This window comes from Gymnogyps californianus, chromosome 4 (assembly GCF_018139145.2).
Source record: "Gymnogyps californianus isolate 813 chromosome 4, ASM1813914v2, whole genome shotgun sequence".
Lineage (NCBI taxonomy): Eukaryota > Metazoa > Chordata > Aves > Accipitriformes > Cathartidae > Gymnogyps > Gymnogyps californianus.
The window spans coordinates 71,007,925-71,444,245 of NC_059474.1; the positions used below are offsets into that span (position 1 = coordinate 71,007,925).

A 436,321-nucleotide genomic window follows, 5' to 3' on the forward strand; every position below is an offset into this window, starting at 1 on the left:
TTCAAGTGCTTGTGTTGAAGTGTTCAAAAGTTAATTATATTGGACTCTATTTTGTGTGAATGACATGGAAAGGCCTCTTGGTTTTTTGTTTGGGTTTGGGGGGGGTAAAAGTTAAACGCAAGTTCCCTCCTCTTTATTTAGGGTCTACATGCGAAAGGTAAGAAGTGAAGACTCCAGATTCCTCCTCCTGCCTGTGACTTTTCAGCAATAGATAGTTGTTACCAATGCGGCATCTTGCTAGCAACAGCTACTGTGAGCTGTCAGGGAGCATTTCAGCACTCCTTTTGAATGAATCTTGTCTGAGCCTGGTGAAAGTCCTTTGGAATTGTTAGAGCATTTGGGTGTGGTTTCGGGGTTGGGTTTTGGTTTTTTTGTTTGTTTGGGGGTTTTGTTGTTGTTTGGTGTGATACAGTTGCTCCAGGGATCGGTCACCCCACAGGGGATGCTAGCCTTCCCTTAGGGTTTTGAACTTAAGGTTCTCATAAAGTCTTGATTAATGCCCCATCAACATCTTTGCTTGTACCTCACTTCAGTAAATAAGGAGCCATTTATTATGGGTAAAATGGTCTTGTGAGGCCATGACTCAAGGGTGCTGTTTGCAATAATACTGACTCTGTAAGGCCTATCTCACTTTAATACGGACTTAATGACTTCGATTACCTGGAACCTGGAGGTAGAAGACATCCTTCTGCACATCAGCTTGCTTGGATCTAGTCTTATGCTAGTAATTAGAGGACAAGTATCAGAGCTTTGGGGATTTGAGGCTCCAGATCTAGAAAGCCAGGCAGAAGGGGAACCCCCTTCCGTTGACACTTGTAACATTGAGATTTCACCCGCAGTTCCTGCGTATAATCCATTTATATCTGAACAGGTATTTCAGGAAAAATACTTGATCTTGCTATCATGGCTGCTTAAAAGTGCTTTGAAATTAACAAACTGATGATAATTCAGTTCCAGGATGCCTTGCTATTAAAACTGTTAGTCATCTTTGGAACTCCATGAGTATCAGACCTCCGCAGCCTGCATTCCTACCGGCTACATCGTAGCTTAGTAAAAGTGGTCTTACTGAGGACACCAAATCCCAGACTGAGAATTTCCTGTATTCAGGGAAGGTTAAGTAGGACTGAGGCCTTTTTATTTAATTACAACTGAAGCTACTTCTCCGCTAGCTTCCACCTTCATGAAGGTATGATGAAGTAATAGTTCTGGTTTCTGTCTAATGTGGACCTCATTACCTGTGTAGGAAAAGGTAAAATCTCTTCTATTTTAACTTAGCTTAAAGTTCTCCCATGTGGAGAGGTGCAAGTTTTAGCTTTGACAACGCTGGATGCAGTCTACCAATCCTTTAGCCAGAACAGAAAAGTATACAGAAATGTAAGATTCATGGGTGAAAATACCAAGTGAGTCAGGGACTGGAAGCTTGCTGAAAATAGATTAATTAACCCAGGTTTAATACTTGCTAATTACATCTAGCCTTTGAGACACTTCAGCTATGTAGAAACAATTAAGATGATGGCAAACCCTACTGCTTTTCCACCTTTTGACTACAGATAGTTATGAGAAGTTTTAGGATTTACAAATGTTAAACCAAACTAGTCGAGACAAATCAAAGGTTTTTATTTAGTGTAAAGTCAGAAATACAACATCTTTAAAATGTTCATAAGTTAAATGAAGGCCACAGTAGTGGGATGTAAAATGCTATATAGATGAAATGACTACTATATACACACCGATGGATAAAATATCACTATCCAATCTTACAATACAAACCCATGATTTTAACATTACTCGATCTTGGGAAATTGCTGAAGTCTAACAAGCGCATGCTTTGTTACCACTTGATCTCCTACAGTGCAGATGGAGATGTGCAGTGACATGGCTTTAAAGCAAGGATGGCTGTAATGCAATGCAATCTTTAGAAGTCAAGTGCTTGGTGTGATTGTTCTTTTTTTTTAATGCTCAAACCCTGGACTAACCATGTGATCTACTCTACCTGCTAGCAATGCTTGGATGCATTTAGAGTTCCAGATGATAGGCAGTAAAGTGAGAGAGTAGTCCATAGAAGATTAAAAATAATTTTGGATGTTTACAGGACCCCAGGACACAAATGGTATCAGCCATTTGTGCCTTGGTGGGTAAAACTTTTTTCATCATCAGGTTTCTTGACTCAGACTTGTAAACAGCCCTTGAGACCGAACAATTAGTGCTTTGTTTGCAATCATTTGACTTTGCTGACACTCCAGTGAGTGCTGTACAGTCATCTTAAATGGGCAGAAATGGGAGACCTCTCCTTTGGGAGGGGGGAACCTCACAATGTCAGCTTACACTTGAGACACAGCAGGGTTAGCTGCCAAGAAACTTGGGGTTTGAGAGGGATTTATTCTACTATTACATCCACTCATTCAGTTCCTGCAGCTTTATTTCCTAGAATTCATCACAGCAAGGTTGAAAGAGATCCTTCAACTAGTGGTTTCCTTTTGTTAAAAGGTAAATGGCTTCATTACTGAAGAGACAGACCTCAGTTCCAGGTAACATCCATAAATAAGTCTGCAGTGCTGCTGTATGGCAAGAGCAAACAGATGCAACTGAGTACTGCTAAAAACTTCCATCGTCGTTTGTATTTCAGCTTCTGCTCTCCCTTAATACTGATTATGCTAGACATGCTGCCTCTCCTTTACAGAACCTGCTAACAAACAGCCAAGCCAGTAAAAAACAGGGCACCTTGGCACTAGGCACTGCTCAGAGCAGCACAGATCTGAGAGGCAAAAGCCACCTTTGTTCCAGTGCAGTCTTCTGCCTTAGATGTTTTTGTGGAGTGCCTCAAGAGGTACTTCACAAGCTCAGGCTCTGGGGCAGGAAAACAGTTGCTCTAAGGCCTGAAGCAAAGACAAGTTTGGCACTTCAGGAGGAAAGGAAAAGGTGGCAAGGAAAGACTTGTTCTCAGTTCCTCACTGCAGGTCGTTCACAACAAGCATGAGGAACATTGTTGACCTTCTGTTTCTGTAAAGCTTACTACTCAGGTTTTTATTTAACTCTTCATCACACAACTGAAAAACTTCAGGAATATCGTACATCATGATGCTGTGCCTGATCATTCTTGGAGGAAACAGGAAAGTGAAAATGTTTTGAAGCGTACGTCTTTCTTACAAACTACACTCTGACACTGCATCAGTTTGGTATTTCCCTGATGTAAGTTGCTTATTCTTGTTCCTCTACCCTTACCCTCCCCCTTCCCCAAAAAATCTTTAAGTGTTTTTCTGTACGCGAGCCCTGCAAATAATGTCATATTGTTACTACTACATAGAAATTCTTAATTGGTTTATAGGCTTTTGTTTAAAGTTGCTTTGCAGAGCTATAGACAGTACTATACAGTAATCTAAATATATTTGAGGTGAAAACGGTGATGCAATTAGACTTTGAATATTTTTATCAAATGAGGTTTCAACACAATAACTGTATTATTTTGCTAGTCAAGAACACTACCCTAAGACCTCAAAGAGTGCCAACAGACTTTTCTTTAACCTGACAAACTGAATCCAACTTTTAACAAGATATGCTCATTTTTAAAACAAATATGAAAGTTTAGTAAGTCTCTACACTACATTTGCACATTGCTTAATCTTAACAATACACAAACTTATGTCTCCTGTTCATGATAATGTTCTTAATTCTGTTTATCACCAAAGTTTATAATCTTCAGGTATCCAGTAAAGCCACAAACTAAGGTGTTTTAGCTCATGTAGCCTATGCCAATTAAAACAAAAAAAGACAGCAGCAATACAATGACATCATCTGTGAGTCAACCCTTACTTCCTTTTGCTTTTTGTGTCAGTTGTTTGGAAAACACTAGACGCTGACATCAGATTTTCTATATACTGTCCAAGAACTTGGTTTTCTGATTTCAGTTTCAAGTTTTCTTCCTTAACAGCATCTACTCGTGCTGAGAGATCTGCGAAGGTGATATTATAAGAAAAATATTAGACGCTATTGCATACAATGACGACTATGTTCTATGTGCCTACATCAAACTATTCACACTTTTAATGCGGGAAACATTGCCATAAGGTATTATCTTAAAAAACACTGTGCTACTCACAAGTTTTACCTAAAGCCCCTTTTTCCTATATTATTTTGTGGTACAGTATTTTGACAAACTTGTTACACAAACTTGCTGTTAGTCAGTATCTTTATTCTTTTCTTGAATTTTTGAATTAACCTATTGCAAACTAAACTATTGGGAAACAAAAGTTCAGTGATGAGCAGACTCAAAGATGTGTGTCAACTAATGAGCCTGGGAAAGTTAATCGTATCGCCCCTTCTGCTTGATGTGTATTATGAGAATCGAGCAAACATGTCGCATAAAGAGGACAAAAAAACCCGCAACAGTTCTGAGACCTTGCTTATGTACCTTCAACTGCGTAAGTGACATACTTGTGGACACTTTGACTAAGGTGGGGCAGAAGAGTAAGGTTCTCTTCTTTTGCTTATTACTGTGTGCTTGTAAAAAAAAAAAAACAAACCAATCTGATGTGTCAAACTGCTAACCTTCAAGTGTGTGCTGCAGTTCCAAAACTTGATTAATAAGCCGTGTTTTCTCTTCTAATTCCACCTGATTCTCAGCCTCAACAGCTGCAATAAATCATATGAGTTTTAATGCAACCTCTGTAACAGCTGGAAATTACATTAAGTAGAAAAAATAACAATGAAGAACAAGAACATTAAGAACTTATACCATCCATGTCGGCATTCATCATTGTAGAATGGGCTCTTTCCACTTTTGAAGAGAGTGTTCCTGAGAGATGCTCTGCTTAAAGAAAAAAAAAAAAAGAACAGAGGCAACCGTCAATGTGGCTAACTGCCTTTATATTTCGATTTCAGATGCATTTTTCTAATTGGTGTTGAAAAGCCAGCACTTAAGCCTAAGGCAGAAGACCGTTTTTTAACATTCTTTAATTATTTTCCCTGGAGCCCTATGTGGTATGTAAGTATGATTCTTCAAGCAACCATGCTTCAGTTTACAAAAATAACTGATCTAGATTACTCCCTAATGCATAAAATAACCCTGTGTTTCAATGATGCAACTGCCGCCTTCTCAGCACCGATCTTTCTGGAATTGGCTATTAAAGAAATACAGAAGCAGAAGGGGCCCCCCTTCATTGTCCACCCCGTTTCGCCGTTATCGCGGGCAACCGTGCCACGGGCGTCAGGCCTGCAGGACGCAGGGACGTGCGTGTTCGCTTCGGGTCCCCTGCGCCTCACAGCGCATCCCTCGCCACCCCACCTTCGCTGTAGGGCGGAACAGGAACGGTTAAGGGCAGCGCCGGGGTACCGGACCCGCTGCCGGGAAGCGCCGGTCGGAGGCGGGGGGGGGGGGCGGCAGCACTGCAGACGGCTTCCGCGCAAGACCCTCCGGGAGCCGCCGGCAGCTCCGCGGCCCTGCACCGCGCAGCCTCACCCCCCCCCCGCTCCGCGGCCTACACCATCCTCCCTACAGCCGCCAAGGCCCGGCCGCGCCGCCCGGTCTCCTCACCTGCCGCCGCCGCCGCCGCCGCCTCCCTGCGGGCTGCGCCCCGCGCCCCGGCCCGGCCGCAGCTCTGCTCCTCCCCGCCGCGCCTGCGCCGCCTCCCCAGCACCCGGCCCTGCGCGCGCGCGCAGGGCTGCGCCCCCGCTAGCCAATGGGCGCGGCGGGGCGGGGCCCCGGCGCTGCGCCGGCAGGCGGGAGGAGCCCCCGCCGGCCGCCCCGGCGCCGCGTGCGGGGGGCGTGTCCCGGCGGCCGCGGGGCGGGGCGGGGCGCGGCGCCCTCCCTCACACACCGCCGGTAGGCGAGGCCTGCTGCTGGTTGCACGGCCGGTGCTCGGCAGCAGTGCGGGGCGGCGCCGGGGCTGGAAGGGGGCCCCCCCTCCCCCCCCAAACACACACACACCGGCCCCGCCGCCGGTGGGGCAGGCGAAGCGACGGGGGGGGGTGCGGAGCAAGGCCGCCCTCTCGCGTCCGGGAGAGCTTGCCACGCCTCCGCCCGCCTCGCGCGCGTTTTTAATCGTACGCGGTCCTTTCCCGTTAAATCCCACTGAATTGCGGCTAAAATAGCGGAAGCCACCAGCGCGTAGGCGGCGAGGCTACGATCAGCGTGGCTCGGATACGCTCGTTCTGGGCTGCTGCGCTAGCCTCGGCCAGGGGCGGGCGGGCTCCGCGTCGCGCTCAGAGGGAGCTAAGAACCGGCAGGCGTTCTCCGGGGTGTCAGCTCCCTCGGACGTAGGTAAGGCTGGCAAAGCCCGGGGAACGTCAGCGAAAACCGAGAGCGCGTGTGGTGGCAGTTAACTCTCCGGTGCCCGTGCGTGGAGCTCTTCAGAGAGGAGGCCTCCCGCCCGGCGGCCGGCAGGGTTTACCTGCTCCGGTTCAGCGCCGTTTAAAGCTGGCCAAACTGCTTCCAGCCTGGCGGATCGATAAACCGTCTGCGCGGCGGTGTCCCGGTGAAGAAACCCGTGGTTTAGCTCCTTGCTCCCGGATCTTACAGCGGTGGAGATCGCATCCCAGGCAAACCCGAGTAACTCCCGCCTAGTTGCGCTCGCCTAGCCAGGCTCCGCAGCTCCAAACCGGCGCTCCTGTTGCTGCGTTGTTGCTGTCTTCTTTCCCTGGCTCCCTGGCGGGAACAACCCGTGCTGCACAGGCTGCTTGCTGCCTTTGCACCTCACGGGACGGTCTGTGAGCCACCGTAAAGACAACGTGCAGGACCCGAGCTAATTTTAGCGGCTTCGCTGAAGTGACGGCACTGCATAACCTGTAGTATCTTTGTCGGTACTATGTAGCTTGAACCATAGGTTGCAGTGAAATATATCCATATCGCATCCGTATGTTGCAGGAATATATCCAGTTATAAATAAACAATTCGATGCTGTGTAGATGCTCGGGAACATAAAGGCATTTGGGAAGTGTGCCCTCTACTGTATTTTTTTAAATACACTTCAGAAAGTATGTATTTCTAATATCTACATCTTCTGGGTGCCTCCACAATATTATTAACGTTGCGTTAATAAATTTTTTAACCTCACAATCAGATTAGACTGAATGGTGTTCAAGTTATGAAAACATATTTTAATTAGAGTCCTGCAGTCTGTTTGTGCTGGAAAATGAGTCTGTTGTTTTCAGTTCCATTAGCTGGTTTACTTAAAAGTACATCACCTTCTCTACAAAAGGCATTTTTAACCCAGTAATCCTCCTTAATCCCTGCAAGCAGTCCTCTCAGGTGGTGGCTGGCCTTTAGGAGCTTCTTAGTAACTCTCCTTGATTGCTGTTTTTAAAATGACAGGTGCTTCTCACCCTGTTATGATCTTGCTTGCTGCGCTCACTATGTGGCAAGCCTGGCAATCAACAGGTTCTCATAATTCTTTCTAGCAAGACAGTCTCCAGCACTTTGATTAACAGGGAAAAAATATGGCCAGAGTCTGCAGGTGGATGCGGATAGATGGACAGCTTGCTTACCTGGCAAAGAACTTGCTCTGTTTTATACTATGGGGGGGGAATATTAGAGGCTAATCTTGGGGAAATGCACCTCTCTGCTGCAGAAATTCCACTTTGCTCACTGCATACATTTGCAGTTTATTGTCTAAACTGTCCCAGAATGAGTAAAGTGGGAAAATCCTTGACATTAAATTATGGGACAAAATGGAAACCAGACATACTGGCTCCTATGCTGTTGTAGCCAAAACAGAATAGTAATTCCAAGAGTTGCTGGTTTACCTACTGTTTCCATTTTGGTACATATGCTGTTGAGGTTTCATTCTACTTTGCATGGTTGTGGTTTCTGACTGCAGTATTTTCTTTTGATTCTTAACTCTGATGTTTGAGCTTGAGCACCAGGCTGAAACTCCTTTTCAGACGTTAACCTGTGTGAGAGGTTTTTTGCTTTTCCTTTAGAGAAAATTGTCTTTATCTGAGCCTGCACTGTTAGCATTGCAGAGAGGCTGTCAGCAGAGAACAGATGGCGTCTTTAGTCTACATAGTGCTGTGTGTCACTAGGTTAGTGTTAAACAGTTGCACAGATGCTTCCTTAGGTTTGTACCACAGTATACTCGGACATACTGGCTCTCACACAATGCATCTTCCTACTGTAAGTGCTTAATATGAATCCCTTTACCCTAGTATCTGAGGCTGTGCAGCTGGCCCGTGCTCCTGGGCCCCACCGTTTCGAAACTGTTTCTGTGTGACCTGGCTATGTCCCAGCTCCTTATCCTGGCAAGATCCGTGCATGTTACTTTTTTTTCTTTCCCTGTCCTTCATCCCCTGATTTCCAAGGGAACTATACCTAAGTGCTGAGCCAGCAGGGAGCAACCCTGCTGCGCACAGCCCTGGTCTGCACAGTCCAGGGACCAAGACTGTCGGATTGATGCTGCTGGGTGCAAATTCCACAGAGAGAACGCCTAGCTCATCTTGCTTTCCCTTAAAAAGATTTGCCTTCCTAACTTTCCCTCTATTTTCCAACGCAAAGAAGTCGACGCCAGGATTCTAAATATCTGATGCATTACCAGATTTAAACAAACAAACAAAACCCCAAACCCAACACACCACAGAAAAAAGCCCACAGCCCAAAGTATTTTTTGTCAGAAATCAACCAAAACAACAGAAGCTTAGCATATCACATGACTGACTGACTTGTTTTTCAAATTGCTTACCTCACCTGTCTTGCATTGGGCAATATATCATCAATGAAATCTGTTGTGCACTTTAAATTTGAAGCTTTAGGGATTTGGAGTATATCCCAAACAATAAGATTTCCTTTTATAATGCAGAATGTGTCCCAGGGAAAGCGTGCCTATGCATGTGTGTAGAGTAACCAAAGAGTACCTTGCATTTTAGGGGCGTACTTGGTGTCCCCTTTGGCTGGAGGTGGCCAATTCAAGCCCTTGTATAACAATTCTTGCTTTTATCAGCCTGTAGTATTTTGTTAACTCTTGTGTTAGAAAGTGTCATTTCTTTGTTCTGTAAGTTGTTAGCCTAGCAAGTCTTGTCTGGGGACTGTTCCCAGGAGAACCTGAAACAATCCTTCTAAAGACTGGCTTCTGTTTGACAGGGATCTGGCAGCATTTGCTTCTCTGTGGTTTCCCCACTTGCTGGGAGGGGCAAAATTAATGGGGTAAATACTAATTACATGTAAGGGTGAGCAAATGGGTCAGCTTCGCTATGTGGCTGTTTACTTTGAGTCTTTGGAATATGGAGCACAAGGCTGAGAGACTGGGCACACAACCTGTGTTCGCAGAGCTTTTGTTTTGTTGTTTACAGACTGACTGCTTTCTACTTTAGAGAACATATACCTTATCAAGAAAATTAAATAATATTCACAAATGCTGGAAATTAATTGTTTTCATCTGTGGAGCAGCATAACAACATACTAATAGCCACTCTGCAGTTTAAAAGAAGAAATAAGAGGATTCTCTTTATTACTGGAAATACTTGAACACTGCCCTAAGTAACGTTCCACTGCTTGGTTTATTACACTGTTTTTACATTACACACTAGATCACTCGTTTCAGGTAAGTGGATTTTCTGAATGCAGAGTTATAAAGAGAGCTCGTAATTTTTAGCAATGTGTCAGAGCTCCTGAAGTCAAAACTGACTTGGATGTAACTAAGAAGAGGTGCTAATCCCTTTCTTTCGTACTAATTCATTTTATATTTTCTGAGGCATTTGGTTAAAGCAGAGGAGGCATTCATAATATTGTCGTCTATATGAAATTTATAGGAACAACAGGTTTCACTTTACAAATGCAATTATCTGTACTTACTTGGATCCTAAGTTCCAATTAAGCTTTCCTAAAACTAGCTGACATTGGTGGCAAAAGGAATTAATTTATTCAGTTTCACTGAAAGAGCATTTTTTTGCTTAAAATAGCAACAATCTCCCTAGGATATAAAGCATCATTAATAGTTCACCTGAATGCCTGTATGTGTACAGTTACAAAACTACAGGAGAGGATTTTATTGCTCTGGGCTCAGATTCTAAGTCATTGCTGCTAATGACAAATGTTTTCAGACGTTTTATTTGTGAAACTCTGGTGTACATCCTGTTTTTTCCATGGTACACGGTGCAAACCAACAAGCCTTTCACTTCCTTTTTGGCAACGTTACAGGCGCTAGAGGCGCCTGCGTAAGCCGACTGATGACAGAGGCTTCACTGTTCACCACTAGAATAGAAATGTATTCTCCTCTTCACTAACAGAAGAAGATATTGTACATATGCCTGAGATGAGCTTGAACTGTACTGTTTTCTCCTTTAACTAATTATTGCCACAAAGAAAAAGACAAAAAGGAATATAAATGGCTTAATTCTTTTTCCTTGCAATATTAACTCGCAACACCCTTTACATCAAATCTTCATCATTTTGTTTCTCTGTGGAAATGACAGACAGACCCTGAGAAGCTTTTTTTTCAAGTAATGTTGCTTTACACCACAATTCTTCGCAATTCTTGTCACTCTTTCCAAGTAACCTCAAAAGGCTTTTGTAGCCTTGTGCGCATCCTTGTGCAAATTTACAATTAAAGACTACTGTCAAATGCAGCATTTGAGTAGTTCTTAGTTTGCACTTTTCCCGACCAAATCAAATTATACAAAATGAGCAGCTATTTTGGTTTACGTTGGTCTAACTATTGCCTGTGTCCTTACTTATTGTGTGTGTTTTGGTAGTGCCTTAGGTCCTGAATGAGAATGGCACCTCATCAGATGACGTAACCTGTGAGCATACAGTTGGGGGAAAAAAATCCAGTCTTTTTAGAAAGTCTACAAAAAGAAAGCCTTAGAAAGTCATATTTTCTCTTTAGCCCTGAAGAGGCCTGCCTTCTAACGTAACTGCGTCCTATCTTTTGCAAGATTCTGCATGCATGCAAATGTTCTCATTGCTACTCTGACTCCGCAAAAATGCATTTTTAAATAGACTGAGCAACTGAACTCTTTGCAGCTTTAGGCTGTGAATACCAACATATATGACATAATGTTGGCCTGTTAACAGTTTGATCCTCCTTGTAATTATCAGCTCTAGGTTTGCCACCAAATTTTGTGGAAGGACTTTCTAGCAAGGTTCTGTAAAGCTTTACTGGTAACTTAATGAGATGAAAAACTGTTTTGCCTTTCTGTAAGTTAGGCCTAAACATTTAGAGGTTTGTATCTGCTTTTTAAAAGGAGGGGTTTATGTGAGAAATTTAGTCCTTAATGTTGGCTTTCTGGAAAGCGTATTTGAAAAGAGAATTTCTAGGTTCTTTACAATGAAGAAAGAGCGCCTTGATTTACTTATAGAGCATTGATCAGAAGAACAATACAGAAATTTTTGCAGCTGTTGGGCATCGTCTCACTGTTTTGTTTTATTTTTGGTTTCATTTCCTCTGTGTTTTTGTTTGAGTAGGGAATTTTTTGAGGGAACTTTATCAAGCACTTGATAAAGTTAAATGAAAAGGTATTTCTTTCATTAAAGGTGAAAATATTTTCACAAATGCTGTTAATGAATGCTTTCCTTGATTTCAGGTGCTTTTGATATTGCTATTAAAATACTTATTGAGAAGTTTCTATCTTGCTACCATTTTGTGTTCATCTTGATTTGCATGGAAGTGATTTATTTTTAATACTCGTGTACTTAACAAATAGAGAAACGCTGCTGTTTTGAAAGAGCAGTAGCTATTAAATATTCATGCATTGCATGCAGTTAATCAGGCTCAGTAAGCCCTGTTGCTTTGCCACAATGGCTTTTCACTGTACTAAAGAAACTTTGATATCAAGACTGTACATACATAGCATGTTGTTCTGCTTGTCTGTTTAGTATCTTTTCCAGTACATTTTAAGAAATGGGGGGAAAGCCTTATGCAATTACAAACGTACTAGAGATCATTAAAACCAGTGCATCTTTGTGATCCTACTTAAAATTTAATTATGGAACACTTGCTTCTAAAACATCAGGTCATCCTCAGGCAAAGTTCACTTACAATCTACATATTGCAAGTCTGGTTTCCTTATTCCTTGCTTGAACTTGCTGTTGTCCATCCTAAGGACTCTTTTTCTCTCTCACCGTGTAAAACTTTTCTTTTATCCTCCCTGCTCTTTTGGAATTGATGTTCTTCTCCAGCCTTACAGTTACAGCTACAAGGGCCATTCTGTTTGTTAGCTTCTGTGCTCCAGGGTTACTGTAATGAGTCTTAACTTCGACTGGGAGAGATAAGGAAGACTGTTTCCTACAAAGTATATGATAGTCTTTTCCTATTATAGGTTAGGAATTTTCTTGTACCTTTCTCTCTAGCCTCCAGGTGTTGCTCTCTGGCAGAAGAAATGGTCCAGAGTTATCATGTTCACCGTGAATCTTACTGTATTCTCCCTCTATGCCTTCAAGCTAAAAGCTTGCCTGAAAATGTCACTTATTTTCAGTTACTCTGAATTTCTTTCTCTGCTTTTGAGTGACTGTCCCCACCTGTTCACTACTAGGGGAGAAGCTCTGGTATTGGTAGCAGATCTTGCATAAAGCAGCCTTGTTTATGGTCCTCTTTGTTGTGAACATGAGCTTTCTCTGACCTTGGGTGTGTTACTGCAGTCAAGAGTCTAGTAAATTTGAAGTGCTCAGTTTCTGAGGTGCAGTAGAGTCTTATTTGCGCTGTTGCTGAGCAGCTACTTTTCTATCAGTGACATCTGTCAGGGCTTGGCATTGGCGAGTATACTTTGGTATCTAGTGTCAGTTGGTGCTTGAATGAGAGAGTTTTTAACTTTGTTCCCCTGTTTTCTCATGTGTATTAACATTTTCCAAGCTGCAAGGGTGCTGAGGTTAGAGTAGTAGCGGAGGCTAGTGGATGTTTGCCTTCTACGGAAAGCTACCTGACATCTTCTGAAAGACTAAGGAAGCAATATGGCAAAAACACCCATCTGTGAAACAGGGCAGATCCAAACCCATCCAGTATGACGGAGTCATCCCTAACTCAGCTGCTTCTGGATGCTCTGCAGAGACTGGACAATCTTGCCGCTGTATGCTGCCCCTCATCTCTTCTTGCCATGTTATCAGCTGTGCAGCTAGTCATGAAACGGTGTCATAGGATACCTTTTCCTTACTGTTCTACACCTTGCTACAGGGAAACAGTGAGATTCACTGTCAGGAGAACCCTTCATTACTGCACAGCTTGGACCAAGGTCTGCCAATTTATCTTCTTGTGAATGGTTCGGGTCAACCACATCTTGATGTCATTAGGCTATATGCTGTATAAACGAAGTGCATTCAAACATCCAGTTCAGCACCGACACACTAATATGAAATTGCTAGAAAATTGTGTTCTAAAAATAAGATCAACTCCATGGGTTTTTTTTAATATAGGAGGTAAAGATAGCATGTACAATAACATTCTTTACACTAAAAAAAAAGGGGGGGGGGAATAGGACTTGTATTATTCATTAATAGGCAATCCAGATTCCTAGCTAGTGTAAATTAGCACAGCTCTATGGCAGCCATGCTGACGTGATCAAGTTGATACTCTGGCCACACCTTTCTAAATAATTTATTATCAATTCATATTAACTCACTTAATTTTTCCAGTATGTAGAACTATCCTCCTTCCCGTTCCAAATATTTTTTATTCCATAAGCTAGAAGCAGGTGGGGGGAGGAAAGGGGAGGTGGTTTTTGCTTTAATTCTTTTAAAAACAATTAAATGCTTAATAGTGAGGATTTAAATGGATCAGCTTATTTCCATTACCAATTAATTTGCATCATTTCTTGTGAGCTCTCACTAGAGTATGTCAAAGAGATTAGTGTTCCATATTCAGGAGGAAAGGCCAGCATTATCTGTATTTTCTTTGATAGTAGTGACTACTGAGTTAACATTTCTGTAACTTTTTCTAAACAGTGAAAGGCTATATGTGCTCAGATGATGAATGTATATTACCATATGCTATTATGTGAAAACTGTGGTAGCCTCCATACCCCCAAAATCTCAATTCTTAAGTAATCACAAGGCTTATCCAACTACACAACTAGAAAAGTTTACCTGAGGACATTTGCTAAAAATACATTGTACCTGGTAATTAGGATCTACAGATTTGTGTGCTCACCCAGTACTATTATTCAGCCCTTGGAATTTGTATTGTATCAGTAGATTACTGTAGTTTCTTACCTGAATCATCAGCCAAAGAAATGTTGGTAAAAGTGCCATCCTCCTCATCCAAAGGTAACTCCATTTTGCTTCCTTTTTTTCAACGTTTTTGAGACGTGCATTAAGCATGGCACTTGTCAGCCATTTTTCAGTGTGCACGTGACTTCTCTGGTTAAATCTTTAATGAGTCCAACACACAGGTGTTATCGCATACTGTTGGCAACTACACACGTCTTATTCTGTGTGGTATCTCATCTGAACCTTGAGCTCTTCTCCGGAAATTGTTAAGCTAGAAGGCGTCTAACTGCTTCGTCAGATATGCGCTGAGCAAACACTGTTATTGCAGGCTCTTTCTGTGAAAGAACTGTGTATTCACCCTAGCTGCCTTTTTGTTGTTGTTCTTGATTTTCTCTGGCGCTCTGTATGGGTTTTTGTTGGAGGTTTTTTTGATAGAGAAAAGAGGGAAAGTAACTTAAAGTGTTCAAAAACTGTTACTTACTGTCCAAGCAAATGCAATGGACAGATTTGGGAGCAGCAAATTTAAAATGTAATCTTCAAATACTTAGGAACATGAGTAATTTTACTTACATGAACAGTTGCATCAAAACCAATCAAGCAAACAAGTAAAGTTATGCAAGTGAGCGTGCGACGTTCTGTGATAGTAGATGAGAGGAAGGAAGAGAAATCGAGTTCAAAGAAAACCCCACTTTAGTCTTCTTGGTTTGCTTCTTAAAGAAAATTGGACATCGTTTGAACACATAAACTAGAAATTCACCTCAAACTACTTGCCTCTTTAGAGATAGCTTTCTTTTATACTCCTGGAATAGAATGTTTTCTTGCAATTAATTTGAAAGTATAAATGGCCCTGGTCTTGATTAAAGACAGTATAGTAAATAGTGGAACCACTTCATTTTCAGGGGGTTGCATGTTCAGAATCTACCCATCTTTTAATTTTTTAATTTGTATTCAGAAAAAGGCTGTAAGTTTAGCATGTTGACAAATAATTTTTTTCCTAATTGTAATTAGGAATCTCGCTGAAGTCTCACTAAAAAGTGAATCTTAGTTTTGTGAAGCACTGTCCAACTACAGAACGAGATCGTTCTCAGAATTTACAGTTTGCCTTTCGCACTTTTAGACATAATCTTGATTTGGACTCCTGAGACAGCTTCTATGTACAAAGGTAAATGCATGTAACTTTGCAGGACAAAGGGCCTAAGACCCTAAGCATCGGAATTGGTGCAGCTTACAGAAATGATAAATGTAATGCTGCTGTTTAGTTTTTTCTTCTGATCCTTTAACTGCTTAGTTTTATTTAAGCTTTTCTGTTGGTGTCAGTGAAGTTACTGACAGCTGCCTTCAGAGGTTGCTGAAAACCAAGCACATCTTGCATTTTCAGAATTGTGTTGAGAGTTACTCATTTTTGCTTCGCATTGATCAGAACCAGTTCAAAACTTACCTTGTTGGTCTTGAGTAGTCTGTGTAAAGAGACCTACTGGTTTCATTCCAAATCCTTGAGTATCACAAGGGGGGTCTGGATCACGTTTGGGTTTTTTTCTCTTCTTTCAGTGAGGCAACAGCATGCTTCAAAGCTCTCATGATGATAATAATAAAGCTAGAAAACATTTTGATCTTTTGTTTTTATTATGTCTTCTATTGTTCTCAGACATGTTATGTACAGTAGAAGCATTTCAACAACTCCATTTGGAAGGGCAGATCCTAAAAACACGTGCAATTATATAATCTGTTACCTCTGAATTTTGTAAAATCATACGCCTGTGGACCTAAGGGTTTTGTCTGTCTGAACTGTGTAGCCCTCGTCTAAAAGGTTTAATTAACTTTTCTTGCCTGTGTCAATATTGTTCTAGTATATTGGCCATACGGGCTCCCTCTGGTAGATAAAATTTCCATGTAAATTATTAGCTAGTTTTAGACAGACTCCCACAGTAGCCTAGTGAATAGGAGTGTTGTGCAGCTGTTATTCATGTCTAGATCAAAGCCATTAGTAAAAGTGATGCAGAGTAAAAGCTGTATTTTAATAAAAGCCAGTAAGAAAGACGCCTCAGAGTGAAGGAGAATATGATTCAGGGAGGAGTTTGGCTGCCTCATGTGAGATGTACTGATCCCTGCAACAGACGGAGTCAGGCTCTTGCCTCTGTGCCAAGTGCATTCCACTCCATGTGGCACCAGAGAGCCCAAGGAGTTGTTCTTCCTGCCCTACAGAGTCAAGGCTCCAAGGCTCAAAAGCAAGGCTGCTCTGCAAGTGTTTCGGAACTCATTAAAGCTCCCTTTGAAAGAAAGGCCTTTGGACAGACTGCTTGCTTCGTTTCCTCAGTCAGTGCCTCTACCTCTGAAGAAGGAGAGAGTGGAAAGCATAGATACATGTGTTTGGGTGCATGTATCTAGTTGTACGCAGGTGTATATAAACAAAGACCAACGTGGGACTCTAGCTGCACTGCTTTACAGGAGGCCTTTGTCTTTCATGAGGACCTGGGGATCAGTTAGGTTTGTGGGAGACCTACGCAGCTTGTTCATGGAAAAGGAGACTCATTTACCAAGAGAGAGAGGGATGGGGTTTAACTAAGAGGACTCTACAGACATGATCTTGTTTCTTTCTTGCCCAAAAGATTTTTCATGTTTAAACATACACTTGTATTCTATAATTTCAAAGGCACTGTAGAATTATATCTGTAGCTTGTTTGATTTTGTGAGTGTTGTGGTGAGAAACATTTTCTTTGGTGGTGGCCTGATATTTTATTAGTGAAATAAGGTCTTTGGATAAGAGATGCCATGTAAACGGAAAGTAGAAGTACTCATTTCTTGCTGTCATCATGTTTGTTTTATAAGGAAGAACAGAAAGGAGCAGCAGCAGACAGAGGAACTCTGACCAGCTTAAAACAAAGCTGTGTAATAGAATTAACTCTCAGAGCACAATGAGTTTAGCTATTTCCATGTGTGAATTATTTTCACTGGAGTAATGGACATTAATGTAAAAGTTAATTTCGTTATAAGATATCAGTTCATCTTTCTGAGGGTTTCATTACTAAGTGGAACAGAGGATGTGGAGTACCTAGCAGCTGCCTGGCTGCCTTTTAAAGTAGGTGGCATAAACTCTCAGAGGAGGTTGAGGGTAGGGGAAATATGGGGACAGCCTCCCCTACAGGCACTCCTGTGAGCCTTTTGTTTGACTTCATAGCATACATCATACTTCATACATCAGTTGATGTAGCCATGTGCTAGCCCAGATTTGATGAGTATTGATAACAAGCACATTAGCAGATCACTGCCCGGATATGATGGTCATGAAAGCATGTCCTGGTTTCAGCTGGGATAGAGTTAATTTTCAGCGTGTTATCAACATTATTCTCACACTAAATCCAAAACACAGCACTGTACCAGCTACTAAGAAGAAAATTAACTCTATCCCAGCCAAAACCAGGACAAAGCAGTAGATAAATACCCAAGAATGTCTTCAGGTTTGGTACTGAAATGATTCTCCAGGCTCAGGATTTTGTAGTTGGTCAGGCAACTTTGTGTCAAGTACACAATTACAGGAGGGCGTAGGTCCTTAGATTTAAAACACCGTAGCTAAACCTGCCTGGTAGTAGGTTCAGATTTTTATTACTGTAAGTCCCACGTAACTATCTCCTAATTAAAATGATTTAATAGTGACCTGAAAAGGAAGTTGGCTCAGAGTTAAGTACAGTGTATAGAACGTTTTGGCTAAACCACAGCGTGTGCTGTGACTCCTATTTATACCAACAGTGTAACAGCGCTTATAGCGCGGTTGAGGCAGACTTCAATGCCACTCATTTTTTGTAGGGTTCAGCTTTGCACTTACGAACTGAGCTACAACATCAAAACATTCTACAGCCCTTTTCACCTGCTTCCCTTGTTTCCTGTTACAGTGCTAATTTGTTATCTCTGGGAATCCACAGCTGCGGTACCTTTTGGAAACACTTTTCAGTGGCTCTATTTCAAATATTTTTCTAACTTGGAAAGGCAAGAGGGAAGAGTGGGGTCGGAGACAGGAGGTTCGTCAGCTGAGAGACATTTTTGCTGTCTGCACCACTCGGCAAAACCTCACTGATCCCTTGTTCCAAAGGTGTAATTGTATAGAGATGCCTGCTGTTGCTCTGATACTTTCTGAGTATCAATAATAGGAAAGTTGTTTGGTTTTTTTTAAGTCAGAAAAACACTCAAGTAAAAGAAGGTTTCTGTTGATTTCAGAGAATACTGGGACAGAGTCGGAGTGCTCTGGGTAGGTTAGATCCTTGTTGCAACACAGGTGTAATGGCTGATCTTCCATCAGGTTGCACTATACAATCTTAATGCGTTCATCTGCTTTTGTTATACAGCGGTTTGATCGAGAGTGCAATTTGAAGACAAGTTTTGCAAATGTGGATATATATGATGTAAGCAATGCAGTATATTAAGTAAGCCACTAAAGGATTCTGAAAAACTATGTTTTGCATTCTTAGGAGATATTGTATCCTTCTGCTTTTAGTCAGCACATTTAAAAGCAAACCCAAAAATATTCCTTTTGATTTGTATTTTTTTGCAAGTAAGACAATAAGCTCTGAGTAAAGAGTAGAATCCAGCTCTGACTGTACAATTGGGTAATATACATTTGTATGAATTTGCCAGTACTTTCTAGCAAACAACAAAGTGTTTGGAATTCTTTTTCTTACACAAAACATTATAAAAATGCATCCAATGTATCAGTTTCACACTGTATATAAAACACAGCATTTTACAAATATGTGCCTTATTAGGAAATGACACCTGTCAGTGCATTTCTGTTTTAATGAACTTTGACAGCAAGGAACTGTGGCACGTGTTTAGTGCATGCTAATAAAGCAGTAATCGTACTAGTAAATTCACAGGATGTTCAAAGCTAATCTGACTGACACTGTATGACAGCAACCTACTTGCAGAACAACAGTTTACTAAGGTGGTGACAGAAGTGTATTAAATGTGTCATTCGCAGATTTAACCTGTAAACTGAGATATATTTATACTTGTCAGTAAGTCTCCTAGCTGTATATTCTCTTCCCCTCGCTTCCCTCCTCACTCACCACTTACCAGTGTAAGATACTTATAAGCCGTGTTGTGGCTGAGATAGTCCTGCGAATTTGGAGATACGCTTTGAGGGCATGTTATGCAAATGAGCATCATTATTTGCAAATGCTGCTTCTGAAGCTGCATCCAAAATGGGCCACCTGGAAACCATCCACCACAACTGCCCACTTGCATTCATATCCACTCACTTATTACATTTAATTTTCATGAACGCATACATGTTGTTCTTTTCTGCATGAGTAATTTTTTAAAAATTTGGATCTGCTGTCTGAAAGTGACTGACTTGTTCATAACATCTGGTATGTATGTCTTAAAATAGACCCACTTTCCTTCACACTTGTCCATTCTACTCTCAGATTTCCTGTCATATGTCTGTCTAGACTTGGGAGAACATTTGCCCACTAAATTTAAAAAAAAAAAAAAATCTACTCTTTCAGACTACTTCAAATACTCCTTAAAGTTTAATTCTGATTCCTGTAAAACCAGACAGTGACTGGGCAATGGGTGAGCCTATCTATATTTTACTAGTGTGTCCTCTTCCATTTCCCGCTCCTTTCTCTTTCATCTGATACATCTTCTCATAATTCTTAACTAGGTGACTCGGCATGCACAGCGTGCAGCAGAACAGGACCCTTCACTGGCTTTGGAATGATCAATCTGCTTTTCCCTTTGAATGAGAGCCCGTTCTGCTTCACTCCATTGATCTATAATTCCAGAGGCGGTGGTGATTCAGGAACAGCATTGCCTCAAGTAATTTCTACATCTCTAATAATTTTTCATTGTGTTCATTAAAGAAATTATTGGTTAGCTCACTGGAGAGTACCAGTGTAGAAACTGACAAGACACCGTTTTTTCTTTCATCACTCTGTAGTCATACTAAACGTTTCTTCCACCTCTTTGTAATACAGAGATGCAGAGAGCTCGGCAGTGCGTACCCTGTCCCAGGGTGTGTGTTCCTTATGCTTTTGACAGTGTTCTCTAATGTCTCTGACCACTAGCATCCGTGTAAAGTGAGTGTGACCAGTCAGAACATAGGAACTTTTCCTTCTTCTTGGTCCTTCCTAGAGCCCTCCAGGTCTGTAACCAGCTAACCTGTGTGTTTCTTCTGTTCCACGGTGCAGTTAAATGCAAAACACTTCAGATTTTAAATGTGTAGTCATTAAAATTGTCACTGTTAAATGGATGGGGGTGACTTAATCCAATCAAAGTTTGTTGATGAACCAACAATTAAATTCATACAATACTAATGGATTTTACTTTGCAAGCGGATTGCAAAAACAGGTGGATCTCAATGCAACCATAGAAACTTCCTGCACGACAGTTGAGGTGCTGAGATGGCTAGTTTGAGTACTTAAGCAGTCTAGCTCTAGGAACACAGATTTCAGTGCTGGCTTCAGGATTACTGCTAGCTTCAGGAGCAGAGTAAGGTGGCTTTCATGAGCCCTGTGCTGCAGCGGCAAGGTGGATACTGGTACGCAGTCCAACAGTGTGTCAGCCCACTGGCTCTTCTGTATCTTCTCTCTGAATCCTAGCACTCACCAGGGAAAAAAATAGGGGAGATGATATTTTAAAATATTTTGCCATTTCAAACCGTTTTTGAAAAATCAAATGTGATCTCTTCATGGCCTGAATTCTGCCTGTCTTGGGCTTGATCAGCTTCATTGCAAGTACTCTGACTGGGATGCCTGCTGTTGCTACAGGCTTTGAAAGAGAGAGTCATGCGGAACTGCATATGCTCGTCTTGCATACTTTGTGCACCAAGGGAGTTTTTCTTTACAGGGCATTTTGGCTTGCTCATAGCTCCGTAATGTGCAACTGGTGAAGAGGAAGGTCCGGAGTGCCAGGCAGAATTCCAAAACGCCGACGATTTATTAGCTAAAACAAATTTGGCATTTGTCGCTTTCTCTGCTGCTGCCTGCCTCATGGTCTGTCACGTAGCTGAAACACTTGCCAAAGCGTGTAAACAGGCTGCCGCACTTCGCCTGCTGTGCGGCCAGCGGAGCAGTCTGCAGAATAAGGTGTCAGTCAGTCAGCAGTCAGCTACTAAAAGGCTGACAATGAGATGGACAAAGTCTATGCGTGTATATATATTTTTTCAAAAAGTCGCATACTTTCATAAATATTATTGACATTTGCATACGGATGCCCCATTTGAAGATCTTGCATTTCCTGTTGTCACATACCTGTTTTCTACAACTCTGAGAAATCCCCAGTGGAATGTAATCGTGTGACATGTTTGCTCAATCATTTGTGTCCTGCTTATTGTTGGACGTTGTCTGTTTAGGCTGCAGCTCTGCTGGCTCTTCTTTAGTACAAGTCTCCTGGAAGGTTATTGCTGATGGCATCTGTGGCCGAAGCTAGTCTGGAGAGATGAATTATTTAAGGTGACTAATGCTTTTAATGGACTTGATGATCAATAATGCTTATAATAATACAATAGCAGAGAAATCTCAGTTGAGAGAGACCTCATGTATGAAAAAACAGTTTCTGAAGGAGGAAGGTGTCTTTGGGCACGTTTTTGCCCCTATAAAATGGGCTGTTTCCCAGTGACTTTAATAGAATTGTGCCCAGATCTTAGTTTTATCATGAGTCTTACCATAGTTGGTGTTTCCTTAAAAAAAACAAACTGAAATTATGTGTGAATCTTTTTCTTTTTTTTATTTTTAAAATGCAAGACTTCTGGTAAGGAATGAAAGTTTAAAAGAACGATACCTGTGAACCTTGGCAGAAGCTGAACACAAATGTGAAGTATCTGAATGTATTATGGAAAAATTCTGTTGCTTTAAACCTAATTCCTTGAGTCACAACACTTAATGGTGGAGCACTTTTACTTACTTTGTTCCCGTATCTCACTTTATAAAAATGTTTTATCAAGGTGGGGTTTTTTATTTAGGAGTTTAAAAAATTTTTTTGAGACTGAGGAACTGGTTGTTGCGAGGTATTATCTCTTACGCTTGTGTTTGAGTGGCTTCCCTTGCCAACTTTCCTGGGTGGGAATTGCATCACGCTGGAGTGAAGGTTTCCAGTTTTGATTTGGGAAAGCTGAAAGTAGAAGGGGAAAAGAGAAAACAGTAAGTGTGTAGTGAACAAACTCAATTTCCAAGCCAACTAAACTATTTAAGAAGGAAAGAATAAAGATATGACAGTAATGCCAAACCCAAAGATTCAAAAATGCTACTCTGTAAATGGTTCAGCCTCAAAAAATAATAAACAATGGAATTGTTTTATTAGCCTTTGCGCTCTTTAGCCATGAGCATTAATGATTCTAACACCTCTTCAGGCCCAAGCAAATATTTTTTTTTTTAATAGAGCATCAAAGCTAAGATGTTAATGAAAGTATATCAGTTCAACTGTTGAGACTGGAAGAAATATCCTGAACTGTGTTAACATAATGGTCTAAAATTGTAAGAGTTGTAACGATATCTCATTTAGTGAGAACCAGCTGCAAGGCCTACGCAACAGTAACAGTACATATTGTATGTGAATGTCTGTTATCAAAAAATTCACCAAAAGCCAAGAAACAGAAAAGTTGCTCTCAGACATTGCAAGTCTAGCGATGGAATGGTCTGGCACGGGCCAAAAAATGGACCAGGTGAAGCAGCAGCAAGAAGTCTTCCTCCGCCTGTGCCCCAGCTGAAGTTTCTGTAGAACATGGGATGAACCTGAAAGCTGTTCTCTCGTAGAGAAAAGCCGGGGACGATGGCAGTACCCCATCTGTTAGCTTCCTGTGGTGTCAGGTCTCCTCTGTTTCACTTGAGGAGATACAGTTTTAGCCACTGAGGGGAATGTGACCTTTAACGCAGTTTCGCAGGATTAATCACAGAAGAGCTTTGTACCTACCCAAATACAAGGCAGCCCTGAACACCCCTAGTTTTATGTGTCTTAGGGATGAATATGTCTGTAGACTAAAGCAAAGCTGTGACATTTGTCTTTCTCCCCTCCTTGCCTCATTCTCCTGCACACTTTCCTCCTCAGTATCCCAACTTCATGCTTCCTCCCCAGCCCTGCTCCTGCTCCATCCCTCTTTCTGTGTACCTTTACCTTTTCTTGCCTTCTCAGCCCTCTTTACTTGACCCCGTTTCTGTCGTAAGTCACTTAGTGCAAGTCCTGCCTCCTGCAAAGTTCTGGCAGGCCCAGTATAGTAAGCTGCCTCCCACAGGGGCAAATTACTGTTATTTAATGGGGAGTAGCTCACCTCTGTGCTGTGGTTCACAGCTCCCTACTCTTTGATCATAAATATAAGGCAAGAGTCTAGTACGTGCTCCGGGGGGGAGGGATGGGTGGGAAATCTGGCCTTAATTTTGGGCAAATTATACTGAACAACTTAACATGAAATGGTGCCTTCATAGTGGAAAATGAAGAATTGCTTTATAATTATATTATCATGAGTTTTGTCCTTTGGGAATGAAATGCAGTAACTTCAGAGGTGGCATCCAGTGGAACAATTTCAGGCAGAGAGTGAAGATTGAGTCTGCAGGTACAAGAAATTAATGGATAAACAGCTTTCCTAAGCTCCATGGATTCTTTGTAAAAAAGGCTTATTAGTTCTCTAGATTCAGCTAGTATATGAAGAGCCAGATCCTAAGATGCCCACTCAGTTTTTCCTTTGACAAACTCTGAGGAAGAATTGTGGTTAAAAAACAAAACAAAACAAAACAAAAAAACAAACAAACAATAAACCCCCCCAAACCCAAACACCTAAGCAACCTCTCAAGATGTGACTCTTAACAGTACTTTTCTCATTAGTCAGATCAAACTGTCAGAGGGTGTGTTTGCCTTACAAAGGGAAGAAGAAACATGTTTTTTCTTAATACTCTTTTCACAGAAGGTCCCCTCCATCTTTGACTTTCCCAATAGACTTCAGTCCCTTTCCTTGTATTAGTTCCCAGTGGAGGGGTAGTTCCACACTCCAGCAGTGTTCTGAATCAACAGCCTGTCTTCAGTGATGAGTTTGACATTCATTAATGCTAATTATTCATGCTCTATGTGTTGTATACTTTGCATGTGTATGGAAACCAGATCTCTACAGCTATTTTGTTTGATTAGCTGAGAGTGCTACCTACATGTTTCCTAAAATCCCTTGCTTTGTGTGCAAATATTCCTCTCTACTGAAAGTAGGGAAGACATTGCCAAGCCATTTTGTAATGTCCCTAAATAAGTGTCTAGAAGTGTGCCCATTATCATTCAGACTGGGGCTGCTTCCAGAGACTACTGCATGAAGTCTTGTCGGGGTATAACCCCAGCCAGCACGAAGCACCAGGCAGCCGCTCGCTCACTCCCCCCACCCAGTAGGATGGAGGAGAGAATCGGGAAAAAAAAGTAAAACTCCTGGGCTGAGATAAAGACAGTTTAATAGGACAGAAAAGGAAGAAAATAATAATGGTAATAATAATACTAGAAGAATTAGAATATACAAAACAAGTGATGCACAAGGCAATTGCTCAGCACTCGCCGACCGATGCCCAGTCAGTTCCTTAGCAGCGGTCCCCGGCCAGCTTCCCCCCCAGTTTATATACTGGGCATGATGTCATATGGTATGGAATATTTCTTTGGCCAGTTTGGGTCAGCTGTCCTGGCTGTGTCCCCTCCCAGCTTCTTCTGCACCTCCAGCCTTATCACCGGCTGGGCACGAGAAGCTGAAAGGTCCTTGACTTAGTATAAACATTGCTTAGCAACAACTAAAACATCAGTGTGTTATCAACAGTATTCTCATACTAAATCCAAAACACAGCACTGTACCAGCTACTAGGAAGAAAATTAACTCTATCCCAGCCGAAACCAGGACAAATGTTTTAATTTAATAAATATTCCCATCTCCAGGTCCACAGCAAACATGGCATGAGATGTGTAGGTTTTGAGGGTGATATCTTTTAGATAAGATTTTAAACCATGATTTTTTTTGCTAAATTTTGATCACTGATAGTTGCTCGGATTTCTAATTTGGTTAATTATGGTTTATCTAGCTTCCATCTTTCACCTGATTTTTAATGACCTTACATAAGCTGTATTTATTTACATCTAGAAAAAGTAGGCAAAAAATCTGTTTTGCTATGCCACTTACTTTTCAGGTATGTCTACAACTTCGTAAAAATTTTTAAAATGGTTCTCAGTCTCTTACAAAAGCAAACTAGCAGGCTCTCTCACCTTTTGCTTTAAACTACAGTACAATTTTACTCTGGTATTTCAGAACAAAATGTGGCCTGTGGTTTGCAAGGTCTCTTCCAAGAGGGACCTTACATAGGAATCAGCTAAAGGATGCGATACCAGACTTCGCTCCTCCAGAAGAGATTTTCCTGCTGTATTCTAAACTGAAGAGCGTTGGTGTCTGATCCAAAGGAGGGCAGTGTTTTCTTTTTTTTAAAGGGAAGCGTTTCTTTCGGTTTGTTTGAAAAAGAAGTCTGATTGAGAGACTTTTCAACTTTTATTTTTAATTGAAGTTGCTGTGACAGTTGTTGCTTGGGTCAGCAGAGAGCATGGTTGGCTTCCAATTACCAGCAGCTAATGGAGAAATACATTTTACTAAATCATTGTCCTGATATAGCGTCATTGATGTTAAATTATGGGTGAGGCAATGAGTATTTTCATGTGCTCACAGAGCAGTTCACAAAGGTGAGTTAAGCTAACACATTCTGCAGCGTAGTTGTGGCATACTAAGAGTGCATCTATCGTCAGTTACTACAGACTAGTTTGGAAAGTCCAAGGGTAGTTCAGTTGCATTTCATTCTGCTAAATATACCTAATATTTATGTAAAGTTTTTGTAAGTATTATTGCATTTTGGTTTTTTTTTTTACAGAACATATTTCAGAGTAGAATAGAAAGTGGAACTAAACAAATCTATAAAAGCTCCTGGTGTTGGAGGGAATGTTTGCTCGATTCTAGGAGTGCCAGAGTAATAAAACTCAGCAACAAATTCTTACACACACAGACCAAGGAAGTCAAACCTCAGCATTTCTAGTTCTGCTTTTTGTTGTTGTTCATCCCTAATTTTAGCATTTTTATGCTGTGAATCTAATATTCACAGCACACATCCCTAATTTAAATGAGTTTTGTGTGATGAGGCTCAAGTAAGCAATGCAATTGTCATCTGTGCACACAGACCTGAAAAGTTAGGCCTTGGGATAGATGAATAAATAACAGGAATTCAAGCTCTTCTCGTGGCTAAGCAATAAGCATAGCCACTAAGAAGGTGTTAATCTAATGATGGTAGAACACAAAAAGCCGAGTTTCTGTGTAAAGCCACGATCATTTACTTGCTGTAGTGCACTAGTGTCACTGAGTCACATCAAGAGCATGGATTACTCACAAGAGTTAATTTAGTGGAGATGCACACGCTCGCTTTCTCCCTCTTTCTGTCTCAGTGTGTATATTGAGGCAAAACATCCAACAACTTGTTGTCTTTATATCCATACTCACTGTAAGACTGTTACAGTTGCACACAGGTCATCGCTGTTTGGTCGTACCCGATCACTACACACAGGACTCTCGCTGTGGTCCAGGCTTGAGGCAATCTTGCAGTTATTTTCCAGTAGCTCAAGCATGTGGCCATTTGTTAAATATGGGGATAAATGATGTACAAATCTCTTAAATGCCATGATTTTAACATAGTTTTCCTGTGACCTCTTTTAGGAGGGCATGCAGTTTCTTCTCCATATGCTGACAGTTATACTGTGTGGAGATTCACTAGCTAGCTATTACATGTAATGTGGCAATAGGACTTACCTTTTAGAAATAATTTTAGTGATATTTGGAGTCTTATGTCAACTCATTTTCGACAGTATAATTAAAAGGGTACTTTTCACAATTTTCTTCCTTTTATGGAAAAGCAGTAGTATGATAAAGTTAATATTATATCTGATAAGAGTGTTTCGAACAGAGCTCAGTAACCTGACTGATTATGTTAGAGAGCCACCCTTTCTAACTCAGCACAGTAGCTCAGTAAGAGAAAGGCGTGCTAAAGAATACTGGATACTTCTGCTTGTTCGCTGTCGCATGAGAATAGGCAATGGCAAGGGAAGACTAGCGAGAGGTAGGGAGAACAGCCACGATATGTCTTGGAAAGCCACGCAGCATTTCAGGTAAGAAAAGAAAGAAGAATGCTGAAGTTAGCAAGGGATTCAAAAAGAACTCGTGTGGATTTACAGAACTTTGGAACAATTTCTGTGATGGGAGACATTTGATTTGTAGGTCTTCCAAAGCTTATTGAGAAAAGTTTCAGTTGACTTTGAATTGACTCCTGAACTAATACACCTTAGTGGGTAAGATGTGAAGTCATAGACAAAGGGATATCCTTAGTAGCTGGCTGGTTTCTTCCTGTAGCAAAAGATAAAACTGATGAATAAAGAACACTGGCAATATTAAAAAGTTGCATAAACTTTAAAGAACATTGGAAACATGCAAGAAGGTGTAGTCATTCAGCATGCTTTCTTTTGAGCATAAATAGTCAAGAGACAATCATTAATTCTCTTTGTACAATAGAGCTCTTTCCAGAGTGGGCTTTTGAATGGAATTGTGGAAATAATAATGAGAAGCAAATTCAGTATGAATGTTTAAAAACAAGTTTGGACATTTTATCTGTATCTTTTATTTTGGTATGTTTCTAAATGTGCCCAAACTAGATAGTTAAAAATCACAAAAAAGAGAAGCTGTATTGATATCACTGATGATCTCTCATACCTCAAACTCTACCGGTTTTATTCAGATTTCATAATTTTGTACGACGTGCTTTACAAAACAAGCAGATACTGTGATCCTCGTTTAACAGAAAGGGATATAGAGAATGCCTCCTTAAATTGAAGTCTAGCAGCAGAACTGGGAACTTACCATGAGTTTCCCATGTCCTAGTCAGCACTAAATCCATTATGAAACACATCCTCAGAAGAAATATTATTTTTGAGGAGAGACTAGAGGAATTTTATGGCTTTACCTTAGCAAAGCCACATGCTTCTGGATATTTGGACTAGGTAAGTAGCAAGGATGGAGGAGAGTTATATGGAGTGGTATGCTAGAAGTAAAGGGATGAAATTTAAAGGGGTAAAATTTAATCCAGATCAGGCTGTTTTGACTACAGAACAACTGTAGTCACGTTATAACAAGTGTGCAAACCTGCTCCATTACCAGAAGCTCTGAGAACCAGGCTGGATAAACTGATAGGAAATGTGCTTTTGGGGAGAGCTGGACTGGGTTGCATAACTGGCTGTATTAAATTCATTCATGTGGAACAACGAATAAAGAAAAGCTCTGCAGATGGACAGGTGAGATGCTTACCTCAAATACTTGAACTCATGAGACACAGGGGAGAAAAAAAGGGTTTGTAATGCTGAATTTCCCTGTACCATCGTTGCCTTCATAGTAAAACTTACCTCTGGATTTAATCTAGACTGCTGTAACTTGTGAGGTTCTTGCTTACAACTGTGCCAACAGCCCTGACAAAATGCTTTTTCCTTTCAACTCTAAAATATTTTTGGTTTCTGCCAAAATATATTTTTATATAACATTTTGCCAGAAATGCTACCTAGAAATATTATGATGTCCTTTAGAAATGAGAAAGTGTGCCAGCATAATTTACATAAATGTAGTCCCCCTTACAAATGACTCAAGCTTACTGGCAGCTCCTCAGGCTCTGCCCTGCAGTATTTTCTCAGAGAAACTGTGAACCTCTTTAGTTTCATTATTGTTTATATTTATGTTGTGTGCCTGATCCTTAGCTGCAGATGGGGATTTCACTGTGTTTGATGCTGTACAAATACGGAACAAAAAGATCACTGCTCCAAAGAGGTTGCAATGAAGACAAACTAAAAAGAGGAGGAAACATGAGGAAACAGTGGGGTAATGCTGGCAATATGCCAGGCAGCATTTTCAGCACACTGACAGTCTGACTATTGTCAAAGCTTTTCTCTAGGGCATCAAGGGAAAGAGGGTTCTGAAGGGAACTGTGGAGAAAGATAATAGGGTGATATTGCCGATATGTTGCAACTATCTTTAGGGATCTCCTGATCACCAGGGGAAACACGGCAGAAAGCTCGGGAATGTAACGATTAGGCACGCAAGCTTGCACCGCAGTGTGATCAGAATGGAGCATCTCGGTAAGGCACACGAAGATGAGGGAGGAAGAGAACGGGGAAGCCTTAGGAATCAAAATGAGTGAGTTGAGTTTGTAGTAGAGAAGCAGCTGCTATTTGAAAACTACAAGGAGAGAGATGGCCCAGTCAAAAGAATGAGCTAAGAGAAAGCATCTTTGCAGTAGTATTTTGAATGAAATAAGACAGACAAGATTGCATCTGTCCAGGCCAAAGAGAAGGATGTTGTGGTAATCAAGATGAGATTCAGGGTTTCAGCTGTGTGGATGGATAAGAAAAGTCATGGCTTAGATATGTTGTACATCAAGAATGTACGAGATACACAGGTAGTCTGCTTGTGCTGAACGAATTAACTTCTAATGGAAAGTACGGGTCCTCTCTCTCAAGCAGGTGTTTATTAAAACAGTTATCAAACTGTTCATTTGAGAGGAAGTGGGAGGAAGGGTGAAACGACAGACGAAAGATGTAAACAGTAAACTGTAACAAGGTTTTTTCAAAGCACTGCTTTCATATGGCAGCGTACTGCAGCCAGACTCTGTCTGCATAAATCTGATTATAGGGTCAAAGTTGGTCGTCTTCTTCACTGTTTCAATGCTTCTCAAATCAGCAGCCTTGGTACTGTAACCTTGCATAAGTATTGTGTGTCCACCCTTACAGGTGATGATTCTCATAAGCTAAACTGAAACATAAGTGCCTGCAGGACTCAATAAATAAACCACTGTCTCAAACAAACACCAGCAGAGCAGCTGACTGGACTTAAATTATTAACCAAGCCCTGTTTACTGATTTATGGGTTTTCACCAGCCCTGGGTTGCACTGACAGTAACCGCTTACTAGTCAAGTTTGACTTGATTCTCCTTCCTTGCTTGATAACAACATTTGGTCTTTAAGTGTTATTTACTGAAAGATGCCATTGGCTGGAGTAACAGGTTCATAGTTTTCTCCCAGTTCATGTACAAGTAAACCAGTTTGTTCGTTAGAGTTAAGACTACAGACAGAATCTGGCAAACAAGTGACCACAGGATTTGCTACTCTCTGGAAATTCTAAGGGCGATAATTGGACCTTTTCTTCTTCTGATGTTCAATCCCTGGATTAAAGCTCTATTGTAAATTAATTTACATGGTTAAAAAGATATATAATTCTTTCTCGGTATTACACTTCACAGATAAAAAAATTAAATCCTAGCTGAGTCATTACCATGTTCTGTTACCAGGGCTCTTTCTCAAATGTTCCCCAAACAATCTTTTCTATGTAATAAAATGTTAGTTCATGTGAAAGCTAGCTTGTAGCTCAAAGAACTTGCTTGGAATACTTCCCCGTGAAATCTTGTTGAGAGTTAATGTGAGGGAAGGATGCTGGCTGCTCCAAACAAGACGATGTTTTCATAGCTACTCCTTTTACTTGGTTGGGTGCTGAAAATAAGTCCTTAATTCATGAAAGTTGCAGCTGCATGTATGAGGTTTTAGAAATACAAGAGAACAATGCTGAAACCTGGGAACCTTTTGGGTAGAGTGACTTAGCTACTTTAAAAAAAAAAAAAAAAAGGCAGCAGTCTTGTTACACAGGGAAGCAAGACTTAGGGTTCTGAATAAATGTGTGGCTCCTTCTGTTCCTGAAGAGCACTAGGTGATGTAAGGAGAGGAAGGAATACAGAGAGCGCTGCGGAGCGAGACACGAAGGAGTTAGGGGTGGAAAATACTGATGTCCGTTGTGTTCTGCTGTGAGTTATTTCTGTCTGGGTCAGTCCCTTCAGCACAGTCTTTCAGCTACAATGTTTTCCTAACAGTGAGATACCCGCTGTGGCTTCTAACTTCTGTGGCACGCTGGCATTGCACATGGCATCTTACAGTCCTTTTTCCAGGAAACAGTTTGACAACTGGACCCATCACTGAGACTACTACTCCTGTGTCCTTTTATAGGAAATTTCCAGTTTTCCCAGGACATGTTCAGTTTTTCCGGCTGTTATCATTTCTAGCATCTGTTGCTGAAACAAATTAGCTTAGGGAACTAAAGAGTACAGGTCTTGAAATCTAACTCTAATAAATGCCTATGATTGCTTCATGAAACTTAAAGACATTTTCTCGCTGTTGTGCTGCCTTTATGAGGAGTGCTGTATGTACACACTGCTCCCCAAATGTAGATGGATAATTTTCAAAGGAGATAGATGGGAGTCATTCAGGCTGACTAAATGGAGTGAAATAATGTTGTTTGATTCTCTTGTTCCCACAGCTGTAGGGACAAACAGCCTTTTGCATTTTTCTGTTGTTCATGGCAGTCAGGGAAAGCCATAACCCATGTGATTTCATGGGAGGAAAGACTCTGCCCTGGAAGGCCTACTCAGTCACTGTCTGCAGAACTCTTCTTGGCTTTCAAAATTCATATGTGCTGCAATAACGTGGTGTCCTGCTTAAAGGTTTATAACTTTTTCTCTTGTTAGGATACTCAAAAATCATCTAACCTGCCACGCAAAGTTATAGATGACATGATATCTCTTTTCTGTTAACACTATCTGGTTAAGATTTCACAATCCGAGGAGGCAGACAAGGTCTTCTGCAATCATTAGGGAAATTAAAATTCCCTTCCTGTCAATTGTGTTACAGCAGAATAATGTGCTGTTCTGAATTATCTTCAAGAATCTCAGGATCCTATACTTTGCCTAGGTAGCTTATGGAAGAAAAAAAATTAAACATTCATCAGGTGAAATAATGTTTGTTTGTTAATATAATCCATTGCTTCTTGAGTGGCACATTAATTTCACCCATAGTTCCAACACTGCTTGAGAGACTTGAATAACATTTAACTCTCATGTCATCTTGGGGCCATTTTATACCTGGGTCTCATATTTCAATAAAAATTTCAATAGGAATAGCAATTACAAATGTACTTGAATTACAGCTTCTCTTTGTGAAGTTACTGCAACAGGCATCTACATTAGGAACAAGGATTTGCCACTTGTTATTCATTACCAGAGAGGTGTTCCTCTTTTACCTAAAGAAATTCAAAACTTTCGCATACATATATTGTAAATACATGTTGGTTTAGTGCCAGTTAAAATACTTAGTGTATATTGTTACAGCACAATTATTTGCCTACAGAAATATAGTACAAAAATGTGATTGTTGTTACTAGCTATATAGTAAGGTCTGTGTGTCAAAACATAGGTTGGACCAATGTTGAGCACTTTTGAAAATCCAGTTTGAACTTAATTATTCTTTCTCATGTCTATAGTATTTGTTTCTTTTGCCAGGAAGTGTCAAAACAGGTTCAGGAGTCTCCCTTCCACTGCCTGGTCTATGCTCTAAAAATAGTTTGATTACAAAATAACTCCTTTCCCCTCTCTGAGATGACAGGCCAGCTCCAAGTCTGTTTCCAGAGATGAACAATCTCTTGCACTGAATGACATTTAATCCATTGAAAAATGACTTTTTTTATGGTCAATATTGACCTGTGATTTAAAAAAAAAAAAAAAAAAAAAAAAGAAGATTTAAAGCGATGTATCAGTTGTTGTTCTGTTTTGTTTTTTCCAGTACTGATCATAGGATAGAGTAACACTGATATTCACAAAACGATGATTTGGGTGCAGCTCTTCAATAGATACACACAATATGGATCTCTGGATTTGTTACATACATCTTCTTTTGGTGTCATGGCTGGAAAGACGGAACATTTTACACACACTGGAAAGTGCATGTTCAAATTCTTAAGAGCTAGGACAAGTAAGAAACAAAAACATCAGTGTGCTTGTTTGCTGAAATGTTCCCTGAGTTTTTTAAGTGTTCCTGCATTCAGGGGGACGTTGTCACAGCTCATAACTTTCTGCAAACATGAGCATGCCAGATGAATTATTTTTATTTATGTCTTGCTCTGTTTGGCGTAACAGTAATAAGGCTAATTATGTAATAATATAATGATTCGCTTTAAGACCTGTTTCCGGCAGGGAGGAACACTTAGGACATCCTATGCTTCCCTTCAAAGTCTGTGAATTTAAGCCTGCCTTTCAGTCGGTTAGTTCCAATTAGTTCTGTTCATTTCAGAAGGACCTGGTGAGGTGACCCAGTCTCTCCCATCTTCTGCGGCAAAGCAGCAGCACCCCTTCTCCTCTCAGGTGGCGAATGTTCACTTGTTAACAATAGTTCTGGTTCTCATAGCAGTATGTGGAGTTATTTCTGCCTCTTCAGTTTTCATGCTTCCATTTATGTAGGCGACAGAATAAAAGGAGCTTGAAGACCATGCTGTTGAGTGGAGATGAATGAACAGAGAAGAAAGATCTGGATCCTGGGCAAGTAGCAAACTTCCTGAGGGACCAGTTCTTCTCCCCTTTCCTTTCAATTGTATCCCACTTGACTTAGGGGCAGTACTTGTGCCAGAAAATACAGAGTACACCCTGAAGCCTCAGCATTATTTCCTTTGCTGTCAAGCTGTTCAAAGCAAGAGCAGTCATTCTTTAGTCTGACTGTGATTCAGCATCAAATGAGAAAAGTAGTTTCTGCTTCTCTCTTCCCACCTCCATCCTGGCAGATAAGGAATAGCCCAAGATTTTTTCCTCTCAGTCTGTGGTCTGCCAGCCCCTTGGGTGCTCTTTTAAACCCACCCCAAAGTCATGATCTAGTTAGATCAAAGCTGGTGAGATCGGAAAATGGGCAGGTAGAATGAGAAGTGCTACTCCGTGCAAAGATGTTTGGTATCTATTTTAGCAGCAGTACCTCTGCTGGTGTAAACTGTAGGGTTAGCCTACTGCTGACTGCGTTACAGGTCTTTGTTGTCTTGCTGTATTAGAGTCGTGGTGGCAAATGTTTTTGTTTCTTTTCTTTTAATCTGTGCTACTGTGGAAGCAGGAAAAGAGGAATGCTTCCTAGAGACTGAGAGACTAGGAAATCAGAAGATAAAAATTCAAACTGTATCACTGATAAAAATGTCTAGTCCAAGTTTGGGCAAGGTCATTAATGGGTCTTGTGCTCTTTTCCCTTTCTCGAATTTGGGAATATCTTTTCTGCTATCATCTCTCTGGCTCATCTGTTTAGACTCTTAGTCCTTCTCTGGAGAACTGTTTGTTATTGTATATTTGTACAGTACCAGTTTTAGTTGGGGTTAATCTATCCCGTTACTCATCTCTGTTCTCATTTAATGTTTGGTTGCTTTTCCTGTTTCAGTACTTATCAAATACTCACTTGCATTTGTTTAAAAAAAAAAAACACCTTTAAATTTTCAAGAGAATATCTAAGTTTTGATTATCGTATATTAACAAAGTTTGAGTACACTTTTCTTCAGCATCTCCTTTCCTCGACAACAGATAACAGACTGTTTTAAAAAGACAGGTGTCTATTATAATTTTGAGGGCTGTAGCACAATACTGTAAATCAGACTACTTGAAAAGGATCTATCCATTATTGTGTGACTGTCAGGATTTTCAGATCTTCAGATTTTCAAGAAATGTAGAAAAAGCCACCTCCTTGCCCACGTTTTCCATTTGCTTATCTTTAGATTATGATACTTTTTGGTGCTTTAAAATTAAATTGAACTGTGTGGTTATTCCTTTTGGGAATAGATTGCAAATTTTCAGGCCCCTGATCTTTTGATTTAATATTTCAAAGTACAAAATATAAACCCATTTAGCTGCTTTTCCAAAGATGTGGGCCAGCTGCCTGCATCCTGAATCTAATGTTGCCGATGACTTTCCTAATTATCTTCTGCGTTCCCTCCTGAGTAAGACACAATGCTCATCAGCGTGTTTTCACCATCCAAGAATTTGTGTTCTTCCTCATTCTGTTGCATAGTCTTTTTTCTTTCTCAGTATGATCTCTTTTAGAATGGATGTTTCTCTGTCTTACAAGATCCTAATCTTGCAATCATGCAACCCAACTAGCTGCATTGTTCAAGATACGGTGATTCTAACTTGATTTCAACCTACCTCTGGAGACTAGTTTGGAAGATAAGTAATGGTATCTTGATTTCTTTTCATTAGTCATATTCTAAGCAGAAGAATTTAGGAATTTTACCTCAAGGTGAAGTTTCACAAAGCTGGAAAGGTTACAGATCAACAGAAGTGGATGATTGTGTGTACCAATCTAACAATATTTAAAGAAATTATATTGAAGCTGATCTTATGGCTTGGTATTACAAAGAACAGGAGGAGAATGTGTCTCTTGTCAGCTGTTGGCTTTAGTAGGTTATGGTGACTTCTGTTTTTTGTTGAACTACATAAATTAGGTCTTCATCACTCGGGAGCATCCAGAAAGTTCTTAAGTATAATTGTTTACCTTTTTTTAAAAAAAAAAAATTAAAATCTACATTCTGTAGAGGCAGACGAGCAAGGAGAGCAGTGCAGAAGTTTCTGTTAAAGTGTCCATTTGAGTGCCTGCCAAGGAGGAAAGCTATTTAAACTACAGGATTTTGTTGATGCAGAGATTGGGAATGAAGAAGTCATTGTTAGTTTAAGCAGAGAATTTTGGTTTGATAGCATTTTTGTGCTCACGTGCCTGAAGAGAAACCTGCTGTAGAGGGTACAAGGCAAAGGAAAAGCATCTGAGTGAAGAACATTTGCTTTATAGAAAATTTGCCTTAGGTCCTATGGTTCTTCTCCTGCCCCTTCTTCTTCCAGAGAGACATGCATATGACTTTTGCTCTAGATTTGTTTGTTTACCAATTATTAATGCTTCAGTAGTCCATAGCCTTGGTACTAACTGTTGATCAGTGCCCCTTTGGCCACTGGAGAGCATGACAGCTCAAATCAAAGAAGTGAGTTCATTCTGATCACTGTATGCTAGGACACTGAAATACTTTGGCTTATTGTCTCTGAATAATACTCCTCTTCTTTCCTTGGCAATAACGACAGGTGGGGTACATAATCTGCTACCCTCTTTGATTAAACAAACAATTTTCTTTTTCAAACAAATTATGCCTACGAGAATGGTTTAAACATGTATGGGACATGCATTACTTTATTTTTATTCTTAACGTCTACTCAAATATATTGTGATCAGACTGAAGTTATTTATGCTTACGTAAGTAAGAAAAGAAAACTTGCACATTTACAAATGAAGTGTGATAACTTGGTAACTTTACAATTTGCTGTGGTTATTTTATTTCCCTGCCTGTGACTTCCACATGAGCAGCATGCTTCTAAAACGTTTATTTGCAGATGTCACTTTAAATATTATTTTCCAAGAGTTTATTTTTCTTAGAAAACAGATGTCTGTAATTATCTTCTTTGACCTTCGAGACTTATCAAAGTCAAATAGGTAATCATCCAATCAGACGGGCTATCATTATCAGAAGAAAAGTAATTATAATCTGAATATGTTTGAACGTGATTATTACAAGCCTTAAACAGTTACACTTCTGATTGGGGCAGAACTAAAGACATTATCACTTCATAATTCACATGATGTAACTTCACTTATCCTTGTAATTTTGGAATATGAAGAGCTAAATTTACCGAACAGTGTAGTTCTTTAAACTTGAAAAAATTGTGTAATACCCCCTCTAAAGCCAGAAGAAGGATTCTCAACATCTTTATACTGAAATTATGGAAAATTGTATTTAAGAACATGAGAATTAAACCACAATATTAATCTCTAAAAGGGCTGAGGAGTACAGCATGTATTTGTGTACGAAAATGCACTTGGAATGAAATGTTTTACTACTCTGGATCCAATTTAACAAAGCACTGAGAGTCTCCTTGGCTCTAAGCATTTATATGATCAGCTCTGTGTCTCCTGGGATCAGGCCCAAAGCTCGTGCATCTCCTTCAGTGCATATCTTCTCATACTTAGGGGAGTGGGAGTTAAAGTATCCTTTGCTGAGCACAGCTTGAAAGGCACAGTACTTGAGCTGTCCTTGGCTGAGGTCAGTGACGGGATGGCCGTGCCACTCCAGAGGGGCTGGCAAGGTCACCGTGGACTGGAACCAGCTGAGGCAGGAGCTGCTGCTGTGGGGAGGCGAAATTACACTGCTGTAACCCCTATAAGTACGGTTGTAGGGAAAGATGGAAGCAGGTTTTAATCCCATTCATGGCAGTTTTCAAAATCGTGCGGATAGGGAAAGTTGTTCTTTAAAATGGGAAATTGCAGTAATGTGAAAAAATGCGGCGAAGCAAAAAAAATGTTGATAATTGGAGGATAGAGGAAAGAAGGGGAGAAGGAGAATTCTTAAATACGCAGGGTTGCCTATGGTAGATGTTTTGATTGGTAGGGTGGGAGGCTTTTTCCTGATCTCACAGGTAAAAGCTCAAAGCTCAGAAGTTACACTAACTTCACAGTGAGAGATTTATTTTAAAAGAAAAATCCTGAAGGGATTGTACCTGCTGAAGTTTGTGTGGGTCTGAACAACAACGGGATCATGTTCAGTTGCTGAATATTTCTGCCCTGCAAGAAATAACCTGCGACGGTTGACTTCACAAAGCGTGAGCTAGCGGAGCTAGTACCAGCTAATAGAAAAATGCTCATCAGGGGATAGTCAAGGTTCTGTTTAGTGTATTTCAGCACTATGCTGTATGTTCAAGTGAGGTGGAACAGAATGGTCTGAGACCTTCTGCTTAGGAATTGGAATGTTCTTCCCCAACATAACAAAGACACGAGTTCTGTTATACTGGTCCTGCACAAAACGGGTGTGTGGAGTAGGGGCTGCCTAATTAAGCAGTTTCCAAGAGGGCAGAAGCTTTTCAGATCACTGGGGAAATCTGTCAGAATCATCTAACTGCACTGTTGGCCATTTCTTGGGTCTTGCACGTACTTGGGAAAAATTATCAGCATTATATTCTCTGTGGACCATTTGAAAATCAAATCATTGTAAAAGATGAGGAAATAGATTCTTTCACAGCAGGATATGGCCTGTGGCAATATGAATGGGTTTTGGTTTTTTGCTTGGGACATGCTTCAGAGCTTCATAGAGACTCGGAAAGTCTTTTTACACCTAGAAGATGTCTTAGTGCTTACCACACCTCTGAAGAGGAATCAATACTCTCACAGATTATTTAGAATAACCCAAAGGCTACCAATCTGTAATTAAAGCAAAAGAAATTGCAGTTGTTCTGTAAAGAGAGAAACTACCTTAGGCATAACCAGCGAGACAAGAATTTGCTTGGAGGAAGGGGCGTCAGGAGGGTGGAAATTCTGTAGAACTATATCTAACTCCCCCAAAACTCACAAGTCTGCAGATTTTTAAAGGGCTCCAGTCCCATTACAGAAGGTTTATCTGTAAGCTTACCCATATTTCAAAACTACTGCATAGGCTGGATGAAAAAGGGAAACCATTCCAGGAGTCAACAGCATGATTTAACATTTTTCAGAACTGAAAAGGGAGTTTGTGGCTCTTTCAGCTCACCCATGTGTCAGACTCCTTTTGATGTTGAACTCCACTTTTAGAACTTACCGGCTGACATAGGACACAAATGATGTTGCTAGCTTGCTACAGGAGAGATCTAAACTCTCCGTGGAGAAATTACTTGCACTATCTGAAATTTACAGCAGTGATTAAACCTACAGAACTTTTCCACCAGTAGCTGTATGAAAGAAAGTTTGTAGGCAGGAGATGAAGTGCATCGCTGTGAGTGGGGACTTTGGATTCCGGAGTTCTCAGGACATGCTGTCACGTGACTGGAAAAATTAGTAATGTGATGTTGCTGCTCCGCTTAAGTCTAGGCATAAGCAAAATCATGCTGCTGGTGTCTGTAGACAGTGTTGTGAGTCGTTTGTTATCTTTCCATGCAGGAGAGCAGGGAAGTGGCTGTTCAGTGAAAAAATGTGGCTGCTGATAAAAGCATGGTTGTCATTTTTCCTCCTTGCTTGTCAGAAGTGGAAATATCCTAGTCCCCTGGAAGGAGGAACACGGAGACCAGAATTAGTCTCTAGTGCAGTTAAAAGCTTCCATGATACTAGAATAATATATGATTTGCAATTTTAGTTTCTAGTAATGAATTAGAACACAATGTTCATATTCTAGTCCGGCCACTCCACATCAGGGATGAACTAGAAACACCCTCTCCTGATTTGCTAGAAGAAAATTGGGAGAGAAGGAAAAAAAAAGCTCTAGAGTGACATGGACAAGATGAAAATCAATTTGGGTTTTTGTCATGAAAATGTTCTGATAAAAAGTAGGTAAGTCATTCCTTAAGTCAGCTGTTGAATTGCTTAATTTTTTTTCTTGCTGGGCTAAGTCACTCTCAGAACTGACATTTGGGACCCAGCCGGGGAGTGTGTCTGATGTCCCAGACAGTCACAGATTAAATTATTGGGCATGCAAAACTATGTTTTGCTTGGGCCTTATGGAATTAGTTCCTTTTAGCAGTATGAGAAGTGAAACACTAGAAGCCGTTACCTGCGGTAGCACGGTCTTCACGGCGAAGAATTGTGGAAAAGCCAACACAGAAGAGGAGAGATTTCCCTGTTGCTGATTGCTAATGTAGGGTGTAAGGCATTGAACTAGAGATGTGAGTGAGTGTATTTCAGAAGCAGAAAGTGAGAAAACCAATGAAGTGTAGGTTATTTGAGAGGCAAGAGAGACAGCTCGTTAGAGCACAGGATTGATTCAAAGGCAGGCTAGGATTTCTGAAGGACTGCTTTTTGTTCCTAGTGCATTCAGAGAATCACAATTTTATATATATATTTGTAGCAGAGAAATCTATCTTGCCAAAGAAATACTCAACTTGGATCATCGTGTTGCTCTTGCAGTGGCCTTATGAAGCAATTTATTGCGGTTTGGCCCAGGGTAAAGGGGCAACAATGCGTTTAATCAACCAGCTTCCTCTGGTTTATTTTTCTGAATTTGCAGTAATCTTGAATTTGTTTTCCTAATGCCATCACTTAACAAGTGCAACCTGGTATAAGCTTGGAGAGCGAGTATTTTCAGGATTTATCCCAGGATTGCTAAAAGATTCAATCACTAACATTTGGCTGTTCCTTCTAACTTCTTTTCTGCCTATACATCAGTTTACTTTAAAGACAGTCTGTAAAATTCTTGGGTGAAAAGGAGGTCTCCCCAGACTTTTCACTCTTCGCAAATAACTGAAACCCATGTTAACAATTTATTATATAATGAAGAATTTCCTGTGCACTGTCCATTTTCCAGCCACTTAACTCCTTGATCAAGAAAGTAAAAAACAGATGGGACATCTCCCTTCAAAAACATATTCATAAATTCTTCTTACATCATCTTTACAGAGTTTCTTGAGCTAAAAAAATTTCTATTTTACAGTTTTATTACCCTTCAACAATTAAAGCAATGCTGTGTCTATGAAAACAACTTTCTAATTGTTGATTATTTCACTTCTGTCTTATTTGGAGCTTTTTCACATTTCTTTCAAGACCATGAATATTTAGATTAAGGAAGAAAACATTTGGGTTATGATTGAGTGGATGGAAATTATTTTACTGACAGTTCTTTAAATCTTTTTTTTTTTCTTTTTTGTTAACAAGCTCAATACCTGTTCCTACCTTTCAGGCATTTTAAATCTCCTTCATGTGCAATTTCTTCCCTTCCTTCTCACTTTTTATTTATCGAATTAAATCACAGAAGTGTTTTTGCAAAGACTCACCTTGACAACTCACTGCAGCCTGTGGCTTTTGTTACTGTTCTGCCTCACTACATGCCCATAAATTCATTTACCTGAACTGAGCTTCATCTTGTTGGAGGAATCCGTCTTTTCTTTCCTTTCCTTCAATTTCATTGTCTTACATGATGGGTTACAGCTGCTTACCAAGGATTTTTTCCACAAAAAGATACTTTAATCTAGTCTGAAATATTCCACTGTTTTTATCATCTTCCCTACTCTTCTTGCCCCCAGAGCTACCTGTGGCCACACACTTCCTTCCTGAAGAGGGAGTCCTTCTGGGCATATCAGGAAAGTAACTTTAGAGATTTACTAGAAATAGTACTATAATTAGAAGTGACTCCTGTTTTGAATATATTATACTACAGGCGGCTATTGAACTTCTCTATATGGTCCATTCTCTAAACTACTTATTTTACAGGTTATGCAAATTAAATAACTCATATCCTCTCTTTTTTTTTAATGTTAACAGTTTGGAGCCCTAAGCTGTGACAGCACATTGCTGTTTGTAGACAGCCAAGTGTATTCATGGAGCTCAGTTAATTGAATAATAAAACTAGTATGTGTCTCCCAGTTGAAAAGCATTCGTTCTTTGGAGCCAGTGGCATCTGCCTCAGAGGGCCAAACCTTACGTTCAGTAGTAGGGCTTGAAATGTCTGGCCAGTGCACATGTTGTCCTTTAACTTAGAATAATGTAATGTCTTTAACTTAAAATAATCTAAAATTCAAAATTAAATTTAGATTCAGTGACAATGGGATTCCTATAGAATTATTTAATCACCAAGAGACTAGTATTCCATGCTCAAAATTTTCAGCAGCTAAAAGCAGCACAAATTTTGTGAGCTAACTTTTCTGGAGGAAATTACTTGGAGAACATTGAGGAGATCGGTTTCCAGGGAAGTTGCATGTATGTATGATTATATGCTGGTGTAAGTTAAAACAGAATTTGTCCTACAGTTTTTGTAATATAACTCTTATACAAAACAATTGGTGTTCTCTGAGAAAGTTACTTTTTAGTTCTTCTTTATCATACATCGACTTCCTTTCAGGGTTTTCTTATGAACTACCTAACCTAATCTTGAAACGTCCTTCAAAAAATTAAGCCCCTTTTCCCTTTCATTTCTCTGTTCTCTATGCTGTTTTCCATTTCTTCCTCAGAACTTAGTCCATGGTACTTGTGCATAAAACATAGATAGTTGTATTGGGTCTGCATGGCAAAGTTTTGGTAGCAGGGGGCTACAGGGGTGGCTTCTGTGAGAAAATGCCAGAAGCTCCCGCTGTGTCCGACAGAGCCAATGCCAGCCGGCTCCAAGACGGACCCGCTGCTGGCCAAGGCCAAGCCCATCAGGGATGGTGGTAGCACCTCTGGGATAACACATTTAAGAAAGGGAAAAAGTTGCTGCGCAATGGCAATTGCAGCTGGAGGGAGGAGTGAGAAGATGTGAGAGGAACAACTCTGCAGACACCAAGGTCAGTGAAGAAGGAGGGGGAGGAGGTGCTCCAGGCGCTGGAGCAGAGATTCCCCTGCAGCCCATGGTGAAGACCATGGTGAGGCAGGCTGTCCCCCTGCAGCCCATGGAGGTCCACGGTGGAGCAGATATTCACCTGCAGCCCGTGGAGGACCCCACGCTGGAGCAGGTGGATGCCCGAAGGAGGCTGTGACCCCATGGGAAGCCCGCACTGGAGCAGGCTCCTGGCAGGACCTGTGGACCTGTGGAGAGAGGAGCCCACGCTGGAGCAGGTTTGCTGGCAGGACTTGTGACCCCACAGGGGACCCACGCTGGAGCAGTCTGTTCCTGAAGGACTGCGCCCTGTGAAAGGGACCCACGCTGGAGCAGTTCATGAAGAACTGCACCCCGTGGAAGGGACCCACGCTGGAGCAGTTCATGAAGAACTGCAGCCCGTGGGAAGGACTCATGTTGGAGAAGTTCGTGGAGGACTGTCTCCTGTGGGAGGGACTCCACGCTGGAGCAGGGGAAGAGTGTGAGGAGTCCTCCCCCTGAGGAGGAAGGAGCAGCAGAAACAATGTGTGATGAACTGACCCAAACCCCCATTCCCCCTCCCCCTGCGCCACTGGGGTGGGGGAGGTAGAAAATTTGGGAGTAAAGTTAAGCCCAGGAAGAAGGGAGGGGTGGGGGGAAGGTGTTTTTTTAAGATTTGGTTTTATTTCTCATTATCCTACTCTGATTCGACTAGTCATAAGTTAAATTAATTTTTTCCCCAAGGCAAGTCTGTTTTGCCCGTGACAGTAGTTGCTGAGTGATCTCCCTGTCCTTATCTCGACCCACGAGCCTTTTGTTGTATTTTCTCTCCCCTGTCCAGCTGAGGAGGGGAGTGATAGAGCGGCTTTGGTGGGCACCTGGCATCCAGCCAGGGTCAACCCACCACAATAGTCTACTTCCATGATAATCTTAAATTAGGGGTGCATTTACATTTGCGTTGGTCAGATCATGAATGCAATGATCACCCCCACTTGCTGGGATTTTTTTCAAATCATGGATTGCTCTGAGTGTACAAACTCGCTTCCTCTTGGATGAAATTAAATCAGTTGGGCACCAGGTAGAATAAAAAGAAGAATATAGAGAGTGAGTAAATCTTACGTCCTTTCAGATGCTGGGAACCCCGCATTTGTGCATCTGAAGGGACCCTGGATGGATTTTTCCCATGGCAAGCTGCACAGATTCTGTCTGTGGAGAGGTTCCTCTTCCCACCCATGCCATGGTGCCTTTTATATTGTGGACCAAGCAGAATCATATATCTTCTCCTGACAGGCTGGAATGTTATCATCTCTGTTATAACGTCCACTAGTGCACAGCACAGGCTGGCATGGGGCACGCCATCATTACTGAGGCTACTCATGCTAATGTACAGGCTTCTCAAGCCTGAAGTACAAGGCTCCAAAGAGCAGGCATGGCTTGCTCAAGATCACTGACTCCTTCAATATAATGCCTTTCGCAAGGCTCCCAACACAGCTACTCCAAAGTAAAAGTGCCCTGAAATGCATACAAGGTAGGTGTCAGGTTCTTAGTGCCAAATCTTTCATTTTACAAGTATGTTCCTATCAGTCCCTGCTACTACATAATGTAGGCAATAGCCTTGATGTATTAAAAAGGACCTATAGTTCTCATTTCTGGTTTTGCACAGACATTATAGAATCATGCATCCTAAAAACTTCCTTGTCTCGTCTAAAACCAGTAATTTGTCTTGGGACGGGTGGTGGGGATTACAGCAGTTCTATTTACGTTGGATGCCTTTAGCTTTCTCAGAAGTGAGAGCTGTTTTTGCAAATTTTTAAAATCTGCTTTCTATCCAAAGTTGTTGACCTTTCTGTCATTTGCTGAAATTAATCATAATTTACTAATTCTGGATGGATTTTTCTGTTATCATAAGAGAGAGATTCTTTTTCACCTTTCCTTCTAATTCTAGCGTTGACTTGACACTGTGCACATCTACTTCTACTATTGCAGAATTCTTTACTCTGTTTTAAACAACCTCAGTAGCTTTCCTAAGGAATCTGAACTCACTTAATTAAGCAGCTTATCTAATCCTGCTTCAAAAGTTCATCTGTTCTGCATCACAGCTAATCTTGAAACTTGGCATGAAACTATGCACAATTTATTTTGCATTATCATGCTGTATTCTTCAGAAAGTATGACAGGAAGGTTAGTGTTCACATAAAAGTGACGGGACGCATTTTCAAAGCACAAAAGACTGAGACCTATTAAGCCTCTAACTTTGGCTCAAGGAAGTCCCTGAGCTACAAACAGTTTACGAACATGGCAAGTATTTAGTGATACTCTTCCTATGCATACTCTGTTGGTTGCTGTTGGAGATAGAGCATACTGGGCTGAATGGACTTTTTGTTAGCTTCTCTGTAGTTGTTCTAATGTATTTTATCAAAAAACCTGTATCCACATTTGAAAAGAAGCTATTCATAGCATGCTATAAATAGTATCACTTATACTACCGTTGAAGTTATAGCAAGTAGACGAAAAGCCAGTGTTAATTTTCTTAAATGATGATATCTTGGTCTATTGGAACAAGGGCTTCTGTTAGTTCATTAGATATCCTGTAGCTTCCATCAGTTCTCTTTAATTTCATTGGATCGGAATGTTTGTAGCATCATAAGCACAGACAGCATTTCTAAAAGAGGAATTCAGTTGAATCAGGATTGATACACGTGTATCTTGCCTGAAATCCCACAGTCTCACTTAAAATGTGGGCCCTGTTTTTAAGTGTGCTTGTATCATTACATCCTCGTGCTTCCAGATGTCTTCATCTTTCACTAATTGGACAGAATATCTTCTCTTCTGACCAAGTTTGGGACAACAGGATTTGAACCTCTGTTACATATTCTAATATCAATAGTCTTGTCTTTCGCATGATATTTACTGACAGCTCTTCAACTTAATTAGGATTAAGAACCTGTTTCAAGGGGGCTTTTGTTGCCCTAATATGTGTAGCTGACAAATAAAACACTCAGTTGCTTTGGAATAATTTTCAGCTTTGAGAATGATGAATATTTACTAAATAGTTAGCATTCACAAATCCAACATTTAGTTGTTCAAAATAAAATTATTTTTTCACAATAAAATACAAAGATGTAAGGACACTGACTAATTAAATTAATTTATTGTTTAAAAATATTCTTTAAAATCACTACATTGAGCATACTGTTCCTACTGACACTCATTTATGAGAATAATTTTATGTATATATCTGTCCATACTCTATCCACACACAACTACTTTGGAATAACACTATTATGACTGCAAAGTCAAGTATTCAAAATTAAGGAGTGTCATAATTAACACCTTATATTTAACCTATTTCGTTTTCTCCTTTTTGTATTTTCCATTGTGGCATACAACTTGAATATCATTGTATTCTGTTGGTTTGGATTTTTTTCCCTATTTGTCTGTCTCAGTGTCTAGCATGGACGGTGTTAAATGGAAATAAGTCTGTGCATCAAAATACAAGTCTGTAACCTGGAAGGTACAGGGAACACTGACAACGGTGTAAGTGTTCCAGTTTTGATACAGCATGACCCAAATGTGTGCCCAGCCTCCCTAGAGGATCTGTACAATCTAGCACTGAACCCTCTGCCACATTTCCATGGCTGTTTAACCTATCCAGCAGGGTTATGGAAGTGCTTATTTGTGATACAGCTACATGCTCCTTTTGCTATAAAGACTTATCGAGGTTGTTGTTGGGGTTTTTTTTTTTTAAATGTTTTGCCTATTTATTTGTTCAGTGTGTGGCCTGAGGCCTTCCTTACAGGTGTGCGTCCATAACATGCCTGAGTGTTTCATAAGCGTAGGAGTTTATATTAGAGAATATTAGGGAGGTTGTTTGTCAGGGACAGTTGCTGTGCAAGGTTCCCATGTGTGAATAAAAGGAGGCCTTAATACTGTTTTATGGAGGACAAAATCAGACGTGAAGATATTAGAAGTATCCATTAATTACAAGCATCTGATTTAATGCACGTAAGATCTGAGTTTTTAGAGTACTTAATGTATAGCACTTCATTAAGTTGAATACACAAGTCCCACTGGCTACACCAAAACTGTGAATACAGAGTGTGTCTGCAAAATTGATCACAGGCAACTGGAACTAGAATTACATGGAAAACTCGGGGCAGGAATAAAAGTAGCATACGTTTTACCAGGGTATTCTTCAGGTGTCTTAACTGTGACATATTCCTTTCTCTTCCTGAAAGTCTCTGCTTCACTTACTATTTTCCATTTCCAGACACAAATGAAGCAGAAATGAAATGGAGAATAGCTTTTTGTGCTGTACAACTCTGTCTGTCACCAGACCTGCTCTATTTAAGTAAGGGCATTGTGGAAAATTTAGCGCATGATGATATAATTAGTGTCATAACAAATACACAAAAAAGGCTGCATGGTGACTGTAGTTCTGGCATTTGAGTAGATAGTTTGGCAAAACTTCCTGTTGTCTTTGGGAGACGCTATTCTGTATTTGTCACATAGTGTCACACTGGCATCTATACGTATCAGCTGCACTTTTGTAACTTTAGAGCTCTTGCAAAAACTTGAATTTGTTACGGTGCACGTTCTCCGCATATACTGCAAAAGGGCTTTGGCAGTGGGTTCCACAGACAGCTGGGATTCAGGCATGGCAGGGGCTGCTCCAGGCTTTGCAATGATAGCTTCTGTCAAAAGGACGACGGTGACCGTTTATACCCTGTCTTCTCCAGCCTGTCGGTCTCCTAGTCCTCCTTTTCTTCTCTGCCCTCTTTCCATGCTGCTTCTCTTCACCTACTCAGTTTTTCTTCCTTATTTAATCCCTCCAGGCTCCCTATTCCAGTCCTTGACCAATCAAGGCTAGTTCCCATCTTCCTGACTCCTCACTTCTCTGGCCTTTTTCGCAGCGACTGATTCTACACTCATCCTTTGCCCATTTCCTAATACCTACTGCTTTTGGAGGCCATCTCCTTTCTTTAGGCATTTTGTACAATTTTGGTTCCTCTCTCCCCTTCCATCAGTTCTTGGTCCTAGTACATCAGACTAGCTCTCACAGATACTCTAGCATCTCATCATGCCTAAACTCAACTCTGCCCTCTGGTTTGTAGGTCTACTGGTTCTTCATCTACTGCAGCTACCTTAATGAATCAGTTCCTTGCTCATCTTTAACTTCCCTCCTTGATTCATACTCCTACACTACTTGTCAGGACAGTTCATGTCTGTTTCCTTCCCTACTCCAGTTTTTAGACTGACTCTATCCCCAAACAAGGTCCTTTTTCAGAACTGCTATCATTCTTGCCTTACTCTTGACCTCTCTGTAGCTGATTCAAGAAGCTGTATTACCTAACTCCAGGTTGTTTGTTTGTAATCTGAGGACTTTGATTAGGTACAACTCACAAGTTTTGGCAGAACTTACAAATTTGCTTTATCATTGAATTGTACTGTTATGTGGTGTCAGCTAGCCAGAAAGTACCACAATCTCTGACTGTGACCAGCGAAGAACTGTCGATGCAAACAGCTTTGCATACCAAAGGAATATTATTGAACAGTAAGTTGACAGAAGTCAAGGAGAACTGACTCTCACAGATTTTCCCCCCGAAAGGTTTTGAAGAAGGTTGAAGCATTTCCCCAGGTACCAAAGAGAGATGGCAGTGGTAGCGCTACCACCACTGGGAATCTTAGAGAGCTGCAGAAAATAAAGGTTGAAAATAATGTATAGTACTCAATATTGAGCTGCCCCGTTAATAATATATTTAATCATCTCTCTCTTCTCCACTTCTCCTCATCATTGTGATTTTATTTATTTTTTTAATAGCAAAAGCCATATATGATACATCTTGCAGAGGAGGCTTTTGATGAGCACAAGTGAGGGTTAAGTGTCTGACTTCCCTTGACTCCCTGTGCGATACAAGCATTTGGTTGCTGATCACATCTTTGCAAAACTTTTCCCTGCATCTTCAAATATACCAGTATAGAGCAAAGTAATCCAACTCCTGTGTAGAACTCTAGTTGTTAAAATAATACAAATATGCTTTTAAATGTAGTTTGTAATACTTGTCTTCAGTTTTAAGAACTTCATAAATGAGAAGTAATCAGTTTAAAAGCAGTGCTGTAAAAAAAAGAGCAATGGAATGTAGCAGCAGTTCTGATGCGATGTCTTTGTAATAATTTTTTTTAAGCGACCGAGTTGATTGCAATGGGTTTTGACTTAAGCTAGATAGGAATTAGGGATTTTGCACTTCTACAAACAATACTAAATGCAAGAGGTCTCTTGAGAGCTGGAGAACTTACAAAGTATTAGTGACTTAATCATCTCAGCAGCTGGTATGCTAAAAGAAAATTATTTGTCAAATTACTTTTCCAGGACTGTGTTCTTAAACATTTAAATGTAGATACACACATGAGGAACAAGGTATGTGTAAATAATCCCAGTCACTTTAGTGATACATGTCTACGTGTGCTCAGGGAAAATGTGTGTCAGAACCGGACTTGAAAATGCTGTCTTACAGTGCAAACAACAGGAGTGAGGATTAAGTTCCTGCTGAGGATCAAGGAGGGCTTTCCAACATTTTTTCACAGGCCTTGCATAGATGTGTACCATAGCCATATTTCCGTCTCCAGCACTGTCCCTCTTGGTTTCCCCATGCACAGTTTCTGTCCTGGACACTGCCGCTACACTATGATAGCCACCATCCTGGTACCACAGAGGAATTGGGCTCTGGGAGTCTGTGTTGGTTACTGAGAGGAACGGCTGCCAAGCTGACAGGAGAGCAGGACGCTGGCATGGCAAGAAGGGGCAGGGTTTATTTTGGATATTGTTGCAGAAATCTGCAGAAAGGAAGCGTTTGTAATAAGGTGATTAGAAAGAAGTGTCTGAATAAGGCTTTTAAAAATTATTTTAATTTGGGATCAACGTTTTTAGTGGATCTGAACTGCACTTACTCTCTGGATTATACAGTATGCCATATTTACCTGAATTGCTTTTCTTTAAATATAAACCTTATTAACAACAAAGAATGTTTTAAAGTTCTAGTAAATATAAGCCATTGTCACATTTTGGAAGGGAAGTAATAATAAGGTACTGCAGCTCTGCTTTAGTTGGACAGGTCTTCTAAACACTCACTGCTAGTGTTGGCTGTACGTGTTCACTAATTGTTTTGGGGAGGTAGATTTTTTTCAGGAGACCTTTCAACATGCATAAGAGAGCAGAAAGGATCACTGTTTCTGATTTTGGAATTTCTTCCGGTGAGATTTACACGATAAAAGAAACTTGTAGTAGTGTGAAATGTAATGGTTACGGTTTGTGGTTTTTTTAACCTAGAGGCATTTCTCAACTTCAATGTTCTATTAAACTACATGAACTCTGTTTTGTTCCTCTTTGGGAAGAGTTGTACTTCTGTTACTAGTAGAGATCACAGCGTACTTAGCCTATAAACTCTTTGAGAAGAAAGGAAAAGAAATTACAGTATTTAAAGCAGTGTAAGTATGAAAAAGAAACTGAGGGTCTGGAAATATTTTACATTCGTATACCACCTCCTTTTCCAGCATCCACAAGGTTACAATAATGCATTACAGACCCGTAGTATCCTCATAAATTGTGTATTACTACCTCCGTTTTATTGATGGGGAGCTGAGATACAGAAATACTTGCCGTTTCTTAATTCATGTAGTAAGCCGGTAAAAAAAATGGAAATAGTATCCCCCTTTTTTGAATCCTAATTGTGTTTGAAGCAAAAAAGCATTTTTTCCTCTCGTAATAGCAAAAAATGGAAGGGATCTCTGGCAGTCGTAAAGTTCATCCCCATTAAGAGTTCCACTCTGTTTATGTCAGTCTTGAAATATGTTTGTTTAACTTGTTCTCTAGTGACAAATATACCACAACCTCTCCAGGCAATATGTTTCAACATCTCACTGTGTTTATCATTAAAAAAGTTTGCTGCAGTTTAAATCTATTACTTCTTGTTCATGATGGGCATGGAGAACAAATTACTCCTTTCCTTTGAAAACTGTGACCATGCTCCTCCTCAGTCTTCCCATCTGGAGATTAAACAATTGCAGTTCTTTTGATCTTTCATTGTAGGTCATGTTTTCTAACCCTCTGATCATTCTCATTGCTCTCTGCTGCTCTCTCCAGTTATCAACATCATTCTTGAAATGTGGTGCCAAAACCAAGGCACTGCACTCATGGCTGATGCCTCAATAGCACTGAATAAAGCAGAAGGATTACTTCACTGATCTCACAGAGCAATTTCCTGTTACACACCAAATATGATGTTTGCCTTTTCCCCCACAGAATGACACTGCTGCTTCATGTTGCTTGTCCTGTGTTGGAGGTCTGTTTTTCTGCAGAAAGGCCTACCCTACCACTCGGGCCCCAGCCTGGTCTCTGTGTGCCCACCTTGCATTTGTCATACGTGTGAGTAAAGACTCTCCCCATCTTATTTTTGCATTGTGCCTCTTCATCAGTGGAGAGCACTCAAAATACATTTGGTTTGCTGTTTTAGAATTGGGCTGTCTCATCCTTTCTAGACTGGATACATAGACGTAAGAGCAGCGTAAAACTGAGAGGCCATCCAAGCCATTATTACTGCAGACAGCACCATGAAGTAACTACTTTTATACATTCTTCAAATATAAGTTATCCGTCTTGCCTACACTCTTGTTGATTGGAAGATCGTTCCAGGACCTCAGTCACTGCTGGAGGGTGGTTCAAGTATTTGCTGTAATGTCCAGTTTAACTGTATTCACTTGTTGTCATAGCAGAACGTTCTCCGTGGCGTTGATGCCTGTCCAAAGAGCAGCCCTGTCCTCTCTTTCTTTCGCTAGGCCCTGTAAGCCAAGACGTTTCAATCTCCTTTCATGGGCCGAGTGCTGTGACAGGCAGGGTCATCTCTGGCAGCACTGCATGCTTGACTTCTATTTTTCTGGACTGGGGTGACTGCAAAAAAGAGAAAAGGACAATCTGCAGCATCTGGTGGGTGATAAACAGGTGTTGCATTTTACCTGATTTTCTATTTATCGTCTTCATCGTTTTCATTTGTTGTCTTCAAAACATTTTTAATGAAATTTTACTCAAATGAGAGCTAATCCTCTTCTCGTGTACAGTGTACCGTGTTCCATCTTGCCACACGAGCTTCATCGGGCGCGGTGTGTCGCAGCTGTCGCTGCTAGACCTGTCCTCCCTCAGCCCACTTCTCCGAGTCGCTTCCCCCTTCGGCTGCCAGCCCTCCCCGCCCGTGCGCCGCATCCCTTCCCCTGGGGAAGGAGGCAGGCGGGAAGGCGCTCGGCCGGGCCTGGCCTGGCCTCGCCTGGCCGGGCCGGGCCTGGCCTGGCCTCGCCTGGCCGGGCCGGGCCTGGCCTGGCCTCCCCGGCGCGCTCCGCGCAGCGCCGCCGCCCGGCCCCTAGGTGGCGGGCCTGCAGCAGGCCGCGGCGGGCGGGAGGCGGTGCCCGGTTGCCCCGCGCCTCCCCCGCCGCCCGCCCGCCGCCGCTCGGCGCCTGGGGAGGAGGGAGAGCAGGCGGGGAAGGAGGCGGTGGCCGCCGGGCCGGGCCGGGCCGGGCCAGCCCTCCGCAGGCAGCTCTGCGCGCAGGCTCGGGCGCAGCCCCTGCCCTGCCGGTGACAGCTCCGGGCTGGCAGGAGGAGCCCTGCCGCTCCTCCTCCTCATCCTCCTCCCTTTGCTGGGGGCGGCAGCTGGTGCCGGGGGCGGGCGCAGGGCGCGGGCACCGCGGGAGCTGCCGCTTTGTGCAGGGAGGCGGCGAGTAGCGCTAAGGGGGGGGGTGTGTGGAAGGGGGCGAGCCTAGCTTGTTTGGGGCCCGCGCTGTCGCTGGAGTCGGAGAAGCGGGGCTGGGGTCTGACGGGAGTGGAGGGGAAAAGCCTCTGCTTGCTGCGGCTGGGGACGGAGGGAGGGCGGGCGGGGGGGGCGGAGGGCAGGAACTGAAAGCGAAGAAGGTTTTGCAGCTCTTATGCTGTGTTCAGTCCTGCGACCTTCTTGCAGGCTGAAGCCACAGGAAAGTTGAGGTGGCGATTGTCCGGATCTGGTCCTCGAGCTCCCAGGGCTGGTTCTGCCCTGCAGAGAAAATACAGTCTGTGACAGAGAATTTTGCTGACATCACCAGTGCGGTACTTCCTGTTCTGGGGATCGTGTCTTCAATGCACTAGCAGCATACCTCAAAAGCTCGCTGTAGAAAGATAAAGAGAGTTTCCACCCCGAGCGTGTAGCAGGTGGGTGATAGCTGTAGCTGCGAGTGCACCGGACTTCACTGGTCCAAGTGTAAGCTTGCAAGTTCCCAAAGCTGGGATGTGAAATCCAGACACCTTTACAGGCACCTTTCTCTTAACCCCCCCCCCCCCCGACGGCTGCAGGCCGGTGGCACGGCTTGTTAGATTAAACGATCAGCCGGCTTGTTCTCGGCCCGAGCTGGGCAGGCAGGCTCTGGTGCTGGAGCGCCGCCGGGCAGGGGGAGCGCAGCCCGGTCCTGCGGGCTCCACTCCTCAGATTCGATGCCGCTGTGGGCGGGCGGGCGGGCGCGGCACCAAGTTTTATTTCTTCTTCTGTTCGGGGGGGACTTGGGGGGGGGGGCTTGGTGTGGGAGGGGGCTGGGGGGGGGGGCTTGGTGTGTGTGTGGGGGGTGTTAAAGCGCTTTGCGGGGCCGCGTCCATGTGGGCGCCGCACGCAGCGTTTAAAGGGAACTTTGATGTTGGGCAACAGCGCAGGTAGCTCCCTGAGCGGCGGCGGGGCGAGGGGCGCAGCTCCGGGCGGCTGGTCCGGGGGGGGGAGGGGAGCGCCCCTCGCCCCGCAGTCGCCGCCGCCGCTCGGCTGACTTGCGGGAAGCCTTCCAGCTGTAGCGCGGCGGCTCTCGCCGCAGGGCTCGTCCCGTGGAAGCGGGCAGCCCGCGCCCAGCGAGCGGTCGGTCCCGCCGTGCGCTCCCACCCGCCGCCGGAGCGCGACCCCCGCGCTTCGCACGCCCCGGCTCGGCCCGGCCGCGGCTCCTTGGCTCTGCGGGTCCTCCCACGGAGCCGCCCGCCGCTGGCCCCGCGGTCGGCGGCAGCAGGGCTGGAGGGCCGGGGGCGGGGGGAGCACACAGCGGTGCCGCGGTGGAGGCGGCGTGTTCGGCCGGAGTGGGCCTGCTGGCGATGTAAGGGCGAGAAGGCTGGAAGCGTCTGAGCCCCTTTCCCCGGTGCACTGAATGGGTTGTGCTGGGTGTAAACCCATCCGACGGGGTTTCGACTGGAGATAATGGGAGTGCTGAAATAATCCAAAGAGCCTGACTTAGGAAGGAGATCGAAAAGAAGAAGTCGCTGATGAGCCCAGACTTCTAGCGTGCATGGTGTTGCTCCAGGTTCTCCATTAATTTCCTAACAGTCTTGTTAGACTATCACTTTCGGGAAGGGGGCTGTTAGAGGGGCTATGGTTACATCTGCATTAGCAAGCAGTGTGATGCAGTGGGAGTGGATCTGTACAGTGAATCCAGCTGGTGCTGAGGACCATGCTATATGCCTCTCAGGATGCTTTGCTTTGCTTTGTACTGGCTCTGGTCTGGAGCAGTGGACTGGATGCCCAGTAATGGCTGGAACACATCTTCCAGTTTAGCTTCAATTGAAAGTAATCCAGCTTCAAACTGCTCTATGGCGTGAACCAGCCAGGATGAAACAATCAGAAATCTGTTCCAAAGCGCACTCCTCGTACAAACTGAAATGGTAATGCCAATGCACTCTGTGCATGTTTTTTGTTAATACATCTTCATCCAGTCCTACAACCCTTACTTACTTTTAGTACCATTTATGTAATTCATCTGCCATGAAGTTTGGAGGTACTGCTGGCCCAATCCTTGCTACTCACCTGTGATCAACTGTGATAGAACAAGAGCTTTCAAAGAACAGCAGGTGTCTTTGTGGATTTCAGAAGGACAGATAACTGCAGCTTTTCCCAAACATAAGATCAAGACCAGGTAGTGGTTATTTTAAGTGAAAAGAGTGAGATTTTCAGAGGACTCTATGTAAAATATACCACCTCTTTTTTTTTTCTTTATTCCTTCAGCATCAGCTCAAAAAAAAAGCAGAAAGAAAGGTGTAAGCCTGCCTTTGAAAGTTCACAGAATCTCATTCTATCACTCTTCCTCATGCTAAGCAACACTATAACGGTACCTACAGAATCTACCTCAATTAAACAGTACCTGTACAATTTCCACTCAAAATTTGGAAATTTTAATGTGAGTACCCAGGTTGAGCACATCTGATCCCTGCTGTAAGTACAAACACAATGACTGTTCACATTTTTAATGTGTTTTCTTCCCATCATAATGTGGACATATTCAAATAAAAGTAACTTAAAACATGGGATCTGTTTTCATTTCTGAAGAGCATTTGCATTCTGTGCTGGGGTGAAGAGGTAAGTTATTCTACAGCATTTGCATTCAACAAGGGGTGCTTACAGTTGATGTTGGATTTTTGTAGTTGAAACTAGAACTGGCCAGTGGAATTACCACTAAATCACAGAAAGCAGAGATGGAAAAGCCCAGTTAGATCATCTAGCCTTTCTCATTCCTGGTGTAGGATTATTGTGTACCAGATACTTCAGTGCTTTTTCCAGTGTAGTTTTAAAAGTCTCCAGGGATATGCCTCGTGTCTCTTCCTTCAGGCAAATATTCCATAACCTTCTGTACTTCACCGTTAGAAATCTTTTCCTGAGATTTGACCTAAATTTCTCCTTTCTTAAGTACATTCCATTTGCTGAAGATTTATTACCTTGAACCATTCTAAGTAATTCCAGTCACTCTTTGATATTGACATCTCTAACAAGCTGTGTTCTTTCTTAATGCTTTGTCCCTTAATCAGAACAGCTATCCATGCCTAGCCCGTGTCTTTACAGTCTTACACCACCTCTACTTCGGCCTGTAGGCTAATAAGGATTTTTGCCATATTCGTTGCACTTCCATCTTACGTTCATTTTCTTGAGAGTGACTTTTATGAGAGTGACTTTTTCACAATTAACATGCCTGAAATTGCAGTTTTTCTCTCAAGGAAAATTGTAAAAATGCTGTCATTGGGCACTATGGTTATTATCTTTCAAAGATGTACGGATAGAAATAAAAGATTAATTACCAGGCCTGCAAATTTAGCCAGAAACTGTCTCCCACACCACACTAATACATTGTGATTTCAGGGCAAGTTAATAACTGTTCATGATGCAAAAGGAGTGTAAAAAAAAAAAAAAAAAAAAAAATTCCTACTCTCCTGTGCCAAAACTGCAATAGTTGTTTTACTTCGCTAAGAGCAAAACCTAACAGAGGAAAATAGTTAGCCAAGACCAAATTTTCAGTAAATGTATGGTGAACAGTTCTGTAGAATTTGAAGGTAACAAAGAAAATCACGCTTTCAAGCAGAAGTCCTTGTCATGATCACCCCTGGGACATTTTCTCCAGAAATGACTTGGGGGAAGGCAACGTGGGGATATTGGAGATGAGGGGTGTTTTGAAATTTGTAACCTTTGATTTTAAAACTCCATCAGGTTTTACAAGCTTTTAACTGTCAGCTTTTTGGGGGAAAGGGTAAGAGGCCCCAAACCTGCAACTGCATTTCTCTTTCATGAAGGTTGGATTTAGTGATCAAATCGCATTTGTTGAAGTAAGATACTCATTATTTTTCTGAAGTCTGACAACACTGTTGACAATTTTTCCTAGACTGTCTGGAAAGACCTGCTGGTACATGTATAAATCTTGATAGAAATTTACCTTTTGTTCCTTTGCTAAAAACGGGAAACTCCCTGGTCTGTATCACACTTCAAAAAAATAAGATTAAAGGATTTTGTTGCTTTCACCAAGTGCTTAAAAGATAGTTTGCTGACTGATAGGTTGCTGACTGGTCAGAGTTTTGCAGCTTCTTTAGTCAGGGTTGGACTCTTGTTTCACACACACAAATAAACCAGAAGTTTTTAATTGGAACCGAGTTGGTATGTTTGTAAACATAAAAAACTTGGTTGCTATCAAATAATCCCAGTGATTACTGAGCAGACAGAGGAACATAAAGAGTATACAAGTAAAGCAGATAAACAGAATCCTCACTGAAACAGCTAGATGATGAATTTGCAACTTTAATTATATTGATAGCAAAATGGGAGTGGGGCGTATTTTTATGTGTCAAGACTGAAGTGAAGACCGTTTGTGTTTTAGGCTTGTGTTTGTAGACCTTTTCCTACACCATGGTTTCTCCTACATAAATTATCTAAACGTCTGGTGGAAGGATGTAAAGAAGATGGAGCCAGACTCTTGTCAGTAGCATCCAGTGACAGGACGAGAGGCAGTGGGCTCAAACTGAAATACAAGGAATTCCATTTAAACATTAAAAAAAGGCTTTCTCACTGTGAGGGTGACCAAGCACTGGCACCAGTTGCGCAGAAAGGTTGTGGAGTCTCCATCCTTGGAGATACTCAAAACCCAACAGAACACACCTCTGAGCCACCGGCTTGGAGCAGGGGGCTCGGAGTGGATAATCTCCAGAGGTGTCTCCTGACCTCAACTATTCTGTGAGTCTGTGGTTTGATTGGAAAAGTACTGATCTGGCACCAACAGAGTGGTAATTACATGACAACGTCCTCTGAGTTTGCACGCTCAATTGTTAGTGCTTTATAACGCTAGGCGTATGAGAGCCTAAACATGTTTGTTCATATATTAAGCTTGTTCATAGTCAAGAGCCTGAGAATTTTCCTTTAGCAAATCCTATAGCTAAGTCACTGGGAGCTACAAATTGCCCAAAATGAGAAGGTCAGCTGAGCTCGCTCTTGCTCAAGAAAACATTCAGAATGAACAGTCAAGATTAGAATTTTATTTGAGGTGTGTGAGCCATGCTTGAAGGTGGAAAAATGGAAATTTATATTCATCTTAAAGAAGACTAATAAGGAATTAAGTTTCAGAAGGTTATCAGAAATTGAAAAGGCGGAACAAAGAAGTAGGCACTCCAGCTGTGTATCTTTAGGCCTATATGGCCTCTCCCGCTACTTCACCACTTTGCTTACTCATCACTGACACCAGGTCACAATGAGTGTAAAATGCTACCCAAGTGGCATTGTTCATGTGTGCACTTTTCCCTGTGCTACCCGTGAGACTTTCATACATTACAGCCATCTTTCCAGCAGTCAGAACTGGGCTCTTGTGTTGGGCAGAGCACATCTTCCTCCAGTTCCCTTCCAAGTATGTTTCTTTGTGTACACCTTTGTGTACCTCAAGCACTTGGGTTTGTATTCTTTTTTTTTTTCCATTGCTGTAGAATGTATATGCGCCCTTCCTGTCCTTGTGCTCTACTGTGGTGTGCGTTTCTCATGCCTCCATTCTTCTTTCCCAGTTGCCTTAGCTTAAAGCGAAACTTACGCAGTCTGTTTGAGGCTCTGAGATCCCGCTCCAAGTGTTCTGGTTGCCACTTTGAAATCATGCAAAGTGGAATATGTGTAATAGAGAGAAGCATTCAAAGGACTAAAGTTGATTTACTAGTAACCAAGCTCTTTGAGAACATTTTTTCCTTGTACATTCTCCAACAGCAAAGATGGTTTAATGTTTACCACGTTCTTCTCCATCCATCTGCTCATCGCTCATTCATCCCTCTTTTTACCACAATTTACCACCCCTTGCTTCCCTCCTTTGCCAGTGTTAATGGGATCAGCTAGAATGGGATCAGTGAAATGAATCAGGAGAAACAGAGTGGGCAAGGCAAACAGCGGAGGGCAATTTCTTAAGCCTATTTTAGTGCCAAAGCCAATATAAGGCAAAACTATAGCCTGAGAAGTGAGGAGGATGCAATGCCCCCCTGGTGGTGCAGTGAGAGGCAGAGAAAAGCCAATGTGTGTGCTGTACAGGCAATGCCAGTGCAAAAGAAAAGTGCAGTGTGAAAGCTGGAGTGTTTGAGGCATGTTTACACCCATGGGGAAAGTGCAAACAGTGAACCTGACAGGATTCCCGTACAGCTACGTATTATGGCACAAAAACCCATACTGACTTTGGAATGATGATTTCATTTGCTGTTCTGTGCTCCTCCACCCAGGAAGGAAGGAAGGAACAAAAAAAAAGAAAAAGAGATATAAACACCAAACCCTATTATTGAATTTTTATATTCCCAGAGTGTAAAATCCATTCTGATAGTAAGTGCTGTGCTCCTAAATCACTTGGGCACTTCTGATACTTTCATTTACTGTTACGAGCCATTGCACGTGGATGCAGCCGACACTGATGCTCTACCCAAGAGCGCTGATTGTATATACCATGCGTTTATGGGGCGCTTTGTATTCTCCTCCTTTTGCAGAAATTTCTGTTTGTGAAGCCTCATGAGAGGTCCCTCCCGTACCCCGGTGAAGTTCAGCATCCTGTAAGAGAAAACCCAGGGTGATTTCGTTTGGCATAGGATTCTTTCACGTGAACTGTATCTACCTGTCTATACAGGTTGAGTCTACAGTTCCATATATAATACAGTTTTACTATCTGAATGCTATAATTCTGTAATCCTAACACGATGTAAGGGTAAGAACGCAAGTTTTGTTGTCACCAGCTCCGTCACAGGTTTTTCTGTTGTTTTGAGCAAAACGTTCGATGCGTCTGGTATTGCTTTCTTTAGGTATAAATTTGATTTGAAGAGAGAGAGTTCATCAGCGCCTAAGTGTTCTGTGATCTTAGTGCTACGTAACTGCAAAACACTGTTTGGCAGTTTGCACCATCTGTATATACCTGATGTCCCTCAGTCTCAAAGACCTCAGGATACCGTTTAGGTTTACCATGAACTTTGATGACTGGCAGCAAGGATCCTGCGTTTTTAAAAGATAAAATCCTGCACTGCAGGTGAAGCTCACAGGAGCTAGCAAATACAATTCAAAGAGAGTCTTAATCTCCGTTTGCTGTCGCTATCGGTTCCACAGCTTCATAATGCAGCTTGCTGCGGCGCGTGCAGTGCCTGCTGTCAGTCAGGGGGAAAGAGCAGCGTGCGTGTCCGGCGGCCGCAGAGCAGCACAGTAGTGGGTCACACAGAGCAGCAGCAGGGGCCATGGAAGGAGGCTTCCTTCCCTTCAAAAAAATGGACTTAGGGGAAGGAGAGAAGGGGGAGGGCGGCTGAAATACCCTGTCCTTTTAGTATCTCTTGTTGGTACAGGGAAGCAGGGGGGGGGGGGCAGGACTGTTGCCCTCTCTTAACTTTTACTACGAGGGCGCGGGAGCCTCCTTGGGGGTGTCCACGTAGCAAAGCCGGGGGGTTACTCTCTGGGCAGGAAGGTGCTGCTTGTCCTGCTCTCGGCAGCCCGTAGCAGCTGGTTGTAATTATGCGCTGCAGCTTCGGAGGAAGTTGCTGGCTGTGGGGAGTGCGCAATGCTTGGCTGCGGATCCGCTGCGTTTAAGGGTACAATGGAGATGGAGAGAGTAAAAACAGTGGCACAGAGTGAAGGGGAGGGTGAAAGCCTAATTATCCCCCACTTGAACTAGCTGCCTTGTTAAATCATTACATATTTCTGAAAGTCCCTTGATAGATGTATATCCTAAATGAAGTCAGATGAGGGAAAGGCCATATTCAGATGCCAGGAACTCCTGCCACAAAGGACTAAAGCTTTAGTAACAAAAAGCCCTCTAAAACTATCTGGAAAACTATTTATTATTTATTTTACTACTCTCTACCAAAAAAAAAAAAAATTAGACTGATTTACGTCTCTTGGAAAGAAAAATCACATTGAGCTGACATATTGCAATGACTATTTTTGGTCTTACCATTTAAAATTATAGAGTTATAAATAGAGCAGTGCAAAATGCAGCTATTTTGATTCTCACTGGGGTTCACACAAACATTTTCTTTGGTTTCAATCATTGGATTCAGCCCTCCACTCAATGCTGATTCTGCTTTGAATGCAGAGGATTCCTTATTTTTTATTTTTAAATGGCCAAATCAATTTGGAGTTGAAGTGGTTTTGCTGACTCTTGACCTTAAGCTATGTATTGTTCTAACATCACCTCGTAATTGTCTCAAGCTCACCAAAAGAATTGCAAATATTTCTGTGAAGGTGGCTATAGTCCTGGTTTTGCAATGAAACCCAAAATGAGGCAAGTTTTGTCTGGCACTGGACGTTGTAACAAAAGCTCTGGTTATAAATCTCAGGAAAAGAACATTTGTAATGGAAGTGGCCAGTGAATCCTAAATAGCAACAGAATGTGTTGCTATGAAATGTGTATACCTAGAGGGGAAAAAAATGATCCCACTCTTGATAGAAAAGCAGCAGCTTACTCAGAGCTATTCTCAGATGTCAGAGTCAGTCATCAACTCCCTGGTCTGTGGTTGCATCCTTCTGAATTTTGGCCCCTCCAGGCAACCGTGATTTATGTCTTTAGCAGATGAAGCAGCCAAGGTGCATAATAGAGAAAAGATGTAAAGGTGGGCAAGATTATCTGCTGTGCCGGATAATATTTGGGGGTACAGCAGAACTGTGACTTGGGTGTGGGGTTGTTTTTTTTTTTTCTTTTACTCTGTTTCTCAGATGTAGACACTTCTTGGGGCCATCCAGATGAGTTATCTTATGTCATGAAGTGTCTGATTAATTCAGGTGTTGCCTAATCACATCAGCAGTTACTTCAAACAATTTCTGTGCTTCACACCTCATGCTTTAGTGCTGTATGTGGATACTACATGTAGCTAGGCAGCTACAGCTGACTTGGGTCTTGGGGACAACTCAATGTTATTATGGCTGCTTTACTACCAGTAGAGGATATTAAAAGTAGGATGCTTTGGACAAGCTTCTCAGATGCACTTCCCTGTTTAAAAGATGAGGTCATTCAACAGCATCTAACACCATGAAAGAGTACCAGAACGCATAGTATGAATTAGAGTATGCCTCAGTGGCAATCATAGCTTTTGGGTAGCTTTTATTTTTTATTCCCTAGTTTACTTATAAATTCTCGCTGATATTTTCCCCAAGCAGAATTAGGAGGATAAAGAAAATAGCTTTCATTTTCTTTAAAATTTCTTGCCAGTTTTTAAAGAGCTTGAAATTTTAACATAAATAATGATTACTGTTGAATAAAGACTATTTTTCTGAAGCCTGAAAATCTAGTGACTTGACGAAAGCCAATGACTGTGGTGTAGTTACGACTCTGAGCTGGTGACCCCTCAACCACAAAGCTAAGGTGCTGCTTGCGTGGAAGTACCTGTATCTATACAGGCTTCCTAGAGAGGTGGTTGATGCCCCGTGCCTGTCAGTGTTTAAGAGGCATTTGGACAATGCCCTTAATAACATGCTTTAACTTTTGGTCAGCCCTGAAGTGATCAGGCGGTTAGACTAGACGATTACTGTAGGTCCCTTCCAACTGAAATACTCTATTCTATGAAACACACTGAATCGCTCCAGTTTCATCCTACAACCCGTAATGATTGCCTTAAACTGTTCTTTTCAATAGCTACAAAAGAGCCCGCTGCTGGAATAAGTTATGACGCTAAAGGTATTGTGAACATCTCTGTAAAGATTTCCACAGCAAACAGTGACCAACCTTTTAAAGCACCTGTATTACATGAGCAATTCACGCAGCACTTGAGATCAGATTCATAGAGCCATGATGCTCTTCAAAGCTAGAGAAAGCGTCTTCAGACCTTTAAGGCAAAGTACTAAGCATTTCTGGATGTGCTTTCAGGCATCTTTTTGTATTCCAACATCAAGGAAATACACAAAACGATGCATCAATGGTATTTCTAGTTCAAAGTCATTGCATGCCTCAGAGTGTTTAATGCATTTAGCCTTACAGGTCTCTTGTTGAGACAAGTGTAGAGTTATGAGTTGAGCATTTAGGGGTCTGTGATGGGGAGGTGGATTTAGCCATAGTGCCTTACTATTATGCCATTGTTTCTCTCTTTCTTTCACTCATACAATAAATATGTAAGAAAGAGTATTGTGTACGGCTGATGGACCAAAGTCTACTTTAATTTACTCAGTTTAAAAAGACATATTTTTATATATAGAGAAAAAAAAAGTAAGAATAACTTCACTGCTTTCAGTAGAATTACTCCAGAGAATCCTAACTCCAAAGCCCATTGTGTCTCCAGATGTTTCTTAAGGTTGTCCTAGATCCTGTCTCCTACCTATCCAGACCAAGAACTTGCTGCTATTCCCGTCTGATCATGCATTAGGTTTCTGTGAAAATCAGACTGTAGAGGGAGAAGGCCGATATCAATACGAAGACAAGATTTGATCAAGACCTAGGAACTCAGGAGTACTCGGACATCTCCCAGTTTATATACAGTCAGGTTACCTGTGCAGATGGGAGGGAAAGAGAGGAGATCTGTAGCTCGTAAATCTGTATTTATTTAGGTGAATAAATAGCCTAATTGTTGGAGATAAAGAACTGTATGTTCACATCAGAGCAACAAGGCTTATTTTATGGCAGGAGCATAAGTGTGACTTCATGTACTTATCTCAGGCATGTAGTATTATTGACAGTTTGACCCAGAGACATCACCTGTGGTGGGTTTTTTGCCATGAAAAAATGATTATATTTAATAACATTTCCCAAACAATAAAAATGCAAAAGTACATATTTATTAGGTGATATGTTGCAAGAAATTAACTCAAAACTGACACATTATTTTTGAGTTATAAAAGCTTAGAAAAATACTTGACACTACAAAACCTCTTTGGCACCCAAGAGCTTAAAAAGAAGATGGATGTTTTTCCCAAATTAAAAAAAAAAAAATGCTTATGGGCTGAAACTTTTTGCTAGAACACATTCTTAAGGCCAGCTTTTAAACCTGTAAAAATAGGGGGTTACTGTAAATGGAAGCAGTGACAGTTTTTTAAATACAGGAATAGAATGGATGCTGACAGAGGTTTATAGTGTCTGGAGATGAGTTTTTGTTTATTTGCATGAGGCATAAATGTAATAATTTGAAGGTACAGGAGAAATTCTGCTCTTAATGGTGAGAGTAAGTAATACTGAAGAAATGGTCTGAACTTATTTTATGTAATACTTTTTTTAATAACAATGTCTATTAAAGACATCTGCTGAAAGTCTGTAATGCTGATTTAATAGGGAGAAAAAATAACAAAGTTCTTCAGCAATCCTGTCTTCAGTTTAATATTATGGACTGTTAAAAGAGGGTTTATGTGTGCAACATTATTAACTGAAATTCTGCTCAAATTGAAATCAGGCCCACAAAACTTGATTTTCTTCAGTACATGCTAGGTTTTTAAAACAAGTATTTAAAACTATACAAACGAATGCATATATTTTTACTTTCTTTAGGATTTTTAAAGGCAATCAGGCCAGGCAGAGAATATTTCTGAACACCTATACTCTTGCTTATGGTATGTGAACTCTCTAGCAATGTTAAAGTGCAACAAAAAATTGTCAACTTCCCATACTAAGTCATTACTATAACTAGAGAAAGAAAATCCACCTCCAAAGTGACTGAATTACAATTTGTAATAAAACACCCAATATTTTATACTGGCTTGTCAGGGCTGAAAGATACGTGTTTAGTTATGAGAGAGACTGGGGGCAGAGGGAGGTGGGAACAGAATCCCGAAGATCATGGTCTGGAAGAAAGCTTCCTTACAGGAATTAAATACTGAGTTTAAGTTAATCACTTTGTTGCCTAACTATGGTTGACGTTGTTGTAATTTTTTCAAAACTTAAATTATAAAGATTAAAGTAATAAAACACATTGTATTTTTATCACTCGAATTTGGAGAGGCCTCATGTTTTCCATGCCTGTAGCCTTGATGATTCTTTTGGCAGCTCTACCAGTGATAAAAGGAATAACTCACCACTGTCAGGGAATTTGGCTGTTTCATCACTGACATGAGAGGCCAGCATAACTCCATGGTGATTGCTGTCTAAATGACTTATGTAGTTTCTTCATATACTTTTTGATTGAGGAGTGATAACTCAGGCAATGAGTTATTTGGCATCAGCCTCTGAGACAATCTGTTTTCTTTTTATAAATCCTACGGCACCTTTCAGCCACCCATTTTTAAATACGACTATGGTGGATTAGGTTCTAATGTGCCTCGTGGATTTAGCCAAAGGAGGGTTAAATTAGATTTTGCTGTCATTCTTTTGCTTTGTTTATTTTTTGTTGTTAAATGAGAGTTCCTGAAGTAGTATGGAGAAAATGAGAGGTGGGCTAAAAGACTGTCTTTATGTTGCAACACAGGAGTATGACAGGGTGTTTCATTCCTGGTGGTAGTGGCACTGTCTCTTCCCAAAAGCAGATTGCATTGTCAGAGAACGCAGAGAGGAAAAAATACACCAGCCTAACTCTATAGTCTTGGATGCAGCAGACACATCCAAGAGGAGGGAAAAGAATAATTAAAAAATTTCTACAACAGAAAAATTTTCTACAACAAATCACAGCTCAGAATATCTTTATTAGAGGTTTAAATATAGACTACCATTGTGCAAGGTAGAAAGTTGTTGTACATTAAAGTTAGTATACAACAGGTTGAATTACGCTGTGAATCTGACAGTATTTCATGCAAGGTTTTGGATGGAAACGGAAGCAGTTTACTTGCTGAATGACAAAGATGGTTAGATTTGCTAGAGTTTTATTTGCAGGGTTCCCCACATAACACGATGACTGTGGAGTGCTAAATATCATCTGAAGAGCTGCAGAGGTGATGGGTGCTTTAGACATGCTCTTTGTTAATGTCTGCTGTACACATGCTGTTACTGTTTTTATTAAAGTACACCAGTTAAATCTCACAGAAAGAGTTGCAGCTAATATTTATGTTAAACCAATCAGCCTCTTGTGTTTCTCTATCTTTTTTTCACCTTGGCTCTTTTTTTTTTAGACAGAGCAGTGAGTGAAAGGTGTAGGTGAGTTTTACAGTATTTATACTACAGTAATGCGCAGGGCTCCAGTCAGAATCCATACCCTTTTGAGGCAGATGTTGTGTAAACAAATATAAGGACGTTGTTCCTTCTTATAATATAAGAACCATCTGCATCAGGCATGTGTCTTGATTTGGGTCACAAGAGAAAAGATACCATCTTTTTTCAGTTCCATTTAAACTTTGAAATGACAGTGCATCATTGTATAATTACTTTCAAAGAATTCTAGCTATGCATTCTAACGATGTATTTGTCAAAGAAAAAAAAATTGTACATAAGGAGAAAAAGTTAAGCACAGAGCAGTTGCATGTACAGCCTGAGTCAAAAGACTATCCACTGTCCTTAGTGAGGTAGTTCAGTGATTGTCACCTGGGTTCATTTCATATGGGAGGCTCGGGTTTGGATCTAAGAGTTAGTGACCCAAAGCAAGGGAGAAGAGGATTATGACAGATGAGGGGTTGCCATTCTTCACTTCTCTCTCACTGATTTTTATCCTTGTCTGATTTTTTTCTCTTTCATGTGTGTTTATAGCTTTTAATTTGTATTTCTTTATTGTTCAGGAAATGCTCCTTCATGGAAAAGAGGGACTCACGGTCTTCCTCGCTGTCTAGAAACAGACTGTTAACTTTTTGATTCTAAGCAGCACCCCAGAATTCATGGCGGCAGGCGAAGCAGGGCTGCTGGCCTTCGCAAAATGTAGGGCGTGTTTGAGACACAAAGCTGCCTGCTATACTCGAGTGGGCAGTACTGAGAGCTCCTCCTGTGGATAAGAAGACACCATGCATTTTGAGGAGCAGAGTTCAGGAGTAGTCCATTGGTGTGCACCCATCCTACTCACAGTATGGTTTCAGTGACTGCTCCATTGATGCCATGATGACCGCTACGTTGTGCTTACGGTAGGTCCTGCCTTCTATTCCGTTTTTTGTTCTGTCCGTGTGAGGGTTGCGCAAAGGTCCAAGCTGTCAGATCTGAATTTGCTCTCTGTGATTCTGACATTCAGATTTATTGATGTTTGATTTTTCAACCTGACAAAACCTCACTTTTATTTTCTAATTCATATTCACTCTTTCTCCACAGCAAAATCTGCCAATCATGGCAAATTATGTGAATGATTCTGTGGAGGCTAAACCAAGATTGCTGAACTCATTTTCATGCATGGCTAAACACAGAATTGAACCTCATGCTCCAGAAGTGAAAGGTTAGTGATTTTAGATAATTTTAAAACGATTGTATAGGAGTTGATACAGCTACTGTCAGTCTACCCTAATCCTGTTCTTTGTTGACTCTGCCCTTGCAGAGGCACGGCTTTCTGTCAGTGATTAAGGGGAGACATTGCTTTCAGTGATGCTGATTCAGCAGAGCTAAGAATCAGTAAATTAGCAATGACTGTAAGGGAATTTTAAATATTGGTAGAACACCAAACTTCTATTGTTACTGTGTCTTGGAGATGAAATTCCAATCAAGTTACTGTACCAGGCAATGTGGGAGAGTTGACAGTCCTCTTTCTGAGTTGCAAGACAGAAAAATGGGGAAATTGTATCCAGTTTTTGGCTTCTCAGTGTCACTGCTATAAAATTATATCAAAGAACCATGAACAAATAAATAAGTCTATAGAGCTAGTACACATTCTAATGGACTGTTCATTTAGTAACAAAATGACGTGGACAGCTGAAGAGTAATTAACTCTGCCAATTCAGTATCTTCGCTATTTATGGAATGATACTCTATGCTCTTCAGGTCTCTTCTTGCTTTTTTCCTATCTGCACAAAGTTAGATGCTTTCATAAATACAATATTCAACTTGATTAATTTTCGTGGATCATGAGATGCCCTTATGTGCATAAAGGTACCTAATCCTTACAGCAACTGAATGCTCTGACACTGACATAGAAATTGAAGAAGCAGCATGCTATTAAATGCCAAAAAAACCCCACTAAAGAAAGTCTTTTTTTTTTTTTTTTTTTGCATCTGGCAACGAGCATAGCTACACTTGGGACAAAACTGGTAAGATGGAGTTAAAGGGAGTAACTTCCGGGTATTCTGGCTTGAGGTGATACGCAACGCTGAGCTTGACTTAGCATCAAAGCATTACTAAATAAAACTACATCTAGTGTGTGAGAGTACTGGAAGGGCTGATAAATATTACCCACCAGGCAGTGTACAATACAGCTTTTTCTTCTCTGTAGAAGTAAAGTCTGTGACCCTGTTCTAACTGATAATTAACAATGGCTGATAGCAGTCAATTCAGAGAAAAAAGCATCAAGCTTCTGGTGCCATACTAGCTGAGGCAGCATGTGTTTCCTTTTCCAGAAAGGAAATGTAGATTCAAAAAAACCCCACCAAACCTGTAATGAAAAGGTACTACCTTCCTATATTCTATCATTTGCAGGTCTTGACAAGACAAATTGCTTGGTTAGTGAAGCAAGTAACTCTACCCCCAAAATTAAACTGTGGTCAGTGTATGGACCTAGAACTTAAAATACCAATATGCAAGTTACTGTGAAAAAATGGTAGAGAATCAGTATAGACCAATACACAAAATAATTGTGCTAACAGGTTGTGTCCCTGTGAGTGAGACATGCAAAACTGAGACACTTTTTTACTGAGTTCTGGATGAGTAACATAGATTAATAGAAGAAAGGGGTGTCAGAAAGGTGAAGTTGAAAAGGAACGACTGTACATCTCATAGGACAAGAATTAGGCAAAGAAGATCTATACACATAGGTTTCGATTCTACACCATGGAAAAGTGAAAAATGCTGTTATTTATTTCCTGTTTTATGGGGTATTGTTTATAGACTGTGTACTTATGCAAAGGTGGTGCTTTAGTGTTCTTGGTCTGTAGTGCTAGATTTCTCTAGAATATGTACCACATGAATCATGGGAACATCCATGAGCTCGAAGCCCCAACAACATGGGCTTTGTGTCTGTATCGCCTTATTCAATCAGAACGCCTTGTTGAGCTATGAAATGCAAAATAAGCTTAAGAAACTAACAAGGTACCTTAAAATACCTATTGCATGAAAACCATGCTATGTTATATTGTTAGAACACAAATATTTGTTATATGCAGACAAAAGAGGGACTGAAAATAAGGATGCAAACACCTCATCTGGGCACGTTTACCACATAAAAGCAACCATAATAGCATGATTTGAAAGCAATGGCCCTAATAGTTTGCAAAGTTAGTGGTTCCTGGTAAATAAAGGAGATGCCAATATAGGTAGCAGAGTGAAATGAAGAATCATAGGTACCGTCTTTTGTCACTTCACTGTTCTGTGGCTCATAATTGCTCTGCAAAGAGGAATAATGATGCTTAGAAGGGTTTGAGCTACATGCAATAAATGCTAATTATTATCACCGTATATTTCAGGCAAACTCAGAAATGAGATCAGATCCAAATGAACCCTCACTCCTGTCTGGTTATATCCAGGAAGAACCGTAAGCCCTTTCACAGTTGCTTCCCAGTTTACCAGCCACATCTGACCTATATTGCAATTTGCACAATTATATATAATGAATACATATATACACACACACACACATACATATATATCCATATATGCATATATATCTTGCTGAACATTAAGACTGCTCTTTAAGAATGACATAACAGTCTTGGATTCAATATCTTTGGGGAGCAATAGAGGCCAAAATGCCCACCACTCTTGTGTTCATTTCAACATGGGGAACTATGTAGAAATGAAAAAATTTACCAAGAATAAACAAAGAGTAGCACCCAAGGCAATTAAGTCCGTAAAGGGGGCATGAAGACTACAGGAGGCCACCAAAGGGGAAGCACAATGCCAGTGCACACGATTTAGGGGACATCATACCTGAGAAAGTAAAAAGAAGCAGTCATGGCCAAACAGCAGAGAGAGGCTATTAGAAAGAAGAAGGTGTCCTTCCAAAAGCTAAAGACACATCCAAATGAAAAAACCCAAAAGTATCCTAAACACTGACAGATATACTATTAAAATTATTATTAGGCAGACCAAAGATGAGTCTGAGACCTAACTAGCTAAGAGAATCAAAAATAGACCAATATCCTTCTTCCAGTGCATCAGGAGGGAAAAAACATTGTCAGTGAGTCTGAATATGACAAGGGTATAAAATGAACTCTCAGGGAGGACAAAGTCACTGGAGAGAAGCAGAACCATTTGCATCCTTGTTCACCGTGGAAGAAATCAGGGAAATTGTCCTTCCAGAGCCCTTTTGGGGCATTCAGGGAACTTGGCAGAGAATGTCTCTGAAATTGAAGTATCTGGAAGAGGTAATGGTACAAAAGGCAGATGAATACAGATGAATCTCCAGGATCTGAAGGATTCACCCAAGAATTCTAAGAGAACTCAGAGATGAAATATCTACTAATAGCAGCATGTAACCTGTCTCTTCAGTATTCCTCAGTACATGAAAATCAGAAGGTGTCAAATGTGATGTCAGTCATTAAGAAAGGTTCCAAGGGTATCCAGCAAACTAAAATTTGACATCTGTTCAAGGTGAATGAGTAGATATTGTAATAAGAGAGAGGATTAGTGTCTACCTGAATAAATATTATCTAGTCAGTGAGAGTTAACAAAGCTCTCAGAGTTCTTCGAAGGGGTCAGTGATATGTAGATGAGGATCATCTGACTGATAGAGTCAACGTGGATTTCCAAAAGACTTTTGACAGAACTTTTTATCAAAGTGTTTTAGGAAAACCAAGCAACACAAGAATGTCGCTGGCATAAGAAGGAAGGCACAGGAATGGATGAGAATATGATTTAAAAGATGTCAACAGAGGGTAGACCATCATTGGATGGAAGTAAATGGTCAGTTCTTGCACAGGAGGGAGAACACTAGTGAAATTCCATATGGTGTCTATCTTGGGACCTGTACCGTTCAATATATTCTTAAGTGACCTGGAGAAGGGAAGTGATCAGTGAGGTGACAAAGCTTGGCTGATGATAGGAGGTTGTGCAAAGTGGTAAGGACAAGGGAGACTGCATAGCTTGCAGAAAGATTGACTGTACAATAAAACAACAGGTGCAATTCAGTGTAGATAATTGTAAATGATACATTTGGGGAAGAATAATCCTATCTTCACATCTTGGATCATTTCTAAGCTGGCCCAAATGTCTTCAGGAACAAGACCTTTGGGTTATGGTAGACAGTTCCATGAAAATATCACTTAGTAGTAGTTGAAGGAAAAAAAAAAAAATGATAGGTTAGGAATGATTAAGAAGCAAATAGAGAACAAAACAGAAAGGATCATCATGCTTACTGTTCAAGTCCATATGCTACTGTAAAAATCCAAGGTTTACACACCTGAATACTGCATGCCATTCTGGTCCATTTGTCTCAAACAGGACATACTAGAACTGAAAAGTATTCAGAGATGACAAGGATGATCGGAGGTACACTGTGACTTCCATTACAACATGCAAGGAACTCCATCCATTGAACAGCCAAGAATCTTCATTTGGAAAAAAATATGACATAGGGGGAATGTAAGAAGAGGTCTGCAGAACTGAGAGGCCTGGAGAGAAGTGGAGTGAGACTGGCTTTTCACTGTCTCTTCTAATACAAGCGTGAGGGATATCGGAAGAACTTAGTAGGAGCTTCATTCAGAACAAACCAGAGGAACTGGTTCTTCAGACAACCTATGTGGTCCTGTGGTACTCCTCCTGAAAGGACTTTCTGGATCAAGGAGTTTATAGAGATGCAAGGAGAGACTGGAAAAAACCTTGGAAGAGATGCTGTAGAGTCTACTAACTAGATAAATCACATAACCTAACTTGAAAATGTTTGAAGGCTGGGAGGCAGTATGTGCTTACCCTGTTCTTATTTTTCCTGAGTGTCCACTCCCATGGTTACTGTGGGAGATGGAGCTCTGTGCTAGACAGACCTGTGGTCTGAACCAACACGTAAGTTCATATGTAACCTTCTCATTGTACACCAAAGTCAGAATGAAATAAATGAAGTTATTAACAGCTTAAATATATTTATAACTTTCAAGCTCCCCAAATAACGGTAATGTTAGGAAAAGTTAGAACGGGAAAGAACCTTAAGAAGTCACCTAATGCATCACCCTGTTCCATGGCAAAATCAATTACATTTGTGTCCTTGCTGACAAATTTGTCTAACCTGTTCCTAAAGCTTTCAATGATGGAGACTCAACAGCCTCCATAAGTAATCTATTTAAAGTCTCACTATTCATACTATGAGAAGGATTTTTTTTTCCTGTCTAACTGGAATCTAATCAGCTGTTGTTTGCTGTAAACCATTAGTTAACTGCAAGCCTGAGCTAAGATGGGAGGCGTCCTAGACTTCTGATGAATGCTGTCTAGTAACTTTAGTGACTCTGGAAATAGCCTGAATGCAGGCTTGGTTTTTAATGTAGCTACTAGTTACTGGTTTTTGTATTTTGGTTAATATGACCAAGCATAAACAGGGATCTTTTCTGTATCCTTTCAGGGATTTTCATGTTATTTTAATGTCTTATCTCTCTAGCATTTTCTGGCTTCAGGTAAACTTTCCCTGAGGAGTACTTTCTAAACCCAGCATGTTTTGACTTTGCTTCAGCAAAGGCTATTTGAAAGGTGTGTCTACAGAAAAAGTGGGACAAAAAGATTTCTTTTAAAATATTACTGAAAAACAGCATGTAATATTTTCTTTCTTTCCTATAAGGTCTAATTTCTGGGTTTGCCTGTAATTTACTGAACTATATGTGTTTGAGATAAAATGTTTGAGCTGTCTTAAGTGATGCTACTCAGTTCACATAAACTCTGCTTCTTGCAGATGATCACTAATTGCGTTCCTCATTTTCCAGGTACCTGACTTGAGAAGGGGGTTCTGCCTAGCAGAAATGCTAAGCACCTACAGATTCAACTGAAGCTGATGTGGGCTGCTCTTATAAAACACAGTGTACTTTAAGTTGTTTAAGTCTTTTAAAAAATCACCTCAAATGAGGCATTTTAGCAAAACCTTTTAAGCTTAATTTCGTTTCAGTTTCCAGTCTCTAACATGAGCAAGAGCACTGTCCTCTCACTTGCAATGAATTGTGAAAATCAGTTTATTGGTACACATGAAACACTCAGGAGCAGTAGCGGTGGCCATTCTGAGGAAATGGATGTCTGTGAACAGGGTTTGAATTAGTAAATAGACATAAGGTGATATGTGGAACAAAAAGGAAAAAATGTATTAAATAGCTGCTCGGGGGTGAGCACTGACAATTCTGTGTACAGAATGAAGCAAACATCCTGTGGAAAAACAGTGTGTAAGGGTGTATTTGAAGACTTCAGCATACTGTGGATTGCACAAGGAAGCCAAATAAAGATTGCACAAGCGCTTTGATTTTGGTGGTTTTCAACTCACTGACTGCAAGACTGCAACCTCAGTGATGTACTTTTAATACAGGTTTGTAAATGCATGTGATATACATGTATATTTGTTGATTGTAAACTACAGCAGTTTCAATGAAACAATGGTGTCGTCAGTCAGCACATCGGCACGGGCAGGATCTTACAAAAAATTACCACTGTGGAAAATGACCCTTTATTTCTGTTTCCCTGTAATTTAAGAACTTATAAAAATGTTCTTGTTTGAATATTAAGCTTGATTCATTATGCCAAGGATTGCAGAACAATCATCAGTCTCTCATATGAAGGAGGATGAACGATAGTTTTCAATAGGTTCAGTCTCTCTTCTGGCTCAGAAGATTCAAAGTGATCATGTTCGCTCTGAAATTCATATAAATGGCTGAGGAAAAAAAAAAATTCCCCCAGCTGCTTCCTCATCACCAAAGCTGACATTTGATTTTATTGATGAGGGATTTTTTGTTTGTTGCCCTGCTAATTCAAGCTAAATGGAAATGGGGCAGTCTTTACTGAGAAGCAGTGGGCTACTCAGTATAAGAATGGCTAAAGAAATCCAAGTTCCTTCATGTATATTTCTAGTGTAAGCTGCGAGGAGCCTCCAGAAGCATCTCCCTGGCATTTTTCCTGGTGTTCTTTCTTCTCGCTCTCTCCCATCCACTCTCCTGCCTCCTCCATTACAACCCAGTTATTCTCTTGAGATCAGTGTGACAGATCAAAGGCTTAGATGGGGCCTGTGCCCGAGCGACGATTTTCCTTTCCTCCCTTCAAGCTCCCTGCTAGCTCTCTCCATGGATATCCTACAGCTGTTAGCTCCAGAACCAGATTTTCAAAATAACAGACAGATGTACTGTGGTATATTAGGATTAATTATCTGAATTCTGCTTCCTAAACTAGGACGTATTTCAGTAACATCAATCTGACAGGATAGTGCGTGGGTAACAACGCCAATTCGTGGCATTCACTTTTTTTTTTTTTTTATGTTCTTGTTGTGACCTATCTGTAATCAGAACAGGAGAGAGCAAGTACACATTTTGCATTCCTTCCCCATATTTTTCCAGCCCTGATTCAGCAGAGTACTTGGGGGGGGGTGTCTGTCTCAGTCCACGTGCCTGTCCTGCTATAATACCTTGCTGAATTGGAGCCTTCAGTGTTGTTCACAACTGGGAAGATTTTGTAAAAATTCTGACTTGGATTCCCCATGTTCTACAACTTGAAATTTACAGCCTGGAGAGTGTGTAGTTTTGAGGGTGTTTTGGTTTTGTTTGTATTTACACGTAATGATCACTTCCTGCAATGCCTTAAAGCTCTGACTTTTGCAATTTTAACTCGCTTTCTGATTTTCTTTGTTGCTTCCCCTTCCTACCTTCATTGTTTTGTTCTTCTGTTCCTTTGTGGCCTTGATGACTTTTTCCTTAACTATTTAGAGCAACTTCGTTTGCTCCAGACTCGGTTCATCCCTTGAAGAATTCCTACAGCTCTGGATGTTCTGGCAGCCATAGCTCATGGCCACCCCAGCTGTCATGAGAATTTTTGCCATGCTGTAGTTGGATTTCACAGATACATTCGTGGAGGTTGTGGCGTTTTTTGTTTTCAGTCAACCCTCAACTATACGGCTTTGCTTTAACTACTCTCCAAATGACATTATTATTCTTTTTTGACTACGGATGTGTTAGGCAACATGCACTTAAATAGCTTGTGGTAGTAACTGAAGTACATGTGATTTGCTCAGTTAGATAGCACTGTATCCAAGAGAAGCTTCAGCAGAAATCTTCTGAAAGCCTTTTCTCTGTGTAAGAAAGCTGCTGCTTTGCAGACCCAAAAAGTGGCTGTTAGCTGGTGTTCAGAGTTATATTCAGTGAACACACTGCGTGGCTGACTCTAGGTTTGCCTTCCAGCAGATGCCTGTGTCACCATGTCATCCATCAATTTAGACATAAACCATTTAATTATAGTAGGAGCTTTCAGAAAGGTTTCTACCCAGGCGGCCACTCTGAAGGTTAATCTGTTGCCCAAGATGGTTTGAAACTTGCTGCCACAACGATTGCAGTTTCCAACCTGACTGGCAGCACGAGGAACTAAAGTGTGGTTTCTAATCGAGTGGGATTCCTATTTATCCTCATGGTGATATTTTTTCATGTTGCCCATCTGCTGGATAGCCCCTATCTCAGCTGGCAAAAGGAGAGTGGTTTCAGTATGTTGCTCTGCAAAGGCCTATTTTCTGTATTATTTATGGAGCTCCTCCTACTAATATGACTAGCTAGATTATCTGTAAGGCTGTACTTGTTCTGAAACCACTATTGATTAAATGCTGAGATGAAATTTTTTTTTAGAAGCTGTCATTGGAACATGCTTAGGCTGCACTTGCTGTCAGCTTAACAGTCATGTTTCTGTGTCTTCCTCTAAATTCCTCTCCCAGCTGGGCTCTTTCATATCTTAGCATTAAAATAGATTCTTCCTAATTAGACAGATCTCTGTCATGATAATCATCTTGAGAACGTATGCTGTATTTTCATACTGCGTATCTTTTCACAGATCAGGCCTGTACTTTGTAATTTTTCAAAATCGTAACTCACTGAATAGATCCTTTACCAAGCAATCATCTCCTGTAACTAGCAATTAGTGTCCTGTCAGCTGATATCGGTAGGCATTAGTGTTCAACTGCTGGCATCAGCAAGTTCATCTTACATCACTTAGAATTCTGATATATTTGATTATTTTGAAATTCCAGTTGTGAAGATAGTTTCCTAAAGCTGATGTGCAGGGGGGAAAAAAGGTATAGAGCAAATATACACATTTGTGCATGCGTAGTAAATTACTACATAAGAGTGTGCACAAGTCCATGGTCATAAACGTAAGTGCACACATCTATCATGAGTGAGTCTGTGCTTGTGTCTGATCACAGAACAGAGCTGGTTTTGGTCAAGGTTGTGAAGAACATCTGTTTTAATGACAATAATCAGTAGTAGAACAATGCTGAGATCTCTCCCAGACTATAATCTGAGGGTTTTTTCCCGTTTTTATTTCGTCAGACTCAGTGGCTTAGCAGAAGTGTTGTCCTTCACAAAAATTGAATTTAAATCATTCCCTAAATAACTCATTTTGGCCTTAGTTTTTCAGAAGCTGGTAATTGTTTGTGTAAGTATCCTTAAAATAAAAGTGATGCAAAAATGAACTGTGAAATCTTACCTCTATTATGCTATTTTACAATTGCCATTCAATACTTGGCTTTAAGAGAAAACTCTCCTGTCGGATGAAAATTTTTAGTTAGCTCTTAGGGGCTGGGTGACAGCTGTAAAATAACTTTTTTTATGAAATGCTGATTCTATTGTTTTTAGATATAGGGGATAGTGCTTTATCTTATAAAAGGTTGTACTACAGAATAATGCAAGTATCACCACTGTTGCAGTTAAAATGAGTGGGGAAATAGACGGATACATATTTGCTCAGCTTTGTTTTAACCTCAGCCAATTGAACAACATCTTTTGATCAGAATCAACCGTGTTTAGAATGTATTCTGATGTTTTTTCACGAAACTGGTAATTGATCTGTTTGGAAAACTTTTAACACTCAGCACCGGTTACTACAAAACTTTGTTACTCGAATCATCACCCCTGGGCTGTGCAGCCTGGCAGAACCAAGGTACTTAGCTGAGAGATGAAAAATTCCGACATTTTTTAATAGGCTGGAATTTAATTCTATAACAATCCAGCATGCACTTAAAAAATACCATGTTTGCTGCCGAAGTGATATACTGAAAGTTAAGGTATGTTTGTGTGACTCCATACAGATTGAAAAATGGTATTTATCCTAGTCGGAGGAAAAGAAGACAACTTCTGCAAAATGCACCAAAAAGCAGTCTGTGAAAAAAAACCCACTTTTACATGTATTTCTGACTCTAGGGGTCTAAGAAACGTTTCTATCTTTTTGCGGACTTCAGTGCTCTTGGGTCTGCACGTCCTTTTGAGTAAGGCTGTCAGCATGCAAGCTGGCGGGCTGCAGGGGGCACTGCGGAGGAATCCAAAAAGTACTTTTTCGAAGTTAAACCTAATACACAGCTGTCTCCGTTTCTGGCCTGCTGGCACCTTCCATTTCAATTAAAAACCAAACAATCAATAATAATAATAATAATAAACCCCCAAACAACAAAGCCGCCTCCTCCTTTTTTCCCCCTCTCAGTTCTTACGTTCAATCTTTTCATATATATTCCTATACAACCAAATAATACCGTTGTCTTGTGGAGTCGGACGGAGAGGAATAGTTCCTGAAGAGCTTACAACGCATCCCCCGGCTACAAATTAACAGAGATACCGATCTTTGTAAATGACGCAGGATTTGCAGTTTCCCCTCGCTCTTAGGCTGCTTCTGAGCAGAGCTATAATTTTTCCCTGTTTGTTTTGTGATAAAATAGTAATTGGTGATCACGAAGAACAGTAAGTAGCTTCACTTCGGTTCTCAAACTGATACTAAAGAAAAGTTGGGGGGGAGACATGCTCGTTAGTCCCAATGCAGGGAAGGTACTAATTACTAATTTTATTTGTCCACTATAATTTTCCATCTCAACATAGTCAGGAGTTGTTGCAGCAGGAATGAAATTAAAACCAAATTTGATATTGCTGAGCACTTAAAGAAGACAAAGACAGCTCTTTACCACTGTGAGTAGCTTAGAAATAGTATCCTATGCTAATCTGCAATGGCAGAAGTGAAGATGGTTTAAATCAGATCTCATGACTAATGCATGAGTTCCCAATTTTCTTCATTTCCAGCTGCATGGTAGAGAACAAGGGTGTCTCTCTGAGATACTGTTTTATATAGGTATATTTAAAAAAAAAGAATTGGAAGTGCATAGCTCATAGTGCCAGTTAGAAAATAACAATCAGTTAAAATTGTGCGTGCAATAGCTTTGTCTGCGAAATGGTTTAAAACTGGGTTCCCGGGATGTTATTCTTGATCCATTAATCACCCGCGCTCTATATGGAGGCAGCCACCGTTCGCTTGGAAAAATGTTCCTGCCCAACGTGTCATGTTTCTTCTGTTGTTTAAAATAGAAAGTTCAGCCCCGTGTCTGGGAGGCAGAGGGCTCCGCGCTCTGTTTGCATTCATTATGCAACAGTTGACACAGAAGGGAAACACGGCACACGCCGCTCCGGCGCGGGGTGCGGGCAGCCGCCGGGTGCGGGAGCCGTCGGGCTGCGCCCAGCGCTGCCTCCCGCCGCTCGCCCGCCGGCTCCGCGCCCTCCGCACCCCCGCTGCCGCCGGCCCCACCAGCCTCCCGAGACCCGGGGCTCAGCACAGGCGCTGCCCCCCGCCCCCGGGTACCCGCCGCGCCCCTCCGCAGCGCCGAGCGCCGGCACAGCGCGCAGCAGCAGCCGTCGCCGTCGCCACCGGGCCGGGCGCCGCGGCCGCCCCGTCTGCCGGCCGGGTAAGGCGGCCGCCGGTCCCCGCGCAAGAGGGCGGCGCGGCCCGGGGAGCCCCAGCGCGGCCTCGGGGCGGCCCCGGGGGCGGCAGGTGGCGGCCCCCCCGCCCCGCACCGCCGTGCCCACCGCCGCCCCCCGCCGGCGGGCAGCCCGCGCCGCTGCCGGGCGTGAGGGGAGCGGCGGGCGCTGTGGGGGGAAGCGCCATGTCCGCTCCTGCTGGGCGACGTCCGTGCCGGGTTTTGCACCTTGTCCCCGGGTCTGCCTCACGGCCTGGAGGAGCTGCTGCTGCTGCTGCTGCTGCTGGTGCTGCTGCTGCTGCTGCTGCGGTGTTTACCGAGCGCTCCTGTCCTGATATCACTCCGCTGGCATGGAGGAGGAGGAGGTGGAGGAGGAGAGCATTTGATCATTGTGATGGTGGCAGGAGGAGCAGCAGCAAGCAAAGCAGAGCAAAGCGTTAGGCTGTATCCGCTCGGCGTTTTTGCAAAGACTTCAGAGCTCTACTTTTTTTCCAGCTCGGCCCGGATTGTTCATGTGTTTACTTCCCCCAGCCCGAGGATTTGCTATTTAGGTTCCTGTTGAAATGCAACTGAGCAGCCAAAGTACTTTGCGAACACGGTGCGGCATAAACACCAAAACTTTTTTCTAGAAGGAAAATACAATAAGAAAGCGGCTTTGCCTGTCTTTTGATGCCGGGGAGTGCGAGTGAGTGTGCCGTGTGTGCCCAGCGTGTGCTTGTGCTTGGATGTGTGTGCGCGAACGTGCGTGTGAACGGGCGTGTATGTATATGTGTGTGCATGTGGAGGGGCGCGTGTGTTTCTCTTTATACATGGGGAGAGAAGGCTTTTGGCAAAATCTCCGGAAATCTCATGGAATCTATTTTGAAATAATGGATTATAAAAAAGAAAAAGGAGGAAAGGAACTGGTCTGATATCTCCTGGAGTTTGCTACCCGAATTGCTGCTGCTTAGTTTGTTGTGCTGCCTTTTTTTTGTGTGTGTGTGTGTGTTTGTTGGTTGTGTTGCTGGTGATAACCTTTTAGCACCTTCTCTCTTTATTTCCCTCCCCCCCCCCCCCCCTCCTTTAATGTTTTGGAGCTTCTCGAGAGGGATTGGCTGGGGGGAAAGAGAAACATTTGCTTGGGATCGCTGTTTCCCTGATACATGGTGGTGCCCCCTCCCCCCCCCCCCCCGGTTCTCTAAAAAGTATCCCATCAGGACCCCGGAGGAGACTCTGTGTGTGTGAAGGGTAGGATAAAAAGTTCTTCCAAAATAGTGTGCACGGGGAAGAGGATGGGGGATTTTGCAGCCCCCGCTGCCGCCGCGAATGGCAGCAGTATCTGCATCAACAATAACCTGAACAGCAGCCTCAGCGGGGCTGGCGGTGCCGGTATCGGGGTTAACAGCACTCCCCACGGTCCTCCTGCCGCCGCTGCCGGTAACAATAACGCTAACAGCGGCGGCATTCCCAAGCACAGCACGGTGGTGGAGCGGCTGAGGCAGCGCATCGAGGGCTGCCGGCGGCACCATGTCAACTGCGAGAGCAGGTACCAGCAAGCCCAGGCGGAGCAGCTGGAGCTGGAGCGCAGGGACACGGTGAGCCTCTACCAGCGGACCCTGGAGCAGAGGGCCAAGAAAACGGGCACCGGCGGCGGCGGCAGCAGCAGCAGCAGCAGCAAGCAGCAGCAGCATCAGAGCAAACAGCAGCAAGATGCCGAGCCTGCCGCGGCGGAGCAGAGGAACCACACTCTGATCATGGTAAGGGGATGCGGGCCCGGGGGGGTCGCTGTCCGCTCCGAGTCTCTCGCCGGGATGAGCTGGAGGTCGCCCCCGTTGTTTTCCGGAGGGGGACGGGGCTCGGCTCAACTTTGGCGGTGGCAGGGCCGCGGGCGGGCTGGGCGAGCGGGGAGGGGGGGGGGGGGGGGCTGCCGCTCTTCTCAACTTCTCACGGGCAGGGGCGGGGGGAGCGGACAAACTTTTTTCCCCCGTCTCTTTCCGAAGGGAAAAGAGCTTCCCGGGGGGGGGGAAGAGGGAAGGAGCGGTGCCGGGCGTGCGCCGTGGGCTGCCGAGAGCCAGAGGAGGGTTTTGTGTGCGTGCGTGTTTCGCGACGGCTTTTCCGCGCGGGGGGCGTGCGGCTACGCCGCCGTGCGCCTTTGCTGGCTGCCTTTTTAAATCCCGCCGCGGAGGAAGGTGGAAGTTGGCTCCGCAGGCTTGGGGTGGAAAAGTTGGGCAGGTTTCTCGCCCGGGCTGCCCCGGCGTGCAGGAGCCCGGCTCCCCACGCGAGCAGCAGCTCGAGCTGAATCGCTTCCTAAAGTTTCCGTGGGTTTTAAGGAGCTTAGCGAGGAGCGGGGGGGGGGGGAAGGGGGCGGGGGCTGAGCCGGTAGGAGCGTAGCGGCAAGTAGGAAGCGGAGTTTCCCCACTCCCAGGCTGCACCGATGATGAATAATAAACGGAGGTGCGGGGGGAGCCGGGCCCCGCGCTCCGTCTGAGCCTTATTTATAGCAGGTCGCGGCCGCCAGTCGCTCCGGTGGGGTGCCGCCGGCGGCGGCTCGGCGTGTTCGTCTCGGCCGGCGGGGGCAAGCGGGCGACGCTGCCGCGGGGCAAACGCGTGTGTGTCCTGACGTGTCCCGCCGTGCCGTGCCGTGCCGTGCCGTGCCGGGGCGGGGGTGCCCGGCTGCTCGGGGGCGGGCGCGGGGCAGCTGGGTCTTCGCCGTCTGCCGGGCGCACAATGGGCGGCGGAGACCGGCGGGGAGGAGGGAGGGAAGGAGGGAGGGAGGGGAGGTGCGATGGCAGCGTGTGGTTTACAAGCCTCGCACGTCCCTCCCTCTCGCCCTCCCCTGCTGCGCGGAGAGGCGCGGCTGTGCGGGAGGGTCCCGCAGGGCGGCAGCTGCCGCCGGCCCCCGCGTGGGGCGGCGGGGAGGGGGGGGGTGTCTCCGTGACAAAGCGGCGGGGAGGCGGCCGTCCCGGCGGCGGCTCTTCCCTTCGCCCCCCCCCAGTATGTGAAAGGAGGGAGCGATATGTTTATCTTGGGCCGCGCCGAGCCTGTCCGCCTCTGGCCGTGGTGCCGGCTCCTCCCCTGCGCGACGCCGCGCAGTCCCGCGGGCAGCACCCTTCCCCTCTGCCCCTCGCTGTCCTACCGGGCGCTTTGTCTGCCCCGCCCCCCCCCCCCCAGCCCCCGCTTCGTCACGGAGGGCGAGGAGCTGGGGGATCGCGTCGCCAGCGGCAAACAAAAGCTCAGCGCCGAGCGCAGCCCCCACCTCCCGCCCCGCCGCTGAGGAGCAGAGCGCGGCTCCCGCCTCCCTGCCTCCTCCTCCCAGCCGGGGAGCGGCCCCCGGTAGCCCGGCGCATCTCCCGGCGAGGCCAGCCGGGAGGCGGGGGAGCGGGATGCCTCCCTCGGCGGCGGGGAGGCGCGCAGGCCCGGCGGCCGCGGGCAGAGGCGGGAGCGGGGCCAGCGCGCAGGGAGGGAGCGCCGGCAGGAGCCACACAAAGCGGCGGGGGGGGGGGGGTGGGGGTGCGTGTGTGTGCGTGTGTGTGCGTGTGTGTGCGTGTGTTGCTTCGCAAACAGGAAGCAGAAAAACCTCACTGACATCTTGTTGCTTTCCTGGTGTTACCAGCGAGGCACGACCATATTTCTCTTCCTTCTCGCGCCTTTCCGCGGGACTGAGGCTTTTGAATGCAGACTTAACGCCGTCCTCCCCGCACCACAGTCCTTCGCCTCGGCTTACGTCTACTTCTAGGGCAGTAACCGAGTCACTAATCAAACTCCATGAGCAGGGACGATCTTTCGTCAGCCAAACTGTCCTCAAATCCCTTTTCACATCCCGTGTCATTTCCACAAGATACAGGAAAGGGGCTGGAGGCTCAGGAGGCCTCAGAATTACTTCGCTCTGGGGAAGTATTGTGGTGCACTGTGTACACATCCAGCTCCAGAACAGCTCCTGTGCTTCTAGGCCCTTGCTAGTGGTGGGTTGTCCTTTCCCCTTCTTCCCAAACCCCACGCGAAAGCATTAAAGGCCAGGATTTTTAGTTAAGTAGCTCATTTGTTGGCCTTCCCTTGAAGATCTAGGACAGATACGCAAAGCCATGCTATAATGTGAAAGTTGTGGAAACAAAGTAACAAAAGGAGGAACTGCAGTTACAGCTTCCACTATTACTGATTTGTTTCAGGTTGGGACGCTCAAAGAACCAAGAGTTGCCTAATTAAAGGGTAGTTTGCTATGAAATTCATCGTAACTGAATTTTTGTGCTACAGTCTTCATGCTACTTAAATGTACTTGATGTGCACTATGTTTTTCATCTGAAAAAGAGAAATTCTAATACTTTCTAAAACAATGACCCATTTCCATCAACCTTTTTTTTTTTAAGAATGTGTACACAAATGTTGCCGAAAAATTTAGAAACTTTATCTGCTTTGTTTCACCTGTAGAGTGTTAGTTATGATTTTTGTCTAATTTCTAAGAACGTTAGGGAACATTCATGGGTACATGAAAGTAATACTTAAAACCTGAGAAATTGCTCCTTTTAAAGCAATTGAAAAGTATTTTCTTAGAGACATTTATGCTCTTTATAGTAAAAAAAAAGAAACTTCTTCATTTCTAGCAATCATAACAGTTTGGTAAGTTTCACTGTTTATGTGCATCATGATTCTTATTTATGAAAACAGTTCAACTGTGTTTAACATTGTCTTTTGGCATGAGAAAACAGTAAACTGCATTTTGGGGTTTTCTCCCTTTCTTTATTCTCTGGTAAACTCCAGCTGAGAGGTTTACAGTGGAACAATTGTATGGATCTGCTACTGCTTTACTCTTCACACAAAATCGTTATTAAATTCTTCCCTCAGATTATTACACTGCACAACTTGGAAAAGAAGCAGTCAGGATTAAATGACAACAAATACAATGAGGACAGCAAGAAATACTGTTTCTAATTCTTTTTTATCAGGGCAAATCAAAGGAAAGTATTATCAGAGTGTGTGTGTGTGTCCGTCCGTCCGTCCGTCTCCCCCTCTCCAAATTGAGAGACGCTGAGAAGGGAGGGGAGACGTGTGCTGGGTCGAGGCAGCCGGTCACCCAACAAACCCTCCCAGAAGCTGGTGCTCGCACATGTGCTGAGGTGCCCTTCAGCAAGCTGGGTAAAGAACGTCTTTAGAAGATGATTATTTAAAGACGTGCATTCTGATTTTCCTCATTTGATGGAGTACAAACTATCCAGGCTGTACAATGCTCCTTGTCACCACCCCCACAGTTTACACCCTCACTCCCTGAGTTCATGAAAGGGATTATGCAGTTTCCACTGTTTAGGACTCTATGTCAACTGACAAGCAGTTATCAATGGGAGCCTTTTTTTCCAAAAGGGATGTAGGAGCATAGTCTTGGCTGTATTTCATGAATTGCTGATCTACTCTGAATTTGTGTCTTGTTATAGACCAAGTTTTCAGTTGCTGAATTTTGAAATATCTGGATTTATAACTATTTCAACCTCTTCCACTTGAGGAGAACAGTGGGTTTCAGAACTAGTTTGCTCCCATACAGGCATTGACTGGGACGTGCACAAAAATTAGAATTGTTTATAAATGTCTGGGAGGACCTTCCCCCTGCCCCCAGTTCGACCTGGCAGAAGCCAAAGTTGTTTTCCGTGCCTTTGAGTTGGATTATTAGAATGCTGTACCAGCTTGGTTTTCAAAGGAGGTACTGGGAAAATTTGCAGCCCATCCAAATCTCTGCTGCTCATCTTCGGACTGGTTCCAGGAAATATCAACACATTATTTCAGTTCTTTGGTTCTTTGTGAGCTAATCTGCCTTCTTTTTTCCTCCTTTAAGTGCAAGAGTCTTCTGGCTCTGCATCCATGTTTTTGTGTGTGGTTCAGAGATATTGTGTGTGTACGTACGTATACACACATTATATAAAATAAATAATAAATAATGTGTATTTAGTATATAATAAACAGCCAAGTATATAATAAATAGCCAAATATATAATAAATATTGCAAGTTATATCACCTCTGTTTCTTATCCCTGACACTGCTGTTCTTATTGTGCATTTTTTGTCATTTTTTTGTCCAGTGAACACTACATCTGTAATTACCGTATTGACCTTCTAACGCACAATTATTTGCATCCGAGCTCTACTGTGAAGTATAAGGGGCTGGAGCTACTTTTTTCCTATTTTAAAAGCTCTTCAAGACTTTTCTTATTATGGGTTTGATAGCTACTGTCATGCTGACCATTTCTAACCCTAAAACCAGTCCTTAGGAAATTGAGTTTTAAACACCATAAACATAAAATGTTATTTAGATCACACAAATTAGTGACGGAAGTCAAATGACCTATTAGATCATCTTTTCTGTTCCCCTGCCAAAGCATACTATGCCAATTCAGAATTAGTTTAAAGTTAGAGAAAACACGCCTGGCAAATACAGTATTTTCCAATACTGCTTTTTACCCATTCTGGGCTAATGCACTGCCTTGTGGAAGTTAATGGTCACATTGCCCTTCTACCTGAGGCAAGGGAGATGGGCAGGCCAATCCTTTCAGCTTGCTTTGTGTAGGGATGGAGTGACATGTTCAGAATTATCGAAATCTGGTTATATCTCTTCCTTGTCGGCAGATGTTCCACCACAGAAAAGTAGTCGTCCCGTCGTCCCCCCCCCAGTCTCTCCTTTTTGTTGAAAAGTGTATCCGGAGTGAAAAGTGGAACTTCTTAATTTGTCTTAGTGATTCATGGATAATGTCATTAATGAAATTGAGTGCTGAAGAATGCTGTCAGTCTTGTGAGTAGTTTTTTAAAGCTTACACCTGCTGTATTTAATATGTACCTGTGTGTATGTTCATAAACCTGTGCACATTTCTTGTGTTCTTTCTCGTGTAATATTGCTGTTTAACTTACTTTACAGGTGCTCAGGAGTTCATCAGTTACACTATAGGAAATGCCTGTTTCTCTAGCATTGCAAAGATGAAAAGGAAAGATGATTTTTCAGATGTTTCTTTTTATTTTCCACGAGAGGTCAAATACTGTAGCCCTTACTCATACCTAATGACTAAGTAGGATTAAGCATCTCTTCAGTTAATAAGCTGTGTCTGATCTTGCTCACACTGGGGTAAAGTTAGTAGTAAATGCAAAACTGGGATGATACCAGAATTAAGTCCCAGGCCAGCAATGCTCCTTCTCTTTCATATGCATCATAGAAGGAGTCATCATGTAACCCTTTTTATTTTGCTCTTCCTAGGAGGGTGGATCTCTGTGTCTTTCGTATTCCACAGCCTCTCCCATTTTTCTTCTCCTTTTCAGACCAACTCACGCTTGATGCTTCTGTGTGATTACTGTCCTTTAGGACAAGGAGTTTTTGCGTTGACCTCCTTTTGCAGCTAGTCAGCACAATAGGTTTCAGTTTAGCAAACTGAAAGGAATGGAGAGACTCTTCACTTGAAGCACTACTAGCCTCTAATGACCTTTATATGGTCTGATAGAAAGTGTGTCCCTTTAAAAGATAGGTGGTTGGGTTATTATGAGCCATAGCTGGAGCAGGGCAAGTTGTATTTTGACATATGGTAGCCAGTCATAGTGAAATCTGAGCTTCAGATTGACCAAATAGCACGTGTTGAAAGTCCTGCAGTGAAGTTCTAGGCATTGTCAAGTTCAGGAAGAACAACTTTGGCTGGAACGCGTCCAAAACTCATTCTGCTAACGCAGAGCCAAAAATATTAACGTGATTGTGTTAGGACAATTGGTTGCAGTTAGGTTAACCTAAATTTACAGTAACTTGACCTAAAGCTTAAGGCTTCACAAGTGGCTTAAGCTGGTGTAAACCTGCGCTGCCGCCACCGAGGAAGTCTTGTCTTTCATGCTTTCGTCAGTGGCCATGTTTTCTTGCTGCCTCCCTTTGCTGATGCTAGCCCTTGCTCACGGACCTCCGCTGTCAGCTGGTTCACCGAGCAGGCAGGGAGGAGAGACACATTTCTTCCTTTCCTTCTGGGTTAGTTTTCAGCTGGATGAGATCCACAATTTGTTTGACTGTCCCTCCTGCGGGCAGCACAGTCTTACAACACCTTAATCCTCTTGTGAAACTTCGCCCTTATCCCAGGATAAACATCTGGGACCTATTAGTTAAAGCATGCTCACCTGGTAGCACACATTTTACCTGAGCTAAGTAACACCTGGCGTCAGTGCACATGGTTCTGTTCCTGAATACAGACACTGAAACAGGAAAGGCTGTAAGTAGCAAAGGAGTCAGAGTTCATTTTTACTTAAACGCTTGCATGTATGTGACATTTGGTTGCCTATTACTCCAATATGTATAATTCATGTGAGAGATGTGCTTGGATTAGCAGAGGTTTAAGGACAGGTCTGACAGCCAGGAACTGCTGACTGGAATCCTTGAAGTGTATTGTTTCGTGAATTGAAATGCGGGGTACAATCTCTGACTGAAGTTACAGTTTTCCAGCCTGGGATCTCACAGGCTGTTCAGATAAGCAACGTATTTGTACATTCACTGGGAATCTGGGAGTCTTAGTAATCTGAAGTATTTATTTTCCTAGTTTGTCTAAGATGGTGAATCACAAAATTGTATAACTTTGATTACTCTTTTGCTTCCCCCTTGCACACTTCAGTTTCACAATGTTTGTAGCTCAAAAGTCATCACAGACTGCTCCTGTTTGCTTTTTGAATGCTTGAAACCCAGTTTCATAGGGGTTAAGAGAAAATGGTTTTTTAAACTTGCAGTAGTTAATAAGATAGCAGCTGCTGAAATTCTGTGCTTACAGGAAGGGGTTGAGCTGCCTTCTTTCAAGACTTCCCTCTTTCATATTGATTTTGTTTGCCACCACATACAGTTAAAATTGGCAAGGAGGTAAGAACACTTTAATCTTTAGTTGACCTGAGAGAAGAGAGAAGTGTGTCTGCCCATAGGAACTTTGCATTTTCTGTACGTTTGTGTAACTGCTAAGGCTAATGCTGTGGTATTGTTGGTAGCACAGATGATCTACTGCTGTTTGCTTGCTGTCAGTTCTGCACAACCACAACATGCATGGAGTAGAAACGAGGTTTGAATTTATGACTTTCAGAATAACTAAGCTAATAAACAGAAAGACCAACAGCTCAAGGATATTCTTTCCCATATCTGGTTTTTTACCAAGGCCACTTTCTGTAGGGTTTTCATATAGGGCTCTCTAGTGTTCTATAAGGTTCTCAGCTCTCAACAATTGAAGCTTGGTGGAGTTGCATTTTAACTGATTGAAGGTGGGGCTGTTGGGCTGTGCCTCTTCCCCTCCTTCACGCTTCAGTCTCCTCCCTACGTTGCTTTAAGGACGTGCTACACAGGAGTATTTCAGGTTTAATAAAACAATTCAACTTCATTTTCCTCTGGTCTTTGGATTCAGAGGAACAGCTGTGAAGTGCTGCAGTGAAGGTGTAGCTTTTCTGCGTTGTCTTTATGCTGCTTGGGAAAATCTCAGGCCTGTTCAGAAAGTCCTTGGATATTGTGTACCTAGGTAAAGAGCAGAGAATTGGTCCTTAACCTTACTCTGACCCTGAGCGTTATCACAACAAGAAGCCGCTATGCCTATGTATGTGTGTTTATATAAACCAGTACGTGTACATATACACTGGTTTTTAAACTGCACTGCAAGACAAAGTGAAAGGATTTGTGATCGGTTTTGATGGTGAAAGGGGATGTACTAGTCTGATAAGTTTAATAACCGCTGATATGCACCCGTTTTCTATATTTTCAGCCTCTTTCTCTTTCCTTTAGCTCATATCTAATCCACTGTGATGTTTTGGCACTTCTTCATTGTGTTTAATCTAAAGGAGGAAGGGAGGTGGTTATGGCAGATGAGACGCTGGAAGAGTTCTGGAAAGCATTGGAGTTTTTTAATCATTTAAGATAGTTCCTTACGTTAAGGAGGATAGACCAGCACTTAGCCAAAAGAGAAATTGTAGCATTTCCTACCACTTCTGTTTATGCAGAATATTGTGGTTACAGACTCAGTAGTATTCGAGAAAATGACTTTAAAATATGACTGCCTTAGCTGGCAGTAGTTGTCTTTAGACTGCTAAAAAGATTGTTACATTTCAGCTGTGATTTTTGCTGCTGTTCATTTTCGTCTCTGAAGCTGGTGGCTGTTGTTCTGATTTCTCTGGATTGCATTCCAGTGCATAACTGAGGCAGCATAGGGAAAACTGCTACTGACATTAAATAACCGATTTTTAATGATCTCTTTGGCAAGCGGTATCTCTATTCATTATACATATTTTTAGTTGATATTGAAGCAGGTAATGTAGCTTTGAAGACTTTAGCGGACTCATACAGAAGACTGTAGACTTCTGTAACTGAACGGCAGCCACATTGTTTGAGCTCCAAATTGGCTGAAGCATTCTGGCATGTAATCCATGGCTGGATATGAAGTAATGGTTCAAAATAATCTGTAGGTCCTTTTATTACAGCACATTTCTGGGCTGAGCTTGCCGTCTTTGCATTCCAGTAAAAGTGGAGATACCATGCTGAGGTTGCAGTGCTATCTTTTTTCCTAATTTGTGCTAACTAGTTTATAGACTGAAAGATTATTTAAAGGCTGGATTGCTGCAGTTTTGAAAATTCACCTGAGAGAATTTGGCTTTACGTTTTTTCACCCCAGGGGAGTTGACTGGGGCTTATTTTTTCTAACCCATTTTAATACGTATTCTACAAAATGCAAAACAAAAAAAAAAATCCATTTATTTTCCTCTCCTCCATTTCATTTACAACAAAACAAACCAAAAAACTTTACATTCACACTAGGGTTTACTGCCCTTCTCAGTAACATTTTTGTTGTGGGAAATGCCAGCAGTGGATAGGGATAATGGAGATTTGTGAATGTAGAATAGCAAAACCAAAATTGATTTTGACTAGTGGTGTCAAAAGCTTCACCTCTCCCTCACCTATTACTGTGATAAAGTATATGGCAGCCTAGTTACAGCCAGAGAGGGGTTCTGGGAAGTTGGCGTAGACCATCTTTCTTTATAGTTGCTATGGATATTTGAATACAAGAAACACGGTATTTTGTATTTTTCATTTTGTGTCAACATACTAAGTATCTTGAAAAAGTGATTCCTCAGGAAAGGCAAACTCGTCTCTTACTCTCTTTTTACTGTAAAAGTTCATGCTACTTAAGGCCAGTGGTAAGAACACATTATGTTTACCTGTCTTTTAAGTAGTTTATCCAAATACAATACTGCATGCAATACAAGAACTTTATTATGCAAGTACTGAAAACATTACAGTCTCTGGAAAACCTAGCTAGTTAACCTCTTTATGGTCACTTTACATGTTACTTGCCTTAGGGTTAGTTAGATGAGGCAGCTGAAGCAAGTTAACAGTTTGCTACCATTAAATGGGGTGGTCTCCTCCTCTTCCCTCCGTGCTGCAGTCCTATACTGGTGCTGGTGAGCCTGTCTGTGGTACTAAGCTAGTGGGAAAATTACCTGTCTAGGAGAAAAAAGGTGTTTATTTTTTGGTGGAAGGTGAAACTGCACAGTGTGGTGCTGGGGAAGAGGGAATAGAGGAAAGAGGAGGCAGAAGGTACCATGTCAGCAAAGCTGTGAAATGAGCGCTGCCTGTCCCCTGTGACTGTGCCCTCGTCCTCTGCCAGTTCTCTGGTCGGCTCCCAGTTGAAAGCCTGGTAGTTGTGGTGCATTGCTGTAGTTAATTTGGGAGTGAAATACTTAAGCAGTTTATGGAACACCAGCCAGTGTTATGGAAGTGCCTTTGGGGATACTGATGTGGTTACTTGTAAGGATGAGGTGATGATCCAAAGTGTAAAGAAGGCTGAGGAGAATATTTTTTCACCCCAATCTAGTCCAAAGAAGACATCGTGCTGGCCACAGTGTGGACTTGTATCAGGTAGGTGACCACTGTCCTTCCTGTGAGGGGAAAAAGTGCTTGTGTTCATATTCTTTTGTTTCCTAATTTCCTTCTGAAAATTGATAAACTTTGTTTATATGTCTCTGATAAAACAAGGAAAAATATGATTTTGCTTGATCTTTACAGTATGGTAATTGCATTTTTTTCAGGCTACTCAGATGTGTTTTTGCTCATTTTAATTCCATGTAGAATAATAAACGAGGTAAAATAGTTATGAAAGGCCCATGTGAAAGGTATCGCCATTCATGGAATGTGATACCTTGACTTACATACGGGGCTTAAGGTAGTACTCAAGTGAGCTGCTGTGCCCAAGGTAAAGACGCTTGCACGTAGTTTTATTTTCCTTCTATCTGATTCCAACTCTGGGCAATATGATAATACTTTTTATTCAAGTAGTCCAGGAAAAAAATCACAGATGGAGCAACTTCTGCCAAATTTGCTTTGTAATATGAGAATTAGTAAAGGTGATGTAAATTATAATTCTCTGAATGGATTTTTCATGAAGTTGTATTTTGAATGCTGATTAGTATAGGTGATTAATTTATTTTTAAATAAGTTAGCGATGGGAGGTTCAGTGGGGGGTTTTTTGTTTGTTTGGGGTGTGTGTTTGTTTGTCCTCCTTTCTCAGATGTTTTATTTTGGAATTAGTTCACTTGTTAGAATCTAACCTGTTAGCACAACAGGTAAATAACAGTATCAGCAATATTGGTATTTATAATGCAGTGTGTTCCATATGTCAAGTTTGAGAAGACATTGTTTCTGGTTTCAAAATTATTTACTTCCCAAATCTGTGACTTATCTGTTGTGGATAGTGAACACATGGCGAACATATGTTGTAAAGTCATGTAAAGAGTTTATCAGAACAGATTTGGACTGGCTAGCTTGCCCACAAAGGTAATGGCAGAAGCAAATTGTGCTGGTCATCTCAAATAACAGCAGAATATGTAACAAATTTTAACTGAAGTACTTCACCTCATATTTTTTCCTCATTTTTAGAATGTGCCTTTTTTTTTTTTTTTTAAAGTAAGAGAAGCTTTTCTGAGCTCTTCATCTGCCAACTTAGACATTTGTAAATGTAGTAAGATAACTGAGGCCAGTAAGTGAAAAACAACGATGAAGTTGTATACACAGGACTCTGTAGAGGAACGTAGCATAAACAAACTCATATAAAATATTTCATAGCATTCAGAGATGCATTTTTTTTTTTTACAAATATACAGTTCTTACAGATTTTAAGATTCAATATTTAAGCTGAGAACTAAATGTCTGTCGTGGTTTAACCCCAGCTGGCAAGTAAGCACCACACAGCTGCTCGCTCACTCCCCCTCAGTGGGATGGGGGACAGAATCAGAAGGGTAAAAGTGAGAAAACTCATGGCTTGAGATAAAGACAGTTTCATAGGTAAAGCAAAAGCTGTGCACACAAGCAAAGCAAAAGAAGGAATTTGTTCACCACTTCCCATCAGCAGGCAGGTGTTCAGCCATCTCCAAGAAAGCGGGGCTCCATCACGGGTAACGGTTACTTGGGAAGACAAATGCCATCGCTCCAAACATCCCCTCCTTCCTTCTTCCCCCCAGCTTTATATGCTGAGCATGACATCAAATGGTATGGAACATCCCTTTGGTCAGTTGGGGTCAGCTGTCCCGGCTGTGTCCCCTCCCAGCTTCTTGTGCACCCCCAGCCTGCTCGCTGGTGGGGTGGGGTGAGGAGCAGAAAAGGCCTTGACTCTGTGTAAGCACTGCTCAGCAATAACGAAAACATCCCTGTGTTATCAACAGTATTCTCACACTAAATCCAAAACACAGCCCTATACCAGCTGCTAAGAAGAAAATTAACTCTATCCCAGCCGAAACCAGGACAATATCCACCCCTTATTCTATACCATTTACGTCATGCTCAGATCCCACACCTTCTGATACATTTTCCAATTATTCACTGTCACTTTTCCTGTCTTTTAATATATACACACAGCTATCATTCTGTCGGTCTATGGGCCATCTCTATCAAATGTCTGTTGGGTTCATTCAGTCCATGACTTTGGGCTCCATCTGTCCTAACAGTCTGCCTGGCCAGGAGGGATGGTGCAAGGTCCACTCCGTCGGCAGAACAGAATTGGGCTTCAGCGTGGTGCAGTGGGCAGCAGCAGGGGGATGGTGCGTAATGGTTCCTGTTGTGAAGGGAGGAAACTAAATGCCTACAGTTGTATAAAACTTCTGTCAGTGCGATATCAAATATAATTTTTTTTTTTTACTAGACAAGACTCATATCCTATTAATTTTATAATGTACATTGACAGAATTTTTGCAAGAATTCACAGTTCACTTTGGGTTGGATCTTTCTTGCTTTTGCCCTTGGTTTAATTGGTTGGGGGTTTTGTGGGGTGGGTTTTTTTGTTGTTATTCTTGGGGGGGGGGGGGGGGTGTTGTTGATTTTTGTCTGTTTCTGCTTAAAAAGGTAGAATGCCAAGTATAGTTGTCTCTGCAGTTGTCCTAGTGGAGATGGATTAGTAGCCTGAGTGCAGATGAGAAAGTCAAATGTATACGTTATTGTAGTTTATCACAGAGTTTTGTAACTAACTGTCTGGATACCACTCTCAGAGGTTGTGTGTTGCAGCAGTTGTACTCACATGTAGATCATGATACGGCTGCCTTCCTAAGGCTATGTAGTACTTTAAAAAAAAAAAAAAAAAAATCCTGTTTTCAGTTGCTTTTATTTTCAAAGCTGGTTTTCCTTAATTGGAAACTTGGGGACAAATTTGCCTAAAGTGGTTTACTTGTTTAATCTGAGAATCAGATTAGGGGAAAATACACTGTTTTCCCTGCTATTTTAGGAAGTTCTTGAAACCATTACAATGAGAAACTGTAGTACATCTGCATTACACATTGTGGTCTGCCATTTGTGGTCCCTCTAGCAGCAGTGGGAATAGAGAGGAGAGGGAGATTAGCTACTTTATTACCTGGGGGGATGGGAAATATACTTTTGATGTGCTTAGTATTTGCTTGCTAACACGCGCTGAAGATTTAGTCTGCCTCCTTGTAGCCCTGATAGACGGACTGGAAGGCGCCCATGCGAGCCCAGAGCATGTCAGAGCATGTTCCCGCCTACACTAGCAGGAACTTGGTAGGTCTTTCCCCCAGTGTCTCGTCCCAGCTTTCAAGGACCGCTATCCCATTCATCCTAAGAGGGGTAGGTAAGAAAGTTTGTCTTCTCTGCACTGTCAGCTCCTTCCAGTTTGGAAGGAGAAACCAAGAAGGCACTGCATTGGAAATGCAGAGACCTGAGGAAGTGGATGGGGAGGACAGGAAGAAAGTGTGGGTCAGGAGATGGACAGAACCCAGACTGGGGTAGGCAGAGTGGAGCAAAGCAGACAACGGTGGTGACAGAGGGACAGAAATACGTAAGAGGGCGTTGGACTTGTTGAACCGGGCTGGAGAGTAGAACTTTGCTTCTGCCCGTGTACTCGGGCGTCACCAAGCGCTAGCCACAGCTAGTCAATGAGAGCACGGGTGCTTGTAATGAACTCAGCTTTTGCTAGCTTGAGTAGCCAGAGCTTGATGCTGGGGTTTTTCACAGGACCATACTCATGGTTGGCCGCAAATATCAAGCAAGTCAGTTGTTTTGGTGTTAGGTTTTCTTGCTTTTCCAGATCTTAAGTCCATTAAAGCGTTACAGTGTGTTACGCTATCTGATTTTCTGCACTGTTGTTAAATTAAGTGGTGACTTTTTTTTTGGCTTTGTTTAGATTTGAGGAATTCTAAGCGCTTCCCAGTGACATGGATGATGAATTTATATGACAGTCATTCAGCATATGTAAGCCTGCAGTCAGCAGGCTTGCTTTCTTAGTTACCTGTTGCATATTCCTTGGAAGTCACCAACAGACTGCAGCAGTTTACATGAAAACCATTGCCCAAGTGACCTCTTACACATTAGTAACAGACAGATGTGTGTATTTTAAGTCCTTTATGTCCAAATCCTATTTACACGTTTCTAAAGTTGGTTAAGTAAATGGTGTGGGTTTTTCTCCTGATGGATTACCTTTGTTTTGCTAAAACAAACTACATTTCGATACTTTTTTCCCCCTCTGTGTATACATTCACTGCTAATATAAACCAGTTTACAAACTTGATTGCTATGGCAGGTAGAAGGCAATGTGTATTTCTCAAACCAGTGGAACAAGTGGAAAGTATTTTAGGTATTTTAGGTTACAGTGGTTTAGTGACTGGCTGTATTCCTGTTTTCTGATGGATATAGAGAGAAATGCCAAGGAGTGCACTGCAGGCCTTGTATTACTAAACAGCTATGAGAGATTTCCTTTCCCTTGGGTGGCAGTGTCTCATATTTTCGGAAGGGAGGGAATGAGCTTCTGTCCCTGAGGTCAAACTACACCACCAAACAGCCAGGATTTTCAGAAGATTTACAGACTTGATAATGCAATAAGCCGTAGTTATAATCTTGTCCTCTTGTTGGCTGAGCAATCCTGTCTGTGCCGTAGTGTGTGAAGCGGGTGGTTAGCACTTCAGATCGTTGCGGTGGTTAATTGAGTTGCATACTGTTAAACAGGTGAGCTTGAAAATTAATGCCATGTTTCATCAGACGTACTTGGATCTGCACAGCCTGGGCCATTACTGTCTCAGGCAAAAGAACTGAGCTTTTCCATGAGAATGTCTTAAAAACTCTTCAGAGTGCTTTGTAATAGGATTTGTATGATCCAAAAGTATGCCTTTTGCAGACTTAGATTGTTTGGGTAGTTGACAGAACTAAGTTTTATCTGCAGTATTTTGTGTTTCAGTCATAATACTGGGATGGCAACATTCCTGAATTAGTAAACATTCATAATACTGAAATTTCAGTACGGGACCTTATGCCACAGAGCTGTCCTCTTTCATGTGAGGGGGGTGGCAGAAGGACATATGTAACTGACTGTATTTTCAGCACCATGTTTTACCTGTCCAAGAAGTATCTGTACTCAGTTTAGGTAATTTGACTTGCCTTCATCACGAGAAGTTTGAATTTGGCCTTGAGGTAAAGACAAAGAATGATGTGGACATTTAGTGTTGCAAGAGCACAGGAAAAGCCATTGAGTTTCACACCTAGGATGTAGGATGCACCAGACCATGAGAGAGACCCTTTTCTTTCTCCTAGGACTGTAGAACTGAATGGAAGGTCTCATGTATTTTGGTAATATTAAGTAATAGTGTGCTTATTTTCCTCTCTTGTTATTGTCAGCTGTGTTTTTATGTATTGCTTCTGTTCCTTTTGTTGTTCTGTAACTATCAATATAAATCAATCTCTTATTCTTTGTTATGTTGTGAAGAGATTGTTTGTATAATGAGGTATTAAAGGGGTCATTTAACTTCATTTAGTTCATCTTTGAGACACAGAACATGTAAGAAAAGAAACAGTAAAAGATATCTGTGGAGACAGAAGTGGAAGCTTTGTGGTAATATTTGGAGCAAATTTGGGGGGATATCTTGGAAGGTTACTAGTGACAGGCAGAACCCAATACTTGTATAAAGAACTATGCTAATTCTTGTAATAAACTGAGTTTTGGCAAACTGCACAAAAAATACAGATTCATTGCTTATATTTGAGCCATTTATAAAGAGGATTTTATTCATAACTTTTTTTTCTGTCAGATGTCAGCACTTCCTGGCTCTGTTCTTCAATACTCCCTATGTATAGTTTTTATTTCTAAACTCTAGAATTTAGAAATCCAGAGCTGTCATTTCTCACATGTAGTCTGCACACTTGTGGGATCATGCAATACTCTGTGAATGGCTGTTAAGAAAAGTAATTTGTGTATGGCAAATTTCTGAAAGTTATCTGCATCTCTGCTGGGAAACCCCCACTCCCTCCCTGAAAGCTAAGGATCCACAAATTGTAAGCTATTAAAAACTGATACAGACATTAAAAGCCACATGTCAAATGCAAGATATTATTGCAAGTTTAGGAGAGATTCAATTCAAATGTTGTTGAGGTGTGTGGGCTGGGCTCTGACTGAAAGAAAGAGGATGAAGGATTTATGAGTGCAAACCTGACCACGTCTTTTACCTCCCGTGGCAGGGGCCTGTGTCTGTCCTTCAAGGGGAAGAGACCCAAATCTTCAGAATTCTCAGTGTTTGTGTGTGAATGTTATTTGCCTGGGTGGTATAACTGACATAAAAGCACATAAATACTGTATTTCTAATTCCTCACGGTAAACCTGTACATACATTTCATATGTGTGTGTATATGTATGTGCAGTCGCTATATGATTGGTTTCATTCAGCATAGATGATGTCCACTGATGGTTCAGTTTTTATTAAGAAAACATACTTTCACAAGTGCTTTATAATAATAAATGTCATGTTGCTCTAAGGCTATCATTCTTTGTAGCAGAGGATGTTGCATTAGTTTTTTAAGTATCGAGGCAGAGATGTACAGCTAGTCTTTACAGTTCAGTAGCCTCACGCCAAAATTGCTCATAAGACAGCATAATTCACACAGAGAGAACCTTGCAGTGACTAATGGATTTATTTATGGTAAATGTGTGTTTTGACAACTGGGACCATACTTTTAATTTCCGTTTGTAAGGTGGAAGTTTGAAGAATTGGAGGGCTCTGACACTTCAAGAAAATTATGTGATTGGAAAAAGTCTTCATTTCCTCCAAAATCATTTTTCTGCAAAGACCTTTCATCCTGGCACTGCTAAGTTAGTTTAATTCCTCCAAAGGAAGGGGGGTGAGGGGGGAACCCACAACACAATTCTCTCTGTTTCTGCAACAGGGTTTTACTGGCTGCTTCAATTCAGTACCCCCTATTAGTGACATACGGATTTATCTCCATAATAGCTCAGTCACATATGGGAGATGAAGTTTCAGAACTAGGCTATATTTAAAAATTTGTTTAGTGTTGGCTTTATTCTTTCTGGCTGAAACTTCTGTGAGGTAGATCATTGCATTTGTGAAAACTGGATTGTAATCTAGTCATCTCATTCAGCAGAACGTGTGGGAACGGAGAAGTGGCAATCTCTTTCCCAGCGGTGGTATGTGAAGCTATTTTCATTTGGTGTGATGTTAGGAGAAATATATTCTGACCCACGCAGTAACGAAGGCTGCAGGTTTTCTTCAGGACAACCAAAAAAAATACACGTCTTGAATTTTTGTAGCAAATAGCCACTGACTTGGAAGGGCCAATTCCACACAGCCTGTCATGGCGTGGAGACCCTGATGGGCAAAAATAGCAGGCTTTTTCATTTGACTGCCTTTTCTCAAGGTGATGCCAGCTCTGTATTTTTTTTTTCAGCGGTAACACCTGTCTGTGTTAGTCTAGCAAATGAGGAAGCACTGGGAAAAGGGCATTAATCTGCCCATTCGTCCTACCAGCAGCACGAGGTAAAAAGGAAGGAGCAGGCTGTACTGTTGGCTTGTTGTTCCCCGTTGTCCTGTCAGATCCATTTGAGCAGCCCAGTTTGCTGGTCAAGCTAGAGAAGGATAATGCGGAGAGGCAGAATCCCACTGGTCGCCGATCAGCATGTGCTGAGCTCTAGGTTGATCCACTCACTTGTGTGATTTCAGCGTTTTGTTTTTTTTCTGGAGGACAAAAAAAGGCATCAAAAAGCTGTTTTCTTCCATATCTAATATTAAAAGCACTTACTAGTTCAATACATTCATATGAGCAAGTACATTAGGTACTTTAAAGAATTAACCAAAACAATTATAAATGCTGAAATTACGTCTATTCTTAAAATACAAGTTAAGGGAAGTAAGTTACTTAAATCTTTCACAAAGTGTAAGATGTTATAGTTGTATAATATCTGGAGCCCATTCCCACAATTGAAAAATAAAAAAATCCTTGGGATTACTACTGTGGGCAGGGGAAAACCTTGATAAGAAGCCCTGAGCTCACACGCCATCCTGGACATAAAAATAGCCAGCTCTCCAGGCTATGGCAGGGCTGTGAGGAGGCTTAGGAGGCAGGAGGAGACATGCACTCTCTTTGTTACTCGTTGCTTGATGTGCTGGTCAGCAGCCTGCAAGCAAGAGATGGGTTTTACGTAAAAGGAAGTAATTTTAATTTGAAGGAAGGTTTTATATGACCTCTTTTTGCTCTTTAGCTTGGATATTTGTTTAATCTTTACCCGCTGCTGGCAACTGAGTCAGACAAGAGAAAGAGTACAAACTTCTCTGAAAGCTGAAGGAAACGAAGAATAGCCGAGAGGTCATTCTGGCTCCCTTCCAGCTTGCGACGAGTCCCGCGAAGCTGCCGGCGTGTGCACAGTCATGTAAACGCCCGTTCTGATGGCCACCGGGCAGATCTGTTTGGCTTTAGCCTGGACTTCTCCCCTTCGTGCCCGGTCGCTGCCGCTGATGCAGTTGCGTAAGGGGAGCCACATCGAGGGGAGTCCGGCTGCAGCCCAGCGCGGCGTGTGGGAGAGCTGTCGCTCTGTCCCACGTGAGGTGTGCTGGAGCGGTGCTCCGAACAGCCCTGCCAGAGCCCGCTGGCACTCAGCCCTGAAGCAGCTTCCAACTTAACCTTCACGCTAAGAGCGTGATGATTTTAATTCGAATTGCCTTCCTTTTGTGTGTTTCTGTAAAGCCTTTCTAAGATGGTTGGTAATACGTAACTTTTTTTAACTGGGGGTTAATGTTTGAAACGTGTCCTTTTTTTGAATTATTATTTTGTAAAATAATACATGCTGTTGGTGACCGTCCAACTGAGATCTGCTCCAGGTGTTAAAATGTAATTTATTAAATCAAAGTAATGGCCAAAGTATTAGTATTTCCTTCTGGGGCTAAAATTCAACTGTTCAGTGAACTCTTTTGTGATAGGGGAGAAAATGCTTTAAAAAGGATACTGTACAAAATGTGTGTCCCTTTCATATTCCACCTGGCATATTCTGATTTTATTTTATTTTATTTTTTCATTTAATAATTTTCTGCGGTGGCTTCTTTTAATGCACTTTGCGCAGTCTCTCTCACTCTGTGCGGTGGGAGAAAGATTTGACAACAGCTTTAAAATAAACATCATATAGTATTTCTGCATTTGTTTTTCCCATTTTGGCATGGACTGATATGTGAGAGAGGCTTGCAGAGTCACTGTATACTTCAGCCTTTGATCACTTTTATATGCATGTATTACTGATCACCCTGCGCTCATCTGTTCACTCAGCTTCTGCCCCAGAAAGTAGACAGACAGAGGCAGCGAGTGAAGAATTCACTAAGACAGGAGAAAGAAACACAAGGTGGATTATGCTGGTAATAGTAACAATTACTCTGTGTCGTCTTCTGAAGAACTGCTGCCATAGTTAGTAAAATAGATTACACTAGATAAAGGAAAAATCTGCCACCTTTTTTTCTGCAGACATGAGTGATCCTCTTCCTTGCAAGCTGAAGAAGGATACAGGGGGACTAAAATTAAGCTGTATCTGTTGATCACTACAGAGTTGTCTGAAGGGTTTCTTTCACATTTCCAGTAGCGTAGTCCCTGTCATAGTGAAGAAACACTAATAGCAGCATCACTACCCCTTGCATGCACTTTCTGTCTGGAGTTTTATGTAACCCACCTATTTAGAAGGAATTAGAATAGTAAGACAAGAAATTTTGAAACAAGATCTTGAGATTTAGAGTATCTTGTCCTAATGTTCCTTTTCCTCAGGTCCGTAAAGCACTCTTCCTCCCCAATTTTTTGAGGTTATGGTGTTGTCCCTCTGGTTACTTGCAGTCTACGTTCCGAAAAGATAATTCAAAACCGACCGGAATAAACTGATGGATGAGAGGGTTTTGTTTCATATGTCAGCCGCAGTTATTCTTTCACGAGTTGTTTGTCATAGGGCTTCATTTCCATTTTTCTGCTCAGGGCCTCGTTTGGTGTGTGGTTTTTGGTTGGGTTTGGTTTTTTGTTTTGGTTTTGTTTTTTTTTTGTTTTTTTAACACACACACACACCCCCGCCGTGAGGGTGGATAAAAATCACTAACCTGAAACACCTATTTTTACCCAGTTCTTAATAATTCAGATTTGTGAGCTCAATTAGTAAACTTAAAATTAATTTTTTAAAGCACAGTTTAGATGTAAAAATAGGATAGCTTATGCCTAAACTTACTGTCACGTGTTAAAATAATCCAACCATAAAAAAGCAACTGAGCGCCATATTTATATTGAAGTTTTAAAGGAAATTGAACCAGCAAAGGTTGACATTTAGGAAATAATCTGGAACAAGGGGGTTCTAAAATTCTAACCAAGACAATAGGCGCCTTCTGTGCCAATACTGACATGGTGTCTTCATCAGTTTACTCAGTTCAATTAGTTCATTGAAGGCTGAAAGCTGATTGTTGAGAGAGCAGGAGGAGATTTTTGCTTCCCATAGGGCAAAAGACAGGGTATCTACTATTCTTAAATATTTTTAAATACAGAGAAAACCCAGTTTGATAAACTTTTATTCTTACATAATGGGTACACTGAAAGTATTTTTTTAAATGAATTTTGTAAAATTCATTTTAAAAAATAGTGTTTTGCTGTGCTTTATTAGAATTTTACTTTGCATCTAAATGTGGCTTTGTAGGAATCACAAACAGAAAATTTAAAAGAGAAAGAAATTGTCTTGCAAGAAATATAGCCTTTGTACAACGGTATAGTCTTTCCACATATCAAGAAAAAGTATCAGATTTAATGTCAAAGGACATATGGAGTTGCCAAGTAACATGTTTTAATAGTTACAACCAGTAAGAATTGACCCTTCCCTAGGAAAAACAATGACAAAACCAAAAATGCCCCAAAACTGATTTATTCAGATCAGAGTTTCCTGCCTGATAGTTTAAGTCTTGATAAAAATCAGCAATTTAAATCACTTTGATTTATATCAGCCATTCTGCCTTCAAACTAAGCGGGAACAGGCTGTGGCTTTAGATCCTCTACCGTTTAGCACTACACTTATTCCATCCTCCTATTTTAAGTCGTTTACACAGTTTGTCTGATATCTATCTGCACTTCCTTTGCTGTGCTCATCAGTTCAAACATCTTCCTTTGTGTTTTTTTTTAAACGTGAATCTTGTATCAGAATAAGGAAGGAGTTGAGTAGTTTAACAGTATAATTTAGATGATAATGCAGCAGAAATGTGTGATTTCCACAGATGTTCATGACCTGTAAATATTTTGTCTCATAATGAAACTTGTTTATATACAGTTAATTTCTTTTAAGTTTTTACCACTTTCAGTTCTGTTCTTTTCATTTTTACTGGGCTAAAATTCAGTGAGACCTTGATGAGATTTTCTTTTTTTTTCCTTAACTAGGGACATCAAGGTCTGGCCCTCCCTGTCCCTTTTCCTTTAGCATGAAATCGTAGGAGAAAATGGTGCTTTTCCCACTCCAGCCTCCAGATCAGATGGGCTTTGTCCATGCTCAGCTGCCAGGTGGTGAAGGTGTGCCTTGCGGTCTTCAGAGCAAACAGACCTAATGAAGGCACTGTTCTGCTAACTAGGGTAAATTGATTACTTTTATTTACCTAAGTTAACTGTGTTTTATGAGGTGGTATAATGAGAAGTTTTCTTACTTGCCAACTGCAATTTCAGAATCATTTGTCATTTTAAGTGTCAAAAACAATGAAGAAAGACAAAATGTTTAAGTAAAACACAGAAGTTGTTTTTGTAGAAATTGGATTGTAAACTGGTGGCCTACTATTTTAGTAGGTGTTAGAAATGCAAAGTTGCTTTGGTGGAGGATTCTGAAAAGCACTTCCCTCCCCCCCCCCCCCCCCAATTGAATAACTAGTGTGCAGATATTGTGACAAAAGAAATATTTGTGTTTAAATTCAGGAGTAATGCCCCAGATTTCATTCCACAATGTTTAGTTTAGAGTCAATTAGCAGATGGGCTTGAGGGTTGTGAAATGCTGATATCATCTCCAGAGTCTTAGTTTCAGTGCCTAGACTGTTAAATGGCTAGTTTTCATGTTCTTAAAGGAGAAAAAAATCAAATGTAATCAAGAAAGTTTAAAGTACTAGTAGAGGTGAGTTCAAGTTTCCAAGTTATATTGTTCAGCTGCTGTTCAGTATCTGTTAGCCTGTCTTGTTGGAATGCATCTCTTTATCTAGTCTCCTTCTCATCATTATTTAGTTGTATAGATTACAATAAAATCAGTACAGATTGAGACATGTTTCCATCACCAGTGAGTTTTAAGTCTGTGTTGGATTTGCTGGAGATGTGATTCTGATAGCTCTTTATCCTTAGAAGGACATGGGTAGGAAATACGAGGGTGCTCGATAGTAGAATTTCTTGAGGAAATGGGTATATGTGGGGATTAAAAGAAAGAAATTGTTTGGCAGACGTTTTACTTTTCTGATGGTACAGATCTTGCTGCAGTAGAAAACAAGGGGAAGTTATGAGGTTTTAACCTTTCCCAGTAATTCCTGGAACAAGGAGTCTGTGAGTGTGTTTGGGAAGTACCTTGCGCACCTGGGATGCAACATTGATCAGAGTGAATAAGAAGCATGGTTCGCTGTGGTTTTGATTAATAAGTTTGCTTCATCGCAGTGCATGGAGATGCACAGAGACAAAGACAAGAAACAAAATTTGAGGTTGTGTTTATTAGAAGTGACTGAAAGTTAGTTTAAGGATTATGTAATAATATACAGCATGACATGCAGTTTTGCCAAAAATGCTAATGTAAGTCTATGTTTACCTAATGAAAATGTAATTGATACTGTTGCCAATTCAGCAGCCAATAGAGATCATCTAGCAAATGCAGTAAATGCTACTTTCTGTAGAAAAAGACGACCTTTGTGTCTTGGGAATAATTGAAGTGTAGCTTGCTGACTGTAACCTGGTGGACCATGTTGGAAAGTGCTTAGCTGGGGATCGCTCGAATATCATGATCATTTTTAATTTGTAGATATGTATGTAAGGGAGAACTCTTCTCTCTTTTGCTCATTGGAGTTAGATATTGAGTGCAGAGTAATAAAACATATTTGCATACCTTTTCCCCCCCCCCCAGATTCTGTGATTAGGAAAACATTAGCAAATCTCAGCTGTTACCAACCTTTCCTTTCTGACCATGGAAAAAGATCAAATTCTGATAGACTAAAAATAGACTTTCTAAAATTGGCTTGTGGGAAAAAAGGGAAAACGATGACATGCAACAGATTAATGTAGAAACATTTATGTGGCTTGATCTCCTTTTCCCAGTTACATTTGTGTTAGAATGTAGACAGATACATCCAGGCCATTTCTTTGCAGACCCACATGGCACAAAACTTCTGTACATAACGAAGTCTTGAAAAATGAGTCGTCATTGGTTATTTTGTAGGAATAAAAATGGATACCTAATGGAGTAGCACAAGAGTAGAAACGGTCTGCCGTGCATCACAGTTGTTAATAAACAAACACCTGTGGACTCTATTTCTGTATTTAATGATTTCTGGAATGCTTGGCCCAAATCCGACTGGCGTTCACAATTGGTTCAAAGATGTTACCTTTCTATGAAGTTCAGACCAGATTTTCCCCCCCCCATCCCCTTTCTGCCCCTCAATTATGCTGGAGTAAGTAATCTATACTCTAATCTTAATTATTTTTCCTTAATTGCTGTAACTGAGAAATAGCACTGGAAAAAAGCCCCCATTCCCCCCCTCCCCCGGTGAGAAATTATTGCAATATTTGCTAGAAAGCACTTTTCCTGCAGTTTGAAACTTCAGTTGAACATAACATTTTCTCTAGATACTGGTAGGCACAGTAACTCCCAGATAATCTGGTCCGAGGACCTGATCCAGCAAGGGCCTGGAACAGACTGTACGGATAGCTACAATGCATTCCAGACAGAGATTAGATTCAGTAGTCTCACACCTGTAGGCGGGTTTAGGGTTTACTATAATAAATGTTAATGAGAAATATGAAAACTCACTAAGAGGGCAATCTATTATGAGAAGGGAAGGAGAAGAAGGTGGTAATGGCTCCAATGTCAATAGTGTCTAACTGTTCATTAAGCCAGGGTGGAAAGAGAAATTAAACAGATTTATTTATGAAAATTTATGGTCATGGCTTTACAAATTGTGGCTAAGTAAGAATAAAAATACAGCGCATATTTCTAGATGAGTTTGGAGTATTACTGAGTGATAGAGAGGGTTCTGTTGGTTTCTCCATAGTTAGTAGTTTGTTGCGTAAGTCTTCACCTTCCCTATAAGCTGGGCTTTTTAAGGGGACGTGTCTGTGGCAGCCTGTAATTTAATACCTCTCATTACTCATTAGCAAAGGCATCCAGGTTCACATTGTAGGTGTTTCCCTTTAGTCAGGCTTCACTTTAGAAGACGCAGTTGATTGTGATTTGTGGCTTTCTTTACAACTAATATTAGTTTACTTGTTGACATACAGGAACGGTCACTGCTGAGAATTTTTGATCATGACATAGTTTCTGTTTTCATCTGGCAAATCTGTTAGTTGTTGTATCTTAGAAAAGTCAATGTTTTTATTAATCCTTCTCTGCTGCATATATTCTTTAGGATTACTCTGATGTCTGCTGGAGGGAGATAGGGAAATAATGCTAGGGAAGGAATGCTGTGGCTTGCCTTTCAGGAAGGTGAAGATCTGTTAGGGGATTTCTTGTGTTTATTCCTGAGGAAAGACTGAACGCTGATTCAAAGTTACATGGGTTGGATGCTCACCAGACTGTGTACAAGTATTAGTTCTACAAAACAGTAGTTTAATAAATACACTTTTTTTCTCTTACTATTAGCAAAACCATCGTTCTTACACATTTGAGAAGGAAGTCGTGAAAGGGGATTTCACTCCTGTAAGTCCATATCTACTAGTCAGCTACAAATGAAGCCGTATTACAACAGTTCTCATTGAAGTAGCTAAGTTTTTGGGTTTCAGCAGGAGGTCAGCACTGTGAAAAGCACATGCTTGTTGTGAAATAAACTAGGGAAGTATTGCTGGGATTAGTCCCAGGCTGCATGCGAGTGGCAAGCCCACGTCGCCCTTGGACTTCAGGTGAGATTTTGAAACACACAGGAACCTGCAGGATAAGAGTTTAAATTTAGTTAGGGTCTTTTTTTTTTTTTCTTTTTTCTTTTTTTTTCTGTTTTTAAACAATAGCTCTTAGACAACACAAGTTACGCATGGCTTTGCGTTGATGTAAAGTGTATCAGACAAGTGTTGTTATAAGCACAGGATCCTGCATCTGTAAGAAAATAAATCTGAATAAATTAAGCCTGAGAGGATAAATAAATAAATACTAGGACAAAAATGCAGTTAGATACTTACTAACACATGCAGTGACAATGAAGCTGGAGATGTCTAACATGTCCAGTTGAACATATGACTTGCTGTCTGTGAACATGGTGGCTCATTAGTGTAGACGCAGTCACTGTATGCAAGCACTAAATGTGCAGATACATCCATATCTGGTGTGCCTGTCTGAAAACACCTTATTTGGCAAAACAGGTATCGGGTATTATACCTCTCCCCTTCAGCACGCTGCCAGCTACAGCACTGGCCTGCAGCTTCAGCTGCTTTGAACTGCCTGCTGAAGACACCTGTACTTATGGAGGAGATGCATGATAGATGCGGAAGCATGTGATGCATAGGTACGCAGGTCTCTCTGGTCACTGTTTTTGGTGTTTCTCTGATGCTTCCCCTCACTTTCGAGTGTGATTCACGTTTCTGTTTTTTTCTCTTGCCTGCTGTGCTCATCACATTTTGGCTTCCAGTAGTCTTTATTTAGATGTAAATAGCTATAAATATTATATATAAATATATCTAAATCCAGATAGATGAGACCTTATCTAAGATTTTTCTGACCCATGTCACTTTCAGTGGTAGGATTTTGCTCTTCTGAAGGCTGAAGACTCATTGGGTCATAGCGGTTTCCACATAGGTTTAAAGTCTTTGATGGCTCTTAACTGCAGGAGTAGGAGTATTAACAGAGCGAATGCCTCTAACAGTGCGAGAGGAGCAGAACAGCAGAGTTCTGATACTGGGCATTTGTTTTTCTGCCCTCATGTTTCTGCTGCCAGGCCACCAGACTTGCTTCTCCATCTGGTCCTTTCCAGCTGGCTCACTGCCAATAAGCCGCAGCGTAAAGTCTTCGGTGATCCTCTGCACGCACGAGATCCCAGCAAAAGCAGTGCATCCTGCTGGCCTCCTCGCCCCCACCCCGTGCCACTCTTGATAAAGAGTTAGATCCTTGCAGCAACTGTAGATGTGAGTAAGGCTTGGGGAGCAAAAGACACGTCACCATGCAGAAGCCCAGTGTTTGGACAAGTGGGTATGTGGAAGACAGGGAAGGTGGCGAAGGAGCTTCCCAGCTGCTGTTCCTCCCAGTAGCTGAACTGTGCCAGACACACAGAGCACCAAAATGGCTGGATTAGTGCAAAGGCAGACTTGTGACCTTTCCCTGGCCTGTTTCCAGTGTGTTGTTTTTTTTTTTTTTTTTTCCACTCCAGACTACTTGTAGGCAGTGCTGGCAAAGATCCTGCGTGGTGGTGGTATGTGGCTGTCCCCCTGCAGCTACTTTCTAGCCTGTCCCCAAGCACAGGTCTCTAGACATGGAGATGCACTGCCTGGTGCATCAGCAGTGGATTTCACCTCATGGTATCCAGAATTTGCTAGATGAGATGCTTTCTGACCACATCAAGCTTCAGTGAAGCATGCTGTTGTGGCCCTTGGCTCACTGGGGTCATTCCTAAAGTCACCCCAAGCAGACGGAACACTCAGGCAGTTATGAATGAAACAGTCTGTCCGTCAGAGCTATTAAACAGTTATTAATTCAGATTTTTCCTGTTTTCTGGCTTTGTAGAGTCTCAACACTGTGACCAGAGCTTGCTTTTTTAATTGCGAATTTGTAATAATTAGAAAAATTCTTGCATAATGAAAACCAGAGCGTGAAGAAAAGAGGAGAACGTAATCCTTATATTTAGCTGAACTGTTATTCTGGTTTACTGGATTACGCTTTTAGTTTTTGCAATGGTTATGGATACCTATTCATTTGCTGACTGTTTCATCAACAACGGCAGGTGGGTTCTGTCAGACTAATTCAACTCCTTTGTCTTCCTTCTGGATTCCTTCTGGACAGTGTGTGTGTCATGTATTCTGCACAGGGATATTTATCTCAGATTAGCATTGATGGATAGAGCCAGCATGCTTCCGTAAGAGCGAGAATTGGTTTTCAGGCTCTACCTATTGGTTATGCATCTCCTGTATGAATTAATAGTGGTTTAGTAAGATTAAAAGCAGGAAGTGGCACCTCACCTCTAATACCTTTTCAGAGGTCAGATGTTGCACACACAGGAACTCCAAAAGATGCAGCTCATACAAGAGTGAAAATATGTTATTTGAATTGATCCTTCCTATGGAAGGGAGAGAAAAAGGAATTAAGGGCGTAAATGTGAGGGGCAGGGACCAAATCTTCTTTGAAGAAGTTCTGAAGTAAAGCATGTTTGACACTCTAAGATAACTTCTACTTTTTTTTTTTTTAAGATAGTGCAGTGGTTTTGATAGTACTGACGTGCAAGTATAGTAGAAGAGGAAATACACTGCAACAGTAAGACGCCAAGGAAATAAAGGCAAGGAATCTATTTGAGAGACTGTCCCTCTGCATCTGTAAAGCAAAAAAAAAAAAAAAAACCCAAACAGTTTGAGGACGTTGTCTACCTCTGTCATGGAAGAATCACCAAGCTTCCATTTAAGGTGGCTGGACCTGATTAATTCTTCACTGGGAGACGTCCAAGAAAAGCCATGGTGCTGGAGGAAGAGTTGTTCGCAGTGCTGTAGGTGGCACCCTTCCCTTTGAGATGGTGCTGAACCAGTGCCAGAAGGAAGGGGTAGGGGGCACTCTGCAGATAGCAGCCCTGGACCAGATGCTCGGCTGGTGTAAATCCGCACAGGGCTGCTGAGGTGCCTGATTTACGCCACCTGAAAAAAAAAAACAAAACAAACAACCCAAAACAAACTGCCCTTCTGTCTTAAAAACGCCAGGTGAAAGCGGAGCTTTGCCTACTTGTCATCAGTAGAGATCCCGCGACTCATCCTCTATGGGATCTGCTGTGTAGGCTGAACCCCATGCCAGGCCATGCGTGCTGCCCCTCCGCAAGTGTCCCTACGGCTTCAGTAGGCAGCATTGGCTGTCTCTGGTGCTCAGCCACAGAGAGGGCTGCCGTTCTGTGGTGGGCAGCATCATGTGCGCAGGCACTACGCTTGTATCGTGCTTTGGGAGGGAGGCGCAGCTCTACAGGAGCTTAAAGATACTATTACCTTCGTTGGTTATGACATTTTATTTGGCTAACGTGTTAAAAAGATACTCGTCAAATCACAGCGTCGCTTCTCTTTAAAGTAATTTTGCCATGAATGCTGGAGGTGACACAAGTATTCAGATGCATGCTTGAACTACGCTAGGGCTGAGGGTCCTCAGACCTATTTGTGTTCCTGTAAGTACAGACCAAAAAAGACTGACTTTTTATTTACCTTGTGGTTTGGGAGTTGAGAGTTAGGACTCTGGGGCCCAAGCGTACAGTCGAGTTACTGTGTGTCAGCTGATCCATGGTAACAGTGTATGGCAAATGCAAGTAATGTGCTGTGAATGAAGCATTCAGTTCCTGGTGCTGACACTGTGGCCTAAAGCATCCAACTAAAAATATGTCTCTAAAATGGGCAGTCATCTGACATTTTTATTTACTAGTGTGGTTTGGACATGGGTGGATGAAACATTCTAATAAATTACTGTATCTTTTTGTCTGTCTGTTTCTGATTTATCGTATTTTACTAATTCAAGAGGTATTACATGCCCAATGAATTGGAGCTTTGACATTCTGACCGATTTGCATTAAGGTGCTTGGAGGAGAAGGAAGGGTTGGGACAGGGAGTATCAAGCAGAAAGCGAACCTTCTGTCACTGATTGTGACCTGATCCTTCAGTACTAAATTCTGTGCCAGAAGGTATTGTATTCGTATCTACTGCAAGATGAGGGTCCAGGGCACTTGCTGTCCAACATTTGCCATAGTTCAAAACAGGTGCCGCTGGTCTTTGTCATTGTTGTATTCTGCTCTTTAGTGTGGCTATCCTCTCAATTCCCTTTAAGGCAGGGAAGTCGTGTCCCCGTTTTACAGGTGCAAACTGAGTCTCATTTTCCCCTGACCTACTGTGCTGGGGCAAAGCGCTCAATCAGTCCATCCTAATTATGGCTGTGGCCATAGACAAAGGAATAACGTTTTGGCGTCTTCTGTCGGACATGGAGAGAACACAGTGATCCTTTAGGGACGGTGATCAGAAAGGATACGGTTCTGAAGCTGTTCCCTGCACCTCTGCTTTAAAAATGCAAAACGAAGGCATAGCCTGGAACTTTGTTAAAAGAGGGCGAAATGGAGAGGAGGAGCTGCTACTCAGCTGTCTCAGGCACAGGTTCCCTCTCTGTTTATAGTGACATGATCATCTGAAGAGCCATGCTGCTCGGTGAAGCTGTTGCTGCTGCACAGTGCAGTATGGTGCTTGTTCATTTTGATAGGAAGAAGTTTTCCAGGAAGGGGAGGGGAAAAGAGGGCAGCCGATATCCTCTCTTCACCTTCAGTGCAAAGCCGAAAGGATCTTAAGTGATGCTCTACGAATAGAAGAGAAATTTTCATTTGTGCCTCTTAGTGGCTGGTACATTCCCCTGCTTCTGGTTAGTCCTTTAACGCTGCAAAGAGGCAGTTTGCTCACACTGCTACATTTTTGTATCAGTCGCAGCCTTGCTTTTCTCTTTCTCTCCCTCCCAAACGCACTTGAGGTTTCTTTCGGGGTGTTGTGGGGTTTTTTTGGTTGGTGGTTTTTTGGTTTTGGTTTTGTGTTTTTTTTTTTTTTTTTTCAAAGCAGGAATAAAACAATTTTGAAGAGCATTATACGGTGAGAATTTTGACAATGAGTGGAAGATTGTAATTACTCTCTTCCATTAGACTCAGTGGCTTTGGACAGATAAGCTGTATTGAAACGTGTGACCAGGGCATGGGATCATGGATTGTCTTTCACTGTTGTCATGGCGACAGTGATGCAGGTGGCCTATAACTGCCTGGCTGTCAGATCTTATACATCAAACTGGTGCTAAGTGAAAATATGTTAGAGGCATGGGGGAAAAATTGCCAGCAGTGTTTATAGGATCAGGTGGAAGAGAGCTAGACAGCTTTAAAAGCAGCTTTTTGTGAAAGCTGTAGATGGCTTGGGGATGGTTCTTTAGAGTGTTTATGCCTTCATATGAGCAAAAACAGTTTTAAAGGGGAAAATATATACAAATATACATCTTTATTATGTCTTTGCTGCTTTCTCAAAGTCAAGATGATGGTGATGTTAGGCTGAGATGGAAAAGAAATGGGAAGAAAGGCAAATACTTCTAGCTGACAGCTGGAGCAGACCCTAGAACCTCAATACTAACTGAGGAAAATATGATGTATTCATTACTGTATCGTGGGATGTAATTGCTAATAGAAAGTTGACCAGATGTAGAGATGTTAAAGGGATATCAAAACTTAAACTGTGAAATAGCATCTTAAAGTCAAGATGTCTTATAGAAAATGTCCATTAGACTTGCTACAAAGTAATTTCTTTTTCAGAGCAGTTATCTTTCTAATGGGTTAGGAGTCTGTATTCCATGAAGTTCCAAATAGATTCTGACTCTCATCCCCTTCCCTTTCCAGCTGACAGCACCTTTCAAACTGCTGAAATTTACAGTAGTTCCTGACACTAAAATTAGTTAATCAGTGTAATTTTGCTAAGTATCACTGCCTTGTACTAGCTATTGACCTACCTTCATTCTCCAATGGAGACAAACTCTTTGCAAAGAGAATAATGAAAACTATGGTAAAAAAAATAAACTTTTATTCTAGTCATATGTTAAGTATTTATTTCCTGCAATACTTTGTCCATGGGAATTTATTTGGGTAGCTTTGGGGTGATTTTGGTCTTGGTAGTTTACTCCGATCTGAAGTGGAAATACTACTTTGTGTAGTTATGGGAGATCCTATGGAAGATTTGCCTGTCTCTTTCCATTATTTGTTGAAATATGCCATCTGTTAGTTCAGATATGCCATTGGTGGTCTGTCCAAAGCATAAATTCATGTCCTCTGTGCTCTTTTGGCTAAACTGTACATAGTAAAATCAACATTGCTTCAGAGTGCACACAGAATAGTTTGCTTTCCAACTTTACGTCCTACATTTCGTTTGCTCTGTTAGACTGCTAGTCAGCAACCGATAACACAGTGAGGGGGAGAGTGACTTCATCTCACAGGAGTAGCCAAAATTTGACAAGCCCCACTCTCGTCTACTCATCCTGCCTCAGCAAGGTAGGTCTCCCTATTTCAAATGCAGCGGCAGGCATGGCAAGCATTTATGAGGAAAAAACCCAAACGTCTCTGATGCTGTGAGTATTGAAGACTAAAACTGCTGGAAAAAGTAGAGTTGAAAGTAAGGCAGGCATTTGAAAGAGTGCTTCTAATCTTGCACTTGGCTAGGCATTGTGGGGTTTTTGTATCATCACCTTTGGAATCATGGCGCCTTTTGCAAGATCATAAACAGAAAAGCACTAAAACTGAAGCGTAATCAAGAAGAACAGTTTTTAGTATGAGCCTCGCAGTCAACAGTGAGGCTGGAATTGCTTGGGATTGTTAATTGCATGGAATTGTGAATTGGAAAACATCAGCCAAGCAGTGTAAATGTTTTATCAGTTGAAAAGTATGATCAATCTGATGTGGCTACAATTTTCAAATGGAAATAAATAAATAAATAAAATTATTTTTTAACTTCCTGGCTTAGTGCTTTCTGACCTAGTATTCGGCTTCTCCACACTCCAGAACCCAGCATGACATGTTTTGGTTTGATGTATCTCTGGGTTTTTAGATGATACAAGTGTTTTTATTGATAGTAGGAAGAGCTTTTGTTTTTCACCAAAGGTCCCTATACAGGGTTTAACTAGACTAAAATACTGACTTATGAATCTATCGAGGATATTATTGATGTAGGGAGTTATTTAATATTTATAATGAATTAGCAAAACTAACAGCAAGATCTGGCAAAGACACATTGTATAAAGGAAAGTTCTTTATACTTTGTCTCATCTGGGTGAGAGTGGAGGACCTTCTGGGTTCTTTCCTTTTTTGGCAACTGATTTTTTGCCTCACACTTGACCAAGGTTAGGTCTTTACCCCTCTTCTAAACGTTTCAGTGTTTTAGACAGAAGTGAAGGATGGGTGGGAAAGGGAGGTCCTGCAGTTTAACAGTCGGCTCTGCGCAAGCAATCGGTTCTTCCTTCTCTCTAATGGCCAGTATGTTTGCAAGAATTTTGGGGGTTTTGCGTACTTTTTCACTCTATTGATGGAAGACATTAGGTAGGTTAAACATTATGGACAAATACAGGATCAGAATAAAAAAGTTTGATGTTGTGTCTGATGGTTTGAGCACATGAAAAGGAATTGAGCATTAAGGTCTCTATTTCAAGGTTTGCTGTTGGTGAGCAGTGCAACACGGAGAATGAAATCAGCCCTTCGAGCTTTGGTTTCCTATGCTTTAAAACAGAGATAAAACAAGAACTGTAAAGATGAATTAGTGTTACTAAAACTTGGAGATCTTTGCCGTGGGTCCTGCTGCTTAAGTACTTTATGGACTGAAAGCATATGTAAAGTAGTGATGTTCTTTACCAAGTGCTGAATGGCAGGTAATGGTACTTGAGTAACTCAATAGGCATCCCAGTAATCCATGAGATTGCCTTCAGCGTGTGTTTACCGATAGAAAAAAATCTTAACTGAGATTTTGGCTTGGTCTCTGGTTCTCTTCGAAAGTACCGTGGTGTCTTTAGCTTTCATTCAGACGCAAAATGCATTAGATTATTTTACATAAAGACTTGCATCTTTAATATAGCTTTGAGATCATCAAGAGCAAAAAGAGGCCCAGATGTATATATAAGGGTTTTCTAGCTTAAGATGAAAAGAGCGTGTTTTAAGATGATGCCTTAATTCATGTGCTTGAGGTGCTTCATTGTTTTTTTAATCATAGGTTGTTGGTACCAAATTAGCATTTGTAATAGTTTTAGCATTAGTATTCAGGAAAAGTCCGGGTAGGAGGGGGTTGTTTTTGTTTTTTCAGTGTTTTTTGTTGTTGTTCTTTTTCTTTTGAAGCTGGAACATAGAGATGGTTTGATGTGTATGTTTACAGTAGCCGTACACAACTTTAAAGAGCAAAAATAGGTGCAGAAATGTAGCTGCTATAACCATTTCCTGACTAACAAGATGGTCTGGCTGGTGAACTAGACTCTTGTTTCTGGTGTTGTGAATCTGATAATGCAGTTTGGATGTTAATTTGGAAGTAACCACAGAGGCTGTAGGCTGGGCAGAGTTATTACCTCATTATCCATTGCTCAGGGTTAGCTGTAAGGTTTTGACCATCTGTGCGCACGCAGAGAGGAGGAGGGAAATGGACAATACAGATTACATATTTCAAACTGATATGGATCCTGATTAAGTTTGCCGTTCATTGCAGCAGGACAGATCTCTCTGGTTCTGTCTCACCTTTTCAGCTCAGAATAGTGACCGCAGCTATTGCCTGGTATAAACCCGTGCCTTTTAAAAGGTATTTTATTAGGTTGCCGACATAGTGCTTTCCGTTTTGAAAGTAAGCAGTGTTTTCCTATCCCAGTTTTTCTGAAAAATTGGACTCCTGGCTCTTGAAAACAGTTTAATCGTGCTCTAGGTCACAAATAACTGAATAAAAATACTATTATTCCGTCCTCAGGTTTTTTGATACAATGCTAGACCTAAATAATTAATAAGAAACCACTTTAACGTTAATCCCAGCACAAACAAGCTGTACCAGTGTTGTGGTGGTTGCAGTTACAACAGTACATGTTGTTTTACGTTATTAGTAAAAATGCAGAAGCCATATGGTGGCGTATCGTAAGTTTTGTACTATACTGTTTGCTGTGTTAACCCACAGGAAATATTTTTTTGTAATAGCTTGTTTGCTGTCAGTCCTTTGAATTCAAGCAGATACTGGGTGAGCGGGTGGAAAGGTGCTGCGTCTCCGAGATGTTTCTCACTTCAGCTGCTGTGCAGCATGTTCCAGCAACTCCTAGCCGATAACTCCTGCGAGGGAAGGAGAAAAGAAAAATACCGGTGGCTGCCTCAGAGAATCCAGCGCTGCGGAGCGGGGTGGGGGAGTTTCCTGTTGTAGCAACAAAGCCAACAATCATCAGGATGCTTGTCTGCCATGGAGGAGTGTCTCTGTTTGGGTGTGAGCTGTATTTCCTGCCTCCCTGTGAATCAAGAATCATTTATTTTGAATCTCTGAGGGTTTCTTTTCCCCCCTCTGTTTAAAGCCTCCCTCCCCTTTCCTCCCTCCCCCTCCTTCCTGTCCCGTCCCCCCCCCCAACATATTTCTCAGTGGGCAGGCTTTATGTAATGAAATCCTATGTCTAAGAACAATGGCATTTGCAAAAGTCACTTGCACAGTTTCAGTGCAGCTGATGAAGATGTTGCTTGCTGTACTAACACCCAAATAAATGCAGCAGTATACTTCTTTTAATTGGGTGGGTAGAAGTAAGTTTTGGCTCTGACGCTGTGCAAAGGGAGGGACTGAAGTAGCACATCAGTCCTCTCTGCATATCCTTAGTTTGTGAGCTGCTTGGGATGGAGAGACAGCCTTTTGTCTCCCTGGAAATGCCCCTTGCATGTTAGATAGTACTGGAAATAAGTGCAGATCAAGGCATGTTTGAAGATGAGGCTGTACAAAGGCCATTCTTGGCACTCTTGAGTTTTGGGGATGGGGTAGGAAGACGATCAGAGATTTAATTCCCCAATATGCATTTTTAGCCTCTGAGATCATTTAGTACATTGCTGTATTGGAGCATATGCAATTTCCTGCATTAAACTCAGTGCCGAGCGTGGTGTGCCTGCCACATCCAGTTGCAACTGCTTAGCATGAGCCTTAATACTAAGACACGTGCCACTTAAACCAAGTGACTGTGTCTAGTGCCAAGAGCCTTAAATCCACTCATGGTTAGTGTACTTTCCTGTGCACTTAGCCCAGCCTAGTTTAGCTTGTTTACAAAGAGATAAGGCAATACATGCATTGCTAGGCCTGTAGTGCCATAGGAAATGAGCCACTGGATCTGTCTCCATTCACCAAATCCATGCTCTCTTGCACACAACTGTAAGGAAAGACTGGGTTTTATGAATGGTGAGCCCTCAATTTCACAGATGCCACATGGGCAGAGCCTCCTCCTTTAAAAATTACTCCTGGTCCAGGTGCATCCTTTCCTAAAGTTTGATTTATATAATTTTTTTAAAATTTTTTAACATTGCTGCTTCAGGAGCCCAACAAAGTCTCCCCCTCCTGTGTCAGCCTTTGTCTCCTTTGTTCTGCCAGTGATGCCAACACTGACACACTGTCAGTTTGAGTGCAGTTGTGCCACACAGCAAAGGGGTCAGAGCATGTGCTTTTACATGTGCATGATCTTACTGGTCAACAAGTGCCCTGGACCAGCCAGGGGAAAGCCAAAACTATTCACATGTTAACAAGAAGCTGTAGTTGTGGTATAGGCTAGCATGATTTATCCTGGCTTTAATATAGCTAGCAGGGTAAAGACTGCAATGAAGATGGAGTAGTTACATAGTCCATTCCCAGGACTGACAGACATTCTGTGTCTCAGAGTTTCTATCTCTTCAAAAGCACATGCCAAAGCTTGGGCTTTAGTAGGGCATCACTACTGTCATGGTAGCTGGGTGGGTCCTCTGTATGCCTTTGGATTATCATCTGCTAGGGAGAACAACTCTTCCTTTCTATCTGTTTGGAAATACCCTTGCACAGTAGAGGAAATAATAAATATGGTGAAGAAGAAGAAGAAAACACACCTGCCCTCAGGGACCGGGGTAAAGAATGCCGGCAGCAGAGTTTTTTTCCATTCCTTCTAGCAGTAATGGAAGAAAGGTAAAAAGGCCGCTGCCCAAGTGGTAGAGGAGGTGGTGATGATAGCGATGATTTCTGAAGCTTTTGTGCAACTATTTTTGATGAAGGCCAGCGCAGGTTATGGGACTAGTATGTGCTCCCACAGGTTAGTGTTGTAAGTGGTCAAATTTATTAAAGCTTTCTGCAGTTTCCCTGTTACTGCTGCTCTTAACTTTCTTGTATTACCAGAGTATGAAGAGCTTGGCCGAAGCCCAAGGCTCTCTTATGTTAGATGCTGTACAAAAAGACAGCTGTGTTCCAGGTATAAAAAGAGACAACAGGTGGACAGCAGGCAGAACAGAGCATCCCAACACTGGAGGAATCTGAGGAATTACGAGAGTTTATGGAGAGATTCTGACAGGCATGAAGGAGAGCACATGAAAGAGCTTGAAGAGATTTGTTTGACAGTGTAACGAGTGGAGAGGGGTCAGTGTCTGCCATGGGCTGATCAGAGGTGAAAGTCTAAATGTGATTTGGGAGGAAGAGATAGGCTACAAAGAGCGTTGAATGTGAAGAGAAGTAGCTTCCTAGAGAAGGGAGTGCTTGAGAAGAGTGAATGTGATCTGTGATGCAGTGGAAAAAAAAAAAACCCAAGCAAACAAAACCTAATACAACCCCTTTGCAATGCATTTGGGATGGGTGTTGTGAGGCTGGACTGTTTGTCAAGGCAGGAGAAAAGAATGCTGCACTTCGTTGCCTCTCTCTGCTCCAAAAGTGGAGGATACTTTTTCCAGGCAAAGACTTTTGTTTAAGTGCCTAAGGACACTTCTGGGAACTTCTGGAAGCCTAACTTCAGGCACCCAGGTCTGAAAATTACTGAATGAAGTATTTTATAGTAGAATATCAGTGCTGGAATTGTTCTTCCATAATAAAAGCAAGTTGGTGTACCATATATGGTTGATCTGGAAATTCTTATGGACTAGGAAAAAATAATTTTTCTGAGTTCCCTTGAGACAGGGAACTAGATGATGAAAAGCAAGAGCATTCTCTGCTGAACTGTACATTTGGAGGAAACAAACAAACAAAAAAGAGAAGCTTTAAAAAGGTGTACTTGGTGCATTTGCTACTTTACAGATTTGGTAACAAAGTATTGTATGTGCGGGTGAAAAATTACATTTTCCAGCCTTTCCCAGGGTTGGACTTTACATTCTTAATTTTCTTTTAATAGAGTTTACAGTGTAGTGCTTCTTTGCTTATGGGATTTGGAGTTATTAAGGCATCTCTTCATTTATTAGTATGCGTTAACTATTGGGATTGAAGAAATGTTTCATCTACTATGTGTAATAAGTATTGCTTGAACTGACTGCATTGGCAGTGACGGAGCTGAAGCACGTAGCAGACACTTGTGTTTAGTGCCTCTTTTGCCTCCACACCCTCCATATGCTCCATAAGCATCAACGTCTTCCACCTCCATCTAATCCTATTTCTGCAGAACTGGAATAACGTGTGAAAGAAGGGTTTAATTATGGAGATCAATATTCAAACTGTGCCTTCACTGCAGTGGCGGTCACCATACCTATATTCTGAGTTGCTAACTCTTCCAAGGGTGGCCTAGTTCTTGTCAGTGCTACATTGTAAAATATTAATCGTCAGTTGAAGTGTTCAGAGTAATAGCACTAAATAGCTAGATCTTGATTGCATGTTCAGTCAGTGTTTGTAACAGACACACTTTAGCCTGTGACTTTGGTCCAGATAGTTTGGCTGAAGAGAACACTTAGCTCAAGCTAGAGTCCTATGTCAATCGTATACGATCAAGCTATATTAGTTACAGCTTGAGCTACACTACATTGAAGATAAGCTGTAAGGGTTTCAACAGTAGATGTAGGAAGGGGGAAATGAACCGTAGATGTAGAAGAGCAGAAAATGGCGGGAGGGAACTTCAAGCAAAAGAAGCAGCTGATGACCCACAAAATAAGAGGTTGGGGGTGGGAAATCCTGGAAAACAGACCAAGTCTGAAATTGAAATATAACCCAGTAGGTGCCAAGCACCCAAACCTCAATTAAGTTCCAAGATCAGCGAGTGCTGTCTGCCTCTGGAAATCTGGCTGATTGCTTATTGTCAAGATGTAAATTATAGTCAGGTTACTTCTGCCTGCTGTAGCAATTAATGATCGCTGTTAATTAAATTGACTGACCAGTGGGAGGGAAACTGAAATGTATACGTTCTCAGCTGTTTCAGATGGTACGTGCACATGCATGCATGAGAAGGAGCTCTGCCTCTGATGCAACACTAAATCACAGTCCCAAAAGAGCAGTGTTTTGTCCTGTGTGGGTTAAAAAAATATGTAGTTATTTGTTGCGATTCTGCCTGTGCTTTTTCTTATTACAGACTTCTAGAAGACTATATGCAATATTAATCTGAGAGCTGGATTCTTCATACTGTTTGACTCATTGTATTTGTTTGGGGATGTGGGGCAGGCAGAAAGGAAACTGGCTGTATTGTGCATCCTATTTCAAAGTGGTCCAGGATTTCGGTGGAATTTGTCTTGCTTTTTATAGTTTAACACTCAAATAATTACTGCCACTCAGCAAAGGCCATAGTCTATCTGAGTTGGGAGGACCCAATATACAGCTCTTATAACCTAACCAGTCAAGCTATTGTTTTGTCCGTTGTTCATGCTGTCTGGTGTTCAGATAGCATAATTCTCTGAGAATTCAGTATGAAGGGATATTGTGCATGTGAAGATGGTGGTGATGGATACTAAAACAATGAATTAGGCTGATTTAGAGAAGGTCTAACATCCTCCTAGAAAAGTACATGTGGAGAGTGTTTCATACTTGCTGGTACATGAAGGGTAGATACTGTGTGTTGTTAAGGCAGCAGTCATCTCCGAGTAGGATAGGAGCACATACATCCCTCAGTTTGTATGGTAAGGACACCGAAACAGGGAGCAGCAGCAGGTTTTAGTCAAAGCTCCATAACAGGTGACAGAGGCTACCACAAATGTGCACTAATTCAGCTGCTCTGCTGATGGTAAGCTGAGCCCTCCATGGCTGAGATCTTTTAGGTATCTGAGAGCTGGCTGGGACCGGTTACTAAAGGTAGGGTTAACAGGGTAAGCCTGGAGTGGAGCATTTGGGCAGAGCCATGTGGAGCCAGCCTTGGTCTTTAGCTACTGTCCACACTGTCTTGCTGTGTCACTTTCAGAAGCAATGTCAGTCAGTGAAGTCATCCCAGGTGATTCCAGCAGATTCTTCTTCCCCAGCTGTCATTCAGCCTGTCTTAAGAAATTCCCTCTGTGGAACTTCTTCTCCACCTAACAGATTTGATGCCTGGATCAGACCACTGTTCCACTTTTTAAAGTGCAGGGAAAATGCATACTTTGCAAACGCAGATTTTGAGTTTGGCAGAACCAGATTGGTAAATCAAGAAACAAAAGGCTGGGTTACATTTTGTAGCAGAAAAAACCCATGCTTTAATAATACAGAATTACGAGAGAACACAAGGTCAGCCAAGCCAATATGAACTGAAACCGAAGGATAGCGCTATCTGTGCAGCGGTGGTGTTCAGAGACAGAATGCCTGAGTCGGGAGTTGTGCGGACTGTGGCAGTGGGAGTTTTTGTTCCAGAGACCCTGTTTCAAAGCCTTATTTGCTGTCTGGCTTAGCATTTTTGTTCCTGGTGATAAATGTAAGGTTTCCAAATCACCATTGTGTTGTGACTCAGTGCAGGGGGAGGGAGAGGACTTATTCCCCATAAAAGTTTCTTTTGGCTTGGAGACAAAAGAGAAAAGAGCAGTTTGTTGGCTCAGTTTAGCAGATGGAGAGCCAGTAACTGATCAGCTTATTAATACAGAGGGTTTCAAATATACAGTAAGCCAAAAAAAAGCGTTTAAAAACACTTAAAAAGAAACAAAAGAAAGGGCAAATTACTTTTGCGTTGGCCTTCAATTAACCATAGTTCACGCTCTGGCTACTTACTTTTTAGAAGCTGCTTTGGCTTATTTATTTAAATATCCTTTCCTTTTTCTCCAAGGAGAGAGGTCTTGATGGCAGGGGAAAATAAGCTCTGCGTGTGCGAGCTTTACACGCGCGTGCTTTTCTTAATTGAGAGCAGCAATCTAGGTGTCACAGCAAATCTTAGTCTTCTGTTGCTTTTCTGGTGGCTAGTTAAGAGAAAAGACATGCAGTGTATTTTTGTTTTGGTTTGATTTTTATCTCTGATTTTCTTTGGTTAGCATGGAGCACAATGCTTCTTGGATATGCTATGGATAGTTTATAGCCCTATGATTGCAGCTCATCAGTGACAAACAACCTTTCCTTAACACACTCTCAAGTAGGAGGTAGCATTTGTTCTGCACTTGCTGGCTATTTGTATCCCACTCCATTTGTGCAGTGGGTGGACAGTCTGAGTTGCCCACAGAATTTTTTTTAATTCTCTCACTCATGGGAAAACCCATGGAAATGCATCTTGTCAGCAAATAAAACCGATGGTTCTGTACATCTGATTCTTTTTGGCTGCAGAAATCAGAAGAAATCCTATTTCAGTTACAGAGGCCATGTTGAATTAGATCTAGCTAGAGTGGTTCTTCCCTCTCCTCAGGGGTATCTGCTGCACCTCGTGTGTTGATGAGATGTCACAGAGCGGGCTGACAAATGGAGGCAGTGCTGACTTTTCTGTCAGCTGGGAAGAGACTGGTCCCTGAGCTCCAAATACTATTAAGTACGTGGATTGTTTAAAGAGCTGACACACCGCTAAAACTGGGTGGTAAATTTCAGTTGTGATACTTTGCAAATAGGCAGGCTTCAACCTTTATGGAAGGGAATCCATTAAGTATTGATGAACTTAGGTGATACTGTCTTAAGCTGCACTGTCTAGGAAGCAAAGCAACAGGTATGAATAGCTGCAAGTGCTGTGTTTTCATCTCTCCTCCACTGAGTATGCAGTCAGCAGTTGCCCTCTGGATTTCCAGCCTCCCCAGTCTCATCCTAGACCCTCTTGCATCCACTCCCAGCTCTGTGCAGTCAAGTAACGGCACGCCACCAACGCGTATCATGACGGTTCCCTAGCCAAGAACCCTTGTTCCATCCTCGTTCCTCCTTGACCAATCCAGTACCTTCAACCTGCTCAAGTACACTTTCCATTCCCTGGTAGGGATTTCTTTGTCTCCCATGGCTCTCTCCACTCCTTGTTCTTCCTCTCTCTGTGATTGCTTTTTTGAATTTGTGCTTTAGGGAAACCTCTTCGTTCCACTCAGGCTTTCTCTGCAGGTATCCTTTATCTCCTTCTGTACCTCATATCAGGGCAATCACATGTGTAGGAAAAAAAATCTGAGCCACTGTCCATAGCACATGACCTTCACGTCTGCTCCTTTGTGACACACTGCCTCCGTTTCTTCCAAGTTAAAATGTTGGCGTTTAATTCTGGCATCTTTCATGGAAATGGCTTAGTCAGAGCCTGTAGTTCCCCCTCTAAGACAACTGAGCTGATACACTTCCATCTTGCTGAAGATACTAGTTTTGTTTCTGGACATCTCTATAAGCTCTTGTTGAGGCTCTCATAATGTCACTTCTATATTATTGTGACATACTTTTCCCTGCCTTTGCCTCTTCTCATGCAGAATGCAGCAGCAGAGATATATACACACACATATATACATAGATAAAATTTCATCCTGTTTCCTTAAATGTGACCCACGTTGTTTGAATAACCTCACTGGGTGCTCCCTTTGCTAATTGCATCAGGCACAAAATAATTGCTTTTATGGCTAAGGTCCTTCCCAGCCTTGTCTGTCTTGTCGTTTTCCTTAAAGATTGTCTCCTACATCTACTGGACCCATCTGGCAGGCTCCATTTCTCACTTGTTATGTTTTCAGGAAAGGACCTTTCATTGCCATCCTCTGAGGCGGATCTGTTTCACAGCAGCAAAGCCAACCTGTCCCGCTCCTTTTTGGAGAGCACTTTTGGACTCTTACCTGTATACCTCCTGTGTCATTCTTATATGGAGGGTGTGCAACACAGGCTGCTTCTGTTCTGCTTCTATACAGCACCTAGCATCGTGGGCCTTAACGCGCGACCAGTGCTTGTAGGTGCTGCAAGAGTACAAGTACTAAAGAATGACAGCAGTGAAGTACATGCATCCTGCCTGTCATGCAGCGTTGCAGTATGAATTTTGAGTAGAAAATGCAAAAACCGTCATCGGGAGATGCATCAGAAACAAGGCTTGCGCGGTTTGTACCCAGCGTGCGACTTTCATGCGTGAACTCCTCCTGAAAACTTCCTCTGCGGCCTCTCGCAGGCTCTCAGTCTTCGCTGGGGTGTCCTTCCGATCCCCGGCGATGCTGTCAGCCTGGAGCGGGCACAGCCGTGACAGCAGTGGCTCTGCCAGCTTCCCTGAGCCCACCTTCGAGCAAAGCATGCTGCCAGGAGGTCCTGTACCCAAATTACATGGTGTGGCATCAGCCCGCCTCAAGAAACGGTTGGCTTTTGCTGTGATTCCTGTGGCTGGTGCCTCTGCCCTGGCTCCTGATGGCACACATTGAAATGCAAATGACAGCAGTAATTGGCGAGAGATAAACCAGGCTGCGAGGGAGCCGGGCGGCGGGGAGTTAAGTGCCTAAGTGACAATTACTGCTCTGCATCCTCCAGCATCCTGAGCAGCAGCCCCCTTTGGTCTCTGCTTTAAAGGAGCTGTAACACGTTAATTGGAGTGCTTCTCTGTTAACATGTCTCACTTAGTTTCTTGTCTGATTCTGCTTTAGTGGGGAGGTGGGGGAAGGCTTCTCTTTGTTGAAGTGGCTGTTTATTGTTAAATCCTATTGAAATGTGTGTCATTTGTCATGTCGTCTCCTAAGATTGACTAGCTGCCTTTTTTTTTTTTTTAAAGGTAGGAGCTGTTAGGAGAGAAATAATACAAGGTAGATGTAGTATTAGCTGCAAGTTAGAACTAGGTTTTAATATTCCTGACAAGCTGTAGGTCTTGATGCTTACAAATTAAAAATGTACATTTCACACTGGCCAGTTTAGGGGCTGACATATTTCCTTCACATCTGAAGAAAAACGCTGGCAGCAATAACTTAAATGGATAGAAGATATACATGTTTATTTTACTGAGTCGTTTATTTTTCAGTGTGTGTATATAAATTATCCTTAATTTGGAAATTGTTTTTTAGAGCTTGAGATTCAACACTAGTCGTGGTGTGGAAGACTCTGACTGGGCTTCCTCAGTGTGTTTTGATCCTGCCTTGCAGTATAAAGAAGTGACAATGGTTCATTCGCTAATGGTCATAAGTGACAACCAAAACTTCCTTCTTTATTACATTTTTAAAGACTGAGTAGAAGAGAGTCCAGGAGCAAGAGACTCTGATGCTATCGCAGAACAGACTGGACTGGTGTGTCTGAGACACAGTGTGGGCAATGAATATTGTAATACCGGCACATAACAAACTCTATAGAAAACACAGGTTGGTTTTGCCCATGGAAAAGTAATGCATTGCATAAAAGGTTCCAGGAGCTCCCTTGCAGGAGTGTTTCAGCATGAAGGACTATAAAGTAGAGAAATGGCAGGGATAAAAATTCCAGGACAGACAGTAAAGCTGCAGCAGTAAGTAGTGTGCTGTCAGTCTCTGGATCAAAGCAGTGATAGCAAATGCAGCATCTCAAGAAGAGTTTAAAGAGCCGGCAAAATCAGCCAGAAGGGCAATAATGGCTCCATCTGCCTACTAATGTAAACAGGTTGTAAATGATACAGGACATAGCTTGTAGGAGTGGGTAAGGAATCTGTCAGGACCCCAAACAATAACATTTTGGAATGGGGTTGGTTTTAGTTTTCTGAAGTGTTCAAGAGAAAGGCTGTCTTGAGTTTTAACGCAAGATTTCATTCTAGAAGTAAATATCGCTGGCCCATATTGATGGCTTATTTTATGTCTTTCAGTAGCTATCTTCAGAAAGGGATGTGGTTACACTGTACTGTGAAATGCTGTCTCATCTTTAATTTGTTAGGCTGGGCAGGTCACTGTTTGATGGGAGATGCTAATATGACTAATTGTAGGGGGAGAGGGAAAAGTGATAATTTTACTGAAAAACATGACACTCTTACAAAGCATAACACTCAGGTGCCTACAGCTTAAATGCCTTGAGTCCATGTCCGGGTGGTGTACTGTTAACTGCATGATGAAGAATAAAGGAAAAGGATAGCTTACATGGAATGTCTGTTTTTAAGAAAGGTACAGGATGGAGCAGAATAAAACTGCTCTTGCGCACTCCTGATCTTGGGCTGATCTGCAGCTTGAAGCAACTTCAACATTATTTACACAGCCTAGTGGTCTGACACATAAGTAGAGATGACTTACATTAGGATAACTGGCCAAGATATCACCCTGAGCTATTTGCTGCACTTCTGCTGTATGGGTGGCAGAGCTGCTCGCGGTAATTTTTGAATCTCTGGTTTATAGCCTGATATTTTAGGTATACTGGATCTGGTGTCTACCTACCTAAAAATGGGGTTGTTATTACAGTCAGGATTGGCTACAAGACACACAGCCATCCATGTAGCAAGTAACTTGATCAGCTGTCCCAAGTAAGCCACCATATGCTCATGAGTGAGTGTGTGCACTGGGATCCTTTGCATTGGCCACGGGACACAGCACTGCCAGAAGGTCTGCAACCCTGTATGGTAGGGGCCCGCTCAAATGCATTTCTTGGGATGCTTGTTTTATATCACAGCTTGAAAACTCCTCCAAGGAGGACCACGAAGTGAGCTGTAGAGCTGACTTTTACTGTTGCCATGCCGTGGGAGCTTTCATGCAGGAGAGCTTCCCTTCCCTTTTCCCCTGGTACACAAGCACTGGAGCAAGAGCTGAAATTTCACCTTGTGTATTTTGGATGAAATGCTTACTCAAGAATTTGAAAAATGTTGTTGTTAGTAGCTATCCCATGACCCTTTTCCTAGAAAAAGGGTGTTAACAGTAATGTCCAACCCAGTTCCAGGTGCAATAATTATATTTTGTTCACCTAACTTCTCACTCCCTTGTCAGTTTGCAACTCCCATCCTGTTGTGCACCATGTTTCCATGTGCTGATAAACAGCTGCTGTATATCCTCCTTCTGTTCATGGATGGGTCACTTCAGTGAATGAAACTGTGTAGAGTTTCCAAAGCTCTTTGGGATCCTTCTAGATAAAAGATGCTATCTACACCAAAGTTATTAACGTTAATGTGATGCCTAGCATCAAGAAGGGGTTTTTTTTTTTTCAGGAAAGAGAAATGAAAGAATATCAGGTTGCCATTATCAGAATAGAAGACTGAGGAAACTAATTGAAAAGAGCCTGAAACAAGGTAGAGTAATCCATTGACTTAATACGAGGAAGACTAGCTTCTCTCTTAGTCTTCGGCTGCACTGAACAGCTCTGTTTTAGCCCATTTTGAGGATCTGGCCCAGAAAAAAAAATTAAGAACCTAATTGCTTACTCTATGGAACTGATGGCTGCAGGGTATCTCTGCATCCATCAGCTTGGTACTACTGAATGTGATTAGATGTTTATATGAATAAAAGCATCACACAGAATGATGACACTTATCTTTTACAGTGAAATGGGAGAGAAAGGAGCAGAAGGAGAGAAAATTAAAAAATATGCTTAAACGAGAAGGGACAAATATTTATGCAGGCTAGAGAAATAGCTTGGCGAGGGGGAAATAAACTCAACATGAGTCATGCAAGTAGAGTGAAGTATATGCTTTTGTAGGAAAGCTAGAGACCAAGATGGATGAAAGGAAGTTAAAAGGACAAATATATTTAAAAAAAAAAAAAGTAATTTTTTCCAGAATTATATTAGAAATCCACTGGAGAGCTGATGAGCTTGAATAGCTCAGGACACTCGAGGGACAATTAAGAAGAGAAAATTAGAATGTAAAATACTTTTTACACTAGTCTTCCATACAGAGGGATACCTCTTCAGCTTAGCATTACTTTTGGTAAAGGTAAACAGTTGGCAGGAGTAGAGAGACTTTTGTTGTTAATAAGACCTCATTGAATCACATGATTTAGCAGAAAATGGTAGAAGTATGCGACTTGGACTCTGCTTGTAGCTTTGCCCCATAATGCCCTGGTCTATGCTTCATTTTCCTTGTCTTCAAAATGGAGATAAAGATATTGGCTTTGTTTTTAAAGAAGTTTGAAATTGACTGATCTGTGTATGTAAATGTAGAGAGTGTTAATATTTTTAATATTTGGACCACATTAATCTGTGAAGTCAGTAGTTAATTTCTTTAGTATTAGCTGAATTACCTCCCAGGAAAAAACAACCCCAAAATAAATGTGATTTAATTTATCATTACAGCTATAATAAGAATCTGGAAGATTGCCAATGTTCTTCTTATTGAGGTGGGAAAGATGATAAGGGTGATCCAGGGAATTATAAACTCATGACCCTCATTTAAGTACCTAAGAAAATTGTTGAGAAAGTCATTACAGATGTCATTATAAAGTACCTGAGGCGCAAACCAGCATAGCTTTCTGTAAGTGTAAACTTCATCTAATGTATTAGAATTCTTTGGAGAAGTTAAAATAGTGAATAATGGGAGCAATGTTAGATATACTGTAACTTATTTACACCCCTAAAAGGTTTTTGTTAAAGTTTCTCAGAAGAGGCTATTAGGGAAAGCTGGTAATCATGGGATGAGTCTTATAGTCATACTACAGGTTTAAAAACTATTTTATGTAGGAAGCAAAGAAATTGCAAATTCTTACCGGGGAAAAGGCTGGTTTGTGATCCTGGGAAAATGTTAACAGCAGAGCACCTTGGGGGTCATACTACTATACTGAACGATAACAGTACTAATGATCTGGAAGAGGGGCTAAGCAGCCTGATTACCAACCCTTAAAAGAGATACAACATTGGTTTTGTCAATCAAGCCTGTACAGAAGAACTGGGAAATCTTCCAAGAGGAGTTTCCAAAGCGCTTAGTCCGGCTGAACCCTCAGTGTGGGGAAACATCCACTGAAGTGTAAGGGCTTTGACGGTGGTGCCCAAAGATAAAGCAAAACCAGGCATATAATAAATATTTGACAATATGTTCAAGTATTTGTGGCATAGTTGTGTGAAAGCTTTTTCAAGAGGCTCAATGGTGAAATAGTCACCTTTTGCATGAAAAAGTCAGTAGTGGTTACGTCTAGCTCCGATCCATGCCTGGGAAATAGCCTTGTTGTAGAAACAGCTTCAGCTAGCTAATGCAGGTCTGCTGGTCTTTCTGGGTGGGACACAAATAATTAAAATCAGTGTCTTCTGGGGTGCTTTTGTGCCAAGTTGTATTTGGCCTTCTGATTTTTGGTAGTGGCCATTAGCAGATCCCAAGGCAGCAGAGAGTGATCCTCCTTATATCCTGCCTTATGTCCTTCCAGTTTCTGATAATCAGTGGGCAAGAGATTTCCTCAACCAAAGACCTTCTTGTTTAGAAACAACTGGTGGATCTACAGTCTATTAACTTGTTTTTATCCTTGGTTGAGCCCATTCCTAATTTTGGTCTGCACCCACAATTGCCCAGTTTTCCACAGCTGCACAGCAAGCAGCATTTTTCTGCTGGTTTCAGACCTTCTCCAAAAGGCTCGAAGATGGCTTGCTGAAAAACCTGGCAAGAAAAGAAATACTTTTTCTGTGTGCGAGTTTCTCTCCCCACCATTTCCAGCTCCTCCTGGTCTCTACTTCCTCATCTTTTTGTCAATTGTTAGGCCATCTCGGGAGATACTCCCCCCCCCTCCTTTTCTTTTTTTTTTTTTTTGTTTTTTTTTTTTTGTTTTTTGTTTTAAACTCCCTAAACCACTGGAAATCTATGTAGCTTTCCTGCCCCCCGCCCCCCCCCCCCCCCAAGTTAAAATGGCTCATTGGCAGATATGACAAGAACCAGTGCAACACAGAGTAAGCTTTATGAGCTATGGCTGGGAGGAGTGAGAGACAGGAGATGGCAAGAGAACATGGGAGCTCCACTTTTCAGTAGCTGTGAGCTGGTAAGGGGTTTCATGCGCTAAGTGTGACTTTAAATCTCCTAAATATTCATCCATACTTCTCTACGGTTGTGCATTCTCACATTCAAAAGAGTTGTTCCAAAAACTAGATTTTTACAGCTTGTGTGCAGTTCATGAGAAAACGTGAGAGATGCTGAAAACCTGTAGCAAGATTCTATCTGTTTGGAAGTTAAGGTGCATTGTTTTCCCTGACTGTTACTGTGGGGTTCCTCTGGATACCTGCTTGTCTATGGATACACTTTTTTCTTTAGGGAAGAAATGGAGACGTATAGCCTAATGCACAATTGAACCCACGTCTCCAGATGTGAAAAGTTAATGCATTCAGAAGCTGTTTTAGTGAACACTCTTGAATATAAAGGAGACACGTTGGGGGAAACACAGCAGGAATTCTTTATATTCTGCAGCTTCTCAGCCCGTTCCTTATGCTCACGCAGCAAACCTCATTGGACAGCTACTCTCAGGCTATTTTTTTTTCTTTTTTTCCTATGGGAGCAGTCACTTCAGTTTATCCCTTTGTTGCCATGGCTTCTGCTTTAACTTTACTGCCCCTCTAGATTTCTTAGTGGGCCTTCAAAGCAAAACTTCCCGTTTTGCAGAAAGGCACCTGGCAATAAACTAGGTGAAGGTTAGTGTGGGAAATGTAAATCTGATAGAAGGAGCGATAGTTTAAACAACTTCAGCCCCATTGCAGAAGGGCCTTTGATGACGATATGCCCTGTTTATTAAGGGGGGAAGGGCACACGCTGTCCATCTCTGGGACTATGGAATATAGTTTCTGTATTTTAGGCTTCTCTCTAGGTGGAATGGCAAATATAGCCCCTGTTTACTAGAGCAGTGATGAAATCCCATCTGCCAGAATTTGGGGTGTACTTCTACCAAGCAGAAGCATTATGGACTTAATCCCCTTCCCGCTCTCTGCTTCCCTGTGGCTTTTCCCTCCCCGGCGGATGGGCACTGGATTGGAGCTGGTTCCTCCCTGCCACTGCTGTCTGTAATAGCACCAGCAGAAGTTTGCGTACGCCTGTGGCTTTATCCACTTCAGCCCAAAAACCCAAATGTGGCCTCAGAGTGAGGAGCCACCTGTTTGGATTGCAGCAGAGGGCAATCATTAGCCCAGTACATTTCTCTGTTGTGCTCTCTGTGCTACTGCCTCACCTCCTGCGGTCTCAGTTTTCATCTTGATTCCTACAGAGATCACTTTTTCATGTGTGAGTTTGTACGTGTGTATATTTTTTTCGTAGTGGAAGGGAAAAATATTACATAGCACTGAAAAGAAACTTAGATGACTTGGAAAAAAGTTTTCAGCAGTGATTTTTTTTATGTCACCATCGTTCCTTAAAAACTTAATAGCTATCTTAGGTATTTCAAGTTTGTTCATTATCTGGCTGTACATCAGCCAGAATTTAAAAAAAAAAGTTAAAAGTGGTGGTGGGGCACCTTTCGATTCTCAATTGAACAGTTCTTTTGAAGTCTGTAAATATTTTTAATGAGTGGTTTGGGGTTTGCTTGTTTGTTTGTTTTGCATTTGTTTGATTGTTTTGGATTTGTTGGTGTTTTGTTTGTTTGTTGTTGTTTTTAAACACATGCCTGTCAGTAGGATATCCTCACACAACTGGGAAGAAAATTCAGTTCTAATGCTTAAACCCTTTTTAAATTTTTGCAGTTCTGGTAACATAGTAAACTCCAGCTATGTAAGTGGTCATTGTAGAAAATGTGAAGCCAGAGCATGTAAAATAAATAAGACAAAAGGAGAAGACAAACAAGCTGACAACCATGGTCTTTAAGAGAACATAGCTGACATGAAATCTTGTGAACTGTATTTTGAAAAAGAAACAGTAATAATAAGTAGTAAAAGTTGTTTTGGAGACAGCACTTGCCCAAACTTGCCTGCCAGTTAGTGTTTTGTAACCACGGTGTCACTATGTTATAGCTGGCTGTTTCTGTGCAATGAGTGTGCAGTTATAGTAGAAGTTGACTGTAGTACCACAGTGAAGCTGGAAATTCACAAACAGCCAAAAAGGCATTCTGAAAAAGATTTTTTTCATCTCTAATGTATTTCCATTATAGTGCTTATAAATGTTAATTGTAAGAAGAGCAAGTGTGAAACACGCACCAAAAAAAGGTAATGTGGGTCTTAAAGGGAAGAAAAACCCTACCTCTAATTAGGTACAACTCATGTTGGAGTTTTGCCTGATTAAAGCCAGAAAGATGAGATGCATTGTTTTTCAAGCTACTTAGCTCTGCTCTATCTCATTCTTCAGTTTCATAATTTATATTCAGATTTACCTGAGAAAGAAATTAAGCATGATTTTGAAGCACTAGGCTAAATTCATCCTGATATAATCAATCCAAATGGAATTACGCCAAGGAAGAATTTGGCCCAGACTTTCTAAACTTATTGAGAGAGAAATTGCAATCTAACCTGGAAGAGAAGCATGGAAAAATCTTTATCTGAAAGAGCACACCATTACCAACAGCCTTTCTAAAGCACTTTCAGTTGTCTTCCCTTCCCATCATTTTATTCTGATTACATTTGTGCTAATTACACGTGTTCCCTTCTTCCCTACAAGTTAACCGTTGCAGGAGAAAAGTATTTGCACACAAATATACTTAAAATATAAAAATTTTTATTATAGTCCTGTTTAATGAAAAAGCTAAGCATTGCTTACAACTACAGATCTATACAACTTAATCAGATCTTTAACATTCGTAAACTGAAAGAAAAAATATTTGAATAGCTAGATTTGCTTTCCAGATTAGGAAGAATTAAAATAATATAAATAACATGGTGGGCTTGTTTGGCTTTTTTTATATGGAACATGCATAGATCCAACAGTGTAGAGAGTTCAGATAACTTCTCTTGTCTTCTGTAAGAGACTCGGTATTCCTTGCCTTCTCTCTACTGGCTTTTATAGGTTCGGGCATGTCATTTAGATTCCTGGTGCATCAGGTTGTATCGTCAATGGGATCTGTAGAATGAATATAAATTTATCTTCCTGGAGGGTGTTTTAAACATCTGGACCAAGTTGAAAGTCATTAATACCAGTGTAAGTCCATATTTGCAGGGGCCTGTTGTACAGGGATGCTCCAGAGTTTCTCTAGTGTGACTGAGAGGAAAAACTGTTCCACTGGGCTCCATCTAGGAACTGCTGGATTTGATTCGCCTTGCACTTTCTCTGTTTTATAACAATGATACCTCTGTGGAAGTTAGTCAAGTAATAGAAGTATAAAACTAGTGTTATAAAAGGAGCTCCATGCCATAAAACACTGCTTATTGGCAGTATGTACGTTCACTTTGGCCTGGCCAACAAGTGCTGAGGTTAGACATCCCAGAACAGAGCCGTGGATGTCAGCTGCTGTCCTTCCACAGTGGTCCTAGCCCTGACCAAACTCGGCAACAACGGCATCCTCTTAGCAGGTCAAACTGCACTCACAAGTGTGGGCAGTTCTTCACCCAAAAAAACCCCACCACATGCAGAAAAACCCCAACAAAGTAAATCTGGACTTCTACAGTAAAATGTTAGAGTAGTAACATCTCCTTTTCCACTTCAAAGGGAAAAAAAAAAAAATCCTACTTCATGAACTGTATGTAATAGCAATTACATCTGTTAATAAGAATTTAGCCATGCAAGGAATTGATGGTTTCGGGGACCTCTCAGAAGTGTGACTTACACTGTCATCCAGTTTAGCTAAGCTAAACCAAACTGGATCAAGATATTCTTGTTCCACAGGGCGATACGCACAGTTGCAGTTCTTCAGGATCAACAGTTGTGTGTTAGTTTCACATCCTACCTTAATCTGAATTAACGTTCAAGTTCAGGCAAGTCCTTTCGTTGGAAGAAAGAGACTCTGTTAAAGTAGACAGAAAACCAACTATTTGCTGCATGTGATTAAACTTAAGTTAATTTCAACATAAATACACCCACACACTGATCTTCCTGTTGCACAAAGTTCATAAGACTTATCATTAGAAAGTGGAAACGTTGCTATCCCAGCCCTGCTTATTGAGGGACACAGCTTCATGTCTCAGCCTGATCCCAGCCCTACCCAAGCTTCTTCATGACCACAGCCAAGCCTTGGCAACAAACGCAGCTCCAGCGCACGGATTCGAGAGGCAGCAGCTACGGAAACGAAAGCCTGCCATTCTGCTTTCTGTAGCTGTCCCCCCTTTCTGCTGCGGACCCCGCCAGAGTTTGCACTGTGCCTTGCCGTCGCTGAGGGTGCAAGCGGCAGCCCCGCAGCAGCTGCTTGCCTCCCCAGCTGAAACGCTCCCTCCCTCTCCCCCCCTCCGACATGGCGTCAGAGCAAGCTGCAACACTGCTCTGAACTTGTTCTATCCAGTTTACGCAGCCAGCCCGTTCCTAGAGGTACATTCCTGTGGCTGCCTGAAGCTTCACAGGAGGAAAAACCTTCTTGAGCTCCCCCCCACCCCTCCCAAGGTCTTTACAGGCAAAGGTCAGATCATCTTTTCTTCTGTTGCCTGTTCCCCAGTCTCACACTATCTCTTGTGGCACGGCTCAGGGAAAAAAAACCCCACCTTTTATTTAAGTGTGTGTTTATAGGGGAAGCTGTGGAATGAGAAAGGGCAGAATTCGTCTTCCTAATTTTTTTAAAAAGTTTTCTTTCCTCTCCCTTCTCCCCCAATTAAACATTTTTACATAACAAAAACAAATGGTCACAGGAATGAAAGGAGAGGTGAGCTGAAGATTTTACAACTCTGTCTATAACTTTATTTAAGAATGCAGAATTTCTTTGGAGTTCCGTGCTGTGGGGAACTTTGTTAACTGAGGTTGCTGATGAAAGCGAAAGTGTATTTATAGCACCTGATCCAGGATAAGCAGATGACAGCTCCATCAACTAGCAGCACAAATGGCCCGGGACACCACTAACCAACAAGGGATCATCTTTGCCATTCGCCCTCCTGGAGGAGAGCTGGTGGAAGCAGTAAGGCTGACCAGATTAGGCAGCGTGCAGGGTCGGGGGAAGATGGGCTTGTCCTCAACTCCTCATTGTTTTTAGGCATTCAGGCCATGATGATAAAGCACCCCTCCTTCCTTCGCGTTAAGGTCATTCTTTCGGTCTTGCTGCTGTGCAACTGCTTACACTGTGCTCGTGGTGGGCTGTGAGAATTTATGCCTGCAGAAAAATTAAGATAGTGACTCAGCAGGCCTTACTCAATGCAGATTATTGGGAAGATTATGTATCATGTTCACGGCTCCATGCAAACAAACGGTTAGAGACGTATCTGTATCCCAGAATTAGGCTGCTGGGTGTTTCAAGTCAACCACAGACAGGTAGCAGGAAATACTTGTTCAGGGAGATTGCGAATGAAGGTCAGTCAGGGTTGATGAACGAGTATTGTTAAAGAGGTGACAGCCCTGTTCTCTAGTAGGAAAGCGGCTGTGAACCGTAATTGTGGAAATGATACACAGATGCACAACACTGGGGTGTAATTCTGCTCTGAAGCCTGCACAATTCAGGTTCTGCTCCTGGGCGTGCTGCTGCTGGTGGCTAATTTTCTCTGTAACAAGTACCTCATCGAGCGACCAAATCCTGTCCCCTCCTGCTAGCTGGCCTGGCAGAATCACTGCAATGAGGAAAGGTGGAGGGAAGGCTCTGGGAGTTGCTACACTGCAGGGAGGAGAGTTGGAAGTACAGGGGTCAGATGAGATGTAGCTCAGCTGGCAGTTCACTCTCCCAGATGTGGAAGAACTGGGGCTCCAGGACAGCGTTATCGGGGCTGGAACAGGCTCTGCTCTGCGGCATGGGGAGAGGAGCTGTGTGAGCACCCTTGCACCTCCTTGCCTAGCTGTCCTGGGGCGTGCTTTGGTCTCTGGTGCTAGGCACTAGAGGGAGATGTCAAGACGTGATCTTGCTTGAGGCTGCTCCAGTAGTGTGCACGTTCCCAGGTACCTGATCCCTTTCCAAATCATCCGTGGGAGTTGAGTACCACAAGAGGGGTTATTTGGTAATTAACTGTAAACGCTTGCCCATTCAGACATAAGCTTGGCAGCATCTGGCTCAGAAACCTTCATCGTGAGGCGTCTTTAATGTTTTGGCTGAAAGAGCGTAAATCTGGGAATGTAAGAGGCCTTCTCTTTCTGGGTGATCACCATCTTGCTGTCTGGGTGTGGATGCCCCCGCTACAATAGAGAGGGCACTCCGTTTGGTCAAAAAGACACCAATAAGGTGTGTTGGCCACTAGCTCCTATCTCAGTGAGATTTCAGTCCACGTTTTGCTTAACAGCTCTTCCAAAATGACCGCACCCCTGAGTATCAGCAAGCAAGGTACTGAAAAGCAAACCCATGCCCTGCTATTCAGAAACAAAGACTGCCTAGCAACCAGGCTCCTCGCAGCAAGGGAAGATGTGTCGTGCGAGCCTGTGGCCCCTGCTCTTTCAAGGAATAAAACCAAGATGTCAAAGGAAGTTACCCTTTCAGTATCAATCACGTACCTAGGGTCTTGCCTTTACGGAGGCCTTGTAGTCAGCAGAGCAGCATAACGTACCGCTTGGTTGTACCTTTGCCCTTTTGCAGCACGCGTGCCATCCTTCTCAGTGCAGTCACAGTGTAAAACTGGGTCAAGTAGTTCTGTCCCGAGGCTGAGGCATACCAGTCCTAGAAGCAACTCAACCACAATGACTAAAAGTTTCCCCAGGAAATAGATTGGATTTTAACAAGCAGGTGTTTTATGAGCTGATAAAAATGATCTCAAAGGCCAAGAATCAACCTCACAAGTGGAGAGAACAGAAATGATCAGTGGCTGTTTCTCCTGCTGTTGTGAGTCAGAAATCAAACTGAGGGTTTAGTGCAAAGAGGGTTAAAACACTAGTAATTCAGTGCCTACCAGCTGGGAAGAATAATAAAGCCTGCATTTCTGTGTTGGTACGGGGCGAATGCTGCAGAAACAGGAATTTTATTACATAATTATGCCTCCTACATAAAGCTTGGGGGGGGGGGGGGAGCTAGCAGGGCTGTGCGTCATTAAAATGACACAAAACATGCCGCCACGATCAAAGTCCTGTGTGTGCTTAAGACTGTATGATATGCACATAGTCTTCATGGCCTTGCCGCATTCATGAATTTCAGTTCACTCTGTTTGCAGCTGGCAGAGAGGCTGCCTCATCAAAATGTGTGCTGTACTTTCTGCCATGGAAATGGAAGATGGGAGGGTGGGGGTGTTTTCTTGTTTGTTATTGTTTTACCAAAGATTTAATTAAATGATTGAAAGGAAAGGGAGGGAAAAATGCAATTCCTAACCCAAAAAACGCTGACTTGAGCACTCCCTTTTAAGGGCAGCGAGGCTCGGGAGCGCTGCAGGGTCCGTGAAGCCCTTCTGGATCATCTGTGGTTCCTTTGTGGTGGCCCCTTTGCCTTCCGTAGGAGTGCTGCTCACAGGCATTGGTGAAAGTTGCACTCAGCTGTTGTCAGGAGGAGGTAGTCCACCCACAGTAGGTGGCCATGAACAACACTTGGAGCCTCAGGAAAAAAAGGGTTCTGGTAATTTTAGTATTGGCATAAAGACGACTCTTTATCTCAAAGCACTGGGCAAGCAACAAATCATATTAATGTCTTTCGGGATGGATTGAGCAGCACTTTTCCTGTTGTACAAGTGAAGACTCTGACGTTGAACGATTGTAATTCTGTTCCAGAAATGGCAGCTCCATGGATTTTTCTCTGAGCATATGCTTAGTGGTCTGTCTGATGAGATTTGTAAGTGTTTTCTGTTGTCTGCTCCTTCTTTAACATCCAAAGCGCAAAGTTGAGAGGAAGTGAGAAGATATTTCCTCTTGTGTGTGCTGTCAGCAAGCCACCGATGCAGCCATGAAGAGCATTCTTCTATCTGATTCCTCAGTTCTGTGTAAGCCAAAACTAAAGCATTCTTTCTGTCCTGAAGAGCTTACAGTTAAAGAGTTTCATTCAGAAAAGTATTTAAACCATTTGTATTAATGACAGCATTTAAGTAGGCATTTAGATACTTGTTTGGATTGTATCATAATAAGGATGCTTTGTTGAATGGGGCTGAAATAGAAAAACTGAAGGCAAGGTATGGAGTGTATTAGTGAAACACCTGGTGATGCCTGGCAAGCATTTTGATGCTTCCATTTCACTTCATCATCTGCTTTGTTTTAATTGATTCCATTTTTAGTATTTAGGGGGTTGGACAGGGTTGGAGGGAGACATGCAGACATAGCACCAGTGGCATAGGGAAGAGAGAGGAGGCAAAAGGGTGACATAGGTGATGTACCCAGGGCCATTCTACAGGGGAATGGTAGAGGTGTGAATGAAAATCAGCGTTTCCTGGCTTCCTTTTTTTTACATACAAAGTAAAGATCCCAACTATGTTAGTTCCCATATAGATGGGAGGCATGAAAAGCTGCGTCTCCTTTAGTATTAGGTTCCTTTGCGTGTTCACCTGGCTGTTGGTACCCTGTGGGATAATCACGTGTGACTTTTGGCAGCACTGGAAAAAGAAAGCCAACTCAGAAATACTGGGTTAAATTCTGACCCTTATCAGTCCAAGCAACGTTAATGGGCTTGCATTACTCTAATGAGGAATTCAAAGGTTTAGAGGTTGCTTAGTTACTGGGCCTGCAGAGATTTCAGACAGTAGGACATAACTCATGTATCCCCCAGATATATTTTTATCACCATCAGTCATGATAACATGATATGTCATGCTGCCAGTCTGCCACTGTAGATGAAACATTTCAGCTGGTGGTCTGCGTGTTGTACTAGACCCATAGCGTGCTTCTGTGTGGCCTCCCACTTCTTCCAGAGGATGTGGGAACACCTCCTCCCATATTTGCTGTGTTGAAAGCCAACCTTTGTTGTGCCATCTCTGTGTTTAAGGATCTTTTTCTTCTCCTGTATGTGTGCAAGGCCCCACAGATGAGTGTATCAGAGCACCGGTACAACATGCAAGGTTTCCAGACTGGAATACAGCTGCTCCCAAGGTGAAACCACCTAGTCGATGCCCTCTGTTTCAGCAGATCTTTTCCCAGCACATCCAGCAAGTCATAACTATTCATTTCAATGACGCAACCAAGATTTTTACCCCTGTTAGCATTGCTATGTCGGTGGAGCAGCGGTGTTGGGTCTCTTTTGCCTGAACAAAATTGTCAGATGGTTCTAGCACTGCAAAGTCCTTGGTAGTGGCTGTAATGTAAGAGGCAGAGGAAAGCAAACTTCACAGTGGATCTGTGCTGAGCTGACAATAGCAGAGGTTGGAATCGATCGAAAATCATTGAGAGAGAACAGAAAGGCTGACTTAGTTTTAACTCCATTCTTCAAGTGCTCTCTCTGCCTGACTCAACATGCAAAATCCCAACAGCCCAACTAAGGTCAGGGAACAGGAGTGAATACAACTGTTTTATCTGCCTTATCTACAGAAGACATTTCATGCCTGACCGATTTGGGTGAGCCATGAACAAGTTATTCGATTATAAACTGAACATATTAGAAGCAGTGATGTTTTACAAATCTCCCTGTAAGTCTGCAGTTAACTTAAACAAGAGGTCAGCAAAATTTCTTAACAGCTGAACAGTTTGCACAGCCTGCCCAAGTATAAGCTGCCTTTACAAAGTCGCTGCCTACACAAGGCAGGCCCAGGAGGCCTGTTCCACGTTCCTAACATTCACTGGGCCTTTCTAATGTAGTGTTAAATACTGAAATTAGCTTGCAGTATTTTAAAGCTGTAGTTAAAACTAGCATGGCTGGTATGATGTAAGTGCCCGGATAAAGCCAAGACAACATGCACATAGGTGAAATTCTGGTGCCACTGAAGAAAGTGGCAGGCCTTGTGGTGACTGCAGTGAAATGCAATTTTACCTGCAATGTTTAGCAAGTTGAGAGTCAGGCCTGGACCTTTCATTGTTTCCTATTTCCCGTCACCTTCATTGTGAGGAGACAGAGGCAGCTCTATTTTTCTTGCAGTTACTGTGAGCTGAGAGGAACAACAGAGGGCTGAGGATACGTGAAAAGAGCAACTAAATAGTCTATGCAGTTACATGTAGAAATATGATGTAACATGCAAAATACCCATGACAGACACATAATTTACACATTAAACCACAACCTATGATGGGTTACCAGCTATTAGAAACTATATAACTGTGTATAACAAACATCTTGAATTACTTTTTGCTAAAGCTTATAATGCAGAACACACGAATTTTCCCTGAAGATCCTTACAGATGAAAGGCGGGGCGGGGGGGAAGGATGAAGATGGAGCTGAATAAGCCACAAACCGCAATGTGTTTGCCATCAAGCTTTACACAATTCCAGTCAAGTCTACCTTTATTGCAGGCAAACCATGTCCTGTGCTCTAGCTCATACTGCCATGCTGGTACACATGACGCAGCGCTCCTGGGTACAGCCCAGCAGCGCATGACCTGTTCTCAAGCATTTACTTCCCTTTCGGTGAGTAATAAACTTGGAGTCACTAGTCTTTCAAGTGACTGACTTTCCCAATAGTGAACTTGTTCCCTTCCCTGAATTATGAAATGAGAGCAAAATTTATGCCACAGATATTAAACAGTGAGGGAGGCTGGGCAGTTCTGTGTTTTGTAAGGCACCCTCAGCTCTGAGACGGTGTCCCAGTATTTCCAGCAGTCACAGTAGAGTTCAGAGATCTTCACTCAGTGTGAGGCAAGGTAACATTGAACTCCATGCCCAACACTGCCTGTTTTTGTTGCTTTTTGCTTGTATGAAAATGCAAAGTGTGAAGGAGTCCATTTCCATTCCTCCTTCTGCAATTTTCTGATGGCCAGAATGTAGCCAAACTCCTGAAGTGCAATTGAGGGGATAGGGCAGATAAGAAATCCCCAAGATAGTGTTATGTTAGATGATTCAAAGAATTCCACTGGGCAGAAAAAGGGGATTCAAGTTCACAGTTTTCGTAGACCAGAGATGCCAGTAAAGTTGAAAAGCGGATTCTGTTTTGCATTATCACCACCCACTTTTTCCAAAGATGTTCTACTTTTCTCAGCAGCCTCCCTATTGCTGTAGCTATAAATAAGTATATATCTTTATGTGTGTGAGAGATTCAGGTTTAAGCTTATATTTAAGCTGCAAGGTTATATATAAACAGGACTGTATGAAAGATGACAAAAGCCTCACTGTTCTGTTCATGTTTTATCTCAGTGTAATGTGCATGTTTATGGGTATGTGTGCATACAGACATATATTAACATATGTAGACAGGCATAGGACAAAAAACCAATCCAGATTCTCTACTTCATTTCTGTAGCTGGCTGTTGGTGTAATTAACTTTCATGATGTAAAGGGAATAATTCTGTTAGAAGGCTGGACCAACAGCATGGCAAAGCCCTATCTGTTTGCACACACAGACTAAGATTTAGATATGTACATTCTGTGGTAAAATACGTAATTATAAGTTTGGTCATTCAAGATTCACTTCAAGAATCTTGCTTTCTAGACCTTGCCAAAGCATTTCTGAAGCTGGTTTCCTCTTGGTGTTTGGAAAGTAACCAAATTTTATCCTTCCAGCAAGCTTCACAGTGCCTTTTTATTAATTAGAAAGCTTCATTTTGATCGTTGTATAGAGTGGCTATGCTTTTCTGGACGTGGAAACATTGGTCAAGTTTATATAGAACAAGGAAAGTAGCTAGCCTTGAGGAGCAAGAGGGAGTTATTGGCATGGTAGCTGGCAAATACTTAGATAGTATGGATCATCTGCCAAAAAGAGCGTGAATCTGGGGTGCCCATCCTTTGCTCAGAGGAGGCTCTTTGGCTGCTTGCCAGGGATGTTCCTAATTTGCAAATTGTGGAGCAGGTTAATGACGTAAGTCCACAGGAGTCTGTAGTACCTGTAGTTCATTTTGCTGATTATAAAGAGCTCAACACAGAGGTTTTGGAGTGTAGTTTCTTCGTTGCTCTTGTTTTCTGCAGACTGTTGAGGGAGCAAACTAAACCAGCTAGAAACTGGACATTCACCTCTGCGAAATTGTTGGAGGACATCACCACCCCACCACCACCACCCCTCCGCCCTGTGTTAACTCAGTCTCTGTTCCAGACTGCTCCAACCAACTTGGGTGTCAAAGGTTCAGAGTGCTTCTGTTAGGTGGAACAGGGGGATTCAAATGACCATAACAAAGTTGGCTGGCACGGAGCAGTGTGGGCAGCCGTCACTCCTACGCCGCGCTGCAAGCGGTGGCTACCAATAAGGGATTTTCCACGTGGAGGATGCTTTTGCCTGTGAACATGGGATTAGTTATTAGCACTCAACTCAGGGGTCCTGTGCCTGAGGGAAATTCATGGCTTTGCAAGCTATCCAGCCTCAGCTGAAGAGTTAAATGACTATGTGCGAGCTCTTGGAAAATACCAGGTAAAATGTGTTAGTTTATACCTCAGTGGGGAAGTTGTAAGTTAATGAGCCTTTACTTCATATTTGCTATGATCTAGGAATGCACAAACAATTACTTACTGTGGCTCATCTGAGTCCTGGTAATTTGTTATGCTTGTAAGCTTGGCTACTTCTGTGAACTCACAGACACTAGTGAAATCCACAGCCTGCCTTAGTCTGTGTATCTTTTTTTTTTTTTTTTTTTAATTTATTTCAACTGATTTGACATCTGTCTGTTAATCAAATGTGTATGTTTTTTAGGTTAGTAAGAAGACTTTACGGTTGGGTCAGCCATTTTTAAAGAAAATGATTATTTTTCTTAGATACTCACTGAACCCAGGGAAGGAGTCTGCTCTTTCTACTGGGCATACATAATAGCTGGTTTCACTACAGCTTACACGGAGGAGTCCCGTTTTGTGGGAAGTATTGGTGTTTCTGGAGTCTGAATGGCGAAGAGAGAGGTCTTAGTCCCCGTGTATTTGCACAACACTGGATTTCCAAGGGCGTTTCTTTTTGTTAGTGCTGTTTGCTTGTTCTTTTCAAATGAACAAGAATGCAAGTATTAGCGAATGAAATCCAGCGTAGAATTCACCAACAGCCACTCGATAGCATGAGGCAGAGGAGCAGTGAGGAAGTTTCCTCACACGCATGGCAGGGGGATCAGCTGAAGGATGACAGGCTTTCAGTATTCTGCCCGAGTGTCAAGTCTGCAAATGGGATTACAAACCAGTGACAACTGTGATGGCTGGTATTATGTGGACACCTGTTCACCCAATGCTGGACGCAGGCTAGCGTCCACATAGGATGTTGAGCAGTCACCAGATGGTAATGGCTTTCAGTTACTATGCACTTTTTCTGGATTTGATCCAGCGATTCAGACAAGATGGTCTTTGCTAGCAAAACAGCACTAGAAGGCACATGTAGATCTCAAAGGGGTTCAAATAAAAAGGTTTGTTAATGAACCACAAAACTCCCTGTGTGGAATGAGTTTAGATTATTGTCACTGAAGTTTAACCAGGTGCCAGGGTCTAAAGTAGCCACTTAATAACAAATGGTTCCACCATCCAGTCATTAATGAGAGCTGCCGCATAACACAGAAACCTAGGTCGGTAAAGGTAGGACCAAAATGTTGCTAATGCCTGAATAACTTACGATGGGTCAGTACATTTGTTTCTGGTTGAAAGTCTCAGCGTGGATATGAAGGTATGCTGTGGGGGGACACCCTGTGTGTTGTGGAGCGTGTCTCGTCCATTCTTTTGGTTAAATTGGGGAAGAGCATATGTCATTGTGTTACTGCTGCTTTTGTTGGTGTGTTTTACAAGTTGTTTCTTCCAAGTCTCATGGGAATTATTTTTTCTTGCCGGAAGCCTGTGTTTATTTCACTGGACAAAATTTGGACCCTGATGGGGACCCACCCAGGCAGGGAGGGTGGGGATCAGTTTGAGTATGAAAAAAAGAGTCTGTTGACTTTCTTCTTCCAGTAAGTAGTCTGTCTGTATGGCCTCCTGCTGGACACTGAGCTGCTTAGTGTTCAGGGAAGTCCCAGGGTCCAAACCTGCAAACTAAGTGGGGAGGGTGGAGAGGGGAGGGAGCCCCTCAAGTGGCCTAGACTTAACAGAGCTCCTCCAAAGTCACTGGAGCATGCCCTTTGCTGGCATAAACTGCTCTCACTTCATCAGCATCATACGCCGTTATCCTCAGAGATGTAAATCAGCATAGCTCCCTCTGGCCTTAAGAGTGTTTCAGGTCACTGTGAAATCCAGAATGCTTTTTAAATGGTGAAGAGGTAGCGTTTTGTAATAGCCGAAACATACTCCCACTGATGTTTGTGCTGCCCATAAATCTCTGCTTCTTAGGTACAATGGTAACACTTCGGTTATGTCTCTCTGTTCTTTAAATTGTTCCATTTGGCACTCAGTTCACAATAACTCTCTTGAACACATTACTGTTTTTTGTGACACCATAAATCCTCTTTTAATTTTGGCCATTTATTGCCCTTTCAGTCCCATTTCAGGTTTTCTTTCAGATTTCTCATGTTTTGATCACAGATTTGCTACTGTGATGTCTCTGTTTCTTGGCGTCATGTGATTAGCACGTTAAGGTGAGTATCTGTCATGATTCGCTTCCAAACTGTCCTAAGGATTTGTTATACAGGGAAACTTTTTATATTCCTTCTTTCAAACGTTTTACAAGCTTTCTTCTATTTATTTTATGGGCTTTTTTCCCTTAATTACTGCACTCTTTTCTTCATTTTGGACTTCCTTGCATGTAGATGACATCTTAAACTCTTAATTACATCATCTGCTTGATGCAGAAGGATCAGTCAAACTTGGTAAGAAAATGCTGGGCTGTTGGAATGTCACACACAAGAACCACACTGCAGTTATACTTATCCTTTATCTCAGCGGTTTATCCCTGTTTTAGAGAAAGGGTTAACAGCTGTACTTGTGTGGCTAAAGAGAATTACTGGCCTGGCTGCTAATTATCTTCTCTGGAGGGTCAGTCTTTCCAAGAATCAGGTTATTAAAATGAGAACCGACTGTCTCTCTCTCTCTCTCTCTCTCTCTCTCGTCACCCACCCCCCCCCCCACCTCCCCCAGCCCCCCCAGTTGCACAGGGCATGAAAAACCTGGTATGTTGTTTGAAGTAGAGGAATAGTTTTTGAATTACAGGTAAAAAAATATTCTGTGAATTTCTCTTTAGGGTTTATTAACAGAAGTTTTTATCCATATGGCTAAAACGGATATATGAGTGTTATCTGGATGGTTGTTCCTCTTGCTTCATTGTATTTTTGCTGGAAGTGAAGTCCTCCCCCCTTCATACCTGGGATAGTTTTCAGCTAATGATATAGACGTGAGGTCTCTGAGCCCCTCACTAGTTCCTGCATCCCTAGTCTGTGTGGATTACTTGTTTGTGCCTCTGTTATCTCCATTGGATAGTAAATGGTGGAGAGGAAGTTTTCTTCTTCAGTGACTGTGATATTGTTAGGTAGTGGGGGGGCAGGGTGATTAAAGTTCAGTTCATTTTTTTTGTAGTGTAGAATATGACTGTTCCTGGATACTTTGCCATCTATCAGTTGTTTTAGATTTTCCAGTTTCAATTACTGCTCAGTAATGTTAGACTTAGACTAGTGAAATGTGTAATTGTAAATGCTGTTTGGGTGCCCTTGTCAATTCTTGCCTTTCCAAACTTAAAAGGTCGACTATTGAATTGTTGCATTTGTCACTAGAATCACATTTTGGGCTTGGAGGAAGATACCATGTTTGTCTCCTTATCAGACTTTTTAGCAGTTGTTTGCAGGTGTCATTTTGCTCCATTTGATTTCAGGGGCGCTCCTTTTGTGTGCATGCTGCCACTGTGAGTGTCAGAATCCCAGGCAGGGCTGCCTGGGGTACCTCTATCTGTGGCCAGATCTTCGCCCTTGCTTTCTCACCAGGGGGTAGGACCCTGGCAGTGAAGTCCAACCTCAGGTGGGCAAAACTGTCTTTCAGGTAGTAGAGGACGTCACACTTGTCTAGCGCCCTGATTTATTGTTTTGGTTCCCCTGCAGTACTTAGGCTGTTTCACATCCTGACTTTTATTATCTGAGGAATATTATCAGCAACAGATAATTTCCCTCAGTCATGGAGACAGATTTTAATTCATGCTTTCTTAAGTTTGAGACTGGGTTATTTGATTCTATCTGCTTCCACTCTTTAACTCTTGTAAGCAAAATCTAAAAGCTGCAGGAAGGCTGATGCCAAAAATCAGCTTTTCAGAACAGGGGAAGTCTTTAGTGTTCTCTGCTCAATGGTGTGTCAGTTGTAAACTCTTCGTACTGATTTATAAAGCTTTGCATGGCATTCGACTGTCTGATGAAACTGTCTTGATAACCACCTACTGTTGCTGCCTTCCTGACTGTCTGTGGAACTGGATTTCACTCCGCCAGTCAGAGAGCATTTTGCCATTATTCTTCTGCCTCGTGAAATTCTCTTTCCATGATAAGAGCCATCATTCCACTGAGGCTTTGAAAAAGAAGTCTGGGTTTTGGTGGAACTACTTGATACCAGCAGTGAGATTCTCAGCTGGCATTCTGTTACTAGTGATGCGAGTGACATAAAGCAGCAGTTTTACCAAATGGCTCACGATTGCTTGGAAACGTATTTTTATGATAATTTTGTAAGACTTTTTTTTTTTTTTTAAAGAGGTAATTAATGATCTAATCAGAATGAGTGCAAGGCCAGGAGTTGACTAGTTGAGTTTTTCATTGTCATGCTGCTATTTACAGATTGTCTGATTTAGCAGAGTTACTCAGCTGCCTCAGTTCTCACCCCTAGAAGAAAAGGGAGTATCCCTATACATCCTCTGCCCTAGATGTGCTGTAAATGCGCTGTGAGAGTTGGTCAAACAGTAAAATGCTTTGGACTGTATAGGGTCTGGTGACCCACCCTGTGAAAGAAGGGTGTGACCCTACTGAAATGTCCAGAGTTGATCTGATAAAATGAGGCAGAGGAAAGGCCCCCCATGAAGAAGTAAGAAAGTCGATTACAAAAGCAAAAAGCCAGTGGTTTAGTGCCAGGTCATGTTTACTGAGAAGTCCTCAGTGATAGCGTATAGGGTGTGCCAGTTAGCAAGATCACGTCGTGCCGTTTTGCTTACCAGCTGTCTGTCTGTCAGCAAAACACCATCGTTCTGTGTATTGGCTTAATTTCTGTTATCAAAACCAGTATGGACATTTTAAAAGCAAGCTGCTGCTTAAAGAGAATCTATATAAAATATAAGTAAACCTCAGTTTTACAAGCAGTGGGGAATTCCTTTGGCTGCTAGGAATTCCAGATTATTTACACTAAGAAAACCTTTCCATAAACCTTTCCATTTAGTTTACAGAAACAGTTGTGCTAAAATGAGTGGCATGGAAAGGTGGGAGCTTAGAGCTAGCTGTCATGTTCATCACAGACAGAAAGACTGTATTGGCAACGTGGTAGGGGCATGAACAGGACTAGGGATTGGGTGAAGAGTGATACCTGCCTCTCCCCCCCCCCCCCCCCCCCAACCCCCAACCCCACAAAAAAACCCACCCTCCCAAAACACAACCAGAACTGAATCACATGCAAAGACAGCAAGGACGTGTACTTCGGTTGTTGCTTTATTGTGGTGTCCTGTTGGCCTGAGCTGTTCCTCCGTGGTGTCTCAGGAAGGACAGAAGATAGCTGGGTTTTGAGAGAGAAATTCAGGCCATTCCTAAAATGTTTTCGTCCTGTAGGCTTTTTCTTGTTCTCAGCATACATTTCTGCTTTTCCTTCAATATGTTGAAATGAGCAAGTTTGTTTAGGAAAATCTTGTCTGTAAAGAAAACCCCTTCCCTCTAGTATGCTTAGTTTTTATCAACAAAAGAGAAACTAGACAAAAGGAAGGGTTTTTTTCTTCTAAAGAAGTATATATTGTTTTCACTATGGCAAATCCCCTATTCTCCCTTACCAAATGAGAATCTTTAACTCCAAAGAGAAGAGTATTGATTTGTCTCCTACAGTGAAATTGCTGAAGCATATAGGAAATGTGTTGTTTGTGTTGGTTTTTAAAAAAAAAAAAAAAAATCGCTTAATGACTCCCTTCCCCCCCGTTTATTCCAGTAACTTAAAGTACAAATTAAAAGATGGGCTGTTAGCAGACACAGTTCTTCCTCAGGTCATGCCAATTCAGAGCTGGGCATGCAACTCAATCCTTAAAGTGCAAGCTTTTAAACTGTGTATGCGTAACGTGGAAATCGTGGGAAGGCCCTGAGCCTGTGCAGCCACCGTGGGATACAGTCGGTATCTCTGCAAGCTTCCTTTGCAGGTAGGGGAGAGAGCGCCTGCTGCACCCCTGCTTGGAGCCCTGCCGGCTACGTTAGCGCCGTCCCAAGGCCCAGCAAATGGGCTCTGCCTCTCCTCGGGGCTCGGTGCCTCTCTGAGCACAGCTGCGTGACTTCTGTCAGTTCAGAGGGGGGGCAAAATCTGCAGGTTGTTCAGCCAGACCGTCTCGGCGTGATCAGGGTTGTTGGAATGCAGGAAGGATTGGGGTCATGCTGCTCACGATAGGTACCAAAGAAATGAAACCACTCCTCGTGGTGTGAGCAGGATGGATGAACGTTGTAGTCCGGTCCTTCTGGCATCGCTTGGCCTGTGGGCACAAGGCTCTGCGCTGGGAGAAGCAACTCGAGGGGCAAAACAGAAGATTACCTCAGTATGCAGTGATTCACCCTGATATACTAGGCCGCCCACTTTTTATTTCGAAAATTGGAGCACTGCCACTGTCAGGGGATGAGGAGGGAGCTGAAGGCCAGTGAGAGAGAATGACCCGCTACATTTGAAATATATTCAGTACCATAATTCCTGCAAGCACTATGGAGCAGGCTGCCTTGAGAGATGCTACATCTTGCAAGGCAGGATGCTACTCTTGGCTCCTAGCTCTTCCTGAGTTCAGAGCTCAGCAACAAATAGGAGATGATGCTTCAGCAGAACCGAGTCCTTGCCTTCCACAGGGCAGGAGCTGTTGGCTCCCAGCTCCCAGGACCTCAGCGCTCCGTGTGAGGTAGGCACTGGGTCTCTGACAGAAGCAGTTACTTCCAACTCCTTGCTTCTGGAGAGATGAGAGATGAGGAAAAGGCCTCAGACATACTGACAGGCAGAGGGTCCCAGTGCCACAGAGCTTGGAGCCCCAGTATCACAGCTTTTTTTGTTTTCTTCTCCACTGAAAGCACTATGTGCAGACAGATGAAAATGGGGTGTCGGAAGCCTGAATATATTATTGGGTCTGGGCTTTTATCTCGGCTAACTGCATTGATATCGTGAACAGATTTCACATTGATGAGATTATAACAATGACCATGACTTCATTTAAAGTTATGAATGTATCCCATTGGGAATCCTCAAAGCCATCTAATATCTACATTTTCAGTCAGTTCTTTAGACACTAGTAGAAGATGACTGTGAATTCAAATGCCTCAAGTAACCTCCCTGCAAAAAGTGTTGAAAGGCACCTTCTAAAAAGTCTGTCTAACTCCCAGATAGTCTTTTTGCAGTCCTCAAATCTCTGCTCCTTTCCTGGAGCTTGGTGGCTTTGCCCTTGGTGCCACACATTTGTGCGTTCCCAGAGCAGTTCTGCAGAGGGCAAGATGGGAAAATCCCTGGGGAAATTACTGGCTACCATTGTGGTTGGCAAGAGGATGGCAGGCTGCAGCCCAAGCTGTAGGTGATATTGCAGAACTGAGGCCTCAGGAGAGTTCAAGGAAATGGAATAGGCCTCTTGGTGTCCCTTGAATGCAGGTCATCACATTCATGTGATGGCAGACCAACAGAACGCAAATTTAGATGCATAGAACGTCTTCTGGTTAATATCCAAACTACTTGCAACGTGTTGTGTGTTTTTTCTATATTTAATCTGTGTCCAGGGTTAGCGTCAATGTGACTTACTTCTACATTATGCCTTTCATATTCCTGGTGAAGATGATCCGTATTTCTTTTCTTCAAATTACAAAATCTGAAGAATTAAGCAATTTTCAGTAAGGGAGCATTCGCATTCCCACTGGCTTTGGTAAGAGTTTGGCTGAGAGACAGAAAAGGTGACCACACCAGGGCTTCACTTCTTTTAGGCTCTTTCAGTCTTAAAGAGCTGTGAAAAGAAGGTTATCTAATGTAAGCAAATGTGTAAATTTTAGGAACAACAGGAAGCAAAGTGAAAGGATCACTGATGTTTGCATCTTCAGGACAAATGTTCATACCTCTTCCTATAGTGCCTTTAATTTATTTGTGTATATTAGCGATGAGTCAAAAACTAATAAAGGTTAAAAACCATCACTAGTGCAAGAATAAGATGCAGTGAAAAAGCAAAAGAATGGCAGGAATGAAGAAAACACTAATATAAAGCAGAAGTAGTGAGCAAAAATATATCTGAATTGAAAGAGGAGGTGAAGAGATTTTTAAAAAGAAAAAAAACAACAAAAAACCCAAAACAAACAAAAAAAACCCCCACAAAAACCCAAGCAGCTGGTGAATGCGATTGGACATGCTTTAAGGCCTAAGGAGGTCACTGTGCAGCAGCCATGGGTGAGGGCCCAGGTGACCCAGCAGGTCAGCCAGGTCCCTGCTCGCCCTGGTGCGGGAGCAGGGTGAGGCTGGCAGAGCCGGCGCAGGCAGGGCCAAGCCCGGCAGGGCCCCGCTGGCTGGCGTCAGCCCTTGGCGCTGCTTTTCTGCCAGACTGACAGAAACAAAACTGTGAATTGTGGTTGCAGAGGTTGCTCTGTGCAGGAACGGGTTATGCAGCAAGGTAGGCAGCTTCCTCCCACGCAGCTTTGTTTCGTAACTGAGACCACTGCGGGGGAGAGGAGAGGAGCGGGGTGGGAAGGCCCCTGTGCCTGCTGGGCGCTGAGCCGGCGCCTTGGCTGCCGAAGGAGGCTCCACCTCGGGGACAACTTCTTCCTTTTTTTAGCCAGGGCATCCTGAAAATCGACCGTTTTGCTGCTCACTCACATTTACAGGAGGTGCAGAAAGGAAAGCGGACGTTTCCCAGACCCCGCCGCATTCGCTGCTCTGCGGGGAGCGGCAGCCGTGCCCTGCGTTGAGGGCTCTCCTCGGGGTGCCCAAGGAGGCCGTGCTCCCCAGTGCTGCTGCTTGCCCCCAGAGGTACCGCGTGTGCCCCACGCTTTCTGATCAGCTAGGTGGAGGTTTGGGGTGATATTTTTCAGGTCACATTTGTAGACACTCATTTTCATTGGAGACCAGCTCTTTTTTTTTTTTGCCCCCCCCCCATCTCTTGAAACTATATGACAGCAAACTTCAGTTTTGGCACTGCATTGTGTAGCCGTGATTCCTATCTGTTGTTTGGATTCTTTTTCATCTTTGAGTTGTTGGCTTTTTACAGTGCTCTTTGGTCCTACTCAGGCAGGTAAACCTCTCACTCTCAGTTTTGGGGTTTTTTTTCCTTTTTTTTAATTTGTTTTTTCTTTACACTAGACTGCTTCTCATAGTACCAATGGGCTACTCTCAACAGCCAACTTTTTCCACCTCTGCCCAGTTCCTGTAAGCTGTAGGTTTTGTTGGCAAGGTGAAGTCCTTCTGTAGAGGAAATAATAGGAGAACTAGGCCTGCAACCCATGCTGTAGTTCTGTTCCTTGAAAAATATAGGTTCCTCTTTAACAATTACATATACGTTTTGGATATACTGAATCTAGGGAAGTACCGTTTCCTTTCCTTTATTACATATCCATTGTATTGTTGAATATAAGGAAAACGTAATAGAATTGTCACACAAAAGAGGTGAAAAGGATAAAACAACACACGTGGTTGCTTTTAAGCCCCCCATTCTAAATAGCAAGAGAGGGTCCTGGTTGGTTTTTTTGACCCCATCTGTTTAGAGCTGTGAAGAACAGTAGTAGTTGTTCAGCTACTGCATGTCAGTAGGCTTTGGCAGTTTGCAAAAGTGGGTTTGATTTGAGAGATTAGGTGTTCAAAGTTGGAAAGACTAGCAGTGATACAGTCCACACGTAGAGGAAGTTACATTTAGTTTTAAAATTGAAGTTGAACAGAAACATAGAGCAGTTGGGAAAAAGAATAGGGTCAGTTACATTGGCTCCACAATTAATTTATTTGGGGATGGGGTGGGGAGGAGGAAGACATGCCTTACATATAAGAAAATTATGCTTTCCCTGGTGTGTGCTCAGAGCTCTTCCATAGCAGTGGCGGGAAGGAAAATATCTGATGCCAGTCACATGGGAGGGTTGCAGGCTGTATGTTCCCTGTGGAATGATCTGCATGAAATCTCTTATGTCACTGTGAACGGCAGCATGAAATAATCTCTCTGCTCGGTAATCTCTCAACACAAGTCTCTTGTGTTTCATAAAGGAACTAAGATCTGCGAAATATGTATTTCTCCTGTCTACACCTTCCTCTGCAATTTCTTTCCATTCTTAATAAGAAACTGTTGTTTAGAAGTAGCTGGGATACAAGCTCATCCTTCTGGAGGTTGAATAACACTACAGACAGCATCTTACTAAAGTTCGTTAAGTTTTGATTTTTTTTTTTTTTTTTTGCCTTAACAGTGGGAGAAAAGGTAGATGAAAGTAAACAACTCATTTGTCCTTTCTGCGTAACCTTCGCTCTGGCTTCATTCCTTTCTCATCTTTTTTCTTCTAACACATCGCATTTTATGTCCTTAGTGTTTCAAGCACAGAAGACACTCTTTACGACTTGCATTAAATACAGGCTTTATTGAGAGTGCCTGTTGTTGTTGTTGTTAGTAGGCTCTAATTAAGCTCCTATATTAAAAAATGCAATATGCTGAGGACTCAAGCTGCTTTCTGTGGGTGGGAGCCGGTGGGATGCAGAGCACTGGCACCTGTTGCGGCCATCCCTGGAGGTGCACAGCACTTCTGTAGAGGGGACCCTCCGCACGCAGCAGCGGAGTACGTTGTCTAAACCATTCTTTCTCTCTCTCTCCCCTCTTCTCTCTCACACAGGCGCACACACACGTAGCTAGATAGTTTTTGCTGTCTGCCGCTTATGCTTTCTGTTGCTAAGTGAACAGCTCTAGCTCACACACAGAGCGGAGCCAATAGCATCCTGACCTCTGAAGGCTGGTAAAAGCTGAAGAAAGGGAATCCAACGGTGCTGCCTTTTCTTTGCTCTCCTCCCACCCCCGTTTCACGGGGAAGTGGGGAGGGGAGAGGCAGAACACAGGATGGTGGAGATAATTCATAATAGCCATTCATGTTCTGGAGATAAACGCAGTAATACCTGGGGAAAGAAAGAGAAGATGATGCTCCTTTGTATGTATACGCACACACAGGCAAAAATGTTTTTCCTTGTGCTGTGAGCTCCAAGCTGTGATTAGGAAATGAGTTAACACTGTGAAGTTATTTTGCTGCGGTCTTCATAGCTGTTAATCTTCTACTAATCACTGATACTGGAATATATTGTGAGGCTTATCTTTTCCTCAATCAGAGAAACACTGAGTGGGGCTTCAGCCTTCCCCTCGCTAATTATGACACATTTATCACCTTACAACTATTGTTTCCCTGCTCTCCTTCATGAGTATTTGGGGAGGGGGAGGTTGCTCTGCACCCCGCAGGCACTTGTGTGATGAGCAAACAGCCACATGGTCAGTAGCTATAGGAACTGGCCATCTTGTAGTCATATTTTGTAAAAAGAAATAGATTATGGCTCACTTCTCACAAACAGAGCACAGGATTTTTGCGATTCAAGTGATAAGCTAAACCATGTGCTTGGTAGCTTAATGTTAGTGTTAACCTACTGTTAAGTCTTCTTGTAGGTTATTTTTCTTGTACTTGAAGCTCTCCCTGTTTAAATATGTTTGCATCTTGATCAAAGTTTTCTAGGCAGCGCAAAGAAGTGAGTAAATTTTATCTGTAAACCATCAGTGACAGAGACAAAGTGCCAGCGTAAAGTACTTGTGTTTGCCCTATGGCTGGCTTGAGTCTGCTGTTGCATGTGGGCAATATAGCACTCGCCTTGCCTCTAAGCAGCAATGTGGATGATTGCAGTTAGTTCTGGATCTGGAAGGAAAAGACATAACCTTCTTGTCAAGTGTAAATGAGAGGAGCATGTTCAGCAATTATTGTTTGGGTGCCACAGCCACCAAGTTTCCCCAGCTGCAAATCTCCAGACAAATGGTGGGTAGATAAACAATTACCTGAGGAGGAACAGTGGTTGGGTGGGGTGAATCGCCCCTCAGAACTGGTGGTTGGACCTGATGAGCAGAGTAAACCTGTGAAACTCAAATATACCATTGAAGAAATGAGATTTTTTTTTTTTTTACAAAGATTGTACCCAGAAATGACGATTGATCCAGTTAAGCCACATCATGATCGTTAACAGACAGTTTATTGATGGCTCTGAGCAGTAGCAGTGAAGGGTTTCCTGATAATCTAAAAGGATCAGCATAGACCTCTCTTTTCTTCAGCTATCACCAGAAGACGATAAGCAAACAGTGAAGTCCACAACGTATCACAGTGCATAATGTAACCTACAGGTTGTAGGTAATGTAATAAAACATGTAGATTGGACTGAAGGAGAGTTGAGCTTTCCCCATGGTGCTGGAGTGGCTCTGCTTCAGCATCTCTGCCTGCAGTGGGAAACCGAAGGCAGGGTGGTGTTTGGTGAGGATGTAAGCGTCAAGGCAAGGATTTGGGGGCAAAGACTGTTCTCCTGTCTGCTAAGGAAGAGAAGTCTGAAATGTGAATGAATCCATGTGATGCAGTAGTTTAACATAGGGTCAGCAGTGCTTCGCTGGGCGTTCCTTTAAACCAAAGGTTGCTCTGCTTGCAGTCAGGTACCATGTGAATCACTCATGTCTTTTGCCTTGACGTGTCACAGCTGCTGCTGTGTCACCGAGCAGGGACGTGACACTGGCCCTTTCAAGCCAACAGAAAATGTCTGTTAGTAAGTATCTGGCAAATTTGTTTAGTGCTTTGCAGAACTAATACTGTGCTTGCCTCTCTAACCCTGCTGACTACTGTAAAAGAGTGATAAAACTTCGAAGAGCTTGCCACAGTCAATAATTTTGCATTGTACAGTGAAATATAATGTTACAGCTGTCACTTACCTTTAATTAACAGATGACACGTTGTCAATCCACAATTGTCAATCCAGTTTTAATTTCCAGTTTTGAACAACTCCCTTTGCAATATTACCAGATTAACTGCCCTTACATAAATAATTTACATAAAAGCATGGAAGTGTACTTGATAAAAAAATAGTTCTGATCCACAGGTTTCAAGAAAACAAATAAAACAACTCGGGGTAAATTCTCATGTGTGTGTCTGCTCAGAGACTCTGCTCTCAGAAGAGTCTTTCTTCCCTCATGCAAAGCCTCAGCAAATTGTGAAGGGTGTAACAGGTACCTGAGCCTGTAGCTAAGGCTGGGGGAGCCTTGTTCTATGGAGGGGGTCTTGTTCTCTCATGTGGCTTGGCAGCAAGGCCACCGGTGCTGAGCTCTTCTGGGCCTGGGCTACCTGCAGCGGCGACCCTCCTCTGGCTGCTCCTGCCCGTTGCTTGCTGCCTCTGCAGGGCTGGTGCTGGGTGAGCTGGTGTAGAGCAGGCACCTGGCACCTATCGCCCTTCTGGGTGAAACGCGGTCGCTGTCCTGCCCCGAGCGCCTTCCCTATTCCCCTGCCCCAGAGAGACCATCGCTATATATGTAGGGCTTGCACAGGAAAGTCCATGCACTTCTGAAAGTTTTTTTTTTTTTTGCTTGCTTTAAGTTGAGATCTCTGCATAATGCTGCATGAGAGTATTTCTTTGGCTTGTTCACTCACCAAAGGTGTGAGTTTGCATGATATGCCTGTTATGTTTTACTGCCTTTGTAAAATTCCCATGAAGACTGTCTTTTTGGGTGTTTTTTTTTCCCTTTTGCACATTTATTTTAATTCTTTTGTACAAAATTCACTGTGTGCAAACCCATTTGTCTATCTCAGCTGTCGTGTTGTGTGGTGTTCCCAATGTACCTATCACCATGGTATCTAAGCGCTTTTTAATACATTCCATCTGAAATTTGCCGCGTGTTTCAAGCTTAACAAAGCCTCAATAAGAGGAAGGACTAAGGAAGCAATAACAGTTTGGAAGAGTAGTTAGAGAAGAAAAATAGGTTCAGATCATCCTAGTGGTTACATTACTCCTTCCTTATCCACAGAGGATTTATACAAATGAAATTTTGGTATGCAAACTAAGGCTGACTTTTGTCAGTCAATTTACCCTCTGAACCTGGAGTTTATTGATTGCCCTGTCACTTCCCATAACTGCACCATTCGCTAATCTCTTCTGCCTTTCCCCTCTCTTTCTGCCCCAACACAGCTCACTCAGGCTTTGTTTGTGTTAGGCAAGCCTGCAGTGTACATAAATTGATGTATCAATAGCTGCCCCATTGTAGACTTCTCTTACAAGCACCCTTCTGGCACAACAGGAAACTCAAATTGTTTAAGTTTGATTGGCAATTAACTCCAATTAGGCTAATCTGGAATATAGGCTTGCAGTGTACCAATTTAAAGATTTTTCACCAGTGTAATTAAATCAATTCAGGTGCCGGTATAGTTTTTTCTTTTTGTAGCGCAGATAAGCTGTTGCGCAATCCAGCAATAGAGACGTAGGGTTTTAAACTTAGCATCAGATAGTTTGGTCCGTCAGCTCAGGGTGCTGGGATTTGGCAGTGCCCTCCCCGGTGTTTCAAAGACAGCTCACAGGTCAGTGGTGGCTGTGGCTGGTGGTACAGTTCTGGGTGCGGCGGTCCTCGAATCCCCTCCTCACTGGTGCCACAGTCCAGCTGAGGGTACACGGTTCCCCTTGCTTTACGGTTGATATGAAGGACTTTGGGGTGCAATTGCATTGAGATCAGAGCACATTTGAATATAGCTTTGCATGCGTGCACATGTGTTCACATGGAAAGTACTCTCTGTCCCAAAAATCTTTCTGGGAAAAACAAATATTGACTTCCCCTTGCCTTGCACGTTACACAGGTGGTTGTTTCTGATCTGCCAGGTTGGAAGTTAAGCCACTTTCTATAGAGTCAGAAGAATATACTTAAGGTGAAAGTGGAGAAACAGGCTTAGTTTTGCCCTCCTAGTGTTCAAACCTGCACTGTATAAAGAGGAATCTGTCATTCTGTAAGTGCTGGTCCTGATTACTTGAATTTATACAATTCCTCTTGTCTGGAGAACTCCAAATGCTTTAAAAACTATTCTTGGTGCAGGAGAGTTAATTTCAAGACACAAAATAAGTGTATGTATTAGAATGTAATATAAAATCATCTGTGGCTCTTGAAATATTTAACAGCATAAAGTGGATCATTCCTCCCCGATTTTACACAACTGTGTAGAATTCCTATAGTGTCATACGCTCGCTATTAATCATACAGATAGAACTGTCATCTTTGTGGGCTCCGCTGGAATTGCTAAGGTGCCCTCTGCAGAAGATACTGTGGCTAATGTTCTCATTACCAGCTAATTGGCTAAAGAGACTTCTCTCACATTGCATTTAGTCTGATTGATAGTTTTCTATCACCTGATGGGTGGAATGGACAGCCAAACCAATTATCACAGCAGAGAGTGCTATATACCCGAAGAGTTCAGGCAGAGACAAAAGACCCTTATAAGATTATGTCTAGTCAGTGCCAGCTGAGATTTTGTTAAACTATTAAATGGTTTTGGGTTTCGTGGGGTTTTTTTGTTGGGTTTTTTTGTTTTTTTGGGTTGGTTGTTGGTGGGTTTTTTGGTGTTTGTTTTTTTTTTTTTTGTTTTTTTTTTTTTTTTTTGTAAAAGCACAAATCAGAACGCCTTGAAACTTCCGCAAGTCAGGCAACCCCTGTACTGATTTTGGCTTGTGGTGTTAATGCTTTGACATTAAGCGGGTGTGGAGGGTTAAAAACCAATGGAAGCATCATGAGCTGTTAACAGACAGTATTCTGGAGAGATTTATACCTGAATGAGCCTTGTGATTCATAAGTGCTGGGGTATGTGCTATTTAGATAGTAACCCTTAGACACGGGCATTATTCAAATTCTTTTTGTGCTTATTTTCCTTTCATGTAGCTCTAACAGTTTTGAAGGAATGTTTGTGCAGTAATTGAGATGGAAAGGTTGGTGTTTTGGTTTTTTTTTTTTTTTCCTTTGTAGTTAGGGCTTTAATTTTTGAAATCTTTGCTTGAAATGAAAAGGCAGCTTTCTGGAGGAAGGGAGAGCATGTTGTACTATTCTCTCACAGGCCTGGTTTCCAGCACTTTAGGAACATGTGCTATTTTTCCAGCATCAATGGCAAAGCTAGAATCCCTTCTCTCTCTGCTGGGGAAGCTAGTGTGGGCTCTGGAGCGTGGGTTCTACCCCGTGGCCGGCCCGTGCTCCTCAGCGTCCAGGGCCTGTGGCCCAGCACCGCTGCTGCTGCCGCCCCACGAAGCATAGCGTGGCCCTGCCTCCAGCCTGCTGCGGACAGAGCCACACCTGGAGCAGCACAGCTCTTTGTCTGGGAATCCTCGTGTTAATGACAATGTCCCGAACTGGTAAGAGAAAGGGGTTCGTCATGCGCTTGAATTTTGGCCACCTCTATAGGAATTCTGATGAAGAAGGCTGAAGAGAACATGAGGACTGGTAAGAATCAATGACCAGGACAGAAGATGCCAGGAAGGCCAGTGCCCCTGTGTGGGGTTGCTCCCGCAGTTCTGGGAGGAGCAGCCGTGCGGGGCTGCTCTCCTCTCCTCGTGCTGTCCTCTCCTGCCCGGCACTGTGCGCCCAGCCCTGCAGCCCTTGGGGTGGCAGCGTGCAGGTGGCTGCCCTCCTCTTCCTCCAGCACAGCAGAAGCGAGGCAGTCCTGTCAGGCCCTCTGTGCCGTTCAGGTGTCTCCTGGAAGCAAAGATCTGCCTCCCTGGTGCTGTGCTCCCCATGGATTCTATAAAAACACACTCTTAGAGAGTTGGCTAGGAAGCTCACCTCTAGTAATGCATTACTTTTTTTTAAGTCAGCTCATTTGTAGCAGAATGATTTTAAATAAGCTTTCCTTGCTTCATTAAAACTATAATGAGAACCAGAAGAAAAGAAATTTCTCAGATAAGGGCAGGTGACAGAGGAGGATATGGATTCCTCTTCATGTACAAAATGGAAAGCACATGCATGCTGTATTCCCTTTTTTTCTCTTCACTTTACCGTATATTCTTGCTCCTTCATAGGGAGGGCTGCAGAGGATGTCAGGTAGAGAGTTTGGGCACTGTCCCATGGAGTCTGTAATCTGAATGGATGGGGAGAAAAGGGAAATGGGAGAAAGGGCAGAGGAAAAGAAAGGAGAGGGTTACCATGAGAAAATCACGTGGCTGTGTGCATGCAAGTGCATGGATTGCGGTTTCTTTAAGTGTTTAGTTATTGAGAGTGTATAACCCAATGCTCTTAAAGAGCACTCCAAGAAGGTTGAGTGGAGCTAAGGGAAAATGTGTTGGAGCGTTGAACCTTCTTTAAATCTCGTCATGTACTTTGGCTCTGCATGGCTGGCCCACAAATTATATCTTTGGGCCGTTGCACTAGTGAAGTAAAAGAAGCGCTGGGCGCTGCTGATCTACAGCTATTTTGAGAAAGACAAGTTTTAATCTAAGCATTTCTTTCATCCTTGGTTGTTATTGACTGACAAGGACGATGGAAGCTGGAAGCATTCTCGCCCCGTTTTTTGGGTAGCAGTAGCTTTGTAGAGAGTCTGCACCCTCCCACACACTAGGAAAAACCAGAGAACATGTAACTCAACGTGACACAGGGCTTGTTTGTATTGCAGAATGCGTCCTCTTGCATTAGTATGTAGATTAATCGAGAGCAAGTCTAGGAAACATCATGAATGTACATGCTAAGTGTTGATGCTTTGTTATTTAATGAATACACCAAATAAAGTGGACCAAAGGGGTAAGTGCAGTTAGTAGCCCCAAGAACAACAAAATACTGCTATATTACAGTGACAAACCACTTAGAAATGCAGTAAGCCTCATCTCTTAATTCCTTATGCAGTTCACTCCCTTGCATAGACAGGCTTTGTTTCTTGCTTCAAAGTTCATTTCAGTTCATTCTTGAATATAATGCAGCTCCTCATAGGCTCCTCAATAATAAATACATCGGAATAAAACTTTAATGAAAAAATAGACAGTGTTCTGATCGAAATTAGACCAAAGCATTTGCTTTCAAACTCAAATGGGGGAAATTCGGTGTTAAACTTTATTGTTCTATTAGCATTTTAATGAAAAGACTTCCCAGGCATTCCCTAAAGGTAAAGAAATGAGCTGTCTCTTAAAAGCTATATTTTATTAAGAGATGCAACCCAAGATGCAATAATTGCACTCCTGGGTAAAGAAAAGGATGGTTTGGGCCACAGCTGAAATTACAGTCAGCAAAGAAGTATACGTTTGCTTCTTTCACCTGCTAATAATGTGCGATTTTCCACATGCTAGCCATGGCCAGCCAAAGTGGGGTTTTATTCAGTGTGAACATCTGCTTCTCATTGTTCTGTGTGAGCCATCCCAACTTTTTTCTTTATTTTGAATTTTATTTTCAAAGTTTCTTTGTAAGTTTCTGTCCAGCCTGCCTTGATTCTAGCATATGTAGCCCTTCATTGTAGATAGGATTATGCTGCATGTGAAGAATTATTCAAGGTTTCATGACATAAATCTTCCGGCAGTGCCAACCGCCCAAATGTCAGTGTGATGGTCCCTTCAGACAAAATGGCATGCCTCTTCAGCCCCAGTGCAGTGCTGGAGCTCTGGCTTGTGGAGTGGCCCCAGACTGCTGCTGCAGCGTCCCAGCAAATGTCTCGCCTGCCAGGCACCGAGAGACCTGCTGCCTGACAGTTACCAGGGCTGAATTAAGAGAGGTAACGCCGAGGCTGCGTTACCTTTCGCTACGTACTCTCTGCTTGCCCTAATGCGAATAAAATAGTTTTCACTTTGTGTGTGTATGTGTCTTGTAATTGTTAATTATGTGTATTTTCTGTCACAATTAATTAAAAATTGTAATTAGTGGAACAGATAATGATGTCCTCTTTGAGACATTTGGACTCTGATTCAGATCTATGAACTCTGCCATTTACTTCACTGTGTCCAGCTTGTACTGGATCAAGTTTTGATTTTAAAATAAGTTTGTTGATGGCTTGATTTTTGATATAGTTACATGAACTGAATGTCTATAGGACCTGCCAGTGCCACAGGATGGGGTTCTGTGCTCTTGGCACCTGTGCCGTGTTCCTGGAATAATGTGAAAATGCCTGTCCTTGGGATGTGCAGCTCACGTCTTCAGTAACCTCAGAATCAGCAAATATTATCATTTATTTGACGCATATCAATATATCGCAAATATTTGATTATTTAGTCAAAGCAGGTGAAAAAAGACCCAGCAGAACGAGGCATGCGGAAAGCTAGAGCATACTACCACTGAAAATTACTTTAAAATAATTCTCTCTTTCAAAATATTTATGTAAGAATTAGCTTATCCTCCCTTCACATTTGCAGTCAGACTTTGCTGTCCTCTTCTTCAGTACAAATTTACAACAGTGTCCTTAACTACAAGGCAAGTTCCTTGGGCTTTTGGCTGCTGTCACTGTTTCACTTTCATCTAGTATGAATCTGTACCGCTGCCAATAGTGGAGGTCCCACTTTTGGACACTCATTTCTGCTGCCTTCTCCTGCCAGCACCAAATTTCCTACAGCCGCATAGTAAGCTGGCTGGTAGGGCTGATCCAGCACAAAATAAACTGATAAAAACAAAATCCAGACTCCTGCCATACTTGTAATGACATGGTCTTATGATGGGTTAAAGTGGTTGTATAATGGCACCTGTACACTGTGGAAAACGTAGATCTAGATCTGGGTCCTAGTCTCTGCTTTTGAAAACTTAATAGTAATTCAAGGATTGCCATCGCATTCTCAAAGTAAACACCAGATGGCAAGTTCCCTTCCCCAGAAAGCTGGCGATCTGAATTACAAAGTTAGTCAAAAAGTGTGGGTGATTGGATATAGTCAAAGACCATGCAAATATGTAGATAACACTTGTGTAAACACAGAACATTCTTATTTTTGCATTCTCTTTGATTTTAATAATACCTTATTTTAAGTTGTAGTATGTATTTCCTTGTAGGGAAGAGGTGAGAAGAGAATGGATGGCTGTGGAAGGCTAATCAAGAACGCAGAGTATTAGCATGGCTTCAAAGGCAGGGAAAGGGAGACCAGGTATCTTATGACTGGAAAAGTCTTTGCAAGTTAAGACACCAAGTGAGATGTTGTTCTGTCATGAGTTAAGAAGGATGTTTTATTGAACGGGCAGAAATGGCAGTAGGTAAATACGAAATGAGGACAGAGTTATAGGACAGGCACTCCTTTAGCAATACAGCCTGGTAGCTCAACAGACTTAAAGCAACATTTACAGCTCAAAGTGGATGCAAAAGCGGTGTTGGAAGTGGAACAAACCTTAGAATCCAGACAAGGTCCTGAAGGTTAGGTCAGGGTGAGAAGGGTTTGAGCATGATCTTGGCAATAGGACAAAAAGCACGGGTAGATCTTCAGAACTGTTTTTGAAGTAGAAGGCAAGGGATGGAGGTAGAAAGGAAGGCAGGACTTATGCTGTAACCAAATATACAACTTTGTGGGGTGGGAAGATAGAGCATTTATCAATTGATGGATTAAATTATAATTTTTCAGTAGAAGACAACTCCTGTTCTTGTCAATGTCGAAGGTTTCTCACTTTTGTGTTAGGATGTTTAGTTTTCAATACCTAGCTACTCTACCTTGAACATCATCCACATTTGGTTAGCAGGTTGCATCCCTTCTAGAGGAATCCCAGGATCAGGAACTGGTTAATTTTCTCTTTAAGAGTGGTGTTGAGAATGAAATACTGTTTGGTGATTGCTACATGCGAGCTCAAATCCCCCATCCTCCCCCCTAGAGCGGGATTTGAGCAGAAGGCTCCTGCCAGAAGACTGGCTAGCTGAGCAGGAGGATGCCACGAGTGTGGGACTCCTCTCTCTTTGCCTCTGTGCTTTGCTGTGCCTAATCCACTGAAGCAGAACAAGAAGCTCAGGTGGTGGCTGGGATGCAGCTTGCTGGTGCTTTGTAGGATTGAGCATGTTGTAAAGGAGCTGAGGCTCCCAGCTGATCTGAGGGAAGGCAAGGGAAGCAGCCCCCTGCGAGGGGGACAGCACATCTCCTCTGAGCTTATTAAACAGTGTCTGGGGCTCGCTGCTTGGAACCGCTTTGTTCTTGTGACTCTTTCGAGAGGGTTGCGGTAAGCTGTGAGAGAGGAGCCAACTTGAAGGCTGATCTTTGTTTTCTTGTCTCCAGATAGTGGACCTCCAGCACAAGGGCTGGGTAAGCTAACAGGTTGGCAATGGGCCATAGGCTGCTAGGTTACTAGTAGACTGTGGGCAGTGGTGAAAGCTTGCAGTAGCCTTACCATGGGATAGTTACACATTTTTTCCTCACTTCTCTGAGACTTAGGCCAGTTCTGTGTATTAAACAAGTGAATTACAGTGCCGTTGCAGCTCAGATACAGATTTTAGTCTATTTGGCCGATTAAAATTTCATCAACTTTTATAATTAGTTTTAATACAGTTTTTGGCAAAAAGTTGTCATCTGATATAGGGATTTATTGCTGCTCTTTGTGTGGAGAGTGATGGAAAAGAAGTGTTTGGTAGTGGGGAGTGTCTGTGGGGGCTTCTGCACAACCATTTCAAACAACTTCTGTTGCTGTAACAGTTTAATTTGAAAAAAATAAAGTTTGTCCTAGAATAGATTATACTTTGCACATGGCTTAAACCTTTAAAAGCACAGGCAGGGAAATTATATGTGGTGAGAGAGAATATTTAGACCACAGCTACATCTCTAGCAAACTAAAATATACAGTAGCAAATCAGCACTTCTAAGGATCTGTGTTCAGGCCTGCTCAGCGTGGTCTGCTTGACTTTAGAAAAGGTATCTCACCTCTTCATGCCTCCATTTCCTTCTCCATGAAGTCTGAAGACAAAGTCTGTGGTTTGTAAAGGTCCCTGGTGCTTTTAGGGAAATGGAAAAGTGTTTCTAGCAGTGATGAGATAGAAAAGGGCTGGAAAGAAAGCTGGTCTTACCAGCAAGGGAGGGAAAGAAGGAGCAGGATAGCAAATAGCTGGGCATAAGGGATGCGCAGATGGGAGAATAGGTGGGGCACAAGACTACAACATGGATGGTCCCCAGACCATGGTACACACTGACTTGGGGTGAGCCCGCAAACATGCGGCACAGCCAGGTTCAGCTCCGAGGCTGGTGAGGTGCAGGGGCTGGCCAGCCTCTGTTCCTGCTCTCTCCACATGAAGGAAGCGCATCCCTGGGCTGCAAACATCACCTCTGGTGTTTCTCACAGCTAAGGAAGGAAGAGGCAAAGGGCAATGTGACAGAAAAGAGGAGAGCGGAGCAGATAGCATTAAGGGGCTGTAAGACAGAGCTTCACAAAAGGACAAATGGAAGAAAAGGGGGGAAGAGGAGTAAAGAATAACATAGTCTTATCAAGCAAGTTAAACAAGCCTTTTTAATGTCACTTCTCCCTCTGAGCATCCTTAGACTAAATAGAATGGGGGAGGGAAAAGCTCCCTAAAGAGGAGATAGAAGGGAAATGGATGCTTTCTGCAGCTCGTGCTCTTCAAAGGAAATAGGAATTCTGGGTTAAAAATCAAATCTATTGTGAAAGAGGTATTTAGATTGATTTATCTGTAATTTACAGAAAACAATAAATTGGTGGTTTGCTTATTGCATTTTGTGAAGAACGTGCACAACTGTTGGGCTAATGTAAAAATGGCATTTCAGTAATAATTATGGATATCTTGCTTCAGCCTCATTTAGAAACATGTAATTGAAGTGATAGATAGATGTAGTGCTTATAAATAGTTTAGGTTTGCTAATGTAATAATGAGCAGTTCTCTCTTTCTCTAGTTTTTCCCTTTCCTACATGTTTTTGCTTCTGAAGCGTTTCTTTTCTCATTTACCCTTCCCTGCTGCTGACCAAGAGCATTCCCAGGGCGTGCTCTACCACACTTTTACCGTTTTATGCCCTGGGAGCACGGTCCCTTGCTGCTGGGTGGGTGTCACGAGTGCGTAGAGGCTAAATGGAGCAGATGTACCAAAACAATACAGAGTTGTAACAGGCTGGGGAAGACATGCGTGGACGTGCGAGTGGGTGGGTGGAAGTGCAGCTGGGTGAGGGGCTTCTCACTGGTGGTGAACCGGCGGGAGGGGATGAAGGCCGTGGAGAAAGAGGGGTGGGGGAGGCAATGCAGTGTGTCACGGATTAGTAAAATCGGTGTAGCAAATCTCGATAGTGAAGAAAGTAGTGACAAATGGTGCAAGTGATGAGGAATAAAAGGGTAATGTGTGTCATGTACGCTTAAGTACTAACAAAATCCAGGGGAGGAGGAGGAACTAGGAATGAGAAACTACGGGTACAGCAGTGCTGTACTCCCCTGCGAACAAACCTTTTCAGACAGGTGACTTTCCATGTATAAGTTCTGCCACTCAGATCTCCCTAGCCATTAGAAAACTCCAAGTTCACTAGTTTTTGTACTTGCAAAGTAAGGGTAGATGAATACAGGCCTGCCAGCTCTATGTACCAAAAGAGTGTGTTGAGACCAGCTGAAGGAAGAAGGCATGATACGAGCTGGGGAGCTGCTGGAAAAGACTGTTTTGTAGGCTGTCTGCAGCATTGCCTAAAGGGCTGTCTGGGCCTGTAACATCTGAAGATTTTGTTAGTGTTTTCCTGGCAGTTTAGGGGTAGCTGATGTCTTTTTTTGTATGCTTTAAGATCTACCAAGGAAGCTCTTAGCTTCTAACTTCCTGCTACTTTTAACATCTGTCAGGCAATGACCAGCGGTCAGATAGCCATAACCTGTAGTATTGATGCTGCGTAAACATTCCTGAAAAATTTCTAGGGACCTCTGTCCAAAAAAATATTTCTTTGCTCTCATCAAATTCTGATGGAGGAGTGCATTGCCACTTAGTGGTCTTTTATCTTACAGAAACTCCGCCCCCCCCAGCATCTTCCATTTTGTTTTCTTGTGCGTAGGCAGGTTAAGGTCTGAGTGGTTGTTATGTGATTTTGTTATAACTGAACAAATGTAAACAGCATCCAAATATTAAACTGAAGGGCAGAATGGAGCTGAACAGGCTTATAATGGCTGGAAACTAAAACATGTCTTCGTCTGTTAGTAGTGAAATGGTTGCAGGTAGAATCTGCATCTGACAATAGACTCTTCGTAGCAATGGCTTCCCCCATTATGTCTGTAGGGAGGATGAAAATCATCTTCAGAAGCAGGGACAAAGTACAAGCAACATAAGAGCAATGCATTTTCATTTTTGATGTTGAAAGCATTTGTTAATGTGACTTCTGCTCTTCACTGTCATTGGTGGGGAATGTTTTCAAATATTGGCAGTATCTTAGATGCTTTTTTTTGAACTGCAAAACTAGTAACCTCTTGGATCTGCCAATGTCAAGCACTAGCTTAGAGGTCTGTTAGTGAAATATTGAACATGGACTAACACAGAGAACGAGGCAGGCTCACGGCAGTCAGTAAAAGCAGTGTTTCATGTGTAGTAGATCTTACGAGGGGGGAAAAAAGGAAGTTCTAAAATATTTATTCTTCTTAATTACAAAATTGCTAAGAAAAACTTAGAGTCAATAGGATTTGTGTTGTTTTCTGTGATGTCTCTTTTTTTGATTGGTTTCACCTACAGGCTTTTTGCTTAGTAACTCTGTATGTAGACAAGCAAGGATCAGGCCTCTGGTGCAACCTCTTTCTGTTCTCACTGAAGTAAATGGCAAAGAAAATTTCCACTGGCATTACTGAAAGTGTGATTGAACGTGAATTGCCTTTTGAAAGCAGTGGCAAAAAAGAGGTGGTGGAAAGAGAGGTCACTGTAGATTTTCTTAATGGGTAGATGGCTCATTTATGTGGAGTGGAACAAATAAAGTTGGGAGACAGGTCAGCATTTGAGATTCAAGTAATCAGGTACGGTTAAGTGTGGAAAGTATGACTTACTTTCCTCAAGCTGTGAAGAATATCCCCTTCTCTCTTTGTTTCAGAGCAAGCTGAATAGTTTTCCTAATGCATCAATTCTCCAGACCAAAATTATCAATGAGAGGTTATAGGTGGGAAAGGAGGGCAAAACAGAGCATTTAAAATGGGAGGAAGCTGAAAATGTAAATTCCAGGGACAGACGTCTGCCCATAAGGATATTGTAGTGTTGTGGAGGGGAAGCTACCTTAGCGCTTCTGTGTGACTTGCCAGCTTGTAACCATGACACTTTTGTATACCCCTGATGAAGTACATATGCAGGAAAATGAAGGGTCCATGATATGTGTGTTTTGGAGTTTTTGGTTTGATTGGGTTTGGGGGTGTTGTTTTGTTTGTTTTGGTTGTTTGGTTTGGTGTTTTTTGCTTGTTGGTTTGGTTTTTTTTTTTTTTTTTTTTTAAAAACACCCAAGAAGGAGAATACCTGTCCATTGCATCCCTCCTGCCTGGGTTATGTGCAAGGCCCTCTGTAAAATAATGACAGACCTTTTATGTATGGTGTTATAGTTTCTTTCATTCTGTGAGCAGAGCTGGTTATTCAATTTCAGTGTCCACTAAAGCAATCTCCAAAAGCAGTTAAAATAAAACTCATTACAGTGTGTATGTGATACGGTATGTTTAGAATCCTGAGAATGTGCTGCAATAAACTTCCACTGGCTTTCCCTCTCCACAGCAGCAGATAACAAAATTTACATTTCTACTGTGTATAAGAAACTGAAAAGATGAATCCCTACAGACTAGAGTCTGAGGACCATTGTTTCTTTGTCTACTGAGAAGTAGTTACTTATTTGTGAGAGAAATCCAGAAGTCACCTCCAAAGGTGAAATCTTCTGTATTTCTTGAAGATGGAAATAAGCATTCTGTGACTGACAAACAGCTGAGTTTTCTACAAACACAGATTCTTCCCCCCCCCCCCCCCCCCCCCCCCCTTATTTTACTGCTCGGTTCTTCTAAGCAGCATGAAAATACCTTCGGCCTCTTTTCCCTGTTCCTGGGATGAGCTATCCTTCCCAGAGGCTAGGCCAGTGTTTGTATAAAGCCACTTATGCAGGCAGATCTTGCCTAGTGAAATGTGACCGTGGCTGCAATATCACAGGCCTTGTTAATACTTAACATTGAGTAAACAAGGCAGGTCATATCCATTGTTACTACTTACGTCCAAATGTAGCGCAGCATCCGTAGCTGACAAAGGTCAGGTGAAAAACAGGTCTGCTCTCTGTGAGAGGGATTTTTTTTTTTCCTGTAAAAGACGCAGAAACACTAGATTCCCAAACTCTTGAGGGTTGGCTTTGTCTAAGCAGAGCATATTGCCTAAGAGAGAGGCTATATGTACTAATTACTGGTTAAAGTGAGAACCCCTAGTGTCACAGTTCATTCTGGAGGCTAGCAACTAGAGGTATTTAGAAGGGGCAGAAGGGGCAAGGGGATGGCCTGGTTTGATTTGGTTGGAATCTTGTTTGGTTTATTGTTACAGTACAGTTGCTTCTTTACAGGCCATCTATTTTCCCAGTGCATGATAATCTTCTCCTTTGTTTTGTTACTTTTTGGATAAGGTTGCTGCACTTTGACATCACTTGCCTCCTAGAAATGTCATCTTTTGTTGTCACGCTTGCAGAGTTTGTGACAGCTGTTTGAAAGAGAACTTTGCAGAATAAATTAACAGCCACAGGAACTTAAAGTATCTGTAGTGAAGCACCTTGGATTGTTTTGTTTTTTTTTTTTTTTTTTATTACTTGTTTCAGCATATAGAAAAACATACCTCTCTGGTGCTGTATGTATCTTGGCTTTCCATTAGAAACCCAGTCTCGCTCAGCAGAATCCATTAAAAATACAAAGTAGCTGTTCCCCCTTCCATGCCTAACTATCCCAAAAGAAACTAAGCACCAACCCCACAACCAGAGACACTGTCCTGGCTATGGGGCAGACCAGCAAGAGAAAAAACAACACAGTCCCATTCCCAAGGCCCCTTACAGAAATTATTCCTCTGTTGTAAACCTCCACCTTCCTAGAGTAGAAGTTTGATGCATGCAAAAGTATGATGCTTGTGTTAGGGTGGCTCTCAGACCAGTTGGAGTTTATAAATTTAAAAAAGTGCAGTAACCTGAGGTATGCTCTCAGGACCATAAATCAGAAATACCAGAGACTCTGCTTGTGTATCCTTTCTGAGCTGCAACACCTCACAGCATTTGCAGTCTTGACAGTAATGTAGGAGACATCTTGCTGAGTGTGTTTCATTAATCTCAAAATGGCCTGGAGATGGATTGTATTGATGATGAGGTATCCAAATGAAAGCTGTATAGCCACCAGACATGAGTAGGAAAGTGCCCTTGTCGCTTATGTGTTGAAATAAGCCTCCAGAACAACTCAGATCCTCACTAGATTTTCAAGTTGTAGACCTTACTAACAAATGAAGCGATGAGCAGGCTCCAGCTCGTCTGCTAACACAGGCTGCACATAACTAGTCCTCCCACTCACCTCTATCTAATGCAGAGTGGGTATTAGCCACCTTACTTTCACCAGGACTTAAGTTTTGCCCAGTGCCAAAATGTTGCTGTATGTTGTCAGCTGCTGACTATGTATCAGAGGTGGAAAAAATTCTTCATCTAAGTGTTCAGGACCTACTTTTGTAGGTATCTGGCTTCTTCCAACTTGTAGGCCCTTCAAGGGAGAGGGCGCCTGGTAATAAGCGTGCAAGATCCAGCCTCAGTCTAGCAGCACTTCAGGATCCTTTGAGATAAAGGATGCTATGTGTGATTGTTATAAATTATTTGTTTGAGTTCTGCATAAATACAGCTAAATCAACAGTGTAATCAGGAGGTGATCTGGGCTGGCTTGCAGGTTTTCACAGAGCTGTTCTCTGTGCTTTCCGGCATCGTTTAAAAAGTGTTCTCTAGCTCGCGGTTATGAGCATAATCTTCCAAATGTGAACGGAATCTAAATTGGCGCAGAGCAACCTGTCAGAATCGGCACCCAGTCTGCAGCAGGAGCTCAGGGAGGGATGTGAACCGCCTTTGTTCTTTGCAGTGGGGGTGTTAACGCTGAAGTTTATGATAATGTACTTGCCAGCATTGTTAATTATTCCACTGGAAGGAAGGAGCTGGAGAGTCTGCACAATTTGCTATCAGTAAGGGTCTTGTTTCGGCATTCCAGTTTGGCATCTCAAATAGGTGGTGTCTGGGAGAGTCCTGCTTTCTTGGGGGGTATGTGGGGGTGTGGGAGGGGCTCTTTTCAGTCCCTGATTTGTGTCCTTCTCATTCCTCTTTGATACAAATAGGATTCTTCTGGAAACCTGGATGAGTAAGCTCTCAATGCTTATAATGTTAAAGAAATGATTTTTTTTTTTTTTCCGGTGGATCCTCACAATTGTGGAGCTCATTAGCCTGAATGGCTCAATTAGCCAAATGCTAACCTGCTGCCAATGCTGCTGCTACTGTCGTCGTTGCCACTTCAAAAATGTTGTGTTTCACGCATATGCTTTAAATGTGTCACTTCTTCTGTTTATCTCTGGGGAAAAAGATCAAGCATATACATAAAAAATATCTATATATATCCTTGCAGCAGTAAGTGAGATAATAGTGAGTAGTACCTGCCATAATATGAACTGTCAACAGCTTGAACAGTGATGTGTTCCTGAGGTATTTGGAGTAAGAAACTTTGTAGAGAGGGTCACCACAATTAGCAGAATGAAATTCATGTGCTTCTCTTTGTCATGGTGTTAATGAACATTTTAATTTTATCTGAATATTTTAAAGCACATTTTGAAATAGCTGTTTAGAGGTCTGGATTAAAACTTGTTGGTTTCACTCATTTTATCTGTGTCATGTGTTCCTGTTCAGATCCTCAGCTGAGATGTTACATCTTGTTTGCATTATGGTGCCCATGCTCAGGACGGTGTAGTTGCGTCTTGGTTCAGAGGAATGGGCAGTGATAAAGAAAAGCCCTGAGCTTGGGCATAGTGCATGAATCTGCAGGCTGATTGTGAGCATTACATTTATGTGAGGTCTGATCAAAATAGGGCTTTCTTTTATCCAGTTTCACAACGCAATTTTAATTATGGGGGTCTTGGCAATTATCATTGTTGGGTAACTGCCTGAAGCATTAATTTCTTTACTTTATCCAATAAAGCTGTAAAATGAGCATATTCAGACAAACTAGCTTGTGTTTCAGGTTTCAGAAGACATGCTGTATAATACAGGTGTTTGACATGTGATTTCTCCATACCTGACCAACAAGGCAGAATGCATATGGTTTGTTTGGATTAGCTTTTCCTCTCTTTTTCTTAGAAGAATAAATAAAGCTACCCCCTTTTTGTACCTTGGGACCGTTCTGTGTCACCGGCCTCTTTCCCAAGTGTTTGAGGATCTCAATGTAAGCTTTCGTTTTAGAAAGTAAAATAAAAACGGGAAAGAAAGTTTATATTCCTTTGGTTATGAAAATAAGAATCCAAATGTCAGTTGGTATGCTGACTGATTTTTCCCAAATACTCAGCATGTGCCTTCACAAGTAGTAAAGTCATATTGTATACGACACCATGCTGTATAAAGTGAAGCTTTTGAGGACAGAGAAAGATGGCTTACCGTAAAAGTTGTTGTCTGTTTACGTTCGTACGCCTCTAGACATGGGGGTGGTGGATGAGTTTCTGCTTTTGCTTACCTCTACTTTGAAGCTTCGCCAACTCTTTCTGAAGCCTGACTCTGCTCCCATTGTTTCCTGTGGGGAAAGACAAAGCACAAAGGCATTTGATGTGGCCAACAAGCTTGCTCTCATTTTTTCAGATGGGCAAAGCTGAGTATCTGAGAGACTTACCCAAAGAGTGTGCTGTCAGTTAGTTTGAGAAGGAATCAAGTTGAGACAGTTTTGCTCTGGGAAGTTGTACTGACACAGAAGAATAAATGAAAAAAACCAAGGAAGGAAGTGATGCTCTGTGCATGTGACAGACCAAGCTTTTAGCCAGGTAGAAGCCCGAGAGAACAAAGCCTTTGCTTCCCATTGCCCTTTGCTCTGGGGAGGATGGAGGGTGATATTGGTGATATCTTAGTGGGCCTAGTTCTGTCTCCTGTCCTCTGTGTAAACCAGCAAGCCATGTCAAGTAATCCAGGGACTTTGAAAGGGAAAGAGAAACATCTCGCCCCTTGCCTGCGAAGCCTGGGCCCTGCTTGCAGTGGCGGAGCCAGCAGCTGTGTGTGCCACGCAGCCAGGGACATCAGCTCAGAGCGAGAATCCAAAGGATGCAGTATTTGTCTTGATACCAGCTGAGTATGGAGGCAAAGCCCATGGGCTGGAAAGGTTTGTGTGTGTTAAACCTACTGCAGTATATGCCTTAGCAATGATCAGGTGCAGCCCACCACACAAAAGTGTTATGTGGTACCAAGCCACAAATGGAAGGGCCTGACCCTGTAAGTCAAAGCTAAGTAGTGAGGGAAAGGCAAAGCTTCCTTTGTCCTTTGGATTTCCAAGTCTGCAGTATCTGCACTGGTCTCAGTTATAAGAAATATTTTTACTTTTTAATTGTCCTCCTCTCTCTTGACCTTACTCTCTTGATGTGCACTCTTGCTAACCATTGAGTTGGCAAGCGGATTGGGGAAACAACAGCACGTTAGGGGTTAAGGCTTTCTGTTCATTTCTCACTCCAGCCATGCCACTATGCAGAACAGTACATGTGGAACAGCCTGTCGGCTGCTAATCTCCATTTGTTCTCTTTTAAGAGGCATGTCATTTAAATTTACCTCCATCCCACACAAACCAGGTCCTAGTATTATCACACTGCATTATTATTGAAAATTATTTGCATTAGCAGCGCTTTATCTTAAACAAAGGGTAAAAAAGACTTCTATGATGTGTCAAAGCATGGCACTTCATGTCAGCCTTCCTTGTCTGCTTCTTTTACAGGGGATCTCTTACTTGGGTTCTTTATCGCACATATAAAGGGCAGCAGCAGTGGGATGGACTCCCGTGTGCTCAACAGTGACTCAGACCTTTGTGCAAGCTGGTGCAGTCGCAGTGGCAAACACGGATGGAGTGAAACCTTGTTTCTGACTTGACTTGGTCCTGTGTTTTGTTTTCCAGTCTCAAGTAATCTGTTTTGTGCGGCAGGATGGAATGTAACAGTTTAATTACAGTGAAACTATTAATGTCACACTGTCTTACCTTCCCTTCAACTCTGCTCATAGTTGATGTAGGATACAGGTCTCATTTATTTTTTTTCCACGTTTATAAGTTGAAAAAAATGAGATGGGGGTTTTCTTGCTATGTACTTATCTTGAGTTTGCTGGCTTGAAGTCCAGAGGACATGCTGACCTCTGAAACGCTCGTTGTGTATCGCGTGTCCTCAGAGAACGGCTGCACAAAGCTGGCAGCGCTCGGACGCAGCACTGCTCTCCGCGCAGGGGGTAGCTCCCGTTATCTGCTGGAACTGCTGCGAGAGGCCACCGGCTGCTAGCTCGGACGCCAGGAGCCGCTCAGGGCAGGTAGTCCTCTCTCCCCCCAGGGCAGCTCAGGGCTCCATGAAGACTGGCGTTAGCTGAAATCTTGAAGAAGGTTGTCCGTGATGTTTTGCTCAGATTCCTGCCCCACAGCAATCCCTTTTGTGATGTGCTGCTTCTGAAATGATGCCGTTCGGTGCCCGAGCTCTGCCCCGTTCCTTGGGGGGTGCCCTCAGCACTGGGCACAGCTCGGGTCTCGCGGTGGGTTTCGGTGAAGAGAGCCGGGGTGCTGGTCACCCGCAGGATCCCAGACCGAGTCAGTCAAACATAGTTCATTTCTGTATGTTTTCCAGTGCATCTCTGCTCATTCACACCCCACCTTTCCTTGCACTTTATCTCACCTCATCCTGGTAGAGTTATTTATCTAACCAGTTTAAAAATGAGTAGAGAAGATACAGTGCTTTGTATTTTCTGAACAAAGATGGAGAGAGATGTCTATAGCGGAGCTCTGAACATTGCATACAGCAAAGCAAAATAAAGGCAGGCAAATGTCCATCTCTCCCCCTAAACTTTAGATTATAAATTGAGCTAAAGAAAATGAGTTAATTCCTTGTCTGGTGGACAGCTCTGATTTGTTGTAAGGCTGTGCACAGAAACATTGTAGCTAAGAGCGTGCCAGGCTTTATTTGCTGGTTGGTTGGATATTTATGTCAGGTTGCCAGGCAAATTCATATACTGCTATGCTGCAGGCAAGGTCTTGGGGGTGGGGGAGATGGGTAAACATCTTAGAAAGATCTAAAGGTGTAGGAAGAGGTTTGGAGGAAAAGAATGAGGAGCTGAGTGTGCAAGTTGTAAAACTTGCATCTATTTTTGTCCTCTGTCGCTGAAGCAGAGGTATACAGGGCTGAACTGTTCTGCAGCACTGCCAGGTTAGCATCTGTGCAGTTCTGTACCCTTGTGCCGTGAGCAGGCAACATCTAATGGAAAACTTTACAAACTAGTCAGTCCCTCCGATGCGATTTGAGTTTGTGTCACTGCTTGGACATTTGCATATTTATGGAGTCCTGCATACTCAAAACCTATAATAATTTCAGTTAAAGTCTCTTCTGCCAGTGCAAACCATAAAAAGTAATTAAATAGACAATAAATCTATCTGTACTCTATGCAACAGTTCCCTTTCTCACCCTCAGCTGCCTTCTTTCTACAGCCTGTGTGTCACTCATCAGGTTTAGACCTGCAGTTTATGATACAGGACGATTTTCTAATCACCATTTGAGTGCCTGGGAAAAGCTGGAGACTCCCTCTGTGTTTGTAAGTGCATGCTGTGATTTACTGGAAGACAAAGCGTGTAAGCCAAAGCAGTAATGTTCTGAAACAAAAGTTAAATCAGGAAACAGAAATAAAGGCCAATATCAATCTTTTATATATTTAGTTACCAAACAGCATCTCCTTTGTCAGCAGCACATGTAACAACCACAAAATAGAGCTGTCCCTCGCTTTTAGTTACTGTATATGCCAGGGCATTCTGTTCTTGTATATGCTCTCAGAAATAGCTGAAATGATTATAAATGTGTTTCAGCAAACAGCAGCTTTTTTTGTAGCAAATGTAATTGCTAGATAAACTTGGGGGTTGCAAAATGCTGAGGTTTAGCACTTGACTGGACAAGCTGTGCGCATTTTTGAGACAACCAGCATATGGGAGACTGTCAGCAAACCACTATCAAAGACATTTGTGACTCACAGGAATGGAAAGTTTTGAAAGGGAAATTGTCTTAGGTAATCACAGCCTTAGCACATCAGGGAAAGCATGTTTTTCAGTTATTGCTCTTTCGTCCTTTCTTGGACTTGGTTGGAAATCAGTTTGGTTTCATTGTCTTTTGATTAAGAAATGAGAAATTTGTATTTTCAAGCTATCATTGCTTTTATTCCTCTTTTGGAGAAAGGCAATAGGAGTTTATTTGAAAGGTGGGTTATGAAAGATTCACATTTCTCTAAGTATGTGAGAAACAATCTTCACGTTTTGTTTACAGTTGTGAAATGCAAGAAAGTTGGATCTCTATAGCTAGTGAACAGATCCTCACAGGCAGGTAGGGCAGGTATATAGAGTTAGTTTGCTTTCAGCAGAAATAAAGCAGTTGTTTCTTGTGTGGGAAGATTAGAAGGGCAGGAATTTTTACTGAAACAAATTCTGGAAATAGCCAGCCCAGGAGACAGGTAGCTCCCAGTTTATTTATGGAAGCTCATAATGAAATGGTAGATAACAAGCTAGCATGATGTACAATCGGGAGGGATGAACCTGTACTTGAGATTTGACAACACTACTCTTAAAAATATTTACGGCTGCAATTTAAGTAGAGAGTACCAAGAGAAGCGATGTTTTATTTCTGTCAGTTGGCCTTCACTATAACATAAAAACAAGTAATTTAAATAGTAAAGGTTCCAGTAACTATCATGCACATTAATATTCAACTTAGCGCACACCCAGACAGTGCCTAAGCGTTCTTCCTTTGCCTTGACTGGGAGGCTGGGTACATGTAGCCCCTGCGCTGCCATTGTATTTTCCTTTCCTGCAACTCCAAGCAGTAACCACAGTGCACCCCTTGGATATCTGGGGACTATGGCACTGCTCATGTTCATTAACAAACCAGGTAGGTTAGAAGCAGGATTGTTCTGTACCTGGACGAGATGCTTTCTGTTATCTCCATTCTGAAATATATGCAAATACCCAGATGTATTTCTGAGAAGGAGCAGGTTTGTCCTGGGGCAGTAATTGGATTGCAATTATTCAAATAACTGTTGTACGCCTTTCTTCATGTGAAAGGCAAGGCTTATATGCATGAAAGACAGTATGAACAACATCTCATACTCAGACTCTAGTACTTCGAGCATCCATTGAGACCTGAAGGTCTTGATGCAATTTGTACCCAAGTGTTGTTCAGCTAAAAATTCCATCAATGCAGTAACAGGTCTGCATGTTAAAGGGCAAAACTTGTCTTTGAAGGCCTTTTTTTCTTTTTTTTTTTTTATTTTGTTTTTTTTCTTCCTGTTGAAGATAGTGGTAAGATTCTTCATTGGAAACAGTGTCTCCTTCATTTTAAGCTGCTGATAAAATAAAACAGTATTTTTCTTGTGACCTGGAAGTGGTCATTGGCAAAATTGTACATATTAGTTGCTTTTAATGTCTCTTAATACTTTCTGACATTCTTTCTTTCCTTTTCCTCATGCTTCCTCATTATTAAGGGCTAAACAAAATATTCTGCTTTACTGACAGAGCTTCTGATCCTGCAGTTTTTCTTTTGCAAGGAGACTTGCTTTGTAGCTGCTAGGCATAGGGTTGCATTAGTTAATCACAAATAAGTTTGCTTCACTTAGATCCGTGTGAGTCCAGAACAGAACAAAAAGCAAGCAGTCAGTGCGGGCCAAGATCAAGAACTGGAGAAATCAAAAGGTGCGCCATTCCCCAGATCCAGGTGAAAGCATGGTCAGAGACCAAGCAAAAGCACAAGGCAAGGTATTATCTGATGGTATGTCCAAGTGTCAGGAAGCCAGGGAGTCCACACGGGGAGGAGATAGTCAGGGACAGGCGATGGGGAGGGCACCTGGAGTGCCAGTGCAGCATGAACAAGGCAGTGCTTTCCCTTAGACACCCAGCTGAGCCAGGCGCTCGGGCACAGCATCTGCCAAGATGGTTTGTAAGCAGATGGATGCCAGCAACGCCGTGGGCTGAGTGAAGCCTGGCAGAGGCTAAAAGACTGAAAGTGAGCTTCTGGTGTGTAACCTCCATTTTGAAACAACTGTGTGTGTGGCAAAACTCGGAGTATTCTATAGTCTTAAATCCTATAGATCTAAATGCAGAGTTTGGGGTTGCTTCCTAAAATTATCTGAGATTTAAATTTTTTTTTTTTTTTTACTATTATTTTTTGAAATACTTTTCAGGAAGAGACATTAGAAACCAAGAGCTGATGACTTAAATTTTAGAATATGAAGCTATGTCTTTCCATGTGGTTTCCCAGCAGTAGTCCAGTAACATACCAGGTCTGATTTCTAAGCTACTGCTGCAGTTTTACATGCTGAGATCAGTGCTCTCTCACCCTCCCACTTCCCAGATCAGCGAAGGATTTATTAAAACTGTAGCTACTTCCTTGGCTTCTTCGAGTCTGTTCTTCTTGTCAAGTTCTGCTTAATATGTTGGCATTATTAAAAATCTAATCAAGCTTGCTACTCAGTGTGACTGTGGTTACCTCAGTCTGGTTTACAGCTTTTGCTATCTGTCCTCTCTCACAAATGTGAGCGTAGCAATCATAAAGAACAAAACTCTCACAGGAGAGCGTACTGGAAAAAAGCCATCAGATTAAAATGCCTTGGAGTTTCAGCAAGGGGGTGACTCTGCAACTTCAGAAAAAAAGGACAAGGTGAACAGATCTTAATTTATTTTTGGGGGGAAGACAAAATCTTTCCTGGATACTGTTTTTTCAGATCAGTATGACATTTTGTCAGGCTGCATCCCTTTGTTTCTACATACACAAGCAAAGAAATTCCTAGGAGTCTCCCTGAATGAAACACTGCATCATCTTCTGAAAGCACTGGTCTTGGAGAGGATGCCTGGTATTTATTTAATTAAAATTAGGGTTGGAGCAAATTCCATCATAGTTTAGGTGAAGGACAGATCCATCGTGTGTGGAGGAGGAAACCTAGCAAAACATTCCAAAACAAATAACCCTGCAGTCACGCTTAGTTATGGGCCTCATTTTAGATCCTCTCTCCTAGTCCCTTCTAGCTCAGCTTTCCAAGGGTCAGAGATGGAAGGATCTTCCCACCACAGTACTGAAGGGACTGCCAGGCAGCTGTGCCAGGCAGCTGTATGAAGTTACTTAAAATCCATTGCAGAAACAACTTTTTATTCAAAAAAAAAAAAATGTAATAAAGGCATGTGGCTTGTGTAATTTTACAGCTCAAGTATCAGGAGGTGCAGGTTTATGTTCAGAGATCAGTGCAGGACAAGCGGAGACTATCTTGAGGGCAAAGCCACCTTTTCGGCAGATGTATCTGGGGAGTTCCGTAAAAGGCCCTGGTTAAGCCTGGAGTTCAAATTGTTCTTTGCAGATATTTTAAGCAATGGCTGAAGGTTAGGTGTGAATTCAGCCCCTCCTAGCATTAAGGCAGGCAGATTTACTGCATTTTGAATTTGTCTCAATCCCAGGACTCCTGTGATGCCTGTTCCCTCATCCTCATCCTTTCTGGTGTCAGAAAGGATGAGGAAATACTCGTTACTTCATCATTTATCCTGCCATAGAGTAAAGCTCAAAGGGAACTTCTTGTTTGGAGTCGCTTGCCGTCAACAAATGCCATGCTGCTTCTTGGGGTATCTGGCTCAAGGTAGGAAAAGTTCTTGCAGGATGGAAAAGTGATTTTAAGATGAACTATTAGAAGTTAATTCCTCAAGTAAAGCTCTGCTATAGAAAATGGATGGAAAAATCGGCCACTCCTGGGTTGCTGGTTTTGTCACCTCTGTAGCTCTCAGAGAGGGATCTGGTCATTGTTCTTTTTGATTTGACCAGTTTGGACTTTTCAGACAACAGGTGAGCTGGGCAATGTTTGGAAGTGGGTGCTGAGGAAAGAGGGTGGCAGAGAATGATCCCTTGGGCTTTGCGTAGCAATCGGCAGGTGGTGGCTGTGCGTGCGACAGGAACGCTGCCTGTGCTTGGCGCTTCTGTTTGAAGTTTAAGGCATGTTTAATGGCGACCTTTTGCCACCCAGAGAAAGCGATGTGATAGATCTGTCTGATTTGCCTTGGTTATTGTTGATAATTGAATTTAGTTAGAGCAACACTGCATCTCTGCTGCAAAGTTAAGCCATAGCTTCTGTTTTAATCCCATGGTACCAGCATTCGTGTCTCAGCCTTCATTGTTCCCTTGTGAGTACCGGGTGTTCTTTGTCTGCAGTTGCTTTCTTGTCTCGCAGGCCTACTATTTTCATTCACTTTCTAATTCCTTTCTCTCCCTTTCTTCTGTCTGTCTCCCTCCATATCTGTGTTAGGTGATGCATATGTGCAGAAGGGGCTGTTTCTAATGAGCTCCTAGCCAGGGAGAAGGCAAGATAGATCACTTTTAAAATTGAAAGAGAAGGGTGGGGGTGGGAGTTTACACTGAGGGACACTGTATTTTTTAATAGATTCTTATTTAATTAAGAACACTTCTGGAGGGATGAGGGATGATGGTGTCTTTAGTAACACATTAGAGAACAGCAGAGTAGTTGTTGAGATATTTTTTTTTCCCAAAGCATTATGGGAATTTTCTCTTTGAGAACTGCCTTTGTGCTTTTACTTTACGTGCTATGGTTAATAAAGAAAAGAACACAACCGTAAACCCATTGTGAAGTACCTGTGTTGTCTGAAATGCACTGAAACGAGCTCTTTTTGATGCACATGTGAAGTCTGATGCCTGTCTGAATAGGCGCTAAAAATGGGGAGGAGGTTCCAGGCTTACACTGACCTTGATCGGATCAGATTGACTCCCTTTAATAAAGAAAAAGTATTTTTAATTAAAAATTCACAAATAGAAAAGAAGTATCACCTGAAATTAAGAAGAATTGTCACTATAATAGATGCAACCGAAATACCAGTTTGACATAATAAGTCTTTCAGTACACGTCATAATTTAAGAAAGAAAGAAACTGATCAAACTCGGGAAAACCCTGATCCCACCTAAGTTAGTTGTGGGACTGGTTTGATTTAATTAGTGCCAGGAGTTCATCCTCAGTGTCTAGCATGATTTTGCAGGGTGGGTAGTTAGAAAAGGTCCTTTTATCTGTGTGTCACCCAGAAGTGAGTAAGATGAAGTGAGACTTCACTGTACCCATCTAGAAAGTGGTTAAAATAGTGCTTGCAACTTCAGGTACATTGCATAGCCTTAGTGGTGGAGGCAAGGTTGTTGTAAGAGTAAAGTATCAGCAAAGGCCTGAAAAGGAACTGCTTAAAGTTCCAGAAGAAACAGCCAAACACTCAGAACGCTCTTGTCTTATGCCACGGGTGTGCAGTATATTGAGATGGACCAAGCAGGCTGTCTTTATACTATCTTACATTTCATACATACAATTCTGGATGTCTCTAGTATAAATTTTGGGAATGGTAAAGAGGAGAAGGGTTGGCTTATGGTTCATGTCATCTTTATCCAAAATATCCCATTCCCAAACATTTTCCAGTCCATGTGATAGCAGAATGACTTCTCCCTCCAGCTTTTCCAAATGCAAGGAATTCTGAGCCAAATTCAGAGCCAGCATATGCAAGCTCAGGGTAGGGGCAGGATCTTCAGAGAGTTGTAATGAGTTCTAAAGAGTTTAACCCACAGCTCTCACTAACCCTTGCAGGAGATGAGTGCCCCTGCCAATCTGCGTTGGCACTGCTCATGTGAGTGCTCCTGTATCCACTTCAGTCAAAAATCAGCTGGCTTCAGTTAACTGAGTTAAGTGTTTGGTGTTTACTAAGCACAAGTGGTTTTAACTGAAAAAAGGTTAGGGAGCTCTCAAACAAGGGGCAGCTTGCAGATCTGGTGGTGCCAGAGGGGATGTCAGCCAGCTGGTACCTTGGTAGGCCTGGCCATGCTTGGATGCAGTGTTTTCCAGGACTGAGCGATGAAGTTTGAGGTTGAGAATTTCTGTGGCATGACATCAGTTTAGAAGCTAGGCACAGTGGTTAAACCTACTTCTTTTTATCTGCCCTGTGTCCTCGCTATCAATTGTGATTTTGCTATCTACACTGTCTTGTTTTCTCTTGTTAAAAATAAGAACAAAATCTTCCCACTCTCCATCGCTGCTGTGTTAAATGTCAGTGTAAACCAAGAGAGAGCATGTGAGAGTGGCAGTGAGAATGCCTATTGCAAAATACTGTCTGGTCCCTTCCCACCATAATGACACAAAACAGGCCAGTTATTTGTGATGTCACCTCAGAACAGGATGGTTAAGCAGATGCAGTTCATGTAAAATATATGGGAGTTCCTCACGATCACTTTAGAAAAACAGGAGTTTGTTTATTTTTGAAGCAATGTTATTAGCTACAGGTCCCATTGTATCCTAGCAATTTAGCTGTGTCAAAGATATGATTAAGCTGCAGCTATGGGACTCAAGTAAAACTGCCAGATCACATTAATAATATAATTTGTGTTTGTACAGCAGCCGTTTCCATTTTTTTCTACATAAGGGTCTGCTGCAGATTTGGTTTTCATTCTTCACTCCTTTTTCACTGGAGGGACACAAGGGATTATAAATTGGTAGTTAAAATTCATGTTAGTTGGAATTTAGGAATTAAGAAGTAATTTTGACTCTTTGCATTAATGTTTGGACTATGGTTGATGGCAAACCTGAGCTGGGGCCAGATGTATTCTGATTTCCTATGAGCCTTGGTTTTCAGGGCTTTGGCTGTGCATGCAGCTGAATTGGCATATATAGTATCTGCACTCTATATAAACCCCATGCATGAAAAGTTGTCTTTTAAAGATGTGGTCTCCACTGCATGTATTTATGTGTAGTTCAAGGGAAGATTTTTCAGAAGCATATGAGGCAAGAGGGGCTGCCTTCCCTCTTCCCCCCCCCGCCTCCACTGGAAGTGAGGTTCTAACCAGTCTGTATTCCTAGATCTCTCAAAAGGATCCTAGTCCTGTCTGGGACCAAAATGTTCTGTCTAATATTTAAGCAGCTTTTTAATTTTTACTGTTTTTTTTTTTTAATTTTTCTATGGATTCTAGCTGGTTTAAATATACCAGTCCAGATCCACTAAGCACAGCAGAAACTAGATCCAAGGACAAGAGCAGTCCATTCAGATCACTTTTCCAGAGCAAGTAATATTTTCTTTGTAGCCATATCCCTTTAAGCCTCCCAGCCTTATGCTTGCTGCCTTATCAAGAAGCTGGTTTTATGATTTGCATTCTTGATCGTGAAGAATTGTGTGATTTTTATTTAACAGATTGAGAGATGTCATAAAAAAATGTGAGCAGGCATTACTTAGCCACATGTTTCATTTCCTTCAGTCCCGCAAGTGCTAAATTCTGGTTTTAATTTCATTATTGAAATTACAGGACCTTGTAAAGATCTGGCTGCATCCCAAAACGGCCTCTTGAAAAATACCTCTTAAGTTGCAGCCGTGCCAAGTAACCTGCTGCAGACAAAGGTCTCAAGGTATCACCGGTAGCAAACAGTAATTGCTCGTTTGCACGGACAGCTTAGTATCTCTCTAACAGATGCCTTGGGAAATGCAGACAGGCATATATGTGTGCTGTCTGCGCTCTCTTAGCTAAACCTACTGCAGTGAGGTGGATGAAGCATCCAGTCAGACCTGTGACTTGGGCAACACTTCAGAGGAACCAAGCCTGGAACTGGCGTGGATCTTGGCCAGTCCCACCTTAATCGTGACACAGGCAGACGTTGCTTGATGAACTGGCTGTTTTGGCCACACCAGGCAGCGCAGGACTGCCCTAGTGTGTGCCTTAGCTGCTGTGGGGCTCCTGACTCCTGGAGCAGCTAGAGATCAGCCTGAGCAGGGCAACGTGTGGTTCAGTAATGCTGGCCTTATCTAAAACATGCTTCAAAGCGCTCCTGGCCGTGTAAGAAGAGAAACAGCTCCTTAATTTTGGTTTTTGATTGCTTTGGTGTTTCTGCTTGTTGGGAATGAGAGAAGGCTGTGTATTCCGGCAGGGTGTATATCACTGCAGGTAGCATACTACTCCATTTGAGATGAACCTCAGCAAAGGCTGTAAATTTTAAATGTAGGAAGTTTTCATCTTCAGTTCAAAAGTGCCACCTAGTTATGCCAAAACTGCAGGCACACTGCAAGCAACAGCTCACAAGCGTTCACATAAACGCTTTTACTCTTTGTACAAATATATAGTAAAATCACAGTTAAAATGTAAGATGGGGGCTTTGGAGATGCAAATACCGCTGCCTGAAGATTTCCATTGATGGAATACTGCGAATAGCTGAGCCCTGTTTAGCCTGAGTAAGGGTAAGCTGAAGAGGCGTGAGAGTTGTGCTAAAATCACAAGTGGGTGCAAAAGGCAAATGTAGGAACTGCAGGAATCCTAGGCAGTTGGTGCAAACGAGAGAAGCAGGGCAGGTAATGAAGCTGTGAAACTTCACCATAGGCTGCAATAATGGGTGAAAGTCTAAGTTGGATCAAAATAGAAGTTGGGCAAATTCTTGGAAGGGAGGACCACGTCAAGCTGTGATGGTCTGGATACCTTTTTCAGGCCCAAGGGTGCCTGAGCCACTGGCTGATTGTGGGAAGCTGGGTAGGGTGTAGAAGGGGAAGGCATCCTCTGTATTTGCCTTGCTTCTAGCAGTCTTTAAGCACCCATTGCTGGGCACTGTCAAAGAAAGGATACCAGACTAAGTGGGTCTGTGATCTAGCACAATGGGGCAGTTCTTGTAAAAAGCCTAAGAAAAGACATTTTCAATAATTTTGTTTAATTCCTTTAAAAAAAGGTCGGTGAGACAGTGTCTTGAGAGAACACACAGGCTAAATGTACTGCTGTCAGTCAGTACGCAGTTCACAATGGCTCAGGTTTGATATGAGCATTGTATTTATCTTCACTGGAAAGGAAGCACTGGATAATTCTCAAGTGCCATAGCCACTTGATCTTCTCACTTGTGAAGATAAAATGTTGTAGCAAGGCTTAGCTATACTGCATTGTGTGTGTGCGTGCATGAGCATACACGCAGGGTTTGGTGGCTGGTAAGAGCTAAACAGCTTGTACTGATCTGTATGAACTCTGACCCAAAGTGCTATTCTCCTTTTATGGATGTAAAAATTTTAAATGAATTGCTTACGTTTTTACCGGGCAGTGCTCACCTGGGCAGCACATCCAAAACCAGTACGCTACCTACCATTGCATTCCTTGACCACCACCAGCTCATGCCGTCTAGCTGAAAGCCTGACACTAAACCATGAAGGTCAATATGCTTCAGGTCTGGAGCATCAGTGAAGGAACTGCTTTCTAGAGAGCTCACTATCAAGCGGTGCTGTTTCTTAGATACTTGTAGTAGCCTGGGTTGGGAAGAACCATCTTCCTTTCTGTAAGAGCCCTTTTGAAGTTAAAACGTGATGCTGTCATCATTGTCTGGAAGCAGCTAGCTCCCCTGCTCACTTGTGTCCTATTGGGAGCCCAGAGGAGGCGAGTCTGAAGCCAAGGTGCTCCTCTGAAAACTTCCTGACACCACTTCTGTGGCAGCGGGAGTGTGTGAATTAACTGGCGCAGCTGCTGATGGGGAGGAGAGGGTTGGTCTGGGTCTGGGGCCTCCCGAAGGCAATCACTGTCTCTCCACGGGGTAGATGGAGGGAAGGGGAGAAGAGCCAGCCTTTGCTGCATGTGCCCTCACTGGCTCAAGGGATGCACGCTGTACCTGTTGGCACTTGTGAGGTCAATCTAGTTGCCTCTGCTAATCCTTCTCAGCTAGTACATCCTGCATTTAGCTTTGAAAAATGAATGCTAGCTTCCAGAGTCAGATTTGGATGCCAGCAAAAGCAGTCACTATAGAAGCCCCAAACCATTACAGGATTCTGGTTTAAGTTTAAATTAACTTCCTTTAGTTTGTTTCCTTTATGCTTCAAAAAGTTTCTAGACATGAGTACCTGCAGAATCTGAAGAGAAAAAGCAATCCCATTTTCAGAAATACTGAAGTCATATCACTGCTGCTTTCTAATTTGTTTTTCAAATGAGTAATTCCCATGGCGACCGGGAGAAATGAAAAGGCAAGAAGGGATTGGGTGCTAGTGGTAAAGTGGACCTACCCCAAGCTACTGTGTATCAATTGTATTTTCAAAACTATCAATTGTAATTTTCAGATCCCTCAGTCCATGTGAGTTATTTTTGACAGATTCTGCCGACCGCATCCTTTGACATCAGAGAATGAGGGCAGTCTGGCAGTAGTTTTTGAAAGAACATTTATCCTCATCAGTAAGATAAAGCTGTCAAAGGAACCCAGAGACATCCATGGAAATAAATAATGATTCAATATGCAAAACTAGTTTTCTAGTCCCAGAGAAAGGTAAGAGAGGCACATGTCTGAGAGCAGCATTTGAGCATTCAGATGAATGAGGGAAGGGAGAATTGGAATGACATGGTGAATTAAATATTCTGGAGGACTTAAATGATAGGAATTATTTTATTTCTGAAATGTTTGCTCAAAATACCAATTTATCACGGACAATCTCTTTGTGGCATTTCAAGCACTTATGTATGCATCTTAGTATCTGATGCCTAATACTGTGGAGAAAACGCTGATGTTTCTGATATTGTATTTTAGCTGGGTATGTGGAGTAGCCAGGAGAATGAGTAGACTGAGTGTGTCACAGGAAAGAATTAGTTTACTGCATTTTTTTTTTTTTAGAGTTGAATTGTATAATGGAATGCAATAACAAGTTACTAGTAATTGCCTCAAAGCAGCCCTTAGATGGAACAGACGGTAAGAACAAGAATAATTTAATGCATGGCATTAGCAAGTTGCATTAAAGTAGCTACCTCTCTGGTGTGTTCTCAGAAGTTTGTGGCCAACAGGCTCGCTGGGCAATCATTCCAGCTTGCAGAACACAAACCTCATTGGTTTAATGTCTGCTCACAAGGAGGATAGGATTTGCTTCCCTGTTTTCTGCCTTTTAATGTACTTTAATTGAGCAGAGGGTGGTAGTGGTTTTTTGGTTTTTTTTCTTGAATGTGTGTGTTTGACAGCATATGTTGGGGTGCATTCCATGCTAGTAAAAAGCACCTGAGTAACATCCTTCAATCTGGCAACAAGCTTGTGTTTGTTGTGGAAGTGCTTGTAACCCCTAGCCACATATCAGGATCCACTGTAAGGGCTGAAGGTATCCACACCTGGGCAGCGCAGATATAGCAGAAAAAAGATACCCTTGTGCCTTCAGTATTCACAACTGAAATAATTAATTGAATATCAATAATGAGACTGCCTGTTTCTCCGTTCTCACCTTCCAGTGGTCTTCTATTCTGCTGTATTCCAGGGCTAAACAGCAAGAGGGGAGAAGAAATTCCAAGAGCTATGTAGGTCCTTCTTCTAAAACTGAAATTGTGGAATAAGGATAATGTAGTTGAAGCTCTGGAGGTCATCCAGCCCAGCCCCTGCTCAGAGCAGGGTCAGCTGCATCAGGTCGCTGAGGACCATGTTCCAGTTGGGCTTTGAATATCTCCAAGGATGGAGAACCCACAGTTTCTCTGGGCAGCCTGCTCCAGTGTTTGACTCTACTCACGTTGAAAATCTTTTTTCCTGGCATGTAATCGCAGTTTCCTGTGTTGAAGTTTGTGTCTTGCCCCTCTACGACTATGCGATCCACTAAGAGACTGGCTACACCCTCCCATTCATTGAAAACAGCAAGAAAACCTCCCCTTTGCCTGCCATTTTTAGGGCTTAACAAACCCATTTTGCTGTCATTATTGTGGGTAGTAATGGGGAGGGAGGATGTAATAGTTTGAGTTGTAGGCACCTGTGTTGGACATGGTGCTGCACAAGGTCATTTAGTGCAGACCAAGTTGTATTTGCCCCCAGCAGCCTTGCTTTATGTCATGAACTTGTCAGCCTCAGTCAGCACTTACTGGAAGGCTGGAACATCTGGAGATATGAGAAGCTGTTGTCCTTCTGGGGTATGTTGAGCCCTAGAACTGACCTTTTGAAAACCAGCAGTTGCGAAGGATTCCTGTGGCACTTTCTGCAGGAGCAAGGGAGGGAAAGAAGGGATTAACCATCATTGCTGGCATACTTAGAGCTAGCTCTTTCAGTAATGAATAATTACTAACTAAGCAGGGCTCTTAGTACAAGCTTCTTTCTTAACAGTTTAATGAATCCTCACTGTGCATTGTGGTGAGGATTCTTCTTTTCGTTCTACACAATGAGCAAATTTTAGCTAAAAATCCAAATAGTTACTGCATTCTGCCTGTTGAAACTCCCCCCTGCTGTTCAAACAGGTATGGTATACATTGCCTCATGTCCTAGGCTGATGCTTGCTGATGACGTAACCCCAGAACAGATGAGCAGTAATCTTGGCACACTGTTTGCAAAAACAACTTGGTGGTACAGATCTGCACTATGTTCATTTGCTGGTTTATTATTATTATTTGAAAAGTAAGACATTTTCTGCAGTTAATTTCCTGCGTTCAGAGAAAGGGCTGCCAGGGAACATACAGTTATCTGCAGGACTAACTGTTACAAATTCTCCTCAGACAGTTCTGTTTGGTAATTTCTTCAAAATTTATTTTTCTTGTGGTGAATAAATGCAGTGTACTTGTAAAGACATTTTTGAGTATGTTCCATCTTGCCAACTGATCCCTGTGGTCAGTCAAAGTGTTGCTATGGGACTGTCTGTCATACAGCAGAAGGAAGGGTGATTCCTAAGGGATGAAAAGTTGGTTTTAGATGCCCAGAATCCCAGTTCTGGGAGCTGAGAGCAAAGAACCAGTCAGGACATTAGGTGTGGTCTAACTTACTGCTTTTCTTACCAATTAGAGGAGTGATTTCCTCTGTCAGTTAGAGTAATACTTTTTTAAATCCCTTTAAGGAAGGGTATAATCCCGTAAAATGAAGGATATAATCCCTTAAAATGAAGGATATAATCTCAGGTATGTATAACGCTGCCTTATATCACTATGAATCCTTTTTCTGTATAGGAATAGGGAATAAATAACCTGTACAGTTAAAGCAGTAGAATTTTTTTTGTGCATGAACGAGGCCTTAGTTATTTAAAAAAAAAAAAACAAAACCAAACCCAAACCTTCACCCCCGTCCTAACCCTTAAAAGAGGGAGTTGTGGTTTAGCATGCCTGAGACAAACTAAGAAATGTTTGCCCTGATCTTGCACGCTCTGAAACCAGTGGCAAAATTTTTTACTTTCCCTGGTTGTAAAAGCTGGAAAGAGATCAACACCTTGAGCTGATGATAATGATGAGGAAGCCAAATCACCCTGGATTATAGGTCAGGCCTGGGAAGTGACGTCAGGAGCCAGGCGGCCTGTTACACAGACCTCTGGAAGCCAATACGTATGGTGGTAATACACTTTTCGTTTCCAGTAACAAGTCATTCTTCAAGCAGCGGTGGGGTCCCTCCGTGTGACCTGCTGGCCCCAACCTTTCACAGATGGCCATAGCATCTCTAAATTGTATTGTCTCATGGGAAAGATTGTGCTTACTCCTAAGCAAATATTTTTGTATAATTTCAGGCGGGGAGGCAAAGAAGGAACAAGCTGTTTTTCTTGTTGACTTTGAGGATTCTGCTGGTACCAGCCTCTTATTTCATCTTGCTCATGGGTAGCTTGTGTATTTTCCAAGTGTCAGGATGGTAGCCCTCAAGCTGCCGAGTGCTAAGTGCATTTGATCAGTATCATTAGCAGCCCCAGGTAATTGATTATTGTCCATAGCTGAGTATTCAGAGCAAGCACACAGCCAATGGCAGTCACTTAATCTGTCATGCCTGCATGTTCTTGTCCTCCCGAGATCTATCAGCTGTGTAGCATCTGACCCCATCAGGAAAATCATTGATGGCTGCTTCGTATTTACCATGTACCCATTATGTCACCTGTATTAACCACCTGAACTGGCTGCAGTGTACATGGGAGAAGGATGTATAGCAGGGATGGCAGAGTTTGTAGATCTTATTTTAGTCTTCCTTTTCATGCAAATCTAAGCCTGGATTTTTGTAGGAAGAGGGGGTGGTCTTTAAATGTACACTGTTCAATTATTTTTCTGGTGTTAGTATTAATTGCAAGACTCAAAATAGGTTGATTAGAATAAGACCTCACAGAGGTGTTTATAATTCAGATTTTAGAGATGTGACTAATGAATAACAACCACAGCTAATCAGTTCTCAAAACTGATGGTAATGAGCAGAAAAGGGGGAGGAAGGCAACCTATATCTCTGTTAATGCATTTTTTCAGCACTGCAGTGGAGGGTGGCAAGATCTCTTAACAAGTGTTTGACTCAGATGGAGTTCTTGATTTTCAGAGGAAAAGCCATTTTTGTTAAAGCAGTGCTTAAAGTTTAATTTTAAATAACCAGTTGCCAATTACAGCCTTTAAAGTTAGGGTAGTATTTAATTGTTGGAACTGTTTGGAGACTCAAGGCTTGTTATGGCATCTTTGGTCTTTTTATTTAGAAGTTGGGTTTTTCTGCATTCATTAACAGCTACAAAAATGACAGCAGTGAACACTGGAGTCCTTTATTCACAGAACTGGCACCACAGGGGCATTGGCAGTGCATTTTTTCTCTGTGTCTCCAATATTTTTGACCTTGATCAAGGTCATTTCTTAAAAGATGAGAGGATGCAGTAACTCTTTTGCTATAATCTGGTCAGTCCTCTGCCTCTGCACACGTGTTTGTTTAACTGCGTGGTGAATTTGCTGTCCTGAATAGGCAAGAACCTGAAGCATATCAAGTGCTCCTGAACTGGAACCTCAGTCAGGAATGATCTTGATCCACATGGGAATCGGGGTAGTGTTAGCCTTGGAAAATGCCTCTCAAATCGGGGGCAGACATCATCATGTCAACTCTCTGTGTTTCTGCCGTGTGCCAGAGCCTTGTAAGGAGAGAGAGTATTTCCTACCAGCCCTTCAGGTTGTGCGTTTTAGTTTGGGGTTTTTTTTGACACTGAAGGACACATTTGTTATCAAAGTGTGTTCCCTGCAGTTGAACAAATAATTCCACTGACACCAGTGAGACTGCTTGTGGAAGGAAGGCAAGAAAAGAAACTGGCCCTGGCTGGTGAGGTGCTTGTACGCATTTTAGTGCACTCGGGAGGATCTGCGGATGCCTACTGCCTATTTAAAAAAAAAAAAAAAAAAAAAATTCAGGAACCCAGTTTTGTCATTTGACATACAGCTGAGCTGCTGGTTTGTACATTTTGTCTTTAAATAATACCACAGAACACAACTCAGTGTGGGCATGAGGATGAGGTTCCTCTTTCAGCAGTGAGCAGTGTGGTTTCTAAATAAAGCTAATGGTGGAAATTAGTTGTGTTTAATACTTCAAGTACTGGGGCAAAGAGTACCCTAAGGCCAAGGTTATTCCAGTCACTTATGTCTGGCATGAGGCTTTGGTGAAGTGAGACAGACAGCTCTACATGTCTCGCCCTTTGCTACATGGTCCCACTGCTTATCAAGCGCCAGCAGTGGTGTTCATGAGAGCTGGCTGAGGAGCGGTTCAGCTGAAAACTTACCTGTTTTGGGGGAGCGCAAGTTTGAATCGGGGAGCGCTCTGGTGCAGTCTATGGTGCAACTACATGAACATTACTGCTGACGTGGGGAAAGGAAGTGGAGAGCACATGTAAAGCGACCAGGTAACCCTCACCTGAGAAACAGGTCTAGTATGTTGATGTGTGGACATACGGGTGTTTATGTTGGAGAGACGGAGCAGTCATCTTAGAAAATTTTCTATCAGCAGTGAAGTTTTCTGCTTCAGAAGCATTTTAATGAATAATTTCTGTTTTCTGCAGAAAGTTGAGCCTTTTGTTGAACAAACAATACCAGGAAACTTTCTGTAAAGTCTCTCTGAAACATTTCACATGCACAAGCATACATGTATTATCAGTCAATACATAATAGAGATGCAGAATATTCTTAAGTCATGAGCAGTTTTGCAGAAGCCTACAGTTTTTCTATGGTTTCCTGAACTTAATAAAAATTACAGCTTCTTTGGATGACACTAGCCACTGCAATGTCTCGGTTTTTGCCCAGTGTCAATGACTTGATGTGGCCATTGAGTCCTGCAGGACGGTTCATGACACCTGATGGAAATTGTAAGTCAGTACTAACCAGCTACTAAGAAGAAAATAAACTCTATCCCAGCTGAAACGAGGACACTTTTCCAGAGTTCTTTCAATCTTCTGTGTTATTACACTTCACTAGGGTTCAGAGGCCCTAGTACCGACTTACTGCATTGGTGCCAATTGCAGTTTAACTTCCTTTGGGTGGGACTGCATGTGCATAATCCTTCCACGACCTCGGCTTTAGAGTTTGCAGCAGCAGCAGCATGACTCCGTGAGCATAGATGCACCAGCGCTGGCTTCCTCACTGGCTGAAATTTTTCATGAGAAACAGGTTCATAGCTCAAAAGGCTGTTGTGGGTGCACGTCACTTAAGTCCGTATCAGTTCCTGGGCCATAATGCTTGCTATGAAGACATGTGTGTGACCTTTGTTACTGGAATGTGAACATCATGTCTTGTGAATTGTAGAGAAAGGAAGGTAGATGTTGGGAGAGAGGAGGAAGAAGGGAGCCTTATGCAGTTTTTCTTCCTTTGCTTCAGCTGCAGGGCTCTGAGGAAGAGAAGGCCTTTCTTCATTCTTTCAACCTCTCTCTTAATATTTGCTGTCAGCCCTGGCAGAATAATCCTACGGAACAGTTAAAAATCATATATTTTATATTGCAGCTGTGATCTGCACGAGAACAGAGATCAGAGGGACAGAGCAAACTAGTGCAGGGAGCACCTTTAAACGGACAGGGTTTCCATTTCTTACAGTGGTGTGGATGTGTGAACACTGTCTCAAAAGGGAGCAGCGCAGCCAGCATTACCCTGTACGCAGGAGGCGGAGGGAGGAGAGATGGAGATGCAGATCATTAGTCATTTATCCGCTCAGCAAGCTGCTTCCTCTGCTAGGGCAGGCAGCTAGTACTGGCCGGGGGAAAGTCCCAGAGCCTCGTCATTAGTGGTAGCAATCCCGGTGGGCCCGCAGACAGCCCTCCCGCAGCCTTGCATACACTTGGCCACGAGGCTCCCAACTCCCAGGTCTGCAGACCTCTTCAGCATCTCCAGCATGTCCTGGCTCCTCCTGCCCACTGTGCTTCCTCCTCCTCCAGTGTCTCAGGATGTGCATCTGCCTTTGCTGGGCTGGCTGCACCACTGAGGCTTGCCTCCAGCCTGCGTGCTTCAGCCGTGTCCGAGCGCCTCTGTAGCTTTGAAAGCATTTTTATGTTTGTATTTTACTTGGGTTTTCCTTCCCAGAGGTAATGCTTGTTCAGTTTGGGTTTATGACTGCTGGTTGTTTTTTCTGAAGTTGTCTGTTGTCAAGTGTCTGCGTCCATGATATAAACCAGGGGTCTTCCAAGGCGGGGGGGGTGGGGGGAGGTTTAATAAAAGTAGAGAAGATATTGGTTGACTTTGTCCAACGTAGCTACACTTAAAACTGTAGGAAATTAAAGTGATGTAGAGTTTTTGCACAGAACGTCTTGGCATGTAACTTGAATATGGTCTATCGGCATGTGTTTGGATCCTCACAATCATTATCTTCTTTTAAACCAAGAGAAGATGGGACAGGAGAGAGAAGGACATTTTTAACATGTTTTTAACACACCTGCAGTTAAGCATTGAAATTTGTATCTTAGCACCCACGTAAGAGGCTGGATGTTTGTATGATACATGTAAATGAGCAATAAATGGTGACATTAAAGACACTTTATGTGCCTACAAATAGCTTTCCGCTTGAGTCTAGTAACAAAATAGCTCCTTTTATCTCAGGCTCATTCAAGGCCCCTGTAGTAAAGCCTTGTTGGCAACCACGTGTCAGTCTAACATTTACTTGGCCTGCTAGTGTTGTGTGAGAGGGGCTAAAATGCGTCTATATTGGCACTAAAGTGGGATAATCAATCGAGTTAAGGCAGTTCAATGGAAACAGCATTTTTTTTCCTAGTCTGAACAATCCCAGGGGAGTTTTTCTGAAGTTCAGTGTCTGACACTATGCTCTCGAAATGGAGGCAGCACAATCCCGTCTTATTTTTGCTCCTTTTCCGAGCACGCAATGAAAAGTAGGTTAAATTTGGCCGTGCAGGCTGGCCAAGTGAACTGGCTGCAAATAAAACCGGGGTGCGGAGGGCTTCCCGAGCGGCGCTGGGGTGGAAGGTGGCAGGAGGGCGCCCGGCGGGGGCACCCGCAGGTTCACGGCCAGCTGAAACAGCAGCCTCGGAGAGACACAGGCCACGCTCCCGCTGGCGTCTTGCTTCAGTCTGGGGCATCGCTCTGGGCGATGCTGTTAAAGCTGCAGCACACTTGTAGTCGTGCCAGCCAGGAAGTCCTTTACCGGGGTTTGCATCTTGGTTTGAGGAAATGCTCCATAAGCTGCACTTTTAAAATAGTCCTTGGCTGGTGCCTGCGCTAGCTCCGCTGGCAGATGCTTTTGTGTGAGTGTGCAGATCTGGTTATAGGGAATCTATTACATACCGTATTTAGGCGGTAGCTTCGCTGTCTGCATTCTCTTTTCCATGCCACTAGCAACACAGAGACTATGCTTGTTTTGTGCTTAAATCCTCTTTATATTCCTTATTCTTTGAAGAAGCTGGTTAAACAATCTTTTGATAGTAGTTAACCACTGAAGCAGATTTTTATTTTGTCTAATTCTGTTTAGGTAGCAGGATAGGTACTTGGATGACAGGAGTGTAGAAATCCCTAAATTGAACAGATGGATTTCCTTTTTTAAATGAAAAACTGCATTTCAGATTCTAAAAGCATGTAGGCTTTGGAATTTGACTACACCTGGGTTACAGTTGATATTAACGTGCATAACTGGGGGCAGAGGAAAGTCACGGGTCTCTGAAGCAGTAATTTACTGTGCTTCAGCTCTGAAAGTTTTATCTGTCTATAAACAGGAAGGCACAGAAAGCTGAGGAACCTTTCAGAAATATTTTTGTTCTACAGCATGACCAGGAAAGAAATTCTATCGTTAGGACAGATTTTGCTGGAAATGACAAATTCATTTATGTAAATTGTGAGCTCACCTTTTAAAGTTCCTGTTGAACAGTGTTGTACAGTGATCCCCATGAATTCCAAATGCACCCAGAAAATAGAGAAGTGAGAACACAGCCTCTTGTTTTTCTTTGATAGTGGTTCCCTTTTTCTTTTTTCATTTATTTCCAGCGGAAGAGCAGATAAAATCAGGGTGTACTAAGAAATGCTAGTGGGCTGACTGATACTATCCCATTACGTGTCCTTGGAATAAGCTTGCTCTTCCTAAATAGGAAACATCAGTAGATTTAGTTGGAATTTACACCAGTATGGCTGAGACAAAAACGTGGACTTTCATTGTTATGCAAAAAGGCAATTCTATATGAATATGAACAAATGCATTTAAATACCTTTTATATATTCCTGGCATTCAGAGCACCAAAACTACTATGGAAGATAATACCACTGCGGGAAGATTTATTTGTCAGCCTTTTAGTAGGACACTTATAATGAAAAATCTATTTATTTTGCTTGTCCGTCAAAATATGACTTGCCTTGAGTGGATGAGTAAAATTTTGCAACTCTGCATTAAAGTAATGCAATTCCCGACGCAGCCCCAGCATCAGTCAGTTCCTGTCTTAATGTAACTGGTGCTGGGGGAGGTGTCTTGTTTATGCTTTGGTTTATTGCTTTAGCTGGTGTGAGTAGCAAAAAGACACCTGCAATATCATGATTTACACAGTATTGCTCGTGTTAATCCCATTACTTTGCCAGCTATTTTTCACGCATCTCTTCACCTCCCACCCCTTGAACTGCAACTTTCTTTGCTGTGAGTCACACTGGAGTCTGGCGTAATGAGCAGGTGTGGCTGGCAGTGCAGATGTGCTCCCGGAGCTTGGTGCAACCGCCCAGGATAAATGTAAAGGAGGAGGGGACGGCTGCTCTGTGTGTGCACATGCAAGCGAGAGAGAGGGAGACGGTGGGAGGGAGGGAAAGAAAGGAGGGCGCGCATGATTTTCCGGCGTGTAAATCCCCGAGAACAATGAGCACTATGGTCTGCTCTCACTCCCAGCACAAAGGGAAGAAAAATACAGTGACCGCAGTCACTCAGGGCAGAATATTGTCAAGCTGGAGGAGTGGAGCTTGTGCTTCGTGCCACCGCCTGTGCCCAGAGTAACAGAAGCTTCTGTCCCCGCAGCACGGTCTTGGGTTTCAAAGAGAATTTGGGATGCGCTGGTCGGCAGCATCACCCCTCCTTCTCCTCAGAGAACCTGCACAATCCTTTCAGGCTTCCCTTTGGACCACAGTTATAATGTTGCTCCTGCGTGCTTCTGAAACGCCCTCAGAGTGCGTGGGGAGAGCTGCGCTCCAGGCAGCTTGGGTGCTCGTGGTGAGGCAAACGTCACACAAAGGGACAGGAGATGAGTTTTCCTTCCTTGTACATGCTCGGGCACTGAAAGCAGAGAGCCCAAGTCTGCTATCCTTTTTACAGGGCTAGTTGCCTTTCTGCCCACAGGGAGGATAAGTTGGCTTCTTTCCACAGAGATTTGCATTTTGACTGCCATCTTTCTGGAATCCTTTATGAAATGAAGGGAGGGTGTTGGTTGACTGCAAAACGCAAGCTAGGAGGGCAGGCCTGCAATGTGCTCGGCTTGGCTGTAGCAGCCCTGACTGCTGGAGAATGGTCACTGTGAACCCCAGATTCTGTCTGTGCTGCGCGCTTTTCGGGATGAGACCCTCCTGCGCTATTGTGGTCAACTCAGGCCTGAAAGTGCTGAAGTGCGGCGGAGGAGAACTGGTGAACTATGGCAATGAGCAATTGGGCAAAGGATAGAAAGGATTTGTGGTGGGAAGTGATCAGTAACATTAAAAGCAAACAAACAAGCAAGTATCATAGTGTTTTGGATTGCTTTGTGTTATGAGAAATTCCTTAGGCCAAGCAGCTCCATTTATACATTCTTGTTGTAATTGCACAAACCACGAGACTGTAATTTAAAAAAACAAAAACAAAACAAAAAGCCAGCGGGGGGTTCCTTTACTTCTCTGGAAAGAGGAGTCAATTCTAAACTTTTGTTCCTTTGCAACAATATGTAGGGGCTTTGCAGTGTTTGCCTGAATGTTAAATTATAGCACTTGTTTTACTCTTTATGTCTGTGTCTCGCATGATGCAGTTTGTACCAGCAACATCTGAATGCTTTGGCTTACTTTGAAAGACTAGGAGAGTTAAGGGTCTTTCATGAAATAAAAGAAAATCCCCAAAATAGCCTTCTGTAATTTCTGAATTGTGTTCTTAGCAGCATTAGCATATAGCTGGAGTTAATTCATTTGCATTAGCAAAAAAGTCAAAGTGAGAGCAGAATTAGGCCTGTTTGAAAATCAAGCCAAAATCATATCTGATGCAACTCAATCTCAGCTTTGAATGGGAAGTCTGTCACGTTGCTTGTGAACCCGGAGACGTGGACTCTTCAGACTCATCCCAAACAGTAGCTGTGTGACATACTGAAGGGGGGGGGGGGGTTGTCCGCAGCGTTGCACTGGGGCCCCTGGTTTTCCAGCCACCCCAGCAGTGGCCAGAACGAGGGCACAGGATTTGCCGAGGTGATCCAGCCAAGTCTGCACTGTACGGTGGCTCAGGGCAGAGACCCGTCCCCCCTGCCCTGCCACCGCCCTACACACAGGCACCGGCCCCGCAGGCCCTGCCAGTCAGCATCACTGTCCACGGAGCCCACGCTGAGCTGGCATCTCCTACTTCCAGAGCTAGTCTGGGCCCCTCAGGCTCAGGTGTTGCTTGCCTGTTGCCCCACGTAGGCAATAGTTTTAGATGTTTGAAGATGCAGGTTTGTGTCTTTGGGGGGATGAGAGGGTAATCAATAGCACTCTGGGATCCGGGCACCTAACTCCTGTGGATTTCAGAAGGAGCCAGGTGCTCAGCTTGCATAGGTGCTTTGGAAGTCCTGAGAGATGATATAGTGAGGTCTCCAAGGAGGCATTTTTTCCCCTGCCTGGTTATCACAGTTACCTTTTGGCTGAAGCAGGAGGACTGATAACCCATACAAGCTTGTAGCAAAACTATAAATCTCTTTAGCCATGAACAAGTATTATTTTTTGAAATCTTTGAGACCTTTGTCTCAACAAGGCATTGAGCATTATTTTTAAACACACTGCCCCTTAAATATATTTTCCATTAAATGACTGGGTCCTTGTTTTCTTCTGTTTAAGAAAAAAATAAGAAAAGTGAGATAGACAAATTTCTGGGACCCTCCTTAAAGTACGTATTATTTGACATACTTCTTATCATGTCAGTCCTGACCTGAGTTCTCTCTAAACTTAATAGCTATAATCTTTTAAATCCTTCCTCAGATGGGAAGTTCTCCATGGCTGCAATAAGTTTTGTTCTCCTGCATCCTTTTTGAAATGAGGTAGCGAGTACTTGAGCTGGAGTGTGCATGAAGGCTTTACATATGGCTTTACTTTCTTTTTTTCTTTCCTTGTATTAACACATTCTCCCACCCTGTTGTCTTGTTTCTTTGCCACTTCTTTGTCCTTCTGTACAGAGCAGGTGTTTTCACTCAACTGCCTACAGCGATGCCGAAGAATTTTCCAGAGCAGTTGGAGTTAAGATAACATCCATCAGTGTGTATGAGGAAACTGCTGCTTTTTATGTGCATTACCTTGCATTTGTCTACACTAAATTTCAGCTGATGAGGGAATATTTCCTCAACATCTCTGGAAATTATATAGTTATTGACTGAGGGGGAGAGAGAGGATAGAAATTAAATGGTCACAACATTTGCTGAATATTTACTGGTGGAGAGGGAGGGCTCCTTTGAAATGAGACCAGTTTCTCACAATCTCATTCCTCTGTGCTGTTCTCCCCCCCCCCCCCCCCCCCAAGTGACAGGATTAGGGAAGGCATGAAAGAAATTTCCTTTAGTTCTCTTCATTTTGGGAAGACGGGGCAGCGTGAACTTGGTGTTGCAGGAGCTGTGTGTGGGGACTGTTTCAGGGCTTCCATTTGCTCAGGGAAGGGAAAGTGGGTCTGGGCACCTGGTCAGGGATGGGGTGGGGAAGGCGGAGGGAGCTGGTGGCACACACTTGCCCCCAAAATTGTGAGACCTGTAAGGGCAGAGCTTACAGCAGGCTTTGCAGCGTGCAAGAAAGCTTCCAGGGTTAGGAGGCTGCCGTATGTTCCTCATGCTTATGGATTGATTTCTCACCAAGACAAGATTTTGGGAAAACCTTTTCTTCCTTGAAAGAAAAGCAGAATAAAATAATACACAAGTTCTTAGTTCTAATGCAGAAAAAATATATTGTTCCCTTCTGCAGACATGTGCTTGCTTTATGTTAGGAGAGGCACTGCTCTATCACTCGATGTAAAAATGGTCAGTGCAGGGGCACCCATCGGGGCAAAGGCTGCATTTGCTACCACCGTGGGCTTTTTGGATCACGTTAAATAAAGAGAAGGGGAACTGTAACCCGCATTGGGTTTGCCTGCCTCTAGTTGTGAACACCCAATTTTGAAAGTCTTAACCTGATTTTTACGAACAGAAAAGCACTACCCAGAAAGTTCAATTCCATTTTTAATTGTTTCAGCCAAAATTTAGATCTGTTTTCCTTCCCAAGCATCAGGAGCTTCACAGTTGCCACTGCTGTTTCCTCTCTATAGCATGGTACATTTTGTTGAAACATTGACCAGGAAACTCTAGGGCATGTGAAAGTTCATTTTCTAAGAAGATTTATACATAGCCTTGTTGAAACTTCATTGATATTGTGGATTGATATAAGTAAGTGCATATGTATTTAGGATATGTGTCTGTAAACCTTCTAGGCAGCCTGTGGCAAATGAAAACAGAATGTTTCAAATGTGTTTCTATCTTTAAAGACCAAACACACCAGCTGAGCCATCTACAGCTCCCGTTGCCATCCAGGCCCTGAACTCTGCATGCTAAAGTAGTCGGGGTGAACTGGTTTTGAGCACTACCTTTAGCTGAAGGTTTGGCGTATGAAGTATAATTTATGTTGTGTGGTCTACTTTTAAGCAAAACTCTAAGCATTCTTCAAAGAAAGTTTCTCTTATTTCATACTGGCTGTTCTTGTGTTTGATATGACACCAGAAGGTAGTAAAGCACACTTTTAAAAGCATCTTACTCTCTTGACTGCGCGGTTTTGTTCATGCTCATGCTTCTCCCTGCACACCCATCTGCTTTGGGGCTTGTAAATGGCACACATCACTTCGCAGGCAAGTAGCAGCCATGGAAAAGTGCCCGTGGCTGCTGGCGAGATCAGGACTACGCGCGTAGAGAGGAAGGTTGAGCTTGGCCTCTCTCCGTGGAGAAGACCAGCTTGTCAGAGACCCACGGATTTCAGCTGTGCCCTTGACTCTGACACTGAGCTTCCGAGGCTTTGGGGGAAACTTAAACACCTTTTAATATGTTTGCCTTTGTTTGCAAAGCAAACCTGCTACCTCACCATTTCACTGTGGTATATACTGGGCTGAGTGAGCTTTGGAAAGCAGAGCAGTGATGGAAATGGTGCAGTGTCATGTTTTCATTAAGTACCCGGTCTGCTTTTTCCTTTTTCCCTTTTGATTTAATATTTCTCCCCTTTCCCTCCTTTTCTTCTCCAAGAGCACCCCTCTCTCTCATGATGTACTACTGTGTTGTCTTGTTATCTTTCTAAAATGCCCTCTGAGCATGTGTGTCCAGGGACCTCTCTGCATGGTATTAAAATAGTTGGCTGCTTATAAAGTTATACCATGAAAGTTCCTGCCTATGTCCTGTTGCAAAATGGATGTTCAGAATGCAGTATCTTTTCATCAGGGAAAGATGAAACATGTTCATTGCTAGATTACTATTTAAAGAGAAATCACTCAGGTGCTATAATCGGAATACCCAAATCGCGGACTGAGTTCCTCCTCCTGGGGTCCTGTTGCAACTTTGATATACAGACTTTGTCAAAAGGTTTTGAAGGCAGAAAGCCTGCCAGGAAGAAGAGTAGCAGAAAGGGGGAAAGATCAAGATATCAAAGGGGACGGTACTGACGGAGGAGAAGTCTGCAGTGATGAGGCTCTCGTGGATCTTTTCCTTTCTCTTCCCAGGATTCAAGAGCTCTCTCCCCCCAGCAGAAATCCAAAGGGGAAGCAGTGGGCATTAATACTTCCTGCTCATCAAGAAGCGAGCAGCCCACCAGGGCCCAGGGAGGAGGGAAGAGAGAGGGAGGTGTAATTTACTTCTTTTCTTCCTGGCTTCAGTGAACTTGGCTCACCATGGGTCCCTCTCTTGCTCTTGTAAAATACATCTGAATTCGGTAGCAGTGTAAATGTGATGAATTTCTGGGCTGTGTTGAAGGGCGTAGAGTGGTGCTGTCTTGCTCCTGGGCTTGCTCAGATATACGTTTCATGTATCACTTACCTACCACGCAGGGTGGTTATGAGGATTAATTAGTTAATGTTTGTACAGCACTTTGAAGATGTAATGCACTATTAGGCTCTAGTCTCTGCTTGATGCATGAGTAGAACACCCATTAATGCTAATGGAGGTTGCATGCATTTCTCAAGCCGGGAATACATAAATGCTAAATATAATTGTAATTATTATTGTATTTCACAATATTACTTGATCAGGCTTTTGTAATTTAGCTTAATTTTTTTTAATATATAATTTGCAGAAATAAAAAATGTTCTTAATTTTGAATCTTGCTTTCAAGAACAAACTCCTTCAGCCTGAAATAAGCAATCATCCTTCATTCCTCATGTTTCATTGTTTTCTTCTGCTCCTTGTATCTTGTGTATCGTCTGACCAGAGGTAGATTTCTGTTCTGCAATTGGCAGAGGTGCCTTGCTAGCTAAGGAAGCAAACTCACAACACCTAGCACAAATAGTATTTGATTACTGCTAATTACAGTGCTGTCACATAGACAGGGGGGAAAGAACGACGGCTGGCTTTGTCAAATAGCAATGAAATAACCTGCTGTCTGTCTACTGACTTAATGGCTTTAATTGCCAGCGCATAATCAAGATCTGGTGAATTTGTTTGAACATATCAGCAGGCACCAAATATTTCAATTAAGATCAAGTTGTATAACTAGTGTTGCTCTAGCTAGAGCAGAATTCTGGTAAATTCAGGTTTTTGAGGCTCACAAGAGGGTACCCGGTGGCAAGAGCCAGCAAGCAAACTAACAGCTGGGTTGTTGGTTCCCCCCCACCCCCCAGACTTTGAGTACCCTTCTCCTCCTCTGATGCTACTGGACCCTTGTAGGCGGTTCCCTTTTATTTTCTTTCAGTCTGGTTTCTTTCTCAGGATCACATCCTCCAGCAGACTCCATGCACTGTGGGCTTTCTACTGTGAACTCTTCTCCCCAGTCCACCCCAGGCACAAGATGTGAGTGAGGCCAGGCCTGTGGTGTGCCACCGAGACTTCTTTGTCCCAGAGGAACGTCTGTCCCAAGCACCAGAAGGAGGCTCGCTGCAGCAGCATGAAGTGCAAGGCAGTCCAGTCGTCCTCCTAGAAAAGCTGTGGCCTAGCACACCAAAAGTGGTCTTTTTCTTCCATGTAAATGATAGAGCTTTTTTTTTCTTTTGTCCCTCGTCCTCTTGCTAGAACAGTCTTTTTCAAGAAATCAGTCCATTTCTGTAGCCAGTGGATGTTACAAGAGTTTGGGATGAATGCTTGAATTATGTTCAGCTTTGAGAGCTGAATTTGTCCCAAACTATCTGAAGCCACTTTATTTAATTCAAAGCCTCAATCAAAGATTTTTGCTCTATGTTTGAAGGATCCTTCCTTCAGGGATTCACGCCCATTCAACCAGATCATTAGCAGCTTCTTAGACACAGAAGAACAGGTCCTTGTGATAAAATCTGCAAGGCCATGACCCGGACTTGCCTTTGCTCTTTCATTAACCGCTGAAATGGGAATCTTGCACTTCTCTGAGGCTGCTTTGAGCACTGGATCTTGTAGACTACCCTTCCCTGTCCTGTTCATATTTAATCATGACATTTGAAAAGACCCACCTGTACCAAGTTATGCCTATTTACCTCATCAGTTTTCATTTAGCTACTCTCTGAATTTTCTGTTTTCTTTGTGTGGTTCCTATGGCTTGTTGCACGGCAGGCGTTAGTCTGGATTGGTGGATGCATGATCTTGCCACTAAGGACTCTATGTCACTTAAATTGATCTTAGCTTTGGTGGTTATAATTCTTGCCTTGACACCAGGAGAAGTGACCTATGCTTGTCTGTATGTTGTTATCTATGATCCTCTTTTAGTTTCATCCACATACTATTCAGTGCAGGTTTGCTTGACCCCAAGATATAGCTATGACCTATCTTCTCCCTGCCCTCATGAGCCCTGCAGTTTTCGGGATCATGCTCAGCTGGCATGAGCTTAAAAGCTGGCATGCAGAAAATCGCAAGTTCTTTCTGTTCTGAAGGACCTTTAGAAAGTTGTACCCGCCCCCTGCTTAGTTCTGGCAAAGCTGGAGTCGTTCGTGCGTGTGTGTAGTGGGAGCTGTCAGCGCTCTACAACTCTCTAGATCAGACCTGGAGTCTGGGAGCTAAAAACAACCCCAAAATACAGAGATGATGTATGATAGACAGATTTACATTTGCAGAAAAGCTGAAAATTAAGCCAGAGTTTTCTTCCTCCAATTTTTTTTTTAAGTCGAAGGGGAGAAGCCTAGACCACTAAACACTCTGGTACCGGTTTTGCTTCTTTTGGGGGGGTGTGTGTACATGTTTCAATGAATTTTCAGTCTTTTAATGGGTTCTATAGATGGATATTTTAAAGATACAGATAAGCTGATATTGTAATAATAGGGTAAGGCAGAGATGCTGGGCAAGGTCAGTGGGCTTGCCTACTGATGAAGCCAAAGAGAGGGAGGAATGAGGAGGACTTCTGAGAGTACATTCTTTGTGCTTGCTACCCCTGAACCTAAATGTAGTTGAATTCAGGAAACTTGAACCACAAAGGAACCTTGCACTTTTTTTTAAAAATCAATGTTCCTTAAATTTCTTTTTTTTTTCTTTTTTTCTTTCCCAGCTATTCGATTTTATTGTCCAACTGAAATAACTTAGGTATCAGTCACACAGTTTTATTACTCTCAATGATACCACACAGAACTAAATTACATACTGTGGTTATGGACTTTCCATCTCTACCAATGCAGAAGATGCTGGGACAGCAGCTGCCAAACCATTGCATGTAAAAGCCACCACTTTGATCGACAGGGAACAGTCAGTGTTCCCTATTTCTTAAGGGGAAAAATAACAGAAGAAAACAGAGGTTTTACAGTTTGCTCTTTTGCTAGTGTCCTTTTCATTTTCGTGTCTTACTAGTTCTGTCACATATAGGTAGCCCAATAAGAACTTCCATGTTATGAAGTTCATCTCCATTCTCTAGTAGATAAATATCCACCCTTTGGAGGATGCTGTTTCTATTGGTTTTCCATTTCACTGGTTGACTGTAGGTATCGGTGTTCTTAAAAGTATAGGCCAGATGCTTGGAAAGGGTAAATCAGCACAGCAAAGCAGCTGCTTCCACTTGTGCCACCTGAGGACCCCCTTTTTATCTTTTTTTAATCTACCCTTTGTACATTTTGTAGCTCCAAGAAAACTTTGCTAATATCGTTATTGGCAATTATATCTTCATTAGTTTCTGTCTTGCCTATCATTTTTCCAGCATTCCCGTCTTGTTTACTTCTGCTCAAGAGCTGTGAGCTTTGGTAATTTTCCAAGTTGTCATCTCACACTTCCAAAATCACCAGATTTCTTTCATTTGCGAAAGTACAGTCTTTGAAGTGTCTTGTACTTCCTGGCAAGCAGGTTACATCCAGCTTTTTTAAAAACTCAGAACTCCTGTTTCCTTCTAACTGTTTTCCCCAGTAAGAATTAGTGCAAGGTGTGTGTCTTCAGGAGCTCTACTAGGTAGAGGTGTAGTTAAAAGTTCTGCTCTCAGTCTGTGTCTTCTTTAATATTAATGAAGTGTAGGGATTGCTTGGATAGCAGATGTGTGAAATCCTGAAGGTTTTTACATTGCCTTTTAAATTCAAAGATAGTACTCCTGAAATGCTCCTACCATAAAGAATTGTTGGGGATGTGTGTGCATTGGTGGTGAGAGAGGTAGAAGAGAGCTTGCAACAAGTGATGTTGCACAGAGCAGTGATAGGCGCTACTGAGGTCAGATTCTTCACTGTTCACTCTAGTATTTTGATTATTTTTGTAATTCTCGTTTTATTTTTGCTGATAAAATTTCTTGTTGGATGCCCTTCCATAGAAAACTTAGTAATTTTCCTACGTAGTTAATATTCAGATATAAAAAAAACTATTACAGTTTAAATTATGAATAGATGCTAATTTATACATATATACTTATACTCAGAATGCCTAATTAATGATCTTCTGTGTCAGTCACGGATATGCAAATGATTATATTTTGCGACTCATCATAATTGTGTTGCCTCGTCTGGCTTCAGTTCGGAGGAATGTTTTTACTGCAGTTTAGGAAGGGATATGAAAGAGACTGAGCAACAAAACAACCCACAGTTAGTTAATGTCTCACCACTGCAGCTGATGTGGCATTTTGATCATGCTTTTAGTTTTAGAAGTTGAAATGGGAACGGCAGCAGTAAAGAATGTAACTGCTTTCTAGCTATGCTGATCAATCAGAACGAGGTAGATCCTGGTTGTTTTTACGTGTGCCACTGGCAGGCGTGCAAAGGAAAACACCTTATCTCCCCTAGATCTCTAGTGAAAGGACCTCAGGTTTAGCATTATGAGCCACTTTGGACAGACTAGACAAAAACGTCCACCTGATTGCAGGGTATGTGACATGCTTTGCACGTGCTATATTGGCCTGCACCGAGAGATTCTGGGAGCTCTGTCAAGCAAGTGCCAGGTTGTCCCTGTTCCTGTGCTACAGCTTTACAAGCTTGTTATCTTCATGGTGGGTGAACTCAGGTCCCATGAAGACGACCAGCGTAAGCCTCTTCTGTTCTCTCTTTGCCTCTTCTGGCAAATTTCAGATTCTGTAAAGAAAGGTGGATATTTGCACCACGTCTGAGGTGTCAAAGTTAAGAGGAGCAGTTCCTCCAGAGGCACGTCTGGAGCAGGAACCAAGTTAAAGGATCCGAGTAGCTCTCTGGAGAGCTCGCCTATCCCTGTCCACTACACAGGGAGCTATATCCACTATACCTTGCTGCACCAGTGCCTGAAGTTAAGTGGTGTTGGGAGCTCATCGCGAAGCCATAATTTCTCATCTTTCTTTCTCTTTAAAAAATGTCTGCATCCATGGCAAGGTAAAAGATTCACAATGTATTTTATTAGGGCTTGTGAGTACGTTTTGCTACATAAATAATTCTACCTTCCATAATTACAGAGAACATTAATAAAAATTATGATTTTCAGCTGTGATATGTACTTGCATTGAAGTTGGTCCAAATTTGTAATTCTTGGGATTTGGACAAAGGAAAATGGACAGGGTCACTTATTTTTATGGCGCTCTCTCTCGTATCTTGGACTGAAAACAGCTGTGAGGGGAAAAAAATCTAAACCTGACAAATGTCATGCAATTACTCGCTTTGAAAAACATCTTTTAATAAATTAATTAATGGAAGCTTGTTTCTAACCCTCCAGCACTTATATCAGGGTGCTGCATGGGCCGAGGGTTTCCTGCGGCTGGGGGCAGCAGGGGCTGCCCACGGAGGTCTGTCAGGGCAAGGCCGGGCAGCTGGGCCCATCCCAGCCAGGAGCAGGGTAGCCCCAGCCCCGGGGCATCGGGCATCTCCCTGGGGATGGGCCGGGACACGGGCCCACGGGTGGCCAGGCAGGGCTGTGGGGAGCTGGAGACCGGCCCTGCTGCAGCATGACTGGGGCAGGGGCTGATGGCCCCGGGGGGCTGACATGGGGTCCTGGGCTGTGGGGCTCAGGTAGGGCTGGTCAGGGTCATTGAAGCCGATTAGTGTCCATCAGGCCCTGAGAATTACTTCTGCATTAGACTAAAAAAAGACTCTTGTTAATATTTTCAACTGGACATGTAAGGAAATTCTTAAGAAATCAGAAATTCATATTTTGGGGGATGGTGGGGATCTTATTTGGGTTACAAAGAGAAAAGTGCCTATAGAACAACCTTGGTTTTTCTCCCTCCAAACATTTTTCTTGCGGGCTATTTTATCAGGTCCCGGGTACGTTTTAAAGGCCTCCCCTTGTCGCCTTTATTCCGTGCTGGAATCAGTTTGCATTGTTTCACCTGAAGCTGTGTGAATGAATGAGCACTCGGTGCCTGCAAGGAGGCCACGAGCTGGTCCAGAGCAGAGTTGGAAGGAGCTGTGTAGCCACTGCAGAGGGGTGTGCCACCAGGGCACACTGTCCCTGCTGAGAAGCAGCCCAAAACTGGACTAGATGGGAGGAGTGCTTATGCAGCCTAGCTGCTCGAGTCCAGTCTACGTGGGGTGGCCGCACTTGCCTTGTTTCACTGCGAGTCTGGCATTTGTAAGCAGATGGTGGTGGTTGTGCACAGCCCAGGAAAAGACTTGGGCTGAATGTCGCTCCAGGGAAACTCAGATCTTGCCTTCAGTAAGGAGAGTTCATGGCTCTGCTCTTAGCACAGCTCTTAAATCACCGCTGGGATTTGCAAAGAGTTCACAGCAGCATAACTATCAAATCATGCCTCTGAATTGATCCTGTAGGCTGGGACGTCGGACCCTGGCCGGGGAAGCTATTGATTCTAGACAAACAGCCTCACAGGACAGGGAGGCAGTGTGATCTATACTGTTGTGCTCTTTCCTCACTCACACAAGTTACGACCGTCACGACACAGGCATCCAGCAGCTCCATGACATCAAATGCTTCATCATAGCTGGATGTGTTATTCAGCTCTCTGCACAGGGAGGCACACACAGTGGTAAACTTCGGATGAGGAGAACCGAGTCAGTAAACACAGGAGAGATTGAGTGCTCCCTGTGAAAGCACCAGTGTACAGAGGAATGCGCTTCCCTTGTCTTCATCCTTACTCTCTTTTCTTCTGCAAAGGGCTGGATCTCTCTTGCAAAAATGCTGACACTTAAGCGTTCATTGCCATTATTTATAGATTAAATCTGTAACTGGTTGCAGCTCTTTAGAGACACATTCAGGTGCCAATGCTTTTTCAGTGCTTGTTATTTGGCTGCTATATGGTATGTACATTAATCTTAGATATAGTGATCCCAGGACTTTTTGTTCTAATGTATATATGCCTATTAGCATTGGAAATACTACCCAAATAAGGAAAATCAGGGAAGTTTATTTAATTCCAAGCAAGGTTTCAGAGTATAATCAACAGCTTGTTTCATAGGCTTTCTATGAATTTGTGGTACGTAGCATCTGTCACCTATATTATAACTGAAATGTAAAAATGGAGAAATACTAAACTTAAGGAAAAGTGGAAACTTCTGCTACATGGGCAGCTTTTCATGTGTATTGTTACAAGTTACTATAGTAAAGCTTTTCCACAGAGATGGGCTTTTTCCAGTGGAGTGGTAAGAAAATCTTCATTTGGTTCTTTCCATTTTCTAAAAAATGGCTCTGCATCAGCTTGGGAGTTACAGGAAACAACGGCCCATGTGGCTTTGTTCTGCTTGTTCCAGCTGCTTATTCTAGACAGAAGGGCAACCCAGAGAGGAGGGCTTGACAAGTTTTGCTTGTAAAACTAAGAGCAAGTTGTTATTACATAATCTCAGGTTAAGAGGTGCTTTTTATGCCTGTCCTGGTTCGTTAATATTTTTGCTTTTGCACAGAGTTTTTTAAAAATTCAGGTACAGATATTTAAAATCTGCATGTTTTAGTTTACATTCCTGTACCTTAAAGGCATGGCAAGCTGGGTACCTAAACTTTGTGGTGATGTTTCTGAAGTCTCTATTAATCATTCCCAGGATGTTTTCAGGCACTGCGTTGTTCATCTAGCTTTCAACTGCTGCTCAGAAATAAGCAAATACAAACCAAAAATTGCTCTTGGAGTTAAACTGCGGAGGAGAAGTCCATGAAGCTGCTGGAAAAACAAGCCAGCCACCCTGAATAAGCCAATAGCAGGGAAAGAAATATAACACTTGTAGTGTGAAAGGCGCTCTCCTTTGCTCTTCGCATGCGTCAGCCACAAAAATAGCAACATCGGGAACAAAGCTCTCTTGGTTAATGAAAGACGAGGAAAAAGGTGAGGCTGCTCCAAGTTGTGCTAATCACGTTCTTTTCTGTGATAGCCGGGTTACCTTGGTAGTTATTGCTGCAGAATTGCAAAGTTTGAGTCTGCACCTCCTGACATTTCTACTTCTGTTTCTTCTCTTTGCCTGCTTGCATTGGCTTTGTGGTCACTTTTAGCTATGTCAGCACATTGAAAACTGCTGACAGTAAACACCGAAGGCATGCATGCATGCTACTGAAAAAAACCACATGGAAAACAGCCTTGGGTAAATGGTGGATTTGCTCACTGTTACATGTTCACAGCTTCCAGGCACAGTCTGGAGCCTCTTACAAAATACAGGGTTTGGAATTTTTTTTTTAAAGGGAATTGATACAGGCTACGACATTGCTCACTTTTCCATGTGAGTTTTGGTATGTGCAGTAGCAGAGAGGTTCATTGTGCATCATACTGTACAGAACAGGAGAAATACTAAGACTTCCAAGCAGAGCAGCAGCCATAGGCATGCAGGATCCTGGGTTTTGAGTCAGATAATTCGGCCGTCCCTGAGACAGCCTGGGGATCAAAAAGGGACTCACAGGTCCAATGTTCTGTGTCATCATTGCCATGCCCACCTTCAGGAAGGTGAACGATGTAAAAACTGCACAGTGTGCTGATCAGTATTAAATACTGTGTGCTGCAGCAGGCTTGCATTTTACACAGATTAAATGCTGGGCAGGAGAGGGCAGAAAAAGGTACAGTGTTGGGCTCATCTGGGGCAGCGTAGGCTGGGGAACAAGGCTACTCTTGTAAGTACCCGAGTGTATTGGCACTTGCTAGTATCACCAGGGTATCCCTACGTTCCTGCCGCTTTCCTGTAGGTTCAGTGTGGCCTGGTTAGCCAGCAGGCGTGGAGCTGAGGAGCTGGATTCTGCTCCTACCGAACTTGCCTAGGTGCTGCACCAGTCAATGAAATTGGATACAACCCCCAGAGCCCAGCTTTGAGCTGCATGTTGCCAGCGGCTGGGCTCAGTTTACAGAGTGCAGGGAAGAGGGGGTAGGCTGGACTCAATCAAAAATGGATTTTGCTGGGAGCCTGTTGCTATTTTTATAGAAGTTTACCCAGCTGCTTTGGAGCCATTGCAGCTGTCTGAAGTAGTTGTAGTGCACACCTTGTTGGAAACGCTCATCCTGCCTGGTGTCGTGCTACCTCAGAGCCAAGTCCACCTCTTCAGAGGCTCTTGCCAGGAGCCAGGCCACTTACCCACGCAAGAGAAGCTCCTGCAACGTGGGCACTGCCATGGAGGGTGACCCAGGGGCTTCCTTCCTCTTTCCTTTCTACTGTAAAGTTGGTGCAGGATGCAGATGAGGCCTGCAACCTGAACCAGAAACACAAAGATAAAACGCAGGCCAGAATCTCATTTCTCTGGAGTTACAGGACAGTTTCTTTGTGGAAATTATTCATTGTTCTGCCTTCAACTGATGCCGTTAGGATCAGGATTTGAACCTGATCTATTTTGAGAATGTCTATTGAAGAACGTGATGTCCAAACTCAGTTTAAACTTGGTGTGGTCTTATTCATGCCAGCCAGCCAAGCTGCATTTTAGTATGAGCTAGCCTGAGCTGGCTTAAATATCTGCTTTAGACTGAATTAAACAAAGAGAACCCAAAGCTGATGGAGTCTTTACTGCCTTGCTAGCTCAAGGTAAACAGCTGCTGAAAGCTGGGAAAAGAGATCGATGTTAGGGGAAAAGTCAAGGGATTTGCCTACCCTTTGTGTTCTGTATGGGCTGCTGCCTGCTCAAGCCGTCAGGCCTGGCAGAGGCTGCATCTTCCTGCCTGTGTGTAGTGCCTGCCCTACTCCAAGCGCTGTGTAGGCAATAAGTAAGCAAACCAAAATTATTTGACACTAGAGATTACATTGAATCCCTGCTGTAAAGCTCCCTGCATTAAAACCCCAAATATTTTTTAAAGAATTCTTAGGAGGGTGCTGGCATATAATGACTAATTTTGTAAATCTTGCATTAAAAGGGGGGTTGTACATTGGAGAGACTTCTGCTATATTTAGAATAAAACTTCATGCTCCTGCTGTCAGGATGTGAGCTTAATTACAGCATGCTGCAAACTTTGCTTTTGTGAAGGATATTTTTCTGCACTGCTTGCTTCAAAAAGCACAGTTTTGCTGCTATTTTTATGATGCTTTTGTAACAGCTGCGGGAGTTGAAATGGGTTCGGTGAAACTTGAGAAGGATTCTCTGACAAAACCAGTGATAGTAGTTGTGCAGTTCCCAGCTCGTAACTTCTCACCAGCTGAAATGAATCAATGTCAGGAGGAAGGCATAGCCGGTTGCTGTTCCTTTTTTTTTTTTACCTTCTTTTTTCTTTTTTTTCCCCCTCCTGTAACTTGCAATTCACTTTTCTATTATATCCCAAATTATCTGTTAAGATTTTAATATGGATCTGCCTGTGCTGCTGTGTTTATGATTGGGTAACTGCTAGAGGATTGCAATAGAAAAATAAAACTGGTAAGTTAGCAAGTTTTACATCCAAAAACAATGAAAAAGTACACGTGATTCAGCCTCCCTGCCTTAAGAGATAACTGCTAGCTCCTTACAATAATTGCCAAGCTGTAAGGAGACTTTTGTCCTTATCGTGGAATCAGGACGTGTTTTGCAGAGGCTGGCACGCTCTGCTCCAGAGGATAGCAGAGCTGTTGCACCCGAGGTGTGGTGGTAGAGAGCTTGTGATGTGTGTGTTGTACCTGAACAGCAAAGGATCTTAAGGCTGCAGAGGAAAATGTTTAGAAATCAGGAAATGTGGAAGATTTGAGGGGAATGGGGGCTGGGTGGTGTGTGTTTGTTTTTTCTTAAGGCCTCTTTCCCTCATTCAGTGGAGTTGTTGTCTGTCTCCTTGCACTACGTGTGCATACAAGGTAACTTGTGGTAGGAATCACGTGTAGAGAGTGAGTTTAGTTTAAGCAGCGTAAAAAACTTGACCTCTCCCCAAACTGTGCTGTGTGGAGGGATACGTGTTTCTTATTCAGGTGGCACAACTTGCATATCCTGAATGGTGCTGAGGGTGAGGATTACAGTCTAAATTACATCCATAGCTGTGAAGGACAGCTGGCACCTTTCAGAAAGTTCTCAAATGCAATGCAGGACTGAGTTCCCATTAAAGTTACTCTGAGAGTACTGCGTTGCTGTAAACACTCTGCTGCTGGAGAGGGTTTCAATGTTTTGCACCAGCCGGATGTTGGGTGCTTCTCTTGGTCACTAAGTCCTGAAGACCTGAGCCCTTGGTACCTCTGTGTAGTTAGCTGTCTGTGAAGTCCTCAAGCCTAGAGCACCTCAGAGATACACAGGATGGAAGCATTACCTCCTGAAAGCATCTCGCTTGATTTCAAGGGTCATTTCATACTGAAGCAGCAAGACATGTGGAAGCCAAGCCCATGAACCTCACAGAAGCATGGGTGTGGGGAGGTGCGTTGGCCGTGTGTGGAAGGTCAGATTTCAGCGGGATTTCTTTGAAACTAAAGAAGAGAAGTGCACATGTTTCTCCTGCTAGCACGCTGGGGTGGCATTTGAGGCAGTAAGAGGGAAATTCCCAGGCAGTACTGCGGAGCGTACTGGGCGGGCAGGCAGCAAGGAGTCTTTTGCTGTGCGAAGGTGCGGTTGCATGGGGAACCGGGAAAGGATTTGTACTGGGGGAAGTAAAGCAGAGGCAAGGTATGCTTTGCTGTCTGGTCAGACAAAGGAATTTGAAAGTCCACATTCAGTCTGCACCTAGGAAAAGACTCCTTAAAGAAACAAAGTAATTCAAAGTGAGCAGCATCTGCCCCCCCCCTTTTTTTTTTTTAATATTGATTGGAGCTGTCATAAAGTGGGGAAAAAAACTCACATTTTTTTAATGGTAGCGGAGAAGTTTTCTGCAAAATATTTAATTTGTCAACATGTTACGCTAAAAAGTAAATATGACATAACTTGCTGGAAGAAATACTATTTTCACTTTCGCAAACAGTAATGTAAATGTTAAATTTGCTTTTATTTCCCCCCCTTGGTTTTTAAAAGGAAAATAAAATAATTGGCCAGATGTCTTTGAGATTTGATGATAGATTACGCAGTACAGAAGCTTGACACCTGGTAGAAATTCTCCTTTCTGCGAAGCTTTTATAATGTAACAATATAAATTCATGTATCTAAGGTAAACTGTTTTCCTACCCCCATGGGACTCACACAAATTTCTCCTATTAGCATGGTGCAAGGATTCTATTGAGACTGCTCACCTGATGAGCAGAAATCTACACAAGTGGCATTTGCAAAATCCCAAAAGAGAGAGACTCTAGCTGGAAATAATAATAATTGAAAACATTTTTAATTTAGACAGGACCATGCTCAAAGACATTCCAGCATCTTACTAGAAAATTACTGCTACAATAATAAACAACCCCGATGGCTGGGGGTGGGTAAAATAATTCAAGATCATGAGGTGGTATTTTGCCTATGTGCTGTGTTTCTTGGCTTTGTTTTAACAGTATCATGGCAGCCCTCCCCTGAGAAGGGTGCTCATTTCCTATATAAAGGATGAAAAGCTCCCTCATTTTCTGAAACACTGCAGGTCCCTCTGTTTCCAGAAATTTGCTTGAGTAGCACTGCTATCTGAGAGTCAAACAAATAAACCTCTCTTGTCCCTGCTTTCCCTGGGATTTGGACTGTTGGCTCAAACAGTACTTCTCACAGTGAAGGAAAGAATTTGTTGAGCTGAATTTATTAATTATGGGCCAAATATTGACGTTCTGATTCTGCACTTACCTATTCTAGGACAATGTAAAAACAGAGCCAAGACCTTTATAATTCTGGTTTTGTTTTATTGACAGTGTGCCAGAACAAAAGTGGCATCATCTGGGAAAGTATAATGAATATTTTGCCTAGAAAAACTTTTGTGTGTTTATGTTTCTTTAAACATAATCTAAGACAGTAAAAAAACCCTTTCTGTCAGTGAGATCTAAGCATTAGTCTCTAGACAATTCATGCTGCAATTAAGAATTACATAACAATCTGATTGTTATGAGTCAAAATAATAAACTAGTAAGGATTAATAGAATATTTGGCTAGGAAAAAAGGAGACTGAGTGTCTTGTCCTTCTGTGGGCTGTGTAGAGAAAAGCTCTTCCACAGAGGACCAGAGCTTTTGGTAGAGAAGAGACTGAAATGGATGATTTAATATACCTTCATAGAACAAATGTTTTGACTAATACCCTGCACAGGACATTAAGTAAATGGCAAAGCAGAGAATTTCTTTGCTAAACGCTGTCCTATTTGCATGAAGGTACTTCCTCTATGAATTGGGCTGGTCGATGCTGAGAAATATTGACTTACTGAGGCAGGCTGGGCAGAGGGTTTCATAAACAGAACATTTTTACCTGCTGTTGGTCTCTCTCCATCCCTTCTCTGCTCTTTAAAGGCGTCTGTAGCATCTCTGCATAAGAGGTAGTTTTAAGTGAGAATGCTGTGATTATTTTTTTCCTGAAAGAAATAAAATCTCATTACTCCTAGTCCCAGTATCAGTATGCTGCTTCAAGGAGAGCTGTATTAATGCTCTTCATTGTCTCTTTAATGTATTGCTACTTTATTGCAAGGTTACTGCTGGTCTGGCAGGAATGGCCAAGTGGCAAATAGGCACCTTGAGACCTTCTGTCCTCTGGCTCCCTGGAGAAGTGTAGGTGGGTAGAAAGGGAGGAGTAGGGAAGCACTAGAGAGAACGATGTTCCACCTGCCTCCTTCCTCCTATAAGGAGCAGTGCTGGAAACTTCAGTCTGTTTAGGGTGTAAGTCTTTCCATCAGAGACCAAAATCACGACAGGTCCAAGTTGAAAGTCACTTCTGTAGTCTTCTCACCGCAGACTCTAACGCAGTAACAGCAAGGCTCTGGTTTCACCACACACGAGGGTGGACCTCAGGAAGCAGAGACGTGTGAAAGGTCAAGAGCTGCCTGTTACTATAATACGTTTATCAGACCCAAAGTTTGATTGGGCAAATTAGATCAGGTAAATATTTAGCAGGCACAGGCTGCCTGGCCTGTAAACAACAAGGAGTATATGATATACGAGAGGGTAAACCATCAATAGCTGGCCAAAGGCCCAGCAAATGCAAGCACAACAGTGCAGGGCATTCACTCCTCCGATGTGGGGCACGGCCTCCTTGGCAGAGCCCCAGCTGCAGAAGAGCCAGCGTGCCAAGGGGGCAGCCAGGCTGGATAGGGGCCTGGCCTCGCGAGCTAAACGGGGGAGAGAAGAAAAGGACGTTCTCCTTTCTCTCCCTTCTTAAAATCAATGCTGGGTGGTGTTTCTGTTATTTCTGACACGTTTCAGAAATAAACATTAATAGGAGCTAGAGAAGCAGAGCTAGCATCAGCACAGTCTTTGTGTACTTTCGCTCCACGGGGTTTCCTCTTTCCTCCTGTCACTTATTCTTCTGAGGAGACTTTTCTGACTAAGACAATAGCGGGCTCCTTTGCTACTGGCTCTCTTTGTGTCAGCCCACCAGCAGGGGATGCTTTGTAAGCCAGAATGAAGATAAAGTCCCGGAAGACCAAGTAATCAGAATGAGGCAGGGGGGCTACCCACAAAGTACAGCTCAAGTTTTCTCTAATTTTGTGGCATTCACAGCTGGGCTGTGGTCACAGCTGACACAAGACAACTGGTTCCTGGTGGATCTGAGTCTTCACCACTGCGTGTTACTTGCAAAATCTGCCAAGTTCCTGAGGTCGTTCTGGCCAGCAAGGAGTGGGTAGGCAGGAGCTGCCATAGGAATTAGTTGCCGAAATCAGGCAGCCCAAAAGGCTGCCTGCTTGGCCTACCCGTGATGTCTGTATTGGTTTTGATTTGCAGCTGTTACCCAGGTAGGGGATTTATGTGAAGTGTAGATCAGAATCTAGAATTATATTCAGCACAGGAATATTTCAGTTCTGGGAGTTCTGGTTCAGAGCAATCACTTGTTCAAATTGCAAAAAAATAATCCCTCAACTTTTATTGGAAGGGCTTCAAGGGAAGGCCTTGAACAGATTTATACTGTTTCTTTCAATCTGTACAACACTGCTGCTGCTAGAGTCTGTGTGCTTGCTTCCAAAGGAGAATGGCAGACAACACAACACATACACACAGTGCAAAACTTGTCACTTCTATAGGCAGAACTATCAACCTGGCTACTGATATAGAAGTGCCAAGAGGAGCATTATATTTGTCTGGATTTTCTTTTCTTTCTTAAAGCTTTCCACAATATCTCCTTGTGCAGAACAGATGCAACGCAAAAGTACAGCTGAACAGGTGCAAATCAGATAACTAGCAGAGATCTGAAATGTGTAGTGAACTTTCTCACACATCCATATGCTTCACTGTGCACTGAGAGGGAGGAGGCTGTTATGAGCAAAGAGGTATGCGATGGTGTTTCCTATATAAAAAGAGCACCGTGGCAGCATGTCTGAGGAAGCATAAGCTGGAGTTCTCTGGGCCACCATGGGGCCTGAGTGACTTGGAGGGGGTTGGGGAACTGTATCAAAGCTGGGTGAGGTTTCCTGTGAGCATCAGCGTTAGCTGTCTGTGAATAGCACGGCCTTTGAAAAATGGCTTTGAGATCTGAGTTCCAGGTTGGCACCCGAGTTTTGATCCCTAAGAAGTTACCATTGCCAGTTACTGGAATTGCATTACTCCGAGCAGTTCAGCACTACCGATACCATGTTCAACATTAATAACCATTTCTCTGATTGTCTAAACATGCAATAGAGAAAAGAGAAAGTATGTGCTACTAGATGACCTTAAATCTACATTGTAGGGTTGGTAAATCCTGGTGTCTCAGGCCAAAGAGGACAGTTGTTCCATTTAGTTGGTAGAAAAATGCCTGGTGCCCTGATCAACCACAATCCTTTTCATAACTGTTAATCCTTTCAATCAACTGTTAGTACTCAAGACACCAGGAGTATGCTGAAAATTGTAATTTGTTTGCCCTGCTGACGTGGGCACCAAGAAAAACCACCTTGCAGGCCAGATCCAGTCCTTATGCCACGGACTGGCCATCCCCAGTCCTTGGCATCACTGCGAGTGAAACACTTCGGTTCTGGCACCCACACTTTATTTGGGGAAGTACCAGAATCCATTTTGGAAATAAGGCTGAGAACTGTGCTAGAGAAGCAAAGGCCTCTTGGTTTGAAATGGCTGACGGAGCTGTTCCAGAAGCACCTGATAGCCCTGTCAGGCACTGAACTAATTTCAGAAAGATTTCAGTGGGCCATTTTAAGGTAAACCTAGCACAGTTTTCAGTTTGTTTTAAACGCTGTACTGAGTTGTGGGGACCTTAGAAGATGGTTGAGGTGCAGCACCAAAGGTTCCAGTGTGGGACACGGCAAATGACCAAAAGTGGGGATGTTTTCAGCTGTTTGAAACCGAACTAGCCTCCCTTGTGTGTCAGTGTCCCAAAGCCCCTCAGTCCCTTGTGTGCTTTCCAAATTCTGCCCTCTGGGCCACTGTCGGGGTGTTCTGCAAAGTGCTTTCTGATATGAACAGCATCCAATTTGCCTTCATTCTTCAGGCTTCTTAAAGAGCCCAACCAAAACCAAATGTAGCCAGCAGCTTCTGATGTAAGTTTATTAATGTTTGGGCATATAACAGCATTCCCATTAGATACCTTCTTTGAAATAAAGTGCAGCTGATGACTGTTTCGCCATTTTCGTGCACCGTTATGTGGTAGATTTGTGTGGTTAGTGAGGGTAAATGCCAGTCTAACATTGCCAATTTCAAGGCAGTGACTAGTGATGTGAACTGGCGGGAACAGAAGACATTTCCAAAAATGTCTTTCAATTTTTGGGTGTACCTGTATGTGCATAGGTCTGAAGTCTAGAGATCTGATACTTGGCATTTTTCAAAACCTGATTCCTTTATATGTGTAACTGAGGCACCCTTAGTATTTGAACCGTTCTGGAAATGAAAAGATAGGTGGTTGGGTTTTTGTTTGGTTTTGGTTTGTTGGGTTTTTTTTTCCCCTCTCTCCTCTTTCTGTAACTGACAACCTGAAATTGCCCCCCCAGGCCAGTAACCTTGTCTTCTGTAGGGGAGCCTGTACGTGCCTTACTCAGGGCCTAGAAACCAAGATTGGAGGTGACGACCACCACTCCTTACTCTTCACATCACCAGTTTCTCTTGCTCCTCTTCCACTTATTGCCACTCTTTCATGGAGGCAGAGCTAACCCACTGCTGCTTTTAGCAGGATACTTCCCTTGGAGGCCTGGAACTGCAAACAAAACATTTAGTCTACATGTGGTTGTTTGCATTTCTAATCTGATGAAACCTTGCTCCAGATTCTCCCTGGAGGAAATGAAGCAGGAAATGGCATTTTCTCCATTTCCTTTACCTCAGCGTCACCCTGTGCATCATCTGATGAGATGATACTATGCTTGAGAAACACTCGGGATGGTTTTCCCCCCCCCTAGGTTTTTTCTCCTGACAAATGTAGGCTCTGTCAAGCCTTCCATTTATTTCCCTTGAAAGTATGAATTATAAGAACGTTCAGGTTTTTTATCTAAGCAGATTACAGACATTGGATGTACAGACATCAATTTATTACACTTTTCTTCCACAATATTGATTAATAGGAAATAGTCTCCATTGTGTAGGCCTAGGTTCTGGAAAGAGCTATTTTATTCTCAGGAATGATCCACTCAAACTGTAAATGTATAGCTATGCTATCATGGCGCATTTTATTCAAAGGGGATGGGAAGGAGGAAATTCTTGCTGCTTTAAACCTTACTGTGGTTTTTGCGTATCTCCTTGAGTCAGATCTCAAAGATGGAAACCAATCAGTCCCTTCAGAGGTACCATTTAAAATCGAATAGTAAAATATGTTTTAAACAAGTATCAAGTGTGCAATGTATGCCTTCAAGTAACTGAATCTTAAAAATTAGTAATCATTTCATCCTGAAATGAAAATCTCCATGGGAGTTCATCTTCAGTGGCCCTGTCTACACATCTGTTTTGTAGCTTGTGCTGGTCCATGTCAGAAGGCATGCGTGGCGGGGCCAGGGCCGGCTTGATGCCCAAGGAGATGCTGGTCTGAAGGGAACAAGCAAAAACTGGAAGTCCCTGAATTGGGAGGAGAACCGGGGGGAGGCAGACCTTGAAGAAGCTGAAGGGACCATTGGGTCCCTTCCTTGCATCCCAAAATACCTCTTTCATGGTTCCCCACCAACAGATGGGAAGACAATGGGTGGCAGATCCTCTAGTCACTGTGCCAGAGTTAAGACAGTGAAAATAACATCTAGCACACCTTGCGTTATTTAAAAGCCTAGTCTGTCTTTCATGGTATAGCTCCCTTTGTGCATCTCAAAGCTGAGGGTATGGCTTGTGTCAGGACTTGAAGCTTATCGGCTCACCAGCTTGGTGGGGTCAGGAGGCCGGAAAGCCTGTTGCGGTGTTCAGGGATAAGCAGTATATCAGGATGTAAAAGAAGAAAGAAAAGAGCCTCATCCCATGTACAGGTGATTATGAGAGTGCAAAGCCCTTCTCTGACTGGAGCAAATGCTGATACTCCTTGTGGGATACTGTGTCTGGACCTTCCCACAGGACTCTGTCTGCAACTTTCTCTCACTACTGAATGCAAGCAAGTGGGAAATCTACCTTTCCTGTCAATCAGAGCTTCCCCAAGTAACAGCAGAAGGACAAAATTGGCAGGATTCTTGTCAGTTTTGCTGCTGCCCATAGGGTACTGATTATCATTAATGAGTCTTATTGATTTCACTGTGCGGCTTCTTGGGAACAACAGGAGAAGCCTGTCTGCAGACTCAGAAACACAGCACGGCAGTGGGTCATATTTGGAAAGTTATCTGTGCAGTCACAAGGGCTGGATTTTTGTTGTTGTTGTTTTGTTTTCGTCAAATTAAAGGCTAGATTCTGCAGAAGGTGATGATTTCGAGAGCCACATCCTTCCCCAGTCTCATCAGGAAATCATTCCACTTACCACTGGTGAGTAGGTGAGTGGGTTTCTCAAGCCCTCACAGAAGCTGTATTCTCAGCTTCAAGAGAGGGAACGAGTTGTAATGTGACAAGAGTCTCTCGGGGATCTCTGGGTCTGATGCTTTCAAGACAGCCTGGTTTTTGTTTGTTTTGCTATTGGTTAGCTCTGGCTGCCGCACTGCTCCACCCATGAGGACGGTGCTCTTTGCCCTGTCTTCTTAGTAACGATCCTTGTTGTAAGCTGTGGAAATTAAATCTCCAGATTCAAAGCCCTAACTGAACGGCAGTATGTGGAAGGATTCCCCCTTTACCTAGACATTATGTCTCCAGCTCATCCTCCCCCAGCCCTGGCAAGGAATGCCAGCAAAAACAAGTGCTGTTTGTTTGTTTGTAGTTTGCTATAAAACTGAAAATAGGAAAGATACTGTGCTTTTATTATTAATTTTTTTTTTTTTTAACAAAACAGATGTTTCCCAGCAATTTTTCCCTCTTGGTTGAAAGCCCCTAATTTCTGTCAAAACACCCGTCAGGCAGTCACTCTTTAACTAGCTGTACTGAGGCCGCCAGTGGCATCCTGTTGCCTGCACCGAGTTTTGAGTCCGCAGGGGGTTTGCAGCTCCCAGAGTAACTCTGGAGCACCGAAGGCAAGATCTTGGGATTAACTCCATCCTCTGCCTACAAGTTGTTCTCTTAAATTGTAAAAAACAGATAAGGAAACAATCTCCCCCCGCAGATAGCCCTTTTTTAAACTAGACAGTGCTTCCTCTCCCTGCCCCCCTTGTTTCAGTGTTACGAAGGGCAGTGTCTCCAGACAGGAGTGACAGCAGCCCGGTGACATGTATCCTTCGGTAATCAGTTAATTGGCACAGGCCTCTACCTTTCAGCCTGCACTTCTTAGGATCACACTGGATTTCTGACCTGTGAGAACTTTGCTCTGAAGGGACAGCTTGATCCTTAAGCCCATTAGCCAGATGCCAGCCCTGGCTGGGGCCATGACGGGTAGCTCTGGGCACGGGCTGGTGCCAGTTGTGCACTGCAGGCCGTGTCCTTCCATGGGACAAACCTGGCCCGCAGGATTGAGGACTCGGCTCTGAGGAGGGCAGGTTCCCCCTCAAAGACATCTCCCCTGATTCCTAGCCATACGCACAATCCCCTCCCTGCAGTGTGGAGGGGAGAGGAGGGTTTTAGCCCCCTTAGCAGCCGGAGGTGTGGGACACAGCTAGGGGCACGATGCCAAGCCTCCTGGCTCACTGGCCTGATCTGGTGTGGCAAATCCCCTTTTCTTAGGTTCCTGAGGGCAGCTGTGGCCACAGCAAGTGCTTGGAAAACTTTCCACATCATTTGCAAAGCTGCCCTCAGAGTGAGGCCATCTTATAGAGTCTGTTTAAAAAAAAAAAAAGGTATAAAATGGAAACATTCCCTCGCTCCCCCTCGCTCCTTATCTCTCACTTAAAAGTAAAGGAAGTAGAACATTTTAAAGCAGCTTTGTTTCTATGGATTACATGAATTGAAATACAGTTTCTTCCTCCCTTGATTTTCTGCCCTCAGCCAGGTAAAGAGCTGGTCCATTGAAATATTGACTATCATTAGTCTGAGATCTGGATTTTTTTCATCTCTCGATGAAGCACAGATCTTTTTTTGGTTACCATCAACCCTCTATCATAGCTGTTCCTGTGTAACACTTCCCCTTTGATATGACAATGACTTTGTACAGGGGAAGGACCTTTACCAGAAGAAGAATTGTTTCAAGAATTGATGAAGGGTGAAAAGAAATTGGCAGCATATCATTAAAAAAAAAAAAAAAAAAAAAGGAAAGACAGCACACCTTGGCATATAGACGAAGGGGGAGGGAGGCGGCTCTGTGAAAGCAGGAGAGAGCATTGCTAACAGGCCAGCTTAAAGCCCTCTTAACAATGTGCAGTTGCTCTCCCTAGCTCGTCCATTGATTTCCTCCTGCCCTCCATGGGCCTGGCTGCAGTTAAACCTTGTGTCCTCTACGTGATGCTGAACCGAATCAGATTTTGCTTTTAGTTGTTCGATCAAATTTTCCTTCCTTGAGCTTAGAAGGCACACTTGGGACTTTATAGTAATTGCCTCCCCACGCTGAACTGCTGATACCTTTATTGGATTGGCGTAGGGTTTCAGAGGACTGTGTTTAACATGCAGTGAGCCGCAGCAATGCAAACAGCTCCAGTGTTTAAACAAGCATCCATTAGGCCAGGAAACAAGACAGTGCCAGCCCATTTGGTGCTCTTTAGAGCTGGCAGCTTAAGGGGAACGGTGCAGCAGGGCTTGCTTGCGGGGGGCAGGATGGGGGAGACACAAATGCAGTGTCAGGAAAACAAGCAAAGCATCTCTGTAGGTTTGTGAGAAATGAGATGGGGGGGGGTGGAACTTGCGACTGGGGACATGTGCAAAGCTCATTAATATCTCATTATGTTCGAATTGCAGTCTCCCAGCAGATTGGCATTAACGTGTGATGTAGTGGAGGAAGGGGCTACAGGGGAGCGGCAGGGATATTTTAAGCAAGCTTTTTTTTTTTTTCCCCTTTACATTGAAGAAGCGGAAAAAATAGTGTGCGCAGGGCAAGGTGCCAGCAAACCACGATGTTTTGTGCATCAGCCCAATACAGTACACTTTGTCAAACAAGAACAGTGCTCAGTTGGGCTTATCATAGTACCCACTAGCATCTTTCAGTATTTCTAATAAACCTCCTTTATTTTCAGCAGTGCTTAACTCAGCTGTAAAATTTGGCTCAGTGTGAAACTTCCAACATTCAGGATCTCAGCCCAGGATTAATTCCCCCCACCCCCAACTGGACAGACTGGGGAGTGTGGGGGGTACTTCGACATTTTGCTCCCTTCTCTAAGTTTGTAGATAGAATGATGTCTGAAATACTTTTTCTCATGCTCCTATACTGAAATAGCTTTTGTTTTATCCTTAACTGGAGCATTGCAGTCATTAGCTTATCAGCTGATAAGCTGCAGTCATTAGCTTATCAGTTGACATCAGCGCCTGTACTGGCTTCTGCAGGACCACATACATTTTTCTGATAAAATCTTGGCTGCCATGTTACTGGGAAAATACCCATTAGTTTTAGGGCCAGTTATTCCTTGTCTTCCTATACCTGAACATATAAATCCTCTTAGAAAATAAAAGGCAACTCCCAACAATGGCTTGTCCAAAAAAGAACAAATAATCAAGGACTTTCTGTAGCAGGCTCTCCTTCCTGTGCTCCTAGTCGCCGAGTTGCATGATTTATCTCAGCAAATTTTCATTGAGAAGACTGGAGTCACGAGGGGGACAGAGAATGTACTTCTGTTGTACTCCGCAGCACTGGGCTTTTGTGCAGAAGTGTTCTAGTGACATGTATCAATGAAACCTGTGGGTTTTGCTTTTCTGCAGACACCTAGTCATTCTACTATTGCATACAAAAATCATTTTAATAGGTGCTGTATTTGAGGAGACGTTTATAGCCAAACTAAGAAAATCATTCTTCTTCAACTCCTTTTGTGCTACAAGAGCAAAACAACAGTTAAATTAGCTCTGACTCTTACGAAATGCTTGCAGGCCCATAGATCTTGGTTCAGACTGCGTATTATGTTTGAACTTTATTGCCCAGGCTATTTGTTATGTGTTTATCCTTCATAGTAAACTTTCTTTTGCTTTTATGGAACAATATTGGAGCCCTCCAGTGGCCAAACTAATCATTCTGAGGAATGGAGTTCAAGTTCTGCCAAGGAGGTTGTTTTTTTTTTTTCCTTCCCTATTAAAAAACTAATTTTGCGATCTTTATATTCAGAGTTTATGTAGAGTTTGAGTCACAGCATCATATGTGAAAAGTAAGGAAAGCTAGGAAAAAGAATAAATAGTCTCTTTGCACATCTAGGATCTCCATATATTTATTCTCCTATATTTTCAAGAATTTAATGAGTTGGTTATTTAAATAAATTCAATTAGATTAGATTTTCTGAGAGGATCCCATTATGCATATGAAGCAGAGAAAATACATTTGGAGTATCATGACAATTCAAATTTCCTTAAGTGACTCTATCAGTGCTGTGACTTTTTATCTGTTATGTGGCTGGTCTGTTCTTTAACAAAGCCTATTTTTTGTACGCGACATTGTCATTCATATCAGGGGCCTCAGCAAGTTGAAGGTTTCGGCCTCAAGGCTCCCTTGTCTGCTGCTCCCACTGGTATCTTTCACTTTCCATGGCCCCTCACTGTGATACCTACTCTGTGTATGAAATAATATTTTTTATTTATATTGTATGCCCTGGATATTAGTAAGAAGAGTTCTCCTTTAAAGAATGGTGAGATCGTCTAGAAAAACTAACAGCTAAAATTGCTTACTTATGCCTCCTCGTGTTTGGTGTGACAGTTATCACAGTTCTTCCTTTTAGATACCGAACTGCAATAATAGTCTTTAGGAACCCAAAATCAGATAGGTAGATCACAGTTATGTTGGAGCTGGGAGTTTTGGGAGGAGGTGGGGGATGACCAGGGGAAGAGGAGAAAGTATGGTCATTTGTTTATCTTTTAATAGGATGACCACAGTCTGGCATTCAGTCCATGTTCAAAAAGAAGTTAAGCAAGTGCTTAAGGTTGTTATTCCTACACCAACTTCTCTTTTAGGGGTCACTGGAAATGAGTTTGTGCCACTTTGCGTTGTATAGCTGCAGCTTTATAAAATCATGTATTATCATCAAAATGCTTCAGAACTAGAACATTCAAAAACTGGTAGAGGGAGGGTTCTGTTTGTTTTATTTTAGTAAAAAGCTAAGTAGCTTTTCTTCTGCAGGCACTGTGGGTATAAGAACAATTGTACTGGGTCATCTCAAAGGTGCGTTTAGCTCAGTGTCCTCTCCGCAACAGAAGTCAGTAAGCAGAGTGTAAGAAGGAGAGCAGGCACAGAGTCAACCTTCCTTGGCATATCTTCCCATCTTCCAGCCATCACAGGTGTAAGAGCCACTTGCTGAGCCTATCTGTAAGCAGTTTGCTTTTGCAGCCCCCTGCATATGTGAAGGTTTCTTCTGCTTCTTGCAGGGTGGGGTGAAAATGAGGAAAGCCAAGAAACAGTTGCAGCAGAAACTTCTTGCTTGCACTGCAGATGGGGGCAAGTTATGCAAATTCCTCTCATCGGCAGTAGCTGGAATTCCTGGAGCAACCATAGGCATTGTTTCCTTTCATGTTTTTTATGCGAGTTTGAGAATTGCTGGAGGAGATGGACACCCAGCTCCAATTGACTTTTTGAGGAAACTGCTAATGAGGTCAGTTTTTCTCATGGCTTTTTCCAAGGCCTGTAAACACCGGCAGAGCTGGGAAGAAGGCAGTCAGATAGATGGGGAGAGGCTGGTCGCCGAATATGAATATGTACTGAGGGTGGGAGCAAGAAGAGGCCTTGTAACTGTCAGAAGGAAGGCTAATGCTCTAGAGCCACTTTGCCTTCTGCAGCCGCATAACTTACGTGTGAGGCTGTGAGATCTGAACTGTGAAAACGTGGGAAACGGTGACAGGAGAGGAAAAAAGATGGGACTGTGCAAGGGGGGAGCAAACGTTCCCCACCTGCCTGATGCACATTTCATACCCAGCTCCCCGAAGCCTCCCATCACCACATAGAGCTGCTGCCACTGTTGCTAGCTTGCCACTTGTTTGCCATAGCCTCCTCTGACGGCTGCTGCCACCCAGATGAGAGCTTCAAGGGGTCTGGCAGAGCTATGGGAAAGCGGAGGAGGCAGGGACCAGTTGTAGCTATTAGCCCCTCACAGGGCAGCAGCACGAGAGAGCAGCTTTATCCCCAGGGACTCCGGCCTGCATGCCTTTACTAAGAGACGTTGGAGTGTAAGCCAGGAATGCCAGAGCGCACAGGCTGTCTGCAGCCCAGCTGTGCTGGGACCAAGAGGCGAATCTGTATGGTTCTGTGGTTTAGTCTGAATCCTTGTGGTTTGAACCTCTGCTCCACAGTGGCTGTGTGGAGAGACGGCATTCCCAGTAAGGGCGCTGTGCCCTGCTGTGTTCTCCCCGCAGCTCCTCAGGGAGCCTTTCACCCAGTACCCATTTAGTAGCTTGCTGTCTGGTAACATTTCCAGGCCCTGTACGGAGAGAACATCCTTGGATAGTTTATGCTGCTGTACAGAGACACAGGGAACACTTGAGGGGGAAAAATATCTGCTCTAGTTTCAGGCATTGCAGTCCTTTCTCATTAGCAGGGAGAGGAGAAGGCTGGCACTACTTTACTGATGAGTCAGGAAAATCCTCTATGTTTGCAGTGTCAAATGCATGTAAGACGATTATTACGAGTCTGAATTTGGAGTTTGGCAATACCAGACAGCCTTGGTTTTGGCAAAAAAAAAAAAAAAAAAAAAGAATAGGAGTGACTTATGTCCCCAGACATACCGAGACCACTGTCTCCTACAAATCCTACAGCTACCAGGACCCACAATATTCAAGGTTGGTTCTTGGCCTCATGTCTTCCACCTGGCATTGAAAAAAGTCAGTCTCGGGCAGCTGTGCATTTTAAAGCTGGGCCCTTAATGTAATTCTGAAATATGCTAATTGCTAGGCTTTTGTTTTCATTTGACAGTTTTGAAAAGCTTAGAAGAAAGGAGGAAAAATAAAAGAGTATTGTAAATAGCCCTAGGAAAAACCTCAACCTGCTGCCCATGTAATTTCCTTTAAAAACAAACTTTCATACTGCGGGAAGCTTTATCACACAGCAGATTTGCACACAATCCTATATGCCCGATATCTACGTGATTTTCCATCATTTCTTAAGCATGCTTGCTCATTGTTGAAGTTGTTACTAAGGTTACTACAACTGTTATTTAAGAAGGAAGAAGTGCTTGCTTACCCTAAAGCTTGTCTATATTTCCCTGCTATCTGTGCATCTAATTAAAAATACTTTTTTTTCCTCTCTCTACAGACTTTGCTTAGACCATCATGGTTATCATACTACTGTTTATCTGGAATTTAAAATCACAGCCCCTCCTGCTACCTCTCCCCTTATCCTTGCCTCTTTTAAATAATCCAGAAGTGATTAAGCATGTAAGTAACTAAGCAAGAACTTGGAGCTGCACAACCTGCCTTCCCTTTGCACTACAAGAAAGTAAGACTCTTTCCAAGAGCAAATGTAGTATCATAATTATAGGCCAAACTATGAAGATTTCAAGCTTTTTTCTTAGAGTTTAGTAGGACAAAACTGAAGCGTCTGGAAATGAAACTGGGGGAAGGACCTGACCCACGCAGACAGAAATCTTTATTAAACGCAGATGTCAACAGCAGTAGCATGTAATTAGTGCCCTAATTGTGACTGGGCAAATAACGTTGGTGGCTTGGGGAGGGTCCAGATGCAGGCATCTGACTGTAGATGCCTCTCTTTGAGCTAGTTACCAAGGCTCCCTTTAAGGTCAGTGAAAAGAAAAAGACACTTCTAGAGCATGATTTATCTCATTCCTATCTCAGCCTGGTATAGGGGATATGAATCTCATCCTTAAGACTGGAATGAATCGACTTGTTCTTGCCTGCAACTTTCTTACGGTACCTACAGGAGTTCCCAGGCTCTTTTCCTCTTCATAGCTCCCCCCCCCCCCGCCCTTTCTTTTTCCTGAATAAGAAAAGAAAGAGAAGCAAAAGCACCTATTGATCTGAGAAGATATAATTATATTCCCATTGGCTGGGCACAGGATTTGGGAGATTTGAGTCCAGTTCTAACCCTGCCACTGAGTTCATATACAGCTTTAGGGAAGCTTCCTGCTCTGTCATCTTCAGCAAAATGCAAAGTTTAATATATGTTTGCATCTGAATGACAGACACCATTTAAGTGCTAAGTGATGGTTTGTTTGGGGTTTTTTTTGACACACAAAAAAGGCTTTTTAGATTCAGCCCACCTCTGTTTTTCCCTGAGACCAAACTCCACATAATTCTGGTAGTAGCCCAAGAGTACTTTATCTCTAGACTAACAAATTAAAAGTGTCTTAGTACTAGGTAGCTCATCACTCCTAGAACAGGAGAAAAAGATGGGAATGAGAAATCTTTTAAGAAGGAAAATAAGATTAGTGGAAGCCCATTATATGAATGCACAGCTGGCTTATGGTGCATTTCTGTGGCTTATCTAACAGCAAACTATAATGTCTTGTGCTTCATACCTCCAAGGGGTTTAAAAAAGAACTGTAGTGTTCTCAGTGACTCAGTCTTACCTTACAGCATCTAACACTAGCAAATACTTTTTTGTCGTCTTGTGTTTATTTGACACTGTTAGAGGCACAAACTCTCAGTGGTGAATGGGACTTGAAGTCTGAATTTAATTTGGATTAGCTGTGAATATATGCTTAGTATGCATAGACTGCTGAGATGAAAACCCATGTGAGTATCATGGGCAGCAACTATATGTGCATTTGTACACGTGTGGAAAATGCAGGGAATTTTTTTTGCCAGCAAAAGGAAAAGGTAAAAAAACCTGTGGTGTTCACAATGGGCATGTACAGACATATGTAGCATTATGAGTTGCAGTTCCTTCCCTGGGAGGGCTGTTTCAAAATACACAAATACATAGAAGTGTCTGATGGTATTCTGATGCGTGGCCACAACTAACTGGGAATTTGACCTGTTTAGCAGAGCACTGACCACCTTTCTCCTGGTCATCTTTTTGGTTTGTATGGAGACATCTCGAAGCCTTACACACCTTTGGGATTTTGGCAAACTTTTCCTGCCATTGCTACAATGAGTTCAGTCCCCCAACAGCTAGCAACTAGGGAAATTTGCCTGCAGACAGGCTGCTGCTGCGGTACTCTGGGACACTGTTTTGCTTTAGACAAGCTCTGAGTAGAACTGAGCACCTTTATAAATAGATGGCTTAAGAAGGTAGAGATGTGGTTTCTCCCTAACAGTAGCTAACACTTTTCCAAAAGCATTCAATGGTAAGATACGCTGGTGATAAGGTATCTGCAAACTTCACGTAACAGCTTTAGAAAGAGGGCAGAGCGGGCAAGCATGGGACGTCTGTTCACAAGACTCTGGTTACTGCTGAGGGTGGGCCCTTCCCCGCCTGTCAGTGTAGTTTGTTTCGATTGAGCACGGGCACCTTTTTTTCTTGATGTCACTCAGACATCAACAGAAAGAGAGCTCTAGGCCAGGTGATTTTTATAGGTACTGCTGGCATTTGCTTCTGGCAACCATCTTTTCTAGGTGCCTCACAGCCCATTCTCCAACACTGGCATCTGTGCCCATGTTGGGCATCATTATCATGTGACAAGCAAATGTGCATTCACGCTGTTGAGGAAGGTACTGGGGACACTGGGAGAAACGGTCCACGCTGCCCACTGGAAGGGTGTGAAAGCCAGGAGCAAACAGTATGAATTGCTTGGGCAGGTTTCCCATGGCTGATGTCTTTCCTTAGGTGCTCCAGGTATGTGCAGGGAGTGAAGAGATTCACCAGATTGCAGCAAAGTGCATCCTTTTTAGGATCTGCCCTTTGGGGAAGCAGGAAGCCAGTGCACATATGCAAATCAAGTACACTGTGTGTGTATGTATGTTCAGACTAGCAATGGAAGAGAGGAAGAGGAAGAGGTTTATCCTGGGTTAGAGACAGCTGCTGTAGATGAAATAAGGAAGGTGAGACCTGAGCGAAGGTCTTGGTCTGATGTTGTTGTTCGTTGACATAAACCATTCTTTGTATTTTAGGTTGCTTAGGGTACTCAAGGTGAGGCACGTGCTTAAATATTGTACTGAATCAGGGCCTTGATTTGCTTAAAATCTCTCTTCTTCTTTACACTTCATCAGTATACTTAAATAGTACATTCGCAGTTCACCCCACACAGCAGGTCCAGCCTTGGGACTCTGTGACTCTGATAATTGCTGGGATCTGGGAGACCAGACACGTACTTTTCCATTAGTTGTTGCGTGCCTTTGTGGGACCCAAGGTCAGCTTGGGGTGAAGGTACTGAGGCAACAAAGAAGTAAAGTTTGTATGGTTTGCTTGGCCATATTTAGGGCAAAACTGCTATTCAGTGCTGTCTGGCCTTTAGCCCGTGGCAAATAGCTCTCAAACTGTGCTCAGAATAATTCAGAACATGTCTGGGGCATCCTGTACAATCCTTTGACTCCTTAAGTCTTCACAGATCTTCAACGATCCTGCTTTTTTGTTGTTTTTTTGTTTTTTGTTTTTTGGGTTTTTTTTACAGTGCTGGCTATAACTTGTATTGAAAGCAAAAAAGGAATGTAAAGAAGAGTTGTTCCATCAGACTTAGTGTCCATCTCTGAAGAAATTTTGGTGCAGAAGTGATCTTATCAATGGACCCCTAACTCCTAGTGAACTTAATGGGAGCTGAGGGCTTCAGCACCTCTCACGATTGGGCTGTGGGTTTTGTACAGGAGTCTTACAACACTGCTGCTGCATGCATTCTTTTAAATAGATATGCAAAGGCGAACAAGCAGTTCTAGCATTGCTCTTCTTTCCTAGAGATGGGTCAAGTTGATTGTGCTGATCAGAGAACTGTTTGGATGAAGGAAAAAGTCAGATCCATTTTGGATGTTTCTGACATCTTTTCTATTTTAGAATTTTCAGTTAGTTGTTTGGTTTTTTTATGGTCTCTAGCCTAGCACAATTCTACTTCCAAACTCATCTGTCCCATGTTTATTTTTTTTTCCCTTTCCCCAAAAGACATGGCTCAGGAGCATAATGAGAATTAGGACTTTGAAAAAATATGAGTATTAATTCATTAGTATGCGAAAGATTAATTTCCCTCCCCCTCCCCCCTATGCTTGGGTCTCCTTTGCAATGCCTACTGCACTGTTAATTGTTTAACCTGTACTTAGATAACCTATACTCCTTTAAAAGTATTTGTCCTTGCAAAGAAATCTTCAGGTCACCTATGTCCTCAGACAAGCTGCACAGTCAGGCACAGGGGACAGCTGGGGAAGAGGAGGCAGGCTTACAGAGACAAGCTGTGGGATAAATTCACCATTTTGTCTGCAGCAGAGTATAACTTGTCCTGTTGTTGATTCACAAGATTTTTCTTTTTGTAGTGTTAGTTGTGGAAATCTGTTAATTCTGAACTTTAAATTATTTTCAAATGGAAGTTTCATTTATGATGATGTTACTGGTGACTAAAATGTGTAGGCTTAAACAGGTACAGTGTATAGACTATCTGGCTCTCATTCCCTTCCTTTTCTGATTGTATCGAACACTTTGCTTTGCAAAGCATGAACTTGAACTTAGTCGTGTGGAAGAATCCCTGAAATTACTTACCCCACATTGATTTGAGGAACTGGAAGATGCTACTTCATGCAACTGTGGAATAAGTAGCCATGTTGACATGAGGTGGTGTTTGTTGGGAGTTAACACCAGTGAAATGAATGGGAGACAACCATACCGTTTCTGAGTTCAGTCTTCTGACAGCTTGCTATCGGTCTTCTTGAGATCATACACTAGACAGGCTTTGGTAATAAAAGAGGTTGAGTAGAAGCTCATAGTCCATGGAAACCAACAGTGTCATCAAGGGAGTACTGTCATGCCTCCACCATCCCTTGTCTCTTCCGGCTCCTTCGGAGTTTCTCCAAGAATATTCTGGAGTATTATATTATGCACGTAGATTGCGCCATGGCAGTACTTTGCATGCAACTGGAAGGTAATTTGCTTGCTCTAAGCATAAAAAGGGCTTTTCCCTTACAGCAGTTAGACAAGATTTTAGTCTGTTGGTTCTGAAGTCATAAACAGAGCTCATATCCTGCTGGTGCCTTAATGATGAAGGAAAGCCGAGGCTGTGTCAGAGCTGCTGCTCCTTCACAAAGCAGAAGAACACTTTGCTGTCCCAAATGCCCCTTCACTAGGCAGGCAGGGTGCCACCGGCGGACTTCACTAGCTTGCTACAACTTGTGCCCAGCCAAGGATGTATTGGGACAAGATTTTCCCAGGAGACCGTTTCTAGTGTCACATATGCGGTTTAAAGACCTAGTGAGTAGTGAATGAGTAGCGATGGTGCATGTGCAACAACACTGGATATGTTGCTTTAATGCTTCTTAGTTTAAAACGCAAGAGGTTCCTGCATTTCTTTTCTACGCTGATTTGCAGCAGTTCTTCAGGAGGTACAGCTTTAATAATTTGCAGTGCCTGCTTTTTATCATTAGCTTCTCTCCTGTCCAGATACAAAGCAGATTGGGAATGTTTTCAAAGGGTGAAGATTTATCAGCACAACTCCCAGACAAGTCAATTAGAGGCTGCCTGACTAAATCCTCATAACACGCTTTGAAAATGTAGCTCCTGCCGTCTGCGAGGACAGTTGCAGGGAGAGTGTAGTTCGGCTGTTCGGTGTGAGAGACAGGAGTAGGCACTGCCAGCTAAGTAGTTTGGCTCTCGGGCTCTTTAGCACCTTCATTAAGACTTTTGCGCAAACAGAGGAATGCTGGCACTCCCTAAGTGATGAGGTTACTGCTTTGCCAGTGTTTACCCTATTGGGCTAAAGCGGGATTAAATTGGATGGACCTGAAGAAGAGGAAGCCATGTAGATCATACACTTGGGCAGGAAGGCTGTCTGACAATGACAACAGCATTGCATCCATGAAATAATTTGTGCTCTAAAGTCCAGTTAAACTTGCCAATAATTTTGTATTGAGAAAATTGATTGCATCCATTGCCTGTGTCTTACTCAACAGCTTCCCCAGGGACCCTGCATGCCAAATCTCCTCAGAAGCGTGTCATTTAGTGTCTTTGTATTCAAATTTAAGTTGGAGTTGTGTAGAGGGAGAGACAGAAATTATAAAAGAAAAATATTTTAAAGGCAAACTGGAATTGATATATGATATATGCACTTAGGCTTCAGAAGGATCACACTTTTTTCCCCAGCCTGTTCTAGACACATACAATTTGAGCACCATAGTTGGTATTTTTTGTATATATTTGTCCACTAATTTTTGTACAGATTTCTTCAGTCCTGCATCCCTCACTAGCTAGGCATTCTCCACAGTGTTCATTTCTACATAAGAAAATGTCTTTCTGGCAGCAATGCAATGGGGTGGTTTAAAAGACTGCAATAAACATCAGTAAAGATATATGTGCTTATCCTTTTTATTTTGATGAAATTAATACACACAGAGCTGGAAGTCTTCTTATCACACGACCTGAGCAACAGAAATACAAAACTTCAGTCTGTGATGAAAATACATATGATCAGAGGCAGAGTCGAGCCATGGGAGAAGCTACCTCTCTTTCTCTCTCCATCTCTACAGAAATGTGTCTCTTTCCCTTCTCTTGCTCATCCCTCTCTCAAAGCTCTAATGAAAGCTCATGCCAGTTCTTGCTTTTCTCGAGCTGTTTTAGCACACATCAGCATCCTTACCTGGCTGTCTGAGGGCACAGAGTCACGGCATTTGCCTGGTTTGACTTCGCCAGTGCTGTCGCTGTTTTGCTCTCATCCAGTGCCTTTTTTATTACCCCTCTTCCCTGTCCTCCGCTTGACCTCCCAGCATGATCCAGTTCCCGCTGGTGGCTGGGAGCCTGACAGCTGGTCGGGGCAGGCAGCTCCTGCGAGGGCCCTGCGCTGCCTGCTTTGCATCCAGACAGCCGGTATTCTCTACTCTCGCTGCTTGAAAGAGCAACCCTTCCTGTCTGACCAGCCCGGCTAAAATGCACGGAAGCGGATCATTTTCCTCACTGTTAGCTCTTTCAGGTTTAACTGGTGCCCTGAGCTTCTTTTACTTCTTATCATTAACGGGAGTCGGTTTGTTCTTCTCATGACTGTTTGCAAGAACAAGGGCGATGACAGAGTCCCCAGCAGCCCTTAGCAGCTTGGGTAACAGGCAAAGCTTTGCCCTCCTTCATGAGGCAGAGGTTACTCTGTGAGCCTGCAGAGTTGAACAGGTTACTGGCTGGGTTGGCAGACCGAGAGTTTACCAACTTCAGACAGATTTCACAATGTGAATTTCTTGCGTATTTGTAACATTGCCCTGGCCGACAAGAACTGGGCAGGCAGGCCCAGCATGGAAGAGCACAGCGTGTGCTTTAAGTGAGCAATTGCGATCCAAAATCAATTTGCTACGTCAGGCTTCATCCTGTGAGTTAGCAGGCATCGGTGCCGTGCCTTCAGCAGTGTGAGGAAATTCAAGTAGTAGGGGAGTGGTTTGATGTATGAAATACTTTCATTTGTTGGAAGCAGTGGTGTGTAACCCACCTCCGCTTTGCTTGGCCACTTGTCTGAGTTCAGCTCCGACTCAGCTTTTGAAAGGCTGTCCTGCACTCCTCACCATCTCTGCGTGACACCTGCAGCAAGTGTCATTAAGAGGCCACTGTGGAGCTGATGGACTTCAGACACTGGTCACAAGATGTGGTTGTACCTCAGGCAGTGGCACCCTTTGGCACTGTTGACTTTTTAATGGCAGTCTCAGAACGGTACAGCAAGGAAAGATGTGCAAGAAATGAGGAATCCTTTCAAATGTTGAAGCTGAATTGCTGGCATGCAAATGGCAATACCGATTATTCCTTATTGATCTCAGATGAGGTGGTTATGGTCATTATGTCTTTGCTTAGAAGAGCTGTCACGTCAAATTCAGTTGCTTAGAGTCACTTCACAGCAACCCCTGGGACACTTGCTAAGTTGCTGATAGGATTTGAGTGCAGCACAAGAAGTTAAGGAGCAAACTTGACTCAGTCTTCAGGGTGCAGGCTGGAGATGGCTGAATTGGGCTGGTGTTTGGCAGAGCTTGTGGTGAGCACTCCCTGTCAGAGGCGGGGAGGTCAAGATCTATCAGGAGAGGTTCCGGGAGAAGAAGGGAGAAGAAAGGTGGGGCAAGCTCAGAAACACCTGGAAGAAGAGGTGCTAAGCCAGACAGACTGAGGGGAGGGAGAGTAGGAGCCCTGCAGGAAGGGCCAAGACTGAGTCGTTGCCATGGAAGGGAACTGAAGCCCATTTGAGCATGGATGGCTGTTGGGCCAGACTGTGATTCAACATGAGGAATGGAAAAGATTAATTTTTATTTTTAACAGAGTCACAGAAGAGCAGTGTGGAGACTATGATAACCCTTGTTTTGTGTAAACATGCATCTTCTCTGAGGAAGATGGACTTTGGGCTTTGGCTGGTTTCTCTGCTTTCCCATGGGGAGCAAAGATAGCTACGGAGCAAGGCATGTCCCAGCACAGCTGGGGAACGAGCATGCCAGACCTCTCGCAGTTGTTGCCCTTGCCTCGTATTGAAGTGGCTGGAGCTGCCTTAACAAGAGGAAAGTCAGCAGCAACATGTCCACTATGTAGCTGGTGTATGAAAGCATCTGGGAAAGTGACCCCAGCCTTCTTGTCTGTGGGTGCACAGATCATCTGGCCACCGAGTGGAAGTGAACCTGTGTTGGACCCTGTGAATCGTGCTCAGCCTCTGCAGGCAAAAAGAGAATTTAGCCTCTTGGCTTCCCCCCGCCTTTTTTTTTTTTTTTTTTTTTTAAAAGAGCAATGAAAGGACTAAGCCGCCGCCACAGCCCTGGTCACTCCCTGTGGATGAGTGGAACAGCCGCCCACCGAAGGCAGCGTGACGGTGGAGGATGGGCCGGCGAGAGGCTCGGCTGTTGCTATAACAACAGCACCTCGGTCTCATTTCTTTTGAAAAATGAATTGCTGCTGGTGGGATGAAGTGGAGCAGCTTCTGCCCGCAGATGAAAGCCCTGCCGTCAGCCTCAATGCTCTCTTGTTTATGTATTGGGTCTGTCGTGGCATGTCCGAGCAGCTCTACTGAAAATTTCAGGACAGGTTGGATTAGACCATTCAGGTCTGTGTGTGTCTGCACGTTTGCGTGCACAGTCTCTGTCCCCCCTGCCTCTCCCCCAGTCAAGAGTCATTTAAAAAGTCAACCCACCAAAGTTTGACCTTTTCTTGCTCTGCAACTAGAGTTTCTCCAGAGACATATAAAGAATAACGAGTCCTGCTTCACTCTCTTCTACTTTGGGGTAGAATCCTGCTGTGAAATGCAGGTCCATCAGCCAAATATTTTGTGTGAATAAAGCTAAAGGCCTACAAAACTGGCAAGGGTTTAATTTTATTTTAATATTTTTGTTCTATTTTAATATTTTCCTTTTATTTTTATTTTATGCATCAAGAGTCTTCTGCTCCTAGACATAAATCTCTACGCTGCTGCTAATATCTTCATGATGCATACTTTAAATCACATGCACAAGCTATATGCTACTACTTAGAAGGAGAGGGAAGACACTTTACAGGAGAATATTTTGCTTCAGACATTGTTTTTACAGGGGGAAGGGGAAGTGCTGAGATTTTAGTCTAAGATGCTGTGGAGGCCTGGTGGTGGTAAACTTTGCCAGTAGATGGTCAGTGTATGATATTCAAGCCATCCAATAGTTGACATGGTGATTGGGAATGAAATCAAGATATGAAAATGAACGTTCGCATTGAAGCAATTTGATAAGAATATTTCTGTGTTGTACCCCAAAAAGAAGAGATGCATCTATTGTTATGGCTCCCAGCCCCTCCAAAATGCCGGAGCCAAGGCGCTTCCCCACCTGCAAAGGTTGTATCCAGCATGTTGCCTTCAAATAAACCTCTCATGTTATGTTTCTGTCTACCTACAGTTGTTCAATGAGCAAACAAAGAAAATAAAAAGATGAGTTTTTTTCTAGTGCCTGTTAACCCCCCAAATCCTAAAACCTCTGAAAGAGAATAATGTGGAGCTACAAACTTAGAATAGGCTTCATTTTGTTTTCATTTGCAACAAGGCATGATTTTTGTACATTTGGTATTTGATGGAAAATAGTTTCCATGTTAAAGCTGCTTTTTGTTGTAATGCATGATAAACATGATTATTAATATTTATATACTGGGCCTGCTTTTACTTTCACTAAAGTTACTGTATATTTGTACAGGGGGACATCCAAGTTTCAGCACATGATGAAATTTTCAGGAGCTGATATTTTTAGGGCTGGTTATTTGCCACTAGATAGTTTTGATTCTTTTGATAAACATTCATGTACAAATAAGGTGATGGATTCAGGATAAATTAGTAAACGATGTGAAACCTGAAAGTGTGAAATGATGTGAAAGTGTATCACTCTTACTGATATTCTGTAAGGGATACCTTCAAACTGTTGTGAAATGTATGGAGTCAGTTCTCTTGTATTTCTCAGGAGGTAATTGCTCTCACTAATCCGTGACTTGTCATTAAGACAAATTAAGTTTTTTCCCATCTCTTCCTTATATGAACTTTTCTTCACAACTAGAAGCCTGTCACCAGGTCCTTTGGTGTGACTGTTCTTACTTTAGCCCAGCATTTGGCCAATACGAACTCGGGGCAAAGGGCCATCGCAAGTTTTGGACATTTCTTCGAACCCTGTTTTTGCGTGTGCGTGCCCGTTGAACTTGGTCTTGAGTTACTTGCCATTCAGTGACTGTTTTTCTGATGTGGAAGGCAAAGAGGGATAGTGACTTTGTAGTGAGACAGCTTAGGAGCTGAAATGGGTGATTTCAGCTACAAATTGTGAGTGGCCCATTAGGCACAACATTTAAATATGCTATTTTAAGCCATTATATCAACTGTGTTACTGACCACCTGCACTTGAGGCCAGATTGTGCTCTTTCTTTTCTTGCTCTGAAGAAAGGAAACTTGGAAGCAACTGTGCTGCTGTACTTGTGAAGCGGTGCCATTACCACATCCGTATCGTCCTTTCCTTGTCTCCGGGGTCTGAACCAGGGTTCTATAAAGATCAGTGAAACAAGTTCAGTGGCTCGGCTGTAGTCTTCTGCCACACGCCAGTTACACCGGTCAAAAAGCAGCAGGGAGCTGTAATGCCATACGGTGGTATTCAGCTTAACATAGGTTTTTAGGGGAGGGAAGCAGCGGAGGTGAGAGCCATATCATAAACCTCCTTGTGGGATCTGATTTTTCTCCTTCACACTAGTCCTGGGTCTTGACTTACCTTCCACATTGCTGTTAACTGGCACAGATGAGGCAATTACCACCCCTGGGCAAGTGCCGCTTGCTGCTGCCGTGGCACAGAGAGATGAAAAGGTGATGCCTCTGCTGTGGGGCTCCATGCTCTGCAGCCTGGTGTGCTCCTGCAGACCATGGCTGATTAACCTGAATGTGCCGGGCTTTAATCAAGAGAGTGCCAGCGTGGTGTGCGCTCCCGCCTGCATCTGCCGCCACGTGCAGGACCCCATCCCTGGGCATTTGCGGAGCTCATGGGGACGAGAGCTGCTGCGGTCGGGTGGGGGGAGAGGAGTGGGAGCCCAGTGATGAGGACTCTACACACGCAGTGGGGAGACCCAAAACACGCTTACAGCTTTCCTGACCCCTGCCTTGCCGCAGGTGGGTTCCCCATTGCAGTCTGCGGCACAGGGAGAGGAACTTCTCAGTGCAAACCACTGGCCTTGCTGTTCCCTGACACCCAGAAACCAGGAGTGGGGTAAGACTCAGGGTAAGGACAAGCTCCTGTGGAGCTGCGCAGGCATCTTGCACTGCAGGAGGAGCCCGGCCGAGCAGCGGTCCACGTGGCAGAGGCTGTGGTCACAGAGCAGCCGGTCTCTGTGCGGCCTTACAGAAGCCAAGAGGAGAAGGAATTTCAGCCTGTGGGAGGCTTGGCATGTGCTGGCTTTGTACAGGCAGCAAAGTCTCGGGCACGTATGCCAACAGGGACCCACTGGTGACTCTTGGCTGTGTGTTAATCATTTTGCCACATAAAAAAAGCTCTTCTGCTCCAGTACAAATCAAAGAGTTGGTGGTCTGCTTAAGGACTCATAGACTTGCCTTTCTGCTTTGTTAGAAAGGTCACATCTCTGCAGAGCACCAGCATGTAGCTTAGTATCCCACACATGTTCAGCTGGGACTGCAGCAACGCGTGCATTGGCCATGTCCTCCTGCGTTGCATGCTGAAGAGGCCACCCAGGCCTGAAGGGCGAGAGAAGGGTGCAGCCTTCTCAGAACCGCTCCCTCTAAAACGGGGATGAGATATGGATTTGCTTGCCTGTCTTACACATGGGATGAAAGGGGAACTAGCCCTCTGGGATGGGAGAAATAAATGGGATGTGGATTGTGGGAAGAAAGAAGGTTGAGGACCTCTAGGTTAGGGAAGGGGTGGGAGCTGCATGTCTGGGACTTTCATACCAGTAAAAATACTTCTAAAATTGATAAAATCTTTCAGTATTTTGTCTTCTATTGTTCAAGTATCAAGGATGTAAGTGTGTCCTGAAGGCGTTCGCTAGAGCTGTGACCTCTTTGCTTCCTCCCCTCCCCACTATTGTTTTTCGCCTTAGCTGAAGAGGGATGCTTTTTTTAGCCTGGTACATAAGTGGAGGACTTAACGTTTGGTGTGATAGGAGAGGACTGTAGGTTGTTGCAGTGCTTTGCTGTGCTTCTTTTAACCTGAATTAAAGCTTATATTAATACACTTTTTTTTTTTTTAATAACATTCTTATATTCTAATTTAATTGCTTTCCTGGAGACTTGTCTTGCTATCATTTCTGTTAGTTATTTATCTTTTACGTTAGCTCCTAGCACACAGGTTATTTCCTTTGTTTTGTTATTTGATTGAGTTAACATCATGCAAAGTGCCTTCTATTTTTTAGGGTGGATATATTTTTTTCCTTGCTTAAAACTGACTCTCAGTATGTTCCGTAGCCAAGAACAGAGGGCTAATCAAATGAAACTATGTTAATGAATTTTCTCAAAAAAATTTAGTGTCAACAACACATGTTTCAATACAAGTAGTCAATCAATTGTATTGCAGGTATTTTTCAAGAAGCTTCTAGAAACTTCCAACAAAAAGATTTTCAGAGTAAACAGTAAATTTTAGTGATTCCATTTTTTTGGTCCAATTTAAGACTCCTCACTGTGTTAGGCACTGTTTAAGTCTCATCACTGTGTTAGGCACCAAAAAGTTGAATTAGTCAACTTGTTCCATAAAATTCTGGTAGCTTGGAGAGCGCAGGCATATTTTACAGTTCTGCTCTCCTAGTCAGGGGCAGGTTTGATTTTTTTGGTTGGTTTTTTTGGTTGGTTTTTTTTTGTGTGTGTTTTAGACCGTCTTCTCAAATTGATCAAGGCATAAGAATGAAATCAAAGAAACTTCCTAATCAGAGTTTTTAAAACTTATTATCGCTAGTAGGCTTGATGAGGAGTATCTGTCACAAGGCTCATCAGCACTTTTTTTGTATCTGCAACTGGTTAATTTTTTTTTTTCCCCCTCTTGTTTTTCTTTAAGCTTCAAGAGACGGTCAAAAGGAAGTTGGAAGGCGCACGTTCACCTCTCAATGGAGAACAGCAGAATGGAATTTGTGATGGGAGCTTTTCTCCGACCAGCAAGCGGATACGGAAGGATGTACCAGGCATCGAGGCAATCAACAGCTTGCCCAATAATTTGCCTTTGCCTGCTGTTTCTCCTCTTCACCAGCTTGACATGAAAGCTCCCCTGCCCCTGCAGAACAGTGGAGCTCATGGTAGTGGTCTAGAAGACTTGGGTAAAAATGGTGGGCTTTCTGAGATAAAGCTCCCTGTTAATGGTTGCAACGAGCTAGACGATAGTTTTAACATCCTACAGAACAAGGAGCTAAAGCAAGAGCCTTTGGATGACGCCAGCTGCATAGACACTTCTGAAACATCTCTTTCAAATCAGAACAAGCTCTTCTCAGACATTAACCTGAATGATCAAGAGTGGCAGGAGCTAATAGATGAACTAGCAAACACTGTTCCAGAAGATGATATACAAGATTTGTTCAACGAAGACTTTGAAGAGAAGAAGGAGCCGGAATTTCCCAGGCCTGCCACAGAGACTCAAGAGAGTGCAAGTGTGAAAAGCGATCCATCTCATTCTCCATTTGCTCATGTCCCGTTGGGGTCTCCTCAGGTGAGGCCTTCTTCTTCCGGTCCTCCATTTTCAAACGTGTCTACAGCCTCTAGCATAGCTTCTGTGTCCAGCGCCCCGCCAGCCCCAATCCCTGCCGGCTCACCAGCAAACTGTGTTGTTCAGTCACCTCAGACTCCCAGCCAGGCCCACGCTCCAGGCCAGACACAGACGCGGTCTGGAAATGGCTATCTTATGAATCCAGCAGCAGCAACTGTGGCAGGATCAGGGCCTGGGCCTGTGACTATGCCAAGCGCTGACTTGTCTCCAGCTGAACAGCTCAAGCAAATGGCAGCCCAGCAGCAGCAAAGAGCTAAGCTCATGCAGCAGAAGCAGCAGCAGCAGCAGCATCCAAATCAACCCTCAAGCTGGTCACCTGTGGGCCCTCCATCTAGTCCATACGGAGGACCCTTCAGTGCAGACAAACCAAATAGTCCAATGATGTATCCCCAAGCCTTTAACAACCAAAACCCAATAGTGCCTCCTATGGCAAACAATCCACAGAAGACCACAATTAATAACTACCTCCCTCAAAATCACATGAATATGATCAGTCAGCAGCCAAATAACCTGGGCACAAACTCCTTAAGCAAACAGCCCAACATGCTTTCTTACGGCAACACCAAACCTCTGACCCACTTCAATGCTGAGCTGAGTCAGAGGATGACCCCACCAATGGCAAATCCCAGCAAGAACCCCATGATGCCGTACATCCAGCAGCAGCAGTCCCAGCAGCCGCAGATGCAAGCTCAGATGGCGCACCTGAGCGAGGAACAGAAACGCATGCTCATCATGAAGCAGAAAGGAATGATGAATCAGCCCATGGCATATGCAACACTTCCTTCCCTTGGTCAGGTAAGCGTGAGTGCGTGATATGTGGGCAACCAAAAAGAGACTGATACAAAGACTTAGTATCTCTTTGTACGGTCTCCTCCTCCCGCCCCCTCTTTCTCCTGGAAAGTATGGAACGTCATTGCAGATGCTTCTTGGACTTTTCATGTGGTATTGGAGCTTGATCATTTTAAGAAATGACTGAAATGATGTTGCGTTATGTCTCGGAAATGTTGTTAAATGGCTGTTTTTCTGAACTAGCGCTCTTTCCCTGTGCTTCTACGGATGAGTGCTTAGGGCAACTCTGGGAAGTTTTGGGTCAGAAGTCACTCCTCCTTGGAGGCTTTGTTTCCCTTTTTTCATAATGTAAGATTCGATGGTTTTGGATCCCAAACCACTGCATGGCTTAGTTTCCACAGTGTAGTTAGCATTGTAACAAAAAGACGGAGCAGTTGGCCCCTTCTTCTTGGGGCAGAGATCGAGCCAGCTTTAAACAGCGTCTTTGGCATTTTGGCTCAGGGAGCAAAGGAAGGATATTTTGGGTGCTGAGTGCCTTTGGTTTCCACTGGAAGAAGTAAGCACAACTGAATGCTTTTAGTGGTGCTTGAACCATGCATGAAATTAGATGGTTTATTCTGGGACTTTCAAGCAGTCTTTAGCAACCTTAAGTATTTTATTGTTGTGAATCTGTAGAGTCTTTCAGCAAGAGGCTAAAGCCATGTTGGCTTGAGTGACTTGGTGTCACTGTCTTACATGTATTCTGTGCTAACCTCTGGAGTGGCAGCTGCCAGGCTTGGGGAGTGTTTTGGAATGAATTAATAACCGATTTGAATAATGGTTATAGTAATGCCCTGTCGCCTCCTAGGTCAGCTGGGTATTCTTAGTTGTTCAGCCCCTGTAAAGATCCGCACACTGGTGTCATGGAAAGGCTCAAGAATAGATTCTCTGAATGTTGTTTTAAGGGTTTTAAAAAGAATTAAAGTTAATAATCAGTTCACAAAGTAGCTGATGCCTTCATAGAAGTTATGTGCCACCAAAACATGTCAGGAATTCTGATATAATAGTACACTAATAGAATTGTTGGTTGATAGTTCTAGCGTAACAGCTTTTTACCAAATTAGCTGTTTCCACACCACCTACAAGGAGTACTTCCTTCTAAGCATGGTTTAGCCGTGACTCACACTGTAATGCATGTAGAAATACAGCAAAATTTGTCATTTCTTCAGCTTGTGGAGTTTGGGGATCTACCAATAGGAGGAGTAAGAGCTTTACCAGGTCAGAGCCCATCACATATTATTTAAAATTAATTGCAAAACAAAAAGAAATGTTCATCTGCCTCCTGTTTTTGGTTCAGGATGTATGGTGACAGCTCAAAGGTTCGTATCTTTATTTTAATTCTGCTTGCCTATTGCATTAGAAATAGCTGGTCTAAAGACTCTTCTTTTTGGGAAGACTTATCTAGAGAAATACTGCAATAATGACATAAAACTCAGACTGTAATCTGAGCTACAGATTTGTCAGGTTGTAACTGAGAGGCAGAGGATGTTTGGTCACACTGTCTAATGCTTTATCGTTTCTTTTCTTTGTTTTTGTTAAATCTGTTGAACTCAGAGACCCATCAAACAGTTGAGAGGACAAACTGCCTATGTGAAAGAGTTAATGTCATCTCCTCCATTTCATAAATTGAGAAATTCATGTTCATATCTCACTGCAGTTCTCCAGTGTGAACGGGAAGCCAAGGTTTCACATAACTAATCTCACTCTCTTCCTTTTTTTTAATGTAGGAAAAAGTAGATATTTGGATACAACTAGACATTATTCAAAAAACAAGTCCAGATATTAAGTCATTTCTATGTCATATAAAGAAGAAACTTAAGGCAAAGCCATACTTTGTTATGTAATATGTGCAATTCCCATTTATTGACCCAGTCAGGATGAGGGACTTCTTGCCTGTGTGTAGACGTAGAAAGGTCCCTTTACTACTTGTGAAACCCACTTGCCTACACTGAAGGGATTTTGTTTGGTGAGGAAGGTTGAAATAATAGATTTCTAACTGTATTGTATTTCTTCATTCCTTCCTTTCCTGCTTCCCTGAAAAGCATTTTTCAGTGGAAAATTGGAAAGCTTATTATTGTGAGATGTGCTTGGTGGAAATGGATTGTTTTTGCAAAGGTGGTAAAAACGATATGTTGATATTGTTGAGTTAAATCCAGACTGATGCAGATGATCTGATTCTATTACTTATCTCAGAATGCGGACGGTCAGACTTGCCAGATCATATATGGAAAATAAGGAGATTGCACTCTTCAGTCTGAAATACATTTCTGAATGTAAAGTGAATGTATCTTTCTGTCAGTTTATAGTTTCTACTTTCATTGTAGTTTTGGGTTTTGATACAGAATTGTAAAAGTGTATGTGTGTGTAAAATAATCGTGAGGATTTAACAAATGGTATTTAAGGGGAAAAAAAATTCTAGCTATTGCATCTCATGGTTAGCACTGATCATATATTTCTGTCAGGTAACTATTATAAGGGCATATCTGAGAATCAAAAGATGATTTAGGGAACATCAGACACGTACAAAAACACCTTGTCTTATTTTCTGTGTACTGCTGTAAAATTCAAGCATGGCTAGCTGTGTGTATGTGTGTATACATGCACTACATACACTAATTAGACCCATGTCCATTTGGACCTAAGGTACTTCTGTTGTTAATAAGCAGACTTTTTACATGGACTCATTGCTTCAGTCGTTGAGCATACTTTAGAGAGACATACCATTTTTTCAGTCCAGCTGGGACCTTGCAAATGCTCTGTGGAGGTCAGTTGCCCGTGACTGTCCTATTAACGTGTCAGTGCTGGTGCTCTGAGCTTGTGTCCTGGGCTTGCTGAGCATCACTGCATACTCTTGTAAAGAGAGGTGAGCAGCGAGAGAGGAAGCTGTGCAGCTCAATATCCATATGAGTGGCTGGACAGGCAGAGTGCTAAATTAGCAGCTTAGCTAGCAAAACAAGTATCCAACAAAAGCAGGATTTCTCTAAAGGCTTTCTACACTGTCGGTGTTGAAACTCTTCCTGTCAGACATGGTAGTCCTTGGCTTTGCTGCGCAGATCCAGGACTGGTACTGGCACTGTGGTTGTAGCCCCCATCACACTATTGCTGAACGACCCATACGCCCTGAACCATGATGTCCTCTGTTTTATGCTACAGCTTGTTCTCTTCCAAGGAGCACTGGATGGGGTATTTGTCTGTTTTTCCACAAAGCAGATACTGGTTTGGATTTTTGAGTCGGGGATTTTTCCGGGGTTAGCCTGAAGGTAAGTCAGACCACTTTTTGTGGAATTGACTGTTAAAACCATGGTCAGATCCTGACCCATCTATATGCAGCAAAAACCATAGTCGGATCCTGACCCATCTACCTTCAGCAAGGCTCTGTCCTGCTAGTAGTGTTGCCTCGTGCCTGACTGTTCTCCACTTGGTCAGGCTTGTACTTAGAAATCTCTGCTCTTTGCCTTGTCCCACATACCCTGATCTGCCCTAAAACCAGTTGTTAGTTTGTGAGTATGTGGCAGGTATTGCCCTTTAGCCTCTTGCTTTGCCTGGGTGGTTCTTTCATTCTTGCTTATCTGTGGCTATAGGCTAAAACAGCAAATACAGATTTTCACTGGGGCTGGTAACTTGTTAGGTATTTGAGGGCTGGAGGTCCTCTGCTATTCTGGTTCCCATGTGATAATAAAAGAAATTGGTTTCACACCAAGGTGCAACAGGGGCTTTGTTTACTGTTTTCATGTGATTTAAGAAATAAAAGCAAGCAAGCCTAAATCACCCTCCTTTCTCAAAAATTAGAGCTTTGTTTAACCTAAAATGTTCCATTTAGTTTTTGAGGTGTATGTAAGGTTTTATGGGAGGCACTTTTTTATTTTCTTTTTTTTTTTTTTCCTTTAAACCAAAAAGTAATTTCAAATTGGGGAAAAGTGAAAACATTTTCTTTGGAAAATCTCAGAATCATTAATTGTGCCTTTTCTTGGTTCCAGCTGTTCAATATGTATGCGTAATGGTAAGAGAAAAAAGCAGCCCAATGGAATAGATGTTGAATGGCTGAGACAGAATTTGATGTTTGGAGCCAAGTAAGTGAGGGAAAGTAATGAGAGGTTGAAACAAAACAGTATTCTCTGTGGGTGTAAGAAAAATAAAACTAGACTGCAGTTCTTTGCCTGCATGGGACTGTGAGGATGCTGCAATTACAGTTCCTATTGAAACCACTAGTTATGTTGTTTGAAATGGGAGGGATGTGAATGAAGAGGAGAAATGACACCATACTGGAAGAATATCTTCAAATTTTCTTTTCTGTCTTTTGTTTTAATCTTATAAATTCAAGATGCATCATCTGCTCAGTCTGGTTTTGCATGTGAAGGATAAAGGGAGATCTGTGTCCCGAGAACATTTCCAAAACGTAATTGTCTTTGTCCTTTCTAAGTGAAAAGGTGTGTTTCTCACTGGAATTGTAAAAGAGATTTTATACTTTTTTGAAGGTTATCTTTGGGATAGGGAGAAAAAGAGATTGTTGATGTTCTGGGATTTGGCCTTTTTTAAAAGCCTACCTGAAAGTAAAGAAGAAAGTCTACAGATTTGTATTCACCGCATGAAAGTGTGGCAGAAACACAACTGTCTCACCAGATTTTAGGGGAGACAAGCTGGAATGGAAATAATGACTGAGACTGTGAGGATCACTTGCTGAACAGGCTATAGAGATGTAGTGAATGCCCGTCAATGCTATGTTTGACTCGCAGCCGCCGTTTTCCACAAAAGGTTTGCCCTGGAGTTCAGATGCAGTGCCTGCCTTTTACAAATGCCGAAATTTGCTCCCCAGAAATCAGTCTCCCATAGACTCTTAAGGACAGACGGGTAATCGAAATGTGCTTGGATGGATTCTGATCATCTCACCAGGCAATCTGTAAACAGTAGCCTGGCCTTCTTACCATTCCTGCTATCGTCTGCCCATTGTGTTGGGAAGGAGGTCATGTTAGCATAAATCACTAGAAACAAATGTTGGACAGCACTTGGCTAAGATCAGATCTCCATGGCATAATCCTAAAAACCAAATTTTGGCTTGCTGGCATTCCCTCATTTTGGACCTGTGGGCGTGTACTTTTTAACCTAATACATACTTTGTTCATTCCATATGGTAAGTGTTTTTCTGCAATACTAAGTTTTTTCTCTAGTCTAAGCCTTGCAAAGTCAAAGTATAAGAGCACTGCTCCCATGCCCCAGCTGAACCAATCATCATAAGAAAAGTATGAAAAGTGTGCCACTGTTTTGCTGGAGAGTGTCAGAATAACTGGTCTTTTCCTCTTTTTAAATATCGCAGTTGTAGTGGTAAATCTTTGGTTCTTAGAAACTTCTCCAGTTGTCCAAGATTTGTTAAAATACATTGTTGTGCGTTTGCTCCTTGTCTAGTTTCTTGAAGACTCATAGTGTGAGTTATTCTCATATGTAAAGAAATTGTCCTACATTACTTTTAGAAGCAGAAAATTTGTATTACTGACTGCACAAAGTGTATATTAAATGTCCCCTATTTTGAAGTCACCATGATAGCATACTTTTTCTTCCTACATGATCTAGATTGCTACATAAAGAGCAGTTTGCGCTGTTATTTAGCGAGGCCTGTTAGTCGGATGATATAACATGTGCCAACCAACTCTCCTTTAGTTTTATTAGTTACGACTGCAATTGCAAAGCACTGTGATTTTGAAATGTCTGTAGCTGGTAGCAGCATATTTTTACATATAGTGCTACCCTTTCCTGGTTTGGGTTTGGGGTTTTTTTTTCGGCCATTTTCTCCTTAGAGTGCAAGTTATCATCATCAATTTTAGTTTTCCAGTCTCATGAGCCATTCCACCTGCTTTCAGCAATACCAGCCATAATCCATTTCTTATTGTTCATGAGCCTCTCTAACTCTTCTTGTTTATTGTATATGCTCTTAATGTTAATATACAGATGGTGTAAAACTGTGTTCTTTCCACCGGCTTTTATGGTTGGATCTGTCATAAGCTGGTGACACAGCACCGCTGAACATGCTGGGATGTTCATACCATGCTCTCCTCAATACTGTGCTCTTCCGCAGGCTAGTTTGCTGCCCTCTGAGCATCAGCATAACTAATTTAGCACGAAAAGGCCGATGCTTTCAGTGCTAGATGGTGACTGAAAGATCCACGTAGCCTTTTCTTCGTATAACAGTGTTCTAGTGTTCTCTGGACAATCAAACACCCTCCTTCCTGTCCTGCTTCCTCCACCCGGGCGGTCGCCTCCGAGAATCAGCGTATTTGCTGCGGGAGAGCTATACTGGGTAAACCCAGTCATCCACTGGTGCGTTTACTCTTTGTGGATCTGGAAAAGTCTTTATTGCAAAATGGTACCTGTCGTGTTTTGATGTAGACAGTGGGTTCAGCTCATGAGTTGGATTCTGTTATTCTCCGTTTGTATTTTGAGAGAAGGCTTAATCCAAAGACTAAGAGTAAGGTTCCCATCCTTGGCGGTGCACTTTGTCTGTTTACCGTTTAGTGCCTCACAGCTGGCTGCTAGAGCTTGCAGAGCGCGCTTGTCTGAGCGCTTCAGCGTGACTTGGTCTAATCCCTTTCTCTCCAGTCTGTGATCTTGCACAGCCCCACCAGGATGCAGATTTGATCACAGCTTGCACTTAGATAATATTTTGGAGTTTTAAATTTGTCCTTGTGTAATTTTTCTAAGACCATGACTGTCCTTAACTTTACCTTTTTCTGGAGTTTAGCCATTTAGCGTACTTCTTGCCCCTGTATTTTCCTTTTCCTTCCATAATTGCCAAGTTTGCCAGTTTGCTTCTCAACATCTCAGAAATATTAATTAGACCTTAATTTTAGAGAAATCTATATTCCTGTGTTTAAATTCATGAATATATAAGTCTGAATGTCTCAAAAAAGTCAACTCATGCCCCATAACACTGCTGGTCATAAATATTCAGAAATTCTAAAATTGCTTTAAAATCATGAGCTCATAAAAATGATATCTATTGGAGATGGTGGTGGTAGTTGTCTTCCTGTTTTCTGAACTGCTAGGGTTCTTGTTTTCCAGCTCTTCTTTATCCATCTGGGACAGAAGTTTACTTTTTAAAGTAAAGCTTTGACTCTCCCTTACCCCTTTGACTCTAGAATATGAAAGTGAAAGGAAAACATGTCAAATTATAAATCTTACAATAGCGTTGCAAGATAATGTAATACTGGGGATTTTCCTTACCCCATTTCAGTGTCATCTGTTCTTGTGCTGCCCAGCTGGATGATTAAGGTTATGGTGCAACTCCAAACCTCTGTCTTGGAAGCTTCTCTTTGGTTGTGTTTGTATTTCTAACGCGTCACGTAGTCCTTTTAGAAAGGACACCTCACAAAAACAAATGATATTGTTTCCAAGTTACTGTCTGTACTGAGGACACAGGTGAAGTAATTGCTCACTGTGTACCGAAATTGCTTCATTTGCCACTGACAAGGAGGCTGAGCGTGCATTTTCTGCGTGGAGTGGATTTACTAGACCTTGTAGCTCACAGCAGTAATAAAATCAGCAGCAGCTCCTGACCAGATTTAACAGTACAGATCCAGGGCTAGGGAGGCCTCTATTTCATCTCTGTTTCGGAGGCACAAGGAAAATCTCTTCTTCCTTCTGGGCCCGACCTTCCAGGTCTCATGCTAACCCACACCAAGGCTGGTGGTTTACTTTCCCTTGGTGGTAAAGGGAGTCAAGCAAGCCTTGCAACTGATTTTGGAAGAGAAGAGGCTTTGCTGGAAAGGCCAGGGAAGGCTTTGCAGCTGTCCACCTGTTTCCTACGCTGCGGGCAGTTCAGCAGCGGACACCTTCCAAGTCAGCCGACCGCAAGAAACAGCAGACATGCGTTGTATGGTGCGTGCCTCTGCTGTGAGCAAGGGGGGGGGGGGGGGGGGGGGCATTTCACGGTGGCCTTCTGCTAGTGCTTACTGTTGTGTTTTGGGTCTGAAGATACTCAGACCTACCATGTTTCCACAGAAGAACCATTTAAAGTGTCTTTTTTTTTTCCTATCATTTTTAAAGATCCGTTTATAAATAAATAAATGATTAGTCTTCATCAGGCATATAACAATGCCCTTTAGAGTAATGAGATTTGGACCCTTACCACTTGCTGTACTGATTGTAAGAGACGAACTGGACTGTCTCCTTTCAGGCTGCATTTCCACCCTTAGCAGCGCTTCTAAGCCTGAATGTCATTTCATGTTATCTCTGCCGACGTTAGATTTAAAGTTGCCTTTTGACTGTTCTGTTCTGCAGGGAATAAACTGTTAGCAAATCCCTTTGCTGGGAAAGCCTCTTCCAGGTAGTCTGGGAGTTTATTCTCCAGTTTAAGTGTAGTCTCATTGTCTTTCCTAACCTTTGTAAAGAAAATTGGAGACTGGATTAAAAACTAACTCTCTTTCCATCTCTTTTTCCATCTCCCTCCCATAGTAGGGGCTTATACAAACTGAGATTTAATTCCAAGCAAACCTGTAAATTTTTTTATTAGTATTTGAAGAAAAGATTCATTTTACATATAGAAATATTCTTGCAACGAGAATTATTCTTGAATAAGCAGTACCCTCCCTCTGTGCTCCCTTTACTGCGGAAGGGATGGAATGACTCTGCTGCTTAACTCGGTTAAGTACGTTTCATGCAGTTTCTGCTCTACCGTGATCACCCAGCCTGCTCTGTCAAGGACCTCCTCTCCTTTCCCTGCATTCTTCCTCTGCTCTGATTTCTGTCTGTTAAGGAGCTTGCAGCAAGCAAAACTGCTTATCAAATAATCAATCGATAAGGGTAAAGGTTATAGGGTATCCTGTAATTAAAAAGCCTATTTTGAACTATCAATAGATTGTGGTTATTTTAAAAGCAAGCTCCATCCTGTTCTTCTCTTCTTTTCTCTCAATCTTTTTTTTTTTTTTTTTTCCTCCTGTGACATGTAGGTGACTCGTCCCTGCCCATAGCTCTACACTCAGGTAAACAGAAGAGACACCATGGGGGGGGGGGGGGGGGGGGGGGTAAATTATGGAAAGTCATCATGAGGTCTGCCTGCCTCCCGGAGGGCTGTTTGCTGGGGGCGGGAGTGTGGGCAGCACCCCATGCTGTATGCATCCTCCGTCTTGTCTCCTGCACCAGCTCCTCTTTCCTGTTTGCAGGCTAACTGGGAAAGGCACTGCCTTTTGGGGGGGCCAGGCCAGAGGGGCTGCTGTGTCTCCGAGGCTGAGCTTTGGTGCGAATGGAGAGCCAGCCTGGGGAGCAGGGCAAACTGCCGCGTTCCTCTCCCGCCATACCTATCACCAGAGTTACCAGTGTAATGGGGAAATGGGTTCCTTTGTGAGTGGGAGGGGAGGTAGGGGAGTAAGTGTCAGTCCTTTCCAACTGCTCCTGAAGGCAGTCATGTCCCTCTGAGCAAGCTGGCAAAAAAAAAATGTTGCAAGGGAAAAAAATCTTAGTATTTCTGCTGTGGTGGTGCTCAGTCTGGGCCTTTGTGTGAGGCATGAGAGCCACATGTCAGAAAAGGTAGTGCCCACCTCAGGGATCTTGCAGCTGATTAAAGATTACACATGGTGACAGCTTCGTTTTGGGTAGCACTGTGAAGAGCTCAAAAAATCAGAAGTGCCACAACTGAAGTTGTCCACAACTATCTGTGCTGCTCTGCAAAGTGCAAGAAACGGCAGGAGAGGCAGAAGGACACAGGGAGAGAAGCTAAAGTGTACAAATATTTTATGGGAGGCTGAGCACTGCCAGAAAGAGAAAATCCCCTGCTCTGTTGTAATCCCTGTGTTCCTTAAATGTCTTCCCCCACTCAGTAGCATTTCAGTGACACTGAAAGAGGCTGCTTGTTTATCCAAGAGCATGAATACAGCTCAGCTCTTTTGCTCGAGGAGAAGATCGGTAAGTACCGATTAATGTTCCAACTACGAACTTAGGACCCAGTAAGACTCATATTTTCAGAGGAAAAGTAATAGTCCCATCTTTAGCGGCTCATTTTCACTCACCTTTGTTTACTGCAGTTCATGGCTTGTAGCTCAGGACTGTTCTGAACTTGTGAGCAGACAATGTCACTGTGTTTCGTGGAGTTACACGTGGAGTCCAACAGCTCTTTTTAAATTTGTGTGCACATACTCCTTTGTGGCTAACGTACCTTTTTGGACATATATTACCAGGAGCTTTTCCGTCCCTTCTCTAAGCAGTGTGACTTACAGCCTGCTTCTGAGCCATCAGCGGAGGGCTTGGCCACCCAATGCCGGAGCAGCACTGCAATGCTGGGACTGGTGTCGGCGTGCGTTCAAAGCCTCGAGCTCAACTTCTGCTCTCCGTGTCTTTGCCTAATCTGTGTCTGTGTGAAGGAGTGCTCTTTGATGAGCAGTCTATGCTAGCCAGCTGGCTATGGTGTTCCAGCTTAACAGTGAGGTGTACCTTACACTTCTGAATTCCTATTGTGTCTTTTGTTTTATCTACGTGGATCCTTATTCTGGTGCTTTCCACAGCATTTCTGGATATTCAAGCCCAGTGCTACCTAGAAGTGTTATGCTATCGGCATGTGTGTTCATCAGGAAGATTTCCTGATGTCTGCAATGTGTATGTGTCCATAGTAGGAACGCTTAATACCTCTTGAAAGACGGTCCCAGTAAGTGGTTAAGTGCAGATTTGGAGTCCTGCATTCAGGAGGTTCTGCCAAATCCCAGCTGATGCATCTAATTTGCTAAAGAATGTGGCTTCTGCTCTCTCAGCAAAGATTTCATTCCTCATGGGCAGTGGGAAACTTGCCCTTTTTATGTTATTGTTCACCAGCTTAGTATTAGGTCTGAGACAGCCAACTTTGTTACTAAGTAGAGAAACCAGTCTGTTGGTCCCTACGTTCTTAATTTTCATGTAGTGCACGTGTACATGTATTCTTGAGTCCTCCTGCCCTTATTTAGCCCCTTTTTGTGTGTGTGAGGAACGTTTTGCATGCATTAGCCTGCAAGCCTATCTTACACATTGGGAGGAAACCACCCATTCTGTGTCAACACATCTTCCGAACAGGTGGCTTCCTCATTTACACCCGGTGGGAGCTTGTTAGCAGTTCTTGCTCTACAGTAAGAGTGGGAGCTGTCTAGACAGGGTCAAGTATCTCGTAAGAAAGCAAGCCCAAGTCCAGCAGCACTGTCACAAAATCACGTTTTAATGTTTTCTCTGTCTCTTTTTCACTTCTGTTTCACACTGGTGCAATATTAAAGTCTATTCCTTACTCCAGAAGCTCAGTCTTTGGCTGCTCATGCTAGCATCCTTCTGTAAAATCTGTTCTGCCAGGTTCCTTGCTGCTAGCTAAAACCTCCATTTGTGAAAAACAGAGGTATACCTGTAAGCTGTCTTTTGTTTCCTTATGCTATTTGGAGAAACTGAGGGAAAGACAATGTCATTAAAAAACAGAAAGAAAAATAGTTTGAAAGAAAAATAGTTTGAAAGGGTCAGCCTAGAAAGAGTTTAAGGTCTGCCCCGAGAAGATGACTCCTTTTCTGACATGATGTTCCTTACGGGCTTGAGAGTTAACATCCTCAAAAGAAACTGCATTTTAAATTATTTTTTGTACATAGTATTGCCTAGAGGAAGCAAAATTCCTGAGATTGCTCAACACGCACTTTCCAGGGAATTATTTTTCCAGTGTGTACTTCTTTCCCTCTGAGTCCAGCAGGTTAGGATTTTTGTTGTTGTTTTGTTTTGTTTTGTTTTGTTTTAAATCTGTCCTATATTATTTGTCTGTTCCTTTTCTCTCTCCTGCTACTCCATGAGCCATTTTTCTTTCTCTCCCTCTAAGCTCCCTGCTCAAGTTTACCCTCTGTTTCCCCTCATCCAGCTTTTATTTCTCTGCCTCCCCTTCTTATCCATTTAATAGCACAGGACTTTTTGGTATTGTCACAGTGTGCAGGAAATCACTGTAGACACCACGACTTTCTGTGGTCTGTATACCTCCGGCAGATGGAAATAGTATGAAATATTTGTTGTCATATTAAATGTTTTTTTAACCAGTCATGGGACAGATGAAGGACTGGGGGATCTTAGCTATAATCTCACTGATGCGGTGGCACCATCCATGTGATAAATCTGGCTGCTCCACCTTCAGTCTGCCCACTGATCCATCTCAGCCAGGACTTTAATGTTCCAAACTACGGAGCAGCTTCACTGGATCAAGATTGTTTGTAGTGTACCCTTATCACAGATGGCTAAAACAAAACTAAAAAAGTAGGAGTTTTCTATTGTTAAATTGCTAGTAACATGTAGTTTCCCACGCCTTAAGGATTTGTCTCTGGCAGTAGAAGGCAGTAAATTAGGCTTACAAGCCCTTGCGTTCTTACAGATGGAAAAGCAATTTTAAGTGATTTTTTTGGGGTGGCTTTTAAGCTGTATTAATGATCCCTTCTCTTGCCCTTCATGTTGTGTGAAACTGGTCCCATCATTTGAAGACAGCTTCACTGTTCCCACAGAGAGATGCATAGAACAAAAATATTTAAAGCCTTTTAAGACATTTCTGGAATAGTTACTACGTACGTTACAAACTACACAATGCACATGGATGTATAGTAAAATTTAATGTATGTGGTCGCTCTGAGGCAGTATTTACCTCATTGATCTTACCACATGGGGGTTGCTAGTCCAGGATCAAGAAGAAACATTTCTGTGTTTCTGGGAGGTACCAGTGGCTTCACCAAGCACTTGCTCACATCTACCAACCGTACTCTGCGTAGTAAATGAGAGCACGGCGGGGCAAATGTATGGGACAGTACCAAAAAGCTTGTGTGTCTGAAGCAGATGAAGCTCTGAGTTTCAGTTGGAGATGACAGAGGTTTTGCACCGTGACACAAGAAAAGTCGCCGGCTGTGCTGCTGCCAAAGTTTCCGTTTGCGCTTGCCCGGTTCCTGCACCTGGTTTGCAGACAGCACAGGGATTACATCCTCAGTCCTTCCCAGGCTGCAGATAAGAGCGAAAACCGTTACCAAAAAAAATAATCCTTGACTCCGGTTACATAAAGGGTGGGCTGTTTTCCAAGGGCCCTGCTGAAAGGGACACAGGTGTCACCTGCAGACGCACTCACAGCTTGAGGGAGGCTGTTCTGGCTAGGGATGGCCGGCATGCCAGGTGCACTGCCAGCGTATGATTTTAATGCTAATGAAGCGGTGGAAAAGGCTCCAGTTAGTCACAATACAGCGGTGGCAATGACTGGGGAGTCAGGGAGGGGTAAAAACAAGGGTACCAGCGCAGCCCTTCAGGAGAAAGCAGCTTGTGGAACGAGTGGGGCCCCTGAGCTCTACTGCCTTAGAGTAAAAGCTGCACTGCTCGCACCTCCTGACTCTCTTCTGTGCCTGTCAGTGTGTGTGTGTGTGTGGCCATGCACGTGTGTGTATGCGTTGCTGTGAGTGGGATGTTTCCCACTGCAGCTGGGCAGTGGAAGCTGAATAAAGACCAGCAGAACCCAAACCTCTTATGGCTTACTATGCAGCCACCTGTCCAGAGCATCCTGCTTACCCACTCTGCCTCCCGGCCACCCCGCAAAGCCTGGTGTCAGAGAGCGTTCACGCACTTTTGGCTCTGGGCAACGTAGGTCAAAGCAGAGTGAAAATGTCAGGGCTGTAACCTCAGCAGAGCTCCCAGCATTGCGACTGCTATAGCGAACAGCAGCTGTGGGGTAGCCAGCGCAGACTGGGCGCTCCCCTGGGTGCACTCTGGCATTGCTACTTTCACCAAAGGCAGCTTAGGTGTCTGCTTTCCTCTGCTTCTGCTCAGGTCCTCTGCTCTAGGTACAGTGTACTGTGCCAAAACCCCCAAAATATTAATGCAGGTAAATGAGCTGTTGTATTCATGCTCCTGAGAAGCACGTTCCTCTGGAAAAAGCATGGACTTTTGGAAAATCCTTATGGGTAAATCTGAAATCAATTTAATGCAGAGGACACTGAATGGCAGGGCACTGCTTTGTTTTTAAGGTGGTCTTTTATCATCTCTCGGATTTTTCAGAGAAAAAAATGTGGGTTATGTGATTGACTTTCAATTAATTGAGAATCGTGTGGTCTCTCCTCCATTTTCCTTACCTATTCTACCACTTTTATTTTCCTATTAATAGACTCTGCTTTGCCTTTTCAGCTTAGTGAGTGCTTTCTCACCTACACAGCCCTAGTCAATGGGAGCACTTATGTAAGGATTGCAGTCTGCCCCCTGTGCGTTTTAATGAAATTGGAGAAGTGTTTTGGGTTTTTTCCTAGTTCTTTAGGATTAGATTCTTCTTTCTCAAAGGCTTTTTTTGGCCTCACAAAATTAGATCACCACTATGCAAAAAACAACCCACTGTGATCACAGCTTAATTGCACAATGCCTGTGCTTTCTTGAATGTTGTTCCCATCTCTTCAAGATTAAGTAAGATCCAGTGGGTTGGACCTTTGATCTGCATAATAAAGGACAAGGAGGCAGTTTGTAAATCCTTCCTTTCCATCTTTATTCTTTGCAGTTTGGGACCTGAAGGCTTGAAATAATTTTTGCTTGCTAAGAGGAAACTTTATGTAATATATGTGGAGATGCTATTATGCTAATTAGTGTTGTTAGGAAAAATCAATGTATGTATGTCATCCAACAGCAAGCAATGATCTTCTCACAATCAGCAATTTATCATGCATTGCCAATGCAGTAGGGCTAGGACTATTTTATTCAGATAAATTTCTCATTCATTTAGTCAGTAAATCATGGTGCACTTCATGATAGTCATTTTTAATGTGATTGCATTTTGTTAAGTTTTAATCACGCATAATGGATTTTATCTGACAATGAGGTCAACCTGTAGTCTCTTCCTCTGTCATTTGTATCTTACTGTCCCAGCATGGACAAGATCACAGCCATACCCAGATGCCCCAGACTGGGAGGGGATAGGGAAATACAGGAGGCACAGGAAGATGAGCTGTTAAGATTGGTTTTAAGCATCTGATGCTTAGGTGAAGATTTACCCTAGGTGGAGATTTAACAACAGATTATACTTGCTGTATCTTTGCCTCTGAGTGTAACTGAAGTTGCTTGAAAACTGTGTTTGCATGAGCTCTCCAGTGACAGTTTTGAGCTGACCAGTTTGAGTCAGGGCTGCGGGAGCACCTTTATTCCACTGGATACCCTGACAGGGATGCAGCTGGTGATGCTCTTTTATCTGCCGTCCATGCTGAACTTTTTCATTGGAAAAGCAGTGGAAGATGAGGTGTGGAAGCGAGGCAGGGAACCATGGTGGTTTTCAATGAGAGATGGGCTATTTTCTTTGGTGTCTTCATCTTGAGTCCAAACTCTGCTGTGACTTCCACGTTCTTAAGCTGGTAGAAAAAGTCCTGTTGTCTTCATCTACAATAGGAATGTGCCTTGGATCTCCCTTGCAGCTTCAATATAATTCTGCTGTTCTTGCTTATGTTTCTGAATGGCTGTGGAGTGTTTCCATTTGCTTCTTATATACGTGGTTTGACTTGATGTTCTTCCCCACTGAAGCAAGTCATAATTGTCTTTTCTCTTTCCTTTTCTGGTGGCTTCCCTATGTTTTGGTCATCTCCTTCCTCCCTGCACCCCCTTGCAATCTTTGTCCGTTCTCCTTTCACTCTTGCCTTCACACTTTTTTCCTTTCTTCCTTTTTCTCAACCAAAAAAACTCTTTCTCTTCATTCACCTCTCCCTATAAAGCAATGTAAGCTCTCTCAGCATTATGTCCACCGAAAGGGGAAATGGGAGTACAGGGAGGAGCGTTACAGAGCACTGGAGATGTTGTTCTGCTTCAGGTTCTAGCACTGTGCATTGACATGGAGGTCAAGCAGCCTCTGATGAGCTGCTCAGGTTGGATTACTTGGCCAGGCATGGGGAGGAGCACTGTCAGTCCTCACTGACTGCTTCAACAGTCCCCCTGCGACAGAGGAGACATCACATCTCTCTTCTCCTGGGATTCACAAGTCTGTGGTTACACAGTCGGGCCCAGGCTTGTTAAACCCCTGGGACAGAGACCCGAATCCCCGTAGGTGCTCTTCTGTGCTCCTTGCAGCACTGTGGCCGCCCCTCGCTGTCACACGGTCACCTGTATGGACGTGGTTTTCTCTGCTTCCCTTCAATGGATGTAGTCTTCATGCAAGATCAGTAAATCATTTAGAAAGGTGTTTGAGTTCCTTTGGGATGAAAGGCACTATACGAGTATAAAATCCTCTTAATGTCCCAGAAGGCTGGCCATCGATCTTGGAACAGCCATTTCAATTCTCCCTCTAGATTCCCTGATTTCTTTCTTTTGTTGTTCTACTGAGAGAGTGACAATCTGTAGACTGATGACCCTTTCTCTTACCACAATACCGGAGGGCGGAGAGGGAGAATTAATTGTCCATGAATTTTGCGGGAGGTTTCTCCCTGTATCAAACGATCAGGATACCTTGTGTATACTGATGCTGTGACTCCCCACCCTGCTATGACTTCCCGTGGAGCCTGACCTGCTCTTTCTATGTCGGACTCTCTCTAGTTACATTGGTGCAAGTCAGGAATATTCATTGAAGTTAATGAAGTTATGCAGAAGCCATTTTAGAAAAGAACTGGGTCTTTTGTTTGGTAAATGGAAATTTAGTAAACCTTCTCTGTTTTTTTGTTAATATTTAAGAGAAGAGCACCCTGAAGACATTTTGTATCTTAACAGGTTTTTAGTATCCTCTCTCTCTGTCTTCCTCTGTCTCTCTAATGCAACTTTGCCTACAGCCCCATGCATTAGCAATGCAAAGCAGATTTTGAAAGCCAAGGGAATCCAGGCTCTTCCAGATGAACACTGTGATTTTAAAAAAAAAAAAAAAAAAATCTAGAAAGAATAAAGGTTGTCCAAGTGGCATATGGCATGACAGTGACCCTGCTGTAAGGACAGACGTACAGAGCTAATGGTAATCCTATACTGGAGCCAGATAACATCCTGAGGTTAGGAAATCAAAGCCCCATGCTTTGGCTTAGCAGAGAATTAGCATGTGGAGCTTGCGTTAGCTCTGGAAACAGGGCAGTTCAGTTCTTAGTCATGTTGCATTTGGGGCTTGCAGCCTTGGTAGCAGCAAGATCCTACTTCATCATGTGCAGGAAAATCAGACCCATGTCGTTTGACCAGGGAACAGAGTATGTTTAGTAAAGCTTCAGTGTTTAGATGGATTCATGGAGAAGGTGTATACTGTTTCTGGTAATTAGTTCAGAAAAGTTAATGTCTATTACTGCAGAAACAGCTGCTGTCATATGCTGCGTAAAAGCTGTGTGAAGTTGGGGAATAAGTGCTGATATTCAGAGGAGAGTACAATAAATGACTGGGGCAGAGGTTGTAGCAGTTGGTACCCAAGGGACATTTTCAGGCCTTTTTCACGTGGGGACCCAAGGAAGTAACCTACAGCAAACTAAGCCTCAGGCCTGTACAAGAACCACCTCCGTACACGGGAGTTTAACGTCCTTTAATGATGCACCTGAGTCCCGACGCTCGTCAGCGGAGCCGTAGTTCCTGCGAGTGCCAGCGCAGGCCATCCTCCGGCCAGCGGAGCTGGGGCCTGAGCTGCGCTCCTGGCACTCACACTAGCGCGACTCCGTCGAGGAGTTTTGGGGGGCGATTTCAGGTGGTCAAGCACTGCGCAAAGGCACGTTTTTCTTCCAGAGAGAAAGGGGAGTACACGTGATGTAATTATTTCACTTCCCAGTAGTACACAGGCACGGCTTGGCATCGAATGAGTGAATCCCTTGTTACATAAGTGCTGCGCCCTTGTTAAAAAAAAGTTGTGGTCAGACAGTAATGAAAACCAAGAATTTTTGCATTATCTAGCAAACTGCCTCTACCTCACCCAAGCCCACCTCTCTCTGTCCTACTGCTTGTGATTTCCCCCTCTTTCTTCTGGCTTTTAAATATGTTTAGCAATGAGATCTTCCTTATGGGTATTTTCTGAATGAAAGTAGGTCATGTCTTCCAATACATGATATCGATAGCAATTCTTGGAAAACAGAAACAGAAATTAATAGGGTAGGACCATCATTTTTTGGTGCAGTTTTGGATGTCTTAGCAGCATTCAGTTAGGCTTGATTTTTAAAATGGCAAAATGATCCCTGTTATAACCAGTGTCAACAAAAAAGATGGTCAGCACTGAGACATTTTGACCATACTCATTACATTTCTTTTTATATTTACTTTTATTTTCCCACAAAGGAAGAATTTGAGTACAGGAGAAAAGCACAAATCTTGGTCTAAAAGCAGCATATGATTTAAAAAAAAAAAAAAGGTGTTTTCAGGCTTATTTTGGAAGGAAATCTCCTGGCTCAGTTGCAGAAGGTAGACAAGGATTTAAAGAATTTGTCGTTGCTGTTCTTAAAAGCATATGCACGTGTTTTGTATTGGATCATTATTTGTCAGGAATGGGGATCTGTCCTATTTTTTTCCTATTTCCTATCAAATGATTTCTAATGAGCTTGTCATCATAGTATCTGGATCCAAGCACAAAATGAAGATTATGAAAAAGTTGAAGTATCTCAGTCACTCCAAAGTTGAACTGCTTTATCTATTTAAAGGCACACATCAGATTTTTTAATACAAGCTTTTTGAAGGAATTTTGGGCTTATTCCTTCCTTTAGAAACAAGCTTGGGTATTTATTGTTGTTTCTCTTTGCATTTTGCATTCAAATGGTGGTGTTACTAAAAAAAAAATTTTTTTTTTAAATTGGCCTCTGTACATATCTGTCTCTGCTTTCCTGTCGCATCATCTGCTGCTTTTTTTGCCCCTGCAAGTAGAGTTACATTCTCTTGCTTAGAATAATGCATGATGGGGGAAAAGATGAAACTCATTAAAATACTTAACCAGGAAATAGTCCACTTATACAATCCCCTCTTGTTTTTGACGGTGTCCCTGGAAGCCGGAGCGCAGAGTTAGTTATTTCTGCACACACAGGCAAACAGCCACCATGAATATTTAAAATCCAGTCTGTTAACAGAGTAGCTACGTTGGTTTTTGTTGCACCTGATGGATCACTACTAGTTTAAAACTCAGAGATTGGGAACTTCTTTTGTAAATTGAAGAGGATTATTTCATGCTGTTGAACGTCCCTGTCAGAATATAAAAGTCTATTAGCAGAGATGGGATTGCACACCCAGGGGTTGCTTGCAATATGTAATTTACTAAACAAACGTGTAGCAAAAATCAGACCCAACAGCCAAGATTTTAGCTCTGTGCTGCTACTTTCAGATCAAGCACATGAACAGAAAACAGTACATAATACTCGCCTTGCAACTGTGGTCTCTGATCAGGTTTTTGCCTTGTGAAATATGGTTTGGCTCAGCACCTGATAGAGTTGTTTGTAATACGAATGGCTTGCTCAGTAATGGCACTGTGAAAACTCTTTTAATTATTATATGTAATTTTTTATCCATGCTCATGTCAAAGAAGGTCTTTCCTGAACTTTATGGTATTTCTGCTTGGAGTGCTAAAAATGAATTTAATAGAATCGTAAGAATTGAGCCCGTATGTCTGTTCTTGTTCCGTACTCTTGACTGCAGATGCAGTATCTCGGTTCACACAACTGTGTTCTTCACGTGCAAAGGGAACTTTTCAAAAGGGCAGTGATGCCCCCAAATCCCACAGAAAGTGAGTGCAGGTTGGATCTCTAATTCTCATTTCTTCTTTTAAAAATTTCTCTCTGCATCTTTATTATTTTGCTCTGACTAGACAAGAATGGCCACACATCTTCCCAGAGCTGGTCAATTTAATCAGAAACACTGACAGATAAATATAATCCCTGCTACCCTTCCCATATTCCTGGTTTCATAGACATTGGCTGTTAGCCCCTAAGATTATCAGACCTAAATTCAGAATATGAAAAGAAAATGTAATATATCTTTGATTTCACCTCTTTGTCACCTTGTTTCTATCAGAGTTGTGCTAAAGGGGCTTTTGCTCCCCACGCCACCTCTCCATAGCCTGCGTCAGGACTTGATGTAGCACTGGCACATTGGGAAATCCCTGTAGTTCTGGGGACTTAAAGACTGGGCCTAGGAATCGTAGCACTTTTGCTTAAGTCAGTGATCTTACTAGAGAAACCTAGATACTCTTGGAAATGAGGATGTAATTTTTTAGAGAAAGATGGGCAGCCAGCTGCAGAACACAGTTTTTTCCGTTGAACAGATAGGCACGTATTGGTCATCAGAGTAGAGAGAGAAGGCTCCTGAGTGGCGATGCTGTCTTGGCAAATGCATTGTCCGTCACAGAGCAGAACTGCTCAGGATCCGTCTGAAATAGGTCAAGTGTTTGTCAGCAACTCAGTCTTTGACATACTCAAATCTTATCCTACTTTTGTGCATCTGCATTCCTCTTTCTTTAAACATGCCACTGTTTCTTTGAAACCTTGAAAGGGTGAAGGAATCTACTGCTAAATGTTACTTTCTGCTGAATGATGCCCTTGAGCGTCTTGTGAGAGGGAGAGGCAGACAACATTTCTCAGGCATATCGCCTTTTCGGTTTGGAAGGCCCTTTTGTTCCCCACTAGGTTAGTCAGGGAGGTATGAATGTCCTTGGGCCTCTTGCCTCTCAGCCCAGGATAAGCCTTTGCTCTGTTCCTCTGTCTGACAAAAGCACAGTGAATGGAGGGGAGACTGAGGCATTCACAGCTGACTTAGAAACCTTACGAAATATTGAAGCTTCCTTGAATATGGAGTTACTGGGTTCTCCACAGTTCTCACACTGATGTAGAGTGGGAGTCAGTTCCCCTCTTGTTGAGCAGAGAGATGATTACTGAGAAGAAGTGTGCCTTGCTACAGTCCCTCTTGGGTTCCCTCAGCCCTCACTCTCCATACAGCTGCTAAGGACCATTCTTAAACCATAGAGAGATTTCTTCCCCTCCACACACTAGGTAATTTTGGCAAAGAATTAAACAAAGATGAGATAGATAAATGAGCTGAGGACCAGACATCATCTTCCAAGGTGGCAAATATTGCAGTACTGATCAAACCCCAGCTGAGAAAGAAGATGCCTTTTTCTGCCTCATCTGTGGATGTCCAAGGCCTGATGCCTCCAATCTCCTTGACCTTACCTATGATGACTGCACATCTTTTTCATTTCCAGAATCGTCTTGCTTCAGGAAAGAGGAGGTTTGGTCCTGACTAGCTGGGAGACTGGCAGATAGCAGAGAGCATATAAGGGGTACAGACACAGGGAACTTCTTCTAAGGTTTCTTATTTGTGAGCTAGGATAACGTGTAGCATTATTGACAACTGCATATCAAAATGCATTAAAATACAGAGCTTCCTATTGGGCTTGCACTGATCAACACACCCCCAAAAACCAGCCACCCGCAAACAAAGCACCAACAGCTTCAGCTGGACACTTTTAAATTTAGCAAAAAGCTTTTGAGAAAACTTCCAGGAGAGTGTATGTTTTCCTGGACATGTGGATTCCATTTTTCTGTGTAAGGAGGAGAGGCTGCTCTGTGCAGCCCAAACAGGAGAGTGGAGCAGCAACAGGAATTAGAGTGAATTTTCCCCCATCAGTGGAGAGATCGCTTTAGAGTTCCACCTTGTTAAATGACTGGCTGAAATCGTGCAAGATTAATGGACAAAATGAAAATTAGATTATGTGTCTTTACTCTTCCTGTGACCTCTACTTTCTCCTGTATCAATTGCAAGCAGTCTGGGGGGAAAAAAAAAAAGAAAAAAAATTAAAAGTCCTGTATAGATACCCAGAAGAGAAGGGGGAGAGGAGAGGAAAGGTGCAGAGCCCCGCTGTAAATTGTACGCTGTCCCCAGAACTCACAGCTTCCGAGGTCTGAATCCTACAGTACTGAAGTTTGAGGAATTAAAATGTGGAACAAATACCAAAGTTTCAGGCTGCCTGACAATAGTCACCACGTCTGTCAATCACCCATGTGGAACTGCATCCATATGGGGAATTTGGTTTCCCTGCTGCAGCTGCACACAGGAGATGACCTATGGTTCAGGCACAGTCAGGCTATTGGAACAAATGCTTTCTTCCTCCCGGAGGGAGGTGTTAGTATGTTGCCCATCTTTGGACTCCTGTTTGGGCAATAAATTTGAAGATACGAGTCTTAAGAGCAGAGGGAAATCACTGTTTGCCTGCAGGCATGGGGTTCTTTGGCAGTTTTGACATCCTTCAGTGCTGCCTTGTGATCAGAGCGTGGATCTCTGCACCCACTCAGGGGCACCTGCATGTGTGGAGGCACCAAGAGCCTCTCCTCCTTTCAGCCCACAACATGCTTCAGCCTGTAATACCAGAAAGCAAAGGTTTTCCGTTCCTGTTACAGACCCCTTTGACAGAACGAAATGTGTCTTGCTGTGCCCTCTACATCTTCATTCTTGGGGGGAAAAATGGACATACAAATCCTATATTCACTTAAGATAACTAAAAATCAACATGTTACATGAATTGCTACCCCAATAACCTTAACAAGAAAGGCTAGGAGGGGTATATATTTTCTTGCTACCACCACAGTAAAATTAAGAGCAGGAGTGTAATACCAGACTGTATGAAATTGCTAATTCCCCTCTGTTTGTTCCGTGTGTGGCCATTGGCCTTGGGAACTCAGGCAATGTGGTTTCATTTGAAGAGACCTAGGTGCAAAACCTCCATATGGCTTCTGCCTATTCCTGAGGCTCAGAAGGGTTGATGAGTGAGCACCATGCTTTGAGCTACAGGGGACAATCCATGTTTTCCAGCTCACATTTTAGCATGGAGTTGGTAGCTGGTGTCTTCTTTGGAAGGCCTCAGATCCTGGAGCCCCAACTTATGCAGGAGTCTTAGTTTTTGTGTTTTGAAAAAAGCATCATCTAGGAAAGGAAAGCTTGAACCTGGTACCTGCAGCAATGGGCAAATGGAGAAAAACACAAAACTTCATGATACTAAGAAAAAATATGAAGGCTAGTGCCATGATTTTAGGGATTTGCTTCCTGATTTTTTAACATTCAGGGTTGGCTGCTCTGTGATTGTCTTTTAGTCTCCCTAGCATAAGAGTAAGAAAAATGCTGTAAGAGACCTCGGGGTTTCCCATGGGAAATGATAACTAGGTCATGGGTATGCTTGCTGTGGAGGTATATATAGTTTCCTTTAAATTGATCTGAAAATCAGAGGCATAAATGAAGAGAAGATGATTCTGAGAAGAAGCTCTTTTTCAGGATTGGTATGTTTTTCCTTCCTTTAATCAAGTTGTTTGTCCAGTCTTAAGAGAAATTAGCCATTTGTGCTGATTCTGTTCCTTTTTTGTTGACACTTGGCACTAACCCAAAGTTGGGCAGTACGAAATCAAGGTAGGTAATGATACCCTTAATAAGGACCTGAAATGACCTCCTTATGCCTAACATTACACGATTCTCAACAGGTTTGTTTGGCCACCTTCTGCCTAGTTAATAAATACAAGACCTGCTGCAGCACTGCTCAGCCGTCACTCCAAAGGCTTCCGCTTCACTCACGTAAGCCACGGCGGGAGGTCCCTTCTCCGTGGCACTGCACTGCAGGGCATGCTGAGGGACCGAGGACACGATGCACCCTTGTTCTTTGTCTCGTTCATGCCAATTTTTTTCCTTGACTTCCATGTCAGAGTTTTCTGTGCATATCTCATCGTCTTCTAATGGTTCCTTTTGTAAAGGAGGGGAGCCCTCTGAGAGTATGTTGTCTCTGCTAGGGCTGTCTGTTTCTACAGGGAGGGACGTAACTGAAGTGACCCACCTCTGCAAAATCATCGTGGGAGACCAAGCGCTGTAGCTTTTATCTTGACGTCGCTCGTCAAGGTCAGCCTGGTCCCTGAGAAAACTACCTGTCTCCTGTTTCTGCTACAGTTTTACAGTGAGCTTGCAATCTGTAGTTCAGTTTGCTCTCTGTAAACAACATCCTCTTGTTTAGAAGGGGAAGGTAGAGCCTTAGAGAATTGCAGAAAACAGTGGCCCACATCTTAAATGAGATTTTTGAAGCCCCTTTGTAAAGGCTACCATTTTCTTATGAAACCCATTGACTTGAATGCTTTAAACAGTAAGTTAAGGACCATGTTCTGTGTAAAGGTGTAGGTGGTCTTGATACGTGAATGAGAGTTGAATACATGTATAATTGGGCATACATTTCTACACAGGTATTTTAACCAGACTAGTCAGCTAATAGCTCCAAATAAGATACCCTGCCGTCTTATATCAGTTCATCTGCCACTCAGACATGCTTAGCAAGATATATGCTGCTTTTTATGCATATAACTCCTGTTAATGCTGAGGATCGTTATGAGTGTGTGTGGAGAGGTGTCCTTGCTACATCCTTTCAGAGTATTGTCTCTGAGGAGAAGGAGTTACTGTTCGTATGACATGGCAGTCCAGAAATGCTTGCAAATCAAATGCTTTCATTTGCTTTTTATGCAGGGGGGGAGGAGGAGGGGGGCTGCACACCTTAAAAAATTCTCTCACCCAGCATCTCGCTTTAAAGAACAAAGTCCTTTTAGATTTGCAGGAGCTCAAAAAGGCATTCGATCGCATCCACTTTGAATAATTTGGTATGAACCTGTCTTGTCAGTTAGATATCTGTCTGCAAAGTCTATTTTTAAAAAATTAGTTTTGGTTTGATGCTATCTCCTGTCAAAAAAGGGAGGGGGTGTCAGGAAACCCTAAGTTTGTTTCCAGCCTCTAACACAGCTGGCCACATGACATACAGTGAGTCACTTAACTTCCCTCTTTCTTCTTTTCTTACTGGTAGAACAGTTTCCCAGTGTATCTTGTCTTTTATGTTGCCCATCTGTTCAGCTCTGTGCTTTTTTGGACAAGGATTTCCATTATTCCTCCAGCAAGGCATGTAGTTGGGGCATAAGGCATAGCAAGTGGTGATTGCCTGTTCAACGTATAGCAAATGCAAGCGAAGAAAAGCAGAGCTTTATTTACACAACAGTTTCAGTCTGTGCCATGGCACTACATTAAATGTGCAGGAGGCTAGCAGCGACACGGCTACACATGTTCTGTAATATGCGTACTCCATGTGTTGTTTTTCAGCCTCCTGGGAGAGCTTGCCTGCTAAAGTTCTGCAATCTGGATCTGCTGTGTATTCAGTGTTATTTTGGTACCAGCTGATAGCATAAAGGCTGAATAAATTTGCTTCATGTTAGACGTGGCCCTCTGCAAATAAACATGCATGTTAAGAAACCCCTCCATGACATAATTAGTTGTCTGTAAGCCACGGTGTCATTGTGCGGAGTAATTAGTTCTGTTTATTTAAAGGAGCCCCGGAAAGCTATTAGCGGTTGCCAGTGGACCAACAACGAGAAAAAGAAAAGATAAAAACCCATGTGTGGTGGTTATTAGTCTCTTCATCATACAAATGGACAGCTTGTAAGAAATTGGACTTGCTATCAGTGGCACCAAGTAACAGCAATTGTGCGGGGGCATTGTTTCTTCTCGCTGGCGATAAGGGCGACTTGTGGCGGGCTTTGATAGGATGCTCATTTTTATCTGCTAAGTGCACGATGCTTGTAAAAACAGCAGTGGCCTTGTTACCACTTGACATGACACTAGTTTTAGCTGTTTACGTTGACATGCCACTACACTCTTTTAAAGCTTCAGCCTGGGGTCAGATTCATTAGAGTACTTCAGAAATGATACCGATACAGCATCTGGCCTGATTCCGTTATGCTCCCTGCTCCAGGCAAGAGGGAGAGAGTCTGCGTAACCCAGTGGACGGTCTTCACTTGCTTGTCAGATTTACTTTCTGTGGTGCAGTAGTCCAAGGCTTTTGGAAAAGCAAATGAGGTACTTCATTTGTCTGTAGGTGTGCTTACATGAGGAGAGGGAAGGGAACCCTGTCTGTAACCCCTGAGGGAGGAGAAGGAAACAGGCTCTAGCATGGGTTGTGTGCAGCTGGCCAGTGGGCCCAGCTCTCAGCAGGGACGTTTCCAAGAGAAGAGCTGCAGCGGTGGCTAGGCTCAAATAGGTCTTGCATAGATCTAGGCCTGCTGAACTCAATAGGGTTAAAAAGAGTGGCAACTACAGCATTTACTGCTGAAACCTGTGGCATTTAATATATTGGAGTTCTTTCCTCCAAGATTTCTAAACCACCTTATATAGGCTATTAGTGAATTATTTCCCTATTCTGTAATTCTCTAACTTGGCTTATAAATTTTACAGAGAGGCTATTAGCTATAAAGGGTTGTGACAAATGACCTGGGAGAAGGAGGGAAACTTAGTTAAACTTTTCTTCCCTGCCCCCATCCCTAGATTTGGCAGCTGTGCTAAGTCTAGGCGTGCTCTTGGTCTTTATAAAGACGAGTACCTGTGAGGAGATCAGCGAGTGATCCGAGGCTCCAAGGAAAGGGTCTCTCCCGCGAGGGGGAGAAAATCTTCTGGAGTTCCCCACTGAGACTGCAGTAACTCTCATGTGATAAGCTGCCCCAGTCAGCTGAAATAGAGACTATAGGCGATAGTAGGAGCCCTGGCCTGAGCCTCTGTGCTGAGAATGTGTCCATTTGCTACCGTAGGTCCACACGCGAGTTAGAACGGTTTTGATGGAAGCAAAGCTGCATCTCCCAAACCCCATCAGCTTTTGCAAGAGGACATTGCTGCCTGCAAAAAGGGACAGTCTTCAGAAAGTGTTAGGAAACCTCTGGCAGTGGTGCATGACTATAATCCATCTAATATCTGTCAGGGCTCCTTTGTCTGAGCTTCTGCAGAAGCTCATTTTCAGATCTCTGCTCTTCAATGTGTCCTGGGTATTTTCTGTGTATTAACCAAACCATTAAATAAATAAGTAAATCCCATCTTCTCAGTACCCTCAGATTTGGGTAATAGGTCACGTTATGTAGTAGGGGCTGTCCCTTAGGTTTTCTTTTACTTCTGGATGCTGTCACTTCTACATATCATGTGATATAAATAATACTGCTAGGAATCTGAAAGCTGCATCTTTTTATGGCCAAATTGCTATATTATTCTCTGAATTTGCGCTGCTGATTTCGCTGCTTGTGGCTCGCATCCTGCCCACCTTTACGTGTGGCCGTCCTGTCCTGTTCCACAATCAGCCCTGCTCTAGGATTGCTGCTTGTGTAATGCATCTGTAATCATTCAACCTGAAGGTGTGGGGGAAGGTAGCCAGCAAAACATATGAGTAAGATTTTTGCAAGCATATTTGAGTCATTTGTCGTGAGTTGCTTGTTTCCATGGGAATTAGCGAGTGAGAGAAGACACAAGTGAATCTTATTCCTCACTTTAGCCTCCTCTTGCCTCGAGTCTGGCTGCATCAACCTGCAGGACCTATAATTTAGACCCAGGGGCGACTGAGAGAGCCCATTTTCCTTTTTAATTATTATTGCAGTGAATAGATGGTGACCTATCAAGAGAGGAGAGGAACTGTGTGCCTACTTGTTAGAATAGCCCAATGCTGCAGCCCAAACTTCCTCGCGTGGCTGTAAATATGCCAGGTCTGCCTTTGTGGTGAACCACAAATGCTCTCAGACTTTTGAGGAGCCTGGGGAGACGATTCCAGATCCTAAGGATGAACAATTCATCTCTTTCCCCATCCCCCTATACACACATACACCATCCCCTTGTCTCTTTTTAGGTCATTTATAATCAGCAGTCATGGAGCACTGGCCTCATTAGTGATATAGCCATTCCTTCAGTGCTTCAGAAATAATCATTTAGAAAAAATGCGCGGTTTTCTTCCCTTGAGAGCCCGTGAGTGATGAATTTATTTCAGTCTGGCTGTCTTGGCTGTCTTGCTCAGCCTTATTTCCATATTTAGTTCAACAAATAATGTACTATGGGAACAACAAAACACACTCTGCGAGGCAGACAGGATAGCCTGGGCAGGGAGGGGTTAACCAGAGAGATGGCATTCGAAAGCTGGGGCTCAGGGGGAGACGTTTTTATTCCGAATCATTTTTTAATGTATATACTTTCTGAGTGTTTGTGTTTGTAGAGATTTAGAAGCCCTGGGATTTGGACATTGATTTATTCATAGGGCACCATTTAGAGAACAGACATTGTCCCCTGAGTGGTCCCAGCTACCGACCTTTCTCCTGAAGGGACCATCCCTTTTGTAATGGCGGACAGGTGATTAACTTTCTATGCCAGCTAATGACTTGGGCCTCTCGCAAGCAAGCGCTGCTAATTGTGACCAGCCAGGAGGGCCGGTGTACTGGGACCGATGTACTCGCCGAACGAGGTGGTGAGCAGCCCCAGCACACTCAGGGTCCAGCTGCATATTTGCTCCATCTCCAGGAAGCAGCACTTGCAGCTACTGTAAACCAGCCTCATGGAGGGACTTAAACTCATGATTTTTATTCTGCCAGGGACCGTTTCAGTAATTGAGTGTTACGCTCTGGAGGTCTAAGCGCCAAGGTCAGTGGCCAAGGACTGGGAGGCAGAGCTCCCATCTCTTCCTTCAGACATCCTGGGCAGCCCAACTGTGCCACCGCTTCCCAGTGTGCACATCAGAAATAAACACAGCCCTTTCCTCCAAGCTACCGCAGTCACACTAGGTTTATTTGAATAACACTAAACACTCTGAATTCCTTGAAATATGCTTTCTAAGGATTGACCTTCCCAATGGGTAAGCTCTTCCCGTTAGACCACTTAGCACCCCTGCTCTGCCCTGCCGCTGGCCAAATAAATCTAAGTACATGGCATCACTTTGTGCCATGTGGTTGCAGGCACAAGTCAGATATGCGTGCCATGTGCTATATTTGCAGTTTGGTTTTATGGGTACTTATGAAAAGGAACGCTGAGCCTGTCCTCTGTCAAAATATAGCCCCTCTACTTCCCTCCTCCCCTCTTCGCCCACTCAGGACACGCAGACTCACGTGTGAAGTGGTGTTTCTGCTATGGCTTGTGTCTGCGTTTCATTTGTTTCCTGGGATGGCTTTTCTAAAGCATCTGGAACTTGTCACTTTTGCATGCATCTGTAAAGTATGTGTAATTTGCCTTGCTCTACGTTTTCAAAAGCAGTTCCTATTCAGATTTACTTACAGGTAGCATTTGTGCACAGAAGACCTAGCATTTGATTGCAGAGATCCAAGCAGTTATACGTGTAGCAGCCCTGTATATTTTGTCTATGTGCATACATATTCTTAATATCTCTTCCAGGTTTTGTTTTCCTTAGTTAGCATGGCATTCATTTACCTAAAACTCTTCCCCTGTTGGCTTGTTAATTAATAGATATTCCTACAGTTTTCTATCCCTTTTAAACTGAACTTTCAAAGGCCCAGGCTAACCAGTTCTCTACCAGTGTAACTCTGATAGGTGAGGAACTAATATTTTAAAGCTAGTTCAAATGCTGCTTGTGTCAACCTTCAAATTTAGAGACAAGTATCCCCCTCCAGTCTTTTCTGTTAAGGCAAAATCATTGTTTCCTTCTTTTTATCTGGTTTCTTAATGCACTGCTGTCTAATCACCTTGGTAGCAAGACTCTAACCAGGTAATTGGAGAATAAGTAGCAGTTGGCTTGCTGTCTTCTCCCTTAAGAAAAATCAGTGCATGCATCTGCCCTACTTTAGGGATAAGCGTCATCAGCTCAGGAAATCTGGGGCGGGGGTATAACCAGGAAGGCTCGTAACGGTGGCATCTCTCTGTGAACAGGGAAGGTTCTCAGGGGAGGAATTTAGCACTTTGCTCTTTCCAGCTGCTGGCTGGGAACGCTTTCAGCTTTTGCAAAGTCATACCTCCCTTGCCTTTGAAGAATTTACCAAAGAGGCAGCATAGAGCCATATCTTTGAAACCCTGTGCTGGTCACCTTTATTTTACAGTTGGGGAAAATGGCTTAAAAAGGCTTTCACATCAGGCAACAGTAGGGGGAGAAGGGACGGATTCTGAAAGAGAGCAGGTAGATTTCACTTTGCTGTATAGGTCTCAAGGATATCTCTGCTTTCTGACAGAGAAACTCCTGAAAGTCTCAAAGACATTTTTTTCATCTTTATTGAAGATCTGGAAGCTTTGCATTTACAGAACAGATGTCCTTTGTTACAAATTTTTCATTCCTTATTGAAATAGATATGAGCAAGAATTCACACCACACAAACTCAGGGGGAAGCAGCATTTTAAATGGAATGATTAAAACCCCTGCCTTCTCCCATTGCTTCATTTTTCACTTTTGACTCCTGTGATGTCACCCATTTGCTCTTCTCCAGTTGTCATAGCTTTTGCTGGAGAAGAGAGGAGAAACTCACCTTGGGTGTCCATGTACAATGTGAAAGGCAAGTGAAAAATAAAATAGAGGAGGGGGAATATATCTTTTAATCTTTTCAGATCAGAATGAACTCAGGATCAACCCTGGGCCTGCACCTGATACGCTTTCTTGATTCTCATTAAGTTGAACTTGTGATAACCTACTGTAAAACATTTAGGCTTCAGACACAAGAGTAGGCTAAGACGCTGTGCAGACCATCATGCCCAGACGAATGATCAGAAGTGATGGGTCAATATGTACAACAAAAACATGGCTGAAACTAAGTTCATCATTAAGGCAGTGTGGGGAGGAGGTCCCTCTGCACAGGCAGGGAATGAAGAGCATAATTGAGGTTGCTGGATCTTACACCTAACGTGTTAGCCAACTAAATCACAGTTTACACCAAAAGGTTGTGAGCTTCTGTGAACTATGGTTGCTGGTGATATTAATTTACTACAAATCCTTCCTGTAAGCTCTTTGTAGAGTTACACACAGTGAGCTTCTTTTTCTGTTAATCTTTTCTTTTGTGAGGCTGAGTTTAGTGCTGGTGAGGAAAGGCAGCCTGATGTCCATGGAAAATGAAATCCTGTATTTATCCATAGACTAAGCGCCAGCTGTTCCAGCAGAGGAACCCACTGCAAGATTGAATTCAGCTCACTCTTTCCCCTTGGTTTGCCTTCTCCAATTGCCTTTTGTGCAGTGAAATTGATAAAATGGATGTATCATCCATTCTGAGTTAGACTGACACCGTTCAGTTGCCCAGATGCCTTTCAATAGCTTTTCAGGTTTTGTCAAGTACAGTGATACTGAGCCCCTTGCTTTAAATCCGTCAGTCAAAGCAGGTGCTTCGGAAGAGCTGTGCTTTACCTCTGAGTTTCGCAAACCATGGTATATGCCAACCACTAGCAGAGCTCAAAGGTGTAGGGGTTTCTGCATCTACCCATGGAGAAACCCTTCAAAACCCTGGCCAGTCACCCTGTCCGTTATGAAGACACCTCTCTATTCCACGCAGAGCTAAGGTGCTGCTCCTGCTGCCTTCACGCAGAAGAGGTAGGTTGGCCTGGAGACACCGCTCTTCCAGCATCCTCCTGTCCCAGCAGAAGGCCCACAGCTGGAGCTGCTGCAAGCAGAGCACAGGGCTCTCTGCAAGGCTGCGCTGGAGGATCCCTGCTTGACCACAACCAGACGTTACAAGTTTCATGCATAGGTTACTGCCAGAGAATCTGTGACCTGCGTTTCACAAGCAAGGTGACTGTAAATATTCATTCTGGCCTTAAGAAGTGTTGAAGCCTTTGTCAGAAAAGGAGGATTAAAACAGAAACCACAGAATGCAGACCAAAAGTTGGAGGAAGTGGTGAATGTTTTAATGAAAAATCTATCAAATTTTCCAGTTACTTTTACTCCCAACCTGGCAGGAACACTAGGTCCCGATCCTTTTTTCCCTGTTATATTTGTTTGCTAACAGCTACAGAGCCCACTTTTAAAGTTGGAGCAAAAACATCGCGCTTGCACTACTCTTCCTGATGCTTCAGCCTCAGGTGGTTTTGCTTTAAGCTGTGAACACAAACCAGCTGCCTACAGTGCTTCCCTTTTTCTGCATCTGTTTGTGTATCATGTAAGTGAACGTAGATTAATTGTATTTTTCTTCCCCTCTAGATCTGACCATCCTAAATGGCCATAACACCTGCAGGATATGGTGCAGTCAGGGATTCAGATGGATTAATATGTCCCTTTAGCCCATAGCCAAATGCAAGAAGAAAACCCATCCCAAAGCATCCTAGCTTTCTGTAGTTTGGCTGTTGCAATACTGTTTTTAGACGTCATCAGATTTCTACAGCTTCGGCTTGTAGATAATATGAGCAATCCTCCTTACACTCCTTCCTTGTACGCTTAGTTTTGCTTAAATTTGGGGGTGAGCAGTTCATCACACTGAGCAAATTCTGCCCAAATCCATGAGCTGTGATTGCATTAATGGAAAAGTGATGCTTTCAACCAGAAATCCTGGAACAAAAGCAGTGCCCTTGGTTACAGAGCTGGTCAGTTGTCATCGAGCAGCCCGTCTTTGTTTCTAGTCTGTCCCCCCCTCTCAACCACATAGCCATTTTTTTAATTGCCACCTTAACAGTTTGACTGGCCGCTTACACCACCCCAGTGCTTTGTTCACCAGAGTCACTGAAACATGAAATTTTGCAGAAGTCTGTGCTGCGGGGATTGTGGCTGGACACGGGATCGGAACTCACCAGCCGATAGCTGCTGGTAGAGCCACTGCCGTGAGAGCTCTGCGTTAGCATCGAGGAAAGCCACTATTCCCCTAACAAAAGTTACTTTCAAACCTTTGCAGCCTTTGGCTCCTTTGATGTTTAACCCAGCTTTACTGAAAGGTTTGCAGTTTTTTGACAGACCTACTCGGATCAGGATTTAACCTTTGTTAGCCACTACGGTGCTGAATGCCATAGCTTGGCTTATATACTCTAGGTCTGGAAATATGATTTGCCTTGTGTTATCTGACTCAGTGGCTTGCAGTCAGGCTTGAATGCAAGGCCCATTTTGTTATGTAGAAAAGTTGAGGCGGGATTCATTTTCTTGCAGCTTCCTTCAGATTTCTAAAAATCTGTGGGAGGTGGTGGGAGATGAGAAGTCCTTGGTTTTAATTCATCTAAGTCTAAAATTAAATTGGTGTATAGGAGAATAGCCTCTAACAAAGCTGTAAGACCAGCAGGTAAAGAAGATATAAACAGCAATGGCAGAAACGTTGTAGAAATCTGCAAGTAAAGCACACGGATGCAGGTCTGGTGTAATTCCTGCTGCTGGCACTGTCTCGCTCCCCCTGCGAAGGCAAAGATGAGGAGTGAGGAGCTTCGGGTTAGAGCAGGCATAGCAGCCCTGCATCAAAATGGCAGTGCTTTGTTAGGGCCTTTCTTCCAGTGTGGCTTGCTGTCTCTTGCCCTTTCCCAACTGACATCAAACTGGTAGGAGAGACACAGTATGTTTTCCTGGTGCTTCGCCTGTGCCGTTCTCCCATTCTCCCCTCTCCATCCTTCTCCCCGCCCGCCCCCCCCCCCCACTCCCCTGCACTCCTCTTACTCCCCACTGCCCGCATCGAACATGTACAGATTTTACGGTTCACTGGAGAATAAGTGGCTGTCATTTCACAGACGGGCCAGGATGTAATTAGCCACAATGCATCGAAGTAATGGAACAGATGTCTCTTTGTAAACTGAGTTTGCTGTTGCACACTCTGTGTGTATGACCTGCCGACTGCTCCGGGCGATTCCTCCCAGCCCCCTCGGCCCCCTCCTCTCTCTCTGTTGCCGAGCCAAGGGCTTAGCTCACATCAAGTGTTTGTGTGTTTGCGGGTTTGTTTTTCTCTCTTTCTCATGCACTCGTCTCTCCTGCTGTAAGGCCACTGATTATGTGACGGAGTGTTAGCAAGCAGAACCTGCATTTATCGATGGAGTCATTCAAAATAGAAAAGGTGATACCCCTCTTATGAGATAATTGGCAGTTTCAAGTTGCTCTTATTACCCAATGATAATACACCAGTAAAATCATAAATTACTGTTATGATGCCAGGCCTCCTCCTCTCTTTTTTTTTTTCTTTTTTTTTAACTGAAAATAAAATAGCTGTGTTCTCCCTGAGCCCTCAAATTAGTGTTTACATTTTAGATAAGAGATGGGCTATTGGACTGATTACAATGTGATAATGCACACAAGCTAACAAACGCGGCACTCTCAGAAAGATGTCCGTCTGACTCAGCTAGGAACTGCAATCCAAACACCAATCCAAACTCAAAAGGGGCAAAAATGGGACCTGACTTCCAGATTCTCATTTTGTAGAGCAAGCTTGTCTCTGTCAAGTGCAGAAACTGGATAACTCTAATTCATGGAATTTTCCCCCCTTAATATTCTTGAGACATGTTTTCAGGCTATGTCTATGCAGGTTTTCCATTCCTTTAGTTCATTGTGTCCATGCAGCTCCTGAATCCTGTACATCATACCACTTGCAGCTCTCCAGCTGTGCTGCTTTAGCTGCTCCTGCTGAGGGTTCCTGCCAGTGCCCTGCACCACAGGTGGGAGCAAAGGGAGCTGCTGGGGCAGGCTGGCTCTTGGCCTCCAACGCTGAATTTGGCTCTGCTCACAGCTCAGCCAGGCCACGGAGGAGCTAAACACCACGACCAGGCACCAGCTACTAGTGGCAGAAACCTAATGGTGGCACAGACAGGGAGGATATTTAAAGAAAAGACATGCTTGTGTTCTTGTTGCTTCTGGGTGTTTTCATTGTACAAATAAGTTTGTGTGTTAGGGCACTCATAGTCAAATTGTGTATGCAGTCCCTCTGTGTGTGTGTGTGTGTGTGCGCGTGTGTGCATTTATGGTTTATTTTCACACAAATTTCCTGAAGAGCTGCGTTGTTTCCCCAGGGCAGTTTTGATGACAAGGTTCCCATTAGTTCCCCTGGTTTTGACCCAGCAAGCTTAACTTCAGATTGCACATCTTCTGAGTGTTAACAGTGGTGAGATACATTCAATAATGATGGTAAAAAGCAGGTCTTTTCTTTAGGGAGGAGTAAGTTTTTACCTCAAGCTAAAACGATACAGAGGCTAAGCAGCATGATAATGGAGAACAGAGTGTAAATACGCTGGATATGTTAAACCTCAGAGAACAGTATCCTAACTCAGAATAATCCTCTGCAATGTTTAACACTGTGGACAAGGCATTGGCCTGGTGCCATCTTCAGCTCTTCAACCCATGGAGTGGTTGATTAAAGATTTCAAAGGACACAGGCATTTGGGGTTGGTCTGCAGCTTCATGTATACTTCTTAGAACAAGAACCATAGTAAAACATGAGAGAGATATAGCAATCCAGTTGGTGCCAGCCCTCAGAAGCAAATCCTTCATGCAGTGGGTTTCTCTACCCTACCACGTGCTCATAAAGCTCTTTTCACTTGCGGGGACACATGCACTGAGCAACTCCCGACGCTGGCTTGAAAGTCAGGAAGCACAGAACCTACCAGCCCTGCAAGCACCCATCATGGAGGGCACCAAGGCTTTTTTAGTAATCTTTACATTCAGGTCAGCTGGGTACGTGCACAGGAGTGACAGTGTTGCAGAAGTCTTCTGAGGCGTATCAGGCTGGCAGCAAATTTTACAAACACGGTACTGCATGGATTCCTCTGTGTCAAAGACCACATTATGAAGTGTGAGAAGTAGCCTGTACTGCAAGAATATCTATGCATTTCCAAGGGAAAAAACCTAAAGCTAATTTTGTTACAGAGTTGAGCGTGTGGCTTTTCATTTCCTCTGACAGTTTAAGCAGTAGGTATTTTGTGAGACAAAGAATACGGGGTTTTGACAGTGTTTGTAGCCTTCATCTCTCAATTGAAATGGTGGTCGAAAGCAGTATCAGAAAGAGAAGTGGTAGTTGAGAGACTCTTCACAAAACATGGGTCCTCCATGAAAAAGGCCCAGCGATTCCCAGGAATTCCCAGCACTTACAGTGCAGTGTATTTTATCATCTGTAGTGATACTGTAAAGTTCCACAAAACCATTTAGCATGTTTCCATTCTTGTATACAGTGCTTAGGAAAGTGGGGGGGCAAGAATGGCTCTGGGCAGCTAAACTGCAAGCCACTGCTTGCTCTCTTTCTCTCCAGCTCTGGATCCCAGCAAACCTGGGGGGCCCAGCAGGAGACACCTATGTCTGTGTTTGGCCGGGGCCCTCGGAAGGATGCCAGTCCCAGCTGGGACTAGTTCTGGGGTCTTTTGGACGAAACAAGACCAGAATAAGGCATTGGCTTCAGTTTCACTTGTGGCGCAGCCCACGTTCGAGCTGGTCTCCTGAGGAGAAAGATTTGTGCGGTTACCACGGGTGACTTGCTGTCTGACAACGCCACGTTGGTTTTGTTGTGCTGCTATTTTTGGTCACTGCTTATTTCTGCGTAGCAAATGGATGGTCGAGAGAGGAAGGCACAAGAGTGCAACCCAGGCCTGTGACCTCGCTAAACTGTCTGACCCGAAGATCTGCAAACAGGATTGAGCGTGCGGGTGTCGCTCTCCAGCAGAGCTGTTGATGTCTGCAGGCAGATTTCCATTAAGTGGTGTCGAGGCTGGTCCCCTGCAAACCTCGTGTCTGCTAGGGACGACTTCCCTGAGCCATCTGCTTCCAGCTTCTTTTTCTGATTTTTTGGTTTTTTGTTTTTTTTTTTTTCCTTTTGACACTCAGATCCACATGTTGATCTCACCTGCATTGATGGAAATTACTCTTAACCCACATTAATGGGAAAGAAAAATTTGTCATTTGTTACGATTTTTCAAACTTGTTTAAAAAAAGGATCCTGTGGGTTCCTTGGGTTTCAGTCAACATTGTAGTCTGCATGGTTGGTCTGTGATGAGGTTGATACGTGCGTGGTATTTTTGGCTGGTTTCATCTGGTCCCTGCCTTTCAAGAGACAAAACTTAGGGTTTGTTAAATCTTTCCAATACAGTAAGGTTTCAAAGGAGGTACAATAGATCGATTGAGCTTTTCCTTTGCCTTGTCTCAGAAGAAACAAGCATAGTGCTGCAAATGCAGGATGGTCTAGTGTTAGGGAGCAAGAGGGAGTTTCTGTTTGGGTCTAAATGAAGGCCACCTCTGGCAGCCTAAACTCGAAGTGGCTTGTCAGTCCCTCAGCAGCAGGCAATCACACAACACTTGGGAAGGTATCGTACAGCAGCAAGTGCTTATGACAATGAGGTATCCCTACTAAACTCTTTTTAAAAGAATATCCAGTTTATTTGACAACAATCATTTTTTACTATGTAAACAATAGCTTTCTTGCTCCCAAAGTCCTTTCTCAAGCAAAGCTCCCGCTGACTCAGCAGAATGAAGACTGAGTTGAAACTGTGACAACAGCTATGACTCATAGCAAACAGTATTTAAGTGTATGTTACTTGATTTAAAATGAACAGCAAGTTATCACCAATATGCACAGATGTCTTTGCAAACCTCTGTGACTTAGTTCACACACCGTCCCAAGATGGTAGTTCTTCTGTATACGCTGCTGACGTACCATTTATGTACAGGGGTAAACTGAGGCGGGGGCAATTAAGTACCTAATTCTGTCCCCAGCACGTACCAGTGAGGGTCACAAAGTGTGATTGTGTGGTTCTGAATGGTAGGTTGTGCATTAAATGTGGAGGATCATGACTGGTCGCTGATATTTAATATTTGAGTTGTGTTAGTGGGAAGAGCTTGCCTGCACATCCCCGTGCTGCCAGGTTGGCAGCGTGTGTGTTTATATACAGGGACCCTCTAGCTTGTTAGTTAGTGGTGGGGTCCCTGGCACTGTGGTGTTGGGGACTGCTGATGCGAACCAGCACAGGTACTGTGAGCCAAACCACTTAGCCTTGACAAGAGGAGTGCGACCTTACTTTGGTGTGAGGGTGACCCAGGAGAAAACATGCTCAAGTGCTCTTAGTTAGGTTGATGCTCAAGCGCTACTGAAGCCTGGCACGACTCGGGCTCCTGTGTAGCTTTGACACCTTTAAAAGTGTGCCCCTAGGTCCGAGGGCAGCTTTATGTCCCTTTGAAAAACGTGGCCTGACCCTTTAGGGCAGTGGAGCGGCCTGGCTAAGATGGGGTTAATGTGAATCTGAACTCTGGAGGCTTTATGCCAAAGGAAAGGTCCTGCTTGCTGTGCTGTGCTGCTCTGGCAGCAGGGAGAAGGGTGCGGGTGCCGGTGCCAGGAGGAGGCAGCCCAGGAGCCAGCCGAGCGCACAGGCGGGCACAGAGGAGGCCTGTGTCGGCCAGGCACATGAATGCTGGGCACAGGATAATGGTCCATCAGGACAATCATTCGAGAACATGCATTTCTCTCTCTCTTTCTTCACATCTGACTGGTTATCTATTGCTCCTCTTTACTGCAGTCTGCTTGTAGGGCTTCATAGCTTTTGAAGGTATAAGAATAGGGCTCTTTTTTCCTCATCTTTTTTTTTTCCCCACTTGCCTTGAAGTAATCATCTATATTTAGGTCAGTGACATGATGAAAGATGTTTATGTGTTTTTACCTAAAGCTGGAAATTGCCTTTCCGGATATCACTGACTGGAAAAAAGCTAATGGAGCCTTGTTGTGCTTTCATTGCTTTTGCAGTGGTGTTCTTGTTTTAGGACTATGGCACGCGAAGCATCCTTCCCCACCGCACAGCTCTTGGCTTTCAGCTCCCTCTGCGTCCTCCGCTGGCTCCCTGCGTGGAGTGGACTCAGAGAAGGGCGAGGGGAAGGTCACGAGAAGTTGTTTTATTCTCTGGCTACCTGGAGCAGGCATCACCAGCTCTGCCCTATCAAGTAGAAAATGTGGCACTGATAAATCCTGTCCGCTAAGGAGCCAAGCCTTTTTAATATGCAAGTGCTCAGTCAAAGAAAGTAAACAGACATCTCCTTCTGCAGGGAATTACTAGACAAACGTCTCCCTCCCCTTACCCTCCTTCCTTCCTCCCTCCTCCCTTCCATTTAAGTGTAGGAAATTCTACTTGCTTTATTTGATAAAGAGGAGGAGGGGAAAGGACATGTACTGAATCATGGTTAAGCTGCTGTCTTCTACCCCAAGACCTTTCAGTCTAGATGTGCTTCATTAGTTTGATAAGCAGACACCAAAAAGGGGGAGGAGTGTGGGGTTTGCATGAGGGGATCTGCCTAGGGGCTGCCCGGAGGTTTAAGAAGATGAACTGCTAATGATGTTGAAGCTGTACCTTTTTGGGACCTTGGCTCCTGGAGGAAAAATGGGCCCTTTTCACTAATTGTGTTGTGCTCAGTAGTGTGATGGAAAGGGACTCACAGGGGAGTGAAACAGAATGAATGTCAGCTGGGCTCTTCCCCTGAGCAGCCCCCCGCTCCGCTCCTCCCCCAACCCAACTCTCATCTCTTTAGCAGGGTATCTGGCATGAAGTCATCCTAAATATCAGGAGATAACATTAGGAAAAGAGATTAATTCGGTGGGTCATTTATTTGGACAGTCTGGCGTGAGCCTTGCAAACTAAACATAGATTTTAACGAATGTTGTCCAAATTGGCAATGCAAATGTTTTGACGAATAGCTACCAGAAAGACTGTGAACCTTGGATCTGGCCCTGTGCATGTGCAAACACAGGATCTAAGGACTTTCGAATGTTACTCGCTCTAATCCTGTGCCAGCCCTTTTCCTCTCTGGCAGATTCATGTCTCAGAAGCGGATAACTATATCCCCACCGTGCAGCGGGCTATGCAGTTTTTCACCTGAGGTGCTATCACCTGTCTCCAGGTATACTAATTTTCCTTTCAGCAGCTCCCTTTCACTCAGATGCTGCCCCAGTTGAGAAGGGAAGGTGCAATTCCCAGGTGCGCTTGTGGAGCACCCAGGCTTGCAGTAGGTCTGCATTTCCTTTCTCCTGCACCAGCATCTAGCCCAGCTCAGCTAAGTCTGGTGTTAAACTGCCAGCGTTTCAGCTCATAAAGCCTGGCGTGCTCTGCGTGTGTTTTGGGGTGGGGTTGGTTGGTGGCGGACAGGCTGTGCCATGCTAGGGCTGGGAGCCCCTTTCCAGACTCCTGCCAAATGCCACCCCAATCAACCCCACATTGGCCGGGCACCTTCTCCTCTGGGTGAAGGAGCCAAAGGCAGCTGGAGGTGCTGCTTGGCACTTTGCTTTCTCAAACACCGGTGGGCACAGAAAGCCTGAACCATGCAAGTTAATGGGCCTCTAGGCTCAAAAGGACCTTTTTAACCTAAGCATAGTATTGTCTTAAAATTATATATCCCTGCCACAATCAATGGCTAGCTAGTCAGCTACAGACAGGTGAGAATCTCTTGAAAAGCTGTTCAGCAAAGGAGACACAGGTGGAACTTCAGGAGGCAGCCAGGTGCCCAGGGAACTGCCCCAAATGTGAGGTCTCCCCACTGTCAAGGAAAAAGAGCACAAGATTTGTAGTGTCTCTGGAGCACTCTAGCAGCACAGGAGTGGGCAGCAGGTTTAAAGCAAAAGGATGTTTTGGTTTTGTTTCGTTTTGTTTTCTGCACAACATCTACTTAATGTGCAGAATTCCCTGCTGCACGCTGTTGCAAAGACTGCATGTAAAAGGAATTGGATAAATGCACGAAGGAGAGGTTTGCAGTTGAGAAGGAGAGTGTGCTAGATCGACGCAGTCTCCAGCACAGGATGCTCTTAATCCTCTGATTGCTGGAAGCTGGGAGGGATCCCAAGGGAAGGCTCGCTGTGTATTTGTCCTTGTTCCTTTTATGCTTTCCCTAAGCATTCATGGCTGGCTACTGTCAGAGGCGGGATATTGGGCTAAGAAAACCTTTACGTGTAAGACCATTACATTGCGCTGACAGGACAAGGGTGAAGTAAATGTCTGTGTCAGGACATGGTGGGATAACCTGGGCAGCCCAGGCTGTGGAGCAGAGCTTTATGGAACTGCTGCTGGTCATAAGCAGTCCCATACGTGACTTCCTCAGCATCCCTTTGATGGGGATGGTCAAAGGAGGAGCGCTGGCAGACAGTGCAATAAATGCTGATGTTATATGTGTTGTAAACCACTTCACAGAGGGAGGTGAACATTTCCCAGGGTGTGGTGTGGCAAGGCTGAGAGACAGACTGTTTGAAGTTGTGACCAACTGCTTCTCTTCCTTTCTTTTCGGAGATGACTTTACGTAGTGGGCAACACAGACAACCACAACAGTACTTTCTTAGTCCAAAGCTTATTCGAGAGTTTTTGCCCGCTTTCTAGCCCACTGTCTCCTGCCTCAGCCCCATGCCTGTCCTTTGTCACTCAGAGCCGCAAAGAGGGGCCGATCGGGGCAGCTGGTGGCTGCTCCCACCCAACCGCAGTGCCCTCCGATGGAAACCTCTTGTCCCATAGCACTGCTGGTCCTCCTCCTCACGCAGCACATGTTGCGTTTGTGCCTCTGCCTTGACCAAAATCCCAGCTCTGCCAGCTCCCAGCAGCAGCGACGGTGCGGGAAGGGAGTAGGATCACCCCCACTCACAGAGGGCGCAGGGCAGGCTATTCCTGTAGAGAAAACATGCATCGCACAGGGTGGTGGAGAGGGGACTGTGCCTTGGTCCCTGTAATTATACCCATCTGTTACTTCCCTGTCTCTGCCGCCGCCAAAGAAACACGCAAAGCATCACAAGTGTGATTTAAGCTCCTGGAGAATACAATGGCTTCATTTGAACAAGCCGAGCTGGCCTCTAATGCCCCACTTTTACTGCCCCACTGCTGCATGCTGGGCTGTTGAAGGCCACGCTTTTACAGAGGCATTGGCTCTTGCTGCTCGGTCATTATTAACTCTGTGCCTTTTTGTTGTTTCTGCTGCTGTTGTCAGACTTGCTTGGAGGGGACAATGTCAGAGCTGTTCCTCCTTTCCCTATCAAAGTGACTGGTTTGGGAGTTTAGTGCCTTCCACATTAATGGGACTGGTAAACTGGTTTTGCATTGCAGTCGCTCTTGTTTTCTGTGCCCTCTTGTCATTGCTGTTGACTCATCAGGCTGAAGTGTCTGAGCTTAATTGAAGCAGTAACAATGCAATCAACATTTCTCTCTATTTTTATCTGCATCTCCCCCTCCCCTCTGGTTTTTCTGCTGCCTGACATACTATTTCTGGGGCTGAGAGCTTGGCAGCCTTGCAAAGGGTTGCGCTGGGAGGGGACTGAGCCACAAACGGAGCAAAGGCCACTGAAGGTAACAGGGGTTCGTTCTTTCTCTTGGTGATGCTGGACTCCCCGTGTTATACTCATCATCCTCGCTGTGCTCCCCTTGTCACCACCCCCTTCCTACGGCATGAAGAAGGCCTGGGCAGAGGGAAGTAATTCTACAGCAGGGCTGTATGGATGCCCCTAATTAGCATAAAATTATTATAACCCTCTTTTGTTTAACAGAGAGTATCCAGCTCTCCTCCTTTATCCAAGTGATGTGACCAGAGGCAGGGAGGAGTGACTGGTCTTGGTGAGATCTTTAAGGGATCCGTGGTGAACATGCTAGCTTGGTCTTTGAATGCTAAAGCGTTCACCCCTAACTTCAAGAGGAAAACAGAGTGCCCCTGCCAGCTGTACACTTAGGTGGCAACTGTTCTGCAGCAGATGACTGATACGTTTTCAAAGACAGGTCTCTAATGTTAGATAGCTGCCTGTATATAAGTAGCCTGATTTGTCAGCGATGCGAGTCCTGGGAGCAGCAATATCTTTATCAGTCAGAGATGCCAAGAGCTTGGAAAAATCCACCACTTTTCCTCAGGTGCTTAATTACAGGCTCTGAGATGTGACTGCTCTTGTGTTAGCTTTGAGAGCAGGGCTAGGATTCGGGCACCACTGCTGAGTGTGCTGCTTTGACCAGGATAACGGTGCTCCCAGCATCTCAACACGGCCAACCAAAGGGCCTGGTGTGGCAAACGTATTTGTTGAGAGTGCGTTAAGGGACAGATCCACAGCAGTCAACTTCCACTGACTTCTTACATTGATTTTATTTTCCTCTTCCCTCTACAAGTGCTAAGAACATCCTGCCTGTGTCAGCCTTTATTTTCCCCCAGCAACAGCCGAAGAAGATGCATCTGCACGTCATCCAGCGCACCATACAGCTGTAGCTGCACCGTTTGTTACCGTACCATTGGGAAGCTAGAGAAGCCAGCACAGCTGAGTCAGGGACTTGACAAAGGCGTGTTGCCACTTTGCAGAGAGGCTGTATTCTCTTTTGCTTTCTCGGTCCTTTTTCCAAATCGCTTCTCCAGCGCCAGGTTTGCCCGGGGACAGGCAGAAGGCCTATAGCTGGGAGAGTAAAGCCAGGGCACGGGAGCTGGAAGCTCTTAAGCTTCTGTAAACATGCCCACTTAGGGGAAAAGTAGTGATGGGAAGCAGGAAGAAGTAAGTAAGAAAATGTGGCCATTTTGTAATACATGAAGTAACAACACAAAGTGCAGCTTTTTTTGGATTCAGCGTTAAGTGCTGTGATGCATCCTGGGCCCTCCGTGGAGAATTTCTGATCCATGGCCACTTTCTTTGCACGTAAGAGCATTCGCAGGGGTTTTAACATGCTTTGCTGTATGAGCATTGAAATACAAAATTAGTTTTGCCTGGGTGTTCCTGAGTGTCCCTAAATAGGCAGGCGCCCAGGCAAGTAGACCCAGCAAGACAGTTTGCATTGCAGTGCATGGCTATAGCAGTTTGGTAATCTCTGGTAGAAGCCGAAGAGCAAAAAAGGTCTCTGAAAGGAAGGACGGTCTTGGACCAGTCTGGCCCTATCTAGCTGGGCCACACTTCTGACGCCTGTGCCCGGAGGCTGCGCAGCAGTTTGGGTGGGCAGAGTAGCAAGAAACAAATGGATCTTAAAGGTTTTGCATCTCAAAGGGATGCCAGCTGGCTTTAAAACCTCTTTTCTTCTGAAATCGATTAGAGTTGCTATTGTTGATGGCAATACCTAAGGTGTCAAGAGGAGAAAGTATGAGGGAAAACAGTATTTTTTCTTTTTCTCCTGTCTAATGTCTTGGTGCACTTAGCAGCACACATGCGTAGTTGGTGTCTGTGTTTTTTCTATGTAGTTGCTGTGTTCCCCCAAATGCATGTTTAGCTCTTCCGTGAAGTGATGGCAGGCAGAGAATCATCTGAAAGTATGAAAATGTCAGTAGAAAAAACCAGAAGCTACAGCAGGCATCTGGGTAGGTGAATTTGTTGAAAATACTTTAAACTTGTGTCTGGGAAATGCCTGGATATCAGGTTGACAGAGTCTTTTGCAGTGAGACACGCCTCTCCTTTGTGTGAACTATACCGCCCTGCATCCTCTTTCTGTCACCTTTTTAGTGTTGTTATTGGACTGCTCATCTCTATTTTGTAATCTTTTTCACTTCTTTTTGTATAAAATTAACATACTCTTCTCCTCCCCCCCCCCACCCTTTGGTACAGAGAAAGACTACTGCTTTGTATCAAAACCAGAATTGTTTTTAAGGCAATACAGGCAGATCTAGACCTCAGCATTGATGCTGTAATCTCTGCTGGCATCTTCAATAATTTTATGTCCTCGTGTTAGACTTTGCCTCACAAATATATATACAGAGCCCAAATTGTGTTATCTAGAGAACAAATGCTTTCAAATATGTTCAAAGGGTGTGCAAGAACCAGCCACTAAGCGAAGGCGGCAAGAGGCAGCTGACTTTGTTAAATACTCGTTAATACCTCTTCCTGTTGGCAGAGCCTGAAGTTTTAATCAGCTCTGTCTGTGTGTCTGTCTCTGCCTTCTGCGTTTGCCTGTGCCTTTGTCAGCATGTTTTTGTGCCGTGCCATTTTTTTTCTGTAGCTGCAAGCCTGTGTCTCTCGCGTGTGCGCCTTGCTTTGGCTTGTGTTTGCCTGCGTGCGCTCCATACCGGCTCTGCTCCGGTGTGTCCCAGCATGTCTGCCTGTGCCTTGCTGGCTGCGCTGGTCTCTCTGAGTCAGCCGACGTGCCGGCATCTGCCTCCCTGCGCAGTCCTGACTTTGAATATGTGCATCTCCCAGCGCGTCTGCCTGCACACATCTCTCCCCGCGCATCTGTGTGCCTCGGTGTGTTTGCGCGCCTGGCCGTGGGACAGTATGTGGGAGGCTTTGTGTGCGGTGGGGCTGGCAGCATTTTAAACTGAATTCGATGAGTGTGCTCTTGTTGAGATGGAGAGTCCATCGTTTCCCTCTGTCAGCCTAACAGACACTTGTACCGGCGAGGAAAAGCTGTTGCCTTGGTGGCTTCAGTGAGGTGAAATAAAATGCTGTTTCGAGTCGGTGGGAGTGGGGCTTGTTCTCAGATGTCAGCTCCTTAAAAACGGCTTCACTTAAAATGTACATGGAGAGAAGAAAATGGATTTTTTTTTCTTACAGGAGGGGCTTGTACCCTTTGCATGGTGTTGGATTTCCCCCCAGATCCAGGCAGAATGCCGCACTCCGAAGGGAAGGTCTTTAAAAACAAAACAAAAGGCAGCTGTCAATTTAATCCAAGCTCCCTGATAAAATTCCAGCAGAGTTCCTTTTTTCAGAGATGAAATAAGAACCCTGGCAGGCCCTCTTGACTGGCCACATAAATCATTCGTGGTAATTGCTCGGAGAAAGACGAGTGCCTCTTAGGTGCAGGGAGGGGGGAAGGCACCCGCTGCAACTGCGCAGCACCCCAGGTACCCCAGCTGGCGGGGACCATCGGCCCCTGGGCCTGGGGGGCAGCTACCTGCAGCAGGGGTGGGTGCTGCAAGCCCAAGGGGAGAATGTGCTGCAGAGGATAAATAATAGGGTTTGCTGTCGCCTTCCCTTTGTTGTTGGTCCTGCTTTAATCGCCCTGGAGGGATTAGGGGGCGGGGGGGGGGGGGGATTTTGGGAAAGGGGAGACTGAGAAGGAGGAGAGGGGGGGGAAGGAAGGAGGCGCAGGGAAGGTGGAGAGAATGAGATGGAGATGAGAGGAAGAAGCTAGAGATTGATTTAAGTGACTAGCATTTAGTGCACTGGCGGCACAATTTCAATTAGCTAATATCTCCTTGGGTTGGTGCATGACTCTGCATGCTCCTTGTCGCTCCGATTAGAAGTGGAATGGCCATAAAAAGCATAGCGCCGGGATCTGGTGTCAGCTTGCTGGCTGCAGCGGTGCAGGAGGACAGCTGCTCCAGGAAGCCGCAAAGCTGCGATTGCTCTTTCCCTGGGCAGTCATAAAGATGGTGATAATAAAATAACGGGGCTCCAAAGCAGCACTACAGGAGCAGCCACCAGCCGCAAACCAAACGAGGGGGCTGCTTCTTAATTCACCCCGTCACTTTCACGGTAGAAGCAGTGGGGTGTAGTTGTTATTGTATTTAATATATATCTGTAACTGCTGCTATCAAAATGATCTTTTCTTAACTGTTCGTTGAACCCCTGTGGTCTGAGTAGTTTTGGGGGCATAGCTGCAACTAAGAATAAATATGTAAATTATATATAAAGTATAATCAGTACATATGAGCAAGGGGGATAAAGGCGAGGGGAACGGAGGACCAGAGTGGGAGCCTGGAGGTCTGGCTTGTGTTCCTGCTCTGCCACTGGGCCATGGTGGGCCAGGCTGCTCTCTCCTGAGCCCACCGTCCCCCGGAGCCTGGCCGGAGCAGCCTCTACAACCTGGGTTATGTGGGGGGGGATATGTGAGCTGGGCAGCAGAGCTGCACGGTGGCATGAGAGCCGCTGCTGTGGGACCCAGCAAGACGCTGGCTCACAGCATCTTGCAGGGGTGCTGCTGGCTCTCTGGATGAGCCTGTGCCTGCTGCCTTGCTGGCGAGTCATGTATTGCTGTTAAGGGCCATTCAGTAGTGATACCTGTTAGTTTTGAAATACAACCTGCACCGTTTGATTCTGCGGCACCCACTTATTTCACTGGTCTCCACAGGGGAAGCCCGCTTTCATTTCCAGAGCAGCGCCAGAGCTGATATTGCCTCTTTTCCTTGCTGCAAACAAGCTGCTTTGCCAGTATTTCAAACATCTCCTTCCCTTCTTTCTTTGTGGGCATGGAGCCCAGCTGCTGAGCACACGCTTCAGCCTCCCTCTGTGCAGGGCCCTGAGAGAAAGACTGAGAAACAAAGGAGTTCAGCCAGCGTGGCTGACTGGCAGCTGGAGTCTCCCGGACAAGTTGCTTGCACGGTTTCCAGCAGAGTCTCTGGGCTGAGAAGAGGGGATAAACATGTGCCCATTGCACGCTCTCCTGCTGCTGGCTCCCAGGTGCAAAGGTGCTGGGCCCTGGGCACGGCAGTCGGAGCCAGCATCATCCTTCCCTCTTCGGATTGCCCTTTCCATGCTCTACAGGCACTCCTCCCTCTCTCTAAGAAGTTGCAGTGAACACACAAGCATTTGCAACAGTGAGGAAAAAATAGTTTATGGACTACAAGCCCTGTATGTGGGTGGGAATGGAATAAGGTGTATGGCAGCAAAACCTCAAAGAGATGGCACACAGCCGTACAGATGTATGTACCTGAGGGTTCTGTATTAAAAGAGACCGTGACCCCTGGAGTCCCTCGGTGACCCTCCTTCCTTCTCAGGGCCCTGGCCCGCAAATGTTTGTGAGTTAACGTGCAGCAGTGGAGGAGGTTGCTGTGCCCAGCCGTCATCCGTCCCTGGTCCCAAAGTAGCTCCCCTTGCAGCGAGAGCGGCTTAATCATTTTTGAATCAGCTCCTGAGCTGCCATAGCTCACAGCCCAGCACATTAAGGTGAACTGGCACAGACTGCAGTTTGCCTTAATGGACTGCAGCCGTGCAAGAGAGGCTTTTCCAGCAGCGAAGCTCTCCCTGCCACACAGGTAGCCTGCTGTGGAAGTGCAGTGGGATGGACACAGCCCCAGCTTCATCCGTCAGCACTTGAGAGCTAACTGTCAAACTGAAGATGAGTGAGTTTGCATGCTGCAGGGAAGCGCAAGGATTTCAGCGTGCTTCCTACACAGTAGGGCCAAGCTCGGGGAGCCCTCCTGGCCCAGATCCCCCACTGTGGTCAGCGGTAGGTGTGCCAACAGCGCCAGTGAGTGATGAGGGGTTGCCCTCCTAATTATTAGGAAGGAAGCCGTTGTGATTTCCCTTTTAGGAAAAATGGGACACAGAGAGGTAAAGGGCCAAGGGTGAGGAAGAAGGGACGTGAAGTGCTAGGGATAAAGACCTTTGTGTTAGCAATGGCATCCTGCTCTCTTTAGTACCATACTTCTTGCTTTCTTAAACCCTTTGGCTCATGCTAATCAGCTCTGCATGAAAAGTACATACTGTTTTGCAGATACAACATTCAGTTTCCTGTTCCATTTATTCTCCCAATTGCCTATATTTTTCCCTTTCTGTTCTTACCACTTTTGAAAAACATATTAAACTACATTTCCTGCTGTTTAAAAATGAACCAGAGTTAAAAAGCACCTTGCCTTTGAGGTGAAGATGTTAAGAATCATAAAATGGAATTAAAATATCTGCATCCGCACCCTATTTCACGGCGGGTCTCAGTTCTAAGGAAGCTGCTGACTTGGTGGAAAAAATGGCAGTTCCTGTGTGGAGTGATAGGGGAGGGATGATTTCCTGCACTGAAGGACTTGCCAGAGGAGGTGATGAAGCCCTTGCGTCGTTCAGTGAGGACTGTCATCTCAAGAGCTGCACTCCCACACTACAAAGTGGTTCATTGATCTTGTGGGCTGGCACGGGCGAGCAGCCCCCGCGCAGGAAGGGGAAGGTGAGCTGTCCCTGCTCCCTGACGCAGCCCCTCAAATAGCCTCACTGAGTGCCATATTGCGCCATTTAGTCACTGGCATCTCTCACCGGCTCTGACTGACAGCATGGGAGTGGTTCTGATTTCACTGGAGGGTGAGGGACCATGGGGGTTCCCAGTCAGAGGGGAAAGGACGATGGCCTGGAGAAAGGGCCCAGCTCTTCCTCTTGGCAGTTCCAAACAGCAACCCCAGGGCCAACTGCTGGGTGTTTCTTTTTTCATTTGTTACGTCTGCTGAATGCAGGGATGCTGCTTCATAGGATGGCTGTCCAGAAAATTGGACCAGATTCCCCCATGAGACCCTGGTTGCTGAAGTCAGTGTTCCTGGTACCTCCCAGAGAGCTAAACCAGTAGTCCCTTGTGAACACAGCTCTGGGAAACCTTGGTTGAAAGTATAGAAGAATCTGCATCTTTTTTGCCGTCAAATGTGTGGTCATCTTTCTGTTAACTGATTGATTGTGGCCCCTTGAAGGGCTTCTGAATCATGGTAAAGTTGGTTCATTAATTGCTTGATTTAAAAATAATCTTCTTCCTATCTTTCTGTACAATTTACTAGGGCTCTAGTTTGCACATAAACACTTCTGTGAGGGATGCACAGGAAATGTACGGGTAGAGAGATTTCAATGAAATACTAATAGATAGCAGCAGCGTTGTAGGTGTGATAGGTGAGTGGCACTGAAGGGGTTAATGCAATGCTGTACACACGTCGCTTATAATGGATAGTCTTGCGTGAGCAGTGACATTTCTGAGACATCAGAAATAATTCCCCTTCTGCTTTTGTTTCTTTTGGGAAGGAGAAGCAGGGATTGGGATTGATCACTTCCGGGGAGCATGTGTAGTCAAGGGCTAGCCTCGCAGGTTTTCGAGTGCTGCTCTTGCCTGAGAAATAACTCAGAAAAGAAGGTGGTGGTAGTTTCTCTTCTCTGTCAAATATGCTCCAGACTATTAGAGATATGCAAATTTTTCTCATTTCCACTCCTCTTATTCTACCCAAGATCTAAAATTAAGCTAAGCTCTCTTTCTTACATGCCGTAACTAGACATCAACGTTCAGATGGTTGGTCTAGCTGAATCCTGCCGCTTTGGGGAAGGATGCAAGTAGGAGCTCAGGCTGCCAATGACTATGCTGTGGTTACTAGAGGAATTCATGGTTCCTCTCCTCAACTGTGCTGGCGTCGCTGCTCTTGTGAATATTCCCTGACCTGCTTCAGCTAAAAGGAGCAGGTTAGGAAAGACTTGCTGTTTGTACTATTTAACCCTTTTCGTTTGGACTGCAGTGGAGTAGAAAGCGCTTAGGCAAGTTTCTGCACTGGGTGATTTGAGTGAGTTGTCACTTCTCGTTAGAAGGCAATGGAAAACAGCATAGGGACCATGTGAGGGAGAGAGAGCTTTTCGTCAGAGCAGCTGAACTTGGAGGAAGGTGCCTGCTTGCCGGCAGAGAGGGCAGGATGTGTGTCCCGCGCTCAGAAGTAAGCAAAATCTGTACCAGTGCCACTTGCGTTTCAGTAGCTCCTTGCCCATTTCTAGGGCCAGATCAGAAATGGGCACATCTCTTTAAGCCCCCCGGGAAGATAGGTCTTCAGTACGTTGAGAATAGCCTTCCTTATCCATTACCCACTAAGAGGTCTGTTACCAGTCAGCTGTTGATGTTGCAGGCCTTTTGGGATGGCCCAGCTGGAGCTTGTTTGAGAAACACATTTGTTTCTACTTAGCTAGCTGAAATGTTTACCTTACTGCCATCTTTTCAGGTGAAACACATAGAGATGCCTTCTAAACCTGAGCCCTAGAGGTAAAGATTTGCAAGGGCTGGTAGGATCCCATAGGGTGCTTAGATACCTGTGTAGACATTAATAGCAGTTGTCAACATGCAAGCTAATGTAATGATATAAAGGTGAGCAAGTGTATGCTCCCAGGCTGAAGCTGGAAGCTGCCCACAGAGAATAGGATAGGATTTTTGATAGTGAAAGCCGATTCCTTTTGGATCTACAGCTGTGCAGGTGAGTCCCAGTTGCAGTGGGGGCCCTCCCTTATTTTTCCTGGACGGCACAGAAGGTGGAACTGAGAGGAGACATTACTAAAGACAACCTTATATGTGCTTGGGGTCAGACAGAAGCATTGTACTGGCATTAACCCAAACCCCAGTCTTGTTTTTAACCTCTGCTGTGTGAAATGCATAATCCAGGGTTATCTTTTACTTAAATGTAAGCAATTGCTAAGCTACGTTTCCAGCTGTGAATACAGCTTACCCTGTGACTGCAGCACTTGGATGCTGACAGATGTGTGTGTTACCAGCTGACACTTGGAGAGCCAGATTGATTGGCTCAAATAGGAATTCAGAGATTTATTTGAAGGGTCGTGTAGGTTCTTCGGAGCAGCTCCTCCATTCAGGCTGTCAGTTCTGCCTTATGAGCATGTCTGAAAGGTGGCTGTACAGGTACTGTTCAGATGCAACACGGCAGTATTACAGTTTGTCTCTAATTTTTTTACAGATACATTTAAATAAAGTTTAAGGTTTGTTTCAGTTCATTATATAAGGTCATCTGTAAGCTACAGATCTGAGAACAGGTTGGTTAGTTCAGGGTGATATACTAGCACTTCTAGCCCCTCCTCTGAGGCTGTGTGAGGTATTAAAGCAGAAAGCCTCAGAATCTAAATGGTATTTTAGCACAATATATTTCATTCTGTTTTCACTGGAATGTCTTTTTAATGACAGTACAGAAATCTCTGTAAGGTATACTTCCACCTGTATCTCCATACTCAGGTCTCATACATTTGTACTCATGAGGTACATCCACTTTGTTCTTCCTAGCTTAGATCAAGCAGATTTTATCTGAGCACATCTTTGGCTGTGTTATGCCTTATACCTTATACCTGAATAATCATGAACTGAATTCCTAATTAGCTTGCCTTTTGCAACTAAAATCCTGTTGATTTCAACAGTATAGTCTGGTTTAAAATACACAGTGAAACTGCTCTTCCAGTACATCCCAGGGGGACCTTGTAATCTTATTAGATGCACCTGCTGCCATTTTATTTTAACCTCTCAGTTTTTCCCTGCAATATAATGAATTCAATATTCCTCTGCCACAGAAAGCCTTCCCGAATGCACTTTACCATCACTGTTAGGAGGAACGGCCCTGTCTCCGAGGAGCCGCCAGCAGCACCTCCATCCTCTGCTGCCCAGCCCGGAGCAGCTGGGGATCGCCTCCACTTTCTGCAGCTGCCAGCAGACCCTTGCCGGACCCCGCGCACACGGGTGCTCGCACGAGCATCCCCGGCGTCTGCCCCAGCCTGGGACACTGGTGACAAAGCTCCCCTTGGCCAGGGCTGGGCAGCTGGCACTGCAGGTGGTTACGCAGAGCAGCGCGGCCCTCGCAGGCTGCAGAAACTTGGCTCTAAATCTTTTCCTGTGGCTGTTAAATCAGTAATGAAGCAGGATATAAAGTGCTTTTGCAGCTTCTGGGATATCAGGCCTCTTCACTGCCGGCTTCACAGCTGTTACTTCTAATCAGCTGGGCAGGCACCATAGAAATGTCAATTTTAATAAACAGTCTTTCATTTCAAATTCGGTTTAGGTTTTACCAGTGGAGAGGGGGACTGCTGACCTTGTGATCTCCCATGTCAGGGCTGCTCACTGAACACATGTAACTTCCTCCCTTGCTGCCCTCCCGCGCTGCTGGAAATGGTGGTGGTGGGGACATTAAGGACCCAATGGTGACCAGCCTGAGTGCATGGACCTGGTGTCCTGTCCTGGACGGTGGGTGTGAGCCAATGCCTCGGGAGGAGCGTGAAGGCAGGAGAGGGCTGTGGAGCTTCCCCCCAAGAGACTCTCCGAGCATTCGGCAGCCTGTGGCTCAGGGACTTCCAGAACCGCCGGTCATGTCTCTGTGTTTAATTAGAGGTGTTTAATTAGCAGTGGCTCCGTTTGGATCACACTCTGCTCTGAGCCCAGACTGTGCCAAACTTCATAAGGCTCAGGACTGTAGTGCAGCCACTTTAAAGCCTGGGAATAAATAAATGGCAGAGTCGGCGTCTTGGCTTGAATCCCCTGCTAGGAGCCTGACATGGTGGGACTGAGGTGGGCTGAGAACTGGGGTCTTGCCTTTGGGGCTCAGGTACCTCTCTGCAGCTCCAGGTCTGTGCCGGGCCATGAGCTCTCAAAGGAGGAGGCCTGCCACCGGTACCGCTCTCCTGCCGCGAGGCCTCACTGCCCACCTCCCACCCTTCTCCCTGCCGTCTCTGGCACTGATGTCCCCCACCCTCACCATCTCCAGCCAGGTCACCCCACCCCTGCTCTGTTAGCAAGAAAACCACAGGCATCCCCGTAACATTTTTATTGCTCTTTGTTGGTCTTGCTAGGTCCAGGAAACCCTTGTTACCCGAGGCTTGGGGAGAGTAGCTTCTTGCAGGTGCCATTTTTTGTCAAAGCTGTGTGGGTTAAGGGAAGAAAAAGAAGAGGAAGAATACTGATTTTTACATTCTTCAGTCACTGCTGTGGAGTTACAGGCATGGGCATGAATCCATTCCCAGGAAGCCACCGGTAGAATTTGTTAAAGGGCACGAGATGAAGGATTCGCAGCAGGTGGAAGTAAATCACGCTGGGAAGGAGACAGAGAGAAGAGAGGAAAGGCCCCCCTGAGCCTCATTGCAGATGCTGCCTGCTCAGCCCGGGAGCGGCCGGCAGCATCCTGGGGCGAACACTGATGTGGTTCGCCTCACGGCTCACCGGGGCAGCTCGCAAGGCTGGGGGGGATCCAGGCGCCATGCCTCCTAACAGCGCTTTAGACACAGGAAAAGCATGCCGCTCTCAATGCGCTGTCAGAAGTGGTTGTGCGAGAGACCGCGCGTGTCTGTGTGCATGTTCATGCATGCACACCTCTGTGCGGAGGGAGAGCAGGGAGCGTTTCATGCTGATCCTGGGGAATTTGGCTTCCTTTTAACTGAGGATCTCTGCTTGAACGCATTTTTTCCCCTAGCAATCCCTCATTGTCAGGACTTCAATATTTCTGGAAACATGTAATATGTCTGGCCATTTCTGTCTGTTGAGGAGAATCGACGTGTGGGTTGTAATATATATTAATTCCCCGGAGGGACATTGAACTGTTTCCTCTGCCCAGGTGGAAAGGGATAAACACAGCCACTGATATGCTGTTTAGTCTGAAAATAGCCCACTGAATGCATAATGAAGAGCCTCCTGAGGAGTTACTCTGCATGTTAAAATGGTGTTCAGCAGCCTGTGCTGTCACACAACATAATTTGAAGATGAATGTGCATCCAATCAGCCTACCAATAGCTGACTGTCACCGTCTGGCCATTAGTATTACCTGTCTGTTCAACGGCAGCCGCGTCTCCAGGAAGCAAGAAGTTCGTCGGTCCCAAAATATGTCTTATGTGTGAATGAGACAAATGAGGAACTCTATGTCTTGGCTTTGTGCTCAGCGCCCATTTCATGCTGAACAGCCACTTGGCTTTAGCTGGCGAGGACAAAGGAAAATGAACGTTTTTCTTCAGTGGGAGGATTTCTGAATGATCAGGGGAAAGAGCACCCTGCGTCCTTTGTAAGCCTAATGGAGGCAGAGCGGCTGAGGGTCCTTCAGTGAAAGATGCTGCATCTTCTGGTGCACGCGGTCCCTGCCTGCACTGAAATAAAAATTGTCAACCTTGATCCTTTAAAATGCAAGCCAGCGTTTGAGCAAAACGGCTCACGTTGGAGTCAATTGACAAGTGGCTTCTGCTGTTTAATTCACACCCCAGTAACAACACTTGCATGAATGATATGTAGACACCACTTTTGTCTCTGAACGTTTGACAGCAATTAGGGCTTCACTCCAGGGGCAGAACATCATACTAACAGTGGAGTGCTGTAGGAGGAGGTTAGGGTAAAGAAATTAGCCATCTGTCTGGTGGAGACTGTATCCTCCAGGAGGCAGTTAGATGTCAACAACAGGCAAAATGTTTCCATTCTCATTGTCCTGCACTTCAGTTGTACACAATGGCATGAAAGGCACACAGAAGCCCCATTCACTTCCAGTTATATAGAGGTCTGCCACCAGCCACCCTGACAAACACTCCCTGGCAATTGTAGCTAGTGGCAGCTGAGAGCTGCTCCCCTCTGCGCCGCTTGCAGAGATGCCTGTCAATTTTGGATGTCCCATCGTGGAAAGCCGGGAGGCAGGGACGTAGGTGTTTAGCAGTGGATAGCAGAGCCTGACTGCAAATGAGGAGGCAAAGTGATTTTTACAGCCCTTCGCTTCAGGCAGGAGGAAGACGGCACCGGTACAAGCTTAGGCTCTGCAGCATGTTCCTGGGCTGTGAACCTTGAATGCGACACTGCGTCCTGAGAGGGAGAGGAGCGGGTAGATCTAATCAGCGCTGCGTGGCTGTTTATCAGCTCGCCCAGCGTGGCCGTGCTCCACACCGCTTAGAGCAGCGCATCCATCAAGTTGCTGCTTGGAACTTTGATTTAAGAAACTCCCCGTCACCAGGGACAGTTACTGCTAGGTTAGTTCGGGCGAGGGTTTAGGGATCATGTGTTGACATTTGGTTGTGTTAGTCACACTGAGCTACACAGCCAGAGAGAACTGCCAGGTCTCTCACTGTCTGCTCTGAAGGACTGTCTTTATAATTTCTACTGCACAGGCACATTAGTTTTCTCTCTCTCTCTTTTTTTTTTTTTTTTTTTTTTAAATAAAAACCGAACAGCTACAGCATTTTCCTGTCAGGAATCTAGAGCTGATAAACAGAGTGCCCTTGGACAAGTCCCCTAGCTCGATGGTTAAAAAATTCAAGTTTAGGAGCATTTTTGTTGTTTTATTTTTACACACGTCTGTGTGTCTATAGAGAAGAGTGCTTGTTGGCAGAGCAAGGGGCAGCGTAACGTGTTTTCATTGTCTCCATTGGTTGGCTTCAAAAGGTAAATTATCAATACCATAACTTGATTCCAGACTACTATCGTTGTAAAAAATACAGTTCACAAATGATGCTGTTCTGTATCTAGAAGAGGAACCACCTTTATGAGCCTTCCTAATGTGCAAAGAAAGCCACACTTTCTTTGCCACTGATGGCAAAGATAGGACTCTGGTCCCCTGATGTGCCCCAGAAGGCGGCTGGTGTCTCCCTTCCTCCAGGTCCTTCAGACTAATTCTGTATGTTTATTAAGTGGAAGACTGTCATGAAATTCAACTCTTTGAAGCTTCCAAATCTCAAGTGAGACTTGGCACAGCAACAGAGCTAGTAACTCCTCTGTTCCCTTCCTGGACTCTCTCAAGTCTGTCTTGCAAGGCTTGAGCATCAAGCTTTTATCTTTCCCAAGACTCATGTCTGACACCCTCCTACTCTTACACTGGGCTGTAGGCTATATACTATTTATTGTGGTCGACTGGACTGAGTTTGGACAAATCTGGTTCTTCCTCATAGGAGCACATGGCCAGTGGCAAACAAAGTTTTCTTTATTTTAACAGTAGGGAGAGACTTTATGGATAAAACATTTTAAATCGGTGGTGCACATGCACATCTCCCTGCCCAGCAGATGGTACTTCAGGTAGACTTTTCAGGACATCCCAGCAGATGTCCTTCCCAGTCTTCTTCCCTCAGCAGAAGCGGGGCGGGGGGGAGACTCTACTCTCTCTTTCGTAGAGTCCCTTTCTGAACTTCCTTAGTTTTTGTTGTTGTTCTCACCTGATTTGTGTGGAGTCCTTTCCAAATGATTTGTTAGCTGGCTAGAGGCAGGCGGTAGGATCTTCAGTGCTAATAGTGCAAGTTTTGTCTCTCAGCAGACCCGTGATTACTAACGGATGGCTTGTCAGGACTACTTGTTTCCTTCCTCGTTGCTTTTTTTGGTAGCCTTTAATGAAATGAAATGAGTACATTTATATAGTAAGCATTACAATAACCAGGTCAACTTATAGTATTCATAAGTTGTTACAGAACAGATGCACTTCTGTCACAAAAAGAATCAACTTTTGCAAAGAAGCTGAACCTTCTAGAAGTGGTTAGCACATGCTGTTTAGTTTGCACAGGGGTATTTTGGTTGGTTGGTTTTGTATACAGTGATCTATCAAGTTAAATGCTGAGCCATCAACAAAGCCATCCGACTCTGGTCAGAAGGTTGCTTTTAAGGGAGTGTCACTGGACAAAAATTGGCGTCAAGTACTGCTGGATAGAGTGTAGGTTTTTTCTTCTGTAGAAACTAGTGACTCTTCTTGAAAGATGTGAAAGTGTTTTGCTGAAAATTGGAAGATTTGTCTGAAGTGTTCTGTTTTCTGAGCACTTTTTTCCCCAGTATTTGGCACAATTTGTTAATTTTTCCCCTGAAAACAGGAACCTGTTGTGATGAATGTTATGCAGTTGAAATGGTAATTTTCCAGGGAAAAGAAGTCTCCAAAGAAACTTTTTACCCAGTCCCAGTATTCAAGTAAAACTCTGTGTTCAAGTTCTGCCCATCTGTGAAAGCACTTTGTGAGGCCACGGTTTAGAAATAATGTCACTGTTTTCCCAGCCAACAAGATTGCGTGTTGCCTTTTTAGTGCCACAAGCGGTGTCCATTTAGTGGTCAGAGGTGGTCAGAGTGAATCACCCGTTTTCCTCCAAGATGTGAGCTTTGTAGCGCTCCTTACCATGGCTGTTTTAGGGAACAAAGATCCGGTAATCAGCCTGGCGTACAGATCACACAGGACTGTTCCTGCATCTTGTATGAAAGTCACAGATTTAGTATTTCAGTCACTAAAAGCCCCCGCTGAGCCGTTCTCTTGAAACTCACTTTTTAAGTCAAATTTGGAGAGGGAGCAAGCAGATAGATGGTTGTTTTTCAGGGCTGGAGCAGCCTCTGATCACAGACAGATACATCTTTCTTACACTTTACTTTGCTCTTTCACCAGCGTTTTCAGACCTATTAAGTATTTTTTCTTGCCTCCACAGGCTGTAATTCTCTCTCGGAGCTCTAACGTGCATGTACACAGGGTTTTTTATTAGCTTGGTAGGAGCTGTTCGGTCCTATCGTGGTGTGAGGGATAAGTCAGCCAGAAGAGACCACAATGCAACCTTGGTGGTTTCCTGTGTGACTAGCCAAGGAAAAGCGACTTGTCAGCAGACCAGGCACTTTGGAGAACTTGGGAGGAGGAATCCGATGGCGTCGTGTGTGTTTATCCTTCAGGCCCTGTTTTACTTCTGCTTTCCAGTTCAGCAGCGTCCGAGATGATAGAGGGAAGAATAATAAACTAAATTGGTGTCCAGTGGCGTAGGTATGCTTACTAACATTTATCTGAGTAGACATTTATCGTCCCTATCCAGGATGGGCCCAAAAGGCATAAGATCTACGGAAAAGTAAGAGCAAAGGTTGGTAGGGGCACCTCCTTCTTACCCAGTTGTTAGGATTTAATTACGTATTCCAGTAACAGTCAGTACCTAAAATAAGCAGAGGGCTGAAGTTGTGAAATCCTCTGACTTCTTAGAAACCTCCACACTCCTTGGTAGAAAGAAGCAGGGGAAGCAAAAGATAAAGTGGACAATAACGACCGCAGAATCCATGGTAAAAAATGGGAAAAGAAATTAAAGGAGAAGGAGAGAAATAGATATGACTTGTTTCCTTTTGTAGTATGGATTGGGTTTGGATGTCTCTCTGCAGCTGCTGCTATTGCTGCTGCTGCCACCATTATTTATTATTCATTATTTTAGCACAGTGAAGGAGCAGTAGTTGAAATAAACTCAAGAGCATGACGTTTGGTAACAAATGATTTTGAAGACTGTCCCCCAAAATAAAGTTACAGATTCATATTTCAGAGGCTATATAGATGGAAGATCCCACTGTGGACGAAAATAAAATCAAACCGGTGGGTATGTGGATCTGTAAATAAATGCTGGTGCTTGTTTTTCATAACCACTCTGGCTGCTGAACCTTTCAGTAACCTCGGCCTGACCACAGTGCTGCACAGGTCTGTCTTCTGACACGTGTACTTATTTAAAGGCCTTAACACTGTACCCAGTGATGAAGGATGTCCATAAACATGAATAATGAGTGAGACTTTTATTTCAAAACAGGCAGGTCAGAGATGATCCCAGTACTGCAACAGCACTTCGAGCTGTCCTGTCCCTCCCGGCACCCCAAATTCTGAAATGGCCTCTTCTGGGAAACACATTTTCTACAGAAAAAGGTGTTAGTCATTCAGATAGAAGATTTAAAAATGCTGAGCATCAGAAACCTACTTAAGCAATTTTCACAGTGTATCAAAATGGCATGGGTAGAGATTTTCTGAGAGGCATTTTTGGTGAAAGTGAAGACTTCTTGGTGACAGCAATAGTTGTGTGTTATTGGGTCATTTGCCATCTTCATTCTGGTTGAGATCTCTAGTGTCTAAAATTGTTGACTTTTGTCCAGACTGGTTTGTACAGCACAAATTTCATTCAGGTCAGTGGACAAGATGCCAGTGCAGAGCTGGTGTGAAGGAGAGGGCCGTGTATGTGCCTGCACGTTAAGTCCCTGAAAACAGATGTTTCTGTTGGAAAAAAGGAATGCGTTGCAGCTGAGAATCCTGGAGCGCTTTATGTGCTGCTGCAGGCTAATACCAAAAAGTAGGAGAGGGCAAGGATGGGCCATACGTTAAAACAGGGAGCTGTTGAGAGTGGGTGGAAAGTAGTCAGCATAAAGAAGCATCTTGTAGAAGATTTGAACAGAAGGTTACTGTGGCTTTGCTGCCCCAGAAGGTATAAATTTGTCCTTCCCCCTTCCCTCAGCTGGCTGCCCCTTCCCTTTCTTTGCATCGGAAGTGGACACAGCAGTAAAATTCCTCACAAGCGCCATTTCTTCGTGGAGGGTTACTGCTTACTGCTGCATCCCCTAGGGTCCCACACCAGCCTAAGAAGTCTGGGATTTGCTTCGTGAAATGAGGGAGCAAAGTGAACCACACAAGCAGAGATGCATGTGGACAGCAATTAAAGCCAAAGCTATGCTATGTGTACCGTGGCCTAGAGGAAAGGCAGATCATTTAACAATGAGAAACATGAGAAAAAGAAATAAAACCTTCCTCCCAGAGCTTGGTGCAGTCCCTCCCTGCTTTCCCAAATGAATCCTCTTAAGTTTCCGCAGAGCGCGTGTGTGGTTGAGGGAAACACTTGTAATTTGTTGTTTTGCAGAAGGGTGGTTCCCTGTGCCCTTGGAAAGAGGCCTTTGCTGAAAACCAAACAACAACAAAAACGTTCCTTTCAGGAAGCCAAAGCCTGTTTTTTGAAAGTGTACGTGCACGTCCATTGCTTTTGGCACGGTCTTTGTGCAAGCATCCAAGAACAAATTTGGTCTGAAAGTGATGAAACGTATGTGGAAGAAGTAATATTACTTTGCACTTCAACACACTGGAAATGTTATCCCCATTGTATAGATATGTTCAGGATCGGATCGTGGATAAGGGCTGCATCTCGAACTTCTTGACTTCTAGTGCTCCAGATAACTACTAAAACATTGGGAAAAAAAAGTCTTAAGACATGGTATTAAACAAACAGCAAAACCTATCTTCCCTTTCTAAACGTAACAAAATGCCATCTTAACATTTAGTTATGTTGGCAATGCTAGAAATAAATTTAATAGCTTTCTACATAATTTTGCTTTAAGTTTCTGCCTTCCTAGGCTTGTTCACGGAAAATGGTGTCTCTTCTGTTTTTCCCTTGCTTATCCAGTGTATAAGCAGAGCAGTAATGTTGTCACACCTTGGGATTTTATCCATGATTTTTGTCCTAAGACTTCGATTCCTGGGGTCAGGTGATTGAATGTCTCACCTCAGCTCTTGTATTTTTTTAAGCAAGTTTCTGTACTCCGTGGATGTAAAGTTTTAAGTCTGGAGCAGAACCATCTGCAGGTGTATTATTTTATCTCCTTAACTGTGCTGGAGGAAGGAGAGACCAGCTCCCGATTTTGAAACACAAGAGCGCTGCAGCACTGAGATTTTGCAGCACTCCAGAATCCAGGAGCATCCTGTCCTTTCAAGAGTTTCTTGCAGCAACAGCGATCGCCATGGTGCCGTATCTTCCAGTGGTAACTATAGCTTGGTGTTGCTTGGTACGTTACAAGTTATTAGAAGCCTGACTACTTTCTTAGCCTCTTCAATAGTGTGAGAAGGGCATTTCACTCCCAGGCTGCAGCAGCTTTCAGACCACTTTCTTACCTATCTTTCACCTTCCCATTGAGAGGTGTTTGCCATGCCTCAACAGCACTTTGGAACTGAATGAAACTCAGAGGCATCTGGTGCCTCTGAGTAGGCACCTTTGGTTAAAGGTTAGCTCCCAGTTCCCCTCTCTTAGTGCCAAGTGGCAGCTTCAGGGAGCGCATCAAGGGAGGATGGTAAATCAGCACCTCGCTGCGCATGCAAGGATGTGATTTCAAGGGTGGTGACACTGCCAGTTCAGTCTGTACCCACGGGCATGTGTTGTCCTTAGGCATGGAGCGGGCAGGCTTCTGGGTGGTGTGGTGACGGCCCTGCTGGAAACTCGCTCGGAAACTTCTGATGGAGCTCATCAGGAGGAGGCTTGTGAGGAAGGCACCATTCCCCTTTTGTCAAATGGCAAAACACTTTCACCCCAGAGAGCCTCTGAGTAGGCTCCTCTCATGGCAGCCATGCGAATGAAAGACCGCAGGTAAAGGCTACTGTGAAAAACACCCACCACATTTTTCCTTTGTAACTACTTTGACTTACTTCTTTCAGATGTGAAAGAAAGAGCTGACAGAGAATGCCTTCCCTTCTCATAAATGAGATTTCAATACCTGAAGAAGTTGACAGTGTCCCTCTCTATCTTATATTCTGACATTGTGGAAGGCTTCAACTTAACCCTGGTAGTTAAGCTGTAATTGTCTGAACTGAGCCAGGGGGAAGCTGGTGAAAAGTGACACACGTATCTTTTTTTTTTTTTTTTTTTAAATGTCACTCATCCAATTGGCTTTTAACAAGAACACTCTCCAGGCCGTCTCTAGAAGGACCTGTCTGCTAACGGGCATATATCACAAAGTTCTTGATCACCTCCTCTTCCCAGGCTTTTCATTGTTTGTTAAGGAGCATTGATGTGCTGTGAGATTCTCTCATTACAGTAATTCCTGTGTGTTGGACTAAAAAGTCCTCATGGGAGCAACCCCATACAGGCTGAGAGACGGGCTAGGTGATCTTCTCCATCTCTGCCTTCTGTGATTCTGTCGTTCCTACATGACGCTTCTCTAAACAGTGCCCTTAGAGAGCACTCCTGGCGGTAAAGCTCTAAAACGCCGGGATTATCCAAGGAGAGCCTTTTTAGCTCAAAGTACATCACATAATAGAAAGTGTAGACAGCTTAACCAAAGCAGCGGTTTTGCAGTCTAAGCATCTGGTGCGTACTCAGGGGACTGTGGCTTGACTCCCATCATCTGCCAATCAGGTCATGACTTGGCACAGCAAGTTTTTGGGATCGCGGCGCATTGCTCTTCGGAGCTGTCACCATCCTGAAGAGCCGCCCCAGGAGAGCGGGCTGCTGAGCAGCCTTTTACCCTGGCGCGTGCTCAGATGGCTGGACCAGTGCCTCGGCACAGAAGGGCTCCACACCTTCTCGAGTTCTCCCACTTGTGGGAAATCTGCAGGCTTTCTCCCTGCTGAGGGGTCTCCTGTTTACCGCCGAACTTTGCTTCCTTTAGTGGATTCAGCAATGAGCTAGCGCTGGTAGTGTCTCACGTCGGCGCAGCCCGAGAGGCACTGCACCTCCTCCAGCAAGCAGCCGAAAGCAGCCGGCTACGGCCAGCCTCGGCCCCTGTCTCAGCATCGTCCCTTAAATCTTCCGACGGCGACCGAGCCTTGCTCTGGCACTGCAGAGGTGCCTGCAATGAGGGGCCGAATGTGTGCCTGGTGGTGTGTAGCACTCAAATTACACCTGACAAAGAGGAAGCAGCTTGCTGAAGGGGGAGCGCACAGCTGTCAGCTCCCGACAGCCATGACAGATTCACGGGGCTCTGCCGCTCCATCTCACCCAGCTCTGGAAATAAGGAGAGGCTTGTCTCAGGATCCAGAAAAGCTGGCACTGGCTGGGCCACAGCAAATCCCTCGTTTTTAGCCAAGAAGCCTGCTCTCCTTCTCCTGCCTGCTCCTTAACCTATGTTTTTAGTAACAATGCTCAAAGGAAGCGGGAGTCAAACAGAACAGAGACATTTCTTTCTTTGCTTCCTTGTTCTGTTCTGAGTAAGATTTTTGCCTGTTGGTTTGTTCAGGTGCATGCAGACCAGGAATACAATTCTGGGCTTTTTTTGGAGAAAATGTATTCTCTCAGGATGTCACTAGAGTATGCTGGCACTGTAGCTCCCTGGATCCCAGCTGCCTTGCTGGGGTCAGGGCAGTCTGGTGAAATCAGAGGAACTGTTGTCGTTCTGGCCGTACGGGTGCAGATGCTGAGGCATGAGGCAGGGAAGCAATTTGTCCAAAACCCAGATTGTGAATGCATCAGGCTGCCAAACCCCAGCCTTACAACTAGCCTTCTCCTGTGTAGGGTTAATAAAAACAAATTCTGCACACTTCCTAAGACTACGTCCACCTAACTACCCCTTCTCCACTAGTTAATGACCTGTCTGGAGGCAAAGAATTCAGTCTGTTCTTGTGAGACCAGTCAGCTGTAGGCAGGGTGGCACCCCTGGCTTTTTGCTTGAAAGAAAACAGGTTAATCTTATTTAGACTAACAAAGTTGCTTTTTTTGGTATCAACAGCATGCAAGACTCTAAGGCCGCAGTACTTCCTTACACAGCTATTGACAGAACACTTTGTATCCCAAGGAGCTCTTCAAAGAGGGACGACTTGTTTACATTTACTCCTTTTTGATTTTGCTTCATAAACATACATAGCTGTCCTCTCACTGAGCAGAGAGAGGTGTGCTCCAGCTTACTCGGATTACTTGGACCATACAAAGCATTCCCAAAGCTGAGATGAAATGCAAACAGCCAGCTAGCCATCACTCGAGAGAAAATGATAAGATAGAGTAAGAAAGCACTTATTAACAGAAAACAAGAGCTGTTTTTACATCCTGCCTTTTCATTATCTCAGTAGAGAATGGTCCTGGGTCATGTTCATGCCTTAACTGTGATGAAGTAGTGATGAACTGTGATGCCTGATCCTTCAGTGTACCACGCAGCTTTGCTAATACGGTCCAGTGCTTTACAAAACGCCGTGTGAAGCTTGTACGATCAGGCCATACAAACGAGACGCTGCAGAACAGCTCCCCACGAGTCATGGTTTGCTCCAAGGCCTTGTCTTCCCTGGGCTTCTGTGGTGGTGGTTGCTTTTTTCCACCTGCTGGGTGACTGAACCAAGCAAGGCAGCGTGACTTGTTCGGGCACACAGCTGGCATCATCTCACAGTACCACAGGCCCCTTAGGTGTTTGCCCGGTGTGCTGACGCTGTGGGCCATCCACCAGTATATCACCACTGACTTCGTGAGAGAGACCTTAGAGGTGTGAGTTTCCATACCCAGGTTAATTTTTAACCATTTCAACTTTTAGCACAAAAGTGACCTCAGTAAATTCTTCCCGAGAAACATATTTCTGTGAGACTGAGGCATTAGGTGAGGCTGCAGCCGAGGTGCCCTGTGCTCGCCCAGCGCTGGAGAGGTGTGCTCAGGAGCCATGAGAGCATCAGGCAAAATGGCACTTAAAAACATCAAGGATAGGCAAGACTGAAAGAAAAGGATTCTCTGTCTGTTCACTTGCCCTGGAATTGGTGCTGTAACCTGTGTCTAGATTTTTTAATGGAAAAGAAAACCTCTGTTGGATGCGTGTTCTCTTTTGTGATTTATCTCTTTTGAAATGGATCCAACAACTGTTAAAATTTCTGAAAGCTTCAGCGGAGGAGGAGATCTCTGTGCTCCTTCAGCAACCCTTCACATGCATGCGGTCCCCAGCTCTCCCTCCTCAGATTTCTCCCCCTCCCACCTACTCCTCATGAGCACGAGCTTTGGGAATGGGAACGGGATGTATCAATTCAGTATTATCCCAGCAAGAGAAGAGCGTCCTCTATTCCTATTTTTAGCTCAGTGGGTGCACCCTGCCTGCCATGAACTCAGTACAGTGAAGTGTTTAATTCAGCCTCCTCGCTCATTTAAAAGAAGGCTGTTGAGCACTCTGACCACCACAGCTCCACTTTTACAGCTGGCCGTAAATTTCCGAGTGTGCAGTGATATCTTTAGCTTTGACTCCAGAGATTTCCTGTTGAGCTGCAAGATGCAATCCTGCAAGCGTGCTAAAGCTAAATATACCCTCTCGGGCTGACACGCAGCCAAACAAACAAGGGCAGTGTCAACACGAGTTTTTTCCAGTGCTGAACGGGTTGAGTTATTTTGGAGGAGGTGGGGCCTAGTTCAATTAATTAGGCAATTAAGTTTGTTTTGGCATTTAAATAATCTTTGGACCTCTTTCTGCGCTAATCTTGTTTGTATTCCCATAGAAAAGACCGTGTGACCTACGGTGCAGCACTGCACTCTGCACTCAGCTTTGACTACCGAGTCCATTGTGGATGAAGGTTTTCATCCTGTAGGCAATGACTTTGGCTTCAGAAAAACGTTGTAGCTTTTCACTTGTACTAGTCAGCACGGCCACAGCCTTTAAGAAAGAAGAGGAAATTAATTTTGAAGCAGTCTAAGGTTAGTGAGGGAAAATAACAGTAAAAACATATAAATGAGACACACAACACTGGCTTGTTTCTCTTCCTAGCGCCAGTGCCAAACTGGTGCCACACACTCGAAGTGATTCTTCCGAGTACAAGCTTGAGAACAGGAATATCTTTGCTTCCTGAATTTTTAGAGGTGATTTTATTATGATGTGGCTGTTAACAGTCAACGCGCTCCTCTTCGTTTCACGTAAGATATAGGATGTATTTTTAGGCCATAAGAAAATGTTTTGAGGGGAGGGAAAAAGCTAATTAGTCTTTCAGGTTGTGTACCTTGATTTCGCCATTGTAAATCTTTGGTCATTTCCTCTTGTAAGCAGACGTGTCCATGCCCAGCACCTGCTGAAGATGCAGCAGGCCTTCCTCATCTGCAGCTGCATTTGGCTGTTGATCTGTGTGAGCATGGTGCTGTTTGCTTTTCAGAAGGGAGGTTGCTACCAGGTGAGCTTTAACTAAGGCTGTTGCTGCACTTACAGTCACTGCGGAGAGCTACAGGACAGAGGTTCCCACTCTGCTGTGAGGAGGAACAACAGGAAGGCAGGGGCGCTCCAGGAGCTCCCTGTACCACTTCCCCCAGCAGCTTTTGAAGGCTTGGGGCTCTGCCTTGGCTCCTGTCTTTGCTGGTTTTAGTGGCTAGCCAAAGAAGCTGGAGTTTGCTGCAGGATTGTTTCTGAAGAGTCAGGGAGAGGAAGAATGGGTTTTATTTATGGTTGTCTTTTTCCTAGGCATCGTCGCTATACCATTCTTCGGGTGGTGCTGTGTTTATGTTTTTTAAGAGAGAAATGTCTCATCATAAGCAGTGAGAACACATACTACTACCTCAGCTCAGAGTAACAGATGATTTTGGAAGGAAGCCAGCAAAGAAAACATGCCACTTACAGTTAAATAAAGATAATAATGCTAATTGATGAGTATAGGGCAACAATACACATTGCTAATGTGTTGTACTTGTTAAGGAGCTGATTTTTTTGCAGTGACAAACTGAATGCTGAAATCTGCCAATTCTGTTACAATTTGGAGTTGTCTGACAAAGTTAGGCACATATCACCGTGCTGGCTAAGAATCACAAACCTTTTTATCAAGCTGAACTGTCTTACTAGGGTGCACAGTTATTCAGATAACAGTACGGTGAGCACTGCAGTTAAGTTGCTGGAGATGTCCATGAGGTATAAGCAGCACAGCGCTCGGGAGTCCTGACGCTTCTGCCAGTGGTGTGGCCTTCCTGCCTTGCTGCTGGGCTTCTCACAGAGGAAATTCCCCAGATCACACCCTGAACATTGTCCATCTCTAGCAGTCCCTAATCTGTCTTGGAGAAGAGGTCTGACAGCTTTGGAAGGAACTGGAGTCAGCCCACTGAAAGCACAGTGACTCAGTGAATATTAGCTTGGCATTTTTCTAAAGGCAAAACCCCCACTGTATTTCATTCACAGACAAATGGCTTTCAGAACATGGGTAAAGTCTTTCTGTCTTTGTGCCTATCTGTGATAACGTTTCCTTATCAGCATCTTCTGCTACCTGTTTCCCAGAACTTGTTGGTAGCCAGTCCCTTTTGGTGAAGCCCAGGAAGATGCCAGCACAGGGAGGGACAGTGAAGCTGGTGGACACCACAGTTGCCAGTCTGTGTTGCAGATGATATCTCAGTGTTACATGTGTGTTTTCATGCATAATATCTAGAAAATCAGGTCTGGGGTCATTAGGTTGAAGTCCAGTGAAAATTCAACAAAATGTTTCCACACAAAGGATACAGTTCAGCATTTTCAGTGGGCTGCCGTGGAGGTGCCTGAATGCTTTGATTTTTGGACACTGAGAAGCAGACGCGAGTCTGCAGAGACTCACAAAAATTGTGACACTCCTAGCAGTCATGAATGCATCTTTTATTTGAAACATTATGAACCTAGCTTACCAGCTGGAATATGGCACAGGAATCTCACCTCACTTGGTTTTTAGGGGAATATTTGATTACCGAGTTTGCTAACTAAGTAACAGTGCTGCTGAAAACAGTGACCCAGACCTGTTAAACCTGTCTTAAGTAAGAGTCATGATTCATTTAGGTGCTTTCTAGTATGTTCTCAGCTTATTGCAGTGTTGTAGGTAGTTTTGGAGGAAAAGATTTTTAAGATGCTAATGACAGAGTTACAGCTACAACCTAAGGGGAGGGGGAGCTAAACAAAAGAAGGATTCATTAGAGAACAAAAGAAGCACTGGAGGCTTTGAACCTAGGAGTCTCCCACACATTAACTAGGTGTACTGCCAATGTGCTACAGATGTGCGTTACATGAACACATAAGGTAATGATATGTCTACAAAGGGCTGAATGCATCTGTTTGATGTTTTGTAGTGAATTATATTTAAGCAGGTGGGAAGCTGCAAACTCCCCAGTCCCTCCATATGTCAGAAATAAGATATTAAGAGGTCCAAAGATATCTTCTGCAGTTTTTGTAGAATCGCAGCTGATGGCCACACCATGTGTTGGTAAATTGGAGCCCTGCTCTGCCGTTGGGAAGTACAGCCCGTGGTTTCACAGAGGCACCGACTGCTTTTCTTTGTGAAGGATTTGAAGTATCAGCTCTCTGGGCAAAGTCTTTTGAATACAGGCAAAGGATAAAGTAGCTGGAAGGAAGGAGGCAATCCGTATCACTGAGGATTTCAGGGGCTCTCTCTTTTCATGCCTTGCCAGGTGAATACTGGAGGGATGCTCAGAGGGGAGCTGAGAGAGGAGAGCCCCGCTGGGCTGAAGTGCCCTCTGGAGCAGCCCTGCAGAGGCAGTGCTGGGCGCCCCACGTTCAGGACAGGGCACGCACAGAGCTCTCAGCCAGCCCCTGCTTCCCTGAATACCACTGAATCAGCCTGGGGAGTAGGGGGTGTACATGGCACCAATTTCCAAGAAGACTGTGCAGTTGTACTCAAAATAATTGGGCCTGCAAATCAGGATTTAGTCACTGAAATGTGGCTGCTGTGCCTGTAACCCAGGGTGTGGCAGACAGAAGCCCAAGCTGAGTTATTTACACCACAAAGATGTATTACAGGAGTTTGCCTGACAGCCTGGTTTGTGCTGCACTGCAGAAAATGAAATTACATCCGTATCCAGGACTCAGACCCACTTGTGATCAGGATTGGGAGTTACACTAGCTTAACTGTAGTTTCTCTTGTTCTTTCCAAGGAGAACACAGCTGGGAGCCATGGATAAGATGTGGCTTTTGCTCGTGATTTCTACAACAGTGAGGTTGGACCTGTAGTAGGATGGGGCCGAGGAGATCTCAAGGGAAGCAAGAAAGGGGATGGGATTCTTGCAGCTGCAGAAAGATCAGGGTCAGAATGAAAGTACATTACAGATACCTATTTGTCTGTAGAGATGCAACCAAAATACTCCATTAAAAATCAAGTTCTTCAGATTTAGATTTGTTTAGATCTAGGTGCATCTGTATAGTTTTTCTCGTGCTGTTCCATCTTTCACTATTGCGCATTGGTTTCTCATTGAGCATTTGAATATAAAAGGTATTGAGGCTGGCTACGAAGATCTTTAATTGTAGGTTGTTCCCTTTTTCACTGCACATTATGAAAAAAATGTAGTAAGGAAATGTGAATACTGGGCTAGAGGAGGTCACCAATAATCTATGCACCTGCCAATCCCATTAGCTCCTTTGGATTTTGCACCTTAGGGGCCTAAAGGAAATACGGCCTAAAAATAGCCGTCCAACTTATGAAAAGGAGTCAGCCAAACCTTCCTTCAGCTGAGCCGCAGCTGCCTGAGCATTTTGAGCAGCGGTAATAGAAAGCTGCAGTATGGAAGCTCTTTCCTTTTCTCAGGAGACTTGATTTTACAAAGGATAAAGAATGATGGATGAGATATCTGCCCTGTTTTCAGTTAAATAACTTCTAATACCACCTAAGAGGAAGCAGAGAGATTCTGTCATCCCATCAGCATTTTAGACACGTGCAGAGCACAGCCTTGGTTTGGTGGCTGGGATTTTCAGAGTCACCAGTACTCTGCCACTTACTGTTATTTTTTCAGATCAACATGTAGCTTTGCATTGGCACTCTGGGACACAGTCAAATTCACAGTGATGGTAGGGCTAATGGTTATAGTAATGAAGGGCGTCATTCTTTGCAAACAGGGTTGGTTTTTTTTTTCTTAATAACTTCAACAGGACTTTTTTGAGGTTTGCATTTTTCTATGCCAGGTCCTCTTTAAGTTATTGAGATAATGAAATTATAAGGATGAAAGTGGGGGCAGGGGGAACCCAACTCAAAGGCTGCAAAATAATTGCTGCATTTTTTCAAAAGAAGTCTGTAGTCTTCATTCACGTTAGTGATAGCTCAAACAAGGCACCGCAGTTGAGTGGCAACTGCACCAATTAGCAGTGCTGCTGTTGGTTTGTGAATTGCATGTGAAATGTAGAATTTGTCCAGAAGTGCTAATGCAAATTGCTCAACAAAAATGTGCCCTCTGTGTCAAGTCTTTTCACTTGTTCTGACACACTGATGTCTTCCCAGATTTCTCTGATCGGCAGATCCCTCTCTCAGTTGACAGCTACCAGAGCTCATAACGTAATGGAAATATTTCTTGTTGCCATTAGCTGTGTTTCTGCAAAGAGGGCTACAAGCTACTGCTGGGACCGGTTACTTGCTATACAACATAATTTTGACTTTTATTTATAGGGTGTTGGACTTCACATTTCTAGAGTTAAATGTTAAAAGCCCAGTAAATGTCTAAGATTTTACCTGCACAGAAGTTCAAAGACCTGGTTATCTGCCACGACAGTAATTTGGTCACTTTGCATGTGTTCAGCATCCTCTGTTATTGTATATGGTGATAACCTTTGTGCCTTACCGTATGAGGCTGAGTTACAATTGCCGTGGGAACTGTAACTTAGCATTTCCTGACTTTTTCAGCATACAATATCTCATCCTAATATTGCGTCCTTTAAAAGAAGAAGAAGTGGAGCAATGGCACATGGAAATGTTGGTGTTCTCTCATCTACAGAATATAAAATAGCATCTTTAGCTGTATGCAGATTTAAGTTGTAACTGCCTGCGCTGTGGTGGGTAGCACCTCTGAGTCGCAGTCACAGTTTAGGAGTCCCATTGTGCTAGGCTCCCTGCAGATGCAGGATGTAAATATATTTCCTTCCCCCCAAATACTTCCAGCCTAAGTGTAAGATAAGAGATAACACAGGGAGACAAACACACCAGGGAGTACAAGGAAACAGAAGAGACTGCTGGACATCATGGAGACAGGAATTTCTACAAACTTCTACAAATGTAACTATGCTGGGGGCAGAGTTCAGGGTCAGATTTGTATGATTTTGAGAATCTCTTCCCAAAAATGAAATCCAGCAGGGAGGAAAGCGTGAAGGCACTTCTAGCTAAAATGTAACATGTGGAAAAGAGTGGACCGTGATGGGGTGATGGAAAGTCTCAGCAGTGAATGAGAGATGATGTGTGAGGTGGCATGTGCTGCAGCTGGATTTGAGAGCAGGGGAGGGGGCTGAAATCCAAAAGAAGGGGAAACCAAGAGAGGGTTGCAAAGAGAGAGATGGCACAGTCAAGATGACAGGCAAAGAAAAACGACCTGGGCAGCAGCACTCCGTCTGTCTGCAAGCAGGGTAGGATTGCAACCATCAGGGTGCAAGGCGATGAGAGCCTGGCTGTGGACTCTGTAGGGAGGTTTGAGGCAGAGATGACAACCAGGTTATGGGCTGAGTGACAGGCAAGTGATGGTGTTGTCCACGGGGACTGAAGAAACAGGAAGGAGAGGAGACCTAGGGAGTCGGATGAGAGCCTACTTTGAGCTTGAGCTGACAGATATCCACAAGATGATTCCAGAGGCAGGGCGTGAATTTAGTCAGAACAGATGGGAACTGGCCGGGGACAGAGAGGTAGCTGCTGGTGTAGATAAGGTCCTTGAATGTGTACGGAGAGTGAGCTTGCTCAGGGATATGATGAGAGGGAAAGGAGACGAGGGACGAGGACACAGACCCACAGAACGGCGGTGGGTGGAAAGGTGAGTAGTGACGAACTAGTCCGAGTAACACTGAGCAAGCAACTGAAGGTGTTGGAGTCAAGTAGGAGCACTGGGAAAGGAGGACCAGATTTCCAGCGGAGTGTGGTCAGCGGCACCAGAAGCAGCTGACAGGCTATGGCAGCGAGCCTCGCGTAATAGTGCAGAGCTGCAGCCAGACAAAGGATATTAGAGAGACTGTGATACTGGTTTCTGCGACAGGTGAGAAGTGAAAGCCTGTTTGGAAAAGAATCTATGTTGGAGATGGAGACTAAATTCGGTCTAAATCATATAAATCATAGGCAGCACACTCGATAAGCTTAGAGATGTCAGTGGGAAGAGAGAGAGGGTGAGAGCTGGAGAGTCACTTGGAGTTAAGGGTTGTTTAGATTTTATTTTTTTTTAAAAAAGCATGAAGATAAAGCATGCTTGTGCTGTGAGGGGAAGGAGCGAGAAGAGAGCAAGATATAAAGAAGAAGGAGGCAGATAGGGGCAAGAGAGATGAGAAGACAGGATGCAGAGAGGTCGCCAGGACAAGCAGAAGGGCTGGGGACCACTGATGAGGCCACCACCTCTGTGGCCAGGAGGGGAGAGCCGGGCAGGACGCGAAGGAAAGCAAGCGGGGGGAGAGGGAGATTATGTCTTGCTTTGTTAAGTCTCTCATGGGAGAGATCAACACAATTCTGTGCAAAGACCAGTCTCCAGTGAAGGCAGGGCTTGAGGAGTGAGTCAAAGGCTGCAAAAAGGCAGCTGGGATTGCAGCTATGAGGGCCAGTTAAGCTGGCAAACATGAGTATGCATTAGGAAGATGGCAGGATAGAAGGAGGCAAAAAAGCATTCATGGTGTGGAGGAAGGGGGGAAAAAAAAAGGAAGTTTAAAGCTTAAGAGATAAGTAATTGTCTCAGAAGAGGTATCAAGGATATCCAGAAAGCCTCAGACAGCGTGAATAAGGGCTTCATCAGCAAAGGAAGCTATGCCTTAGAGACCTGGAAGTCTAGGGATAAAGTCAGTACTGCCAAAAGCCGAACTGAGTGAGGCCTTGCAAAAGAAATTAATTCAATAGTGGAGTTTTCCTTAGCTATATAAATAAAGGAGACCTCAGAGGGAAGGGAGGAACCATGCAGTGAAGAGCATGTCAAGGTTAAAGACAACCTAGGCATAGCCCAAATCAGAATACCTTGTCTCAGTTTTCACTAGGGCTAATGAGATTGAATGTCACAGCAAAGGCCAGGTGGCTGATGGAAACACAAAGACCATGTCCAAGGTGGAAGAAAAAAGCGTTTCAAGTACTGGAAGTAGGTGATCTGGGTAGCCTGGATTTAAGGATGTTAAAAGAACTGGCTCGTGAAATCATAGACCTGGCATGCCATCCCAGCCACCTCAGCTTATCAGCAGCTAGTTATTTGAAACCACAGCAAAGATAATGTGGCTTTGCTGGGCAGCTGCAGTGGAAGACCACTTCCCTTGGTCTTGCCGGCTACCTTTTGGAAACATTTGGCTCTCTATTTTAGACAGAAGTACCACCTGCAGACAGGCTGCATGGACAAGTGCCTGCAACCAAAGACAAGGGAGTTATTCCAGCTCTTTGAAGTTGGTGTCAGACAGGGGAAGATCATGGAATTTATGCATGAGTTTGTACAGATGACCATTCCTCATAAGCACCAATGCATCTGCTTTGGTGCTTTTATCAGTCACATTTATCATCTGCCAGAGCCCACCAGAAAACTGAGGTACTGCATGTAACGTGGCACGCTCTCCCTCTGTGTTTCTTATGGGCATGAGGCAGAAAGAAGTCCTCACTTCACCCAAGTCCTCCTGGTGTGCGATCTTCCTGCCATGAGGGCACGATGTGAATAAGCTAGAAAAGAGTAGTATTAAAGGAACAGTTGTGCTCTGCAGATCGTTCACTTGCAAAGCGAGTTGTGCCAGGAAATACCGATAAAGATAATGCAGCTTTACTGTGAGCACCGGGGACGTGGCATATGTACTCCCTGACCCCTCACCGCATTTCTGCCAGGCCAGAAGCCAGCAACAGAGTCAGTGACGGTGCAGGGGAGGTCCCTGGAGGCATGCAGAAAGAGGGCTACTTTGTAAGAGCCCCAAACCTTTGCTCTAAATTTTTCTGTGGATTTTTTTTGCCTTGGCAGAAGCAACGACATGGGGCGATTGCAGCCTCTTCCCAATTTTTGAGGTAAGGTGCCTTCTGCATATGGGAAGGAGAGCATATGGCCCACTGTGTTTATTTCTCAGCCAGGATTCTTTCAGGCTTGGCAAATTACATGCTGCTTGCTGAGGAGCAACACAAGTGCCAAGTTTGAATTTCTAAAAATGAAAGGGATTTCATTTATCGCGGCGCACAGAAAAGGATCTGAAAAACGCCCTTAAGTGTGAAAAATACCTTTTGTTTATGCTCAAACAAAACAACCAAGGGGAAATTTAACAAAATTTCACCTAGTGTAAAAAAAAAAAATCTCTGCAATCGTCCGCAGGAGACTTCAGGCAACTTCTGCCAGGCATGAGCTAGAGCCAGGCTCCGTGAAATACCTCAACAACCAGCGAGCTCCATGGGGTACAAGGTGATAATGTGGTACAGGCTTGGGCCATTAGAAGGAAAGGGGCTGCCTGGTAATAGGTTAGAGTTTGCTGCTAGAGAGCTCCATTAGAGCATCTTTTCCTCATACTTTTGCTTTTTCCAGGCCCCACATTTTTCCCTGTGTGTGCTAGAAGCTTTTCTTTCTCTTATAGCATTTATTTTTATTGTGTCATTTTCCCTCTGTTCCCCCTTTTCATTGGCCCTGTGCGACTGTTTGTTTAAACCATTCGCCTGCTTTCATCTTCCATTTTTCTTCTCTCCCCGTTCCCGGGGGCTCTCTAGCCGTGATTATCATTACGCTTCACATTAGCTTTCTTCCCTCCTGCTCCAGGATGGACTCGAACGGGGCATTGATTAAAGCTAAAACCTTTAACAGGAGAATTTCTGTCAGGCACCGGCTTCAGGGTCCAGCGGCCTCCATGAGCTCAGCTCTCACTCCGCTCTGCTCCTGGACCAGCTTCCGAAGCCCCAGGATATTTGACAAGACAGGGCCAAGCTGGCACTGAGAGGGCAGTCGCAGCTCCTCTGGAGTGGCCTCATTTGTACCTTTGAAAGTCCTCGGCTATGCCTGTGGTAGAAGGCAGCGGGGACAGGGTGTGGAAAAGCTATTGTGTGGGCTGGTTTTTCAACTCCCTCCTCCTGCCTTTTGTTCCCTGAAGGTTGCTGCTTGCTTTCAGAGTGGTAGGGCGCGCTGTGAAATGCCATGATGGCACAGCTCCACGCAGCAGTCTTTGAGGGGAGTAATTACAGCCTTCATCATATGCATAAAATAGAAGGTTGGGCACTTCGGTGTTTCTTCAAATCCTCGCCCTCCTTCCCTCCCTGCCGCCAGCCCTGCTCAGGGGCCAGAGCTCAGAAACCGGTGCTGTGGCTGTGGGCAGGCGTTGGAGAGCCCACGGCTGCAGAGGCTGTGCCAAGAGGCCAGTTAGGGGCTGGCTTTGCGGCACGTCGGCAGGCCCCTCAGACCTCTTGCCCCAAGACACTAATGCCAGGTGGCTGCTTTTCAGGGAAAGGAGGGCTGCTCCATACTCCTGCAGGGTGGGAGCTGGACGTGGGAGTAACCTCTGAGTAACTGATGGGCTGTAAAACCGCACCCGGGCTTGCCTCACAGAAACTTGTCTGTGCAGCCGTTCCCTCTTCAGGTCAAATTAATGCCTTGCTTAACCCCATTAGTTCACTCTCGCAAGAAAATTATGTAAAATACCGTTTCACTGGACCATGAACACTGGTGCAAATGGCTCAAGAGCAGGTGATATTGCAGAGCGGGAAGATTCATTCCCGTTGCAGGGGCTAGGTGGGAGCATCAGAAGCTGGCCCGGCTGCCTCACAGACCTGCCAGAGTCTCAAGGGCTCTGTGCCTGCTCAGGTCTCAGCTCCTCTGGGCTGGCTGGTAGCACACTCACTAGCCCCTGCCATACACAGCATGTAAGGGGCATATCCATGCGGACTTGCCCAGGACCACGAGGTTCACGTTCCATAGGAGACCGAGCAGGTACTAGGTGATAGCCACAGCCTTGCGAGAGGCTCTGCTTGAGCCACGACTTGTAACTCATTAAAGCAAGTACGAAGAGCTCATCTTAATTTTACACTTCACAAATATTTTTGTATTTGTATACTTATTTCTCCCTTTTTTTAAAAGATGTATGTAAAGAGGCTATTTTGGGTTTAATTTGGGCTGATCCTTTTTTTTCCTCCTAAAAATAGTAAGACCAATAAAAAATGGCAATTACAAGGAAACTAGTTATTTGAGATAAATGAACACTTCTCCCTCAGCGCACAAACCCAACCATTATACCATTACACTCCGTACCTTGGAACTAGCTGGTGAAACTGAGGATAAACAAAACTGAAAAGCAGGAGTGATTTCCCCTGCAAAGGTTTCTTTCTTGGGGGAGGGGAGAAAACGCCAGAGTTGTTATTTGTAAAAGAGGAAATGAGCCTGCTTTAATTACGCTGGTTGAAGTTCAATAGCATTCTGTTGAAACGCTGGATTTCTGAATCCCACCAGCGGTGCTCAGGATTTGTGGAGTCAAACCACCGTGCTGAAGCAGAAGTGGGTGCGTGGGGAGGCAGGGCTTCAGGTGCCACCCAGTAAAACGATGACCCCTTCTGCCTCATAGTCTTTGAGATGAACTTCTGACAGTCTTTAGCTCTTAAATGGGTATTAGAAAAACAGTTGCTCATTTTAGAACCCTTTGTTATCTACTTCGTCACCAGCAATGAAGAAATTAGTCCCTCTGATGAACAAACAAAAATACACAGAAGTGATAGTCTGACAGATCCTGTTTGTTCTGTGGAAAGAATAAACTGTATCGAAAACAGGGGGAGGAGAGATGCAGGCGAAGGGAGGTGAAAGGAAAACAAATTGGCTGCATGCAGAGGTCTGGTGTCAAACGTCAGAGGGATCTTGTTCGCTCAGATACTATATGAAAGACCATGGCAACCGGGGGCCCGGGGAGAGAGGGGAGGTTTGTAGCCCCTCCCTGAGACTGGATGAGAGAGGAAATAGGTGAAGCAATCCGCTCTGCAGAGCCTGCTGTCGGAGTTGTAAACCGGCACATTCCGTCCCTTCGTCCTGTACGCTGGCTCTTTCAAGGCAAAAAAAAAAAAAAAAAAAAAAAAAAGAGTCTGAAATGAATGGATTTGTAATTCCCTTAGTCTGTCAGATGGTACCATTCTGCGAAAGGTGGCTTTGCTTTGGGCAGCCTGATTTAGAGAGAGGATTAAGATCCCTGCCAGACACAATAAGTAACAACATTACAAGGAATTTAATAGAAATATTTCTGGGGGAATATAGGAACGTGCTTTCAGGCTGCTCTGAAAACACTGGGGAGAGATGATGTTTTACTGTGACATAGTATATGGAAATGGAGTAATATTTTTGATCCCAGTAATAGGTTGGAGACCCCCTTTTTAAACACATATATACACCACACACATACACATGCACGCAGCACCTAAGAGCCCCAAGATAAAGGAGTAGTGCCTGTCAGCCTGGCACCAGCCTGGTGCAGGAGGGCCAGTTGCCTCTGCGGGTGCCAGGGAGCAGCAGCTCAGCTCAGAGCTGTGCAGGGGTAAGGGCAGACAGCGCTGTTCTATCTTGTACTTTGCAGGCCATTCAAGCGCGCCACTAGGTTGTGTTTATCCAGAAAGGCTGTCATCCTTGAAGACATCAAAAGGTGGAGATCTGCCATTTCTGATGAGTAATGAAGTCATAGTGTAAAAATTTGATTCTTCTTTCTGATTTGAATCTGTCTTCAGCTTCCAGCCCTTGTATCTGGTTTTGCCTTCTTCACTGGATAAAAGAACTCTTTAAAGGATTTCTTCCCCCGTGAAGGTATTTTTATACACCATGGTCAAAGCATCTCTCAGTTTTCTTTGTGGTAAGCTAAATGGATTGAGCTCTTTAAGTCACTCACTGGCAGACACTTTCTGCCTCAAATAATTTTTGTATCTTCTTTTTCTGCTCTGACTCTGAAATGTAGACATCTGATTGTATACATTTTTCTAGTATCATTCTTCTAATGCAGTATGCAGGATAAGCCACCTCCTGGCTTCTATTTGCTCTTCCGCTCTTTGTATATTCAAGGATTGCATTAGTTCACATACCACAGAACGGCACAGCGAGCTCATGTCTGATTGTCCGTTTTGCACATTAAGACCCTGCTTTCAAGTCTCTGCTTCCCTCAGCTTTTTGGGAAACGCTTTGTTTTCCCAGATGTGGAATACCCATCCTCTGTCGATTACTGCCAGCAGGTGCCTGGAACAGCCCCCTTTTCCTGGGGGTCCCGCTCTGCCCCCCGGCCTTCAGCAGGAGCCAAGCCAGCTCATCATGTCCAAGGGCTCTGATCATCAGGCTGTGCACGGAGGGCCGATGAGTAGGCTTGGCCGGTCCTTGCCTGCGCTTACCCGCACCCAGCTGCCCAGCTCTCGGGGCATCAGCTGGTGGTCGTTCTGCTTGTCCTGAAAGAAAATTGTGTGATTGCTTTTAGCTATAGTTGGGAGATTGAATGACATACAGAAGGAATAAATCACTGCATGATAAGGAAGAGGCATATAAGATTTGAGACAAAGAGAAATACCTTTTCCACTCCCCTTTGTTCTCTTTTTAAAGTCACTTATGTTTAATGTGCATAACTGTACATATAGGCATACACATCACCCCTGAACTCCTGCGGAGGATCCCCTCACTCCAGTAGATCCCTGGAAATACACTGGGAGGACACAGGATTTATGCTCCTATCGCTTAACTAAGATCAGACTATCAACAGAGGTACAACTTGCACGTAGGCATTAACTAAGCAGCCAGATCCCTACAAAAGTTCATCTTACTGGGTGCTCTGCAACTATAAAAACCTGTCCAGACATGTTATGCTGGTCATTTGGAAATTGTGGCTCTTTTTTGGCTCAGCGAATGGCAGCTTGGCTCTTTTCAATACCTGGTTTTGCTCCCAGGGGCCGAGCACTCGATTCTGTCCTTGGGCTGCTTTAAAAGCGGGTGGCTGAGGATGCAGAGACAGGAGGGGTCCCCGCAGGGTCCCTGGGAGGCTTAGCCAGGGCCAGCCCATGTGTTTGAACTCACTCTGTGGCACGGCTGAGTCAGGGGACCTCGCATAACCAGCCTCTCGGCTTCGCATGCCCCTTGGTGAGGACCTCACGGCGGAGCTACAGCTTTGCTGTTCCCAACTCAACGAGCCACCGTTGTCAGGAGAGAGCTGTTTGCAGCCTGTGAGTAGCACACAGTGGCTTTGGGTGTTGTTGAAAAGAGCCAGAGTGAAAAATCAGAAGCCACATGGTACCGTCTTCCCAGATGTAACAGGCCGATGAGAGACAGGCTGAGAATACAGCACGTTTCCCATTCCAGGACATCTTGTCACTCTTTTCAGGGACTACACGCCTATGCTTATACAGGGCACCCCTGTGTGCACGTGCCCACACGCACACGAGCACAGGGCCCCGGGGGAAGGAGCTGGGTTGTCCCCTTGCTGCTGCGGATTCCCGGGGGATCCCTTGGGAGCGGTGGCAGCCTGAGTCACACGGTGAGTCAGGCTGTGGGCATGGGCTGCTGGGTACCAGCGCTGGCAGCTGTGCAGCCAGGAGCTGGTTAGCCAGGGTGCTGATGAGGGTGTCCAGAGAGCGAAGAGGCAGCAGTGCCGGTTGGTGGAGAAAGGAAAACGCAGATGCGGAGGCAGGACAGAGGGTGTAGGAAGGAGAAAGGGATGGCAGGGAATGAGGAGGAGGAGGAGCAGGAGGTCTAGGGGCAGGAAGGCTCAGAGTGCAGGAGGAGGATGAGGGAGCTGGCAGGCAGCGCAGGAGCAAAGAGCATTGTCAGTGAAGCTTGGATCAGTTTGATTTTGAAGCTCTGTAACTGTGTAAGTGCTGCGCTTAGCCTGAGTTGCTTGACTTGGTGCTTGGCTCCTGTGGTGAGACCGCATCTGGGCCTGGAGCAGGCATGGTTTGTAAGAGGCAGCTGTGTAGAGCCCAGCATTGCTTCTTTCATCACCAGTTCCTAGCCACATGCATGTACCCCTCAGCCCACTTCCAGGTTTCATCTCCGTGCAGGACCTCCAGAGGGAAGAGTGGAAGGGGGGTGGGAGTGCACACCCGTGGCTGGGTAGCTGAAGCATGTGGCCCTGTGCCGCTGCCAGACCGGGGCAGGGCCTTACAACCCCCCCAGAGAGGTTAATAGCAGCAGTGCCGGGCGGCAGAGGTGCTCTTGGTAAAGAGCTCTGCTCCCAGGTGCTAGGGAGCATTTTCCTGCCTGCGGAGACCTTTTGCCTGGGCTGTGCTCCTGTTTTCGAGACACACAACCCAGGGCTGCTCCCGGTGATGTCAGCGGGGCCTTTCATCATTGGTTGGGAAGAGCTTTCGCCAAAAAAAATGGAAAGGAGAAGAAACATTCCAGGCAGGAGGGTGGTGTTCTGGCTTGATGAAGAAAGCCTGGCTTTAAACCTGCTATTAAAACTGGAAACAGGAAGTTTTCACTATGAGTAGGTAAACTCTTGCACCTTGAAATGACTAAACACACAACGCTGGAAGTAACACCTTTGTGCTAATCTTCGCATTTCCTCCAGCTGCCGCACAGTGCACGGGGCTCATGTCAGCTGGCGGGGCTCCTTTCAAAGCTTTCTTCCTTTTTAAACTCTGAAATTAACTTATCATGTAATACGATACAGAATAGAGTGCCTTCTGCAGCATTACCGTGGGGCGAATGTGTCCCTCAGCCGTACCCGTGCGTGCATAAGAGCCAGGACAGTAGTTCTGTATTAAGATTGTTTTGAAGGCGATTCAGTGAGGACTTGGGCTGCAGCCCCAAAGGCAGCTGTGCGCTGAGGCTCGGCAGAGGAAGCTCCGAGTGATGTCACTTCACAGCATGCCCTTTGGCTCCCGGGTTTTTTCCCCCCCCTTTTCTTTTTCCTTGTAGTGGCTGCAGCAAAGGCTCCATTATTTGGCAGCGTGGCACTGCTTTTGTCTATAAATGGAAGCAGTTGGCCCGTCTCCCAGTATAACACAAGATAGTCCTGTGCATCAGTTATGCAATCTGTAGCTTGATGACTTCATCAGAAGTCGGGGGAGGGCCAGGGGGTGGTAGGAAAAAGCCTTTACCGTCAGCTCTGCTGGAGACAGCTGATGTCTGTGTCCCCCCCAAAGCAAAGAAAGCGGGAGCTCAGTGACAGGGGTGGGTGAAGGGGCTCGGTGCAAGAGCAGCTGAGGGATCATTGGCGGGTGCGTTTCCCTGACCCCGGCTGGGGGAAGCCCCAGCAGCTGCCGCAGCCCTCGCCCTTACGGTGCTGCAGGGACCACGCTTGACCAGGTTGTAAAGTGCAGCATGAGACGGGACCGGGGGAGAAGTGGAAAGAGGAGCGGGGAGGGAACTTTCAAGTCAGGGCAGATGTTAAAAAGAGAAAGAACCTAAATATCAGAGAGCTGTACCTTTCAGCAGAGAGCCCTTCAGGGAATATCTGTGCAAAGTAGAGATGTGGACAAATTGTATTTTCTTGTTATTTCCTCAGAAGGGTCCTTGAAAACCTGACCTTCATGCAGAAAGGCGGATCCTGATTTCCCAAGCTACACTCAAGCATTGATTTTAACCCTTTCATTGACTGGGTTGGGGTGGGTGTCATAAGATTACTTTTCTATACGTTCCAAATCATGCAGTAATTGACATAACTCAAACCGTCAATGAAGCAGATGAATCTAACCTCACCCTGGCATGCTTTGCACAAAGGATCCTAAAGTGATATAGGTCCTTTCCATCAACTTAGTGTTTTTCAATGAGTACCCTTCTCTATAAAACAATTGAAGATGTTCTAATGAGTAAATGTTAAGGCCAGTCCTGCCAAGCAAGCAGCACTCTGCGATGCTTACTCTGGCTTACTTAGCCCAGCAGAGGTGAAGAGCACTGGTATCACCACAAGCTGGTATGTGCTAGTGGCTTTCCCAATACTTGATAAAAGGTGGTCCTGCCCTGTAGAGCAACTCTTGCACAGTTTTTTGTCTTACGGGAAGCCAGCCTGAGCTAACCACAGTGTTACTCATCTCTCCCTCACCAGGCAGTCCCTGTGCATCCCAGCCCACGGTGCAGAGAGCTGGGTGCTGATGAAGTGCTGGGTGCGCGACAGTGAGGGCAGGCTGCCCGGCGGTGAGTGTAAGCAGTGCCCAGGCAGGGTAGAGTGTGCGGAGCCAGCCCCACAGTGAGGGGTGCCGGCTTGGGGGCTCCGGGTCTCCCAGGCTGGCTGAGCACAGGCTGCGAGCGTGACCCAGGGCAAGTCCCTGCTGTGGTTCCCCCTCCGGGACAGGGAGCAGTGCTGCTCTGTCGCAGGGGCAACATGCGCCGGGGACTGCGAGGCGCTCAGGTACTATCATGTGGAAGGTAGATGGGAGAAAAGAGAAAATCCTTAAGCTCTTTTACACCAAGGAGTACCCGGAATAAGGACTGGGGAAACAGTGCTACGCCTGCTGCTTTGTAATCAACCCCCCCAAATCGTCCTTTTTTTAAATACGGCCCTAGCTGGCCATCTGTTCTTGAGCAAGGCTCCCTCCGTCGTGGTGACGGGAGGCACCGGGTTGCTGTAAGCTTCGTTTTCCCCCGGCAGCGGGAGAGCCTCGTGTTACAGCGCTGCTGAACACGCCGGGAGGCTCGGAGGGACCCCCCCGCTTCGCGGCAGCTCGGCGGGCGGTTTTTAAGACGCGAGCGCTGGGTACCGCTCCGGCCCCCCGTGAACGCTCCCCGCCGTCCCACGCCCGCTCCGTTGCTGCCCGCGGGGGGGGGGGGGGTGGGGGGGGGTGGGAGTCGGAGTCCCGCCGCTCCCCGGCCCCCTCGCCCGCACCGGGGAGAGGCCGGTCCCGCTCCCCCGGGCCGGTGCCTGCGCCGCGCCGGTCCCCCCGCCGGGCGGGCCGGGCCGCGGGCGGGCAGCGACACCTGCCGGCGGGAGGCGGCGCCGGTGGCCGCAGCCTCCCCGGGCACGGCGGCAGCACCGGGGAGCCGGGGTCGTCACGGGGCTTGGGTAAAAACGCGGCCCTCCGCCGGGAGAGAGGCGTGCTGCTCGCCGCCGGCTGGGAGGGCTCGCCGCCGGCTGGGAGGGCTCGCCGGCCCCCTCACAGCCCCCGGCTGGCGCCTGGTGGAGGGCCGGCGGAGAGAGGAGGTTTTTGAGGTTTACCCCCGGCCTTCTATCGCTTCATTTCCCCCGCACTAAAAGGCAGCAAACTGGATTAGAAACATAAAGAAGAGAGCAGGGTGGGTTTAGGAGAAGGTGTCTGTGGCATGACGCGCCCTGCATCCTTTCAGCTACACGCTTTTGGTCCGTTGCTGCGGGATGGAATTCGTAAATAAACACATGATGTGGTTAAATGCTGAGATTCTGGTGCAATATAGGGGGAATTAATGCTGCCAGCTCCCACTGTTTGTTGCGTGCACCTAAAACCTCGTCTCCTCAATCCAGAGGACTGTGTGAAACTGCCCTTACGGAGAAAGGGAAACGGAAAGGGAGAGAAAATATACTTGTCTCCATGATGAGGGAGAAAAAGGTTAGAAAAACATGACTCTTGAAGCTACATATCCTGAATGAAAATAAACCTAGTACACAACTTTATTAATGAATTGTAAAGTGCTCTTGCTTTATCTGAGGGAGCTTTGAACTCCAGTAGAGAAGAGGAACCTGCTACCTGCTCCCTGTGGGGAACAGCCCATGGCTTGGTCACAAGCCACAAGCATCTTTCTGAGGACTCTTACTTTTTTCAAGCTCCAGTCTTCACCCACAGACTCAATGCTTCTTGTTAATGAGCCATAATTTCCCTCGCCCATGGAGCACCCTGAGTAACGAGGCCTTCTCTCTCTCTTTCCACAGGAGCAGCATCAAGTGGGATTGTCTCGGACCACAGGGCCTATGCAGCCTTCTGTCCCACCGGGCTCCAGCAGCGTGGTCACAGGCACAAGCTCTGGGGGTCCCTTCCTGGGAAACCAACCTCAAGCGGCCATCATGAAGCAGATGCTGATCGAGCAGAGAGCCCAGCTCCATGTGATAGAGCAGCAGAAACAACAGTTTCTAAGAGAGCAAAGGCAGCAGCAGCAGATCCTAGCAGAGCAGGTACAGTATCCGTTTGTCTCGGGCACTGGAGTGCACGCTGGTATGAGAGCACGAGCGCTAGAGACAGTGCAACACCAGCCCTTCCTTTTATATTTGGTAATTCTCTCTCTGTGGCTCCTATCGTGGTATTTCAGCAATGGTTATCAAAGAAGAAGTAATCTGCCTCAGTTTTACCATTAGCTTGGCAAATATCACCCATGTTCCCAGCAGTGGGCTTGACAGTCACATGGGATTTTAGACACTGGAAAAGTTGGCTCTTAACCTGGTATCTCATGGTGCATTTACGCTGGCAGAAGCAGACTCTGCTACAGTTACAGTTGCTGGTGCTCTCCCCTACCTCTGACTATGGTCTTGCACTGGCAAAAGCTATGTACAGCCATGCAGTGATCTGGGACAAAGAATTGACATTGGTTGACACTAACCTAGCAAAGAAAAAAAGTTAGTATTTACCCAGATCAGTTCCTTAATCTGGTTTATCACATACCAGTACCAGCAATTATGTTAGCGCAAGGGAGAGGCAGCATCAAGGGGAGAACCAGAGGCTGAAGTGGGAGAACAGTAAAACCACCTCTCGCAGTGGTAGTGCGGAACTGCTGCATTGGAGCCTGTCACCTGGTTTCTGGAGCTCTCGGGCTTTGCAATACAGATGTTAAATTACCTGGTCTGAATGGGGATGTCTTATGCATGTTTAACTCAGCTGTAGTTTAAAAGCAACCCAGGAGAAAGTCAGTGGAAAGTCACACTGTTCAGTTCCTATGAGCTCATACCCAAGTTTAAACTTGCAATCCCCTAACATTACCTAGATAATGTTCTGATAGGTCAGTAGTTGCTTTAAGCTTGGCTTCATCTCTCTTGCTGGGAAAATACAGTTTAAGACCTGGAGTTTGCTTTAATTTGCGTTAGAACTTGTGCATGTTGTATAACCACAAATACTGATAGCCTTCCCGCCTTCTCATGGTCCTCCTGAGAAACAGAAAAATTCATCCCCAATGAACAGGAAGGATGGTCGTAGAAATATTCAGGATAAAGATGCATGAATTGGTTCAGGGGTGAACAAGTACGGAAGAGTGAGGATGCAGTAATGTTTCCCTGTCATGGATTAGGCTAATTCAAGTGCATAAACCCAAGAGCCAGTCACTGACTTGGCTCCTGAAGGCAAGCCTGAAAGTGCTGAAAAACCATAAGGCTGAGGCTGTCAAGTATGCTGGCACAGATGAAAAGTGATGAAGTCACAGTCCTCAGGCTCTTAGCTTTTGGGTGTTTTGTGCCTAACGAGGTTCCCTTTATTTTTTTTATAGTTTGTAACATATATTTACCAATATAGGGATTAGTACTTGCTTCTTTCCCATCTTTGCCGTTCTCTTACCTTCCTTACGCATCCCTTGGTTTTGGACGCAGTGTTTGTACAGCTGCAGATGAAGCACCAAGATACGTCCTTTTAGTAAGTGCTTAGTCGAGTATACCCTAGGCTTTGAAAGCTCTGGTAAACACAGTCTCTGTTTTTATAATCAGCCCTTGATTCTGTTTTAGATGCGTGAGTATTCATAGAAAATAACCACAGAGGAGCAGTATGGGCTGGATCAAGGAAGGGAGGCATTTTGCGATCTCCTGTTCCCCAGATATCGTTCACTGAAGCACAAGAGGAAATGTGCCTTAGTAGCCATTTCTGGTTTGGCTCGGGAATGGTCCTAGGCCACAGTGCTCAGGTCAGGATGCAGTACTCCTTGCAGCTGAGTATTTTGAGTGCAGAAGTGGAGGAAAGTCTTGTACCAGGAACACAAACCTCTAGACCTTGGCAGGGCTGGGGGAAGGAAAGGGCATGTGGCTACAGTTGCCCTTAGACCTAGGTGAGCAAAGTTATTTCATATCGCTCCCTCTCCTTTCAGCCTGAAGACAGTTAAGTTCGCACTGTAGAGGTCGAGATGAAGTGGTTGTAAGTAAGGAGAGATGATGTTAGCCTCGGTGCTTATTCCTTTTTGAAGCAAAAGGAGTCCGTGCGCTGAGTAGCCCAAGTGCTCTCAGGAGGACTCTTCAAATGACTCTGCTTGTCTCTCCAGAACAGCTTGCTAGACAAGAAACGCTGCAGTTCTGCTGCAGTACTTTTGCCACCAGCCCCTTTCTCAGCTCACTAATTAATTAATCATCTTTTTCTCTTCTGCTTTCTTTTCCTCATTCATTTTCAGCAGTTGCAGCAGCAGTCACATTTGCCTCGGCAGCATCTGCAGCAACAGCGGAGCCCGTATCCAGTGCAACAGGTCAATCAGTTCCAAGGTAAAAGTCAAATTCTTTTTCCTATATTGGAGTCAATGTATGCACCTGTAGTGGGCATGTGAAAGTTCATGCGTTTTGTGAAGACCAGGGTTTAAGCAATATGCAAGAAGAGGAAGACAGGCTGTTGCACACTTGCACATACCGCATATTTTACCAAAGGGGAATGCCCAGGTTTGTGTATTTAGTTAAGTTTCTAATTTCCTTTCTGCTCCCCTCAGCGAAAGCTGCATTTCTTCTTTGACATTTGTTTTGCCTCTTTGATATCTGGATTCTACGGATTTATCCTGTTTGCCTCCACTCTCATTATGCTTTTTTTTTTTCCCAGCTAGTGTCTCTCAATGTATCTTGGTTTTACCCCTCTTGATTTCCCACTTTATCTAATTGGATGAGCAGAGAATTTCAGAGGGGTCATCCTTATCTGGAGAAGTGACTGATAAATGTCAGGTGTGGGAAACACAGTGAAATATCTGAGATGTAAATGGAGATTTTTTTTTAATGATCTCAAAAAAAGCAAGTATTATTTCGATGTGCTTGCAGATAACTGAAGAATGTAAGTACAATGATTTTGGCTTAGGAAAAGAAGTTAATTCTGAGCTTTTTAGGTGCAAAGCATCAGCTGAATGTTTTCACTAACCATGGATTCTAAATAGACGTGAAACGAACATGCGCTTGCGCTGTATTTTCATGGTAGTGTTGTGTAACTAACAGAAAACAAGGAAGGCAAGCATATTGCAGTTCTTATACCCAGGAAGTGAACAGGCAGCCACATTTTCTGCTGGTATTTATCAGGGTGGCTCCTTCTAATTGCCTTCTCATTTTTATCTTCGGCAGCATACATTCTGTATAAAATGATTTTTTTTCCCTCAATAATTCATTTGCAAAATCAAAATGTATGTGTGTGGACTGCCATACATTGAGATGCACATGTAAAATCTTTCTGCATTAATGCTTCTTTGAAACCTTGCCTTCATATGTATTATTTAAAAGAAATGGAGAAGAGAGTTTAGGCTAATCTGACAGAGCAGGGAATTAATTTTCATAAATGAGCTAATTTAAATATAAATATTTCACCATTTTTCCTATTTAGTCACAAGAACGTAATCCAGTGCAGTAGGTTATGTGTAAATGAGACCAGAAAGTGGCCCAAAGTCTTAAAATCTGTTGCATCTCTCTTTTAACTACTCCTTGTCTGATCTCCTGTCTCTTATGCCAAGCATGGTAGTTAACAAAAGTACTATGTGAACCACTTGCTGGTAGTGACTCCTTTGAAGGTTTTCAACTGCCATTTTCAATTAAAAAATAGCTAAAGATGCATTAAGTAAGTTTTTAACACTATCTGTATCTTAAGCACTTGCTGGAGTCATTGTAAAAAGAGACTGTTTCTAATCATGGAAGGAGGAGGTGATCTAAATTAAGAAAAATCAAGGGGATCCCAGTGCCAATCATTAAGAAAACAGTTTGATAGCATGGATAAAGTAAAAGCTGCCACTGCATTTGCCCTGTTCAAGTGAGATCCAGATGGTCTCTCTTCATGCTACAAAATGTTTCATTTATCTATACGTTGGAGCTAATAGCATCCTCCAGAAGCTTATCCTGCTGCAGCAAAAAGGAGACGTAGCCATCCCCTGCATTATGTGCAGAACTATAGAGATGGCACTTCCTTTATTCGTACCCATTTCTCATGGAAAGCAAGCCAACGTAAATAACAGGGCCCAGTATTCTCTGTTCTCCACGGATGTTCAGGTATGTTGTCTGCCACTGAGGGACAGCAGATAGGGGCTGATTTAAGAACATTCAGATTTTGTTGTACAGTTCTTGACTCTTAAAGTAGCCATTTTATATTTACGTCTTGCATTTAATAATGTTTGAGCTGGGAGTAATTGTGTGCCTCGTACTCTCAGAGCTTCGCCTGCAGAGTGTTGTATTTAGTTCGGTATGGTAGTGACTCAAAACCACAATGAACCCATGGCATAGTCAGAGCTCTGGTAATTGTTTTTAAATAGAGATAGTAAATACAGAAGCATATTGGCTTCCCAGAAATTGATAGCTCCCCCCACCCTGAAAGGAAGTCACAAGCAGGGTTCAGTTATCTGCCACGGTGTGGAATTTAACAAGGTTAGGATTTTCTGGTTTCCCATCACTGGCCTAAGGTGGAGTAAAATGTGCTTATAATATCGATTCACTAATACACTCTCCCTGCTTTAAATGTCCACAAAAAACAATTTTTCTTCTTTCCATAGACTTAATCAGTAACAATGATATAGAAAATCCATTCATTTATGCTTCCTGAGCTGTTAAAAAATTGATTGGCCTTCTGAGCCTGACATTTCCATTTTCAAGGCTTACTTTTGAAAGACAATGGAGATATTTAAGAGAGAGCGTCAAATGGTAAGCTGAGGTTCAGCTGCTTTGCTGCCATTGAAGAAGACCAGTGGAAGCTTTCTTATTTGCTTGCTAGAAGCTGAATTAGGCTTATCTGAAGAAGATAAGTGCTACTGAATCACAGTGCGTATGCAACTTTGAAGCCTTAGGGACTAATTTTTTTCATGGAGGAGGGTGTGCATTGTCACTGGTCCTGGGGAAAAAAATAGACACAAAAAGAAAGACTCACATTTTTTTTTGAAAGGGGACTTTGACTCCCAGGTCAAATTTAATCTCTGGTCCTAGCAAAGTAAGAGAAAGGCAGGCCTGTTTTAGCCCTGCAGCTCCTGTGGCTGTCTAGCTTAGGTACCTGAGTAGGTTATTATCAGGGAGGCAACTGTGGCTGTATTCATGCATCACGCATGCAATCGTGTTGCCTCAATTCTTCAACGATCTGAAGCCATGAATCCCTTTGTGTACACATCCCAAAATTGTCATAATTGAGAATTACTTAGTGAGTAAATCATTGGCCTTTTAACCTTGCCAGCCTCATTTTAGGCCTTAAGGGAAATTCGGCTGCTCATCTGCATCAGTGGTATTCTCTGCTGAACAGTGTCGCGCTTCAGGAATTGAATACAGAACACGATCAGCGATTCCTGTTTAGGGTAGCACTCGAGCTGTGTTGACTCTCACCTTCAAGGAGAGGGGACTTGGCAGGTCAGGACAGAGGCTGCAGCCAGAGTGAGGTGGGGAACACATAATCTCTGAAATGCAGCTAACATTAGGCAGCAAGCACATCTCCCAAGGATGGATAACCTTCTAGCTCTCTGCTAACCTTCACGTGAAACAATAATTTATTCACTCAGAAAGCCCAGCAATCTGAAATCCTACTGTGATGCAGAAGGCTCCTACAGATTCTCTCTTAAGCAAAGATGTGTTAATTAAGATTTACAGGATTGTGGTTTTTTTCTTACCTTCCTCCCTTTTTGGTGTAGGTTCTCCCCAGGATATAGCAGCTGTGAGAAACCAAGCTGCACTCCAGAGCATGAGGACATCCCGAATGATGGCCCAGAACGCGAGCATGATGGCAATGGGTCCCTCCCAGAACCCGAGCACACTGCCCACGACCGCAGGCCAGTCAGACATGGGCATGGCGCCTTACAGCAACACCTCTTCCAGCCAGCCGGGAATGTACAGTATGAGCACAGGGATGAGCCAAATGTTGCAGCACCCAAACCAAAGTGGCCTGAACATGGCACATAACGCAGGCCAGGGAACGAGGCAGCCTGCCTCTGGACAAGCAGTTGGAATGGTCGGCAATTTTGGTCAGAACATGCTGGTAAACTCTGCTCTTCCCCAGCATCAGCAGCAGATGAAAGGACCTGTGGGCCAGGTCTTACCCAGGCCACAAGCACCGCGACTTCAAAACCTGATGGGGACTGTCCCTCAAGGAACACAAAACTGGCAGCAGCGAGGCTTACAAGGTATACCTGGAAGGACTAGCAGTGAAATGGGGCCCTTCAATAATGGCACAACGTACCCGATGCAGTCGGGGCAGCCACGGCTGTCCAAGCAACACTTCCCGCAGGGGCTTAATCAGACAGTTGTGGACACGAGTGGAACAGTAAGAGCCCTGAACCCAGCGATGGGGAGGCAGTTGCTGCAACCACTACCTGGGCAACAAGGAGCCAGCCAGGCCAGGCCGATGGTAATGCCTGCAATAAGCCAAGGGGTCCCCGCGATGTCTGGCTTTAGTCAGCCTCCGACGCAGCAAATGCCAGGTGGTAACTTTGCTCAGAGCAGCCAAGGCCAGGCCTACGAGAGGAATCCCACTCAGGACATAACTTACAACTACAGTAATGAAGGAGCAGGGGGGTCATTCTCCAGTTTAGCAGAGGGCGCAGACCTTGTGGACTCCATCATTAAGAGCGGACCAGGGGATGAGTGGATACAAGAACTTGATGAGTTGTTTGGAAACCCCCAGTGAATGGGCTTGTATAGTCTGGAGCTTTGGTTGTTACGTTTGAAAAAAGAAAAGAGAGAGTTGGATGTTCTCCCCATCCTTGGATTGTTGTTTTTTTGTTTGGATTGGTTTGGTTTGGGGTTATTTTGTTTTCTTTTGTTTTTAATCGTGCAAACTGAGCTGATCTGTAGCCAACTTTGGAAGATTCAGGGGACGATGAAAACATCGGCATCCCAAGACTTCCACCAAGCAATCTCCGTTGTGTGGCAGCACCCGCTGTGTGTGTGTGGCAGGGGGAGGGGGGGGCAGGATGGGGAAACTGGAAAAGCCAGCTGGTGCCTCTGGTTGGGAAAATTTGATCTTTCCCCACTGAAACGAGGCTTCATTGCACAGTGGTATGGGGTGGTCCCGATATCTCCCACCTCATGTAACTGTAAACACTGCAACTTTCCGGGGAGCAGATGAAAACAGTTGGGAGCAAAGCCTAAAGATGTCCGTGGGCGATTGCACAGGCCCTGGTCGGAAACGGGCTTAACCCCGGGGGTAAGCAGGTCTCGGTGAGCCACGGCCAGGCCCGCAGGGCTGTCACAAGGGAACGTGCAGCACACACGTGACAAACCTAAACAGTCACAGGGAGGTCACCGTTTTCACTGCAGAGTGATAAAAATCCAATAAAAGTGTAGGAGACCATAAATTTGGCAGTGCGGTGAGGACAGTTTGATTATGGGACTGCTGCAGGAGGCGGCTTAGGTGGGTGGGTTAACTCAATGAGCTATTTAGTCCCCTTGGGACTTGCAATAGCGCTTACCCGTCAGAGCATTTCGGTGCGTATCGGCTGCCTGGGGGTGCAGAACAGCAGCTACGAATGGTGTTGAAGGGCTAAGAGGTACCAAGAGACATCAGCGTGCGTCCTAGGCGGGTCCTTCTCTCTCCTTCATCCCCAGTATGTTTTCAGTTCAATTCCTTCCCCTCCTGTCCTTCAGTGTAAAGCAGGGTGAGCACCAACTGCCACAAAGGGGCAGGTAGGGGAGGAGAAAACAGGCATGAGAAAATGTGCAGGGAGGATTTGGCATGCAGAATGGGTTTCTCCTCTCTTGAAAAGTGCAAGGTTGGCAGATAGTATTACCCTGGGGTGTCTGGGCTCTCGATGTGATGTTATATGCAACCTGGTCTTCAGTTTTTGCATAGACATTTGGTCTAATCTCTCTGGTTTGCTGGAATAAAATTCACTGCAGTATTTGAAGAACAGGAACCAATGAAGGACTGCTGGAAAGATCATTCCTGAATGGGTAAAATAATTGATGTGGTTATTACAAACATGGGGTCTGCCCAAATAAGCTTTTGGGTAATAGTGATGTATCGCTATCTCTGCTGTGTGGACCAGTCCTGAGCAGCACTGTAATGAAGTTGTGATATGTCTTGCACAATATTGAGATGCCAGCCATTCTGAATGTCTAAAGCAGCGGTTCCCAAGCTGCAGTCTGAGGCCGAGGTAAGCTGTCCTCTGAAACCTATCACCTTTTCAGCATTTTCAGCTGAAAGCTGCTTATCAGGTTATGTAGTGGTGCATAAAAAATGTTAATGTGATCCACAGTCCAAAAAGTTTGGGAACCTCTGGCCTCATGCTGGCCTCTGTGAGCCATAAGATGTGCTCTGCAGCGAAAGCGTCTCTGGTGCACAACTACCAGTACCAACTGTCCAGCTACCGATTACCTCCTTGTGCGCTGCTCTCCTTGGGCCCGGTGATGCGAAGTGCTCAGCCGCTGAAATCCACGGGAGCTGAGGGGCTTGGCACCTTGCGTTTTCAAGTCCTGCCTTTCCCTGTGGAGCACAGATATGCATCACATGAAGGAGTGGGAGCAAAATGGGCCTGGAACCATCTCAGCACCCCATTACGGTTCCCTTTTGTGCAGTAACCCCTTGCAGGGCTTACCTAGACAAGGGGAAGCATCTGTTTTAAATGCTATAATGTAGGCAGGACAAGCTGCATTTTTAACATGGACTAGCTGGTCAAGATGAGCTATCAATCCAGCTTGCCCTGACAGCTAAATGTTGAAAAAATGCTTTAGTTACATCTCTTTTAGCTAACCCCTTTTTAAAGTACAGCGCAAGGACCTATTCCAGTTCCTGCTGAAGACGATAGGGGTTTGGCTGTCCGCTGCTTCAGCGGGAGCCGGCTTGGGCCCCAATTCAGTGAAAGAGACCACCAGCCGAAGTTTTCAGTCCGTCTTGCGGGTAAGCGGCTCCGGGTAAGCCGGAACGGAAGGGATAGGCAAACGATGAGAGAAATGGCACCCTGAAGGGACGAGGGCATCGTGCGTGTGTGTGTGCGTGCATGCGTGAGCGTGTGGGTGAGGGAGCGAGGAGCTGGCGCGGCACGTACCTGTCCTGCCCTGTACGACAGAGGCGCGCCAGGACAAGGAGGCAGCGGGGGACGGCACAGCATCCCTCTCTCGGTTGCGAGTGATCGGGGGGTCGCCTGCCGACGCGGAGCTGGGAAATGAGGGCTTAGAAACACCACAACCACCACGCGGCGGCCAAGTGCAAACCCGTGCGCGTCAGGGAGGTACGGGCTTTGGTGAATACGTGGTGATGAAGACTGAGTCTCTGTTGTCTTTGCAAAGCTTCCTCCAAATACTCCGTACTGGGACCAAGTACTAGAGAGGTAGATTTTATTAGATTTGGGGTTGGTTTTTTTTCTTTCTTACTATGGTGCTGATGTATATGTAATGTTAAAAAAAAAAAGTTATTTGTAAATATGTTTTTACAATTCTACAGATATCACTGGGTCTACTATCTGTAAAATATATACATATAAATATATATATATATACTGTTTGTTTAAAATAGAGTATTTTTATTTCATTCCTTAACTCATCCTTACTGCAGTGGTATTGCACTTCAGATGACGTCTAATTACTAATTTGTACTGTATCCCTGACAGCAACTTGCTCCATTTTATTCAGATTTTTCTAGTTTTCTGTTTTTACTTTGTACATTAAGCATTGCTTATTTCCTTTTAAGACCTGTACAGAGCTCTGAAAATGTAGAAAAAGACCTGATGTTAACATACCACTTTTAAAGAAAAAAAAACCAAAACAAAAACATACAAAAAAAAAAAAAGAAATAAAAGATGGTTATCTGAGTCATATACCAGGCTGGTTTATAGGATCACCTCTCGCCCCACTCCTGCGCCTCGGTGGGTGATCTTCCAGGGGGAGGAGGGAAGCCGGCTTCAGGCGGGCCTGGTTTCGGCCCCCGCACCCTGCGGAGCTGCCCTTGCCTGGCCGGAGTCGGGGTGTTACAGGCAGGGTATAGCCCGCACCAGGCCGCCCCTCTCGCCCCGGGCTTTGTCCAGCAGCCGGTAAGCCCCCTGCATCCCGGTTAGCCCCGCCGGGCACACGCGAGCAGCTCCTCCTGCGGCAGCGGAGCCATAGGTTGCCGTGATGAGCTGCCGGGCGGGGAGTGCTTCGTCAGGTGTCTGCCTTGCTTTGGGGTCACGGTACCCCTTTCTCAGAGCAAGGTGAGCTATCGAAACTGCGTGTGCGCTGAGGTGAGGTCTGTGCTCAGGCAGTTGCTACGGGGGGAGTTGGTCCATAATCGGGCCCGTTAGAGGTAGCAGCTCCAAACTTTTGCGTTTATTCCGTGTAGGGAGCAAAAGTATGGAGTAGGGAAGTGCTTTCAGGGGACGGCACAAGATGGAGAGCCCAGGAGATAGGAGTCCTGTGGCTGAGATCTGGGCTGGCGAGTGGGGTGGAAGAAGGGAGATGTGGGGTTGGACATAGAAGTTGGAAAGAAGAGATGGGGAAACTGGGGAAGCATGAAGATGCATGCTTAGAGTAGTTCCCTATTACCGACTACTACTACAGTGTGAGAATTGTGTTGTCGGAAGCCTTTTGGAAAGTGCATGTAGACTTGTTGAATTTATATGACCTGTTCAAGATAAACATGCCGTGTAGCCTTGAAGGCTCGACACCGATTTCTCCATGTTTCCAGCCTACCGGGGCGTCATGGGGGATCAGACATTGGACCTCTGTTCGCACAGCTTGCTGTTCGGGATGTCAGTGTGGCTTGGCTCCACGTACAACCTTTAAGGTGAGGTTCCCCTTCTCTCCTTAATGTCAGTTCTTTACCATTCTAAGTGTGGATAATGGGGCACAAAGAAGGAGATTGGCCCAGATCAGAGCAGCCTGCCAGAGTTACTCCTCAGCACGCACTGGCGGAGGGCTTGCTGAGAAAAGATGCTTTCAGCAAGAGGCCCCTAGGTACTGACTGGCTTTGAGGCTGCAGCAGGGACCATCGTCGTTTCTGATCGTGACCGACAGATGAATGTTGGCACCAACTCACAGCGTATGCTGAATGTGCAGCCTGATACTGGCTCCTCGATCAGCAGGCAGGAAATGGTGTGGTTCTCACTAGAGTTAAACTAAATACTGACACTGACAGCATCCATCTGTTATAGGTGTATCTTGTTTTTAATGATGGATGGCTCAGTCTGTAACGCTTTTCGATCATAGACATTCTGTCCTGGCTTACTGGGGAAAAAGCAGTGACTCAGAAGACAGGTGGCATCCTCAACTCTAGACCTCCTACTTCTGCCCTCTCATTAGCTGGTGCAGCTCCTAAAATGTTAGGTTCACGTTCATCCCCTAGCACTCTGGCTTTGTGCTGCTGGATGATGCTTTGCAGCCTCACACCTGCATTTTTTGGCATGTGAAATTGTCCCTGTGTGACCGCATTTTATTCCTTTCTGTGGAATAAAATAGAATAGAATAGTAGATGTGGTAGGGGAAGCTATCTATAAACATGCCAGACCACTACAACAGGTAAGCTTGGAATGGAATAATTTCAGAGGCAAAGACCTATTTGAACACAGCGACCTTTGGGCCTCCCCTAGTGTGTATTTCAAGCCTGTTAACGTCGTTTGGACCTTTGTCTTGGTTTTGATTTTGGCGGCAGCACTTCCTGCTGCCCGTGACTGTCTGAAGGCATCACTGGCAGGTGGGTAGGTGGATTTTCTGCCTTTCAGCCCACAGAGGGAAGGTTAGTGGAAGAATTCCCAGTGATTTCTGCGGTTGTTAAATCTGGCCCTGTTGTACTTTCTCCCTGGAGGCAAGCGCTGGAGAGCTGCCCTTTCCGCAGCCGTGTCCGCTCCAGCCTGTTCGCCATCACGATCTGTCCTTTTCCCTGCGGCAGCCGTTATTGGACCAAAGTCTTGCACCTTTGTACTTGTTTCATTTTATTGTTTCAAATGCTGTTTCAGCCTTTGCCACCTGCAAGCACTAAGTTGTGTCCTTTAATCACAAGCTAACTTCCGCGTATGTGTCCACCTTTTTCATATGAAAGGTTATTATGAACCTGATCCAACACTCAATTATTTTGTGGTCAGGTTATCAACCTCAGTACACTTTTAGAAAGACCATAAGCATGTTCATTATATAGACCTGACTGAACAGCACTATAAACGTGCGGTATTTTTGGCCAAATCATGTCCTCAGAGGCAGGACAAGGAAAATTTCTGCCTGCTGGCTCTAGCGTGAGTATATTCAGCATTGCCTAAATAATTTGAATTATCAGGAGCTACCAAATAGGCATGGCCTTGCTTCTCTGTTCTTCTACATTGTTTAAATTGACCATCAGCATACTTTGAGCTCACGGTAGTAAGCCATGACATTTCCCCCCTTTTAGCAGAAAACTGTTTTCATAGTCAGTTTGCTTTTCATTGTCATTTTATGATTCCCAGAGCTGTGGCCATGCTGGGACGTTTGTCTAGTCTTTCCCACACCCCAGCCATCTGTGCCTTGGTGGGAGACAATGCAGTAGACCCAATTGTCAGACAAGCATCTGTGCCGCCTTTTTGTCTGGGCTGGCTCTCCCTCTCACAAGTGCCGCGTTGTGGGTACAGCCTGTCTTCAAGAGGCTTTGTGTGAGGACTGGGATCTGCCTACAGGAGGGCCCCACTTCCACGAGAAGAGTGTTTGAGCATGTGTTGAACTGTAAGCGTGCGTATAAAATCAAAAGGCCTTCACAGAAATGTAGGGTCAAGTGCAGCTTTAAATGTTTTCCTGAAGAAAGCAATGTTTCCATGTATGCTTAAACAGCCTCCTGCAGTGGCATTGGATATACTTGGAAAATTGGGACCTCGCAGCAGCATATTGCATTGAAGCGTGGTTTTACCGGATGGCAGAGCGGATGGCACTGCTGGGGGAAATGAAGAGGAGTGAAGGAAGACTACAGAGGCGTTGGCAAGGCTGAAGGACGTTGGGTAAGATGGGCTGATGCTTGCAGTGCCAGTTGCAACTAAATTACTTAGTGAATTAATGGGTTTAGTTTTATGTAATTTGTTTAGGGTTTACAATACTGTAAGGGAAAACAGAACATTTAATTGCAAATGCAGATGTGACATGACATTCTGTCTTACTGACTCTTTTTCAAGAGTGTAGGGAAAGGAGAAAGTATAAACAGCTCAGGAAAAACATGCATTTTACATTGCAACGGGCTGTTAGTAAAGAGCTCTGATGCTTTATTCACATGCAGCTTATCATCTTTTTGGTGTTCAGGGAAAACATCCACGTTATTTATTTATTTAAACCCTCCCCCAGTCTTCAGAACAATTTACGTAGTTTCTTCATAATGCTGAAGTCCAGGTATTCATCCAGAAAGCTGTTAACAATCCCAGCTGCACCCAGGGTTATCAAGCAAATTAGAATTATCAAATTCAAATAAAAGCCTGTTAACCTAGAAGTGGAAAGCAGAAAAATACTGTTACGAGCTGTACATGGTGTGTTTACAGTGAAACTGCTTGTCCACACCGGTTAAGAAGAGGTGCGTAGAATCAGAAAGGATCACTGCTGCAATGCTGCCTTGGGGTGTTTTGGTAATAAACCGTTCCCGCTCGGGACTTTTGCTAGGGAGAAGAGAGATTCCTAATATCCTCTCTATGGGAAAACTCTCCCCCAGTGTTTCTAAATATTCATGTGGAAGTTAGGAACTTGCTCCAGGATGAAGCTACCTCATGCCATGACATGAAGACCTGTAGGTAAAGCCACAGACAAGCTTGAGCACCTCACTGCAACTCTAGGTGTAGGAGTGTGGGAGAGAAGCCTTCGGGGCTGAGGGAGAGGTGTGCGTGTCTCTTACACCCACAGCTGTCGGTCAGGTACTCTCCACTGAGCTGGGAGGTCTGCTACTGGTTATCACTCTGACTTGGAGATGGATTTTTGGACCGGAAAGGAAGAGTGTTGATCCTAAAAAACCAGCGATTAGGGCACTTGCTGGGGATGGGAGAGGATCAGGTTATTTTATTTGTACAAAATGGAAAGCTCCCGGAGAAGAGGCTGGGAGAGCCCTTTAGCTCTGAAACACAGAGCTCACTTTTTGGGCACATGTGAGCAGGGAGCTTCCCCTCCGTGCCTGCTCTCCTGGGGCTGTTCTCGGTTGCCTTGGTGCGGACTCCGGTCTGATAGGCGTATTCTGGGAGTTGCTGCTGGGTTGGCCTCTGCCGGCAAAGCGAGCAATGAGAATCCCATCATGTTAGCATTGGACAGAGGTCTGAGGAGCTTGTCAGCCTTCAATTTATAGCTAGCTATCCCCATGCCTGCAGAAGCTGAAGGGGCTAGGTGCTCAGGCACCGCTGGGTGTGTGGGGAGCCTGAGAATCTCACTGGTACCTAAAGACTTGGTATAAGTAGCCTTTCTGGGCATGCCATGTCTAGACACAGATTTGAAAATGGTGAAGTATGAGATTTCCTCAGTTTCAGGAGAGCATGAAAAAAGTCTGTAGCTTAGCCCTTTAAGTATCTGTCAGAGCCAGCTGGAGCGAAGGGTAGAGGATACAGCTCACTTGCAAAGGCCTCCCCAGCACAGAAACCGAGTGGAAGGTCCATGTTCCTGTTGTGTTCTTAAAAAATCCAGCCTTGGCAAATCTGAACTGCAACTCCTGTAGCCAAGCGTATGAGTATGTGTCGTAACCAGCTCTTTGAGCACGCGGACAGGTTTGTCTTTATAACTAGCACGGCTGTAGCCAGTGATTACGGTTGAGACCCAGTGTGAAGACTCGTTACCTTCTCACTACTAGGGCTGCTGGAGGCTTGTTGCATGTTTTGGGGCCAGGTTCTGCACGCCTGACCTGTGCTGACCTGTTGCTAGCTGAAGGGCCCGCTGGAGGTGAGCACCAGGCAGGCCTGCAGCGGCTGGCCTTGTGGGCAAAGCCATGTTCTAGGGCTGCCAGGCTGACGCTGGGCACCCGCTGTTCTCAATGCAAAGCAATTAGAGCCTCACCAGGGTGTAAAGCTCTGTCTAATAGTGAAGCCAGCCACTGTTCTTAGGCTTCCTTGAGAGGCTGAATCTATTGGTCTAAGAGTGCTGAAGTAAAGCATGGGAAAGATTTCTTGAACAAAGGACTTTTCAGTTTGTTGGTTAAAGAAAAGTCCGTTGTGCTCTGCTTGTTCATTTATTTACACAGTTTTGCTCCCCAAACTTCCTTAATAGTTGCTAGTCTTCTGGCTGGTGTTCATTGCATCATTTGAATTATTGCATCTCTTACTGGGAGATATAAAATTATCTCCATATATTTGCTCTGGAAAACGTAGCTTCTCCCTTCTCTTAAGCAACAGCTCTTCCAAAGAGGGTAAAGGATTGGCGGAGACTGTAGTGAAGGAGAATGGTAACATTGGTACACAAGCTATGGAAAATAGCCCTGTAGTACAGTCTTTTGCTGCTGCAGGATTATTCACTACAAAATAGTCTGATTGTTTTGTATCTCCCTCTAGAAATATACATTGCAAGTCTTTTAATTTTATGACAAGCATATATCGTGCTATTTTCTTTTTATGACTGATACGTGTGCTGGAAGAGGAGCCCTAGGTCGGGACATAGAAGATAGTGCAGTGGCTTCAGTGAAATGAGAAATAAACTGTGTGTTTGAGTGTTTATAGTGGAGGGGTGTTTTGCCAGTGTGCATGTTTGTTGAAGCAGAATTCATGTTACGAGATGCTGTGCACTTAACATTCATTAACATATGCTTATCTGAAGCTGTGTTCTCTTATCTGTTTGGTGAAAGTTCATCAGCCTACAAGGCCAGATTTGCTTGCTTCCTTTAGTGCATTTTGTGTGGCTAGAGTAAAGGTCTTAATGTGACAAACTGAGGAAAAATGAAAATAGCAGACAGGCAGGCACGGTGCAAGCCTTGCCTGAGCAGTCTCCCATCCTACAGCAGTCCTGAGCTGCAAAACGGTGCTTCTGTTTTCAGACCTCTCCGAGTCTGGTTGCCAATACGCTCGGCACAAAGCAGGCACCCACAAGGTGAGCATCAAACCTTTTCTCTCTCGTGACCTGTAACACGTGCACATCTTAACCCAGGCTTCTACTGTAACAGCCAGCCCTCTTCCCTGAGGGTTTCCGCTTCAGACCTCTTGCTGACACTTTACACATGTTGCATTCAATTATAGTCACTTTTCACTGCCAGTCCTTGGCTCTCAGCCCAGCTTCAGACCACAGCCTGCAGCTTTTAACCTGCATTCAGTTGGTAACTCCTTACCTTCCTTTCACAGACTGTACGTAACCATGGAAGTACTTGTAGCGGGCAAACACGTACAACACACCCAGAAAGGCAGCTAATTCTGAGAAAGAAAAGATTAATAGGGGGGAAAAATGGTTAGAAAACTAAAAAATGAGGGTTGTAGACAGTCAGACACTTTAGTTATGTTTTCTAGTTGTATAGCTCTGGGGATTTTCATAGCTACCCATACCCTGGGAAGTTATCTTGGGAAAGAATCATTCAAAAGAGATATACGTATTCTTAAACATTCGCTACAGGAGGCTCTTGATACGGGTTTACAGATAGGGGTGGGCATAGGACTGTCCAAAAAAATCTAAAAGCATTCCCTAAAAGGAGATCTCAAGAACTGACAGGAATCTGTAGCCCCCCCCCCGGTTTGGTGGTTATCCCAGAGGCAGGATAGTGGGCTGGAGCACTGTGGCTTGACCCAGCGCTGTCATTTTGTATTGTGATGGCAGTTCATGCTAAAGGGGAGTGTTTGTTTTGGAAAGAGAATCTTATTTATGTTGTTAATAACCTGCTTTGCATTTATATAGCAGCTTTTATCCAAGGACATGAGAGAAAGCTGTAGTGAAGTTAGCTTTCTGACCTCCCTGTGGGAAGAGTATAAAGTCACCTCCATTTGATAGATGGAGCAGGGTGTGTAGGTCAGTCGTATTATCCAGGACTAAGCTGGATAATTTTGTGTTCTTTCAAACCGTGCAAGTGAGTATTACAGAGGACAGCTTTTACTGTGTTCTGGATTAACTCATGTAAACATACCTATGGGAGATGCTCAGCTGAAAAAATGACTTAAAGGGGAGGTTAACATAATCCTTCTTTTCTTACATATGACAGCACATGTCTGTGTTGCTGGTTAGCAACTGTGATTTTCCTCGATTCAAGTGTCTGTCTGTGAGCACATGTACTATCTCGTATCCAGTTTGTTGACTTAAGCAGTGCTACTTTGGATTTACATTGGATTTGCAGCGGAGATGGGACTCTGGCTATAAGAAAGCCCCAAAACAAAATTACTGCTTTGGAGCAAACATAGAAAATGGAGAAGAAAGCTAGTCGTTCAGGAAGGAGAGGTATAGTGGGCATGAGCTAGTTATCCTTTCTCCAGCCCACAGACTTCATGCTCCTAAAACACCAGCTGGGGAAAGGTTAATAAAGCAGAATGCAAAAATTAGGCTCTGTCACAAGTTCTAGCTCTACGAGAGTCCACCCCATCACTGTTAGGAGACATCACAGAGCCACCTTGGAAAGTCCAACAGTGAGAGTTATGAAAGCTCTGTGGCATCAGAATTCAGAACATTTGGCCAAAAAATGCCCCCCTGTTAGGTGGCTGAAAAAACATAAAAGATTTTCCCGAGTCCCTGCTGCATACCTGAAGTACAATACCTACGGATGGAGATGCCGCTGTTATGACTGTCCTTCAGTGCTCAGTGCTATGTCCCAGAACAAACAAGGCATAGCCCTGTGGTGGTGTCACTCATCTGGGATGTAAAAACCCAAAGGTTTGCTGGCTTGAGCTCTGTCTCCATCAGCCAGCGGTCCGGCCATAGGCATGAGTGCTCTGACCTGAGTCTTTTCAGGCTGCCTCCTCCCAAGGGACGATAGCTATGCTTGATGTCCTGTGAGGATCGCCCCGTAATGTGCAAATAATTATTAGTGGGAAGCATCTGGGAGCTGCTTTTCTGAATGATTCACCCTGAAAATCCACTGAATGTATGATAAATGTGCCATGTACTGGGTCCTTGGTTTGCAGGGAGAAGAGAAAGCTGGCGGGGCTATGTGAAATGCCATGACTAAGTGGCAATTTCGGTGTCACTGAGCATTCTTCTAGGAAGGCTATGCTAAGGTAATCCAATTAAAAGACGGGAAAAAGATGTCTACAGTCATTTACCTCCTGATAAAACTAAAGTGTTTTAAAAAGTTACGTAAAACTTCTCAGTCCAAGATAAAAATGAAAAGTGTTTACCTTGATTAAAAAACCATCCTGCAGTCCAGAGGACAGTCAGGAATATTGGGTAAAACTCCACACAGTTTTGTCTGCAGAATAAATTTGAAAGAACATTAGTCTGGAAAGGAAGAGAACTATGGGTGGGATTTTCGAGGAGAATCAGCTTTGGCCTCATTTTATTGCCACTAAAGTTAATGTTATCGAATCCAGTGGGAGCACAGTCAAGCCAGCATTAGGCACTTTACAAAATTCTCTCTTTGTAATCTCAAATACAAACTATTTAAAATATTTTCCTGGTATTTAAACTTAGACAAGGATCTGGATCCCAACTACATGGAAATAAATAGGACAAATAATCCTAAATCAAGTGCCCGTGCAGCAGCAGAGGCAGGCAGGAATTCCAGCACATGGATGTGATGTTAATCACTTATCTCCATACTCGGTATGCACGTTTTGTGGGTCAGCATTCCTGGGACTGCAAGAGGAAGCACAGAGCTGTGCATAGGCAGCTTAGATTGCTCTGCTGAGGCCAACTGCCTTTATGAAGTGCTATCAGGCACAGACAGCACACCATAGAGCTTCTTACGGCGAGGACCATAACACCTTTATTTGCGGACATCATCAGTTTTCCCACCAATACTTGTTGGGATATCTTTTCTTGGTTGTTCTGAATAAATTTATTTTTAATGAATTGGGCAACCTTCTATATCTAACATATTCTGTTGTCTCGCATGTTGTCTAATGTATTCTATGTCTTGTTACTGTTACCCACGACAACTACAGTTACAGCAGATGGGATTGTTTGAAATAAATATGAATACTTTTGTATAAGGTATCATTAGCTAATCACAAACTGAAGCCCTTTAGGAAAACGCTATCTTCTTAGACAGGCTATTCCACTGTTACCCACTGTGAAGACAGAGGTTTTCTGTGCTCGTCTCCCACATGTTTGGCGTTAGCCACAGTCCAAGAACTGACAGCACAGCTTGCTAGATCCAGAACACCTGAATTCTCTAAGTTACAACCAATTAGCTCGCAGCCCCTACTTAGGTCAATCTGATTGCCTAGTTTGATCAGAATTTGAGCAGTGACTGTTTTAAATGAGCTGAACTTACCCCATTAGCATTAAAATAATAGCTGAACCATCTGAAAAGTGATCTGTTCATTGTTTTTCTTTTTTTTTTTTTTTTGAGCAAAGGATGCAAAGAGAAGTTAACATTTTAAGATAATGTTTTTGCTTCTCTTCTGGACTGAATTGTTATTCATTGCCACCGTCTTAATGATCTCCAGACTTACTGGGCACGAAATGTTCTGTCAAATTCTGGAGCTCCAGTGACAGCTGGGGGCATGACCTTGTGCTTCATTCTTGATTTAGCCACCAGCCAAGCAAAATGACCTGCAAGAAAAATAAGGGCTCACGAATTACACAGCTCCTCGGTTCAGTTGCGTCCCTAACACGTCAGTAATTTTTTAAATAGAGATCATCGTTCTTCAGCTCTTTCCATTTTGTTTGACAGAAAGAGACCAATATTAGATAAACTAGTTTTTCCCTACAAAAGTTTAGATCGTATCTTCAAGAGTGACACTCATGAGGAAGGGGGAAAATTGCTATTTCAGAAATATATTCATTCTCTTTTTGCATTTGCTACACTAGCTATGACTTAAATATCCTTCCGCCTCATCTGAATCCTAGAACTGCACAGCCTAGGAGCAGTCGAGTCACACCACGGCGGCAGTGTGCTGCCTTAGCAGCGTCTCAGTAACCAAATCGCACTGATGGAGGTCACTTCCCTACTTGTTTGAATAGCATTTGGTCATTTTGTTTTAGTGACACTAAGAGCTACGATGCTTTGAAGTATGGGGCAGCGTTGCAATCTTTGGGAACAAAAATCTGGTAGCCACCTTTTTAAAGTTATTTACCCATATCTTATAGCGCATGCTTTTCCATCTGTTGTTATTGTCTCGGACTCTCAAAATTCAGTATGTTGGAAAGAGCAGAGAGCTGCAACTGGGGAGGCTGTAGCCCGTTCCCTGCTCTCCACCTCATCTGCTGGAGAGCTCTGAGAGCTATCTGCTGGAGGACCTATGCTGTTTCCACCTCCACCGATTGGAGCTGATAGTACTTACCTGTCTTGTAAAAAGCATTTTTTAGAACTGATGCGGTGCCACGAAAAAGACAGATTACTTACTGTACAGCGACTAAATATCAGTTACTTACCAAAACCCCCCAAAGCAATCAAACACTATCTCTGCACTTCTGACCTGTATTTCTAGGATCACTTCTGACATGTATATGTATATTTTATTTTACTGATGTCCTCATTGCAGAAGTCTCCCCCTGAAAGTTGAACAGAGGCTCGCAAGGACAAAAGGCAATACACAGACAGCAATTTTCTGTATGCAGCAGAGCTGTTGGGCATCACCTCGTTTGACTTTAAAACTCTCTGGGTAGCTGGAGTTATTTTTCCGGCCGTGTCGTAGCCACCCTGTATGAGAAGCTCGCTATCTATGTTGTACATAAACTTTACCTGGATCCAGAAACCACCTGAATTCACTAAAACGACTTGTCTCGGGGAAGCCTAGAGCATACCTTCTGTCCTCCCTTCTGGGAGCAGTGGCATTAAAATACAGCTGGAGATACTAGTGGTGCTGCCCTGTGCACCTTTTATGTCTTAGCCTTGTGGCCAAAGCCTTTTCCCAAAAAAGCATTTTCCCATCTGTCTTCTCCCCATATAAGTAATTACGGGCTGTGTTCAAGTGACCCCTTAACCTTTCTCTCCAGAGACTAGTCAGAGCATCTCAGCTATCTCTCTGTAAGGCAGGTTTACAGGACCTTTCATTGTATTTGCATCCAGCAAGACCTCCTCCACTCCCACCCACGCATCTCTTGTTATGCCTGGTGATTCATCTGTTATTTGCCACCTTGCAGCCCTTTCAGAAGGGAAGAATGGTAGCGGGGAGGGTTCAGGGAACATGCTTCAGGGAGACTGAAACTCACGGAAGCACAAGAATTACCTCTGAGAAATATTTTCCCAGAAAACTTAACTAAAAAGTTGCTTTTTAGCTTCTGTTGCCCTCGAAATGATCTGGTTTTTATGACAAATGCTACATGCTGGCAAATCCTGCCTGGGTTATCAGACAAAGTGGTAGGTGAGCCAGAGTGTTTTGTGCAATGGCGTTTTTAGCCAGCAATGCGTTCCTCGTTTTCTGGCCGCACCGAGCCATTCAACGCTTACAACCAGTCTGGGACCAGGTTTTTTCTACTGAGGAATTAAGGCAAGCCAAGGCAGCTCATTGCATCCAAATCAGTTGAAAAAAGGCCTTGAACGGATGCTGGACAAAATAAACTTACTGGGGGAAATAAGAAGATTAAGGCACTGTAGGGGCCAAATCGTTCTTGTTTGTTCGGTACGATTAACCAAAGCAAATCGTCAAGGCCATGGTATAACCCTGGCCTCGGCTGTAATGCGATTTGCCCTTGGTGTTGCTTGGTCAGCACGGCTCTAGTTTGAGGGGCAGAGAGTTGCACGTGGGAGGCTCTGGTTAACCATATGCAGAAACAGGTTGTGATAGTACGGCCGACCATCATAAAACCCACTTCTTTAGTGGCTTCCACTGTGATTGATGGGAACTTTGCTTCAATTAGGGACAAGTGGGCTTTTATATGCCAATGAAAACCAAGCCGTGGCACTGCGTTACGGGAGAACTAGAGTCATGTCTGTCACCTTAAAAGAAAAGGTGAGCCCGGTGTGCAGAACAAGACAGGTGCCAACCAGGGACTCGAAAAGAGCGCAGGAGAGGAATAATTACTGTATTTTTTGTTAACTGCATGGGACTTGCCTTTTAGTTCCTTTCTGGTGAATGGAAAGTAGCGATGTAACTCCAAATTTAAGTTTTGTGATTATGGTTTAACAAGGGCTAAAGTAAATAATAAAGCAATGGGAGAGCTCTTCTGCCCCACCCACTGGAGGTGCTGTCGTGAGGACTCCAGAAAGCATTGCAGCAGGAGTAAGTAAAGATTTTCACAGCCTTTTCTTCCCCCTGTATCAAGTTGTTCAACTCTAGCAGGCTAAATTACATGACTGAGGTAGTTACAAAGTATGCTTGACTTGCCTTTGTTTGCTGTTTTTCCTTTCATCTTCAGGTGGCATTTATGGTTACTGAGTTAATATCTTTACTCTGAAAATACGGGACAAAGCAGGCTTTCAAGGAACAATACTCTCAAACATTTTACATGTGTTAAAAAGCCTGTAGAGAAGCTGATACCTGTATCACAGTGTATGATCGTGCATGTTAATTTGCATGGCCTGGCCTAACAACCTCTAAAAAAAAAATCAAATACTTTTTAATAATGTCTTGCTGGGTCCTGGAATTAATAAGAGTGATTTTAAAAGGTGCTAGTTCAGAGAGATGCTTCAAAATAGAGGAGTAGTGGGACTCCTGTCCTCCCTGTTCTCTCCTATATCAATGACTGGGATTCATGCTGTCCTTTCGTTGGATTCCCTTATTTTCCCATCAGTCTACCAAACACTAATCTCTCAAGCAAATCTTAGCTGCTTAAAACTGGATTCATGCCTGGAAACCACTTCCTGCATTGTTTCTGCTCTTTCTTTCTACCCTAGAGCATTTCTTGCACAGCTTAATTTTCGACTGACCTGATTCTTTGATTAACTCATGGTCCTGAGACACTAAATCTTGTACCCCTGATGATTGCTAAGTGAAACCTGACTTCCAGCACTGCTTCAGGGAGGTCGTATTGCCCATTAGCACCTTCCTAACTCAGGACCGGAGGCTCAGCAGAATAAACAGAAGAGCAAACAGAGCACGGAGCGCTGTGTACGTTGCGTGTATTTTGTTCACAGCAAGCGGTCACACGCTGGGCTGCTCCCCTTACACGAACTGGTTATCACACATGCTTACGGTGCTGGTTTCACAACATTCATTTGAACTCCCATAAATTAATCCGTGTTGGTTCACCCATGCTAGAAAGCATGCTGAAAGTAAGCCAAGCTGTGATGATTTAAATCAGCTCAGCAGATCAGATTCTTACACAGGTTTCTCTTTGGGCTTGATGTCAGACTGCCAGTGTAAATTAAAACCCAGGTTATCTTGTCTTTTCTGTGATTTTAACTAAGATTAACTAATGTGGCTTAACCATCACAAGGAAGAACACAGGCATTTCCCCCCTCCCTTCGCAGTTTCAGTATCTGTACAATTCCTTGAGTTTTCAAACGGCAGTACTTTTCCGGATAGTGTGTGTGTGTGTGTTTGTTTGTTTGTTTGTTTGTTTGTTTTTAATCCTTCACACTTTTATGTTAAAAATCAAGGCAGGCAAGTTGAACTTTCACAGAAGTTGATGATAAATATTGCCACCAGATAGAAATGTTCTGTGAAGATCACAAGGGTATGTTGTAGCCGATCGGATGACAGAAAAAGAGAATGTAAATTTTAGGTGCTTTTTATTTGCCTCCTGTTGTGTTGGGCTTTTTTTAACCTGGAAGGGTCACATTCTCAAGCTTTTTTTCTGCTGGGTACAAATGTTATTTCAGTAGTTGAGGTTTTGAGAACAAATAAACAAACAATCAAGCCACACAGATAGGTTCCTAGATAAGCTGGCAGTGCTATAGATATTTGAAAAAAAAGGCAGAGTCATTATTTTTAACTTGCTCTTAATCTCATACTAGTATAGCACAAACGCCTTCAAAATGTATCTTGCTTCCTGGTATAAACACAACTATATGAATCAACACATTTCAAAGAAAATAATGACAAGCACTAAAAATGCTACTGCAGTTTCAGACTGTTACACAGCAAAAAGAGCATCTCAGACTTGCGCACTCCTTTCCCTAGTCCTTGATTCTCAGAAGCATATCAGCAGGGGATAAAATAAATTCATTTAGATCTTAAAGAAATGTGATGATGAGGACATAATATGGAATACCTCACATTATTGCTGCCTGGTGTAAAGGTTTGCTTTCTTCTTTGATTTCAGATACTTAGTATATATCTCTATTTCAGGAAAGAGTTTTTACAGCGCGTTCAGTCCAGCATTGGTGTATTTGATTTCACAAATTTACTCTCACTTTTGAGGTTTTCAGTTGTATAGGTGCCTAAATAAGAATCGAAACCAAGACACGATGTGGCTTTGGGGTCACTTTACAGCTAGTTATAAGCTCTCAGAATAGTATGATTCCAAAAAGTCGGCAAACAAAATAGAATTGAAAACAAATTAGTTTCTCCCACACGGAAAAGTAATCTGTCCCACTGAGCCAACTCCCTCTCAGACTACGGAGAGGGTAAACAATGCTCCAGTGAGAAAAATCTTAGGAGTTCTCAGAAATCAAAGTTACAGAACAGCTAGTTTATCATAAAATAATTTCCAGTACTTCAGAACCAGTGGAAACTTCCCCAAGCCCCAGCCACGCAACCCCACAGATCTTACATTGCTGGAAGGAGGAAAGAAGAGAGACAGCCGCAAGCAAAATGAAATCACCAGCCATGTTCCCAGCAGCTTCCGTGTGCGAGCAGGATGTGTGTATAGAAGCGAGAGCTTGAGTGAGCAATAAGGAAAAACAACAGGTGGGAGAATTATAGTGCTTTTCAGCATTGCAACAAAGGTCTGCCTTAGAAATAAAACAGCCTAACTTTTTAAAACAAGAGTGCAAAATTATGGCCATTTTTCATTCCTGAAAAAGTTCAAATACAGTCAGCCAGCCCTGCCTGCTTCTTGCCTGTGTGAAAGCGCAGAGAGAACAAAACCAGCCTTTCCTGCCTCTGTGGATTCAGCTGTTCTTTTGTGTCTTAGATTTCAGTTGCAATCTCTTTGGGGGCGAAGACTTTTTGTTCTGTGTTTGTACAGGGTCTAGCGCGGCGAGGTCTGCGTCCATCACGAGTAGCACCACTCGAAAGCAGCAGGTGCAGGAGATGCGAGGGGGGAGCGGAGCTTTGTGCTGTCCCTACACGTGATTTACGGGTTTCGCCGAACATGTGCAACTTAGGCTCTGACGGATGACATGACAGCCACTTTACAAGTAGTCGGCATGCAGAAAGGAATTGTTCAGGACGGTTCAAAGAGTAAAACAACTGAGAAAGAAAGAAATATCTCCCCTCATTTTACTGCCTGGAGTACACTTCCTATAGCTTATGCCTAGTCCTAAAACTGGGAGAGATTCTCTCAAGGAACGTTTTTTCATCAGCTAGCCCTAACTAACAGGAAGCTTAATGTCATTAGCCTTTATGATCCCATAACACCACTGGAACAAAAACAGTGTAATGTTTGTTGTGACTCCAGGATTATCTATCCACTTTGCCTCCAGCTGATGTTAAAGTGGGATATTGCATTGACTTTAGTCAAATTTGCTGATTTTAAAGGCTAAGGTAAAAAGGACTTTAAATCAGTCATTTTACCTTGCCAAATTTTAAAAGGTTATTTCTTGGGTGTTAATTCAGTATATTGTTCTTTCTAAAGACTGGAAGAGTAGATATACTGTAATAACAGCAGTTGGATGTTTGTGCTTAGTAACTCTTTAATTGCTGATTTACACGCTTTAATTGCGGTTCTTGTTGTAGTATGGGTTGGCTTTCTGACCACACAGTCTCTCTATGTTTTTAGAGGCTGGCTCAGAAGCGTTGAAAGCATTGTCACCCTGCTGATATAGGGAAGTGAAGGAAGACTCTGACAAAGCCAGTCATTTAAGAAGTTAAAACCACACGGGCTAAACATTTTAAGGCCAGCTGACATTGAAGTTACGGGTTTTTTTCTGACTTTATTCAAAGGATGTGAATTTCAAAATGGCAATGGACATGCAAAATCCAGCAAAGATTGACTTAAAAGTAGGCAGGGATACAATTTAGGGCAGAGGGTTAAATCTACAGAAATATTGTAAATTACATGTCCATTATGGCTGAGCTAGAGTCTGCTTAAAACTCTGTTCACTTTCCACTGGTAGCAGAGAGTTTGTAGTTGCCTATGGATTTATAATGCTTTTAGTCATATGTAGTCCACAGCCAAAGTTACGCTTCCTCCCTGTGTAACCCAGAATAGAAAGTCAGATCATATACAAAACAAGATTGGGTTTATTTATGATTGTGGAAGTACAGTAGTACCTCAGATGCGCAGAGTTTTATGATGTGTATAAGCCCCAATATATAAATAGATGCCAGGATCAACCAAGAGATTTCTCCAGTTATGTCAGGACATTTTGACAGCTCGTCTGTGGCTGATTTCTCAGCTTGCTTCTGACGAATGTAATTTGATTTTGCATTTCCTTCACTTGCATGTATTTCATATGTGCTTTGCTTATCTCTGCTGTTGTAAATGCATGTGTTTTCTGCAGCTGTCCAAAGCAAGAACAGACGCTCTGAGCAGTGAAATGTAACGTGAAGTCAGAGGTACTGGCGGTATCTTACCAGACTTAGGTCCTTCCCGTTTGGAAACAGTGGTATTTTATTGCTGCACCGTACTTTGTACGTGTGCTCTACAGGGAAAACAAATTTCTCTAACCGTAATTGACAGCAGTGGAAACTGAGGCATTGGGTAGGGACGGGACTTGCTGGTTTCACGCAGCAGCTGTGTGTCAGAGCTGGGCGTCTGCGTAGCCCCGGGATTTAAGGCAAATTAGTGGTCCTGCCTCTTGCTGACCTGTGTGTCCCCGGCAGACCTTCCCAAAGAGGCTGGCTCTTCTCTCTGTAGAGAAGCTCCTGTTGGCCAGCAGCGAAGGCAAATCCCAGCAGGGTGGCAGAACTGCTGTCACGAGAGAGCAGATGGTTGGGGTAGTGAGACCAAAAGCATTTTAAGTGTGAAACCAGACTGATCAAATAAGCTCTTTTAATGGAGTTACACTGTCAAAGCTGCTCAGTTTTTGTCTCTGGAAGAGCTGAAAAGAGCTTTGCAAAGGGCAGCGTTCAGCCTATGCTGGGGTGTAACTTCTTCAAGGCCAGTCACAAGTGGCAGTGCAGCATCTTTTATTTTTAAACACCTTCTAGAAGACAGGCTCTGAAGAACAGAGAGGCTCCTCTGGCTGGAAGGGAAAACATATCTGAACTCTCATATATTTCACTGGAAATGTTTATAGAGTAAATCAAGACTATTACAATGTATGAGGCTGGCTCATGTATCAAAAGCAGTTTAGCTACAGCAGTAACAGTAGTGAGTTCTGTGGTTTATTAATTTACTCTGCTGTTCAACAATATATTACAAAGAACATGGGCCTGTGTGGCACTGGGTCATACTCAGGCTTTAAATTTATCAGAACTATGAAACAGGTGAAAGAGGAAGAAAATATGTTTATTCCCTCAAATGTTCCTATTTCTACCTCCTGAATACCAGTTGTAACCCATGTCTGCTGTTGTTTCATATATACTTTGCATGGGGCCTCAGAGGAAGGATGAACAGTCCATTTTATCCAGTTCATTTTAAGGTCTGGTTGTTCAGAGTCCCCTGCTTTGTGGTAGCGTTACCAAATGATAAAACAGATCCTCATTTTCCATCCCCATCCTCTGGACACTGGTGGCATGTGATCAGACTATTTTTGCTGGTGGTGGCAGAGCAGATTTAAAAGGATTAAACAGAGTAGTAGCCAGAGGTTCGGATTCTTCCCCGATCTGCACCTTCTGCAGCCTTATGTCACCTCCATCAATATTGGATATAAGTCAGGAAAGAATTGGTTCATGGTGTTCTCATCTGGGTGTACAAAAGATTGATGTGCTTCAACTCCCATCAGTGTTAATGTGAGTTGCTATATGCACATAAATTCCTACATGCCCGCATGTCCACAGGCCTCTTGGATTTCCTTTATGGCCCTTGGGTATTATTGCATTTTTTTACTTTGGACATTGCAAGAACATACCTGGGATGCAATTCTGGACTGCAGTAGAGCATAATATATTTTTACATATGTATATAAAACATAAACTGTGCCAATCTTGCATAATATCCCATTGTAATCATAGCAGGCTTTCAAAGTAGCAGCAAAAAGAGGACTCTAGATTAGTATAAGAAGTACCTTCATGTAATTACAGCGTGGGGTTGTTTTTTGTTAAGACAGTACTTTTCTGTTAAAAAACAGGTTTTTTCCTTAAAATATCTTCACCTGTTCTCAGCTCTGAGGAGCTCAGAAGCGCAATGGCTTGGGAAAGATTATCAGAACCCGTTCAGGAAAATGGTGCACACACAAGCACATCAGCACCGCCATGTAAAAAAGCTGTGTATATGGTGATCAGGGAATACCTGGGGCATACAACTGGGTAGAGGCTGAATATTCCTCACCTCCCATGTCTCAGCCCTCCTCTGCCTCCTAACCTGAATGTTTCTGGAACAAGCAGTAAATCTCCAGAGAAGAGGTACCAGCCTAACACAAGAAGGGAATTCTGCAAAGCCTGCCTCTCTCATTCAGCAGAAGAGGAGGAGGAAATGCGGTGTACAAAGCTATTTCCCATTCTTCCCTTTGACTTCCCTTGTGAGAGATTTAATGTGTGCTGCAAAAGCTACCAGCCTGAAGACGGGATGTGGTAGGCCTTGCAGTCACATAATGTCTGAGGAGAGAGTTAGGCAAACTCACATTTCTTTTGTCAGTGCATGTGATTATGCCTGAAGATTAGAAGCAACTCTCCCAGATTCTTCACCCTATGGAAATCAGCGTGGCTTATGCTCCGCGCCTCACTCCCAGGCTAAAGCTGCTGTGGACCAATATGATTATCTTGCCTGACTGCCTGTATAATACAAATTGGCAGCATTTCAGCAATGAATAACAACTCATTAATAAGTGATGGGAGCTGGGAGGCAGCGGTGCTTCCAGACGTTCGAATACTTCCTGCATCGCGCACTCCCGCTGGCTCTGCCTACGGTATCTCCAGTTTGCAGCAGGTAGTCTTGGGAGAACCGAGGGCTGGTCTGCGAGATGCAGATCCTGCATGACTTATGTCTGGATCAAAGTGAGGTTTAAAGATTTTCCTGTTGCTATTGACCAACTGGAAGCAGATCCCCAGGCCAGCGTGACTGCTCTGATATCTGGAATGCAGGGGATTAATGGAGATTCAGCAAGAGATTTGAGGACGTGTTGGCTGTACATCTCTTGTCTCCCTTCACAACACCTAGCAGATTTGTGACAATGTAGCACTTGCTATTTTTAAAATTGCTAACCTTGGACAAAGAGCTATTTTAATTAGTGAACCACTTCAGCTTGAGGGAGTCTTCATCCATACAGAAGGAAGTTTAATTTCACCTTTGTGGAAATCAGCTATGCTTAGGAAGTAGGAGGTAAATTGTGCTCATGTTCAGCCTTATCCAATGCCTTTAGGTGATAAGGTAGATCTCAGCATTCGCTCAGGTAGCTGGCGAGCCAGGCCCTCCAGCCCCGCCAGCTCTTCAGCGCGGCTTGCGTTACAGTCACAACTGTGTGCCATTATTTATTGCCTGCATCTTCAACCTTTCAGAGATGCTATTGGTAAATGTTGGCCCTCAGCGTCAGAGTGATGCTTGCTTGACCGCAGCTACCAGGGGAATGTAGCAGCCCCAGTCATAATTGAAAAACTGACAGTTTTCCAAGGTGCCTGCTGTAGTTATGCATTCAGCTGCTCCAAAATTTCTATCAGGTGGGATGCCCGATTCCCTGAGATTCACTTGAAAGCCTGTGTGACTTGGCCACGCTAACAGAGGAGGTTAATGGCAGAGACAGGAACAAGAGCGGGTACCTGGCTGCCGCCCTTGAGCTTTGAATTCCAGACTCTGCACCCTCCTCCCATCTGGCAGGTCACAGGGCACGCAGGGACCTAGATGCCAGCTCCCTCGAGAAAAATAATGTAAGCAGCTGATATTGTGAGTGCCTTATTTACACGGGCATGTTTTGAAAAGAAAAAAACCCCTGGAGAGTATCTTCCTTCTACCATGCTCCTCCATCTCCCTCCTCCAGCCCCAGTCAGGTCCAGCCCTTCCGCGCTGGAGGGGGTTTGATCCCAGCGCTGTCGGATCAGCCACACTCCCAGGTCGGCCGCTCCATCCTGGCTTGGCTTCTGTCTGTCCCCTCAGCTCCTTTCTGTATCCCTTCCCGGCGGGATTGCCATTTCTTCTCTTGGTCTCCGCAGCTTCTCCTCGCCAATTAGAGGCTCTGCTCTCATCCCTTCTCCCGCTCGCTCACGCCGCCCATGTCCACTCTCCCCTGATGGATGCCGGCTTAGCTTTCGGCGTGGTTCTACGTTAAAGCCGGGAGGCCCAGGAAGCTTTGTCTGCTCCCGGGCAGGGGAGGGGGTCCCCCGGCCAGGGTCTCGTGTTGCTTGGCAACATATTTCTCTCTCCTCCGACAGTCGTTTCCCCTCGCAGCGCCTGCTGATGCACGCACAACAAATGACAGCAATATTACAGCAGCAGTTGCGCCTGTCGCTGTTTACTTGTTATTTACGGTTATTGCCGTGAAAGGATTTGTAAACATTTCTTCACATCCTTCCTTGGTCAAAATAGATATTCTTACATGCTTTTGTGGCACGCCTGCATAATTAATGAATGGTCACTGCATTTCAGTGCACGTGACATGCAATCTTCTTGGCATTTTTTTAAAGTGGTTGCTGGTTCTGGACGTTTGTATTTTTCAGCCCCAAATTGAGAAGTCCAAGGTTTTATACTCAGAAGTGCAAAAATCCAATGTCCGGCTTAACTGCCTCAAATTGTGGCTCTCATTTTTAGGTACGCGTACATTTACCAAATTCTGCTCTGAATCGCTTTCTGTCTCTTTCAAAAGGACATTAAGGCTAACATTAAGATTTCAAAATGAAAACGTTTCCATGAACAGAGATAAAGCAGCCAGGGTTTTTCCTGATGTCTGAGTCTCCACCTTATCTGTTTGCCCTTTCCTCCTCCACACGAACCACTTCCAGCTTAGTCTTTCCGGTTTGCATTTGGGGATGTGCCAAAGAAGAAATATAGCTTCACTTCTCTGTTTTCTCTAAAAGAGCACAGCAAAAAAGCCAGATTCTCTAAAAGAGCACAGCAAAAAAGCCAGACCGCATGTGTTTTCTGATCTTACAATGACAATCCTGCTGAGGTCTTTCCTTGCTTGATAGACTTTTGTCACTCAGGACAGATATGGAAAGCTTTGTTCGTGCTGCTGGCTAGTTATGTGCTGCCAGATCTTCTACTGGGCCTTCATTCAGCTCTAGATAGGTTTTATTCCATTTGTTAGCACGGACTGACTCCCTCGCTTGTGACAAGATCTGACAGGCAGCGGAGAACTTTGTTTTATATTGTAGGAGTGCTTTGCAGTGACAGATGCATATGTACATCTGCCATTGCCCTCTGCTGGGGTATGCCAGAACTACTGGTGTGTGCCCTCCGCTATCTCAGCCGGAGGAACCCTTTTAATTTCCTGAGTAGAAGCCTCTCCTTTCCTTCAAGAAATTACCTCTTTGGGAACTACGTCTGCCTGCATGTAGCTGGCTGGCAAGCAAGATAGGAGGTTTTGTTCAGCAGGTGATTTTCAAGCAGCGTCAGCGCAACAAGCAGCACGGGAGCTAACCCAGAACAGGAATGTCCAACCCACCAGGGCCCAAGCTGCGGCGGAGGATAAAGGCCATCTCCAATGTACAGCAGAGTTGAAAAAGATGGGGTTGTACCTTTTTTTTTCTCATTCAGCTCTTCTTCTGACTGACCGACTGAGCTGACTTTACAGTGGATGCATACATACAGGGTTGGTTTGCTAGTTTGCCACTATACTATTTAGGTTGTATATTTAATTATTGTTTGTATATTTCTGATCTGTTGGAATTGAATGCAGAGAGGGTTTCTGACCGCAGCTCTAAGGCATGTTGCCTGCTCTACATCCACTCACTTATCTTCATGCTGAGTAGAGACAAATGAAAGTCTCAGTGTAAGATGGGGACTCTGAATCCAGTTTAAAATCCAGTTTTCCCACAGCAGGGGTTATTAAGGACAGCCTTTTTGAAAGGGCTTTTTAGAATGAAGACCTTTGAAAGTCCTTGGAATGAAGACCTTTATAGCAATGAAGGCCCAGTGCTAAGGCACTACAACAGAGAGGTATATCTGCAAGGAGGGGGCAGCTTGCATTTCTATGGGATTGCACCAGTAGAGAAGGAAGAGGAGACTAAAGCCCAGCTGTTCCTCAGAGAAAGAAAACAAGCTCCAAATCAGGCTCAGGCTCACTTAGCCTAGGCTGCCTGGTTGCTTAGGAGGGAGTTCTCTGAAACCAAACCAAGAGAGAAGGGATCTGCAGTAGTGACCCACTGTCAGCCATTTCTTTCCTGAATCTACAGCAACTAGGAGAAAAGTATATTGTTTATGGTTTTTTGTTTATTTCTTTCACTTTGCAACCCTTCTAAGCACAGACTGCTCCCTAGTCAAACTGAGAGATCTGAGAGAGTTTCCCAGCTCCACCTGCTCAGCAGTGGCTCTGCACCCTGGGTGGGTGCAATAGCTTACAAATCAGGAGTTTTCTGAAATTCTGCAAAGTCATTTGGAGAGTGCTTTGAAATTCTTGAATGAGCATAGCCCAGTTGGGGGTAGTTTTCAGTCTTCCTCAGCTTGAAAACCCCTCCGGGTTTTCTGGTGGGAACAGAAGTGGGGAAGGAGTGTCAGCTCAAAGCATAACCTGGTAATGCTCGTATGGAGGCTAGCAGGAGTTAAACCAAGTAATGTGGGAGTGCAATTAATGTGTGGTTTCATCGGTCACCTTACCCTGGTCACTGTGTGGATCAGCTAACATCCTTGTGCTGACTGAATTGCCTTTCTCAACTCTGTGAGAGACGATATTGCAGAGTGCAGAAAACGGCTGATAAATTAGCAGAGTTTGAGAGAAAAAGCCATTCCAGTTCCAGAATGGCCTTATTATTCTTTGAACAACCCAAATGTTTCTCAATATAGTTCATTTAGCCAGCTCTGAAACAGGGAATGCAGAAATAGGTGGCATTGACTTGGGACGTTTATTTTTAGGTAACGCTTTTTGTTCCCTTTCTCAGCATAAGAACTACTTTCATCTTCTTCAGAGGCAGAGTTATAAATATCTTCCATTGAGATCCAGGGCCTCTGACATGAGTGTGTAGCACTTCTCCCTGCTGCGCATGGCAATCGTATTTCCTTCCATTCCACAGCACTCTCGCACCCCTCCGACAGAAAAAGCCCCCTCAGCTCCTAAAATCTATTAGTTATTTTCCTGCGGAGGAAGGGGATGCTTGTGGGAGACTGCACATTATGTGTTGTATCGATATAAAGTACAACATGTCCCATTTCTGCCTATTCCTAAGCAGTGTCATACACTTCACTTCCTTGGATTTCAGCAGCCTGATTCTTCTTTGTGTAATCAATAGCATGTGCAAACTGCTCCTGTCCTTGCTCTCCTTTTCTTACTGGTGCCTTACGCAATGCAGTCCTTGCCCACGACACAGGCACCATGACAACTTCAGAGTGACAACACTTTATTTGTCACCATGTGTTATAGAAAGGACCAAGCAAGAAAGACTCGAAAGTCTGTCAATGGCAAATTTCCTTCCTGCTCTCAAAATCTGTCACAAACCCCAGACAGACTTGTAGCCCCTAGCCTGTTTGATAACGTTCTCCTCTACAATCCTGGCTACCTCACTTGCCAGAAAAATGGTATCTCCCCTGGGGACTAGTGGGAGCTACACACAAGTGCTTCATGCATTAGCTGCTATTTCTGACCAGGAACAGCTCAAGCGGCCAAGCCGCATAGCGTGACCCATCTCACAGGACTGGTTTACTGCTTCCACAGATTATTGAAGTGCCCACGGAGACGATCGAAGTGCACAGAGGTTTTCTTTGCCGCTTGCAAGGAAAATGTTGGAATTTCTCTCACCTGCATCTCAAAATGAGAAGGGAGCAAAGAGGAGACGAGAGGCTGCGGGTGCTTTGCTGAAGCTGTGGAAAAGCATCAGCACACAGGAGTTGGTGCAGATGTATTTTGTAAGCGCTGAGGAGTTGAGGGAAGCGGGCAGCGTTGCCCTAGAGGAGGACCAAAAGGCAAGTTTTGGTCCATTTTCTCTGACTGGTACTGTTCCTTTAGGAAGCCTTACTTGCGTGATCTAAAAGAGAAATGACTAGAGAAAATAAATAGAGCAATAAATAAAATGGTAGGGGAATGCCTACCTGCCAAAATCTGGAGTTGCAGGTAGGGAAGTAGCATTTCCACTATCTCAACTTTCAAGTGCATCAACATATAAATTGTGCTTAGTTTCCCTGGTGGATAGAGCTACGTGTGCATTACCATATGTGGGTAAGATTGTATAAGCAGTGTTCTCTTACAAAATACTCATAGCCTGAAATAAGCATAGCATGACCATGGGCAGAGAATATCGGAATGTACTTCAAGTTGTATTGTTTCAGTATCGTTCACCATTTATGCTAGTTCAAAAGTAAACAAAAGCATTTTAGGTCATTTTGGAAATGTATCCCTTTTTAATTTCTTATGGGCATTATTGTGGTTTTATTTCTTAATCAAAATTTCATTTTTGGCATTTTCTAACTTAGTATTATTTTAAGATTTTGGTTCTGGTTTTCCCTGTCACTTTAAATCCCACATTTCCCCAAAGGGGAGCAGAAGGAAGTCAACTCTTTAATGGGCAAAAAAGATTAATATTCCAAGCATTTTTCTATTTTGAAATTAAAATACTACTTCTGCTTGGAGAAGAAATTTATTTTAACGTGGTTTAAAATACAAAAATTAAGTTTCAAAATAAATTAAAATTTGGCCCTTCTGGAAGTAGTTTTCCTGCTAAAAGCACACTAGTGAAAGTGTTCAGATCAGTGCAAAAAACAGGTATCCCAACAGATGCATTGCTCTGTTTAATCCCTGCTTTTTGTAATTTTGAGTCTGCTCTATTGATTACATAAAAAATTTAAGGATGTAGTATTTGTGAGAAACTGTCTTTCCAGATTATAAACTTTGAGAAGAATAAGGCAATTTATACAGGATAGAGAATGGGATGCATTTTGTTTTGAGGCATGTCCCGGTATCAACACAAGTCATGAATTCATGTCAGATCCCCTTTATTTTAAAATTCATGCGCAACTTGGAAGCATTCTCTATAAGGGCTTTAAGGCAGTTCCTTTTCTTTCCCGTGACTCAAAACAATGTCAATGTGACAACTTTCAGTACTCATTTTTTGGAGACTGCCTGGCTTTTAAAAAGAAATGAATGAGTTAGCATTTTTGGCAACGTATACATGCTACTTTTTGAATATGTGATGTGCTGGAAAGGTCCATACGTTGATTATTGTATTTTGTATAGTTGACAAGGCTTTACATCTAAACCAGCAAGTAAATAAATACACCCCATTGCTTTCCCTCTTTCACTTGACTGTTGAAGTTGCCTAGCATATTGCAAGAATGAAGTGAAGCGAAAACTGGAATAAAAAAAATACACGTCTAAAGGAAAAACAAGGTAGTAGAATATGATCCAAATTAAAGCATTGCCTGATATAACCTGGAACATTATTATTAGGGTGTTGAGCTGACCCTACTTGAAAAGCACAAGAACCCCTGCCTTAGACTTAAAGGCCTTTGACTGTTACACAGCAGCATTCACTCTCTAATTGAAGTCAATGATCTCATAGCCTTGGGGATCTGACATGGGGCATAAATTTGCTACAGTCGTAGTTTATAAACGAGCATCGCTATTTTACGGTGATAAGAGACCAGGGCCACTTGGCCTGCTCCCTCCCATTTAAAAGCAAAGTGTTCATAATGCATAGAAAGCCTCATTGTTTGATGCTAATGGACGGTATCTCTTTCTGCTAACTGAAATATATTTGCCATTTTGGCACCAGACAAAGTGAGTACTTTTCATGCTGTTTCCAGGCTCAGATTGGTTTCATTCCCTTGCTAATCTGAAGAGGTACCCTTCAGTCAAGTGGGGCAGTCTAAGAAAATCCTCTCCTGCTGTAAAACTCTGAGCCTGTATTTAACAGAAATGAATTTCATGAAGCAGACTGGGAATTAGAAGGAAACTGCTGGAGCCTAGAAGAGCCTCGTAGTCTCCATGTACGCTGTAGGTGTGTTACGAGACAGTTGACCTGGGCTGGGGAGCCATGGACTGATAGTTCAAATTTGCCCCCCAGCCCCTTGCTCAGCTCCTTCCAGGAGGAAGGTCACCGGGTGCTTTGTTTGCCTCTCTTGCACTCTGTCTTCTGAAATAACCCACCGTGCTGCACTTGGGGACCCAAGAGGCTGGTTGCCAAGTATTGGTATTTTTTTGTTGGTGAGTGGTTGGTACCTCAGGAGCCATCCCAACACACTTGTGACTCGGCTGCGTGGCAATCTCTGAAGCACCATTTAGTCCCGTTCCTGATTCGTGCTCCAGCTTGTCCTCAGATGCATGCATAGCTGCACGGGGACAAGCGAGGAGATGCCCCTTAGCCTGCAGCTCCACATGGGGCAAACCCAGGGCCCCGTTCCCTGTTTGCTTGTGCCAGAGTTGCTCGTTTTGTACCAACAAGAGGGAGGTCTCAGGCCCACTGGCTTCATTAATATTCACTGGTTTAACTGAAGGGATAGGGCCCTTGCTTTCTAAAAATCAGCTTGTCCTCCAATGCCCTCTGGTGACGGGAACTAATTAGATGCCACTGCTATTATTGAATCCAGTTGCCAAACACTAATGTTATTTTATTCCTATTAAATATTTTAGGCAAATACTGATATTTAGCACAAACTGAAGTCTGTGTTCACTAATTTGAATACAAACCTCTCTCTGTAACTGCTACTGCACTTCCTAGGAGTGGAAAAATAAGCATGTTCTAGAGACACCATAACTTAGGGAATCTCCAAAGCTCATTAGGTTGATCCTTTAAATACTTTAGTCCTGATCCTTACTGCAGAGAAGTACACTTGTGCACGTGTGTGTGTCTGCATGGCTGCAGAAATGCCTTGTGTCACCTTCCATGCTTAATCTCTCAGGATGGAAAAGCGGTGGCCCCAGATGACTGTTAGGAAAACAGGTTGCTGAAATAATCACAACCACTTGCATATGCTGGTGCGCAACTTCGGTCCTCTGCCTGCCGGGGCTCGTGTGAGTGAAGGCACAAAACAGCCAGGAAGCGAGAGGGAGGCCAAGGGGCAAGATGGGTCACCTTACCTGGTATTTGAAAGTCAGTCTGCCTAATAAATGTGTAGACACTTTTCAAAACTAGACTTGATAGAAATGGCAACATGTGACAGCTTATCCACTAGCTCTTTTTTTCTTAGTCTGACTTTACTGTCGGACCATCGTGATAACAGGGAAGCAGGTAATAACACTGAAATACACAGCAACCGGTTGGTGAATGATAAATAACATTTTTAAATTAGAAATGCAAAAATACTGAAATAACTTTCATAAAGCAGGTCAGATTTCCATTTTATGAGCCTAGTGAGCTTCTGAGTGTATCGTTGGTTTTTTTGTTTCTCTTACTCTTTGCAATCTCTGTTCTTCAAAAAAAAAAACCCATAGAAATAACACATGCTTTAAGAACAAAATGCTCCAAGACTTTGCTGCCACAGTGTGCTGCCGTAGACTGAGCGCTTACAGCTTAGTTATTAACTTGTGATAAAGAGAGTTTGTAATTGGAACTGCCAGCAGAGCCTTGATTACTGAGGGGGATGTAGGCCCAAGTATAATTTGATAAGCTACTTGGGCATGCAGATCTGCAGCCATTAGTAACTGCCTCCAGCGGCACCAAACATCCGTGCATTACATCTACAGCCTCTCTGCACCTATAGCCAGCACTGGTTGCTTCTTACTGCTGCCCTTTCCTCTGCAGCAAACCAGCTGTGAATGCCATGTAGGATTGCAAAAGCACGCCAAGAGTTGTGCTCCAGCCTCCGCTCTGTGGGACGCTGCAGGAGAGACGGCAGTGAGTATGGGAATGTGTGGTAGCCGCTGGCTTTCAGCACCTGAATAAGGAGATCAGGAGCTTCAGAAGTCATGCCAGCCTTCCTGGTTGATGTTAGCAGAAGGTCCCGCCCAAGACGGGTGCATCAAAGAACAGTTGTCCTTACGTGTACCAGGGCAGTGCTCAGGAGGAAGGATGGCCAGAACAACCTGGCATGTATATTAATTTATCCCTCCTGCACGGTCAGGGTTTGCAATTCTCCCATATTTGTGCAGTGGCCTTTCTGATGGTACACAGGACTCTTACCTCCGCCCTCCAGAACAGCTTCCTTCCTTGCCAACAGAGCCCTCTCCCTGCTCCGAGGGCTATCAAGCCTGTTGTTTTGCATTTTACACATGAAATAACCTTTTGCTGTAGCCATGCATCGGTCTAACAAAACCACTGGGGCTTTAGAAATAAAGACGAGAGCTAGGCATTTTATCAGCTTTTTTGAGGAAGGAGATCCATCTTAAAATTGAGCTGGGTATAAGCAGGGAGTATGATACAAGCCTGTGCAGATTACCTCACCCCCATGCAACGGAAGTTAATCTTTTGGAAAATATGGGTGCCTGTTCATTACAAGCAATTACCATCGGTCATAATCCTTCTAGGAAGTACATGGAGAATGACTCAGTTCATTTGATGAGTTATACTGCCAGTTTTCCCTGAAGCACTGGCCAGCAGAATTACCAAGGCTGGCCCTAAGCTTCCTGAACGGCGGGGTATATATCAGTGCAGCACTTGACTTAGCTCGCGGTAACGGGCAACTAATGGAACGGGACTGACCAAGATAAAAGAGGCAGCGGGTGAAAACTCAGCAGAGAAAACTCATGCATCTCCCTGAGTGTGGATCTGCCCACCCCATCTTTCTGCACCCTTTTGATAGGTCTGCAGCCAAAGAAGCTCCGAGCTACTAGCAATACTTCAGATCTATATAACTGAGGATCTTAATGCTTTACCAACATTAATTTAGCTTCAAAATAGGTATGTGGATGGGATCCCACATCTTCACATCCATGGCACATGTGAGGTATGGAGAGAGAGAGAAAGCGAGGGAGAGTAGCTTTACAGTCAGTGACAAGTATGTCAAGCTCAAGGCTTCAGTCAGGCTTGCAGGAGGGTTAAGCGTAGGCTTTTCAGAAGTACCTACAAGCGGTTTACTCCAGCGCAAGTGGAAGTCAATGACAGTAAGTAGACCTGAGCCAGGGCAAAATGTTATGGAAAGCGTTGCCTGAAATGACTTATAGCAGGCTCCCTAGGGGGTCTGTCACACAGCCAAGAACAGATCCTTCATCAAAGGAGCATTTTGTCTGCCCCCAGGTCCAGTGATATTGCCAACCTGGCATTTCAGAGGAAGAAAGAGATTCAACATCTACATTTTTAATTGAGAGTTAGCCCAAATTTTGAGTTATTTGGAGCACTGTCTCTGTGCAGGTGGATGCGTGGATGTCCTTGCTAACAAGATATGGGCACTCTGAACAGAGGGCTTATTTTGATGGCTTTACTTTGCATGCCTCCCTGTGCAAACTGATCAGAATGCAGCCCTTCTGTCAGCACTAGATGGGTGCATGAAACACTCACTACTACATTGGCAGCATACATTTGGAAGCATCACTATTAAGAAAAAAGTAGCAAGTGCTCTCAGCAATGTTTGAAAGCAAGTAGTGTGCACAGCTGTTCCACAGCAGTGGCTTTAATTTTCTGCTGTTGCCGGGCATAGCCAACCTAACATAACAGTGGGTTTGCACAATATCAGAACAGCCCTGAGAATTTCAAAAGAAGGCTTGTGTCTATTGAAGGAAGAAACTGCCAGGGAAAACTCTGCCCAAGACTGGTCGGTGTGAAGTAGTTGGTTCAAAGACCTTGCCTACCTTGGAGCGTGAGCAATAGGAGGGCCATACCAGTCCCCACTAACATAGGATGCCAAATAAGTTGTGTGTCGTTGAGGCATGTTTTCAACGACAGCATGGAGAGTTTCAGTTACCACAAAGCGGTATCCCACATGACTGGCCTGCTCGTGACTAGAACAAATCCAGCTTTTCACATGGGCTCTGCGTACACAGCTGCAGCTGAGGACTGCGCGGCTTCACGGCTGCATTTTGCCAACCCACCTATCGCAGTACTTACGTATACATTAAACTTTCTTGCACATTTTAACATAGATTTGTAGACCAAAGGTTAAATAAAAACATACAGGTTCTTAGCTTCTTCTGGCAACACCATGCTAAACGCTAGCCATGCCTCTAGAAATATCTGAAAGAAATTATTTTTGTTTTGTTGAGGTCTGCATAGCCTCTGTTTGAATGAATTGAAAGGATGTGATTAGAGAGTGAGTGTTGCACTATACTGAACCTCACCTTTCTTTCTCTTTTGTTAGCAAGTCAGACTAGTTTCTGGAAAGAGTGGTCCTGTTGAAAATCAGTGAAAAGTGAGGGACATATGTAGAGATAGAAAGCTTAAGACTGCGCACCTGCATTCTGTGAAACTTGGACAGAATTAAATAGTGGTGCAACTGAGCATACAACTTTTATTGTTAGCTGTCTTTAAAAAGATGGGTTTACAAAAACCTGATTTGCTGTAGGAATAGATGTTTGGGATGTTTCATGCACACACTTATGGCATGTTACTTCTATCAATAGAAAATGCAAGTGCTAAGCATCCCCATCTGCTTCTCAAATGAGGCAGACTATCAAAAATCAGTGGTAGAGATAAGAGCTTAAAAGAGTAGTATCCCGATGCATGTGCACATGTACACATTAACCATGTCAGTTATTCATCCTGTGTGACATCAGGTTACCATTCTGTTGCTTGCTGCATTATCTGTTGACAGCTATGATTCCTTACATCTCAGAGCCTGAGGTCCCACTCCGTGGCCATGCGCATACACAGCACTTGTTCGTATACCGTGGTCTCGCTGGGCGAACCAAACTGTCAACTGGGTCTCAAGAGGGCAAGTGCTATTTGGTGAATGTGTTAACACGATGTAGTCAGACAAGATTTTGTCCTACCCCATCAGATCTTTACTGAGTTTGCCTTTATACATTATATATACAACTTCATGAAGGAGGAGTCTTTTTTCTCTCTCCTCTCTCCTTTCCCCCACTGCCCTCTTAAACACCTGTGCATCGCCTTGTTTATTTTTACAACTGGTCCATGCAGAGACAGGCCAAGGAAGAGCCTGCTCACTGCACCTACAGACTTGCGGTCACTGCATCGTGAGACAGAGCTTACCAGAAACAGCAGGACACTCAGTGCAAGAAGAGAGTTTGTCGGTGTTGTCCAGCTGAAGACTCAGCAGCTGGAGTCACATGTGCTGGCACCTTCAAAGGAGCATCAGAGTCCCCATTCTCACCGGCTGGTCCCAGAAATGCATATGGTTCCCAGAAACTATGATTGGTACCAGTTATTGAATCGTGTTTCAATGGAAAGCTACACGTTAACCCCACACATCCCGCAGAGAGAACGGATTGCAAGATTGGAAGCAGACAGGAACCCATCTTGTTGTTAACAAGTGTCAGAAAGTTTCTGATTATAGTCATGCTTTTTACAGTACGCAAGTCCAGGATTATTTGTGTGGATCAGCTCGGCTTCCTCTCAGGCTGACACAGATGCTTACGCAACTGAAATCAAAGCCTCTGGGTAGCACGGGGGGTCATAGCTTAACAAAGTGATACAAAACCACACAGCTGTGCGCAGCGCACACACAAACAAGGGCTTTACAGTAAAACATCTCATTCACCTCAACTTCTTCTGAAATGCGATACTTTTAGCAGGTTTGTCACAGCTTTAAAAATCCTCACCCAATGCTGAAAATTAATCCTCGCTTTCAGATAGGCAAATAAATATTGGCAAGGGCTTTGTAGAAACAAACAAACAAACAAACAAACAGCAAGATCTGAGAGTCCCTTTGGCCTTTTTCCTTTGCCAGAGGATTCTTCTGAAGCTCTGGGATTCAACTCTAGCAAACTACATGGAACTGCGCTGCAGCACTGTCAGTAACTCAGGCTTTGGCTGAGCAACAGGCAGGTGCTGTGCAGAAAAAGGGTCACCTGCAAAGCTGGAAGCTGGGAATAAAAACGGGCACATGCTTTTTCCTTCTTCTTTTAGTCCTGTGCTTTAAAAATGGCTCGTTTTTTAAAGATGAGTTGAATGAGGGGATAGGTAGGTTGGCCTCTGAAAGATGTTTCACAGGAGTATCTTTGGCATTGCAGCACCCTAAAAGGCCAGGTAAATGGCTATGTCTCATCAGCATGTATGCTCTCTTTGACACACAGAGAAATGCTCGATGTAATCAGTCATGCCTGTAGGACTGAAGGAGGTGAGGGATAAGTTTGTATGTCTCAGATCACTGCTAAATAGGTGAGAGTTGAGAAAAATAAGACAGCTTCAGCAGAAAAGAGGTTTTTAAATTTTTGTGAGATTTTTCCTACCAGGAAGAAGGCTCCAGAGAGGGAAATGAAGTAAGAGTTCTAACTGGCAGAGTACTTTTCCATAACCGTGTGTCCAAAACTCGTCTGCCATAAGACCTCTAAGTCAAGGTTATGGGATGTGCATGGTTATTTCTTAAGTGCCAGACACTGACTTGAGTTGGTATAATATTTCCATACATTTAGCTCTCTGCTATTTTTTTTTAAGAAATCTCAGTGCACCCTGAAGGTAATAGAGGGCAAACTCACCCACTGATATGCTATCCCTATCTCTGCAGACACCTGATATCACACTCAGTGATGTGCATGAGAACACAACCATCTTTCTAATCCCTAATCTCTCCATCCACAAATGGGACTGGCAGTGGCCAGAAGGACTCCAGCCAGCTTTCACTGTTCTACTGTTCAGAGGCTTGCAAAGGCAAAGACTGCGAGACTGATCAGGCTTGGAAATGGCACCTCACTGGAAAACTAATGCAATGCTATTTTGGGAGAGAAAATACCAAATACCAAACCCCTACTCAGTGGAATTACATGAGAAACCACTATGTGGAGCCAGCCACTAATTATTTGGCGGATGAGGAAACTGGATTCAAACAAGCTTGTTATCAAAATTTCAGGTGCCTGATCTCCCCCATTGCCTTTTGCTTTGCCTCTCCCAAAAGTCTAGACATGGGACAATTTGCTGCAATGTAAATAGATGCATAAACCCACTGGTGAACTTAGTAAAGTGATGCTGTGGAGACAGAAAGACACGTCCCTTCCCTGTCTTTGGGACAGAACTCTCCACCAGGTTTCCCCAGTCTGTGTGTGTAGCTTCTTCCTGTGCTTCCATCTACCTTATTCCTTGTTTTGCTCCCATCTAGTCTAAACTCGTGGCCTGTGAAAGAGTACTACAAGTTTCCCAGACTAAACAAGAGAACAGAATATAGCTTGAATGTCATTACTGACAACATGCTGTGGTTTGTGTACATCACCTGGCAGATGCAGAGCCTCTTCAGCCACTTGGTTAGGATGGAATTTGATTTAGAAAACAGAATAGCTTCTAGATAATGCATATATTCAAAAGGCTGGGAAATGTGATAAACTCCTCCAATCTTAGGCATGAGAGGTAATTTCAAATGTTAGGGAAGGGGACAGTAAGAAATGCACACACCAAGGAAACCTTATCTGTTACACAAGACTTCCTCTACTGATGAGCCATAACAAGAATTTATGGACTAAAAGTTCAAACTCAGCTTTGCACTGGAAACTTCCCTCACCGTTTACTCCATTACTTAATGTGAACGCTTCTCTGTGTTTCCAATACTGAGTTTAGAGGGTTTGTTACAGGCAGGCAAATGACTGGGATATAGCAAGCACTTCTTGTTGGAAAGAAACTCAAGGAAAGAAGAATCTCAAGAGTAACTCAATTTTTTTTTAGTAAAGTGAGATTTATCTGCCTTATTGCTCCACTATCTCCAAGGAAAGAGAACTGAAATACAGAAGAGAAAAATTCTGACACCCTCAGTAACCATCTCAGATGAATTTAGTATTTGATGCACGCAGCAAGAAACCATAGAGAAAAGATGCATATTGTTGGTACTAGGAACTGTAGGCCATCTGCTCAGGAGTGTCACTTAAACACAGTAATCTTTTGTAGACCACTCAATTGCAGAGGAAAGTCTTCTGTCCATACTGATGAGCAGCTAGGAAGAATGGCATTTGGCTCTATATGCAGTGTGAGGCACAGAGTCTCTACCCTGCAGTATATTCATCTATATGGTCCAAGCCTTAAGGATAGCTTGTGCATGCTATGATATTATGATGAAAGAATTTGAGAATGTATATATATTTCTTCCCGTAGCATCCATTCTCTGGATTTCTCCATCGATGGGAAGAAATACAACCTATTGACAGGCAATCACCCACATAAATTCTTCAAGTTAGTGAGCTCAGGCTGCTCATACAATTCACACCTGCAAACGGCATTCACTGAACCTGGTAAACCACCTAAAGTAGCCAGTAAGGCATGGGGGAGGCAAGAGTTGTAAATTATCCCCAGAGCGTCCCAGGTTTCATGAATGAACAGCCCAACCTCCACTAACCTAGCTGTAAAGAAGTGTCTTGAAAATTGGACATTCAGGATGATGCTTTGTCAGTGTCCCCTATCAAGTGAAACATTCCCAAGGAAATAATTCAACATTCATTCGGGATAAACAACTTGGGCAAACTCGTCTCTTCCATATCTGAGTGTGTCCCAATATTGCTAGGCTGCAGAGCTAATAATCTACTTTTGCTTAGGCTCAGTGATTCTTTTCCCCCCTTGAATGCAAAAGGGAAGTCTTGGGAGTATAAACTGAAAGAAATCCACCTGCAAGTGCCCTGTGACTTGACGATGAGGCTGGACACACCACCAGGCCGTACACATGCTTTTTGCTGCCTAGCTTCTCAGTCAGCATCCTGCGGGCAGAGTCCACCGCTTGCAGTTTAAACCATGCAGTCTTCCCTGCATCAGCAAGGCCTGGCTTGGGCTAGATCAAAAAATCAGGTGTAGTTTCATCCCAGTGGGAGCCCTAGGTCTCCCTGGGTTTGGTAAGATACTTCCTGACCTATCCAGGCTCTGGGGTTTTAAAAGCCCAGTTTTTGTGGCCTTATTTGGGGTACCTCTGACCCTCCCACTGCAGAGAGACTGGAGAAAACTTCTGTCCAGCCATCCAGTAAAACCCATTGTCCCAAGGTGTTCACGCCCAGACAGCCCCGAGGGCCTGACCATCCACAGCAGCCCCGAATTTGGGAGCCTCCTACAAAAATTGGACACAAATGGCTGCCTCTATATGTGCTGACATCGCAACTTTATTATAGCAGATGCATAATGCTAGAGCCCCTCAGCAGATACCCAAGCTGTTACAGCCCTGGCCAGAAATATCAACCACAGCTGCTTCGTCTCGTCTGACAAAGGAGCAGTGATAACCAACTTCAGCAGTAAGAATAAAATGAGAGTGTTTTGAATGTAAATTGGATTAATAAATTATATTGCTGCTTTGTTATAGAGATGCGAAAGTTTTCATGTGTTAGAGGAGCCATTTACAATCTGTGTTACAAATGTCTGAAGGAACATTGTTCACAGTTCAGGAATCACCAAAGAAGAACCCACTGTGCCTCGATTTAAGCCTTCAAGTACTGTCCTTCAAAAAACAGAGTATTTTGTAAACACATAGCATTGCAGATTAAATAAGCAACAGCCTGGAGTGTTGAAAGGGTTATTTCTTATTTTAGCATTTTGAGTAGTTTTAGGAAGCGGTCGTTCTCTTTGCTGTCTTAATAAAGCTTGTTCTCCTTAGAAATGACAAAACCCATTTGTTACAAGGTGGCAGGCTGTACCTGAGCCCTGCTTAGGCTGCATGAGGCAAAAAGGGCAGCCAAGCAGGGCACGCAGGCAGGCTGCAGGCTGGGCGAGAGCTGGCGGGGCTCAGTACTGAGGGAAGGAAAAAGAACCAGAAGAAGAGAAAGAGGGGGAAAGCTGTAAGGAAGGGGCAGGAAGGCAGACCATAGGGGATGAGCAGAGATTTTAAATCAACAAAAAACAGTTCTTTCCAAAATCTCCTTAGAGACCAGATCTCTGGACTCCTCTTGTTGCTCTCAGCAAGCAGGTCCAAGGCCCCTTTGCAAAACTGTCAGTCCTCCTCGCCCCACCGTCTCCTCCCCATGGGTGACAATGTCCTCATGCTACCAGCTCCTACATTCATTCTGTGACCTTAGGAGCATAGCTAGGAGTCACTGTGATACTTTTTGTTGTTTTAATTAGGAGTCTTATGAACTTATGTTAAAAGAGAATGTTATTGCTCTTCCAAACCGAAATGCAAAGGAAGTAAAGGAACAGAGATTGCATGTCCAACCTCACCACATTATTCTGTGTGTTTTGCTGCTCTCTTTCATTATATGATCACATGCTTGTTTCCAAAGGATCGTTACCACAGTCAGAGCAGTGCACGGAGATTTGGGCTTTTTTTTTCCTCCCAGAGGTTGGCATTAAATAATAGGTAAGGCAACGGATTGCATAAACAATAATAAGATTAGACTGTTGGATACAGAGTTAGCATTTAAGGAGGGCAAGGCAGCATCAGGCCCCTGCTTAGAAGAAAATAAAAGAGGCAACCAGTTCCTAGCAGCTGGAACAAACTTGAACAATGCTTAATGATGTGAAGACATACTGTGAGTCCCAACATGTCTGCTTGTCTGTTTAGACAGTTAAGAAAGCTGAACACCAGCCTAGAGGTGCCTCTGCAGTCTGCCAAAACAAGTGAAGAAGTCTAAACTGATGAGACCCCTAAATACTGCAGCCTACTAAGCGTTTGCTTGGGATGGCTCCTGTGGTGGGCACTTTGGCTGAACCAAACTGTTCGCAGCTGATCGCCGCTTGTTTTCTGCTCCACAAGGGACGCTTGGGAATAGCTCAGCAGATGGCTGAGCTCTCATGCAGCAGCCTGGCTGTGGGTAATGGGTGCGAGTCGAGTCTTTTCTAGTTTGACGTTAAATTTTTCCCCACTTCTTAATATCCACCATGAAATGCTAGAACAGTGTGTTTACCATCATTTTCATTTAGCGTTGCTATGCTGTTCTTACAGCTGTATTTGAAGTTAATGGAAATTATGCTTTGAACATGTGAAATGCCATGTAATGCTAAGAACTCTTGACAACAATCCGGTACTTGATATTTACCAGATGCCTTAGGAGTTTCAGCCCAACTCTCTTAGTTCTCCTACTGTAGAAATGATAACATGCCTAGTGCCATCGCTGTGCTCCAAAAATAAGTTAATGTGTGAGGAAGCTGGGTACCATTGAGGGAGAAGAGCAGAAGCTCTCCTGAGTGTTACCCTTGTATGCAGTGGAGGATAGTAAATAGAATAAGCAAGGCCTGAGGCTGTATGGGAAATGAACAGGGCAAAAGGCAGCACTGTAATCATACAGCAAGGCACAGGCCCTCTGGAAAAAGAGTATGTGGTTATGCAGTTAAAGGCAGGAGAAGAGCTTGTACACAGAGCAGGGCACATTGCAGTTGGAGGGATATTTCTTGTATTTGGAGAACTTGTAACCTTAGAATTTTTACTGTGTGACTTTGGGCAAAAGGTAGGGGAAGGGGGTGTGCTTTTAGTATGAATGCTGCTGTCCCACATCCTGATGAGCTTCTGCAGGTGAGCACCCACCACACTACCATGTTTAAAGGTCCCGTTGATCTGCACTTTCTTATTTGTGTGTGTAGGTCACAGCAGTGCCCAGTTCCTTGCTTTCTGTTGTACTTCCTGAATACTTGTTATTTCTTAGTGAAAAGGGCACCTACTGCGTGTTCCAGCTTCAGCCCCATAGCCTCGTCTCCTTTCTGCTCACTGGATACTTTAATAGCTTAAGCATATCACCTTTGATAACTCCAACACTGTGTAGGCCCTGCGTATCAATCTCTTCGGAGACTCACAGTTAGTGAAACAAAACAGATACATTGTATAGGGGTTCCTATTGTGCTCAAGCACAGTAATATTGTGCTTGAGCACAATAAACCTGCAGATCTAAGGAAAACAATGTCTATACCTTGTTCTCATGCCTCAGTTTCCTTTCTGATGGGTTGAGATCAGAATTGTTTTAAGTATATGGGCTTTAAACCACAAATCCTCTCTCCTAAACAGCAAAACTGACTGTCCTTTAGTTAAATTAACCACCTATGATACCGAAGCAAGCCCTTCTGTTCTGCTCAAGCTTTCTGTACATCTCAAATCCTCTCCAAAGCTCCTGAGATTAATATTTTATAAGTTCTCGTGTCAATTAGGTCAAATACCAACCTCATTATTCTCCTGTTTAAAGATTTCCAAACTCTCTTTCTGCAGACATATCTAATTATTTGGTTTCGCTAAGCTGTAGCTGTCCTGTTTTGCCGGTGTGATGTTGTCCCTGACTTCAGCAGCACTGCCTGGCAGCACGTGGCGGACTCAGCGTAGACTCACGGAGTCCTTCAGGTGGGAAGGGACCCCAGGAGGTCTCTACTCCAACCTGCTGCTGACGGCAGGGTCAGCTCTGAGGTCAGATCAGGCTGCTCAGGGCTGTAGCTGGTTGGTCTTTAAACGCCTCCAGGGATGGAGACTGCGCAACCTCTCTGGGCAGCCTGCTACGCTGCTCGGCTGTCCTCACGGGGAGCAAGTTTCTCCTTACGTCACGTCTGAACCTCTCTTGTTTTCAGTAATGCCCGTTGCCTCTTGTCCTTCCACCACTGTGAAGAGCCCGTTTTCTTGGTAGCGCTGCTGTAAGTGCTGGTGGGCTGCTGCTGGGTCCCCCCAAAGCCATCTCCTCTCCAGGCTCAACAAGCCCTCTTCCCTCAGTCTCACCTCACAGAGCACGTGCTCCAGCTCCCGACTGTCTGGGTCACCTACGGCAGGATGAAGGAGATCCCTCCTGCGCTCCCAAGACAGCCGTCTGGAAGACCTAGAAACACTCTGACTTTCCTTTAAGGCGATTCCTGCATATTGTCAAGCTGTGGTGGAGAGCGAGGTCCCTGCAGTACGCTGAGGTATGTGGTGATAGAGCACCGTCCTCACGTCCCCGGGGTAAGAGCTCACAAATTGCGCCCACTGCTTGGGGCTGTCACCCTTCCTGCAAAACCGAAATCCAAGAGCCTGTGTGTTTTGGCAGTTAAACCCCTCGACGTCAAGAGCGGTTCTTGGTGCGGGGAGGGAGAAGTGGTGTCATGGTGCTTGTTAGGGGTCCATAAGGAGGTCTACTTTATGAGGTGAACTGTAGAAATGCAAATTTGGAGCAGCAGTCCGAGGGTGCTGTGCTAGCCCTGTACAACATGGAGTGCCCTGGGGGCCCAGCGCTGGATGGGCTGGGATTTTCCTGCCGGCTGTGCTGCTTCGTGCCACGTCAGGAACATTCTTCAGCAGAAATTTAACGATCTGCTCGTGCATTCGCTTCAGCGCCGTGTGCATCCCCGTCAGCGTGGGGTCTCGCACGCGTGGGCGGGGGGGGATCCGCGTCCCCCGCGGTGCCCGGCGCCGCTTCCACTGGGGGTGACTTCGGGCGGCTGACACCCGGCCGAACTCCCTGCTCCCGCCGTCGCCCCGCTCGCCAGCCGCCATTTTGCTACGGGGCGGGGGGGGGGGGAGGGGGTGGGCGGGGGGGTGGTCTCCACCCGGAACCCCTCTGTCCTGCCGCCGCCGGGCGGGTGCCGCGCGCCTCGGCCACACCCACGCCCCGCCCCTCCCGGTCCGGAGGGAGGCGGGGCTACGGGGCGACCCCTCCCTCAGGGGCGGGGGCAGGCGGGGCGGCGCGCGCGCGCCCGCCCGGGTTACCGCGGCTGCGCCCCGCCCGCCGCCGCCGCCGCCGCCATGGACAGCGACGAGGAGACGCTGGAGGAGACCGTGGAAGGTACCTGCCCCGGGCGGCGGCGGGGGGGGGGAGCCGCCGGTACCGGCGGGCGGGGAGGTGGCCCCGCGGGCGCCGGGCGGTGCCGGGTGGTGGGGTGGTGGGCGCGGGCCGGCGGCGGCGGCCCGAGAGGGGCGCCCGGGGCCGGCGGCAGCGCATGACATCAGCGAGCTTATGCAACGGCCGCGCTGCCGGGCCGCCGCCGCGCACGTGGCGGTGTGTGACCGGCGGCGGAGAGGGGGTGGGGGGGAGGGGGGCAGCGCCGTGTCGTGGGGCCGGGCCTGGCGCCGGTACGGGGCCGCTCCTTCGGCTGCGGCAGCGCTGCCCGGTGGGGCCGGGCGGGTCTGGCTCAGGGCAGCCCGCAGCCGGCACCAGCCCCGCGCTGTTGGCGTACCTCGGCTGCCGCCCGCGGCTGAGCGCTCCGGCCGCTGCGATGCCAGCCCGAGTGTGAGGCTGCAGCCCCTCAACCTCCTGGTGGCGTTTACTCTGCTCTTAATGTGGAAAAATAATAATAATAATAATCGGGTTTGGCCGTTGCTGCTGTGTCCCCCGTGCGGGCGGTGGCACTCGGCCAGCACTTTCCGCCCTGTGCAGCCGGTGCCCTTTGCGGTTTGCACGGCGGGCCGTTGCCCTGCGTTGTACTTCGGGCAGCCGCCGCCTCTCCCGCGGCACGGTACCGGGGCTGTGCTGCCCCTGCTCTTCCGAGCCGGGTACCGGCACCGGAGCTGCCGTGCGGGCTGCAGACCGCGTACCCTAGGAAGCCGTATCTTTTAGCGTGGTGGCGAGGCTTGTGAAAGAGGAATCCTTCCTCCCGGAGGAGCTTAGCCAGCTCCTTTAGAGGTGGTTGGTGTGTCAAGGTATATCTGTCTTTGGTAAATACTCTGGAAGTGAGGCTGCAGTTACGTTAGTGTGAATGATAACGGGAAAAGAAAAAGCAACTGGAGGAAGTAACTGTGGTCATATACATGGGCAGCAGGGCTGGAGTCGAGTCACCCATATTGGGGTGGGAAGGCCCATCTCATAGGCAATATACACCCCCTTTTGTGCTAGCCTTTTATGAGTGGAGGACTAACCCTCTGAGAGTTTTAAAACAGAGGCGCACACCTCTGGAAGGCATTGCTAATGGAAACCGTGGCACGCGGCGATGCGACTCAACAGCACGCAGTCATCCTGTGAGGCGTCTAGGAGCGCGGTACGGGTTTGCCTCGTGCGGCTCTTGAACAAAGCACGCCAGCTGTACGCGAAAGCGCCTGCTCCCCGAAGGTTCCTCGCAGGGCATAGTCCTGCCGGAAAGAGCAATCCTGGATACTCAGCTGTTGGGATTAAGCACACCAAGTAAGGAGCTGCCTGTGACAAGATGCCAGTAATTCTCATCGTGGGGTGGTGGGCTGTTTGTGTCTTGTGGCAGGAGGATTAGGCCTCACAGCGCATTTCTCCGAAGGAGACATCGAGCGCGGCAGCTTAGTTTAACAACAGATGCGAGCTAAGCAGCTGCTGCTAGGATCTGGATTTATTGTCTAGGTATGTGGTAACAGAGCCAAAGAGAAGCTTTCTTGTGTAAAACATGGTGGTGAGGGGAGTGAGATTCTTCAAACGCAGGGTGCTGTGGGTGAGGTGTGCCCTAATAGATGTGTCTTTTCCCCTCCCTTTCCTCCCCACTCCTCAAACCTATGGATTACAATTGTGTCTTGGGCAGAGAGTCATAGTTTTCATCCTCATATCATGGGTAAAGCCTTCTGCCGTATCGTGGATCTGCTTAGTGTTTCTGTGGGCTAAGGAAACGGATTTTTAAAGCCTGTGTTATTCAGCAGTGTATATGAACGTATGTGTTTTTCTGAGTGACACAGAAACAGGGTGCTGTTTGGGGGACAGTAGGCTGGCTGGGTGTTTTTGCACTTACCCAAAGGAAGTTAGAAGTATGACAGAAATCAGCATGTATTTTTTTGTAGGGGGGAGGGGTTGGTTTATTGTTGTTATTCCTAAAACATCCATCTGGCATCTTTGTGGACAGAATCTTTTATTGATGATGCACATGGTATGTCTGCTGTTAAGTAATAGTAATACTGACACTAAAGAGCTTTTATCTTTGGTTTGTATACATCAGTGTTTTTGGTAAGTGGCCCCATCGTGGTGCATTGTGAGCTAGCCCCTATTAGTGTAATTCCTTTTCTTGAAAAGTTCATGGTTTGAGCTTAAGAGGAGATCTTGAGAGACCCTTAAAGAAGTAACAAAAGTGAGGTTTTACAATAATTTAAAAGTATGTTTAGACATTTTGGGTTTGTTTTCACAAATGAATGAGAGAGGCGAGAAAGGGAATTGGAACACTCTGCTCCCACTGAAATAATGAGGATTTTTTCCATTGACTTCATCTGGAACAAAATTAGAGCCTAAGGCCTCAGCTATATAGGAAAAGTTGTGTCTATGTAATTAAACTTGAAATTGCTTTTTCCCCCCTATTGACTAAGAGAGACTGAATGTCTCTTGTTGTGTTGGGGTGGGGGATTTTTTTTTTTTTTTTCAGTGGGGGAAAACCTCTAGCTTATTAGAAGAATTGGATTCTTTGTACTATGGCTGAGTTTAAGACTCTGTATAGAGGCCATCGGATCAAAGCTGACCATTTAAATCTCTGGGATAGCCTGTATCCTACTGTGCAAAAGTCCTGACATGCGTGCTGTGTATAAGCATGGCAGCTTTTGCGTTGGGCTTTGCATTCCAGCAAAATCTTGACAAAACTGAATAGTCACAGAGAGCAAAGTTGCGAGTTTGTGGTGTTTTTTTTTAATAGTGTAATGTATCAATACTTGTCAAAAAATATATTTTTTTTTTTAATCCAAGTGTTTTATAAAAGTTTTGCTCCTATAGTGAGGGGGAAACTGGTACTGTATTGTTTAGGGTTTGTTAACTTACACCAGTATACCCTTCCCATGTTGATAAAACTGAAGCCTTTAATTAAAACCATAAATGTTGACATAGTTGTTTTTGTTCTAGAAGAGGTGTTCACATCAGAAATTTCACTGACCTTTTAGTTAAATTGACATAACTGCTAAAACTTTTCCCTTCTACAAAAAGAGGTGTCCCGACTGAATGGGAGGAAAAAAAAAGCCTTTCTTCTGTTTGGAGAGAGCAGCACGCTGCCCTTTCTGTTTTACAGGGTTCCTCTTCAAAGTTATTAAAAGCCTTCAGTGATGTAGCTTTTTTCCCTCCTTACTTCTGCTCTCTCTTTTTACTCTGTTACTTCTCTCAGCTTGGACAGTAAGCAGCGTCTGATTGGTTTTATTAACTTTTTAAACTTTTAACTGTTCTCAATCTAGCTTGGACTGGGAACTTAATTTAAGAGCGCAGTGATGTTTTGTGAGGTGACTGAACTGGAAGCAAGGTGGGTTGCTACCCCCGAGAGGGGCAGGTCGACTCCCAGCCGCTCTGCCGCGGCGGTGGGCTGCGGGGTCAGCCTCCCGAACTACCAACAAAACAACGAAGGGAAGAATTTTCTGCCAACTTAGTGACTTGCGCTACTTGCAGAGGGTGCTAGGCAAGTGCCGGAGCAGGTACGAGAGAAACTTTGGGGAGCGCGCGTGGGAAGGGTGAAGGAGGGAATCTTGGCTCTTGGGTGAGTTCAGGTATCTCACCATTATTTTCTCCTGTAAACCTTCTTTCTAGGTGCATTTCCATACTTAATGTACCAAGTGCAGGAGATGGGTAATAAACCTTACTTGGTTACTTTGAGGAACGTTCGCTTAGCTCTGGTTTTTTTCTTCCCCTATTTTTGTGTCTCTCTCATCTTCTTTTTTTTAAATGAAATTTTACTTTGAGATAGACAAAAGTTTGGAAATATATCCTGACAAAGTATCCTGTGCTGTATGGCATTCTTCTGTCAATCATTCTGGTATTAAAAGGCTAGGGCAGGTCATGCGCCTCATAGTAGAGGACTTCTTAACCGGGTGCTGCCCCACATCCTTACCATGCCCTGTCTGTGATGTCCCTGAGGGGCTGTGAAGCATCCCAAGGAAGCAGTAGCTTACGGTGATGTGAGAAGAACACGTGGGCATGCTCTGGGTACCCTTGTCCCCGCAGAACCCTCTGGACCTGTTGCAATCGGGGCACGAATAGATGGACTTCTGAAGCCACATGGGTAGTTGGCTTTTCCCACTCCTGTCTTAATAGCTTGTTTTCTCTCTGAGCATAGCACTCGAGGTTTGGTAATACTGAAGTGCCTCTTGTTGCCTGCATCGGCCTGGGCTGTAATCACTCCCTGTCACACTGGAGTTTGTTTCTGCCTTGCCATATATGTGTTGAACCTTCTCAGTTTGGGGCACATTTGGTCAGGGAAAAGGTTGACCCAAAGCCTGTAGAAGTGGATGTGTGAGCTGTCTCTCATCTCTAATAGGCTTTGTATGCCTCATCAGGAGACTTGGGGGAGCAGAGGTCAGTTTTTATTTAGAAACGTGGAAGAAAGTAAATATATGCTAGCTTTTATTTAGTCGGCAGTTTTCATGCAAAATTTATACCTGATAAAGTGTCACGATGGGAGCTTGTTACACCTGCGCCTGGTGTATGGCTGTGCTGAAAGCAGCCCTGCTGAGCTTGGGCATGTTCATTCTGCAGTTGGAGCAATGTTCTGCTAACGCAGTGCTAAGGACTCCAAGTTCACACAGGTAAACTAGACAATAACAATTGTTTAAAACACTCTTCTTCCATTTTCTTTTGGCTTTGAAGAGGCAGATGGAGATGCAATAGGAGCCTTATTATGCTTTAACTTAATCAGAGTTGGCCAGTTGTATTCTGTAAAATACAGACCCACGCAGATGAGGATCCAAGTGTGTTGTCCCTCCGCTTTCCCCATGTGCAACAGCTGTAATGGGGAAAACTGATATGGCTAGGAAAGGGAACGGGATGGGGGGATGTAATGTGAACACATTAGAAAGGCACTGGAGAGCAGCATTTAAAATATGAAATAGCAAGTTGACTGACATATTGCAAGGGCATAGTATTATAGATATTACATGATGCTTTTATTTCTTTAAATTCCTGTGGATATAGCTACGAGGTGGCACACCCACATTGTTGTAAGACATGTATTTATCAAAAGAAAAAAACCTTTTCTTAGTGGATTGGAGTCTAAATTTATTGTTCTCACGAGGAAATACATATTTTAGATAAAGAATTATTATGTTTTTGAAGACTTATATTAACACAAGTTAGAATAGTATGAACCTTGTTTCTTTTAGAAACATGTCTTTTTGTTTATTCTTATCTTCTCTCTCCTGTCTCTTATTCCTTTTCTTTTATCCTTACCCTTTTTTATTTTAAGTGAAGCATGTTACACAAGTACAGACTTCAGTTGTACTGAATCTCTGATCACTGTTCCTAACAGAAACGTTTTGATGTGAATTACGGTTTTGTACTAGGGAGCTACTGCATTTCAAGCATCTACATAATAAGAATAGGTTTGCAATTTTATGTAATGTTTAATACGTTCTTTTGCTCTTTGTCTGGATTTTATTTCAGGGCATCTAGATGATGATGGGTTGCCACATGGATTCTGTACAGTCACCTATTCATCGACAGACAGATTTGAGGGAAACTTTGTGCATGGAGAAAAGAATGGCCGCGGCAAGTTCTTCTTTTTTGATGGAAGGTAGACACTGACTCTTCGTTTTTTTTCTTCTATATTCTGCCTCCTTGAAGTGATGCCAAACTAATCTACATTGATTGTATGCTGCTGAGTTTCTGGATAAGCTTTCTCAGTAAAAACTGTAGCTGGAAAGTTTTCTCTACTGCTGCTGTAGCCATACCTTTGTGGGCTTGGGGGCTTTGTACGTAACATGATGCCCGGAGTTGTTTCCTGGTGGGAGAACGCAGCGGTGTGAGCTCTTTTAGCACTGTGAAGTTATGAGCTAATTACAGACAGTAAGAACTGGGAGGCGGTCCGAGCTATTGGAAACCGTGCTGACAACGACTTGGGCTACGAAGTTCAAGTCCATAACTACAGGTGGAATTCTTTGTTTGTCTTATAGCCCTATACAGAGACTGCCGCTGGACTGGGAGCTCCCTGTGCCAGACCTCACGCACAGACGTAGGACCTCGACAGAGAGGCTCACCCTCTGCTTGGTCTTCGAAATTGTTTAGTGGTTAAAGGACTGAGTTAAATATGGTTTTGTTCCCAACTCTACCTAATCCTCTGCAAGTTGCTTGTGGCCTGATTTATTTTCAGAAAAGCCCTTATAATTTCCCCTCTCTTCACTGGGAATTGTGACAATGAAATTGGGCTAGTCTGTGCTTATGCATGCGTTTTCTTCTCAGGTCTTCATTATGAACACCTTGTATGTCTTCCCCCAACTGCAGCATTTCTCTCTGCAGTTGCTCAGAACTTCCTCCAAAGGAGCAGCAGATGTATAAAATGACACGATTCTTCATGGTTTTGCAGCTGTCGGTGGCACTATGAATAGCAGCCGTTAAACTGACAGTCGTGCCATGTCTACTCTCCTCCTGCTCAGCGAACTTCTGAGCAGGAGCGGAGGTATTGTGCTGTCTCAGTGAGTCAGCTCCTTGTCTGTACTTGACTTTGCAGTTGCTTCATACTGGGGATTGTGGGTTTTTTTTCATGAGAAGGATAATATATTTATTCAGTTATGCAGAAACTGATCAGGCCTCCAAGCTTGGATGAAGAAAAATCCCCACTGTTGTTGGTAATGGGCTTATTAAATCTTGTATGAGTAACTGAAAATCAGTACTGCCCAGCAGCTGACCTCTCTAAAATAGCCTTTTTTTTTTTTTTTTAAGTTGGCAGACAGCGTCTCTATGGACACATGTACATAACGCTTCTGTGCTTGTTGATGATCTCAGCAGAGCAGTTACTGATTGTACAGTCAGAGAAACTGACCCGCTATTTGGTTTGTAGGGCTGCTCCTCCAAGTAATCCAGGGTACAGGCAGTGCTCTGTGGGAGAACTCAGGCTGCTGCTGAGCCTCTTCTGTACCACTTCAGTGTTGCCAACTCTTCTTTTTTTTTTTTTTTTTTTTTAATTTTCATAACCCTTAAAAAAATGGAGCAGTTGGCTACTGTATGACTTCAGGAACTAACAGAATGAAAATATACAAAAATAGTCTGTAATGTGTTTCTGGAAAATGGGATATTTTTATAAACTGCCCTAAGCTTATTTTAATTTAGATAAAGCAGTGACTAGTTACTAAAGATGTTGCAATTTACCTAGCTATGCCCAGGTAGCAAGAGTAAGTTGCTCTCTGAAGTGGATGGTTCAGGTGTTGTGACGTGTTGCAGGAAGAATGACCTGGCATAAAACAGGACGTGCTGTTTCCATTAACTGTGCCATGGGCAAGGCTGAGTGTTTATGAAGAAGAGAAATGAATCCCCAAAATTTCTCAAAACACCTCTCCCCTTACTGTATTGTGTGCTTCGGTGCAGTAAGTGAGCTGGTTTCAGCATTCCTGGATCCGTTTCCCTCGCAGGCTGCTGGTAAAGGCTGACAGCTGAACTGCTGTGGGTCTGTTGTTCGGGAGTAGCCGAGTCCTGTCAGACACTGGACTGGCAGCAGTGTAAGCGTTCTCGTTTTTTGAGTGTTGGGAAATAGGATTGGCTGCCCGGCTGCCTTGTTTGCCTCAGTGAAAACTTTTCCCTTTACTGGAATAGCTGTCCCCTTCCTGTTGATCATTTAAGGGAGTGCAAACCTGGAATGAAATATCAGTTGTTTTTTCCTCCCCCTTTAAAAATGCAACAAAACCCAACATATCTTTCAGAGAGGGAAGTTCCACCTCTGGCATACTCCCTGTTTCGGATCGTGTGCTTGAGCTTTCGTTGGTGCTAATGCTTGCTGGAGTGCACTTTACAAAACACTTTGCGCAGTAACTGTGAGCATGAGAGCCGTGTTTGGCACAGAGCTGCAGCTGCTGTTCTGCCTTAACTAGAAACTCCTGTAAGCTGACATCTCCCAGAACGCAGTAGAGAACAGTATTATTTTTAAGAAAAAGTTTTCACTGTTCCCACAGAGAGGGAAAGGTGGGAGATCAGGGATTGAGGGATGAATGGATCAGGGTCTATCGATGTAACTTAATACCTGGAAGGATATTGCAGTAAGTATTTCCCCCCCGCCCCAACTCTTATCACTGGTTTATTTTTTAGGTAGTGGATATCCTAGATCCCCTCTAGGCCTGGTGGATAATGGGAAGACAGTACATCTGATAAATCTTGACTTTAGTAAAATTTTACATTATCACAAATATGAAAACCGGAGAAATATAGGCTAGCTCAGGGTTTGCATTAAGATTTTTGTTTATGCAAGACACAGAAGCTATTTATTGCTTCTTGTGGTGGTCAGGTCTTAGTTGCAAGTATCATGTCTGGCTGCAGACACCATACTTTGAGAGCTTAAAGAGAGAGAGAGAAGGGGGGAGCGGGGTGGAAATAACTCAAACTGTGAAAAGTATAAAAGTTTTAGAGAACCTGACTTTTTAGGCAAGGTTGAAAGACATGGAATTCTTTCTTTAGGTATCTTTTTATTTCCTCAGATGATACGAGAGTAGAAAGAGATGGATCTTTTGGACATTGTTTGGAGCTTAATACAATGAAAGAAAACGTAGAGATTTGAGTTACAGTAAAAGAAAAGATATTTTTTTCCAGTGCTGAAGCACTGTTGTAAGTTAGCAACTTGTTAACTTTAACTAATATCATTAAAGGTGACAAGGAGGTGTTTTGGTCTATTTCATTACATAAACTGGGGGTGGCTGCTTGTTTTAAGTCCTACATGTGGACTCTGTGTGTGTTGCCAGCTACAATGAAATTCAAATCTGATGATCTGTGATAAACTAGAGGAGAAAGTGGTGTCATTTATAGTTGAGTAAGTGCACAGATTTCTGATGATTCCCTCATCTGCTCTGCTCCTTCCCTGTGCTGTGGTGTCGTAGTTGTCTGTGCAGCTCTGTAGCAACCTGGATCAAGAAATTCATCCGACTGAAAAGTAAAACAGCTTTCCTGCCCCTTCCTGCTCTGCATCTGGTTTGCATTGAGGCTTTTACTGTAGGGTATTTTCCCATGGAAACCTCAGCCAGCTTGCCAAAGTTATGTAAAAACGGAGAGTGAAGCTTTAGAAACCAGAAAGTTAAATCTGAGAAAACATTCCTTCTGCAACTCTTGAAAATCTGTTTTGTAAAGTTTTGTAAAACATGTAGAGTCATGTGCTCCCAGATGCTGTTTGGGCTTATGCCTTAGATGTCTGCATGAGAAAAAGAATTATGCAGTGAAAAGTATGTGCACTGCAGCTGGCTGTTAGCTAATATGCCAGGGTAAAAGCTAAACTGTTTGTATTTCCTTATGCTAGTTCTAACCTGAGAAAGAAATAACTGAGTAGATCCTCTTTTACAGTTATGCTTTCATGCTTTGTAGTTTCTCTCAGGAGCCTTTTTTTAAGAAAGGAAGCGAAGCAGATTGCAAGATATTGTTGTGCCCCTTGTAAAGGGTTTGCAAGACAGAACTGAAGGGAAATGTTTCTTTCTTCAAATCCAAGTGCAGCACTAGTTCTGTTTGACAGGCTGTGTTCCATTTTAATAGAAATACATGGAAAAGTGACAGTGCTTTTAGTAAATCCAGTACAGGTTGCTGCTAAGTGTATCACTAGGGAGCTAACACTGAACTGGTAGCACGCTGCAGTTTGTGCCCTGTTGCGGTCCACCTGTAAGTTTAATTTCATCTTACCAGAGAGACGTCAGTAAAGATCCAAACGTAGGAGGTAGAAAATGCTAACGTGAGGGTAGTCTGCTTGAGCAATAATTTCTTCTGGACCATGAGCGTCCATTCGCTGCTGTAATTTGCTACCCCAGCCTATAAAAAAAGCTCAGCAATGTAATTTAGATGAATAATGCTGTGCCTGCACAGCGCACCCTGGTGAAAGGACCGTGTAAGTTGTTTTCTGCCTTTGGAGGTCTGTAGAAACAAGTTTCTGTTTTTCATCTTGGTTTTCCAGAGAAGTCGGGTTTACCTTCCTACTCCCCTTCCCCTTGTCCCCCTCAAATTTGGTTGAAACTAGCAAACACCTCAGTTTCAGACATGGGGGATAGTGATGCCTGGTGGGGGATGGAGGAGAGGTGCTGGAAGCGGTGTCCCAGCAAGGGAGCCCCGGCAGCTGCCGCCGAGCCTTTCGGCATACCTTTCAGTCCGCCTGCGCATAGCTCTGCCCCGCAACAGCCTGGGCTCTCGGAGAGAGGCCACCGAGAAAATGAAGGAAAGCTGTGATTGTTGCAGTGGTGGTGTGCATTTCGGGGAGGGTTGTAGGGTACCCAGCAATAGCAAACCAGGCGTCAACAGTTACCTCCTCCTAGGACCTGACTTTCTTGAAGGCTTCCCCTCAGCCTCTCTGTGCCGGTAATATGTAGAATGACGAGCAGAGGAGCAGGGTTGTGCTGTGGCTTGTGTCAAGGCTTTGGGTTCACCTCTTAGAGAGGTGAATAGTCTTCCAACAGTCCAATAGTCTTCGTTCTTTCTCTCTTTACCAGCACCCTGGAAGGGTACTATGTTGATGACGCCCTGCAAGGCCAGGGAATCTACACTTACGAGGATGGAGTGGTCCTTCATGGCACATATGTAGATGGAGAGCTGAATGGACCAGCCCAGGAGTATGACAGTGACGGGCGGCTGATATTCAAAGGGCAGTATAAAGACAACATTCGACATGGAGTTTGTTGGATTTATTACCCGGTAAGCCTGACTGCCTGCTCTCTTCATTGCAGAATAGTACCATTATGTATCTTTCTTTTCTTCCCAGCTGAAACAAATATCCACTATGACCCAGCTATCCAAAAGTCAACACACAAAAATCTGGGTGGAAGATCTGTGCATTCTGATTTTGGATAATCCAACATACAGTTAAACCTTTTCGGTGTTGAACGTTTGCCCAGTAGACAGGATTCAGCAAGGCTGCGACATGCCTCCACTATTTTCATCTTCCAGGGAACCCAGCCCCTTGGAAGTGCATTTATGTGTGTCTCCTTGGGGAGGCTGGGCCGGTGATTTGGCCAGTTTGTAGTGCTGGTTGCAGGTGGGGAGCATGGGAGCCATGCAAGCTATTGCAACCTGCTGCTCTTATTTAACTAGGAGGGGAGACTTTGTCCATTTCTGCAGGGTATGTTGGGAAGTCTGGCTTCGCCCAACAGATCAGATGTAACTAGTGTGAGAGCTGTGCCTCTGACTGGAGTGTGGACAAGTGCAATTGCATTAAGCAAGCCAGAACTTTATCTTTCTGATTCTTGGTAAACACTCAAATATTCCTCTGGAAAACTCTGGAGAAATTTTTGATGTGCTTTTATAACCATGCTAGTTAGGGCAATAATGGTTGTACTGTTTTTTAGGGGGTTTTGTGTAAACTTTTTAAACTTTAATTCCTATTCAGCCTTACACAGCACTCCAGAGTTGAACCTTTCAATCTTTACCTTGTGCTGAGGAGGGGGAAATATCTGCATGTAATTAATCTGCTGATCAAAACCCAATCTATTTCTGTGCTACATATTGCACATACGTTAGTTGCAGATTCATTTCAAATGCTCACCGTTGGCTGTTGATTTTATTTACTGGTTTTCACTATTGCCATTAAGAATGTGTTGGAATCAACAAATGCTTGGTGTACGCTGCCAGACAAGTAGCAGTTTTTCAGTACTAGTGTATAAAATACACATAGCTGAGCCTTCAGGTCATATGTCTCCTGTTTCATCTTCCAGCTGACAAAGTGTTGCTGTACCTTCTGGAAATGTGGATATTTTGAGGTTGTTTATCATTATCATCTTGCAAGACTAAAGGATGCAAGGTGTTTCAAAAAAACGTTTGCCATAGAAGCAATTGCATATGCATGGTTCTGCGCATGATGCTATGTGCACAAATTTTTACCTAGACTTAAGGTTCACTGTTCCTTACTACAGTATGTTTGAAGCTCTTTCATCCTTGGAGTTGAACAAAATGGTGCCACTCTGAAATACAGTCTGTGTGCAGCGATCTTGATCTAAATCAGTCTGTTTCCACATCACACCTGCTGTTTTTGCTCCAAGGCATTATTTGAAGATGTTTCCTTGTCCTTTTTGAAATAAACACCTGAAGTCGTTAGACCTGTGCTAATCTATGCATCTCATTCTGCAATTCTGTAAATAGACCTAACCGGAGTTGCAGGCAAATCACAGATGGCAAAGCCCAGGGCTAAAATGTGCAAACCTTGGAGAGGAAAAGTGTTGCTGCTGATGGCTTTCAGCAAACGGTTGTTCTCATTGAGTACAACGTGACATTGTGGGGGGGATGCTGGGACAGAGAAACTCTCCAGTTGTCCAGCAAATCTTTTTCTTTTTTCTTTTTTTTAATAGGCTCAGATCTTTTGATGTACCGTGAATTAGCAGTGAGCAAGGCAGCATTTTAATTTTTTCTTTCCTCCAGCACAGTATCATACTAAGAAAACTCAGACAAAGTTTGTGTGTGGCTTTGGGCCTTGGTTCACAGACTGTTCACGTAAAAATTTTGCCAATTGAAACTCAGTATTTGTGTCACATGGAAGGAAGGACCTTGGCTTTTGCCTGTTTCAAACAATGCAGAAGACCCCGTTCATTTCTTTTATCAGTTTTATCCTGACTGGAATGACTTCACCCAGCTTCTTCATGTGTCTGTTTCTCACTCATTTTCATGATCTCACATCTGAACTTACTGTAGCTTAGATTACTTCTTTAAAAAGTTGGGAAAAATCTGTTTCATTTACTGAAGATAGTAAAGTATAACTAAATGCTGTGCCTTTTTCTTTCTTGCCCATGCTTTCAGGATGGAGGCAGCCTTGTGGGAGAAGTGAATGAAGAAGGGGAGATGACTGGAGAGAAAATAGCCTATGTGTACCCTGATGGAAAGACTGCATATTCTGGAAGGTTCATAGATGGAGAAATGATAGAAGCAAAACTGGCAACTCTGACATCTGTAGAGGATGGGAAACCTCAGTTTGAAGTAGTACCAGGCAGTAAGTTCAGCTAACACAGAAACTTGTATTCTTGCTACCAGCTCTTTGCTGCAAACAGCTTGGTTTCTATAATGTTCCGCATTAGAGACTCTGAAGGCTGGCTGCGATGAAATAATAAGTCTATTAGTGAGAAGCCCTTTTTCTAAATTATAAAGCCGGACGGAAAGGCACATGGAGAGATCCCTTTGCTCTGGGAACAAATGGGAAGTGACCCATGCGGTGGTGCTGCTGAACTGCGTTTTGTAACCCTTCTCTCGCACGCTGGTGGCCGCAGTCCTGCTTGTCACACACACCACTGCCATCTGTGCCAGCATGAAAACCTGCTTGACAGTGTTAATGCTGGCACAGTTACAGGCTTTGTTTTGTTAGTAAAATAACTAAAAGTGGAGGGGGAGGCCGCGGTCTGGTTGTAGCTCTGTCAGTTGGGTTTGTGCAAGTGAACGTTAGTACTGTGAATATTCTGGCGTCTGCGTGACGGGGCTGAAAGGACCCAGGGATTGGAATTAGTGAACTAGATTCAGTTGTTGTGTAACAGTCTGATTCACCAGCACCCTTCAGTCTGTCTAGTCCTGCTGATAGAAAGTGGCTATGAAATGGTTGGGGTCAGGGTGGTGCCTTTGACCCGTGTAGTCAGTGCTCCTTCTCCAGGGCAGTGGTGCCTTGGGGCCTGTAGTTTTGTTGCTCTGAGGTGTATGTGATGTTTTGGAGGTGAGTGGGTTAAGCTGCAGGCAGGGCCATGAGTAATAAACAGTGACTATGCTAACACATTTACTGTTTTGCCAGCAAAGATTGTCTCACTCGATATGAAATAAGAACATAAAACTCAGTGAAAAGGCGTTGAGAAGCAAATGCACGTGACTTTATTTTTTAAATCTCTCAGTTGTGATAGCAAATCAAAATGTAACTTAAAAGATAGCATCTGAGAGGGTACAGTTGTGCTTTGTAAATAGGATTGAATTACACTCTGGAGGAAGCTGCCTTCAGCCAGAAGAGATCTTGGACACCAGGGACAATGGCCTTTTATCAAACTTCGTAATATTGTGGTTTGGGTTTTTTTCCCCTCTCATTTCCCCTGCATCTTAACCTATCTCCCAGATAGTCCTCTGGCAGCTGATTGTAGAGGGATGTAAGGATATAATTAGAGCTGTACCACTGAGTTGCTTATTAATGGCAGGAAATAACTCACTGTAGCAAGTGTACTTTGTGATTACTGCACATCATCTTCTGGCTGAAGTCTCTTCAGGATTTGGACTAGAAAACATTTCATATTTGAAATAGTCCAAGATTTTTTATAATTAATCTTGTATTGAATATATACTTTTAAATTTTGCTTTACTTTTTAATTTTAATTAGAGTCTCTGGGAGGGTCAGTTTTGAAAGACTGTCCAGTCCTCCTTTAAAAGTTGGTAGTTTGAAAAACATATATATCGCCTTTTTGTGATAATACTGCTACTCTAGTATGTTGAGGGGAAAAAATAATCAAGAAACAGTATCTCACTGAAGACCTTTTACAGACGCAGTTCTGCTTAATACCTTTTTTTGGAAGCATAACATTTATTTCTTGCAGTCATTAAAATTTAATTTTTGAATGTCTTGATTAAGTTACGGGTTGCATGCTTTCAGTACTGCCAAGTAGTTTATTTCCTTTGTTGACTTCTGTTTTTTTAGGCCCAGTGTACAGTTTTGACAAATCTACTTCATCCTGCATTTCTACAAATGCACTTCTTCCTGATCCTTACGAGTCAGAGAGGTACGCTTTTTTTCTTCTCCCCTCTTTCAATACTGTCCATATTTCTTTGCTGTTACATATTTAGGGCCTAATTTTGCAAACCTTTTCTCATTTAAAATTTAAAAAGAAACCTGTGTAAGGGTTTGTGAAATGGAACCCATTACTGCATATCAGTCAGCGTTTGACTTGATTGAATTTTTTTCTGATTCGCACAATAGAATTGCACTCTAGTGGATGAAACACAGCAATACTTTTTAAGAGATTAAACTAAGGTAATTCCTTAGCATTTCAAAGATGTTCAGTCAAGTCCTGGACTCTACTAATAGCCGACATCTACAACATATTGAGCAAAAAAGTACGCTGTTCCCTATTTTCTAGATGTGTAACTAGCTTCAGGTTGCAGTGTGCTGCATTCAGTGTGTCTTGCTGAATGGCATGCGTTGTACAAAGTTTTCTTCCCTCCCTACAGATGTAGCAAAGTGGCAAGAGTAAATCAAGCTAGAGGAAAGTGAGATACTGTTTGTGACAACCCTGTAATGTCAAAACACGTTCCTCAGCAGTTGTCTTACTGTAGTCAGTCAGTGATATCTTATCCGTGGCTATTCCACAGTTACACTTTTTGCCTAGACTCTTAAGAGACCTTGCTCTGTTGATATCTCAGTTGTAGTCCTTTTCTGATACTCTGAAATATCTAAATAAGTGATTAGTAAAAAGCTGGCATTAATTTGCATCAAGTGCTTGAAGATCTAGGGCTTCACCTTGAAAGCTTGTTTGGTGGAGTAATAATCTGTGCATGTACACACCAGCAGCCTCAGCTTAGTGGGGACCTCTGGGATTCTGGTATGTTACTGAGGTTGTTCCTGAGTTGAAGCCGTCATTGAGGAGTAATAGTAGATTGGCACTTTAAAAAAAAATAATTTCAAACTAATAAAGTCAGCCCCCACTTCCCAGCAAATCTCCATTTTGACAATACAGAGAGAACATACGGAAGAGAGGAAGGAGAGGGAGTTGCATTTGGAGGTTTTGAATTCTTATTATTGGGTTTATTATTATATTGAAGTATTAGTCTTTATGCCAGTAGTGTTGTGATAATACTTCTTGAAAATGAAAACTGTAGCCAATCACTAATGCCATGCCCTTTTCCCCTTGTAGGGTGTATGTCGATGTCTCTCTCATTTCCAGTGCTGGAGAAGGATTATTTTCGAAAATAGCAGCAGAAGCCAGTACAGTTATGTCCTTTTACAACGGAGTGCGAATTACACACCAGGAGGTAAAGGAGAGAAAAAAGTCAGTCTGAATTTTCATTGCTCCTTCTGAAATCTTCTTCTTACAGTAGGATTTTACACCCACCCCCTTCCCACCCTTAAGATTTAATACGATGGATTTTAATTGAAAGAAAGTGCATGTTCACCTATGTATATATTAAAAAAAGTGGTTGTTTTTAATGACTTACAGGAAAAGCTTTAGTTGCGTGTATTTGAATGTTTGCTTTCAAACTCGTGGCAAAGTTGAGCCCTCCACACACACACTGGATTTTTGCCTTGCAAACTAGGTAGACAGCAGAGACTGGGCCCTCAATGGAAATACAATATCACTGGATGACGAAACAGTCATAGACGTGCCAGAGCCCTACAACCACGCCGCCAAGTACTGTGCCTCGCTGGGGCACAAGGCCAACCATTCTTTCACTCCTAACTGCATCTACGACCCGTAAGTAGAGTCCCGTGTTTCGGAGTGGAAGCTGCAGCCCGGCAGTCTGGGCTCACAGGGTGTTTCGGGGCAGCTGAATGAGGAGCAGCCAGTGGGATTGGGAGTAACGGGTCCAGGCACTGAAGGAGTTCCTGCTCACCCGGGCCGAGCTGGAAGCCGGCTGGTGTTGCAGGTGCTTGATGTCTCTTGGGACTTACACCATGGAGTATCTTGAAGTTTGCAACTGTGTTCATTTTGTTATGAACTTTAGGAGCTGCCTCTTGATTCTAAAATGCCTAAGCACAGCTCTCTAAATCCTAGCTTGGCTAGGACTGCGCTGTGTTTGCTGAACTACTTGACCTGCACTATCAAATGTGCTGTCATTTCTGAAACTCATAAACTAAGCATCTTGCTACTCTGCAGCTGGTGCAGACCACTAGGAGACTTTTAATGTATACTTGTGTTCAAGGGTATAAATATTTTCATACCAATGTATAAATGGACAGACCTGTGGAGATAAGTATGTAGAAAATAGCTTTCCTTCATTAAATAAGCCAGTTCCCTTTACTGTGGGACCCTGGGAGAAGGTGTACAGAAGTATGTTATGACTGTTCGGTGGGTAACCTGTACTGAGGAAATGAAGGTGAGCAATTTTCCATGCTCTCCAGTCTCTCATAATCTATCCTGTTTTCCTGTCATGCAGATGTTTACCTCTGCAAGCCCAAGGCATGTGGCAGTGATTAACTTTGCTTGTTTGTAATAAATAAATAAAACAATGTTGCAGGACTGTTGAAAAACTTCAAATAATAGAGCTACACAAAGCTGCTTTAATATATCAATATTTTTGCCCTTATTACTTAAGTCTTCATAAGGTTGACTCAAAGCAATCTACTCATCTGATACCAGATTATGTGATAGTACTCTGAACTGTGAGTGACTTCTGAAACTGTAAAAGGGGCTAACAAAGCCTGTGAATTGACAGCTAAGCCTAGCAGAGGTGTTTTATTCTTTGTCTAGGTTTGTTCATCCTCGTTTTGGGCCTATCAAGTGTATCCGTACCATCAGGGCTGTGGAGAAGGATGAAGAATTAACAGTGGCTTACGGATACGATCACAACCCCGTCGGGCAAAATGGGCCAGAAGCACCGGAGTGGTACCAGCTGGAACTGAAAGCTTTCCAGGCTGCCCAGCAAAAGTGAAATGGGAGCTCCTTCTCCGTTCAGCAAACTGAAATAGAAACTTGGATCTATGCACTACCTTTATACTGAAAACTGGACAACCAGGGATTGTTCATGCTGTTGCATCATAACTTTGCATTCTGTGTTAAGAGATAAGTTTCTTGCATACTAACTAGGTTTGACTGTGTTACTCATAGCAGATTTAAAATTAGCTAGCGTTGCACCAGTCTTATCTGGAGAAATTATTTAATATTCTATACGAGACGTGATATTCTTTGGTAGCTTCTGCTTTTGCACCATATGCAAAGATGCCAAAAGACTAGACAGAAAACTAAAATGGGTATATCGTTCACTTTTAGTCGGCAGACTTAGTGTTGCTCTCTATCTGCCTAGGCATTACTGTGCAACTGCATTTTGCATATATGCCACTTGTGATGATAACAGTAATATTTTGATATTCTCTAATAGTAGCATAATTTTGCCTTTTTAAACCTTTGATCTGAATCTTGCAATAGAGCAGTTTATTTATTAGCATATAGGAGGCTGGGTTTTAACTCCCCTTTCCTCTTGTCTGAACGTTGTTCTTTCTACAAATCCTCTTTTGCAGGAGAAAATCCTTTCTAACTAGTGGAAAGGCTTGTGTGTGTATGTGAGAGTGCTGTGTGTTGGTCTCTGTGGCGCTCTAAATAGTATAGCAACATGTCCAAACCTAATATTTATCTAGCCTTTACGGCTGGCTTATTTTATTTAATTTATGATGACGACACGCAAATGAAGCTGTTCTTTGCATGAAGATTTTCTGAAAGGGGAAAATAGATTTGCTTTTTGAAGGACTTTCAGAAGTACATGTTCTGGAAGGCAAGCACATTACTTGCATTAGTCCATGAGTTGGTTTGTGTATTTCACCTGTTAAAGCGGCCAGTTCTCAAGGCAAAAATTCTAGCAATGAGATGTTTGCATCTCACACGAATTCTCTTAAAGGAGGTGTACGTATTTGAGGGCAGGCTGTAGTACTTGGTTAAGGAGAGCTGTATTTTTTGTATGTGTTCAGTTGACAAAGAATATAGCCTCGTAGCCGTCTTTTAGTAGTACTGGTTTAAGACACAGTAAATTAACATAGTATGAGATATCAAAATAAGATTTAAAAAAAAAAACATATGAAAAGATTGTTTTTGAAAGACAAACAATGAATGTAAAAACGTCACTCACTGCTCATAATTAGAAACAGCAGTCAATCCATAGCTTTGTTGCAGCCAACAGTGGGGGCTTGTGAATATTCATCTGCAGGGCTGTGTTCGGGGGTTTTTCAGGGGTAGGGAAATTGTGCATTTTTTCAGATACTGTACTGGTCTTGCCTAATGCTGTATAAGAGAGAAATAATGTATCATCTCGGTCTGGATACTGGAGCCCTTCTGGGACTGTGATGCTCTCTTTTGGGTTTAGCAGCTTAGGAAAAACTCAAACGCATTTGCAACACTTTCTTTAAATGTTTGTAGTTTAGAAAAGTTTGTATATATGTAACATAAATGATTTGGAAATCAGACCTGCCTTTCTATTGCAACACATTTTGGTTCGTTGCTTGAACGGGTGGAGATGTCAGGCTGTCTGGGGAGCTAGACATGGAGAATGTGTTGGGTTGGTACTTGCAAGTGGAAGGACGAGGTTGCTGTTTTGTGCAGTCTGAGAATCCTTGCTTTGGTACCTGTACAAAGTTAGGAATTATTAATAACAACCTCTCCAACTTGGGGCTCTGTTTAGTCCCTGTGACTGATCACAAACCTTTTCCAGCACCTTACCATTTAAGCTTGCACAAAAGCTACTCTGTGCATGTGCTGGGGGCGGGGGGGGCAAGCAGGCTCAGGGCTTTTTGACACTCTTCCAGCAGTGATCTGAATGTGAGCTTTGACACTACGCATCTCCTCGCGCTGGAGACTCAGGCCACAGCTCCGCTTCTCGTCCAAGGCAGGTGGCTGGCAGAGGTGACAGCTCAGGGACTCAGCTGAGTGTGCAGACACAGAACTGAGCCTCACCGGTGAGGGAGAGTTGTCAGAGGCTGATTGGCAGCACAGCTTCAGCAAATGAACCTCAAAAAGAAATATGCATGTCTTGATCTTTCCCTACCTGCCCACAGGTCATCATTTTAGATCATTGCTGTTTCAGCCATTTGCAGAAAAGCGTGCCTCTCTGGTAGGAAGCTGTTGTGTGCATCTTGTGGATTATTCTGCCAGGACCACGAAGTTTGCAAAGTTGAGGCTTGTGTTTAAGTGCAGGGAAGAGGAGAGGGAAAATATGTGATTGAACCCTGCTGTGAATGGATGGTAATTCCTTCCACAGTCTTGATAACCTGCTTTGGACTGCTGGCATCTTCGTGCCCGCTAGAGAATCGTGCTTAAAATGTTCTGATCTCTAGAGCTCCCTTGGTTTCATTCCTGATCAGTCTCAAATTCCTCTGCTATCTCCTCTTTGTGTGGAGTTGCTTATGTTTTAATAGATTTGTCAGTCTTCATATTGCCTAAGTTTTCAGATGAATACAAGATAGGTGCTCTTTGCACATCAGGTTTGAAGGTTGCATCCTACAATAAGGAAATTCTAGAAAAAAAGGCACTGAGGTATCCTCTGTGTGTTCTCAAAAGCTGTTTATTTGGTGACAGTCAAGCAGATTCTCTTGCTCTTGTGTATGCTTGTAGCGTGGTAGTATGCCACAGCTGTGGCTATTGTCTCTGTTAGCTGTACTGTCCTTTTTCTCTCTGCTCTGTTAAAATCTATTGGTCCTCCTATAGATCCCTTCTTCAGTGACCAACCTTCTATAAAAGTTGTGATTATAAAGCTGCTTTGGCTTGATTCAGGACCAAGCCTTTTAATTCTTTGTTTTCTTTTTCTTTGTGGTCTGTTAGAGTGGAGATGGTTGGTGTGGTTTTTACCACTGGGCAGCGAAAGGGCTCAGGGCTCAGTGTGTCCTTCAGAGGTTTTTGAGAGGTGTGCGTTGGCAACCACAGGTTCAAACACAGGTTAGTTACAGAACTCCAAATAATGCCTTAACTCGGTCAACGTATTGCAGCTCAGCTTCTGGGGCTCACTAGGTAGCGAGACCAGCTTAGTAAAACTATTTATCAGTAGTAACACAAGACCCCCACCAAAACATGGTTTTAATTTGGAGCAGAGGAAGCAGTCATTTTGCAGAGCAATCCATTTGAGTCTGGTGAACGCAGCTGACTACTGAATATGCAATAAGTAAAGAAGCTCCACTTCTCAGAGTCTGGCCAAAGACCTGTCCTTTTGACACAGAAACTGGAAGAAGAGCTGATGCCTGTCAGCTGAGCCTGGGTGAGCAGCTGGCTCTCGGAATACCCGTTGTGACTAAAGAATGGCATAAGAGAACCTGGAATTGCTGCTTTTTTCAGGTACGGATCAGTTCCCAACGTCTGCCTTTGGTCTGCAGTGCTGCACGGGGCTCCTCTGTGATGGGAGGGTTGTTACCTGAGCTCCTTTATGAAAAGGAGCCTGTATCAGCCTGTATTAGAGGCTGGTGATTGTCTCTTTTTAAAAAAAAAAAAAAAACAAAAAAAAATCTTAAATGGATCTGCCTGCTACAGCAGCACTGTGTTTTGTCACCAAGAATACAGAAGCTTAGTTTTCTGGAGAAGTGGCTAATCTTGGAGACAAGAGAGCATGAGAAGTTACAGCTGAGAGCTACCCTGCTGCTGGGTCACTCCTCTGGATAAGAGGGAAAAAGGCTTAGGTCTAGGGGGGGTGTCTCAAGTTGAGTCTCGGGCTATAATTTCACTTTTTGGGATCTACTAAAATACCTGATTTTCCTTCACAAATCTGAACAGGCTTTTCTTTTTTTTTTTTTTTTTGGTAGTAATTAAAAAAACCTTAACCTACATAAATACATGTAAGTCTTAACTGTTGAAAAAGTCAAAGGAAATACATTGATATGGCTCTTCAGCGATCAGACTGAGAGCTGTGATAGCTTTTTGACTTTTCCACAGTTGCAACAATACCCGCGAGGATGGTCCGTGCTTTTGCCCAGATGCGGCTCCTGGGCGACTCGTGCCGGGTTTGAGACCTTTGGGAGGCCGGTTGCTCGGCCGTGCGAGACTGCGTGTTTCGGGAGCGACTAGGTAGCTGCCTCTTTAGTTCGGCCTTTTCGGATGTGGAGCTTTCGGTGTTGCACGCAGCTGGCAGTGGCTGTGGTTTCTTTCCCAGGGCTGTTGTAGTATGACGCTGGCATGGAAGCGGGAACGCCATCGGGGATTTCTCGCCCTCTGCCAAGCGCTGGAGGGGCAGAGTAGCCAATTTATCCCGTCTGGTACAAGAAACTGAGAAGTGGTGGAAATTGCCACTTTTCTGTTTCCTTCCCCGTTGGCTGCCCTTGTCCTTCAGTCGAAACCGGTGCTCACCACTTCGGTTGCGCCAGGAACTGTACGGCATCGCTTCTGTCCCAGAGACCTCTGTGATTTCTATCCTTTCACTCGATTTGATAGTCTTTTTGGATAATGCTGCCGTTCCGATGAGGTAACAAGTTGTACAGAGCTGGTTATCTGCTGCTTTGTTTTCCTCTGGCACAGCAGATTTGCTGGAGCTGTGGGTGCCTGAGGAATTCACCTCCAAGCACTTAAAAAAACCCCAGTTGCTTTGAAAACAAAGTTGCTGAAGTGTCTCCTTATATGCTGGGGTGCTGCATTAGACGCCTCTTCCTCACTTACACCACGCTGTCGTATGCTGAGAGCATTTGGGCGAGGAACGCAGGCGTGGGAGCAGCTTTACCTGTGGATGTAAGTGGGCTTCACGCTCACCTGTGCCCCGGGGAGAACTTGTTCCTTTTGCTTTGTGTACTGGAAACATGAGAACTATATTTTTGAACAAAGCATTTCTAAGCAGTCTTATAAGGGATTTTTTTTTTTTTTTAAAAAAGGTGCAAGATTGAGTGCATGTTTACTTGCCCCAGATCAAAGGTTTTGAACACTAAGGTCACTATCTGTTGAATGGACCCTCCTCTTGGCGCTCTTCTGTCTTCAGGCAATTGAAGCTCCTGCCCTCTTTCTCTACTAGTTTTACTGTAACTACTTTTTTTTTTTCCGGGAGAAATATATATACAAAAATTCTAAGCAATTAAATGTTCAAGCCATAAAATCATGAGTGTGGGAAGACCCTCTTCACAAGTTTTAACATATTTGTATGTAAAATGATGTTTGTATGAAATATTTTCATGGTAGAATGAGTATTTAAAAAAAAAAAAGTTCCACTGAGATCTAAACCAAATTTAAAAGGATGTCTTTTTGTAAGTTGCAAGTGTAATTGATTACCAATAAGTACATAATTTTTTTTTTTTAAAGGGGAGATGCAACAAATGATCTTTACAATTACAAATGGTCGCTTCTGCTATTTGGGTAAGTATTTATGCAGCATTACACATGGCTGTCATAAATAATTGCAATAGCAAGGCCAGTCACATCTTCAGGACATACCTCTCAGCTTGTCCCTCCGTGATATTGTACAAATAGACCCATCCCTCCTTTCTGCAGATTTCCTCCTAGAAAACTTTTCCTACTGTAACTGTACTGAATTTAACTCTTGAGCTAAGATCCAGACTAAAATTGTGTATTACTTAACAGTTTCTGCTGGGCCTTCTGCTATTTTAATACTCTTTAGCCCATAATTACTGGGTGTCTCTGTTCTGAAGAACTAAGTGCTAAAGAATAATCCTTGGGGTGAGCTTATACGTGTGTTAACAGTTAACCCCGGAGTATTTAACTTGTATACAGTACTTGATAGGTGTTTTATGACATTTGTACTCGAACTATGAGCCTTACTGAACATCTGTAGGTTTATTCATGACTTTTAAAAAATGGATAACTCTAAGAAAGATGTTTACATGAATGATGATTGCCCTTCCTTTGATGTTATGAATGAGGTTTTTATAGTGTGTTTGGGTGTATGTGCAAGGAAGTAAGAAAAATGTTTCTGGGGAAAAATAGACTTGACAAACATTTGTAATAAGTGAATTTTAAAGACTGCTTTAATTGCGCTATGAAGGCAATGCAGATATTAAAATATTCAACAGAACTGTCGTCTCTCCTTGTTATTTGTGTGTCATGGTTTTGGGCATCCTCTGATCTCTCCCCCTTGCTTGTGTACTGTGTGGTTGCTTTGCAGCCACAGTCATTGCTGATGCACGGGAGCAGGATTTGGTGCACAGTTAACACACTTCTAGGCCACATTATATCAATAGTGAACAAACAGCAGAACACTCCTGACACCAGCGCCTTGGGTTTTTCCTGGCACCTCTGCTGCTTTTGTTATTCACTTCTCTCTTCTCAATTCACATAATGTGAGCTTTAGTTGTGTTGCGGTATGGATGAACATCCTGCCTGTGTATGCCAAAGTGTCTTTAACAGTTGTATTTTAAAACGTGAACGTGCACTGGTATATTTTTCTGTTGCCGTTGCTGACTCTGAGGCCGTAGGAAGGCATGGCAGCAAGCAGCAGCGGTGCCTTCCAGGCAGGTAACCTACTGCTCTGTCTCCTAATTCCCTGTACGCATCCTGCTGGGCGAGGGGCGAGGAAAGGGGCAGCGCTTTGGGTGCCTGCCCTCCTCTGCGATCTCTGCAATTGCTGTGGTAACTCACGGCCTCTTGCGCCTGTGTGCTTGGGCGTAGGTGTGCGAAGACTGTGCTCTCCCCTCTCTACAAGGGTGGAGATGGGACTTGTTTGACCTTGGCATTGCCTGTTGAACCTTCGCAGTCCTAAAGCCGAAAGGATGAGCGTTTGCTATGTATTTGCATTATCTCCCAATCGAGCTGTGTGGAAGATGACAGTCGGGTTGTGGATGCTGCAGTGGGCTGGCTTCACCCAGGCTGTGTTCCAGTCCTAGATGGGCGTTAGAATCCTTTGCTCACACCATGGAGGTGCTGCGGGTTTAAAGAAATGATAGCTGACCTATTAATTGATTTCTTAAAAATGTTTAAAGGGTAGGCACGCTTTAGTGCAGTGCTGGTTAGGGATGGATTTGGCTGGAGGCGCTTGGGTGGGTTCTTGCGCTTTCTTTTTCCAACGGAGAGCGGGCACCTCTGTGCAGAGGAGCCCTTGCCTATCAAGCTAAACAAACTGACCACACAAGGCATTAACCGTGTATCTAGACAGGGTTTCCCCAACTTAAAGTATTGTGCCCACGTCTCATGCGAAGCAGCACTTAAGGCTGCAGCAACAAAAAAGGCAAAAGTTCTGTAGAAAATGGGTGGCGCTCCCCCCCTTCCCGTGGGCCCGGCAGCTCTCCGCTCCCGCGTTGGCGGTGCCCGCGGCAGCGCAGCAGCCGCACCGGCTGGTCGCGGGGGAAGTCGGTGCCGTGGGCCGTGGCCGCGTCCACGGCGTCCTCGCAGGGGCGGCGGGAACTTCTGCGGGCCCGAAACCCCGCGCCGAGAGGGAGCCGGGGGGAGCCGGAGGGCTCCGCAGGCTACCGGAGCGGGGGCGGCCGCTCCCGGCGGCGGGCGGAGCGGCCGCGTTACTCCGCGCGGCTCCGGGCCGCTGCCGCAACGGCGAAGGCTCTCCCAACCTCTTCGCTTTCTTTTCGCACCGACTCGGAACTTTTTTCCCCGGGGGGGGCGGAGCCGGAGCTTTCTCTTTACCTGCCCCGTTGCCGGGTTCGGGTGCCCGGAGCCGCCACCGCCGCGGAGCAGCGCCGGTGAGTGCCGGCCGGGCCGGGCCGGGCCGGGCCGGGTGCCGCCGCACCGCCCCGCCGCAGGTGAGGAGCCGGTGGGGTCTCCCGCCGCAGCCCGGGCGGGCGCGGGGCGGGCGGGGCTGGCGCGGCGCTTCCTGGGTCCCGCCGCCGGCGCAGGGGGGGGTGCGGGCCGGGCCGGGCCGGCGCCCCACGGTCTGCGACGGGCCGGTCTCCTCGTTGCCTCCGACGGGCTCCGCGCTGTTGTAGCAGCCCCCCTCCCGGGGAGCGCGTTCGGTGAACGGCAGCAGCGAGGGGGAGAGTGGGGTGTCAGGCGCCGGCGGTACCAACACCCCTGGCCAGCCGGCCCCCCCAGTGGGCTGCATCCCGCCCGAGAAGGTATCAGCGGCTCGCCTGCGTCGCTGCAAAGGGGATCAGCTACTTCCTAGCGAGGTGCAGAGTTGGTCTTCTAAAAGGAACGAAACCCAAGCAAACCCTTTCTGAGCAGCAGAAGCCCCGAAGGAAAAAGGTTAGCAGTGGGGTCTGAAGTGAAGATGGCACATCTCTATCCGGAGACATCAGAAATGGTGTCCCAGGCACCTGCCTAGCAGCACCGTGAGGGATTTCTCAAAAGACCGCTCACCTTTGCTCGCTTTCACTGCTGCCAATCAGAAGGAGATGAACTCTGTACTCCTGCTGAACGTGTGGTCCTGCTGTACCACAGGTCCCTGCGCACCAACCGGTGCTCGCCAAGTGCTGATGCTCCTGTCCCTTCTTTCTCCTGCCTAGGAAAAGCTGTTCTCCCCTTCGCTGGAGGGCCACGGCGCAGCTTTCCAGTCTCCGCACGTGAGGATTTCTGTGTGAATCAAAGCAGAATGGATCGCTATCGATATTTCATCTTTAACCAGAGGAACATGGTCGTGCTGGGTCTGTTCCAGATAGCCTTCAGCACGGTGTGCGTCGTCAGCGGGTTCACAGATGGCATTTTCAGAATGGAGTCTCAGCTGGGCAAAACCAGAGCTCCAATTTGGGCTGGGATGGTAAAGTTGCACTATATTTTCTATGCTTTGTTTTGTGGTTTTTTTTCCCCACTGCTACCTATTAGTACTCAGCTTGGGAGTGGGAGGGAGGCCAGGACTTCTCGCCAGCTCTTCCCTGGTTTCCTGCTTTGAACCCAGATAATAAAAGTTTCCTTATCGTGATATAGGCAGGAGAGTGCAAGCAGACTTCCCTCTGAAAGAGCTAAATAAAATACATTTCTACTGGATAATGTAGAAAATGGGGCATAGCGGCAATTGACAGGGTTTTTTGCAGAAGCGTAGTGACCACAGAGAGGTCACCGAGTATTAGGAGGGGAACACGTCATCCTCACGTCAGGCAGATGAACATCTGGGTGATGATCTGTGTCCCACAGCCCAGTGCCACTAATTCTCTGTACTGCAACGAGGAGCAGGCAGCGGGCATCCTCACTCCCCGGCGTTCAGTACCCTGATGTTACTGTTTGTACCCTGGTGAGCCGCGCCGCGAGGGAGTTGTACCGAGGCGCTCTCTTCCATCCAGAGGCTGCCCGGCTCCTTTCAGTAATATCTTTCTGCCGTCTACAAGATGCATAAGGACTTGGGAAGGCAGCGCGCATTTTTAGCGCTTTAATCGGACTTATTTAATCAGTTTTATTATTTGGCCAGAGCTGTAAAGCCAGTCGGGAGGACTGCTGCTGTAGGGGTAGCGAGTGGGCAAGATGCATTTCACGCAGTCTCCTGCCACCAGGAGATGCTGCAGAGGAAAACAGAAGAAATCAGCGATTTTCTTTCCATTTCTGACCTAACAAACAGCTACTCTGATCCAAGCCTTGAAAACGAGGGCCTTTCATCTGCTCTGTAGTAGTTTATCTTCTAAATCCGATACTTGTCTCCCAGTTACCAACTCCTTTTGTGCTCTGCAGGTGATGGGAGTCCCAGGCGTCCTGGCTTTGTTTTCCTCTCAGAGGAAGAATCCAGTTCTTGTAAGCCTGTGGGGGGGAGGGATTGTGTGGGTACAGGGTGGGGGCAAAATGTTTTTGGGGCGATCGAAAACGGGTTTGGTAGGGAATGAGCTGGCTGGTCCTTCTGCAGGATTGAGAGCTTATTTCCTTGAGTTATCTTCATAAAAGCTGCTACATTCCTAAGCAAAAGGAGGATGCAGCGTTACCTCGCTTTCTGCTGCAGCAGGCGAGTGCTGGCTCTAGTAAAAAGCAAAAATCTGTAAAAACACTTGCTTTTGAATGCATTTCTTGTGGTGTTCCTGCCTGTTACTGAGAATTGTGTACACTAAAATAGGAAACAAGTTAATTGACGTGCATTTCCTAGGCAGGTCTCTCCAGCCATGTAAACTCCAAGGGGGGATATTGTTCATAAGTAAGAGATCTCTAAGAACAAAGTCTTTGGGTCCAGCTAGCACCCATTGTTAAGATCTGGGACTCAGTTGTAGCTCAGAAATTCGGTATCATGGAAACCTTTACTGCACTGTGTTTGGCTTCCAAGTGACTGTTGCTACCGGGTACTTTTTAGTGTCGCGGGAGTAACTAAGGCTAGTACCTGCAATGCTTGTTAGTACATTTTGTCTGTATTAGTTGCATTGATTTGTCAGAGGATGGTTTTAATTCCTGCTCCCCTTCTTTTTCTCCTTTAATTTCTCTGTCTAGGTGAATGTGCTAGTAGTCGCTTCCATAATCTCTTGTGTTGCCATCCTCATTGTAATAGTTTATAGCTCCCTCACACTGAACTATGGTGAAGAGGAGGAGCTGAGCTCTGCCCCAGTCCATGTTATCCATACAGTAAGTATCAATATCATGCTTATTACTGGGGAACATGACTGTCTTAATCTGCAAACATTACTAGGCATGACTTGGAAACAGAACCAGACTTCCAGGGTGCCGAAATTAGAGTTTGAAGTGGTGCCTGCAGCAGAGCACTTGTTTAAAAAAATTTGTATAAGTCTACAGTTAAGTATCAAGTTAGGTACTGAAAACCACAAAACCCACGCAGGGCTAGATAGACATTTTATAGCTAGCTCCTGCCGTTCGCTGCTGCTGCGGCATGGCTAGTATTGGTGGCTATGTGAACTAACACCCAGCTCGCCTGGATGCCCATCTGAGAAGCAGCTGCTTGAGAGCAGCAGCTCGTCCCGGGAGGCGTGCACACGAGGTATGCGCCTAAACACGCTACAGTCGGGTTTGCTGCTGCTGCTGCTGCTGCTGCTGAGTGCAAAAGGGTTTGGGTTGTGCCAGGACAAAATCATGGTGCTGCTCATGAAAAGGGGTAGTTGCTGGCCGTATCCCTGGCCTGGTTTGAGACAGCACTTGCTAGGCTCGAATCCTTTCCAGCATGCACCTCAGGTGATAAAGTTACAGCAGTTATAGGTCAGCTGGTTAAAACTGGGTATTATTTCAAGTGTATCCTCCACAGTAAAGCTGAAAAGAAGGAATGAGTTAGCCCTTTTGTACCTCAAACCTGGTACAAGCGATGGCTCCCTGTGAGGATGAAGACATTCCGGGTAGGTGAAGCTGTTCATTAGTTTATTGCAGGACAAATCGAAATGTCAGGCTGCTAAGGTGCAGTATAGCAAGAAGACGTTTCTCATATTCAGTGTGAAGAGGAGCAGCCATTCCTTGGGTTTCTACTCATTGTTAAAGCTATTTCCAAACCTAACGGCGTTGCATAGCATCTTATATTTAATCAGAAGCCTTCTCTTACTGCTTGCTCTTTTCGTATTTGAGGATCGCACTTGGCTTGCTCTTCAGAGCACAGGAAGAAACGCCTTAAATAACACTGACTCTGAATCAGTCGCCTACGACGCAGTCGCAGCATTCTTGCAGTCATTAGAATATTTTTTGGTGAATTTCACTGTTTCATTGTGGCTTTAACATTTCCTTTTCTGCTTGCAGAAGTTCGTACTTAATAAAGTAGTCAAGGGTGCTAGCGTAGCCATGCTAGCTGCATCTATCTGCAGTGCTTTTGTTGTGCTGGTGATGGCTTACTTGGGATGCCGGAGTCTTCCACGCTGCTCGTGCTACGACAGTGTAACTGGGATGGTGAGTGAGGAGTCCAGGGCACACATTTATTCGTACTGGGTGGGAGGGGAAGAAACTGGGGAGAAGATGTGTTTTTCTTCTATAAACCTAGCCTCAGCTCTACCTCAGTCATGCAGGGCTAATTCTAAGAAATTAAGAAGTGGATTATACTTCTTGTATTTTTCCTTTTACTACCTCCCTCTTATTTAGAGTCTTGTGTAAGACCTAGCATAAGTTATCTCCATTTTCCAAACCATTAGTGCTGAAGCTACTGTGGTCCCATTTCCTATGAATTCCTGCTCTCCTCAAAAACTGCTCCTCCTTCTCTCACCCTTAAACCAATTATTGCTCCTGGTACAGCATTTCAGAGACTTACTGGTACTTACAGACCAAGATGCCTTATCCCTAGAACTACAAATTCAATAATAAAAATATCCCCTCTACCATGTGTGAAGTGTAGGGGAGACAACACGCCACATTTTACTGCTAATTTATGAGGACTCTACCTCAAGTGTTGGGGCACACACTGCTTGTCTCTGCTAAGTGAGCTCAGTAAATACCAGCTGCTTCTCTACTGGAGTGATTCTGGTGCTGTATTAAACATGCACATCCAACCATCTCACTTGGTAAGGAATTAATGGGTACAGGTTACGAGGCAGCTGTTCTTGACTAAAGATACCAAGTGTGTAATGTGAGGCTGCTTTAAACTTTCAAACTAAAACTTGTTAGGAGGAGTGGACTACACAGACTTTTTAAATGAGTTCAAGTATATCTTCTTGAGCAAACTCACAGATGAGTTTTTTGATGGCATTGTTTCATTCATAGGAATGGTTGCAACCTAGTGAGGACCAAAATCAGGCTGTGGAAATGGTTTGCGCTGTACAAAGTGAGTAACTCTTTCCCTCCATGTATTTGGATATTCACCAGGGACGTGGAAGGAACATCCCGAATAAGCTTTACATCCCAGGCCAAAATCCTGATAACCAAAATACTCCGAGCCAAAAGGAACTCAGGATTTTGTGCAAGTGTCTACACCAGGTTTAATGGTTTCCTCTTTCCTTCTCCACACAGGTCCTGGGGGCAGAATTTTTAACTTTCCAGATCGGTTTCCAGCCCAGGACTTAGATGCAGAGGAAGACGCATCCAAACCTCCACCGTATATCAGAATGGCTTGAAAAAGTGGTCGAACATTTTAAAGCTACTAGTCTAAAAATGTGGCAAGACAGATGTAAGAAGTTCTTCATCTTTAAAGATGGTTAAGCACTTTTCCTTGGCCTTTTGAAAAACACACCCAGAAAGAAAGAACTATTGAATGCCCAATGTTCAGCAAAGATGACAGTGCAAAGGGGAAGACCTGCAGATGTTTTTGGACATTCAGACTTTGTATAGTTAAAATACCTCATTGCCTCTGGAAAGCATGAGCATTTTTTCCTCCAGCTTTTGTACTTAAATGATGTTTTATTCCACTAGAATTCATCATGCAATTTGTCTAGCAGTGCTAGCCTTAGGAATTCAAATATCAAATACAATTCCTTTTTAAAAGAAACTGGTTGTGGAGTATTTCCCCCCACCAACTGCTATCTCAATTGCTCCCCCTCACCCGTTGAATTATCTGGATGATATGGTAATGGATGAAGGACAATGAGGGACTCACTTCATTATTGAGCTTCAGAGTTCTTTCCCTCTTCCTCTTGGGAGGGATGGGGGCAGGTGAAGTTTATGATATGAAGCCTTGCCAATGCCATTCAGGTACCTCTGTCAAAATGTGGATTCTGTGGGGTGTACGTGTGTAGATGCAATTAGTTTTAGTGCTGAAGTGTAATGCTGGAGCGTGGTAGGAACTGGAGTTGCAGTAGCCCCTCTTACAGAGTAACTTAAGTACTCTGAATTCCATTCAGGTTTTTCTGTTTCAACTTGGGAGACTGAAAGTTTAAAAAAATGCTTATTTTGGGGCCCATTCTGCTAAAGTTTGTTACAGATCTAGACCAAGGTCCTCTGTTGGAGATTCTCTAGAGGACCTCTTGGTCTTCTTGACCAAGGAACTACAGCTTCCAGTCAACTTGCCTCAACTCCTGAGGTACATAAAATTCGCGTATGTACTTTATGATTCACTTCCAGGTAGGCTTAGAGGTGTCTGTCGAGTGATTATCTTGCCTGCAGACCTTGAGCATGAAGTGGTAGATTACTTGTCCCACGATGTAGATTAACACAGCACATTCATTTGAACAGGGCTTGGAAAGTAAGTTCCCATCTTGAGCAAGTGCTGTGAGTAGTAGGGTAAGTCATGCCCACCATGAGGCATGTAACTCCAGGAATGATCTCAGATAAGATTTATCTTACTGCAGCATGTAAGGTGCCTTTCCTGTTCCCAAGAGAAGAGGGAATTAAATTGTTCTTTTTTTTTCTAGAGACTAAAGTCTTTTCCATAACACTAGTAAAGGGACTCGGACACCTAAATGAAGACCTGATGAAAGCACTGTACAGACAAAATGGCAGGCAGTCCTCTGAGTCCGTGCTTATCACATGTGCACTTAAAATACCCTTGGTTCCAAAACAGCCTGCCACAGCTACATTATCAAAAATTAACGTTATGGTATGCAATTAATCCTGGTATATGCAAGTTTGCAGATCCTGTCCAACTTCATAGTCTCTTGGGGTTGGTGAGGTGCAGAGATGGACAGTTAGTTTCTATTAAATTATTTGTAAAATTCCTAGGACTAAACATCTTCAAATTTTGAAGAGTTTATATTTGAAGATGTTTTACACCTTTTGTTGTGATCTTGAACAGAAAAATACCCTAAACTGCATATTGAGGAAGTCCTAGTGGACTCTGGCACCCTGTGTATGTAAGGTGCTTACCAAGGGTCTCCGTTACTGACTTTGACCATTAAGATTACTAATGGCTGGGATTGTAAAGAAAGGTACTCGGATCAAGAGAGCAGCCCTAACCACCGGCCTCCCTCTGCAGCCCTTTGCTGGTCACACATCGCTTCCTCTGCTGCCCAGCTTCTGCTGGGGGAACTGCCCCCATCCCTCGGTGCTCAGGCCAGCAGCTTAACTTGGGGCTGCAGGTCCTATTCTGGCAACTGGAAGTTTGACTATGCACCACAGTAGCCAAATTCTTTCTTGCTTTGGCTCTAAATACCTTCATGTTTGCCTACGCCAGCCGAAACACATTCGGTGTCATTGCGGATCTCCATTTGAAGGTATCAATGTTTGAATTACTATATTAAAGTAATTCAAACATTGTAATTCAAAAAGTGATGCTGTGCTTTTTTGTCTGGTATAGTGCCTGTCAGCAAGCATCAAAGCACTGAGCGTGACTACTTTCCTCATCCTCAGATGCTTCTGGCATAACTCCAAACAGTCTGCGATGAAACGTTGGGGTTTTTCTCCTTGCTTAACATAAACTGCATTCTCGTACATTAAAAGAAAGTAAGACTCCCTGAGAGGTTACTGTGATTGTTAATAGCTAAAAGTAGTGTAGCTTTGATTCTCCTTTAAAACAGATTTTGCCTTTGAAAGGAGAAACTTGCCAGAAGTCGTTTGTTGCTAAAATGCACTGCTCAGCCCCTGCATCGTTTCTGGGTGGAAGCTACGGTCCCATCCAGAAATACTATTCTGTAACAAGTCATTACAGTATGAGATGGTAAATACTGAGTATAATTCAACAGTGTGCGACTGCTGACTGAACAGAGCAATTAGCTTTTATTGTAAGCGCGCAGAGAATACACGTCACTAGTCCTTGTTCGAATGCAGCACTGTTTCCATCGGCTCAGAAGGATAACCCCGGAGATGAGGGTGTGAAATCCGTGGCTGTCCTGCAGGGCAGACGCACCTACAGCTGATGCAGGTCAGGTCCTCCTGGCACAGCTCTGAGGCAGAAGCCGAGGACCCGGCCTGTTCCTCCCGGCCAGCTTTGAAAGCGGTCCATCAGTGGCATTTAGTGACAGGCAGAGACCTCTGCCAGCGTGGCAGGTACTCCTTTGGCTGTGAAACAGCCTTAACAGCCTATATTGAAGTATGCGTGTGTAAAAGAGAAGTATGCTCTATGCTACTTCTAAATAAAAATGTATGTAATTGATTCAGCAGCAGCTATAAAGCCCTTGATGGCCGTATTTCTTTTTACAGTCCTTCCAGTGGTGCAATTGCAGCATCGCCATTGCAATACCAGCACCTAAGATCACTTACAGACATACAATTTCAACAGTTCTTTCTATAAAAGGGGAGTTTCTAGAAAAGAAACAGCTGCAGTATGGAAATTGGTGGAAAGTGAGTACCAATTTAATGTCACTCCCTCTAATTGGTTAGCGTTGCAGAAAATATATTCCTGATTGCAGCTTCCAGTGCTATATTTAGTAGCCCGTTCCACATGCTAGTTACAGTGCCTTCCCAGAGCCTGCCCGTATCTCCAGGGACATTTCATGGTTTGCGTCACCCCCAGCTTTTGCTGATGGAAGTCAGATGGATTTTTATTTATTACGCAAACACGGTTCCGTAGCACCTCCAGTAGAAATGGCCTCGTCGTTTGTTCCCCGCAGACTTTTCCTCATTGGCAAGATCCCAGGAACCGAGCCAACTTCCCTGTTCTTTCCCAGCACCACAAGATTTCCCCTTTGGGGTGGGCAAAGGCCCGTGGCTGCTGGAGGGAGGTATGGTTACACACGACAGGGTGGCAGGCTGTGTCGAGGGTGGGTGCAGCAGCGGGTACACCTCAGCACAGTGCCTGCAGGACAATGCAAGCAAAGCCCAGGGGAAAAAACAGAAATTCCAGGTTCCACCCAAGCCCAGAGCTTGTTCTGCACCGAAACACCCTGCAAACATGGGCGCTGCACCTTAGTCACGGGCACCTTACGCTTCACTGCTAAGAAATGGAAATAACTTGGCATTTTGAAGAGGAATGATACATACAAACATGCCTCAGATCTCCTTGAGGCCAAACATCCAGCTTTTTTCTTGGGTGTATTAGAAACTGCCGACCTAACCTCAGCAGCCTGCAGGCAGGACACCAGCACCTCGCTTTTGACATGGGTTATGGACCCCGGTTATGTGGTCCCACACAACAAAATCACACGGACACCAAGCACTTTGTGCTCACCTTGTGTTAGCATTCTTTGTATTAAGTCAAAGACGAGGCATTTACGTCCAAAAATGTTTTTCTCTCTTGAGTAAGCTTAGCCAAATGTTACCCTATTCCCTGCCACACAGAACAAGGCACACAAAATCCCCAGGCTATAAAAGTGAAGGCTGCCAGCCTTTCCATTAGCAGTGGCCAGAGTTAATCACAGGGTGTAATCAGGTGGTTAATCAGGGAAGCTGGTTCTCTGAGTTAACATTCAACTAAGGGCAAAGTATTTGCTGAAGCTGTTTCCCCCACAGAAAGGGCTAGAAGGTGCTGGGGGAGGAGGGGAAGAGGAGAGGTCTTCATCATGGTGAGGAGCAGAGAACCGTTTCAGGTACGTTTTTGACAACTAACTTGTTTGGGATTTTTTTGTTTTGTTTTGTTTTTTGTAACTTCACTTCCAGTCTTGTAATCCAACACTTGCATCGCACTCTCCGACAGGAACATTTCGCTTTTTTTCTCAGCCTCGTTGAGTAATACGAATGGTTTCAGACTGATGTGGCACGCGCTGGACACTGTTTGCTACCAACATGCGGGTTTAAGTCTCACCGCCTCTCACCCCTAAGGCAGTTTGCAAGCTCCAGATATATATATACGGCTGGTGCAGTTTCTCCCCTATGCTGCTGGGCTGCTGGTGCTCAGGGTCAGGGCAGCGGAAAGCAGTCAGTTTTGCTGCGCACAAATCTCTTTCCCCTTTGCTGGCAAAAGGCAGTGAGAAGCCGGGGGATAAAAAAAAAAGTCACAGCTCTGCGTGCTCCGTAGCCCTGCCTGTTCTAGCATGAAGTGCTTAAAAATTTGTCAAACTTCACTATAGGTAGATGAACTAGCCTAAAATATTTCCTGTGGGGAATGACTCCAGGAATACATAGTTCTTGCTAATTAAAGAAAATATATAAGCCATTTACTACACAAGGGTACTAGTTTATAGCAGAAGAATTATCTGGCTTGATAAATCAAGAGTTTCTCCCCAAAGCCTTTGCTTGGTCTCAGTGGCTCTGGTACAGCAGTTTCTTGCATCAGCCTCCCTGGCTGCTTCCTTTTCATCCAGCGACCTGCAGTACATGCAAACGTGCTGCTAGGTAGAAGCAGACAGAGCCTTGAAAGAGCTGGGAAAGGCCAGGAGTAGTAGTAATCAATCAAAATACAGATATGTTCTGAAAACAGAAAGGGGTATTGGCCTGCAGCTGAAAGGAGGCAGGTTTTCTTTTCTTTTTTTTATAGTCAGCAGAAAACACGCCTCATATAACCCGAGCGTGGCATGCATACACTTTTTGGAGTCAGCCTGCATGATTTCTGATCCTTATGGGTCCCTTCCTACTTGAGATTTTCTATGATTCTATGATTCTCCAGCACTTAACAGTGTATAAGTGTGGGGGAAAGTCCCTGGACTTTAACTTGAGGAGGGAAAGCCCGTCAAAGCAAACAGCATTTCCCAGCCCTCCCTCGCAGTTTTCTGTAAAGACAGCAGCTGTTTTGTCCCACACCTCTTCAGGTCAATCTAACTGAAACACACTATAAAACTCTATAGCTTCACTTGCACTTTCTGAGCTGCTGCAGTAATGTCTTTTTTTTTGTAGTTACAGCTTTGGTACTACCAGAAAGATGTGCATTCTCTTTAATTGACATGACATATGTCATCTTAATTAAAAAAAAATTACTTCGGTTTATATTTCATGTTTCATCTTCTGACTTCTGTCCACTACATGTTTTTAAATATACTCGTCACATTTTTTTTAATCAATATTAGTTGCTATATATATAGTGCTTATACTGAAACGGTACATGCAAATATTAAGTCCTTGGTCGCACTCCCCCCCAATAACCATGAGGCTGATTTAAGGTTACGGCTGGTGTTCTCATTTGCCAAGTTCTTTGCCCTAACCATATCTCATAGGCGTCGCTTCTGTGTCTCTCATTTTGCCCTGTGCAGGCAGCCTAGCAACCCTGATTGATAGACCCAAGTCTTTGCTACATCAAACAAACAGCCCTTCACCCATAAAGCCCGAGAGCTGGAGCTTTAAAGCAGATGCTAGTGCTGGACTCCCACGAGTGTCATGTGCCACACGGTCACCTCACTGCACTAACAAAAAGTTGTAATTCTGTACACATCCCCCCCCCCCCCCCCCCCCCCCCCCCCCCCCCCCCCCCCCCCCCCCGCAAAGTGTTGCATTACAATGCCAAAGTATGCATGCTTATGATGCCCCCAAAATATATGTGACTATACGTATTTTCTGGCCATAATTTTATATATCTAGAACATATATCTTCTTGTATATATTTCTATATCATCCTCTATCCCCATGCATAAAAATGAAATATACCTATTTAATGAAAGCTGAAACTTTTGAAATGAATTATTTCGCTTCAGATGCAATTTGAGAAAAGCACAACTATTGCAAGCCTTAGAAGCCAATCACAAGGGCTGCCAACATCACTGTGCTTTTTAACAGCAGCATCACAGTGACTCAGATATTAGCTCGGTATTGAAGTTAGTACTTCATGGTAGTAATGAGGATGAATAATCACATACAGGAACTTGAAAACCCCCTCTGATTAGCAAATGGTTTTTTTATCTGCAGCTGAATCTTTAGTTGCTGAAGCCAGGAGCCCTTCATTGCCTCTGATTTATGAGTGGGTTAAAAATATCTTGAAGTAAATGGAAAAGCTGTTGCATGAATTTTAGGGTCAATTTAATCTTTTTCTCATTGTGTGCCCTTCCTGGAACAAGCAAAGCACTGGGGGACGGAGGACTGCAAAGGACAAGAACAGCAGCACCTCAACACCCCTGAGCCCTTTGTGTTTTCCTGCACAGGGGTGGGTGTGAGGGGTGTAGGGTGACCAGGCTTTTACATAAAAAAGCAGCCAAGAACGTCAATCCGTACCTCCACTTTTCTGCAACGGCCCCAAAGCCGAGCCTGCCTGCCCCAGCCTTGGGGAGGACATCAGCCTTGCCGGGAGAGGCACGGGCAGGTGAGGCAGGGCTGAGGGGTGTCCCCTGGGTGGGCAGGGGCTGAAGAGCACGGCTGGCCACGCTTTACTGGCCAAAAGCCAAAAAAAACCCCAACCCCAAATGCTTAGGAACGAGTATAAGTGCAGGGTCAGCACATAACACACGTTTCCCCTACTCCACCAACAACTGCTTGTAGCTTGGACCCCACCCGTTTAATCACGCGCAAAAAAGAAATTCTCTGCCGTTAACGTGTATAGTTTTTTTTCTCAAACTTTCAGAGAATCCTAGCAGTCCCACCATCCCATGGCCAAGACTTCCAGTTTAACTGTGGTGTGTAAAAGACAACATGAATTTTGCTTGAAGCTTGTCTTCCGCCAGCTTCACTTGATAGCACTGAGCTTTGTTTGATCCTCCCCCCCCCTTTATGAAGGCTGAAGACGGAGGTTTAAAACACTTTCAGCAGCCTGCACGTTACCAACATCCCGATGTTAGGCTGCTGCCACACAGGGAGGGAAAATAAGAGAGCTGAAGGAAAGCCTCTCCAGCTCCAGGGGTCTGCACTCAAAGTGACAACCGAGACTCAGATAGGAACACTTGGCCATGGGAGAGGAAAAATGGTCTTCAAACACCGCCTCTGCTTTACAACGCATGATTTAGATGCACAGTATGATGTTTTTGAAAGTAAATAACTAAAAATATTCATTAAGAGGGAGTTTACCATGTTGCCTCACAGCAGAGCCTTTTTTCTGCCTGTGACCTTTTCACAGGGGCAATGCAAACAGTAAAAAATAGAAGAAAAAAAAAAAAAGGAAGTACTGAGCTAAGATCACGGTCTTATGACTTACTTTTCATATGCTCACATTCACACTAGTTGTCTCTTCCTTTTTATTTAATATCTTTTTGTATGCGTGTGTGTGCGCATGCGTGTGTGTGCGCATGCACATGTGTGTATGAAAATCACAGGCTCCACGTTATTGTGATTTTATCATTGTGATTTTGTGTGCTTATGGCTATATCTATGCAACACTTGTCTGTTTTTCAGGGGTTTGATGGCCTCTGAGACAGAAGGTCTATTTAAAAAGGAGCTTATAAGCTGCTAGAAAGCCAACGCTTATCCTTTTTTTAAATTTGACACTCTGTATACCTGCTACTGAAAAATATTAGTATTAGCAGAAAGAAAAAAACCCCATCATTGTCTTCCAAAATGAAGATCTGACTATCTAATGTACTGCTTTTGCACTCAAACACAGAGGCAGGGCTGCAGTGCTATAAAGAGTTACTTGTTTTAAACCAGGACCTGACAGAAAGATGGATTATGATGGGCAGATAAAAGAGAGAGGCCCCTTGAGCTCTTCGGTGTTGTCAAATATAGGTGCTTTTTCTTGATTCTCCAGGAGCAAGTAACTACCTGAACATTCTGGTGGGGGTTTTGTTGTTGTTGTTTTTAAATGTGTAAGCAAAGTCTGTTTTCGAACCCCATCTCTTAATGGAAACACAGACTGTGAGACCCAAGTGCACCCTACAGGTTTCAAAATAAGATGCAAGCAGACAGGAATCCAAAACATATGCCCCCTCGCCTTTTTGGGGGTTTTTTGGGTTTGGTTTTTTTTTTTTTTTGAGCTTCCCATTTATTTCAAAGCCGATCTTACTATAATTAATTTCAGGGAAGAGACAACAGACTACTTATTTTTGAAGGTTTGATACTGGCAATACCAGCTTTCATACACCTGATGGTAGAGTTGCAAGTTCTGCTACCCCAAAAAAACCAACAACAAAAAAAAAGAGAGAGAGGGGGAGTGCAGCACATTCATTAAATGCCGTGTGCCTGTCTGCTGGGTCGCCTTCTGAGCTGAGGGCAGGTGAAGCTGCTGTCGCTGCCGTAGCTAGAGGCACTGAACAGCCTTTTCCGCTGAGGTGAGTGCAGCCCAAGCCTGGACCTCTTCTGCTGGTACTAAGATACAAACAGTGTGTGCACTACTCAGCCTGCTTACCCTGAGACTCTATCTGGCATTCTCGCTCTTAGTTGCAACTACAAGCCGTGTCTCTGGTCAGTGATCACCACTGTACCTCCGTCCCCAGGCCTCAGTCACATTACATCAATTCCAGGTTGTTTTTCAGGGGTGAGAAGAGCAGGACGGGGAGAGGATTATGAGTTTCTTGAAATGATCGTTGGTATTGCTGGGAAATTTGCTTTTCATTCATTTTAAGTGATTAGCTAAGTATTCTGTCATTCAAGATTCACATTAACCAGAGGTGATTCAGCAAAGGCAGAAAACAATACACGTAGATAATACCTGCACGGAGCAGGATGATGCACCTCAGCGAGTGTCCCTGGATGGCTAGCAGCTTTTACATGCCTGCCTTTGGCCTCTGGAAATATCTTCCTCAACTACAAGGAGCTGCCTTCAGCAAGTGCTTCAATAGCCTCTGTGATGCTGATTTTGCAGATTTTGCAGCTGGGAGGCTGTACAGAGCCCAGTGAGTCCCAGGATGTCACTGGAAACCAGCGGCAATTCGTTCCCTCTCAATGTCGCTTCACAGCCCTTGCTGACGCCGCCATTCAGCCGGCTGAATGAGAGGCCTCCTTCAGGCATCCAGTGTCAATAGATGGAAAAAAAACCCCAACCTTCAAACTCAAAACAGAATTTTTTTTGTGAATCCTAGAATAATGCCAATTTCTAATGTTATCTACAACTTTAGATTTAAGATTACATGTTGGTTTTGTGTTGATTTGCACAGAAAACCAGACTGCCATTTTAAAAGTAATATTACTATTACTTTAAAATGACATGTGGCTCTACTTTTTGTCTGGGACTCGAGATGTTCTGAAACACTGGCCAATGGCCTTGAAAGCAGGACTCTGGAAAAAAAAAAACGACCATTAGAACTATATATTCAGGTGGAAGTGAATATATTCACCGAGAGGGGACAAAGAATATGACTTCCACCGAGTTTATAAAAGCAGCAAGTTAGTAGATGATCAGTCTGGGAAAATGTTAGTGCAGGGTTAGAATTTAAAGGTGACAATTATGCTGCATCATATAGGATGAATCAGGTAACAAGAGTCTATGACCAGCTGCAAAACAGAGGAGATGCCCTCTCAGCACATGATCAGATATTACGGGAGACAAGGAAAAAAAATGACAAGGGTGGAGCTATTTAATCTTTCAAATTCTTTAATGACTGTACTTTAGACCCTTTATTGGATTGGCAATTTTTTGCTTTGGGGAGATTACACTACACATAAAAACCCCATGTATTTTGATACTTCTTAGCTATAGCATCGTGATGAAGACAGGAGATGAGACATAAAATAAAACCCCAAGAAAACCCTAATGCACAGCAAGTATATGCATGAACACTAGGACACATCTAGAGTTTGTATGTCAGCCTCTTGCCTTCCTAAGTTGAAAGTCGCTTCCTTCCTCGGCAGTTTGATGAAATAGCTTGTGTCAATTTAGGATGAGGGCTCACAACTGCATCGCACTGTTGGTAATCTACCAAGGTCCCTTCTGGTCATTCCCAGGGTCCAAAAGCACAAGGTATACATGTTCAATAGACAGGTTCTTTTAATCTTTCCGTAGAATTAACAGCCTATGTGAGCAGTGATGACTGCAATCATATTTAAAGACACAAATCACCTCTAAAAGGTGTTTTACCTTTTTGTTTTTAATACACTATTACGTGTGGAACTAGAAGAGGAGCATAACTAGGACAGTAGTGAAACAGTATATAACACAAATGATTTGCAAGGTGGGGAAAGTACTATATATTTACCAAAGCGCCAGCTTAATTGGAAGAGAAGCCTTGCTCTGTGTGTGCACACACACGTGTGCATGAGTACATATATGGAAACCTGTAAGATTGACTTTTGAGACAACCAAGAAGTCCCACCTGTATGTGAAGTTAAGAACTTTTATTTCTGAACATGAAGTGAGACTAAGAGAAGCCTAATGGAGAAGACTCCTTTATGGTCTTGACACACATTCAAGGGTCAGTAATTCCTCGTTTTATAACTGTTGTATCATTTCCCATTCTTCTGGAATCTGAAATAAATCCCGAACATGCCTCTGAATCAACACGTGGGTGCTTCAGATGCTTCAAAACAACTCGGAGCCATCGCAAGAAAGCATTGACAGTAGTCCAAGTATTGTGACAGTCTTTCACAAAATGGTCACCCACACACACACACAAACTAGAAACTAATATAGTTTTTTTAATGGATTTTATCATAAGAAATTATGTCATCATTCCTAGTATAATTATTGAAAACAACTGATAACAGTTTGTGGCAAAGCCAGTTTATTAGGTTTCTGGGATTGTGTCTTGCCCTCACCCCAACACATACAAAATAACCCAACTTTACAATTTGGTAAAGTGAAAATACATATACAAAGTATTCAGTACTTTTGACATCAATTTTGTGGGCAGAACACTACCACTGAAAGCCAGGAAGCATACTGAATCCTGCATTCATGACCACATTACCTTTATGCCAGAACCATTAAAACATGCTTTGTGCTGAAGATGAAATTACATACTTAAACATTGTTTCCACGCAATTTTAATGATGAGGGCCCTTATTTACAGGTTGTGAATAACTCAAATAAAGCTTAACAGATTTGCAGATGTTTGATATCAAATTTAACAGTAACGTTGTAGCTACATAATTTCCTTACCTCAACCCCCAACCTGACTGACTGACTTTGGAATTCTTCATTCTGTTTAATTAAAAAAAAAAAAAAAAAAAAAAAAAAAAGTTTGCTGACATACTTATGATACAAATAGTTAAGATGGATCCTTTTGGGAAAAAGGATTAAGGACATGAGTGAAAAACAAATTGTCCAAGAGGACTGTAAACCATATTTATTTACAATAGTATACACATAAATTTAAGATCAATCCTTTTCTTAAAAAAATCATTAAGGACACTAGTGTTAAAAAGCTGATTGTTTCTAAAAGGACCGTAAACCAAATTCTAGTCATGTAAGGTTCAGAGTGAATACAAAACTTCCCTTTTACAAATGTTTCCTAAACAAAATTACTGTCACAGTTGTAGCAGCTTTATACAGGAAAAAAATATTACCTTTTGTTTAGATTCTTTTTCAACATCTTAATCATATTAGACCAAACTGAATGCTCTTTCTAAATCTAGAAAAAAGTCAATGCATTTTTCTTTTGTCAGTATAACTTGCAATAGAATTACACCTTATTAATTGTAATACTTTAAATAATATTAGTTATCCTGTTTCAATAATTTGTTTCTAATACGATCACTAGGGTGGCAGCTTCTGAACTGGCCCTTCCATTTAGTTTCCAATCAGCATCACACACTACACATTGCAAATTAAAAAAAAAAAAAAAAAATCTTCATTTTTACTTCAATTCCTTTAAAAACTAAGTCACAAAACATTGTTTGACATGGCATATGAATGAAGTCATAGACTGTGTTCTATGGCTTACATTTTGCTTTATGTAATTACATGCAACCTAGCACCATTTTTATTATGAAACTTGACCTTCAGACAGAACTGAAATAACGGTTGCAATTATGAGAACACAGAAGAAGACGGTTCTAGAGGAGTAATTTCTCTCATCTGACCCAACACATGACTAACTCACATTAGCAATGCCAAGGATGCCCCACATACAGCCATGACATTACACAAGCAGGTTTTACCTCAAAAATCTGTAACAGATGATGTATTTGGCAGATTTTCTCCATATTTCAAGATCTAATTTATTTTGTATTCAAAAGTATTTTGAGGAAGTCCCATATTCCTAACATTTTGTCCTAAGCATTTCCGTCCCTAAAATATGTTATCAAGTTGGTTGTAAAAAACTTTTTCAAGATACTTGAAAAGCATTTATCATCACTAAAATCCTCTGAAACCGCTTTGAAAACCAGTATGCTTTTGCCAACTTCACTCAGTCCTTTATTTACTTAAGCATTTTTACTTACCCTGGGACATCTTTAGAAATAAGTCCTCACTGAAGTTTTAGTAAGGTCAGAGAAGTTATGGACAGTTATAGTCCCAAATTTACCCCAAATCCTGTGCTACAGTACCTTCCATAAGAAGGAATGCATAGTTTAGTTTCACATGCTAATTATGAAAAATTAATGAAGTCTTAAGTATCAAATAATTGTCTAGAGGTAGGGACAAGTTTGTCAATTCCCTCACCATTGCCATGAAGAAACAGACAAAGTTTACTGTGGAATGACACGCCAAAGCTAGCAGTTTGCACCTACACTGACAGCCCAAACTTTATCTGACAGTCCTGGGTTTTGTTTTTAAAATAAAAAGGTACTTGCTTAGCAATTTACTAGCAGTCACCAAATATTCCTTCATATACCAAAAATCTCCCCACTCACTGACCCCAAAATCAAGCCATCTGGCTGTCACAGAACACTTTTTCTCCTACATTATTCCAATGCAAGCAGCAACCAAAAATGTTAGTAAACTGGCTTACTATTTATAACCTTACCACAAGTGATGAAAACAATCTCAGGCAGCAAGAGCTCAAGTAGAACTGCTTTGTCAAAACTTCACTTGAAAGTTTACTTTCCCGTATATTTATAGTGAAACTTCAGTAATTCAGAAAGTACAATTACAAAGTGCAAGAACATGAGATGGGCACATCTACACCAGAAAAAAAACCACATTAAAGTGCCAAAGATATTCGCTATAATTGCTACCAAAACCTGGAACTTTGCCAAGATCATAATTTTGAAGCATTTGCAAACAAGACAAGGTGACAGCTGATAATCGTGTGATTTAACACCAGCAGGTCATGGCAGGTTTTGGTTCAGGCTTTATATGTATTTCATCGCGATCTGGGGGTTGACTAAGCATTAATGGCTTGTGACTTTTAAGCTTGTGAGCCAGTGTCATAAATATGGCCTCCACATGGTCATTGTCATTGGGGTTTTTGGCAGAGGTTTCAAACAATGGCATACTGTGAGTATCAGCAAACTTCTGGGCCAAGTCCGTGGGCACCTGAATAGCACTTCTCAGGTCACATTTATTTCCAACAAGAATCCGTGGTATATCATTGGCAAGAAGGTGTTGTTTGCATTCCTCTATCCATGACGGCAGACTGTGAAAACTGGCAATGTTTGTCATATCATATACAAACACAACAGCATGTACATTCCTGTAATAGTGCTGCACCATGCTCTTTCTGAAGCGCTCCTGGCCTGCCGTATCCCACAGCTGGATCTGAAAAGGGAAAGACAATGAGAGAAAAAAATGTTTTATTACTCATGTTGGAAAATAATACAAATCACCTGTAGGTAGGGAAGTCACACGATCACAGAAATCCACTCTTCTGAATTAATCATACTGAAAAGTTTGTGCTGAAGAAAACTGTTGCTTTTACACAATTTCAGAAACTTTTGCTTTCAAAGCTGCTCACAATTGAAGCCTGGAAGAAATGATGATGCAACTTGATCACAAATATGAATTTCTGGAAGTTTATTGGAGCATGTGTTTTGTAAGATTTTTACAAAAACAAATCCTGAAGTCTTGGCAATAGCACTTTTATTTGAAAAAACAACATTTCACAGCACAACTCTTGGCTGACATGATTTTTTATTGCCAAAAATACTGTCATCTTCCCCAAAGTTTTGTTCTTAGCATGAAGTTAACTGCCTGTTGTGGTACCATATAAAAGTAGGGAGAAATCAAACCATGCATGAATAACACCACCAACAAAAACAGGACAAAGAAATCTTTCTCTGCAGTGTATCTATTGGAATCAAACCCTCCTGTGATGAACCTCTAACTTAAGCTTATTTGATGCTTAAACTAGGACCATACTGTGGTTTGTAGTATCAAAGCATGCATAAAAAGGGGGGGGGGGGGGGGGGAATGCATAAACCTCCTGTTAGCTTAACATGCTACTATTTTTTCCAGGTACGCATCATTCTATCCCAAATAGACTGAACATCTTTGTTTGAAGCCTAATCAGCGTAACAGACAAAAAGACATTCAGAACTGAAATGCTTTCAAACTTCTCAGGTACAGATTAAAACAAAACAAAACAACCCTCGAAGCACAAGCAGATGTAAGCAACAACTAATAAAAATTTTAAATGCATCAATTATCCTGGCATAATGGAAGTTTGAAGTCCTCAGATGCGTAGAGTACGCTACAGAATTGTGCACTTATTGGACACAGTGATATTTTAACAAACTTGCTCTCCAAGAGACATGGGACTGCAATATACAGCAGCCAGAGCCAGTTCACCTACAACGCTAGATTAACTGTACACTGTAAGAAATAAACTAGTGTGTGGCTCTATCACACACACCTTAGCGATGGTGTTAACACTGAAAAACAACATTATATTTCTGGGGTCAAAGCTGAGTTCTAGATTCCTGTCTGTCCTGTACAGCTGATCCCTGATGGCTGAGGCGGTTTGATTAGTTTCCTCCCTGGAAATGAGAGTTTTTCTTCAGACTCAGAATTCAAGGAATATTAAACATTCTGTAAACGATGAAGGTAAATTTAGAATTCAATCTGTTCTCATGAAGGTACAGCCGTTATCTTCCTTTGATGAAATTATTCTCCCATTGCCATAGTTCTGCATTCCTTTGATCCAAATGTTTCAGTAAAACTTCTTTAGAAATTGCAAGTGTCTTGAAAGTTGCCTTGTTTACCATTTTTACCAGTGACTTTGATATTAAAAAAAAGGAAACCCAAGTGCCAGGGAAATTTGCTGATGGCAAGAAGCTAAGAGGCATCACTGACAGAGAGGAGGATTACAGTATCACATAAAATTTTTTTTGAAAGCTGCAACAGTAGAAACAGGGTGAAACTGAATAGAAGCAGATGCAAAGTCTTGATAACAGTGACTAACAACAAAGACTTTTCCTATAAGCGCAGGATTCATCAGTTTGGAAATTATTAAAACAGATGACGATTCAGATACACGAGTCAATCACAGGACGTCATGAATCACTAGTGTGACAGAGCGAAGGAAAAAGAGTAAGTGATGTTTCAGGATGGTGTGACTTTTTTTGCAGTATTGTTCAACCCTGGTCACCCATCCTCGATAAAACCTCAGACTGGAGCAGGTGGAAATGGCAGTTACTGGTTTCATCAGGGGAACTGAGAATTTACAGGAGAACATCAGAACAGCTTGGCTTCTGTAGTCTAGTCCAGTTATCTGCAGCTTCTGATCCACAGACTTATAAAGATCCACGTGCTGCTTCTAAAAGGGTCATTAAGATTATTAAGAAAAGGAAGGCAAGTCGCCCTCGCCCTAGCCTCTGAGTGCAGAAAACAGTCAGTTGCAATCCATCTCATTTTAGAGCAAATACCCACTTTTTGCCAATGGTATTACTCTCTAAACACAATTGACTGCATCTCCATGGTCTGTTAACGGAGTCTAGACAATCAGATTAAATATAAGCACCTAAGTTTGGGTAAGATTCATTCACCTACCCAGATGAGAGATACTTCTAGTTCTATGCACTTACAAAACATTATGAAGTCAGGAGACTCATGGAAAATTTTCATTCATTTGGAATTTGACAAATTAAAGAGAGAAGAAAGAAGCGCAGACTGAAGTAATCCTTATGTTCAGACAACATAATGTTAAGGAATCACTATAGATAATCTTGGAAAATGCTGTATCAAATTAATTTAAAGAGGGAGCTCATTTTCACAGGCAGCTGTGAGCTTACACTTCTCTCCCCACTTCATTCACAGAGCAGAAATCAGTCATGCTTCAGTCAAGCACATATCCGCAAGTGTATTGCCTGCCTTGGGTAGAGAAGGGGAAATTAAATTAAAGGTTTACATATCTTCCAAGTTAAGCTTAAACTACAGTTCCTCCTAAATTTTATTTACATGCAGCTTCAAGCTTGAAGGGTATTATCTCAAATTAAAAATGTTAATATTCTTGGCATGGAATCATTTGCACTGAGAGGCAAATCCTTCTGCAAGATTGAAAATTTCACACCTTAGAAGTTTCTTTTTTCCTCTTACCAGGTGAACTTGAGTAGACCATTCAATTTCTGGCCACCCACCCACTCCCCCCCCAAATATTTGCTCTACTGAAAAACAACACTGAAAATGCTCACATAGATGTGCACTGATGAATTAACATTAAGATTACTGTTTCATTATTAGTTCAATACTAGGAAGCACATTTTTTATAATAGCCCTTTAAAATGTGTGATTTGAAAGTTTGGTTTAACAGCATAATTCAGCTAATAAAAACGTGGACAGAATCACTTTGTCACACTCCCTAGGAAAGACAAATGGTACTCAAATATATTGACTCAGCTATCACCTCCCACCTTCTGACTCCTTTTTGTGGATCCAGGAAGGCTGTTTTCTAAACAAGGACTCCCTTAGCATGCATGGTTTATAACACGCTGGTAAAAATGTAACTGGCCTTTATAAAGATAAAATGGTAAACTATGTCTCCTTTTACAAGATGTGGGGAAAACAACTTGAAGAGCTCAAAGGTACAGAACATGATGTTTGGACTTTCTTTTTTGAATTTCATTTGTATCCTTTGCTCTTTTAATGTAGATCAGTAACGAGTGACATCGTTTTCTTCGATTTTCAATGCTTAGATCAATGTAGGAAGAGGAAAATTTAGAATGCAAAAAATTCATTTGTTGAAAATTTTAATTTATTCATCACATCTAGGCATCAGTGTTTCATACGAAGCTGTTAGCCTACTGTACAAGCTACAAAGGAATACACTCGTCCCTGTGTCTTGGAATTCTACACAATTACTGTGTGGGAGACCCCCGGCGAGAAGAACTGTGCTTGTGTTCCTGCCAATGACACAGCATTTTTCCAGCTGCGAGGGAAATGCTCAGTACTGTAGCAGCACAAGAATGACCATCCAGCTGGCTGGGGGAAGGGAGGGGAGGAGAGAGAAAGAGAAGACACTACTTTATAAATCTCCTTCAACACAAGAGGAAAAATTCCCTTCAGGGCACAGCAAGAACAGCAGTAATTCAGTTCATCTGAGCTTCTCTCTTTTCTGGTTCAACAGGCATTGCTGGAGCTCACTGCTACAAGCAAGAAAGGTGAAGATGAGTGAGAGGAGGTGGCAAAAACCCAAAAATTGGTGCATACTTGATGACACACAGCATCCCCCTAAGAGCTAGAGTCCCGGCCATAATGATAAAGTTTATTACTTTTAAAGCTGAAACAGAACTTCCTGGAAAACAATGTGTCTCAAAAGAGCCTCCTTCAGTTCTCCACCTCCCTCAACCAGAACTGGTATATTCAACAGGTAATATTCTCAAGAACGCAGCAAAACAACCTACCACAACATACATAACAAACTGGCACAATAACCTATGTGAAGCACCTCAGAACTGTAGATTAGGCTGTATTCTTCTTCACTTCCCTCCAACAAGGAGGCTGTTTTGCTGCCGGGCATAATCCAGAGGTAGTGAAAATGCCAGTCAATAAGATGGTGCTGACAAGAAAATATCCCTCAAGAGGTTCTCTCCTCCATCATGGACAGCAACAGACCAGGGAGTACAGAATCTCAGCTATCAGCCAAAGAAGTGCTATTCAGTGGTTTTATAAAGAGAGTAACAAAGACTCTTACTCATTTTTCTTTTTTAGTTAAAAAGAAGGCTATGAGGTGAAAAAAAACACATGAGAAGGAAACCAAATGGACTTATATGCCCTCCGCAATTTCTTTAATCAGTAAGTAAGCAAGGAAAAACTACAGCTTTCAGCTACATGACTGTAAGCTGTAATTAGAAAGCCTGGTGATAATAAATGCAAAAGTACAATTCCAAGACTACTGTGACTCCCTTTTTCTACACATTATTAAACTTTGCTCACAGAAACAAACTGTAATACAAAAGTAGAAGGGGATTCTGTTTAAAACCATGTTATTCCTTGTAAACAAACTGCATTTGTAAGCAGCTAGTAGTCTAATCTGCAAATAACTGTTAGGATCACCACTAGCATTTATGTATCTACCGGGCAGACTAGGTATATTTCATATACTTTTAAAATTTGATTTACAGTGCAAAGAAGGCAAAAGAACATTTTTGCCTCCCATTCAATTTTTCACTAAATTTAGTTTTGTAGGACTAAGCTTTAGCTAAACCTATAATCAGAGTAAAAACCAACGGTCAAATGTGAGCTAAGTATCCAACCTGTCACTGTCCAGTTCTGTACCACATTTGCCTAAACATGCCGCAATCTTAACAGAATCCTAAAAAAAAAAATAATAAAAAAAAATAAATCAAAAGTTGTAACACATTGCCGTCACTGATGCAGCACTTCACTCCTGAACAACGTTCAGATTCTTAACGGGACATTTGTAAAGCAAAATGCTCTTAACAGTGGTATCTGCATAGCTTTGTGGACTTGAAGGTCAAGCCAATTAAGTGTGATCCTTGATAAACACCGAAGGAGAATTCCTAGGGGGCAACAAGCTGCTGATACCAGGCACAGCCAACACTAAAAATACTGATAAGAGCTCTACCTAGAATTCCATTTTAAGGAGAAATTATTAACACCTGCCAAAAGCTGAGCAAAGGTTTGGCCTACGGTAGGAATTTTTCATCATCATAGAAACCTACATAGGAATTACATTTCCAATAGGAGCAAGGCAAAACAGTTTTAAACAAAGTTGCAGAGCAGATACAGCTGAGGCTACCGGCTATGCAACAGAACTTTACCAAACTTCTGGGGTATGGAAGTGTGACACGAGAGCCCCAGAACCCTACCGTGCAGCACCACACCTGCGAGTGGCATGGCGGCAGGGGAGGCTAGGATGCCCAGTCCTCACTCCAACCGCGCACAGCCCTGCTGGCTGCCCGGGCCTTTGGAGGTAAGCTGTTCGGGTGCTGGCAGAGACTCACCGGCCCCAGCCTGTCATCCGTCAGCACCCGCATCTCCCTCTTCTCCCGCTTTTCCTGGTCTCCCAGCTGCTGCCTGCAGCGACGCCGGAGCCCTGTGCCAGGCGCGGGCTGCTCCCGCCTGTCAGCAGCTGGGTCCGGGCCCGGTGGGTGCACCCCCTCCTGCCGCCCCAGCACCTTGCGGCCGGGCAAGGCCCAAAACGGCCGGGCCGCCGGCAGCTGCCCGCGGGGCGGACGGAGGCCAGCACCAGGCCGCGGCGGGCAGCGCTCCCAACGCCGGCGGCCTTGCCCGGGGCTCGCAGGGCCGAGCACGGGGGCGGGGAGGGCGGCGAGCCCCCCCCCGCCTCGCCCCGTCCCGGTGGTACCTTGATGCGCTCGCCGTCGATGGTGACGGCGCGCTCGCGGAAGTCCACGCCGATGGTGGCCTCGGTGCGCTGGGGGAAGCGGCCGGCGCAGAAGCGGTAGGTGAGGCACGTCTTCCCCACGTTGGAGTCCCCGATGACGATGATCTTGAAGATGCGGGAGCGCGCGGGGGGCAGCCCGCCAGGGAGCGCGCCGCTGCTCGTCAGGCTCAGCTCCAGCGAGGACTCCAGGTCGGCCGCCGCGGCCATCATCGCTTCGGGGGCCCGGGCGGACCGCCTCGGCGACGGGGACGCGACCGCGACCGCGACCGCCCGGCTCTCCCCCCTCCTCCTTGCTCCTCCCTCCGGCGCGGCGGACGGGCGCGCGCCCCGCCGCCCGTTAACCGCCGCCCCGGGGAGAAACGGCCGCCCACAGCGCGCGCTGCCGGCCGCCGGTAGCGCCGCGCCGCGCCACGTCACGTCACGGCGCCTCGCCCTGCTCCCGCCCACCGGCTGGGAGCGGCAGCGCGGGGCGGGGGGGGGGGGGGGGGGGGGGGGGGGGGGGGGGGGGGGGGGGGGGGGGGGGGGGGGGGGGGGGGGGAAATCTCGCGAGAGCGTGGCGCTGCCCTGCCCTGCCCCTCCGCCAATCCCCGGGCGCAGGGGTGGCTGGGCGCGAGCGGCGGTCGCCGCCGGGGGGAGCCGCTCGCCCGGCCTCGGGCCTTGGGGCGCCGGGCCGGGAAGCGGGGCCGTGCTGCGCGGAGGGTGGGCGAGCGGGGGGGGGGGGCGGTCGGGAGGGCTGGCGGAACGGCAGCTCGCGGTGCGGCAGCTTTTATGGTGGTAACTCGGGCACGGACGGGGCTTGGGAAGCAGGGGGTACCCGCGCAGCCAGCCCAGGCGTCGGTGGGGGCAGCGGGAGCGGCCTGCCTTTCCCCTCAGTGCTGGAGGAGCACCTCCGCCGGGGGGTTGTGTTTGTAAAGCGTTTTACAAATACACAAAGGCAAGAGGCCTGACTGGAGTGCCCGAAATAAGAAGAGGAAGGCTGAGATCACGAGGGTTTCTTTTTAATCGTGGGAAGAACTCTCTGTGGATAATCCCGTGAGTCGGCCTGTGGCGCGTGGCATGACACAGGCGGCCGAGGCCTCTCGCTCGGGCGCTGATGAACTTCACCGTTCCCCGAGGCCCGAGGTTGCTGTGGGGCGGCCTGCCCATGTTCCTTGACAGGCTGCGTGTGTGCTGCCGGGCGGCAAGGGGGAAGCGGAGCTCGGCCAAGCCCCGTGCCATGGCTGCGCTCCAGCCTGGCCGTTCTGCTGGCGTTTACGGTAATGAGACGGGGGCAAGTTCATCCCTGACAGAGGGATGCTTGGGCCACAAGTGATTGACGTATCTCACAATAAGAAGGGAAGTACGGCATTGCCTCAAGAATCCGTTAATAAACTCACCAAGGGCATCAGCCTAGGAGAGAGGTAGGGTGTAGACATCAAGTTTAAGCAACGTCCAAAATTTTTAAAAGAATTTAACCCCTGCACTGAAAAGCAAATGTAGATTGCAGTAATTGAGAGAACTGTTACCCTCGCAGTGGCTCTCTGGCCTGCAAACTGATAGCTGAGCCAGGTTTCCTGGGTTTGGAAATTCCTAAGGTTTGGCTCAGATACCTCGTAACAGCCATTGGCAGTCCTCCTCTTTATCCTGTTACATGTGCTTCCAGCCACTCGGGGCTTCTGCCTGCACAAATAAATGATTCTTGAATCATTGCTCCCTATAGAGCAACTGTCATGTGGTTGAAGGATAGTGCTTTGAGCAGCCTGTCATTGCTCATATATAAAAACAATAGGCTAGATTAAATAAAAAAAATAAAATGCCCTGAGTTCAGAGCAACTTCAGTTACAGTGCCCATCTTAGTTCTTTCTACTCCCTTTCCCCTTCCCTTGGACCAACCTCATGGAAGATTGCAGAGAAGTGCCTCCACCCTGTAGTCCTCTTCTGAGATAATATGCCTGCCTTCATGCTGTCAAATAATTTATTCTGTTAAAGAAGAGGAGTAATTTTGTTTCGGTGTGAAAGTAAGATTAAAGGAAGGCGAGGAGGTTGTGCCACCCTTGAGTTCTTACTGTCTCTTCTACAGAATTGCTCCTTTTTGCAGCCAGAATGTAAAATGTGTTTGGCTGAGGAGGGGGAGCACAAGCAAACATATCTGTATAGCCTAATGATTAAAGAAGTAGAGAAATCCCAGTTCTAGTGGGGGATGCTCTGATTTGGGCTCTGGCTAGCATGCTAAAAGGAGAGTTTAAACAGCTGTTGGGCAGGGTCTGCCAACAGCTCATTGAACTGAGTTTAACCTGAGGTATGCCAAGAGGGCCAAAGTGACTTACAGTTAGATCTGAGCTCTTCAACAGCTCTTAACATCTTTTATTTCAACAGCTAGGACTCTTAAAATGGCAGAATCGGTACACCATCTAGTGGCCGAAGGCATTCTTAGGCATTCGATTTTTATACTCGGCTAATTTTACACTGACGCCCCCAACACCTTGCCCGTGAATTTGCCTCTCAATACTGTCAGCAGCCACCCTAGTTTCTGTTTTGTTAGCCGTAAGACAGGCAGAACCGCCTTCACGGGGATGCTCTGGAACACAGCTGGCCCCTGAAAGAATGGGCTTGAAGTAAATACCTTCTGAGAGTTTAAATCTTGTCCCAGATGTAGACAGTATGTAAAGATTTTGCTCAGGGTTTCTGGGTACAGAAAGTAAAGTGCTCTTTACTGAAAGAGTAAAGGACTCTTTACTTAAAAGAATGCACAGTTCTTCCAGGGGTCAAAATAAAATCCTGAGTGCAGTTAATGAAGCTCCTCATTCGCGTAAGGTTTCGTGGTGGTACTCAGTATTTGCGTGCTCTTCTTGCAGCGGCTTGCCTTAGCTTGAGCTAGCAAAAGTACATGGGGGAGTTTTAACTGTCCTTTTTGAACTTCCCTGTTACTCCAGTCATAAGACTTCCTGATCAGCCTTAACAAATCGGTAAGAAATCAGTGATTTGACACGAGGCGACCTCACCCATCCCACCCATTCCTCCTTCCTCCAGTAAAGCTGTCCCTCCAGGGCAGGAGTTTCGGGCGAAGGTGGCTTCCCATCGAGAGGACAGCAGTCACTGCCTCTGTTCTGAGCTTGGTGGCCAGATGCCACTGCCCTTCCAAATTGTGGCAAGATGGAGATGGAAAGGTCAGTTGATTTACATGGGCAGACACGTGCAAACTTCATTGGTTCAGCCAGAATTCCTAAGCTGCGTAGAGATTGCTTAAATCTCTAAATTGTGTACATGACAAAATTCCAATTTGTCAGAATTGAATTTTTTCGTGGGAATGTATTTTCAGTGACAAAAATTTTCCCAGGAGAGTGTTCTGTGATTCAAAATGGCATGTCTGGTCAGACCCAGAGCAGGAAAGTAGGAATAGGTGATGGCTAAAATGCATTAGATCCGGAAAATCTAATCTCAGTTTTCCGTCCCGTCACAGGGACTTGACCCAGGGTCTCACATACTGGGTAAAGGCCCCAAGGAGAGGGCGGCTGGCAGTTAGTGCAGACCTCCCTCTGTCTCCTCACGGAACTGCTCTATTCCGCGCACTCTGCCAGCCGGACCAGAAATGCCAAGATCCTGTTCTGCAGAACAGCAGGCGGAACACGCACCGTTTTCAAATCCAGTTGAGGCTGAGAGATGCCTGTCCCACAGTGTCGTGGTTTAACCCCAGCCAGCAACCAAACACCACGCAGCTGCTTCCTCCTCCTCCCTCCCAGTGGGGTGGGGAGGAGGAGAAAAAAAAAAAGTAGAACTCGTGGGTTGAGATAAGAACAGTTTAATAAGTAAAATAAAATACACTACTAACTAAGAATAATAGTAATAATAATAATATAATAATAATTGTAATGAAAAGGAATATAACAAAAAAAAGAACACCCCAGAAAAGACAAGTGATGCACAATGCAATTGCTCACCACCCGCTGACTGATGCCCAAGCAGCGATCCACCCCTCCTGGCCAGCTCCCCCCTGTTTATATATACTGGGCATGACATTCTATGGTATGGAATATCCCTCTGGCTAGTTTGGGTCAGCTGTCCCAGCTATGCTCCCTCCCAGCTTCTTGCACACCTGCTTGCTGGCAGAGCATGGGAAACTGAAAAATCCTTGACTTAAGATAAGCGCTACTTAGCAACGACTAAAAACATCGGCGTGTTATCAACATTATTCTCACACTAAATCCAAAACACAGCACTGTACCAGCTACTAGGAAGAAAATTAACACTATGCCAGCCGAAGCCAGGACAACAGTGACCAACAATTAATTGCTAGCCACACATTTCAGCTGAAGGATAACAGAAAATTCATGTATGCTGGGTATGCTACACATCTGTTAATGGTAAAGGTCAAAACTGTTCGTTCTCCAGCCCATCGGCCTTCAGTACACGTCATTTAGTCCATCTGGCAGTAGCTCACCAGGAGGACAAGCTGTGTTTCTATCAGGTAGAGCCTGGCCAGCGTGAAACTAGATTACATATGAAGAGCTTCATGTAAACACCTGCTTTATGTTTGTGGCATGCTGAATTTTGGGTACATAAACCCATGCAAAACTGATGCAGCGTTGTTTTGGTATGACAATTATAACCGTTCAGCTTGGCTGGAGCAAAAATCCAGCTAGTCTGCTCTCCTGCCTGCTGTGGGAAGAGGAAGCTTGAAGGAAGACTACAAGAACAAGGGGAGAAGAGAGCCTGTTTTTACACCCTCGCGACTTGGGCTGATCCGTGGCGAGGGATTTCACAAACAGAAATTGCATCACAACTGTTCCATTGAAGGTCTGCCTTTGTATAAGAACAAATCACCTGTAAATTAAAAATTATCTTAAAACTTCTTATTTTAAAGTTGATCCTCTAACTGATTTAAAGTGCTCTACCAACAGCTGTAAAGTAGAAAATCTATTTGTTTTTAAAGCACCTTTTGAGCTTAAAGTATATCACAACATTATAGAGTTCTCTTTTTGAATGGTTATTATTTTGCAGTGTCTGCGTAAGAGCAGCTTACAAATACACTTAATAGCTTGAAGGATTTTTAGATCAATCCATGCAGCTCTTACACAGAAATTCTTGGTATGGTTAAGTCAGAAGTACACCGAACTAGGTCACTCCTGCTTTTTAAGCGTAAAAAAAAATTAGATAATTAACTCATATGACATTGAACTCCAAACAGGAGTGAAAAGTCAATAAACAGCGAAAGTTATCGGTACTTGGTAAAATTTCTTTCCAGCTTTCTTTGCAGGAAACATTCACACTAGTATTTGAATGGGATTCATGCATCTTCTGTAATGGCTGCTTCTCACTGTGAAAGGTGCTTATCTTAGAGCAACAAGTGCACAGGAGTGATTCTGAAGTAAAAAAAAAAATCATCAGTAAAGCCCTGTCTTTTAATTCTACAGCAAGGTAAATAACTGATGCCTCCGCAACTCTGATCCACAGTAACTGAGGTGTTCTGTTTTCACGGTGTTTTTCTACCTCAGGATATTTTATGCCACTTGGTTGCCCTGAGGTGAAGTGCACAGCCCTTTTTCAGCAGAGAAAGCCAGCCCTGAATAAAATGTGCTAGGTTACAATGTTTTCCAAATACGAGCCAGAACAGCACTTTCCAAAATTTTGAGAGATGTTTTCAGTGCTACAGGAAAAAGATCAGTTAACATCTTCCCGATCGCTCTCCCATTTCCCCCTCGCTAGGTGCACGGCAAGGCGGCTGCAGCCGCCTGGTTAGCACTGCAGTGGGTGGAACTGCGCTCCTGCAAATCCCCACGAACCAAAGTGCTCCTCACTCTGGCAAATACAGGGATGTGGCCAAAGAAAGTTGGAGGTACGGTATTTCTTTGCAAATTCTCTATAAAGAGAAGGAGGATCATACAATTCCTTGGAGGTCCTCAGCCGTGAAACAGTAGGCTACGAGGGCGGATCTTCTTAATTAGCGACGGGTTAAAAAATGATGGCTAATGCAGTAACTCCCATGCAGGGAGATCTCAGGAGAATCTTGGCTTAAGGCACTTTTATATGAGCTATTTCAGTGTGGTACTAGAAATTTCATCACTTCTGATATATATGTAGGGATAAAGATGTTGATTAGACCATTACATTTCATCCAGCACAGACTATTTCTGGATGTTCCTTTCTAATATATTTGGAGACCAGCAAATATAGTTGAATTTATTTATAGTAACAGAATAAATTAAAAATGCTTCTTGCTATATAAGCATTTGAAAAAGCTTTTGTTTTTCTTCTTTTGCAAGGACAAGTACTTTTAATACGCTGTTCGGATGTGTTCAGTGAATGAATGTACAAGAGCCTAAGTTCACAGTTATTTTTATTTAGCAGATGTAGAAGTTTCTAAGGAAGGGGATTCTGGAAATAGTTGCAAGCCTCTGGACCTGCTCAGCATTTCAAGAATAGTTATTTCTGTCTTCCCTTGAATACGTATGTTAACTTGTCAGTCCCACAAAAACGCAGACTTTAAGTTATGGAGCTGTTAAGTTAAGGAACAAATTAGGAAAAAAGGGTGAGGCTAAGACTGTCTCATGTTGCTTGTTATTTTCTGAAGGGATCAAAAAGTTTCCAGGTGTGTCCTTTTGATCCTGGTAGTTTAATGACAGGCAGTTTAAAAACGCTTTCAATGTTTCTGCAGAGATAGTGTACCTCTGACTTCTGAATTGCTCTGGGGGCTTTGTCCTTTTGTGCAAGGCCTCGCGTCCTCCATTTTTGCAGGGAAAAGTCCTGTGGTTTTGCAAGGAAAAGTTCTGCTATTGCAAGACCTGACTCTGCAAGTCTGAGAAGAGTTTGACCTCCCATTAACGTGTTCCTTTATGGTGAAATACAGATGGCAGAAATGTTGCAGCAACAAAGGACAGCTTTTTAGGAGATAGGATTTAAGGACCCTGTATGTCAGGTTCTTAAAGCAGACTGAAAAAGCAAGTATTAACATACCCTGTTGAAATCACAAAGCCAAATGTCTCACCTATCTTTGCATTGAAATAAAGTTTTCACACAGCTGCTTTTACTGCCAGTTACTGGAATGTGACTTTCTCATTCACTTCCGTGCCCTTGTTCTTGTCAAAACTATAAAACTAAAAGCTTTAAGGAAATTAAAGAAATTTTTTCCATTTCTGGTTTGTGCTCGGATTTTATTCTCATTGCGTGCCTGATGAGAGATTGGGGCTTTAATGTTCAGATCAGTGTATGTTTTAGGTTGTCTGGATGATAATAATGGGCCTCATCCACTGGACATAACATCATAGCCTTTGACAGAAACCTTACATCCCCTGCCGTGAGAATCCCCTGCCAAACATGGGCAGAGAAAAACTGGACCCTTAGTGCTAAAGGCAGCATCTGCAGCTTTATAAGTGATAGTTTAATAGGAGCACCCACTTGACATCCCTACTGATAGGAACTGGACTGGCTGCAGGATTGCATCTTCAGTGCTTGAAACACTGCTTGGCCATTTGGGTCTGTACGGAAACGTGACGTTGTGCAGCTCTTGGATGACGGTGACCGAAATAATGAGCCATGTGGCCTATCTAGGTAGCTGAGGTGATAACTGAATCACTTCTGCGTCAAGAGCGTATCGCTGAAACACGGGCTCTCCGGATGTCCCAAACCTGTACCAACGCTGCCTACGCATCCCCGCTCCGGCGCGGGGCATGCCGCTGCCTCGTTGCGCTGACTCACCCGAGGGAAATCAGAAAACCTAATGGGGAGCGGGTTGACGGCAGGGGTGCAGACAGCACCAGCGGACGGCAAAGCTGTTCTGAAGTGTTTTCATCTGCCAAGCGTGTGTTAACCCAAAAGCCACGTCCCTGCTTTTTCTCTCCCTGCAATTGTACATGCTGTGCTCAAGGGCTTTCTGCGTGTCCCAAAGCAGAACTGCAGCAAGGTTCATCAAATGTCACGAAGCTTCTATATTTACCTGCCTGCATCATGGCCTCTGATAAATCATTCCCGGGCAGCAAACCAATCCAGTTGTACTGTGCTCTGCCAACGATTTGCTCCCGTGTGTAAGCTCCAGATTGAAGCCCTTGAGCCCCAAGTCCTTGTTTGATGGGAGGATATATTGTGCATTTTATTTTCTGGCAACAGTTTTTTCTTCAAATAGTATGATATCAGAGTGTGGTTTTTTTACTTACTTCTGCAAGAATAAGCTTGCCTCCTTCTTTTCCCAGGCTCTCCCTTGTTATCAAGGGCATAGTCCTACTCCCATTTTAATTAAAACATTGAATAAAAAATCCCACCTACGAACAAAACTGGCAACTGTCCTCACTTTAGTCCCTGTTGGTAAAATCCCACTTACATCAGCAACATCAGTTTTGCTTTCAACAAGAATAAGATTGGGGGTTCTAACAAAATCAACATTACCTTTATAAATAGCAAACCCTTTTTCTGCTCCCCTCCTCTCCCCAAAAAACTCCAAACATTGCAACTAGCTTTGGTTGTTGGCTTCCGTGCAGAGGCTGGAAAGACCCAGAGGGCTGTGGTGACTAACCTGGTTCTTTACCAGTAACGTGGTTCCACAGCTGCACTGAAGTACTGCTCCAAGGACATCTCCTCTGAGAGAACAGCGGTCTTCAAGGTGTCAGCCACACAAATCTGCTTTTTAAGAGGGCTACATATGAAAGGATATTAGAAAGCGAGTACTATAATGTATTTGTGCTATTGAAAATACCGTGATCTCACCAGAAAGAATAATTTCTAATGTATATAGAAAAGCAAAAAAAACCCCAAAACAGATGGAGCCCGTGCATCCGATAATATCGTTAACATAGGAATGAGGCAAAAGCTGTATTTTCCCAGTGGTTTGCTAAGATGTCCCTTCTGCTATCAGATTTTTAAGTTTCTTACTGTATTCAGAGTTCCTGCTTGTATTTATTCCGGTGGCGTCACTCTTTCGTTTGCCCTTTCTTAACATTCAGCAACAGCCCGTGCCTCCAGACGTAGGACTCACAGCCCTGCACTCAGGTCACTTTGCTTCCTTAGTTTTAACCTAACTGCGGCGCAAGGCTTTTCCTCCTTTCCCTTCTCTTTCAGGGTTTTATGTAAGGGTAAATTTAGGTCACCATACATTATTCACAGAGTATGCATGCAATTTGTGTACCTGTCAATAATTTATAAAAGGCAGGACGGCTTCACTCCCAGTTGCCCTCTTCAGTGCAACCAAGCCAGAAGATTTGGTACGCTCTCAAGCTGCTCATTTTTTTTTGCCTAAAAACCAGTGTCTCACATCCTTTTGTGCTCTCTGCTGGTGGAGATTTTCCCTTACCCACACACACTGCCTTGTGCAGCGATTCCAGCTCACCTCTGTCAAGGGCATCACCCCCGGGAGGCAGATCTCCAGCAACCCGAGCGGCAGAGGGAACTGGAGGGATAAGAGATCAGCTGCCCAGTGGCCCCTGTCACCTAAACTCTTCTCTGGTCTGCGCGGCGTTCCTGGCTCCCTCTCCCTCCGTGGCTTCGATTGCGGTGGAAAACACAGAAGAAAACTATGAGAAAAGACAGTGGTAATCAGAGAGCTGAACAAGACTCACTCCCCCCCGTCTCCCCGTGATTCACGCCAACCTAACCAGCTGGCGTGGGCTTTTGAAACACGGTCACGCATTGGGGCTGGCAAAAAAGCCAGAGGGACACACAGTGGGTTTACCCAGTTTGAAAGTGCTTTGGGGTCACGTAGTCAGGGGGGAAAAGCTAAGCAGAGCCAGACTGCGTGAAAAAGGGAATTTGTTTGCCTGAGAGTGACAGGAGCTAAAAATCGTGTTTTCTCTATCCCCATTTGCTCTCTGTATTTTAGTTTGGAGCGTCAGGGAATTTGGGGAAGAGGCGACAGGGTAGGGGTCAGGCCCACTGCATTTGAACCGTTGGATGGAAAGGATTTCAGATAGGCGAGGTGGCTCACAGGACAGCCCGCGATGCTGCTGTACATAACATACGGCAGTATAAAGAACTCTTAGTCCAGTTTTGCCAAACAATATCAAAATCTGATTGAAGGGGGTAACCATCCTCCACCATCGGGGTCCTGCGATATTAAACAGAAGGTAAAGGACACGTGGTGGAAAGATACTCATCAGGGGACAAAACAGGAATTCAAAAGCACAAGCAAGTTTACTCTGCAATAAAGCAAAGATTGTTTTCCCAGCTCAAATGCATAAAAAATATTTTCCAGCTACATTTCATTAAGACATTTATTGATATTGCAAGTGAAGTGAGATGCAGAATTATGAACATTTGGTGATTCCTATGAGAAAAAAAAAATGCTTGAAATGCATGATGTAAACAGCCAGAAGCCAACATTTTCCTAAAACTTTATAAAAATGCTTGTAGATGAAAAAGACAACTGCAAGAAAAATTAGCAGATAATTAATAAGAGCAGCTTAATATATTATGAGGCGTGTCTGGTTTTAAGTTTCATATTTTTGTGATAAAATCGTACAAAGTCTGTTCAGTGAAACAGAGCTGTTCCTGCTCTCGGGGGCTGGTAGGACATCTCTCTGGTGCTCTCAGAAGAACGGAGCGATGGCTCTTGGTTTTAAGAAGTTCAGGAGAAAATGCCAGACACTGCAAGGTCCTGAAAAAGCCCTCACAAACCCATGACTTGCACTTCTCACTGCATGAATCACTCAACAGCCCCATCTTTGCTCACCCTTTACTTTCCCCTAAATAAAGGGCATTTACACATCCCTTGGGTTAGCTGCATGAAGGCGAGATGGGAATGAAGTAGCAGCCGAGTCCAGTTTTGTAGTACCGCTGACTGCTTCATCTACAGCACAGCTAAGTCATAGAGCAAGCGGGATTCCTCCTTCCCCTGCCTCGCAACATTTTAGGCATTATGGAAGTCATGCAATCCAAGTAAGAATGTTACTTTTGCACATAGTATTAAAAACAAATAAATAAATAAATAGAGCAGAACCCTGACATTGCTTTGCCAACTGTACAATGAGTAGACCAGTTGTTTTTTCTTTGTTTTTAGAACAGTATTTCTTCACCTCCAGTAGCATCTGGTGAGGTTTGATAGCTGCAGGAAGGGGACTCGCTAGGCAATTAGGATGCCTCCCTTCAGTGTTTTGAGGGACAGAGCAACCGCAGAGCGGTGTTGTCTTTCTGCTGCTGCACATGGGACCTTCAGAACAGTTTCCAGAAGCATCATTGACAAGGTAGGAAGATCCTTTATACCTCATGGAACGGAGGGGTACTGATGAAAAGTCAGTCCTGACAGATTTATGCAGATAAAATAACGTATGAACTGCCAGACTACCTTGGCTCCTCGTAAATCTTCTGCGCTTTAAGTCTTCTTGTAGACAATCATGAGGTGCTGTTCCCAGAAAGGGAAGGGTGAAGTTTAAAAGTATTAAAAGTTCAAGGCAGGCAGTTACCCAGCGGGAACGCCCCTCCCCCTCTCACAAAAGAAAAATGAAATTACTGAGGACATTGATAAGGAAGGGATGCTATTTTTTAGGGGATGCTATTTTTTAGTAGGGTGCGATCTGTGCAAAGCAACCCTTACTGCAACAAGCTCCCCTTTCACACCTAAAGGGACGAATATGAGGATATTGCTGTAATCACGTCAGTATCTCACCCCCCCACCCCCAGGCATTTATAACAAAACACAGAACCTGCAAGTTGCTGGAACCCTTGGTGCTCACTGTAGACAGTGTTAATCAGAACTGTTATTCGTTACACACAGCAGTTAAGATTACCTGGAAAAAACTGTTAACTGTCAAGTTCACAACATGCTATAGGTTATTATAATGCTATGTCAGCTGCTAGCTAGTTACTTTTGCTCCAATTTGTCAGCATTACCATACTATTTTGTCTGCTGACTGATTAAAACCACAAGACATCTGGGGATGCGGGGTCAGGAAAGCTTTGTGGGCTCATGGGTGGGGAAGGGAAGGCTGAGATTTCTTATTTCCCCCCCCCCCCCCAAACCAGATCTGAGGAAAATAGCAAGTGCTTCTTCATTCAGCTTGCCTCTCAAACCCCTTTTATTCAATCCTTCAGTAAGAGCATTTTCCAAACCCCCATATTGGCTTTTTGTAGCCTGAAAGAGCAAAGGATCTTTTTATATGTACGTCCAACTAGCTCGTAGGGTAGGAAAGACAGCTCCCTGCCAAGGTGGTTCTTTTCCAGCCCGACTCCGAAGGGAGCCACAGCCTTTCCCTACTGATGAGTCTCCCTTTTGTGAGACCCGCACCCCAATTTACAACCCATCAGCATGGAAGGAGACAATGGGGAATTAAGGGAACTAGTCAAGGGATCGTTTATTACAAAGCTGGTAGGCATCTAAGGAGGATGCTGAACCCTACAAGGAAACACTAGTACTCATTTACAAACAGAACTCAGCATTTTTATTCATTGATTGACTTCCTGCCAGTTTTGATATTTGCTACCACCAGAGAAGAGCGTAAAAACACAGTACAACATTGTTAACCAGTTAGGAAGGCTGGAAGGGAAAGCAAATCCCAGTACAATTGCAAGTAACTTGGTGGAGTTTATAATTAAGATTTTTTTGAACGGATCAGCAATGAAGCAATAAATATGCTGCTGCACTGAACCAACAACAGGACTTTCACTAAGTTTGTGGTTTATTGCATTACAGTTTAAAACTAAACGTTATCCATCATCATACATTTGTTCACCAACCAGGTAAATGACACTTTTTCATACGTTATATGCTAAATGGCTAAAATTATGCAGTAGCTGAACTAGACTAGGACTAGTAGAGGTAGATATTGAATGGGCAGTGCCAGGCAGAAATATTTTGTAAAAGTACTTTTTGTCTTTTGTTACGAACAGTTAGCAGATATAACATTTTCAATTAAAACAACAAACATCTTAGGAAAACTACTCTAAGATGCTTTGGGTTTTCTAGTAATATTTCTCTTGCAATATTCTTACAAACCCTTTGATATGGTCCCTTGTAAACTGGACAATCTTTGTCCTCCGAGTTTTCTGCCACGATTTACTTGAAGACCAACATACAAAGCTAGAATCTTTGTGAACATACTACTAGTTGCTTGTACCACTCAAAGTAATACACATTTACAGCTTCCTTGGCATGGGAAGACTGCCTTTATAGTATTTACAGCTTCAGTAATCTTTCTAGTAATAAAAAAAGCTATTTTATACTTAATCTAAAATGGAATTTCTATTATGTCACCTCCTTATAACTCACTTCAGTCTGCTTTTGCCGAGCTGCTCTATCAGTTGCTCCCTGCCATTCTCACTGCTGGCTGTATGCCCTTGGGAAGAAGAGTTTCTGCGCGAAACAGGCATTAAAACCGGTGTTGTGTAGACTGCAGCTTTAATTTCCAGGAAATGTAATCATGACAACATGACCATCAGTTTTGTAGAAGTGTACGCCCTTTGCTCCTTACCGCATCCAAGAACAGTTCACAACTGGAACGCTCCTGGAAGCAAGAGTCTTTCCCCAAGCTCAGCAACCGTTTTCCTCCATGTGGAACTTTAACTTTCATTAATGAGCTTATAGGTTGCTCGATTCCTTACTGACTGTCTAATAATACTACATTTGCATTGTTTTCCTCCACAGAATCCCAAAGCAGTACGTTATCAGACAAGCGTAACTCCTACTTCCACATGGTTTGAGCTATTTTACATTACCACTTCGGTACAAACTGCATTTTTAGAGCAAACTTTCCTAGGGGGACAGACAGGAAAGATTTCAAAGCTAGCTAGCTACCCAGTACAGAACACTTACAAAAACATTTAAAGCCATCATGAAAAGGGAAAAATAAAATCATTTTAATTCAGGTATATTGAGCTGGATTATCGTCTCAAGTGGTTTTGTTAGCATTAGTGGCACACGTTCAAAGCACAACTGTGGCGTATGGGATGCTAGCACTGCAGGAACGATGGCACCATTGCTCAAACCCTCAAAGGCACCATGTTAGGCAAAGATCTTAAGTTTTCTTATTTGAACTAGCTCACGCGATACTGAAATTGTATTTGCACCTCTGGTTTCTCAGGCCTGATCTCACCCTACTCTCATCGGTGTTCTTTCTATGAAGACACTGACAATTCAATCTGGCTGAAGGTCCTACACAAACTTCCAGGGTCTACTGTACAGCTGGAGCACCTCCAGACCTGGAAAAACAAACCAAAGCAAACACTAAAGGAAGATTTAATAGGTTAATTATACGTACCTCATCTAGCCCTAGAGAGCTCCCTGGAAAACTTGGAATTTTCTCCCTA

At 43.9% G+C, this 436,321-nt stretch overlaps 6 protein-coding genes across 8 annotated transcripts; 3 read left to right on the forward strand and 3 right to left on the reverse strand.

Annotated features, from left to right (window-relative positions):
• Positions 1 to 1,578: 1,578 nt before the first annotated feature.
• Positions 1,579 to 14,189, reverse strand: SCOC (short coiled-coil protein). 3 transcript variants are annotated; one of them, XM_050896457.1, is made up of 4 exons: positions 14,126 to 14,189; positions 4,733 to 4,807; positions 4,546 to 4,629; positions 1,579 to 3,949 (listed from the first exon to the last, which is right to left on the reverse strand). In XM_050896457.1, exons 1-4 carry the CDS (start codon positions 14,187 to 14,189, stop codon positions 3,807 to 3,809), a joined length of 366 nt encoding a protein of 121 aa, XP_050752414.1. In that variant the 3' UTR covers positions 1,579 to 3,806. The 3 variants fall into 3 exon arrangements, with proteins under 3 accessions (XP_050752414.1, XP_050752415.1, XP_050752416.1); XM_050896458.1 differs by lacking the exon at positions 14,126 to 14,189 and adding an exon at positions 5,531 to 5,588 and having other exon boundaries at positions 4,733 to 4,804; XM_050896459.1 differs by lacking the exon at positions 14,126 to 14,189 and adding an exon at positions 5,282 to 5,323 and having other exon boundaries at positions 4,733 to 4,804.
• Positions 14,190 to 79,181: 64,992 nt separating this feature from the next.
• MAML3 (mastermind like transcriptional coactivator 3) lies at positions 79,182 to 328,592 on the forward strand. Its single transcript, XM_050896598.1, has 5 exons — positions 79,182 to 79,646; positions 237,024 to 238,517; positions 321,486 to 321,725; positions 323,909 to 323,996; positions 327,353 to 328,592. The coding sequence occupies exons 1-5, from the start codon at positions 79,182 to 79,184 to the stop codon at positions 328,342 to 328,344; spliced, it is 3,279 nt and encodes a 1,092-aa protein (XP_050752555.1). The 3' UTR covers positions 328,345 to 328,592.
• A 6,290-nt stretch (positions 328,593 to 334,882) lies between these two features.
• Positions 334,883 to 346,323, reverse strand: MGST2 (microsomal glutathione S-transferase 2). The gene is made up of 5 exons (XM_050896492.1): positions 346,266 to 346,323; positions 341,120 to 341,219; positions 339,842 to 339,912; positions 337,858 to 337,939; positions 334,883 to 335,058 (listed from the first exon to the last, which is right to left on the reverse strand). The coding sequence occupies exons 1-5, from the start codon at positions 346,321 to 346,323 to the stop codon at positions 334,926 to 334,928; spliced, it is 444 nt and encodes a 147-aa protein (XP_050752449.1). The 3' UTR covers positions 334,883 to 334,925.
• Positions 346,324 to 371,465: 25,142 nt separating this feature from the next.
• SETD7 (SET domain containing 7, histone lysine methyltransferase) lies at positions 371,466 to 390,630 on the forward strand. Its single transcript, XM_050895952.1, has 8 exons — positions 371,466 to 371,505; positions 377,008 to 377,137; positions 382,005 to 382,206; positions 384,298 to 384,487; positions 386,156 to 386,237; positions 387,369 to 387,486; positions 387,769 to 387,926; positions 388,923 to 390,630. The coding sequence occupies exons 1-8, from the start codon at positions 371,466 to 371,468 to the stop codon at positions 389,101 to 389,103; spliced, it is 1,101 nt and encodes a 366-aa protein (XP_050751909.1). The 3' UTR covers positions 389,104 to 390,630.
• Positions 390,631 to 396,771: 6,141 nt separating this feature from the next.
• LOC127016125 (uncharacterized) lies at positions 396,772 to 402,264 on the forward strand. The gene is made up of 7 exons (XM_050896456.1): positions 396,772 to 396,826; positions 397,529 to 397,779; positions 398,682 to 398,741; positions 399,420 to 399,551; positions 400,662 to 400,808; positions 401,613 to 401,673; positions 401,859 to 402,264. The coding sequence occupies exons 2-7, from the start codon at positions 397,615 to 397,617 to the stop codon at positions 401,960 to 401,962; spliced, it is 669 nt and encodes a 222-aa protein (XP_050752413.1). The 5' UTR covers positions 396,772 to 396,826; positions 397,529 to 397,614; the 3' UTR covers positions 401,963 to 402,264.
• An 11,360-nt stretch (positions 402,265 to 413,624) lies between these two features.
• Positions 413,625 to 422,358, reverse strand: RAB33B (RAB33B, member RAS oncogene family). Its single transcript, XM_050896550.1, has 2 exons — positions 422,084 to 422,358; positions 413,625 to 416,079 (listed from the first exon to the last, which is right to left on the reverse strand). The coding sequence occupies exons 1-2, from the start codon at positions 422,330 to 422,332 to the stop codon at positions 415,636 to 415,638; spliced, it is 693 nt and encodes a 230-aa protein (XP_050752507.1). The 5' UTR covers positions 422,333 to 422,358; the 3' UTR covers positions 413,625 to 415,635.
• Between the last annotated feature and the right edge of the window lie 13,963 nt (positions 422,359 to 436,321).

Coding starts and splice junctions, on each gene's coding strand:
- LOC127016125 (XM_050896456.1), top strand. CDS start 397,615: ATGGATCGCTATCGATATTTCATCTTTAACCAGAGGAACATGGTCGTG. Junction 397,780..398,681: donor CTCCAATTTGGGCTGGGATG/GTAAAGTTGCAC, acceptor TGTGCTCTGCAG/GTGATGGGAGTCCCAGGCGT. Junction 401,674..401,858: donor AATGGTTTGCGCTGTACAAA/GTGAGTAACTCT, acceptor TTCTCCACACAG/GTCCTGGGGGCAGAATTTTT.
- SETD7 (XM_050895952.1), top strand. CDS start 371,466: ATGGACAGCGACGAGGAGACGCTGGAGGAGACCGTGGAAG. Junction 371,506..377,007: donor GCTGGAGGAGACCGTGGAAG/GTACCTGCCCCG, acceptor ATTTTATTTCAG/GGCATCTAGATGATGATGGG. Junction 387,927..388,922: donor CCTAACTGCATCTACGACCC/GTAAGTAGAGTC, acceptor TTCTTTGTCTAG/GTTTGTTCATCCTCGTTTTG.
- MGST2 (XM_050896492.1), bottom strand. CDS start 346,323: ATGGCTGGTGATTTCATTTTGCTTGCGGCTGTCTCTCTTCTTTCCTCC. Junction 341,220..346,265: donor TCTTTCCTCCTTCCAGCAAT/GTAAGATCTGTG, acceptor TTTTTCTTGCAG/GTCATTTTGCTTGGCTGGTG. Junction 335,059..337,857: donor GTACAGTCTGTGAAAGGAAG/GTAAGGAGTTAC, acceptor TTCCACTTCTAG/GTTAACAGGCTTTTATTTGA.
- RAB33B (XM_050896550.1), bottom strand. CDS start 422,332: ATGATGGCCGCGGCGGCCGACCTGGAGTCCTCGCTGGAGCTGAGCCTG. Junction 416,080..422,083: donor TCGACGGCGAGCGCATCAAG/GTACCACCGGGA, acceptor TTCCCTTTTCAG/ATCCAGCTGTGGGATACGGC.
- SCOC (XM_050896457.1), bottom strand. CDS start 14,189: ATGGAGTTACCTTTGGATGAGGAGGATGGCACTTTTACCAACATTTCT. Junction 4,808..14,125: donor TTCTTTGGCTGATGATTCAG/GTAAGAAACTAC, acceptor TTTTTCTTTAAG/CAGAGCATCTCTCAGGAACA. Junction 3,950..4,545: donor ACTGCAGCACACACTTGAAG/GTTAGCAGTTTG, acceptor TCACCTTCGCAG/ATCTCTCAGCACGAGTAGAT.
- MAML3 (XM_050896598.1), top strand. CDS start 79,182: ATGGGGGATTTTGCAGCCCCCGCTGCCGCCGCGAATGGCAGCAGTATC. Junction 79,647..237,023: donor GGAACCACACTCTGATCATG/GTAAGGGGATGC, acceptor TTTTTCTTTAAG/CTTCAAGAGACGGTCAAAAG. Junction 323,997..327,352: donor ACAGGTCAATCAGTTCCAAG/GTAAAAGTCAAA, acceptor TTTTTGGTGTAG/GTTCTCCCCAGGATATAGCA.